General features: G+C 53.4%; 2 protein-coding genes and 1 long non-coding RNA gene across 29 annotated transcripts; 1 reads left to right on the top strand and 2 right to left on the bottom strand.

The window, feature by feature from the left end:
* Positions 1-7526: 7526 nt before the first annotated feature.
* PXDN (peroxidasin) lies at positions 7527-81917 on the bottom strand. 6 transcript variants are annotated; one of them, XM_089327883.1, is made up of 23 exons: positions 81899-81917; positions 49136-49207; positions 48397-48468; positions 44108-44179; positions 41636-41707; positions 41311-41382; positions 39495-39664; positions 38087-38204; positions 36871-37040; positions 30976-31248; positions 28423-28539; positions 27761-27919; positions 26700-26812; positions 25508-25664; positions 23945-24053; positions 23330-23487; positions 20594-22097; positions 13635-13769; positions 12752-12960; positions 12285-12405; positions 11931-12060; positions 10059-10172; positions 7527-9385 (listed from the first exon to the last, which is right to left on the bottom strand). In XM_089327883.1, the coding sequence occupies exons 6-23, from the start codon at positions 41319-41321 to the stop codon at positions 9266-9268; spliced, it is 3888 nt and encodes a 1295-aa protein (XP_089184009.1). In that variant the 5' UTR covers positions 41322-41382; positions 41636-41707; positions 44108-44179; positions 48397-48468; positions 49136-49207; positions 81899-81917; the 3' UTR covers positions 7527-9265. The 6 variants fall into 6 exon arrangements, with proteins under 6 accessions (XP_089184009.1, XP_089184010.1, XP_069925862.2 ...); XM_089327884.1 differs by lacking the exon at positions 81899-81917 and adding an exon at positions 81658-81796; XM_070069761.2 differs by lacking the exon at positions 81899-81917 and adding an exon at positions 81060-81396.
* Positions 81918-98593: 16676 nt separating this feature from the next.
* Positions 98594-539711, bottom strand: MYT1L (myelin transcription factor 1 like). Of its 22 annotated transcripts, XM_070069473.2 has the most exons (28): positions 534488-534968; positions 499997-500094; positions 418403-418504; positions 310961-311106; positions 295279-295369; positions 256849-257005; positions 247986-248040; positions 247780-247813; positions 247452-247514; positions 220197-220552; positions 200846-201808; positions 196816-196950; positions 188962-189052; positions 187011-187118; positions 182159-182373; positions 175454-175701; positions 173212-173448; positions 171574-171695; positions 171174-171236; positions 170660-170728; positions 136225-136287; positions 131694-131777; positions 129942-130163; positions 117178-117269; positions 108807-108910; positions 108303-108374; positions 101691-101834; positions 98594-101416 (listed from the first exon to the last, which is right to left on the bottom strand). In XM_070069473.2, exons 7-28 carry the CDS (start codon positions 248038-248040, stop codon positions 101276-101278), a joined length of 3681 nt encoding a protein of 1226 aa, XP_069925574.1. In that variant the 5' UTR covers positions 256849-257005; positions 295279-295369; positions 310961-311106; positions 418403-418504; positions 499997-500094; positions 534488-534968; the 3' UTR covers positions 98594-101275. The 22 variants fall into 22 exon arrangements, with proteins under 22 accessions (XP_069925574.1, XP_051694103.1, XP_051694101.1 ...); XM_051838143.3 differs by lacking the exons at positions 295279-295369; positions 534488-534968 and adding an exon at positions 539538-539711; XM_051838141.3 differs by lacking the exons at positions 295279-295369; positions 534488-534968 and adding an exon at positions 539306-539527.
* Positions 147506-155260, top strand: LOC149128221 (uncharacterized). Its single transcript, XR_016230673.1, has 2 exons — positions 147506-149965; positions 154023-155260. It is a non-coding gene; the product is annotated as an uncharacterized LOC149128221 (long non-coding RNA).
* Positions 539712-576716: the final 37005 nt, after the last annotated feature.

Here is a 576716-nt window from a genome sequence, read left to right as displayed (position 1 = left end):
TGCACGTCCATCATCAGCACCTGCACCCTCTGCACGTCCATCATCACCTGCACCCTCTGCACGTCCCATCAGCACCTGCACCCTCTGCACGTCCATCAGCACTTGCACCCTCTGCACGTCCATCATCATCACCTGCACCCTCTGCACGTCCATCATCAGCACCTGCACCCTCTGCACGTCCATCATCAGCACCTGCACCCTCTGCACGTCCATCATCAGCACCTGCACCCTCTGCACGTCCATCATCAGCACCTGCACCCTCTGCACGTCCATCATCACCTGCACCCTCTGCACGTCCCATCAGCACCTGCACCCTCTGCACGTCCATCAGCACTTGCACCCTCTGCACGTCCATCATCATCACCTGCACCCTCTGCACGTCCATCATCATCACCTGCACCCTCTGCACGTCCATCATCATCACCTGCACCCTCTGCACGTCCCATCAGCACCTGCACCCTCTGCACGTCCATCAGCACTTGCACCCTCTGCACGTCCATCATCATCACCTGCACCCTCTGCACGTCCATCATCATCACCTGCACCCTCTGCACGTCCATCATCAGCACCTGCACCCTCTGCACGTCCATCAGCACCTGCACCCTCTGCACGTCCATCAGCACCTGCACCCTCTGCACGTCCATCATCATCACCTGCACCCTCTGCACGTCCATCAGCACCTGCACCCTCTGCACGTCCATCATCAGCACCTGCACCCTCTGCACGTCCATCATCAGCACCTGCACCCTCTGCACGTCCATCAGCACCTGCACCCTCTGCACGTCCCATCATCAGCACCTGCACCCTCTGCACGTCCATCATCAGCACCTGCACCCTTTGCACGTCCATCAGCACCTGCACCCTCTGCACGTCCATCATCAGCACCTGCACCCTCTGCACGTCCATCATCAGCACCTGCACCCTCTGCACGTCCATCATCAGCACCTGCACCCTCTGCACGTCCATCATCAGCACCTGCACCCTCTGCACGTCCCATCATCAGCACCTGCACCCTCTGCACGTCCATCATCAGCACCTGCACCCTCTGCACGTCCATCAGCACCTGCACCCTCTGCACGTCCATCATCAGCACCTGCACCCTCTGCACGTCCATCATCAGCACCTGCACCCTCTGCACGTCCATCATCATCACCTGCACCCTCTGCACGTCCATCATCAGCACCTGCACCCTCTGCACGTCCATCATCAGCACCTGCACCCTCTGCACGTCCATCAGCACCTGCACCCTCTGCACGTCCATCATCATCACCTGCACCCTCTGCACGTCCATCATCATCACCTGCACCCTCTGCACGTCCATCAGCACCTGCACCCTCTGCACGTCCATCATCAGCACCTGCACCCTCTGCACGTCCATCATCAGCACCTGCACCCTCTGCACGTCCATCAGCACCTGCACCCTCTGCACGTCCCATCATCAGCACCTGCACCCTCTGCACGTCCATCATCAGCACCTGCACCCTTTGCACGTCCATCAGCACCTGCACCCTCTGCACGTCCATCATCAGCACCTGCACCCTCTGCACGTCCCATCATCAGCACCTGCACCCTCTGCACGTCCATCATCAGCACCTGCACCCTCTGCACGTCCCATCAGCACCTGCACCCTCTGCACGTCCATCATCAGCACCTGCACCCTCTGCACGTCCATCATCATCACCTGCACCCTCTGCACGTCCATCATCAGCACCTGCACCCTCTGCACGTCCATCAGCACCTGCACCCTCTGCACGTCCATCATCAGCACCTGCACCCTCTGCACGTCCATCATCAGCACCTGCACCCTCTGCACGTCCATCATCAGCACCTGCACCCTCTGCACGTCCATCATCAGCACCTGCACCCTCTGCACGTCCCATCAGCACCTGCACCATACCCCATTTTTAGGACAAGCACACAAACACTGAACCTATTTACATGCTACGCCCTGTCAGCATTCAGCACCCAGTCAGCATCGAGGTCACGTGGTCACTATACAATTCACACCCTCTCATCATTCACTGCACACCCAATCAGCATCCGAGGCATACGCCGTCCATAATTCATCCATACCCAATCACTACCTAGTTAATCCCTACTAAGTAATCCAATCCAGTCCACAAACAAAACCCAGAGAACACCCAGCCAGCATCCATTGCACATCCTGTCAGCATCTGGAACCCAGTCGGTTTCTAGCATGCCCTCAGTCAGTGTACACTACACTGAGTTTACTGGCTGCAGCCTGTCAGTATTGGGTCCACTGGCAGGCCACACCCAGTCAGCATGTAAACCATACACACTCATTATACAACCCACACACAGCCAGCACCCAGTCACACCCATCGGTTATTTGTCTGAAGCCATATGTAGTCCACATCAAGCCAGTAACTAATGCATACGTAGTCAGTGTCTAGTCCACATCCAATCATTACACAGTCCACAAACAGTATCTGGTTGAAACTTGGTCAAGTATGGGTGATTATCTAGACCTTACTTAGCGTCCAGTTCATACCCCCTCAGCATCAGTGCACACAGTTAGCATCCAGTGCATGCCCACTCAGCTTCCAGTCTACAACAAGCAGTGTATGTGTCATAAACAGGATCTGGGCCATACTCGGTCTGTCTCCAGGCCTCACTCAGCCAAAGGCCAGTCCACGCCCAGTCAGTATGCAGTCCATGTCTACTAGGTGATACATACCTAGACACAACCTAGTACACGTGCTGTCAGCATACAGTCCATACCCAGACAGTGTACAGTCTACAAGCAGTCGGCATCAGCTCTACATTCAGTCAACAGCCTGTGCACACGCAGTCAGCATCCTGTGCAAAAAATTCAGCATCTCAACACATCCAGTCAGCATCTAGTCCACACCAATTCAGCATCCAGCCCACGTCCAGTCGGTATTTCATCTACCCCCATCAGTATCTACTGCGCATGCACTCAGTAACTAATCCATACCTAATCAAAATCCAGTGCACAAACACTCAGCATCAATGGAACATCCCGTCAGCCTCTGGACCATCCAGTATCCAGGTTGCCCCACTCAGTATACACGATACCCAGTTTACAGACCACACCCCATCAACACTGGCTCCACACCGAGTGCACACACATTCAGCTTCCAGCCCACACAGCATCCCGTCCTCACCGGTGCACACTCAGTTAGCAGCTGGTCAGCATTTCGTCCACACACAGTGAGTATCCAGTCCGCATGCCGTTACTAGCCAGACCTAGTCAGAGTCCGGTCCACATCCACTCAGCGTCCAGTACACACTCTGTATCCAGTCTGCACCCTGGGTGTCCACTGCGTACTCACCAGCATACAGTGTATACTGATTCACTTTCCAGTCTATACTTAGCCTCCAGTGCACACCCAATCTGCAGCCAGTCCACAACCTGTCCGTGTCCAACTCGGCAACGAATCCATACCCAGTATCCAGTATCTGACCCTTAGCATCCAGCTCACACCCAGCTTCTAGTCCATAGCCAGTTGGCAACCAGTCTGCAACCAGTCCACATTCCCTCAGTTTCCGGTGCATGCCCGTTCAGTTCCTAGTCTATACCTCGTGCCCTTCAGCATCCAGTGCACACCCAGTCGGTATCCTTCTACACCCCACGTACACTGAACACCCAGTCAGCACCCAGTGCACGCCCAGTCGGTATCCTTTCTACACCCCACGTACACTGAACACCCAGTCAGCACCCAGTGCACGCCCACCTGCTGTCCACTCTTAGGAGTCAGAGTCCAGGACAGACCCAGTCAGCATCCTGTCCACAGCCAGTCCATACCATTCAGTATCTGGTGCAACCGCGGCCAGCACCCGTTCCACATCCACTGAATCGTCCACACCTAGCGGGCATCCAGGCCACACGGATTCCAGTGTGTGCCCAGGCCACACCCACTCAGTGTCCAGGCCACACCCACTCAGTGTCCAGGCTGCAGCCAGAGGCTGGTTTCCCCCATTAACCTGATGGACAGCAAAACCACGTGGCCCACAGGCCCCTGACAGCATGGACTGTTCCTTTCACGTGCCAGTGTACAACGTGCCAGGGACATGTGCGAGGGGTGGAGCCCTGCAGCCCTGCACGTAAGTGATCCGGAAGTCCATGAGTACAGATTTCACCCATAAAAACTGGTGAAGCCATTGACAGGGATTACGAGGTCAGATTCAGGAGAGCTTTAAATAAGCTAAGACTCGCAGAGGCGAGACGGGCCTGGCCTGGAGGAGCTCAACTGCAGGGAAGGTACCAGCGACTCATGGGCGGGAGCAGCAGGGCCTGGAGCCTGCACTGGACACGTGCCCAGACGAGCCTCCAGCCTCTGCAAACAGGCGGTGAGTGGCAGCGGGGACGCAGGGACGCAGGATAAGGAGAGGAGACAGGTGGAGCGAGCACAGACACAAAGGCAGGAAGGGTGTGTCAGGCAAGGCCAGGAATCCAGCCCCAGGAAGGAAGGGACTGTTGGGGACAGGCCGGGGGGAGCGCAATGGGCCGGAACCCGGAGAGCCCGTGTGGGACCAGGTACGCGCTCTCAAAACACATTCTTGGCCTCTGCGGGACGGGACTCGGGATCCTGGCCGCTGCGGCTGAATTTCAAGATGTTCTGGGTCAGATGGGGGCGTTTCAGTCTGCTTCATGGCCTTAACCTGGGGCAGGGAACGCAGCAGGCATGGGACCCAGCGTCCCTTCCCTGTGTACGTGAGAACCGGGGCCTTTTTTCAGGGCTAATCTGGGGACTAGGGGGAGGGGTCTGTAAGCCAGACCTGTCCAGGAGAAAGGCTGCGCACCAGTGACAGGAAAGAGAGTAACTCCTGGTCTGTGCAGCACACTCATGCGGGAGGTGGAGTCAGCGCCTCCGAACTGCAGAGGACAAAAAGCCACAGGGAAGGCCACGTGACTCGGCAGAGGCCGTGGATCCCAGTCCTCATTCGAGTGCTCAGACCCCTGTCGCACGCTTTTGCCCTGGCTGCACGGGGGAAGCGTGGGCCTCGGGGGCAGCCAGGACGTCCTCGTCCTCTCCCCGCTTCCTGCGCTGAGTCACGGCTGGACGAGATGACGGCCAGCGGCCACTCCGAGTTAATTTGTGGTGCAGTAATTGAGAGAACATAAACCACGTTTTCCAGGAACTGCCTCGGACGGCAGCTGCGGGCGGCTGTCCGGCAGGGCAGTGTGTGTCTGGCTGCTTCTGTTCAGCGACGACAACACAAGAACACCGGCGCGCGCGCCCGGACGGCTGCGGGGGAGCGAGAAAGCGTGCGGCCGAGACATCATGCAGCGATTTAACTTGGGCTGTACACAGCAGACGGATGGCCGTCAGGGACATCTGCTTTTGGTAAAACAGCGAACGTTAAAAGGACCACGGTACTAAAGATGTTGCTAGACCCTGGACAAGGGGATGTAATGGAAGCAGAAGGCTCCCCACGCCTCTGGAGGAGAAAAGCACGCAGTTTCCAGTTCCCGTGTGAACAGCCACTGCCAGCAGCCAAGGAAGAAAATATCCCTCCCCTCGGTGGTAACCAAGCGCAGCCAGTATCGGCAACGCGATCCTGACCAGTGTGGTCTCTGGTGATACCTGCCCGACTCCTAGGCTGACTTCCAGGACTAAGTGGGAAAGGTGACTTCAAGGTGACTTGGATAAGAGACTTTCCAGACGGGACCGGAAAGGGGCCTGGGGCAGGGCTGGCTCTTCACCCGCTTCCTCCTGCTGGGATCCTGTTGTGGGGACCAGGCCTCCGTCAGAGAGGAGGGATTTTAAGCAGATCCCACAAACACAGAAACAGGCCCTTCTGGAGTTTGTAGAACTTTGTAAATTCTAACATGCGAGCTGTCACCACCTCAGGATGGAGTGTGCGTGTCACCGTATCATGGGGGAAACTGGATCTTCCCATGAACACCTGGTGCAGCAAGGCGTCAGCCCAATACTGGGGGAACCAAGAGGGCGGGAACTGGCTGGAGGACATTAAACCAAGCCCACAGCCTGGCCAGCCTCCTGTGGCCTCGGGGCCAACATGCCCTTTCGTGTCTGCCCTGGCCAGAGCCCTCCAAACCACATCTCCTCACACTCTTGACAAGCCCGGCATTAAGCAGAGGGTTCTGTTCTCGCCACACAGAAAAATCAGCATGCCAGCTCTCGCTGACAGCAGGGAGAGCTGGCTTCAGGCTGCTGCCCCGAGGGAGCTTGAAGAACCTTAAAAATCAAACCAAGATGGAGTGACTGAAGCTAACACTATTAAACAAGAAGTCACCTTTGCCCCAAATAAAATTAACGTTTAAAAATTATAGCCCTAAACTTTTTCCCCCAAAGCTAAAATTAAAAATAAGGGACCCTATGCTTAGCTAGCTGCGACACTTGTGCCTGGCTGTGCTAAGATCTAACCCAGTTTGTATGCCTCCTAATACTCAGATAACGGTGTGGGAAGCGGGACGCTGCTCTCCCTCCAGGGGAACGAAGGGAGCGAGACATCGTCCCCCTCAGGGTGAACAAGATGACGCCAACAGGGAAAGGAACTGCTGAAGAAGTAAACAGCAAAATGGCGACGAGGTGCATGCCTCCCATGTGATCCCGCAGCTGATTGGATAGAAGACACATGCCTTTCACATGATCAGCTCACGGATTGGACTGCTGTGTGCATGGACTCTATAGTGCTTTTGATTGGTTGCTGCGGGTATATAAACCGTGTGGCTCTGTGCTGGGGGCGCTCTCTGGACTCCCGAGTTCAGGAGGCCCTTCTGTGCAGACGCCAAATAAATCCTCTTGCTTTTTGCATCAGCTGGTCTGGACTCTGAGTCTTTGGAGTGTGCCTCTCGATGTGTTAGCATCCTCACTCCGAGGGTCTAACAGCTAAACTCCTCCCGGGATACCAAGGCCACTTGGCCTCCTCCAGGTCAGGTCCTGGAAGCACCCCGGAGCTCCCACCCAAACCTTGAAGTGATTGGACGATTTTAAGAGTATTTTGTGTCCTAACAGTCCATTGTCGTACATGAGCAGCAATTATTTTTCCTAGGCCCTGCAAAGACCCTCAAGCTCCCTCTCACCTCCCACAGAAGCAGGACCCTCTCGCAACCCAGATGGCTCCTGGGGGCAGACGCTACCACCTGCAGTCACACCGCTGGCCACAGAGCCGTACTCAGCACAGGTCTGGGAGGATGCTCCTGTCCCTGGCTCCAGGGGGCGCCCCTCCCTTGACAACACCTGTGTGCCGCAGGCGCCCTGCACCCCTCCCATCTGACTGGGGCATGGCTGAGGCCACCTCAGGATTCCAAGGAGTGGGGGCAGTGGGCTCCCTATGACCCCCACCCTGGTTCTCCCCAGCCCAGAGCCCACACCCCAGCCCTGGCTGAGAGGCTGTTGGCACCTGGAGCATCCCAGCTGCTCCGGGAGAGGCTGTGTAACCAGTACCCTTCTGTGGTTTTCTGCCTGGGAGTGGCTGGTGCAGCTCCGGGGCTTCCCCCTAGGCCCTGCTGCCTCTCGGCAAGCACCGAGCCTGCCCCTGGTTTGCAGTGGAAGAAGGAAGACACTCTCGGCTTGAAAACGCAGCCCGTTTATTTGAACTGAAGGGCGCTGCTACACAGTGCAAACATCTCTTTGGTAAGGTACTGCATACAATGAACGTAAAAAAGGCATCAGCAACAGATAGGAAAGTAAACCAATATATATACACCTCCTGTTCCAGCGAGCCTCACTGGGCGGCTACAGGGACAGTCTGTTCAGGCCGTGCCTGCTGTGTCGCTATCACAGACCGACATCGGACTGGTGACACCAGGGACGTTTTGGTTTGATTGGCAGGACTTGACTGCAGATCCCAGTCGGCTCCCCTGACAGGTGCTGATGTGCCATGCCCTGTGCCATGTACACGATGCCTCCAAGACAAGACCATGGCACACCCCCAGGATACAGAACCGGCTGCCATGTGTATGCCTGAGCAGCCTACACTGCTGCCAAACCCCTTGGTTTCAGAAACCTGTTCCAAGGCCTGATGGCTACATCTGTACAGATACATCAAAAGGATCCCCAGGTAACATGAAACCCCAGCCAGCTTTGATTGCCACTTAGTAATAGGAAGACGTGAAGCAAGATGACGGATTCTGTATGTGAAATGCTACAACCCCATTGTGGGCATTCTCCCGGCTGGCACTTGGCCTACACCTTGGCAGTCTCGTGCATGAAGGCTCGGGGCCTCCCGTGGAGAGGACACGGACCCTGTGCACCACCAATTCCAGACATCTGCCTGGCTGGGCCCCATCAGCTCTGGCGGGTGCTGACGGCTGTACAGGGCCGTGCACACAACAGCAGCGCTTGGGTAAACAGTGTGGAATGGAAGGTGTGTGTCCAGGGGCCTTTTCTCTGAACACAACTGTATTTAGGACAAAATGGAAGCTCTGGGTCAAGCGGATGAGACGTGAGGTCCGACAGCCGCTCTACCCCGAATTCTAACACTACTTTGCATAGAAGTGAGGTTTCTGCTGTATCTGACCCTAAACAACAGGTGCATCGTGCGTTTAAGAAACACAGTTGAGGTCCAGGGATTTGTCGTTTTAAACACCCACACAGCGGCAGGTCCCAACGTTCAGACGCCTCCGTCACAAGGAGCCGGGGAGCCGCCCTTGCTCCGCGGTGGACGGCTGCTCCGTAGGTGTGGGCAGATGGAATGCGGCAAAGGGCTCCCATCTGGGTCACAGCCATTGTGTCCGGGTGTGGCTTAGTAAGGTTAGGAGCAGGTGTGCGAGGGGCCGCCCGATGACCGAATGCTGACGCAGGAGGGAGAGAGGTCGGGTAGCAGGGAGGGGCCGGGAGCTGGGTGGCCGTGGAGGCCGCCGCTCGTCACAGACTGTGTCCCGTTTGCCAGACACCAGCTTTCCTTTTAGGCATGGCGTGTGGTGCAGCCCAGATTTCTGTGGACCTGTGGCCTCAGAGCCAGGCACAGCTGACCCCCGGGGCCACCCCGCTTCGTTTAAAAAGAAATGGTGTCGGCAGGCAAAAACCAATTTAGGAGCCTAAACGACTTAACTGTGCAATTTAATAGTAGCACCAATTTTTCCTTTTAAAAGAATTAAATAAGAACCTGAGAAACCGGCCGCGTGCGAGGGCACGTGCCTGCCTCCTGCCCCCTGCTGGTGTGCTGCGCCCACCTCCGTGCACGATGGGCCCACGCTCCCTCATGGCTCTCCAAAGCAGCACCAGCCGGACGTCCTCATGAAATGTCGAGTTCTGGATGGCTCCATGGGGCTGCAGCTCCCTGCCCAGCTGCGGAGCCCAGATGGAGCTTAGGGCCCGTCCTTGGCTGTCTGCTCCGAGCAGACCGGGCAACACGCGTCTTTGACTTTCACAGGCGCTGCACAGGTGGCAGGTGGGCAAGCTTCCACGAAGCAGGTCACCTGCCCGTCCTGGGGAGGAGAGACGGTGGCAGCCGTTACCCCCTGGGGTAGGCTGGGCTCAGCACGACACCACCCTTGTCAGGACCCCCTGCCTTGCTGCGACTTCCAGGCCGGGCTCAGGGCTTGTGATAGGCAGTGCGTCTCTGCTGACTGACAGCTGCAGATGGACCTGTGCTAAGGCCCCGTGCCCTTCGTCCAGAGGTCCACGTCCCTCCAGGCCTTGCCCCAGTTCCCATGGGAAGAAGGACAGACGAGATTAGAGGGAAGGGGCGGGGACACAGGTCTCTCCCACTGTGCAGCCCAAGCCAGGCCCGGGAGGCGCAAGTGCCCTCCCCAGACGCCCTCAGCACAGGGAAAGGCCCCTAGCTGGCACCCAATGTGCACACAGACCCCCATCCAGTCCTCCCCCAAGCTTCCCACCAGCCTGTGCGAGCAGCAGGACATGGGCCTGAGCCCTGTTGCTGGGCGACACAGGGAGCTGTGGCAGGAGCTGCCGGCCAGTCAGCCTTGCAGGGCTGGCTACCCTGTGTGTGCAGCTGGCACGGGCAGGCTGCGGGGGGTGACAGGGACCTCGCCTGGCGCTCCCATGGGCGGAGCAGAGGCCAGCACCAGCCCTAACCCGAGCGCAGGCAGCTCTCGGTTCCCAGGAGCAGCGCGGGGTGTGGGCCGGCCCTGTACTCACTCTGCACTCGCACGCAGTGCACGCGTCTTTGTTCCACTTGGCGCCGTTGGTGTGAGATTCGCCGTGGGTGTCCACGCACTCTGTGGCGCTGAGCCGCGACTCGAGCTTCTTTATCTGCAGCAAAGCACACGAGAGTCCTCAGTGGCCGTGGAGTGACCGTTAGCCTCTGCACGGACGACTTCTTCTCTTGAACTCAGGCCTCAGTGCGCAGCGTTTCCAACTTTAGAGCCTGTAGATGAACCTCGAACGCACTGATCAGGTGGCCGCGGCTCCTGCACAGGTTGGCTCCTGCGGTGCCGAGTCAGAAGCAGGCAAAGTACAGTCGGCAGTTCAAAGATGAAACCAGCACTCCTCAAAACCCAGAGACAAAGCGGATGGAGTCGGTCCGAGGCACGCGGATGCCAAGGCGCGAGCGATTCCGCCGCCGTGGGGCTGGCCTCGCTTCCCATCCATGAACCCCTGGTCTTTGTCCACCAGCAGAGTTCCCGACAACGCCCCTGGTCTGCAGCCTCCCCGGCGGCCGGCTGTGGTGACTCGTGGGGCGTGAGGGACGGTGGCCCAGGGGCAGGGCCTGCTCCAACCCTGCGTCCTGGGGGTGGGGGGAGTGGGCTGCAGCCAAGGCAACAGGGCTGGAATTCTGTGGGCAGGAAGTGGCCTTAGAGGCAGCGGCCCCACAGCATGGGGCTAAGGAAGAGGCGGCCTGGGCCTGCGCTGTGCAGGGCCGCTCTGGACTGCCGAGGATAGGTGACCTCACACCTCCAGGGTTTCCTGTCCACCTCCGTGAGGGATGGATGGACCTCCGCCAGCCACCCCAGCTCCTCTCGGAACCCCCTCTGAGCTGTGGGGGACAGCGAGGGCCTCGCCAGGCATCAGACCTGCCTCCTCTGCACCTGCGCTGACCCCTGCCCACCCCCGAGAGCAGCCACCTAGGATGGACGCTGACAGCTGCTCAGTGCGGGCTTGGGGAAAAGCCACCCCTCCTGCACGCACGGCCCGCTCGGCTCTGTAGTGTGACCCTTACTCACTTCCCCACGTCGCCGGGGGGGGGGCGCTCCTGAAACCTCGGCCACCAGGCCTGTCCTTCCCAGGGGCCCCTGGGGATACAGACGCGCCTCTGCAGGCCAAAGGGCATCCTGGGACAAGGAGTGAGCAGGGCTGTGCACAACTGAGGTGAGGCCGACTGTTGTGGAAGTCGCCCTGGGAGCCCCCACTAAATCACGCCCCACTCAGTCACCCCCAACGCTAGGGCAGCCCTGCCGGTCATCCTGCAGTAGGCAGAACCATGGACATGGGTGGACGGCTGGCTGGGTGCCCAGGGTGACTCCCTGATGCCAGGGTAGGCACCAGCATCGTCCTGTACCCCTACTGCCCATCCCACTCCCTGACCAACCAAGGGCACACAGGCCCCTCACCCGCCAGTCACTGTCTGCTGCTTTCTGCCCCAGGGCCATGCACAGGTGAGCAAGGTGTGGCCGCACTGTCCTCTCTGATGCTGCCTGGGCAAACTGCCTGCTCTCTGGACAGGAGGAGCAGCTGCACCTCCCCTTGGCCTGTCCGGGCGGATGACCGAAGTCTCTGGCAGACCTCAGGCCCTTCTCATACTCTGAGGGCTCCAGCCATGTATGGGGAGCCCCGACCCTGGACACCCCTCTGAGAAGCCTGGAATCTCCCAGAGAGGGTCCTGAGGAACAGGCCTAGTGTCCATGCTGCCTGCCCCAGCCCACGCTGTGCTGTCCAAGTCCCTCCAGCAACTTCCCACAGCCCATGGCTCCCTGGGCCCAGTGCAGACCAAGCTGAGGGCGGGCACCACCCGTGAACGGCACAGGCAGGGGCGTGCCGAGGACGCCCCCAGGGCTGGCAGGCGGCCAGTACCTGGTTCCTGAGGCCTGTGATGGTCTTCTGTATTTCCAGGACAAATTCTTTGAAGTCGTTCGTCCCCAGTCCCTTGGTGTGCTCGTAGGAGGCGGACGTGGTGTTGCCATGGCGCTGGCCATGTTTCACACTGTGGACCAGAGGCAGAGGAAGGGGTGAGCGGTCATCTCAGCAGGGGGCGATGAGGTCACCCCCGTGTCCCCTCCCCAGGGACAGATGCACGTGTACACAGGGGCCACAGCTGAACCGGCGGCTGAGCGGGACGTGGGCTGCAACCCTGGGAGGCTCCTGCCCGGTGAAGGGACCAGAGGCACAGCCCCTCCCCGGCGCTGTGCCCAGCCTCCACCCTCATACCTGCGGGCCCCCCGCGGCCTGGCTCTCGGTGAAGGCTCGTCGTCCTGGTAGCTGAAGTCCAGGGCCCGGCGGCCGCGGAAGTGATAGGAGAACGCGTTGAACTGGCCCCTGGTCCTGCAGTCTGCAAGCAGAGCATGGAGGCCGTGGGAGCGGTCAGCGACTCCCACGGCAGCTCCCACGGCAGCTCCCACGGCACCGCGATGCCAGCTGTGAGGACTCCTGGCGGTGCCCTGGAGGACCTGGCACCGACCGGCAGGTCTCAGGCCTCTGGGCAGGAACCCCACGGAGGGAAGAACAAAGCGGTGACCGCAGATGGCATGCCCTCGAGGGCTCTGAGTGGCCACACTGGGCCTGGCCCAGCGAGGAGCCGCAGACCGGTCACCGGGCGGTCCCAAGTCCCTGGAGACGAAGCATCTCGTGCACTGGGCAGGGGTGATGAGCAGAGGGCTTCGCGGAGCCACGCCTACCTTCACAGCAGTCCTGCCACACCCGGAGGTCCACCTTGGGGATGTCCTCGCAGCTGGTGTAGCCGTGCGGGAACTCCGCCACCCGGAACACGTCCGTCTGCACGCGAGTGATGTTGTCGGAGTTGTCGCACAGGATCCTGGCCAGGGACGTCTGCTTCACCTGCGTCAGCTGGGCAGGGGTCAGCACCCCTGGGTTTTCGTACCACAGCCTGCAGCCACAGCACAAGGGCAGGGTCAGGTCGGGGCGGCGGGGACCCCGGCCAGCAGCACAGGTCCCAAGGGCTTTGTCAGCACCAACTGAAAATGGACCTGGACGTGACTCGTGTTTCCCTCTCAACCGGCAGAACCCAGAGCCCAGAATGTGGCACGAAGTGGGGGCACCCGCCTGCCTGGCGGGCACGGCGACACGTCCTGACTGCTGACCCGAGGGCAGGCGGCTGGCTGGGCCACGGCTCGCGGTGCCCACGTCCAGTATCCGAGCCCCTGGGTTCAAGTCCCAGCTCTGATTCCCACGCAGCCAGTGCACACCTGGGAGGCGGCAGGTGCCGTTCCTGCCCGTACATCCGCGAGACCTGGGTGGAGCTCTGGGCTCCTGGCTGTCGCGGGCATTCGGGCAGTGACACAGCAGACGGACGAGACCTCTTTCCACATCCTCCCCAGGCCCCCTCCCCGCTCTGGTTCTCTGCCTTTCAAATCAAGGTAACTGAACGCATCTGAAAAAGAAACCGTCCCAGCGGGGGCGGTCTGGGCAGCAGGCAGGACGGACCCCGCCCACATCTTATGCTGAACACGAAACAACTGGCCATGGGCCCGGCAGGGTGCGGGGCAGGAGCAGGCCAGCCTCCCAGCCGCCTCCACCAGTGCCCCAGGGCTCTGGGGTTACCTGTCGCCGTCTCGCAGCCGCTTGAACTGGGTGCTGAGCAGGCACATCAGGGTGGGCCCCAGGCGGCTGCCAGGAACCAAGTCTTCCACCATGAGGGCTGGGAAGAGGTCGATGTTGAGGGGGGAGCCGTAGAGCCTGCAAACGTGAGGGCAAACTTCGGTTCTCCCAACGGCCTCGTGGTCCGTGGCCCGGGTCTACATCCTCTAACTGTGCTTAGCAAGGGAAATTCACCTTTATCCTGGGAAGCATTTAGCCACCGCACTTGAAAGACACACACACACTCGGTCAGGAAGTTAAAACTGCCAGGGGACCCCAAGGCGCAGCATCCCTGCTGAGCACGGGGTAAACAGAAAAACCCCCGCGTGGCCCCTTCTGGCCATTTCTTCTGTAAACCTGAGTAGCTAGGCAAGGCTGCAGTCTGCACATCAAACTTTTTTGCAATAATGAAAATGCTTGTTAAGCACAGATAAGGCAAGAGACTAAGACAAAGTTACATGTTTAATAACAAATACTTTCATCCAATCCTTCCATTTCCTTAGAAACACATGCTTACAATCAAGGAACTGGCCGCTTCCACCAACTTGTGTCCAATCTTTCACCAAACCCAGGGAAGCCTACTGGCCGACAGCCACTCACGCCCAGCTGGATTTCAGAAGCACGTATGTTCCATGCATGTTCTACAATTCCAGCTGCCTGTCCCCTGAGCTCAAACGAGCCATGTTGGACTGACTGCTGTCACCAGGACAGGACAGACACGGCGGGCAGGGTCAGGGGTGCATGCACAGGGACAATGCTCTGTCAGAGGGGGACAAAGCCCCATTTTCTCCCAAGTTCAGTGGCATTCACACCAAACTTCTGGTTCTGGGAGGTCACTGGGAGGTCGGCCTGAGCAGAGGAATCTGGGGCTGTCTGGTTCCTGCTGGGCAGGTGCACAGCGGGGTCACCAGAGCTCCCATGGGGCCATCTGGGCTGTGCCAGATGGTGCACGGTGGGGTCATTGGAGCCCCCACGGGGCCATCTGGGTTGTGCCAGACGGTGCACGGTGGGGTCATTGGAGCCCCCATGGGGCCATCTGCACTGTGCTGGACGGTGCACAGTGGGGTCATTATAGCTCCTACAGGGATGGTCTGGTCCCTGCTGGGCAGGGTGCGGGGGGGTTTACAGAGCTCCTATGTGGCCTTTGCTAGAGCAGACCCCCTGCTCAGGGCGTATCTGCCTGTTTCTGTCCCTGGGGAGGATGCTCCACCCATGGGCCTCGGGTCTGGAACCAGCTGGTTCTTTAGGCCTCTTGAGGATGGAGCCTCCACACAGCCCCAGGGTGCTTCTCTCACAGGGACCTTGAGGCCATCCAGGGACACAGCGGGGAGAAGCACCTGGGCTCCTCCCCTGCCCACCACCCGGAGGTGCTCAGAGCTCAGTGTGGTGCCACAGCAAAGCAGGTGCGACCGGGTGCCCACTGCCCACAACTCACACCTCTTCCTCTGCAGCTGAGGAGGGGCCCAGGCCGCTGTGGGCTCTGTGTGCGTGTATAAGGGGCTTCTCTGAGCTGTTTTGTTTTAATTACCTTTTAACACATTCCACAGCCTTTGCAGATACGATTCTAAGAACGTAAGGGTATCCCTCCCTCCTCCCCAGCCTGCTTTCTTCCCGCTTTCTCTCTGGTTAGTACTTGAGATAACACACTTCAAATTTACGTTACAGTGAAAAGCTCACTTCTTACTCGAATAAAAACAACTGAAGAGCAGAAGACCTAGTTTAGTGGGAATATAGACGGTGGCTGTAAACAATAACTGAATGGAAAAGTGACCAATTTGCCCACATAGAGTAAACTGTAATCACAGATCATTAAAGCTACAGGAGACTAACATTCTTGACTGCTGGTTTGACAATGGTGTGAAACTTCTACGAAACCGTCTGCAGCACTACTGACACACACATATTTCTTTTTGTCTTCCTGGATCCAGTGCATTTCACTCAACATGATATCTTCCCGTTGTGTCCATTTTCTAGAGGAGTAACATTGCATTGTGTGTCCATACCGCATTATCCATTCACCTGATGATGGACACTTTGGTTGATTCCAAATGCTGGCTCTTGTGACCCATCCGCTGTGAACGTGGTGGAGCAGGTATCCGACACACTGTGTTCAAGCCTTTCCGGACACACCCAGTCGTGGACGGCGGGATCACGTGGCCGGTCTATTTCCAGTCTAAGAGATTTTCACAGCCTCCCACAGGGGCTGCAACATTTACCCTCCCACCGGTGGTGTGAGAGTCCCCTTTTCCCACATCCTCGCCTGCGTTTGTTACTCTGTGTTTTGGACTGTGGCCTTTCTGACAGGGGTGAGGTGATACCTCCTTGTGGTTTGATTTATGGTTCCCTGACGACTAGTGATGTTGAGCATTTTTTTTCTTAATTTGCATTTCTTAAATTCCATTTGCATTTCTTAAAACTGTTGAGTTCCCTTGCCCATTTAACTGGATTGGTTGTTTTGTTGTTGTTGTTGTTGAATTTGTTGTTGATATATTTGGGATGTTAATCCTCAGGGGTTTGCAATTTTTTCCCATTCTGGTGGATGTCTCTTCACTCCACTGATCATTTCTCTTGCTGCGCATTCTCATTCGTTTAGCTTTACTTGGATGCCTGTGCTTTGCAGGTCTTGTCCAAGTTGTTCCCTGCGCCAGTGATTTGGAGCTTCCCCTACGTTTTCTTCCAGCAACTTCACAGTCTCGGGTCTCAAATTCCGGTCTTCGATCCATCCTGAGTTGATTTTGTATACGGTGATAGGTATGGCTCTAGTATCACTCACAGACACAGGTATAGGTGTGTGTATGTGTGTGTGTGTGTGTGTGTGTGTATTTCCCAGCAGCACCTGTTGAGGTCTGAGCACTTTGTCAAAAATTAGTTGGTGTGTGCATGTGGCTTAATTTCTGGGCTCTCTGTTCTGTTTGATCTATGTATCAATTTTTATGCCAGTGCCATGCTGTTTTGATTACTATAGTGCTGTAATATGCTTTGAAGTCAGGGAATGTGATGCTTCCAGCTTGATTTTTCTTGCTCAGGATCACTTTGGCTACTTGGGGTCTTTTGTGACTTCACATGAATCTAGGATTGTTTTTCTAGTCCTGTAAGGAACCTAAGGAACAGCATTGGCAGTTTGGTAGGTATTGCATTGTATCTGTAGATTGCTTTAGGTAGTACAGATGTTTTAATGAAATTGATCTCCCTAGCCATGAGCAAGAACACCTTGAGCATTGATGGCAGTGAGGCTCTGAGTCACCCCTATTGTATTGGAGTCGTTCTTTACGTGTGTTTACAGCTTTTAAGCCTGTTTTACTTGCTATCAGGACAGCGTCTCCTGTCCATTTTTGGTTTTGTTTGCCTGGTTTATCTTTTTCCAGGTTTTCACTTTCAGTCTGTGTATCTTTGGGAAGTGAGTTCCTTTTAGGCAGCATATGGTGGGAATGTGTTTTTTTTTTTTTTTTCTTCTCTCATTTCAGCCAAACTAAGTCTTTTGGTTGGATAATTTAATCCATCTACATGCAAGGTTACTATTGATAGACAAGACCTAACCCTTGTCATTTTGTTGACTGAATAACGACTCTACCTGCTGTTAGTGGATTTGGTGGTCTCATGTGTTTTTACTTCCAGAATTTCTTATAAGGCTGGTCTGGTGGTGGTGAGAGCTGTTGCCTCACTTTTTAAAAATTTATCTATTTATTTGAAGAGTTACACAGAGAGAGAAGGAGAGGCAGAGAAAGAGAGGCCTTCCATCCACTGGTTCACTCCCTAAATGGCCATAATGGCCAGAGCTGTGCCAATCTGAAGCCAGGAGCTTCTTCCTGGTCTCCCACGTGGGTGCCAGGGCCCAAGGACTTGGGCCATCTTCTATTGCTTTCCCAGGCCACAGCAGAGAGCTGGATCGGAAGTGGAGCAGCCAGGACTCAAACCGGCGCTCATACGGGATGCTGGCACTGCAGGTGGCAGCTTTACCTGCTATGTTACAGTGCCGGCCCCTGCCTCACTTTTAAGCTATGATATTCTTGGAAGTTTTTTCTCTTAGGTCCTTCACTATGTCATCCCGGTCTCTCCTGGCCTGCAGGGTTTCCACGAGAGGTCTGATGCTAATCTGACAGGTTTCCCTTCATACGACCTTGATGCTCCTCTCGTGCTGTCTCTCGGATTCTCTCCTTGTCTTCAACCTTGACAGTTAACTACAGCATGCCTTGGACAAAGTCTTTCTTGGCTGAGTCTGCTTGGGGTTCTTTAAGTTTCAATACCTGGGAAATTTCAACTATTATTTCATTTAGCAGGTTCTCAATGCATTTTCCTTTATTAATATGAACATTTGGTCATTTAATAGTAGCCCGTATTGGCCGGCGCCGCGGCTCACTAGGCTAATCCTCCACCTAGCGGCGCTGGCACACCAGGTTCTAGTCCCGGTCGGGGCACCGAAATCTGTCCAGGTTGCCCCTCTTCCAGGCCAGCTCTCTGCTGTGGCCAGGGAGTGCAGTGGAGGATGGCCCAAGTGCTTGGGCCCTGCACCCCATGGGAGACCAGGAGAAGCACCTGACTCCTGACTCCTGCCTTCGGATCAGCGCGGTGTGCCAGCCGCAGCATGCTGGCTGCGGCGGCCATTGGAGGGTGAACCAACTGCAAAGGAAGACCTTTCTCTCTGTCTCTCTCTCACTATCCATTCTGCCTGTCCAAAAAAAAAAAAAAAAAAAAAAAAATAGTAGCCCGTATTTCACATAGACTTTCTTCATTCCTTAGGTTATTTCAAAAGTCTTGTCCTGTTAGAAATATGTTAATTGTACCTGTATTGAACTGAGCGAAGACTTCATCTCCAACAACTCCATTTCGTTCCCCGTGAGTGCCGCGTCCTCGGTGGTATTTTCAGCATGTCATTCACTGAGCATCTGCTCTTGCACGTCACTGGGCTTCCTTGCGTCGCTGTCCTGAACTCGGCAGCTGTCACTTCAGAGTTCCTTTGGTGCAGGCTCTAATCCCAGAGGAGCACTGTGTTCTCCTGGAGGCGTCCTGCTACCTTGCTTCTCCGTCTGTCCCTACGTTGACATCTGCATGTCTGGTGTAACTGTCCCCTCGTCCTTATGGAGTGGGGCTTATTAGAAAAGAGCTTGTGGTTTAGCAGGAATGCGGGTGCCACGTGGCTTGCTGCTGCGGCTCTGGCTCTATGCAAGCCTGGCAGTGAGGTCGCAGGGACTTATTTTGTCTTGACGTAAGCTGTGTCAGTGACACAGTAGTCTGCTGCACTGGCAGGGACAGCAGTGTGGCTTTGAGGTGAAGACGGTTTCCAAGGTGGGTGCCTTTTGTCCACAGCGAGTTGGTGTCCATCTCCCTGGTGACTGACAGCCGGGGCCTTGTTCTTGGTGCTGAGACCGTGATGGCTGGCCCCTTGCCCTCCTGGCGGGCCCGAGTGGTGCTGGGGCTCTAGGATACAGATGAGCCCTCCCTCAGGTCCTTCAGGAGCATCCCGCTGGAGCTGTGGTTCATAAGGCCAGCAGCCCCGGTCCTAGGACGAGGGGGTGCGGACTGGACCCTGCTCCGGGCATACAGGAGACGGTGCTCAGGACGGGGTGAGCACAGGGAGGGGGGGTGCGGGCAGGTTCTTCCCTAGATTCCAGTGGCACTGAGAAACTTGGAGCTCATTGCTACAGTCCTGGTGTTGCAGGGCATAATGGGGCCATTACACAGATCTCCCAGGGTGGGAGTGGATTTTTTATGGGCTGCTTCTGGTGTTAGCCCATAGAAGGAAGCCAAGGTGAACGCCTTGCCCTAGAACTCCCACAGCTGGAGGACGCAGGGACCTGTCCTCTGCCCTACGCGTTGCCCTGACTGACGCTGGGAGGAGAGGAGCCGAGGTCACTGGGCCACGTGGCTGCTGAGCGTGGCGCCCTGCAGGAGTGGGGGAGGGGAGGAAGCAATGTGGCTTCCCTGTGCCAAGCTGGGCAGTTGGGACACGAGACCCAGGGCTGGGAAAGCGGTCTGTGCCGCCTGGACAGAACCGCGGGCACTCTGAGCCCCGGGGAAGGACTGTGACCCTGGCAGGGCCTGGTCACCTCCGCACGCCAGTGAACGCTGGGACGCCTCGGCTTCCCAGGAGTCCGTGTTCATTTATGCCTGACGTGTGCAGAACGACGCGCGAGCTCGGACCCCAAGCCTGGCGCCTCCGCCCAGGAACAGGCGGGTGGGGAGCAGCAGGAGAGGCTCTTCCCTCCCCAGAACAACTCTGACGCCGGAACCAGCAGATCTCGACTCCCAGGGACCTGTGCGCTTCACTCTGAAACCCAAGGACGGCCGAGAACACCAGGGCACAGTCACCGTACGTCCTCCAGGAAGCTGTTGCGAGGGCCGTGAAGGAAGAGCCCCCGGAGCAAGGGACACGCGGCGGCCCAGGGAGCAGGTGCAACTGGCAGGGGTGGTGTGGGGGCCTCGGCTGAGCCCCCAGTCCCTCTCCCAGGGCTGCAGCCACCTAGGGTCTCCTGCATTTCGTTCCCGTAGGCCAGGGAGCTACGCGCCCGGATGACCCACAGCTGGGGCTCAGAGTCCACTCTGACAGGGCAGAGCAGGGAGCAGCCTCGAGCCACCCAGGGCTGACACAGGGCCTGTTCTGAAGTCCCAAAGAGCCCCGTTCTGGGTTCTGGCGTTTTCCCGTGCAGAGCCAATTTCTCTGCAGTAAGACCCTCCCCAGACCCACACACGCACCTGCAGATGCAAACTCGCTGCGGCCGGGAGGCTGGGCTGTGCGTGAGCTTTACAGACCAGCAGCTGTGACTGGGACCACGGGCGCCTCGAGTCCTGGTCCCTGTGGCACTGCAGGCCCCAGCCTGCCCGTCATCGGCGTCTCTCATCTACGCTCCCCAACCCAGAAGCCAGGCACACACATGACACGGACACATGACGCACCCAGTCGGGAGGCCTGGCCCCCCCAGACTCACCTTCGAAGCTTCTCCCGGATCTCGGGGTTTTTGATCTCGTTCTTCAGGTCCTCGAAGGTGTGGGCCGCCGAGAGGTTGCAGTAGACCCGGTAGTCATGGTAGGGCGGGATGCCGTGGTCCCGGCCCCGCTGGATGTTGATGGCGGCCAGGTCGAGGGCCACGGTGTGCGCCATGGAGAAGAGCCGCTCGGTGAGCTCCGTGTTGAGCAGCTGGGACGGCACGCGCATCTTCCCGGCCACGCCGAACAGCCCGCGGAGCAGCGGGTCGATGCCGCCCTCGTTGACGATGCGGAACGGGGAGAAGAAGGCCTTGTGCAGGGGGAGGTGGCCCTGCGGGATGGGCGCGAAGTTCTCGTCCAGCCGGTAGAGCACGGGGTTGATGAGCGTGTGGCCGAACCTGAAGGCGGCCGTGGCGAACGCGTTGAAGACGCCGGCGTTGACGCTGGGGTCGTAGCCGCGGTACTCGCCCAGCATCTTCATGCCCACCTCCCCCAGCACCTTGGGCAGCCAGTGCCGGAAGGTGATGTGCTGCATCTCGGCCCCCACGAGCTTGCGCGCCTCGTGGTAGACGGTGTCGCCGTCCCAGTGCGGGTTCAGGCGCAGCAGCTCCGTGGCGACGCGGTTGTGCTCGCGCAGCCACAGCGTGTGCATGCTGGTCAGGCCCAGCTGCTCGTTGGCGCGGTGGTCCCCGGCCAGGAAGCAGGGGATGGGGCTCTCGTTCTCGTCCCGCATGCACTCCGTGGGCGGCCCCGCGGCGAAGGGCAGCAGCGGCTTCCCGGACCTCTGCACGATGCCCTGGCGCAGCAGGCCGCGCTGGCTGGCCAGGTCCCGGATGCTGCGGGCCTCGTGCTCCGAGCTCCCGTACACGTTGGAGGCGTCGATGTAGGAGGTGAGCTGGTTGATCTGCTCCCGCGGGTACACGGAGTTCATGAGCAGCGAGGTCATCCCGCTGCCGCACACGGGGCTGGAGCGCACGAAGAACATGCAGCGGGCGCCGCCGCGGGCCCGCGGGTCGCTGGGCGGGATCATGACGGAGAAGCAGGGCGGGTCGCTGCTGCAGGCCGAGCTGCAGTGCTGCCCGTCCGAGAAGCGGGCCTGGCTCAGGGCCACCACCGTGGAGTCCAGGTCGTGGTCCAGGAACTGGCCCCACTGCATGAGCATGTGCGTGAACTCGGCGTCAGGGGTGACGGCCTCCGTGCCGATGAGCGTGGTGGACACCAGGCGGGGCGCGGGCAGCGCGTGCCCGTGGTACAGCCGCTGGGGGTCGATGCCCCGCGGGGTGTTGAAGCCGTTCTCGTACACGGCCTTCAGCAGGCGCTCGAAGGCGGTGAGCGAGGCCCCCCACATGGGGTGCTGCAGGTTGTTGCAGGTGCCGTCGTGGGTCCGGTACTTCTGGTGGAAGCACATGTCCGAGCAGTTGTTCATGCGCCGGTGGGCGGTGCAGCCCGACAGGTTGGCGATGAGGCTCAGGTACTGCGGGGACACCAGGTCGTTGTAGTGGTAACCTGGAACAGGCGAGCGTCACTGGGACGGCGCTGGCCACGCTCACCAGCCCGGGCCTGCACCCTCCGCTTCACTCTCAACAGTTAGTAAGGCCCCCGTGCACTGGATCCACGGGGCTGCCCCGTCCACAGACGCTGGCAAGACCCTCCTGGAAGCCGAGCCCCGGCTCTGCTCCCACGGCGCCTCCTGCTGCCCAGCCTTCCCAGGGCAGGCCCTCCTCCGCCCAGTCCACCTGAGACCCCCAGGCTTCAGAGGAAACCCCGAGGGGCTCCCCACAGGTGAGGCAGAACCTGCTTCCAGGGCTCTGCGACACAGGGAAGCCCCGTGCTCTGCGGGGGTGGCACCCCGTCCCAGCCAGGGCCCCGCACACCACCTGGGCTCATGGCCTGGCTGACCACCCCTGCCGCTCTGCAGGGCCCAGGCCTCGAGGCCGACTTTATGTTCCTCTGTGGACAGTCTCCTCAGACCCGGGCTGTGCCTGGCCGAGAGCCGACTGCTGCTCTCCTGTGGGACTGTGGCTCACACTGCTTTTACCTTTCTGCCTCTCTAAGCTTCCAAACCCCGTGTGTCTGCATGCAGCGCCACGGGCCCAGCAAGGCCCTCACCACGGCGTTCCGGCACGGCCTCTGCCTGGGGTCCTGGCCACCCGCTAAGGCAGCCAAGAAAGGCAGGCAGGCAGTGGCCAGAAGCCTCACCGGGCAGCTCCTACCCTGTCCTCTCCTCCCACAGGGCCGGCGTGGACGGCACCACGTGTCTGACAGGGAGACAGTGCCCCGTGCACCTGACTGAAGGAGGGGGCGGGGCCGGCCTTAAGCCTTTACCTCCAACATCCCTGGGGGAGGCGGGGGCTGCAGAGCCAGGACACCGAGGGGCGGCTCAGTGGCCGCGAAACGACTGTAGCCATCCGTGAGCCTGTGTCTCCTCTGCCTCATGCTGGTGACAAAAGCTGTGCCCACGGAGGCCACCGGGATACCACTGAGGCCACCTGGGAAAGCTCTCTCACCTCCCAAGGTGCAGCCGCTGGCTCTCGCCCCACACGGCCTGTGTGTGCACAACTCCGAGTGCACAGCCACTAACGATCGCTGTGGTAACGGGCACAGCGGCGGCCCTGCAGGGTCCCCCCATCCTTTGTCATGCCGTCTGCGGGGGGCGGGGTGCACCTGCCGCACCCTGAGATTCCTGGGAGTCCCAGGGCTGGGGAGCCTCTGCACCGTGGACACCAGGAGGGCCTTACTTGTCCCATTGAGGTCCACCGTCAGGCCGTGCTGCACGTGGTCCTGGATGAGCTGCAGCGTCCGCTCGAATATCTCCCCAGCCCGGGCGGCCTCCACCGTGTAGGGGTCCCGCGGATACCGGAACAGGGCCAGCAGGTCGTTGGGAGAGCGAGGGCGGCTGCCGCGTGCAGGGAGGGAGACAAGCAGCGACGTCAGCAGCGCCCAAACCCCAGCCACGGCAGCTAACGCCTCTACAGCCACTGGCGCCCCAGGATGCTCCATACCTGACTCATCCAAAGTGGGAGGCAAGAAAACGGACGACACAGACAGAAACCGAGACACTAACAACAGATCGTTAATGAAGCCACCAGAGAAAGCCGGACAAGCGTTCAGTCACGAGGCAGGAAACCGATCTGGAACCGCCACCAACTACGCCAGTGACCAGGAGACGGTTTGCTTTTGGCAAACCATTCAGTAGCAACACCCAGGGATGAGCTGCACCTTCCCAATACGCGCCAGGTGGCCTGGGGCGTGTGTCAGGCCAAAGTTGCTGCTTTAGACGGACAGGCCCGAGCTTTGTGCCCGCCCGGACTCTCCCCGGGTCCCCAGCACGGCAGCCCACGCATCTTCGATACCTGTCAAACAGGTGCGTGCGGGTTGAGTTGATGGCTCTGTCCACGGTGGCGATGGCTTCCACGATTGATGTAGCCACGAAGGGGTCCCCGTTGCGACTGACATCGGGAACTGGGGACACAGGGACACAGGCCGCTCTGAGTGCTGTGGTCAGGGCATCCTTCCGCCCTCGGCCACGCCGCTCTCCAACATTCCTCTACTCTTGGGACCAAAGCTGGCTGTGCCAAATTCTACCAGGAGCAGCATTCAGACACCACGGCGGTTACAGACGTCTACCTTTTCTTAAACCTTGAAACTATTCATTCTTCAATTTTAAACTTTACTCATCGAAAGGCAGGCAAACAGATCTTCCATCTGCTGGTTCATTCCTGAAATGCCCACAACAGTTGGGTCTGGATCAGGCCAAGGCCAAGAACCAGGTGCTCAGTCTGTGTCTCCCAAGAGCTTGGAAGGGACTGAAGCACTTGAACCACGCCAGCTGCCGGCAGGTGCACAGCGGCAGAAAACTGGAACTACAAGTGGGTTAGAGGCCAGGCGCTTGGATGCAGAAGCTGGGCTCCCCCTGCAGCATCCTAAGAGCTGTGCCAGACGCCCACCTCCGTGCTTGTCAATCTGCAACCCCGTGGTACCCACAGCGAGGCAGGGACAACCAGTTCCAGCACAGAGACAGCCTACAGGGTGAATGGCTGAGGCCACTCAGGGGACAGAGGAGCTGGGGCCGTTCTTGGGATCTGTGCGTGTCCTTTCTGGAAGGCCAAGCCTTCCCAACCTACTCACTTCTCCAAGGGTTTGCTTCCTCCCCATCCTGACCCCTCAGTGCCTCCCCAACCCCCTCACACACTGCCCTCACCATACCACACCCCCCACCCTGCACACAACACCATCCATTCATAGTACACACACACCACACACACACTGCACACAACACCAGTCATACTACACCCACACAGCACACCACACATACCACATACACCCCCCCCACTGTACTCACCATACCACACCCCCCACCCTACACACACCATCCATTCATAGTACACACACACCGCACACACACTGCACACAACACCAGTCATACTACACACACCACACAACACCAGTCATACTACACCCACACTGCACACCACACATACCACATACACCCCCCCCACTGTACTCACCATACCACGTGCACACTGCACCACACACACCATGCACACCACACCCCCTACAACTTCTCGGCCCCTGGAGCTGCCCGCTTCTCGGGGCCTCTCCTCATTCCTGTTGCACTTAGCATTCGTGCGGGAGCTGTTTATCACCCAAACGGTCTGTGCCCTTCACTGCGGAGTCGGCTCTGCCCAGGTCACCTACGACACTCGCCCTGAAAACCCAAAGGTGAGGTCTTTTTCCTTCAGCAGCCTTGATCTTTCTACAGCTTGGACACAGTAGACCATGACCTCAGTGCAATACTTCCTTCCCCAGGCTACGGAGACACCAGCGCTCCGGGACACGCCGCCCCGTGCGGGACACACAGCGGGCAGCGGTCTCAGCCAGGCGGCTGCGAGAACGCACCCCGCACAGCCTCTTACCGCTCACGCTGAGCACCATGCTGACCGAGGCGTGGCCGATGGTGTTGCGGGCCACGCACTCGTAGCGGCCGGCGTCCGCCGTCCCCACGTCGTTGATGGTCAGGAATCCCTCAGGGCTGATGTGAAATTTCCCGCTTTCCGTCACCTGGACCCCATCCTGGAGGAAAACCGGCGGCGGTGAGAAAGTGGGGCGGAGGGCACCCAGCGTCCGAGGCCGCACTCAGACCACACCCGGGGGGGTGTCACACGTGACTCCCATGGGCTGTGCACGGTGTGGGGGAGGGCAGCAGAGACTGGCTCTTGGCAACATCCCTGAAAGAACAGGCCTCTGAGCCCAGCACAGACGTCCACGGCAGCCACGGAGAAGGGGCCGCGGCCAGGCCCCCCCGAGAGCTCCGTGTCCCCAGGACACTGCACGTCAACACACTGTTTGCCCCGTGTGTGTCCACATGCGTGTGTGTACCTACACACGTGTGTATGGAATCACAACCGCCCCCTCTGTGCTCAGAGGCTGTGGCTCCAGGCAGAGGAGTATGTACACACACAGCAGCAAGAGCCCGGGGTGGGGTCCTAGTGTGTGCCCCTGCCCCTGCCCCTGCCCTGCCCAGGGGGGAGCGCCCTGCCCGGCCCGCCTCACCTTGTTCCAGGTGATGGCCGGCTCCGGCTTCCCCCCGGGGCAGGGGTCCTAGTGTGCTCCCCTGCCCCTGGGGGAAACACCCTGCCCATGCCCCTGCCCTGCCCCTGGGGGGAACACCCTGCCCATGCCCCTGCCCTGCCCCTGGGGGGAACACCCTGCCCATGCCCATGCCCCTGCCCCTGGGGGAGCGCCCGGCACTGCCCGCCTCACCTTATTCCAGGTGATGGCTGTTCCGGCTTCCCCCCGGGGCGGGGGTCCTAGTGTGCTCCCCTGCTCCTGCCCTGCCCCAGGGTGAGCGCCCGGCCTGGCCTGCCTCACCTTGTTCCAGGTGATGGCCAGCTCCAACTTCCCCCGGGGCGGGGGTCCTAGTGTGCTCCCCTGCCCCTGGGGGGAACGCCCTGCCCATGCCACTGCCCTGCCCCGGGGGGAGCGCCCTGCCTGGGGGGAGCGCCCTGCCCATGCCACTGCCCTGCCCCGGGGGGAGCGCCCTGCCTGGGGGGAGCGCCCTGCCCATGCCCCTGCCCCTAGGGGGGCTCCCGGCCCGGCCCGCCTCACCTTGTTCCAGGTGATGGCTGGCTCCGGCTCCCCTTGGGAGCTGCATGGCAGCTGCACGTTGGTGCCCACCTCCACCGTGAGGTCACTGGGAACGCTGGCGAACACGGGCGTGACTGCAGGGCAGATGCGGGCCATCAGGATAAGGCTTCCCCGGCACGTCAGCCCTCCTCGGTCGGGCCCCCCCAGGGGGATGAGAACCTAGGGCCGGGCCCTGCCCACCGCGGCACCCACAGGTCCTGCCTGCCCCTCATGTCCCACTCTGGGTTCGAGCCAGCGCAGATGCACAAGGAGCCACCCCAGGCCCAGGGCTGTTGGCAGGCCTCTGCCCCCACCCACACCAGCAGGCAGCACGCCTGCTGCAGACTCGCTGAGGCCCAGAGAACAGTGCCTCCAGGAGACCCAGAGAACAGTGGCTTTGGGACCCTCGGCTGCGGCGGGGCACCATCTGCCTGCTCGGGCATCGGACACACCCGTAAAACCCGGGGCACGCAGGCCAGGCTGGGCCACCTACAGTCTGCTGAGACCGGTGGGAAGTCCTCTCAGCCCCACACACGGCCCCACGGGGCCCTCAATGAGCGTCCCTCCTGCAGGCCCCCACCTCCTCTGGTGGCCGGGACCACCGGGGCTCCCACGGTCATGCCAACATTCATGACCTCTGAGCCTCAAATTTATCCTGACTCTGTCACAAGACATGAGAGGCAGCTGGGGTCTGTCCAGGGGATGGAACAGCCCAAGAATACGTCCCCCAGGACAACAGGAGGACGGGTAGAGGGCGCGCCCATGGTAAGGGAGGGGCGCTGCACCATGCCCAAAGACCCCGTGCCACCTAAACCACCACTCGTACAAGGCACTGAGAGCCCCCAAGTACAAGTTCCCTAGAGGAAAACTGGGTAATAAACTGGCTGACGGAGCCCAACTCCAGCGGCGTCGAGAGACACAGGCGGCCTCGGCGCCCACCCACGCTGGGAACAAGGCTCCGAGGGCAAGGGCGGCTCCCTGAGGTCAGCAGCCCCGGGTTTCCTGGGCAGCGACAGATGCGCCAAGGCCACGTCCACACGTACCTCTGGGCTGCACGGTCAGGTGGGCCACGACCTTCTGGGAGCCGATGATGTTGACCGCCTGGCACTCGTACTGGCCCTGGTCGTGCAGGGCCACCCCAGAGATCCGGAGCGTCCCCGACGACAGCACCAGGTGCCGCCTGTCCACTGAGAGCTGGCTGCCTGCAAGGGGCTCACGTCAGTCAGCAGCTCGGGGCAGGACTTGGGGCGGGGGTGGGCACCCTGCAAACAGCCTCCTGGGGCTGCTCTGCGCCTGGCTCTGGGCACCAAGGACAGCATCGCCGGTCCTATCTGCCCAGCAGACTCGGCCATGCGCCTGCAAGGGCGTGGGGAATGCACGGACAGGGGACGGCCAGGCCTCCACCCCAGGACCACTCAGGGGTCCCCGTGAGGCAGGAGGGATGGGGCCCTGGTTCAGGAGGCGAGGTGGAGCCCAGGGCAGACCAGAACACGGGGGAAAGCCGACGGGGACTCCGGAAACAGTAGAAGCCACTTGTTTCAGTGGCTTCCATCACTGTCCCCAGAAACTCCTGTCCCACAGGCTGCTGGATTTTGCTAAGATGCGGATGGAGGGCAAGACAGAGACCGAGGGGAGAAGGCAGGGCTCTCGCTCCGCCCCACGACACAGCTCTTGGCAGCAGGAGCCATCCCGGGCCACGCCTCACCTCCCTTGGTCCAGGCGATGACTGGCTGCGGGTAGCCCGTGGCCTCACACTGGAAGTCGACCGTCTGCCCCTCGACGGCGATTCTGTCCTCGGGAGTCACGGTGAACTGCGGCAGAGCTGGGGGACAAGGACACAGACGTCCGTCCACTACTGATCCACTCTAAAAAATCAGTTCCGTAACATGATCCAGACTGCACAATACTTTCTGCTATTTCCACTCGTGAAGTAAAACAGCAGAACAACCTTCTATAACACCACGGCCTGTCCCAGTATCTAATGCGAGTTTCCTTGTTTGTATATGTGCAACGTATCCTAATCCCATCCTGGACTTCGGAGCCCTCGCAGGACCGAAACACTTCCTTGAACAATCACTTCATGTTTCTGAAGGATAAAGATCGCCTCTGGGCTTGTGACAACCTCCCATCTCGATTACAATGTCCGCTGCAGGAGAAAAGTTCCGTAAATTATTAATGACCTGCTTCTATTTTATTTATGCAAAATGGTTTCACCAAAAGTAAAAAAAAAAAATCCTCATATTTCGTTGTGAATTAATACGAGAAATGCCTCCTTCTGCAGGAAAGTGAGCCTCGGAGAACAGCCGTGCTGGCGTCTCATCCGGGACAGCAGCCGCAGGGCGGTCAGAGCCCCTGCCCGCGACACACCATCGGCGCCGCCTTCTGCATGACCCGGCGGCTCCCGGGGGATTCCAGGCGGGAGGCAGGCACACCGTGGGTACTGAGCACATCAGATTTGGCTCTGTGTTGAACGGCACCATTCTAGAGACGATGAGCACCGGGGGCTGCCCGCCAGGAAGCCTGGAGACAGGCCCCATGTGCGGGGTGACGGCGTCCCGTGCCCGTCTTCCAGGGGGTGTCCTGCCAGCTACCAGGAAGACCCTCCAGAAACTTCCTTGACGAGTCCAGAAGGTGCCACAGGTCTTCAGGGGGCAACTGTGTTCGGCTTCATGTGGGCCGACACCCAACATGCGTTCCTGTTCCACCTCCTCTGCTGTCTCAGCCACCGCGGCTCACTTTTTCTGGATTGAGGCCAACATTCTCTGTGAGCATCCTTAGCACCAGACACAGCATGTGCAAGACAGCACCGGGCAGGCACTGTGCACAGCAGGAGGCCACAGCTGGGGCTGCCGGCGTCCCATCTCACAGTGCCCGGCTGAGGCCTGGCACCTCCACTTCCACGCAGCTTGCTGGCAGGGAGGCAGGAGGTGGTGCCCGTGTGCCTGGACTCCTGCTACCCTCTTGGGAGTCCCCATGGTGCTCCTGGCTGCAGCCTGGACCCATCCTGGCTACTGTGTGCCTTTGGAAAATGAACCAGGAATACCAGTGTCTTCCAAGTAGATATAAATAATAAACAGTTTTTAAAAAGGCAGCATTGGGTGAAAATGCCGAGCACTGGGGCCAGCACTATCCCGCAGTGGGTGAAGCCGCTGCCTGCAGTGCCAGGACCCCATGCGGTTGCTGGTTTGAGTCCCAGGCGCTCCATTTCCAGCCAGCTCCCTGCTACTGCCCCTGAGAAGCAACAAATGATGGCCCGAGTGCTTGGGCCCCTGCTACCCGCATGGGGTATGCACGTGAAGCTCCTGACGCCTGGCTTTGGCCTGGCCCCGTCCCTGTTACGGTGGCCATCTGGGGAGTGAACCAGCGGGTGGGAGATTGAGATCTCTCTAACTCTGCTTTTAAATTATTTATTTATTTATTTGAAAGGCAAAGCGCCTAGTCCTGGACCCTCTACTGCCCGGTGCTGTACCTGCCAGCAGGGGAGGGTGGGCAGACACTGAGGGGTTTTCAAAGGGAGCGCCCCTGCGGCGCAGCAGATGGGGGCACACGTGGCAGGGCTGTCCCCAGCCCTGCCAGCCCCAGGGTGGAAGATGTGGCTGACATTTGTGAGTGCACAGCCCCCAGCCCTCCCGCCCGCTGGGAGGCTGATCTCATCTCTCAACCTCAATTAGCGTCTGCACGCGGACAGAAATGTCAGCTGGCGCAGCTGCGCAGGGGAGTGCGGTGGTGAAGGGGGTGGGGGGGGAGTTAGTTACGTGACTTGACTTCCAGGATGAGGCCATTTGCACAAAAACCACGCCCCCAAATCAAAACCACCAATGTGGGTATGCGGAGACAGCTTGGGAGCCAGATGCCCGAGAGCAGACAGGGCACGGGGGCGGGCAGGGAGGGCGGGGGAGGCGTGGTAGAAACCAGCCATGCCGTTCTATGGCAATCTGAAGATAACCGGCAAAAGCCTCAACACCAAAGGCACTCGCAGGACCCCGTGTGCAAAAACGGGGGCTTCAGGAAGCAGCACCCCAGATCTGCGGGTGTCGGGCCGGCCCTGTGTGTGTCTGCACATGCTCGACACGGCAGGCAGCCAGCCACAACACCCTTCTGTGCAGGACACGAGCCGATGGCCACATCGTCGGAACTCGGCCGCGCAGTGCTGAGGGTCGTGGGTAAAAGCACGGCGAGGAAGCAGGAAACTGCGGTGGGTGGAGCTCGAGGGGCCCCCGGGTGCGGTGCCCCAGGCCCCCGTGGCTCGCGGACCTACCCTGGACGATGATGAAGGCGGTGGCCTGGATGCTCTCAGCTCCGCTGGACGCAAAGCAGGCGTACTCCCCGCTGTCCGCCTGCACCACGTTCTGTATGTAGAGCCCGCCGGAGGGCGTGATGTTCACCCGCGGGTCGGCGGGCAGGGGCGTGTGGTCCCCGCGGGTCCAGGTGATCCTGGGCGGAGGGTGGCCCGTGGCGCTGCACTCCAGGGTGACGCTCTCGCCCACCAGCACCTCCGTGTTCTGTGGCTGGATTACAAAAGTGGGTCGAGCTGTCACAGACAGAAATCCTCAATTAATTTCTTCCACCTTAAATTTTTGCTCGATTTTTTTTTTTCCTATGGTCAGGCTACTCATTCTGTTTTCCTCCAAAATAAATGGAAAAAACGAATCACACACTTTCCTTATTTCTAATAAAATGTATGGACAGTGAAAAGGTCTGTGGCCCAAGGCCAGTCGACTACACTGAGATAATATTCTTCAACACAATCCAGAAAAAACCCACTTACTAATGCACTTCAGGGGAGGGTTTCTGTGGAGACAGTCACATAGAGGAGGGGTGGAGACAACTACAGAGAGCACACACTGACATGGGACACGTGGTCCTCACTGCACACTGACACGGGACACGTGGTCCTCACTGCACACCAACACAGAACATGGGAACTCTCACTGCATACTGACACGGAACACGGGAACTCTCACTACACACTGACACGGATCACGTGGTTCTCACTATACACTGACATGGAACACGGGAACTCTCACTACACACCGACACGGAACACGTGGACTCTCACTACACACTGACACAGAACACGTGGACTCTCACTATACACAGACACAGAACACGTGGTTCTCACTACACATGGACACGGAACACGTGGTTCTCACCGTACACACTGACATGGAACACGTAGTTCTCACTACACACAGACACGGAACACGTGGTTCTCACTATACACTGATATGGAATATGTAGTTCTCACTGCACACTGACATGGACCACGTGAATTCTCACTACACAGTGACATGGACCACGTGGACTCTCACTGTACACGCTGACAAGGAACACATGGACTCTCATTACACACTGACATGGAACATGTGAACTCTAGCTACACACTGACACAGATCACGTGGACTCTCACTACACATTGACAGGGAACACATGAACTCACTACACAGTGACACAGAACACATGGTTCTCACTGCACACTGACACAGACCACGTGGACTCTCACTGCATGCTGACACAGAACACGTGGTTCTCACTACACACTGACATGGGACACGTGGTTCTCACTACACACTGACACGGACCACGTGGTTCTCACTATACACTGACATGGAACACGGGAACTCTCACTACACACCGACACGGACCATGTGGTTCTCACTGCACACTGACACGGAACATGTGGACTCTCACTGCACACCGACATGGAACACGTGGACTCTTACTACACACTGACACGGAACACGTGGACTCAGTACACACTGACATGGAACACGTGGACTCTCACTATACAAGGACACAGAACACGTGGTTCTCACTACACACTGACATGGGACACGTGGTTCTCACTACACACTGACACGGACCACGTGGTTCTCACTATACACTGACATGGAACACGGGAACTCTCACTACACACCGACACGGACCATGTGGTTCTCACTGCACACTGACACGGAACATGTGGACTCTCACTGCACACCGACATGGAACACGTGGACTCTTACTACACACTGACACGGAACACGTGGACTCAGTACACACTGACATGGAACACGTGGACTCTCACTATACAAGGACACAGAACACGTGGTTCTCACTACACACGGACACGGAACACGTGGTTCTCACTATACACTGACACAGAACATGTAGTTCTCATTGCACACTGACATGGACCACATGAATACTCACTACACAGTGACATGGACCACGTGGACTCTCACTGTACACGCTGACAAGGAACACATGGACTCTCATTACACACTGTACATGCTGACATGGAACATGTGAACTCTAGCTACACACTGACACAGAACATGTGGACCCTCACTACACGCTGGCATGGACCACGTGGATTCTCACTAAACACCAACATGGAAGACGTGGACTCTCACTACACACTGACAAGGACCACGTGGACTCTCACTTGTATACACTGACACAGAACACGTGGACTCTCACTACACACTGACATGGAACATGTGAACTCAAGCTACACACTGACATAGAACATGTGGACTCTCACTACATGCTGACATGGACCACATGGACTCTCTCTGTACACACTGACATGGAACACATGAACTCTCACTACGCAGACATGGAACATGTGAACTCTTACTACACAGTGACATGGACCACATGGACTCTCACTACACACTGACAGGGAACACGTGAACTCTCATTACACACTGACACAGACCACATGGACTCTCACTACATGCTGACACGGACCATATGGATTCTCACTACACAGTGACATGGACCACATGGACTCTCACTGTACACGCTGACAAGGAACACATGGACTCTCATTACACACTGACATGGAACATGTGAACTCTAGCTACACACTGACACAGATCACGTGGACTCTCACTACATGCTGACACGGACCATATGGATTCTCACTACACAGTGACATGGACCACGTGGACTCTCACTGTACACGCTGACAAGGAACACATGGACTCTCATTACACACTGACATGGAACATGTGAACTCTAGCTACACACTGACACAGATCACGTGGACTCTCACTACACATTGACAGGGAACACATGAACTCTCTACACAGTGACGCAGAACACGTGGACTCACTGTGCATGCTGACACGGAACACGTAGACACACTGTGGAGGCACACACTGACATGGGACACCTTCAGACACACAACCACTTGGATCAAAACCCAAGGTCTGGGCACCTCTTACCCAAGAACGATCCTGGTAGGACTGTAACCTACTGACATGTTTATATAACATGACATATACGCAAATCCTAGAACCAAGAAAGCTCCAAAAGTCGGCATTATTTTGTAACTTAATTGCTTGCAGAACCTGGTCCCTCTCCCATGAAGGAGCCGCTGGCCTTGGTCTGCCCCATCTGTGGAGACTGTCACACCGCGTGCTGTGCAGTGGCTCCGTCAGCAGCAGCAGCTGGTTCTGAACTATGCTCCGTCATCCTAAACAAACTGCCATGCCTCTGCATCTGCCAGCGCAGGGCCCAAAGTGCTATGGATAAAGGATAGGGACCGGTGATGACAAGAGATCTGGAAAAATGCACACGCACTCCCCACGCCGGCTTGGTAAATCACGGTGCACCGAGGCACGGAATTCTACACGGCTGCGCAAAGGAAAAGTCACACAGCTCGTCACGTGTGGACACAACGGAGCGGGAAGCTTTCTGAGATGAGCCTTACACGTGCTCGCTTTTGTAGAAAGACGGAGAATAAACCACCAAGAGTACTCTGGGTAGTGCACTGGGCTGGGCATTAGGTGGGTGAGAGAAACAAGAGGGGGAGTTCCTAAGTTTTTGTCTGTGTTAATGTTGTGGTAATCAAGTGTCTGTGACAAGGAAACAGTTCACTTCCATAGCTGGTGTGGAGGTGGCAGAATACAGACAGTCACCCTCTTGGAACCTGTCAGGGGTCACGGTGTATCCGCCCTGATAGAGAACAGCGCTCCAGCCCGACAGCGCCACTTCCGGGACATGGAGCCTGTGGAGGCCCACAGGCCCCTGCTGTCACCACCGCAGGGCAGTGCGCTCTGCACAGGAGCTGCACCGCCGCCGAGGGCTTCGGCCACACAGTCCTCAACGCTGCTCCTGAGCTCTGTGTGGTGCTGAACGAGCGCGGAGACAGCGTGCGAGTGCTGCGTGCGGCCACGTTCCCATGAAAACTCGGACACTGGCCGGTGCCGCGGCTCACCAGGCTAATCCTCCACCTTGCGGCGCCGGCACACTGGGTTCTAGTCCCGGTGGGGGCGCCGGATTCTGTCCCGGTTGCCCCTCTTCCAGGCCAGCTCTCTGCTGTGGCCAGGGAGTGCAGTGGAGGATGGCCCAAGTGCTTGGGCCCTGCACCCCATGGGAGACCAGGAGAAGCACCTGGCTCCTGCCATCAGATCAGCGCAGTGCACCGGCCGCAGCGCGCTGGCCGCGGCGGCCATTGGAGCGTGAACCAACTGCAAAGGAAGACCTTTCTCTCTGTCTGTCTCTCTCACTGTCCACTCTGCCTGTCAAAAAAAAAAAAAAAAAAAAAAAAGAGAAAACTCGGACACTGAGACTTGATCATCACGTGTCATCAGATGCTATTCTTCTAAGACTGCCACTAAAACTGTAAAACCCGCGGCTAACACAGAGACAGAACATGCGGCGGGGCCAGGGCGGCCTGTCGGGGGTCGGGGAGGGGTCACCCCGCAGGGTGGCATCTGGGCCGCCTGCCGCCCCCACAGTCCCAGGGCACAAGGTGGCACGCGCGTCCTGTGTGTCCCAGGGCTGCAGCAGCACACCCCCCACAGGAGCTCAGGCTGTCACTCCTGAGAAAGGAGCAGGAATTGACAGCGGAAGTACGCGCAGGACGCTCAGGCCACGGAGGGCGGGCCGCTCCTGTCCAGGAGTCGCTGCACCTGCAAACACAGCGACTCTGCAGCTCCAGCATCCCTGCCGACCACCTCACGCCTGCTCCCCGCACACCCCGTCCGGAGCACCTCTGGAGCACCTCTCAAGCGCCTCGGTGTGGTCCCCGGGGGCTCGGGCTCAGCGCCTCGGGCTAAAGGGATGGTGTTCAAGGCCTGCGCCCTGGCCACAGCATTTGCTCCCTGGGGTTTTCTCTGAGCTGAGCGTCGGCAGCTAGGACTTCTCGTCCATTGCAGACACACTGTGTCCACGCAGGGAGGCAGCAGGTATGCACGCACCAGCCCAGTTTACAGGGTGCAGAGAACCCAGAGAAGTCACGCAAAACCACCCACAAGCTGTCGGGTGGCGTTTACGACGGCCTGACATCAAATGCCAGGGCAACACTGACCCTGGAGGGACCTGTGAGGCCAGACACAGAGGAGGCTGCAGACTGGCCTGGGGAGCACGCGGAGTCTGCAAACCCCACAGGGGCTGGGAGGAGGGGGACCCCAGGGCACAGGGACCTGGGGGAAGGAGGGGACCCCAGGAGGGCATGTGGACCTGGAGGAAGGGGGGGACCCCAGGAGGTCATGGGGACCTGGGGGAAGAAGGGGACACCAGGGCACTGGGACCTGGAGGAGGGAGGGGACCCCAGGAGGGCATGGGGACCTGGGGGAAGGAGGGGGACCCCAGGAGGGCATGGGGACCTGGAGGAAGGAGGGGGACCCCAGGAGGGCATGGGGACCTGGGGGAAGGAGGGGACCCCAGGTCACAGGGACCCGGGGGGTCTTGGGGTCAAGGCTGCTCTCCCTGGAGTGAGACTCCCGGGACTTCTCCCAGGCCCTGGTTCCTGCCCTGGCCAGACCCTGGGTTAACACACTGAGGAGGAAGGAGCTCGTGACCCTGGGCTGGAGAGCATGCTGTGTGCCCTTGGCTCTGGCTTTGCGCTGAAATTTGTAATGAGGCGTCAGTATTCTGGATAGGGCTGTTCCACGCAGCACCAGGCTTCCACCTTCTTTTAGAGAACCAAAGGCAAAAGAGAGGCCGCGCGGTCCTGGTCTCTGGGCCATCCCTGCCTGAGGTGTCCACGCAGGGTGAGCAAGGCCCCGACAGCACCTGGGCCTAGTGCGGCCTCCTTGGCAGAGCCTGGGACGGGAGCGCCTGGGGCTGCGGTGCAGGCCCCGGTCCAGCCAGCTGGGTGCAAGGGGAGGAGGAAGCGGACGGCGAGGGGTGCCCGAGCCAGATGCCCTCCACGTACCTGGAGACCCAAAGTACCTGAGGGTCACCTCCTGCGTCTTCACCTCCCCGGCCACATTCTTGGCCATGCACTGGTAGACGCCCTGGTCGGTCTCCTGGGTGTTCTGGATCATCAGGGTGCCGTCGTCCAACAGGTTTAAGCGGGAATCTGTCTTCATGCTCAGCTCGTTACTACGGAGACACAAGGTTAGAGGCACGAGGGAATGCCACGTTGTCCCCAGCGTGGTGGGGGCCTGTGGCACCCGGAGACAGCAGGGCACCTGCCTCCCAGAAGCACCTCCCTTGTCGGCCGCCCGACCCACGCGGCGACTCCGGAGAAGGCCCCCGTGAGTCTGAACCCCTGCGTGACTCTCCCATTTACATTCATTTTTCACATGCTCAATCTCAGTTCTCAAGAGCTACTGACTTCCAAAGGGAAGAAAATAAAAAATAAAAAACTTCAGGGCAGGGCTGGGGTGCAGCAGGGTAAGCAGCTGCTGGGGGTGCCGGGGACCTCGGCCTGCCTCCGCCTTCTGAACCGGCTCCCTGCTAACGCACCTGGGAGGCAGGCGACTTGGCTCAAGCACTGGGGGCCCCGCCTCCCACGCGGGAGACCCGGATGGGGTTCCTGCCTCCGCCTGTGGGCCGGCCCGTCCCGGCTGTGTGGTGTCTGGAGGGTCCATCAGCAGATGGGGTCTGTCTGTCTGTCTGTCTTGCTCCTCCTTCCCTCCTTATTGCTATTTCTGTCACTGACTCAACAAATGAAAAAGAATAAATGTGAAACATTAAAGGAAAGATTTTCCTTTGTTTCTGGTGAACGACAGAAAGGCAGAAATGCAATCGCACGTCATTACAAGCAGAAGACACACCCACATGGCCCTGACCTGCAGCTCTGGACGGCCGCCCTCCTGGGATGCGGAGGAGAGCAGGCCCCGCACGCGGGCGGCCTCAGTGATCAGACGCTGCAGCCTCCCGGCCAGAGCAGAGTGGACACTGCCAGAGGGCAGCGGTGTGGACATAGCCCCCGCTCCCTCCCCAGCAGCAGCGGCCCTCAGGGGCCCTGACGGCCCAGCGCCCCTGCTCAGCTGCTGCGTGGCAGGCGGGGGGCACAGGTGATCTTGCCCTTTGCACCTGGGAGAGGCAGGGAGGGTGACGCAGGCTCTCCGGGGGGTAGTCGAGCCCGCAGGGTGTCGGGGGGACTCGGTGACATGGGGCTGCTGCTGCAGGACCCAACTCACTTGTTTCGGAGCCAGATGATCTCGGGCTTGGGGTTGCCCTCGGCTCGGCAGGTGAAGTACACGGTGTTGCCCGAGGTCACGTCGGCGTCCTGGGGCTCTGACGTGATCCGCGGCCGCTCTGCGCCAACAGAGGAGACCCGTGAGTGCGAGACGGTGGGGTGGTGTAGACCACGGGAGCCCAGACCAGCCCCGCTGGGAGAGATCAGACATTCCGCACAAGGCCCAGAGGCCCACAGGCGGCAGATGTGGGCTCCCACACAGCCTCTCCTCAACGCCCCTCAAGGAAGCGAATGCAGGGACCCTGAAGAACCCGCCTCTCACAGGAGGATGCCCCAGAGCGCTGAAGACACAGGGACGCCGACACCCTCAGGGGCAGCTCCCATCCCCCACCCACCTGCCAAGGAGGGCTGTGTTGCCCTCGCCCAGGCCTGGGAGCAGCAATGCCCATGACTCCCCAGGCCTGCACTTGAACCTTGGCAGCTCTGGGTGGGCACGAGGGTGGGCCTGCAACTTCCCTCCAGGCCCCCAGCTCCTGTCTGGTCACCACGCTCGCCTGGCCCTGCACCCACGTGGGAGACCAGGACGGAGCTCCGGGCTCCTGTCTTTGGCCTGGCCCAGGCCTGGACATTGTGAACACTTGAAGAGTGAACCCACAGATGGAAGATCTCTGACACTCTGCCTTTCAAATATGGAAGCATCTTCAAAATAAATAAACAAAAGATGAGAGAAAGCAGAATAATTTATAAGGCATATTCTGTCCTGCCACTCAATGTGATTTGGTCTTCTTGGGGTACTTTTTACACTGAGGGACTGCATCCATGCAGCAAAATGCACACACCCATGGAGGTGGCCACTGCCAACTGCGCACCCTTGGGGGCACCTGTGCAGAAAGCAGAGCACGCCACTCCGGCCTCAACCCCGCAGGTGAGCTCCCCGGCCTGCAGCTGCCACCCTGGGCACAGGCCTCCGGACGGGAGCAAGGGCAGCTCACTGCGCTCATGCTTGCAAAGAGACAAGAAAAACCCACGTTTCTCACCAGGTGCGGAACAGCTTTTTGTTTTTGTTTTTGTTTTTAAAGCACTTACCTATTTTAAAGTCAGAGAGAGAGAGAGAGAGAGCACTTCTACCCACTGTCACTCCCCAAATGTCCACAACAGCCAGGGCTGGGCCAGGCCGAAGCCAGGAGCTTCCTCCAGGTCTCCCATGTGGGTAGCAGGGGCCCAAGCGCTTGGGTCATCTTCCGCTGCTTTCCCAGGCCATTAGCAAGGAGCTGGGTCAGAAGAGCAGCAGCCAGGAGTGGAACTGGCTACCCCACTGCACCACAGGGCTGGGCCCTGAACAGCACCTCACAGACAAATGGCGGAGCCAGGCCCAGAGAGGAAGGCCCCTCCCTTCAGGGCCCACTCACCACAGTTCAGCTCCTCCGGGGTGATGGTGGCCACCGAGCGCCCTTGGATGCGTCTGGGGAACTCGCAGGTGGCGGCCGCCTGCGCGTTGCCCGACTGGGCATAGGTGCGCAGCAGGTCTGCCAGCCACAGGATCCCACAGTCACAGTGCAGCGCGTTGGAGTCCAGTCGGCTGTGGGAAAGCGACGGCCGGTCAGACACGGGGTCGCATGAGGCACTGCCCCTCCCCCATGGGCCCCGAATCCACAGGCTCGCTGTGGGGACAGCTGGGCGTCCCGCACCAGGAGGGGCGTGTTTCCTGTGCCAGGAGACCTGCCCTGCCTGAGGGGGAATGAGGCAGGGACACGCACAGGGACAGAAAGGACCCAAGTGGCACGAGACGAGGGGTTGAGGGCCGTAGGCCTGCAGACAACAGCATGAAGCCAGCCCACGCGCCATGGACTTGGGATCCTGTCTGACTCCTGTGTTCTCTCGCTCAGTCCCCACACCCCCCTACATGGACCTGACCATGGCCGTGGAGCTGCAGGTCAGTGTCCAGGAAGCCCCAGGTCCCCTCCCACAGGCGGCAGCAGAACCTTCCCCAGGGGAACAACGGTTTGTGCGCCAAGCAGACGGGCGGAGTACGAGTTCCAGACAGGGACACTCGCCCTCTGACCGGTCGGCACAGTGCTCTGCCGATATGCAGGGCTGACATCCGGGGAGCGGCTCAGCCAGGGCCACGGAGCTGCTGTGGCCCCGGGCTGGCACTGTCACAGCCGGGTGCTGGCCCCAGGACACCAACTCGGAAGGGCTGGGCATAGAACAGGCCCCCAGCCAGAGTGGCCATTCCCCGGGGGCAGTACTGCACCTGTGAGGGGACGGCCACCTGCCAAGGCACCCACCAGGGTAACAGGACCGTGGGCAGTGGGGGGACTGGGTGCCCACAAGAAGGGGTGGCCCTGGCTGTCCTTCCACACCCAGCAAACCATCAGCAGGAGAGGCACGGCTGCCCTCTGCTCTGAGGCCAGAGTGGGGCTGCCTGGGGCTGGGGTCCCAGGAAGGCCAGGCTAGCAATAGCTGTGGACACAGCGGCCAGGGCAGGAGGAGCCCTGTGGGTGCGTTGGCAAAACCCTCATGGACCTCCCCCCGGCTTCCAGGCAGGGGAAGGGAGACCGGGCTCATCAAGGGCCCAGCTTCCCCCACAAGGACGCCTGTGCTGTCCGGGAGGCCAGGCGGGCCAGCATGGTTGCCAGGGTAACCCACCCTTCGGCCCCGAGCCGTCCGGGCATTTCTGAAGCCTTCACTGGCATTTCCACAGCCTGCCTCGCCCCTACCTATCCAATAGAGGTGGTGACAGATTTCTGTACCCTAAAGAAAAGCTTCGGCCCTCACGGAGCCTCACTGAGGAGCAAAACTAACCAGCGGCCACTTGGGTCTGGGGCCTGCTCCTCAGGGGACACACAGCCACGTGGCTGAGAGCACCGGGCTGCAGACACCCGGGGACAGGGGCGTGGCCAGAGAGGCCAGCACCCCCCTCAGGCCTGCAGCCTTATCGCGTGACAAGAAACGGCAGGCCTGTCTGACCACGTGTGGCCCACACGGGACAGAACACAGCACACAGGTGCTTCCCACGCAACTGGAAATCGGCTCAGAGAATCTACGGACACCTGAGGCGCCCACTCATGCTGGAAGGACAGCCCGGCCACCCTCCTGGCCATCTGTTTCCCATGCGGCCCCGGCGCCCGTCCCCTTCCTCCGCGTGTGCCTGGAGGCCCGGAGTGGCTGCAGGAAGCACCTCCCAGGGTCAGCGAGGGCCCGGCTCCGCAGAGCCACACTCACAGTCTCTTCATGGACACCAGGCCGCTGAAGGTCCCGGGAACCAGGTGTGTGATCCGGTTGTTGTGCAGGAACCTGTTGGCAGAGGCCACGGGCAGAGCGGGTCTCAGAAGCGAGGGAAGAGCAGCAGCGCAGACCAATCAGCTCTGGAACTCAGCAGTGCCACCTGCTCGGCGCAGACGGCCGGGAGCGCCACCACGCGGGGCCACAAGGCCACCGCTTCCTGTGTCGAACCTTCAGTCCCGCCCCCGGGCTGTCCACCCTGCTCAGAGCGGGACTTGGCCTCGCCTCAGCTGGGCCCGGCCGCACAACCCCGGGGCCCACTTACAGCCTCTCGAGCTTCGGCAGGTGCTGGAAGGCCTCCGGGTCCAGCGTCTCTATCTGGTTGAAGTGCAGGTATCTGTCGGGTTGGAAGCAGAACGCACAGGACTGCAACAACCCGCTGCCGCAGACCCGCCTCTTGGGGTCCAGACCATTTCAAGTGCATGTGTCACCGAGGAATCCCTACGTGTCCACAGCGCATGGCACACAAGAGAAAGCTGAAACTGGGAGACTCGGGACAGGGGCCAGCCACGCATTCTGTCGCGTGGCCTGGGTGGGCACAGCAGGAGTCCCAGCCACACGTTCTGTCCACGTGGCCTGGGTGGGCACAGCGGGAGTCCCAGCCACACGTTCTGTCCACGTGGCCTGGGTGGGCACAGCGGGAGTCCCAGCCACACATTCTACCCACGTGGCCTGGGTGGGCACAGTGGGAGCCCACCCCGTATCACCCCCAAATCTGACCAAACCACACACAGCCACATCCTATCAGCAGCATCTGTACAGAAACCCCAGCCCCCGCAGGACCCAGCAGGGCCAGCACAGGGACGGGGACAGGGGACACGCTGGGGAGGACAGTGTGCGCCCCCAACATCCCCAACACGGGAGCCAGGGCCACACCGCCTCGTCTGAGCCACTGCCTCCTGTCCCACACACAAACTGGGAACAAGCAACGTCCTCTCGTCCTGCACACTCAGGTTTTCCTGGGCAGCACGAGGCGGCCTCAGCCCAGGGCCCCGTGGGGCAGCCCCTGGCCCAGGGAGCAGGGAGGGGCTCGGCTGCACACAGAGTGTGGTTCTCACCGAGGTGCCGCGGGCCACACGAGGAACAGCAGCAAAGCTCAGTGCTTTCAGGTGAAACTCACAAACCCAACACGGTCACCGCATGTCCACTCCCTGGGCAGAACCAGCATGGCGGGGGGAGGGGAGCCCCGAGCCCGTGAGGCCCCTTCCCCGGGGACCTGTGTCAGGGCCCTGCTCACCACGGGCAGGGCTGTGCCACCTGCCCTCAGTGGTGGTCCCAGGGGAGCATGTGACACTGGCTCCTAAGGCAGATGGAGGCAGGCTGAGATGTCCAGTCCCCATCACAGGCCCCCACTCTGTACCGGGCAGCGTGGGGCTCAGAACCGAGACACAGCCAAGCTGGTAGGCCAAGCCCGTTCCTGTCCAGCCAGCCAGGGGATGCGTCCCGGGCTTCATGGGGAGGGTGACCCAGGCCCTGTCCTGGCAGGACACCTGGGGTGTGCAAGGCCCAACGCACAGGGGTTGGTCTTGATCCCTGCCCCTGACCCAGCCGTGCAGGACTCCAGGCACCCCGGGTGTCTCCTCCCAGAGAGAGCTGGCGGTGTCCCAGTAAGTGAGGTCATAGTGAATGCACGCCCCCTCTCAGAGACACTCGGCAGCCCCTGGGCGGCACCCAGGACACACCCACGAGACTTCCCACGCTGGCCGGAGTGGCTGCACAAGAACAGGGCCGGCAGATCCAGTGGAGCGTCCCTCCATGGGGACACCTGGCTTGCGCTCCAGGTGACGCTGCCAGTCTCCCAGAGAGCGCCCTGCCTGGGGGGACAAGTCGTTCCGTGCATCGTGAAGCCAGGGCTCAGCAGGCGACCAGGCTCCTGTGCCAGCACAAGGCAGCGGCCCCCCCGGAACCCCACATCCCGCTCCTGTTTCTGCCAGTTTCCGGCACTTCTCTCCCCAGACCCCAGCCCCTCGTCCTTGCAGATAACCCCGCCTGACCCCCTCAAGCTAGAGCCCGGAGCTGCCGGCTCTGACCACAGCATCACGTGTGTGTCAGGCACAGACTCACCCTCTGTCACCTGCCGCTGCACCCGGCTCCTACCCTCCCCTTCCCTCGACGGCTTCTCCCCACAGCCTCGCGCCTGGGCAGTCAGCAGGGGAAGCCCGGCTCTCCTCTGGAGCCAGGAGCCCCGAGCCAGCACAGGCACATGGCTGGAACTCCCAGTCTGCGCAGGACACGGCAACGCACATGGCCGCAGTGGCAGGGTCACACCGAGGTCCCCTGCAGCTGCTTCCATCCCTGTCCGCTGACCCCACAGGAGGGGGGTCCAGCGTCCCGAGTGCAGGGCGACTGCCTGGGAACAGAGACCTCCCAACCCCCAGACTGCACCGCGAGACCAGCTGACTTCACAAGCCACCCAAGTACGGGGGCTCAGTCACACGCAACAACCGCTAACTGGAACTGCACGGAGGGAAGTGTGTTCTCTCCACATCCGTGCCATCGTGGCTGAAGAGACGAAACCGTGCAAGGGGCCCAGGCCATGGTGCTACCTGCACCCTGGGAGGCGCAGAGCCCGCCGACCTCACTGCTCTCGGTGCCACGGAGCACGGTCGGGGGCGGGGCGCTGCGGCCGCGGCGTGGTCATGCACATGCCCCCTACAGCCCAGCAGTACAGACGTGCATCATGCAAGCAGCACACGAGTCCACCACAGCAACGGGCACGGGAGGGAAGGGCACTTACAGTTGCTCTAGAGAGGAAAGTCCCTTAAACGCTTGCCTGTCAATTGCCTGGATCTCATTCTTGTACAAATAGCTGAAACAAGAAACACGGGCGAATTAGCACACAGACAGGCAAACTCCAGACGGAGAAGGGTGACGTCGACACACGGAGACGGTTTTAGATGAGCAAACAGCATCTGCAGTGGCTGCAGGCGCTCTCGGGGACTCCCTGCCCTCCAACCTCAAGTTCAAGTCCACACCCAGGCCGGGGGCGGGGGGTGGGTCACACCATTGCTCTGTGTGTCAACCGATTCCCCGGTTTCTAGACTGCGGCTTTGCATGACATCTCTGCCCCAAGCCTGCAGAAAATAAAAACTCTTCCTGCACAAATAAGAGGAATACCCTGAGCGCAACCCGCGGTCACAGACACAGCTCCCAAACAGCCGACGGAGCTCAGAGCAGCCCTGAGCAGCCCGATTGGCTCCTGAGCCTCTCTCCACCTGGAATCCCATTCTCCCAGGAAATAGCAAGAGGGGCTGTCACTGCACAGCCGGCCAACTGAAGGCAGCTTCTACGTTTTTAAATGAATACAATCGTTAAAAGAGGAGTCACATGAACATCACAGCTCAAGTTCATGTTTTTCCACACCGTCTTTGGCCACACGTGAGCTCCGTGGCAGTTGAGCAGCCCCCCAGATGCACGGTCTGGTCCCCCACTAAGGAGCCTGCTGAGTCCAACGCAACCCCCCCACACACACACCCAGGACCACAGCTCTCACACAGAGGCGCAATCCCAAAAGGAGCCACAGGGCCGTGCTCAATGGCCACCAGTGCGGAGCGCGGAGCCCCAGGGGCGTGCAGGGCGCAGAGGGCTCCAGGCTCAGAGGTGCTGGGCACAGGTTCCCAGGAGCATGCAGGGCAGAGCCGGCTCCGTGCTCACGGCAGACCGTCGGCCACGTTACTTTTGACAGACCACCAACTTCTGAGGCGGGCAGACGCACAGTCTCGCTCCACACTCCTGGCTCCTGGTTGGGGCAGGAGGCCTCGAATGGATGACCTGGTGTCAGGGTTCCACCTACCCGTGCTGCCACACAAATCCCTTTTGTGCAATGCTCGCTCGCGGTGCCAGAACTTTCACTCCAGCGGGCAAGGTGTTTGACTGCATTTTAACTCATAACTGAGAGCAGGCATGGAGCCTGGTGGCCTGGACACTCATATCCACACCAGAGTGCCTGGGTTCAAATCCTGGCTCCAGCTCCAACACACAGGCTGGGAGGCAGCCATGGTGGAAGAAGTCTTGGGTCCCTGCCACCCACGTGGGAGACCTGGATAGAGTTCCTGGCTATAGCCCGGTCAGTCCTAGCTTTTGTGGGCATTTGGGGAGTGAAGCAGCAACTGAGAGATCTGTCCGTAGGTCTCCCCCTGCCTATCCAATAATCAAACGTAAAGCAAGTAAAACAATATCTGGTGTGCATCGGCCACGTCCAGTGCCACGAGGCACTGAAGCAGTTCTCACTTCTCCCGTGGTGCAGCTGTGCCCAGAGGGCCTCAGCCATCATCAGAAGCCTCAGCACCCCGCCAGAGTCCCGTAGGGACCGGCTGCCGGCACCCACAGCTGGCCTGGCCAGGGAGTTACCTCGCTGGGTTGTACAGGCTAGAGTCCTTGGCAGCCAGATCTTGGGTAAGACATCAACCTCCTGCACCTGTTTCTCCTTCTGCACAGTGGACAGAAGCACCGAGGGGAAATGGACAGACACAAGCGTTTAGGAAAAGCCCAGCACTTCCCGCTGCGGCTTGGGTCATTCCCGAGGTTGGACAGTGTGCAGGTGCCCACGCCCAGGTCAAAGCATCCGCGAGAGCCCAGCTGGAGCTCGTCCTTTCAAAGAACACCAGGTTGGGGGGGGGGGGGGCGCTGTGGTGCGGTAGGCTAATCCTCCGCCTGGGGCGCCAGCATCCCATATGGGCGCCAGTTCTAGTCCCAGCTGCTCCTCTTCCGATCCAGCTCTCTGCTGTGGCCCGGGAAAGCAGTAGAGGATGGCCCAAGTCCTTGGGCCCCTGTACCCACACGGGAGACTGGGAAGAAGCACTTGGCTCCTGGCTTCGGATCGGTGCAGCTCTGGCCGTTGTGGCCACTTGGGGAGTGAACTGACGGAAGGAGGACCTTTGTCTCTGTCTCTGCCTCTCACTGTCTGTAACTCTACCTCTCAATAAATAAATAAAATCTTTAAAAAAAAATAAGAACACAGGCACCGTGTTCACAAAGACTCGGAAGTGTGGCTCTGGGAGCAGAGCCCGCAGTGACCACTTCTACTCATCCAGTGCCTCCTTGTACCGCATCACACGGGTGACCTTTGAGTCCACCTGCCTCGGGAATCCACTCCAGTATCAGGCAGTTAATGGAAGGCGCAGGCCCACCAGAACTCACTCTGGCTCTAGGAAGGAGGCACGATGCTCTTCCGAGACTACACATGGCACTGACTGAATGTAAGGGTACCTCTGAAAAGTTGCAGAAATGCAATTAAAAGATACGTTTACTTTGGTTCAAAAAATAAATCTATAAATCCATGCAAATGAGGGGTCTTCAAAAAGGTGATGGAAACTGTATATTACGGCAGAACTCGGCGTGGATTTTCTAATCAGCACTTATCAAGATGTGCTCCACCCAGGAGCGCCAAGGACATGGAGAAGATACCAGGGATGGCACAGAGCTGGGTGATGGTCCCTCCAGGACGCGCTGGCCAGCTCTGCCCCATGTGCGATCCTGGGTTCCGCGCACGGTGCAGCCCCACCTCACCACCCGCCTCTACCTCGTGCCCATCCCAGGGTGAGGGATGGGAGAAGGCTGGCGCGTGGCTACTCAGTGGGGTGCTCTCCCAGCCAGGGGGAGTCCGGGACAGGCACCCCACACGCACCTCACTGAGACGTCTGCAGGGGGCACAGGGTGCTCGCAGATAACCCAACGCAACCAAGAGGTGACAACAAGGATCACACACACACACACACACACACACACACACAGAGTGACGGCTGTCAGCTGGCTGCATCTCACTCCCAGAATCGAGAGCTCCCTTCTGGATCCTGCACAGCACTCAGACAAGCAAACAACGACCCTCACGGGATTAAGAGGAGACTTGTCTGTCACTTCCAAAGACAGTGACGAGGCTCGGCGCTGCCCAGGCACAGAACCTGAGCTCCAAGCCCGAGGCCAGAAGTGAGGGCAGAGTTCGTCTACACAACATCTTCAAGCACACACGTGGTGGAAATTTTCTGAACAGAGTTAAAGACAGCCTGGAATTGAGAACACCTGGCTGGAATAAAGCCGCTGTCTGCAGCGCCAGCACCCACTGTGGGCGCCAGTTCCAGTCCCGGCTGCTCCACTTCTGACCCAGCGCCCTGCTATAGCCTGGGAAAGCAGTGGAAGATGGCCCCAAGAACCCTCATGCGAGACTTGGGAGAACCCCCTGGCTCCTGGCTTCAGCCTAGCCCAGCCCCAGCCGTTGCAGCCATCTGGGGAGTGAACCAGTGGATGGCGGACCCCTCCCCCGTGTGTGTGTGTGTGTGTGTGTCTCCCTCCATGTAATTCTGCCTTTCAAATAAATCTTCATAAAAAACACATTTTAGACACATCTAAAAACATATCCAAAGGTTCCTTAACACCAAGAAGATGGCTTAGTTTTTAAAACCCACATGAAGATGTGTAGGGTCAGTTAGGACACAGATTTCCAATAAACGTAACGGAGAGAAACCCTGCACCAAGAGGGCTCTCTGGGTGAGAATCCCAGTGCTCCTGACGGGCCTGGAACCCGGCTGTGACCCGAGCAGGACGGACCCCAGAGCAGCGCTTGTGGGAGGCCGTTTTCAAAAGCCTAAGACTAACTTCAACACACAGGGGGCGCCCTAAGTCCTCACACGGTAACCACCACCGATCCTCAAAATCAGAGCACAGTTTAGCTACATAAAAGCAAGGGGGTGGCGAGGCGGCACTTGCAGGAGGGTGGGAGAGCGGGCAGGAGCCAGCGGCTCAGTTGCCCTGCTAGGACTGGGAGCCCTGAGGGCTCACGCCTGGCTCACGGGCTGTGTGTCCCTGCGGGCGGCCGGCCACCTGCTTCCGTCTCCAGCAGAGGCACTGTTGCTCCCCCCCATTTTCAGAGGCTCGGCCTACGTGGCTCAAGGCGTGGCGATGGGACGCGAGGAGTCACAGGGGGAGCGTTTCCCACCTGGGGGAAACACCCTCGGACGGCCGGAAGCTCCCCCAAGCCCACCCACGGCGCGGTGTCTGCGGCCCGGCTGCAGCGCAGTGCAGTCTACTCACAGGTACTTGAGGTTCTCCAGGTCCTCGAAGGCCCCGCCGGGGATCCTCTGCACCTGGTTGTTGTTGAGGAGCCTGCGGAAGGAAGCCCCGTGGAAATCAGGGCAGCATCTCGGCCGTGCGGAGGGAAGGCATCCCTCCAGCCCGCGCCAGGCCGCAGAGCTTGCACGGCACCGCACGGGCGCCGAGGCGGCACACAGCCACTCACGGTCAGCGTGCCCCTCGCACCTCCCTGCAGACACGGCCCCTGCTCCGCCCAAGGCGCCGTGCGAGGACAGCCGGGCCCCGGCACTTCAGCAGGACGTGAGGGCCGCGTCCCCTGCAGCCTGGGACTCAGCTGACAGGCCACTGGTTGGCTCTCGCTCCCGAAGTTCAGTCCTGGCGCAGTGAGTTCTGCAGGTTCCCACAGAGGGTCTGGACCCCGGGGCACAAGAGGACGACTCTGGGTGCAGCCGCACTGAGGGGAAAGGCCACTCTGCTCACCTCGCCACAGAAGAGGTGAGGGGACACCCAGGGGGACACCTGCCCCAGCTGGCAGCAGTGCTGGAGGGGGCTGGCGTGGTGGGCACACACCAGGCCCACCAGGGGTCCAAGCTGGTCCTCGCACCACGTGGGGCCCGGGGCCGGTGGCCGGTGTGTACGATCCACACCTCCCCCACCCACCCCCCTAGGCCGTGGACGCCCAGGGGCCGGCCGATCCCTGTGCTCAGCAGTGGGCTCCCCAGGGAACATCTCCACTTACAGCGTGTTCAAGTTCCTCAGCCGCCGGAACGCCCCCGGCTGGATCTCCCGGATTCTGTTGAAGCGAAGATCCCTGCAAGGAGACAGGAAGGCGTTTAAGGGTGCGGGGCGGCCACGGTGCTCCCACCCGGGCCGCCACTGGGCATCTGCAAAGTGCCGGTGAGGCAGGACGCCACGAACCCCCAGCCGGCCGCACTGCCTGGGCAACCGCGGAGGGAGGCAGCAGCCCGCAGATGCACGGTCCCCACGGCCCCCCTGCTGCACGAGCCGAGGTCCCCGAGTCTCAGCTGGACTCGCACACTTCAGAGCCGGACCGTAGCCTCGGCAAGTGTGTGTGCAGGGCAGGCAGACGGGCTGGGCAGGTCCAGGCACCAGAGCACCAAGGGCCACTGGGAGCCAGCAGATGCCGCAGGGACAGACTGGTCACGGCCTCAGAGGGAACCCGCCACCTGACACCTGGATTCCCACAGCCCCGCGGCTCCCCGGTGCGCACTCCCATGGGTGTGATGGGGCCCAGGCACAGGAGGGCAGCCACGGCCCTGGTGCTGCCATGAGCCAATGATGCCTGGGCCTGGCAGCCAGGCACAGCCAGCAGACCCGGCCTGCTTCATGGTGGCTCCGTCCCTGCCTAGCAACGGACACAACCAAAGTCAGTGCCACATCAGGGCAGAGAGGAGGTGCTGAGGGGCTGGGTGAGGGGCGGGGACGGCACAAAGCTGAGCCGGGCAGGAATCCGCCTCAGGTCCTGGCCTGTGCTCTGGCTCGTGTCTGTCCCCAGGGCTCCTGTGTCGGGCACTCAGTCACGGCTCTGCAGGGTAGGCTGCCGCCTGCAACACCTGCCCCCTGCCGACGACCTGGGGAGCCTGCCCTGCCCTGCCCCTCTGACCCGTTTTCTACTGTCTCTTCTTGAAGAGGCACGCAGGGGTGTGGCTGAACACCTGCCACGCCTGAGCCCGCTCTCCCAGGGCCTGTGTCCCCAGCCACAGCAGTGATGTGGACCCCGGGTCCCTAGGTTGCAGCCCCCAGCCCGTGACGGTGCTGGGTCACTCGGAGGTGATGAGGTTTGGGAGAGGTCCTGAGAGTGAGGCCTGTGACGGGATCCACGTGGGCCTGCGAGGGAGGACGCAGAGGCAGAGCCTGCTTCCCCACGGGCGAGGACACGCGAGTAGGAAGCGACGCCCATGGCCCCTGGCCACAGCCCCCACACAGGCAAACGGGCAGTTGCTTCTCAAGCACTGGTCTGGTTGTGGCCATGGCCACGGTGCAGGCAGGAACACTGTCCCCGTGCCCTCTGCCTGGCCCCGCTGCCCACTGCCACTCACCCCACTCCCCGAGCAGCCTGCCCAGAGGACCCCCGAACCCCCCAGGCGACTGTAAACAGCACGGACCATTTCACATGTTTAAAATCTCCACTTACTTACGAGAGAGGCAGAGAGCGAGCAAGCAGAGAGAGAGAGCATGCACGCGTGCCCCTCCCCGTCCACTGGTTTGTTCCCCAAAAACCCACAACAGCCAGGACGGGGCAGGCCAAAGCCGGAAATGCCACCCAGGTCTCCCCATGGCTGGCAAGGACCCACCTACTACAGCCACCACTGCTGCCTCCCAGGGCGCACGCCTGCAGGAAGCTGGGGTCAGGTGGAGCAGAGGGGGTGCAGGTGTCCTCGCCTCTGGGGCACCTGCCACCCATCGCCGCCGCCGCAGCTCTGGAGCAGTTCCAGGCAGACGTGCCGAAGGCCAGCACCACACACGCCTGCTGGGCGCCCGACCAGCTGCCTATAAGCACAGCCACTTCCCAGGCCGGCTGCCGTCCCAAGCCGACTCAGAGAGCCTTCCAGGGCAGGCCGAGTGACCGCCGCCAATCACATCGGGCACCCATTCTGCGCCCCTGCTCCCCATGATGGAGCCGCACTGAAGTCTGGCAAAGGCCCGGTCATAGAGGCCCAGCTCCCCCTGCGGTGACCAAGCCTCCGAGCAGAGCCGTGGCACTGCCAGATCCCGGCATCCGCCGCCGCCAGCATCACGTAGGGAAAACCTGCCAGGCACCACCCCAGGGACAGGACGGCCACAGCACTGACCCGGCCAGACAAGAGGTGGCACCTCCACTCAGCAGAGAGGGGACGGCGCAGGAGGGCAGGGCTGAGCAGAGCGAAGGGGTTAAGTAACAGAACCAAGAGAGCAAGCCAGTGTTGGCCGGGTAGCCCTGCGGGGGCCCAGAAGCAGGGCCGAGGAAGGCAGACGGCTTCCTGGTGGTCAGGCCACGGACGAGACAGCGCCCTGGCTCCCGAGCCCAGGGGGGCCAAGGCACAGCGCCTGCTGCTCCTCCCAGGCTCTCTCCCCTCAGGTGCACCCAGGCCCCAGCCTGCAGGCCCCAGGAGCCCACTTCCACCAGCCTGTCTTACAGCGCGCGCCCAGCATAGCAGCCTTCCACATGCTGCCCTGCCGGGGTCCTGGGCCTCCTGCAGGCTCCTGCTGGGCCACCATGCCCCGTCCTCCCCCTTAGACCCGTACAGCAAGCAGACTGCAGGATGAGGCACCTGCTCCTGGGCCCAGCAGCACCAGCCGAGGTCCTGCCGGAGCCCAGGGCCCTCCCACATCAGCCAGGCCCAGGAGCCCTGCCCTGGGGACCCCTGGAGCAGAGCAGCCGTTCCTGCTGCAGAGCTGGACAACAGGACCCGGGCTCACTGACCGAGGGCTCGGCTCTGCTGCCAGCATCCAGCAATGAGAGCCTCCGACCTCGGCCTGCTGGACCTGAACGCGGCCCCTTTGGTGAACTGCGAGCCAGTGTATCAGGCTGCCCGGGGATGGGCGGTCGGCCCAGCAGCCGACACCACGTCCCACAGCAGGTGCCTGGGTTGGACCCCAGCTCCCGATTTTACTTCCTGCTGATGCAGACCCTTGGAGCAGGGTGATGGCTCCAGTCACTGGGTTCCTGGTACCCTCCGGGGAAACCTGGGTTGGGTTCCCAGCTCCTGGGACAAACCTAGACCCAGCTGCTGTGCATATCTGGGGAAAGACCCAGAGGATGGGAGCTGTGTGCTTATTTTTTTCTGCCTCTTAAATAATACAAAAATGTTTTTTGAAAAATCAAGCTGTGGGACCAGTGCTGTGGTATAGTGGGTAAAGCCGCCATCTGCAGTGTTGGCATCCCATGTGGGCGTTACTTCTAGTCCTGGCTGTTCCACTTCTGACCCAGCTCTCTGCTATGGCCTGAGAAAGCAGTGCAAGATGGCCCAAGTCCTTGGGCCCCTGCACCCACGTGGGAGAGGCCCCTGGCTCCTGGCTTCGGATCTGCACAGCTCCAGACGTTGTGGCCATCTGGGGAGTGAACCAGTAAATGGATGACTTTTTCTTCCTCTCCTCGCCTCTCCTCTCTTCTTCTCTCTCTGCCTCTGCCTCTCTGTAATTTTTTCAAATAATAAGTAAATCTTTTTTAAAAAAATCACACGTGGGGCAGGTGTTGCTGCGGGTTAAGCTGCCACCTGCAACACCCGCATCCCATGTCCGGCGCCGGTGTGAGTCCCAGCTGCTCCATGTCCAGCCCAGCGTCCTGCTGCTGCACCCGGGAAGGTGAGAGATGATGGCCTGAGCACCTGGGTCCCTGCCACCACATGGGAGACCCAAGTGGAGCTCCCGGCTCCTGGCTTCGGCCTGGCCCGGCCACAGCTGTTGTGGGCACTTGGGGAGTGAGCCAGCAGACGGAAGATCCATCTCTTGCCCCCCTACCCCGCCCCCATCACGCTGCCTTTCAAATAAATAAATTGTTTTGAAAAAGCCATTCTTTACTAGGTTGAGTTTGGTTCAGCTGATGCTTGTAAATCCTTTTCTCACAGAAGTACATTGGGGGCCAGCGCTGTGGTATATTCAGCTAAGCCTCTGCCTGCAGTGCCGGCATCCCATATGGGCGCTGGTTCGAGTCCCAGCTGCTCCACTTCTATCTGGCTCCCTGCTGATAGTCTGGGAAAGCAGTGGAGGATGGCCCAAGTGCCTGGGCCCCTGCATCCACACAGGAGACCTGGAAGCAGCTCCTGGCTTGATGGGCCCAGCTCCGGCTGTTGCAACCATCTGGGGGTGAACCAGCGCTGGAACACCTCTCTCTCTGTCTCTAATCTGCCTCTCAAGTGAATAAATAAATCTTAAAAAAAAAAAAAAAAAAAAAGGAAGTACTTTGAATTAACAGCCCCTCCCCCACAGACTCTTTCCATCACTGATTTTTAAAATGTAACTCAACTCGATTCGGTATTTGGCAAGCAGCTCTGAATAAACAGGAAGTCATGGCTAGAAATCATGGGATATTTATACATGATTTTTATAAATTCAGTTTTATGCTTGTTCTCATGTCTATATTCTTTTTCACAAATAATTCAAGAAAGTATAAAAAATGCACGGGAAAAACAGTGTTTAGAGTATTAGGAGGAAGGGGAAAAGGCGGTCAGGGCAGGAAGAGAAAGGTCAGCAGGTGCTGGAGGGGGACAGGTGGCCCCAGGCATCCAGCAACCGAGGCCTGGACACAGCTGACCCAGGACAAGAACCACGAGACCCCCTGCGGCCCCAGCCAAGCGTGCAGGGGGAGGGAAGCATCCACCCATGGGACCCTCGCCAACACCTAGCACCCAACCCTACTGACCCTACACGAGGCCTGCCAGCCGACCTGCACCCTCGTTCTGCTGACGCACTCCTGGCCAGCCCCCAGAGGTCTCTCTGGACACTCGAGCATCAGCAGATCATAACGGGCATGTGCTCCTTTGCCCAAGTTAGAAGTCAAAGCAAAACCCAGAGCACAAAGCAGAAAACAAGGCGAACACGAAGAGCAGGAGGGTCGGGGCCACAGCCCGGCTCGGTGCTCACGGACACGGGGCCGCTATGGTCCCTGCACACACAGTACCCGCAAGGCCCCGGCCTCTGCTCGGCAGGTCAGGGGCCCAGCCACGCATCTGCATGGAGGCCAGGGGCCCTTCTAGACGACCGAGGGCAGCAGCCCAGGGCTGACCTCCTCTGCCCATGACCACCGACAGCCCCAGCATGCAGGTGTCCCCGTCTCTGTGACTGGCCAAAGACAGCCGACGTGGGGCCCCAGGAACACCACTTCGTGGGCCTTTTCCAAAGGCCTGAGGCCAGGCCACTGGGGCGTGGGCAGGAAGCACACACCAGGGGCCAGAAATCCCAGGGGTGGGCCTAGGCCCAGGTGGCTGACCACTGCACCCACAGCCTCCTTCTCAGGGAGACAGGTACAGAAGCCTAGTTGGCTCAGGACTTGTAAAGGGGAACAATGCGGAGAGCAAGCTGTGAGTGTGCACGGTTGTGTGCACACGTGACGTGAACACACAGACACACATGATGCATGGACACAAGCACACATGATGTAAGTATGTATACATGCACAAAATGTGTGCACATTATGTAAACCTGCAGTACAGATGTATGATGCAAACACAGACATGCACACATGTACACATGTGTGATGCAAACACATGGATAAGCACGTGATGTAAACACAGATAAGTATGCACACACATAAACACACACATGATTTAAACACATGGATGCATGTGCACAAGATGTAAACAGATGTCTGTGTACTCGAACACACATGAACGTGTACAAACACAATGTAAACAGACATGGGTGTGTATGTGTGGGCACAGTGTAAACAGCATGGACATGGGCACACGTGTAAACACACGTGGATGTACACACACACTCATGATCACAGGCACACAGAGTAAACACAGATGTGAGCTGACACGCGTGTGTATGTACACACAGAATGTAAACACATGGCGCACAATGCAGACATCCTGAGCTGTGGCCGTCGTATTATTCAGACTGTTGTCCAATGCGGCACTGACTCAAGGTACGTTTTTAATCTGCGATGTCTTCTTAAAAATCAAACGAGAGAGACCTGCACTGTAGGTGTGGCTTTCAGCACAGGAGAAAGTGAGTTTCTCTGGTCACTGGATTCAGAATGCTTAGGTCGGCTCTCGAGGTTGATGAGAGCACGGACCACGTTCCAAAGGCATGTCAAAGGAAAACCCCGGTAGACATGCTTGCTTGCTTTCTGAACACATTCCTGTTCATTATCCAACACGTGCACTGCCTGGACTGATGGAATGACGCAGGACGGCCCCCGGCAACGGACTCAGGCTTCCTGCAACTCTGCCTCTTCTCCGAGTGGCAGATAAACTGTTCACGTGCCTGAGCCACCTGGGACCGTCTCACTGCCCTCTGCGGCCTGAACGTGCCTGTCCCCACCCCCCAGGTCCTACCCTGGAGCCTGGGGTGTGGATACCCAAGGCGCTGGCGCGGAGATGGGCGTCCAGGGGGAGGCGAGGTCTCGAGAGAGTAGCCTCAGAGGAGACGAAAGCTCGTCCCCTCATCCTCCGAGGCCTGCAGCCACAAAGCAGCCCACCCCAGAGAAGCCAGCTCTGCTCTGACCTCCTGCACAGAGAAGGACCGCCTGCTGTCCACGCCTCCAGTCCCCACGTCTCTGTAAAGCCACCTGAGCGACAGGCAAGTCCCCCAGCAAAGTCCCCTGGTGACACAGGCAGCCCACTCGGGATGGGGGGTTGACTATCACAGCAGCAGGTGAGGCAGGGGCTGGTCACACCCAGCTGGTCACACACATAGCGAGAAACCCCTTCCCACGCAGGGCAGTGAGCACCACCCAGAGTGGCGCATCAGAGCCCTCTCACATCAGCCTCGCCCTAGACGCACACAGGGACAGGTCAGCACTGTCACCCATGGCATGAAGGCCGCTTGCTGTGCCTGCCCCCTCCCCGCCATCCTGGACACCTCGATGCCCCCCACCCACCCCCTCCCCACCGCCCTGGACACCTTGATGCCCCCACCTGCTCCCTCCCCTCCACCCTGGACACCTCGATGCCCCCCACCTGCCCCCTCCCCACCGCCCTGGACACCGTGATGCCCCCATCTGCCCCCTCCCCACTGCCCTGGACACCATGATGCCCCCACCCGCCCCCTCCCCACCGCCCTGGACACCTCGATGCCCCCCACCTGCTCCCTCCCCCCTGCCCTGGACACCATGATGCCCCCACCTGCCCCCTCCCCACTGCCCTGGACACCTCGATGCCCCCCACTTGCCCCCTCCCCACCGCCCTGGACACCACGATACCCCCACCTGCCCCCTCCCCACTGCCCTGGACACCTCGATGCCCCCCACTTGCCCCCTCCCCACCGCCCTGGACACCACGATGCCCCCACCTGCCCCCTCCCCAGTGCCCTGGACACCACGATGCCCCCACCTGCCCCCTCCCCACCGCCCTGGACACCTCGATGCCCCCACTTGCCCCCTCCCCACTGCCCTGGACACCACGATGCCCCCACCTGCCCCCTCCCCAGTGCCCTGGATATCACGATGCCCCCACCTGCCCCCTCCCCACTGCCCTGGACACCTCGATGCCCCCCGCCTGCCCCCTCCCCACTGCCCTGACACCTGGATGCTGCAGCCATCACCTCCAGCAAAGTACAGGTGCAGCAGACACTCCTGAACGCTTGCTTTTGATTTCTTTGCCTCTAAGCAGCCAACAGGGCTGTTCCAGTGCCCAGGGCACCCAGGGTGCGGCAGGAAATGAGCTTCTGACCGGACTGTGTTGGGCCCCAGAGAGAGAAGCTGAGAGGTGGACATCTCTTTGCCGAGGAGATGGCTGCACGGGGACTTCCGGGTTGCCGGCTAAGACAATGAACCAAGCTCTGCTGGGCCAGCAGAGCTGGAAGAACGCCTGTGAAAGCCACGGCCACAAGGAGACGCTGGGCCGTGTGGTCCTGGCCATGCCTGGGGTCCTGGCCATGCCTGTAACTCAGCTGTCAATCCTCTCTCCGTGTGGCCTCCCCTCTAGGACTTAGGCACTGGGCCCCAGGAACCCTGTTCCCTTGGGTGTCAGAGGCCTGAACCGCCCACCTCAGGGCTCCTCTGTCTTGGCTGAGTAACTCCTGTGACGGAAGGGAGGACGCGTGGCCAGAGAGGATCCTGGGAGATGCGCTCGGGCTCCACCCCGGCCCAAGACCTTCTCCCAGGGGCACGGAGTCTGCACAGCTGCCCGCGCAGCCGGGTCCAGAGCGAGGCAGGCGCAGAGCGAGGCGGGGTCCCAGCCCCTCACTGAGCACAGCGCCTGAGAGATGCCAGCGGGTCCCCGAGGCGCAGTGAACTCCGCTCTCTCATCCAGCAAACTCTTCAAAGATTCTGGCGTGTGAAAAGACCGAGGAACGTGTGAAGACAGCCAGCCAACAGGAAAATGTAAGAAGAAAGAAAAATCTCTCTCCTTCCAGCACACACTTTGACAAAGAGGAAAATGCCACAGGCGCGGTTCGGGAGCCGGAACTCGGGGAACGAACGTAGGCGCGGACGCGTTCAAGGGAGGCGCCTGCGCCGAAGCGCCAGTGTGCTTTTGGACTTGGGGATTTTTTAAATGAGCAGATGTGAAAGGGCGGAGGTCCAGGCCCAGCTGTTCTGGCCATTTGCGGGGTGAACCAGTAGACAGGGGACAGCTCCATCCCTCTCCATGTCTGTCACTCTGCCTTTCAAATCACCAAGAATTCAAACCAGTGAGGAAAACAGGCCCCTAGCGCAGACCCCTGCAGGCGACCCGCACTCGGGCTCCCGGAGCCTCTGGGGCTCTGAGCTCTGCCTGGCGTCCCTCTGAGAAGCAGTGAAGAGTGGCGGTGTGTAGCAGCCTCCGGCTGCCCTGGGCTCAGACACAAACAGGCCCGGAGCAAGGGAGCAGGGACACGGTCTCCTTGCAGGCCCACAGCAGAAGCTGCCCCAGACACAGCCTGCCGGGGCCCACGGGGTGCTGCCCACCACGGAGATGCCCGAGCTGGCAGTCAACACGCCAGCCAGAGAAGCTCTGTGCAGCTGTGGCTCCTGAGGCTTCATTCCACTATCTGGGGAGGAGGTACAGCTTCAAGGGGCTCCCAAGGAAGGAGCTTGGAGGGTAGTGGGGAGCGGGGAGACAGCACTCGAAGCTCTGAGGGCCGGAGTGGAAAGCAGAGAACAGGCTCAGCTCCCCCGAGGGTCCCCCTGCCTGGCAGCCTTGGTAGCACAGTCACCTGTGGAAACCATCACAGGCTGAACCACCCCAGAGACACACCTCACACAACTGACCTGGGAGACACACCTCACACAGCTGGCCTGGGAGACACACCTGACACCGCTGGCCTGGGAGACACGCCTCACACACCTGGCCTGGGAGACACACCTCACACACCTGGCCTGGGAGACACGCCTCTCACACCTGGCCTGGGAGACACACCTCACACACCTGGCCTGGGAGACACACCTCACACACCTGGCCTGGGAGACACACCTGACACAGCTGGCCTGGGAGATATACCTGACACAGCTGGCCTGGGAGACACGCCTCTCACAGCTGGCCTGGGAGACACACCAGACACAGCTGGCCTAGGAGACACACCTCACACACCTGGCCTGGGAGACACAACTCAACACCTGGCCTGGGAGACACACCTCACACACCTGGCCTGGGAGACACAACTCAACACCTGGCCTGGGAGACACGCCTCACACACCTGGCCTGGGAGACACACCTCACACACCTGGCCTGGGAGACATGCCTCACACACCTGACCTGGGAGACACAAGTCACACACCTGACCTGGGAGACACAAGTCACACACCTGGCCTGGGAGACACACCTCAACACCTGGCCTGGGAGACACACCTCACACACCTGTACTACCAAACATCCCAGCTGATCTTCAAACACGTTACCATCAGCAACCTCAGCAAACCAGGCCCACTTAACAGAGAGCTCCCGTGTGGAGCGAGTGGCCGCCTCCCGGACCGAAGAGCTCTGCACTGGCGTGTGGCGTGTGGCTCACACACGGTACAACACGGCTTCCACAGGCCGCCTGCCCACTGCTCTTACAGTCAGGAAGTCGAAACATCTTAAGTCAGAGCGGGGGCCATCGGGGCCGTCTGCACTGCGCTTGGCGGCTCTGGGAATGGCCCTCAGACAGAAACCTCAGCCGGCGCTCCCGCGCCCCCTGCCCAGGTCTACCTCTGGCACTTCCTGGGGGTCCAGGGCGCTCTGTAGGGGCCCAGCCCAAGGCTCTGCCTCCCCGATGTGGACAGGACCACCGCCAGAGCAGGGGCCTCACCCCGACATCACAGCCACACCCCGTGGGTCCTCCCCTGAGGCCTGGCCACCCCTCGGCCACCGTCGCTGGATGACCGCGTGTGGTCACTCCAGGGAGCTCCCACACACGGCCCCGGGACCCAGTGTCATCAAATGCTCACGTCGTAAAATCCACAGCCTTCTCTGGGATTCTCCACCTCACGAGAGCATGAAGCGCACAGCTGTCAGGCCGGGCAGGGGAGGGCCCGGGGCCTGTGCGCCCACTGCTGGGCTGCCCCACTTCGGCACCCTGTTCCGGCCACGCCCGGAGCCTGCCCTCTGCCTCACACCCAGCCCACCCATCTCGGGGCTCGGGAACATGGTGTTCTGGAGAGAATCCAGAACTTCTTCCACGGCCATTAACAGTGACATCAGCCTTTCTCCTCTCCAAATAGAGAGCTGGCCAGAACCGCGGACCCAGACTTCTCCCGAGGCCTCTTCGTTCTCTCCCAGGAAGGGCCCACGCGGACGGGCCCAGGCCCATCCTCCCGCCAACAGAGGGCATGAAACCCTCCCTCCGCAGCTGGCTGTGCCGGCAGGCTGCCTCCTTTCTCCTGAGACACGCCACAGCCACAGCAAGGGCTCGGGAACCACGCCAACGCCATCCCAGGTGCGGGGAATCAAGGGTTCCTGCCCGTGCTAAAAACCCGTGTGTCTTCCTGTTATGGAAACAGGACGCACCAGGCTGCGGCGGCCTCTGACAGCGGCTCAGCACGCGCACGGAGCCTGGCTCCCAGCTCAGGCCGAGACATAAACCAGCCTGCTCCACTAACCTAGTATGTCAACAGTAACCTGCTGTACTAACCTACGGCACTGTCCTGCCACAGACATCTCCACTAACTCCCCAGACTGACTGAACAGCCTGCACGGCTCACGTAGGGTACGCTCCCACCATGGCAGCCTGCAGTACTGACTACAATAGCCACTACCCGGTACATTATCCCAGCAACCATGCACTCGCTAACCATCAGAGAACACCCAGCTCCCCTGATTCCCCGCCAAGGGGAAAGGCTCCAGCCATGGTGTGCACCACAGTGGGCTCATCCCAAGCCCCGCCCACGTCCCTAAGACCCTGCTCTGCCTGCACACCCTCTCAGCAGCCCAAAACATTCACAGCAGGGACCCACCCTCCCAACTTTAACTTGGCGACCAGGAGCCTGATGGCCATAGAACCGTTCACCTTAAAATGCCAAGAGCACGCCATGTCTGGCGCCGGAAAGCACGCCACCTGAGGCGCCCCGGAGCAGCCGACCGGAGGGCAGCTCGGAGGAGGGGTGCTGGGTGCCCGCATTCCTCCCCTGCCTGAACAATGGGTCGGCAGGCAACCCCGGCAGTGGAAAGCCTGACGGGGCAGATTCCCAGCTGTCCGTCTGCTATTCCAGGCTCAGGCGCCTGCGGATCAGCTAAAATACCTCAGCCCGGGGCCATCCTGTTCCCATCGCAGCCGCTCTCCCTGGAGAACAATGGATCTACACCCGCGAAAGACTGCGCCAGGCACTCCTGCACCCTGTCACTTCCTGCTGGGGGAAACCCGCTGCCACAGACCCAGCTGAGCTTCCCCAAGGGAGAAGTGAGGAGCCAGGTGGGTGTGAGGAGGTCTCAGGGAGGCCCCTAATCAAAGCAGGAGGAACCAGAGTAGCTGAGCTGGGCCTGGAATCCCATGGCCTACCTCACTGACTGAATCTGGCACCCTCGCCTTCCGCGCCCGCCCACCCTACCGACCTGTTCCCCTCACCTACAGTACCTACAGTAACGCTGCACCCCTCACCTACAGTACCTACAGTAACCCACCCTACCATCCTGCTCCCCTCACCTACAGTACCTACAGTAACCCTGCACCCCTCACCTACAGTACCTACAGTAACCCTGCACCCTTCACCTACAGTACCCACAGTAACCCACCCTACTGACCTGTGCCCCTCACCTACAGTACCTACAGTAACCCACCCTACTGACCTGCACCCCTCACCTACAGTACCTACAGTAACGCTGCACCCCTCACCTACAGTACCTACAGTAACCCACCCTACCATCCTGTACCCCTCACCTACAGTAACCCACCCTACCATCCTGCTCCCCTCACCTACAGTACCTATAGTAACCTACCCTATCGACCTACACCCCTCACCTACAGTACCCACAGTAACCCTGCTCCCCTCACCTACAGTACCCACAGTAACCCTGCTCCCCTCACCTACAGTACCTACAGTAACCCTGCACCCCTCACCTACAGTATCTACAGTAACCCTGCACCCTTCACCTACAGTACCCACAGTAACCCACCCTACTGACCTGTGCCCCTCACCTACAGTACCTACAGTAACCCACCCTACTGACCTACAGCCCTCACCTACAGTACCTACAGTAACACTGCACCCCTCACCTACAGTACCTACAGTAACCCACCCTACCATCCTGCTCCCCTCACCTACAGTACCTACAGTAACCCTGCACCCCTCACCTACAGTACCTACAGTAACCCTGCACCCCTCACCTACAGTAACCCACCCTACCATCCTGCTCCCCTCACCTACAGTACCTATAGTAACCCACCCTACCGACCTACACCCCTCACATACAGTACCCACAGTAACCCTGCTCCCCTCACCTATAGTACCCACAGTAACCCTGCTCCCCTCACCTACAGTACCTACAGTAACCCACCCTACCGACCTGCTCCCCTCACCTACAGTAACCCACCCTACCAACCTTCTCCCCTCACCTACAGTACCCACAGTACCCCACCCTACCATCCTGCTCCCCTCACCTACAGTACCTACAGTAACCCACCCTACCGACCTACAGCCCTCACCTACAGTACCCACAGTAACCCACCCTACCAACCTGGTCCCCTCACCTACAGTAACCTACAGTAACCCACCCTACCATCCTGCTCCCCTCACCTACAGTACCTACAGTACCCCACCCTACCGACCTACACCCCTCACCTACAGTACCTACAGTCACCCACCCTACCAACCTGCTCCCCTCACCTACAGTACCTACAGTAACCCACCCTACCGACCTGCTCCTCTCACCTACAGTACCTACAGTACCCCACCCTACCGACCTACACCCCTCACCTACAGTACCTACAGTCACCCACCCTACCAACCTGCTCCCCTCACCTACAGTACCTACAGTAACCCACCCTACCGACCTGCTCCTCTCACCTACAGTACCTACAGTAACCCACCCTACTGACCTGTGCCCCTCACCTACAGTACCCACAGTAACCCTGCTCCCCTCACCTACAGTACCCACAGTCACTCACCCTACCGATCTACACCCCTCACCTACAGTACCCACAGTCACTCACCCTACCGATCTACACCCCTCACCTACAGTACCCACAGTAACCCACCCTACCGACCTACACCCCTCACCTACAGTACCCACAGTAACCCACCCTACCGACCTACACCCCTCACCTACAGTACCCACAGTAACCCACCCTACCATCCTGCTCCCCTCACCTACAGTACCTACAGTAACCCACCCTCCCATCCTACACCCCTCACCTACAGTACCCAGTCACCCTACCGATCTACACCCCTCACCTACAGTACCCACAGTCACTCACCCTACCGACCTACACCCCTCACCTACAGCACCTACAGCCACCCACCCTACCGACCTACACCCCTCACCTACAGCACCTACAGTCACCCACCCTTCTGACCGCTTCACTGTTAAACCACGCTGCCACACCAATACATGCCACTAACCTACTCAACAAACCTTCCACACCAACCCACTTCATAAACCTCCTCCACTGAGCCACCATCACCCTGCCACACTAACCCACTGCTAACCGACAGACCCAGGGCGCTCGCCTGCTGTGCTAAGCTCCTGGCCAGCCCCACTGCTCTGCTTTCGGACCCGCCATGGCCTGTCACACCAAGCAGCGCCAGCGTCTCACCGGGGCCGAGCAGCTTCCTCGCCAGGCACTCGTCCTGGCTGAAATTCTGCCAGACACCGCTGCACTGGCCCCATGCAAAGGAAGGCGGATGCAGACTCTCGGGGCGAGTGGGGGCAGCTGCCCAAGAGGGTCTCCACTGACGCCGGGAACAGAGAACAGCACACGGCCTGGTGGGTACCCCGAGGCCAGGACTCCCGGGGAGGACGCAGGTCACCAGCGGCTCCTGCTGGGCAGCTGGGTTCCAGGCCTGCTCCGCCTCCTGCCTCCCCTTGCAGCAGTGTCAAATCTTACGCTGACACCAGCCCAAGTTCACGCCACAATCGAGTGTCCCACAGGCACCCTGCAGACGCGAGCCTCCATTTATTTCCTCACCTGGGAAGTGGCCCAACAGTGGGGCAGCCCCAGGACTGTGTGGAGAGTCCCTGCAGAGGGCGGCTGCACGTAGTTGCAGGCGGGCCTGTGCTCAGCAAAGCCCACCTGGGTGTGGGCGGGCAGGGCCAGGCGCAGGGGAACTGCTGAGGCTGGCAAAGGACCTGCTCAGAGGAGAGTGCCTGGCCTGCGGCTGAGATGTCCACAGCCTGCACCCCAGCTCCAGCTCCCAACCCCAGCTCCGTGCTCGGCGGCAGTAGCAGCAAGTCAGGAAGATGGTCTCTGCCGCCCTCCGGAGACCTGGCCGGAGCTCCCGGCTTTGGCCCAGCCCCAGGGGCTGCAGGCAAGCAGAACAAAAAGCCCAGGTTGTGGGGAGAGGGGTGTGGTGCACGCATGCATATAGGTGACAGGCAAGGCACTCAAAAAACCCACGGGAAATGCATTGTTAGGTGAGTTTTGTTTTGAAATTTTGAAATTCATGCATTTTTTCATAATATGCATTTTCTTGAACTTGAGGCCCCTCACATGCAATGATCTCAAATCCTTTTGCACTGGATGATCTCACTGTGCACAACCAACCGAACAGGCGCAAGGGGTGGGGACGGGGGGCACAGTACTTGTGCCCCAGGGATGGCGGGACTGTGGGTCACAGAGGATTTCACTGACTGTGTCAGAAATCTTAACCAAACAGCCCTGCTAATATAAAAACAAATGACTGGGGGCCACTGCTCCTCGCTCGCTCTGCCTCTCTGTAACTCTGCCTTTCAAATAAATAAATCTTTTTTAAAAAATGATTGAAGGAGCTCTCCTTTTCATTTAAAAGAAGTCAAGTGTGTTGCTAGCTTCTGGGGGTCCAGGGAATAAAAGTCATTGCACAGAGCTGCTGTGGTGGTGCAGCGAGTTGAGCCAGCAGCAGCACCAGCACCCTACACAAGCACTGGTCCAGCCCCCCCCACTAACACGCCTGGGAAGCAGCTAAAGCAGGTCCAGGTGCTTGGGCCCCTGCACCCACGGGGCAGACCTGGATGGAGGTCCAGGCTCCTGGCTTTGTCCTGGCCTAGCGCCAGCCATTGTGGTTATCTGGGAAGTGAACCAGCAGATGCCAAGTCGATCTTTCAATCTCTCTCTCTGCCTTTCAAATAAATAAATCTTTTTAAAAAATTCCATTGTGGGGCTGTTGCTGTGGCATAGTGGGTAAAGCTGCCACCTGCAGCGCCGGCATCCCACATGGACACTTGTTCGAGTCCCGGCTGCTCCACTTCGAATCCAGCTCTCTGCTGTGGCCTGGGAAAGCAGTGGAGGATGGCCCAAGTTCTTGGGCTCCTGCACCTGCATGGGAGACCTGGAAGAAGCTCCTGGCTCCTGGCTTTGGATCAGCGCAGCTCTGGCCATTGTTGTCCACTGGGAAGTGAACCAGCGGATGGAAGACCTCCCTGTCTCTGCCTCTCCTCTCTCTGTGTAACTCTTTCAAATCCATAAATAAATCTTAAAAAAAAAAAAAAAAAAACCCACTGCACATATCTCGGTCCCCAACAGGAACAGGGCCGGCTGCAGACACTCCCCCAGAGGCCTGGATGGGCCCGACCTGCTTCCTCCAGGTGTCCCGCTCAGGTCCTCTGGCCGCGGCTTTTACGGCTGTTCTGGACTCGCTGCGACCACAGACTCCGGATGCAGCTCCCGTGGCCGGATGTTTGTCCCTAAACATTCCAGGCATCTGAGCTCAGCTTGACCCCGGAGCAGCTGGGCAGTGCATGGACTGGCGCCCAGAGGCATCCCCTGGGACCGGGACGACAGGGTTACGTGTGACCCTAGGTGGACACTCAGAGCTGGGGTCCCCGCAGGACGTGTGTGCCCACGGCGGGGAGACGGGCAAGGCTGCCGAGGGTGGGCCCAGCTCTAGCCAGGCCTGCACTGCCGGGGTGGGGACAGGGGCAGGGGTCCTGTGCATGCCTCAGTGTGACCTGAGTGCCGATCTCAGCTGAAATCCCCTCACAGAAGCACCTCGAACATCTGATCACACGTGGCACCGTGGCCCGGCCCGGCCCTCAGCCCATTCCCCACCACAGACATGCAGGTGCGGCCGGGACGGGCTCAGCACCACCACCGCTGAGATGTGCAAACGGAGCAGGCCCACGGAGCCCGGGGCTGGGCTCCTAGGTACAGCATCCCAGCAGGCCCCAGGCCACGGCTCACAGATGCCCGCAGCACGGCAGGCCGACCAGCCTCGCCCCAGTTTCATCCCACAGCCTCACTCATGCCCAGGGCTTCCTGGGGGCCTCCAGTCCGCCTCACTGGGTTTGAACCTCAGCCACAGAGAGATGGGTCCCAGACGGGATCCACAGACATGGACGGGACACGGTTCCTCCCTGCCAAGCGTCCAGACTGCTGGCTGCCCCTACACAGGACTCCAGGCCTCAGGCAGCAGGAGCCAACTCCGTGGACCTCGTTCAGGAAACAGTGTGAGACATGGGGCTTAGATGGGACCATCGGCCAGGAACGCACGGATGATCGGGGACTGGGGCCCAGGCGTTCACAACACAGATGACACGACACACACCTCGAAGGAATGACAGTAAGTCTGCACTTCCCACGTGAACCTCCCCGGTGCCACCAGGTCACCCCCTCCCCACTCCCCGCAGCATGGCTGCCCCTGCACTGAGCAGACGTCCAGGGTGCCCGTCTAGGGGGGGCAGGCAGCGTGTGAGAGGGGTCAGCCCAGCACCGGGATACCAGCGAGGCAGGGCGCTAGCAGACCTGGAGAAAGGCTGCAACAGGCCGCTCTCCCAGGAGCCTGTGGGAGTCGGAGACCCTCGGGGCCGAGGCGGCAGGGTGCTGCACCTTCACCCCATGCACCCTGAGCTGGGGCGCAGAGCCCCAGCCCCTGGGGCTCTCGCGGGCTGCGGCTCCATTCCTCAGGCTGCTGCAGAGCCAGCCCCTCCTGCAGAGTGACGCCGACGGCGGTCAGGGAGACGCCAACATCCGACACCCAGCGGCGAACTTCAGTAGTGGAGGAGGGCTGGGTGGGGGGATGCTGGGGTGCGTGGGCGACACAGGCACCGACCTAAGGAAATCAACACGCACAGGAAGACGAGCGCCCAAGGTTAGTATTTCCCCGGCTGTTTCCATGCCAACAGAAACATCCGGTGGCTGAGTGGGCCAGCATGATGACTAACCGTGTCTACTTTAATTGCCGCATTGAAAGGCAGCCCGGCGATCCGGGTCGTCCCCTGGTGCCAGGAAGCGACAAGCCCCTGGCTTGTCCCCGGACATCACCCCCCATGGGACTGCCCGCACCCGGGGGAACACCCGGGCCCCTCGCGTTGCAGGCACAACCCAGGGTTCTCCCTTGCACTTCTGAGCACAGCAGCCTCCCCACCCACGGGCGCTCAGGAGCTTCCTCCTCCCCGCACCCGGAGGACGCACCACGCTAAGGGCACCCTGCCTGCTAGGGCAGTCTCCCAGCTCTGAGGCCAGCCGGACACTCGTTCAGCCCAGTCACCCTCAGCTCTCGGCACCCAGTGGGCGTCCCGTGCTACGACAGGAGAGCTGGACTTTTATCACGCTAAATGCAGAGTGGTGCTAAAACCACAGAGTGCTTCCCGGGGCCGGGACAGACGGAGCTGGCCCCAAAAGGGGAAATTAGAGGTTTCTCAAATGGCCGGGTTTGTCTTCAGGGAAAACCGCCAACCTGAAGTGCACCGAACACCGTGCTCCACGCCTGTCCCTGCTTCCGTTAGAACAGGCACAGAATCGGGGCTGAGCGGGCACGCAGCTCGCAGCGCCTCTGCCGCTTCACAGCCGCTGGTCCTCTGGGTGCGGCTCACACGCTAACTGGCCGCTCTGCAGGGGCCCTGGTGCTGCACAGGAATCCTCAACACGGCCCGGGAGACCGAGGCTCAAGGGCACCTCTGGAAAGCCCAGCACCAGGACCCACCGCCGCCTGGTGCCTGCCCGAGCTCCACAAGCCAAGTCTCACATCCAGGTCTCCGCCAATCCCACCGTGGTCTCACTGGACCTGGGCCCACCCCAGGCGCCAGGCGCCAGCCTGGTTCGTTAGCTCACCTGTAGCCCCAGCACCCACCTACGAGCGGGGGCTGCAGACCGGGCTCTTTGTGACTTTTCTAAGAACAGCCAAATGTAATGCCCTACAGACGACACAAACCCAGAGGCGAGACACTTCCTGCCCTGAGGACGGCTGGAAGGAGCCTGCAAAGAACCTTCAGAGTCTCGCTCTGCCGTGACTCTCCCATTCGTAACGCACGTGGCCCTGAAGCGGACACTCTGGGGCGGTGTCTCCGGGGCCAGCAGAACGTGGCTGAGCAGGCGCCCAGGGGCCTCCGCCGACCACGGTTCTGACTACACCCAGGGAGAGGAGGAGGACGGTCGTCCCCACGTCTGCCAGGTCCACGGTCGTGAACTCGCCGTTTGCCACATCTTCTGCGTGGCCCTCAGCTCACTCCCTGTGTGAGTTCTCCCGTCACTGGTGGACGGGTGCAGAACCTCCAGAGCCCGAGGCGCAGGTGCCCAGGCTGCCGGCCGGGATGCAGCCAGAGGCGCATGGCCTTCTCCTTTCAGACCTCAACTGTACCGGAGCCTTCCTTGCGGGAGGCCTAGTCAGGGCCACACCAGTCGCCTTTCTGTGCGACAGCTGGCAATTTTTCTGCTACAAATAGCGCCCGAGCACTGTGCTGGCATACTGTGCCAGGGTCCCAGGCCCAGGACGGCCACGAGGAGCAGGATGGCGGGGCCACACCCAGCTTCCCAGGGGTGGACCCCCGCAAGGGACACCTGGTACAACAGCAGCAGCTCAGGCTCACGAACCAGAAAGCAACAGGCCACAGGACAGGCACTGCAGGAATCCAAAGGCAGAGCTGACGAAGCTGAGTGGCGGCACGAGCCCTGGCCTGCTCCCTCCCGTGCTCGGCACACGGACGCCAGAGCACCAGGACAGACAGCAGACGGGACCACCACAGGACGGTCCTGAGCAAGGCGCCAGCTGCATGGTCTCAGAGCCAGTGCAAGCGTCCGCTGCTCTGGGCTCCTGCTCCGAGCGTCCAGCCCCAGCCAGCCCCTGTGACCAGGAACATCCACCCCAGAGCAGAGAAGGGAAGACAGAGAGCAGGATGGCCGGAGCAGGGGTCACACAGTCACCAGCCAGGCTCTTGGTCTGAGCAAAGCCAGGCAGAAGATGGCAGCAGCATGCCCTAGAAGAAAAATCTAGAACAATCTGGACCCACGCACAGGTAGAAGGCACACAGTGGCATTCCAGAAAGAACTCGACTGTGGCAGAAAAGTGCAAACCAAGAAACGGCGTCCAGGATGCAGCTGGTTCAACGACCCCTGCAATCCCCAACAAACAGACACCACGTGGCCACCCACAACGGGGACACATCACCCGCGCAGGCCAGCTCCGCACACGCCAAGCAGCTTCCAGAGCAGGGCACACGGCGCGTACCTGCTCCTGGGGCAGGGACAGAAAGCGAGCAGACGGTGCGTCCCCGGCTGTGGCTGTGGGGAAGCCGGTGGTCAGCTCGTGACAGGAACCGAGTCCTCTGCCAGGAACCTGCATGACGTACGCAAAAACATCCTTAACTGTGCTGTGACGGCACCAGGACGGAGCAACCCCAGGCAGAGGGCAGCCTTCCCGACTCCCAGCTCGCCGCTGTGGTCGGGGAGAGGCAGGAGGGTGACCCGACACAGAGCATCTGAGCGCCTCCGTGGTTGCGAGAGGCAGACGCCCGGCCCGGCCCGGGCCCAGGAGCGGAGGCGTGGGGCATGCTTCCAAAGGCCTTGAGGATCCCACACAACTACAATCACGGGAAGTAAACAGGAAGAGTCAGGAGTCCTCCTGGCAAGGGCAGGAAACGCACGCACGGGCTCCAGGGCGCACACACCTTGTGGCACGCAGGGGGCACGGGCGGGGCTCACTCGGGCTCCAGGGCGCATACACCTGTGGCACGCAGGGGGCACGGGCCGGGGCTCACTCGGGCTCCAGGGCACACACACCTTGTGGCACGCAGGGGGCACGGGCGGGGCTCACTCGGGCTCCAGGGCACACACACCTTGTGGCACGCAGGGGGCACGGGCGGGGCTCACTCGGGCTCCAGGGCGCATACACCTGTGGCACGCAGGGGGCACGGGCCGGGGCTCACTCGGGCTCCAGGGCACACACACCTTGTGGCACGCAGGGGGCACGGGCGGGGCTCACTCGGGCTCCAGGGTGCACACACCTTGTGGCACGCAGGGGGCACGGGCGGGGCTCACTCGGGCTCCAGGGCTCATACACCTTGTGGCACGCAGGGGGCACAGGCTGGGGCTCACTCGGGCTCCAGGGCGCACACACCTTGTGGCACGCAGGGGGCACGGGCAGGGCTCACTCGGGCTCCAGGGCGCATACACCTGTGGCACGCAGGGGGCACGGGCGGGGCTCACTCGGGCTCCAGGGCGCACACACCTGTGGCACGCAGGGGGCACAGGCCGGGGCTCACTTGGGCTCCAGGGCGCATACACCTTGTGGCACGCAGGGGGCACGGGCGGGGCTCACTCGGGCTCCAGGGCGCATACACCTTGTGGCACGCAGGGGGCACGGGCGGGGCTCACTCGGGCTCCAGGGCGCATACACCTGTGGCACGCAGGGGGCACGGGTGGGGCTCACTCGGGCTCCAGGGCGCACACACCTTGTGGCACGCAGGGGGCACGGGTGGGGCTCACTCGGGCTCCAGGGCGCACACACCTTGTGGCACGCAGGGGGCACGGGTGGGGCTCACTCGGGCTCCAGGGCGCACACACCTTGTGGCACGCAGGGGGCACGGGCGGGGCTCACTCCAGGAGCGCGTCCTCAGCTTGCAGCACAGGGCCAGGCTCGCATCCTACCCAGGACGTACTCAGGACACGGCTCTCTCCGGCTGAGGTCAGCGCCCCAGCCACCCCACCCCTACCTTGCCATTAACTTGTAACCGCCCAGGGCTGGGCTGCGGCACAACCACACCTGCCCAGCAGGGCCGCAGCAGAGCTTCAGGGGTGACAAGCAGCTAACAAGAAAGCCCAGGTCTCTGCTTCCCGCCCCAGGAGAACCACGCCCCCACTCCCCAAGTTACAAACAAGGCGGGGAGTCCTGGGGCCACGTTTATCTGCTACAGCCGTCAGGAGCTGGGCTGAGGACTGGAAACCAAGGGCCCAGCACCCGGCAGGCACCTCAGAGCCATCGCAGACACACACACGAGAAGGGCAAGGAGCGGCTGAGGGGGCAGCCACGTGCAGCCAAGCTCAGCACTGCCCGGGCTGAAACCACGACCCCCAAGGCCACGCCTCCCGACACGGCTGGACCCAGCTCCAAGCGCCCTCGGCTCACCAGCACAGGCCAGGAGACGCTGGGCACCTCAGGGCGGTGAGGAAGGACCTGGGGCAGGGCCAGGATCGTGGCCTCCTGGAGAGAGACCGTAACCACTGTGGTCTGTGACAGCCGCCGGCCCTGTCCTGTGGGGAGCAGGAGCCACAGCCACTTGAGAAGGAGGCTTCCTCCCCGGAGCAGGCGGCTTTCCCAAAGGCCAGACTCTGGGGAGAGGGAGGGACCGAGGTCGCACAGATGCCGCTGACACCGGCCCCGCGCCAAACCGCGGTCCCGACGCGTGCAGAGGCCAGGAGCTGAGCCGCGTTCTGCTCTCCTCCCAACTGGACACCGTCAGGCTTTACTTCATCCCAGCTGCTGCTTACTTCTACCTCGCCTTGCTGCAGAAAACCATGAGAACCAAGCGTGGGCCCGGCCACTCCGAAACCGCCAGGGCTCAGGGACGAGGCTCGCCTCTCCGACGCGCAGACGGGATGCGGGAAGCAACCGTTATCGACACACCACCGGGCAGCCAGCGACAGACGCGACCCCAGAGTTGGGAACACACCGGCCAGCACCTAGAGAAGCCAGTGCCGAGAGTCCCGGGCCTGCAGGACAGGGGGCCCAGAAGACCCCGGAAGGCTGGGGGGCGACTCCAGGGACCAGGCCGATGCCAGCCCTCGGCTGAGCTGTGACCCGCAGAAGGGTCCCCAGGGAACAGGCCAGTACACACTGGGCCCGGAGGACGCACTGGTGCTGCAGCAGCGAGGCCCAGAGCCGGGCAGGGCCGTGGGAGGCTCCTGCTCCCCAGGCGGGCACGGACCCCGTCCTCCCCACAAAACTGAGAAGCAAGACTTGAGAAACCAAGCGGCCTCCAGGAACTGAGCTGCACCCCAGGAAAAACTCATGATGGTTACAGCGCTCGGCGCTCAGCCGGGAGCACAGGAACCCAACACACATGACGAGGAGCCGAACACAAGGCACCAAGCAAGCTCTGCTGAGACCACACGCAGGGCACCACGCCCCTCGGTCCACACAAACACACGGGGCACCACGCCCCTTAGTCCACACCGACACGCAGGGCACCGCACCACTCAGTCCACACAAACATGCAGGGCACCATGTCCCTCGGTCCACACCAACATGCGGGGCACCATGTCCCTCAGTCCATACCAACACACAGGGTACCACATCACTCAGTCCACTCTGATACGCAGGGCACCGCGTCCCTCACCTCAGTCCACACCGACACGGAGGGTACCACGTCCCTCAGTCCACACCGACACACAGGGTACCACGTCCCTCAGTCCACTCTGATACGCAGGGCACCACGTCCCTCAGTCCACACCGACACGCAGGGTACCACGTCCCTCAGTCCACACCGACACGCAGGGTACCACGTCCCTCAGTCCACTCTGATACGCAGGGCACCACGTCCCTCAGTCCACACCGACACGCAGGGCACCACGTCCCTCAGTCCACACCAACACGCAGGGTACCACGTCCCTCAGTCCACACCAACACGCAGGGTACCACGTCCCTCAGTCCACTCTGATACGCAGGGCACCACGTCCCTCAGTCCACACCGACACGCAGGGTACCACGTCCCTCAGTCCACACCGACACGCAGGGTACCACGTCCCTCAGTCCACTCTGATACGCAGGGCACCACGTCCCTCAGTCCACACCGACACGCAGGGCACCACGTCCCTCAGTCCACACCAACACGCAGGGCACCACGTCCCTCAGTCCACACCAACACGCAGGGTACCACGTCCCTCAGTCCACACCAACACGGAGGGCACCGTGCCCCTCAGTCCACACCGACACGCAGGGCACCACGTCCCTCAGTCCACACCGACACGCAGGGCACCACGTCCCTCAGTCCACACCAACACGCAGGGCACCACGTCCCTCAGTCCACACCAACACGCAGGGCACCACGTCCCTCAGTCCACACCAACACGCAGGGCACCACGTCCCTCAGTCCACACCAACACGCAGGGCACCACGTCCCTCAGTCCACACCAACACGCAGGGTACCACGTCCCTCAGTCCACACCGACATGGAGGGCACCGCGCCCCCTCAGTCCACACCAACACGGAGGGCACCACGTCCCTCAGTCCACACCAACACGCAGGGTACCACGTCCCTCAGTCCACACCAACACGCAGGGTACCACGTCCCTCAGTCCACTCTGATACGCAGGGCACCACGTCCCTCAGTCCACACCGACACGCAGGGCACCACGTCCCTCAGTCCACACCGACACGGAGGGTACCACGTCCCTCAGTCCACACCAACACGCAGGGTACCACGTCCCTCAGTCCACACCAACACGCAGGGTACCACGTCCCTCAGTCCACACCAACACGGAGGGCACCACATCCCTCAGTCCACACTGACACGGAGGGTACCACGTCCCTCAGTCCACACCGACACGCAGGGTACCACGTCCCTCAGTCCACACCAACACGCAGGGTACCACGTCCCTCAGTCCACACCAACACGGAGGGCACCGCGCCCCTCAGTCCACACCGACACGGAGGGTACCACGTCCCTCAGTCCACACCGACACACAGGGTACCACGTCCCTCAGTCCACACCAACACGCAGGGTACCACGTCCCTCAGTCCACACTGACACGGAGGGTACCACGTCCCTCAGTCCACACCAACACGGAGGGCACCGCGCCCCTCAGTCCACACCGACACGGAGGGTACCACGTCCCTCAGTCCACACCGACACACAGGGTACCACGTCCCTCAGTCCACTCTGATACGCAGGGCACCACGTCCCTCAGTCCACACCGACACGCAGGGTACCACGTCCCTCAGTCCACACCGACACGCAGGGTACCACGTCCCTCAGTCCACTCTGATACGCAGGGCACCACGTCCCTCAGTCCACACCGACACGCAGGGCACCACGTCCCTCAGTCCACACCAACACGCAGGGTACCACGTCCCTCAGTCCACACCAACACGCAGGGTACCACGTCCCTCAGTCCACACCAACACGGAGGGCACCGTGCCCCTCAGTCCACACCGACACGCAGGGCACCACGTCCCTCAGTCCACACCGACACGCAGGGCACCACGTCCCTCAGTCCACACCGACACGCAGGGCACCACGTCCCTCAGTCCACACCAACACGCAGGGCACCACGTCCCTCAGTCCACACCAACACGCAGGGCACCACGTCCCTCAGTCCACACCAACACGCAGGGCACCACGTCCCTCAGTCCACACCGACACGGAGGGTACCACGTCCCTCAGTCCACACCAACACGCAGGGTACCACGTCCCTCAGTCCACACCAACACGCAGGGTACCGCGCCCCTCAGTCCACACCAACACGCAGGGCACCACGTCCCTCAGTCCACACCGACACGCAGGGTACCACGTCCCTCAGTCCACACCAACACGCAGGGTACCACGTCCCTCAGTCCACACCAACACGCAGGGCACCACGTCCCTCAGTCCACACCGACACGCAGGGTACCACGTCCCTCAGTCCACACCAACACGCAGGGTACCACGTCCCTCAGTCCACACCGACACGCAGGGTACCACGTCCCTCAGTCCACACCAACATGGAGGCTACCGTGCCCCTCAGTCCACACCGACACGCAGGGCACCACGTCCCTCAGTCCACACCGACACGCAGGGCACCACGTCCCTCAGTCCACACCGACACGCAGGGCACCACGTCCCTCAGTCCACACCAACACGCAGGGTACCACGTCCCTCAGTCCACACCAACACGCAGGGTACCACGTCCCTCAGTCCACACCAACACGCAGGGTACCACGTCCCTCAGTCCACACCGACACGCAGGGTACCACGTCCCTCAGTCCACACCAACACGCAGGGTACCACGTCCCTCAGTCCACACCGACACGGAGGGCACCGGGTCCCTCAGTCCACACCAACACGCAGGGTACCACGTCCCTCAGTCCACACCGACACGCAGGGTACCACGTCCCTCAGTCCACACCAACACGGAGGGCACCGCACCACTCATTCACTCCAGACCTACACAGAGGACACCATGTCACTCATTCTGTGGGACCCACATGGAGGACACCGCGTCATTCATTCAGTGAGACCCACACAGAAAACACATCATTCATTCAGTGCAGACTAACACAGAGAGAACAGCGCATCATCAGTCCAGACCAGCCCACGTGGAGACACCACTCACCACACCATTTCATCCAGACCAACACAAAGCTGCCACGGACTTAGTGCCAGCAGACAGGCACGTGAACGTGGCTGGGGAAGTTGAATTACACAGTAAAAATGTTAAGCGCGGTGGTGTAGTAGGCTGAGACTGAGACGCCGGCATCCCATATGGGCACTGGTTCAAGTCCCAGCTGTTCCTCTTCCGATCCAGCTCTGGCCTGGGAAAGCAGTGGATGATGGCCCAAGGACTGGGCCCCTGCACCCATGTGGGAGACACAGAGGAAGCTCCTGGCTCCAGATCAGCCCAGCTCTGCTGCGGCCATCTGGGGAGTGCAGCGGCGGATGGGGGATCCTTCCCTCTGTCTCTCCCTCTCTGTTTGAAACTCTACATTTTTTAAAAAGAAATGTTAAGGAGAGAGATGGGAGATGTTTTATAAAGTCCCCAATTTTTACAGGTGTAAACTTCAACACCTGAGCTGAGAACCCGAGGAGACTGGCAGCGTGGAACAGCAACAGGGAACCTGACTTCAGAAACAGAAACTGGCCCCAGTGGAACGCCAAGGATGATGAGAAATCAGAAAACCAGAGCCCTGACCCGACCCCTGCACACACCCCCAATTCTCCAAACTGGATGGAAATCATAAGCCTGCAGCCCTGAAGTTAAACTAAAATCATGCGCAAGAAAGCAAAGCAAAGCACGGCCCAGAGTATCACTCAAATGGCTCCGAACGAGCGGCCAACGTGAGGGCCCCACGGAGGGGCGGAGACAGGCGCGGCCAGCCCAGCAACGCTCAGCAGTGAGGGCCGAGGAAGGAGCCCCCGAGGGCGGCCACTCGCAGAGCGGCGCACCAGTGTCCAAGTCCCCCAGCAAAGGAAGGGCGTGGCACCCACACGCACACACAGCGCCAGCGAGAATGAAGAATTACGCTGCCCATTCATCTCGGAACAGCTGACTTCACACAGATAACAGATAGAGCACGGGATTTGCAACACATGTAAAATTCAAACGAACGGCAGCAGACAGGGAGAAACGGGAGCGGTCGCCGCAAACTCCTGCTCCGGGACCCGCGACTGGCCCAGCAGCTCCACCGCCTGCTAGCGCGCCTGCGCTCCACGTCAGAACCCCGGGTCCAATCCCGAGCTCCAGCTCCTGGTCCAGCTTCCCACCCACACACTGAAGGCAGCGGTGACGGCTCACGAAGCGGAGTCCCTGCCCCCCAAGCGGCCCTGGACCCCACCTCGGCCCTGCTCCGTGCTGGCTGCTAAACCTGCAGAAGGCAGTGCACTGGCTCTCAGTCTCTCAAATAAAACTTGCTACTAAGTTACAAGATGTTCTTACAGTGATCTTTGATAGTGTAAAGTGAAGATAACCTTAAAGGAATGGAGATGACAATAGAAATCCAAAAATAACACAGTAAGAAGAACAAAGAAAAGAACATCTAATAGCCGACAAACAACATAAAACAGAATGACTTTAAAAATACATTTACTCCAAAATAGAAAAGAAGAAGGGAAAACACATAGGACAAACAGCAAGAGAACAGACAAACACAAGCACACCAATCACCAAATCACATGTAAAGGACTAAATATCCTAAGTAAAGGCAGAGGTTGTCAAATTGGATTTAAAAAGGCCTACTTACGCTGCCAACAGGGAGTGCATTTTGAGTATAAAAGACACGAATGAGTTCACAATAGGGGTAGAAAAACAGGACCCTAACAGTAATGGAAAGAAAAAGGAGGTCAGAGCTGTAGTGTAGTAGGCGAAGTCTCTGCCTGTGGTGCCTGCATCCCATGTGTCCAGCTGCTCCACTGCTGATCCAGCTCCCTGCTAATGTACCTGGGGAAGCAGTGGAAGATGGCCCAGCTGCTTGGGCTCCTGCACCCATGTGAGAGACCCAGATGAAGCTCCTGGCTTCGGATCAGCCCAGCTCCGGCCACCTGGGGAGTGAACCAGTGAATGGAAGACTCTCTGTCTCTCCCTCTGTCTGTAACTCTGCCTCTCATATAAATAAATAAACCTTTTTTAAAAATTTTTTGTGACAGGCAGAGTGGACAGTGAGAGAGAGAGACAGAGAGAAAGGTCTTCCTTTGCCATTGGTTCACCCTCCAATGGCCGCCGCGGCCGGAGCCAGGTGCTTCTCCTGGTCTCCCATGGGGTGCAGGGCCCAAGTACTTGGGCCATCCTCCACTGCACTCCCTGGCCACAACAGAGAGCTGGCCTGGAAGAGGGGCAACTGGGACAGAATCCGGCGCCCCGACCGGGACTAGAACCCGGTGTGCTGGCGCCACAAGGCGGAGGATTAGCCTAGTGAGCCGTGGCGCCGGCCCAATAAATAACCCTTTAAAAAAGAAAAATGGAGTGCAATGTTAACATGAGATGTGGACTTCAGAGCGAAGATCAATAGAGAAAACCATTTCACAGTGAAAAAGTGTCAATAAGAGGCCCCAGGAATCGCCTCCATTCACGCCTGACAACGGCATCAACACACAGGAAGCCAAGTCAGAAGCCAGTGCAGTTATGACCAGACGTCAACACGCTCCTCTCTGTGACTGGCGGACGAGCAGTCCAGAATCAGTGAAAGCCGCTGACCTGTGCACACTCGCCCCTGGCGGCTGGCTGGCGTGGCACCGTTCCTCCCGGCCTGGGACCCCCATCCCTTCGACAGGAGGGGTGCTGACGGCTGAGGTGGCCATGATGCCCTGACTGACATCCGTGACTGACATCTAGGCGCTGCAGACCTTTGGGGTCCCTGCACAGGTGGCTGGAAACTGGACTTCTCTCCTTGCGGAGTTCCCATTGTTCTGGAAACTTTAACCACAAGTTACACTGCAAAGCGGGTGGTCCTGGGTGTGTCCCGGCCCCTCCCCAGTCATTCAGACTATTAAGTTGGCTATCAGCCAGTTTGACCTCCTCCAGGTCACAGAAGGCCCCATCCAACACCCCCTGAGCACACAGTGTCACGTGCCCCGAACACTCCCAGGATTCCCAGCCGCGGCACCAGGAGGAATCCCCATAGATGGAAAGGATCCCAGTCACACAGCGCCTGCTCTCCCACTCAGAGTTCTACTCACAACTGAACAGCACTCTTCTGATTAACCGCGAGGCAGTGACGAAATCAGGAGGGAGACGAGAAAGCGTTCGGAGCAGGGTGGAAAGGCCAAGGGCGCCGACGGCACTCCGCAGGCTTGCTAGAGCAGACGTGCCTGCAGCCAGCGAGCTCAGCTTCCCAGAGAAAGCAAAGGAGCACAAGGAACCCAGAGCCGGGGGAGGAGGGGAGAGCTACCGGGCAGGGGCAGCAGCGCTGGGCGAAGAACCAGGGGACCCAAAAGTAGGGGCCGCGCAAAGCTCAACGGCACGATGAACGTCCAGCCAGCCCGGGCCCGATCTAAAGGCAGAAAGAAAACTTTCAGTATCAGGAATTAGAGAAGGGGTATCAGCAGAGATCCTTCAGCTAAGCCAGAAGACAGGAGGATGGCAGTGTGATAAACTCAGCAACCTACAAGCTCCTTGGGAGGCCTGGTCCGCCCCAAGCTCACTCAAGGGCCGACAGCCACTCTCGACAGCCCCTTTTTTTTTTTTTCTTTTGACAGGCAGAGTGGACAGTGAGAGAGAGAAAGGTCTTCCTTTGCAGTTGGTTCACCCCCCAATGCCCGCTGTGGCCGGCGCACCGCGCTGATCCACAGCCAGGAGCCAGGTGCTTCTCCTGGTCTCCCTTGCGGGTGCAGGGCCCAAGGACTTGGGCCATCCTCCACTGCACTCCCGGGCCACAGCAGCTGGACTGGAAGAGGAGCCACCGGGACAGAACTGGCGCCCTGACTGGGACTAAACCCGGGGTGCCGGTGCCGCAGGCGGAGGATTAGTCTAGTGAGCCACAGAGCCGGCTGACAGCCCTTCTTTTATGGGAAAAAGTGAAACTCCCATTCAGACCTCCCTCCTAGGAATCTCTACAGAGCAGTTAAGGAGGCAAGGAAACCAGTTCTACCCACATCTTCCCGAGGGATTGCAGAGGGGGGTCCCCGCTCACCCTGGAGGCAGCACCAAGGGGGTCCCAGCGAGGGAGACCCGGGTGTGCAGCTGCTCCTGACCAGCTCAGGATGAGCCCACACCCGCACCCCGCGATGGTCCTGGGCATTGGGGCCCCAGCCCCGAATCAGAGCAGCCCTGGGAAGCCTGGTGCAAGCACACTGGGTGCAGAGCTCACCCGAGGCAGGTGCTTTGCGCCCCCAATTTCTACCAGCACATTTTGAAAACAGAAAACGGTACCATGCACAGGAGAGGAAAGGCCGGAGCAGGCACAGATCCTCCGCTTCTGCTCGGTGCCCTCCACAAGGTGCCCACCTGAGCAGGCCGCGCCCCCAGAGCCACAGACAGGGGCTCCCAGGTCTCCCCAAACCCCTGCTGCACCCTCGGTCCACACCGCCAGGGTCTGCACCCTCACGTCCTCACTGGACAGGGGCTCGCTCAAGGTCACCACACAGAGAGTCGATCGGGGACCGCACCCTGGCCACCAGCTGGCTACACCAGGGCAGCAGGAGGGTGCTGGTCTTACTGCCCCCACCTGCCCTTGCTTCCACAGCTGTCAAGTGGGCGTGTTTGGTCTCTGCTCACCTGCTCCAGTCTTCGGGGATCCAGGGATCCCCTTCACCTAGCATGCACTCCACCTGTCACTCATCTGAAAACTACCAAATCCGGGAAAAGCAAGCAGATCTGGAGCTGCCTGTGATGTCACTGCCCTCTGGTCCTCAGAGGCTTCTGCTGAGGGCCACACCGGGCAGGGCAGGGCAGGGCCCCAATTTTGCTCCAGAACACGCACTCCGACCTATTACTCTTTTCAAAAGGCAGTTCCCATTTGTTAGCAACACGCGGGGCAAGCGTGAAGGCTCCGATCAGAGGGAAAATGGCTTCCCCGCAGCACTCGCTGAAGAACTTCACCAACTCTGCCCATGTCGGGTCCTCTGCGCCGAGGGGCTGCTCCCCGGACGCGCAGGCCGGGCTGCCCACCAGGCTCTGCAGGCCAGCGCAGCTCTCCCTCCAGCGGCCCAGGGGGCCCCAGTACCGCGCAGACGCCAGGGGAGAGGGGCCGGGAGGGCTGCGTGCTGTGCCTCGGAGGTAGGAGCCGCAGCCGCTCGCTTCCTGGACGGTTCGCCCAAGTTTTCAGGGCTTTCGCGGGCTCCTTGGCGGTGCCAAGTCCTCCGGCTCCGCCAAGAAAAGGGAAAACTATTTTTGGCATGCAGACGGGCAGCTGCACTGGCGTCCTCGAATTACCGTTGGCGCCTAAGACGCAGCAGACCTCGCAGACTCCAAGAGTCCCGCGTCCACGCCGCAGCCCAGGTCCCCCGGGGGGTCGCGGGCGCGCGATCCGCGGCGCCGACCCCGACGCCAGGTGTCCGCCGAGTTCGGCGCGCGCGCGCGCAGCGCCGGAGCCAAGGCGCCGCTCAGAGCCACGGCTTCGTCCCGAACCGGGGCCGCCCCGCTCGCCGCAGGCGCAGGGGAAGCCCTGGGGACACCCGGGCGAGCGCGGAGGACCCGCGAGGGGATTTCCCGGTGCAGGGCTGGGGCGGACACCGCCCTCCGCGCGGAAGGGGGGCGGAGAGGCGCCCAGCAGGGAGGGCGGAGGAGGGGACCAGGGGGGACGCGGCCGGGGGCGCGCCGCGCTCGGAGCGGGGGAGGGCGACGAGCAGGGAGGACGCGGGGCGGCCGCGGGCGCGGGCCAGGCCGGGCCGGAGGAGCGGGCGGGAAGTGGCGGGCGAGGCAGGGCTTCCCCCGGCTGCTCCAACAACTTCCCGGGCCAGCGGGGATCCCAGATTCTGAACAAAGGCGGCTCCCAAGGCCGCGCACTCGGCGCTCGGGTCCGCCCCTCGGCGTCCGGGCCGGGCGGACAAAGGCCGGAGCGCCCACGCCCGCGCCGGGCCCCCGATGCCCCCAGCCCCGGGACCCCCGAAGCGGGGCCCGGCCGCACTCACAGGATGGAGGTCTGCGGCGCCACGGCGGGCACGGCCTCCAGCAGCAGATGCATACAGCGCACGGTGGTGCGGAAGCACAGACAGCGGCTCGGACACCCGGCGCCCGGCTTCTGGGCGACCGCGACCAGCGACCCCCAGCCGCAGCAGAGCACGAGAGCCAGCAGGCAGCGGCGCACGGGGCCCGAGGGGCGCGCGGCCATGGCCGACGGCGCGCACGGACGCTCAGGCGCACGGACAGACCACGGACAGCCCGGCGCGTCCACCGCCGGCTCCCGACTGCGCCCGCCCGGCCGCGGCCCACGTCCCAGCTGTGCGCGGGGGGCGGGGGGCGCCAGCTGCGCACATGCGCGCGGCTGCTCCCTGCCCCCTCCGGCTGCCCGAGGGCCGGGGCGGGGCGAGACCCGGGCCGCGGCGTCCGGTACTGAGCCGCCAGGCGGATAGAGGCGCGCGCGATCTGGACGCCCTGGGCGGCGGGGAGGGTTAGGGCCCGGGTTTGAATCCCCGCTTCTGCGCTCGGAACGGGACTTCTGCGAAGTCCTTCCCCGGGTCCTGGCCGTGGCTCCTGCCTGCGTGCGCTGCGGGTTAGGTCCTCGGCTACCTTTCCAACACTGTGGAGCGCGCCCTGGGTCCAGGCAGGCGTCAGGCAGCTCCCGCGCCCTCTCCGATCCAGCTCTCCCCGAGTTTTAAATCAACTCGCTTTCCCAAACAGCCTTGGTTTCCCTGCTGCAGGCGGAGGCCGGCCCGGCCCGGGCCTGTTAATCACCCCACGCCGCCTGTTTCAGGGCCCCTCCGTGGAAGGAAGGGGCCTTCGAGAGAGGAGGTCCCAGCTGGATGCCCACCTGTTGGCGCCTTCCCTGAGACGCCGCCCAGGAAGGGGACCCGGGCGCTCAGCCCAAGTGCAGTTCAGGGAGGCTGAGGTTCCAGCACGCACCTCTAGGCCCTCGGGCACGTTCTGCATCCCTGCCCACGGGCCTGTTCTCTCATTTTGCAGGTAAGAAAGTAAAGGCGAGCCGTTTGCCCAAAGCCAGATTCAGAGGGGAGCCGAGTTCTGTTCTCTTCTCAACCACGGGGACTCTCCGCCCCTCCCTTCTCCCCCTCCATCAAGGTGAGGGTGAGGGCATCCGGGAAGGGCCCTGCCCAGTCAAAGGTGAGCCCTTGAAGCAATGGAAGCAGCTTGAGACAGCCAGCACCTGTGGGGGCAGCAGGGGAGGGGGAGGGGCTGGGCTCTCCTGGTCGCAGGTGCACTCTGAGCTCCGCTCTTCCAAGCCGGCCCTCAGTGGAGCGGCCAGGAAGCCTCAGCTCCAGGCCCTGTCACTCTCCCCGTGGACTGCTGATGACACATGGCCTCCGACCTCCTGGAGCCGGCCTTGGAAGGAAGAGAGAATAAGACAGGGAGCGGAAACCCTGTTCTGACCCCTCCTAGGAGGTGGCGGTGGTTCAGCTACAGCCCAGGGTAGGGCCCACACAGGGGCGGCACCAAGTAGCTGCTCAGAACACCATGTCCCTGCCCCTCCTCGGCCTCATGCGAATGCGCACCCTGGGAGGCAGCAGGCAGTGGCTCAAATGCTTCAGCCCCTGCCACCAATGTGGGGGAGCTGAACCGAGCTCCAGGCTCCTGGCTCCAACCTGGCCCAGCCTTGGCTGTTGTGGACATTTGGGGACTGAATAGGCAGAGGGATGATGTCCTTCCATCTGTCTGTCTCTCTGCCTTGCATATAAAATCCAAACAAGTTTCTATTGTTTTTAAAGGAGCGTAAGACTGACGGGAGCCAGGGCCTAGGGGTCCTCTCAGAGGCCCCCTACCATGGCAGGCTGGCTGACTGGCTCTGCTGAGTCTTCCTGGAACCAGGGACACAGCAAGAGAGGTGGGGCCACGGGCAGGGCGGGGTCCCCATCCAGCAGTGGACCGCAGTAAGTCCAGGCGCCACCTGCATGGGAGCAGGTCTTATCCCTGCTGAGGGCACAGTGGGACCGACGAAGCCGGTGGCCCCCAGCATGGGCACGGTGTCAGGGCCCAGGCACCCATCCCTCTGACCACCTGGCTACAGATTCGGAGGTTCCCAGGAGCCCGCTCCGGTCCAATGACTCACGGGGACCATAAACAGGGAGGTGCTACCGTTGAGTCCTGGGTTCATCAGAGCTGAGCCCACCAGCTGAGTCACTGGGGTCAGCTCGGGGAGTGTCCCAGATGCAGTCTGTGCTCTTGCCCAGGAATCAGGAGGGGTCACGGTCACGGTCACTGCCCCAGCGCAGGGATGGCAGTGGTCGCCACGGTTTCTGCCGGGGGCCAGGCCTGGCTGAGCGACTGGCCCCCAGCTCCCCTCCCCTCCACCAGAACCCAGTCCTCTCATCGCATGGCCGGTCTTTCCTCTGCTCAGAGTGGTTGAGGACCCACTGTGCGCAGACAGGCTGTCACTGAGGAGTCCAGGAGTGAGCGGCTCTGTCCCAGGCACCCAGGAGAAGGTTCCGTGCAGGGGCTGTAACCGATTCATGGTCGGGCATGAGGTGCAGGGCTGCCGGCTCAGTCACTGAGCCCGTGCCCGTGTCCCTGGGACGGTGCCCAGAATCCTACGTGCTCAGGAGTCAGCCCACAGCAGGCTCCAGGGACCCGTGAGCATTTCAGATGCTTCTAGACGTCTCCCTAAAAAAGTACCTTCTCTCCAGGCTCGCCGGGGTCACCCTCGAGCCACTCCCTCAGCTGCCAGACCAGGAATTCCCCTTCTGGTGCACCTGCGTTAGGAAGCCCTGCGAATCCCCTCGCCCAGCATGGCTGCCGAGGCCTTGCCTCCTGCGGCTGGGCCACCGTGGAGACCTCAGCCCGGGCCCTGTGCAGCTCTCCTCCCGACAGCTGATGGAATGCACCAGGGCTTCGGCCCCACCCGAACACCTTGGCCCCTCCAGGCAAGGGGTGGGTTGTGCCTCCAGCCCCCATTCCAGCGGACACCAGGTGTTTGAACTGCTTTACTGGCAAACCCCTCCCTAGGCTTCTAGTCCCCGTCCCACGTGATGGTTCCCACTGGACCCCTGCTGGCCTCTGTCCCCTCCTCCCAGCATTGGTTCCTATCCAGGACCACACCCCACTGTCCACTAGGTGCTGGAGCAATGTCTCTGCCCAGCTGCCCCTCCCAGCCCTGGTGGGGGACCAGGAACGTCCCCTGCCCTGCCTGTCCTCGGATGACCACGGTGGCTCGCAGGGAGCCTTAGGATCCCAGGCTTGCCGTGACGCTGTCCGAGGGTGGGGGACCCTGTGGAAATAGCCAGACATGACCCCAACATGCCCGGCCTTGTATTTGCTTGGGTATCTTGGGAAAATCATGAGATGGTCGCGTTGCTTTCCATGGTGGTGCCTCTCAGCAGAGCTCAAAGGGTGGCTCTGGGTCTTGGGGTCTCATTTGAGACGAGGAGACCTGACAGGGCTGCAGATGCCATAACCAGCAGATGGCCCAGCGCCACCGCAGGGTGCATGTCTCAGTGTCGCCGGGGCCCTGACTCCTGAGTTACCCAGTGTCTGGTCCCTTGCTTGCCACAGTCTGACACTGGACAACCCGCTGCCAGCCATAGAAGAGGGGTCACTTTAGGGCAGTACAGCCTGTTGGCTCTGCTGTCCAGGTCACTGGCATCTCCGAAGCCAGTTGTGATGGTTCACTCACCTGTCCATGTGGCCGGGCTTAGTTCCTGGTGGCTTGATCAAACACTGATGCAGGTGTCGCTCTGGCGGTGTTGTGTAGCACTGGCTTTACGTAAAGGAGATCCCCCTCAGTGATGCGGCTGTCCCTCCCCCAAGCAGCCGACCTGAGGAGCAAAACCTGAGCATTCCCAGAGGGAGAGAAATTCTGCCTCAAGGTCACAGCAATCCCTGCCTGAGTGTCCAGCCTCAGCCTGCCCGCAGAGGTAAGACCTGCAGGCTCAGGACACAGGGGCCAAGTCCTTAAACTAAATGTAGTCACCTGCTCACCCAGCCATCGATGCACCCAGCCTTCCACCCTTCCACTCATCCATCCTTCCACCAATCCATCCATCCACCCAGCCATCCACCCACCCACCCATCCTTCCACCCATCCATCCACTCATCCACCCACCCACCATCCACCCATCCATCCTTCCACCCACCCATCTATCCACTCATCCACCCACCCATCCATCTGTCCACTGATCCACCCACCCATCCATATGTCAGTCTACTCATCCACCCTTCTGTGAATCCACCATCTACCCACCCATCCATCCATCCGTCACTCTTCCCCCACCCACCTACCCATCCGTCCACCTTATCCATGTATTCTATTGGTTATTTTCTCTGAAGGCCCCACTGTGGCACAACTGTCATTTGCATAGCCCTGAACAGTGAGGTATGGTGAGGAGGCAGAGGCCAGTACAATCATTTTGGCCTGAGAGAATCTGAGTTTCGGGAATCTTTCTTTACCTTGAGCTAACTGCACTTCCCCTGTCTGTTGTCTGTCTCTTGCCTTGTCTGCCCTCTAGAGGCCCACGGGAGCCTCACACCTACAGGGTGAATTCCAGGAATGACCAAGCGGGAGTTGTTTCCAGGATCCGGGTGAAATATCCCCCTTCCCCCGACTGCGGTTCCCAGATCCTGCTGCCTGCCCCAGGTCCTGCCCCCGCCCCACAGCAGACATGCCTTTGGGTGCCACGTGCACTAAGTGGCAGTCCTTGGTGGTCTGTGTATTTGTACAAAGAGGTAAAGGTGCTCTGTGTGCCCAAGTCTGCTTCCGTGGCTGTGGCCAGAGTGCTGCCCAGGCCAGGCTCGCGTGAGCCAGGGTGGGAGACGTGGCGGAGGCGATCCCTGTGCCGTCTGAACCCCTGCTCCGCGCCTGGGCAAGGCTGGGCTCCTTACACCTGGGCCCGGCGTTCCCTGTGTGCAAGCATTTTGTCCTGATCACCAGCACAGCCTGTGGAGCCAGCAACCTTACCTGGTGCGCACGCAGACAGCTCGTGGCTGAGAAGGCGGGGCGGGGTGGGCAGGGAGCAGGACAGAAGGCTTCCCCTGCTGTTTGCCGTGAGCCAGGCCTGAGCTCAGTGCTTCCCACGTTGCAGTGGGCACCAGGGCCTCCCAGCCCCTTCTGGGCGGCTCTCCACGAGCTGCCCGCCATCTCTGGAGAATCCCAGGCCCACCAGAACCGCCTCCCTCCCATGCAGCCCACAGCCACGACTGACCAACTTAGGCTGCCTGGGCGTGGGCGTGAACAGCCCCGTGGCGTCCGGGTGACCCCTGGTGGAGACCACACTCCTGCCGCGTCCTCTGCTGGCTTCTGCCCTGTTCTGTGCACACCTGAGAATCCCCCAGCCGAGGCCTGGCTCAGGAGTGCCCACCGAGCTTCCTGCCCCTCCTCTCTGGCGCAGTGGTTCTGGGTGGCCCACCAGGCTGTACACACACTTCCGGTTCTGTGACCCAGCGACTGGGTCCTCCCTCCAGGCCTCAGTTTCCCCATCTGTGAAATGGGGAGAGCAGCTGCTCACAGGAGCCCGGGCTTAGCCCCCCCCCACCCCGAGCAGGAGGCCCGCACGGCGTCCTCCTCAGCCCCTGGGTTAAGTGTGCGCCCCCCAAGGAGCACACGGGCCCCTACCCAGGAACCTGCTGGGGTCTGGCCCTGGAGAGGGGAAGGCAGACCGGGTGGGTTCAGCTCTGCGTGGTGGCCTGGGCCATGTTGCTCTGGTGGGTGAAGGAAGCCTCCCGGAGCGCTCGGGAGGGCGCTGGCTCCAGTCCTGTCTGGCGACTCCTCCAACGCCCCTTTCTTCCCCTTTGTACAGCCTCCTGCGGGGCGCTGGTGTTGTGGTGCCGCGGATTAAGCTGCTACTTGCAGCACCTGTGGCCCACGTGCTGCTCTGAGTTCTGGCTGCTGTGCCTCCGAGCCAGTTCCCTGCTAATGGGCGCCCTGGGGAGCAGCGAGGGCTCCCTCAGTCCTCGGTTCCTGCCACTGTGGGAGGCACGGATGCAGCTCCTGGCTCCCAGCCTCAGCCTAGCCCGCTCCCGGCTGATAAGACCATCTGGGGCGTGAGCCCGTGGTGCGTCTGTCTGTCTCCCTGTCTGTCTCTCTATTGTTCGTTTGTTTCACGAGGTCCCTGGACCCTCCTTGTACACTCAGCACAACCCAGCACAACTCAGCACGACTCAGCCTGACTCAGAACGACTCCAAAAGAAGGGAAAGGCTGCGGGCGGGGGATGGGGCGCTGGCTTCAAAGACTCAGCCGTGGCCAGGGGTCAAAACCCCAAGGCTTTGTCCCAGGACTGCCAGACGTGGCCTGGGCATGCCGGGGAGGGAGATGGCCTGGTACCACCTCAGGATCTGCGCTGCCCACGTGTGCAGTTCCTGAGGGTCCTCGTGACACCACCCGGGTCTGGAGAACTTTGTGGGGGGAGAGGCAGGGAGTCTGGAGCCAGACAGAGACGGAGCCAGCTCTGGCAGTGGCCGGCTGCCCGCCTTTGGACAGACTGGGCGCTCAGAGCCCAGAATCCTCATCAGATGGGAAGGATCTCAGCTGGGGCTGCCCTCAGGGCTGCGGCTGAGCCCAGCCAAGGTCAGCACAGCCAAGGTCAGCGCCAGTGGCCCTTCCCCCCAGCCTCTGCTTCCCATCTCAGCACACATAGCAAGGGGCACAGGGAGTGTGGGACACGCGTGTGCAACATGGCTCCAAGTTCACACCCCTGAGCTCTCGGCCTCTGCGTCACATGCCCACCAGCGACCCTGGGGCTCTGGATGCCCTAAGGCCGCTACACGGCGGCCACACTCCCACCCCAACACTGGAACCTGGGGCGGAGACGCTGCAGCAGCTGGGTCATGTGATGGCACCATGGCACGTCGCCCCTACCTGCTGGGGGGGGTCTTGACTGGGTCATGTGATGGCACTGTGGCACGTCACTCCTGCCTGCTGGGGGGATCACAGCTGGGTCACGTGATGGCACTGTGGCACGTCGCCCCTGCCTGCTGGGGGGGGGGGTCACAGCTGGGTCATGTTGTGGCACGTCGTCCCTGCCTGCTGTGGGGGGATCACAGCTGGGTCACGTGATGGCACTGTGGCATGTCGCCCCTACCTGCTGGGGGGGTCATAGCTGGGTCATGCGATGGCTCTGTGGCACATCACCCCTGCCTGCTGGGAGGGGTCACAGCTGGGTCATGTGATGGCACTGTTGCATGTCGCCCCTACCTGCTGGGGGGGTCATAGCTGGGTCATGCGATGGCTCTGTGGCACATCACCCCTGCCTGCTGGGAGGGGTCACAGCTGGGTCACGTGATGGCACCGTCAGGCTAGCCTTCCCTCCCCAGCAGAGCTGGCCTCCCTGGGGCCGGGACTCGCTCAGTGGGGCCCAGGCTGCGGATCTCACACTCCAGATGAGGCCCCCAGCAGGATGGTGCAGACTGGGTCTTGAACGCCAGGCGGCAGCTCGGCGCGTTCCTCCTCCTGCTTTGTCTTTGGAACCACACGGAGGGGAGATGTTACCTGACAGCCACCTCTCAGACACCGAGCTGAAGATGGCCGCGGAGACCCCGAAGGGGGTCCTTGCTCTTCCTCGGCCCTGGACCTCTGTCCCCACCCCCACGGCACAAACCGACGGTCCCTGCTTTCCTGTTGTTTCCTTGTTCCCAGTGCGTAGCTGAGACGGTCGATTGGCTTTACTGTCTCACGTCAGTGAGTGTGGACGTCCACAGTGGCTCACTGAAGACTATTTTGGGCAGGCACCTAGGGCCTCCGCAGCATATGCCAGGCACCTGACTGGGCTCCCCGCCCATGCAGGCCCCGGGAGGAGGCAGAGAGGGCTCAGCTACCCGGAGACCCCAACTGAGCTCTGAGACCGCGGCTGCAGCCGGACCCAGCCCTGACTCTCCCAGGCCTTTGGGGAGCGACTTGGCTCCTTTTAAATAACAACAACAACAACAACAACAACAACAACAACAAAATACAAAAGTAAAAATGTTTGCCACCAGAGTCTTAAGGACATCAGATTAGAAACCGCAGATTAAACAAATGCTGCGTGACCAAGGCCACGTGTGCGGGAACCCCAGCGCCAGGGCTATGATGTCATAGCATAGAAGCGGTCACACCAGAATGGGGTCCCTGGCAAAGGTGCCTGGGATGGGACACATGGACACAGCTGTGTGATGCCCACCTGGACCCGGGATGGACCTACAAGCCCAGGATGGCGACACCACCAGAGTGGGGGACAGTGAGGTGCACCTGCCTGCCGACTCCTAGACCTTCTTCCAGCCCCCAGGGCCGAGGGGCAGTGAAGTTCCGCGGTCCAGTCCCCAGGGCAGGGCGCCCAGGAAGCACTCTTGGCTGCTGGACACAGGCCCTCCCCACTGCGCTGCTCCAGGGTGGAGAGCCCACTCAGCTGCTGGGACGCACAGGCCTGGCCTTGACCCCTCGGCCCTGGGGAGCCCCGGCCCTTGCACAGGCCCACTGCCCGGCTTCCCGCTTCACTTTGCCGCACCGTGGAGACTTTGGAGGACCACTCCTCTCTACCTCCTTCTTTATTTTGCCGGCCGGATTGAGCCCTGCTACCTCCTGCCACCTGTCCGTGTCCTGGGGACTGTCCCCGGTGACCTTGCTGGTTCCGTTCTCACTGGGGCGGGAGCTCCTGGCTGGGACCCAGGCAGAGGCCATGGCCTCTTCTTCCCGGGCTCACTTGGGAGCCCAGAGAGGCCTCAGATATTCAACCTGCCCCGAGGGTCTGGCCCTCCCTGCCCCAGCAGACGTGGGAGGGGCCCCCTTCCTCCCACCCTCCTTGCGTGCTGTGGGGAGCTGCACGCTCTCCCCTCGAGCCGCTGCTCACGGCTGCTGACACAGGAGCAGCGACACCTGCTGCGCCCCTGTGTGCTTCCTGCCTCTCCCTCAGTGACCTCCTGCCCTGCTGACAGCTGAGAACGCTGGCAGGGGAAGGGGTGACTGTCCCGAGTCCCCACGGCCTCGCTGTGGCGGAGCCTGGGTGGTGCCAGGCCGGGCCTGCCCCCTTCCCCGAGCCCTGGGACATCACCCCAGCCCCTGGCGGCTCCTCCCTGCAGCTCGGCTTCTCAGTGAGGCCAGGACCCGCATCTGCTCCCACCCTGTCCCTGTGGCTGGCAGGCACACAGGGTCCCCAGGGGCCAGTGCCCTGACGTCTGCAGACGTCACACAGCTCTTCTGACAATGGCTGTCCCGAGGTCTGGGATCCCTCCAATGAGCCACTGGACTCGGATGTGCTCGTGGGGACTCCGGACAGCAGTAGCAGAATCCGAGGGGGCCTATACCTCACTTGTGTTGGGCCATAGCCAGGACACAAATGAGACCCCACTGGGGCCCTGATGGCACACCCCAACTGCTAAGTGGGTGCTGGCTCCCAGCCCAGCCCCCCAGGGCCTTGGGTGCAAGGAGACCCCAGAGATGGGCTTGGTGTCCTCGGAACAGGAGCAGGGGCTCCCTGGCCTGTGGCTCCCTCCCGTCTGCAGTGGTCAGGTGTCCGGGGGCCAGGACCACAGCGGTGCTGACCCTGTGGGTGACGCTTGCCCTTGGGCCCCGAGTCACGGCAGCATGGACACAGGGCTGTGGTTTGGTGGGCAGAGTGATGAGAGCGTGGCCAGAGGGGAGACTGAGGGCCTTCCCGCTCGAGCCCCCTGGGGTCACAGGTGGAATCGCAGGTGACCGTGGCGGGAGGTGATGGGGTCCTGGGAGTCCCAGGTGAGCTGGAGCCCCAGGAGATCAGCCTGAGGAGAGGGCCCCACCCCCCAACAGGAGGACGCCCGTCCAGGCACAGACCTGCCCACCCTGGGCCTGGGACTCCCAGCCGCAGAGGGGAGAGGACCGGCTGCGTCTCCTGCTGACGCCCGGCAGTGGCACGGGTTACGGCAGCCCCGTCAGTCAGAGAAGGGGCCTGACGCAGCGCGGGAGGAAACAGCTGGGCGTGCAGACACGTCCCCGCGGCAGGAGGGCAGGGGTCTCTCTGGAATGGGCCCCTGCTGGCTGCTTGGGAGGGGCCGATAGGCGGGGCCTGAGGGTGTCCCTGGATCCGGCTTAAGGAGCGCACGGCGGAGCTTGGCAGCACTGGCTGCGGGCAGAGGAAGAGTGCAGGAAGCAGACTGTGGTGAGGGAGGAGGGGCCGGGCTGGGCTGGAAGTGCAGGGCCTGGGGTCCAGATCAAGGCCGAGGGGAGCAGCAGAGCTGCAGGCACTGAGCGGGGCAGGGGTGATACCAATGCTTCCGGGCACCCAAGTGACATCAGGGTCTGTGGCTGGGCGGCTGTTCACAGTCAAGACCAAGAGCAGGGCCCGGCCTGGCCAGTACACCTGGCCCCCACTACAGGAGACAGCGGCCAGGGTAGGGGTCTCAGATGGGGGAGGGGACCGAGGGCCTGGCCATCCCGGGGAGGGGTGGGCCTGGAAGCAGAGATCGGGGACTTGGGGTTATGGGTTGTCTGTGTGCAGTCTCTGGGGCCTGGGTTCCAGCCACGCGTGTTCCTGCAGCGGCAGGGAGCCCCAGTACCTGTGCGTAGGGTGCGCCCTCACCCTGCGTCTCTCCCCTCTGGCCACGCTCCCAGGCACCAGCTCCATCTCCCTCGGCTCCAGCAGCGACCCGTGCTCTCTCCCTGCTGTGCTGTGCCCACAGCCGCCCATGTGGCCGTGACCCAGGACTCCCACCGCACGTTGCTGGGGCGACCACCCCCGCGTGTGCCCAACAGCAAGCCAGGAGCACCTGCGCTGCAGCCTCCGCCGGCGCCCCCCTCCCCCTGGATCCCATCGTCCTCTGAGTAGACCCTGAACGGCTGTGCCAGGCTCCCTACAGGTTCATCTGCCCCTCATGGCAACCGGCCCTGTGGCTGACCACTGCTGCCTGACCCACGAGGACAGAGGGCCGATGTCCGCAGTCACACAGCCAGGAACGGTGGAGCTGGGTTTCAGCCCCATCTTTCCCACACCTGCTGCCAGCCAACCTGTGCCCGGCTGCCCTCTGCCCTCCACACCTGCCTGCATCTTCCAGGGTCCTCCTGTCCCACCCGCCCTCTGTGGGCGTCCGGACCGAGACCTGAAACAGCCCCCACTGCCGTTGTCCCACCCCAGTGGGACCAGGGCGCAGGCCTCACCTCCCCCTTCCCTGGACGGCAGGCTGGCTTCTGTGCTCCCCGGGGTCCCGGCCTTCCCTTCCTCAGGACTCCGTGAACACTTGGCCAAACGGAGTTGGGCATGGACGGCTCTACTGGGGCACCAAATGACATCAAAGGGGTGATTCGGGGGCGCTACATCAAGGAGTCGGGTGTTAGCACTGAAGTTGTTCACACCTGTATGAATGCTCACCTCTCTGGCCAACATCCCTTCCCCCCGGGGCTGCCTGGGCTGGGCCTGCAGCTGAGATGTCCAAATGAGTTTGTTTTTGCCAACAAAACTGCTGTCCGGGACGCGTGGGACACGTGGGACGCCTGTCCCCCCCAGCTTTGTCCTGGAGCCGCAGAGCTGGCTGTTCATCCTGGGCTGCCTCGGGTGGGCTCAGGGGGGCCGCTGCGCCCTGCTGGCGGGCCTCTCCCTCTGCTGCAGTCAGCCCAAGCCCACAGGGGAGTGTTTAATCGGGGTGTGCGCTCCCACGGCAGCCACAGCGGGAGCTCCCCTGCTGTGCGGGCGCAGCCGTGAAGACGCCGCTTCGTGTCCCAGCGCCTCTGCTTCCGACACAGCTTCCCACCACCACCGGTGCTGGGAGGTAGCGGTGCTGGCTGCCCTCACGGGAGACCTGGATGGACTTCTGGGCTCCTGGCCTCAGCCTGGCCCAGTCCTGGTTGTCGTGGGCACAAAACGGCCACTGCGCCGTGTTCAGGACCCCCACGCTTCCTGCCCCCACGTGAGCAAGGCCGAGTCCTTCTCCAGGCTCTGCTCTCCCCACTGTCCCAGGATTCCCAGGCTCTGTCTGGAGGCCCCTGGAAGAGGGCAGGGGTCTTCCTGCCCAGCAGGTGCTGGACGATGGACGCTCTGCAAGGCCAGGCACAGGGGAGTGGCAGAGCCTCCAGGAGCCGGCTGGACAGAGGGGAGAGGCTCGGGATTTCTTGCGAGGAGCAGCAGCCCACGGGTGGACAGGAGGCAGCTGGGGAGCAGGTGCAGCCCTGGGAACCCAGAAACAGGCCTGGGCAGCCACAGGGACCACTGAGGTCACAGCCAGGGCCCCAGGCTGCTCGGGAGGGCCCCTCCTCGCGGGAGCTGGGTGACAGCGGCATCCGTCTCTGGGCTGGCCGGGACAGGAGGGACAATGTGGGCTCAGCATGACAGTGACAGGGCCGACAGCACAAGGAGTTCTGGGAGGCTTGGACACAGCGCTCCCGCACACAGGTGCGCCTGGGCAGACTCAGGTGTCTCAGGGCAGACTCAGAGAAACAGAATCAAAACAGTTCCTCGCCCAAACCTCTGCATAGGTGTGGCCGGGAGAGCCATCAGCTGTGTCCTTGGAGAGGCCAAGGACACACAGATAAGCACTGGCCACGAATGTGGGGGGGACAGCAGAGGCTGGAGCCATCTCCCCCAGGGACGAGCCAGGCCCCTCTGCCTCACTGCTGGGAGACCTCAGATGCCCCAGAAGCGCTCTGCCCGAGGCACAGGTAGGCACACGACGGACATCTGTTGGGAAGGAGTGGGTTGGGGGCGGGACCCGCGGAAGCCTCTTCCTTGAGCTGCAGCAGGGAGCACGCAGCCCCGTCTGTGGTTTGCCTTTTCCTGTCAGCGGGACCTGGGGGAGGGCGCCCAGTGTTGAGTGGAAGGCGCTGCCTTGCTCTCTGCTCCCCACCTGAGGAATGTCAGGACCGGACAAGTGAGGGAGATGCTGGGGGGCTCAGCCAAGACCCCCAAGGAGGCTGGGACACCTGAATCAGAGCCCGAGGAGGCCCCCGGCCCAGCTGGCAAGTCCGAGACCTGCCGCAGTCTTGCGGTTCTTTTCAAGTCTCAGCCTGGAGACCCTGGCTCCGGGCGGGGGCCTCTTTCTCTGCACAGGTCAGAGTGGGCTCTCTGGCTGCTCCTTCACTGTTGCCTCCGATGGGCAGGGGCCCTATTCAGGGCTCCACAACGTGGCTCGTTCCCTCCAGAGCTCGGCAGTGACAGCCACAGGCGCCAGTCCCAGGCTCGCACCGGGTTCTCATCGTGCCAGCAAACTCCTGCTGACACACAGCCCGGTCTCAACCCAGTGTCTTCCTAAAGGGCAGTGCGGCTCCTCACCCGAGAACCCCAGGTACCGCGACCACCGTGATCCCCCAGGCCGCAGAACTCCGCACGTCTGCGCTGTCTGCATCACTTGGCTATGGTTCTCCGAGGCACTGGGCAGAGCCCAGGCTGCGGCTCACCCTGTAAGCAGTGGGGCCGGGCAGGTTCTTGGTGAGCTATGAGCAGGATTTGCCCCTGGAATCCTCGGCTTCCGCACCAGGCACCATCGGTGGCTGTTGGATGCGAGGGGAGGCCTCTCCCTGGCCTCAGGGGCACTGGTTAGTGGTTAGGAGGCTTCAGTGGGCAGAGACACTGAACTCACCTCTCAGGGAGAATCAGAGACGCAGGTTCAAGGCCAGAGTCGTCGGAGGCCTGGAGAGCGAGGAGACTACTGCTTATTTTGCAGGAACGAAATGGGAAAATGTGAGCCGGGCACGGTGGCGCAGCACGTAAAGGCTTAGCCTGCGACGCCGGCATCATCAATTCGTGTCCCGGCTGCTCCAATCCAGCTCCCTGCTAATGTGCCTGGGAAAGCAGTGGAGGATGGCCCAGTGTTTGAGCCCCTGCCACCCACGTGCGAGACCCGGGTGAAGCTCCTGGCTCCCCTGGCTTTGGCCTGGCCCAGCCCTGGCCATTGCAGCCATCTGGGGAGTGAACCAGCAGACGGACAAACTCGCTCTTTGTAACTCTGCCTTTTAAAATGAATAAATAAGTCTCACAAATAAAGAATTTCAAAAATGTGGCCGTGGGGTTCTCTTTCATGCTTTCCATCAGATGAGCCTAAAGCCTTCAAGAACATTTTCAATCCACACCTCACTGGATTGAGGGAAACAGCTTTGCCAACGCAGCAGATGAACTCATCCGGCAACCAGCAAGTTGAGCGGCCAAGAGAGAGAGACGAGAGACCCTGCGACCGTGAAGACGGAATGGAGAGAGCGGCATCGGAAGAGCAGTGTCGCTGTGTGGCCGACGCCAGGCCACGCGGGAGCCGTCGGGGGAGGAGGCTCACAGGGTGCCCGGGGGACAGAGGAGAGAAAACCCAGCTGGCCCCCAGACGCAGCCTGGACGCCCGGGAACCCGCCTCTGGGTGGGTGGGGGGGGGGCCGATCCAATCCGTTCCTTATTTACCGAAATCTCTTCCTTTTCCAAGGCAACTCCCAGACTAGGACGGACACGTTGTCAGCTGAGCGTGATTGTGCGCAGGGCGCTCGCTCGTGCCGTCCACGGCCGCAGCGAAGGAGAAACCCCCTCAGGGCAGCAGCCTGTGGCTGTTCCGAGACGGGTTCCCGGGCACTCTGGCAGTGACATCACCGCCAAGCCTCAGAGCCCGGGAGAAGGCCCGCGTGGACGTTTCCAGGGGCAAGTTTATGAATTCAGGTGAGAAACAGCAGCCGCCCTGCCCACATCCACGTCCCTGGCCGGCGGCCACTCGCGCGTCGCCCGTCCGTGCCAGCCACCCCCAGGTCCGCAATACGCTCACTGCTCGGCCACATTCTCCTCCCAGCTTCCTCGGGCCACGTCCCTGAGCTCACGGGACGCGTTGGAGGGCACCTGTGTGGACCTGTGTCCCTGGCGGCCCTGCTGCAGCGGCTGTGGGCGCTGTGAGGACTGTAGCAGACTCTGCAGGAGGCCTCTTTCCCCCCACGCACGCTTGCCAGCTTCGAGCCCCCTCCCACGGAGAGGCCACGCCTACGGACAGCCTGTGGGGACCTGCATGGAACACGCCCTGCAGCACTGGCACTCAGTGGGGTGCCCCGGCCTCTGCCAGGGGTCTGTCAGGCCGCACTGGAACTGCCCTGCCCGTGATCATGCAGCAGCTCGGGGAGCCCCAGGACCACTGCCCCACTTGGCCAGGACTTCACGGCTCCCAGCTGCCCTGATTTCTGCCCACTGAGGCCCACCTGAGACGCATAAACACGCCCCTTCCAGTGAGCCACCTCGGGGCCCCTCGGGCCAGCAGCCTTCTTGGGGGCCGCCAGGGGCTGCCCCCACCCCTGGAGCCCTCCCTCTGTCATGTGTCTGCAAACACGGGTGACAGTGGCCCGGCCCCTGGCTCTAGCAGCTCCCAGTGAACAGCCTCGGACTGCTCTGCTTTGGGGAGGGGTTGTGCCCAGGGGGGCGGGGGGCGGAGGCAGAGCCCCTGGAGGGGGAGCAGAGGCTGCAGAGTCCTGAGGGGAGCGTGGCAGGGCGGCTGGGCCCTTGTTCCTCTGTAACGCCCCGGGGTCCCTGGTGCGGCCCGAGGGGTGCCCAGCCGGCAGTTGCTCTCTGGGTGAGCTCCCTCTGGCTGAGCCGCAGGCCCTGGCTGCTTGTGTGCTTGTAAAACTCATCGCCTTGTCCAGGAGGAGGGAAGCAGGAGCAGGTTTCTCTTAGGCCACTGAAAGGCAACGTGTGTGCAGCCAGCACGGCTGACCAAGGATGGCCGGGACCCAGCACGGACAGCGCTGGCTGCTGCTGCCTCTGCCCACGCCCACCCCCCACAGAGAGCCACTGGGCTTCGCCTGCAGGACGGTTCCCACGCCCGACTTGGGCAATGGCTTGGATGCTGGTTTGAAGGCCCCCCGGAGCCCCTGGGTTAAAGGCTTGGTCCCTGGGTGGCACTGTCAGGAGGTGGGCTGCGTCCAGGGGCGGTCCTTGGGTCCTGTCCTCCCCTGCCCAGGGAGTTCCAGGAGAGGAGAGGGGCTGTGAAAGGCTGCGTGGGCCCAGCCACTGTCTGCTCCCTGCCATAGCCACCCCCCACCATGCTCCAAACCAGCCAGGCTGTTTGCCCTTGGGCCTCCAAAGCCACCAGAGAAATAAACTTGGTTCTGGTCTCAGGCGCTTCACTGGGGCAAAGAAAAGCTGACCATACAACCTGATTCAGTCTCAGCCCGGGGCAGGCCCCCAACCAGTGGTCTCCCGTGGGGTGTGGCCATCAGGTGTTGTGCAATCCCTTCTGGGGTTGTCTGCATTTACTTGCACGTGTTCACAACTGTTTTGTATTCTCAGGATAGATTTCAAGAATTATGGAGTCAAACATTTGAATTTTCTAAGCTTTTTGACAATATCATCAGACTATCTGCTAAAACACGCCGATCCTCAGGCACGCTGGGGTCTTCTCATAATAGAGCTGACAGACCCAAGTCACCAACAGGTGCCACGCTGGGACCTCTAGCTGTTCCTGGAGATGGCCTCGGGCACAGCGCCCCTGGGGGCGGGGAGAGAGGCTGCAGGAAGGCCCGCCCCCCCCAGAGCCCCTGGGGGCACTGGGAAGGCTGCAGAGCTTAGGCAAAGCCGGCTCCGTGCCGTTTGCTGCCTGCTGAGAAGCAGGGCTGTTCCGGCTCAAACACCACACAGCACCGGCTCACAGGAGCTTGAGGGAGCTTGGCCTGTCAACATTTTTAAATTACTTATTTTTACTTTGAAAGAGAGAGAATCTTCCATGTGCTGGTTCACTCCCTAAATGCCAGTACTAGCCAAGGCTGAAGCCAAGGCCCAGAACTCAATCCCGGCGTCCCACGTGGTGGCCGGGACCCAAGCGCTTGGGCCATCACTGCTGCCTCCCAGGGTGCACTGAGAGGAAGCCGCTCAGAAGCAGAGCAGCCAGGACAGGGAGCAGGCGCTCTGGCACGAGTGTGGGCAGCCCAGCGACATCCAACAGCTGTACCGACGCCAGTCCACCCACGAGTCCAGAAGCCCCCGTGAGCTCCCCGAGGCTCTCGCCCTCGAAGTTCATGGTTGTGGGGTAGAGCCCATTACACGAGGGCATTTTTGAACCTTGAGCCATGACTTTTCCTAATGCAGGTGATGTGAGTGTAGGGAAATCATTGTCAAGTTGTACTTCAGGGTCATTTATGTTTAGGCATGGCTTTGCTGCTCCAGGGTTTGCTGATTTGTGGACGTGGCAACACATTATTTCCAAACATCCGGGTGGCCAGCGAAGGGGCCTTCCCACCTCGCGTGCCCGGCTGACGCTCTGAGAAGGACAGGGCTCCCAGTTCTGGTGAACCCGTCAGGCGCTGGCTCTCGGCAAACTAGTTCAGGGACACTTTGCAAACAGCTGCCCCGGGCTGCTGGGAGACACAGGAGGCCGAGGATGGCTCTAGAGGAAGGAAGTGGAAGGCGGAGGCCGGGCCGGGCCATGGGCAGCATGGAGTCCTGACACAGACGGGGCAGTGCGTGCACTCTGTGGGCAGGGGTGCGGGGGGCGGAGCACGTGGGGGTGCAGGCAGCACTGTTGACAGGTGCAGCCCCGGGAGGGCAGGGCCACAGCGAGCGGCGGAATCGGCCGGGCAGAAGCCCGGGCCGGGGACTCCCCGCGCGTGGGCCCGCGGCCGCCCAGCACCTGCCAGATGTGAGTGAAGACGCAGACCCGGCAACACATCCTCCGTGCTACAAATGTGGCAACACCTTTTTATTTAGAGTAAGATGTGTAACATCCAGCATGACAAAATTTGTACAAAGTTCACAATTTAAAAATGAATTATCACAGCAACTTGTGATTCCACACATTTATAGCAAAATTAAAGTGTCAACAAACCCATGCCGTGTAGTACAAAAATAAATCAAACTTCAGTTCCACAGAGAGCACAATAAATAGTTTATACAAAATTCTGTCTTAATAAATGATTACTTAAATTAACTTAGAAATGAATATGAACAATAAGTTATAATAAATAAACTCTGATGACTCACAATAACCCCATATGAAAGGTCAGCATTCTAACATGTGACACTTGTGACCCTATACAACAGTCACGGTGACTTCTGATTGGATATTACGTACCAACGTTACATGAGCAGCAGATTTGTGCTTAAAATCCCCCTTCCATTGTACATAGGTGATAACAAGAAGAATCCAAAACTGATACTACCTATTACTCTACTAAAAGCATTACTATATCGGCAAAGAAGCTGCAGACACAACGCGGTGGGGAAATGCATATGCCGCTATGAACAGGGGCCCTCCGGGGCGGGCCCTCCCGGGGGCGGCCCCGGGGCGGGGCCCTGGACCATATACATGTGTGTGTGTGTATATACTTTATATATATGGCATCACGTGACGTCGAGCACCTTGCTTCAGCTCTCGGAAGGCAATTCTGAGCATGGCAGCTGCGGCTGATCGCACGATGGAGGGCGCTGTACAGAGAGGACGCTGCAGAGCCCGAAGTCAGGACGTGGCCTTTCCCAGCCAGTGGCTCGATCCTCGTGGAGAACTGTCAGCTTTTGTACAGTGAGCAGTATATAAAGTGCCGCTGGGATATACATCTATTTGTACATATATATACCGAGGTTGAGTATTGTATCAGAGTATTTGTCGTGAGATCCCTGTAGTCTCCCTTAGAAACCGTCGCGGGTCAGCCGAGAGGGCCTCCTCTATAATCCATCCAGGTTCAGCGTCACAAGGAATTGCACACCTCCGTACGGATATATAGGACAAGGTAAGTGCAAATAGTCGGCTGGCACATTGTGGGGACAATGACCCTGTAAGTCCTGTTCTGCTAAAAATATTTTTTTTTATTTTTACAAAACCCATCTTTTTTATTTCATAACAAAATTTTAAAGTACTTTTGTACTTCCTGCATAACATCAAGACATGGAAGGAAGAGAGGCTACCAAATGGAAATCAAGTCAACAGCAGAAAAACACAACACATCTTCAAAGGACTACGCAGGAGGGAAACGCAGCAATCGAAAGTGGTCTTATGCATACATATAGTGCAGTCATTTGGAGTAAAACAATCAAATCTGAAAGGTACAAACAAGTCTAAGATGATCTAGTTTAAAGCAAAAAAGTGCCGAAGTATATTAGTTACTTTTAAACTCTGATTGCATTCATTCTTAGAATAGGTCACCATCAACCAGACAAGGCGCGCTAAACGCTCTGCGGCCAACTGGTCTCCAACCCAGGCAGAGCCTAAGCGTCTTCGTGGCGGGAGGGACCAAGTGCTTGGTCAAGGTCAAGGTCGGGGTGGGGGCTGGGCGAGAAGCTTCACCGAATCGCCTTCTCACTGGGAACCAGAACACTCACAGATCACTCGCCTTGATCCCTCAAGTGTAAAATCATAACAACAAGAAGGAGAATTTGGAAGTGAGAAAGGGGAAATAAACGCTCTAGGCCATCTTTTCGCTTAGATCGGAAACACACAGATCCTGGTAGGTCAACTACATTGCGAGAACAGACAGTTCAGAGGGGCATGGACTAGAGGGGACATAAGAGAAGGCTGTTCCAAAGTTTATTGAGAATGGGAAAGGAAATCTTCGTGGCGTCCGCCTCTGACAAGCTCCTGTCTTAACAGCAGTCTCCAGTCAGACCACGTAATGTTTGGGGGTTAAGTTAAAAGTGCTGTTTGAGCTGCTTTGAGTCTTCTGCCAAGTTCCCACGGCTGGATGTTGTCTTACAACAAATTACAATTTTCATGTCTTACAGTTAATCCACATGCCATTTCCTTGGAATGCAAAAAACCTCACTCACTGCCCCCACCATACACCATCCTCCTAAAACAAACAAACAAAAACATCACATAATATTTCCAAGCAGTGTTCAAAAATAAAGCATTTTTTTGCAACCAATTCTTGCTATGAAACAATATGCACACAAAATGTATTTCTTAAATTCCATAAAAGTCCTCCAACATGAGGCAAAATGATAATGTCTAAAACGTGGCCACAGAGGCCACGGCGTGATCATCCAAAGCTGTGGGTTTATTTTTTCTTTTTTTTTCTTTTTGTCCATTTCAGTTCAAAATACTAAAACATTTACTCACTAAAGCATTAAAAAGAATTTACACTCTATTTATTTTGATCCGCTTACCTCTTCAGAAATATATATACCCCCAATGTGCATACAATAGCAGCTATAAACATTACATGGCATATCACACTATGTCAGCTCATATGAAAACGTACAAAATGTGAATGTATCCAAAAACTATTCTGCAGGTACTATCTTTAAAGCAAGACATAAAATCATTATGAAGTCTTGTGAGCATCACACTGTTCCAGACAGAAATGAAAGAGAACACTTTCTGGCAAGTTACAGCAGCAAAACCAAGAGGCATCCTTTGCTCTAGAGCAGCTGTTCAGACCTGAATTCCTCTCACAGCCTGCTTTATATTTTCCAGTAGGGCTTTATTTTCTGGACTCTGATAACGGTCTTGATTTGTATACATTTCCGTCAAAGTAGTCACGTAAGCATCAAAATTTTGTTCATTGATTGGATCCTACGAGATATTAAATAGTAGTTCATATACAACTTTTATTTTCTTAGTAGTATATTCACAAAGCATACACAGTATCAATGCAGAGAGCCACTGTTCTCATCACACTTAAAGGCCCGTCAGAGCACACTGGGCCGGATGGGGTTGGTTATGGTTTCGGGGTGGTGGCAGCCACAAACATCAAGGCTGAAGAACCATGGAGGTAATGGCAAAACGGACAGCGAGCGCGTGGCGTGCAGGGCGCGGTCCGCGGCCCCGCCGTGTCTCAGTCACTTACCATGTGGGGCAGCTGGATGTTGGCCAGGCTGTGGATCAGGGACTGGCTGAGGTTGGCCAGCTCGTGCAGGAGGGACTCGTTCTGCTGCTCGATCACCTTGTTCTCCTCCTCGATGGTCTTCAGGTTGCTCTCCATGGTGGTGATCTGGAACACGGACCACACCATGTAGCACCGGGCGGTGCCCGCGCAGCAGCCCGCGACAGGCAGCCCAGGGGCCTCTGGGCTTAAGCTGGAAGACTCGGGGCAGGGAGGCCGTCACGTTAAGAGCTAGGTTTTTATGCTTTCTGTTCGAGCTAACTGAGCCGTGGCGGCGCCTGACTCTGCCGGCAGGGTTGGTGGTGGTGGTGGGGGGGGTCTGGGCTGTGTTGACTTCTGCTCAATCATTTTAGTTTCTGAAGGGCATGGGGTGCTTCCTTGTGCTCTCCCTGCTGCCTTAAGGGGAATGCATTAAGATTAAGTCTTGTATTGCACCCATCCTTCATTCTTTTCAGACCAAACCCGATACTGCCACAAAGCAGTCCAAGGATGCTGGTTTCCCTGCGGGGCATGCCCCTGCCTTCTGGGCACTGCCTGCGGGTAGCTGGGACGGACCAGCGGGCTTCTGTGACAGGGCTGGGGGTGGGGGTATCCAGGCTGCCTGGTGCCAGGGTTCCAGGGAGCATTTAAGGGTTGCCAAGGCCAGGGGTGTGAGTGTAAGGCCTGCAGCCTGCTCCTACAGCGGACAACAGGGCGCTCACTTGTGCAAGTGGCCTCACACGCACACGGGGCGGGCAGCTGCCCGGGGGACAGGGCTCATATCACAGAGCACAGGGCCTGCCCAAGGCCTCCGCCTCCCCGTGCTGGAGCCTCCCTTCTCTTCTCCCAGGGGCTCAGCTCTCCCTCCTCCTCTGCTGCGGCTGCACCGGTCTCAGTGCCGTGTTCCTACCCCCCCGTCACTCACAGTCAGGGTCCAGCCCCTCACAGCAGGGCACGGATGGTGAGGGTTGCCCCAGGGGTCCCGTGAGGACCCCTGCAATCACGCAGCTTTATTTCAGGTGCGTCCTGTATGACTTCCTTGCCTGTATTTGTGTTGTTCTTTTAGTTTCTCTTTACTTATTTTTATTTCATTTGAAATGCAGAGGGGCAGACAGAAGAGATCCTCCCTCTGCTGGTTCATTCCCCAAATGCGCCAAACTGGTGGGGCCTGGCCAGGCTGCTGCCAGGAACCTGGAGCTCCATCAGGGTCTCCCACACGGCTGGCAGAGGCCCAAGTGCTTGAGCCATGCCCTGCTGCCTCCCAGGATGCACACTAGCAGGAAGATGGAGTGGAAGCAGAGGCGCTGAGCCTCCAACCAGGTGCTCCAGTTTGAGACACAGGCATCCTAGGCAGTGCCTTAGCTACTGCGCCAATGCCTGCCCCTTGCTTGTGTTTCTTGTGGCTGCCAATCAAGCTGATGTCCCGTTTCAGCTGACCACTCCCAGCCCAGGAGAAGGTGCCTGGGTGACTGCCCAGTGTCAGGCGCTGGAGGGCAGCTTGTGCTCCCTGTTTGTACAGAGGATCTGTGGTGCCAGCACTCAGAGCGGATGTTGGCTCCCAGCTGGTGAGTTCCTGGGGGAAAGTCAGCTTGGCCAAGATGGGTTTTCTAAGCTTGAGCTCAGGGAGGTGGGCGATTGCCCCAGGTCCTACGGGCTTCGGGGAGCAGGATGGAGGAGGCTGAAGGGTCTCCTGGGAAGTGGTTACTGTGGACCCGGGCCCTGGTGTCTGAGCCCCCGGACTCTCAGGCTCCTTGGCACTCCCCGTGCACCCCCAATGCCAGGCCAGCAGTTTTCCTCTGTACTTTGCTGCTCCCACGCTGTTCCACCCAGGCAGCCTTGCTCCCAGGAAACGCCACAGGAGGACGTTGTGCTAGGGGCAGGGCCACCCCTGGGCTTCTTGATGCCCCCACGTCTCATTGGCTGTGCACACTGCACGCTTCAGACCAGTCTCTTCTGCATCCTGTGCTTCCGCTGCCCTCAGGAATGTCCACGGACCTCCCAACCCCACCCAAGTGCAGGCCAGCCAGGTCAGGCCACGGAGAGCTGGGCCATGCGGCAGGGGGTCAGGACCTTTCCAATCTCCCGAGCTGGCCCAGCATGGGACAGCTGGAACACAGACTGGAGCTTCTGGCCGTGCCACCAGCCTCCCAGCCTCACCCCTAATACAAGGCCGCAGAGGCCACTGCCGCAGAGGGGGTTCCTGCTCTGGGCCCCGCAGACTGGGCCAGAAGCCGAAGGGCAGTCACTGGCACACCAGCTCTGTTCACCTGACCTCCGAGATGACAGCCACGCTTTGCTCCCCGGAGTTTGTGGCCGAGACCACTGTTCTGCCTCTCCAAGGGAAGTGGCTTTGAGCTGGCCGACCTGCTCCTTGCTCTGTCTGCAGACCTGCCCCTGGCTGTTCTATGGCACAGATTCCAGCATCGCAAATGAGCCAGCTGAGACCTTGAAGCTGGATTTGCTACAGTTTCACCGTGCACCAGACCTTGCACACTGTAGCTCCCTCTGCCCAGAGTCCTCTTAGGCTGCAGCCGCAGGGCAGAGCCCCTGGCCCCCTGCGCGGCCTCACTTCTGCCGCTGTGAGTCCACTGTGGCTGCAGGCTGGGCTCTACGACCAGTGAGGCAAACGGGGTTCTTTCCCAGCAAAGGCTCCTCAGGCAACCTGCTCGTGGTTCCCGCAACTTCCCATGCAGTCCAGGGGTCCGGCTGCAGGAGACCCCAGGAGCTGCTGCGCAGTAGGAGGACGTGCGGGGGGGTCTCTGGCAGGGGAGGGGCTGACCACACTCAGGGAGGGGATGTGGAACCAGGGACAGAGGCAGAAGTCGTCCTCGCCAACCCCTCCAGCCGTCATGGACCCTGATGTCCAGTGAGTCTGCATCTCAAGGTGCCTCTGACCACAGCATTCACATGGGGACGGTCTGCTTGTGTGTGGAGCATGGGGCAGCCGGTCAGTGGCCTTCTCTGAGCCTCAGGGAAGGGTGATGCCGTTCCCTGTATGAAGGTGGTTCCCAACGCAACCCCTGTGCAACTCGAGTCTGAGTTCTGGGACACACCTGGCTCTTTGTGCCTCTTTACCCAGGAAGCCCTGCACATCTGGGAGGCTACAGGTGAGCAGTGCACATGTGACCCCTCCTGGAGAAGCTCTCCCAAGGGCAGCAGCTGACGCCCAGGTGGGAGATCCGCCTGGGTTCTCACAGGCTCGTGGACGCTATACACCCCTTGCAGGACAAGGATGGGCAGTGTGGGGGCCAGCACTGTGGCGCAGCAGGTTAGTCTGCTGTCTGTGATGCCACATTCCCTACAGAAGCCAGCTCGAGTCCCGGCTGCTCCACTTCTGATCCAGATCCCTGCTAATGCGCCTAAGAAAGCAGCAGAAGATGGCTCAAGTGCAGGGGCCCATGCACCCATGTGGGAGACCAGGATGGAGCTCCTGGCAGCTGTTGCGGCCATTTGAGAAGTGAACCAGTGGACAGAAAGACCTCTGCCTCTCCCTGTCTCTGTGTTACTCTACCTTTCAAATAAATGAACCTTAGAAAAAGAACGAGCAGTGTTTACTGCACCCCGGGGTTTGCAGAGTGCCAGCACAGGCCACAGCCTGCCTGTGAATGGCACTGGGATGGTGTGCGTGTGTTAGAAGAAAACCTATGGCACAACTCGCAGAAACCAGGAGCCGCACTGGCTGTCTGGCCAGGTCTCTGTGCCGCGCGGTCGTGGGCCCCAGCAGGACATGATCCTTGGCTGGAAGGCTGTGGTGCACATCAGAGGTGTTTCCAGAAGAAGCGTGGGTGGGTGAGATCCTGAGAGAGCAGCGCTGGGGTCAGGGGGGAGACGGACTCCCGAGGGGGGTGTGCCTCCCGCAGGCTTGGAAAGGAGCACAGGTGGCGTAGGGCTCGGAGCTGGTTCCACGGAGGGCTGGAATGACCAGGACAGATGGCCGGGCCCGGCCCCGTGACGGGGAGCTGAGCTGCTGGCTGAGGACAGAGCTGCGCAGGGGACACTGGTGCGCACTTCTCAGGGCCACGGAGCCAGTGGCTGGCTGTGATGATCTCTCTTACAGTCTGGCCTCTAATCTGACATCCCTCCCTCCCTGCCGCTGGCTCCCTAATGAAACCGTGCCAGATCTGACCCCGTGACCCCACAGTGTCCCCTGAGAATTTCCTCTCCCTTCATCACCTGTGTCTGAGGGGCTCCTGGGTGGCTCCCACCCCAGGGTGCGCACCCCATGCGGCCTGCAGTCACCTGGGCACCACACGCTGGTCCCCTGCTTCCTGTTCTTCCATGGGTACCCCTTCCCCTCCCAACTCCTGCTGTGTGAACTGGGATGGAGTCTGAGCCGGGGCTCGGGGTGCTCAGCCCGGGTGCCTGGACTCCACCAGCACCGAGAAGCGGAGCTGCAAGGACCCAGGGCAGCCGTCACGGCCGCTGTTCTGCTGGCACACATGCCCCGGGGGGCGGGGCACGCAGGAGTCCTGATCTGTTTGTGTGCGGTCAAAGAGCCAGACAGACTCCTCCTTATCACGCTGTGGTGTGCGGTGTGCGAGTGTCTGGGCTTGCTCAGCACACAGAAGTTATCTTGTTTGCTCTCACCTGACCCTCGGGCCTGTTCAAGAGCATTCCAGATGGGTGAACTCATGCGCTCGGCTAACAAAGGTGGGTTTGTCTACTGGAGTTCTTACAGCTGAGCTGTGAGCAAGAGGCATCTGACATCTTCCCAGCAGGGCCCCAGGCCTGTCCCCCGAGGCCAGCAGGAGCTGTCAGCCTGGGCTGGTGTCTGAGCCTCAGAACGTGGGGAGGCAGTTCCCCCTCCCCTCCCTTGCTCTGTTCTTTAACAGTCGCCTGGGGCAGCGAGGGCCTGGTCTCCTCCTCCCAGGGAGACCGTGGGCGGTGGGGCCCGCCTCCCCCCATCGCTGCTGTCCATGCACAGGCTCTGGCTTGTCTCAGAGGGGCCCTGGGGTTGCTGTGCCTCCTCCTCGGACCCAGGACTCTGGTCTATCCTTTCCCAGTGCTGCTCCAGGTGGGGCTGAGCCAAGAGGAGAACCAGGACTGGCCGGCTGGAGACAGGAGCGGACACATTCACGGAGCTCTGCCCACTCTGGCCCTTGGCGCTCTGGAGTGGGGCGGGAGTAAAGGGCGAGCCCCCCGAGGAACTGTTGCAGGTCTGCGCAAGGCCTGTCCTGTCCCAGGGACCCTGTGGCTCCGGCTGCCCCTGATCCAGGGTAGAGCTCAGTAGTCCTGCAAATGGTGAGCTTGGGGACCTGGATCTGTGTCTCCAGCCCCTTGGATGTGGGCTTGTCTTCCACAGAAAGGCCCCCGGGGGAGCGCCTGGGGACGTGGCCACTCTATCCGCCCTGGACACTTGTTCTCACCAGGGGTGCCAGTGGACGCCCAAGGAGCACACCTGTGGCTCAGACGCAGGAAGGCCCAGAGTGCGCTGGGATGTTGGCTGCAGAAAGGAGGGGTGGGGGTCTGTGGGCTCCTCTTCCTCCCTGGAGACGCGCTCAGCCACAGTGAGCCGTCTGTCGGGACCACCCTGGGCTAAGCTCTAGCGGTCATCTGCGCTGGCTGCAAGTGCTTGGAGGCAGGAGGCAGAAGGATCGGGAGATCAGGGCTTTCCCCGAAGAGAAAGGGGATTTGCTCAGCAGGCGGGAGGCACCCCCCCTTAGGACTGGAACCCCGCCTCGGACCTGATGGACGGGCCAGCTGCGCATCCAACCTCCAGGCACTGCCCAGGAACTCCCAGCCAGGGCAGGCGATGAAGGTGCCTGGGACTGGCCACCTCCAGGAACACAGCCCCGGCTGGGTTTCCCGCCGCCCTGCACACACAGCACTGCTGAGGGGCAGCTGGCTGCTCCGCAGGGACCGGGAGGCCGCCTTCAGCCTGGGCTGCTGCACTGGGAGTGAGTCTCCAGGGAAGTTCCACCACTGCAGGGAGCCTGGCCAGGCAGTGGGTGGTCTCAGGTGAGGGCCCCACGCTCAGCAAGGGGGCTGGCGTCAAAAGGCCTCGACAGCAGCCTCGCGGCCAGGGGCAGGTGCCCACCTGGGCCTCGCCTGTGGTGCCCACGGAGGCCCTGGAGACTTTTCTGGGGCCTCTGCCCCTGGAGGCTGCGTTCCCAGGGAGGAAGACCCCCTCTGAGCAGAGCAGAGCCGCTGACCACCGCCTCAGCAGCGTCAAAAGGCCAGGGGAAGTCGCTCGGTGCTACGCAGCCTCACTGATGCACCTGTAGAACCAGGATGCCGAGCAGGAGCAGCACGGTGTCGCCGCAGCTGCCCGTCCTCGGACTGCGCTCCACTCACTGAGCCAACTTCTCAGTGACCAGGGAGCACTCCCAGGGTCAGCTCTCAGGAACACTGGACCATGGGGGAGGGAGGGGCAGGTCCCCAGGGACGGTCAGGGCAGAGACCTCGCTTCTGAGAAAGGAGAAGCCGTGCCTTGGCCCCTCTGCCAGCAAGGGAACCTCGCTGCAAGGCCCCTCTGGGAGGCCGCCACGGAGGCAGCGAGGACTGGGCGAGCACGGGCTCGGGCAGACCAGGGCCAGTCACCCTGGTTGCTGAGGACTTGGCCACTCTGGGGTGGGTGCTGCGGGCGAGGACTCTTACCTGCGGGATCCTCGTGACGGCTGCTCTGTCCCATGCATTCAGTAGGAGCTCCGTAACCGTTCCCGCTGTCCCCTGCCCCTCCCCCACGGCAGCTCAGTCAGCTGCGCCTGCTGGGGCTGGGAATCCCCGCACACAGAGGGCTTCCCACAGCCCCACCCAGGGGCGTCCCGAGTTCCCGGCCGCCTTGTGTGAGGTCCTGGGCTGAGGGATGTCCCTGGGCCTCCAATGCAGCTACTGAATACCCCTGGGACGCGGAGGAGCTGGGGAGAGAGGGCCCCTGTGCAGCCGCAGGGATCCCGGGAATGCTGCAGCACATTTCACTAAGAACTCGGCACACAAGGGCAGAAAACCAGGGGAAGCATGGCCAGGGGAGTGGTCTTGTGGGAGACCCAGGCACGAGGTGGGCAGGCGGGGAAGGTGGAGCCTACGGGGCACCCCCTGGGGCATGGCTCTGCCCTGGGAGCACAGGTGGGAGCTGCAATTGAGGGCCTCAAAAACTGTTACCTGAGTTCTGAGTTTGATCATGTCGGCCTCCATCTGGGAATTGGACTCATTCAGCTCCTTGATCTCCTCATCCAACTGTTTGATTTCTTCGTCGTTTTCTATCCCTGGAAGGGAGAAGTCCCCATGTTAGAAGGATTACATCTGAAATGACTGCTCCGTCTGAGTTTGGAATGCAACCTGCTTGAGGTAGAACACAAAGGCACCAGACACGTGGGTCCTTCTGTCCCTACACTGCTCCCCAGAGCCAAGGCACTGGACACGTGGGTCCTTCTGTCCTTACACTGCTCCCCAGAGCCAAGGCACTGGACACGTGGGTCCTTCTGTCCCTACACTGCTCCCCAGAGCTAAGGCACTGGACACGTGGGTCCTTCTGTCCCTACACTGCTCCCCAGAGCCAAGGCACTGAACACGTGGGTCCTTCTGTCCCTACACTGCTCCCCAGAGCTAAGGCCCTGGACACGTGGGTCTCTCTGTCCCTACACTGCTCCCCAGAGCTAAGGCACTGGACACGTGGGTCCTTCTGTCCCTACACTGCTCCCCAGAGCTAAGGCACTGGACACGTGGGTCCTTCTGTCCCTACACTGCTCCCCAGAGCCAAGGCACTGGACACGTGGGTCCTTCTATCCCTATACTGCTCCCCAGAGCCAAGGCACTGGACACATGGGTCCTTCTGTTCCTATACTGCTCCCCAGAGCCAAGGCACTGAACACGTGGGTCCTTCTGTCACTACACTGCTCCCCAGAGCTAAGGCACTGGACACATGGGTCCTTCTGTCCTTACACTGCTCCCCAGAGCCAAGGCACTGGATATGTGGGTCCTTCTGTCCCTACACTGCTCCCCAGAGCTAAGGCACTGGACATGTGGGTCCTTCTGTCCCTACACTGCTCCCCAGAGCCAAGGCACTGGACACGTGGGTCCTTGTCCCTACACTGCTCCCCCTGGAGCTAAGGTGCCAAGGTGAGGCACTAAGAGGATTGGCTACAGGTGCCCGGGCAGAGCCCATGCAGTTCTGCCTGGTGATTCCCAGGGCTGGGCACACTCATCCTCTGCCTACCTCCTGTGAGTACCAGTGTGGAGATGCACCCGCAGCACGAGTAGTCCTCAGCCTCAGGCTCAGCCCCACCAAGCTCAGACTTAGGGTGGAACGCAGGCACCATCCACGAAAATGAAGCTGCCCGTGTGGGCAGGCGGCAGGGACAGGCTGGGCCAGTGGCCACACAGGACTGTTTGAGCACTAGACATTTAACTAAATATTCCTCTCCTTTTGAAAGATGAAAAAACCCACGTCAAATGTCATAACTGCCCGTTTGTAGAGCATCGTAGAGGGACCACCTGCAGCCAGGGGTGCACCTGCTGTCCCAGCCACAGTAGCACAGGCGACTGCTATGGGGGGCCTGAGCAGGCCTGCAGGCCAACCCTGACCTGGCCGTGCACTTGGCCAGAAGCCGACACATACTGCCGAGAACACCATCAGTAACCACTCTTGCCGCAGCCACGTTTGGCTGCGGCAGCACCACACCATTGATGTCACACTGTCGACAATGCACCGTCAAGGTCAGGAAAATGGAGCCTCCCTCCCACTCTGGGCCTTCTTGCCCGGCTGAGTGCACACTGCAAATGGAATCATCTTGAACACCCAGGATGTGGGGCTGCTGTTCCCACTGGTTACAGGGCACAAGGAATCCTTAAAACGAATGGAAAACACACCCAGCCCAGGCCTCCAGGGGCTCCAGGTGGGTGAGTGCTGGCTCAAGCTTTGCCAATGGAAGGGGCAATCATGGCCAACTGGAGATGGGTTCTAGGGACACCCCAGAAACAGAGCCTTGCTGGATGCAGAGGGCTGAGGCTGCCCCTGCATATCTAGGAAGGTGAGAGGAAGAGACAGATGTGGGAGCCGTGGGGTGGGGCCGCAGGAAGACCAGAAGAGAGCATCTTCCAGGAAACACCACCCGGCCCCCCCAACACCGGGACCCAGTGCGGGACACGGTCACTCATCCCGCGGGACACGGTCACTCATCCCGCGGGTGTTGCTCCTTCTGAGCTGCCTCCTCCCCCAAGGCCAGGTCTTGGCTGGCAGCTCCACTGGACTCTCTCAGCGCAGGGCCTGGTGTGGGCCAGGTCAGCCGTGCTGGGTCGCGCTTGGGACCACTCTCTGCTGGTGTCCACAGGACCCACGGACAAAGCCATGTTTTTCATTAAGGCTGTCCCCAAAGGCACTCGAGTGTGAGACAAAGAAGGCTGCAATGAGGACGGTGGCCTCTTCTGGGTCGGCCACTACGCTTCCCCTGCATGTCCTGCCCACACACTGACGACGATCTTCCAAAATTGGGACGTCGGCTGGACTGTCCCTACACTGCTGCCCCGGGAGCCAGGGTGGAAAATGCACACAGAGGGCCCTAGGCAGCCTCCTTCAAGGCTCAGCCACGCGCCATGAATGCAGGCACACTCAGCACATCACTGAACAAGAATTCGACTGCGGGCCCGGTGCTGTGGTGCCGTGGGCAAATCACTGCCTGTGGTGCCGGCATCCCACGTGGGTGCCCGTTCCAGGCTCAGCTGCTCCACTTCCCATCCAGCTTCCTGCTAATGTTCCCGAGAAAGCAGCGGAGGGTGGCCCAAGTGTATTGGCCCCTCACCAGCATGAGAGGCCTGGGAGAAACTCCTGGCTTTGCATCAGCTCAGCTCCCGTCGTTGCGGCCATGTGGGGAGTGAACTAGCGGATGGAGAATCTCTGTGTCTCCTTCTCAAAAAAATTAAAAAAAATATTTTTCTAAAAGAAAGAAGCATTCGACTGCACATATCCAGGGACAGCAAGAGCGTCTCTGGGTGACCTGCGGACAGGACAGACAGGCTATGGCAGCGCTGGCTGCTCTGGTCCTCTGGGTGGACGTCCCAGTGCGTTCCGAGCGAAGCCTCCATGCCGCTGTCTCCCGTCTTTCAGCTCTGAGCCACTGGCAGGCGTCTCTTCTGTGTGGGCTTCACTGTTTTTGTTGAAGACCAAAACTGAGCACCAGGTGGCTTAATTTTTCTGAACAGCACAGACAGCCCCGTTCTCCCACATACTGCACTGTGCCGCCTCACTGAGCCAGCCATGCTGCGGGAGCCCTGTTGGGCCCACCTCGCTCTCTTTCTGTCTTACCAATGGACGCGCTCTCTCCCAGGATGCTCTGCAGCTGGCCCTTAAGCTCTCTGCAAAGGAAATGGCATCAACAAATGACCACCAGTCCTCCTCTAAAACCTCAAAATTCAGATTCGAGTTTGCACAAGATACAGGAGTCCCCAAGCGCAGCCACAGGTGAACTTCAACCAAGACTCGCAGCCGTGCCCCAGCTAGGAGCTGCCTGGCAAATCTGGGTCTCGGCCACTGTTCGCGGCGTTTCTGTTCCTGGCATCAAGACTGCACCTCCACTGGGCCGGGCTGAGGGTAATTATGAGAAAAACAATGAGTTTCTGGGCCGATGATTTAGGGTTGCAAAGGGGCTTCGTTCTGCTGAGCCACTCGGGTGAGTAGAGAAATCATTAAAACAACCAAAAACCGTGTTCTATATGTGGTCCAGTGTGTTGGCTTCAATTTTTGTTTGCTCTAAAGAATTAAAAAACAAACCAAACCAAACATGCTTCTCCTGACTTGAAAGTTCCCAACTAAAATTCCTTATTACAAGTTTAGAAGTTGCTACACACAGCGCCCTCCACACGCTCAGGAGAGAATCCCACTACAGTTAACTCCCCTCTTCCAGGAAGCTCTCAAAGGCCCCCGCACATGCGCAGGCGGGGTCTCCTTTTCTGAAACGCCTGGCGCAGAAGTGAGCTTGAGCTGGGGTCTTTGCACACGCTGGATGAGACACTTGGGGTCGGGAGCCAGGGCTGACACCACGTGTCCACCGCTCCTTGATGCTCCCTGCCAGCTCGTGTCCGGGGCAGAGGAGGTTTGGCTGTGCCCAGCACACGAGGTCAGGTGTGCATTTTCCAATGTGGCGTCAGGTCTGTGCCCTCAACGTCCTGGACCTGGGGGCATCCTGGGTTCCAGGTTTCTGCTTCAGGGCTGCTCAAGATGAGTGTGCACAGCCCCCGGAAGTCACGTGCTGCAGAGAGCTGCAAACATGAGTGTGCGCCCATCAAATCCTTGGCACATGTGTTTAGTTCTTAAAGTCCAACGCATCCACTGACGGGCCAGGCTTCACTGCCAGCCAGTCTTGGAGATCAGAGCAACTTTCCGCTCCAGGGTCTGTGCCTTGGACCGCGGAGTCCCAGACACACACGTGCCACCCTGGGAGGGCCCTGGTGCCACGCAGCAGTGCAGAGATGGAAGAGCTGCTGGGTAGACACTGGCAATGGAGAAGTCACCCTCAAGCTGGCACTGAGAGACTTCGAGTCTCCTCAGCCTGCCAGTGGTTAACAGACGGCGCCTGTGCTAGGCGAGACAGCTCTGGGCACCCTCACACGTGGCCTGGCCCCAGAGTTTTGGCAAACACCAGTTCCTGGAGACCATGAGGTCCTGGCAGGCCGCAGGCCCCTGGTGCCTTGTGACAGTCACAGTTCTTACCTAGGTCCCTCGGTGGGAACAGGAGGAGAGAGAAATGCTTCATTTATTTCCTTCTTTCCTAAAGGCCTGAACCTGTGCTGCCCTCTCGCAAAAGCATGGATGGCAGGCAGCCATCCCGAGCCAGGCCGGACAGCGCGTGGTGAACTTTCACAGGCATCTGCTCTCCAGCTGCACCCAGCTGCTTCGAGTGAGCTGAGCCTTGGGTAATTACGTGAGGGCACCCAGTGAGAAAAAGGAAATGGCAGAATCCTACAGGGCAGGAGTGAGAGCCTGCTCTTCTCAGAGCCAAACAGAAAAAGGACTTCATCAGGAGTCAAGGACATCTGAGAAGTTCACTTCCCTCTCAGTAAGTGCTCAACAGCAAACCCCAAATCCAGAGCCTGGGCTGTCATGCCCTGCTGGCTCCCACACCTTGACCCCAGGGTCCTGGCCATTTCTCTCTGCTCTGCCACTGGGGCTAGGCTCAGACAGATGTTTCTGGATGCCTGGGTTACATGCGAAGGTGTGAAAGTGACCAGTGGTAGGGTTTGCACACAGAAAAAAGAGAGAGGAGAGATTGTGTTTCCAGCACCCACAGTGAGGGCCATGTGGAAGCTGAGCTGGTAGTGGTGGCATGACCTGGTGGCTGTGTTGTAACCTGGTGACTATGGTGTGACTTTGTGGCTGTGGCATGACCTGGTGGCTGTGGTGTTATCTGGTGGCTGTGGTATGATCTGGTGACCACTGTGTGACCTGGTGGCTATGGTGTGAGCTGGTGGCTGTGGTATGACTTGGTAGCAGTTGTGTGACCTGGAGGCTGTGGTATGGCCTGGTGACCATGGTGTGACCTGGTGGCAGTGGCATGACCTGGTGACTGTGGTGTGAGCTGGAGGCTATGATATGATCTGGTGGCTGTGATGTGAGCTGGTGGCTGTGGCGTGACCTGGTGACTATGGTGTGACTTTGTGGCTATCATATGATCTGGTGTGATCTGGTGACTGTGGTGTGACCTGATGGCTGTGGTATGATCTGGTGACCATGGTGTGACCTGGTGGCTGTGGCATGACCTGGTGGCTATGGCGTGATCTGGTGACTGTGGTGTGACTTTGTGGCTATCATATGATCTGATGACTATGGTGTGAACTGGTCGCCATGGTATGATCTGGTGACTGAGGCGTGACCTGGTCGCCATGGCATGACCTGGTAGCAGTGGTGTGAGCTGGTGACTGTGGCATGACCTGGAGGCTATGGTATGACCTGGTAGCAGTGGTGTGACCTGGTAGCAGTGGTGTGAGCTGGTGGCTGTGGTGTTATCTGGTGGCTGTGGTACAATCTGGTGACCATGGTGTGACCTGGTGGCTGTGGCATGACCTGGAGGCTATGGTGTGATCTGGTGACTGTGGTGTGACCTGATGGCTGTGGTATGATCTGGTGACCATGGTGTGACCTGGTGGCTGTGGCATGACCTGGTGGCTATGGCGTGATCTGGTGGCTGTGGTGTGACCTGGTGGCTGTGGTGTGACCTGGTAGCAGTGGTGTGAGCTGGTGGCTGTGGTATGATCTGGTGACTGGTGTGACCTGGTGGCAGAGGCGTGTGACAGCCACACTGGGAAGCCAGTGCAACATCTCCATCCCTGAGGCCCAGTGGCTCACACGTGCCCCTGTCCTTGCAGTGACCACACACATAGTTGTAGCAGCTCACTCTGGGGTTTGGTGAGAAGTCTCTCTGGTCCTGTGGGAACGTTGCCAAGTGCACAACATAATGGGAGAGGCAGCCCAGGCTCCAACGCAGGGGTGGGTGTGGGGAGGGCACTTTCTGCTGCATGCTGCTGGCGACCCAGGCTCCTGCTCCTCCATTTGTGGACATGCACATCCCAGGGGACACAGCAGAAATGTCTTGTCAAACTCCACACTACGCCAGCTTCCTGCTCAACAGGACCGTGACAGGGAAACTCCAAGGGCCACCTGGCAGTGGGAGGTGGCCCACAGGCAGCCGTTGCCCACACAGTGCCCGGGGCCAGCAGTGCCCACTGCGATGGAGTCTGGCCACTGGCTCCTGCAGTGCACATCCACGGGATGACAGCTCACCCGAGCCCTACAGGAAAGCACTCATGGTTTCTGATGGAGGACGGGGGCCTGCAGTCACAGGATGAGCCATGTCTCCTGCCCCGCCTGCCACTCGGGCCACTGACACAGAGTTGGCAGTTGGATGCTCGGGGGTGTGGGCAGCTTGGGGTGGGAGCTGTTGACCACCTGCAGGTGCATGCCCCCACTGGGACACGGCCTCTGTCCTCTCAGTTTTCCTGTTCTGTTCTGTTGAGCTGGCATCTTCCACCTCGTCACGTCCTGCGTTAGTGACAGAGACGCACAGCTACCCTGTGTCTCAGGATGCAGGCAGGTGTTGGGTGAAGTGTCTGGCACGGGACAGCCAGGAAATGTTTCTAATTGGTGATGGCTCCTTGGTGACCAGGAGACAGTGGGCATGGCTGTCCCCGTGTCTCAGCACCGGCTCCTTGTGCTCACCGTGCAGACTCCAATGCCCATCTCTCACCCCACAGGACAGAGGTGAACTCCGGGGTGGGTGCTGGCCCACAGGAATCTATACTCTTGGCACAACTGTTGTGGATCTGGTCATTTTTCTGGTGAATGACCATGCATGCTAATGGCAGGGGAGACGCTTCTACAGGCAGTTACACGCCTCACTAGAGACCTCTAGCTAGTGGTTAAATGGCAAGAGGGAAGAACCTCATGGTATAGCCGGGCTCCCACACATGTAGCTTGGGTCCTGGCCCATGCCCAGTGAGTCTGGCTCTGCCTCCACCTCTCCTAGGAGGCAGAAAGGAAGGCCGGACGCTGCTAGGTTGTAGCCAGTTGGCTACAGGGCCACCTGTCACTTTGGAGCGGGCTACTGGCAGGACTCTCAGCCCTAAAGTCACTCGGACTCTCCCAGCATGAGCTCTGGGCGGCTGGGCCTCTGGAGCCACGGGCTGAGCTTGTTTCATGTATGTTCCTGGTGAGAGCCTGACATGACGAACCCTCGTGGGTCATCACACAGAACTCATGGCCAGCAGCACTGTCACTCCAGCCAGAGCGAGTGCCTGTCACACGCATGCTTTCTGCATAAGGACAATTACGGCCTCGTGCTTGGTGGGGAGGGGGGCAGTGACACTGTCCAGCCGGTCAGTACTATGTCTAGGGGTGTTGCAAACAGTAAGTCACCAAAAGAAAGCACAAGAGTTTGAGCACGTGGCCCTCGGGAGCCTGTGAGTCAAACTCTTGCTCATGGTCTGTGAGCGGCAGCTGACTCCTCCCTCGGCACATCCACAAGCAGCCATGGCAGCCACACCAGGGACTGCAGACGCGGTTAGCAAACAAGGGCACCCGGGCCCCAGCTGCTGTGCTGCTCTGCCCTCTCCCACATTCTCCCCTCCAACTTTCCTGGCAGAGCGCACCTGCCCAGGCAGATGGCCAGCAGGAGACCACAGGGAGGAAATGGACCTTGTAGGTGGGCTCAACAAAAGCAGGCCCCAGATGCTGAGTGTGGAGGGGCGGGAAGGGGGTTCCTGTGTCCTTGCTGTCCTGTGCCTGAGCAGCCCCCACGTTGCTCCTGGGTGCAGAGGCCCAGAACTGAGGGTCTCAGGGGCAGAGGCAGCAAAGCAGGAGCCACAGGACCCAGGGAGGGGGAAGCCCACGCTGGGAGCTGTCTTTGGGAAAGTCCCCTGCGGTCGGCTGTGTGTGGGGGCCAGGATCAGTCTGCTTGCTTCGTAGGGGCTGTGAGCCATGCCTCTGGGTCGGGGCACAGGGCTGCTGGCCGGCCCCGCACGGGGCCGGGGCGGGAGGGCTGCTCACCGTTGCTGGCCCGCTGCTTGATGGTGAGCATCTGCTCCCCCGACAGCTTCGCCTTCTTCATGGCAGACGTGGCTCGCGGGCATCCTGACAAGCTGCGGACGAGAGCGAGACGCCAGTGAACCCCCGGCCCTGCAGACAGCGGGCACAACACGGCCGCATCACTGCACCTCTGCATCGGCCAGGTGCTGGCCAAAGGCTACTGGCGAGAGGGAAAGACAGAAAAGATGGTGTGTGTGGTGTGACCGCTGCACACGCAGGGCGACTGATGGGGGGAGCATGCAGGCACTGCCTCTGGGGGAGGGTCCGGGGGCTGGGGCTCAGAAGGGGAGCGCCTGCTCCTCCCCGTGCTCCTCTCGGAGCTGTCTGGAACGTCTTTGGCGTGACCACTGTGGGGCTGACAGACGCTCTCCCACTGCCTAGCAGTAAGCGCAGCACCACTGCGACGCCACGCGCTGACTTCTCTTGCAGCAGTTCGCTGCTGTCACGGGCATCACAGTCTGCTATCAACTCCGTCATCCCTAATGTCTGCAGCAGTCGTCCACCCACCCTTCCCCCCATCTTCTCACTGTGAATCTGCAGCCCCTGGTCTGCGGTGCTCCGGTTTGGCAGCTGGAAGGCAGGGAGACAACAATCCTCACTCGCTGCTGGCCTGAAGCTCAGGGCCCCTGCCCTCCCCAGCTGCGGCCCTTCAGAAGACAGGAGGGGCAGAGATGGCCCCGGGGGACGCTGAAGACAGCAGGAGGAGACGGGCCCGGGGACCCTGCTGGCCTGGCAGGGCATAGGCAGCCCCTGCTTCTCCCCTCCCACCCCGGCTGCTGTTCTCCAAGGGAGGGCTTCTTGCTCACACCCCCACCCTCCTGCATGGCTGTCACACGTCTGCCTCCGGGGGCGTCCAGCCCAGCTGCGGTTTCCATGCGCAGGCTCCATGCTTCTCAAGTCCGGTTTACTCCGACCTGTGACCTGACCCCCTCCTGGCAGCCTGATGTAGGGAAGACCCCCACTGGGCAGCGGGTGTCAGATGCGCCTGGTCCGCCCCCCTGCAGCGTGATGTCCTGCCAAGCTGACGGAAGCCTCTGGAGCTTCTTGGCAAATCTGTGGGCTCAAGATTTCCCTTTGTAAACTCCGCAGGAGTTAGGAGAAAATCCGTTGAAGGCCTCTTGCAGTAATATGCTGGGATTGCAAGCCACTTCTCCTCCTGAAACCAAGTGCAGTCTGGCCTCAGCCCAACCCCTTCTCCAGGGCGTGTCACACACGGCCTGTCCTGCTCCTGTGGGTGCCGCCATCACGTGCACATCCACCCACGATGTGTGCTGTGTGCAGGGGGCAGGGTGGTGGAGACATCCACAAACCACGTTTGCTCACTGGCAACAGAACAAGGCAAGGCAGAGAACAACTGGCCACATGGAGTGCAAGGACAGTGTCCATCCATGAGAGCAGGGACTCAACTCTGCCTGTGCCCCAAAGAGAACAGGTTCTTGGCTGCCCCCCAGTACCCCTGAACCCAGCAGCTCCAGGCTTCCTTGCGTCACACAGCTGGGGCCAGGCCTGGCCTAAGCAGCACTGCCCGAGCTTCTGGACAACAGCTGGCCACCCCGTAAGGCCCCAGGGTGACACCTGGCTCCATGCACCGCTAAGGTGGCGTGTGAGTGTGTTCTTGCTTGAAAGGCTCTTGGTGGACCTAGGACATGATTCTGTGCTCGGCATGCAGTGTGGCCACGTGGAACTGAGCAATGGTGATTCTGTGGTTTAGGGGTGGAGCCTCTCACAGGCCCCTCGGAAGCCCCTCGGTACCCCACATTTAGAATTGCGACAGCGTTTCCTTTGCTGCCTGTCCCAGGCCCATGTTGTGCAGCTGCCTGGGGGCCGCCATCTAACAGAGAGCGTTGCTGCACAGAACAGCCTAGCATGTTTCTAGCAAATCCCTCCGCAGTTCAAGGGGACGCTGGATGCAGGCCCATAAACGAGGACACATGGGCACAGGGCCCTGTTCTCCTGAGCCTGCTTTCAGGGAGGCCCCCAGCTTCCACTCGCTCCAGCCACGGGGGGGCTTTTGCAGCACCTGAGCGATCCTGAGTGGCAGCTTTGTGGCCAGGGCTGGGCACCCCTCTTGCCTGGCTCTGATGCCCCAGCGTGCGCCCACGACCTCACAGCCCGCCCAGGGTCCCTGGTCCTGCTTTCATGAAGTGGCCCAGACGCGCGCTGGAGCCCTCCCATGTGGACGCTACCCCTGCTCACACCCCCACAGCAGCAGCACCTACAGCCGCCCCGCAGACGATGTGCTAGACAGGGACTGGGCAGAAGCTACGGTGGCCCCAACCCCTCCGTGGGCTTTGGCTCCTCAACCCCGGCCCTGCTGGCCAGGTGCTTCCAGGGCTGGGGGTGGGCAGGGTGGGCATGGCAGGCTGGGACAGGTCACCTTTCCTCACCTCAAAGGTGCCAGTGGCCATCCCAGATTCTCCTACCTTTAAAACACAGTAGTCAGAGCTACAGCAGGCGCGGGTAGCTAAGCGCGTGTGCTGAAAGCGGGGCCGTGCAGTCAGGAGTTCAGGGAGGCCGGGCTGCTGGCTCCCAATGGCCTGGAAATGGCCTGGCGGCCACAGCCGCAACACACACGCAGGTGAGGACAGTCTGCTGCTGCTCCGTGAGTTTCCAGTTACTAAACTGCCAGCTGGAAACGACACACGATGCGTGGCTGCAGGAGTGCAAGATGAGAGCGAGTGTGGGAGCCTAAATTAGGAAGCGCAGGCCCCAAGGACAGTGTGTTCTGCTCAACCATGTGGGTCCCGCCATTCCGATCCAGTGACTGCATGGCCAGCGCGGGTCAAATTTGGAAGTGAGCAGGCTGGGCGCAGAGCCCAAGGCAGGGTGGCCACACTGCCACCTGGTGGCCGCTCTGCCCGGGGCTCAGCTTGCAGTCACAGGACCTCGGGGCTGGGAAGTGCAGGCAGCACAGGGTTAACCTGCTGCTCCACAGCCTGCCTGGCCCCAGACGTCTGGCAGCAGGCGCCAGCGCTAGGAATTCCCAGCCGGGTTCCTGTGAGGCAGGCATTTTATCAGGACAGTGTCCAGGGGGCCTTTTCTGGGGGTAGCACAGCTGAAAAGAGCTGTCCCAGGGACACCTGCAGGGACATGCCAGGGCGGTCACGCGTGTAGAGGCTCCTTCCCAGGGGTCCAGGGTGGGCCACAAAGCCCCACACAGCAGGGACCACTTGGATGTGGCATGTTCCTACTGCTCACAACATCACCCTGGCACTAGAGCACCCTCCCTGTGCTACACACGTGTCCTGTGGGGTGTAACGTGTTCCCTGTGTGACAAGTGTGCTACTGCCACCCTGGTACCAGGACTGCATTCTAATCCTGTTCTCAGTGTGAACAAGCTGATGGTGACCAAGGGCATTTTGTCAATAACCAGTGCTTGTTGCCATGTGACCAGCCACGGCCGTGCCTGCCTCTTGCAGGCTCACGGGGGCAGCTGTTTCTGCATTTGCTTCCTTGGACTCTGGCTCCGGGATGCAAGGGGGAAGTGGCAGGGCGTGTCCTGTGCTCCCCACGGCAGCTCTGCCTCCAGCTACCCTGAGACCTGTTCCTATCTGGGTGCCAAGGCAGTGTGCTGGGCTCCTTCCTCAGTCTAAGATTCACAACTTGGAGTTTCTCCCCAGAGGATTCTGTGGCAAAACAGGGTGGTCTCCAGCAGTGGGGGACATGAGGGGAATGAGGCATTTCCAGAACCGCCTGTATGTGCCAGGTAGATAGCTCTGCCTCGGCCACGACACTGCGCCCCCAGATGGCCTTTAAGTGGCATCTGCTGAGGAACAGGGTTAGGGACTAGGGGTGGGGAGCAGCCAGCTCTGCAAGAACAGGGCCCCTCCCACTTTGCACTGGGGGCACAGGGACTTCCAAACACCCAGGGTCTGCCAGGGCATGTGACAGCGGTTCTCAGGGGGGAAGTCTGTTCCCTGGACGGTGGGAGACTGAGGGTCCCTCCATCTCACCCCTGCATGGCTGGGCTAGCCCTGGGGTGGACCACCTCCTTGAAGGATGGGGCCAAGGGCAGAATTGCAAAGCGCTAAACCCATGTGGACCAGGGAGACAGACAGTGGAGGGGAGACTGGTTTGTGGATTCGTGATAGCAGGCCAAGCGCACGGGAGTGGGGGCACACATGGGAGAGGGACCACAGGGACACACACACGGAGACAGGAAGCCAGCAGATGCTGGGAAGCCATGGAGGCCGGGCTCCCCTACCTGACTCCAGACAGCAAGAGTCGGCTTGGAGGGCACAGGCCCAGCCTCTCCTCCATGACCTGGAAGTTCAGAGAATTGCCTGGAGGGGATGCTTTATGTCAAATATGATAGTGAAGATTCTTAGAGGTCAGGGTTGACTCTTAAAGAGCTGAAATAAACTATTTTAACAACAGAAAATGACTTAAAGTTACGACCTCAAAGATGCTGTCAGGGAAACTATTCCTCAGAGGAAGCAGGGTCCACAGCACCCCGCTGGGGACCAGTGTCAGAGAACAGGCCTACCCCGTGTTGAGCCTCTGTGAGCCGGGCCCCAGAGCTCCAAGCTGCCGTGGGGAGCACACTCGTACAGTGACGGCCCCTGGGAGCACAGACACGCTGCTGTGTGACCGCCCAGACCCCACGGGCTCGCCAAGACCTCCTGCCATGGTGGCCTGGCCATTCACCTGCTTCGGTTTCCTAAACGCCCTTTTAAGGTCCCGAGGGGCAGCCCCTGCGTTCAGTGCCCGCCCCGACCCTGGGGCTGGGCACTTGCCCAGAGTAGCTGTGGAGCTGCCCCTGTTGGGCAGAGACCGTGAAGACCAGCTGGTGTCAGGAACACCGGCGGGGACAGAGACCCAAGAAGGGGTGGCTTGCACAGACACCTCTGGGGGCCAGAGCTTCCTGCCTGTGTTCATCCAGTGTCACACCTGCAGTGACAACTGGCAGGAACAAATGTTCCTGACCCTTCCAGATGCTCCGCTGGCTGAGTCCCCGGGCGAGTCTCAGCGCCTGAGCCACTGCTCAAACTTTGTTTCCCGCAGCCCTAGTGGTGAGACACCATCACTACCCCATTTCACAGGGAGGAACACTGAACTGCACAGCAGGGAACTTGCCCCGGGTCCATGGGCAGTGGAGCACTTCCGTCTCGGTCCTGTGGCCTGTGTTCCTCTGGGGGTGACAGATGGCTCCTGGCCTTGGGGAGCTGGCTCAGGGAGGGCAGAAGTCCTGTGGGCCAGAGCCTCCCATGGGGCCAAGTGCTCTGAGGATGCTCCCGTGGGTGGGTGCTTGGGAGGAGGGGGAGGACTCTGCATGTGTGTGGGTACTGGCGTAGCCAGGGGCAGAGGGACACAAGATCACAGGAGAGCTGAGAGGGCCTGCGGAGGGGGTTCGGCAAGGGCGGAGGAGAGGGGAGGGAGCCCGGTGCGGGACACGGCGAGGTGTGTTGTGCCCCCTGCAGCTGCGAGGGCCTGAGAGGCTGGGTAGGAGGCCCCTGCGCATCGGGAACCTTGGCGAGGACCTGGACAAGGTGCAGGGGCAGGCACGGCTGCTCATGATGGGCCAGCTGCCCTGACACCCGGCTGTGGCCGTGGTTGGGTACAGAACCCTGGGTGAGCCATCATTTTCCGAACAGTTTGAGAGGAATTTTCCCATGTTTTTCCTCCCCAGTGTTGCTGCCAACGACATCTCTAGAAGTCTTCCTCTCTCTGCCTCTTCATGCCAGGTTTTCAAATGGTGATGAGGGCACTGTAGTTGTAATGGTCAGGTTTATGTGTCAATTTGGAGAGGCCAGCTGCCCAGGTGTGTAATCAAACAGGTGCCTAGGTGAGGCTATGCAGGTGGCTTGCTGAGTGACCAGCACCTGTCACCGGAGAGCTCTGGTGACGGTGGTATCCCCAGCATGCCGGTGGGCCTGCCCCACTCAGCAGGCAGAGCCTAAGCATAGAGCTGAGGCTTCCCTGGGGAAGCAATTCTGCCCGTGAGTTGCGGCCCAGTCTGCAGAGCTGTTCATGGCCCGCACTCTGCGGGTTTTGCACTGGCTGTGTCAGGCCCAGACAGAGCCAGGCCCTTGTCATGGGTCCACACCCACATCTCCTTCTGGGTCTGCTTTTCCTGGGACCCTGGCAACCCAGGGCCTCCCCTGGGGGTTCCTGCTGGGCCCGCGGTGTGGCCTCTACCCTGGGTTTTTCTGGCTTCCTTCTGTAGTAGTTGCCTTTCTCCCACTTTCTCAGAAACTCCTGGTAGTTGGTTATGAAATATTCTGAACTGTGTTTACGGTTTTAAGAAATATTTTGTCTTCACTTCCCAACTCCTCATAATTGTGCGGGGTTCCTCAGCTTTAGATATTAGCTTTCTAAGTGAACATCCTATTCCACTTAATTTTTTTAAGTGATCTTTCTCTCTGATTGCTTCTGGGATTATGAATATGGTAAATTTTAATATTGCTTCCATTCTTTTGGCCTGATGAAAATCACAGGTTTTAAGCAGGATTTCTTCTCTTCCAGAGACACCTCCATTGTCTCTGAGCTCCCCACTCCGTCTTCCTTTCCAGTTTGCTTATTTTGGTTCCTGCCCTGTGACACAGTGCCCTCCTCAAAAGGCCGCAGGCCCAGGCTACGCAGCCTCCGTTCCCCAGCGGGAGCTGTAGCCCTTCCTCTCAGTCTACTGGCTCTCCTCTGAGCAGTGGCCTTGCCTCTGCAGTGTGGCACCGCGGGGCACGCAGAGGCTGCCCCTCAGGCAGCATGGCGCCTCACCCTTCCAGCCCCCCCTTGTTTCCAGCTGTCCCCAGTTGCTCCATTCCTGTATCTCCCTCTGCTGGGGAAGGAGGCAGGTGACATGGTGTCTAGGGGTCCAGCCGCTGCCCCAAATTTACACTCCATCCTTCGAATCTCAACCTGAGGTCCTGCCTCTCTCTGTGGACACTAGGAAGATAGGGGTGTGTTCACTTCCCACCTTGTTATTGGCTCCTTCCTCTTGTATCATTCTACCAACTGTAACCGGTTAAACCGACCGCGGCAGAGACTGGATTGGAATTCTGAATTCTCCGGAGGTCCTAGCACCGTGGCTAAATGAGATCCTGCTGTAGGCAGAATTCCAAGCTCCCAGCCCCGTGCACACGCATTGTGGCCCCCTCCCTCTGAGGGTGGGAGAGCCTGTGTCCATGCTGGCCATTACAGGACACTGGTTCACATGTGGGATAGCCAGCTGGAGGCCAGTCAAGTTGTGAGAGGCCGTGGGCCAGGCCCCAGGGTGCCTGTTTCAGCCTGGAGTGACTGCACCACCAAACAGCACAAAATGTGGTCTGAATTTTCTCCAAGGATTGGAATGAGCACACGCCCTTTCAGCCCGTTGAGACCCAGAGATGACCTGTGTGTCCCAGGCTACACTTCGGCGGCAGAAGCCGAGCTAACAATGGCACAGGGAAAAGCTGCCGCATCTGGGAACTTGAGAAGACGCACTGGCAAACATGTCCGGAAAGCGACGCTAGCCAGCATGCTGCTCACACGCCGAACGCTGGCTTTGCTCTGTGTGCTGACCTGGAGGCTCCTAGAGCCTGCACGTGCCCACTCAGCACGGGTTGGTGCACGCTGGGCCCCAGGGAGGGCAGGGAGCCAGCCCTCGAGAATGCGCTGCAGGAGGGGGGTTCCTGCAGAGAGGGGTCCGCCCGCGACGCTGCGGCAACGCGCGCTGCTGTTCATGCACCGGAGGCCCTGACAGATGCAGCCCTGGGCGTCAGCTTTTCCTGGGCCCTCTGGGATTTGCAGGTAGAGGCAGATGCTGGATTTCAGTTTTCCTTCCCAGTTCTGTTGAGCATTAAATATGGAGATGAAAATAAAGAAGGTCGGAGGTGCTCCCAGAGCGCATGGCAGAGGTGGCGTTGGGCGTCTGGTCCAAGAGTGGTGGACATGGAAGACCTGGCTGAGGGTGCCTGACACGGGACTCCCCTCAGAAGCACGTCTGGCCCACGGCTGTTAAGTTCAAGCCCCCCCAGAGTCCCCTGGCCATTCTCCATGGGAGCCAGCTCTGAGAAACGGGGCCCGAGGGCACTGCACCTCAGCTCTGCAGGTCACCGTTGGGGTGGCGGAGTGTCCGCTCTTCTCGGGAAGTGACGTAGGTGCAGGCCTGGCTATGGCTTCAATAGGACCGTTTGTCTCCCGGAAGCTCAGGCTGGCTCTGACCGCCACGTTGGGAGGTGGGGCACTGAAGCGTTGAGTAGCGGGCTGCTGGCAGGCATGAACACCTTTCCCGGGAGTGGGCTCTCGAGCGACCACTGGATGCCTGAGCACAGGCGGCTGGGAAGAGAGGCTCGGCCCTCCCACCACACTGTGTTGCAGGGAGGCCCTCGCCTGACGTGGCCTCTGGATGTTGGCCCTGAGGTCTCCAGGACGCAGGCCAATGAGCTCCGTTCCTTAGTAAATCGCCCGTGAGGGGATTTCTGTTGTAGCAGAGGGAATGGCCCGCCCCAGGGCAGTGGCTCTGACAGGACCACCTGCTCTGAGCTCTCCTGCAGACTGCAGGATGTCGTGAAACCCATGTGTGTCGCAACATGCTCCAGTGAGAAAACACGGCACTGGGTCTGGTGGAGTCCTGGCCAGAGGCAGAACATGGGGGAGGGGGAGAGGCCCTGGGCACAGGCCTGTGCTGTGTGTGGCAGAGCCCTGCATTGCGGGACGGGGGACTCTCACCTCTGATGCTGTAAACCTGGGCTGCTCTGAGAGTTCTTTGTCTGGACAGGTGCCTGGGGACAGAGTAGCCGGGCCTCAGCAGAGGCAGGAGAGGATGTGACAGGCAGGGTGGAAGCCGAGGCGCTGAGGATGGCCCGCAGGTGCGCCACGTGGACCCCACCCCTTCTCTGTGGCCTTCAGCTGCCTAAGAACCAGCCTGGCTGGAAATGTGGCTTCCATGTGCATCCCAGCCATGACCTTCGGGTCATCATGCTGACACTCCCACTTCCACCGGACGCCATGACACTTCTGAGGTGTCCAAAGGTGGTCATGGAAAGGGGCAGTTCTCAGGCCCTGCCCCAACCTCCGCTTCGGAGTATTCCTGTAAGTCTTGCCTGGACACCACCTGCAGGGCCTCCAGTCCCAGAGGCTGTGCGTGCGCATCGCTGGAGTGTGCTTTCTCCTTCAGTGAGCCCTGTGCCCCTGCTCACTGTCCTCCAGGGGTCTCCCTGGATTCCTTCTGCAGACAAGACCGGGACCTGGCCAGCGGCCTCCCCCACGACAGAAGGAGCCAGGAGGATGCAGTGAGTGTTCACCCAGAGGGGATGTGGGGCAGGGACAGCCTGGCCCCTCTACCTCACAGGCTAGCTGTGTCCTGCCCTGTGGGACCTCGGCCAGGCAGCCAGGGAGCTGGAGCTGCGCTGGCTCCACAGCTGTTTCCTGGCTGCTGGCTGCTGCAGATCCAGCCCGCACGTGGCAGACGAGGGAGGTACCCTAGGGTTGCATCCCATTTCCTCCTTCCTGCCTGCTCTCTGAGTCAGGGGCTCCACCAGCCTCAGGAGTCTGGGTTGAGGTTTGCATTCGTTTTTGTAAAACGTATGGCTGCTCAGATCACAGAGAGGCAGGAAGGCGTGGGGCTCCCTCTCCCATGCTCACAGGCAGAGCCGGTTCCCTGGCCTTGAGCACAGGTGATGCTGCCTCCAGACTTGACCCTCAACCCTCGATCCCACCCTCAGACTGTGTGGATGATGCCCGGGCCCCTCTCTCCTGTTCCCTGGACATCGGTGCTAGGAGAACCAAATGACTCCACTGTGCTGGAGCCAGCCTTGGGCCTCCTGGTTGTGGAGTGGCCTCTGCTGGCTGATTCTTGCATTAAATGAGAGGATGGATCCAAAACTCAGAGTAACCACTCCATATTGTCAGTTATTTCTGCTACAATTCCCTTGGGAAATACCAAGCTCCCATGGGTCCCCCCCAGGACCTGCCCCCACAGGATCCCCCTCCCTTTGGTCCATGGCCTCAGCTGCCCTGTTCACTTTGAATCGTGGCTTTCCCGTTGCTCCCCAGGCCCTGCCACAGGGTCCCTCACCCTTAGCCTCCACGATGCGCCTCTCTGGGGGACTCTGATGTTGACCTTTCCAGGAAACCATCGCTCTCCGTGTGCTCAGCATCTGCCCCTGTCTTTAGCTTTTTTTCCCCACAAGACCTGGCCCCTTCAAACACTGCCCAGCCAGACCCTTCCTCCCTGCTCCAGTTTGTCCTCCTCAGGCACGGCGCAGACCCAGGCTGTCCCTGCACACGCTCCCTCTTCCAGATCTCTGAGGCCTTCTAACCTCTGACCTGCCTTGGTCTGGTTTGGGCACCCAACCTTGCCCCTCACCCCTCTGCTGAGCTTCCAGGGACAGCGTCCTCCAGCTGGGGGCTGCCTTCCTCCTGGCCTGCGGACCCCTCGCTCCTCTGCCTCTGTCCTGCCTGCCTGCTGGGGGCACGTGCCTGGCCAGATTCCCTGTCCTGGGCCCACCCTGCCCCCAGACCCACTTCCAACTGCCCGAAGGACATTTTTACCCCAAGCTCCACAGGGCCTCGGGTGAACATATTTAAAGTGGGACCACCCAGCCCCTCTCCCACTGCAAAGATCTGCGTCCCCATAGCTGATACCTCCAAGCACCAAACCCACGCAGCCACATTTGGCGAAGGGGCCTCGAGGGTAAAACAGGCTGCACAGGTCCCTGTGAGAATGGGCGCAGCTGCTGGCACCCTGACCAGCATGTGGGGACAGGCAGAAGCCACCCTCCGTGAGCCAGGGATGCAGCACGGTGCCCTGGACTCTGGACTAAGAAAGGAAGCTCCTGCCATCTGCGGCATCTGCGGTGGCGCCCGAGCTGGCTGAGTGTCAGCCGCAGCCCTCATCGCCTCTGCCCTGGCCTGGGGGCCCCCTGCCCACATCTCCTCCAAGGCTGCTGCACACGGCTGCCAGGTGTCGGGCCCTCCCAGCGCCTGGGTGCAGAGCCCTGCATGGGGTGCACTGCAGCTCTCTCCTCTCTGCCACACCGCTGGGGCCTTGCTAACCATCCCAGGCTCCTGCAGGCCTGTCCCCTCCTTGCCTCCACAGAACAGCGTGTGGCCTGTGGTTGCAAGCCAGGCTTCACAGAGACGGGAGCTGCTGCTGACAGTGTCCCCATCCGTGTCGGCCCAGGGAAACGAGTGCACTCATGGGGAGAGGCCCCAGGGGAGGAGCCTCCCTGGGGGGCACTTGAGGGTCTCAGTTCCCAGTGAAGCCTCCCTGGATTTCCGAGTGCACTCCCTGCCCTTGCCTGCTGCCCCTTGCTCTGGCACTCATGCCACTAGAGCAGGCCTGCACCTGTGGTCTCCATGGGAACCTGTGTGGGCTGAGCTGGGGAGGTCACGGTGAGGTCACGCTCACCACTCTGACTTCTGCAGTTTTATTTATGTACTGGAAAGGCAGAGCAGTACAGAGGCAGAGGGGTGGGTGAAGGGCAGTCCTCTGCTGCTGGCTTGTTCCCCAAATGCCTGGGCAATCTGTGGGCAGGCGAGGCCCTCGCCCAGCTCCTGTGCAGGTGTGGGGGACGGACACCGTGGGGATCCGGAACCAACAGTGGAGCTCCCACGCTCTGTGCGTGCCTTGCCGGGTGTGCACTGCCAAGGGCAATTTTTGAAAGCACACAGGGACCTTGAGAAGGGTTGAGATTCAGTCCCAGAAAGGACCAGAGCAGGAATTTGCTTAATCATTAAAAATCCTCCTTAAAGATGTTTAAGGTTCCTGGGGCAGGCGATCAGCACAGTGGTCCAGGCATGGCCTGTGATACCCACATCTCATCTCAGAGCATCGGGGTTACAGCCCAGGTACCACTCCCAACCCCAGCTTCCTGCTAATGTGCAGGTGATGGCTCAAGTCCTCGGGCTCCCACCCATCTTGGAGACCCAGATGGAGGTCCACACTCTCGGCTTTGGCCTGGCCCAGCCCTGGCTATTGTGAGTGTCTGGGGAGTGAACCAGTAGATGGAAAACCTCTGTGTCTGGCTCTGTCTCTCTGCCTTTCAAATAAAACTAAGTACCACTTAGAGCTCACTGTTTGAGAGAGGTAACTTTCTAAGGCTCAGCCCCCGGCTCCTGTGACCTGCGTGTCAGTGTCTGCTCTGAGGAGGCACTGTAGATTCGAGATGCCCACGGGTGGTCTGCAGGAAGCAGCAGCAGGGCAGGATTGCAGAGGGGCCACTGTGGCCTCTTGGGGTGTGGGGGAGGGCATCTGCATGGAGCAGTGGAGCCTGAGGCTCCATGGGGCTGGGCTCGGAGCCTCTGGATGCCCTGGGCCTCTGAGCTCTGTCCCCACTCAGGCCCTCCTCTGCTCAGCCAGCATCCTGGACTCTCCTTCAGAGACGTCCACCTGCACGCATTTCTTTCCTGAACTGAACAAATACAAACCGGTGGGACTGACTGGGTCTTCCGAGAGCTTCCCCACGCACCTGCAGTGCCTGTACCAAACAGAGAGCCCCGGGACCAGTGCCGTCCTCTCTCTGGGGGTGGGGGTGGAGAGGCGGCCTGCGGATTTCAGCCAGCACAGACCCAGATCAGCAGATATTCACGTGTGGGCACAAACTAGAAAACAGGCAACTGGACCTGCACATTCCCACATTTCTACCACAGAGCCTGAAACCGCTCGCCCAACGCACGTGAGGTGGACAGTGCCCGTGCCTCGTGACGACGGCCGTGCCCAAGCTCAGGGTTTCACAGTCCGGCATCACGGTTTCCAGCCTTGCCTTCTGCACGAGGGGAGGTTGGGGGTGGAGCCGCCCACTCACCTGCGGTGTGTGAGGAAGCTGCCGCTGACGTGGCCCGAGCCATCGCAGCCAGGTGTGGGGCAGGACATGCCTTCCGTCTTGACCGACTTCCAGGAGAACTGGGAGCCGTTGAGGTACCCGTCCTTCTGCCTCTTGGCCGCCAGCGGGCACCCCGAGGCGCTGCGGTGGGAGGCATACTTCCCCGTGATGTGGCCCTGCCCGTCGCAGCCGGGGACAGGACACCTGGGCAGCACATAGAGGGGACAGCATCAGCACCCTGCCGCCACAGCCCACGCCTCTGCACCCACGGCCACAAACCCCTAGTGGAAGAGAAAAGAACACTCCTGCTCCAGGGGCTGAGCGACCGGAAAGGGAAGGAGAAGAAAAAGGAAGAGAAGAAATGAAAACAGGGAGAAAGGGAAAAGGAAAAAGGAAGAGAAAGAGAAATAAAAATAAAAAAGAACAGAAAAAGTGGGAAAAAAATAAAAATGGAAGCAAAAAAAACAAGGAAAATTAAAAACAAAATCACTACAGGTCGCCACCTAGTGGCGGCGCTGGCTGTTGCGCCCCTGCGGAGCTGTGAACCTGTGCTGTCGCGTGAGCAGCCGGGAGCGCTCCCGGCAGAGGGCGCTGCGGCGGGGGGAGGGTGCCGGCCTCCATCTCAGACACAAAGATTTTGGCCAGAATCATAACTTTTCTGGTGGAAAAATGTAGTCAGTGGGATGTTGTGGGATTATTTTCATGTAAAAATTTTAATTAAAATTTTAACTTACTCATCTATTGATTTGTGAGGCAGAAAGAGATTGAGAGAGACAAAGAGAAGGACAAAGAGTGAGCTCCCATGTGCTGTTCACTCCCCAAATGACCACAGTGGCCAGGGCCCAGCCTGGGCCAAAGCTGGGAGCCAGGCACTGAAGCCAGGTCTCACAGTGGCCACCACGGCTGCCTCCCAGGGTCTGGATAAGCAGAAAGTGGGAGTTGGGAGTCAGGAGCCAGAGCCTGGCATGGAGCCAGGCACCCGTCTGTGGGGCACAGGTGGCTTAGCCACCAGGCCAGATGTCCCTGAGGAGATTTTTAAGAGGCTTCTTCGTGGGTCTCTGTCCTGGGGAGAGCTGGGAAGCGTTTCTGTTTGGCTATGTTCTCCAGAAGCCGCGGAAGCCCCTTCTGGGAGTTCACACTTGGGGCCCAGAGGTGACCCGGGACAGCGGGCACGGAGTCCACAGCCGGCACACACACAACCTGCAGACTCGAATCACCCACTTATTCTGATCATGTTTAATTTACCTTGTTTTGTGTTTTAATTCGTTTTAAATAAATTCTTTCTCCAAAGACACAGGGTGAGGCTGGAGTCTCAGGGGATGGCCCCAGGCCTGTCCCGTGGACTGCTCAGGGGTGCGGGCAGGGCCCCGCGGAGCAGCAGGGCTTGTGACCAGCATCGGAGGAGGCTCAGCCTCTGCCACCTCTCGAGCCTCAGAACTGGGCTGCATCCACGAGTTCCTTTTAGAGGCCCAGATGCTGATAAAGGCGACTTCTGGCGTCACGGTGAAAACCTTCACCGGCCTGGCCACCAGATCTGCCTTCCCAGGGCTCCCTGCTGCTACTCCCCAGGGGAGAGGGCAGCCTGGGAACCTCAGTCCCTTAGGGCAGCACTAGATACTGGTGTGACCTGGGCCGTGGGCTGCTGAGCAGGTGAGTCCTGGCTGTGCCGTGGCTTCCTGAGACCTCGGCCAGTGCCCACACAGCCCTGGGGCTGCACCCCTGCAGGCCTCCTACCTGATGGGCTCCTGGTCTTCCTTGTCCTCCTTGCTCTGTGCTACTCGGATGCCGCTCTTCTTGGCCCTGGGACACCCTGAAAGGCTGAAGGAGAAGCGCAGTTCAGAAAGGCTTCCACAGCCTTCCTGACCAGTGCCCAGGCTTTCCGGCCACCCTCCCAAGCCCAATGCCTTGGCAGGAGACACAGGATAGGCCGGAGGCTCATTCTGGATGGGGAGACTTCGCATACCCTCAGTCCCCAGCTGGGCGTCTGAGAGCCTGGGGCAGCCGGGAAGCTGCACAAGGGGAGAAAGGGGCAGGTGGTGGGAATGGAGTGTCCTAAAAAGATGCAGGGAGTACGGTGTCCACAGAGAGAGGGAGACAGGGGTGCAGACAGGGAGAGGCGGAGATGCAGAGCAGCGGGGGAGGGGCAGCCCGTGCACAGGAGAGGGAAACGGTGCCGCCCACTCCATCTGGGGGCCCCATCAGCTCCTGGCTTTGCCATCTCAGATTTGTCCTGGGAGGGAGCAGTGCCCCGTAATCTGTCCCAGTCCATTTGAAATGCGGACTCTGCTTGTATCTATAGAGGGGTAACAGGAGCTGAATAGGCTTATTTAATTTTTCACATTTTTGGATACAGAAGCTTTGCAAATGTTTCCAAGGAAAATGTGCAGCTGGCACAGGAACAAACACAGAACACCCAGAATAAATGGATTCTCTGCAGAGCTGGGAACCTGACAGGGGGTGGGGTGCCACCACCTGGGCAGCTGCCAGCTCCTGGGCTCCTGCCTGGGCTCCTGCTGTGGCCCTCCTCATGCAGGAGCCACTCCCACAGCAAGGCCCGCCCCTCAGCTACTCCCAAGTTCATGCGGGTGGCCTGGTGCCCTCTGGTGAGGCTGAGGTCAGCACCTCCCAGGCAGCGATGGCCCAGAGGCGTCTCACGCCAGAGTTGGCCAGACCTGGGTGGGAGGTGGACCAAGCCCCAGGGGTTCCTGTGGGCTCCTAGCCCCGCGTTTCCTGGGTCTGGCGGAGGTGAGTCTCCCCTGTCTCCTTTCACAGGAGAAAGGAAAGAAGTGAGGAAGATGAGGCGGGCCTGCCCTCGCTGCCCTGACTTCTCTCTTCCCTTTTCTGTGAGGACTCTGGCCCAGGAGGAACCTCCCACACCCTGCTGTGTACGGTCAGCCTGGCCGGCCAGGGCTGCTGCTGTGGGCAGGGGGCTGTGGGCTGTGGGCTGTGTAAGGTCAGCTGGTCAGGGCTGCTGCTGTGGGCAGGGGACTGTGGGCAGGGGGCTGTGTAAGGTCAGCCCAGTCAGGGCTGTTGCTGTGGGAAGGGGACTGTGGGCAGGAGGCTGTTTAAGGTCAGCCTGGCCAGGGCTGTTGCTGGGGGCAGGGGGCTGGGGGCTGGGGGCTGGGGGCTATGTAAGGTCAGCCCGGTCAGGTCTGCTGCTGGGGGCAGGGGGCTGGGGGCAGGGGGCTGGGGGCCGGGGGCCGGGGGCTGTGTAAGGTCAGCCCAGCCAGGGCTGTTGCTGTGGGCAGGGGACTGTGGGCGGGGGGCTGTGGGCAGGGGGCTGGGGGCTGTGTAAGGTCAGCCCAGCCAGGGCTGTTGCTGTGGGCAGGGGACTGTGGGCGGGGGGCTGTGGGCAGGGGGCTGGGGGCTGTGTAAGGTCAGCCTGGCCAGGTCTGCTGCTGTGGGCTGGGGACTGTGGCCGTGCACCTGCTGACCTCCACTGAGGCCAAGCCACACTCCTCAGCGCCCCTCCCTCCACTGTTCACTGAGCTGCCTGCCTGACCCCCTGCGCCTCAGATCCCTCAGAAGCTCCCACCGCCCCGGCCCTGGCAACTGCCAGCAGACTCCACCTTCTCTCTGTGCTCCACCGTAAGCTCGCTGCAGGCCCCTCTCAGGCTCCTTCCACGGAGCTCAGGGCAGGTGAGCTTCCTCAGCCTTTCCCCAAAGTCTTGCTGGAAGCTCTGCGTGGAGAGGCTGCAGGCTGTGTATCTGCCGAGTGAGTGCACGGGGGGCATGGGTGGGAGGGCGTGGGCACCCGCTCACCCCAGAGCAAGGGCTGAGAGCGGGATGCGCCTCAGGAGCTCACAGTCAAGGCGTCCGGCACAACGGAGCCCCCTCCCCAAAGGCTTCTTCACCCCTACCACCTGGGTCCCAGGTGCACCTGTCCCCTCTCCTGCCTCAAATTCAGTCCTCCTGCTTCTTCCTTGGTAGGCCTCTCTCCCCTACATCCTGCTCGTCACTTCCCCATGCCCACGGGATCCTCTGGACGTCCCTGTCCCCTAGTGCACCCCTGGATGCACGCGTCAGTCACGGCATGCTGTCTCCAGCGTCCTTCCCAGTGCAGCTCAGCACCTCCTCTCCCCAGTCCTCTGGTCAGAGACAAGGCCTGGCTCTGTTGCCACACCTGTGCCCCAGGAACTAGGTGGTGTCCCAGGCCTGGGCTGGAGGCCCCAGGCACGTGGCCCATGCCCTTCAGTCATCCTGAGAGCCCTTTGCCTCTCTCTGCAGAGCTGTCCACGTGCCCCTTGCCCCTCCCTCTGTGGTCTGCACAGAGCTAACCTTGCCTCCTGCTCCTGGGACATGGACAGAACCGTGCTCACTTAACAGTGGGCCTGTTTTTCTTTAGTGGGTAATTTACATAGACCTGTTAACTGAATGCAAACTGCCCATCCCACCTACACTTTGATGCAAGGGAAGCTGTTACTGGAATGGACAGTCCTGCACCACACTCTGCTTTCTGTGTGCTACAACCCCTACAGGGTGATGTATGTAGGAGTACTGCACATGTACCCTGCATAAGCACTCAGCTTTGACAAGAACACAGTCAAGAACACTTTCCAACTGTGTTGGTCCACCCTGGAGTTACTTACTCCGGGTGTAGAGCATGGTTTACAGTTCCGCCTAAATCGCTCTTCAATCACAGATCACAGGATATTGATATCTTACATTCTACGATATGCGTGGCAAGAATAAACTGATAACATATGGCTAAGTTTGCATGGTGCTGACCCGTACCCCACAGGAGCAGTAGAAAGCAGACACATGGCCGACCGTGGCAGGAAACGTCCGCTTTTGACTGCATGGACTTTGAGGACTGAAATATTTCTAAGATAAAATAAAAGCCAGCACAGGATGTCCTTGCATTTTAATATTTAGTGGGAGGATTTTCAATTGTTCAATCCAGACTAGCAATGATACTCTGGCAGCCCCTGTGGAAGTAATGGCCAGGCCTGTCCTGCACTCAGGCATGGCGGCTGGCTCTGAATTGCCTTGCAAGGTCTCTTCTGGCCTGCTCTGGGTACGGCCTGGGGACGGAGGCAGTGTCTGGAGACACTCTGGGCATTGGGAACTGTGGTCAAGGACGCTGCCGGTAACCTGTGGGCGCAGGACAGTGCGCGAGCCCAGGCTGCTCGGCCGGCCTGGAGGAGACGCCCTCCTGTGGGGGAAGCCTCATCCCGACAGTTGCAGGTCTCCCTCCTCTGGGGGGTGCACATGTCCCCGCTTTTCCCAGACAAGCACTGTGCAAACTGAGCCTCCCAGTAGCCTGGGGAACAAGTAACTCGCCGTGGAGTAAGGGCAACACAGTCCCCTTGGGAGTCTGTCTCCAGTCCGCTCAGTGCCTGCCAGCCAGGTGAGCACCCCAACTCCGCACGGGGCTCTGGTCACTCGCAGCGGGGCCAACACCCCCGCTCTCTGCTCCCTGCTGGGTGCTGGGTGCTGGGTGCTGGGTGCTGTTGCTGCTCCTGCCCCCACCCCACCCTTCCCTTTTGTTGTGCTGTTGCTTCCTACTCCGGGACGTGGAGAGCAGAGGAAAGCACAGGGCGGTTCCCCTTGTAGGGACTTCCCTGTGCACGTCCCTGGTCCACCCTCTCAGGTGAGTTTAGTCAGATGCTTGGTCCTTGATGTCCCTGACCCTCTCCCACACCTCTCCCCACTGCACAACCCCTGGCTGTGGAGTGTACCATCGCCACAGCCCCCTGTGTGCACTCTGCTTATCATCTTCAGCAAGTGTTCCAGGCACTTTTTTTTTTTAAAGTACCCAAAGTTTCTTTCTGTGCTCACAGGGCCTGGCGTGAAGCAGACATGTACACAACCTTTGCTGCATGCAGTGTGGACATCTGTCCTGTCACGTGACTAAGGCTGCAGCCTGTGGCTGAGGCACTGCCCTCTCTCTGGAGACCACGAGGCCCAGCACCCGTGACGCAAGTACTTCAGCAGCACCTGGCTCTGCTGCTCCCTGCTTCCACTAACTGCACCACTCCGGGGTCCAGTGTTCCTGGTTAAGGGATCCACTCTCAGTGGGGTCAGGATGCTGGCCTCTCACTTGCATAAAATGCTGGGGGGATTTCTCTCCTGGAGTGACTGCCGCCATCTTTCTCAGTGGCCACCTGAACCACAGTGAGGTACCACGAGAGGAGCCATGGCACTGGCGAGGACATTTCCTTCCAAGGGAGGCCCCAGGCCAACGCTGCTTCACAGCCATGGCAGTCCCCGCCCTGCCTTGTCCAGGGGAGCCAGCCTGGGACCCTCCCTGCGCTCTGCCTACCTCCGGTGAGAAGCGTAGTTGCCGGTGATGTGTCCAGAACCGTCACAGCCAGGGGTGGGGCACCTACGATGACAAACACAAGTCGGGGAATTTACTTGAAAGAAACAAAATCCCCCAAGCAATGACTGTCTTATTTATCAAGAAAGCAGACTCTCTGTTGCTTCCCCCCGCTTTGTGGAGGAGGCTAAAGTGAGCTGGAAGCTCCCCAGTCCACTGACCCGCGCCGTCGGCCACCTCTGCCCTCCCTGGCACAGGGATTTTCTCCAGGAGGGTTGTGGGTTTGGTGACCACTGTGGATTCAACAGTGGGACAGAGACCATCCCAGGGCACTAGGCTGCCCTCTCCTTAATGCTCACAGTAAGCCCAGCGGGACCCAGGGGGGCAAGTACTGTTCACACCAATGCACACACAGAAGCCAGGCTGCCGTGTGAGGAGACACACACGTGGGCTCAGCTACAGCCAGCACCTGTGCTGCGACACCAGCCTCCGAGGCTAGCCTGGCTGACCCCAGCCTGTACCCACACTGACGTCATGGACCCCGGCAGGCTTGCCTGGATTGATGTGGCTACAACACAAGGGGGGCCTGCCAGTGGAGACACCCAGAGCAATCCACGGCCACCCCCACTGCTCACGCCCACAGTGCTACGCGTGGCACTGCCATCACTCTGAGGGGACAGAGTGCTTTGGAGGAGCCCTGTGGTGACGGCCTCCATGCAGCGTCTTACACACAACACCTTGATAACAACCAGGGCCACCGAACACCTGCACTCCCAGCTCCCTCAGCTGCATCTGTTCCCATCACGGATGCAATCATTCATGACAGGAGTGAAGAATCCTCTTTCCACTAAACTTGTAGATAACAAGAACACAAGATAACAAGGATAAAATGACTGAGAATCTTCCCCTCAAGGGGCAGGGTCCTGCTCTGTGCTATGGCCTTGGTCAGGGAGTGCTGGCCCCTGCTGGGTGCTGCAGCCCTGGTCAGGGAGTGCTGGCCCCTGCTGGGTGCTGCAGCCCTGGTCAGGCAGTGCTGGGCCCTGCTCTGTGCTACGGCCCTGGTCAGGGAGTGCTGGGCCCTGCTGGGTGCTGCAGCCCTGGTCAGGGAGTGCTGGGTCCTGCTCTGTGCTATGGCCCTGGTCAGGGAGTGCTGGGTCCTGCTGGGTGCTGTACCCCTGGTCAGGGAGTGCTGGGTCCTGCTGGGTGCTGTAGCCCTGGTCAGGGAGTGCTGGGCCCTGCTGGGTGCTGTACCCCCGGTCAGGGAGTGCTGGGTCCTGCTGGGTGCTGTACCCCTGGTCAGGGACTGCTGGGCCCTGCTGGGTGCTGCAGCCCTGGTCAGGGAGTGCTGGGTCCTGCTGGGTGCTGTACCCCTGGTCAGGGACTGCTGGGCCCTGCTGGGTGCTGCAGCCCTGGTCAGGGAATGCCTGAATTTTCAAGGACAGAAATCAACAATTTTAAATGCTCAGTGAATGCATCTGCCTCCTACAGATTTGAATTTGCTTTGCACTCAGATTGCACTCAGATGCTGGGAGCTGAGACCAGGCCAGCCAGCACCTGCTTGCATATGGGCGTTCTCGGGATCGGGTGGAAGGGATACAGTGCACGGACTGGTTTGGTTCCGAGCACCTGCATGTCACATTCTGACTCCTGGATGTGTAAACAATTTCAGTATTCAGGAATTCTCTAGTTCCCCTTAGTCCCAGGAAAGGGGACGTAATTCCACATCGTAGGGTACAGAAGCAGACGTTTCTACTGCTGAAGGGCGAGTGTAAACCGCAGTCTGTGCAGAGTGCGTGGGCGGCTGAGCGGATGGACTGCAGTTCTTGGTCCCACGGTTGAGCAGAGCCAAGCTCTGCTCCCAGGGCTACCCCCGCAAATCTGCCCGTGACCCGACTCTTCCTTAAAGTCACAGCGGCTTCTCGGCCTTTGAGGTTGACCGCAGGACAGGTCAGCCAGCTGCCACGCCAGTGTTTTCAAGCATTAACACAATGGCCTGACCAGCTAGCCCGTCATGTGGTCACGTGGACCCTGCCCTGGGACGCCCCTGGAGGAGAATCTTTGAAAGCACAAAAGGCGTCCTGTGAGAGGCTGATCTTCCTGCAAGCTGAGTTTTGAAAACAGAATCACTGCTCCTACCCGCCAATCGCATACACCTGGCCTTACTTTTCGCTGAGGAAAACAATAGGTTCTTAAGCTCTTCCTGTCTCACTATGTGGTGTGGGCTTGTTTAAGATGCATCCACTCTACTGTGAGTAAACATTGTGCGTCTTTTTTGTGGTAGGGAAGGAAATTGTTATATTCTGCTCAAATATAAAGTGGAACATTATAACCAAAAGAACAGAATGAAGACCAGACTTTAGTACCCATAAAAGAGTTTGGCAGCAGGCTTTCAGTGTTTAGTTAGTTTTCATGCACGTGTAATCCATTATCTGATAAGAAAGTAGGTGTTCCAGCGGCCCTTTCTGCCATGAAAACTAAGAAAGTTCTTATTTCATTCATTTTCACTGTTTTGGGAAAGGAAAAAAGAATCAAGGGAGAAAGGCCTTTCCTCTATGAAAGGTTTGCTTTGTTCTTCTTTTCAGGGTTTCCAGAGGGCCAGGCAGCCCCTACTTCTGACATCTTCTGCCCTGGGGACGTGGTGGGCTCAAGTCACTGAGACCAAGGCCCCTTCGCGGAGGGAGGCGGGAACAAGATCAGCCTGGGAAGGGCCTGGCTCAAGCAGTCCAGCACATGGTCTTGTTTCTCACTGCCAGGCCTGGGACACAGGCGAGCTCAGAAGAGGAACTGTGGCCCACAGGGCCAGCTGCTGCCTGCGGGAGGTGCCCGAGGCTACGGAAGGCAGCTCAGGGAGGTGTCGGTACTTCTTGCTTCCCGCTGCTCTGCACATTCATTTTTGTGACTGTTCAAGGCTTTTAGGTTTTTTTAAAAAAACTCTTAGATTTGCATACAAATCTTGTGGCTTTAAGAAATCTCAACATTCCAAAAATAGAATTTTTGGAAGCCAGTGAACACGGCAGTGCTAACTCATCTCACAAAGGGCCTCTGTTCCTCAGACAGTGCCGGCCCCAGGACGCCTGATCCTGGGAGTGGTGTGAAACTGACTTAGAGAAATCCCACTTGCATCTGCCCCTCTCAGAGGACTGCTTTTCTGTGAAGGGACGCCTGGGTGGAGGAATCAGAGGCAGCATGGCCTAGGCAGCACCGGCTGCACAGCTGGGACTCAAGTGGCTGGTTTCCATGGAAACGACCCCTCCATGCCCTCAGGGCAGGCTGGGCTTCCAGGCACTGCACTCAGTTGCTGCAGGGCAGCCTGGGGCTGAAGGAGGCCCCTCCTGTCATGGCCTGGAAACAAGAGCATCAGGGCTTGGCTGGTTCCTATGGTTACAGATGTGCAGGGCATGAAATAAAACACTTGGCTTTATTTTTTTTCTTTCCTACTCCAAAGGTATTATTAGTAAAAACCCTTTGAAAAAGGAAGCTACAAATACTCTCAAAATCAATGCTTGCGACCTAACAGACACGTTCAAGTAAAATAGTCTTGTGTTATCTGGGCTCGTGTCAGCCTTAAGACTGAGCAAATTAAGAGAACACAATTTTTGGATATATTACATCTGGCTGGAAAAATTGTCTTGCGTACTTAAGAACGACAACGGAAAATGATAATAAAAGGTGGCTGAGACTCTGCCTTGGATGGCCACATCCCACGTTAGAGTGCGTGGGTGTGAGTCCTGGCTCCTGCTCTGATCCGGCTTCATGCCAGTGCACACCCTGGGAGGCAGAGGTGATGGCTCAAGTACGTGGGTCCCTGCCACCCACCTGGAAGACCTGGATTGAGTTCCTGGCTCCTGGCTTCAGCCTGGCCCTGCCTGGCTATTGTGGGCATTTGGGAAGTGAAGACTTTGATATAAAAATAAATAAATAAATGCATTTAAAAAATGTTGTGAATGGCGCTTTACGTTAGGGGTAACATGCAGAATTCAGGTAGATGCTAAATGGGTAAAATCAGAGCACTCAGGAACTCGTGGCCTTTGGGATTCATGGCAGAAGCCCTTGTCCTGTAGGAACTACTAAGTTTCTGTTGCTTGGGATCTAACAGGTGCAGAGAGCTCCCCAGAACTCTTGCTGGCCTGACCTTCTCTTTATTATTTTCCACCAAAGGATCACTCCCCCTGGATCTCACAAGAACCGCCTGCGCACCCCTCCAGGGAAGTCAGAATATGTGTCCCCTAACACCAGAAGAGAATTTGTGTATTAAAATACGTGATCATAGAGAGCACAAAGATGGGACCCAGCCAGCTGGCCCTCTAGTTCTCCTGCTGTTCCTTAGCATAGATCCCAGCCCCAGGACTGTCTTCTCCACTGGGAAAACCGTGGCCCTCAAACAGGGCAGCAGAGGTGCAAACAGTTCTGTCTGCTGACTGAGCTGTGTTACTGCTCATCAGATGCAAGGACGTCTCTAGTCTGTCTTCCCGTCCTCTCTCTTTGGGGAAAGAAACATCGTAATGATTAAATAAATACTTAAATTTGCATTAAGAGGGAAAGACATTTTCATTATGACAGGTTCTTTACCCCAGGAATGCCCTCTGGTCGGTGAACATGGGTGTAAGTTCCATCTCAGGTCTCATCAAAGGCTGGCAGCAGGGACCCACCAGGTGTCCACCCTGGAGCAATGTGGGCCAGGGACCCCTCGGGCAGGAGCCCAAGGCCGACCCAGCATCACTAACCTTGGTCCCTCCACTGCTCCTATGGGACTCTGGGCGGACTCAATACCCCAGGTCCCTCAGGCCCTCTCTCTCCCTCCACCAGAGCCTACGCTCGCAGGTGTCCCTGAGCTCAGTGTGCAGTCTGGCTGACCCAGCAGCCTGCTCCCACCAGCTTGCAGGGAAGGAATGAAGGCATCATGCTTTCTCATTGGCTAGATCACTCCTACTTTAAATCACACAAATAAAGGCGAGGCTGTCAGCATGCGAGAGCCCTCTGCAGGCCTGGCCTCCTAAGGCTGACTTGAAAACATGACCAGGAAGCCACAGCCCAACGTCAGCCTGATATACTGTGAGTGGTTTAAAGAATTCCATGGACATTCCCTCTTATAGAAAGGGTCTTTTTTTAATCCTTTTATTTCATGGCAGCTCTGCCAAGAGGACTTATTTAGCAAAACAGAAAATATGAAAAAATATAACTTTAATGCCTTTAATTATAAAATAAACCATTAAAATATGAAGTCAGGCATCATCTGTTCCAGCAAATCACATTGGTAACATCTTTTCCTCTGAGTAGTGTTTAGAGCCCTTGCTTATTTTCCTGTTGGACTATGGTCTTTTTACTTTTTATTTATTAAACTCTTCATATAGTGCCCTTAACTATAATGCAGATTAAATGTGTTATCTCAAAAATACTTAAAAAATTGTACATTGAAATGATTTCAGCTACATATCAGCCTCTATCTAACTGATTTAAAAATTTCACTTAAAAAAGGTTTTTTCTTGTCTAAATAGATTTAGTTCTAAAAACATATTTGATTGTTTTTGCTGTGTAAATGGAAAACAATAAAGACATGCAGAGAAGTACAAAATTAAGACATTTTAAGGTAGAAAAATGAGAAATTTTCATTCTTAAGCTACATCTCTGTGATTTGCTCCCCAACCCTAAAGAAATCAGCTGTTCAGAACCAATGCATACCCCTTCTGGTCAAAACTCCAAGGAAGACAAAATCCTACAAGCGGCTTTTCAATTTGTGAGATAGTCAAGTTTCCTTTTGAGGTTCGACATCATGTTTGCTTGTTTGGAGCCTGGGTCGCACGATGGGATGGGGTCTCTCTCTCAGGGTCTCCTTGATGGAGCTCCTGCCCCCCCTGGAATCTCAGCCCTTTCTGCCTGTCACTCTCACCCTCCTCATCCTCTCTCTCCCAAGCCACACATCAGAAACAGAGGTGAGGGGTTTTCTTGCCCCCCCCTGCCTGCCCAGGGCTGCTCCCCTGAGGACCCCCGTCCTGTGTGACCAGGAGGTGTTCAGGACACTCCAGGGTCAGCAAGGCCTGCATGCATTTGAGTACAGACGAGGTGGTCTGTCCCGGGAGCCTGCTTGCTGGGGCTTGTGACGTGGGAGCATCAAACACCCTTTTCTTTTGGTTCCCAACACTTTTCATCTCTCTAAAAAACAAAATCAAAAAGGTGGAAAATAATTTTTTTAAGCAGACTTAAATGATTTTTTTAAAGACTCTCAGATCGTGTGCTAGAACAGACTAACTCAGGCTGCTACAAATGTACTGGTACCACGCACAGGCGACACTCACGTTCTGGCTGCAGAGACTCTGGGCCAAGAGCAGCCAAGGAGGTGCCAGGAGGTGAACCGGGGGCTACCTGGTGGGGGCTGAGCCTGCTGGTCCCTGATGCATGTCAGTTACATGAACCATTCCTCGCACCACCCTCTGTGAAGTGCCCTTGGGGGCCGCGCTTTCCAGACACCCGCGGACCACCAGGGATGCTCACTGGTGGTTCAGGTGTGACTCACAGGCTCATGCCTGCCTTTAGCTTGGGAAGACGCTCTGGCCAGCCCTGAGCAAACCTTCTCTCCCCCTCCCCGACTCTGGCCCCATCGTGCCCCTGAGGGTGCAACTGCGCTGGCTCTGGGGTTTGTGTCTGTGGACACCGGGGCTGCAGCTTGGTCTCTCGAGGGGCGCCCAGGCTGCCACAGCAGCCTCACTGCCATGCTGCATGCAGGTGCGCAGTGTGCGAGCTTGGTCATGCAGCCTACAGCCCTTCCCTCGGTAGTCATCGTGCGGACCATGCTGCCCTCGCGGACACCTGGCTGGCACCCCGGGGCCGGCACTGAACTGCTGTGTGGCTGAGAGCTTCCAGGCACACCCAGCAGCGGTCCCTGTCCAGTGCACTGGGCAGAACGTACCTAGCACATCCTGACGTCCCATTCACTTAACGGGGTGTCCTTGGGAAACTGCTGCCGGAGCACATGCACGTCCAGCAGCAGGGGAGCAGCTAAACAAGAGGCGGGGGCAGCTGCAGTCAGAATTGGAATTGGACTCGAGGACCCATGCAAAAAGAAAGATACAACAGGTGACTAGTGCAGCTGACCCACGGCAACCGACACCCCCACTCCTGACCTCTCGCCCTCTCCAGGACTCAGGCGCATCCAACCACGACATCCACAGTGCAGCGGGCATGCAGAGGGGCCTTGTTCGGGGCGGGGGCAGGGGTGGGGCCCGAGAGCGGTACTCACCTGCAGCTGCATACATGAGCTCCAGGGCAGTTAGTGCAAACCCATGTTTTAAAGACATTTGTGTCACGGGGCATTCCTTCTGGCCATGGGCACACAGGGCTGAGACACGGGACACTGACCCCTATCTCCTCTTCACCCAGCCACAGGTGGTTCAAAGATGGCTTCCCAAAACGTCCTGGCTGGCCCCTAGCAGCTGTTCTCAGGGTCAGGACTCAGACCCTGGCTTCTCAGAGTTTACGAAGATGGGCAGGGCATGGGAGGGCATTCCTTGTCAGGGCTGTGTCTCGCCACAGTCAGTTTCTCAGCTCATGCACCACTGGGTCCTGTCCTGAGACAGGGCCCGGCCAACTGCTGCCACAGAACCACCACTCTCATGGCCACCGCCCTGCTGCCACAGCCATGCACATGAGCCGCTCGCAGCCTCAGGGCGCATGGGAGGTGTTGCAGGCGGCAGCAGCAGGCAGCGCAGCTCTGGCACTGAGGCCAGAGCGTTGGGAAGACCTGCCTGTGGACCGTAGCTCCAACGTGAACAACAGCCGGCCTGGTCAGTGACTTCTCAGTGCACGGCCAAGGGAGGCAAGGCACGCGCAGGCGCCGCTCTGGAGGCCTCCAGATGCCAGCGCACCTCGGAGGACTAGGCTTCTGGGACGGGGGAAGGGCAGGCTCCTGGGTATGCGGGCCCTGCGGCCATGCATGGATTTCTGCTCAGCGCTGGACGCTGATCTATGTCCCTGCCCCGCGGTCCTGTCAGCACTGGATGCTGCCCCGCGGCCCCGCCCTGCGGTCCTGTCAGAGGTGGAGCGCTCCGCGGCCCTGCCCTGCCGTCCTGTCAGAGCTGGACGCTGCCCCGCGGCCCCGCCCTGTGGTCCTGTCAGAGCTGGACGCTGATCTATGTCCCTGCCCTGCCGTCCTGTCAGCACTGGATGCTGCCCCGCGTCCCTGCCCTGCGGTCCTGTCAGAGGTGGAGCGCTCCGCGGCCCTGCCCTGCGGTCCTGTCAGAGCTGGACGCTGCCCCGTGTCCCCGCCCTGCGGTCCTGTCAGAGGTGGACGCTACCCCACATCCCCGACCTGTGGTCCTGTCAGAGGTGGAGCGGTCCGCGTCCCCGCCCTGCGGTCCTGTCAGAGGTGGACGCTGCCCCGCGGCCCCGCCCTGTGGTCCTGTCAAAGCTGGATGCTGCCCCGCGGCCCCGCCCTGCGGTCCTGTCAGAGGTGGACGCTACCCCACATCCCCGACCTGTGGTCCTGTCAGAGGTGGAGCGGTCCGCGTCCCCGCCCTGCGGTCCTGTCAGAGGTGGACGCTGCCCCGCGGCCCCGCCCTGTGGTCCTGTCAAAGCTGGATGCTGCCCCGCGGCCCCGCCCTGCCGTCCTGTCAGAGGTGGAGCGCTCTGCGGCCCCGCCCTGCCGTCCTGTCAGAGCTGGACGCTGTCCCGCGTCCCCGCCCTGCGGTCCTGTCAGCACTGGACGCTGCCCCGCGTCCCCGCCCTGCCGTCCTGTCAGCGCTGGACGCTGCCCCGCGTCCCCGCCCTGTGGTCCTGTCAGAGCTGGACGCTGATCTATGTCCCTGCCCTGCGGTCCTGTCAGCACTGGATGCTGCCCCGCGGCCCCGCCCTGCGGTCCTGTCAGAGCTGGACGCTGCCCCGCGTCCCCGCCCTGCCGTCCTGTCAGCGCTGGACGCTGCCCCGCGTCCCCGCCCTGTGGTCCTGTCAGAGCTGGACGCTGATCTATGTCCCTGCCCTGCGGTCCTGTCAGCACTGGATGCTGCCCCGCGGCCCCGCCCTGCGGTCCTGTCAGAGGTGGAGCACTCCGCGTCCCCGCCCTGTGGTCCTGTCAGAACTGGACGCTGCCCCACGGCCCTGCCCTGCGGTCCTGTCAGAGGTGGAGCGCTCTGCGGCCCCGCCCTGCGGTCCTGTCAGAGCTGGACGCTGCCCCGCGGCCCCGCCCTGCCGTCCTGTCAGAGGTGGACGCTACCCTATGTCCCCGCCCTGCGGTCCTGTCAGAGCTGGACGCTGCCCTGCGTCCCTGCCCTGTGGTCCTGTCCGAGGTGGATGCTACCCCATGTCCCCGCCCTGCGGTCCTGTCAGAGCTGGATGCTGCCCTGCGTCCCCGCCCTGCGGTCCTGTCAGAGGTGGACGCTACCCCATGTCCCCGCCCTTTGGTCCTGTCAGAGCTGGATGCTGCCCCGCGTCCCCGCCCTGTGGTCCTGTCAGAGGTGGACGCTGCCCCGCGTCCCCGCCCTGCGATCCTGTCAGAGCTGGACGCTGCCCTGCGTCCCCGCCCTGTGGTCCTGTCAGCCTCTTCTCAAGAGAAATGGAGAGTCCGGCTCCTCCTTCCTCGGGTCTTCAGGGACCCCACCTCCTACACAGCCTGACGCCCGGTCTCTTTCCTCACACCGGCCTCACCTCGCTCTTCTCTTTATACTTCTGGTTTAATTCTTCTCAATTTACTTTCTCCTCTAACCTTCTTACAAAAACAAGCAGAGCCTTTGTGCCATGGGCTCTGCCTTTCCCCTAGTGTAACATCTTGCATGTTGGGGGAAATTTCCAGCTGGAACAGGTGAATGCACACGCTAAGGGAAGAGATCTGAGTGGGTTACGTATTTCAGCCACGGGCACAAAAAGCGGTCAAGCTGAGACGACAGGGAAAGTCCGCTTTCCTCTGGCGCTTCCCACATGGCTCGACCGTTCCTCAGTTTTCGCTTATTATCAGCAGTTCCTACTCCCTGAACCCCTGAGCCTGCACGGCCTACTCCTCATTTCAAGGGCAGGTTCCTTTGTTTATGAAATCACAAGGCTTACTTTGTTCCTGTTTGCACTTTTTATAGGTTGATTTGGATTTTCCAGGTGTTATGAAATTGAGGATAGTGAAGGAGATCTAGGAAAGTGAAATGAAATTTACCAAGACTCATGTATCACAGAAATGGCTATATGCAGTTTCCAGAAAGCAAACTGTCCACTGATCCTTGCTCCCCTCTGCCTGCCACAATGGCACACAAGACAGCAGAGAACAGAGGCAGAAGTCAAAGGCCGGAGAGCCGAGAGCAGAGCACAGAGGTCAGAACACCTACAATGGAAGCTTTCAGAGGTGTTAAGACAATTTGATCTGGAACCAAGTAGGAGAGTTCCACCAAGAAGAGCCCAGAACCACCCAGAGCTTGGAGGAGGGTGACCTTAGGAAGGATAAATGGACGTGGAAGGTATGGCAGGTGGGAGGGAATGAAGAGGGGCATAAGGGGAGGGCGTGGCCTTGAGAGGAAGCTGGCACAAACTCCCCACAGACAAAGCGGGTTCTGCGGACAATGCAGGAGACGGTGGTGGATGTGGGTGCCCCTCTGCACCAGCACGTCCAGGAAGTCCAGACAGAGGTGGCCCCACAGGGCTCTGGGCTTGTGGAGAGAACACAGTGATGGTTTCCCAGCTCTGGGCCAGGTGCTGCCGCCCAAGTGACCACCTGGAGAACCAGGTAAAGAGAGTGCTGTGAGCACCATTCCCCTGGTGGCTGACTGGGAGCAGAGGATGAAAGCCATTGAGGACAGCTGCCATGGAGGGCTGTCTCTGTCTCACCTGAAACCTGCCTGAAGAGCAGGGCAGGAGAAGCAGACAGGAAGGAGGAAGAAAGCCACACTTCTGAGAGCGAGCCCAGAGGCACAGTGTGGGGAACCAACGCACAAGGATGGCCGCACTCGGGTGCCTCAGGGTTCTGATCTCCACGGTGCGGACACAGTTAGGAGCAGGCTGTGAGCTCCAGCACTGCCAATGGCTTCCTGCCTCCAGCGTGGTCCGTGCTGAGGCCTGCCTTTGGGTGCATTCCAGGTACACACAAGCCCGCCAGAGGAGGGCGTGGAGCCCAAACAGGAAGGAAAACATACTCGAGGATGCTGGCTCAGAGAGAAGAAAACTTCCCTAACACATCCAAAGGCAAATTTTATGCGTCTGGAAATCTTGTTCCAAATGTTCCTAGGAGTCTGGGGACCACTCTTTGCAAGCGCTTTCCGGCTGTACGGCTGAGTGGAGGCAGAGGGGGCCGTCCTCGGAAGCTGTGAGTACTGTCCCAGGAGTGGCAGGAGCACCTGGGAGCTACCAGGAAGCATGGGGACCCCGGGGGGGCGTTTGCAGTGGTGCCTGCTCACAACCTAATGGCCTTCAGGGCTGAGAGGCACCAGAGTTCTTCTGAGAGAACTCCAGGCTCACCCCGGATGCAGGGCACTGTATGGGAAGAACAGCCCCAGCAAGACGAAGCCTCCAGGGTTTCTGGAAGGCCCTACTCAGGGCCACTGTGACATGTGGGACCCCCATGCAGGACACTGTGAGACTCATCTCACCCACACACTGATGGGTCCTGAGACCACCTCAACGAGAAGCACGGCAGCCCTGTCTGTGCACCTGCCTGGGCCTTGGCGCCTTTGCATCTGGACTCTTGCTTCAGTGAGGATCCCCCTCCAAGGAAGCGTTCCAGACCCCCTCAGGGACATCTTTTCTCTCCCTGTTGGCTCTATCCTGCTCTGACCCCTGGCTTGGCCCAGATGTGTGGCACTGGTATCTTTGCTCTTGGACTCCTCTAGTTGTAGCTTCTGCAGCAGGGCTGCACTGTGACTGCCAGCACTACTCCTCACACCACACTGAGGCTGTCTCCTGGAAGGGAGGGAGGCAGGAGGTCTGAGGCTGCTCCTCCTAACTTGGACTCCAGCAGCCATTTCAGGAGCAGCCAGGGCCTCTTCTGTTTTAAGATCAGCAAGCTGTATGGTGAGGCTCACAGCATGGGTGGACTGATGATGGCTCAGTACATGGTGGAGAGTGGGGTGGGCTGATGGCTCAGTACATGGTGGAGAGCATGGGTGGGATGATGGCTCAGTACATGGTGGGGAGCATGGGTGGACTGATGATGGCTCAGTACATGGTGGAGAGTATGGGCAGACTGATGGCTCAGTACATGCTGTAAAGTATGAGTGGACTGATGGCTCAGTACATGCTGTAGAGTATGGGTAGACTGATGATGGCTCAGTACATGGTGGAGAGCATGGGTGGACTGATGATGGCTCAGTACATGGTGGAGAGTGGGGTAGGCTGATGGCTCAGTACATGGTGGAGAGTGGGGTGGGCTGATGGCTCAGTACATGGTGGGGAGCATGGGTGGACTGATGATGGCTCAGTACATGGTGGAGATTGGGGTGGGCTGATGGCTCAGTACATGGTGGAGAGCATGGGTGGGATGATGGCTCAGTACATGGTAGGGAGCATGGACAGACTGATGGCTCAGTACATGCTATAGAGTATGGGTAGACTGATGGCTCAGTACGTGCTGTAGAGTATGGGTAGACTGATGGCTCAGTACGTGCTGTAGAGTATGGGTAGACTGATGGCTCAGTACATGGTGGAGAGCAGGGTAGACTGATGATGGTTCAGTACACTGGATATTTTTAGTGGGCTGATGACTCAAACATACGTGAGAACAAGAGTGGGCTCATGGCTCGGGACACAACTTGCCCAAATAGTGGAGAGAATGAGTGGGCTGGTGGTTCAGTACATGTCCTGTGTGTCCCAAGTGTCCCTCCTAGCTGTCAGCTGGATTTGTTTGTGTGGGGTGTTACAGGTCCTAGTTAGCTGAGCTTCCTCTCTAGCCCCAATCAGCGGCTACATTTGTCTGCCCACAGATCCTGCCAGAGGTGCTATCTGAGGGCTCTAGGGTACTGTCCTTGGCCACTCTTGTCCAGCTGTAGGAGTAGGGGAGGCCTTGTCTAGGTGGTGTCACCTCTCCCAGCAAGGCTGAAACCTTCTATCGAGGCCCGGCTCCCTGGGTGTTTGTGTGCAGAGCTGGGCCTGGGCTCAGTCCTTGCTCTCAGGAAGGAGCAGGACAAGGTGGACTCTCCCCCAGGGTGGGACATGACTGACTGGGCTACACTGCTGGCTGAGTGCCCTTCCCCAGCCCTGGGCTGTGTCTAGCCTGGAGGCAGGCGGCAGTGAAGGAGGGCAGGCTCCCCTGGGCTGATGCTCAGCCTTCCAAGCTGCAGGCCGTGTCTGCATCTGTCATCTCTCTGAGGCTTAGCAAGAGCAAAGCCAGTACCCACCAGCACTCTGAGGACCCTTGTCAGCACTAAAACCCACATGGCCCAGCTCCCTCCTCCGGGCAGGTGAGATCGCTGAGGTCCTGTGAGCCAATGGCCGCCTTTCAGTCCCTTGCCTGCAGCTCGAGTGGCTGCTCAGAGCCCAGTTAAAGGCCACTGGGGCAGACCGGGCTCCTGTGAGTGCTATGGGAAGAGGTAATGCGGACAGCTGCATTTACTAAGTGCTGACTCCACAGGGCTGCCTCCTGTCTGCCATCATACCAGGGGAGCCAAGCATCAGCTGTCAGTCCTTGCCCTAAGCACCCACTCAGGGTTCACAACAACCCCCGAGTACTCGGGAGCCTGGCCATCACCCTGCTCTTCACGTGGAATGGCACAGAAGCACTCAGGGATCCTCCCAAGCTCAGGAGGAGGGGCTTGAATGCCAGCTAGCATGTCTGGGAGCCACGGAGGTACGTGCAGTGCTCCCCAGTCTGAGAGAGACGTGTGAGAACATGGGAAGCAGGTGCAGACCACAAAGCACATGTGGAAGTGCTTATGGGAGGGGCCTGTCTTGGAGCAAGTTCCCAGAAGATGGCAGAGGGGCCCCAGTGGGAGGAAGGGGCTGATGGGAGGATGGGGGAACACCTAGGGAGACTCTGGAGGGGGAAAGGGAGTCAGGACAAAGTGACAACCACGGCACCTGTCACCTAGAACCTCTTTGGGTGCAGATGTGATTACCAAAGGAGGAGAGAAGAGACGGGGGGGGGGGGCGGGGAGGGGAAGGAGGGAAGGAGGGGGAGGAGTCAGGCTCACAGCAGGTGCAGAGCCCGGTGGGAGGGAAGTGTTCTTGTCAAATTCCCAAGCAACAGGCGCTGAGTGCAGAGAAGGATGCAGGGGTGTTGCTCTCCTGAAGGCCTCTCCATGCTGGGTGGGGCTGGTGGGAAGGGACGGGTCAGGAGCTGCAGAGGCCATACCCATGGCACTCAGGAGGTGGGCACTTCTGTTTGAGACACAATCTAGTTCTGTGTTTCTTTCTGTCTGTTCCAAGCCTGACCACCACTGCCGCGGCCGGTCTGCCAGGTGTCCTGGCTGCATTACCAGGCTGGGACTAAAGGCTTATTCTCCAGGGCTCATGGTCTGGGGAAGAGGAGCAGGAAGCCACAGCCAGGGCTCGGCCTGCAGGCCGTGCTCACTGCAGGGTCTGCAGACACAGGCGTGCTCCTGACTGCAAACCAGACTGCCATTCACACAGCACCTTCACCACACTGGCAAACACTGGCAACCTCCCAATGAGAGCATGCGGTGGGGTCTGCGGATATTAACCACAGCCACTTTTATTTACAGACCTTTTGATGGAGAGCAACATTCGCTCTGATTTTTAAGAAAACTACTTTAGAATATTAGAGTAAGAAAATTCACCTGCCTAATACCAAACACGTGTTTCTTAGGGAAAGAGTTGCATTTTAAGGAGGCTTTGTCATTATGGAAGCTATAAAAGCAGCATGGGAACAGTCTGGAACAGGCAGGCAGGCAACCCTGCTAACGGGCACTGTCGTGGGAGACAGGAGGTGAACCGTGGTTTTTTATCCTCACGTCTGCGTAGCAACTGCAGGGAAGGTCCCTGCAGCCCCAGCCTCCTGCCCAAGCCTGGGGCCTCATCTCAGCCTGGGGAGGCTCTGGGAGGTTGCTGGCACTGCCCTGTTCACCTTCTCTGAACCCTGCAATCTGGGGCCTGCCCTGAGGCTGGGGGCGGAGTGAAGAGGGAGTTGCCATGGCAATGTGGTTGCCAGGCACCCTCTTTCCTTCCCTTCCCTGTGGTGCAGAAAAAAAAAAAATCAAAGCCTGGATCAGCTCTTGGGCTGCGGAGCTGCACTATGACGAGGCAGGAGCACTGTCCCCGGGGTGGTGGGGGTGGTGGGTACCCTGAGCAGGAAGGCCTAAGAGCTGAGCAGGCTCAGCTCAAGCAGCCTCTGGCCTGGGAAGTCCCCAGAACCTGACTGCACACAGACCAGCCTCCAGTGAGCTTCCATGGCATGGTGGCTCTGCCCTGCATGGGGCTGTCTGCTGGCCAAGGCAGTCGGTGTCTCTGTCCAGAAACCCACGGAGAATGTGTTTGCTTTTCTGCTAGTCCTTGTACCCCATCAGAGTCACAGCTGGAACCCCTGGGACTCAGTTTTGTGGGGGTGGTTGTGGGGATGATGGCATAGCCTCTGGAAAGGATGCGGAGGAGGGAGGGTCAGGGTGTGGGGCCTGACCCCAGCCCAGCCAGCCGTGTCCCTGCAGGGACACCTTCTGTGATGGGGTTCTGCACACGTGCCTGACAGTGCAAGCATGTCTGTCCTGTGGGCATAGGGGCACAGGAGGCATGTTAACGTGTGCAGAGCATGCACACACGCGCACATGTGCTCTTGTGCATGTGCACATGGTGTGTATAGTATGTGATGTGTGTGCACACGCATTTTCATGTGTGTATGTGTATGTGATGTGTACACTGAGTGCATGGATGTCTTCTTGGGTGTGCACATGTGGTGTGTGCATCCATATGTTGTGTGTGCATGAGATTGTGTGTGTGTGATATGCATGTGTACATGTGTGTTCTTTCCAACATACATGACCACATGCCTTACATGTGTCTCAGAATCACAGAAGATGAGGACATTCTGTTAGGAGAAAAGCAATCTGCTCTGATGACGACACAGCAGCTAACACTCTGCCACCATTTCCTCTGTTTTGAGGAGTGGCGGCTTACAAGTTGCCAGGTAGACTACCACTCAAAGGTCAACTCATGTAAGTTGGTCCCTATCTCAGACTTGAAAGACGGTTGTAATTATCTCAGTTTTGGAGAAAAAAGACTGAGTTTAAAAACAAGTCATGTAACAAACGCAGACTGACCAGCTGGTGAATGGCCACACCAGGGCCAGTGTCTGCACTGCTGAGTCACCCTCAGTATCTGTGGGGATAGTTCCAGAAAGGGACAGATACCAAGGTCCAAGGGTGCTGAAGCAGATTCTACAGAATGGCACAGGGGGTGGGCAATTGGCTGTGTGACGACAAACTTGGTGGTGACGCCTGTGTCCTGTATCACAGCACCTCATTTCAATTCCAGGCTCTAGATCCCCATTTCAGCTTTTTGGCGATGTGTGTCCTGGGGGGCTCACATAGTTTGGTCCCTGTCACCTATGAGGAAGATCTGGATCGAGTTCCCTGTTGCTTGCTCTGTTCTCTGCCCAGTCCTAGCCACTGTAGGTATTTGGCGAGGGAATCCGTGGACAGGACCGTCCATGCACTCCCTGTGTCTCTCTACCTCTTAACTAAATAAATACTCAAAAAAGGCACAGTATTAGCATAGACCTCCACACACTATCCCACATACACTACCTCTAGATTACTTACAATACCTAGGAAAAGGTAAAGGCGCTATAGATAGTTGCCATGCCATATTCTTTAGGGAATAACGGCAGGAAAAGGTGTACGTGTTCAATTCAGACTCATTTTTCCAGATACTTTGGATCTGTGGTTGGTTTAATGCACAGATGCAGAGCTTGTGGATGCAGATGGGGGCTGCACTGCAATGCCACTTGGAACCAACTCTTCACCTAACACACTCCTCACACCCCAAGCACGTGAACATGACCGCCCTCCACCCCGGCCATCTGGAGGACTGACAAGCAGTGTCACATGTTTCTTCAGGGCTGAGCAGGCACACGTGGGAGTTGTCATTTTCCACGTGTGCTGTGACTATAATGTCTGGGCTCCCAGCAGCTCAAGGAAATGCTGGATCCAGGGGCAAGACCCCCCTAACCGAGGTCATCTGTGGAGGTCACGGTGCCAGGAAGATTTGTCACTTAGCACCAAGGGTGCCCTGCTGGGTGAGCCTAGAAGCTGCACTGCTTGTCACACTTGTGCTGCCAGGAGGGCACGGGCCAGGCCCCCAGCCTGCTTGTCTTGGGCCCTAGGGGTTTCCTGGGTCCTCCTCCTGGCTCTGCCTCTGCTCTCTGTGGTCTTGGAAAGATCAGGAAGGGTTTGCCCTGCAGTGGCAGCTGCTAGAAACTCCACAGGGAGCTTCGGGCCTCCCTAGAATGCATAGCTGTCACGTGCAGGTGCAGAGTGGATGGCGCTAGCAGAGCCTTCAAACTCTGGCCTCCGCCACTGGATGCTTCACTTCCACTGTTGTTCCTGGACCAAAGTCCCCATTTGGGGAGAATGCAGGTGGGTTCTCTTTCTGGGGGCTGGGCACCAGCACTGCCTCCTGTGAAGACAGGGCCTGGCTGGGTTTGTCTAGAAATGGGCACCACTCTGTACCACTCTGGGGCTCAGAGAAAGACCTCCTGGTGTGACTTTTGTGGTTTACCAAAGTACACGTTGGCCATATAAACACTGTTTCTTCCTCCAGTTACTGAGGACTGAGTTGAAATCGCATCTCTGTGAAAAGCAGATGTGAAATTTTAATTACGTACTTGAGACTCAGAGCATGCAGACACTGGGTGCCTCCTGTCCCAAGACACGTGTGGTCTCTTGTCTTCACAGACGGACTCCCATCCTCACTACAGCTCTTTGGGGACAAGAGGGAGACACTGATGATGTTAACCCAGCAGACGAGTCCCACAGGACGACACAGACCTCCCAGCGGCGAAGAGCAGGGGTCCTGTGGTGGGGACCACCTGCAGGCCTTCCTGGCTTCTGGAATCTGCTACTGTGTTTCCCAAAATGTGGAATTAACCCTCACAGAAGAGTCACTATTTTGGTAGATTGAAGAGGCAATAGCTCAGGGCAGACACTGGTGCAGCGAGTCAAGCCCGTGCTCGGGACATCCATCTCACGCTCAGAGTGCCTGGTTTGAGTCCTGTCTATGCTCCCAGCCAGCTTTCTGCTAATGTGCATCCTGGGAGATGATGATCAAAGACCCGGGTCCCTGCCACCATGTGGGAGACCTGGATGGAGTTCCTAGTGCCTGGCTCTGACCTGGCCCAGACCCACTGTTGTGGGTGTCTGAGGAGAGAACCAAGGGGTGGAGGCTGGCTGTCCTCCCCCTAACCCCACACCCCCTCAACACTCTTTCAAAGAAATACGCTTAAGCGGTCAGAATTTGATGTTTTCTGTGCCCCTCCCAGTCGGTGAACCCCTAACCTGGCTGCAATACCCACCTGGCTCACCTGAAGGCCACTGCCCCATTGGCCACCTCCATCTTTCACATCATAGGACCTGGCACAGAATACCAAGAAAGGCACTGGTGAGAGAGCCAGATGATAACAGAAAGCTTGGCAAGAACCAGAGAGCCAGCAGGGATGAGCTGCTTCTGCTGTGTGGGGAGCCCACACTCGGAACAGTCTTCGGGCTCACATTAGAAGCCCTGGGCCCAGGATGAAGTCACCACTGGACTTCATCATGGAATCATGAAGGAGCAACGTGGATTTTGCATGAGCTGCAGTGTTTGTGGAAATGGGGCAGCGCTGCGTGTGACCCGGGCTGGAACGAAGCAGGTGATGTCGGCACAGCCCCCGGAAGGAGCAGCTGACTTGCACTGGGAGAGGCGAGTTCTGCTCTGTGGGAGAGCAGACTCCAGAGAAGCCAGGCACTAGTACAGTCGGATTCCACAAAGGGAAGACAGAGAAAGGGTCTGGAGCGGGGCTGTTCCGATCCACTGCAACCCACGGGGAACAGAAAGACGCCTCAGCTGCCATTACATTCTCATCATAAAGCACCTGTCAGCCAAAAAAGGCAGAGAACTGAAGCAAGAATTCAAGGCAGTTTGAAAAAGAAAGAAATGACAGAGAATCAGACGATCAAAATATGCCAGTTGGAGAATGTTTTGGAATCCAAAATGGGGAGGGCAGAGTGAAATTAGGGCACATGGATTAGCTCTGATGTGGATCTGATGGGCTGATGGACATTTTTATTTGATGATTTTAAACCTGATTTGCAAGTCTGATATAAGTATTTTAAAACTGTACCATATTAGACAAGAGTGAAAGACATTAGGAAAATGGAATTCTTTTATCTTTGAAATATTTTGATCTTGGTTGTTGAGGTTTCAAATAGATGAAGTTTTACTTCATTCTTTGTTTGAATCGGGATAGGTTTTAGCTTGCTAATGGTCTCTGCCCTTGTTCCCTGACACCCCCGCCCCTGCAGAATGTCCCAGATCCCTGGCCTCGGCCTCTAGGCTGCTCAGGGGCCAGCTCTGGCTTCTGTCTTGTCCCCGACTCAGTGCTTCACTAAGAGATGTTCCTCCATGCATCCTGTACACCACTCTCCACAGCGACCTCTCCCGTGCGTGCATGCTGTGCACACCCATCTTGTGGGTGGGGGACCAGACAAGACCTGAGGTCAAGAGGTCACTCTGCTCTCCGCCACCTGCCACAGAGAAACCACCAGATGTCGGGGAGAGACCCCTCCCTGTCTCATACACCACATCTTGAGACTGATGAAGGTTTTCTCGAGGATCTGAGGTGTCCTTTTCAATGCAATTTAAAAATTCTGGCTAGACTTCAAAGAAATGACTTTTTAAAGAAAACTGAATAGAAAGACCCCAAATACTTGCAATGTAACAAAATCAAAACATTAAACTCCTTCTGACTGGCCTGAAGACTTGCTCTGTTGGATATCCCTGGGGACCCAAAGCCAGACAGATATTTTCAATGGTGAAAATCCTTGTCATGATGAGAGACAGAAGGAAGGGAAGAGACAGAGACCTGAGAGGTGTCAGAACCACCAAGGCTACCCATGGAGAGAGCAGCCCTCTGACTGCAGAGTCAACTGGACCTCAGCTGAACCGGGCATGTGGTGTTGTCATCGGTAAAGACCCCTGCCTGAAAGACCAGCGTCAATGGAATGACTGAAAGCTGTCAATCACTAACAATCTGTTCCATGCCCTGTGTGGGTGGCCACCATGTGGATGCTGGGCATGGAGGACGGACAAGCACACCCAAGTCTCACGCTCACAGGGCTCCTTCAAATAGCTTCAAATAGACCTGGCCACACGGGTAAGCCCAGCTGGGGTCAGGAAGACTAAGTCAGAAACAGCACACACATCATCCCAAACAAACAGAAACAGAAAAATCTCATCAACAAATACCTGGAAGGGCCTCAAGACGTTAGTGGAAAGCAGAATTAGAATGTTTACTTTGGTGCAAACATTCTTTGAAACTATACATAGGAGCCAGCACCGCAGCTCACTAGGCTAATCCTCTGCCTGCGGCACTGGCACACCGGGTTCTAGTCCCGGGCGGGGCGCCGGATTCTGTCCCGGTTGCCCCTCTTCCAGTCCATCTCTCTGCTGTGGCCTGGGAGTGCAGTGGAGGATGGCCCAAGTGCTTGGGCCCTGCACCCCATGGGAGACCAGGATAAGCACTTGGCTCCTGCCTTTGGATCAGCGCAGCGCACCGGCCGCAGCGGCCACTGGGAGGTGAACCAACGGCAAAGGAAGACCTTTCTTTCTGTCTCTCTCTCTCACTGTCCACTCTGCCTGTCCAAAAAAAAAGAAACTAAACATAAATATACATAGGTTTCCCACAATAAACTTTCTCAAGAACTTTTTGACGATCCCTCACATTTCTGTGAGAGCTGAAACATTTGGAGCAGCAGTTAGCACAGAGCTACTTGGCCTGAAAACTTAGAAACAGAAAAGCTCTGAACCATAGTCAACGTAACAAACGCCAGGCATGCAGAGAGGGAATCTGTGGGATGGGCTTTCAGGGAGAGAAGAGAGCCACAGGGGATTCTCAAGCAGGAGGGAGGATGTGGACACAGGTCCGGGTGGCGGCAGCCCCGGGCTGCGGGGAGCCCTGGTGAGAGACTTGAGCTCAGATGAACACGTGGCCACTGAACTTCTCCAGACACCCAGGCTTTGAAGCCTGAGAAGCACATCTAAGTCTAAGTGGGAGACCCAGGCCTTTTCCTGCACTGTGCTGGGGCTCCTCACGTGAAGACTGATGGAGCTGACATGAGTGCTGCGGATCCTCTCCTGACCTCTGCTCACTGCTGGCCACACCTGCTCCCCTACTGCGCCTACTGCTCCTCTCTCCTGCCACCAGGACATGGCTGAGGGCAGCTGGGCTTTCCTTGACGGGCAAGAGTTGCTACCACAACTCTGAGGTCTGCTTCTTCCACGCCTGGCTCAGTGTTGGGTGGTCCTGCTGCAGGTGATGGCTTTCCCTGGACAGCAGGACAGGCTGCAGTCCCATCGTCTGCACAACCCCTTCCTGTCACCTCCCCATGGTGCTGCAGCCGGGCCTGGCATGTGCAGCTGCGGCTGCAGTCCCACCTCGTCTTCCTTCATGGGCGGCCTCCCTTTCCCCGAGCAAGAGGGGCCCGGTCGCACAGAGACTCTGGCAATCCTGCTGCATCCCTCGTTCACAAGGTGTTCAGAGAAGTGGCTTCATCTGCAGAAGGCCCTCCCTGCAGCTGGCCTCTCTGCTGTCCCCATGGATGGTGCTCACCAATTCCTTCAGAACTCCTGGTCCCATGTAAGGTGACATTCTGCTAATAAATACATTCTCCTTGGTCCAGGAGCTCATTGACGCCATGGTTTGGATTCCAGCACTGTGCAAGGTGCTGTGCTGGGTGCTAGGAGGAGGCCCCACATGTAAGGGCTGAGCCCTGCCTTCAGGCAGCCTGCACAGAGCTGTGCAAGCATGGCTGCCTGGAACCACGAGCAATGTGGATGCGCGTGTGTGGGCTTTATGAGCCACAGGTGTTCTACCCTTATGGTAGAGGCAGTGGGAAACCCAGGTAAGGGCCGCAGGATCTTCATAAACAGAAGGGTCAAGGAAGCTCACTTCAAGGGTGTGCCATGATTCTTGCACCAGGCAACGTGCATACAGTCCCAGTGGTTATTTTAAGGAGCAGGAACACGTGTGTTCAGATTTCCCATGCCTTCAAGCCTTGAGGTGAACTCCTCTGTGGATACGTGTTGCTCCTGTTCAGGGGGACAGGGGCAGCCTCCTCAGCCTCCGTGCCCTCCTCTGCCCCTGCAGTGCCAGGCAGTAACCAGCTGCAGCCTGGGCGGGCGTCCTGGAAGAGTCAGATCACAGCCAGGGATGTTTGCACTCTGTGTGCCTCTCCCAACTCTTCCTTGGCCTGCTCCTTCGTGATGCCCCAGCTTCCCTGCCCAGTTCATCCACTGCCCAGGTGTCAGTCTCCTGTGTTTGCACGTGAAACTGCATGGCAGAGTGCAAATGGATGGAAGCACACGGACCAAATCCCACTTAGGAAACACACAGGTGGCTCTGCCGGCCTCACGGTCACTCGTGCCCTTTGTGTCTGAAACACAGCTCTGTCCGCGGACAGCAGTGCTGATGCTGGGGAAGGCTGCCCGCTGGAACTGGAAGTCCCCTGGAGCACCCAGTGCTTGGGGACCTGCGAGAGGTCAGCAGGGCTCTCGGCGAGGGGGTGTCAGAGTCACAATGACGCTCATTTCCAGGAAACAGTGAGCTGCTGGTTCCCGCTCACGGGGGCCGGGCTTTCGTCCAGTCGAGCTGACACCAGAAAGGTCAGTGTTGCTGCCCTTTGCTTCATCCATGGCTACTCACTGGTGGTCTGTTCAGACACACGGCCTGATGTTCCCAGCCAGATCTGAGCTCCCACACAGATACGTGGCATTGTTGTCCGGGCATCAAACCTAATGTCCAGCTCGGAGCTGCAGGTGCTCTGCCCACTTTGCTCCACCTGCGCCCACCCCCTGACCATGTCAGGAAGAGGCAGGCACTGGGGACCTGTGCATGCCCTCACCTGCTTGCTCATCTCCACACCAAAGTCCTCTCTGCAGATCTTACTCCCCCGGTACTCGTGGACACCCAGAATCTGCCCTGTCTCATCCCGGGAACCACTGCTCATTGGGGGATCACGCTGTCTCCACCTCATTTGTCACCAAACATCCCCCTACCCTGTCCTCCAACTTGCTCACGTGCCACTCGGCAGCCGGAGCGGCTTGGGGAAGTCAGGCGACATCAGCTGACATCCTCCCATGGGACAGGACTGGAAGCTCCACCAAGCACCAGCCCTGGGGATCTGACCCCTGCACCCATGCTCCATGTTCTAGAATGTCCTCCAGCTCCTCCTCCTCTGGCCTTGTCAGCGCTGAGCTTGCAGGGACTGTGCACCTGCCACTCCCCAGATGCCAGGAGCTCAGGAGTAGAGGCCTGGAGGGCTCGCTGTGCCCACAGCCGTCGTGGATGCCCAGCCGCGGATGCTTCGGCTGTTGATTGCAGCTCAGATCAACACACCACGGCCACGAGTTGCCCTAAGTAAACTGTGGGCCCAGAGCACAGTCCCATCCCACACAGCACTTTCCCGCCTCTGGTCTCCTCACCATCTTCGCGTCCAGTGGGTGCAGGCGAGGAAGGAGCTTCTTGAATGCATGCTCCCAGCAGCCTGGGTTCCTGTGGCCAGGAAGCAACGCCAGCATCTTCCCCAGAACAGGAAAACGGAGAGTACAACCCGCACAGCGAGCAGAGGCAGGGTCACGGTTACAGACGTGATCAGTCCATGTGCAGTCGGCGCCACCTATTACCATGGCAGAGATACACCTTTCTCTCCTTTCTAATGTTCTGAGCTTATATTGGTTTTATTTCCAAATAACTCATTTAGAAATGCTCCCTTGATCAACAGCGTAGTTCCTCCCTCTTGCCTAAGAGGGCACCGCCAATGGAAGGCGATGTTCTGCATCCACCCCTTGTGTCGTGGGATTCACAGAGAACACACGGAAGCGACACAGGTGGAGCACAAGGAAGAAGTGGACATCCTGCGCATGTCCATGGTGCACAGTCCCGGGCCTGCGAGTGCCTTGCGGGGGCTCCCGACTGGTCTTAGGATGGAAAAGCAGCGGAGAGAGGCCCTGTTAGTGTCTGAAACTGGGAGGGGCATGTGCCAGTACCATCTTCGTGGTTCAGACGCCAACAGGAATAGGGCACAGGGTGGGCGTGGCATCAGCCAGAGTTGACAGGAAACACCAGGGAGCATGTGTGCGGCTTCCAGGGTGGAGCCGCAGCACCCATGCTCCTGGGCCAGCGTCCCTCGGGCCTCAGCAGACAGCAGCCCCATCGAGTGAGCAGAAATGCTGCCCTGTGGGCCCAGACACTGCACCCAGCACACACGCCACGCAGACAGTGACCCACTGAAATCTGTCCCTGCACAGTTTAACCTGACCACAAACTACAGTAAACAAAACAGAACAGTGGCTAAATAAAACATAATAACCTATCTTCAATATTAAAAACACCAAGGCCCCAGATGCTAACAAAAATCACAGACTTGGATACAGGAGTAAAATATCCCTGAATGTTTTTGGGTGCATTTCAAACCAAAAGAACTACATGCGTGGGTGGGGTCCTTCACGACACTGTCCAGCAGGAACGCCCACTTGACATGTGAGGACATTTACATGTGAATTAGTAAAAAGTAAATCCAGTTCAGAGTTCATCTCCTCGGTCACAGTAGCTGTATCCCAGTGGTAGTGGCTGCTGCGGGATGGAACAGGGCAGAACCCACCCTTCTGTCATTCTAGAAAGTTCTGACTGACAGTCTGTAGGCCCTCGTTTCTTGCAGTCTAATTACATTTCCACTTTGATTTTCAAAAAGCCTTTTTACTGAATACTTCCAGTGCGGGCTGTCTGTCAGGATATTCTCAGTTTCTCTTTGGAGGTAGACAAGAGGGCTCTATCTGTCAACCTGCGAGAGAAACTCAGGCACTTGTAGAACCCAGACACTTTCAAAACGTAATTAAGTGGAATTCACTATGCCAGGGACTTATCTCTTTGTGTAAAAATGCAACAAAAGGACAGGTGCGGCATGGTTTTCTGTGAACATCACGGAAGCTGTTTAGGAGGTGAGCTCCATGCACTGACAGATTCACACTGCAGATGCCACTGAGCCTGCTATGGCAGGCCACCCCTGGCCACCGAACAGCCTGCTGTCCCTTCAACATCTTTCCAGTCAGCAGCCAATGATCCTCTCTCCCGGAACTGCCAGGAAAAATGCCCCCCAAGTCCTTGTCAGTAATTTCCCAAAGGGAACGTTTACTTTATTTCCAATTTTGTTCATTTTGCTCCAGGGAGCCATAAATTAGTGAAGTGTTTATGAGATTACAACCTGGAATCTACAGTTGAAGGCCAGCACAGCCCCAGAATCCCAGACTGGCCTGTCCATCACAGGGTCTTGTCGCTCCCCCTCTTCGTGGAGGAGCAACACAGGACCCTGCGCTGTTCTTTCGTCTGCTCGGCCCTCCCCGGGTTTGCTGCTGGTTCTTCCCGGGTTGGCTACTATCCCTTCCACCTCCGTGGAAGGGCAGTTCCCCCTGGCCGCATTCCCCACTTCCGCAGGGGAGCGGCACACCGCCGGCCGGCTCTCTCGGGGGCTGCACGGGTGTTCCTTCAGCTAGATGTTCCCCATAGATGTTCCTGGTGCATGCCGTCTCTCTCCTCCTTTATAGTCCTCCTCCGCCAATCCCAACTCGGCTGCCCACACGCCGAGTACGCTGCTCTCCTCCAATCAGGAGCAAGTCCTACAGTTAATTGGTTGAACTGGAGGCAGCTGTGCGGAAGCTGTTTACTTCTCTCCCAGCGCCATATTGTGGGAGAGCAGATGCATAGAATAAATCTTAATTCCAGTAACAGTCTAGTCCGAGCTGCTCCCCACAGGGTCTCAGGCTGCCTGCAGCTTAGGGCCCTGGCATCTCAGAATCTCCCCCAAGAGGCCCCAAATGACACGAGCATGAGGCCATTCCTCACAATTCAGAGAGGTCAGATTCAACCAGGACACAGGAAGAGATGCAGAGAAAATTTAAGCTTTCCATGAAAAGACTGTGTCTGGCCCTGAAGCCCAGCCTTAGTATAAGAAAACACATGTGTCTGTGTGGGCATGTGTGCACGTGTGTGTATGAATTTATAATGTCTTTGTAATCTAATACATATGTACATATGTGTAAACATCTTTAAAACTGCAATATATAAAACTATAAGGGAAATAATGTATCCATTTTGTTTACAGGCACCTGATATGCTATCTATGTTCTGAAAATAAAATTCGCCCGGAAGTTAAAACAATTCATTCAAAGAGTAACTTCCAAGCAGTTGGCATAAGGCACACTGTTTGGCACTTGATTAGCTGACAAATGATTATTTGAGAGTGAGCACCATCACTGGGTCAAGCCTGGTGTCTGGACAGGTGTCCGTCATTTCCACCTGGCGTCACAGGGAGACTCTGCTAGGGCCTCCCCGTGGTTGCAAAGCTCCTCAGTGTTGCCACAGTGAATACCACAAGCCGCACAACAGTTAGGAGTGAGAAACTGCCCTCCTTCGCTAGGAGGGGCTCGGAGCGCCCTGTCTCTAAGTCCAGGCAAACTTCAGCCCCTGCCAACCAGAGTGTCTCTTAAATGTGGCAGTGTAGGCCCTGGGAAGTGGCAAACTCCACGAGCAGTGAGCCAGCAGCTCCACCTGGGTAACCACACAGAGAAGCCTGGGCCTGGGGGCCCACGCGCTCTTTGATAGACAGGAGGGAGGCGTGAAGTCCTAACACAGACACCAAGGACGGATCCAGATGCACGGAGCTCTTAGAGGAGGCGCTGTTCGTGCACCTGCGGGCATGGGTTCATCACACTTGCTGAGTGTTCATGACAGTGGATGCTGGAATCTCAACGGAAGCTAAGAGAATGCACTTCCATGAGCAAAGTGAAGACCAGACTCTCCACATTCTCACGCAGGCCTCACAGCTGGTCTTGCACATGCACCACACGGCCGAGAGAAGGCCCCAGGAAGCTCGTGTCAACCCAAGCAGCCTGTGGCATCCTAGTGCGAGAAACTTCCTCTCAGGGGCCCTCGGAGCCCTGATTGGAACACTCGCTCCTGCCCTCACCACGTGGAGGCAAGTCAGGCCCCAGCAGGGAGCCTCAGAGACCCCTTCCTGCTCCGCACCCTCCCTTCCTGGGACAGACAGTACATTGGGTGGGGGCACCCTGTTCCGGTTCCAAACTGTTTCAAGTCCATGATCTTTCGTCTATCTGCACCTCACTACTTTTTCCCACTCCCAAATGACTCAGTTCAGGGACAGCCTCCACCAGTCCCCTCTAGTGTCTCCTGAGGGGTCGTGTTTCCTCCAGTCTCCCTCACAGCCCACCCCCTGGGCTCTGTCCATTCTAGGCCTCTGTCCACAGATCTCTGGCCCCCAAGACTCAGAATAAAGTGCCCTGACCTCATGAGACGGGGCTGAGGCCCTGTTGTCCTGGTCGGCTGTGTCCTGCAGTGAGGCTGGCAAAGCCACCCGTGGTCAGCTGCATTCTCTGTGCCCGGGTCCTGTTACAATTCCCTTTCCACATGCACTCACTGACCAGCTGGCTCCCCTCGTCTCCCCAGCCAGCTCCCCTCTCCTCACTGTCTGACCATCCCTGGCCCCAGCCTAAAATGCCGGTTGCCTCCTCTGTGCCCACACCACCCTGGGAATCGGTGCTCTCGCATGGTTTTCCTTTTGCTCTGCTTTGGCCCTGAGCTCCTGGGGTGAAGAAACTGTCTCATCTCCAGATGCAACGACGCGTGCACGAAGTAAATGACTGAACGCAGCCGTGCGCAGGCCAGGGCGCTTCTCCCCTAGCAGTGAGCCCCTCCCTGGGGAGTCAGCCCACACAGGGCTCCTGGGGCTCCTCCATCCCATAATACCCGGGGTACCAGGCAGCTGAGGCAACGTTGCCAAGCGCATTGAATGCAGTGCAGGGATTGAGCTGGGATGACTCACACGTGCAAACAAGAAGATGATGTCACCCAAGACACGCCCGGAAGGAGCCCGGCCCGGAGTTCCCAGTGAGACTGGGCCAGGCCCGTTTTCCTCTGTCCTTGTAATTAAAAGACTCGATGCAAAGTCTTCCAATGCTGAGATCAAGAGAACTGGGGTAAAGGGATCATCCTCTTGGAGGCATCATGTAGGATGGCGGATGCCAAGTCGTTCAGAAGATGTTAACTCTGTGTTTCCTGCCCCGGAGTCTGCTTAACATTTTCAGCTGCACAACTGAACAAGAGCTGTGGGATTTTGGTACTTTGATGTTAGTAATAGTAACACCGAGGGCCTAGCATCTGCTACTAGTATGATCCCATTTGACAGACAGTGACACTGAGGCACAGGGGAGCGTGGCAACACAGCAGCGTTTTTTGCTGTTGTTTCTTTTTGTTTTAGTTAAAGATACTGAGGACAGAGGCCCAAACCAACACACCCAGAACAGTCGCTGAACACTCCACACCTACTGCTCACTAGCAGAGGGGAGGGAGGAGGAAGGCGGGCGATCCAGAGCAGGGCCCAGAGCGGCAGGGCCAGCGCACGCGGCTCCCTCCCTGCGGCCAGTCAGCTGCCAGGAGGCTCCTGCTTGGGCCCCTCCACAGCGACGGGTGCGTCAGAAACACGGGTGCGGGCTTCTCGGCGCCCCTCCCTCACACACGCCTGTGCTCCAGGACCCGTCGTCCCACATGGGTCCGCTTATTATTGGCTGCATGTGCACGTGTGTCCCGTGTGTGGGGGTGTGTGTGAGTGTGAGCAGCTGGGACCATCATCAAACATTCTTATCTTAGAAGTTTTGCTGTATTGCGCTTCGCTATATTCCTATACTGAACTTACTTTAAACTGGCCCTACTAGTTGTAAGAAAAGAAAAATGCATCTGTGACAAGCTGTACCTTGGAGTATTTAACAAAATGTTGTGGTGTCCATGTTAGGAATCTTTCACAGATGTTGAAGTAAAAACGGTCTAACCAGGCCCCTGCCGTCTAAGCACAGAGGGCGTTGACCTGACTGTGAGGAATGAATGTGAACAGACGTGCAGTCCTGCTTGGACGTTTCACAAGCCCCAGACTGACTCGTGGCGTGTAGGCACTGAGACACAGCAAGCTAAGCCGTGTCTTAGACTGCCCATGTCCTGTATCAGGGTTCCAGTTTGAGTACCGGCTGCTCTGCTTCTGATCCAGCTTCCTACTAGTGTGCTGGGAAGCAGAGGACGGTGGCGAAGGTACTTGGCTCCCTGCTACCCATGTGGGAGACCCACACACAGTGACAGGCTCCCAGCTTTAGCCTGACCTAGCCCTGTCATAGCAGCCACCTGGGGAGTCACCTAGCCTATCGAAGATGGATCTCTACTTCTTCCTCTCTGTCACTCTTTTAAATAAATAATGAATACTTGTTTTAAAAATAAGCAAAAAAATCTTAAGTTGGTTATAATAAAACTATGTGAGACCAAACACATGTGTATATGTGTAGGTGTACACACGTGTACATGTGTACCCATGTACGTGCGAGCTCATCTGTCCATGTGTGTTGTGCATATATGCACTCCATGTGTACACACATGTGCCTGTACACACATACTTCACATGTGTTCCTACAGGTAGTGTGCATGTGTGCGCATGCACATGTATATGTGTGGCTCTGGGCCTGATTAAATACAAACCTTTATATCTTGATCACAAATGACCCACCTGAACTGTGACTAATTGTGAAGAGGGTGCTGCATGGCTAAAGTTTCATCACTGTCACTTTTAGAAGATCTATTTATTCAAGAGGTAGTGACAGAGAGAGAGAGAGAGAGAGATAAATAGGTCTTCCCTCTGCTGATCCATTCTCCAAATGGCTGAAGCATCTGGGGCTTGCTAGGTAGAAGCCAGAGGCAGCCAGGGCTCCACCCAGTCTCCCACATGTGTGGCAGGCCCAGTTGAGCCATCTTCTGCTACCTTCCCAGGTGCACTAGCAGGGAGCTGAACAGGAGTGGAACACCGGGACTTGATCCAGCCCGTGATATGGGACGCCGGCATCGCAGCAGGGGCCCATCGCTGCTGCTCTGTGTGCATCTTGGCTGAGAGGAACAGCCATTCCATGCCTCAGCTGCCACATCTGGGAAGTGGGTGTAAGCTGACTTCCCTTCTCTTCTCAGGAGGGCAACAACATGTGCAGAAGCACTCTGCCCAGTGTCAAATATGCAACACTCTGCGAGACGCAGGCACCACGTGGATTTGGGGAAGGCACAGCGACACCCGTGTCTACACTGTTCTCCCTGCAGGCGCCAGTGCCCAAGCCCTAAAGGCCCCAGCACAGGTAGAGCAGAGCAGCTGATGGGACGATGGTTTTCCTAGTAGGAGGCAGCTGATGTGCGACAGCCATCGCCGAGGTGGCACAGCCCGTGTCTGCAGCCTGTTACAAGGCAGGCGGATCTTCAGCCAGGGCAGCACTGTCTTCCGGTCGGGAAAGCAGAGCTGCATCAAGGGCAGTGTGCACGCAGCTCTGTGGCTTCCGCGTTGCAGACGAGGGTCAGAGGATCACCAGGACGGGGTTATTCTAAGAGGCCGGCGGGCAGGGACGAGCCCGGGAGCCACGCAGAGAGCAAGCCTAGCGTGGCCCAGGTAAGTTCAGCCCTGCACCCACATTGCCTCACACCTGAGGGATCAGCTGAGGCAGCCTAGAAATAAGTACCTTTGGCAAAATGTAAGATCTGGGCTGAAATTCAGTTTTAACTCTTTGATTTATGGTTTATTTTAAAGTCAACATAACCAAGTTTAACAAAAAGAGGCTGTATTCTCTATGTGACTAAGCTACAGATCCCCGGGCTGTACAGCTGGACACTCCAGCTTGTGTAAGAGAACATTCTACAGGGCAGGCAACCACAGCGCAGACCCCTAGCCCACCCTATCCTCAGTGATTACACCAAAACCCAGATGTCAAGAAGACAAGACTAACCACCAGCCTCAACTTCCTTTTCCAGAAAGGACACACACTAAGACAGGACTGGGGCTATTTTAAGAAAACCCAATGAGCCAGCCCCGCGGCTCACTAGGCTAATCCTCCGCCTAGCGGCGCCGGCACACCGGGTTCTAGTCCCGGTCGGGGCGCCGGATTCTGTCCCGGTTGCCCCTCTTCCAGGCCAGCTCTCTGCTGTGGCCAGGGAGTGCAGTGGAGGATGGCCCAGGTGCTTGGGCCCTGCACCCCATGGGAGACTAGGAAAAGCACCTGGCTCCTGGCTCCTGCCATCGGATCAGCGCGGTGCGCCGGCCGCAGCGCGCTGGCCGCGGCGGCCATTGGAGGGTGAACCAACGGCAAAGGAAGACCTTTCTCTCTGTCTCTCTCTCTCTCACTGTCCACTCTGCTGTCAAAAAAAAAAAAAAAAAAAGAAAAAAAAAAAGAAAACCCAATGAATAACCAACAAATAAATTTGGCGAAAATATAAGTGGAAGCTTACGTGAAGAGCTACCTGCTTCTGATTGATGTCCACCTGATTTGGCTCAAATTGGTTTTTGATTGGGCTAACTCACCTGCGGCATGCCAGTGTCTGCCATTGGGGGAGGAGGCGTCTCTGGCTGGGAAGACAGGGTTTCCTAAGATACAGAGCCTGCCCCGATTATATGACTTGCAAGCTCTTTCAAGGAAAATTTTAAGAGAAGAAACTTCCTCTTGGAATCAGAGCTCATGTTGGGCAGAGGTTTCACCAAAAGAAAAAGAAAATCATGTGGCTTTGCCTAGGCGTATTCTTGCTTGCTTTCTGCATTCTTGCTGGTATTCCCAGTGCCTGGCACAGCCAGGAACTCACTCGGTGCCCAGGGTGTGATGCAGCCCTGGACCTGACTCCAAGGCATCAAGTCTATGGATGTGTGGGCACAGGGGTTTCTGGCCTGTGGTGACCCTCATCCACCGCTTCCAGTCCTCTTCCTCCCGCTGCCCGCCCTGGCTCCTGCCTCACTCTGGGCCCAGGACTGTGCATCCCCTTTGAATGGACCAGGACTAGGGAAGGTAGCAGTCCCAGAACTTGGCAAAGATTCATGTGCACACTGCACTTTAATGCACGCCAGTTTACATATTGTACATAGACAGAAACTACTGACCAGCCCACACAGTTGCTCCAGATGATAACCAATCAGTGTCGTCCAAGGAAATTCACAAGCTTTGAGGATACAAGACCCAGAAGTTATATGGCAAAATTTGCCTTCTCTGTGACTAAGAAAGTCCTGTCCATGGCTGACTACCAAGACTCAGTGTTGGACACGACAAGAGGAAAGTTTCCAGAAAATTCCAGCTATTAGCTGATGTGTAATGGAGAAGACTGACTCCCTTTCTAACAGATTTTTGGGAATAGGCAGAGCTTGCATTGTACACTGAGTGATGAATTCACTTTCTTAAGTGGGATTGAGCGAAGATTTAAAAAAATGCACAACAGAGTGATATATCCAGGAGGGCATACGCATGGATTATTCTACAGAAGGCAGCTGTAACCCTTAAAGAGATGAGTCCAGGTTCACATGCTTAGAGAAGCCATCCAAAAGAACTGTCTCAGATGAAAAAGCAAACTGGCAATGGATAGAAGCCAGCATCAATTACCAGGTTAGAAGAAAAGTTATTACAATCTATGGTTTCGTCAGTTTAGAAAGATGTGTCATCAAGGAAAAGTTTGATGCTTAAATATTTGTCTTTCTTATCAGAGACCTGCCATTGAAATCCCCCAGCTGAAGAGCCAGGAACTGAACATAACTATTTCAGAAATCAGTTCACACTTCCCAGGGCGGTCCATCACTATGGGTCTTCCTTTTTGTAGAGACAAGGTTAGGAACGGTGTGGCTTTCAGAGGGCAGAATCAAGCAAAGGTCACCCACCCTCTGGGAGACACAGTCCCCGCTCAGAAGAAAAGAGAGCTGATGGGTCCCTACCAGGCCCGGGGGCTGCGCCCAGCGGACCGCCCAGCTCTGAAGGCACTGGGTATGAAGTCAGAAAGGGAGAAGGCGCTGGAAGCGGAGAAACGGCAGGTGTGCAGGGACCTCAGGCCGACACGCACTCCAGGCCCGATGTGAGGAGTGAGAGCAGTGACAGCCACACACACAGGAACAGCACTGCCCCCGGGGTGCTGGGAACCGAGTGGGCAGAGGCAAGACAGGCAGCCAAGACTCCTTCCCATCCACTGCGGGCCTCCTGGGCCTGGAGACGCCCCCGACGTACAAAATGTCTCTCATCAAGAGATTCAGAGCAGTGCCGCCGCGTTCCAAGCGCAGGGGTTCAATTGCTGACCAGGAGGGAGTGTGGCCTCAAGCCATGACAAAGAGATCCCTGAACGAAGCAGGCCGACGGGGCCTCACCAACGCCTTCCGCTCCGACATCTAGAGCTACTTTGTCCGGGAGGACGCCCCAGCAAGAGGAGGCCCTCGGGCGTCTGCGCAGTTCTTGTGTTGGAAGGGCTAGTACAGGAAGTCACTGAACATGAGCAGGTGGTCTATGGCACTAGGGCCTTGGGCAGAGAGCCTGTAAGAGACAACACGGCGTGAGACAAAGCCCTGCACCGGGGGACAGCCTGGCCCACGTCGTAGCAGCAGTCTCGGGTGGGACGGTTGGGAAGTCACCAAGAATGGGTTCTGAAAACAAGTGTTTTCTTTGTATGTCTAATAAAGTCTTCTCCAAACCAAATAAGCCGAGCAATCGATAGGATGCGATATGTGGAATACTGAGAAAAGTGACTCGGGGAAGCCCTGGTTCTCTCACACTGTGGGGCTCTCAAGTCTGCTCCTCTTTGCCCTGCACACACTCACGTCTGCTCTACCCAGGGTAGACGTGCTCCCCATGACCTGTACTGAGACCTGTCTGAGACCTGAGTGTGGGACACAGAGGAGGAGACCCGCAGTCTGGCTGGGGAGGTCGGCAGCTTCGAGTCTGGCCAGATTTACGCTTCGAAGGCACAGGTGGACAGGAGAGGGAGGTGACGCGAGTAAAAGACCTGCGTGTCCCCATGACTATAGGCGCATCCCTGAGGAAGGGCCAACACCTGAACTAGAGCCTATCCTGGAAGGATGTTAGCCTTAGTGCTATCGAAGTGTCCACATTTTCAATATGCATAGTGAATTCTCAATTTTTAAAAACCTAATTTTGACTCTCCAGGTTCCAACTATTTCCTGAATATCTGAACAGTTCCGTGTGCACCTGGTCTGAGGTCAGCTGCTTGGGCTCCTGAATGCCAGACACAGAAAGGGTCTGATGGGAAAGAACTGGGTTTTGACAAACACTGGGGACAAAGGCAGAAGGGGTGGCCCAGACCCAGGACCAACCCCACGGACTCAAGGCACCGAGGTGCACAGGTGATTTCGTAAAAAGACACGTCTCTTTTCAAGCCCACACTTTTTGCGAACCAGGGAGTGAACAGCTTTAGAAGAGAATGATTTCCAGGAGCGCTTACTTGAGTTCTTGTGAACTGGTGGCCAGCATGCTTCGGATGCTTTTGTCCGCCAGTGGGCATCCAGACAGACTGCAAGACAGGCCAGGAGAGGCAGGTGAGTCGGCCGCTGCGCAGCACCGCCTCCCAAACCACACACATGAAGGTTGAAACCAAAAAGCTGAATGCGGAAGTGCAATGGGGCAAGTGCTGTATATTGAATTTTTAGGGATGATTCACTCTGAACATGTTCAAAGAAAAATTTAAGGAAGCATTGCTGCTAATAAATACTTTTTAGAAATAAAATATCTGTGCTCTTTGGTTTAAAAGTTTGAAAGGATTTTGTGAATTTATGTAGCTTGTTTTAAGAATAAAAAGACATCATACAACACACAAATTGGCATGCTTTTGAAGGTCAACATATAGCACTTAGGGGCTGACACAGAATTGAACAGTTCTACTTTGACAGCATTGTTGAGGTAAGCTGAAAACAATAAACTGGAAAGACAGAATCCACCATGAGAAAAGGAAGGCACACCTTCTATGTGAGGCGTAATTACCGGTCACATGACCACTCCCATCACACCCTGGAGTTGGACATCTGCCACCAAACAAAAACAAAAACAGCCAAAATAGTAAGTATGCTTTTTTCTTTTTCTTTTTTTTTTTAAAAAAAAACTTTTAAAAAAGTTTCATTGTTTCCAGTTTAGCTGCAATGTCTGCGAGGGGATTTAAGCACCGGAAGAAAAGCTGCAAAACGCACAGGAGCAGCGGTCAGACAAGCAAGTCCACGGTCAGCTCCTCCTCCTGCTCGACCGCCGCAGCTCCAGACAGTTGGGGCTGCGATGTCGCATGCTCACACGCAAGGCAGGTGCAGATCCGGTCTTTAACTAGCCAGAAGGGGCGGAAGAGCCACTCCCACCTCACGTCATGCTTACGTTATCAAGTCCTTTTTGCTCTCCTTGCACTGGGGGTACTTGGGCTTGGGACTCGGGATGGTCACCTCCCCGGGGTACCTCCTCTCCTCCAGGGCCTCCTGGAACGGGTCCAAGTCTTCTGGCTGCAGATAAAGCACAGGTTGAGAGAGGGCAGCCAGGTGCCGGCCCACTCAGGCATCGGCCTCCGCCTGCTTGACCCGTAATATGCTGTACACCTCTGTCCTCACCAAACGCCCTGGTGAAACACAAACTGGACCTTTCGACCCTGCCCTCAGCTCTCCAGCACGGTCGCCTGACGGTGGGCAGGGACCTTAATCAGTCCCCGCTAGCCATCTTCACCCAGGGCACATAAACGGCCTGCGGCCACAGAGACCACTTCCAACGCAGGCTTTGTCACCCAACACTCACAGGCTGCCTTAGGTGACACCTTGATTCTATGCCGATCTGAAAAGTTCGTTAAGTGCTACACCTACAAGTATCTTACGAGATTTTGCCAACTGCTAAAAATATGTTGCATACGTGTGCGCTGAAGATGTGAGGCGAAGGAAGGCCCACTAAGTTAACGCTGTCCTTTTAAAGGATCACCCAGCATTCATGCTTTCGCTAAGGAGAGGTTGCAGTGACCTGGACGTGCCTGCAGGTGGCAGCACTCGCACCTGCTTCCTGACCCTGCAGCCACATGGGCAGGTCTGACCTGAGTCTGGTTTGAGGCCTCAATTTTAACTAAAGAACGTACTTTCATGGCTTATCTGGTAGTAACCACACCGAACGAGAGAAGCACAGACATACAGCATGCAACTGCGATTACACAGTGCTTGGATACTGAAGTCAACTTGAAGAATCAACGGAATAGGCTTAGAGCAGGCGCCTCTTGCCAGTCCCTGCATGGAGCCCAGGGTTTCCCCTCCCCCTCCATGGCTCCTTGCCTCTGTGAGACTTTGTTGCTTTGATGGGGGCCTCCATTTTGTACTAAAATATGCTCATTTTCCAGTCAATAAAGATGCCATAATTTTCAGATTTGAACATTCTGAAAATCAGAAAGAAAAAATCAGAAAAAAAATCAGTCCAGTAAAGAAAAAAAAAAAGAATTTTCTTTGCCTAAAAACAGTCAGATCTATTTTAATAACTTGAATTTTTAGTTTGCAACTATTTTAAAAATCTGGTGTCAGGTGTCTTAGTAACGCCGCCATCAGCAGAGATCCCGGAGACGGCGCTGCGGTGGGTTAGCAGGCGGCGCATGCCCCGTGAGCTCTCCACCTCTAGAGAAGGCCGGCGCCTTCCACCCCGAGGGGGCAGCCAGTAACAGCACACAGAGCACCGGCTGAGAACCTGGGGCCCGGTCCCCATCCTCCACCTGTGAGGGATCCCCGGGGCTGTCCCAGAGCACCCACAGAGCGAGCTCCCATGCTGCCCACACCCTTTCTCGGAGAAGGTATGTAGAACAAAACAGCCTTGCCAGGAAGCAAACTCCATCACGGAAAAGAATCAGGGGTTTGTTTCGCTCAGATCCACGTCAGTCTCGTCTCTCCTGGGCCCGTCAGCTGCACCCAGGCGTCCCCAGGGGCGGGGAGCACAGGGGCAGTGCCTTCCTGAGCCGGCACAGGCGCCGCCCTGCAGGCTGCGTGCGGAGGGACTTACGGTGATCTCTTTGGAATCCTCCTCGTCTACCCTCCGGGGCTTCATTTTGGTGTAGTCCACAGGCAGGTCCCAGCAGTCGCCCTCGCTCAGGGGGAAACACCGGGAGCTCATCACAGCCTGCTGCTGAGGGGACATGGGCTCCAGGGGGGTCAGGATGGGGCAGCAGCCGTCCCGCGGCCTCTGCTTGTTCATGCTGAGGTCCAGGGTCCCGTTCTCATCCACCTCCACATCGGGGTTCTGCAGACACAAAGACAGGGGCTCCACTTGGCCTGAGGTCCCGCAGCCGCCTTCCCAACCCAGGCCGCGGTCTTGCCTTCCCACGGGGGATCCCTCACTGCATCTCGAGGTGAACACGGGGTCTGCAGGTGCATCGGCGCCAGCCCAGGGTAGCTGCAAATCCTCAGAAGATCCACGTTCCCACCCGCCCATCTGTCCAGTGTCCAGGCACCACCCGCCTTCCCATCTGTGCACTCCTCTGTCTGTCCTCTCCCACTCACCCATCTGTCCACCCACCCACCCACCGATCTGTCCAGTGCCCATGCACCACTGGTCTTCCCATCTGTGCACTCATCTGTCTGTCCTCTCCCACTCACCCATCTGTCCACCCACCCACCCACCGATCTGTCCAGCATCCACGCACCACCTGTCTTCCCATCTGTGCACTCCTGTCTGTCCTCTCCCACTCACCCATCTGTCCACCAGCCAATCTGTCCACGTGCCCACCACCCATCTGTGCACTGTTCTATCCACTCCCACTCACCCATCTGTCCACCCACCCACCCACCGATCTGTCCAGTGTCCATGCACCACCCACCTTCCCATCTGTGCACTCCTCTGTCTGTCCTCTCCCACTCACCCATCTGTCTACCCGCCAATCTGTCCACGTGCCCACCACCTACCCGCCCTCCATCTGTGCACTGTTCTATCCACTCCCACTCATCCGTCTACCCATCCATGCACTTGTCAATCTGTTCATCCATCCACCCACCAATTCATTCGTCCATGATCCATCCATCCTCTTTCCCTCTTTTCCAAGCTATTTCTGCTTTTTAGAAATGAACCTGGGCAAAAGCTTAATTCAAGCTCTTCCCAGGCTAAATACCTGAGAGCAAGAATGTGCACATATGGGAATTTCAAAAAGTTCATGGGAGGTGGAATTAAAAGCTTTATTTTGGTACTTTTTTTTGAAATCCATGTACACAAGGAACCTTCAGGGAGTTCATAGAAAATGCATATTATTTAAAAACCATGCATAGATTCCTAAGTTTTCACGCCAAGCTAAACCTGTGTTTTAACTTCCAGGAGCTTTCGGAAGTCCTCTGGATTGTGCTCCTGCATCAGCTTAGCACTCTCCCTGGGTCAGCGCCGACGCTAACATGTCCGAACTACGGGGGAGGATGAGGAGGGAGGGGCAGAGAGAACCCCGCCGTGTAAGCCAGGAGGCGGAGTCACACTCCAGAACCCGAGATGGGCGCAGGTGATCAGGGACTGACCCTGGCTTTCCTCAACTAGCCCCGAGACAGAAACGGGGTGGGGTTTCCTTGAGTAAGCCTTGAACAGGCCAGGCTGCGCTGGGGCAGAGGGTGGGACACGGAGCCAGCAGGCCCAGACCGTCCCGAGCGGCCCCAGGCTGTTACCCCGGACACACCATGCACCACACACCAACACTCGGACAGCGTGACCCCCGGTGAAGGCTCACTGATTCTCTCAGACTCCATTCTACTTGGAGGAAAAGCCCCGGAGGGGCACTGTCTGTCCACTCCGGCCACAGCGCTCTTTCGCGCCAGCCTCCGCTTTGCAGCCCTGCCCATTTCGATGTCCCCTGCTCAGGAGTCAGCAACAGAGCGACTGCAAACGCTGGCGACCTGGGGCCCTGGTGCTGCAGGAGAGGGGGTGCAGCTGCCCATGCCGCCCGCTTGCTCCCGCCACCAGGTGGCCGCCGCGGGGAGCTCCTCTCCGGTCTCCGGCCCTCGAGCTCCAGCACAATCAAGCTGAGTGTAAGGAAACAACGGGTGGGCAGTCCTTCCCCTGGGCTGCCCTTTGCTCACAGAGCCAGAGGGGCAGGGTCGGCTGCTGCCGCTAAGGCAGCAGGGCCAGGGCTCCCTCCTGACGAGGCCCACGTGCTAGCCGGCTGCTCTGAGCCGCCCACGCTCACTGTTCCTGTGCGCGCCCCTTGCTGGTGCCCTGCTTCCAGGGCTGCACTGAGCCACACTGTGGTGCCCACCCGCCCCGGTGCGCGTACCCGTGTGGCACACAGGTCCTGTGGCTTGGTGGACAGGTTCTGAGGCATCTCTCGGCAGCGCGTGGACAGGTTGAGGATGGCCGTGGCCGCCATGTGCGCTGCCTCCATGTCGTGCGTGTAGTCGAAGCTGCTCTTGCTGCACGTGCTGCTGGCGCTGCTGCCGCCGCCGCAACTCAGGCTGCCGCTGCTGGGCGCGTAGCTGCTGCTGCTGCTGCTGCTGGGGCTGGGGTTCTTGCAGTACCGCTTGGCTGCAGGACACAGACAGGGCTGACTGCCGGCCCAGGGCACAGCGGACACACAGCAGAGCCCCTCCGCCCCCATCCCGTTTAGACACACAGTGCGGGGAGGGGGCTTATCCAGAGGGAAGGATTCTCCGCCCTGGACTCCTTTCCCTTTTGACCTTGCACGTGTTTGGGTGAGCAGGGCGGGGCTGGCCCTGCCAGAGGACATGCGGGTCTCTCACACAGGCCACACACTGCGTGCCAGTCACCTACTGAGAGCAGGTGAGCAGGCAGGGGCGTGCTGGCTGCTCCAGCCTAGTGCAGCCCCAGGACGCAGCCTGAGCAGTGCTCCCCAGCTGGGAGGGGTGCAGTGACCAAGTGGAATTCAGTGTCCCCATGCGGGTGACCCAGATTCTCAGGGTGCCTGGGAGCCACTGCCAGGCCTGCGGGCACCATGGGCTGTGGGGTGTGGACTTGTGGCCGGCACACAGCCCAGACAACTCCCGCTTCCACTGTCCTGTAATTCCAACACGAGCCCCACTCCTGCAGGCACAGGCAAGCCAGGCAGCGGCCACCCGGCTGGAGCGACAGGCCCTCGCCCACCTGGCCGGAGCTACTCGCTGTGTTCTCCATCCTCCCTGAGCAGCACCCCACACAGCTCACGGGCCCTCAGGAGCCAGGGCCTTCCTCAGAACTGTTTCCGGTTCCCTCCAGGGACCGTTTCTAAGAACGGTTTCCAGTTCCCTCCAGGGACCGTTTCTAAGAACGGTTTCCAGTCCCCTCTAGCGCACAGACCGGTGTCTGGGTGGCTGGCTGCTGAGGACGGGCCCTTCTGCCCCAGGATCATCACTGTCAGTCGGGACTGCAGCTCAGCTGTTTGCTCAGGGGCCAGGTATTTCACCCTGAACCCAGTGGGGAGAGTGACGCGGAGGAGAGCCTGGGGCACAGGCCTCTCTCTCCCAGTCCTCGCCCTGTGCCAGTCACTCCAGTCAGTCAGCACCTTCTTTCCAGAGCCACCCAGCTCCTTCCCATGCCAGGAGAAGCCGCTGAAGGGATGGGCAGCTGTGCCAAGACAAACGTGGCCTAGGTCTGCCTGTGCTCGGGCTGCCCTGGTCTTCATGGGCAAAGCTCCAAGTGGGTGGTGCTGCTGGAGCCTCAGCCACATCTCCTGCTGGGAGGGCAGGGTTCCTGTGCTGTGACACTGGCAGCTCTGGATCTGGGGCCTGACTTCCTCCCAAAGAGAGGGAAGAAGGAAATGAAATGGCCACCCCACACGCTGCTGACGGGGGCAGCAGGAGCTATGCCGAGAAGCTACCCCAAAGCACTGGATTCAACCTGAGGGGAGGACCCAGTCAGCCATGGCTGTGGGTTTCCATTTTGGCACTCTCAGGACATAAAGACCAGGAGCATGCTCAGGACAAGCCAGAGGAGCCCAGGGCCAGAGACAGCCACCCTGTCTGGTCCCAGCCCCTGCCAAAAGCTGCGAATACCAGGTCACACCCAGGTTCTGCTGCGTGCCCCAGGGCTAAGTTCAGATGCACACAACCCACGCAGTACCCGAGCAACCTGCACACAGTGTGACATCCTGTGATGGCCCCCACACCACTGAGCCACAGGAATAGTTCCCACAGCCGGTGATGTGGCTGCCTGCCTTCCTCTCAAGCGCTGTGACTGGGCCTTTGCTGAGTGGCGACTGCAGGGTCCAGGCGGGCCATGGCTACAGGGGAGGGGCCAGGCAGGCCATGGCTGCAGGGTCCAGGTGGGCCATGGCTGCAGGGTCCAGGTGGGCCATGGCTGCTGGTCTGAGCACAGACTTTGCCAGGGCCCAGGAAGGGCCCAAGGTCTGCCCAGTGGGCACCAGGAGCTACACAGACCCTCTGACTGCAGCTGGTCACCTGGGTGTGGACCAAAGTCTGTGGTCTCCACCTTTTAAAACCTTATTGAAAACAAGGGATATAAAAGTAGCAAGGAAATGACATCGTGCTTAGTATGAGAGGTCTTTTTCCTAACGGATGGGGGCTGCCACTGGTTCAGGGCAGAACAAAGGAAGTGTTTGTATCACTAAGATAAGTGAGTTTTGCTTTGCAATCTCTGAGAAAAAGTACAAGGAACAGTGTCAGCAAGGAGCTACCACAGGTGGGTGGTGAGGCAGACACCAGCTCCACCCAGCATGGTGGGCAACAGGAAGTGTGAGGAGCGAGCAAGGCCCTGCCCGCTGGGCTCACAGGGCTCTCCACCTCACAGGTATGGACGGCCCGAGGTGCCCGGGAATTGGGTCTGTGAGGCAGGCTACCTCTCTGTGCCCAGAATTCACTCAAAGGAATCTAACAAGACTGCAGTTTCTCCTCTTCTCTTTCTCTTCTCTTCCACCCACATGTTGAACTCACAAGGTGCCACGTCTGGAATAGGCTGAGTGCAGAGTGCAGAACCCAGCAGGTGGCAGGGCTGCCAAGGATCCCTCCACGTGCTTTGGCATTTACTTACTTTCATGTATCCTCTTACTAAGTGTTTTCCAAAACAAAAACAGGAGTGCCTGCTGTCTGCACTCTAAGTCCCTCAGGATGGGCAGGCTGTCGAGGGAGATGAGCCCTTAGTGTCAGTATCATTCCAGACACTTAGCCCTGCTGTGGGTGCTGCAGAGCAGCGGGCACTGGGGGCATGGGGCCGCCTCCTCCTTCCTCCCCCATGACTGCAGATGGAGTGCTGACTTGTCAGGGGAGAGTGGCTTCACAGGGACAGAATGCACTTCCTGTCTCCTTTAGCGAACAAAGCTCATTCTAGGGAAGTGGCTTAGCACCAGTCAGTAGACAAGGATGGCTAACGGCAAGCACTCAGATCTCAGTGTTATGGGAAGTGCAGCCAGTTCACTCTAGGGCCACCATGGACCAACAGCCTGAGCAGCCCAGCAGGTCCTCTGGCCTGCATCGCAGGAGGGGGAAGCAGAGGGCTCTGCGGGACCCACTGCGCTCCAAGCCACAAACAGAACCTTCTAACCAGACCTTCTTGTCAGCCTGCTCCTCCTGTGACGTGTATGTCTCCTTCTCTTGGAGAGGATCATGTCCTTATGTGTTAGAATTTCCCTGTAGGAAGCAATGAATGTGTGTGCAATCCTGCATTTCCATGAAAACCAGGCAAAATAGATACAAGCAAGAGGCATATCATGAAGTCTTCCAACAGCTGGGACCTGATCACCTTTAGTCTTAATTCCACTGACTCCCTCATCACAACCCACAGCACAGGCTCTTATGGTTTTCACATAGCTTCACCACCACCAAGTTAAAATAGGAATGCAGAATAGCACTTGAAAAACAGGTGCTTCCTTGTAAGAACACCCTGTTAGATATGCACAAGTCACTGCTCCCAGTACCTGAAGCCAGTCAGTCAGTGAGAAGGCTCCTCCTCACAGCTACCAAGGGCCCAGCCGGCATCGCAGGTCTGGGTGAGAGAGAACAAAGCTTCCTGCCCACCAGGAGCTTACAGAGATGCACGGACCAGGCGTTTTCCCACAAGATTAGCTGGAGATGAAACGCAGAGTGTGGGTTACACCCTGCAGGGAGCATCCACGCAGTACATGGATGGGCCGCCAGGAGCAGGCATTGGTCAGACACCTTGGTGCAGGGGGCACCTCTGGTCGGCAAACTCTGGGGCGGTGGCTTACTACCGGGAGGTGCAGGCAGACGTGGCCTGGACAAGGGCAGGCAGCATTTCCTTCAGAGGCCCTCCTAGTAAGTGTGTCAGGCTCTGGGAATGTGGTTACTGCTGGGGCCACTGAGACCAGGCAGGGGCAGCTCTGACCTGCTGAGAGGGGCTGCTTATGAGCCAGGAACACTTCACTTACAGGCATTCGGACTGCACCGAGTTCACAAGCCACAACCACACTTCCAACTTCAGTTTCCCTGCCAGCAACTCAGAAATACGAAGGCCAGCCTAGGGGACCTGCAGACCTGGGTCCTGGAAGTGGGCAGGGTCCTCGAGCCAGGGGATGCCGTGTCCCCTCCCCTCCTTGTCAGCCCTCATGGATTCTGCTTCCCACAGGAGGCCCCCAACTCCTCTGTGTGGACACGATGTGGAAGCCTTCCTTCTCCTCCTCACAAAGCTCGAGTCCAGCCTCCTGGCTCCCGGCTTCCCTCACCAGCACACGGATACACCTGCCTTCACGTAACGCCCACTCAAACTTCAAGATCACATCTGACATCTTTACTCTGGTAAAGCTCATGCTAATTCTTCCAGGCAGAATGGACCTGATTTCCTGGTGTGTTGGTGTATGTGTGTTTCACTGTCTGGTGTTTATTTCTCATCCATTCTTTGATTCTTACTATCCAGAGGAAAAGAAGAGAGTCCCAGATGCATAGACAGGCAGATGCACAGACAGGCAGGCAGATAGAGGAGATACATAGAGAATGAGCAGCTGGTGTGGTGCCTGGGAGGCTGCTGGTGGCTGACAAAGGTTTCCAAGTGTTTCTGATCCCAGTGTGATTCCCGGGATGGCACCCCAAAACTAGGCTGCTCCTCTGCAGGTCCAAGGCCTTGCACTTTCCATCACAACTACTCTGCCTCCTACAACAGGCTCATTTCTCTGCTCTACTTAAGGAGGGACGACTTGGTTCTCTGGACACCTGAGCAAGGCTTGGAGAAGAAGCCATCACTCAGCATCTAGCAGCTGGTGCACAGGTACAGGACAGATGTGCGACAGCCTGGCCCAGGCCACCTCGTCCTCATGGACACTCCCCTGCGTGCCACTGGCATCTGCTGGGTCCGTCTGTGGACACGGAGTCTGTCAGCTCGTCTTCTCAGCTGTGTTTCATGTCGCCTTGCCTTCCTGTGACCCTGGCTGCTCCAACTCTTGCTTTCTCGAGGGTCAGTGGAAGGATGGCCAGCCTGCACTGCTGCGCCTCCTGAGCTCATGAGAATGGACACCAGCAGCTACCGTGCATTCCTTCGTCTCTGTACAGCTGGCCCAGTGCACACCACTGTGGCCCACCGGCCTTCACAGCAGCCTGTGAGGTCAGTGGCGTGGGGCTCCTGCTCCTGACTGCTCCCGAGGCTGGGCCAGGAAGGTCAGTCTGTCCAGGGTCACACAGTCTGCAAGGGGTGGCCTGGCTTCTAGTCCACCAAGGGCAGGGCACTGGATGTGTGCTCAAAGACCCCAGCCTCTCCCAGTTGCATCCTTCACCCCGAGCGGGTGTGGGGGGCAACAGCAAGGTCAGTGGAATTAGGCCACATGGAGCACTGGGCCACATTAGGCCACATGGAACCACCACCTCAAAACAGATGCACAATGGCCATCTAATGAAGCAGTTTACTAAACCATCACAAAATGCCAATGACCTGGAAATCACACGAACAGAATCTCAGTTATGTGGAGTTATCGTCTTCTGATCCTTCATGGGCATCCTTGAAATAACAGAACCTGAAACTGGCGAGTTCTTATTACTGCAGAAACAGTAGAACAAACCCCAAGTGATGGTTTCTATTATACCTTACAATCGCTCCTGTCTTCCATGTGTATGTATGTTTCTTAATATTAGGAACTGATATATAAGGAGAATGAATATAGGATATGTCCAAGAAATGTTAAATCCCGTTCAGTAAACAAATGAACTGTTATTAAGAAATAGCATAGCTTAGAAATATGTGCAAAAACTTGTACTAAATTGTAAAAACATCTCAGAATTTCCCATGCATCCAATGTAAGCTTTTTGGTGTATGAGTTGTGATTTTAATTAAGAAGCTGGAAAGTCTTGAGCGACCTGCCCCTTCTCTCTGCAGGAGGGCACACAGACAAGACTTTAGAATCACCCGGACCAAGAACTTCGAGTCCTGGCTGCTGAGAGCCGCCCGGGAACCGTAGATGACCCTCTCCGGGGCACACGGTGTGTGTTCACACACGGCAAGCTCTACACTGGCTAGTCTGCTTCGTGTCTGGCAGCCACTACCCCCGCTTGCCTCCCACTCCACTGCCCCCGCCAGACGAGAACTCAAGGTCCTTGGCCAGCCCTAAAGAGGTTGGTGAGATGGCAGCGGCCACCTGTGCTTGCACGGCAGAAACGCCATGGCACGGGGACGTCCCTGTGGTTCCGGCTGAGTCGGCCTGGGGCAGCCTGGGTCTGAGAACCTCAGGCCAAATCTCCCCAGAGGGGCTAAGCTGCATCCAGGACTGAGGCAGAGCTGCTCCACAAGGCCAAGACCTGTGGGCCTGGACCGCTGGCTCTCGCTGCGCTGCCTCTCTGGGGCCATCTATTAAAAGACATTCGTTAGACAGACGCTGGCCTAGGAACGCGTCCACGGCTTCCATCTGCACGTCCAGCCACAGCCCCAACACACTGCTTCAGAACTGCTGAGGGAGACCACGGCCCCTTCCTGGGACCTGCCAGGGGCGGTGCCGGGAGCACACCGAGGGAGCACTGTGCAGGACATGGATATACACAACAACAACATCAGCAATGGCAATGGTCTCTCATGTATAAGAGTGTGCACCTCCTACCATCGTCATATCCTTTGGGGGACAAATCCCTGGTTTGCACCTTGGGAGCTATGGCTCTCTTGCCATAAGTATGGTTGTCGTAACTGTTGTATTCAAACGAAGTCTTGGAATATTTCTCCAGCTCCTTGGCCAGGTTGGAGCGCGGCGTGGTGGTGGGCACATTGTTTCTGTAGCCGTACTGGGGGATCTCCAGCTGCTTTACGAAGCACATGGGCCTGGAAGGGAACAAGACAACGCAGCTGCTGACCCGCTCTCAGCTCCACAAGGCATCTGATTCTCAAATGCACCGAGGGTCGGAAACGCCACCAAAAGCACAGTTTTTGTGCAGACTAAGAACCTGCTCATTATATGGCATGACATACATTGTCTGTCAACAAAAAGAACAAGAAACAAAATATTTAGACGTCTTTTTTTCTTCTGAAAGGTTCGGGAGGTGTGACTACAGACCCCCGTGTTTCTTCGCGTTGGCTCCTGGGAGCAGAATCACACACAAATGCAATACGAGCCAGTCAGAAATCTCCCTTACAAAAATAAGAGGAAATAAAGAAACAGGGGTGGTCAGGGAAGTAGATGGAGATGGAGATTAGACTGCAGCAGTGAGTATTCAGCCGGACAATGAACTGGAACAGCTGCTAATATACTTGTCAAAATCAAAATATACTCTCGATATTTTTACTTAGCAGGTATTTTGTTTCAGACTTTAAAACAACAAAGTTAAACGGAAGAGCATCCAACTGTTTCCTATTGACAGGTACTCAATACTGTCTTGTGTATACATGCCCAGCAACAAGCTTACCTATTAATTTTATTTAATTTTATTTATCTGTTTGTTTTATTTGAATACCAGAGATACAGGGAGAGTTAGACAGAAAGGTCTTCCATCTGCTGGTCCACTCCCCAAATGCCTGCAACAGCCAGGGCTGGGCCAGGCCAAAGCCAGGACCCAGGAGCTCCATCTGGGTCTCCCACGAGGGTGGCGGGAAGTTGAGTGTTTGAGCCATCACCTGCTGGCTGCCTCCCCGGTGCACGGTGGCGGGCAGCGGGGTCCGAGAGGGACACGGGGCTTGATCCCAGGCACTGATTAGGATGCAGCCATCCCAAGTGGCAGCTAAGCTGCTGAGCCCAACGCCTGCCCATCATCTTTCTGGTAAGTGGAATTCACAGACTTGATTCGAAATAATTTTGCAGAGTGTTCTGTTATACTCTTTACACACTTACAGACAGACAGACATAAACATGGATTCTATAATCTTGTACTTTTCTCAGGATAACAAATCCATAAAAATACTTCTAGATATTTTCACATCACCATTCTTGAATACCGAATTCCAGGGACAGAGAGTTTCCCAATGATTCTTGGTTTTTCTAGATTATGTAAAACGTATTCAAAGATTTGATGAAGGCTGAGTTTTTAGTGTCGGTATTAGTGTTAGTTCCTAGTCGATCTGTAGAAGACAATGATTTTGAGGAAGAGCTCATATCCTGATTACTAGTGTCCAATCTGCAAATACCGCTGGTACCTCAAGCACAGGTGTGAAATTCTAGCCGATGTATGAAGTTTTAACACTTACACGTAAGAAGTGTAGCGTGGGGGTGGAAAACGCTCTTTGACAATAGATCTGTGTACCGTGATCCCGACTGCTTCTTCCTGGGGGCACTAATCTAAGGTTTTGTCTTTTCCTTCGCTAACTGAATTTGCTGGCGTGTCTGAGTGAAGGCACTTTCTCTGCAGTCCTCTTCTTTCGAGAGCCCGTGCCCCTCTGGCTGTGCGGGTCATCTGCACGCGCGCGACGGAAGAGGGCTAACGCACCGGTCGCTAATGGTTGCGAAGGCACTGGGACAGGATTCACGAAGAGCAGAATGGGGTCTCTTTCTCAACTGGCTTCAGTTTGATGGACATACAGTGATTTTAATATTGGATGTGGGTGGCCAAGCACTAGAGGCAAAGGAACTTTGACATCTAAAGCGGAGAGGAGGGCAAGCTAAGGGTGTCCTGGGGCAGCAGGAAGGGATTGGGCCTGCAGAAGCAGCCTCCCCATGCCTGGGACACATTAGCATCAGGGGGAAGCAGGAGAGGCTCCCGATGGCAGGCAGGGCTCTGACAGAGGGAGGCGGGGAGGGAGGTGTGGCCTGGGCATGTGGAGTGAGCACAGCGCAGCACTCAGCTTCCTGTGGACAATTTCTCTAAAGAGCTGGTGGTTTTTGTTTTGTTTTTTTTTTCCTTTACTAGTTAAGTGACTGAAGTTTTTTTTTCTTTCCTTCCTTCCTGCCTCTTTCCTCACCTACTGAGGGGTAGCCCTGCGTGGGGACACTGTGGGGACAGACTCTGTGCTCCGGGTGTTCGCACCTGGTACTTGGGTGTGGCCTCTGCAGGGGCAGAATGTACAAGCGCCCTCCAGGAGAGGCTCCACACTGCTTGCAGCACCCGCCCTGGCGGCGGCCGACCAGGCTTCACTGCCCAGTTGGCTCCGAGCAGCTGGAGTGGGGTGCACCCCGGCTCCCCAGCAGCCCGCGGTACCTGCACCTGCAGAAGGCTCCTCTCTGGCTGGAGGCTAACGCAGCCCTCACTGCCTCAGCACAGTGGAAGCACGCTGGGCTAAGCTAAGCTGTGAAAAGGGCTGCGTTAGGCGTGGCGGTAGGATGGGGACTTGTGTGTGAACAGGGTGGAATCTGCAAGCACACATGTCGCCTCTGCTTCCGGAAGCCGGGGACCACTGGACCACACCCAGGCTCAGTGCCTGCACGGCACCTGGGGACTCCAGGGAGGGCTCAGCTTCCTAGGCTCTGGGTACAGTAGGCTGAGGAGACTTTATAAAACCCCTGGCAACAGAGTTCCCTCCCACTCTGCAGAACTTCCTGTCAATAACCGTCCCTTTCCGAATCACACGAGACCCAGAGGGGTTACTTTTGAGGGGCTGAGGTGAGGGATGGTGGCGGTGATTTTTATGCTGATATAACTGACCGTGGGTTGGGGGATGGAGAGGGAGAAGGCCCTGTTATTTGCTCACTATTCAGTGATATCATCTGTAAAATGGGTGAGAGATTGTGAAGGGGAAACCGTAAGACAGGCGGCACATTGGCCATGATGTATACTGGGCAGACCCACACACAGAAAAATCTAGAGGCACACAAGCCAGCATTTATTTAGGGATTATCTCTCAAAGGCAGGAACATGTATGGCTTTTATTTTCTTATTTTTTCTTTATCAAATATTGCTGATTTTCTATAATTATTTTAACTTTTTAATGAAGGGGAGAGTAAAAATACTTTAAGAATGCCGTGAAATAAACACAGCAGAGTCAGAAAGACACTCATGCTGCACGCCTGGTGGTTTGCTCCATGAGGAGGTTTATCTCAAAGAAATCATCTGGCAGAAGTCAAATGCTACTCCCTGGGACACGTTAGTTACTGCTCCTCTCCAACAGTGCGAGTGGGGAGCAGCCTCCGTGCTGGAGGACAGGCACCCAGCAGGACAGCACAGATGTGTGGAGGACAACTCCCATTTCCGCAGAGACAAGGAGCGAGGTGGACCGTGTGATGACTGACACGGCTTTCACCTGGACAGGGGCTGAGGGAAGGGCCAGGGCGGAAGATCAGGGGATGGGGTGCGTTTTCCTCCTCCTCACATCGAGAATCACCCTCCCCAAAGGTGAGCTCACAAGCCCCTCCTCTGGTTTCCGCATCTAGGTGTTCCGGCTGTCAAATGGTGGTGATGACGCCTCCTCACAGCTCCAGCACCCGGGGTAGAAGGAGCTGGCACTTCCTGCAGAGCTCGCGGAGGCCCTGGTGCGGGCCTCAGCTCCCGGCCGCCACAGCGTAGCACCCTCCTGTGGGCCGCTGCCATGTGGCCCCTCCACAGGGAGCTAAACTTACTTTGGGCATCTCATTAATCTTCAAAGCCTCCCTTTTATGCAGCATCCATGGAATCATGAAATATCAGGGCCAGAAGGAAAACCAGAAACATCTTGTTCAATTCCCTTATTGAAAATCCCCCACCGGGCGAGATTTTGGTGTAGCAATCCAGACGGTGTGTGGGACACCCTCGTCTCTGTCACAGTGCAGGAATTGAGTCCCGGCTTCCACCCCAAGCCACAGGTCACGGCCCAGCTCAAGTACCTGGGTCCCTGACACCCATAAGGAAGACCTGGATGGAGGTCCATGCTCCTGGCTTTGGCTTGGTCCAACCCCAGCTGTTGCAGGCATTTACAGTGGATCAATGGATACAAGACCTCTCTGATTCTTTCTCTGCTTTCAAATAAAGAAGAATAAATCAGGCTGGTGCTGCAGCTCAATAGGCTAATCCTTTGCCTGTAGCGCCAGCACCCCAGGTTCTAGTCCCAGTCGGGGCACCAGATCCTGTCCCGGTTGCCCCTCTTCCAGTCCAGCTCTCTGCTGTGGCCCGAGAAGGCAGTGGAGGATGGCCCAGGTCCTTGGGCCCTGCACCTGCATGGGAGACCAGGAGAAGCACCTGGCTCCTGGCTTTGGATCAGTGCAGTGCGCCGGCCGTAGCGGCCACTTGTGGGATGAACCAACGGAAAAAGGAAGACCTTTCTCTCTGTCTCTCTCTCTGTCTCACTCTGCCTGTCAAAAAAATAAATCAAATATTAGAAATAAATCACCTAGGCCAACAGAGGCTAGGGGGTGCAGGGACCTTCTCATCCTCGCACAGGTTGAGGTCGGGGTGGGACGGAGTCTGACACCTAGCACAGCTGCACAAAGGGCCTCAACCTGATCGCGTGTGCCTGTGCCCTGGTGTGCCTGGGTGGACTGCAGCCACAGCTTGTGCCCATGTCCAGGCCTGTGTCTGTGGTGCATCGCACATGAAGCTCAGGAAGAGAACTCGGCTGGGTACCTTAGGACTCGGTCGGAGGCCTGGTTGGACTTGGACACGTCACAGCTCTGGTGTTTTTCTTGGGCCTTTGCCAGTTTCTCTGCTGCAGCAATCGGGCATCCTGAAAGGCTGTGGATACAGAAAGGGCATTCAGTCGGTGTGATGCAAATGGCTTTGGGGTGCAGCGGCACAGCCCCAGCTGTGTCAGCTCATGTCAGCATGAGAAGATCCTACAGCAGGTGGAACCCGGCGGGTCTCCCCTGCCATGGTGACCCTGATGGAGTAGAGCAGGAGCAGGAGCAGTGTCTGTTCAGTGTGTGTGATTCTGCTGGCTCCCTGCAGGCTGTGCTGACGGCTGCACCGCGGCCACAGCTGCCTGGTCTCTCAAGAGTCCGTGCGCTCGTGGGCATGCGAGCGAGTGCAGGGTGTCAGGCAGATTCTACTGTGCGTGCATGGTGTTTCTGGAGATGAGAGTGTGGCCATGGGAATGGTGACTGACTGGCTGGGCCCCATGGTGGGGCTTGGGGCTGCTTCCATACATGTCCTGGCTGCTCTGTCTGACCTCAGGGCCTTCCCTTGCTCCACATGATGGGAGTGACAGTGGGGAGAAAGCACAGCCCTAGGACCAGGAGAAGACGCCTTGTGGAATTAACTATTTGGCCTGGTCTGGACAGGAGAGTGTGTGCGCGCTGAAGACAGAGATGGAGATCCCATGGCTGAGTCCTGCCCCACGAGATCCAGGGCCTCCTGTGGGGGCCTGTCCAGGCGCTCACCCCGTGTACTGGTCAGCTCACTCCAACGTCTGATGTGGCTGAGGCTGGGGGCAACTCTCACACCCAGAAGGCTGCCCCTGTTGCGCCCTGAGCCTGGCCCTTACTCACTTCTCAGCCCTCCTCCCCATGCTGGTCACACACCAGAAACCTCTGGCGGCACAGAGCTGTGCCCGTGTCCCCACCAGGCGCACAGGCACAGAGCAGCCTGGTCCTGTAGCAGCTTCTTCTGCAGCATCACAGGTGCTGAGAAAACCGCTCGCCGAGCCCTTCCCACCCCCAAGCAGAGACGGACGGCTCCGGGGGCGTCTGGACGCTCACGTGAAGCCCGCACTGAGCTGGAAGGGGACTGGAGCTTGCCCCAAACACAAGGCCCCAGGACGTGCACTCAGTGTGGCCCAGAACTGAAGCCAGTTACTGGACGTCATCATTCCTGGCCATGCGGTGGGGCACCGCGGGGTGGTGAAGCACCAGGATGGCCCCTCACCCCAGGGAAGTGGAGCCCAGGTCTGACGCAACCAGTTCCGGGCAGTGCTCAGTTCTGCCCCTTAGACTTGCCCCGAGGTGGCACCTTTTGGGGGCTGTCTTTACAAGAGGGTGGGCGAGACAAGTAGGAGAGTCCAATCTGCGAAAGGGAGACCTGAGCAGCTGCACCCCCCCGGCAGCCGCATGCTGGGGACCGTCTGTGTCCTGGGCAGCTGCACCCCCAGCAGCTGTGTGCTGGGGGCCGTCTGTGTCCTGGGCGGGTGGGGCGGGAGGCACGTGCTGGGGACCCTCTGTGTCCTGGGCGGGTGGGGCGGGAGGCATGTGCTGGGGACCCTCTGTGTCCTGGGTGGGTGGGGCGGGAGGCATGTGCTGGGGGCCCTCTGTGTCCTGGGTGGGTGGGGCGGGAGGCATGTGCTGGGGGCCGTCTGTGTCCTGGGCAGCTGCACTCCTGGCAGCCGTGTGCTGGGGACCGTCTGTGCCCGTGGGCAGGGAGGCGGGCACCCCCTGGGAAGCGTGTTGGGGACTGTCTGTGTCCCCAGGGCGGGGCAGGAGGAGCTTGCTGGGGACTTTTGTGTCCTTGGGCAGCTGCACCCCTCAGCAGCTGTGTGCTGGGGGCCGTCTGCGCCCGTGGGCAGGGAGGTGGGCACATGCAGCGCTGGGGACCCTCTGCATCCCGGGCAGGGAGGCGGGCGCCTGGGGACGCGCGGGCGGCTTACCTTCTGTGGGAGTTCCTGTTGCTGTTTACATGCCCGCGCCCTGTGCAGCCCGGAGTGGGACACTTGAGCACATTTTCATGCATGGCAAGAACTTGACAAGGAGAGCAGAGAAAACAGCCCAGCGTTAGAACAGACATGGTCGGAGCACACGGAGCTGTAGTTGTTCTCACAGAGGCCGGGTGGGCGTGACAGACAGTGCTCGCGCATCTGGGATGGGCATGGTCAGAAACACACACGCAGGAAGGAAGAGGCGGCAGCGCGCCCAGGGGGCTGTGCCAGGTGGGCCGCTGTGGAGGCCGGAGGACAGGACGTGGACGTGTGCCACATGGCACAGCGAAGCAAGGGCGTCCCTGACTAGCCCTGCAGGGGAGCGCTGAGGACTGGCAGCCAGGAAGTGCCGTGCAGAGTGCTCACTTCTATTCTGCTCTCATCAGTTCCTTAGGTTCTTGAGGTGCACGGGGCATTCCGTGTGGGGAGATCAGCTCAGGTTAGCATTTCCATTGCAGACATTTGCAATGTACACACACTGAATGAAATGTCACTGGCTCACTGCAGGCCTGTGTTTTGGAAACGTGGGTGTCACGGAAGGCTGGTGGGACAGGAGAGGAAACCAAGCCTGACCCTCACAGCAGTCGGAGAGAAGGCCTCTGCATCCAGGACTCAGTCTGTGCTTGGTAATTAAGTGAATTGAGCGGGAATGTCAGTGCTATGTCTCTCAAAATGTGAGAGCAACCAGTGGCAGAGTGGGCATGGATGCTCCACGGGGAGGAGGTGCCGCTCGCTGCGGCCTGGGGAACTGTGAAATCTATCACAGCAGGGGTGACCAGACCTGTCTGTGTCCCTCTGGCTAGTCCTTAGGGAACACCTGACATTGCTGCCTTCTGGAGGAGGTGGAGAGAAAACAGCCACTTAGAGGCACTCCTGTAGTCACCACTGAGCTGGGACAGTCAGAGATTCACCCTCACCCCCACCTGCAGTCACCCCTGAGCTGGGACAGTCAGAGATTCATCCTCACACACCCTCCTGCAGTCACCCCTGAGCTGGGACAGTCAGAGATTCACCCTTACATTCTCCTGTTTTCGAGATGGAACAGTCAGAGATTCACCCTCACACCCTCCTGCAGTCACCCCTGAGCTGGGACAGTCAGAGGATCACCCTCACACCCTCCTGCAGTCACCCATGAGCTGGGACAGTCAGAGATTCATCCTCACACCCCCACCTGCAGTCACCCCTGAGCTGGGACAGTCAGAGATTCATCCTCACACCCCCACCTGTAGTCACCCCTGAGCTGGGACAGTCAGAGGATTACCCTAACACGCCCTCTTGCAGTCACCCCTGAGCTGGGACAGTCAGAGATTCACCCTCACATTCTCCTGTTTTCGAGATGGAACAGCCAGAGATTCACCCTCACACCCTCCTGCAGTCACCCCTGAGCTGGGACAGTCAGAGATTCACCCTCACACCCTCCTGCAGTCACCCCTGAGCTGGGACAGTCAGAGGATCACCCTCACACCCCTCCTGCAGTCACCCCTGAGCTGGGACAGTCAGAGATTCACCCTCACACCCTCCTGCAGTCACCCCTGAGCTGGGACAGTCAGAGATTCACCCTCATACCCTCCTGTAGTCACCCATGAGCTGGGACAGTCAGAGAATCACCCTCACACCCCCTCCTGTAGTCACTCCTGAGCTGGGACAGTCAGAGGATCACCCTCACACCCTCCTGTAGTCGAGCTGGGGCAGTCAGAGATTCACCCTCACCCCCTCCTGCAGTCATCCTTGAGCTGGGATTGTCAGAGGATCACCCTCACATCCTCCTGTAGTCACCCCTGAGCTGGAACAGTCAGAGATTCACCCTCACACCCTCCTGTAGTCGATCTGGGAGAGTCAGAGATTCACCCTCACATCCTCCTGCAGTCACTCCTGAGCTGGGACAGTCAGAGGATCACCATCACACCCTCCTGTAGTCACCCCTGAGCTGGGACAGTGAGGGGATCACCCTCACACGCCCTCCTGTAGTCACCCCTGAGCTGGGACAGTCAGATTCATCCTCACACCCCCTCCTGCAGTCACTTCTGAGCTGGGACAGTCAGAGATTCACCCTCACACCATCCTGCAGTCACTCCTGAGCTGGGACAGTCAGAGATTCACCCTCACACGCCCTCCTGCAGTCACTCCTGAGCTGGGACAGTCAGAGATTCACCCTCACACACCCTCCTGTAGTCACCCCTGAGCTGGGACAGTCAGAGATTAACCCTCATACATCCTTCTGTAGTCACCCCTGAGCTGGGACAGTCAGAGATTCACCCTCACACCCCTCCTGCAGTCATCCCTGAGCTAGGACAGTCAGATATTCACCCTCACACCCCTTCCTGCAGTCACCCCTGAGCTGGGACAGTCAGATTTGCCTGCAGATTCAGAAGGCTGTAGGGGGCTCTCCCTGCCCATGAGGTTCACCTGAGATCAAGTGAACATGTAGGTCTACAGAACAGTGGCTTCCCAGCCTGGTCACATCATGTGTGACCCATGGTTCTCTCCCCACTCGGGAACAAGCTCTCTGTTTCCCCAGCGTTTACTCGGCTTGCTGGGCGCTGTGCAGGACATCCACTTGCTGTCACCTTTATTTGAGTCCTTGTTTTGTGTTCTTACCACTGGTCAGTTCCCTAAAACAGTCTGTTTTGGTTTCATCTGTGTATCTCCCAAGTCTCTTGCCTTGTCCTTAGATTTGGTGATGCTGTAAACATCAAAGAAATCAGCATAGCCTTAGGGCTTGCGTGAAGGTGTAGAGTGGCAAACCACCATGTGGGGGCTGCATCTTATCTCAGAGCGTTAGTTCTAGTCCGTGCTCCTCCATTTCTGTCTCAGTCCCCGCTAGTAACAAACCTGGGAAGGTAGCGGATGATGACCCAAGCTTCTTGCTCCTGGTGGGCATTTGGAGATTAAACCAGAGGATGGAAGATCTCAATTCTTTTTTTTTTTTTTTTTTGACAGGCAGAGTTAGACAGTGAGAGAGTGAGAGAGACAGAGAGAGAGTTATAGACAGTGAAAGAGAGACAGAAAGGTCTTCCTTCCGTTGGCTCACTCGCCTAATGGCCGCCACTGCCAGTGCTGTGCTGATCCAAAGCCAGGAGCCAGGTGCTTCCTCCCGGTCTCCCATGCAAGTGCAAGGACCCAAGCACATGGGCCATCCTCCACTGCACTCCCGGGCCACAGCAGAGAGCTGGCCTGGAAGAGGAGCAACCGGGACAGAATCCGGTGCCCCGACCGGGACTAGAACCTGGGGTGCCAGCGCCGCAGGTGGAGGATTAGCCAAGTGAGCCGTGGCGCCGGCAGGAAAATTTCAATCCTAATCTCTCTTCTCTCTCTCTCAGCCTCCCTTCCCATCTCTGCCTTTTACGTACACAAACAATAAATACGTCCTTAAAAAGCCAGCAGAGTTAGCTTTGGCCCACCTAATGTTGGGGCCTGGCTGGGGGAGGCTCTAGGCATCGGACCCTGCCCCGGGGGAGCCCCCTTCCCAGTGTGCCCCTGTACCTGTCCCTGCCCTGCCTCTTCCTTGCCCTCAGGACCAAGGTTTGCCCCTGCCCTCCTGCTTCTTCCTACCTCCCGCCAGGACAGCACTGACACATGCCTCACCAGCTTCCCTCCCACGGGGCAGGCAGCTCCCTCTCCTTTCTGCTCACTGTTCTTACAGAAAGGCTTCCCTGGAGACAGCAGACGTCTTTTTTCTCGCCTGTAACCTAGATCTCACATTCATCTGCAGCTAAGTGGACAGAGACCCTCGCACTGCCCAGGGGGAGGCAGGCTTGCAGGGGAACCGGCTTCCCCCTTGGTCTAATCCTGGCCTCTATACTGGAGCCCAAACCTGTTCCCAAGCTTTGGCAGTGTGTGGAGCTCCTGCACCTCGCCACACACACACGTGCTGCAGTCCCCCTCCTTGGCTTCTGCGGAACCTGGGGCAACCCGCTGGCCTCTGCCCGCAGCCCCTGTGGAAGTGAGGGTGCTGCTCTGTCAGGTGGGCCTCCTCAGAAACCCCACCCTCCCTGGCCTTCTCTGCCTCCCATCAACCTGGCCTCCACCTGCTCCTCCGCCTAACCCACCATGCATACTCTGATGGCTACACTTGTTGTTTCAGGTCCGTTTCGTTCCCGCTCCCTGGGATGTCCCATCCTCGTGTCCATGGCCACCTCTGCCCTCACTTCGCCTGGTCTCTACATGTCCTCCCGAGAGCCTGCAACAACATATGGCTTAATCACCACTTCCCCAAACGTGGCCCCACTCGCAATTTCCTGTCTCTTGCTGCTGGTGTCATCACCCTCACTGTCCTGAGGAGTCTGTGTGGGCTCCCCTTCCTCTCGCCACCCCACCATGGTGGTCTTGGCATCCCTGCACTGCCACAGCACCCCCAGGATTCCACAGGAGCCTCGTTCTCCACTCAGCACGCAGGGCGTGGCCTCACGGAAGCCAAGGGCCCCTTGAGCAGCCTCCCCACTATCCCACCCAGTGTCCAGGGGCTGAGGATCCACCCGGCAGATGGCAGCCCTCCACCTGGACGCAGACAGCCAGGAGAGCCTGAAGGCCCCGGCATGCCAATGCCGTCTGGACGGTGTACTGCTGAGTCCTTCGTTAGAAGCATTTGGGCAGAAACAAGGGCCTGAGAAGCCAACCCGGAAGAACATGCCAGCCAGCAAGCAGACCGAGCCCTCCAGGGACCGTGTGTGCTTCTTTTTAGGGTACTGCAAAGAACCAGCCAGGAGGAGACGCTGTGGACTGCACGTGGGACCCCACCTCCTCCCCGAGTGCGGTCTGACCCACGGTGGCACGAGTCTGCACACTGCACTGGCCAGAGCGCCGGCTACATTTCTGCTGCCTTTGGATCTTCCTGTGGAAACAGTCGGGAATTTCTCGGCTGCACAGGAACTGAAATTCCATGCTGAAGATGAAAACTGCACCAAAACAACTTTAGAGCTTGGTGCTGTTGTCCCACTTCACAGATGAGGAAAGCAGAGTGCAGAGAGCGTGCAACATGCTCCATGTCACACAGCTTGCTGGGGTGGGGCCCTGGGGGGAAGGAGCCAGGCGTGGGGGCAGCCACACGGGGATCTGCCCCTCAGCCGGCCATTTACTCAGGCCAGCTAGAATCCACTCACGGTCGCCTAAAAATATCCAGCATCCTCCAGGGCCAGGCACTGTGCTGGCCCTGGGAGGGAAGAGGATGCCGGTCTCGGCGTCTCTTCCTCCCAGGTAGGCTCCCTGGCTGCTGCAAGAGCGGTGTCTGCCGGAGGAGCACCCACACGTGGAAGCTGCTGGCCTTGGACCATCCCGCCTCCCTGTCATGTAACACACGGGACTGTAGCCGCACACTCGGTCCGTCTGCTCCAAGACAGCTGCAGGAGCCGCGGGTTTACTGCTGTCACCAGCGCCTGGAAACCCGGCAGCCCCACTGGGCTCTGAAACCATCTCACCTCCGACGCTAAGCTCGTGCTGCTTCCTAAGCCTCAGATACCCCAAGAACTTGCCCTGCTCCCACGGATTTGCCTGCCGGCACGCCAGTGTCACCCATTTTGATGGGCCTGTCCTCAGAATGCTGCCGTAATCACCGGGCATCTTGCCAGCATCCAGCCTTGCCGCTGGCCATGGCCTTTTTTTCTTTTTTGACAGGCAGAGTGGACAGTGAGAGAGAGAGAGAGACAGAGAGAAAGGTCTTCCTTTGCCATTGGTTCACCCTCCAATGGCCGCCGCGGCCAGCACGCTGCGGCCGGCACACCGCACTGATCCGAAGGCAGGAGCCAGGTACTTATCCTGGTCTCCCATGGGGTGCAGGGCCCAAGCACTTGCGCCATCCTCCACTGCACTCCCAGGCCACAGCAGAGAGCTGGCCTGGAAGAGGGGCAACCGGGACAGAATCCGGTGCCCCAACCAGGACTAGAACCCCAGGGTGCCAGCGCCACAGGCAGAGGATCAGCCTAGTGAGCCACGGCGCTGGCCTGGCCATGGCCTTTCAGACAGAGGAAGACCCTGCACACGCCCTGGACCCACAGGCAGGATCCACACTCATTTCCTCATCTCAGGACGGTGCCTTCCACCTGAGCTGCTGCTTCTGAGTCCAGCTACACAGTCGGCACACTTTATCGCTGACAGAAACAAACAGAGAAAGGTGTGTATTGTTTCAGCTCTAAAAGAAATCTAGCTGTTTTCATGGATGTTCTTCCTACTGTGAGAACCCAGTGAGAAGTGGTGTCTCAGATCAAGACCTGCCCAGTGAAACCTGCGTATTTACGCCCAGGGAGTGTAGACGTGAGAGAACAGGTATGACATGAGACATTCACAGTCGAAATGCAGGGAGACCTCCCAGATGAGTACTGACAGGGACAGCACACAGAGGGCTGGACACTCGGGCAGGAGGAGTCTGAGGCCCCTTGCTTGGGGTCGTGCTGCACTATTGGGGGGGGGGCACGGGGATGTCTCCAATGCTGTTTGGCTCAAATCTGGAATTTGAGTAGGGGTAGTAAAGAAGTGATCTGCCTGAGGTCGCAAGGCAAGTCAGGACAGAAACTGGAGGTGAGCTTGGAGCCTGTAGCCTGGAAGCAGGGAGGGGACTGGAGGTGAGGCCTGTGTGGGTGCAGGGAGGGGACTGGAGGTGAGTCCTGTGTGGGTGCAGGGAGGGGGATTGGAGGTGAGGCCTGTGTGGGTGCAGGGAGGGGACTGGAGGTGAGTCCTGTGTGGGTGCAGGGAGGGGGATTGGAGGTGAGCCCTGTGTGGGTGCAGGGAGGGGACTGGAGGTGAGTCCTGTGTGGGTGCAGGGAGGGGGATTGGAGGTGAGCCCTGCGTGGGTGCAGGGAGGGGACTGGAGGTGAGCCCTGTGTGGGTGCAGGGAGGGGGACTGGAGGTGAAGCCTGTGTGGGTGCAGGGAAGGGACTGGAGGTAAGGCATGTGTGGGTGCAGGGAGGGGACTGGAGGTGAGTCCTGTGTGGGTGCAGGGAGGGGACTGGAGGTGAGGCCTGCATGGGTGCAGGGAGGGGACTGGAGGTGAGCCCTGTGTGGGTGCAGGGAGGGGGACTGGAGGTGAAGCCTGTGTGGGTGCAGGGAAGGGACTGGAGGTAAGGCATGTGTGGGTGCAGGGAGGGGACTGGAGGTGAGTCCTGTGTGGGTGCAGGGAGGGGACTGGAGGTGAGGCCTGCGTGGGTGCAGGGAGGGGACTGGAGGTGAGCCCTGTGTGGGTGCAGGGAGGGGACTGGAGGTGAGCCCTGTGTGTAGCCTGGGAGCAGGGAGGGGACTGGAGGTGAGGCCTGTGTGGGTGCAGGGAGGGGACTGGAGGTGAGGCCTGCGTGGGTGCAGGGAGGGGACTGGAGGTGAGTCCTGTGTGGGTGCAGGGAGGGAACTGGAGGTGAGGCCTGCGTGGGTGCAGGGAGGGAACTGGAGGTGAGTCCTGTGTGGGTACAGGGAGGGGACTGGAGGTGAGGCCTGTGTGGGTGCAGGGAGGGGACTGGAGGTGAGGCCTGTGTGGGTGCAGGGAGGGGACTGGAGGTGAGGCCTGCGTGGGTGCAGGGAGGGGACTGGAGGTGAAGCCTGTGTGGGTGCAGGGAGGGGACTGGAGGTGAGCCCTGCGTGGGTTGCAGACTATAGGTGAGCCTTGTGTGGGTGCAGGGAGGGGACTGGAGGTGAGCCCTGTGTGTAGCCTGGGAGCAGGGAGGGTGGTCTAGGGGGAGTTCCCCTCCAGGAGGGGAGCAAGGGGTGGAGCTGCCTCCAGGGACAGGGAGGATCCGGGTGAGATGTGATGGAGATGGCATCAGGCAGGAGGGCGTGGACACAGTCACGGGGCTGGAAGGCCCAGGGCCGCGGAGAGACGGGACTTACTTTCCGGAGGGACCCTATCTTTGTGCGGGCACCCGGACAGACTGCGGTGATGCGGGTAGAGCCCGGTGACGTGGCCGGTTCCATCACACCCGGGGGTCGGACACTTGCTCTCTTTCTTTTCTGTTCTTGAGGGATCTAAAAGCGACAACAGGTGCCAAGAGAACGAGTGGTTTACCAACGGAGATGACCGTGATCACTTAACAACCTGAAGACAGCTCCGCTACACAGGCCCTGACGCCGCGGCCGGCCTCCAGCCTTCCCCGTAGCACCATGAGCTTCTGCCCGCGAGAAGAGCAGAGCCTGACCCTCGCCTGCACCCGATCGAGTGTGTTCCCGTGTGTTACATGATGCGCTGTGCCCACCGTGATGGGACAGCGGCCTTCCCAGAGAACACGCACGGCACGGCCATCACAGAGCGACTGCCCCGGAGACGGAGATGCTCGCCAAGCCGCTCTGGCCGTGTGCGCGGTGAGCGGCGGCTTCCCTGGCGGCAGGAGCTGCTGTCCAGGGTGAAGCAGCGCCGTCTCTCGCACAGCACTCAGAGCTTTTCTGAGCACAAATGGAACTCTCAGGAGGCCTGCAAGGGGACAGCTCAGGGTGGAGGCCCCATGTGACAGGGGCGATGAGCAGAAGCCACCACAGCAGCTGCGTGTCAGGCTCCGTCCGTGCTGGCATCAAGGCAGGCCTGTGCCACGCGACGCATGCAACCCGGAACTACGAGGCCGTGGCTGGTGGCAGCCCCTGGGCATCTGCAACCTCAGTCCAGGCCAGGGCGGAGCCGACTTTCTGTCCAGCAATGTAATGAAATCACTCACTCAGGAAACTGGTGCTAGATCCAGAGCTGAGCACGTTCATCACTGTGTAGCAGAGCGCTGCTAAGGGAGAGCTCAGGCCCACCAGGAACCCTGGAAACACTGTGCTGTCAGCGGTCTGTGAAAACCAGTTGCTCGGATCACAGAGTCGCCACTAGGCTTTAGCTAGAGAATGCTCTTTAGTGCAGTGCTCTTTAGGGATTCAGCTCTGTATGGTGTAGGCTCACTAATCAGGCCAGCCAGCCGTTTTGGCAAATGTTTGTTTTGGTAAAGAGCTTGCTTTTTATAAGGAAAAAGCTTGGTTTTAAAATTTGTGGACTCTTGTTGGATTTTCTTCTTCAGTCATTCACGTGGACTTGGAGTAGACAGAGAACCCACGGGAGCACACAGATGAGACTGTCTGTACAGCAAGCCTTCTCCAGGCGACCCTGGACGCCGGCACCTCTTCCCTCAGTGCTGGCGTGAGGGCAGAGTCCTTCCAACAGCAGTCAGCACTTCCCTACCGTTCCTCACTGATCGGAACCTCTAGAAACAAACCTATAATTACATGGCTGTCACTTCAATTTCTAGTTACCTTATTGGAGCTCTTCTTACATATACACACTAAAAACCTTTGAATAATTTCAGAATAAGATTGATATAGTTTAGTTAATATAAATTTGAAATACTAAGTACACAGTAACAATCTCAAAGGAGCATAGTTATTATTTCAAATCATGAACTGGACGTAAGGGATCTTTAACCAGATACAGATACTGATCAGGGGTAAAAGACTGGTAAGTGTAATTAATCATTAAGTGGCTATTTCATCAGGATACTTGTGATTTACTAACGAACTATGCTTCACACATCTCAAAGAACTCTGAAATTCAGCAGAGATCTGCATAGAGACACTGCGGCTCAAGGGCGTCTCAGGCTGTGGAGGACCACGGGGGTACACTGTCCTCCCCATGCATGGCACCCTGGTGGGGTTGGGGCATGCTGCTTGCCCTCCGTGTCACTGCCCACCTCTGGCCAGCCCAACCTGTCTCCACACACAACATCCCAGCAAGCAGAGCCCAGCAACGCAGCTGCAAACGCTGCCACAACTTACACGGAAACACCGGGCCGCTCCCCTGCGCCTCCCGCCACGGGGCTGAGCAGCGGAAGAGGAGCTTCCTAACTGACTGCTCTGTGTTAGCATGATTCTAGAACGTTCCTTATCGACAGTTTACATGGGGTTGAGGCCTGTGAAGGGCTGAGAAGTTGCAAACGGAGGCTGCTGTCAAGCACTGTGCACTGGCGGTGTCGTGAGACACTCACAGGGAGGCTGATCTCTCAGATCCACTCTGCAGGACGTGCTGGGCTGTGGGTTCCGGACTCAACCACAGACACCTGCCGCGCAGCAACGCAGGAAGCCCCACAGTGCACAGACAGGGGCTCAGGTCCCAGGACGACGGCCCGCAGACCGGGGAGAAGCGCAGCCTCTGCCAGTGCCCCCGACCCGGGCAGGCTGGACCCCTACCCTGCCCCACTGCGGGGGAAAGGCACGTCTCAGCTGGTTTGGGCTCATTCCCATCCCTGCCCCTTCACACAGGGGAAGCAAACGCCTGAAGTTCCGTTCCTTGCAAACAAATAAAACCAAGTAACATCAACAAAACGAGCCAAAAGTGAGCCGGAACTGTCCCAGAGATCACAGAGACCATGGGTGGCCTGCCACAGGGAGCCTGGCAGCCTCTCACCGCACTCCTCAGCCACCGAACGCCACCCAAGAACCACGACTCAGAGCCCCAGAGCATCAGCAGAAATCACCTGAGCAGACGCTGCTTCTTCCTCAGGGTGGTCGGTTCCTGTATGACCTCACCAACTTCAACCCCAAATTCTCTGTGGCTGGTCTGCGCACATCTCGGTTACCCAGTGAGCACTGCAGGCATGAGCAAGCCGTGTGCTCTGCTCAGCCACAGACGTGTCCCGTGCCGCACTGCGCGCCTGGCGCAGTCTCGGCCTCCCCTCCGAATCCGCAACGCCTGCCGGCCTGCACCCACGGAGCCTCCGGCGCAGGCTGGCCTGGCCTGGGTCTGGTCCCAGCGATGCCTGGCATGCCTGGAAGTGAGGCACACACATGGAGAGGCGACACACACCTGCGGCAGGGCAGGGCAGTGTTTCTGGCTGTGCAGAGTTTATGCAGTAACTGATTTTCAAACCGAATTCCTGGCCCTCATCATCAGGTCCAAAGTGAGAAAAGCCAGCGTTCGCAGTGAGTAGGATAAAGACGAACAGAAAAAGAACTTCTTCACACTGACTCAGGACTGGAGGACCCTTGATTTCATTGCATTCTTGAAACTGCTTCTCTCTGCATTCTCTAAGAAACTCGTCACTGAGACGCCCACAGCGGCCGCACTCTGCAAGAGGCCGAGTCACCACCAGCCTCACAGCCAGAGCAGACACTGCAGCTGTTGCAAACATGGAGTCAGTTATTCAGGCTGTATATATTTGATATATTTACAATATATATGTATAGTGTAAGTATGCATATATATAGCTAAATATACAGACATATACAAATACCCGTCTGCATGTTTAATAAGAGAAATTCAGCTAAAACTATCACCCTGGATAGTTTTGAGGGCTGTGGGACACGCTGTGTCTGAGCAAAGCGCCATGGCTATGGCCACGATGGAATGGAGGCCGCGAGGCAGCCGGGGTTATGCTGCTGCTGGTCTCAGCTAAGGCCATGCCCACCTCCTGCAGCCAATGGTTCTTACTGCCTGTGACCTCAGGTAAGTAAGGTGCAGCCACCACCCTCAGCTGCTGTCACGGGTCATCCTACCAAGGGCTCTGACTTCTACCTGGGATGTTTCCATCAGCACCCTTCATAAATCCTGGGCCCCCGCCTCGCCATGCTTCTCTGTGAGGCTTGCTGTCACGGCAGGAGGTGGCTCCTGGAGCACATCCGGGCTCATCCGCCCCAGACGCCGTGTGTGCTAACCCACGCATCCCCGAGTCCCGTGTTGCTCAGATGCCCTAACGACATGGCATCAGCTTCCCCCGGGCATCTCGGACAAACCCGCTATTTGCTCTCCTGAAACACAACCACTAAACGGACTTCTGAAGCCAACTCCAGGGCTGCACGGGAGCTAGGATTCCGCGCCCACCACGCTTCCTGGGCAGCCCAGCAGCAGCGCCTCCTACGTCAGCTCACGCTCTCGTGAGGCACTTACGTTAGGTAGAAACATTACCTTTACCATAGTATGGCTTTTTGACATGGCTGTCACTGGCTTTGGGCTTCCTGTCCTCCCCGGCAAGCTGTCGTGGAGACTGGTCCTCGTAGGACCGCAGGCTGTCCCGCCTGCCGGCCTCCATGGCCATCTTCTCCCTCATGGCCTTGGCCCTCTCCGTCTCCAGGGCAATGGCTTTCTCCAGGAGGGTCAGGTTCCCCTTGGTCATGTCGAACACCTCTTCTGACCTGTCGGAGTTGACGGAGGTGGTGTCGTCATCCCGCTCGCGACACCCATCCTCCTTCGCACAGCTAGAGAACGTTCTCGACCGGGGACTCAGCTGCTCCTCGAGCCTCATGAGGTTCATCATGTCCGAGTAGCTCCTGTCGGGCGTCCTTCCCGGGAAGTCGTCCTCGGGCCGCGCGTGGCTGGGCGCCTGGCCCCTCTCGGGAGGGCTGGTCTCGCTGAGCTTGCGCGCCAGGTCGAAGCACTGGTTGCGCAGGCACTCGAGGCTGCTCAGGCACACCTCCTCGTCGCTCTCCTCCACCATCTTCTCGGCGAGCCCGTTGTTCATGGGCTTCCCCAGCATGACGTAGTTCATGCCCCTGCCGTCCTGCGGGGGCACGCTGTCCGCGTAGCCCCGGTCGCTGATGCTGTCGGAGAGCACGACCCCGTGCCCTTGTGCTAGCAACTTCAGGGAGTCCACGGTTTCCCGGACGACGTCACTGTCCAGGTCTAGGCTCAGCTCGCTCTTCCGACCCAGGTTCTCGTTCTTGTCACTGTCATCCTCCAGGCTGTTGGAGGTGTTGCTGTTCATCTCCGACTCGGTCCTGGCCCGGTACGCGGCGTCCTCGGCGATTTTGCCGAGGTTCAGCAGCGACTTGGCCACGAGTTCATCGTAATTGTCATACTCATCGTTGTTGTTGTCATCCTTCTCCGTGTCCTGCAGGATGCGCGTGCTGTGACAGTTCATCTGATGGTCGTCTGCGAAGGAAAGAAAAAGACAGAAGAGAAAAAGAAAAGAGAGAAATGGCTGGAAGTTCAGTTGCGACAGCAAGGACAGCAAGTTAACTGCAAGTGACGCTCTGCTCCTCACGTAACAGAGCCCCAAGTCCCACTGGCAGCAGGCTGGAAGAGCTGACCTCAGGGAACAGACCGTGCTGAAGAGCCAGGGGCCAGCTAAGACATGTGCTGTGCACTGCCAACGTCCTCGGCTAATCACAAACCAGCAAATGTGGCGAGCATCAGGGCCAGACTGCGGTTTCTCACTGCCTCCATCCTCTGGGACGACTCACTGGACGCACACCTTAGACCCACCCTGGCCCTCGGCCGTCTAAGCGGCCGTGGACTTGAGGAGAACGCTCGCTCGCAGCGACCCCGCTGAGAGTGCAGATTCTCACAGTGGCGCTCAGGCAGCGCAGGGAAAAGCGGCCAGCAGGTTTCTGAGCGACACCCACATCATAAGCACATCCTGGAGTGAATAAAGTTAGAATCTCATTCTTTGAGACCACTGATCCCGACACAAAATAAAAGCAACAGGAATTCCACAGGAAAGCTCAGAAAGTAAACCTGATGAGCTGTGCTTCTCACATGCGTGTCTACCTGTAGGAGGCAGTGGGAGGGAACAGGCAAGACACGGCTGATGTCTTGAAACAGGCTGGGGATGAGTAGGCACCAGGGACACACGCACGGCGAGCTTTGTGCCCATCCACTGCCCAGCCTCGGGAACACTGTGATGACCTGGGAGAGAGCACTGGATCCCACCAGAGAACTTGGGGACTCTCCTTTAAAAAGACTGTGTTATAGTGACATGAACCCCTGACGTCTCATCTGAGACATACTGTTTCGTACTCAAGGAGTACGTGGGACTCTATTCACCACGGTACACAAATGTTACTGTGTGTGTTGCAAAACAATGATGAAAGGTTCTAGGGGTCGGCGCTGTGGTCTAGTGGGTAAAGCTGCTGCTTGCAACGCTGGCACGCCACGCTGCAGAGCAGGTTCAAGTCCTTCTGTTCTGCTTCCAATCCAGCTCCTGGCTAATGCACCTGGGAAAGCAATGGATAAAGGTCCAAGTACTTGGGTTCCTTGTCACCTACATGGGAGACCCTGACAGAGTTTCATGCTCCTGGGTTTAGCCTGGCCCAGCCCTGGCTGTTGTGGCAATTTGGGTGAGTAATCAGCAGGTGGAAGATGGATCTCTCTGTATCTCCCACTCTCTGTTATTCTGCTTTCAAATAAAGGAATAAATAAATATTGGGGCCGGTGCTGTGGGGTAGCAGGTAAAGCTGCTGCCTGCAGTGCCGGCATTCCATATGGGTGTTGGTTCGAGACCCGGCTGCTCCACTTCCCATCCAGCTCTCTGCTATGGCCTGGGAAAGCAATGGAAAATGGCCCAAGTCCTTGGGCCCCTGTACCCACATGGGAAGACCTGGAAGAAGCTCCTGGCTCCTGGCTTCAGACTGGCGCAGCTCCAGCAGTTGTGTCCAATTGGGAGTGGACCAGTGGATGGAAGATCTTGCTCTCTATGCTTCTCCTTCTCTCTCTGTGTAACTCTTTCAAGTAAATAAATAAATCTTTTTTTTTTTAAATAAATAAATCTTAAACAAATATTAAATGGCTTTCAAATGAATCTTCTCCCTTGGATGGGATTTGACTAACTGCAGGTCATTTTCCTGTCTCTTCTTTGTTTCTGTTTTAAAAAATCATAATAAGGATTGTTAACATTCATTAATGATTTGAAGAAGTGAGGTCTACCGACTCTGTTGACTCAGAGCTGAGATGTGAAGCCTCTAGTGCTTTATGGATTTTATGCAGAAATGCTTTTGTTAGTGGAAACAGATTTGGAGCTCAATCTAGCAATAATAGAAAGTAACATCCTGTTATCCTATACTGAGTCAAAAACATTTAAGATTTGACACACCTTCTAAACATCAGCAAATCAAATTCATTTATTAGGCAGAGAGCATCAATGACTGTGTGAGACCAATGCCGTCTCTCTCTCTCTCTGGATACTTCCTGTAGGTCGTCTTCTCTATTGTCAGGGCAAATGCATCCCCAAGGAGCAGACAGACAGAACAGGAAGCCCGAGCCATGGGTGAGATCAGCAGTGCTGTGGTGTGCTCACCCGCCTGGTGCACCGGCGCTTGGCCTCAGGAGTGAGCTGTGAGGGCCTGAGGTCACTGCTGCTCCAACATGTTCCTGGAGACGGGCCATTCTCCTCAGTCTATGCACCTCGGGAGAGTCCTGGAGACGGGCCATTCTCCTCAGCCTATGCACCTCGGGAGAGTCCTGGGCTATGATCACAGAAGTGTTCCGGGGTAGCCCGGCTGCTTTGTCGCTGCACAGCAGGCTTGGGGAGGTCTAACAGTGTGCAGCAGCGCAGCCACAGACAGACCCTCCATGTGAGCACAAGGACACGCGTGTAGCATGCTGATGTGTGTTGGGAGGTAAGCTGAGGAGACCAGTCGGTTCGAGTTACCATTTTCGTGGTTTCTCTGTGGAAGTCCTCCAGTCATCAAGGGATTTGGAAAAGGAGGAAGTAGGGAATGTGGTAGAGAGGACAGGAAGAAGCGCCGGTGGTCCCTGCCCTCTGCAAAGGCCCCATGCAGCCCGCAGTGGAAAGGGTGGGCTCCACACTCTGCACCCTCAGCCCCGCCAGGCCTGCACCTGCCCTTCTGCATCCTGTGAGGTGAGCAGGTGTGTACGTCCCCCAGTCAGGGACCAGGTACACCTGACTCACGAGTTACCTTCTCCCAAGACACTGAGACACAGAGGACACCTTCACACAGCTTCTCTCGCCGTGCTGATGTGTGAAGCTGGGAGCCCCAAAAACCGGGAGGATGCCAACTACCTCCAAGGGGTTCCACGGCAAAGCTGAGCAAGAGTGCACTTGGCTCACGGCTCTGCCAGCCTCACAGGTGTGAATCCGAAACCTGGCCCAGTGGGCTGCCGACCCCCGCTGTCAGTCTCGGCTCACCTGCATGGCCCCAACCTCCTGGAGGTCTCTCCCCAGGACCCTGCGAGTGCCCCGCACATGTGGTGGCCACACCCCAATGCCCTGGTCCACAGAGCAGGTACCCAGTACTCTGCACACGTGGTGGCCTCACCCCGATGCCCTGGTCCACAGAGCAGGTATCCAGTGCTGTACACATGTGGTGGCCTCACCCCGATGCCCTGGTCCAGAGAGCAGGTACCCAGTGCTCTGCACATGTGGTGGCCTCACTCCGATGCCCTGGTCCAGAGAGCAGGTACCCAGTGCTCTGCACACGTGGTGGCCTCACCCCGATGCCCTGGTCCATGAGCAGGTACCCAGTGCTCTGCACACGTGGTGGCCACACACTAATGCCCTGGTCCACAGAGCAGGTACCCAGTGCTGTGCACATGTGGTGGCCTCACTCCGATGCCCTGGTCCAGAGAGCAGGTACCCAGTACTGTGCACACGTGGTGGCCTCACCCCGATGCCCTGGTCCATGAGCAGGTACCCAGGAGCCACCTGGCATCTGGCCATCTTACCACATAGCATCTGAACACATAGCCTGCTATGTGCATGTCTCTCCTTCAACACTGTAGTGCCACATTGGCTACGGCTTCATGACTGACAGCAGTGGACAGGGACTGGCAGGTGGAAACACCCTGGTTTCCCAGCCGTCTGTCCCTCGGATGCTTCTCCAGGATGCAACTCCGCATTCGCCCAACATCTGGTCACCATGAGAAGCCACAGGCAAGCAAACGCACAAATGAGTTAGAGAGCACAGAGCAGCCAACAGCAGGAGAGAACAGGGCAGGGCTCTGCAGGGCAGTGCAGTCCTGGCCACCTCCCTCTGTCACAGAGCCCACTCTGAGACACGTGCGGTGCCTTCTGGGGGCAGAGGAACAGCCAGGTGAGCAGTCCTCGCGCTGTGCAGCACAGCAGCTTCCGCCAGGAGCTGTGCTCACCTCGGAGCCCACAGGGGGTGGCGGCCTGGGTTCTGGCCATGCCCTTCATCCAACACTGCTCCTAAGTGCCACTCGCCACACTCAGCAGTGCCATGCGTAGCCTAAAGACCCCTGGGATCCCTGACTGAAGCCTTCCAGTTCAACACAAGGGTGAGAGACTGGACAGTGAGGTGGAAGGCAGAATGGGATGCACTGTCTCGTGTGGCCGGCACCCCACGTGGCACTGTGTCCCCTCAGCTCCCGTGTTCCAAAGACATCTCTCACGGCAGTGCTGTCTGTCTCTTCTCCAGGGCTATGGAAAGAGCTTATGCTCCCGATTCAGAGTGACTTCCAGGCGCTGAGTTTGGGATGTGTTCTCACGGCCCTCCTAGCATGAGTAGGAGACACCATGGCGGCTCTCCCAGTCAGCCGTGGCTTCCCTTGAACCATGGGTTACTTGTGCAAGAAGAGCTGCAGAAACAATCCACTCAGAACTCTCAGGTCACCTGCGGAGGGCCTCGGGTCAAGGGGGGATGCAGCCCCGCTGTCTGACGCTTCAGGTCTTCTTTGCCTTGCTTGGCTCTCTCCCTCCCTGTCAGAACTTGCACAGTCTGAGGACTGGAGCAGTTTCGCAATCACGTGTTTCCAAGACCAACAGATCCAAGTTGAGCAAGTGTCTCTCTGCCTTCAGCAGGAAGGGTAAGTCCTGGCCTCAGACCCTGTGCCACAGGGCTGCTTGGGTGGGGTGCACAGGAAGAGACAGAACTACAGCTGGGGAAGGCGGGGCTGCCGCCTCCACCGAGTCCCAAGTGACAGATTCCAGGTCTTTCCTAAGCCTTTGGGGCCTGGGTTGTGAGCAAGGGCAACTGCCTCTCAAGGTGCCCATGGTCTCCCAACTCATTTGCTTCTTGTTCTGCTCCACCAACGTGGACCTGCACTAGTTCTGCCTTTCTTGTGTAACTCTTCCAGGGCATCTTTCCACCACAGCCATTCCTCTACAGTCCCCGAGCTTCCCATGCTGCTCACAGCCCTACACAAGAGCCCAGGCAATGCCTGTGAGTCCCAAGCAGGCAGCGCGGGGCAGCAGCTGGCGGGAACTGGGCGCAGATGGCGCATGTGTCCAGCGGTTTTCAGATGAGAAGGCGGCGCTCCGGGGTGCCTGGAACATCACTGCCCTGTGTTTTGTAAAGTCCTCCTCAAAGACTGCTCTGTAAACAAAGTGCCGACGCTGCCTCAGGAGCAACCTGCCTGCACGCGCACAGTAACACAGCAGCCACAGGCACGTGACCCAGCTATGGGGCCTCCCGGCTGTGCTAACTCAGGGCTCACGTCTCCCAGAGAGAAGGGGCCGGGGCAGCCCCTCCATGGAAAAGAGGGGCTATGTGTGGTGAGAAAGCTATACCTGGAGAGATGACAGCCGGGCCAGGCAGGACTCAGAGTGGGGACGACAGTCTCACAGGCACTTCGGTTGTGCCCACATGGGCGAGGCCTTGCTTATCACTGGGCAGATGGCTTTGGTTTATGATTTGCAATTGCCTAAAACATATTCCCAGCCCCCTTTCTGAACGGCGTGTTTCTTCCCTGTGGCTGTGTCCAGGCGCCCCTCGCTCACCACGAACGCCTCACAGCCAGCCGCCCCACCAGCCGGCCGCCAGCAGCCCTGACTCACTGTATCTGGACCTTGGCATCTGCTGCCATCTTCTGCTCTCTGCCTCTGGAAATCCACCTGCTGCGGGCACCACCTCACTGCCGTCTCCACATCTGAGGAAGCCGTCAGCTGCCCCTCACACATAGGAAGACCCGTCCCCCCAACACACAAACACACAGGGTCACTAAGAGGGCAAGCAGTCTGCGTTCCCGTCGCTGCCCCACAACTCCCTTCAAGAGCAAATGCATGTGAGGACAAGCCAGGTGCCCCCGTCTCCCCATGGATGCTGACTGTCCAGAGAACAGTGACCTCCACAGACAACCGGATCTGCTCTGGGGGATCCACCCAAACCCAAGGCTCTCCCAGCAAGGCCACTCATCTCCCTTGTGAGATCCCATCAGCACTTTTGTTCTCCTGGGCCAAGTACCAGCCTTTCTAGAACTCTCCATCAAACTGGAAAGGGACAAGGGAAGAGGGAAAGACACCTACCCCTTCTGTCAGGTCACAGACAAATGCTCTGACTGCCCCAGTTCTGCAGCCTGGCGTGGGAGGGGAAGAGCGAGGCTCATCTGTTCATCTCACAGCCACTTGCTGTGTCACGCTGCAGCTGACCTGGGAGCAGAGAGGAGCTTCCTGCATGATGGAGTTCCAGCGCAGTCATGGGGATGTCAGGTGCAGTCGAGGGAGGGCTCAGCAAGGCCTCCTGGAGAAGGCGACCCTGAGCACACCCCTAGAGAAGGGGGCGGCCCTCGGGGCAGGGCGTTCCGGGGGAGGGGCCAGCACAAGCAAACGTGGGGCTGGGGCTCTGTTGGCTCCAGAACAGCCAAGGGAGCACGACTGGAGGGCCTGGAGAGGGTGGGACAGGGGCACGCTGGCTGCTGGGGGTGATGAGGGCAGGGGCGTGACAACGGGACCCTGTGTAGAATTCACAGGGGTTTCTGTGTGAGGCACGTTGGAGCTGAGCTGTCCACTGGCAGAGCACTGTGCACAGGGTGGAAGCTCCCATGGATCCCGCAGGGCCTCTTGGGTCCTCGGGAGACTGCAGAGCTCAGCACCTGAACACAGGCGCACAGTGGTTCGTGGCCTCCCGGGGCCGCGGCCGTTCTGGCTTTCTCTGAGGGCATCTCCAGGACAGCCAGCAGCAACATCAGTACTGGCTGTGCCCTTGAGTGACTAAGGAGGGCGGCTAGCGGCAGGCTCTCCCTCCCTGAGGCCCATGGCCTAGCAGTGACCCTCACAAGTCCCCCATCTCACAGCTGGGCCGCTAGCCTGCACCTGCCACACGGGTCTAGCATGCGGGCAAGGCCTGGGGGACTCAGCCTCCTGACCGAAATGCTGTCCACGGCACGTATGAAGCTGGCTTGAACATAGCCCTATGCCGAGCGTGGTAAACCCAGGGAAGTAACCGTGTGGGAACCGCCTGTGCAGAAACTGTGAGCCATGCTCTTCAACTTGTGTGCAGCCATCTCAGCGACCGCACCACCTCCCGACATCCTGGGGGCCCTTCTGCACGCCCTGTGGGGAACACGGCTCCTGGGAACTGGGGGTGCTTACAAATGGACACCCATCACCCCTGCCTCCCAGAGCGCCCAAATGGGGCCACCTGCACCTTCTGCCTCCATCTCTATTGCCCCCTCTCTGTGTGTCTGTCTCTACCTCTATCTCTCTGCCTGGGTCTCTGTTTCTCACACACTGGCCGACATATCTGGACCACCTCGAGTGTCACTTGTATGCTGCAGCCGGTGCTGGGACCTGGGAGCGGGATCAGGAGTGGGGAGGATCCATGGAAGTTATGGCTCTCTGCTTTCCAGGAGGGTCTGAGACGACCGTGGCTGCTCACACACGTTTGCTGGGCTGTGAGGCACTGAGCAGGTCATCAGGGCCCTTGTCCTCCTTTCTGGCCATTCTAGCCCAGCAGAGAGAGCTGGGCCTGTTCCAGAGCACCCACGAGGCAGCACCACTGGCTTGTCCTCAGGTCGAGGCCCTCAGCTTCCACCTGGACCCTCACAGCCTCTGCCACCATCACGACTCCTAACTCTGACCTCTGTGAGGAGCCACGCCCTGCACTTCCACGCCCACTTCTCTTCCACGTGTCCTCTTGGACTTGGGAGTCTGCAGAGCTCCTGTGTTCCCACGTAGTGCTGTGCCCTCAGCACACGTGACACACACGGGGCTCTGAAACAAGCTGCCACACGACGCGGACTCAGCCCTGACGCCATCACGTGTCTGCTGTGTGCAGGAGGGGCCTTTGTTCAGGGCCACCAATGAGCAGATCACGCCAGAGTCACCCTCAAATGCAACTGTACATCTGTCCAGGATTTTCCTACGCTACAACTTCCTTAGGCTGTGACAGGCTGGGAAGGTGGGTGAAGCGTAAGTGCCAGGACCCAAATCTGAGGCCACCCTGGGGCAAGTGAAGCCAGGTGACTCAGGCGACACAGGACAGCCAGTGCTGGAGCCACACCTTGTCCAACAGCACACTGCTCGCTGGGCACCAGCACTTGGCAGGTAACGCTGCTAAGGACAGAGCAGATTGAAAGAGCAGACCTACTATCTTCCATGCTTGATTCTGCGTTATTGCTAGAGAAAGATCGTCTCTTGTACTTGATGCATGTCCGCGTGTTATCTGCATTTTACACGGACATCGCCATCTCCGCCTGTTTTCTGGGTTGTACTGAGATGACTGGAAATGCAGGGAATATAATTACAGAATCTGCTTTGCGGGGGAGGTGCAGTGTTGATCACGACCGGTGCCCAGAAAGGGGCAATTTGGTGCTACTCCCAGTCGTGCCTGCACACAACTTCCCTGGAGCAGGTGAGGTGGCTTTGGGGAGAGGTGACTACTCGGTGGTCAGATCTCACCCCACTCTCCCGCCTGCTCACGCCGAAGCCTCGCATACTAAGTGGCAGCTCTGTCTCCGTATGGGTCTCAGAGCTCCTTGCTTTTCTGCCGACTGCAGGAGAAAGCTCATTCTAATTTTCAGTCTGTCTGCAATTCTGCTGGCTCCCCTCCATGGGGCGTCTCCCATGGACAGCACAGAGGCTCATCAGCGTGGGGAATGTGGTCCCCAAGGGTGCCAGCACACGCTGCCTGTCACTTCGGCTGTCTCCTCTCATAGACATGCAAGGCTGCTTGTCACAAATGCTCAGGGTGCTTCTGTAGTGCAGGCCCAGTGTGTCCCCGCCTGACAGAAATACCATCAGGTGGCAGGCGCCTGGGAGGAGGGGTTTTCAGCGGGCAGGTCTGCCACAATTTCCATCAGAGTGAGCCGAATTGCTGCGTGGAAATGCCTCACACACAGAACCATCTCAGATTTCTCAGGGTCGGCAGTGAGGACGCAGCCCCAAGTCAGGACCAGCAGAGGCCACAGTGAGAGCAGTGAGGCCTGAGCCTCCAGGGACAGTTCAGCAGCCCTCCTGCCACAGCAGCTCCAACAGAGGACAAAGATGCCCAGTGCGCTCACGGATCAGGAGCAGCCCTTCCCTGCTCCTGCCGCTGGGCCTCGGACCCCTGTCTGACCAGTCCCCTTTGCTTTGCCTGGAGCAGAGGGTGCCTAGCAGGGCTGTTCTCACTCATCCTCAGACAACGCAGGCTACCTGACATGAGGAACACGCTGAAGAGAGGAGAAGCACTGCCTTTGACTTCACGCCTTGTCTGAGACAGTCCTCAGAGTCAGTAAAGAGAGGCAAAGAAGGGACTCTGCTTTTACCAATTAATTCCAGCACAGAACATTCTAAGGGAGGGCTGTGTGGCCAGCTGGGCACAACACGTGGAGGGGCGTTTAGTCTGAGATCCGTCACGCTGCTCTTCCATGGAATTTTCATTCCTACCTACCGAGAGAAGCATGTATTCTCAAAGGATGTGTGCACACACACCACACACACTTGGGCTATACACACACATCACACACACACATACACAGGGTGCATACACACACCATATAGATACACAGGGTGTGTGCACACAGCACACACACACACACACATGGGATGTATATACCACACATCACACACACATACACAGGGTGTATACATATCACATACATACACAGGGTGTGTACACATATCACACACACACACGGGGTATACATACCACGTATACACAGACATGGCGTGTACACACATACATCACACACTCACATACAAAGGGTGTATATACACACCACATACATACACAGGGTGCGTACACATACCATGGTTACACACACAGGGTGTGCACACCACACATACACAGACACGGGGTGAACACACACATCACACACACACACATACACAGGGTGTATACACATACCACATAAAGATACAAGGTATGTACATATACCACACATACACATGTGGTATACATACCACACATAAACACACAGGCACGTGGTGACACACATATCACACATACACACACATACTCAGGGTGTATACATACACCACATACATACACAGGCTATGTACATATATCACACTTAAACACACATGAGGTGTACATACCACACATATACAGACATGGGGTGAACACACACATCACACATACACACACATACACAGGGTGTATACATACACCACATACATACACAGGCTATGTACATATATCACACTTAAACACACATGAGGTGTACATACCACACGTATACAGACATGGGGTGAACACACACATCACACATACACACACATACACAGGGTGTATACATACACCACATACATACACAGGCTATGTATATATATCACACTTAAACACACATGAGGTGTACATACCACACATATACAGACATGGGGTGAACACACACATCACACATACACAGGGTGTATACACATACATACACAGGTTATGTACACGTACCACACATATCAACACATGCTGTGTATATACCACACATACACACACAGACACAGGGTGAACACACACATCACACATACACACACATACACAGGTTGTATACACACACCGTATACATACCGGGGGTGTGCACACATACCACATATACAGACATAGGGTGTATACACACTACACATTCATACACAGTCACAGGGTATGTACACACACCACACAACACACACATAGGGTATGTACATACACACCACATGAACACACAAACACAGGATGTACACACACACCCCACATATACACACATAGGGTGTGTACACATATCACACATAGCATATGTGCATACATACTACACATACACACATGGGGTTTGTATATATACACTGCACATATACAGGCAGTGTACACACAAACACCACATATACATATACACAATGGGTGTGCACACACACCACACACACAAGGTATATACACACACACCCCACACATGTACACATAGACACAGGGTGTGTACATACACACCACACACAGACACAGAGTGTATACACACACCACACACCTGAGATGTGTAAATACACACCACCTATACACACACAGACATTGGGTGTATACACCATATAAACACACAGAGACATAGGGTATGTACACATACTGCATATACACACAGGTTGTGTACACATACACCACACATACACAGAGACAGGGTGTGTACACATATACCACACACACAGACACATGATGTGTACACACACACACACCACACACAGATACACCATGCACACAGACATGGGCTGTACACACAGCACATAGAGACAGCGTATGTATACACACAACACACACATAGACATGGGGTATGTACATACTCACCATATACTCAGACATATGCTGTGTCATACACACCACACAGAGAAAAGGGCTATATACACACACCACAAACACAGACACATGGTGTGTACACACACACCACACACACAGACAAGGGGTGCATACACGCATACCACACAGAGAGACACAGGGTATGTACACACACACACATTGTAGACACACTGACATGTATTGTTTTCACATACACCTGGAGAGATTAAAAGATTATTCCTGTTACTGGATTATGAAAATAGACCATAACTCCCTGGGCATTATTACACAGCTTTTGGTGCACACTTCTCAAGTCACAGGTATCCAAACAGATAGGTATTACATGCAACAGATCTGCTAAAAGAAAAATCTAGAACCACTGAGCACACCTTTTGGTAAGATGAAAAGGGAAGCTGTATTTAGTAAATGTGGAATCAGACCATTACTATGTATTTAGGAAATGAAATCCTTCAAGTAAAAACCAGCCTATGATAGGTCAACTGTTAATAATCATACTCTTTAGTTAAATATGAACTTAATGTAAACTGAATTAGTCAGATATGGTTCCTGTTGTTCAAATAAGCAGAAAGTGATACAAATGACCAACCAAAGTCTGGTTCCACATCTAGACCTCAGAGAAAAATGGTTTAATCTTTGTGAGTCTGTTTCTAACAGGTAGGATGAAAGTAGGACAGTCCTGCTCCTGTCTGTCTTTAAGTGAAGATCACTGTTCTCCCCAGTACAATGAGACAGGGACAGTCCTGCTCCTGCCTGTCTTACACGGTGAATGCTAAGGTCACTGTTTGTCCCTGGTACAATGAGACAGGGACAGTCCTGCTCCCATCGTCTTACACGGTGAATGTGAAGATCACTGTTTGTCCCTGTTACCATGAGACAGGGACAGTCCTGCTCCCACCTGTCTTACATGGTGAATGCTAATTTCACTGTTCTCCCCGGTACAATGAGACAGGGACAGTCCTGTCTTACATGGTGATTGCTAAGATCACTGTTTGTCCCTGGTACAATGAGACAGGGACAGTCCTGCTCCCATCGTCTTACACGGTGAATGTGAAGATCACTGTTCTCCCCGGTACAATGAGACAGGGACAGTCCTGCTCCCGCCTGTCTTACACAGTGAATGCTAAGGTCACTGTTTGTCCCTGGTACAATGAGACAGGGACAGTCCTGCTCCCGCCTGTCTTACATGGTGAATGCTAAGGTCACTGTTTGTCCCTGGTACAATGAGATAGGGACAGTCCTGCTCCCGCCTGTCTTACACGGTGATTGCTAAGGTCACTGTTTGTCCCTGGTACAATGAGACAGGGACAGTCCTGCTCCTGCCTGTCTTACACGGTGAATGCTAAGGTCACTGTTTGTCCCTGGTACAATGAGACAGGGACAGTCCTGCTCCTGCCTGTCTTACACGGTGATTGCTAAGGTCACTGTTTGTCCCTGGTACAATGAGACAGGGACAGTCCTGCTCCCACCTGTCTTACACAGTGAATGCTAAGGTCACTGTTTGTCCCTGGTACAATGAGACAGGGACAGTCCTGCTCCCACCTGTCTTACACGGTGAATGCTAAGGTCACTGTTTGTCCCTGGTACAATGAGACAGGGACAGTCCTGCTCCCGCCTGTCTTACACGGTGATTGCTAAGGTCACTGTTTGTCCCTGGTACAATGAGACAGGAACAGTCCTGCTCCTGCCTGTCTTACACGGTGAATGCTAAGGTCACTGTTTGTCCCTGGTACAATGAGACAGGGACAGTCCTGCTCCCATCGTCTTACACGGTGAATGTGAAGATCACTGTTCTCCCCGGTACAATGAGACAGGGACAGTCCTGCTCCCACCTGTCTTACACAGTGAATGCTAAGGTCACTGTTTGTCCCTGGTACAATGAGACAGGGACAGTCCTGCTCCCACCTGTCTTACATGGTGAATGCTAAGGTCACTGTTTGTCCCTGGTACAATGAGACAGGGACAGTCCTGCTCCTGCCTGTCTTACACGGTGATTGCTAAGGTCACTGTTTGTCCCTGGTACAATGAGACAGGGACAGTCCTGCTCCTGCCTGTCTTACACGGTGATTGCTAAGGTCACTGTTTGTCCCTGGTACAATGAGACAGGAACAGTCCTGCTCCTGCCTGTCTTACACGGTGAATGCTAAGGTCACTGTTTGTCCCTGGTACAATGAGACAGGGACAGTCCTGCTCCCATCGTCTTACACGGTGAATGTGAAGATCACTGTTCTCCCCGGTACAATGAGACAGGGACAGTCCTGCTCCCACCTGTCTTACACAGTGAATGCTAAGGTCACTGTTTGTCCCTGGTACAATGAGACAGGGACAGTCCTGCTCCCACCTGTCTTACATGGTGAATGCTAAGGTCACTGTTTGTCCCTGGTACAATGAGACAGGGACAGTCCTGCTCCTGCCTGTCTTACACGGTGATTGCTAAGGTCACTGTTTGTCCCTGGTACAATGAGACAGGAACAGTCCTGCTCCCGCCTGTCTTACACGGTGAATGCTAAGGTCACTGTTTGTCCCTGGTACAATGAGACAGGGACAGTCCTGCTCCTGCCTGTCTTTCACGGTGATTGCTAAGGTCACTGTTTGTCCCTGGTACTGAGACAGGGAGAGTGCCTCACCTGCCTGTCTTACGTGGTCAGAGGGAAGGGCACAGATTCTAACTGGTACAACACACTAAGAAAGCTCCTCACCTGCCTGTCTTTATGGTCAGTGTGAAGATCAACAGTGAGGCACACAAATGTACCCACTGGAAATGCCCATTCTTAGTGCTGTTTAGGTTTCTGTGTAGCTGCAGTCCTGGAGGGCCCTTGGGAATGAAGTAAGTACTTACTTTCCAAGTTACACATAAGGGCCTTCGCCACCTTTCCTAGTTCCAACTGTAATTAAGTGGCACTTTGTGTAAATTAGTGTTCTTCAAATCACAATCTCGATGAACTCCACAGTGCAAAGTACAGAGTAGTGAAACTCACGCTGGGTGAATGCAACGCTGCCCCCTGGTGCCAGCAGTGACCTCATGTGCACCACGCGGCTGCTCTCAGCTCAGGTTTTCTCCTGGGTTCTGTCTGCTGTCCCCACTTCTTCCACGCAGGACCAGCAAACCTTTTTTCCCACCGTGCTCCGTCTGCCTCGCTCTGCTTTTCACTCCCCATGTACACTGCTGCTTCTATTTGCTAGGAGAGAGGACTTCGTTGGTGGCCTCAGAACATAAAGTCATTGCGAGTGTTCAGACGAACATAAAAAACAGATTGAAGATGGTGGTCCAGGGTTCTGGGTATCAGACACGAGAAATGGACACTTTCCTGCCTTTCAGAAGTGTGCAATTTTGCAACGCCCACCTAATGGGAAGTGAAAGTCCACATGCAATACATGGACTATCCTATTCTCAGATTACATTTCTTGTGTCAAAGATGTTGCTTAGGGTCCATAGTGTGGTGTGGTGGGTAAGACCCTGCCTGGGACTCTGGCATCCCATGTGGGTACTGGTTTGAGCAAGTCCTGGCTGCTCCACTTCCGATCCAGCCCCCTGCTAATGCACCTGTGAAAGCAGTAGAAGATGGCCCCAGTGTTAGGACCATGCACCCATTTGAGGGAACTGGAAGAAGCTCCTGGTTCCTGGCTTCAGCTTGGCCCAGTCCAGGCCATTGTGGCCATTTGGGGAGTGAACCAGCAGACAGAAAATCAATCAATCTCTCTCTCTCTCTCTCTTCCTCTTTCTGTAACTCTGCCTTTCGAATTAATAAATAATACTTTTAACAAAAGATGTTGTTTGTATAGCAGAAATGCACGTTTGTTGATGTTGATTTTGGCACTAAAGTAGCAGTAAGGTGAAATAAAGCATGCTCAGCAGGGCGATTCAGGAGGGTGACAGATGCAGGCCTTTCAAAGCCTGATTTTAATAAATTCTACGTAACCAGTGACTTGTGCATGCTGACTGCGCAATCAACAAAGCTGTACAGTTGCTTTGATCTAAAGATTCCTGGAGATTCCTCCCTAGGTGGGCTATGAAATACCTGGGGAATGATCCACCTGGGACATCACAACGCCTGCCTGAGGCTCTTGTAGGGGAGCCCTCTCTCTGTGACACAGAGGGCTTGTGACGGGATCTGTTCTGGGAGGGGCAGGGGAGCCTCTAATTTGACTTAGAAATCAAACCAGACCTGATCAAGGCCACAGTGGGGGTCCCTCCCCCAGAATGCCGCTGCTTCCAAATGGCTTCCTGGGATCCAGAGTTTGTGAGAAACAGAGTGACTATCACATGTCACTGCAGATTGGGCCTGTGTGATGCTGGCAGCAGGCAACCCAACCACCTAATATCTCACGAAGGCCATGGCTCCTGGAGTAGACCAGTTGGCTCTCTGAATGTTCATGGAATAGATGATTACAGGAGTTGTTAACTTTGGAGCCAGATGCCGGATGTCAATTCTGCAACAGGCACCCAGCAGCTGCTTCCTTCTCCCTGCCTGTGCTCTGCCACCTCTTGTGGTCCTCACTTCGCAGCACCTGCATTCTTGTGGGCTCTGGGCTGCACCTTTGCTGAGCACCTGAGACAAGGTCATCGGGCCAGGTCTGCTCGAGGCACCAGGAATTCCGGGACCTGCCCAGGAGTCCATAGGCAAAATCGACTTGGATTTTTTTTTTTTTTTAATAAAAATGTCTTCAGTTTGATTTGTTATCTGACTTTAAAAACAGGTATGTTCTAAATGCTCAAGTTTAATAGACAAATTTTGGGCTGGCGCTGTGTCACAACAGGTAAAGCCACCACCTGCAGTGGTGGCATCCCAAATGACATCGGTTTGAGTCCTGGCTTCACCTCTAATCCAGCTCTCTGCTATGGACTGGGAAAGCAGTAGAAGATGGACCAATTGGGTCCCTGCATCTGCATGGGAGACCTGGAAGAAACTCTTGGCTCCTGGCTTCCAATTAGCGAAGCTCTGGCCATTGCGGCCATCTGGGGAGTGAACCAGTGGATGGAAGACCTCTCTCTCTATCTCTCTCCTCTCTCTCTGACTCCACTTCTCTGTATCTCTGCCTTCAAATAAATAAATGAATCTTTAAAAAACCAGACAAATTCTATGCAGTCACAGTCCAAAGCTATTTCAACAAAGCTTCTGACTCCTTTTTCCAAATATATCACTTTGTAATTTTAGAGGTATTTGAAGTATGGCCCTACATAACACAGGGTAAAGCAATAATTCTAGAAATGGAAAGCAGAACCTAAAATTCAACTGAAACCCTTGGTTCAAGGATGCACATTTACAGATCCCACTTCCTAATCCAAGCATTAGTGTCCACGGCTTCCCCAACACCGGAGGGAGTAAGAAAGGCAGTGCAGGCCACAGGCAAGCTGCAGTCATTCATCAGTCTCAGCAACTGCCGCTGCCACCCCAGACCACACCCGGTAATGAGTGTCCAGAAATACATACTTTATCACACAGCTCTTTTTGTTCATTCTTAACATTTCAGCAATATTGATGGGTTGGGACAATTATATTTGCTTGGATTCTTAGAAAGCCTGTTACACCTTCTCCACACTGTACTCTGCAGTATCAGGATGAGAATATCTTGTGAAAATAAATTTTGGGGGCCAGCATTGTGGTGCAGTGGGTTAAAGCCCTGGCCTGAGGCCGGCATTCTATATGGGCGCCGGTTCTAGTCCCGGATGCTCCTCTTCCAATCCAACTATCTGCTATGGCCTGGGATGGCAGTAGAAGATGGCCCAAGTCCTTGGGCCCCTGCACCCATGTGGGAGACCTGGAAGAAGCTCCTGGCTCCTGGCTTCAGATCGGCGCAGCTCCAGCTGTTGCAGCCATCTAGGGAGTAAACCAGCGGATGGAAGACCTCTCTCCCTGTCTCTACCTCTCTCCATAACTCTGTCTTTCAAATAAGTAAAATAAATCTTTAAAAAAATTACAAAATACAACTGTTTTAAAAAAAGAAAATCATTTTGATTCATGTAATTTATTTGTGTGTATGGATTTGCATAGATATATAGCTGTGTACATATGCAAATATAACTGGTAAACTGTTTTCATACGACTCTTAAGCTGCTCTAACAGTCTAGGGTTATTTCATAAAATACTGTTTTCCTAGTATGAACTATGAGGACTTGTGAGCACCAGTGCCTCGTGCCTGCACGTGGGATCAGCAATCAGTAACTCATGACTCCCTGACCTAGAGAGAGACTCTGTCCCCTGCAGAAATGCCTGTCCTCTGAGTATAGAAATGAGCTCCCCGGAATTCAGATTTGCAAAGAACATTGGAGCACAAGGAGAATGGTAGGAAAAAACACTGCCTTCATTTTTCATCACCTTCTATCATTTCTGCAACATAAACCCTGAGCCAGTAAAGACAAGATGCAGGCTGCTTAGAAAACCTCTTTTCTTTCTAGAAAAGAAATATCTGAAGTCATATTTTGGAGTGTGACACCAACAGAGAACTGGACTAAGGTCCAGTGAATCTCACACGAGTTGACCTCAGCATACCACCACATCTGCCTCACTGCTGCGTCTCACAGTGTCAGACGCCTGAGGAGAAAACGCAGGTCTCTAACACAGGAGACAATGACAAGCCAGTCCTCTCACTTCCAGAGCATTTCTTTTCACCCTGATTACTCGACCACGTGAAAGCAGAGCTTAGATTGTGTCACCCGGAGCCCACCCCCGAGTCGATACATCTGACTGCACTCAGGACTTCCACTCTCCCGTGCAGGTGTGGGCTGAAGCTGCCCAACAACACTATTCCAGCAATCACTAGTGTCTCTCAGCTAAAGCAACCAAGAAATGCAAAATTAAAGACCGGCACCCTAGCTTAACTTTATGTACAAACTGTACTATGCTAATCCAATATGTACACTACAAATACCTCAGCACAGCCCTGTGATAACCCACTGGAATCACAGTTTGACTGAAATAAACACAATCTAGTCAAACAGATAACCTGGAGAGAGTCTATAAAATAAAGGTTAAGTTTTCCTGAACAGTTCATCTTTTCAGCATTGGTCACTGTTGCTTATGTGACAATCGCTCAAGTGTCATGAATATTAACAGCGATTCACGTTGAAAACTGGCCCAGATCCCAGTGTAACACTTTACTGATATTTTAAAGATTACCATTTTCTTCCTCCTCCTCCTCGTCCTCCTCCTCTTCCTCCTCCTCGTCTTCATCGTCCTCCACGTCCTCTCCATCTTCATCATCATCATCATCTTCTTCCTCAATCTCCTCCTCTTCCTCTCTGTCCACCTCCTCGTCCTCCTCATCCTCATCCCCCTGCTCATCGTTGTCCTCGGAGTACTCCTCCTCCTCATCTTCCTCCTTCTCATCCATGTCCTCGGTGGCGTCACTTTCATAGCATTCATCCACTGAGGAGCTGTCTGCCTTTACTGCAAACGGTTTTCTTTTGGGTGCAGGTTCTTGGGGCTGTTTATCTTGTGTTTTTCTTTTTTTAGCCAAGGGACAACCATATACACTGATTAAAACAAAAGGGATAAAGGGAAGATCTGAGTTACCATCTTTAGAGTAAAGCAATAGGAGTTGGTCAAGATATTTAAGGCTCAGCATGGGCGTCACTGGTGTGAACGTTAGATAGATAAGAGCATATGCATTTCTAACACGTGTGCCAAAATCGGTTCATGAAATGCTAAGACAGAGAAATACAGCCTGCATTTGTCTAGTCACTGGTAACGTTTCATCTGTCTTCCGCATCCTTGTTACTATAGTTCCAAATCTCATGGAAATCCTAGTAAAACCCATGAAGATGACTTAAGAAATACTTGCACAATATGCATCGCATGCATCTGACAATACAATCTCAGCTTCCTAAACATTGTACCAAGTAAACACTACGTATAATGCATCTTTAAACCAGATTTAGCTTTTGCATGCTATAGTAACACATGCACTTGTATGTAAAACATTAAAAATGCATATATTGTGAAGGAGCTTCAGATATGTTTGAATTTGCATATTAGATAAAATTTATATCGTTAGATGCAACAGCCTGCTCAAACAATATGGTTTATAAATGCTTGCTTTTGGTTTTAATGGGAGCAACTGCATAACTAAATATTGCACGGAACATTGCCAGTCTTGGAGACCACCAGTCCTATACTCAGCATTCCAGAAAATGACCTCTTATTGGTCATCAACACCAAATCATGATGAAATTGGTCCAAATTTGGGTAGGACCCTGACAGCAGGAACTAACACTGTTTCCTTGACAAAGGGAAATTTTCTAAAGGTATATTGCTAATCCAGCTTCCTTCTGCCTGGAGATCCTATGTATATTACAAGGAGTAAGGGGGGAGAGAAACAGAGGCAAGAACACTGTGGGCAAACACTCCCTTGTCTGGACTGTGATGTGGGATCTCTTACTGCCTGCCTCTGCAGAGCACTCTTACAGACCCTGTTTGGCTGAGGTCTGTATGGGGCAAGTCATGAACCACCCAGGGTACACTGTGCGGAAGGCTCCTCTGTGCTGCACCCTGGGTGGTGCCGGGACTCAGAGGTGATGGGCACAGATCCTCACCCCAGAGCTCTATGGGCCAACAGGGGACTCAGACAAGTCTGGGATACCATTTAGAACTAAGACTGACACTCACCACTGTTAACCATGTCACAGGCATTCAAGAAGTACTTGTTGAATAGACAGAGTTGAGTATGATAAACACTCTGATGAAAACATGGAGGGTACAATGAATGCCATGTCCAAGAGGAGAGGCAGTCAGGACACTTAGTGAGGTCTCCAGGAAGAAGCCAGGCTCCAGATGAGCCTCAAAGGATACACAGATGACATCTAGGAGGGCAATAACACGCTTCAAGCAAAACAACTTGCCAAAGATGTGGATTCAAGGAGGAGTGCAGTATGTTTGGAAAACTAAAGCATACACAAAACCCCACATGGGTGGGCTTGAATGGTGAGGGTGAGATGGGAAAAGAATGTGAGGTAGGAGTTGAGTCATGGAGGGTCAGCTTGACTTTGTGGGCTACTTGGAGACTAGATCTTTATGCAAGAAGTAGGGAGTTACATGAGCTCTTAAAAGGTAAAGGTGGCTGGCACTGTGGCTCACTAGGCTAATCCTCTGCCTACGGTGCCAGCACCCTGGGTTCAAGTCCCGGTCGGGGCGCTGCATACCGTCCCGGTTGCTCCTCTTCCAGGCCAGCTCTCTGCTGTGGCCCGGGAAGGCAGTGGAGGATGGCCCAAGTGCTTGGGCCCTGCACCTGCATGGGAGACCAGAAGGAAGCACCTGGCTCCTGGCTTTGGATTGGCACAGAGCACTGGCTGTAGCAGCCACTTGGGGGATGAACCAACGGAAGGAAGACCTTTCTCTCTGTCTCTCTCTCTCACTGTCTAACTTGGCCTGTCAAAAAAAATGGTAATGGCCAGGTTTCAGCAAAAGAGCACAGGAAAGGTATGTAGACAGGGAGAGAGGACAGAGAGCATCCCACGTACCTGGCCAAATGTTGTCAGGTCATTAGCCATGTAGCTGGGTGTCTGTACTGGGGTGGGGGCACCGGGACCCTGGGGGAGACTTCTCTGCAGGTTAGACCTTTGGGGAGCAATGGGGCATCCCCTCCCCACTGAAGTCAGGAGCCAAGTGTGCCTATAGCAGGTGCATGCTGGGAGGAAAGTGGTACAGGATGTGCTCAGCTTGAAGTGGGAGACATTTGAATTATGTGAGGTATTTGAACTGCTAAGGCAGATCTCACTGACTGAGTGAATTTGCCCAGCTGAGGGACCACGAGCATGGTGGGTCTCAGTGGTCCAGTGAACTTGCCCAGGTTTTATTGGCTGGGGGAGTTTGGAAAGGTGTCCAACTGCACACCTCATAGTCACCAGCTCTAAAATAAAAAGGCACTCATCGGACATGCTGTTGGAAGAAGGAATTGAAACCCATTAATTTAAAGAGGGCAGTGTGGCATCTGGTGCACACTACTCACTCACTGCATGGCAATGGCTGCTATCTAACAGCTATGAAGATGATGATTTACTGCTGTCGTTACCACCTTTCAGGCATCCAGGTACGCAGCAAACACGCTGCTCCTTGCAGCTCTGGAAACGATCCGTTGTCCTGCTGGTGTCTAACACCAGTATTGGAAAGACAATCTAAACAGATGACCTAGTGAAATGGAGTTAGTGAAACTGTTACATGTCTCAGCAAACTATTTATTTCTGGTTGCTGGGGCATATTTCATTTCTCATTTCATTACAGAGTGTTGCTAAACCTGTGCCCTGGTAGGTGCTGAGGTGCTACAATGCTAAGAGCTGGGGGCTCCACTTCCATTGGGCTCTGTGACTGGGGGGTCCCCTTCTTCAGTTTGCATGTCACTTGTTCACTGGTAAAATGAGGACAGTTAGGGATTTCTCAGGCTCTGTCAGTCCTGAAATATCAGGATGACTGGTCACCTGCCTTTTACATGTTATCATCTCCTAAACACACAAGAAAGACAAGAGCCGCAGTTGTTACATTCACACTGAGTTGGAGAACACATATGTGTCTACATCATTTTCAATTATGAAATAAGCAGATTTCTGAGGTTTCTTTTGTGTGACCCTCTTCATGTATCAGGGAGCATCTGAGTCCATCATCTTGAACGTAACATTGGTTGGTCCCTCTGCTCTGGCTCTCCTCCACCTGATACTCACTACCTGACAACAGTCGGTCTAAGTCCACACCAGCTGTTCTCCCCATACGGTGGCCCTCTATCCAAGAGCACTTCTTTCAATGTTTTCATTCTGGATTTGTCAGTAACAAATCAGTAAGGGGAGCAACAAAAGGATTGCTCTTCCAGGTCTACCCATGGCTTCTCAACGATTGCTGAACTCTCCCCATCTCCTGTCTCTCTTCTCAGTTCACCAGTATCTGATTTTGACACACTCTGCTCTGCACAACCAACACTTGTGATTTAAACTGTGAAATCATTCCAGATTGCTAGAAAATGAAGTAAAGTGAACTCATTTTGTGCTCTTTGTTGGGGCTATTCTCGTCCACCTGGCAGTGGGAAGCTTCTCTGGATGCTACGGGGCTCTTGTTCCACCGTCTCCTCCACACACACACACACATGCATGCACACACGCATGCACGCATACACACACGCACACACACACTTGCTACCTATTTCATGAGACTCCCCTCTTGCTCAGATACGGCCCTTAAAATGGATGCTGTAATTAGGAGCAAGCAGGACTGGGTTTCACTAGGACTTGAGCAGCTGAAAATTTGGAAGACAGCATGTTTGGCTGTGAGGGCATCAGGAAACGGGGTCCCAGCTGTGACCCCCTCAGGAGGAGTGTCTGGCATAGTATGCTTCCTCCTCAGGGGTCTTCTGAATGGCTCCTCTGCTTGCCCCTTGGGCAGCAGAGTCTATGGCTATGCACCCCTCGCCCCAGCTTCACACCAATTTTCCTGCCTCCTGGAGATGCTCCCACTCCATCAGAACTGCCGGGGGCAGGAAAGTGGAAGAGGATGGAGGGGAGAACAGAATGAGGGAAAGTAGAGAGAAGAGCGGAGTCCAGCGTGCAGGAAGGTGAGTGTGGAAAGGCAGGCGTGGAGGAAAAGGAGAGGCAGCAGTTACCTGGGTTTCTGCAGCCACAGGCTGAATGCCACCATCATCAAACCGGTTTTGAACAGCCCGGGCATGGCCAGCGTGATGTGAAGAGAACACCATGTGTGGAGCCCTGGTGTAAGTCACACTTTGTTAACACTGATTTTGGGCACCTGGACTTCCCGATGGGGCTGTGGTTTGGGTATTTGTATACTGAAAGGGTCATCAGGCCTCTTACAGTGCTAAATTTTAAATCATTAAAAAATTTCCTAACTGATTCCCTTCTCATTGTTGCAGCTTACTTGTGAAGTGTAAGTTCTACTTTATTGTCTCATTTATTTTATTTTATTTGCTTGAAAATGAGAGAGAGTGAGCGAGCAAGCTTGTTCTCTCTACTGGTTTACTCCCCAAATGCCTACAACAGCTAGAGCTGAGCCAGGCTGAACTCAGAAACTCCATCCGGGTCCACCACATCCAGGAGCCCAGCAGAGGCCCAAGCTTGAGCCAGCGGTGCTGCCTCCCGGGAGGCTCACTAGCAGGAGGCCGGGCTGGAAGCAGGGCCAGGGCTTGATCCCAGGCACTGAGATTCTGTTCTCCTTCTTTAGCCCTCATTTTACTTTCCATGGGGCAACAAAATCCAAGTCCAAGACACATGTCATCCTATCTGTGTTTAACCCAAGTGGCCTAAGAACCCATTCACACCTGCTTTTGGTCCTCCTCTCCAGAGCCCTGGGGTGTTTCAGAGTGAATCCTTATAAAGCAGTTCTGGAACATGAGTCTGGGGAGTTGGGTCCCCCTAAAATTGCATCCTGTGAGTTCCACACATCCCAGGAGGCATGGGGTACCCCTTCCCCCGCCAGCTGGAGGAGGCTCAGCCCCGCATGCACGCACACATGTGGGCCTAGCAGGACCCTGTCGGGGATGTCAGGAGGTTGAGAGGATGCACATGCAGGGAGGGGCAGAGGCTCTGGGATCATGGGGAGCTGCATCCCAGGGGACCTGGCTCTTCTCCCCGTCTTCCATATGCTGAGCATCCCAAGTGCAACTCGTCATTGGGATTCACGTGCTTGCCTCATTCCTCCCCTCTGCTCCGTAGCCGTGTGGACAAGCCCCCACCAGCTGCGAGCTTCCCATGGTCACTTAGAGACCCTGCTCCTGGCAGGTGTTCAGGGGCTATCTGGTGAAAGAGCAAATTGCAGTTTCCTCCGCTGATTAAAATGGAAGCGCCCGTCTCACTCTCGTGCGGAAATGAGTTCCATAGTCTCCTTCACTAGAGTGAGAACAAGGGTGTTTTTAACTGGCTCTGATGTTTTAGAGTTGTAACATCCTACACGCAGCCAGTAGCCCTGCTGGCTATGGACTTAAGATGCTAGGAAATAAGCAGCACACTCCCTCAACTGCACTCGTCGTATTTCAAGTGCCCCATGCCACACACGACTGCTGGCCACCACACTGCGTTAAGTTCTGTGAGAGCCCAGAACACCCTCTGGGGCTCAGTAAATGTCTGCTGAATGAAAACACAACGGCAAGGGGGCACCGTATGCTGAAGGGCAGAGGATGAGGGCGAGGGCAGTGCAGGAGGCGGAAAGGCTGCTCTTCAGTTTCCGCAGCCCTAGGCACCACCTGCTGACCAAAGCCCAGTTCAACTCCGCCTTCCATGGAAGGCAGGGTGGAGCCGGGACAGGACTCTCAGGCTCACAGGTGCCCCCAGAGGGCTGCAGAGGAGCCCCCAGGCGCTCTGGCAACCATTGCTGCTGGCCCCCACCCCCACCAGGTTTGATGGCATCCCAAATGCCAGGTGCACATCTACAGCATTTGACAGATGACAACGTTTTCTCACCATCATCCCCGCTATGCAAATCACTATATAATATGCAGGACTGAAACACGGCAATAGCCATATATTGTGTATCTTTTCACACAGCTAAACCTTGAAGGAGCTGCTTACCACAGCCACTTGTAAGCACACGGCAGCTCAGGGCCTCTGCTGATGAAAACCGTCTCCTGAGACTCCTGGATGTGTCCACGGAAGGGCTCTTCCACTGAACTCAAGCACGGAGGCTGGCAGTGACCTTATCTCAGAGAGAATTCTGCCAAGTACCATCTCGAGGTGCCATGTCATTTAGAGTGTCCAGTGACAGAGTGAAAAAGGAACTCTTGCTAGCTTAGAAATGAGAAAAGCTGGGGCTTTAGCCTGGTTTAAGCTGTTTAAAGTTTCAAATGGAAGAACTGCCTGCATCCACGTCTCTACAATCTTCTACACTCACGTGCACATCTCGTAATGTCTTTCAGTCATTGCAGCTTTTATGATCCCTTTGTTGTTAACTTGACTTAAAGAAGTTTCAGGGTTTTGCATCAAGGTAGTCCAGAAAATTATGACTTGGTATGGGATTTTCTCAAGGAACTCACATATTTACATAATATGTATATACATAGCATGTATTACATGCTCTGAAGGCTCATTTCCATGCTGTTTAAAAATATTTATTTGAAATTCAGAGAGATGAGAGAGGAGAGAGGGAGAAAAGAAGGGAGGGAAAGGGAGAGGGAGGGATGGGAGGGAGGGAGGGGCAAGCACATGCTCGCTCTGCCATCCACTGGTTTACTCCCCAAAGGCTGCAATAGCTAGGACTGGTACAGGCCGAAGCCAGGATCTCAGTCCAGGTCTCCCATATGGCTGGCAGGGACCCAAGTACTTGATCCATCACCTGCTGCCACCCAGGGTGCACACCGGTAGGAAGCTGGACCAGGAGTGGAGCACGGGTGGGAACCCAGGCATGCTGACACAGTGTGAAGGTGACCCAAGTGGTGCCCATATCACTGTGACAAGCACCTGCCCTTCGTGCTATTTTTAGTGTTTTCCTTGATGTTGTCATTTGCTCAGTTTTAACAGGATCAGGAGATGGGATGGGGGAATAACTGTTCCCAACTCGCGCTACAGTGGTTGACGAGGGAGACTGGGGTAGAACTGTCCCCCACCCCCTCCCTACCCCCTGTCAGTGAGGCTGAGAACATAGAGAATGGCCAGCGTCAATGGAAAACTTGCCAGTGCTTCTTTGTAATCTCATCTCACAGATGATGTTTTCCTTCTGCTACTTTCATTTTGTCAATGATTATTTTGGCACAACAGAAACAGTATTGAACAAAATGCTGGGGCACTGAGTTCTAATCCCAGCTCAGGGAAAACCAGCTCTGCTTACAGAACACTGTGTGCCTGTTCTGGATTTTATGGAAACTTTACACGGGTGAATTCCTTAAACCATCGTGACTCTGACGCCAACACCACTATAGCCCCCCACTGTGAGTGACTGTCTCAGCAGCACACAGCCGAGCAAGCACAGTTGGGAGTTTCTAACCCCTTTTCTGTATCATGGATTTCTAAAGAGAAAGACTGATCCTATCCTACTTTCCCGTTGAGCTAACGTAAGTATTCATTCAAGCAATATCATTTTTTTGTATCATGAGTATGTGCTAAATAAGTATTTGTTAACACTAAGAACAGGGACAAGCCAAGAGTACTCACCTTGAGTTCTGTTATTCAGTACAGTACTGGAAATCTTAGCCAGAGCAACAAGAGAACACACTAGAAGACACCCAAATGAGAATGGAGGTGCAGAATTACCTGTTTGCAGACAGCAGGATTTTTTATAGAAAAACTTACAGCTTCCACCAAAAAACTGTTACAACTGATAAATGAATAGAGTGAAATTGTAGATACAAAATCAATTACAAAAATTAGTAGCTTTTTAATACATCAATAGTGAAATTTCTGGGAAACAAAGCAAGAATGCAATTCCCATTCACAATTGCTACAAAATCCTCCAGAAATAAATTTAGCCAACTAAGTGAATTATGTCTATAATGATAAGTATGAAACACTGATGAAAGGAACTGAAGAGGACACACACAAAAGTGGAAAGACATCCCACGTCCATGGATCAGGAGAATTAATACATTAAAATGTGTAACCTACTCAAAGAGATCTACAGTGTCACTGCAATTCCTATCAAAATGCTAATGACACTGTTCACAAAAATGGAGGAAAAAAACTATTAAAATTTGTATGAACCAAAAAAGGCCCCAAATAGTTGAAGCACACATGAGCAAAAAGAACAAGAGAAACATATTTACAATACATGACTTCAAAATGTACTACAGAATCATAGCAAACAAACAGTATGATCCTGACATAAAAACAATACAAAGACAAGTGGAAGAGCGTAAGGAACCCAGAAATAAACCCACATAAGTACAGCCAACCTGAGTATTTACAAATACAGAAAGAACATTGTTGGAGAAGGGGAAGTCTCTTTAATAAATGGTGTCAAGAAAACTAGACATCCACATGCAAAAAGTTAATTAATTAAAATGAAAGCCAAAGAAATAAAATATCCCCATATCCCTCACCATACACAAAAATCAAAAATGAATCAGAAAACTTAAGCAGAAAACTGAAAACTATGAAACTACTAGAAGAAAATATAAGAGAAATGCTTCAGGACATGGTCCTGGGCAAAAGTTTTTTGGATATGGCTCCAAAAGCAAAGGCAGCAAAAACAAAATTTGACAAATGGGATTACATCCAACTAAAACATTTCTGTATAGCACAGGATATAATTAACAGGTGGAAGAGACAACATACTACAGAAAACATCTGCAGACTATTTATCTGACAACTGCTTAATTTCCATAAAAAGGAACTCAAACAACTCAATAGCAAAAATTATAAAATTCCAGATAAAAAATGGACAAATGGTAGGAACACACATTTCTCAAAATGGCCAACAAAGTATATGAAAAACACCCCACATCACAAATCAGGGAAATGCAAGTCAAAACCACCACGAGATAACACACCACCAGTCAGCACAGCCATTATTACAGAGACAGAAGACAGCAAGTGCTGACGAGGAGGCCAAGAAACGGGATGCTGCTGGCCGGAGTGTAAATTACTCCAGCCATTACGGAAAACAGCATGAGGTCCTTACAATTCCAGAAATACAACTTTCATACGATCCAGCCATCCTGCTGCTGGGAATACACCCAAAGGAACAGTAACCAGTAGGCTCAAGAAATATCTGTGCTCAAGAAGTACTGTGCAGCACAACAGCCAAGATATGGAATCAGCCTGGGTGCCCACTGATGGATGAATGCAGAAAGAAAATGTGTTGTCTATATACAATGGAACATTATTCAGCTGCAAAAAAAAAAAAAAAAAAAAGACACTTCTGTCATTAGCAGCAACATGGATGGGACTGGTAGATGTTAAGTGGAATAGGTCAGGTACAGAAAGACAAATACTTTATGTTCTCACATGGGAAAGCCAAAAGATTGATCTCAACAAAGAGAGAATAACCAGCAGTCCCAGAGCCTGGGCAGGTGTGGGGAGGGAGGCGGGGAGGACACTTAGTAGGTACAGGGCTGCAGTTGGATGGAGAAAGGACTTCTGATATCCTGCAGCACAGCAGGGAAGCTATGGCTGGCAACACTTAACTGTCCACTTCAAAATAGTGAGAAGAGAGAATCTGGAATGTTCCCAAACCAAAGAAGCACTGTATGTCTGAGGTGATGGGTTTGACAACCACACTGTACCTCATACATACAACACAGACAACTGCCATGTGCCAATTAAAAAGTAAACACAATGACTTTAAATTAAAAACATGTATTTTAAAATGTCAAGGCTTACGGATTCTATATATTATGCATGAAAAAATTTGCTGAGGGATCAGATTGAGAGAGTCATTTGTTTCATTCAGAATCATTTTCCTGGGCAGTGCACATGGTCCCCAACCTCAGGGACCACAGTGTGGAGCAGCCACATCAGTTCTCACAGATGGGACTTTGTTAATCGTATGTCAGCATTACTGATTCCCAGACTTCCCCTGGGTGTGTAAAACTCCCTTCCTTGCCTACTTGGGCATCCCCTCGGGCTCGTTCTCACCTGCTCTCACCTGACCTCGTGCACTTTGGGACCCAGTACTGGCCGCCCCAGGAAAGCCTTGCTCCTCCATGGCCCGGTCTTTTGCCTCCTCGACCCAAGACTTCACTGGTGGGTTCTCATATTGGTGGGGCAGATTGCAGCCTGGCCGAGGGAGGGGCACCAAGGACGATTCTGAAAACTGTCTATTCTATGACGTCTTTGTTCTACCGTTGATTGTAACTGAAGGCTTGTCTGAGTATACATCTAAATTGCAAAGCATCTCCCTCAGGACATGAGATATCTTTTCTTGCTCTCCTTTCTTGTGACAGTGTGAAAAAGCCCAATGCTGTTAAGAACAGTTGATCCTTTGTGTGTGGCCCCTGGATGCTTTCAGGGGCTCCATGGACAGGGACCTGAGACTCCTGGGTAAATTTGCTCAGTGGCAGGTGTATTTCCACATGTTGTGCTGCACCCCTGTAGGCCTGTGTTGATCTCAAAGTCAGATCAAAGAAATTTTTTAAATGATGTCTTCTACCATTCTTCATTTTCTTTGTTCCCTTTGGAATTACTATTATTTGGATGTTGTACTTACTGGGCTGCTTTTTCCCATTATCTTCATTTCCATTTTCTTCACAATTTGTTTTTCTAACTGGGATATTTCTTCAAGTTAATCTTCAATTCTCTTGAGTTTTTACTTCTTGCTATCTTTTGTCTTTCTGAATTTCTTAGGGTTTTGTTTTCTAAATGAGTCTTTTCATTCCTTTGAGAATACTGTCATTTTCTTTGGTAAGTTTTCTCCTCCTACAGAAGCTCTATGTGCTGAGGCTGTGTGTTAGGCTTTACTGTTTTCACCTCTGAGCCGTTTTCCACCTGATGGGGTGGGGCTGTGTTGGTCGTGACCTCAGGGGCAGGATCCGAGAGGCAACTCTGCCAGGTGGCCCAGCATGGGGACTCCACATTTCCCTGCTGGGTTGGTGAGAACCCAGAGGAGGCTTCTTCACCATCCAGGGCACAAATGCCGCCACGTGCTCCTGTTTGTCCTCCACATCTGGGTGAGGCCATGAGACTTTGCTTGTTCCATCTGGAGGACCATTCCCCAGGCAGGCCTGCCCCCTCTCAGAGTGAGGGTGGGTAGGCTCCCGCTGCACGCAGCAGAGGCGCATCCACGAAGGCAGAGCCGTTGCCTGCTTTCAGACCATCCTTGCCTCCCCCTGCAGGAGCCCCTGGTGCCACCAGCTCTGGAGCTCAAGGGCTTTCACGTGACCGCGGGCTGCGCTTCAGGTGTTGTCAATGACAGCCTAACATCCAGCTTTTCTCGTGGGGGGCGGGGGGTTGATCAGACAGTGCTCGACTGTTTTATTCCTTCCAAGAAATTTATTATTTATTATTTATTTTTATTACTTGAAAGGCACAGCAACAGAGACAGAGTGAGCAAGTGAGTAAGCGAGAGAGACACTTTCCATCTACTTATTTACTTTCCAAGTGCCTAAAAGAGCCAGGACCTGGCCAGGCCAAAGCCTAGAACCCAGAACTCCAGCTGGGTTCCTTTGTGGGTGGCAGCTCTGAAGCACTTGAGTGACACCTGCTGCCTTCCAGGAGGCCATCAGCAGAAGCTGGATTGGAAGCAGAGGAGCCAGGGCTCAACACCTGTCTCTCTAGCTTAGTTACTATAACCTAGAATGCTCTGCACTTACAAACAAGAGTCTTTAGTATTTTTGTAGAGAGTTCTGCAAAGCTGCAACAGCTAATTAGTGCATTTGGCCTTCACCTTAAACTTGGATATGCTCCAGCAATTTTTAAGAACTTAGTTTTGGCTACACAGTTCCCACACCTTTTAGATTTCACTGAATGCGCACATTTACCCTGCATTAAGGGTATCCATTTTCATCCTTCTCACCCTACAGTCCTATATTCATCCACAAGTCCCCTTGTCTGGGATTCCCTCTTCTACCTACCCCTCGAGACCCACTGTAAGCTGTGCCTTCTTCAAGTCATTCCTGATCATCCTGAAATTCAGGCTCATCAATCTGTATACTTTATACCACAGACCTATCATCTCAGTTTTACTCTGGTTTTCTCTGCCTATTGGGACCCTGCCTTATTTATTTATTTTTTGACAGGCAGTTAGACAGAGAGAGAGAGAGAAAGGTCTTCCTTCTGTTGGTTCACCCCCGAAATGGCCACTATGGCTGGTGCGCTGTGCTGATCTGAAGCCAGGAGCCAGGTCTTTCCTTCTGGTCTCCCATGCAGGTGCAGGGGCCAAGCACTTGGGCCATCCTCCACTGCCTTCCCGGGCCACAGCAGAGAGCTGGACTAGAAGAGGAGCAACTGAGACAGAATCTGGCGCCCCAGCCGGGACTAGAACCCCGGAGTGCTGGCGCTGCAGGCGGAGGATTAGCCAAGTGAGCTGCGGTGCCAGCCAGGGACCCTGCCTTATAATTAAATAATTCTAAGTCCCCCTGTGTCAAGTAGAGGGGTGCGTATTTGCTACTTTTTCTGTATTGATTTATTTTACTGACCCTTTTGGTATTGGCTAGTCCAGTATTTTTATAAAGATTTATTTATTTATTTGACAAGCAGAGTTAAAGAGAGAGAGGGAGGGAAAGAGAGAGGGGTGGAAGGAGGGATGGATAGAGAGGTAGGAGGGTTGGAGGGAGAGAGAGAGAGAGGTCTTCCACCTGCTAGGTCACTCCCCAAATATCTGCAATAGCCACAGCTGGGCTGATCTGAAGTCAGAGGTCAGGAGCTTCTTCTGGGTCTCCCATGTGGGTGCAGGGGCCCAAGGACTTTACCATCTTCTACTGCTTTCCTAGGCCACAGCAGAGAGTTGGATCAGAAGTGGAGCAGCCAGGACTAGAACCACTGCCCATATGGGATGCTGATGCAGCATGCAGAGGCTTAACACACAGATCATACAGACCTCACAACCCTCACAGACCGCACAGCCCTCACAGCCCTCACAGATCATACAGATGGCACAGCCCTCACAGCCCTTATAGACCGCACAGCCCTCACAGACCGCACAGCCCGCACAGCCCGCACAGCCCGCACAGACCACACAGCCCTCACAGCCCGCACAGCCCTCACAGCCCGCACAGCCCACATAGCCCGCACAGCCCGCACAGCCCGCACAGCCCGCACAGACCGCACAGCCCGCACAGCCCTCACAGCCCTCACAGCCCTCACAGCCCTCACAGACCACACAGCCCTCACAGCCCGCACAGCCCGCACAGACCGCACAGCCCTCACAGCCCTCACACCCTGCACAGCCCGCACAGCCCACACAGACCGCACAGCCCTCACAGCCCTCACAGACCGCACAGCCCTCACAGACCACAATGCCGCCTCCTGCCCCATCAGTGTGCAGGTTTGGTTCTACTGGCACTTGACTTTCAGTGGCATGCCTGCTGCTTTGTTTCTGTCTACATGACATCTTGCCCCTCTGCCGTTTCCACTGCAGTGTCGTGAAGGTTAAAGACCAGTGACTCCACAGTTAATCTGCCTCTTGGCATAGGATCAGCAAGTGAAGCTTCTTACACATACACTGCCACATGAGATGGCCAGCAGGACACTCACTGTGCTGCCCTCTGGCACCTCTGTCCCAGCAGTTTGCAGCAGGAGCAGGGTGGGGACCTCGGGTCTGTGAGCGACAGTAACTGTGCCCCAGGATTTCTAGGCACAGGGGATATGCAGAGGAGCAGGCGGGAGGCGGGGGTGGGGGTTGTTGCAGATCTCAGCAAGCACACTGTGTTATTCAGGCATGATCCTCCTGGTGTCTGTGTGCAGCGTGAGGTCATGAGATAGATGTCTGTGTATGTGTGCATCTACATCGGTGTCATCTACCTCTTTATCCATTCATTTCATGTCTTTACTTTCCATCGATGGATCTATCTATCCTATCTGCCATCAGGCAGTGGACACAATGGAGCAGGGAGGTGGCCTCTGCCTGCCTCTGTGGCACTGAAATCTGAGACATGTGGGTCAAGCGCTTCCTTTTCCTTCTGATTCTACGAAGCTGCTCCAGCCTTGCAGAATGCAGACCTAGCACTTAGTAGGTCCCTAGGGTGGTTCTCATCCAGTGCTTTTGCTTGAATGCGCACCTCACTTATTTAAAGCAAGTGGCAAGATGCTCTGGTGAAAATGCTCCTGTCCAGCAGGGCACACAGAGCCTCCCTCAGGTGACCTGTGGGTAGGGACAGGTTTCCCACGGGCTGTCCTCAAACACAGCCAGGTCTACTGTGGGTGAGCTCGGAGACGGAGAACTACTTTGTGCTTAGAGACACGCAGTCCTGCTTCCTCACGTTTGTGCAGGAATGTGCAGAGGGGTCTGGGAGAGGAGGCATGGACTGCATGGCCAAATCCAGGCAGGAGCATCGTCAGCTCACAAGTCAGATTACTGGACTCATTAATGGGTGTATGTAAATGCCGCTGCTGCTACAGTGCCTAAAACCATTTTCTCTGTCTCTAAATTTAATCATTCTAAGAAGACCATAATTTCTCTTTTCTATGAATTTTCACAGGAGTCGCTTACTCTCTCCACCTCCTGTGCAGAAAAGGAATCTCAGCTCTCGAAACGCCAGGGCTCTCAGATTCCCCTTGGGAAGAGTGAGTGGTTGGGGCAGAACGGTTGATCTGACACTGCCCGCTGTGTCAGTGGCTTCATCACCATGGCCTCAAGCTCCTCCCCTGTCAAAGAAGGGGTGACCACATCCCTGGAGGTCTTCAGCTGAACTTTCTGGAGTCACAGGTGTTGAGTGGTATTTTGGGGCCTCTGAAGGGGTGGAGGGGCTGCTCCCTTCAAGTGGGAGCAGCTCGGCCCCCTGCTGGGCACATGCTCAGGCTGCTTATTCCAGAGGAGACTTTTTTTTTTTTTTTTGACAGGCAGTTAGAGAGAAAGAGAGACAGAGAGAAAGGTCTTCCTTCTTCCGTTGGTTCACCCCCCAATGGCTGCTGCAGCCGGTGTGCTGCGGCCGGCGCACCGTGCTGATCCAAAGCCAGGAGCCAGGTGCTTCTCCTGGTCTCCCATGGGGCACAGGGCCCAAGCACTTGGGCCATCCTCCACTGCACTCCCGGGCCACAGCAGAGAGCTGGCCTGGAAGGGGGGCAACCGGGACAGAATCTGGCACCCCGACCGGGACTAGAACCCGGTGTGCCGGCGCCGCAAGGTGGAGGATTAGCCTAGTGAGCCGCGGTGCCAGCCTCCAGAGGAGACTTTTATGGAGATGTGAGAGGTCAGAGGCTACCAGCTCACTGAGTGCCAAGGCCCTGAGTTCCTGGATTCCTTAGGGTCTCCTTTAACAGTTCCTACTGCAGTGCTGCTCTTCATACGATGTTTTTGGAAATATGTCAGTCTCAAAAATTAAAAAAATACCAGGCACATTCCTCTTCCTTCGTCCCTGCGCCACGGCTCAGGTCGCCTGCTCAGCTGCTGCTCCTTCCCAGATGCAGGCTGCAGGTGCACAGGTCCTCCTTTGAAGCATCCTGTGTCTTCAGGCCGCACTCTCCTAGTCTTGCTCTGCCTTCTGTCCTTTGTTCTCCCTGCTCTCTGTGTTCCCCCGCCCCCAGGTGCCAGCGGAGCACCTCCCATGCAGACACCTGCCACATGGGAAGTGACCAGCAGCACTGGCGCAGCTGGCGCGTCTCACGTCCACAGTTCCTTTTCCGCTGCTCCCCCTCTGGCCTGAAGCACCTGCTTTCCTCTCTGCTTGGCTCCTTCCTCGCCTGTCATCACCCTGATGAGGGGTCTCATCCAAGAGAAGGGGACCTCGGAGCACAGGGACAGCAGGCGTGGGTGGAGAGAAGTCAGGTGTCCCTCCCCGTACCTGTGAGGCTGTGGGAAGTCGGTGGCATCAGTTTGCCACCTGTAGGACTACAGTTGGTACCAGAAAGAAGGTTCTAGCACTGTCAGTCCCCAGGGCAAGGCATAGGGGCAATGGAGATGATGATGGAGGTGTGGGCAAAGGTGTGGATGGTGACCCAAGGGTGAACCTCAGCTGTCCCATTCACCCTAGAAGTCACGCTTTGTCAGCCATCTGCCCTACAAACCAGCCCAAGGTAAAGGGTGAAGAAACATGACAAGTTGAGAGGCATTGCTCACAAATTCAAAATTCAACCCAGGGGCAGTTATTGAGGCTCAGACAACCTGGCTGCTTGTTGGCTAAGGGGATGCAATTGACTAGGGCATGGTGTCCTGGTGTCTCTGCTGACCCTGGTGGCCCTGATGTCACTGGCATGGTGTCCTGGTGTCTCTGCTGACCCTGGTGGCCCTGATGTCCCTGGCATGGTGTCCTGGTGTCTCTGCTGACCCTGGTGGCCCTGATGTCCCTGGCATGGTGTCCTGGTGTCTCTGCTGACCCTGGTGGCCCTGATGTCCCTGGCATGGTGTCCTGGTGTCTCTGCTGACCCTGGTGGCCCTGATGTCCCTGGCATGGTGTCCTGGTGTCTCTGCTGACCCTGGTGGCCCTGATGTCACTGGCATGGTGGTCCTGGTGTCTGCTGACCCTGGTGGCCCTGATGTCCCTGGCATGGTGTCCTGGTGTCTCTGCTGACCCTGGTGGCCCTGATGTCCCTGGCATGGTGTCCTGGTGTCTCTGCTGACCCTGGTGGCCCTGATGTCCCTGGCATGGTGTCCTGGTGTCTCTGCTGACCCTGGTGGCCCTGATGTCCCTGGCATGGTGTCCTGGTGTCTCTGCTGACCCTGGTGGCCCTGATGTCCCTGGCATGGTGTCCTGGTGTCTCTGCTGACCCTGGTGGCCCTGATGTCACTGGCATGGTGGTCCTGGTGTCTGCTGACCCTGGTGGCCCCGGTGGCTTTGTGATCTTGGTGGCACTGGTGGCCCTGGTTTCTGACCACTCTGCTTTTCTCCAAAGACCTGTGCCTGGAATGCAAAGCTGGGCAGTGGCATGACTGGTGCTTCTGGTCGTCTGCCTGGCAGGAAGCAGCAGCTCTCTGCCCAGCGACCTGCTCTATTCAGCTCTGGCGGGGCCAGCCCAGGAGAAAGGGAGCCATCCACCAAACAGGTGTCTTCTAAGGAAAATGCCATTGCCTACTATGCTAACCATTCCTTCCTCTGTACTTTTCTGGCCAAGGCACTGTTAAATAAAACCATCGATCATTAAAAAAATTCTTGTAAAACAATTCCTTTCTGAACAAGAAGCAAGTATCTTAGAAATGACTGCCTTCCCCACTGTCCCCACAGGACAACAGGAGCATCCTGTTCTGCTGGTGGGAAGGCAAGCAGATCCTACCCCACGGGAATGAGCCCTGTGTCCTCCTCACAGTACCCAACCTAGGGACAGAGTGAGAGTTATAACAAAGAATCTGCAAATCCCACATGACTTATAGCATGGAAAACTTGAAAAAAGTCCAAGTGAAAGAACCTGCGTAAACTACAGTACAACCACAGGATGGAGGGCTGCCGTGAAAATTAAAATTATTCAATGACACGAGAAAAGGCACATACTATAATGTTAAGTAAGAAAAGAGAAATACAAAATTATGTATGTAATATGAGACAACAAAGGGGAAGCACCTCAAGACATCAATACAGGCAAAGGGTATTTTGGGGTAATGCTGAAAAAGCAAAGGCATCAAAAGCAAAACTAAAGCAATGGGTTTATGTCAAACTCAGAGCAAAGAGAAAACCAACAGAGAGGGATTAAATATTTGCAAACTATTCAACTCACAAGGGATTAAACCCAGAATATGGATGGAACTCAAACATTCAACAGCAGGAAAAATAACAAGCAATCCATTTTAAAATGGGCTAATGACCTAGCAGACATTTCTCAAGGACAAATCAATGGCCAAACAAGCCTATGAAAAACCACACTCAACATCACTGTCACAGAAACTTGCAAATCAAAGCTACAATGAAATACCATCTCATTCCAGTTAGAATGCCTACTATAAGACAAAACAACAAGGGCTGGTGAGGACGTGGCAAAGGGGAACTCTGCATGTACTGCTGACAGGCATGTGACTCGGAAGTGGCACCAGGGAGAACACGGCGGAGGTCCCTCCCAACTATGAGAGTGAGTCTTCCCTGTGACACGGCTGTCCCATGATTGGGTAGAGATACAACAGAAACGCAGTCAGTGTACCTAAGAGACAGCTGCAGCACTGGCCACAGTAGGCAAGATATGGAATCAGTCCTGGAGTTCCTGGACAAACAGTACAAAAAGTGGCACATACAGAGTGGGCTACTGCTCAGCCACAAGCAAGGATGAAATCCTGTCCTTGGTCGCAGTGCTGCTGGACTGGAGGGCACAATGTTAAGTGCAAAAAGCCAGGTGCAGAACGACAAATACAAACAGTCTCACTCTCTCTCATAGAAGTAGAAAGTAGAGCAGTGGTCGCTACGGCTGGACAGGCAGGGTGTGGAGGAGTCAGCTAGGCGGGGAGCAGTTTTCCAGTGCTCTGCAGCATGAGGAGTGGCTGGAGTCCACAGCAAGTACTGACCGGAGGAAAAGTGGGGTCTCCCAACACGTGAAACGGCACTGCAGAGGTGCGCGTGCTCCTGTCTTGATTTCCCCCTCGCATGTGTGACCACGTGTGCTGGTGTCATTCTGCACCCAGAGGCAGGAACACCAGTGGCCCGGGCCTGCTGGCATCACCGGCTCTACCGCCACCAGCCTCACTTCCTGGATCCTTCCTTTCCTAATTTTCTCCTAGTCCTTGTAGAAGGAATCAGGCATTTCCCCCAGTTTCCGCGTCATATCTGAGCCTGTGTGGCGCTTCCCTGGCAGGAACCCCTCCCGGGAGAAGCAGCCTGAAGTGCCGGGATGTGGAAGCCGCAGGCCTTGTGTCACTGCATCCGAGCTGAGGGTTTCAGTGCTGGGAGGGGCTAGGGGTCAGAACTTCCCCACAGGCCGGGCAGCTATGCTGCGGCCAACCCTAGCGGCTCTGGATGGCCCCAGCCCGGGGAATCCCCTCCCTACTGTGTTTCCTTCATTAGAAATCAATTTGGGCTAATTTAAGAAACTTCTATGCTGAAACCCATACTGGCCTCAGGTAGGTTCAGCCCACCAGTCACTAAGAGCACGGGTGCTGTGACTTAGCAGCCAGATCCGGTCCCACAGAGGCTGTGGCTCCAGCTGGTGGGGGAAGGTTACTTTCTGGGCAAGGACTTGGGGACGCTGAGGCAAGGGGGTGTTGCCTGTGGCACGCTTGGGGGCGAGCAGGCAGGCCTGGCCTGTGAACTGGGACTGGAAGGGAGATGGACAGGGGCTGGTGCCCCCTAGTGGGGCATCCAGGTTCCCCCCCCAGAGCCCACTTCTGCCAGTTCCTCTGGCACAGCTCTCTGTTCTAGGTAGGTGGTGAGGACCATGTGGCCATACTCAGCAAGGCCTGTGACAGACACAGAAGTTCCTGCCCAGGCAGCAGGTGGCAAATCAGTACAGCCCACAGAGCCTGTTGCCCTCTGGGCTCCTGCTGCTGGGCGCACAGGCTCCTCAGCCCTTCTGATGGACAAATGTCGCTATTTCTCTCCTGCCTGCCGGCCTCTCTGCCCGCCCATTGCCCTTCCTGGCTCTCCAGGGAGTGCCGACGGCTCCTTCAGATGCGCGGCAAGTACTGGATTGGCTGACGGGGATAACGAAGTGTCCACAGCATTGCTAAGTCTCATGCATTATTTATAAACAGGATTTCTTCCAGGATGCTTGCTCCTCCCCAGGGTTTTAGGAAATGCATCCACTGTGTAGGAAACATATCTCTGGCGACGCCAAATACAGCATTAGGTAATATTCACAGCCTCGCAGAGTGCCACTAAATGACAATGAGTGGGCCTTTTAAAATCAGTTGAATTATACAGCTGGGGCCCAGAGCTGCCCTTAACAGCACTGGGAAGACACATTTATCTTAAGGATGTACTCAGAGGCCTGTGAAGGCTCTGGGGGCACTCCTTTCTGAATAAGAGAAACAAGAGCCAGAAGTGTTGGACATCGCCTGCAGCCCAGCAGCGGGCTCTGCTCAGGTGGAGGCTGTGGGACAGAGGTGCAGTGTCTGTGCCTGGCCACACAGACCATGTCCTGGCCCTCAGGAAGCTGCGGGTGCAGGCCAGCCTGCGATCACAGGGGCTGCCGTGTCTACAGCCCTGGTCCTACTCCCTGGGAGCATCTGTTCCTTCCCCACAGAAACACATTCGTGATATCCTCAGATGTTTCCTTAACGCTCAGGTGCACGCATCACGATGCAAACAGAAGTGAAGTGGCAGTGAATCTGTCCTGGATTAAAACTTATCCTCACATGATGGTATCAGGAGTGGCATGAGACAGAGTGAGATTGGGGGCACACTGGCCAGGGTGAGCCCATCCTGCAGCTCCCCAGCAGGTGGGGATGTGCCCTGGGCTGTGCAGAGCTGAGGCCTGTGAGAAGCAACACCTCTAGCTCTGAGTGCGCCAAGGTCTATTTGGCGGATTTAGAAATTGCTGGGCTTCAGAGAAAACTCAGGTGTGTGGCAGGGGAGAGGAGCGATGTGTACGGTGCTCATGGGAATGGCCCAAGGCTTCCACTTCAGTCTTGTGCTTGGCCTCTCAGCTCATTTGTTTTGGTCTTCAGCCTTGTCCACACTGTTGCCTCTGTCAGCCTGTCACTGGCTTCTGAGGAGAAGCCCAGCTTCCTATTCCTGCAGTCATGCTCTGGCCAGGATTCAGGCCTGTCCCTTTGGCTGTGGCTCCAAACCAGGAGGGTCAGCTGACACAGCTGCTGCCTGTGCAGGGCTGGTGGGAGTAGGGACTACGCTTTCTAACAAGTTTCCTGGTGAAGGGGTAACTGTGTTCTGCGGGAGGGGCCTCTGTATGCCCTCCTAATCAGGGAAGGTGGCCTTCTGTCCATTGAGCTGGACTGTGGGTCGGTGATAGCTTTGGGAGTGATACCAGGGTGGCCATCAGTGTCTCAGGAAGTTCCATCTCACTCTTGTGAGGACTCTCACAGGGATCAAAACCACACCCTGAGATGCATGGCAGGCCTGGTGTCATGAAATCCACTGAGTTTGGCACCCAGAAATGTATCTGGGGGCAGGCAGGCCAAGCAGGCAGCAGACAGCTTCCTTTCTTAGGATAATGGCTGGAAACCTTTTTATGTTTGTTTTAGTAGAGGATCCGTTCTGATGACAAAGGTTACCTGGCACCCTGAGTGTTATGTGTTTGCACACACACAGTTCATAGTAAGGCCCTAAAGAGCTGAGCCTGGGATGTCCCTGGACCTCAGCGTTGCTACTCCGGGCCACCATGCACACATCAAGTCAACGTGACACACGCGTGCCCTAACTTCCAATTTGACGGTGCCCCTGGTGACTGGGGAAAGGACATGTATGCTACAAAGCTCACAGGCGAGGAAGGGCAGCACAAGGGTGGCCCATGAGGGTGGTGGGGGGCTACTAATGCCTGTGGCTTTGAGCAGGCAGCATGGAACCACGGGCTAGGTGGCTGCGTGCACGGCATTTTCATGAGCACCCCACGGTGTGCCCTGGTGTGTGTGGCCTCACGTTAATTAGAGCGTTCAGCAGACATGGTGATGGATCCCACGCACCCAAGTGGATCTTCATTTTTCACATGCAGGGCCTCACTAATTAAAATCAGCTTTGCAATTAAACGTGGAAAATTGTGTTAAACGTTCAAGCGTGGTTAAGAAAAATGCAATTATTTTTAGGGAGTTCTATTTCGATGCAAATAGAATTTCTGTCTGCGTGAAGCTGGTACCAGGGAGGTGTCGGGTTCCTGTCTCTGTCTTCCCCTTCCCCTCTGTTCCTTGTTTCCCTTCTTCTTCTTCTTCTTCTTCTTTTTTTTTTTTTTTTGGATTATAGATGCTCCCCTCGGCTGCAGTCTGCAGAGCTGCACTGCCTCTCAGCCAGTGCCTGGCTGCGTTCCCAGGCTTTCCGCCGTCCTCTCTGTCAAGGCAGGAATAATAGAGCCCCCAGGCTGTTGGCAGAATCCCAATGAGGCGTGCATACATCAGGAAGCAAGCCCTCGACTTTCACTCCAGAACAAGCTCCTGTGAAGACAGGCAATTATTCACCCGCGGCTGCCGCCACGGCACTCACACTGGCAGGAGAAGAGGTAGATGAAATGGAAAACCTCTGAATACAGAATGTGCACAGCCACAGAGAATCCAATAATTTTCTAATAAGAAAGGGGAAGCTGCCATTTGAAGCTTTTAATTTTAAGTTCCAAACTGAATGATTTGACTCAATGTTTTCTAAAGTGGGGAGGACTTAAATACAATATCTATGCCTGCCACCTCACTTAGGGTCTTTGGAGTGAGCAAAGTCTGCAGCTGAACCCTGGGTCATATATTTAGCCAGAACTCTGCTCAACAGACAGGTAATTAAACATTGCAGGGGAGGGCTCAGGTAGATAAAGCTCATTACATTTCAGAAATAAATTCAGGGGGTCGCAAAGCAGGTGTGTGAAGGACAAATTCCACCTGGGAATCTCAATATTAATTTCAAACTCTCTGTCACTCTGCCTTTCAAAAATATATAAATAAATAAACCAACACACACACACACACACACACACACACACACACACACAAGCACACAGATCTTCCATCCACTAGGTCTCTCCCCAAATGCATGCAACGGCCAAGAAAAGCTTGGCCAGGCCAAAACAAGGAACCAAGAATTCTACCTGAGTCTCCCACACGGGTGGTAGGGTCCCAAGTATTTCACCTGCTCCCTCCCAGGATGTATCAGCAGGGAGGCTAGCAGAGTCAAGACTTGGTGTCTGGTTCTCATGTCGGATGGGAGTGTCCCCAGCAGTGGCTTAATCTGCTACACTACCACATCCAGTCCCTATACCACAACATCTAGCCCCTACATGATATCTAGTCCCCACAGCACAACACCCAGTCCCTACACCACAATATACAGTCCCTACACCACGACACCCCATCCCTACAGACGCCCAGTGCCTACACCACAACACCCAGTCCCTGCATCACAACACCCAGTCCCTACATGATGACACCTAGTCCCTACACCATGACATCCAGTCCCTACACCATGACACCCAGTCCCTACATCTTAAACCCAGTCCCTACACCACAACATCCAATCCCTACACCATGACACCCTGTCCCTACAGACATCCAGTCCCTATACCATGATACCCAATCCCTACACCATGACATCCAGCCCTTACACAACATCCAACCCCTACACCATGAGACCCAGTCCCTCCATGATGACACCTAGTCCCTACACCATGACACCTAGACCCTATACCACAACATCCAGCCCCTACACCATAACACCTACTCCTTACACAACATCCAACCCCTACACCATGACACCCAGACCCTACATAACATCCAGTCCCTACACAACACCCAACCCTTACACCACACACCTAGTCCCTATACCACAACACCAAGTCCCTACACCACAACACCCAATCCCTACACCATGAAACCCCATCCCTACAGACATCCAGCCCCTGCACAACAACCAATCCCTACTTGACGACAGCCAGCCCCTACATGACATTCAACCCCTATACCACGACACCCAGTCTCTATACGATGACACTTAGTCCCTATACCACAACACCCAGTCCCTATACCACAACACCCATTCCCTACACCACAACACCTAGTCCTTATACCACAACACCCAGCCTCTATACGATGACACCCAGTCCCTATACCATGACACCTGGTCCCTACACCACAATACCCAGCTCCTACACCATGACACCTAGATCCTACACCACGACACCCAGCCCCTACACCACGAACCCAGTTCCTACCCATGACATCCAGCCCCTACACCATGGTACCCAGTTCCTATACCATGAACCTAGTCCCTTTACCACAACAACCAGCCCCTATACCACGAACCCAGCCCCTAAACCATGAACCTAGTCCCTACACCATGACACCCAGTCCCTACACCACAATATCCAGCTCCCTCTGTATCCCCCTGCCCCATCCCTGCACTCTTCATGCACTGGAGTCTAGTGCAAAATTATTATTTAAAAATAATCAAATCCAATTAATTTCAAACGTTCTAGTATAAGTATTGCAAGTAAGGATAAAATGCAAATTTCTGTATGTTGTTTAACATTACTGTAAAATAAACATTAACAAAATTTGATTACTCCTATTTATTTTATTGGGAAAATTAACAAAAACCTTTAAGAAAATAAATTGACCATTCTTTTGAAGATAAATCAATGAGTATGCTCTTTTCTAAACACCAAGGTATCCTTTAACACAATGTTTGGTATCAACATGGGAGAAAGAAAAACCATGAGTAAAAGGCCCTAGAGTTTTCCAACTTGGTTTCTCAAAAATACCTTTCTTCTTGGATAGCAACCAAATTGTATATGAGTACAATGAAGTCACTGACCACATGGCAAGACACTCATTGAAAAACTCATTGTTAAAAGAGCGGAAGTACGGACAATTTCATCAAAGCACAAACAGGCTTCTGCCATTCATCATGGTCGGAGCAGAGCTGGGCAGCTCAGGCATGTGTCTGCAACATGTCTGGAGAGCATCTGCGGCATGTCTGGAGAGTGTCTGTAGGGTGTTTATAGGGTGTCTAAGTGTGTCTGGAGGGTATCTGGAGGGCATCTGGAGCATGTCTGGAGCGTGTCTGCAGGATGTCTGCAGGGCGTCTGGAACGTGTCTGCAGGGTGTCTGTAGGGTGTCTGGAGCGTGTCTGGAGCGTGTCTGGAGGGTGTCTGAGCGTGTGTGTAGTGTGTCTGGAGGGTGTCTGCAGTGTGGAACGTGTCTGGAGTGTGTCTGTAGCATGTCTGGAACGTGTCTGTGAGGCTGTATGTGCAGGTGTTTGTGGTCCTGGAGGGCTGGCAGCAGGGAGGGGTGCTTTTTAGTCAGTAAGTCTTAAATCAGACAGAAGCAAAGCTGGCTACCACTGAAATCTCAGGGCTCTGAGACTGTAATCATCATAAAATGGTATATACATGTGCATCTTATTGACAACAATGAGTTTCTCAGGTTAAGAAATGAAAATGTCATCTTTTCAATAAAAATCCCTTGTGATACATAAACAAAAAGTAAGACCTGGTGATCTCATTTGGCCACTTGTGAGGCCTCAGGAGACAGCTGATGGGGATGGGGTCCCCAGGCAGTGTCTCCCCCACCCCGACCTCAAACTTGAGGGGGCTGGTGAACCTGGGAGTGCCTGTACCTTTTCCACAGCCCATGGCTGGGCAGTGGCCCAGGGGACCCAGGACCCAGGGCTCTTTCAATTACTCCACGGTACTCTTCTAATTAACTATTTCTGCTAAGATATTAGGAATTCTAATAATTACCTACAGTAAGACTCATGATAAAAGATGGCATTATTTTAAAGATTTTGTTGAAAATTTCCCAGCTTGGGGGTTTCTGTGACTGCTCCCCATCATCCTATTAGAGCCCGATGGTGAGGGTTCTGTGGAAATGCACATGGAGCCTGGGTCTCCGATCCCCTCCTGCAGAGCAGGGTCTCCAGCGCGGGAGGCACTCTGCACTGGTGCGACAACACCTCACAGTCACCACCTCCTTCCATGTCCAAGGGAATGCACCTTTGCTGAGAAAGGCAGTGTTTGAGTTCTTGGGAAATTTCACAATATTTCGGCAGAACTATGGCCGTGAAATTATATCCAGCTCATTCCTAAGTAACTTTTTAGCCAAATTTAGGACGTTTTCCCCCCACAACAGTTTAAGAAAATAAAGCTTAAAAAGTTGACTAACCCAGGGAGTATTAGAAGGAAAAATGGATTGTGCTTTTGGTTTACTAACATGCTTTCTGTTGGAAACAGAAATAACGTGTTTGTCAAATTCTGAGATTAAGATCTTAAAAGAACCTTCACAAAGTAACAGAATAAAGTACTTAGTTCAACTTAATATTTTAGACAGTAGTGATGGCAAGGTAATAAATGTAATCGTTAGATTCCAGAATTCCCCGAGAAAATGCCCCAGCGCTCCTTGGGTATGTCACAGGACAAGTCAAATACCTGTTTCACACAGATGCTCCTTAAAACTCCCACCTGCTTCCAAGATGCATGGTGACTTGGGGCAGACTTAGCACTTCCCCTCAATTTTACCAAAGGACAATCAGAACCCAGGCCAGAGTCCCCCCACAGGTTAGTGTTGCTCTCAAAGGGAGTGAGATGACAGACAGTGAGCAGAGGTCCCAGGAGCTGAGCCAGGCTCTGCTTAAGGGGTGCTGGTTAACCTGCACCGACCTCTGTCCTCCCAAATGAAGGGGAGAATTACCAGAAAACTTACATCCTCCAAAGTGACCACGTCATCATACCTGCAGCCTTCCTGCTGACAGGTGTGCCTACAGCAGTGTCCTAGAGCAGAGACGGTGTGTGCAGAAGCCATGCCATAGACTGACCCGGGCAGGGCCGTGACACATTCTGGCAATAATGATCTCCTACACACCTTGTTTTCTACATGTGTGGGAACTGAAGCCTCCATGTGTATGCAAGTCAAGGAATCCCATGGTCCCCAGGTTTCCCTACTGTGGTCCACTGCCCTCATCCTGCAGCTGCCCAGGTGCCATGTGCGGGCAGCATGGGTTTCCCTGGATGAACTGCTGAGTTCTGAGCCAGGTCATAGGTCACATTCGAATCTGCCCCCTACAGCTGCTGGAAGGAGGAAGTGAGGATGAGAATCAAGCTCTCTTCCCAAGGCAGGTGGGAGCCCTGAGTGCACCCCAGCCCTGCTGACGCAGACAAGAGCACGAGGTGGAAGGCATGGCTTGCTCTGTACCATCGCCTGTGATAGTGAAGAGTGGCTGAGGTTTTGAGAACCCACACATGAGACACATGAGTTCCTGAGTTCCACTGAGAGCAGCAAAGCACAGCATGTACTGCTCTCCATGGCCCCCACCCCCATGCTTCCAGCATCAGGACTGGGCCCCTCATGAGAAAAGGCAGGCATTACCTTCTGTGTCTTGCATATTTGCCACTAACGTGACCACTGCCATCACAGCCAGGCGTGGGACAGCTGCAACAGGAAAGAACAGATTACACACATGCCATGTGCCACAGGCCGGGGCAGGGGCGCCTCCGTGGGCAGCGGACAGAATGAGGGCAGCCCACAATGAACAAGAGGGATCGCAAAACTGAAAGGAGGGGAAAATTAGGGGACGCTTTTGATCAGCAAGTCTGGGGGAACTGATCTCATCGGTGTAGCTGGGTGTGACTGCACCCCGGAAAAGGCGAGGGTTTTCTGACTCGTGAGGGGTGTGTCTCAGATGGAGAGCACTAACCTGAACAGCTCTTGTATGGCTGGTTCCACGGGAACTGTAGAGAGATGAAAAACAGACGAAAAGTTATCACAGATCGCCAGTGCCACTCTTCCACAGAAAACTACCCAAGGGGGCTGTGAGGGTGGCATCCGCGGAGCCACCGGAGTCCAGGTGCAGGGAGAAGGCAGCCCAGGCCAGCCTTGGGCTGTGGGAAGGCCCACACATACCTCGGACCCCTTTGGACCGCGTGCGATGGCGCTTCTCCTCGGAGTCCACCTCCATCTGTGGAGAGAGCAGCAGGTGGTCAGTGTCCCTGACTAGCCACGCCCATGACTGCGCTGCCCCCGGCCTCTGACAGGGCTGTCCCCCGGGTCTGCTCTCCAACGGCAGGCAGTAAGGCCACGGTCCTGTGTTATTTCAAGCAGCAGCAGCATTCCATATTGCAGGGACTCGTCATTGAGTGTCCCTCCCCACTCCAACGTGGAGGATGGACACGTCACGCATCAAGCACTTGGTGGGGACACACTGAGTGACTGACAGTAGAGCCAGCAGGTTTCCCAGGAGGTCAGGGCATGTGTGACATGAAGGTCTGACAGGTGGCAAGCAGGGAGGACACCGGCCTTGGGGCTTGCCCTCAGAGCTGTCTCCTTTCTGGGATGCCGCTGTCCACAGGGGCCCAATCACGAGGCCCTACACCCGAGAATACAGAAACACAGCCACAGGGCGGCAGAGTCTGACAGGAGCAGGGCAGTGAGGCCCTGCCCAGCAGGCAGAGATGGGGGCAGCACAGTTACCCACAGGTGGCCACCTCCCACACAGCCTATGGGAAGCAAGGCCCATCCTAGAGGGCAGGCACTGAGAGGAGGCTGTGCTTATGCACTCCTTGTGTCCGTGTGGGAGAAAGAGAGATGGTGCCGGTGCCTCCCATGGAGACACACACAACAGGAACGAAGGCGTCCCTTTGCTGGCACAGCTACAGGCCAAGGAAGTAGCAGGAGCAGACTGGACGCTGAAAGGCCAGCCTGACGCAGCAGAGATGAAGGCTGGGCTCCGGGGCCTTGTGGAGCAGAAGTGGACACAGTCGTGTGAGGCCGTGGTCCCCAAGGGTCCAACTGGATAGAAGCTCTTCCTGTGTCCCGGGCAGAGGAAGGTGAGGCACAGAGTATGTCAGCAAAGACTAACTTAGTAGCAGTTTGAGAGAGCACTGAGGGCCTTGGGACCTGAGCCAGGAGAGCAAGCTCTGAGGAGCTAGGTCCCTGTGGGGAGAGGAAGGCCACCACTGTAGCTCAATCCAGGGCTGGCCGGGGGGAAGTCAGAGAAGGAGCAAGTGAGTCTAAGAAGCTTCTGATGGGACAGTGAGTGTGACAGCGGCCACGTGGGTGCTCGGGGGCGTTCTGCTCTTCCCCGTGGTGTAGGAAGACACCAGGGGCCAAGCCACTCATGGTCTCACTGGCAGGCTCAGCAGCTCCGAGACTACTCTTCTACAGAGAGAGCCCTGAAATGATGAATTGTAGCTAATGCAACACACTGTGGTCAGAGGCACAGGAAGTGCTAAGCTGCCGTAAGGCCCTGAGCCCCCTTGTGTGTGTCACAGGGAAGCGACACAGCGGGTGGACCCCAGGACCTAGGAATGTGAGACAGCAGTCGTGTAGGGCTGAGCCTTCTCAGAGGACTGGCCCTCTGGACCGTGTGCTGGGACGTGGAGGCCGAGGCAGGCTCACGCCGACCTTTGTCAGAGGTGGGGCCTGCACACTTCCTCAGGGACCTCTGCATCTCCAGCTCACGAGCTCCTGCCCCATGTTTATCTTTTCTTCACTCCTGCTTCTGGAGTAACTTTTTCTTTGACGTTTTTTTTTTTTTTCCCCTGAAAGGCATTCTAAACATGTTTCCACAGTCTCAGGCCTTTCAAGTCAATGTGATTACATCCGAAGGCCCTGTTTCAGAACTCATCTTCCCTGTGAGACCAGCTGCGTCCACAGGGCAGAGACCACTCCAAGTTTGGTCTGCCGCTCTCACACCTCCAGCAGCTGGCACAGCAGGGACTGGGGGGTGCTGCCTGGCTGTGGTGGCAGGCAGAAGCTGCCTGGCCACCTGGCCGTGGTGGGGGGTGGAGCTGGACTCTTGCAACGCTGCGCTTAGTGCCTCCCTGAAGCCCGGATGGGGAGCATCCTTTGACTGCCCTGTGGGCTTTCCACATGGCAGTGTTTTGATGTTCCAGGACTTCGCATCAGCAGTGAGCCCTCCACTGGTCACTCTGGGTGCACACTCTGGGTGGCCTGTATGCTGGGCACCTGCAGCAGGAGTGTACAGTGCAGAGGCAGGAGGCCTTCCCCGGAGAAGTGGCTCCATACGCATTGACATGTGATGCTGGACCAAGGAACATGAACGTGGATGAATTTCTCCATTTCTAAACTTCTTACCTAGCTCCCTGGGTGGCTGAGTGACTCGAATGCCATGAATTTTCCTAGGAACCTGGCACAGGGCCTGCAGGTGACAGAGGCTTCAGGCTTCACACCCCAGTATCCATGTGCAGTGTGGCTGTCCAGCAGGATGAGGAACCAAGTTAGAGAGCACCGTGGGACACTTGCTAGGGGTGATGGTATTCCCTGGTATTCTCAATCTCCTTTCCATAAACCCAAACATTTTATTGACCTTTGTGGTCTTTGAACCAGTGCCTGGATGTATTCATCTCAGAGCAACAGTTTGTATATATTTACAAAATCTAGAAAGTGTGTGTGTGTGTGTGTGTGTGTGCACGCGCTGGCTAGATGTAAACTAGTACAGCCACTATAGAAAACAATATGAAGACTCCTTATAAAAAAAAGACAAAAAAATTATAACTGCCCTATGACTCAGTAATCCTACTACTGGGTAGATACCCAAAAGACGTGAACTCACCCTATCAAAGTGAACCCTGCTCCACTGGGTTTACAGCAGCACTCTCATAATAGCCAAAATATGGAATCAACCAAGGTGCCCAGCAACAGATGAATGGATAAAGAAAATGTGGTATACACACACACACACACACACACACAATGGAATACTACTCAGCTATAAAAAAGGACGAAATACTTCCAGTTGCAGCAAAACAGAATCAGAGGACATCACGCTAAGTGAAATAACCCAGACACAGAAAAAGAAATACTGCAAGTTCTCCCTCATGTGTGGGAGCTAAGATAAATTAAAAAAAAAAAAAACCTCCACTTAAACACAGGCTATTGATTATTAAGGCAGTGAGGGATGAGAGGGCTAGAAGACTTTGGATTAAAAAAACAGGGGAAGCTGGATGTAGTTCATTGATTGTGATAATGGTAAAACTTGAGATGTTTATGGGGAAATGAGGGGTATATGGGGAACTTTTGTATTGCTGCCTCAGAATTTTTGTTCTGCAAACTTAAAACTATTTTGAAATAAAATGTGTGTGTGCACATGCCCATTTGTGTTTGTGTATGCATGTGTGTCAGGTAAGATGGGGAGCATAATCTTTCCTGAGAGTATCTTTCTCGGACTCATGACAATCTCCCTTAATCCAGCTGACTTTTTTTTTTAAGATTTATTTTATTTATTTGAAAGGCAGAGTTACAGAGGAGAGAGGGAGAGGTGGAGAGATCTTCCATCTGCTGGTTCACTCCCCAAATGGCTGCAACCGAAGCCAGGAGCCAGAAGCTTCATCCAGGTTTCACACAAGGGTTCAGGGGCCCAAGCACTTAGGCAGTCTTGTGCTGCTTTCCAGGGTACACTAGCAGGGAAGCAGCTGGGACTCGAGCCAGCACCCATGTGGGATGCTGGTGTCACAGGCAATGGCTTATCTTGTTCTGTCACAATGCCAGTCCCTAACTGACTATTTTTAGCAGATTTTAGGCCCCAAAAGGTCCTGGTCCAGGCAGAAGAACTGCCAGGGACATTTCCTCAGGAACTTCAGCACTGGGAGCTTCGGAAAACGGTCATCCAGTGGGAGAGCTGCTGCAAAGACGACACCTGTCAAGTGACAAGCCTGGTCAGCACAGATGCAGTTCCCCCAGGACAGCACAGCTCCCAGAACAGCACGGCTCCCAGGACAGCATGGTTCCCCGGGAAAGCGCGGCACCCTGCTCCCCGGGACAGCATGGCTCCCCGGGAAAGCGCGGCACCCCGGGAAAGCGCGGCTCCCTGGGACAGCACGGCTCCCCGGGACAGCACGGCTCCAAGGACAGCATGGCTCCCCGGGAAAGCGCGGCTCCCCGGGACAGCACGGCTCCCCAGGACAGCACGGCTCCCCAGGACAGCACGGCTCCCAGGACAGCATGGCTCCCTGGGAAAGTATGGCTCCCTGGGAAAGCGTGGCTCCCAGGACAGCACGGCTGCCCAGGACAGCACGTCTCCAAGGACAGCACGGCTCCCCGGGACAGCACGGCTCCCCGGGACAGCACGTCTCCAAGGACAGCACGGCTCCCCAGGACAGCACGGCTCCAAGGACAGCATGGCTCCCTGGGAAAGCTCGGCTCCCCGGGACGGCACGGCTCCCAGGACAGCACGGCTCCCCGGGACAGCACGGCTCCCAGGACAGCACGGCTCCCAGGACAGCACGGCTTCCAGGACAGCATGGCTCCCAGGGACGGCACGGCTCCCCAGGACAGCGCGGCTCCCCGGGACAGCATGGCTCCCCGGGATGGCACGGCTCCCAGGACAACGTGGCTCCCAGGGACAGCGCGGCTCCCAGGGACAGCGCGACTCCCCGGGACAGCACAGCCCGGTTCACTTTTGCAGGCCTCAGCCTACACAGAGAGTGGTTTGATAAATATGTGCCCCAGCTCCATGAGGATGCGTGGCAGTCGGCACCATGTCTTGGCAAGGTGGGAAGACATGAGTGAATAGTCACAGGTGTTCCACCACGGTGAGGACTGGTGGCAGTTGGCACGTCTTGGCGGTCACATGATAGTCACAGGTGTTCCACCAAGGCAAGGACTGGAATCAGAGCAACAGCGAAGCATTTCCCCATGTGGTACCCTCCCACTCACCAAGGGGGCACTTTGCAAACAGTAAATAGGCAATGAAGATCTGAGACTGGCTGAGAATGGTTTCAGAGTTCATCGCTGGTGCGCCTCCAATGTCAAGTATGTGCAGTATGGACTGTGTGGCTAATGCAGCCCACTCCTCGCTCCTGCCCTTCTGTGGAGGATGGTGGGGGTGCCGTGCCCTTGCAGTTCTCATGGCTCTCTCCTCACATCCCTGACTGAAGCCTCCTGACCCCTTATTGCAGCGACTTACATGCTGCCACCACCTGCATGTGTGTGAGGGGACGGTCTTGGACAGCTTATTATTAAACTCCCTAGCTCCTCCAGGTGTTGCACTGCTTTTACAAACAAGAGAACCTTAAACAGTGGTTAAGTCACCAAAGAAGCAGATGCTCGAACAGGTTAGCATACAAAGACAGAGCTCAAAAATCTAAAAACTGCCCTGTGGTGTTGAGGAAGGCAGCAGAAAGCATGGCTGTGCCCCTGGGCATGGGAGCTCGGCTTCCCAGGGCCAAAGCCTGCCCTCATCTCTTCCTAGCTACATCAACCCTAAGGAAGCTCTCCAGCTTCTCTGGGCCCGAGTCCTCTTAATTATACACGTGTGGGTGACGATACCCATGCGGATCCTAGGGATGCTGGGAAATCAGAGGGAAGTGGCTTTGAAAGTGGTCTGGAGGGACTGCCAGGCCTGGCCCCACTTCTAAGTGTACCTCAGAGCAGTCACACGTGGCCAGAGAGCTGGATGTCCCAGGTCACGCCTCAGGCTTCGACAGAAGCACGCAACGAAGCGAGGTGATGCAGGCTCCTCACACTGCCTTGCTGTGTGCTGGGAGTGGGAACACAACACGAGGCCATGTGGGTCGCTGGGGGAGCCTGAGGCTCTTGTACCCACACAGATTTGGCCTAAGCTAGTCTGGCTCTCCTGTCACCACTCTCACAGCCCTGCTCTCCTCTCATCTGAGAAAGCACCCTCGCCACCTCCTTTACAATGAAGAGCGGTGGGCTCCTCCCACTGAGTCACTTGGCTTCTCCCTCTCCAGCCAGGCTCTGAGAAGTTGCCCTTGCTGACCCTTCCTGCTGTCAGGAATGTGGCCCCCGGGCCATAGCCACGGGCTGGCTACTCCTGGAGCCTGGGACTGTCTCAAGTTCTCCTCTGGGCTGACACTCCACCTCACAGCTGTCTCTGCTTACACAGGAGACACGGACTTACCAAGGTGAAGTGACTTGGCCCAGGGGATCCAGACCAGGTCCCACCCGTGCTGAATCCTCTCCCTGGGCAAGGCCCCTGTCAGCCATCTCTGAGGACTTGCTGTCCACCTCGCCGTCCTCCCTACCCCATCCAATCTGTCTTCTCTCCTGGTCCCTCCTGCCTTTCGCCACACTCATATTCTCCTCGCCCTTCGGCCCTATCCACCCTTTCAACAACAGTCATCTCTTTTCTTCCTTTGCTGTCAAACTTCTCAGGGCTCTGCCTTCATCTCTGTTTTGTGCAGTCTGGACCCTGTGGCTTCTAGAACCTTCCTGCATAGATCACCAGTGGTCAGTTCCCTCCCCGGTGACACATGGGATGCTGCTGCTCCCTCTCCCCACGGTCCCATGGGGTCTTCTCCGAGCGGCTCTTCTCTTGCGGCCACTTGGCAGCAAGATTGACAGCGCCATCTTCAGTGCTTCTAGCTGCCTCTAAGGGGTCACTTCTTCCCATCACACAGCCACGGCTCTCCACTGTCTTCCTGTACTTGGAACCTCTCATTAGACACCGTGTCTCTGCCCTACAGTAGGACGCTTTTCCTTCACTGTGAGAGCCGTGGCCGCCCCAGCACCAGGCCAGGGTTTCTCTTGGGCACCCAGTGAACCAACAAGAGTAGTTTCCTGTTCAACCGATGACGGATGGTTCTTCCCTATGACTCATTTCCTTTCTCTTCACTTTTACTGGATCACTGATTATGCTCTGGTCTTGGTTTTTTCCCATATCCTCCCATCCCTGGACATCACCCTGGCCTGTAGCACATGCTGTAAAGACGGAGCCCATCGCTTGTCTCCAGGGTGCCTGCCCCTTCCCTTGTTGCCTCCACGCCTGTCCGTTCACCCGATGGCTGTGACATCATCATTCCCTTTTACTCGTGGAATTTTCTAGGTCAAGAATCCAGAGTGGCTCCCTGCTGACTACCCTGAGTCTGAGCAGTGGTGCCTGCTTTGCCTGGTTTCACCTCTTCCACGTGAACAGATGAGAAGAATCTCAGAGAAAGTACTTCCAGCAGTGTGTCGGTGTCATGGGGAGGAGCAAGTTACACCTGCTCTTCCTCCAGCCTCCTGTCTCATGCAGATACCCAAGGTCCACTCTACTCCCAAATGTAAGAAAAACAGGGAGTGCAGCTTCCTTTGTACATTTATCATTTGCAAAAGCAGGCTGTATTATACATAGACTTTTCTATAACTTGCTATTTTTCACTTACCAAAACTCACAGCTCCGGTCAATGTCTACAGATATAACTCATTTTCTGAATGGCTGCAGAGTAGTCCTCAGAGTGTTTTTCTGTAGTTGAACCCTCTGAGTCCCTCTACAAACAGGCATTCAAATGGTTTCACTGACTTACTGTTCTATTTCACTACAAAAAGCATCTTTGTATACATTTCCATAACAGAATTTTCTTTAAAAATTTGTCAATTTGCCTCCAAAACAGTAAAAATCTATGCACATTGGAGGCATTGGTGCTCATGTGCATTGTTAAAGTGTTTGTCATTGGTGGGTCTGAGTCTATGACTTCTGCTGCAAGAAACAACCTTCTCATTATTGAGGAGGCCGCCCCTCCCTGACCACTGGCGAGGAGGAGCAGCTTAATCACGCTGGCCTCGGCCGTCCTGTCCAAGAAACACTGATTCATACCCCGTGACTGCCACTGTCTCTTCCACAATCATCCACATGCCCAGACCGCTCAGTCCCTCTCTCTCTCACACTCAGTTCCTCACACACAGACACACGCTCAGTTCTTCACCCTCCCCCTTACACACATTTAGCTGCTCCCTTACACACACACACTCATTAGCTCCTCCCTCACACACACACACTCATCAGCTCCTCCCTCACATGCACATACTCGGCTGCTCCCTCACACACACACACACTCAACTCCTCCCTCACACGCACACACTCAGCTCCTCCCTCACATGCAGACACTTGGCTACTCCCTCACACGAACACACTTGGCTGCTCCCTCACAAACACACACTCAGGGAGGAGCTGAGTGTGTGTGTGTGTGTGTGTGAGGGAGGAGCTGAGTGTGTGCCTGTGAGGGAGGAGCTGATGAGTGTGTATGTGAGGTAGCAGCTGAGTGTGTGTGAGGGGGAGGGGGAAGCACTCATCAGCTCTTCCCTTACACGCACACACTTGGCTGCTCCCTCACACGCACACACTTGGCTTCTCCCTCACACGAACACACTTGGCTGCTCCCTCACAAACACACACTCAGGGAGGAGCTGAGTGTGTGCGTGTGAGGGAGGAGCTGAGTGTGTGTGTGTGTGAGGGAGGAGCTGATGAGTCTGTGTGTGTGAGGCAGCAGCTGAGTGTGTGTGAGGGGGAGGGAGAAGCACTCATCAGCTCCTTCCTCACACGCACACACTTGGCTCCTCCCTCACACACATACACTCAGCTCCTCCCTACACACACTCAGGTCCTCCCTCACACACACACACTCAGCTCCTCCCTACACACACTCAGGTCCTCCCTCACACACACACACTCAGCTCCTCCCTACACACACTCAGTTCCTCCCTCACACACACACACTCATCAGCTCCTTCCTCACATGCACACATTAATCAGCTCCTCCCTCACAGGCACACACTCAGCTCCTCCCTCCCCCTCACACACTCATCAGCTCCTCCCTCACACACACACTCATCAGCTCCTCCCTCACACACACACACTCATCAGTTCCTTCCTCACACGCACACACTCAGCTCCTCCCTCACACGCACACACTTGGCTGCTCCCTCACATGTGTAGACTCAGTTTTCCATTCATTGGCATGCACAGAGCACTCAGTCCTTCATCACAGGCATGGAGCAAAGCTCTGTGTGCACGGGCCCTGCTCACCTTGCAGGAAGTCTTCTCTCCTGAGAAGGGAGGCAGCGTGACTCCGCTGGCCAGATGCAGGCCCAGGGTGGGGCTCACTTGGAGTGCTAATCCTGGCCCTCCCCAGCTTGTGACTGTAGCAAAGTCACTTGATTTCTCTGTGCCTTGATTTCTCCATCTGCAAAACATGAAAAACACACAAAGCACCTAATGATTCCATCAACAGCATCACCTTTCAGCTGCCCCTGTGAGTCAGCATGGTTCTTCTGCCTCCTGCAGGCACCAAGTGTCCTCCTTCACCCCCCAGAAGAGGCCTGACTCCCCTCAGCTCTGGCTCTGGGATGGCAACTCCTGCCTGCTGGCTCAGCTCTGAGGATGTGACAGGTTTTGTGCACCTGTCAGGGTTCCCTGAGCTCTTGGTTTACATGCACGAGTGGCCCCCCCAGGCAGCCTACACAGACCTGGGGCAGAATCAGCCTCCAGGACAGCTTCATGGGACAGCTCCATCACAGAACTATCTGCAAGCCTCACACTTAGTCTGTGATTTCCCCTGGGACATCTGGTCCTGTAAGGTTTATGGGGCTTCTTACCCATCAGTCACTTAGCTACCGACCATCTACAACCTGAGACTCAAGGCTCCCAGCCCATGGGAAGGAAAGCCATGATGCAAGCCTTTTGTTAGCATGGCAGAGAGAGCCCGTGTGGACCCACCCCCAGGAGGAGCTGGAGGCTGCCGCGTGCTTTCTGCCACCCTGGAGGAGCCGGGGTGGTGGCGCTGGTGACTGGCCTCTAAGACTTTGTACAGAATTGCATTCACTGCAAAGGACTTGGTGTTGCTCACTCTCAGGGCTCACCCTGGGGCTAAAAATGTCCAGCTCTCTGAAAACTCAGCAGATGAAGCAGGTTCCTGGGAATTCAAAAGTTCCACACTGGTAGTTCAAAAGCCAGGTCAGAGACTATGGCGCCAGTGTTACCTGAACTTTCTCTGTACTTCCTTGTCTGGATAGCGGGGAACTAGAGACACCAAGGAGTCGGCAGAGGGTGTCCTCCCCAGAGCTCAGCGCTCCTTCCACTGACCTCAAAACCAGCGGGCCTGGGGTGCAGCAGCGGACCCTTTCCACCTGTGCCCATTTTCTCCCAAGACTCAATTCATTCACATGGTGAACACGAACTTGAACATGCATGTCTTCCTACCCACATAAAGACATCAACCACAGACTGTTTACAACCAGCCCCATAAAGGAGAAGAGAGTTAGACCACACCTGCCTTTTGTCTTTTCAAAGCTGTGTACTCTGCTTTGGATGGGCTCATTCCCCTTAACCATGATGGGGAATGTTCCATCTGCCTCACGACAGGGCCGGCACTCTACACCAGGCATGGCCGTGGAAGAGACAGCTCTTATCAGTTATGTGCCTACACCTGCCACTGGCTAATGTGGGTTTGTTTCTTGGATGAGGAAGGAAAGAAGGAGGGAGGGAAGGGAAGAACTGGCATAAGAAGGGAAGAAAGAAAAAGGAACGGCGGGGAGGGAGGAGGAGGAGAGAAATCAAGAAGGAAGTTTTGTCATTGTCCATGGAGAACGCTCCAGTTCCAACTATCAGGATGGCGCTGCAGAAGCAGCCCTCTGGAAGGCATAGTGCTTAATGGCTATTTGGCTTGCAAGCATTCGAAATTCCATTGGTTACCGAATGACATGAGCACATGGTTTAATAAGCAATGATTTCCTAAAGGTTTCAATTTCTAACTTAGATGACCAGTTAGACAAAAAGTATCTGTCAAATGCTCAATGAGTGGCAATATTATCACTAACACTACCTACAATTTATTAATATGCATGCCTTTGCATTTCAGTATCTTTCTTATACCTGTGACAACATAAGCAGATGGTAAAAGCTACGTTAAAGAACTCTGGCTCCCTAAATACAAAGATTATTAATTAATTCATCTGATATCTATTTACTCTTTGGCACTCTGCTAAGTAACTCAACATAAAACAGGATAGATAAGATGTTGCTATATAAATTCAAAGCAAGGAACACAGAGAAGCCAGGAAAACACAGTAATGATTTATATGTGCAGAAAAATAATTTTGGGCCGGTGCTGCGGCTCACTAGGCTAATCCTCTGCCTGCGGCGCCGGTACTCTGAGTTCTAGTCCCGGTTGGGGGCGCTGGTTTTGTCCTGGTTGCCCCTCTTCCAGTCCAGCTCTCTGCTGTGGCCCGGGAGGGCAGTGGAGGATGGCCCAAGTGCTTGGGCCCTGCACCTGCATGGGAGACCAGGAGGAAGCACCTGGCTCCTGGCTTCGGATCGGTGCAGTGCACCAGCCATAGCGGTCATTGAGGGGTGAACCAATGGAAGGAAGACCTTTCTCTCTGTCTCTCTCTCTCTCTGTCTAACTCTGTCAAAACAGAACAAAACAAAACAAAAACAACAAAAAAAGAAAAATAATTTTGACTATAAAGAAATAAAGAATAGAAAATATGAAAGAAGATAAAGGAAAAAATGTTAAAAGGGTCTGCTTAGATAAAATAGAATAATCCATGGGCAACACTCAATTTACCCCCAAAAATTCAACAAATGAAAAAAACACATTATTTGCCAGAAAATCAAAGCAAGTTAGCAGGCATTCAGTTAAAGGTTAAAGTTAAAGGTGCACCAAACGCAGCATGCTTGCTCATTAAGTTCTCTTACAAAAGTGCACTTACAGAAAAGATGCACATGCCATCAGAGAATATCCCATTGACTTCTGTAATGTCAAGAAATATACAAGGAGCTCATAATACTTAAAAGTTAGACAATGAAGTTAGGTACTAACGAGTGACAAGAAAACTATTAATTATCCTGAAACTCACTTTTTTAGCATAAATTAAGTTGGATTTGCTTGAGATTTCTATTTACTAAAGTTGTCCAATTCATATAAAGCACATTCACCCAAAGGATTTTATCTTGTTAGCAGTAAAGCTATGTCAGACAATGCTTCTCTGAAGAATTCATGGGAGAACAGGGAAAGGAGAGCAAGGGAGAACTGACTCCTCCGCCTGCTCCCCTGAGGCTGCTGAGACGGCGCCATCCTCGGCTCCGAAAAACAGGGTTCCTCACGCAGCCGCCCCTGGTCCTGCCCAGTGCAGCTGGGACCAGGAGCCCATCAGAAACCCCTTGTCCTCAGCCCTTAGTAAGAGTCAGAGGAACTCTGGCAGGAATCCCCTCTGGAAAATTTAGTTCTCAGATCTAACTTATTTCTGTTTATTTGCTTTTGAAAAGACCTGCGCTCACCAGCACCCTGGTGTGAGCCTGGCAGGACCAGACCACCAGACAGCCTTCCTGATGCAGCAGGGACAGGGCCAGGCACTGGGACACGCGGGCCCGGCTGGAAGCTCCTGGGGTTCAGGCAGTGATTGGGGGTTTGGCACTTCTATTCTGGGTCCCTCGTGAGCCCCCTGGTTCTGTGTCCTGAACACTCCTTCTGTAGGCTTCCTTTTCTAGTCTGTGGACACACAGCTGGCATTTTTTCAAACGAGGCGCTGCAGGCAGATGTGGGAAACGTGGTTTCACTCCCTGGATGTTCTGGGGCTTTCTGGAGTCATCTGCATTCTCCCAGCTTAGCACGCAGAACTCCCACAGGACCAGAAGCCTGTGAATCTGGGGGAAGCTTCCTTCCCCAACAGTCTCCTCTTCGTTTCCTTTTTGAAATGTCTACTAATGGATTTGTTTTGCGTAACTTATCTTCCATTAATCTTACCCTGCACATTCTTACTTATTTATCTTTGTCTCCTCCTCTTTCTTTTTGGGAAGCTTTTCTCTGAGTTATTCAATTGCTTTTTAAAATTCTTTGAAATAATTTTTAAAATTTATTTTCACTTCATTTTGAAGACAAAGAAACAGATCTTCCATCTGCGAGTTCACTCCCCAAATGCCCATAACACATTTGCATTTACTTCGGTGGTTATCTGTCTTTATAAGAGGTTAGAGATCATATATCACCATTGTGTGTGACTCATTTCTCAGCCAGGGGTGATATATAATAAATAGTAAATAAATAGTTGATCAAAATTTAACTTGCGGCTGAAGCTGTGGTGTAATAGGTTAAGTCTCTACCTATGGTGCTGGCATCCCATATGCATGCTGGTTCAGGAGCAAGCTGGTCCCAGCTGCTCCTCTTCTGATCCACCTTTCTGTTTGTGGCCTGGGCAAACAGTAGAGTGTTGGGCATTGCCTAAAATAGTCCCTATGATTGGGGGGTATGTCTGTGGCCTCTGCGGTTAAACCGTGCAAGATCGGACCACCTGCAGGGATAGGTCTGATTTAGTTCCGGACACGTGGACAGTACGTGATCCCTATACCTCGCTTAAGGTGCCCCTGTTCGTGGTCCACCCATGCCTGCATGACCTTTTCACTGATTGGCTCCCCTACTGTGCATGTCCTTCGTCGACAGAACTCATGGGTGCTGTGGTGTGTTCATCACCCGTCGACCTTCCCCTTCCCCTTTGCCTTGTTGGGGAGTGTCTGTATTGGCCCCTGCTGGTCAGGGCCCAGACTCGGACTTGAGACCCAGACAAGTGGCACCCAACGTGGGGCACAACGGGCTCCAACGAGCCCTAAAGAAGGACTGACTCCGGACAAAGTGAAAGTACTTGTGGACGCGGCTAAGCGAGGCTCTCGAGGTAAGGTATCCCCGAAGGGATGGGGCACTCTCATGCTAAGTTTGAGGACCCAGCGCCTAAGGCGCTGAGATACGTACTAAAGACTCAAGGTTTAGAAATTTCTGGCTCTCAGGCCGAGGAGGTTTGGGAAGCCCTTACTGAAGCGGTGCCATGGCTCGCTGCTGCCCATCTTTTTGACTGGTCCACATGGGACCGGGTGGAACAGCTGGTTCAAAAACAGATCAATCTTGGGACTGTTCCTCCATTGGGGACCTACCCTACCCTGTCTGCCCTTAAGGCTTGCTTTCCACCGACCCCGGCCGAAGGAAAGCCACACAAAAAATCGTGCACACCTAAGCAGGCTGACAGGACATAGACGAGCTGGGGGCCTTCGATGAGGAACGTCAGGAGGCTCAGAAATCCGCAGAGGCAGCTGAAACTCAGGTAGAGCCTTCAGGTGTGGCGGGAACCCCTAAAGGCCCAGCGCGGCCTCGACCCACCGCGCCTCCATTTACAGAGGGGATGTCCGGCCTTGTGCCGCCCATGTGGCCACCCCTTTATGGGCATTCCCCTCCCTTGGATCACCCGCCGCCATCTTGTCCTTCTAACTGAGATGGCTTGCAGCCGCCATTTTATGGACTGGGTGGTATCACCCTCACCCTGCATGGCTTTTCCGGTAAATGCCAATCCGGGAGGCAACCGGCCTGCACTGTGGTATCCTTGGGAAGCCCATGAGCTAAAAGAATTAAAAAAGGGTGTTTCTGAAGATGGGCCAAATTCTCCATGGGCTGAGACTATTCTCTAGGGTCTCGTTCATCAACAATGTATTACCCAAATCTGGAAAAATTTGGCTAAAGCTGTACTGCCTGGTCCTCTATACATAAAGTGGTGCGCCATTTTAATGAGTGTCATATGCAGGCGGAAAGAAACCAGGCCGCAGACACCCCCCCCAATCATAGGGACTATTTTAGGCAATGCCCAACAGTAGAGGATGGCACAAGCGCTTGGGCATTTGCACCCATATGGAAAGCCCAGAAGAAGCTCCTGGCTCCTGGCTTCAGATTGGCCCAGCTCCAGCTGTTGTGGCCATTTGGGAAGTGAACCAGCAGATGGAAGATGGAAGATCTCTCTCTCTCTCTCTCCCTCTCCCTCTCCCTCTCTCTGTCTGTAACTCTACTTCTCAGATAAATAAGCAAATCTTATTAAAAAAAAAAACTGAACTGGAGAGAAGGAGGTGTCCTGTGGGTTTGCTCCAAGGCATTCTGGGCCCCCATGCCTCTCATGTCCACTATGGGGGTGTGAAATGGGAGGGCAACTCTGCCCCACTTCACAGCTGTTAAACAACACAGACAGGGGTTATAGAACTGGGCCATGCATTCTCAGTCTGTGGGCAAGCCAAGAAAACAGCACAGTCAACGACAAAACCATGAGCTCCCTCACTGGGCACGGCCCACTTGGCTGCGGGGCCCAGCTTGGTTCCCCAGGAGTCCAACTGTTGGGTATTTCTTTCTTGAATGGGTCCTGTGACCTGCAGCTTCCCTTGCACAGGGCCTGGTTCATCTTCCTTCTACATGGAAGTAGGCTACTGGCTTTCACTTTTTATTTTTTATTAAAAATTCTTTATTTGTTTGAGAGGTAGACAGATACAAAGAGAGACAGAGTTCTCCCATTTACTGGGTCACTCCTCTAATACCCACAGTCACCAAGACTGCGCCAGGCTGAGCCAGGAGCTGGAACTCAATCCAGGTCTCTCATATAGGTGGCAGGGACCCACCTGAGCCAACACCCCACAAGCAGGAAACTGGGACCGATGCAGAGCCAGGGCTGGAGCCCAGGCACTCTGTACAGGGTACAGGTAGCCCAAGCTGCATCTCACCCTCCGGGCCGAGCGCAGCCCCTCACGGCTTTGAGTGTGGTGTATCTGCTCTGGTGGCCCCAGTATACACACAACATGTGTCAGAGAAACCTGCCGCCACAACAGAAACCGACATTTCACGTCACACATGCTTGCTCTAAACAATACTCTGATAGTTTCCATTTCAATCCTTGCTTTAAAGCTGGACTCAATCCCCCTAACTGATATCACAACTTACTAACGAATTTTAACCCGCAGTTGAGAAAATGCTAGTGTAGGCCACGGGGCAAGCTTTTTCTCATGATTGCTAACTGTCAGATGGTAGGGATGCCAGCCCTTACTGATCCAGCGACTGTACAGATAGCAGCCTGCCTTCCTCTCTCTGACTCCTTCATCAACTGTGTTTATGAGAAGGCACTGAAAAGTCACCTAAGCACTAACTGTCAAGTACAATGTTGTATCTCACAGTTCTACATAGAATTAAGTTCTAAAAACACTTTCTAGATTACACTGCATGTGTTAGCTGCTTTGTAGTCAGATGGCACTAGTGGATTTTGGGAGACCTTCGAGTGCCAGGTCACCTTCAAGAATAGCAGTGTGTGTGAAGTGACCCCAGAAGCCAAGTGACTCCCTCAGCTCTTCAGGGACCAGCATGCAAAGCCAGTCTCACCATCTGGCTCTGCTCAGAGCCACTCACAGCCGTGGAATCACTGGGCATGGCCGTTTAGCTGTGGGAGTTATAAGAACATGCTATGCTTCCACGTCACCCCAAATTAAAGCTTACAGCTGTTCCAAAACAAGACCCTCACCTCTGATTCACAGTCAGGCTTGCTGTATCCTCACAGTGAGATCTACAGGCTGGGATGTGAATGTTCAAATCCATAACTCTAGCTTAAATCTCTCTCATCTCAGCCTCACTCTTGGTCCCAAATGCCTTTTAGACTTTTCCACTTGGATATTTCAGATAAATAACAAAAAATAAATGCATTAGGCTGAAGGATGACTTAATAAATACCCACTCGAACCTTCTCTCACATCAGTGACATTATCCGTGTCATCCATCCAAAAGACATCCACCACTCAATTCTACAATCCATCTCCTCTCCTGCTTCCTAGGCTTGTTCCCACAGCCATGACCATGGCCCCAGGTCCTACAGCGTCTCTGGGTGTCCTCAAGCAGGACCTTCTTCCCAAGGTCTGTGCCCCCAACTCCCACTTCCTGAGCTTTCTAAGATCTTTGGTGGGTCCACGTCCCACAGCAGTGCCCCATGGTGTCTTGCATGGGTCCCACCACCTCCTGAGTCCTTGGGAAGGCTTGTCTCTGTCACAATGTGCTTCCTTCATTCCCACACCTCTGGGGCACCTACACATACCCCACCCTCTTCGATTCAGGCCTTTGTGCCCTGTTGGTGAGCACTTGCTGAAAGGGCCCTCTGTCCCCGGACTGGCTCAGGTGCCTGTCTCTTGCTCCTGCAGCACCTTGCACTGCTGTTTCTCTGTAAGACACCACACACGTGGTTGACTCATTGATTCTGTTCACATCTTCTTTCTTTCCTGCCCTGACGCCAGGCGCATCAGGAAGTGGCACTGTAACGCCCGTTTAGTGCCTGTTTTCTCCATTTCACTGTGGTGCTCATTCCGAAGCTGTGCAGAAGCTCCGCTTTCACAGTTTGGATATTGTAGGGTAAAATGGGAAGCGCATCCAGGTGGCACTGGCAGGACTCCTGAGTAGGTTCTCCTGCTGCTCCTACCCCGAGAACGGCCTCTCTGTGCAGAAGCTGCAGCAGGGAGTCAGGAACCACATGCCCCTGTGTGACCTTCAGCTCCAAAGGAGCAACATTCACAAGAATGAAATAGGCTGCCCAGCGTGAGCCAAGAAGTCAACATGGGGAAGTGTGGAGACTGCTTTTGCTGGGAAGCCCTCCTGGGCTGTGCCGCTCCTTACAGAGCAAGCAGCAAGGAGTCAGCTGTGGACAGGGCCTGCTGCTTTCACATCACTGTGTCAGAGTGGGAGGCCCACTCAGGGTGGTGCCCCTCTTGGCTCGTCTCCACCCACTGGACCCACAGTTATTTACAACGGGTCGAGTTCTGGAATCTTCTGGATACCCCATCTCTGGGTGACCTAAATGAGGCCCAGCCCCCTTTCTAAGGATGCTGTGTTACAGAAAGAGCAAAGATTGGATCCTGGCTCTTATTTACTAGCTTCACAACCTGTAACGTTCAGAAGTCAGACCCATAGCTGAAATCATACAAAATGGTGGAGCACAGGCCTTTTGCATTTCAGAACTTACCATAAGCACTGTTCACCACTAAGACACAGAATCAACCTTGATTTTCACCAGTGGATGGATGGATAAAGGAAATGTAGTACATGAAAGTACTTCAAAGTTTGTGGAATATGTAAATAGAAGGCAAGTTTATTCTTGTGCAAATGGGTGGCTTTTTCATAAAATGCATCCTGCATGAACTTTCTGAAGACCTACACATACACACACACATACACAGAGAAAATGGAACACTACCCAGCCTAAAGCAGAAAGGGGCACCCTGCCATCGCTCAGTGAAATGAGCCAGACAGGAAGACAAGGCTACATGATCTCATGGATCTATGGAGGCTCCAAGTTGAACCCACAGAAGTAGATAGAATGGTGGCCATCAGAAGCTGGGCTGGGAGCCGGGAGGGAGGGACACAGGCAGGAGGGTTAGCAGGTGCAGGGGCACAGCTGCCGAGGAGGAGGAGGAGGGTTAGCAGGTGCAGGGGCACAGCTGCCCAGGAGGAGGAGGAGGGTTAGCAGGTGCAGGGGCACAGCTGCCCAGGAGGAGGAGGAGGGTTAGCAGGTGCAGGGGCACAGCTGCCCAGGAGGAGGAGGAGGGTTAGCAGGTGCAGGGGCACAGCTGCCGAGGAGGAGGAGGAGGGTTAGCAGGTGCAGGGGCACAGCTGCCCAGGAGGAGGAGGAGGGTTAGCAGGTGCAGGGGCACAGCTGCCCAGGAGGAGGAGGAGGGTTAGCAGGTGCAGGGGCACAGCTGCCGAGGAGGAGGAGGAGGGTTAGCAGGTGCAGGGGCACAGCTGCCCAGGAGGAGGAGGAGGGTTAGCAGGTGCAGGGGCACAGCTGCCCAGGAGGAGGAGGAGGGTTAGCAGGTGCAGGGGCACAGCTGCCCAGGAGGAGGAGGAGGGTTAGCAGGTGCAGGGGCACAGCTGCCCAGGAGGAGGAGGAGGGTTAGCAGGTGCAGGGGCACAGCTGCCCAGGAGGAGGAGGAGGGTTAGCAGGTGCAGGGGCACAGCTGCAGAGGAGGAGGAGGAGGGTTAGCAGGTGCAGGGCACAGCTGCAGAGGAGGAGGGTTAGTAGGTGCAGGGCACAGCTGCAGAGGAGGAGGGTTAGCAGGTGCAGGGGCACAGCTGCCGAGGAGGAGGAGGAGGGTTAGCAGGTGCAGGGCACAGCTGCAGAGGAGGAGGAGGGTTAGCAGGTGCAGGGGCACAGCTGCAGAGGAGGAGGAGGGTTAGCAGGTGCAGGGCACAGCTGCAGAGGAGGAGGAACTTCCTCTAGCATTCTGTAGCATAGTAGGGTAGCCACTGTTGACGACATCCTTTATCCATCCATCCACCAATGAAAATCAAGGTTGATTCTGTGTCTCAGTGGTGGTGAACAGTGCTTGTGGTAAGTTCTGAAATGGAAAAGGCCTCTGCTCCACCATTTTGTGATTTCAGCTATGGGTGTGACTTCTGAATGTTACAGGTTGTGAAGCTAGTAAATAAGATCCAAGATCCAATCTTTGGTCTTTCTATAACACAGCATCCTTAGAAAGGGGGCTGGGCCTCACGTAGGTCACCCAGAGATGGGGTATCCAGTTTGCTGCCTATTTCAAAATAGCCAGGAAGAGAGGATATAGAGTGTTCCCAACACAAAGAACTATTAACTGGTGGAGGTGGCAGGCTTGCCAATCATCCTGATCTCATCATCATACATTACAGATGTTCTGAAATGTCACAGGTACCCCATAAATACGTACAATTATTACATGGCAATTAACAGTAACAGAAACTAAAAAGGGATCTACAGCAATAATGAACAGTCAGATGGCACCACATGGGGATAGTGATGTACACCAATGAACCGGGGACGCTAGAAACACAGGATGGTCTTTTAACAAACAATGCTAGGACAAACTGAACATTCTCGGCAAAAGAAGAAGTGTGGAACCACGTCTCACCTAATATACAAAAATTACCTCTAAAAAGAAACACTCCCCTGTTTATAAAAGCAAAGGATCTGAGTAGGCCTGTAACCAATGAAGATATAAAAGCCACCAATTAGCAAGGAAAAGATACCTGCATCATCAGTTACCAGGGAAATGCAAATCAAAACCACACTGAGACGGCATCTCATACCCACGCAGATGCTAGAAGCAGGCAGTCAGATGGTGACCATGTTGAGCAGAACGTGGAGAAATCAGGGTCTTCAACACTGCTGGTGGAGTGTAAAATGGTTCAACCAAGAGCTGCCATACAACCCAGCAATCCCACTTCTAGGTGAGAGATGAAAACATCTCCACACGGAAACCTGTGCACCTGTGTTCACCACAGCTTTATTCCTCAGTCAAGCTGTGGAACGGCCTTGCTCTTCCCTTACTTGGTGTGTGGACTGGCATTCCCCCATGAACTGGTGTGCACTGACACACACCCTTGCACACAACCCAGAAACAGAGGCCACCTTACAATACTGGGCTGAGGTGACCAAACCAGTCCCAAAGACCACCTACCATGTGATATGTCCAGAGCACAGGGAACTATGGGAAGAACGCAGGGTAGCAGGAGAGGACATGGGGAAGTTTGGGTTTCCCTGGAAGGTGACAAACATGTTCTAGAACTGACTACAATGCCACCTGCTCATGGCTGTGAATGTGATACAACTCCCTGAACTGTGCACTTCCAGTGGGTGAGGCTTTTGGCGTGTGGATTACATCTCAACACAGCTGCTCACACAGGGCCACTTGGCAAGTGTGAGCTACAATGGAGTAAACCCAGTTTGTGGGCAAATCTGCTTGTCTCTGGGGGCTGCTGAGCCACACAGGGACCCGGCTCTGCCCAGCCTTGCCGGCAGGAAAGCAAAGCTTGGTCTGAGGCCCAGGGAAAGGTGTCTTGTCCCGTGCTCACAGCTACTGTGGCAAAGTTTAGCCTGGAGGCAGAGCCTTAGGCCATCCCAGGGGCACAGAGTGCACAGACACATGCTGCCCGCACAGGGATCTGGGTCTGGCAGGAACCTGGGGTGTGATCAAGCTCTCTGGAGACTCACTGGAGACAGGCTGCCCTACTGCCACTAGCTCTCCCTTGCTTGCCCAAAGTGCTCAACAGTAAGGGACATTCTCACAAGAAAGGCGAGAGCCCACTGCTGGGGGCTCTGAGAATGGCCTTGAATTCTGTCAGCATGGGATATCCTCAGGGTGCTTGCAAGGTGCTCTTCCTGTGGGGCTGCACACAGACCTGAGCTCACCTCCAGGTTGGTGGCTCCAGGTGGCTGGAGGGTGCGTTCCTGCACGCTCCCTGCCATGCACATCAAGAAGCCTCTCAAATGCCTCACAGGATCTGACCTTGCTGGCACTTTCTCTGTGACCAGGATTTGGGGTGCCTGACCCTTTTCCTCTATGTGCTACATAAATTTGCCTTAGAGATAAAAACCAGCCGCCAAGGAAGCTCAGGCCTCAGCGTAATGGCACCATTTACGCACATTCTGGAACAGTATTCACTACTTCAGCTGTATTTCTTGATATATTGATTTTTAAGCGACTATTTGATTTTTAAATTATTTGAGAGATAGAGACAGAGATAGAGACACATACACAGAGTTCCCATTTGGTATTCCCCTATATGCCTGCAATGTCTGGGGCTGAGCCAGGCTAAAACCAAGGACTTGGAACTCAAACCAGGTATCTCCTGCGGGGGGCAGGGACCCCATCACTAGAGCCATCACTGCTGCCTTCCAGGTCAGCATTAGCAGGAAGCTGGAGCCAGCAGCTGGGGGTTGGTACTGGGAGCAGAGCCAGGACTCGAATTGAGGTAGTGATGTGGGACTGTGGTGCCCTAACCAGTATCTCCCACACAAGACCAAACACTCGTCCCCACTGCCCCTTTGGAATATAAATAAACTTACTGGAGGCCAAGAAGAGTGCACCATGCTCTCAGGCAGAATGTGCAGGAGCCCGTGAGAGCCAAGCTGCCTCCACCAGGTGGCACACTGGGAGATTCACAGCTTAATTATCAGCCCACGATGTCTGAGGCGCTGGGACTGATTTAATTCATGCTCTGTGTCCTGAGTAAACACGGTGACTGGCCTGCACCGCTGCTGGCCGCTGCAAAGCCGACCCCCCGGCTGGGACCATCCACCATGAATTCTTCAGCTCCACTCTTGGCCCATTCATGGTCTCAGTGAGCTCAGGCAGGTGCAAAGGATGGGGTCTTCTACATTATGACAGGCAGGCTGACTGTGCCTACTGTTACCCTGAGTTCTGACATGCAGCCTGGAGTCCATGCACACCAAGAAAGGGACGAGATGCATTTAGGTCAAAGGGTGACCTGCAAGGAGCAAGGCACAGAGATGTGTCAGCCTGGGAGGGAGAGAGAATTAGTAGCTGTGGTGCCAAGGGGAGGGGAGATGAGGCAGGGGGCTCCCCAAGGGAAGCGGGAGATTCATCCTGATCCCCCATAGGAGGAGGCAGGGAAGGGCTGAGGGCAAGGCTGTGCTTAGCCAGGAACAGGTTGAGGGTTTGCAGAAGGCACAGGGACGCGGCTGTGGGAGTCAGGAGGTTTCTGAATGTTGCATTGAGAAAGCTGCAATTTCCCTCTTTTATCCGAAGGGCTGTGGAGTGCAGCAGTCTCAGGGTCACATGTTCTGGCTGGGTTGGCGTCTGTGTCCTGAGAAACCAGGGACCCTGGTGCACTGCATTCCACAGACACAGCCACAGAAGCCTGCAAAGGGCCTGGCGTGGACCTGAACCCCCACAGTGCCGATGAGAGCGGACGGCAGGGTGGGGACTGCAGGGCTGCACAGCATCCTGGCACATCACAACAAAGTTTTTTTATTGAAAATGTTTATAACTGATTTTAAAATTTCTTATGAAGCCATTTGCAAATTACATACTTAATTTAATAAAGTACTTTAGCAAAAAAAAAAAAAAGAGAGAGAGAGAAACAGAAAAGTGTGCAGCACACAGGCTGCTCCCAGCGGCATCGTGAATTCTGTGGGCCTCCAGAGAAGGCCACGCCCAGGAGAGGCCGCTGTCACCTGCCACCTGCCGTCACCGGCTGACCTAAAGATGAGGCAGTCGAGGCTGAGGTAGAGCAGCTGCCCCTGCAGCCCTGGGGCCTGGAAGGTTCTGTCCACGCTGCGCTGCTCCTTCCTGGCTGGGAAATGGATCACAGCACGGTCTCTCTGAACCATCCAGGCCGAGCACGCACCAGAGCACCTGCTAAAAGGGCGTGTGTGCAAAACCTTGCAGCAACCACGATGCGCTCTGCGAACTCAAGAGACTCGCAGCTGCCCTGATGTCAACATTATCTATGGAAAGGAAAATCTACCCGTAAAAGCCAGGGGCACAGAGGAGCCAAGGCAGCAGGGAGAGGACGGGGGGCTGTCCCACTCACAGGCATGCGGGGCACTGGGCTCCAGGCCAGGCTGTGTCTTGTATCCAACGTGTTCCCTGCCTCTGCCGACTCTGGGCAGCAGCTTCCCTTTGATTCTCAGAGGCTGCGCACGCAGACAAGGCCGACAGCAGCCAGCAGCTCAGCTGGACCCTATCTATGACGGAGACGGCTGTGGCTGAGAGGCACCGGGCTCACTGCAGTCAACAGCAGAGCAAGCGGAAGCTTCTCCAGATCTCGGGGAGAGGCTGACAGCGGGAGGGATTTCCATCGCTGTCTTCCCCTTGTAGAAACGCCAACTTACGAGGAAAAACGGGCTTTCATTTTGGGTCACCCCAGCCTGGTGAGGACTAAATGCCTCAATTCACTCCACCAATACCACTGTGGCCTTTGTTCAGGAAGGGGCCGCTGGGTACTGGGGACACTGCAGTGATGAAACGCAGCAGAGTCTAGCCCTGAGGAGCTGACAGCCGGGGGAGGGAGGGGAAACACATGACATGTGAGGTGGGACAGACACGGCGGGCAGGAAGTGGCTACTACGTGGAGAACGAGTCTGACAGGTGGGAAGGGAGTGGGTGGGCATGGAGAGTGAGTCTGAGAACTTGGATGCTGGGGAAGAAACTCGTACTGCAACCTCTCAGACACCACAGCAAAGCTGTGGGAACTAGGGTGGGAGCACAGCACACCCCAGACATGGACCCTGCACAAACGCCAGTGCCCTGCTTGCTTCCCCAAATGGTGCTGCAAGGAGAAAGTCCCAGGACCACAGCTCTGCAGAAATGCACAGGACACAGGGCCCTCTCACACAGCCCTCCACGGCCACCGATGTGTGCAGCAGCTTTGAAGGGAACTGGGGGAACACGCATGGAAACATAATTTTAAAGACAAAATGATAAAATAATATTGACAACCGAGAGTTGGAGAGAAGCTACCTGCTGGACAGGAACAAAAAGAGAACAATGTGGAAAAGCATGTGTGCATCTTCCTCTGCATCTCCACGTACCACAGGGAAAGGCAAACCCACCCAGGACCACCGTCACAGGCGGTGAAAGTGTGTGTAAGGTGTCTTGATTCCCTGCCAGTCTCAGCTATGTGTTCCGGCACAAATCGGCCAGGGACGGCTAATTAAAGCAGGCCCTAATTTTCTTAGTGTGGATCTAACCACACAGATGGCAATTATAAAGCATCCACCATCTTAAGTTACATTTAAAGGAGGTGATATTCAAACCTTGCTAATAATTGAGCCCAAAGCTCCACCAACAGCTGTGCTCTCTCTCCTTAAAGCCAGCAGGCAAGATGCAGGCTGGGTCACCCACAGCTTCACCTCTAGGTTACCATGGAGACTTATGGCCACCTTCTGTCTCTGCGAGTGAGGCCAGTAGGCTCCCGAGTCACCCAGAGCAGCCTCTGCTCTTGTTCCCCCCTCTCCCCCCTCAGCTGCATGGCAGCTTATCAGGAGACGAGGTCCTTGACGGCCACCGTAACACCCAAGAGCATCTGCAGAGTCTGCTCCCAGTATGAGTGCAGAACATCGACTGTGCTGAGCACGAGGCTGACGTGGCCTGCCCTGCGGCCCTGAGCCCCAGGCTCCTCTCGGTGGTGGCGACAGGTGACGCCACCCTGTTAGGCCTCTGGGTACACTGTATGGGCAGTACACAAAACCCCAAGGTAGTCTTCCTCCCCCAAGCACAGTAATTATGAGAATGCTGTGAAAGTGCTGAAGCAGTTTGCACGCAATTTTGAAAAAGAAATAGGTGGTGAAATTATGACAATTATACAACTATTACCAAAAAACACAATGGGTGTATGGCACGTTTGCATGAAAGCAAACAAATGTTGATGCGCCCATAGGACAGGGAGGCATTCTGGTCCGCTCACAAAGTCTTTCCCCACTGCTGGGATGCACACCTCGCCTGGCGGTGGTGAGGATGCTGCTGCTGTTATTTTGTTAAAATGTCTGTTTATTTATTTATTCACTTTCATCTGCTGCTCACTCTCCTAATGCCCACAACAACCAGGGCTGGGCCAGGCTGAACCAAGGAACCCAGTCTAAGTTTCCCATGTGTGTGGCAAGGACCTAACTACTTGAGTCATCACCGGTTCCCTTCTAAGTTGTCCATTAGCAGGAAACTGGAATTGGGAGTGGAGTGGAGATGGGTCTAGAACTCAGGCATTTTGGTACGGGATGTGGCCATCCCAAGAGGTGTCTTAACCACTGAGTCTCACGGCTGCACTGATATTCATGAGATGGACCCAGACATTAAAGACAGGTCCTGGCTAATATTAAATTCAGCACAAAAAGAGACTTGCCAGTGACTAGGCATCCTGTTTTGATAATTTGATAATACTAATTAAATGTTGATATTAGGGATTCTTGTGTTGTTCTACTTTATTCTGTCCATTCAACTAGGGCACTATTACAGCATAAGCACTGTGTGATATGTGTTATGTTTATAACACGTATTGAACACCTTCCATCACAGGTGGGCATTGAGGGAAGCAGCACAGAAGGCTCTTGGCAGAAATAGGCCAGGCTGTGCGTCTCCTTCACTCACCTCCTCCTCCTCTCATCTTCACGGTTCCTGGGCATTTTTAGCATCACTGATTTTTATTAACATTGCATTCCTCTTTAGAGGGGGCCATGTTTTCCTCCTCCACTATCACAGATTTAACTAAATCTACCTTTGAATATTTTCCCAAGGTGACTGAGTCCAGGATGCCCCCAGACAGTATTGCACGTGAGTCCTGCTACAGCACACAGAGTCCTGGATTTCTAACCTAGCTGCATTGCGGCTGCAGGCTGTGTTCTCGGGCAACTTGCTTGAGCCTGTGTATGACAAACTTCAGCAGTGCTGAAACTGGGTAGCAGATCCGAGCTCCCCAAGGACTCCTGACTGTGCTTCCAGAACCCTTCTGTAGAGCATGACTGTCGCAGCACAGTCCCACAGAGACAGGTTCCGAGCTTGAAACTGTGTGCAGAAGACTGCACACTTATCCTCCTCTCAGAAACTGAAAACAAGCACAGTCCCACAGGCCCTGAGAGTCCTTCCCTTAAACAATGCCCTTGCTGATACTCTGAACGTGACTACTGTACTTTTTCTTTCATGTAACATCTAGTTTAATGGCCCTTGGGATAAATACATAAGGTAACAAGACATGTTTTGGGTCTTAGGTAAATAAAAGTTGACCAACAGCTGAGGACAACTCTAGAAAACTGTTGCCTTTGGCTTATTTGAAAAAATGCCCCACTCAAAAGTACTAAAGGAACAGCTAACATACTGAGGCCTTGATTGGAATCTCTCTTTCTACCTTATCTGTGCTTAGTAGATAGCAGAGCTCGAGGACTGACATGGCTGGGCACTAGGCTAGGAGCTGGATCTGGGAACTGCATGTTCCTGACGCTCCCACTTCCCCGAGGAGCCCAGCTCACTTCATGGTGCCTACCGCAGGCCAGGCACCACACACTGTTCACACACTCACACCGGCTGCAGTGCTGCCTCTTCTCTGAGCTCAGGCATGAGAAATGAAGGCGGGTACCCATGCCAAACACTGATAGCCACAAGTCCTGATCTGGACTGGCCTTTGAGATATTATCAGCATTTTTCCATATAAGGAGCAAAGCCTGTCAAGGTACAGTAGGTGCTGAACGGAGCTTGGGTGGTCCAACTGTCCACAGAAGAGCTCCATGGGCCAATTCCTTCCTGTGTGTGAATGCTAGGTTTCTGAAGCAGAGACTACACTTTTATTTCTCTTACATTCTTCCAAGTTTGGGGCCTCTATGGATGTAATTTGCTACTGTTCTTGTTTAAGTCTTTCCCCTCACAGCATTAAGAATGTGTTGACCTAATGGTAGTAGGTATCTGTTATTTGTATTTTGTACATAATCATCCCATTCCCAAAATTAATTTCTCACTATTCATACCCTTATCATGCAAATATACATATGTATATACTGAAATGTATATGTATACACATAATTTATTTTCCACAAGGGATTCAAAAGGGTAAGAACTGCAAGACAATGTAGATACAAAACATGCCAATTCAATTCTTAAGATTACATATGACATTTCACCGATTTGAGTTTTGTCTTTTCCCTGAGCACAAATACACAAAAACAAAAATATGTAGGATAATAAAGCTTTTGTTTTTGCAACTGTTTCTGCTGTCCATCTCCTGAACAGCAGTTAAATTCAAGATGGGAATCTTCCCCTGGGTTACAAACAATGTGTCTGGCATTTTATCCCTGTCCCTCTAGCTGGTCGATATACAAAGAGAAGCAGAAGGGAAGGGGCAAAGGGACATCAGATGAAGAGACAAAGCCAGTCACTGGTAATTCCATGACCACTAGGCCAGGACAGAGAAAACTGACACACGACGTGGGGAAACGTCTAGGGCAGGAGCTAGGAGACACAGGAGGCCTCAGCAAGTGGAGAGCTAAGCACACAAGGTCTGCTACTCCAGCTCTCAAGGTCAAGCTGAGCCAGGAGGGAAGCTGCTCCACAGGAAAGGGATGCAAGAGGCCCCGGAAGTCCCTGCTCATACAGTGGGTGCTACAGGCATTCACTCTCGAGAACCCGGAGGCCCCCCAGGCCCTGCTCTCCACCTGCGGAGCTGCTGGGTCACCACACTGCTGGTCTGATCTGGAGTCCAGCCCGACAAGTCTGACATTAGGATGTCAATTCATGACACGAATGAGAAATTCAGCAGAGATAGGGGTTACAGAAAAGAATAAATCTGAAATTTCAACAGCACCTCAACAGCAAAATTGAACAAAAGAATTTCTGAGTTTGAATATAGGGGTTTGCTTTTTTTTTTTTTTTTGAAATAACCCAATCACAAAAAAGAAGAGTGGAAAAAAACTTTTAAGACTTATGGGACAACATTGAGGGAGCAAACATTCATACTGTGTGTGTTCCAGAAGGACACTGAAGGACAAAGTCACAGAAAACCTATCCAGTGAAACAATGGCTTAAAAAGTACCAACTATTAGGAAAGATACGGACATTCAAGACCCGAGAGTTCAAAGGACCCCCACTAGATTTAATACAAAAGATTCTCTATGAGGCATATTATAGACCAACTATTAAAAAAAGAAAGGAGCCAGAGAATTCTAACAACAGCAAGAGCAAAGCACCATGGCCCATATAAGGGAATGCCCATAAATTCATAGCAGAAATCCCCGCTGAAACTTGACAGATCAGTAAAAAATGGGAAGAGACACCCACACCCTGAAACAGAAATGGCCCCCCAGAATACCACAGCCAGCAAAGCTATCCTGCAGAAAGGAGGAAAACAAGGACTTTCCATGACAAAAATGTGAAGACATTCATCACGCCAGACCAGCCCTCCAGCAAATGTGTGAAGTCCGAGAGACACCTGGATTAGAAATTTCAACAGCTGACGCTCAGCCTGAAGGTGCAGGAAAGAGACAGAGCTCCAGAGCAGAGCAGATATGCATGCGAGGAAGAAACAAATCCAATAATTCATATTGTATCTTTTATTTTCCTAGGATTTGATTTGCTCCTGTTTCAGTTAAGGTTTTTTTGCCTGTATTAATTAGAGTTTTGTAATTTTTTCTTGCATTCATTAGGTTTTGATAGTAAGGTTGTACTGGTCTCTCAAAATGAGCTGGAACGCATTTGAACCTTCTCTATTTTCTGACTGAATGTATTACTGTCCTATCATTTCTTCACTGTTTAGTATAATTCATCAATGAAATTATTTAGTACCGCAATTGTTGCTAGGGTAATTTCTGAAGACTTTATTTATTTGAAAGGTAGAGTTGCAGAGAGAGACAGAAGGAGAAAGAGAGATCTTCCATCCACTGGGTCACTCCTCAAATGGTCATAAAGGTCAGGGCTGGGGCAGGCTGAAGCCAGGAACCAGGAGTTTCATCTGGTCTCCCATGTGGGTACAGGGACCCAAACACTTGGGCCGTCTTCTGCTGCTTTTCCAGGAACATTAGTAGGAAACTGGATCAGAAGTGGTGCAGCTGGGACTTGAACTGGAATCCATATTAGGATGCCAATATTGCAGGTGGTAGCTTAACCCACCATGCCACTACACTGGCACTTAAGGTAAGATTTTTAAAGTGATTTTAAGTTTTGAAATATATATGGAGGGGCCGGCACTGTGACATTAACAGGTTAAGCTGCTGCCTATAATGCTGGCATCCCATGTGTGCACTAGTTCGAATCTCGGCTATTCCACTTCTGATCCAGCCCCCTGCTGGTGTGCCCGGGAAAGCAGTGGAGGATGGCCCAAGTCCTTGGGCCCTTGCAGCCATGTGGGAGACCCAGAAGAAGTTCTAGCCTCCTGGCTTCGGCCTGGCCCAGAGCTGGCTATTGCACCTCTTTGGGAAATGAACGAACAGATGGAAAATCAAGATCTCTCTCTCTCTCTCTCTCTCATTCCGCCTTTCAAATAAATAAAATAATCTTTAAGATATGTGGAGATATTAAACTTTTTATATTCTTAACAGTTTTCTGCATTTGTGCTTTTTAAGAAATATGTGTATTTTATATAAGTTGCTAAAATTGTTGGCATGAAATTCAACATCCTTAAATAATGAAAAATAGAGTTACCCTATGATGCAGCAGTCCCATTACTGGGTACGTAACAGAAGGAAATGAAATCAGTCAGTGGAAGAGATATCTTTACTTCCATGTTTACTGCAGAACTATTCATAACAGCCAGAAAAAAAGTCCTAGTGTCTATCAACAGATGAACAGATAAAGAAAACATCATGTATGTACATAATGTAATTCTACAGTGACAACAAAGGTGGAAATCCCATCATTTGCAACAACATGATGGATCTACAGGGCATCCTTTTAGATGAAATAATCCAGGTACTGAAAGACAAATACAACATAATCTGCCTTGGATATGGACTCTGAAATAGCTGATCTCACAGAAGCTGAGAGCCAAACAGCAGTTACCAAATGGGAGGATGGACTAGGGACAGGTCAACAGATGGCTAGACTGTCACAGGTAGACAGGAGGACCAAGTTTTGTGTTTTATTGCACAGGAGGGTGACTATGACTAAGAACAATGTATACTTTAAAATAAGATGGGATTTTTTTATGTCCCCTAACAAATATATGATAAATTTTTAAGTTGAGGGACATTCTAATTACTCTAACTTGATCATTACACAATGCATATTGAAACATCATATTGTACACCATGGATATGCTTGTACAATTATATGTCAATCAAAAATAAAGTGCAAGAAAGGGAAATATCTAGGGCAAAAACATTCTGATTAGGTCATATACTGCAGGATTAATATGATAGGCAAGAAATTTCATAAACTTATTCTTAATTACCTCATAATTATGCATGTATATATGGGAGGCAGAGTGATGTTTTGATTTATCTGTCATTATAGAAGACTCAATGAAACTAACAGACATATCCATCACCAGCTAAAGTTTTGCAGTGTGGTGTTAAAATGCAATTTTGAACGACACATCATCATTGACTGGTCAGCATGCAACACAACAGATCCCCAACGCCTGTTCTTCTAGTCTGAGAGCTCCCACTACCGGTCAACATCTCCCCCCCACCTCCCCCACCTCCTGCCCCACCCTACTCTCTGTTTTTATGAGACCAGGAAATCTTGAACACTCTGGATGGCTCTCAGTCGAGGAAGGCCACATATCCAGCGCATGCTTCTCTGCTGTACGGCTTTATTGCGATGTGAATGCTGCAGAGCTGGTGAGCAGCTGCAGATCTCAAAGGCCAGGAGAGAATGGTGCTTCCCAGAGCCTGGTGGCATCGCTCGCCAGGGGCCATGGTGAGTATGTCCTCCCACCTTATCGCCCTTTGATGTGAAGGCTGATGCTTCCCCAAGGTGCAGAGCCTGACATTTGCACAAGAGGCCAGAAAAAAGAGGCTCTGTCACTCTCCAGGCCGTCTGCATACCAGTTCTGAGCTCCAGACAGAGGCTGCCTCACATGGAGGGCCCTGCTTTGAGCCGTCTGCCTGGCTCTGTGTGTTAAGTGCTAGCTGAGCAGCTGCTCTGGGGGTGAGGCAGACGGAGAGGAAGGACTGACTCGGTCTGAAGCTCATCCTACTTTAACAGCAGGCTAGATGCAGGCTTCTTGTGAGGGAGCTTTATTATCTCCACGGCTCACAAGGAAATGAATCTTCGTGACTTATGCCAAGTCGAGCAACACACAGAAGTCCTTCATGTAAAAGAAATGATCTGGTGCTAGGATCAGGGTTCCCCCTAAGTCCTCTGACCTCAGCTGAGCCAGGCTGCACCCCAAGTGAAGAATGCAGATGTCACAGGCGGCTGCCAGGCTTAACCACCTGCTGGGAGGCCACCACTCCTCTCACTTGGTGGAGCTTTCTGTGGCTTTCATGTGTTCCTACACACATACACACAATCACACATACACATACAAACACATGCACATGAGAGCACGTGCAGACATACACACATGCCGCCACACTGTTAGCCCCACCACATCCGAAATGCATTGACTGGCTCTATTTTTAATACACATACGATTGTCATTTACACATTCATTTTCTTTTTCAGTAAGAGCTAGGAACATTTCCACATCGGTGGCTTTAGCTCTACCTCGATTTCCACAATGGAGGTGGCTATTATTCCATACTATGGCTACATGTAGTTCTAGAAACTACCAAATGACAGGGTACGAATTCAAGATTTCCTTATTTAGCACTTAATGCACAGTGCTTTAAAGAAATCTTGTATCTATCTCCTCATGTGCATGTATTTATACTTTGAGGACTGAGACACATTTGAAATTGTAAGAGACACTGCCTAGTTGTCCTTTGAAGTGTTGTGTCCCACACACTGTGGCAGCACTTGGGATCATCCACTTTCACTGATGGCACAGGGCATCCTGCAGGTCACCTGAGCCTGAACACACTGCTGTTACAGGCGTATGCACTGCCCTCCCTGTGGTTTAGCCAACTACACCCTTTCCTTTGTGATTATGTTGCTCATATGTACTTTGGATGTCTACTATTTACATATTGTACATGAAGCAAATACCCCTCAGCCTATCACTGATCTCTTAGTTTTTTTTGTTTTTTTTTTTTTTTTTTTTTGCAACGTCTTCTTTCTAAGCTGAATTTAAGAGGCTTTTTCCACCGTAAGGAGCAAGACTTTGTCCTGATCCCCCTCTGGCCCGGATGATGCAAGCGGGGCCTACCCCAGTCAGCACAACACCACTGAGAATCCAGAGTGGGCATCCCCATGCAGCATTGGCCCTGCCATGGTTGCCGGGAGCAAACTGACTGACGCTTACAGAGGACATGACTGTGAAGGCAGCAGCATCGGGGCTGGCAGAAGAGGCCGCTGAGGGCTCCGGGGCCAAGAGGCTGTCCTGAGGTGGTAGCAGCGAGCTCCCCTGGAAGAACAGGCAGAGCGGCTAGCTGAGGAGCCAGGGGAAGCTTCCAGACAGAAGACACAGCAGGCAAGTGGGCCCTGGAGACAGAGGCTTGGCTTACAGGGGCACAAAGGAGGCTGGGAACTTGGCGACTGAGGAGCTGGGGACAAGTGGCCAGAGATGAGGATGGAGGGTAGGTAGCGGCTACATGACCCTGGGCTTCTGATGCCACAAATGGGGCCTTGGGCTTATTTCAAGTGGGGAGGAGGGCAGCAAAGGGTTTTAAGCAGGAGAGTGAGTAAAACAAATTATCTTCTTTTTTAAAAAAAATTCTTTATTTGAAAGGCAGACATACAGAGGACAGTGGGAGTGACACACACACACAGAAGAGAGAGAGAGAGAGAGAGAATTTTCCATCTGCTGGTTCACTCCCCAGATGGTCACAACGGCCAGGGCTGGGCCAGGTTGAAGCCAGGAGCCAGAAGCTTCTTCTGGGGCTCCCAAGTGGGTTCAGGGGCCCAGGAAGATGACTTGGGTCATCTTCCACTGCTTTCCCAGGCACATTACCTGGGAGCTGTATTGGAAGTGCAGCCGCTGGACTTGAATCGGCACCCATATGGGATGCTGGTGCTGCAGGCAAAGGCTTAACTCTCTATGCCACAGCACTGGCCCTGAAACAATTCCTTTTCAAACAGCCCTCTTACCTGGTGCTCCAGGTTCTATGTGGAAAACAGGTGATGAGAAGCATGAGCAGGTCATTGTCTCACGCCACCAAGACCCTGGTGACTTGGGACACTTGAGCATGGTTCTTCCTTGCATTTCTTAAACGTGAAAGTGCACTGGTGGCCAGGACATGGTGCTTGTGTGGTGGAGTCAGGAAGAAGCAACCCCCACGATGCTCTGAGCATAAGCAGCACAAATGGGCTCAGGGCTCAGGGCTCAGGCTTGTTAGGAAGATGTCTGAGGCAGATGCCTTTGCAGGAAGCGGGGCGCCTCGGGACATTGGGTACATGTTACATTCAGCCTCCCTTTGCCATGGCAACCCCACCCACACATCTGCTGCGAACGCAGGACTCCTTCCCAGCTGGGAGAGGGCTCCTGCCAGGGAACAAGCAGGGTCTTCTGCTCGCAGAGCAGACGAGGACACGTCGCTGAGAGCTCGGCACCTCTCTCTGGATGGCTTGCCAACCGAGGGTTCCCCCATGGGCTGCTTGCTGTCTTCTCAAGGAACATAAATGCCCTTTGCTCTCTGGGGAAGCCTTTGCTTAAAAGACTGACAGTGCCACAGCACTGATTTTAAATATATTTTTTAAATAAAAGGAAACACAAATTCAACCATTACAGGATGATATAACAAGTACTATGAGGCAGTTCACTTGTTCTTTTAAGAGGCAGACAGACAGACAGACTGATCTTCTATCTACTTGCTCACCTCCCAAACGGCCACGATAGCCAGGTCTGGGCCAGGCTGAAACTGGGCCAGGACGTAGGAACTCGATTCTCTCTCCCACATGGATGGCATGGGCCCAGATACTGTGGGTGTCTTCTGTCGCCTTCTCAGGTGCACAGCAGGTGGGACTGGGGGCAGATCAGCTGGGATATGGGTTGCCAGCATTCCAAGAGGCAGCTTAACCTGCCTAGCCACAATGCAGCCCGCTGTTGGTTTACTCGTTCCTTTTCTACCTGTCAATATCTCTGGGCTTTTCTGGGGTCACAACGACATGAGGTGTCAATACATAATGTCGGTCTTTATCCTGATCGATCCACCCAGAAATACAACCTCTCAACCTGCAAGTGATGCAGTCAAATTGGTCAGTGAGAGCAATGCCCACAGGGTGGTTCATCTGGTGATTTCTGATGCCCAAGTGTGGGCCACAGAACTCGGAAGCCGGCTTGCTGGATACCACTCACCCTCAGGCTTACTGAGGTGAGTCAGGACTGGGTAATTTCTGCCGCGTCTACAAAAGCAAACGTCTTCCGTGGTGAGTGCTGGGCTGGCCTCCCAGGCTGCACAGGGACATTTCTGCTGCTGTCATGTCTCCTCAAACCTAACTGTCATCGGGTGAATGTCCCTCAGAACTCACGTCAGGATAGGCACCGAGCCTAGCAGTTAAATGCCCACATCCCACGTGGGAGTTCTTGGAATCTTCCCAGCTCTGGCTCTTATTTCCAGTTCCTGTCAGTGCAGACTCTGGGAGGCTGCAGGGATGGTTCAGTTAATTAGGTTACTGCTACTTCCACGGGAGACCTGGATTGGTTGTCCAGCTCCAGGCTCTGGCCCACTGTGGGCATTTGCGTATGAATCAGTGGGTGAGAGCCTCTGTCTCTTTGCCTCTCAAATGAACAATAACAGTCAAATTATCGTATGTGGGCTTTAATTTAGACAGAGTCTGCTATGGGCTGGACGTGGGATCTCCTAATTCACGTTGGATCAGGAGCACTGGGCAAGGTGAGCCTGCAGAAGAGCTCTGTCCTCAGGAACAGGAGCGCTGCCCCCCCAAGGCTCAGCAGGGGAGGGCACTGACGCACCCGTCTGCCTTCCGCTTCCACTGTGCGAGGGCACCACGCTTCCCTCCCCCAGAGGATGTGGTCCTCTCTGCACAACTGTCCCGCTGGTGCCTGGACCTGGGACCTCCAGCCTACAGAACTGTGAGAAAACACATTTATGTCCCAGGCCTTTGTTAGTTAGGGCAACACAAATGGACTGAGATTAACTTAAGGGAAATTAAGGCAAGGTCATACTGGAATAGAGTGGGCCACAAACCCTATGTAGCTGGTGTCCTCATAGGAGAGATGTGGACACACACACACAAATACACAGACATACATACACACACATTCACACGCACATGAGCACACATACAGATACACACACACATACACACATGTATGCAGGAAGACTACCACGTAAACATGAAGGCAGAGACTGCCATGATGTGTGTACCACCAGGGAACACTAAAGTCACAAGTGACTGCTGAAGCAAGAGGTCCCAACAGTCGCCACAGCCTCAACAGCTCCCACAGCCTAAACCCCTCGCACAGCCCCAAAAGTCCCCAAGCTCCAGCAGGCCCCACAGCCACAAAACTCCCCACAGCCCCAACAGTCTCCACAGCCTCAAAAGTCCAGACAGCCTCAACAGTCCCTACAGCCTCAATACTCCTCACAGCCTCAACACTCCCCACAGCCCCCACAGTCCCAACACCCCCTACAGCCTCAATAGTCCCCACAGGATCAACAGTACCCACAGCCTCAACACTACCCACATCCTCAACACTCCTCATAGCCTCAACACCCCCTACAGCCCCAACAGTCCCCACAGCCTCAACACCACCTACAGCCTGAACAGCCCCACAGCCTCAACACTCCCCACAGGCTCAACACTCCCCACAGGCTCAACAGTCCCCACAGCCTCAACACTCCTCACAACCTCAACAGTCCCACAGCCCCCACAGTCCCCACAGCCTCAACACTCCTCACAACCTCAACAGTCCCCACAGCCCCCACAGTCCTCACAGCCTCAACAGTCCCCACAGCCTCAACACTCCCCACAGCCTCAACAGTCCCCACAGCCTCAACAGTCCCCACAGCCTCAAGAGTCCTCTCAGGTTCAACACCCCTTCTCCCCGCAGCCTCAACACCCCCACAGCCTCAGCATGGACCCTCACATACCTTGTGGTTCTCTTTGCTCTGTTCCTATTCTGGTTCAGGAAGTGCTGAGGATGGCTCCTGTGTAGTGCTGAGCCCTTGGATGGAGCTGATGGGCAGGTGTCAGCCATGTGCTGACCATGAATGGGCCTGCCCCCTGGACTCCCTCACAGGTTGAAGGCTTGGGGCTGATCTCAGGTACTTGCCCTACAGCAAGTAGGCCCCAATCCTTTGGGGCCTTTTTTTCATACAACACAGATCAGCAAGTGGTTGGGCTGGACAAGGCCTGAGAAGGTGGCCTGAGGGTCTCCCTCTTTGACCAGATGTGTGCCTCTTTTTCCAGGGGTCTGGCCTCGGTGTGTGTGGTCTTTCGTGCAAGGAGGTCCTGGGCCAACAGTGACCCATTGCTTCCTCCCACACATTTCTTCTTTTTTATTTTATTTTTATTTATTTATTTATTTTTTTGACAGGAGGAGTGGACAGTGAGAGAGAGAGAGAGAGAGAGAGAGAGAGAGAGAAAGGTCTTCCTTTTCTGTTGGTTCACCCTCCAATGGCCGCTGCGGCTGGCACGCTGCGGCTGGCGCACCACGCTGATCCGATGGCAGGAGCCAGGTACTTATCCTGGTCTCCCATGGGGTGCAGGGCCCAAGGACTTGGGCCATCCTCCACTGCACTCCCTGGCCACAGCAGAGAGCTGGCCTGGAAGAGGGGCAACCGGGACAGAATCTGGCGCCCCAACTGGGACTAGAACCTGGTGTGCCGGCGCCATAAGGTGGAGGATTAGCCTAGTGAGCCACAGCACAACACAGAATGCACCTGCTGAGGCGAGATCTTCCTGTGGACAGGAACATGAGGCAGGGCTAGGAACACCCACCATTCTCGGCCTCAGGCTCATTCACTTTTAAGTCCCTCCCCAGAAGCAGGACTCCAGAGTCACGTGGCCTGCCTGCTTTCATTATGGCTGAAAAACATGGGCTCTCCTCCTCATTTTACATTGAGTTTAAAATACTTCCCTCAAAACAAATGCCAATTTAAAACAATTCTGGATTTTTCTATGATATAAAAATTATCATATTTTATTCACCGTCTGCCACTATTTTTACTAAAATTATTTTCTGAAAGACAGAGACCTGAAGAGCCCAGGAGCTCCTGCCTGCCTTCTTGTTCTTCCTGTGGCTTTTTCTCTTAAAGACTGATTTATTCATTTGAAAGGTGGAGTTACAAAGAGGATGAGTGAGGCAGAGAGAGAGAGAGAGAGAGAAAAAGAGAGATCTTTTATCCTCTGGTTCACTCCCCAGATGGCTTCAACGGCCAGGGCTGGGCCAGACCAAAGCCAGGAGCCAGGAGCTACCTCCAGGTCTCCCATGCAGCACAGGGCCCAAGCACCTGGGCCTTCTTCTGGTGCCTTCCCAGCCACACAAGCAGGTATCTGGATGGGAAGTGGAGCAGCTGGGACATGAAACTGCACACATGGGATGTCAGCACTGCAGGTGGCTTACCCCACTACACCACAGCGTCGGTTCTTCCGGTGGCATGGATCGGCTCATTCTTATTAGTTCTGGTGAAGCCCTTTCCTCCTGGGGCTGCTGTAATCAACCCCGCCATTTCAAGCAGCTCTCTGCCCATGCCCCAGGGCGGCACATGCCTGAGATTCTGCTCAGGGCCTCCCCTTTCATTGTGCCAGTCTCATTCACTGCGTGAACTTGACTTGTCCCTGACTCGGCATCTCACAAAGATTCTTCAGCCCTGTCTTATTCATCAAAACTTCTATCCCCAAATCTCAACAGTCTGCCCACGCTCCCACCCCAGCATCAATGAGGCTTCTCGGCTGCTCTCCCTGCCTCAAGCCAGTGGGCAACTCTGACTCCTGAACGTGTCACCATCATCAGTACCTTCCCAGGTACCACCTTTGAAGCAGAAACCATCTTATACTCTTCCTTTCACCCTTTTCATTTGAACTCAGTTTCAAGGTCCAGACATCTTGTCAGACTTAGCTCTGAAGGGACCTCACTTCTTGCAGAGGTCCATCTGTGCTGCCATAGCCACTGGCATCTGAGCTCTGTCAACTCAGGTCTGGACAAAACATGAGCTCACTGCTGGCTCTGTCTCAGTGCCTCTTCCGCAGCGTAGACCATATTACACACCATGGCTCTGTCTCAGTGCCTCTTCTGCAGCGTAGACCATATTACACACCATGGCTCTGTCTCAGTGCCTCTTCTGCAGCGTAGACCATATTACATACTATGGCTCTGTCTCACTGCCTCCACCACAGTCTAGACCACACCACACACCGCGGCTCTGTCTCACTGCCTCCTCTACAGTCTAGACCACGCCACACTCCACGGCTCTGTCTCACTGCCTCCACCCCACAGTCTAGACCACGCCACACACTCCATGGCTCTGTCTCACTGCCTCCACCACAGTCTAGACCACGCCACATATCATGGCTCTGTCTCACTGCCTCCACCACAGTCTAGACCACGCCACACTCCACAGCTCTGTCTCACTGCCTCCACCACAGTCTAGACCACGCCACACATCATGGCTCTGTCTCACTGCCTCCACCGCAGTCTAGACCACGCCACACACTATGGCTCTGTCTCACTGCCTCCACTGCAGTGTAGACCACGCCACACTCCGCGGCTCTGTCTCACTGCCTCCACCACAGTCTAGACCACGCCACACACTGTGGCTCTGTCTCACTGCCTTCACCACAGTCTAGACCACGCCACTCTCCACGGCTCTTTCTCACTGCTTCCACTGCAGTCTAGACCACGCCACACTCCACGGCTCTGTCTCACTGCCTCCACCCCACAGTCTAGACCACGCCACACTCCACAGCTCTGTCTCACTGCCTCCACTGCAGTCTAGACCACGCCACACTCCACAGCTCTGTCTCACTGCCTCCACCGCAGTCCAGACCACGCCACACATCCTGGCTGTTTTCACTGTGGATGCTCTCTATTCTTTCAATCTTACACCCAACACAGAAGCTGGAAGGAAGCTCAGACTCTGGTTGAGGTGATTGCCAGAGGTTTGGGGTCCTGGCAGCTTAAGTTTTGCTTGTTCCTGAGCCAGCTGTCACACTATGGGGCCTGTGAATTTGAATCTGTGTTGCTCTCACTTAGTGCTGGGGCTCTCCTGCAGTGTAGATCACAGGGCCCATGAATGTGGGGCCATGTTGTCCTCACCTAGTAGGGTTGCTACAGAAAAGCTGCCAGCAGTATCTACTGGGTTAAAATCAACTTCAAAACTAGCACACATTAGAAACACGGAAACAGATCTGTGTAACAAAAACACAGGTAAGTTGGAATATAACCATGTGGTCTTTCTCATTAACACAAATATAGTGGGAAAATTTCGAGATCCTTAGAGAAAAGGAATTGGATTGTTTTCAGCAGGGACATGAATATGCCAAAGTCATCCTGAATGCTGGCAGTGCTCCCAGCCCCCTGTGGACTAACCTGTGACAAGGTGACAACCTGCACACTCCCCAAATCCGCTGAGATGGCACTGGGACATTAGCATACTTATTTACATTAATTTACATATAACATTCATGTCACCTCAACTCCCAGACCTGCATACTGGATAAATTTTTTAAAAAGGTAGTGTGACCTACTGCAATTATATTCAAACTCAATATTCAGATCGAGGCACAGGAATCTAAACCAATCAATTCCATGCCTGATTAAGATAAAGACAGGCAGCGCCTCAGTCAGAAAGAGGACAGCACATGGGACAGCCCAAGTATCTCGTGGCCCGTGCTTAGTGCAGCAGGCCCCCGCAGCTGCTCACTTGTCCCAGGAAGCACTACTGTGTGCCTCACTGCATGCTGGCGGCTCATGGTTTGATGCTCAATTTAATGATCATAAAAAAACTGTGGCATGGCTACCACTGTCCTTTTGGGCAAACTTTTCATGTTCAAATGTACAGTTGCCAAGGCTCCCCAGGGATGCAAAGACACAGGTGGACGTCTGCCCACATCCCTCCTCTGCTGTCTCACGGGTATGAAGAGGATGTAGTGGGAATTTTGTGGACTTGCTTGCCCTGGTTTTGTTTGGGGCTGGGGCTTAAACAGGCTTAGGGCCACGACTGGGAAGGAGGAGGGAAAGGAACCTGTTCAGGGCACATGGATGGCTGTGGCTGCCCCTGGCCTGGGCACCTGTTCAGGGCAGCATGGACAGGCATCAGCTAATGCTGGAGGCCTATACTTTACTCCCAGTGCTTGTGTGGTGGGGGAGGCTGGCCTAGATGGCCACAATAGGAAACTAACAGCCCATCAACAAGGGCAGCTGACCAGTTAACGTTAATAAGCTCTCCACGCCCAATGAATAAGACGATGGTAGCTGTGGTCTCCCTAGTGTCCTGCAGATGGGGTCCCAACACCACAGAGGGCTCTTGTGGAGATCAGGTTCCTCTCTAGAAGAGTCAGGTGCTGGGGAGAGGGAAGGGAATGTCTCTGTCTGACTCCATAAGATGCAAAGAATGCTGAGAACTTTCCATCCAGGGCAGCAGGCCCCAGTCCTGTCACTATCCACAGCACACCCAATGGAGCTCTCTGGTGGAACATTCTAGAATACCACCTAGACTCTGATACGGAGCAACCCCTGTCCACTTGCAGTACAGTGTTGAGCAGCCTGGCTCCTCTTTGCTCTGGAGTGGGAAGATCAACCTGCGAGTTATTCAGGATCATGGAGAGATCACCAAGAATGGGGTGGAGGCCTGACCAGTTAGCAAACAGAACAGAGCCTGGGAGCTGAGGCCAGGGTGGGTCAGCAGAGTGGGAGATACACAGACCCCAGTAAGGTGCAGCCTGGCCCTCTGAAGCACTTCTTGCTATCTCCAAGAAAAGGGAAGAGTCTGAAAAGGGAAGTGGAGCATCCTTAGCTATAAATGAGGTGATGGAGTGGGTACTTTTAAAAGTTCACTCTAACTCTAATGTTCTAGAATGTCTAAAAAGCTTCACTTTAACCCATAGGTATTGGTAACTTTGAACAAACAGCACTTTTCTAACACACCAGAGACAGGTCATTCTGAATTGAACAACAACACAAGGAACCATTTCTGCTTTAGACTCAAGTGATTAGAGAGTCCCACTAATGACCAACACACCCATGTTGATGTCCACACACATGTGCATGGGCTCATGACACACACACACACCCTTACATGTAGTGTCACTCTCCAGAACAGAATGACTTGGATTTGCAAATATGTTTATGTACATAAAATAATCCCAGTTTATTTTATGTAAAGAAATTTAACATATTACCTGAGTTTAAATATGATTTGAACATTGTTTGTATATCAATCTCTGTGGACCAAATACATAATTTTGGTGTAAGGCTAAACAAAAGTAAACAAAAGCCATCTCACCATGACTTAATTGCTTTTGTTAATGTTTAAATACATTGATTTGCATGTTTCATAATTTGTATGACTTACTCTTTCCTTTCCTTGTAACTCAAGTTTCCCAGGGAGTTTACCTTCTGGTAGAGTACCAGTTATACCAACAATTGCTAATATGCAATTCAGCACATTTTAAATTACACAGATTCATGTTTTGTCTCCAAGCATTTGATTCTTATCTGTTGCTTAAAAATTAAAGTTTATTTTTCCTCATATTTTAAAGGAGGGTTGTGTGATACCCCAGCAGCTGCGGGACGCTGAAGCGAGGCTGTGGGCAGGAAGTGCAGGTCTGGGGCAGCCTGAGGACAGAGACAGAATGCCCCTCACCACCAGGAAAAAGCCAGGCCCTGTGGTCTCACAGGGAGCCCCGCTGGACCCTCCCCAGTGTGGAGGGCACCCTGTGCACCCTGAGAGGCACGCTGGCCGGGAGGGCGACAGCCGCATCTTTCACCTTTTGAAGGTGACATTAAACAGCCTCTGGGCCTCACTGTGCGAGGATATCGGGTGTGTTCTGCGTTATGACAGAGACTCCCGGGAAGATCTGACGCCCGCTGTGCACCCTGCCTCTGTCTGCTCCCCGGGAACCGGAAGGACATTGAGCCTGCAGGACAGTCACAGCGGCCCCTGGGGTCCCCACCAGCAGCTTAGGCTGTGGAAGCCGTGGTGGGTCCTGCAGAAGTCCCACCCGCACTCACCTCACCTCACGGAGGATAGTGCCGGTCTCACGACAGTGGAGGTGGCCCCTCGGGGTGCACGTCAGGAGCCCGGGCTCTGGTCTGTGCTTCGGCCAGAGTAGCTCAAGTACTGGGCAAGTACTTTAATTTCTCTAAGTTCTCTCCGATTATTAAGTTGACTACTAAGTTGTGATTTCTAAGCATAGCAGCACTACCTGGGAAGAGAACTTTGCGACCTCAGCACCTACGCAGCTTGGGAGAACGCCACCACGATGCAGCCCGGACGAACATCACAACCTCTGCTGCTCACACATTCAGGAACACCTCAAAGTCACGCCTGGCCTGCTGCAGCCGGAACATGGCAACTCTGGAAGGGCACTGGTGCCAGGCACCCAGTCTCCATCCCAGGCGCCTTCCTTATCTGCGCATCAGAATCCCCTCGTACAGCTGGGCATGTCAGGACCTAAATCATCATTCTGAATTCATCTCCTCCTCTCAGGCCCTCACATCAGCAAGCCTTTGATTTCATTTCCAAAGCACACCTTGAATTCTTTCTTGATCAACACAACTACCTTAGCCCAGGTCCCATCTTGTCGCCTGAGCAGCGAAGCCATCTTCTACTTGCTGTCTCTGCTGTCCTCACAGTCCCTGAATCAATGTCACACCTGTATAAGCACCAAATTTAGGGTATAAATTCATTTTTATCATTCTTTTGTTGAAAACCAATCAGAGGTTTCTTGCACTTAAGCCTAAAGAGGCTGGCATTGTGGCATAGTGGGTAGAAGCACTGGGTACCTGTCTGTGTTCTGGCTTCTCCACTTCCCATCCAGCTCCCTGCTAAGGGCCCAGGAAAGCAGTGGAAGATGGCCCAAATGTTTGGGTGCCTGCCACCCATGTGGGAGATCCGATGAATCTCCTGGCTCCTGGCTTTGGCCTGGTCCAGTTTGGGGCCATCTGAGGAGTGAAACAGCTGATGGAATATCTCTTTGTCTCTTCCTCTGTCTCTGTAACTCATTAAAATAAATAGATCTTAAAAAGCAAAACAAAAACAAAAAATGAACCTAAAGCTCCATCTGACTCCTAAGGCTCTACCTGTGGTGGCTCCTTCCTTCTCTGTGTGTTCTGCCTGGCGCTGTGCTGCCCTACCCCCTCCACCAAAGGCATCTGCTGATTCTCCACATGAGCCTCACTCAACGCCTGTCCTGTTCCCTTCCGTGGTTTCTCTCCTTACAGCTCTTGTGCTTTTTTTTTTCAAGATTTATTTATTATTTGAAAGAGTTACACAGAGAGGAAAAGAGACACAGAGTAAAAGGAGGAGATGGAGAAAGAGAGAGGGAGGTAGGGAGGGAGGAAGAAGAAGAGAGAAGAAGGGATTGAGAGAGAGAGTTAGTTTCCATCGCTGGTTCATGTCAGATGGCTGCAACAGCAGGGCTGGCCAAGCTGAAGCCAGGAGCTTCATCCAGGGCTCCCACATGAGTAGCAGGGGCCCAAACACTTGGATCATCTTCTGCGGATTTTCCCATGTCATTAGTAGGGAGCTGGATCAGAAGTGTAACGGCCAGGACACAGACAGGTACCCATACAGGATGCTGGTGTCCTAGGCAGAGGCTTTACCTGTTACACCTCAACACTGGCCCGCAGCACATGTACTTTAAGCCTTCGCTCAATTTGTTTTTCTTAGAGAAGCATTTCAATCTCCCAGCTTAGACCAGGTTTGCCATTGCTATTATTTTTAACACACAGTTTACTCCCCATGCAGTATGCTTATTGAAACCTGCTCTCACTCTGCACGGCCCCTCATCTGTTTTCTCTGACTTCCGTGGTCACTGGGACTGCACTCCTTCTGTCCCCACCTCGTACAGAGCATGGCCCATGTGCCCATCCTGGTATCAAGGGGCCTTAAGACCAGAAAGCACTTCTTTTCTCAGGTCCCTTGACCAGGACCCGTAATCATCAGATTCGGGTAAGGAAGCACTGACTTAGCTGAGTTCCCAAATCAACTGATTCTGCACAGCCTTGAGTGACACTCACGCTTCCTTTGTGGGTTTGTCTTGTTCTCCTGATGAGACCTTGGACTAAATGAGAGCAGGGCTTACAACTCTGTGGAATTTTCATTCCCAGGGTCAGTGTGAATACTCAAACGCTAAACACACAGTATCAGGTTGGAGGTACTAATAGGTGTGCTGAATGACAGGAGTTTGCTGCCTCATGACACGCCCACCTCTTGTGGGAATGCTAGAATTCCCTGCACTGTGCAGGAAAGCCTGCCCTCCTATTCTGCACTGTAGTGCAGCTGTGCCCTACCGAGGCTTGAGATGCCTTCTAAGTCTGCATCAAGTCGTCTTGGGAGGAACAGATTCCTGCTCGGCTGAGGGTGGCATCCTTTCGCTCAGTCCTGCCCAGTCCAGTGAATGCCATAAGGCTTCACACCAGGTGAGGTGCTTGGACTTCTTTTTGGGCTCCCAGAGCTCACCATCACTGCTCTGCTCTGGTGATTCCACAATGGCCCCTTGTGTTCTGCTCTGCTATCTCTGTCCACCCCACCTGCTGCTCCTTGTCAGGAGCCCATGCTTACTTTCTGTGATCCCATGTGTATCCTGGTGGTTGCTCCTGCCACCTTCAAATCAATTTTTCATGCTGCTGCCATCGTTCTGAGTATTGCCAGGTTACTTGTTTGCTTAGAACTTTCTCAGTAGGATCTTGTAACCCTCAGAACACAATGCAAACTCCCTACACGTTCTAGGAGATAATCTGTGATGAGGTTGGCTTCTCTAGTGTGTCTCCTACAGCACACTGCTCACGCTGAATCACCAGCTCCCTAAATCTTCAGGTGCGTGCACCTCCTCTAGCCTTCCCTTAACCGATGCCTTCTTACATTCAGGATGATGTTCAAACACGGCTCTTTCCAGGGACTCCCCGACAGCTGATCACTCTCCTCTGTCATGGCCCCAGCCTGCCAGGCTGTATGACTTAGCCCTACACCTGCCCTGCAGATATCACCCTATAACCCGGAGCTCCTACTGTTGTGTGTCTTGTTCTTCTGTTTGTCCCTAGTACTCACAGCAGCAGCAGACACACAGGAGCCAGTCACTAAATGCTGTTGGGTGAGCACAACTCCATGGTGTGTATTTCCCTAATGTCAACAAGGAGTAATTATGGAGCACCTCATGACACGGAACTCCTCTCACACAGACTTTGTGCTTCACCCTCCCAATCTCACAGCTACTCTATGAGAATTCTGGACATGACCTTGATGTGTTCTGTGAGAAAATCTTCAGTTAAATGAATTAGCCAGAACTGTTGGGAAATTTACCATTTGAAAGATGTGTGGGAAATGTGGATTGCTCAGCACAACCTTGACTGCGGATGAAGAACGGCTACAACTTCAATCCTGGAGAACCTCACGGGTGCTCACCCATGAAATGCACCAGACAGAAGACCTTCAAAAGAAGACGGATCTGATTCTGTGAGAAACTGGGCAGACAGAAGACGAGCTTCTGTACCACGCTGGGTGAGGACATTACCCAAGAAGGGGAGGGGCACTGTCTTCACTGGCTTGGTGGGGAGCCAGCAGGGATGCTCCAGGTGAAAGGCGTGCCTACAGGCTGGCATGTGAGAAGGATGGGCCCAGGCAGTCACTGTTCATGACCTGCTGTGAAACACGCAGACAACTGGATCCACGCGGGACAGACAGGAGGATGGCAGGTGGGTAACCAAAGCGTGAGTGCACGCATGTGAGTGCACGTGTGTGGACCTGTGTGCTCCTGAGAGGATGGGAGGGCCTGCTGTGCTGAGAGCTGGTCATGTGGAGATATGCATCTCCCACTATCCCCTCACTGCCCCGTGTCCTGCAGAGTAACCTTTGCTGCACTGTAACTCGGCAAAAGGGTCTCTCCTTAGTACTTCGTCCTGGGCTGTACACATGGGAACTCCTCTGTGTGTGCCCGATTGACACACACAGTATGCGCAGTCGGAGTCTGCCTTCTTTGGAGTGGGTGGCAGGCCCTATCTGGTGACAACTTGGCCAAACACTGGAATGCCTTCCTGCCTGAGGTAACCTGATGCAGCAATATGTTTATTTTTACTTTTAAAAAATATTTATGTATTTGAATGTCAGAGTTAGAGAGAGGGAAAGACAGAGAATAATATTTTTTTTTTCTGACAGGCAGAGTGGACAGTGAGAGAGAGAGAGACAGAGAGAAAGGTCTTCCTTTTGCCGTTGGTTCACCCTCCAATAGCCGCCACGGCCGGCGCGCTGCGGCCGGTGCACAGCGCCTATCCGAAGGCAGGAGCCAGGTGCTTCTCCTGGTCTCCCATGGGGTGCAGGGCCCAAGGACTTGGGCCATCCTCCACTGCACTCCCTGGCCACAGCAGAGAGCTGGCCTGGAAAAGGGGCAACCGGGACAGAATCTGGCGCCCCGACCGAGACTAGAACCCAGTGTGCTGGTGCCGCAAGGCAGAGGATTAGCCTACTGAGCCACGGCGCCGGCCAGAGAATAATATTTTATCCACTGGTTCACTCCCCAAGTGGCCGCAAAGACCAGGACTGGGGCAGGCTGAAGCCAGGAGTCACACGCTTCATTCTGGTCTCCCATATGGGTGCAGGGCCCAAACACCTGGGCCATCTTCCAGAGCATTTTCCAGTCCATTAGCAGGAAGCTGGATGAGAAGTAGAGCAGGTGGGACACAGCAGCTGCCCAAATGGGATGCTGGCGTTGCAGGCAGCAGCTTTAACTGCTACACCACAGTGCTGGCACCTGCAATGTGTGTTATGAAGTGCAGCTGAGTGTTGTTCAGACAAGAAAATTAACCACACAGGGCCAAGAGTGTTAGCAGGAAGCTGGGTGGGAAGCATGGCCGCTGGAATTCTGATACAGGACACTGGCCTAGCAAACAGAGGCTGAAGCTGCTGGGGCACAGCGGGGACTGTGCACTGCATTACTGAAACTAGTGATGGCCACCACCTGAGTTTCAGTCTTATAAAAGATACTCAGAGTTGGTAAATATAAAACATGTTTCTGGTAAGTGGCTCTTCTGAATTAAGTGAAAGCTTTGGAGGAAGGTGGGAATTGAATTATATGACATCAATATACTATTAGTGGAAACGATAAAGACTATGAAATTGCCACATGTGTGCTGTGTGCAGATTGCCTGCAAATCCATCATAAAGTATCTCACATTCCACAAGATATCCCTCTTCCTTTGAGGAAGCTCACCTTCCAGATTCCAAATTGTTGCAGTACAGGGACCAGAGTCACTGCTGAGCCTTGGTCTGAGTAGCCGCCCCCAGGAGAGCTGCTCAGGGCTCTGTAGGCAGAATTGGAATGGATTGTAAATTGGATCATGCCATAATTATATTTAGTTTTTCAAAGATACTCTTTTATCAAATGACCAAGACATCAGAAAAATCTCCCGCTATAGCTCCCATTCTCCCTGGTTAGAGAGAACTGGGGTGTCATTTGCTTGCAAGAGAGCCTGTCCCAAGTACCTGGGGGCCCCCGGGAGACCCTGCCCTCCGCTCACTCACTGGAGACACATTTCCCTAGCTCAATATGAATTTTCAGGAAAGAAGAGCAGCTCTCTCTCGAAGCCTGAGCAGGGGTTCAGTAGACATCAGAGTCGAGTCACAGCTGCCTTCTGACTTCAGCAACTCCAAGGTTCTCTGGAGGCAGAACAGCTCTTCCCTTCTCCTCAGATACAAACTGACCTTATACTCAAGTGGTCCTGAGGAAATGGCTGGCTTCTCTCTGTACCTTTAGCTCTCTTCCAAATGACTTTCTGTTGAAGTCCACCTGTCTAGATTTCTTTTCTTTTCCTTTTTTTTTTTTTTAACATTTACTTATTTATTTGAAAGGCAGAGTTAGAGAGTTACAGAGTAAGAGGGAGACACACACAGAGAATTTCCATCCAGTGGTTCACTATGCAAATGCCACAAAGGCCAGGGCTGGGCCATACCAAAACAAAAAACTCTATCTGGTTCTCCTTAGTGGGTGCAGGGGTCCAAGGACTTGGGCCATCTTCTGCTGCTTTCCCACACTAGCAGAGAATTGGATCAGAAGTGGCATAGTTGGGACTCCAAACAGCACCCATACTGGATGCCGGCATTGCAGGCTGCGGCTTACTCTAATATGTGCCACAGTGCTGCCCCCAGGGTTTGTTTTCATTGTGATGCAGTGTTGAATCTTTGTTTGTGTCCTGATGCCATCTGGGCAGCTCTCTCTTGCCCAGGGCACTTGGCTGGGTGGGGTGCACCTGTTCCATAGGGACTCCCAGATCATTCTCCCTAAAATCCTCCAGCTTTGACGCTCAGCTCCTAAGGCTCCCACACTCCCAGTGTAGTCCCACACTAAAGGATATACCCCCAGCCGACTCCAGCCCTGGCTCACAACTGTTGTCTCCAAACTACTCTGAGGGAGTCCTGACCACGTCTGTGCTGGTCAGGGACCCTCCCCACACCCAGACTCTGGCAGTCTCTACTCCTCATGTCTTGCCTCAGGCTTCTGCTCTGGCCAGGCAGCACCCAGTCTCACAACAGCAGACTCAAGCGCCGACTCAGCTGAGTGTGACCTCCTAACTTCACAGCTCCCTCCCTGAGTCCAGCAATTCTTGAGGGCCCATCAGGGCTCACGGGTCCTGCCACCACCTCCTGGCTACACTTCCACTCATCTCTTCCACTGTGTGATCAGGAAGACACTCAGAGCTTGGCAGGCTCCATGTTTGCCTTGGCTGCCTCTCACTTAAATCTGCCCCTGGGAAGAGTCAAACCCTCAGCTGAGTGTGCCTGAAAAACACCTGTGCCACGCCCTCCGTTCGGACTTCAGGGCTGGGCCACAGGCTCAAAGGATCTCTCGTGCCCCTCTCCCCAACATCACACCTTCTTGCTCCCTCTCTCCACTCTGTGGCCATTCTCTCTCATCCACACTCCAATCCCCTCTGCATTCCCTGCCTTCTTTGATGATGGCTTCACTTGCCATTTCACCAGGAAGACAGAAACTACCACAAGATAACTCCCACAGGCCACAGGGGAAGCTCCACCCTAGTCTGTACCTTCTGTTCAACCCTATAAACTGTCCTGCTCCTGTCAGTGGTTACCTTCCTCCTGGGCACAAAACCCTCCTGCATGCCTCCTCAGAGAGCTCTCTCCAACACTCACTGCCCCCCTTGCTGTCTCCTTCCATGCTCTACCTCATCTACCGGATCATTCCAGAAAACCACACCGTGCCTGTACTGATCCCAGTTCTGCTACCAAGCCTGTGTCCTCCAAAGGCACCTGGTCTATCTGCTGCATGGTACAGGGCACCACTGGACCACGCAGTGTATTCGTGGTGAGGAATGGGTGAAAAGGCACCTCTCTGGTCCTCCAGCCTCACGGGCCTCCTCTCCCCCACCTCCCTGGAGACTTCAGAACCAACTGTTAGCACGATAGCACATCCTGTGATAGCACACCTTTGTCTCTCTCACATATTCCTGGAGGCTGAGCCCAGCGAGGAGGCGTTCTTGCTCTGGCCCCTGCTGTGCCGCCAGCATCTGATCAGGGCCTGGATGCCGGCGACTCTCAGTGCCATCTGCTGAATGAGCCAGCGAATGCCTGCGTCTGGACTCACACAGCTCACCAAGCCATCCACACAGTAGCTAAGGTGAGGTTTAACTTAACAATCATCTCCAATAAAGATACGAAATTCAGACTAAAGGAGGATTTTATTAGAAAGACATAATTTTATCATTTTGATTGACAAAGATGGAGTCCATCTTTTTTTTGGGGGGGGGGTGAATCAAACCTTGATAAAGGAAACAGCTCAGGGCACAGGCATTGTGGTGCAGTGTATTAAGTCACCACTTGCGATATCTGTATCACATATCAGAGTGCTTGGGATTGAGTCCACCTCTGCTTCCAATCCAGCTTCCTATTACCCTGCCTGTGAAGCTGCTGATGGCTCCGGTAGCTGAGTCACCAGGAAACAAGGCACTGAGTTTCAGGTACTGGTTTAGACCTGGCCCAGACCCAGGGAGTGGGGGAGTGAACCAGCAGATGGAAGATCTGTCTCCTTAACTCTCTCTGTTACTTTGCCTTTCAAATAAACAAACATTCAAGAAAAAATTAAAGAGAAAGCTTAGGGAGGCACCTTTCTTCCACTGTTAGTTTAATTAATGAACTGGCTTCCTAGATTAACTATTTAAAGCAGTTCTCTCTTTGTTAAAATGCCAGCTCCCTGCCCATACTCAGAAGTGCCTTCTCCTCTGTGTTACCAGGTTACCCTCATGCAAATGAGAGGGCGGGGTCTCCCTGTCTGCAAGTCACTGGCCTTCCTACACAACACACATTCCTCACTCTGGACAGAACGTTTCCCTCACAGGCCATGGTCCACTTCCGTCAGCAGCTACACGTCTGCCTTGTGTCAGACTCCCCCACCAACCTCCTCCCCACTTCAACAGCAGAGGTTTCAGAGCTCTGAGTGTTGTCATCTGAGATGGTGGGCAAGTGACATGTTCTCAGAGCAGCAGCAAGGAACTGTTCGATGGGCTTGGAAAAGCTGGACCCTTCCCTCTTCCCCATGTAGTGAAATTATGCTGCTTAGTGCCTCAGATCTCCTCTAAGCACCTGTGCTGACACCAGCGGATCCACGTGTCAAACCTCGGGGCATGAAGACTGGGTGATGCGGGCTTGCTGGCCATCCTCTCCTAAGCCCAGCCCTGGCTCTGGTCAGACGCTGTCTCTTTAAAAAGGGTTGTGCCTGTAGTCACTTTAAAAATAACTCAGCCCACAACAAGGACTGTGTGTCCCCACCCCTCTACCCCTACCTCTATTTTGGGATGCAAGACCCATTATCACTGAGCAGAATGACATTCACAGCAGGTACAAGTGACACATGGAAATTTGTTGGATCAGTTGCACTAATTGGATATCTGAGCTCGCCAGGATGATGGCACAAGCAGGAGGTGTTTAAACATGTGGGCCCAGAACTCTGATTATGGTCCATTTCCATGCAAATGAAGAGCTGCAGCAGAGCACAAGGCCTCTAAGAGTACATCAAGGCCAGCCCCAGCCTGAAGGAGGAGAGCCTTCAGCAGGAGAATCTGTGAAGAATAAAAGAACACTGGCTTTCTTCTTACCTTCCAGCCCATAAGATGTACACAGAAACTCCCATTAGCACTAATGAGAGTGATCATGTAACTCTCCCGTGAAATGACGGGAGGGGAGCTGCATCTGTCACCGTGCAGACACCCAGGGCTGGGCACGGAGTTCCTGCAGCCGCTGCCTCGTGGCCCTGGCTCTTCCTGCCCTTCCTGGAGGTGCTGAGAAGACAGGCCTTGGTGCCGCACCCTGGGGGAAGCCCTGGGAGGGGTCCCCACAAAGCTGTGCTGGGAGTGAGGGGAATGTGTGTCTGCAAGGGCTTTGAGTAACTCAGAGCAGTCGAGCCGCTCATCTGCTCGTGAGCTGTGGCATTAGGAAAATGAAGCAAATGCCCCGTATCCTGTGGGTGAATTCTCATCTACCCTCCTTTTCCACTGTGTAGCATTTTGTTCTTAGGAGAGCAGGCCCAACATTTCCACTAGGTTCCAGTGTCCCAGTGCGCTGCTCAGAGTTGTGCACTGACTTCAGACACATTCCTGCCTCCCCAACAGGAGCCGTGTGCTCTGCTGCCCAGACGCTTGGGCACATGCCAGAGGGAGACCCCCACGCTCTCAAATCCATGGGGCAAGGCCAGAGGGAGACCCCCACGCTCTCAAATCCATGGGGCAAGGCCAGAGGGAGACCCCCACGCTCTCAAATCCATGGGGCAAGGCCAGAGGGAGACCCCCACGCTCTCAAATCCATGGGGCAAGGCCAGAGGGAGACCCCCACGCTCTCAAATCCATGGGGCAAGGCCAGAGGGAGACCCCCACGCTCTCAAATCCATGGGGCAAGGCCAGAGGGAGACCCCCACGCTCTCAAATCCATGGGGCAAGGCCAGAGGGAGACCCCCACGCTCTCAAATCCATGGGGCAAGGCCAGAGGGAGACCCCCACGCTCTCAAATCCATGGGGCAAGGCCAGAGGGAGACCCCCACGCTCTCAAATCTGCGGGGTAAGGCCAGAGGGAGACCTCCACACTCTCAAATCCATGGGGCAAGGCCAGAGGGAGACCCCCACGCTCTCAAATCTGCGGGGCAAGGCCAGAGGGAGACCTCCACGCTCTCAAATCCATGGGGCAAGGCCAGAGGGAGACCCCCACGCTCTCAAATCCGCGGGGCAAGGCCAGAGGGAGACCCCCACACTCTCAAATCCATGGGGCAGGCCAGAGGGAGACCCCCACGCTCTCAAACCCGCGGGGCAAGGCCAGAGGGAGACCCCCACGCTCTCAAACCCGCGGGGCAAGGCCAGAGGGAGACCCCCACGCTCTCAAACCCGCGGGGCAAGGCCAGAGGGAGACCCCCACGCTCTCAAATCAATGGGGCAAGGCCAGAGGGAGACCCCCACGCTCTCAAATCCGTGGGGCAAGGCTGGCTCTCGAGGACAGCGTCCGTCTTCCCAAGAGTCTAGTTCTCTGTGTTTGGCTCCATGATGTTACTGGACGCATCTCTTCCCTGTGGAGCCCCTGCTGCTCTCTCAGCCAGCACTTCCAGCTCCCTCAATGTCCTGCTGGGTGCTCGTGGACTTTGCCCTAGGACTTTGTGGCTCTGACACACTGGCTTGCACATGCACCATGAATATGTGGTGAGCAGAAATGTAACGAGGAATTTCTCAGAGGTGGCCACACTCCTGGCATCAACGCTCATCACACTAAGAGTCCTCTGCTTCCGCTTCCTTCCAGGCCCACAGCCCTTCCCCCGTGAGGCTGCTCTGGCATGGCCCACCCGGTACAAGCACGTGGACTACGCCCTGCAGTTCTTTGACAGTGTATCTCGGCCTGGGTTCACAGGATCCTCCCATTTACAAATAAATCTTCGGTGCTGCTGATGTGGAGGCAGCAGGATCTTGACCAGTCCCCCATGGATAGGACATTTGAATGTTTCCAAAATTCTGTTCTTACAAATAAGACTCTAATGAATGCCGTAGAAATAGTCAACACTTGTAAAATGCTCACAAATGCCTTTCCACAACCCTCTTAGGTAGAAATGTGATGATTCCTAATATACAGAAAAGGAAATTGAGGTATGTAGATAGCAAGTAGTTTGTCCAAAGTTGTGGGGTTGGTCGGGGGAAGCCGGGGTTTTGATCCAGTAGGTCCGTCTGTCCATCCATGCCTCCTCCCTTTCCCCTCCCTCCCCCCTTCCTTATTTCATCCTTTCCTTTCCCTCCTTCTCTCTTCCCATCTTACTCTCACCTGTCCTGTGGTGCCATCAGGACCTCTGCCCCAACACCCACACCTGCCCCCAGGAGCCATCAGGACCTCTGCCCCAACGCCCACACCTGCCCCCCAGGAGCCATCAGGACCTCTGCCCCAACGCCCACACCTGCCCCCAGGAGCCATCAGGACCTCTGCCCCAATGCCCACTCCTGCCCCCCAGGAGCCATCAGGACCTCTGCCCCAACGCCCACACCTGCCCCCAGGAGCCATCAGGACCTCTGCCCCAACGCCCACACCTGCCCCCCAGGAGCCATCAGGACCTCTGCCCCAACGCCCACACCTGCCCCCAGGAGCCATCAGGACCTCTGCCCCAACGCCCACACCTGGCAGGAGCTCTTCTGTTGGTGGTTGGGCTGCTACCTTGCATATGGCCTCTGACACAACTCTCACTCACATGAGTGTCGGCATTCTATGTGGAAGTGGAATTACCAACGGGGCGAGCATATCCTTCCAAATGTCATTGGTACTGCCAGCACACATAGTCCATACTCAATACCCACATGAGCCACTTGCTTGCTTATCGTCGACTGACAAGCAGGGTTGCAACACCGCAGCTCCAGCTGCCTGTGAAGCTGATGAGTGTGAGCTTTTTTCATGGAAACCCCAACACTACCTTCCCTGAAAGAGCTCCAATGGCCTCTGTCCATTTCCAGCTGACATTTTCACTTGTTAACTTTAACATGCTAGCAAGTCTTGACTCTATTCACATCTGCTGACTTCTCAAGCGGTGCTGTTTCCTGTCTATTTCAGCAACATCAAAACAATGCCTGCCTTTCAATTTCCATCTTTTGAAATCCTCTCGAAAGAACTTCTGATAAGGGAAGATGATTCATTTAACTTCCATACATCTGTGCTTCAGTGTAACACACGTTTCAGGACCTATGCATGTTTATGCTTTGACAAATCCCTATTAATTACCACTCAAAAATTATACATTTAATTTATATACTTAAGAAAGCTGCCCATGAGATAAGGGTCAAGATCACTGGAATGCTGCCTGGCCAAGTGAGAATAAGCCCCAAGGGTAGTGAAAATGATATACCTGAGAACTGCTTTTGCTCCACCCTCCCAAGATGTCCCTGCAGTGGCCATTCTAGAACCATCTGTGGAATGTGGCTCCATAAGAATCCTTCCTCAGCAGTGGGGACGAAGATTGCCCATCACTCCACACCTGCCCTCCCTCTTTTGGAGATGCGCTGTGCAAGGCTTAGCAAATTAAATCAATCACTAGTTTCCGTGTTTTAGAAGGAAACTAAAGTTCACCATAGGGCTATTTTTTGATAAAATGTGGCTCCCTGCATATGAAAGGGACTATTGACATGAGCAGACAAAGCCATTAGCTATAAAAAGCTTATCTGGAAGATGTGACTAGTTATTTAAGCAGAATGCTTGTCTAAACATACTAATAGTAGGTCTTTATGAGTAATATGGTGTACAAAGTACACAATTTTTTTTGTCAACCTAAAATTCAGACCCAAGGAAAGAATGTAAACATGATTAGGAGGAAATATGAAAACAACAAACAAAATCCACACGTAGCACACATCACTGTACAGTCTGGCAGCAAAGGCTGCGGGATATGCTCTCCACCCCCACAGAGGGTTCCCTGGACAGTCTCCAAGGAGCTCAAGTCCACTCCTTGAGGTGTGGGCCTGCCCAGTGCGTACCATGGAGCTGTCAGATCTCAGACTAGCTCGCTGCCAGCTGAGTCCCAGCACTGAGCTGAACGCTGGCCCCTCAGCAACCACCCCAGTGTTTCTGCTCTTCTACAGAATTTCTGACACATGGTTTGAGACCAGTGATGCTAGGACAGCTCCCCCTGCCCCTGCCACTCCACTGCGTCCCCTGTGGATCAGTTCTGGGGAGTTCAGAGCCAGGGGGCACAGCTTCAACACAGTGCTGTGTGCAACCCTGGCACCTCTGGGTTAGGAAGGTTCCTGGGTTTTAGTCAAGGGGACATCGGAGAGAAGACATAGAAGCTCTGAAACTCCTGCGTGGAAAGCATTCCTTCAGTTTTCTTGGCCTGTGGGGTGCTCAGTAGCAAGACAAAGAGGGGCTCCTGGCTTGTGATCTCCGTGCCCCTCCTCCCAGGTGAACTATGATTGCCCACTCCCTTCACAGTACACAACTCATACTGAGATCTGAAAGCCCTCAGCGACCCGCGGTCTCAAATGACCTCACAGCTTCCTCCTTGCCCTCAGTCAAACGCCCACTAACTGGAGATTACTGTCCTCAATCAAGAGGGAAGAGATCTGGCTTGCCACATCCCCTCACCTAGGACAGGAGGATACACTCAGCAGTTTGGTGTCCTACTTTCTGACACACTGGTGGTATAGGATCAGGCTATGCAAGTCATGAGAAATGCAAATTTCTGCTGTTTCCTAAATGAAGTTCGGAAAAAGCCAAAGAGAAAACAGTTGCATTTGTTTTTGGCTATCCATAGACTTTATCACCTCATATTGTAATGAATACTGTTACAGTGAAAAATTAACAAATTTGAAGCACTGAGCGTGATTACTATGAAGACAACTGAAAAGCATTCTTTCAGGACAGTGATGATTTTGAAAGGCATGACTCAAAATTATTTGATTGTTTTCTGGGGAAGGATGTTGAGATTATGGAACTATGAGTTGTAGTTTATAGCACTGCACCAGCCTAGCAGTCTCACCAATCTTCATGTGTCCACACATTATGAATGCGTATAATCCTGATGGACAAGACGCAAGAACAGAATTGTGCGAAACCTGCACACTACCTCGCAGGGATGGTAGACAGTACCTCACAGTGCCTGGCAGACAGCTCAGAAGACCAGACGCCTACCCCCTCTGAATCCCCCTGCTGCCTTCTCCAACCCTGTAGCCTGGACAAGTGGCCTCACCTCTCTGTGCATCATAGTATGGCAAGAACAGCGCCGACTTCACAGGATGTTTCTGAGTATGAAACGAGCTAGGCTGAACCACGCTTGGTGAACGCACACTTAATAGATGCTTAGGTAGTAGTATCATCACTTGTAGTTGACACCAGGTTCACATACTCGACTCACATGCCTTTTATAAAGCCCATTTATTTCTATTTTACAACAAAACAAAACAACAGATTTTAAAGGCTTTACCCAAAGGCAAAGAGGTGTTGGCAGTATCAGGATTAAATCTAACGCCATTTGCTGCCGTTTTCAAAGGATCACAGAGTGCAGATTTACACTGGAGTCCTTCAGCAGATTTCTCCTTCTGGACGCACAATGCACTCCTCTCTAAAATAATCACCATTCGGAATGTCATCCGAGTGGTTTTTTGGGAAACATATTGATTTTATTTTAAGCAAAGTCCTTAGCATGGAAATTGAAAGCAGGGTGTGATTTTCTCTTTGGGCTCTGGTGCAGGGGAAATTGGATTTCCTAGAGCACCAGCTGCGGAGGCACCACAGGTGCTCATGGCTCAGCAATCACAGCAGCTAATTGGGACACAAGAGGACATAAAATGCCCTCGATCGGAATCTCGTTCTGTGGCACTATTACTTCTCGCATAAGAGCAAGTCCCAAAGTCCTTCTTCTTAAGTGGAGATGCTAACGGACATTAGCTGCTGTAGAAAGAGAAGATGATGTGTTGCAGGGTGAGGAGGAGCTGGGAGCCACTGTTGCAGCAGGGCCCGGGGCTGGGTGCCACAGCAACTGCCTGGTGCTGTCAGTTAGTGCTAAGGGTCTATCTGCCGAGTATCTGATTTTGGGTTGCAGCATAAAGGGTAGGAAGAGCAGAACCATCAGGGGATCTAAAGCTGGAGAACTGCCCAACAGTCGCTACCCCAAATTCAGACAGTGGAACACAGCCGCATTGCATGCTGGGGTAGGCAGGGTGTTGGGAAATGGGTGACAGGAGGTCATCATTGGTTTGCAGGGTGGAGAGAAGGAACAACCATCCTGAGTGACTCATTCTGTTACATGCTCTATCTGAAAGGACAAGACATAGACCCTATAGTAGCATTCTGTGTACTGTGGACTATAGAAACCATCTGGTACTGATGTTCAGTCCTCATAGATCTTATGCCCAGGAAACCAGTACTGTGCTCAGACTGTATCCATACTCAGTCCACATAGTACCTGTGACCAGAAAATACAGTACCCATGCTCAGTCCTTAGAATTCCCACATTCAGTCCACACAGTACCTACGCACAGTCCATACACTGCCTGTGACCAATTAATACATTAAGTAAGTACTCACAGTCCATCCATACAGTACCCATGCTCAGTCCACACAGTACCCACACTTAGTCATGTTGCCATTATCAGTCCATATAGTACTCATGATCAGTTAACACAGTACCCACACTCAGTCCATACAGTACCCATACTCAGTCCATACAGTACTCAGGCTCAGTCCATACAGTTCCTGTGACCAATGAATATAATACCCATGCTCAATACATAAAATGTTCGCTCTCGGTCCACACAGTATCAGTACCTGCACTCAATCCACACAGTACCCTTACTCACTCCATATAATGCTGTGATCAGTCCATATAGTACCCACACTCAGTCAACACAGTACTTAGGCTCAGTCCATGTAGTGCCTCTGAACAATCAATACCAACACTCAGTTCATAAAATACACACTCAGTCCATACAGTACCTGTGATCAGTCCATCCAGTTCCCATGCTCAGTCCATACAGTACCAACACTATCTATCAGTAGCTATACTTGTTCTATCCAGTAGTCATGCTCAGTCCACTCAGTACCCACCCCCACAGTCTGTAGAGTCCCCATACTCAGTTTACAAACACCTCAGCTTCTAGGGATGGAGTACTTTGTTCTCACACATAGCTGTGCTGGCACCTGACTGGCATTCCAAATCTGTGCCTATTCTAGGTGTGCTGTTTTTTTCTGCCTAGAAAGTAGCTGTCAGATCTTTCATCTAATGAACTAATCGAGAAAGACCCAGTTCTGGGTTGCTTCCTCTGCAGTGCCGCCCTTGATCTCAGGCATAGTTAAAGTCTCTTTGAGTCCTCTGAAACTGCCTCACACAGACCTCTGCTGACTCGGTGGGAGGCAAGCAGCACCCAGGAGAGCAACCGTGACAGGCTGGGACCACAGACAGGAGCAAGACACGGTCTATGCTGCAGGTGGAGGCTTTGTCTTGTCTCACTGCCGCCGCGTGCCTGACACTCACGCTGTGAGCTCTGGGAGGCAGTGGCTGTGTCGGATCCATTTTCACACCTGCAGAAACCCAAAAGGTCCTGGGCACAAGGGAGCCACTCAACACTGCCGGGCAAGACACTGATGAGCAAGGCAAGCACACACTGTCGCTCAGTGCCCATGAAGGAAAGGGGAGCAGGTGAACACCGGCTGTCCTCTGCATTTCTTGTCATGTAATTTCTGAGGCTAACTTTTGAGTATTTGTCTGAAGCTTGGACCTAAAGTTGGATGAATGACTGGAAGTTAGTGATCTGTGTTAAATTCAGATAACCAAACAGCATTCCTTTCCAGCTCACTGCAGCCCACCTTCTCCCCACGACACAGTACACTCTCGGCTAATTGTCAATCAGTCTTGTGTGACCTCCAACGCTCTCCAATCCTCCCCGAGTGACCTCTAAGTGGGAATGATGGTCCCTCTTCCGCAGGAGTTCAGTGGTTCCCAGGGCTGGACCATGAGTGGTGGGGCTCTTCCAGAGGTAAGATTTACTACATGAAGATGAAACAGGTGGTGTCGGATCCTGCACTCGGAGCTCTCTGTATGGTTAGGACTGACTGTGGCTTTGGACGACACCCCATAATATCTAAGTATCTAATTTTCAGTGTCTTCTAGTTTCTCATTATCAGCAACAGATCCTGCATGTTGGGAAAGGTGCCTATGCATTTGTTGTTTGTTCCTCATCATCGCTGGTCTTCTACCATGGGAGTCACCTCTGGGGAACCAAAGTCTTCAAAATGCAGTTTCAGAAATTCAACAGAGAGCGTCCTCAGGGCAGATCTTCGAAGCCTTCATATCCAACTTTTTTAGACACAGAGATTGCTTATTGCTCACCAAATCAGACTTACACAAAAGAGGTCATAAAACCTGATCGTTTTTCAAACTGAAAAAAAAATGTAAGACCATGGTCCATGCTCAAACTGCGTATGAAAATGAATTAAGGGGCCGGCGCCGCGGCTCACTAGGCTAATCCTCCACCTTGCGGCGCCGGCACACTGGGTTCTAGTCCCGGTGGGGCGCCGGATTCTGTCCCGGTTGCCCCTCTTCCAGGCCAGCTCTCTGCTGTGGCCAGGGAGTGCAGTGGAGGATGGCCCAAGTCCTTGGGCCCTGCACCCCATGGGAGACCAGGAGAAGCACCTGGCTCCTGCCATCGGATCAGCGCAGTGTGCCGGCCGCAGCGCTCTGGCCGCGGCAGCCATTGGAGGGTGAACCAACGGCAAAGGAAGACCTTTCTCTCTGTCTCTCTCTCTCTCTCACTGTCCACTCTGCCTGTCAAAAAAATTTTTTAAAAAATTTAAAAAAAATTTTAAAAAAAGAAAATGAATTAAGGGAAAGTATGCAAACCTCTGTTTCTGCCTGATCCAGAGAGTTAGCCATAGGATTGTGGATTCTAGGTGGAATCCACCAAAACCTCAAGAGCAGATATTTCTGCAGAAACAGAAAAACACACCCTAAAATTCATGAGGTAACTCAAGAGCATCATTGCAGACGGAACATCATGGAGAAGAACACAGCTGCAGGCTTTGCACTCCCTGAGGGCAAAACTTACTACAGAGTGACAGGAATCAAAGCAGTGTGGCCCTGGCATAAAGTCAGGTTGGGGACACGCAGTGAGACAGGACAAAGAGGCCAGAATGAAACCCACACCTATTTGGGCAAATGACTTCCCACAAGGGTGACAAGACTATTCCATGGGGAAAGGACAATCTTTCAAAAACTAGAACTGGGAACATCCCAGATCCACACACAAAAGAATGCAGCTGGACTTGCACTAGGAATTCACACTAAAACTACACAATGACAAATTCAAAATGGACTGATGATCTCAACATAAAACTAAAACTATCCAACTTTCTGACAAAAATGTAGAGGAAAAGCTTCATGACTTTGAATTGGTGATGATTTCTTAGATATGATTCCAAAAGTATGGTCATTAAAAAAAAATAGAAACTGAAAAAAACAAAAGGTGGCTAGAACAGGCAATGTGGCAGGCATGTAAGATGTCTTTTGGGACACCTGCATCCCACTTCAGAGTACCTGAATTCCAGTCCAAGCTCTGCTTCCAATTCCAGCTTCCTGTTAATGTGCACTCTGGGAGAGGGCAGGTGATGACCCAAGTACATGGGTCCTTGCCACCTACATGGGTGACCTGGATGGAGTTCCTGCCTCTGGTTTCAGCTTGGTCGAGCCCTGGCTATGAGCATTTGGGAAGTCAAACAGCGAACTAGACGGAAGACATTTTTCTGCTTCTCTTTCTCTATTCTTTTCAAATAAATCTTTATATTTAATAGAAAATGGGAAAAATAGAAACAATTAGATTACATGAAAAAAAAAGTCTGCTTCAAAGGACACCACCTACAGAGTGAAGGCAGCCCATCATGCAGGAGAAGATATTTTCTTTTTTTGAAATATTTATTTATTTGAAAGAATGAACTACAGGGAGGCAGCGGCACAGAGAGAGAAAGGTCTTCCATCTGCTGATTCATTCTCCAGATGGCCGCAATGGCTGGAGCTGTGTTGATTCGAAGCCAGGAGCTTCCTCCAGGTCTCCCACCTGGCTACAAGGGCCCAAGGACTTGGGCCATCTTCCACTGCTTTCCCAGTACATCGCAGAGAGCTGGATTGGAAATGGAGCAGGCAGGACTCGGCAGCTTTACCAGCTACGCCACAGTGCCGGCCCCCAAGATATTTCCAAATCATGCATCTGGGGGCCAGCGCTGTGGCATAGTTTGGTAAGGCCGCCGCCTGCAGTGCCGGCATCCTATATGGGTGCTGGTTCGAGTCCTGGCTGCTCCACTTCTGATCCAGCTCTCTAATGTGGCCTGGGAAAGCAGTGGAAGATGGCCCAAGTCCTTGGGCTGCTGCACCCACGTGGGAGACCGGGAACAAGGTCCTAGCTCCTGGCTTCAGATCAGCACAGCTCCAGCCATTGTGGCCAACTGAGGAGTGAACCGGTGGATGGAAGACCTCTCTCTCTCTTTTTGCCTCTCCTTCTCTCTCTGTGTAACTCTGACTTCCAAGTAAAAATAAATAAGTCTTTAAAACAAATCATGTATCTGATGAGGGGTCATATCTAGCATATAAAAAGAATTCTCATAGCTCAACAATAAAAGACAACTTGACTACAGCAAGTACTTAAATAGACATTTTTTGAAAGAAGACACACAAATGGCCAATAAGCATATGAACAGACATTCCAAATCACTAATCAAGAGGGAAAGGCCAATCTAAACCAAAACAAGACATCACTTTATACACATTAGTGTATCCATCATAAAACACACACAGAACAGTAAGCACTGCCGTCATGGAGAGACTGGAAGCCTTAGGCACCACTGGTGGGAATGTAAACGGTGGTACTCAAAATATCAAAAGTGCATATGAATTACCCACACAACTTGAAAGCAAAGATTCAAGCACGTATCTGTACACTCAAGCTCATAGCAGCAGTATTCACAAGCAGCTGAAGAGTGGACGCAGTGGGCGTGTCACTGAAGAGGGAGCAAGGAGCAGCAGTCTCAGCCAGAAGGGAATTCAGACACTGCAGGGTGGCAGGGTGGCGGGGTGAGCCTTGCAGACACCCTGCTGGGCTCACAGACCAGTCACAAAAGGACAAATGCCTGAGTGTTGCACTCACAGAAGGACCTCAGCAGGAAATCCAGACAGACAGAAAGAAGAACAATGGCTTTGAGGGGCTGGGGAGGGGGATGGAGGAGGGGTGCAAGCCTTCGGTTTGGGAGTTGAGAAAAGATCTGGAGATGGATGATGGTGATCGTTGCACACCAGGCAGATGAAGTTAACACACCACTGACACACACCTTCAAAGGGATAAAATGGAAATGGCACGTGTGAGCACACTCACACTCCTCTTGTGAAAGGCACTGAGCTATGACCTGAAGTGCGGCTGGGAGCCTGGGTCTCCCCACGCACAGCTCCAGGACACAGGCTCATCAGCACTAACTGCCAGCAGCCTCGGAGCACCCTGGGCAATTCAAGCCAGGCCCTAATTAACACCCAGCTTCATTTCCTCAAATATAAGGTGTCCCTAAATAGATCAGTGGTGGATACAGATCTGATTAGAGAGGAAAGTTGTACAAAGCAGCTTCTGTGTGACTGTCAAGTGTGACAAAGACCTGTGACTCTGGTCATAAATCGGGGGTGTAGCCATTGGGAAGAGAAGGCCACCTGAGTCCGTGCTGAGGAATGCATTAGAAAGTCTAACTCTGCACTGAGTTTTTTAAATTAAAATCAGGAGATTTTTTTTAAACCACCAACCACAAAGCCTTTGTACTCATAAACCTATCTTTAGGCTTTGCCATAAGTTATGGTTAGTGAACCCTCAAACACTTGTCTACACATACAGCATCAAGTCACATGGTGTCTTTACCTTTAGGTCGCTCCTTGGATATCCATGTGTCTGCAGGGCCTGCTGGAACCTTCCTTGATGAAATGTTGTTGAAAATTTGAGAGAAGGGACACTTGATTGGATTCAGTCACTACATGTTTTCCCCTCTTTCACCAGATGTGGGCACTCTAGAAAAGAACACAAAGGCAGAATCATGAGGCTGACCCTCATGGAGGAACAAACCCCCCAAGAGGGGCCACTGCAGGGAGGGCCCCTGGCTGCCGATGCACCTGAGGTGAGCAGGGTAGTAATGGTGGGCTCGGCCGAGAGGCGTGAGGAGGCAGGAGGCATGATGGCCACACCACCCACTGTCATCACTGGTGGCACTACTGTCTGCAAGGCCAGGAGGACATGGGCCTAGAAATGGAGACTTCTCACACAGGTGGAAGTTCTTTCTGTGAGTGGGTCTCAGAACCATTACACTGAACAAACCACTCAGACTGGCACCTGTGAGTCCATGGCTTGCCTGTCTTGCAGGTTTCTGATTTTGTCCCTCTCAGTTCCAAAGACAGCTAATAGACCCCAGTCATTTGCACCAAAAGATTTTATAAAAACACGTCATTTGCTTCTTAGAACAGAAATGAAATGCAATATCATAAGTAATGATTTAAAATTTGTATTTTTTATAGCTGTAAAGCTATAGCCAAACATGTGGTTTAAAATACATGTTATATATAAACCTTTATGAGTGGTATTTACATGGTGGGCACAGCTATTTGTATGTGTTCTGTGATATTACTACTAAATTGACTAAGAGCAGCTTAGATCCTATTCAGGATGGTGTTTTTATGAAAATGTAAGCGACTTCTCACCATGTGAAGAGCACCGAACAGACAAATGTAAATAAACCAACACAGGGGCTGGCACTGTGGCACAGTAGGCTAAGCCTCCAGCTGTAATGCCAGCATCCCATATGGACACCGGTTCAAGTCCCAGCTACTCTACTTCAGATCCAGCTCTAGGCTTATGGCCTGGAAAAGCTGTGGAAGATGGCCCAAGTCCTTGGGCCCCTGCACCCACGTCGGAGACCTGGACGAAGCTTCTGGCTCCTAGCTTTGGATCGGCTCAGCTCTGGCCATTGTGACCATTAGGGGAGTTATGGCTATTTGCAGATAGAAGGCCTTTCTCTCTGTCTCTCCCTCTTTCTGTCTGTAACTCTGCCTCTCAAATAAATAAACAAAATCTTTAAAAAAAATATGAACCAACCTACATAAAGGAAATGACGTGTTTGAGGATATACCAGTAAGACTGGATGTTTGCTATCAAAGGTACCTGATCCACTGATGACATTTCATATAAAAGTCATACTTTGATTTCATGGTACATTATTAAATTAATTTATGCAATGTGTGACTGTTCTGGAAATCCCAGAGAATCAGCTCTGTCCTGTGAGGTTCTGTGTTCTGCTCCCACGTGCACCCCGTGTTTCCTGCTCCTCTCCGTCCCTCGGAAGCAGTCCGGGGATAGCCCAAGGACCACTTGCCCACCCAGAGTTGCTGCAGTCTCTCCACAGCGTACACATCTGAGAACTATCAACAAAGCAACTGAGAACAGACCACTAAAGAGGCAACAGGCTTCTGCGGAGAAAACGACAGACGCTGTTTGACACACATCCCAAGGGGTAGACAGGCCTCCCACTGCCACGGGTCACCTTGCAGGGCCTCAGTACTTCATGGGGAGGGGACTACTCCAGTATCACAGGCTCTGCCCTCCCACCCTCAGGCACCAGAAACCACCATGGGGCTCATCAGGGGCCGGACTCCGCCCCTCCCAAATGTGAGAGAACTCTGAGGAGAAAGGAAGTTAGAGAACTGCATGTGGGCAACACCACTTGTGCTTCAAGGTGTTTGCATCCAGGAGTCATTTATGAGATGGACAGGAAAAAGTCCCCAGTGGGCCACAGGCTAATTGTGTCCAAAGGGCAGCTGATGCTTTGCACCATGTGTGCCCATGGATAGACACACACCCTGTGCTTTCAACAAAACCTGTTCCACCTGGGGAGAAACGGGACCCCCCCCCCAGGGATGAGGGGCCTCTGCAGACTCCACCCTCCCCCAACATGTGGCTGGGGTGAAGGAAACTCAGGTTGTGGTTCTGATGGCTCCGGCTCTGTCACATCTGCTGGGAGCGACACTTCACAGAGGAACCCTGGGGCGCACTCCTGACCGCAGCCTTCAGCAGGCAGCTCCCTGCAAGCCACACACCACCCCCACCAGCGGGAGCTCCCTGGAGGCTTGGCGGCACTCGCCTCACCCACTGTCCCTCCTACGCCCCAGATGGTGGTGATGGGTCTTGCCTTAAAGAGGTGTTCGTCCTTATCTGACTTTATGTTACCAAATGCTTTGCTTTGCATTGCTTGCTGTGAGGCAGCTGGATGAAATGATAGGGAGACCCCAGGTGCTGCTTCCTCAGCATCCCGCAGTGACACCACCATGCAAAACCAGCCCCCATCATCACGGCTAGGATGACAGAGACTCCCTCCTCCAATGCCCGTCCACGCGCACCGTGGAGTTCTCCGCGGCTCCATCACCTGTGTGGGTTCGCATGTGCTCTGCCGCAGCTGGCACACGGCACTCCCTCACCCCACAGCCAAACTGTCCTTTCCATGCATGCCCACTGCCTGCGGCTGCATGCTCGTGCTTAGCCCCGGCAGCCGTGGATTTGGTTGTCTGTAGGTTGCCACTGCAGGAGCATGCCGTCACTAGACTCACGCACATGTTACTGTTGGGGTCTGGCTTTTCTTTCTCAGCCCAGGTCTCTGGAAAGTTGCTGGGTGTTGACTGCACCAGTATCCAGTGGCTGAGCAGGATTCTGCAGCCCGTCTGGGCCGTGGTTTGTGGAACCACTGGAACCACACACCCCTGAACGACACGCTGCATTTCCGCCTTCAGGCCATCACGAGTTGAGCTCTGTAAACACGTGCCTGTGGATTCTCCTGGGAATGTGTGCTTCCACATGTCTGGGAGCAGCACCCGAGACTACTGTAGCTGGGAGCATGAGAACCGACGTCTACTTTCAAAAGCAGCTCCATGCTGGCTCCCTAGGGCTGTGCGTCACACGCTCCCACTGCCAAGAGAGGAGTCCAGGTCTCCGCTCTGTTTCTGCCGTCTCGGCAGCTAAGCAGTGGGGTTTGTGGAGGCTCTAACGTGCACCTCCTCCTGGCTGGTGGGCCTGGGCCTCTGGGCCACCTGCACGTCCTCTTCAGGGAAGTGTCTGCCCATGCCTTTTGCCCATTTTCTTCCAGGAATGTTTTCAACTATCGGATTTTGAGAGTTCGCTGTATATTCTGGATTCTGGTCCATGGTTTGCACGCAGTTCTGTCAGTCTGTTGTTCGTCTTTTCAGAGTCATAACAAGATATTTTTAACAGCAATAGTTTTAATTTTGGTGAAGTCCCATTTTTCAAATTTTCCCCATGGGTCATATATAATGTTTTGTATTTGTCTTCTATCTTCTGAAAAATTGTGCTGCATTATGGCAGACAGTAACTCCTTTCTGTCGTGAGTATCCAGAACTGAGCAGACACAGCTCCAAACATGAATGTTGAATGAATAAATCAGTGAACAAAAGTAATTTATTAGGTAACAATATTTTAAGAAGTTTTCCTGACACTGGGGAGCAATGTTAAAACAGGATGTTTACATTCTGCACGATGGTTTTATAGCTGCTGCCACGGTGCTCCATGGTGCCAGTCTCCTGCTCCCTAGGGAAGGCATGGCAGCTCATTCTTTGACTTCCAGGACGGCCTGCAGGGCTGCAAGGCCATGAGCAATGCAGTCCTGACTTCACTGCCATCTGCTGCTGCCCAGTGTGCTCTCCACATCCAGGGAGGGTTGAGGATGGAGAAAAGGAAGTGCTGATTCCTACAGAAGCCACACAACTGTGGTGCTCACTGCAGGTAGAGTGGAAGGCCATAGCTTTCGCAAACCCAAGGGCAACAGAGCCGCACCTGGACTGGAGAGGGTAGGAACGGACCCTGTCTTAGGAGCACAGCTCTCCCCACCTTGTGTGCTCATGAGTCACCAACACAAGGGGAACTGAACAGACTCTCCTGGCACTCAGAAGCCAAGGCTGCCCAGCTCACTGCATCCACAGGGTCCCTGGCTTCCTACCCCCACGAAGGCATCCAAATAGGACACTACTGCCTCTTAAGAAAGTGTTTGCTTTAGCCCCATGGCCTTCTATAAAAGCACAATACATGTCCCATGAACAGAAAACATCCACAGTGCTCTCGCTTCTACCAGTGCCAATGGGAGAGCCTCTGATGGCTGCCCAACTCAGGAGCTGCCTAACCTACACCCAGGTGCACAGCGAGTGCCGTGCCTCCAACCAGATCACATCAAATCATACTCGGGCTGAGCACCTTATCTCACACAGTTTCCTGTCAAAATTCTTAATTTTGATTTCTTCTCAGCCTCTTCACCTTTCAGAATACAGCAGCTGAGGAAAGAGAGGAACAGCATTTGGCCTAGCGCTAGGAAGCTAGTTAAGATGCGCACGCCCTCTCGTGGCCTTGAAGCAGGCCTGGCCCCCTTGTCGGGTGGCAGTTGGGGGGCGGGGGCCGCAGACTTGGAACAGCCCTGAGCTCACTCCCTTGTAGGGCTTGGGGCTCCCTTCTCAGGAACTCAGCCATTTCTTCAGGGAGTGATTTTAAGTAAACATTCAGTGTTAGATCCGTGAATTATTAATAATTTACTATAAAATTCATTTTAATGTTATCTTTGTTAATATTCATGAAAATGAATTAAGGTTTTTTTATTTTGCCTTTTAACAAGAGTGTGCAGCATTTAACATACTTTAAACAGGTCACGTAGTCAATACAAAGCACTCTTTGTGCATGTGTTTTGTTCACTACACTGACTTCTGTACATGGCTATATGGGGGCACCCTGAATTCCAACTCTTGTGTCCAGACAGGGACATCAAACGTCCCCTGTACCCGCCTCTTTCTAGAGAAAGCTGGCTTCAAATGCCCTCTGCTCCCCACCTCTTTCTAGAGAAAGCCGGCATCAAACGTCCTCCGCTCCCCACCTCTTTCTAGAGAAAGCCGGCATCAAACGCCCTCTGCTCCAGCCTCTTTCTAGAGAAAGCCGAGTCTTTCTCTGTCCCTGTGCCCCATGTTTCTTTTCTTCTTCCCTTTCTCGTTCTCACTTTCTCTTGCTGTGTGTAACATTTGTTTCCAAATGATAAGGTCAAAAGAAAACCCCAGGGTGTGCTGTAGTGCTTCCCGGTACATCATTGGAATCCTCTTTGTCCTCAAACCAGGGAAATAGCTCCTTTGCATACAACATTCACTTTATATTATCTTTTTTTTTTTTTTTTGGACAGGCAGATTTAGAGAGAGAGAGAGACAGAGAGAAAGGTCTTCCTTCCGTTGGTTCACCCTCCAAATGGCCATCACGGCCAGCATGCTTCGTTGATCCGAAGCCAGGAGCCTGGTCTCCCATGCAGGTGCAGGGCCCAAGCACTTGGACCATCCTCCAATGCCTTCCCGGGCCACAGCAGAGAGCTGGACTGTAAGAGGAGCAACTGGGACAGAACTATCGCCAGAACTGGGACTAGAACCCGGAGTGCCGGCACCGCAGGCGGAGGATTATTATATTAAATATAAAGGCACTGGCCTTTATATTCTCTCTTAACACTTCAGAAATAAATCTGGTGGGCACTGTGGCACAAGAGTTAAGCTACCCATTTTGGAAACTTACATCCCATATCTAGTGCCTGAGATCCAGTCCCACCTCCACTTCTGACTCAGTTTCCTATTGATGCACCTGGGTGGTAGTGTTTGATGGCTCAAACATTTGGGGGTCCCTACCACCCATATGCGAGACCTGGATTGAATTCCTGTTCCCTGGCTTTGGACTCGACCAGTGCTGGAAGTTATGGGCATTTGGGTAGTGAACCAGCAAAGAAAAAATCAATCTCATTCTCTTCCCCATCATTCTTCTTTTCAAATAAACAACAACAAAAACTAAAAAGTTGAAAAAATTTAAAAGCTGGGGCTAGCATCGGGCGTAGTGTGTTCAGTCGCCACCTGCAGCTTCAGCTGGGTCCAAGGCAGGAGCCAACAGCTGCATCTGGGTCTCCCCCATGGGTGAAGGGCCTAAGTACTTGGGCCATTTTCTGCTGCTTTTCCCAGGCACATCAGCAGGGTGCTAGATTGCAAGTGGAGCAGCCGGGAATCGAACTGGCACCCATATGGGATTCCAGTGCCATAGGCGGCAGTTTAATCTACTATGCCACAGTGCCAGCCCCCTAAAACTTTTTTAAAAAAGCATCAGGGAAACAGTGGCCTGCGGGATGAGAATTCCTATCAGGAATGTGACTTGCAGGTCCATGCAGGGAATCTCGAGGCCAAGCTGCTCCCTGCTGGTTTGCAGCTATTACCAGGATTCCTTACTCATCTTACACCAACAGCTCGCTATGCGCAATGCTTCCATCATGCCTGGGTCTCATTAGAGAAATGCTCACGCCACACCAAGGCCATGGAAGCCAAGGTGGCTGAGCACCAGCAGCTGAGTGAGCACTACGAGTACCCTGGCCTGACCCAGAACTGCCAGCACCACCAGACAACCTGAGTCCACAGGAGCCCCCAAACAGTCTGTTATTAATAAAGATATACTTATTTTACTACGGTTAAACATAGTTGTTGACGCAGTTGTGTTTGGTGCTGTTGTCAGCATGCCGACAACCAAGCAGCACCCCTGGCAACAACCATGAGAACCCCTGGGAAGCTGCTGGTGCTGCTGGGACATGCTGTCAGCGAGCAGTGAGCACTGCCAGCTCCCAGATGAATTTCCTGCTGGAGGCAGGCGAGCAGGGTGCTGAAGAGCCCGGGTGCTCTGACTCCACAGAGGGCACGGGGCCTGCACACCCAGGGGACCTGAGACTCCTGGGCTGCAGGAAATCCCTTCTATGATCCCCAGAACCAAGAGTGCTCAGAGGCTGGCCCTGGGATGCTGCACTCTGCAGCCTGCTCTTGGGAGCCAGAACCAGGAACAGCAGGAAGCAGAGGTTTCAATAATGCAGTGAGTGTCCTTGTCCTGGTCACACACGCACATATTCTATGCAGCAGAGAGCCCAAATTGCTGCCTTGCTATGGAAAAGTATCCCCCAGATGCCCCCTGTTTTGCCCCAGCTCCCCAGGGGAAAGCCTCCTGCTTCTTGCAGCCACTGCCACGCAATTTCCATTCACAAAGCACTTTCTTCTCTGCTTCCACCAGAGAACAGGATGGTGACACAAGCACACTGTGTGGCCGCCTGGAGACAGCAGGCTACAGTGCCAGAGGATGAGGGACTGTTGTGCTGTCACGGCTGTGAGGACCCCGCTGATGGGGGAGTCGTGTGTTAGGCCACCTGCCTCATCTGGCTGACTTTTCCTCCTTCCGAGTGCTTCCCTACGTCCTCAGCAGAAGTTTATTCCAAACGCACTCCCAGTTAAGTCACCCTCACCGTGGAAGGCGTCTCAGGAGCTGTTCGCATGTGCCCTCTGGCCTGGCAGGGGCCTCCTGTGCAGTGAGGCTGGGGCTGCTCCTCCCAGCCATAACCCTGTCCCCGGCCCCTCCCTAGCCATCTTTCTCCTGTGTGTGGCATCTCTGTCTTCCATGGCTTGGTTTACCTCCTCTTCTTGGTGGAAGACCTAATCGCACAGCTCCTTTTAAAAAATGATTCTTGAGGGACAATTTCTAAAATTATTTCTAAATGTAAAAGTGTTCGTGTCCTGACACCTAACCACTATCTGAGTAAAAGAATTTAACGTGGAAATACCTCTCCCTGAAGGCATTGCTCCCTTCCCTTCTACTTGCTGGGGACTCTCCATGGGAGTCCCTCCCCTACGAGGCTAGACCCCCCACACTAGGAGTTTCCTCTTTGCTTCTAGTGCTTTGAAATTTCTCCAAAATGGGAAAGCACGGAGCTGTTTTTACCTACTTGACCTCTACAGGGCATTCCCTGCACTTGGGTTTTCCTTGAACTTTTTTCTTTTTTAAACTCAAACTATAATCTGGAAGCAAACATTTTTGACATTTGCAGCAGAAAATAATAAATATCAACAGTTGGTAAAGAGTTTCCACAAATCATGAAACAACAAATTCAACAGGAAGGTGAATAAATAAGACAATGATGAATAAATATGAATAAACAATTATACATGAAAAGGTGTTCAAACTTTCAAGAATCAGGAATCTAGGGGCTGGCAGGTGTAACAGGTTAACCTACCACCTGTGACGCAAGCATCCCATATGCGCAGTGGTTCAATTCCCGGCTTCTCTACTTCCTATCCATGCTAATGTGCCAGGGAAAGTGGCAGAAGGTGGCCCACATTCTTGGGTCCCTGTACCCCCCTCCATGGGAGACCCAGATGTAGTTCCTTGCTCCTGCCTTTGCCTTGGTCCAGCCCTGGCCATTTGGGGAGTGAACAAGTGGATGGATGCACTCTCTTTCAAATACATAAAATAAATCTTTTTTTAAAAATCAGGAATTGCAATAAAGAGTCCTTAAATCCTTGAAAGGTTTTTCCACTCTGTTATTCTCCTGAACTGATGTCACTGGTGCTACCAGACAAGATCTCCACTCTGCTCTTGTTTTCTAGCACTTGGTCTTTTCATTCTAACCAGGTTACTCCTACTGTCCTTCCCACCTTTTTCTTCCCACCCACATCTTTGCAAATCCCCCAAAACTCTGAGTTTTGACTTCTAAAGGATCTCTGGGTCACTGGAATAATCTCCTTTCACTTCCATTAAAGAATTCTGTTCTTGCTTTTTGAACCCAGGCATTTCTCTCCAGGGACTCCGAGGGCACCCACAATTTGTGCTGCTCCTTTGTTTTCTTCCAGTTTCTGCACTTTACTCACGTATCTGAGCCCTTGGCCCTGCCTGTCTCCACTAGGGCAGTGTTAGAAATTCTCTAGGAGGTCTGTTCATGTGGGTGGGGCCTCAACCTGCAGGTGACCCCCCCAGGGTACTTGGCTGGGGTGCCCATGTCAGCTTAGAGTGCAGCTGAGGACTGGACTCTGGAGCCAGATGACACCAATGCATTTGGGCCCCAGCTCTCCCATCAGTCAGCTCCTGTCCTTGGCAAGTCACTGAATTTTTCTCTGTATCACAGTTCTCCTTGTAAAGTGGTGACACTAAGGAATTTATAATAAAAATTATAATGTCCTTGAAAGTGTGTCTAATGCATACTAAGTGCCATAGATGTGATTCTAGAACAAAACTGCTGGGTCTCCACTAGGACATGGGCGGGGAGTGGGGAGGAGAGGTCTCAGCATCAAGGCCTGAGGGTCCCTTAGTCCCCTGCGGTCAGCGCCGTGCCCACCCTCACAGCTGGGTGTTCTCCAGCAGAGGCTCTCTACACAGACCTCGCAGCAGACCTTGCGTTTTCTACTGGAGACACAGCATCCCCATCTTTCCATCAATCCTCCAGTTCTAGTGCAGCATCACTCTGCCCTCTTGGGGGCCGGGTTCTAGAGCTTCTGGAGACTTCTGAAGGTCTGGGAATGGTACTATTGCTCCCTGGCTTCATCCTGGGCTGGGTTAGTGGCCACCTTGCTTGGTTCTGCCAGCCAGTGGGTCTTGGCTTCAGCTTCCAGCTTCTGTAATGGTGCTGGCATCATTTCCTCTCTTGTTTTTTTTTTGGTTGTTGTTATTGTTATTATTTTTAATAAATATTTCTCTCCTGCATTTTAGTGATATTTCAGAGAGAGCAGAGTCCAACACCTTTTTCAATCTGATACCTTTAACTGAACGACACCTAAAGATTTGCCCTCAGTTAATCTCTTAGACAAGAACTATCTCTGAGGGAGAGAAAGAGACCATATTAGATGCTTTATATATTTTATTCTTCCTAAAACGTAAAGCACTGAAGATTCCATCTTTATTTTAACTTGACTCTAAATAAGGCCTGTGTATGAAATTCCAGAATTTCTACCTGAAGTCACTTAGAAAGATCAGCTTTACTTACAGCAGTGTCTATGTCCTGGGTGCCTTTCCCTCATTTGCATTCCATGCTTTCTCCTTTCTTTCATCACTGTGGCTTTGCCCAGTCTCGACCTCCTTCCCAGGCCACCCAGACCCAAGTTCCCATCATTTTCTAACATGATAAGCACTGCTTGGTTTCATGATCACTGCTGTCTGCTCTGTGACCCCCACATGGAAGTCAGGTGCCCACATGGTCAAGCATTGGGTTCCCTCAGGGACGAGGATGATGGCTCATTTGTAGTCACACCCTTAAAGTGCAGAATAAAACATGAATTCAGCAAAATGTATGCAACTACAACATGAGTATCTGATATGTTAAACATAGTGCTCTCATAGTCACTGTAACTGTGTCTTCTGCATTCTTTTTAGTTGCACCTTTGAAGTCTGCACTCAGTAGCATCTCTGTCTTTGCCTTACGACATTATCGGTATAATTCCTTACCTGCTTTCAGAGACCAAGCCTTAACAGCAGCTCTGCACCCCTTCTACTCTGTGCTGTGCTATGCAGTGAGAAGGACCCACTGTGTGCCTGACAGTGCTCTGTGCTGGGATGACTCTGGATTACCCTCAGCAACTGCCCACTATTGGTCTTGAAGGTAGTCACATTTGTTTACAAGTACGTCAACTGTGTGTGTATGTGTCTCAAATACAAATTTCCTTGATAGCTCCTAACATTATTCCCCTAACCCCTTCTCAAGGCCGTTGATGTCAGAATTCACATTGTGAGAAAGGATCCTCGGAGAATGGGGTGGTGAGATTCCTGCAAATTGTAGCTAAAGGACTTTCAGAAAATGGTAGCTTAATACTCACAATGTGAGACCAAGCTCCTGCGTACACCCATGTTAGAACCTATCTTCCCAAAGAGTTGACTATGAAGTAGAAGTGACGTAGAGGTCCCCATATGACCATGTGTTCTTCACCTAATCAGAGCAGATGATGCTACTATTGTAATAAAATTATAAAACTGCTGCCTATTTGGACTTTTCAGTATTATCAGTCTCTCTCTACACACACACACACACACACACACACACACACACACACCTGTGACCAGCCACAAAGATTCACATAGTCTCAAACCCAAGGTATGAATTATGAAAAGATATTAGACAAAAGAACAGCAAGACAACTCAAATTCTTTTGTTTTACAGGAATGATTTCTCTTTGCCAAAGATGTTGCCTTGCTTGATGTCATTCTTCACACCAGCCCTTCCCTTTAAACTGTCTACTTTCTACTAAATGTGCCTGTTTAAATTCTATCCTTTTGAAAAAGCCTAATTTCTCCAAAATACTTTTTCAATTCCCTATATCGTTGAATGCCAAAGCACTTTAACATTTTTTATAAAAAATATTTATTTATTTATTTGAAAGGCAGAGTTACAGAGAGGCAGAGGCAGAGGCACACATACACAGAGTGAGCGATTTTCCAACTGCTGGTTCCCTCCCCAAATGGCTGCAACAACCAGGCTAAGCCAGGTCTAGGTCTCCCACATGGGTACAGGAGCCCAAGTACTTGTGCCATCTTCTGCTGCTTTGCAAGGCACATTAACAAGGAGGGGGACTGGAAGGAGAGCAGCGGGGTCTTGAACTGGCACCCACATAGGATGACAGCACTGCAGGAGCAGCTTTACCCACCACAGAACCTGCCCTCACTTCAAACTCTGAATGTAGCACCCAAACCATACCTTGTGCCATGGTTAAAGTCACATTTTCTTTCTCTTATTAATGTGGAAGTTTGTGGTCAAAGTCAGTGTAGGGTGATGATAACAATGATAATAATAACTGTAAGCTCCCATATGGGCCAGAGTTGTGGTGCAGCATGCTCAGCCATCACTTGTAATGCCGACATCCCATGTCAGAGTGCCAGTTTGAGTCCTGGCTGCTCCACTTCCAATCCAGCCTTCTGCTAATGCAGCTGGGAAGGCAGCAGAAGATGGCCCAAATACTTGGGCCCCTGCCACCTAAGGAGATGGAGTTCTAGGCTCCTGGCATTGGTCTGGCCCAGACTGGTAATGAACTAGCACATGGACAATCTTTTTCTCTCCTGTTAATAAGTTAGCACTTCCAATGCTCCGTGTATATTTGAATTACTTCATAAATATCAATCCACACACACCTCACAATTCCAAGAGGCAGGCATTGGCAGAAGCTCACTTGTAGGAACATCCTCCATGGGGCTGGTGCTGTGGCAGAGTGGGTCAAGGCACCAGCCTGCAGCGCCAGCATCCCATATGGGTGCTGGTTTGAGTCCCAGCTGCTCCTCTTCTGATCCAGCTCTCTGCTAATGGCCTGGGAAAGCAGAAGGTGGCCCACGTCCTTGGGCCCCTACACCCACATGGGAGACCTGGAGGAAGCTCCTGGCTCCTGGCTTCGGACAGGCTCAGCCCGGGCCATTGCAGTCATTTGGAAAGTGAACCAGCGAAATGGAAGACCTCTCTCTCTGACTTTACCTCGCTCTGTAACTCTGTCTTTCAAATAAATTAAATAATTCTTAAAAAAAAAAAAAAAAGGAACATCCTCTGAAGAACAACCTTACTGGTTCTTTTTTTTTTTTTTTTTTTTTTTTTTTTTTTTTTTTGACAGGCAGAGTGGACAGTGAGAGAGAGAGACAGAGAGAGAAAGGTCTTCCTTTGCCGCTGGTTCACCCTCCAATGGCCGCCGCTGCAGCCGACGCACCGCGCTGATCCTGGCAGGAGCCAGGAGCCAGGTGCTTTTCCTGGTCTCCCATGGGGTGCAGGGCCCAAGCACCTGGGCCATCCTCCACTGCACTCCCTGGCCATAGCAGAGAGCTGGCCTGGAAGAGGGGCAACCGGGACAGAATCCGGCGCCCCAACCGGGACTAGAACCCGGTGTGCCGGCGCCGCAAGGTGGAGGATTAGCCTATTGAACCACGGCGCCGGCTCTTACTGGTTCTTATCAACTGTGTGGACATAGATGCGTTACTGGGCCTTTGCATACCTTAGTTTCTTCATGATCAAAATCATATTCTTCATAAAACTTTCCTGTACATATACTATGAATTTAAATAAGGTTTGGTTCTAATTCTTACCAAAAAACTGAACCAGCAAGACTGCTTTCTCTACAGTAAAACCAATTCCTAAAGGAACTACAGGTAGCAACACCAAGATGTGAGGAACAAGGGAGGGGAGGCTGAGAGGACAATGTGGATGCGGTCTGCATGGAGGTGCTTTGGCCTGGGATGGGTGGAGCCCTCACCTCTGTGGGGTGGCTGAGTGGAGAAGGAACTGTGGGAGCTCTGCTCTTGCATCTCCCCACTCTCGTCTTCCATGGAACAGATGGGTAATTAGAGCTAATACCACAGTGCAGGACAGTGGTTGGGTACCAAAGATACCAGTTACAGGAGTACCACTCAGGAAAATCCTTACAGCAGTGCCACATAATAAACACAAAGCAGATCACATCATGATTAGAAAGATAATACGGTGCTAATTCAATTCTTTTCCATATTAATGGATAATGCAATTTTAATTCAAATACTATATGGGTTTTATGAGGAACTTAGTATTTATGGAACAATAAAGGGACAAGAATGTCCATATTTGTTAAGAAGAAAATCAAGGAAGGGGAAATTGTTATACCAGCCTTCAAGACTTAGTCTGAAGCTATAGTGGTTAAGTCTGTGTGGTACTGGCTAGGAATCATATATATCCCTGTTGCTTCATTTACACTATTTCTCAAGAAAAGTAGGAAAAAGCTAATGTGAGTAAGAGACTGGCCACAATAAATTCAACAATCCTCCCTACTCTTTCCAGAAGAGAAATTCTTTCTCTTTCAAAGTAATACATCTATCTTTTTATTTCTCTATGAGTCTACTGTTTGTCTATGTCTGTTTGTCCATCTATCCATCTATCATCCAAACACCCACCTACCTATCCATTCAGTCAGCCAGTCTCTCAACATCCACCAACCATGCTCCCTCCCTCCCTAGCTCTCTCCCTTCCCTTTCTTCCTTCCATCCATTCTCTGTCTAGATTTCCCGCATTTCTGAACACTTCTCTTGTATGAAGGCTCTGTAATGCATGTGAGGCTCTCACACTTGAACAGGTTCAACCTGTATCTCATTAGCTCACAGTCTTACTGGAAATCAAGTGCTTGAAACAATGGAAGGACCCTGGAGAAGTTCTAGAATAATATTGGTGAATAGATATTGAAACTTTTTACTTTTCTTGCAATCTGTTTTTGAGATTCAATATTGATTCATCTGATTTTGCCCAAAAAGAACCGTGGGCTGCATTTCTGCTGTACACATGTGTATCATATCATAGGTGCCATGCATTGGGCCAATCTTGGCATATTTCTCTGAAACCCAAAATATTAAAACAGGAAAACATCAGTTATAATAACTTGTTAACTTGAAAATAAGTAAAAAGGTCAATAATGTAAATATGGATTTTAAGGAAAAGACCAAGGGAACATGAGTGGAATGAGCACTAGACACTAGTTTCATCTCAATGATTATTAACTTGAGTGTCCTTGGAGAAGTCATTTAGTGTCTATTTGAACACCCATGTGAGGTGAATGTCTACAGTTATGCTTTATCTGCATTCTTCATGAATATTTTGAAGATCAAATAAGACAAAAGTGATAACACTTTTGAAAGTATGAAATGATACTAATAAAGGTAGGAAAGACTGATACTGGTAGTGGTGCTAATAATGAATGATACCAGTGAGAAAAGAAGATACAGACTAAGTTTAAAGACTGGAGCTTTAGAATTTAGTGCATAGGTAAATCTTGATCCTCCAGTGGCTTTCTGACTTATCCATGGAAATAAAAATGTTTAATGTCTAGTAAAGCCTTACAAATCCTGACTAACTGGGGGAAAACCAATTTGGGTTTCGTAAAGGTTTGAAAAGAAACATAGTTCTAGTACTTTTACTTGAAAATGTATATGGTGATATGAACTACTGGTTAATAAAACTGTGTATGGCTGGCTCTGTGGCTCAATAGGCTAATCCTCCACCTGCGGCGCTGGCACACTGGGTTCTAGTCCCGCTCGGGGTGCTGGATTCTGTCCCGGTTGCTCCTCTTCCAGGCCAGCTCTCTGCTGTGGCCCGGGAGTGCAGTGGAGAATGGCCCAAGTCCTTGGGCCCTGCACCCGCATGGGAGACCAGGAGAAGCACCTGGCTCCTGGCTTTGGATCAGTGCGGTACACCGGCTGCAGTGCACCAGCTGCAGTGGCCATTGGGGGGTGAACCAACGGAAAAGGAAGACCTTTCTGTCTCTCTCTCACTGTCCACACTGCCTGTCAAACACACACACACACAAACTGTGTAGACTTCCATCAATAATTAGATTAGGCAAATATTTAATCACCATTGGTTCCTTAATTCACTCAAAAATCCAACAATTATGAGCTGAGCACTGAGGACAAAAAGGGAAAGACAGTGTTGGCGCTGGCCTCTTGAGCTTACTGTCTACTAGATGCTCCTGACAAATTCATGGATAATTCCACACAATATCACAAGCACAGTGGAAGGAAGCACAGAACACAACAGGTTCACATCAGAAGGACTGAGGTCTTAATTTGAAGGTGATCAATGCTTTCTTATAAAATCTACCACCAACACTGAGTTATAAGGTTAAAGCAAGAAGAAGCCATAAATAAAAGTGGAGAGAAGTGTTTGAACTTCATCCCAATGATCACAAGACTGTGAGTTATTCTGAAGCATGGAATCTCTGTTGATAAAAATTGTACTTTTTTGAATTTCTATTTGGTTGGAATGTGCAAGGCGAGTTAAGTCTAGAGGAAGGCAAACTAATTAGTAGGCTGCTACAGCCATGCAGACAGGAGGTGGCAGTGAGGTGAAGCCAGGCACAGGCTGTGAGGATGCAGAATTAGAGATGTGTGACACCAGAGGCAAGGGACGGGAGGGACATTGTTTGGGTTCTGTGCGCTTGACTCTGAGATGAACCCTAACTTCCAGCTGTAGGCTGCTGGTGGGAGTATGAGGGTGTGGCTGACACACTTGGGCACTGGGTCCCAGGCCACAGCATCGCCCTCAGGAGACCTGGGGTCAAGCTCCCTGCACAGCAACATGGTTGTCTCAAGGGCACGATGTCTGCTAAGCTGGCACCCAGGACAGAACCCTGAGAGGTTTCCTGCTGTGTCTGCTGAAAACTGTGAGTCTCTGAGGGGTTTTTATTCATTTATTTATTTCCACTGTCCCTTTCTTGACTGTTCTCGTTCTCCTCTGGCAGTAGTATGACCTGTGGGTTCTGCTCACCACCACCGTGCTGACACTTCTCAAACATATTCTGGGCACACTGAGAAATCCCACAGTGATGCAATCAAATGTCTAAATTCACCAGCCAGAATGTCTGACGGACATGTCAAACTCACCATGTCCAGACCTGAGGTGGACACCCACCTCCTGCCCCTTTCACTGAGAGTCTTTTCCACATGTTATTCTGCAAGGGAAGATGCAAGAGGCATCTGTCTCAGGTCCCTTATGCTGCTGTAACAAGACATCACAGGCTCGCGGGCTCACAGAGGGGCTGGCAGCATGGGGAGAGCCGGTGTCTGCTGATGGTTGCCCTAAGTTCACAGGTAGCGTCTTCTCCCGGTGCCCTCACATAGCTGTGGGGAGGAAGCTGTTCTCTGGGGCCTCTTTCAGTTCCTGTCATAAAGACTCCACTCTCATGACTTAATCACCTCCTAACACCATGGCTTGGGGGTTAGGGTTTCAATGCATGGATTTTGGGGGATGCAGGCCTTCAGACTATAGCAAAGATATGGATGGATCCTTCTTCTCCCTCACTTTCTTACAATAATTAGTATTTCTCCAAATCATTCCATCTTCAGCATTCTCACCACTGCCCCCCAGTCCAGGTTCACATTTGCTCTCCTCTGTAGGACAAGCTAACAGCTTATCCCACCTTCTGTGCTTCCTTTCTGAAGCTCTTCAACAAAGCTGCCAGGATTATGACCAAGTCTTGCCTCTCTTAAAATCATTTTTGGGTTCCCATTGATTAAGAAAAAAATAATGAATTGAAGCTTCTTGGCTTATCTTCCGTTTCTTCAGATAAGACTGGAAGCCATGTCTCCAGCCTCTGCCTGCTGCCATTACTTATCACTGATGATGAGCATCTGTGATGCTAACCCGTACATGGCTCTTACATGTGTCTTTGTTCTTAGGTTCCAGCTTTTCTTCCTCCTGCAAAGTCCCTTCTCCTTCCCTTGACCAACTGCATCCTTCAACAATTAGGGTAGACACCACCTGTTTTCAAGGAAGCCTGTATCTGTATCTACTGTCTCCCTTTTCCACATGGGTTAAGAGTAAGACCATGTTCTGCACTCCCTTAGCTCTGTCCACATGGCTTGCTATATGTATACCTTCTATTGTAATTACTCAAATTGCCCATGAGATTCTTAAGGCCCTGTCCATGATGGTAGCTTTGCAGTCTCCAAATAAGGCACAAATTATTGAACAATATTTATGGAACTATTTACTATTGAAAATATTGATAGAATAAACCAACTGTTGAATTCACTTGCCCACTGAATTATTAGAAAAAAATTCTTATGAACCATGATAGAGATGTTTCCCACTTTCTAGAGTCTTGGTCAAAGATCCTTCCTCTTATTTTTTTAAATGCTGTTTTTTTTTTTAAATTTCACACAAAAATATACTGTTTCATTTAAACTATGTCTATTTAGTCTTCACCAGTAGAAATGACAAATGTTCTACTGAAGTTTTCTAACAAAGACTGATTAGCTAGCTGGCTTAACTCACTCACTGCTAATCTGAGCATACTGTAACACAAACTGGTTGCATTCACACTTTTATTAAGTAATTGTGCTACATAAAAGAAAAGGACTAAAATCACGGATTACTTCAAACAAAGACGTATTGGCCTACAGATTAAAATACCAGTTAGGCTTCAAGAAACCCACATCCTACGGGTTATGGCTAAAAGTAAAAGAGAAATACAGTGTCGGCACACTTGGGACAAACATGCTGAACAAAGGTAGAAAGGTAGATGAAAGTTCAAATGACCATGGAATTAAAGATCCAGCTGGGGTCCAGGAGAACAACAGGCATTGGGAGCGTTCAGTTTAAGGAGAGCACCAAGACTCTAATAAATTTCCATCTCATGCAGGCATTTGGAGTCCTGAGCACTGGAATGGCACAATAATTAGCTAACGTTTATTAAGAGTATATTTTGTGACAGACACTCTCTGTATCAACCCCAGGGAGGCAGCTAAGACTGGCTACCACCCTCGGATGAATAGACTAAAAGCACTTCTGTGATCACACAGGTAGAAAGTGGCAGAATCAGGATGAAACCTGGGACAATCAGGTTAAGGGGCCCACACTGGCAACCACCACTCTGCACCAGGAGGATCTTGTAGGAGGAAACTCAAGGCTGTGTTCAGGTTGGGATGGAAGAAATAGCGCCCATAGACAGGAGACCCTTTCTAAGATGGTATAGTTATCAAGCACACTGAAGCAGGGGAAGTATAAAGAACAGACACGTTTCCCCTCGGATAGGAGGGTAGAAAGGATTTCTACCCCTTTGTCAGTCAGTATTTCTGAGGAGTGTGTGGAAAGCACAGCATTTGTATGTTACACACTTAACACATGCATGCAATTTCAGAAACCTGAGCACCGCTGTTCTCCCAGGTTAAAAATCCTCATCTGAGGCAACAGAAGCAGGAGAAGCGGAAACAGGCATCAAAGGATTGTGCATTGTAGCAGGGGATTAAAGGCTGCACCAGTCACAGCCAGAGAGAACGCAAGGCTGTGCACAGCCAGCAGGACTGCAACACGGGGTTCCAAGCCGAAGAACCACAGGAGCCAGGAGCGAGGATCAGCAAAGCTTTGCTAACAGGGATCATCCCATTATACAAAAGGTGGATGACAGCAGTAAAAGTCATAAAAAGCTGGAGAAATAAAAAAAATGGATTAGGAAAACAATAAAATCAACTATTTTAGAACTATGTCAATTAACCAAAGCCATGGAACAACAAGGAAAACACTCACCCACTAGAAACTTCTGGGTGTGGCTGAATTTCATTAAGGCAGTGTCTGTGACATTCGGGCTGGAAGCTGTTCCCACTGCCTCTTTCTCCCAGCTGAGGGTCCCAGGAGCCCCAGGAGTCTGATGGAGTTCGGAGTTCCATTAAAAGCACCATCCCCAGAGCACAGTCAATATTTCATTTTTACTTGCAACTCCCTAGGAAATCCTCTGTTAGCATTCAGTGATGGGCGGAGGCGGCTTGGAGACCTACCTTCAGGGCATTGCTGAAACTAAGCAAACTGCTGGCAAGGGCTCACTGCCTAAGGCTGTGATTTCAGCTGGGACACACAGAAGCTTGGCAGAGCATTTGAAAGGAAATCCTAGAGAACTGGAAATCTATAGGGGACTTGAAAAGCTATGCAATTCTCCTGAGTGTCTAAAAGGCTGCGTGTGTGCCCAGCAAAGATGGAAGAAGGGAGAGGCACTCCTCTCCAGGTGACCTTGAGGCTTTCAACAAGCACTGGTGGGAGTTAGGGGACCTTGTAAACGGCATGCAGTTTCAAGGTATGCTTTCTCCCTTAGAGCCCCTGGGAACAGTGGGACATTCAGGAACCACATTTAAGAAAATCCAGGAGCTACACATTGGCTTACTGTTGATTTCTACAATCCAGGTGAGTATCTAAGATGCTAGGCTTAAAAACACTGAGTAAAATAATAATAAACCACAGGAAATTAAAAATAATAATGTTAGCAGAGGACTCAGTAGTCATACAATGCAGCACATACAAAATGTACATATTAATCCCAGAAAATGATAAAACAAATAAAGAACAAATGGAAACATAAAGAAGAACAAAATGATAAGCAAAATATAGCAAAAACAGCAAGTTTTGGAGGAAGGAAGAATTTGATACCCAAATCGTTAAAGAATATTATCCAAAATGACCTCTTTTTTTTTTTTTTAGCAAAACTGTAAGACACAAAGAAACAGGGAATTATGGTGCATGTGAGTACACATGAGGGGAAACAAAAACCACCAGCAAAAATGTTCCTGAAGGGTCTAATTTTTTGAAATTCATTAATTAATTTGAAAGGCAGAGCAAAGAGGGAGAAAGGGAAGGAGGAGGTGGGTGAAGGAAAGGGAGAGAGACAGGTAACCTTCCATTGACTGGTTCACTCCCCAAAAGGCTGCAACAGCTCGGTCTGTGTCAGGCTGAGCCAGCATCCAGGAACTCCATGTAGGTCTTCCACAAGGATGGCTGGGATCCAAATACCAAATACCAAATACCTTCCCAGGCACATTAATAGGAAGCTGGATCAGAAGTGGAGCAGAAAGGCTTTGAACTGGTGCTCCAATATGCGATGTCAGTGTTGCAAGTGGCAGTTTAACCAGCTGTGCCTTGAAACTGGCCTCAGGGCATCAAATGTTTTTAAGTTAGTAAATGAAGACTTTGAGCCAGTTATTATAAATATGTTCAAGTAACTAAGGAAAACTATGTCCAAAAAATTCAAGAGAGGGGTGGGCATTCGGTGCCATACTTAAGACGCTAGCTGGGATACTGATATCCCTATCACAGTACCTGGGTTCAAGTTCCAGCTCCAGGCCTGATTCCATCTTCCTGCTAACTTGCACCCTGAGAGGCAGTAGGTGATGGTTCAAGTACTTTCTGTCACCAGCATGGGAGACCTAAAGTGAGTTTCTAGCTCCTGACCTAGCCTAACCCCCAGCTGTTGTGTGCATCTGCAGAGGGACTCAGAAGTTGCGAACTCACTCTCTCTCTCTCTCCCCCTTGGCACCCCCTCACCCTGTTTCACAGCCTTTCAAATAAAAATTTTAAAACTGTGAAAAAAAAACTTTTAAGAGATGAATGGTAACATGTTTCAACAAAAGAGGTAGGAATTCTAATGAGAGACCCAAAGAAAAATTCTGGAGTTGAAAAGTACAATAACCAAAATAGAAAACTCATTAGGAGGGATTAACTACAGATTTGAAAAGGTAGAACAGAGAAGCAGAAACCTGAAAATAAGTTAATAAACACAATGTAGTCTCAGGAGCAGAAAGAAACATAATTATGAAGAGAAACGAAGATCCATGGTACACTAAGCTTATCACTATATGTATAATGAGAGCACCAGAAGATGAGTAAAATAGAAAGGGTCAGAAAAAATGCTGGAAGGAAAAAGGATTGAATACTTTCCGAACTGATGAAAAATATTAACCAACAGATTTCAGAAAGCCCATGAATTCAAATTAGAATAAATTCAAATTGGCCCAAACTGAAATTGGTCAAACTGAAAGCAATAAAAAACAAAGAAAAATCTTGAAAGCTTTGAGAAGAATGACTTTTCATAAGCAAGACATATTTGATAAGATTAATGCTGACTTTCCATCAGAATATATGGAGGTTAGAAAACAGTGGGAGGGCATCTTCCAAGTACTGAAGAACTGTCAAGCAAGAATTCTAAAGCCAGGGTAGTCACAGAACCTACTGGCTAAGATGCTAAGTAAGACACCTATTTTGGGGCCAGCGCTGTGGCATAGTGGGTAAAGCTGCCACCTGCAGTGGCAGCATCCCATATGAGTGCTGGTTTGACTCTCAGCTGCTCCACTTCCGATCCAGCTCTCTGCTATGGCCTGGGAAAGCAGCAGAAGATGGCCCGAGTCCTTGGGGCCTGCAACTGAGTGAGAAGACCTGGAGGAAGCTCCTGACTCTTGGTTTCGGATCAGCAAAGCTCCGGCTGTTGCGGCCATTTGGGGAGTGAACCAGTGGATGGAAGACCTCTTTCTCTCTCTCTTTCTCTCTCTCTCCAGCCACTGCAGTCATTTGGGGAGTGAACCAGTGGATGGAAGACCCCTCTCTCTACCTCTCCTTCTCTCTCTGTATAACTCCGATGTTCACATAATAAATAAATAAATAAATAAATCTTTAATAATAATAATAAAGGGATCTTTTGCTTTTTAATTTTACTTAACAACATGCACATTTATAAGATACCATGTTGTTTCAACACCTGTAAACACTCTGTAATGTTCGAATCAGGGTAACCATATCTATCTCAACAGACATTCATCACTTCTTTGTGGTACAAACTTTCCACAGCCTCTCAGATCATTTGAAACATGCAGTATATTATTGTTGTCTATAGTCAATTTATTCTTCCATGGATCACAGAACTTCTTTTTCCTATATAACTGTCACTTAGTGCCTTTGTCTATCCCCATCCCCTTCCAGAAAGGGAGCCTTCTACACTGGATTAAAAGGACAAGACCACATGAAGAAACAGAGATCATTGCTAAAGACAACCGCACAGATATTATAAAAGATGGTGTGAAATATGCTGTAAAATCTTTGCTCTATTTGTTTTCAAATTTAGTAGCAAAAATCTATAATCATAAAAGTATGTTAATGGTTTATAATACAGAAAGATGCAATGTGTGACAATAACAGTGTAGAAGGAGGGGAAGAAAACAGAGGTTTTTCACAGGCAAGTTTTCAAAATCTGCTTCTGAAATATAAGTATCTGTTTTTACATTAGATTGCTTTAAATTAACTACTATCTGCATTTTCCAGGGAAATCATAAAAGAAAGTTTTAGAAAGAAAAATGTATTAAAAGAAACCATAATGGAGTTTTAACAAAAAAGAAGCAAAAATGGAATAGAATACAAACACCCAAGTTAGAAAACAAATTGCAAAGCTGAAGATGTAAATATTACATTATCATCAATTACATTAAATATAAATGAATTAAACATCCCCCAAATTAGGGACTTATATAATATTTAAAATGTAATTAAATGCCTATAAACTTATACATTGGACCAAAAGGCACAAATAATTTATCAGTAAAGGACAGCGAAAGGTATTCCATGAAAACCACACCCAAAAGAGAGCTGAAGAGGCTACCATAATATCAGACGAAACAGACTGAAGATTTGAAGATTTTTTTTGTCAGAGACAAAGAAAAAAAGGACATTTTATAATGTTAAGAGGTTCACTGTTTCAAGAAGATATGACAATTATAAGCATATATACACTAACAATAGAGCTCAAAAACTCATACAGCAAAATTCAACATAAAAGGGATAAAGAGACAACCCAATAACAACAGTTGGATATGTCAATACCTCACATTCAAAAAGAATAAATCAACTAGGAAGATGAACCACAAGAAAACAAAACTCAGTAAACACCATACCACACTTAACACACTATGCAGTAAGCAGATGTGGTAACACACTATGCGGTAAGCAGATGTGGTAACACACTATGCGGTAAGCAGATGTGGTAACACACTATGCGGTAAGCAGATGTGGTAACACTATGCGGTAAGCAGATGTGGTAACACACTATGCTGTAAGCAGATGTGGTAACACACTATGTGGTAAGCAGATGTGGTAACACTATGCGGTAAGCAGATGTGGTAACACACTATGCTGTAAGCAGATGTGGTAACACAGTAAGCAGATGTGGTAACACAGTAAGCAGATGTGGTAACACACTATGCTGTAAGCAGATGTGGTAACACAGTAAGCAGATGTGGTAACACACTATGCTGTAAGCAGATGTGGTAACGCACTATGTGGTAAGCAGATGTGGTAACACACTATGCGGTAAGCAGATGTGGTAACACACTATGTGGTAAGCAGATGTGGTAACGCACTATGCTGTAAGCAGATGTGGTAATGCACTATGTGGTAAGCAGATGTGGTAACACAGTAAGCAGATGTGGTAACACACTATGCAGTAAGCAGATGTGGTAACACACTATGTGGTAAGCAGATGTGGTAACACACTATGCAGTAAGCAGATGTGGTAACACAGTAAGCAGATGTGGTAACGCACTATGCGGTAAGCAGATGTGGTAACACACTATGCGGTAAGCAGATGTGGTAACACACTATGCGGTAAGCAGATGTGGTAACACACTATGCAGTAAGCAGATGTGGTAACGCACTATGCTGTAAGCAGATGTGGTAACACACTATGCTGTAAGCAGATGTGGTAACACACTATGCGGTAAGCAGATGTGGTAACACTATGCGGTAAGCAGATGTGGTAACACACTATGCAGTAAGCAGATGTGGTAACACACTATGCTGTAAGCAGATGTGGTAACACACTATGTGGTAAGCAGATGTGGTAACACACTATGCTGTAAGCAGATGTGGTAACACTATGCGGTAAGCAGATGTGGTAACACACTATGTGGTAAGCAGATGTGGTAACGCACTATGCAGTAAGCAGATGTGGTAACACACTATGCTGAAAGCAGATGCAATGCAGAGCTATGAGCTTCCACTCTAGGACAGCAGAGTGCACAGGCTTCTCAGGCATTGCCAAGTATAAGACCACCTGCCAGGCCACAAGACAAGCTTCCCTCAGAGCGTTAGCTTTATACAATGTGTGTTCTTTGACCTGAATGCAATTAAATTAGAAATCTGCAACAGAAAAAAATAAATACACAATTTACACACACACACACACACAGTGTGTGGAAACAATATTTTCCTAAATAACCAATGGATCAAAGAAGAAAAGGGAAATCAGAAAGTACTTTTACAAGAATTAAAGTGAAAACATCAGTTAAGAAGACACAGGATGCAAGTAAAATTGTGCTTAGATGGCAATCTGCTGCTGTAAATGCCCATTAAAAATTATTTAGTTATTTGAGAAAGTTACAGACAGTGAGTGGGAGAGACAGAGAGAAAGGTCTTCTATTTGCTGGTTCACTCCCCAAATGGCCACTCCAAATATTGTCGGAGCTGAGCTAATCTGAAGCCAGGAGCCAGGAGCTTCTTCCGGGTCTCCCACATGGGTGCACGGGTCCAAGGACTTGGGCCATCTTCCACTGATTTCCCAGACCATAGCAAAGAGCTGGGATCAGAAGAGGAGCAGCTGGGACTAGAACTGGCACCTATATGGGATGCCAGTGCAGCAGGTGGAGGATTAGCCTACTGTGCCACAGCACCAGCCCCCATAAATGCCCATTATTTAAAAAGGAAAATTTTGGGGCTGGCACTGTGGTATAATAAGTTAAGCCTGCACCTGGGGCATCCCATATGGGTGCTGCTTAAAGTCCCAGCTGCTCCATTTTCTATCCAACTCCCTGCTAATGGCCTGGGAAAGCAGTGGTAGACCCAAGAACACATGTGCTCTAGAGACCTAGAAAAAGCTCCTGGCTTCAGATTGGCCCAGCACCAGCTACTGCGTATTTGAGGAGTGAAACAACAGGTGGAAGATCTCTCTTTCTCTCTCTCTGTCTCTCCATCTGTCTGTAACTCTGCCTCCCAAATAAAATAATCTTTTTTTTAAAAAAAGGAAGATCTTAAATAAAAATGAAACAAAAGTTACCTTCCCTCTTAGGAAACTAAATAATAAGGAGCCAACTACACCCATCATGAACAGAAAGGAATAATATGGATTAGGGTAGAAAGATGAAGCAGAATAGAAAAATAAGAGAAAATAATCAAACTGAAGTTTTTTAAAAGATCAACAAAGTCCATAGGCACATTGAGCAAGGAACAAAGAAGATGTAACTCAGTAAGATCAGGAGTGACAGGAAGCAGCACCACCTGCTAAAATAAACAGGGCAGAAAGGAAGCAAAAATTAGATGACACAGATATAACAGAAGAACTTAAGAAAGGAAAAAAAAAAACTACCAAAACTGATCCAAGAAGAAATAACTAAAATACACATATACCAAGCAAACAGATCAAATTTGTAATCTAATAAATATGAAAAAACAAAAGCCTGAACCACTATGACTTCACTGGGGACCTACACCAAGCATTAAAGAATAAATACAGGAATCCTCCAAAACTCTTCCAAAATTTGGGGGAGGACGTGATACAGCCCAAATTATTTCCTGAGGCTGTTGTTACACTGATATAAAAACAGGTAGAGATGTCAGAACACAAAAGAAATGCAGACCAATGCCCTTTATGAAAACTGAAACCAAGACCTTTAACAGAAGACTGGACAAAGCAACATACAAACATGAGTATGCATCATGACCACGTGGGGCTTACCTCATGCACCTGTGGTTAGCTTCACTGTGAAAACGTAATCAATGAAATGCACTACCAACAAAGTAAAGCACACCAAGCACAGGGTTATCTGAATAAAAGCAAATAAGCTGAAAAACCAGGAATAGGAGGTCCTATCCATGACAAGTAAAAGAAATAAAATGCATGTGAATTGGAAAGAAACTCTCTCTATTGGTCTATCATCTTAAAAATACTCCTACAAAAGTACCAGAACTAATAAATTGTTCAGCATGTCAGCAGGGTCAATGAACATGGCATCAGAATAAATTATATTTCTGCACTTATTCTATGGTTTGAGTGTTTGGGGCCCTCTTAAGACCCCATGTTGAAATCATAACCTCTGAATTGATGGTTATGGAGGTGAGGCTCTTGCAAGAGGACTGGTGTTGGGGGCTGATGCCTAAAAACGCTGCCCAGGGAAGTCTCCTTGCCTCCTCTGTGACGTGAGGACACAGGTAGTAGACATTTACCAGGAGACAGGCCCTCACCAGACACCACATGTGCCAGTGACTTGGTTCTTGGACAGTCTGGCTTCCAGAGGTTTGAGATGTAAGTATCTGCTGCTTATCACTGATCACTCACTTCAGGGCATTTTGTTATAGGACTCCACACGCACTAAGATAACTAGCAATTTAAAAGATTGGAACACACCATTCATAGCAGGAGAATAAAGAATAAAACAGCTGGTAGTCAACGTAACAAAAGGAGTTCAAGATACACATGCTAAAATTGTAAAATATTGTTTTAAGGAATTAAGGATCTAAATAGACACAGACTGGAAGTTTAACATTATAAACATAGCAGATACTCCACAAACTCACCTGTAGATTTAGATGTAGTCTCTATCAAAATGCCAGTTTTGGGTTCAACTAAATTATTATTGAAATGTGTGTGGTAATGAAAGGACCAAGTTTAAGCTAAACAGTCCTGAAAAAGGATGAATAAAGTTGGAGGCACTAACCGGCTCTCAAAACATAGTACCGAAAAGAAAACAATGGTAACCAGCAGAAATGTGGTACCCGCGTGAGAATAGGTGTGGAGACCACAGATTCAGCCACTTTATATAACGTGAAGCACTGGTACAGGTCAGGTCAGGGGTGAATTTGGGAACTCTTACAACTAAATTAAAGAAGCTGGCCACAAGAAATCTCATTGTCTGTTTCTACATATGTAAAATACTCATAATAATAATAATAAAAAAGTAGATTAGTATTTCCCAAGGGGCACAGGGAGAGCAGTGTGGAGTAGGACTGCTCGTGGGTACAAGGCTCCTTTCTGGATTCTTGGAGAAGACCCAAAACTACAGCATGGTGACGGCTGCCCATCTTTGAAGGTATACTGAAAGTCATTGAGCTGTATACTTTTAATGGATGAATTTTCTGAAATGTGGGATAATTCAAAATAAAGCTATCAAGATACGGATTTCTACTACATACCGAACAAGTAAAAACATGGGCTCTCTCTCTCTCGAATTTTCACTTTTAGTTTCTAAAATTCAGCAGTGCCACACAAATGCTCAAGGAGGGGCACTGGTCCATGACTGCCAGTTCCCTCTGCCACCTGCATGTCTCAGAGAAATCTCTGCATGAACCAAGCAGGCCTTTTAGACGATGCTGACACAACTGATAGAGAACTCAACATGGGAGTAAATCAGTGCCAAATGCTCTCCTGACTTCGAGTTACATCTATACTGGCTCATCAATTTTTGCTACTATTTGCTTGTACATTTACTCATTCATCTATCCACTGTTCATCCAGGCATTCAGCTGTTCATAAATATTTGTTGAATATTTGTACTGCTCCATTTGAAAATAGCTCAGGAAATTGGAAGCCGAACATCAGAGGCTTAGATAAGCTTCTAGACCTTTGATTACCTCGGTTTCCACAACTGCATAATTGATAGGATGACAGCATCTATAAAAGGCCTTTGAAAGGACCTAAACTGTCAGCATCACATCACGTATGTAGAGAGGGCACATGTGGATAGCATAATACAGCATGAAGCCGGCGCCGCGGCTCACTAGGCTGATCCTCCACCTTGCGGCGCCGGCACACCAGGTTCTAGTCCCTGTTGGGGCGCCAGATTCTGTCCTGGTTGCCCCTCTTCCAGGCCAGCTCTTTGCTGTGGCCAGGGAGTGCAGTGGAGGATGGCCCAAGTGCTTGGGCCCTGCACCCCATGGGAGACCAGGAGAAGCACCTGGCTCCTGCCTTTGGATCAGCGCAGTGAGCCGGCCTCAGCGCACCGGCCGCAGCGGCCATTGCAGGATGAACCAGCGATAAAGGAAGACCTTTCTCTCTGTCTCTCTCTCTCACTGTCCACTCTGCCTGTCAAAAAAAAAAAATATATATACAGCATGAATAAAGTGTTACGTACACTCCTGAAAGCTATGGGCTTGATTCAGTTGAGTTTTGGAAGCAAAGCTGATGCTGGGACTGATCCACACACTGAACTATGAGTTCAGGGCAGTTGTGGTGCAACAGGTTGAAACAGCACTTGGGATGCCCACAACCCATATCAAAATGCCTGGTTTGAGTTCCAGTCACTCTTTGCTTTGATCAAGGTTCCTGCTAATGCACCTGGAAGATTGTAGATGATAGTCCAGAGTGAGTTCTGGGTTCCTGCCACTCCAGTGGGAGAGTGGGATGACTTTGGCCTGGCCCAGCCCTGGCTTGTTGTTGGCATTTGGGGAGTGAACCAGCACATGGAAGATCTCTCTATCTGCCCCCCTCCACCCCCAGCCTTTCAAACAACAGATACATCTCTTAAAAATAATGAGTTGAGTCATTTTAAAAGATTCTCAACTCTTCAGGGTTTATATCAGCAAATGGTGAAGCTGTGAATCACAATGCAGTCATCACGTATCACAGTAAACCAAGGCTACACGTCAGAAGTTCTGGCCAGCACTTACTACCCCTAGTCAAGAATGTTTGTTTCTTTAACCTCAGAGAGTATTTTGGAATTACTGCAGCCAATGAGAACAATGACCCCTAAATGTGGCAGACAATATTGTAGCATTCATATTACTGAAATCATCATGTGAAAATGCCACATGGGAACTTAGCAATCAATTGTCACACTAGTGAGGGACCTACACTTCCACCATGATGTTGCCTGCACAGCTCAAGTTCACACTGGAATCAGTACACAAGGTGACTTCTCCGAGTTCCCAGGGTGGGGAGGCAAGATTATCTCAGGATTTGACACAAGATCAGCAACCTGAAGACACGCCCAGGAAGTTTTCTCTGCCTAGCCAAGAATCTCAGCAGCAGGCTGGCGACCAGCAAGCCAGCCCTGTGAGTGCTCAGCACAGCCCCTGATGGTGGTGAGGGTCAGTCGTGAGTGCTGGCATGAGCTGTGGGTTCATAGTGTGAGGCTCAGAAGGACCCCAGGACTGTGGTTAGGGAGCTTGCAGGAGGTGTCGTGATGAGTTTTCCACACAAACACCCCCACGCCACACCTGAGTGTGCTATCTGTCTCTACCCTCCTTTCAGCTCCTGTCTGGGGAACAATCAGGTGATGGGGATGTCCTGATGTCACATCTCTTGTGCACAGGGGAACTGGAGAGCAGTGGCCTGATGGTCTTGCTGTCACCACCATCATCGTCTCTCCCTTGTGGGACAAACAGGGGACTGGGAAGGTGACCTCTGCCAGGAGGGCAGGGAGTACCAGGCTCAACTATCTGACTGACCATAACCAACTCACAGTCTCTGCCAGCCCCTCTCCTGCAAGGCTGTCTACCCTGTAGGAAACTGGTTTAATTGGACTCAGGAATCTTGTGATTTGTGGAGTTCAGAAACGAGAATCAATGGAACATTGCATTAGGGAGGGGGGAAGGATGGTTAGAATAAAAGAATCAGCATTGGTGCCCAGGGTGTGGGCAGGAAATGGGGGAATCTGAATTGTTGGAGAGAGGAGAATAGACCCCAGTGGAGGGGTTGACCACAACACACACTGGCCCAGTATTAGTGATCCTGAGGGCTCGCAGGAGCAGGAAACGCAGTTCCTGCCCTCAGAGGAGTGCAGGCCGCCCCTACACAGTTCCCGAGCACCCCCACTTCCTGGAGCGTGGTGAGTCTACTTGGCTTTTATTCTCCCTCTGCCTCCTCGCAGGTCTTTGCTTTGGTGGAACCATGGGGCCAGCGACAGAGGTGGCTTCAACCAGCAGCCAGCAAGGTGCAGAGCCATCGTCCCCCAGCCTCTGAGGAACCGAATCCAGGCCCCCACTAAATGCTGCCCTGCAGAATGTCAGGAGGCTGGGCTTCCCGCTGACCGTGATGCAGCCTGGGAAAGGCCCTGACAATGGGGGCCAACTGGGCCTAGACCCCTAACCACAGCATCCAAGACAGTGAATGTGTGGGTTTCTTATCAATGGCACGCTCTGTTACATAGAAACTGGTAAGGATACAAAGAGTTAATTGGGAAAGAAAACAATTCACCACGTAATAATCACTGGTATCATCTCACACAGATGCTGCAGGAGCAAACCCTGGTGATTCTCAATCACTCAGACATCTTCCCCCAGTGGCCCAGGACATGCCGTCACAGCACACAGCCAGCTCCTGCCCAGCCTCTCATGTGGTCCCCACCGTCTGGGATCAGGCCTTCTCCTCATGCCCTTTCCCAGGCCAAGCAGTGTCTCCCACACGTACGGCTTCTCTGGGACACCACGGGGTCCCCTCCCCCACCACTGTAGAACTGCCACATCAGCACCATCCACATGCCTCCATCGCCCCTTCTCTCCCACACACCATGACCTGCTGGGGACTCAGCTCTGACCCCGCTCTCTGAGGACTGAGTGGACACTGCCAGCTGGTGCACACTGCTGTGTTTGCCAGTCACATGGGGCGTCTCTGGGTGCTGTTCCATCTCCTGACCTCTAGTTCACCTTTCAGTTCCACCACAACAACCTTCTGGGTAAAATCTGTGTTGTTCCCACCTCACACCTAGGATCAGTTCTGCCTATAAGTCGGGCGACCTGGTCCATAGTCCTCGGGAGCACCTGCCAGGCTCTGCCTCCCACTATGTTTACCCATGGTCATTGGCGCTTTAGCCTTCACATCTCTCAAAGTCCCACCCAGAACCAGTCTTATTCATAGCAGGAACACTAGTCCCTATTAAGCACCTGCAGCCTAACAGGTGCCCCACAAATGTTAGAAGAAGGAATCCGACCCTAAAAGTCCTACCATGTCTCAGCTGGAACCCTAGTAGCAAGCAATCAAACCAGCCTGGCAGCTTCCACAAGGCACTAACCCTGCCTACTCCTCAGGCTCCCTCTCCTCACTCAGTCTCCTTTTAACAGAGTCTGGGCTTTCCCTCGTCCCCCTGCTCTGACGCAGGTGTGCTTGTCCCAACAAAAAGTCAGTGGACGTCGACCACATCTGTAAAAGCTGCACTAATGGTTGTTAATGTCCCTGTTAAAAATGCAGGAACAGGCCTCCAGGATCCCATGTCCTGGGCTCTGGCTGTGTCTGAGACCTCTCTGCTTTGGGAAGCAAGCAAGAGTTGGAACCCATGGTGATCTGGGTGGGAAGCCAGGTGACACCACAGACCGTGAATAACGCAGAATGCCACAGCCGAGAGGGTGCCCTGCAGTGTGCAGATGACACCAGGGACAGACTGCTCACGTGAGGTCAGGCCTCGGAGATTTAACCAGTCACTTAACAAGGTACATGTCAGAGCACTGGGGATGAAAATACAGCACTATGTTACTTTTTTTCAATAATATAAATTTCATGCTTGACATGAGGCTGTGGGTAAGATGCAAAGGTGAAAGGATGGACAGTACGTAAGCTGCTCCGGTGGGGCTGGTGCTGTGATACAGCAGTAAAGCCACCACCCGCAATGCCAGCAGCCCATGTGGGCACCAGCTCATATCGCAGCTGCTCCTCTTCTCACTCATCTTCCTGTAATGATCCGGGAGAAGCAGTGGGAAATGGACCAAGTGTTTGGGTCCCTGTCACGCACATGAGATACCCATATGAGGCTCCTGGCTGTGTCCTGGCCCAGCCCTGGCCATTGTAGCTATTTGGGGAGTGAACTAGCAGGAGGAGGCACCCTCTCACTCTCTGTCTCTCCCTCTCTCTGTGTAATTCTGATTTTCAAATAAATAAATAAATAAATAAATCTTTAGGAAAGAAATTTCTCTAGTGACAGAAAGAAGCCAAAACTCTGAGTACTTCCTCCATTGCACCAGAAATTCCCTCTACCTCTTGAGTTACCACGGTGACACCCATCAAGTGCCTTCTGCACTTGATATGCACCTGTAACTTAAAAGTCACACAGAAAGGCTTCTCTCAGGGAGGGTGGGAGCTGTCTGTGCCTCCGCCACACTCCCCACCACAGCCCTCTGCTTTCTCACTGCTTCTGCTAGTGAACCTCACACAGAGCCAGAGGATTCTCTGTCCTTACCAAGATTCTGTTTTTATTTGCTGCACATCTGGGGTTCTTTCCTTTCCCCCTTGCTGTGCTATGCAGTGAACACACTGAGCATGACCCGCCACTCCTGCATCTCAGCTCTGGGGCTGCCTGGTCCCAACACGTCCCTTGTTGACATCACGCAGGCCACAAAACTCTCCAAATGAAGTTAATTTATTGTGCCTAAAAAGCAGCCAAACAGGGGCAGGCACTTGCAGCACAGTGGTCAAAATGCTGCCTGGGATGCCCACATTCCACCCTGGAGTCCAGGTTCAAATCCCAGCTCCACTTCCAATTCCAGCTTCCTGCTCACGTGCACTCTGGGAGGCAGCAGCGATGCTTCAAGTACTTGGGTCCCTGCTCTCTTGTGGGAGACCTGGATGGAGTTTCCTGATCCTAGATTTGGCCCAGCTCAACCATGGCTGACATTAGGATTTAAGGAATGAACCAATGGATGGCAGAATCTCTGTCTCTGTCTTCTGCCTTTCAAATAAACAAAAAATTTAATAAGCAGCATTTTGTAGAACAAGTCACAAGCCCCTGTGCCTTGTGGTTGAAGGGTAAGTTATATCAGTCCTAGATAAGCTCACTGCCCCTTGTCATGGGAGTTGTACAGGTAACCTACAGCCACAGCCCCATAATTCACTGCAAGACTGAAACTCCTGTCTGTTGATCTGGCTGTTCCTTGGCTGTTGTTCTGTTTATCTGTCTGTCTTCCAATTTGCAGATATAAGCCAGGTGTTACAAGTGCAAGGTCCCCTGCATTTGTCTGTTTTTTTAGACAGGTTGGGAATGCCACATGAAGCTGAATCGTTAACACACACGTTAAAGCTCCTACTGCCACTACTCATCTTCCTTCTACACTCTTTGGAAAACGCTCTCCTCACTGAAGGAGGCTGAGGGGCCTCCAGGTTGGCCCCTCCACGGGTCAGGCTTCTGAAGCGAGAACAAGGTGCCTGTTGGGACAGACCTGCAGCTCCACTGCACTGTCTGAGTTGAAAAACAACGGCACATGCTCTCTGGACTTGGTTTCTAACTGCAGTGTGCCAGGTCCACGATCTGAGCAGCGAGCCTGTTCTCCAAACGCTGCTCCTTACATATGACGACAGTGACGCTTCTCTGCCAGAGCTGCCCCCTAAACAAACACAAACGAAAAGCCCACAGCAAGAGGGAGAAGATGACGGAGCTCGAGATGAATCCAAGGGTGCGCTGCCTGTGAGGGCTTGTTCACAGGGAGCCCATCTTGGCTCAAAGGCCGTCCCTCAGTCTCCACGGTCTTGCCTTGGTGGTGCCTTAGCTCTGTGATTGTGGTTGAGCCGGCAATCTTTCTGAGTGTCTTCCAAGGCAGCGATACGCGGCTATAAACAGCTAACTTGCAGGATCATTACAGAGAGCAAACAAGAGAGGATGAAACAGAGTGGTCGTCACACACAAGCCATAAACCCACACCTTTATAGTGCCGGAACTCCTGCAGCACGAGGACTGCAACGCCAGAAGGAAAGGGCAGAGGGAGCTGCAATACCAAGACCTGCTCTTCTTCAGAAAACCAGAAAACGCAAAACAAGGGTGTAAGGCAATCCAAACAGAGAGCTCCACTTCGAAAGACACTCCCCTATGAGACTGGATTGGTGACACCACACTCACGGCAGGTGGCTGGCCTGGTGTCCCCAGGGAAGAGCAGCTGACTCAGCCATGCCACTGGCTCCTGCGCTGCTGGGAACAAAGCCCATCCCTGGGACGCCCGGAGGCGGAGGCAGAGGCAGAGGCCGGAGCCCGAGCCGACATCGGCAGCTGCACTCTGCACTGAGGAGCTCTGAGGGGAAAGGGCTCGCTTCACCGCAGCAGAATATCGGCGAGTCCTAAAAATTTGACTAAAGGAGTGACGGACAGTCCTTCCTGTTACAGCTCCTTCCATACAGATAACCAGCAATTTGAACTCAATAATTACAAACAGTTTTATGGGTTGTGTAGCCTATTGAAAACAAATGCATAGGGTTCTTCTCACTTATCAGAGAAACCCCAAGAAAACAACACTCAGCAACCTTACAAATATTTTTTAAATACATTAGTCTAAAGAGACTAATTTTTAAATACATTAGTCTAAAGAAGCAGTTTTTGAAATTTTCTTAAGTGTTAAAAGACATTTGCCCAATAATGAGTAAACAATAGGACATGAGCAGGGCTGGCTGTGTCACCAGAGCAGCTCCACAGACGTGAGTTTCACAGGTTGGAAAGGAGTCCTTTTTAAAAACTATTTCTTTATTTATCTAAAAGGCAGAACTATAGAATGAGAGAGAGAGAGAGAGAGACAGACAGACAGAGAGAGATCTTCCATCTGCTGGTTCACTTCTTAAATGTCTACAACAGCCAGCAGCCAGGGCTGGGCCATGCTGAAGCTGGGAGTCAGGAGCTTCTTCTAGGTCTCCCACATGGGTGCAGGGCCCAAGCACTTGGGCCATCCTCCACTGCTTTCCCAGGCACAATAGCAGGGAGCTGGATCAGAAGTGGAGCAGCCGGGACTCGAACCAGTGCCTATATGGGATGCTGGTACAGTACTGCAGGCGGTGGCTTTACCTGTCACGCCACAACACTGGCCCCAGAAAGGAGTCCTTTATCCTGGGGCTGTCAGTGTTCCTGTGAAGGGCACTGAGGATGCCACAAACACCTGGAAAATGGTATTGTAGGCCCTGGTTACACAAGGGCTGTGGCCCAGGGAGAAGTGGGGCCTTGTCCATGGGACAAGCGCTTGCTTGGTCATGAAGTACAGGCGGCAGAGTCGGCCCCCTTCCCAACAGGACAGCCACCTGGAGCCTAGACCTGTGCCACCGCACCTTCAAAAAAGAACAGCAGCCTGCACCATGCCCACCTCTGTCGCTCCCCCTCTTCGTGGAGGAACGACCCAGGACCCTGCGCTGTTCTTTCGTCTGCTCGGCCCTCCCCGGGTTTGCTGCTGGTTCTTCCCGGGTTGGCTACTATCCCTTCCACCTCCGTGGAAGGGCAGTTCCCCCTGGCCACATTCCCCACTTCCGCAGGGGAGCGGCACACCGCCGGCCGGCTCTCTCGGGGGCTGCACGGGTTCCCTTAGATGTTCCCCATAGATGTTCCTCGTGCATGCCGTCTCTCTCCTCCTTTATAGTCCTCCTCCGCCAATCCCAACTCGGCTGCCCACACGCCGAGTACGCTGCTCTCCTCCAATCAGGAGCAAGTCCTACAGTTAATTGGTTGAACTGGAGGCAGCTGTGCGGAAGCTGTTTACTTCTCTCCCAGCGCCATATTGTGGGAGAGCAGATGCATAGAATAAGTCTTAATTTGAGTAACTTAGTCTAGTCCGGATTGCTCCCCACAGATCCCCCTTTCTTTTTATTTTTGGCGTTGATACGCGCCTGTCTTCGGTGTCCCGCGGCACACACTCTGCTCTACTTGCTAGAGTTGCCACAGGCTCTTACAAGTCCTATCAATCAGGAAAACCGAATCCGGGTCCTCTCTTCGCCATTGTGAGGAGGTTTTTAGGCGCTGATGCGTGCCTGTGTTCGGTGCCCTGCAGCGCATGCTCTGCTCTGCCTGCAGGGGACTTACAAGACCTATCAGGCAAACCGAATCCAAGCCTTCTCATTGCCTTATTGTGGGGGAGACTTATTAGTGTTGGTTCGTGCCTATCTTCGGTGACCTGCAGCTCATACTCTGGTCGAGCTGCTTGCTGGCGCTTACCGCCTTAAATCAGGCAGACCGAATCCAAGCTTAATATTGTTGTATTGTGGGGAAGCCTTACTGATGTTAATTCGTGCCTGTCTTCGGTGACCTGCGGCGCATAAGCTGCTAGCTGCCCGCAGGTGCTCATCGCCTCACTTGATTAGGCAGACCGAGTCCAAGCTCTCACATTGCAGTGTTGTAGGGAGGCCTTTTTATTTCTCTATTTCTCTATCTCCGGGCATTCCTATTTCTCCCATTTTACTTCTATCTTCCAGCATTCCTATTTTTCTCACTTTACTTCTAAACTTCTGTTTCTCTTATCCCTGCGGCTTTCCGGCACCTCGCCCCGCCGGCGGGTTCCCGGCTCTGCGCCGCTTCAGCCCGCGCGCCTCTCTCATCTGCCCAGCTTCCCGGCTTTGCGCGGCTCGGCTTCCCGCGCTCCGCGGTCTCCACGCTTAACCCTTTCGCGTCTGAACCACGGCCTACGCCAGCCCCGTTCCCTATCTACTCACGCCCCGTGCTCTCTCTGCACGCGGCGGCTTCCGCGAGTAACACAGCGTAGCTTGCGTCTCCGCCATTAGCATTCAATCTAAGTTCCCCGGGCTAGCCTGGCGAATTCAACCCAGCGTACGTCTCCGCCCCACGGTTTGGCTTCCCGTCCTTTGCTCCCCGGGCTAATCAGACGGATCCCAATCTGGCTTGCGTCTCAGCTTCTGGTTTCAACTTTTCGCCCCCTATTCCCGGGCTAACTTGAGAACCCCAAAGTGGCTTCCGTTTCCGCCTTGGCCTGCCCCCCACGGCTTCAATTTCCCTAACATTTTTCTCTACCCGGTATGTTTCCCCAAGCTTTCCTCCAACAATACTCCTCCCTCATTTCTCCTGGCCTCTCCCCACAGTCCGCATCCAAGTCTGTTTGTTCTAGCTTTCACTTTCTGGCCTCTCCCCACAGTCCGCGTCCGAGTCTGTTTGTTCTAACTTTCACTTTCGCTTTCGACCTTAGAGATTTCTCCCAGCTTCCCCCCGTAGTCCGTATCCGAGTCTATGCCTAGGCTTTCAACAGCTTCCTCCGGCACCTCTTTCGTCCGGCTTTTCCCTAGGCTGTTTGCTAGTCTCTCTCTCCGATATTTTCCTGCTTCTTCCCGTTTCTTCCCTCTTAAGTTTGCTATCCGACCTAGGTTTCCCAATCCGAGTCATTTCTTCCCTCCTAAGTTTCATATTCGTCCTAAGTTTCCTATCCGAGTCACGGCACCATTATGTCGCTCCCCCTCTTCGTGGAGGAACGACACAGGACCCTGCGCTGTTCTTTCGTCTGCTCGGCCCTCCCCGGGTTTGCTGCTGGTTCTTCCCGGGTTGGCTACTATCCCTTCCACCTCCGTGGAAGGGCAGTTCCCCCTGGCCACATTCCCCACTTCTGCAGGGGAGCGGCACACCGCCGGCCGGCTCTCTTGGGGGCTGCACGGGTTCCCTTAGATGTTCCCCATAGATGTTCCTCGTGCATGCCGTCTCTCTCCTCCTTTATAGTCCTCCTCCGCCAATCCCAACTCGGCTGCCCACACGCCGAGTACGCTGCTCTCCTCCAATCAGGAGCAAGTCCTACAGTTAATTGGTTGAACTGGAGGCAGCTGTGCGGAAGCTGTTTACTTCTCTCCCAGCGCCATATTGTGGGAGAGCAGATGCATAGAATAAGTCTTAATTTGAGTAACTTAGTCTAGTCCGGATTGCTCCCCACACACCTCCAGGTGCTGCCTGCACTCACCTCCACCGCACAGGCACTCCTGCCATGGCCATCAGCTGCCCTTGCCCCTCTGGTCGCTTCTATGACACATAAAGATGAGGTCAGGAGACACTGGGGTGCACCTTTTTCTAAACAATCCCACCACGGCTTCCTCTCTGGCCAACAGTTTTCTTGTCCCCTCACTCCCTGGCCTAGTTTGGGTGCCCCTTCCATGCTCACTCCTGTGGGATACTTTCTCTCTGGGGGACACAGCGTGTGGCTGTGACTGCCCTTGTCACATGCAGGGCATAGTCCCTTGAGCAGTGCTACCCAGCACCGTCCAGTCAATGGAGAGATTTGGGCTGTGGGATGGGTGAGCATGGGAGGCCCAGGGCCTGCAGGCAACTCACTCCTGGGACTGGGCCTGGCCCCATAGAGGACAGAAGACAGCAGTCACTCCAGCAGGGGTGTCAGTCAAAAGCCTGCATAGGGAACAGCACCAGGTCATGGAAGGCACCTCAAGTCCCTTACCCAGACCCTCAAAGAACACATATTCATGCCCCTCCCCTGGATGACAGGTGTTGGGCAGAGAGATCCCCACATGTGCCTCTTCTGCTCTCACCAGGACAGTGCACACAAGTGAGAAGGGTAACAAATACACAACCACTGCACGTGCAGAACTCAGGACGACAGAGGGGCTCACACCCCTGACACTTTACCTCAGGCCACTGGTGAGAGTACATGTGGCTGTGAACTTCGCACCTGTGCACTTGTGGGGCTTATGTCCACACAAGCAGAGGGGCACAGGGTACAGGGGCAGGCCCCACTTCCCCATCTCTTGTCCTCTGACACTGGCTGTAGATAACCTTCTAATAAACAGACATGAAGATCCGGGTCCCCATGAGGGGACCATGCTTCATGGCATAGACCTTGCCTTTTTAACAACACCAAAGGTCTGAACATCAAAGATGTGATACGGAAATGAAACCCAAAGTCCACCTGTCTGAGTCATACAAATCCTTAAAACCAAGCCAAGCATGGGCATGAGGGTCTGGTTTGTTGTGGCTCAGCTATGTCACACGGACACATGGTTGGTCTGATTTTCTGCTCGCACCAGCACCAGGTGGTGAAATTAAGCAGTGCTGTAGCTTCTGAAGAGAGCTGGCGAGGTCTGGAGGACAGTCCTGAGGGCCACAGAGCCTGCTGACAGCTTCATCCCCCTGCCACAGAGACAGAAATAGGTCCTCATTGGTGGAAGCAAGCCAAGCCCAGCCCAGCAGGCACTGCCAGGCAGCCAATTAAAGGCATTAGCGACCTGGAGACGAGACAAGCACCTGCAAACAGCCACACCTGCTTCTCCAGAGGTGTGAAGCTGAGTTCCTTTGTTCACTTACAAACTCTTTTATTTCAGTTGGACATATTTACAGGGTGCAGTGTGTCAAGTCCATGCATGACCCTTGCCCCAGGTGTGTGATGATCCAGTCAGGGTAATCTGCATCTCCACGCCCTGAACACTGCTTCCCACGAGGCAGCTTCCTGACAGGAGTGACCTGTCCCCCACGGGGCTACATGCTGAGCATTCGTTTTTTTTTTTTTTTTTTTTTTTTTTTTTTTTTTTTTTTTTTTTTTTATTTTTTTGACAGGCAGAGTGGACAGTGAGAGAGAGAGACAGAGAGAAAGGTCTTCCTTTGCCGTTGGTTCACCCTCCAATGGCCGCCGCGGCCGGCGCGCTGTGGCCAGCGCTGATCCGATGGCAGGAGCCAGGAGCCAGGTGCTTTTCCTGGTCTCCCATGGGGTGCAGGGCCCAAGCACCTGGGCCATCCTCCACTGCACTCCCTGGGCCACAGCAGAGGGCTGGCCTGGAAGAGGGGCAACCGGGACAGAATCCGGCGCCCCGACCGGGACTAGAACCCGGTGTGCCGGCGCCGCTAGGCGGAGGATTAGCCTAGTGAGCCGCGGTGCCGGCCTTGAGCATTCGTTTTGCTCTCAGCCCTCAGGACCTTTCCCATGCAGTGTGGGGTAGGACGCAGTTATCAGCAAACTGTTTACACCAAAATGGAATGGAACGTTTACTTGCCATCTTTCCAGAAGGTTTTAGCTTTCAATTTCTGACCCAATTACACGTTCTCATTTTGGACCAGAAAAAAAAAAAAAAAACAAAAGTAGGGATGATAGGAAATGAAGAAACCCTGGCTAATACATACAGGCTCCTGAGAGGCTGCAGACAAGCGGGCGTCACAGTGGCAGCGCAGCAGGAAGGACAGGCTTCTCAAGGAGGGCCTCGTCCAGGAGGCGCGCTCATTTCCACCAGCCTCACGTGCTGAGAGAGTGCAGCTGCAGACCTAACTCACTAACACCCACGCTATCTCATCTTCAGTTCTCATGAAAATATCTGAACAGACTCAACGAAATGGAGCTGCTGCCCACAGCTCCCCCAGTGTCACCAGCCATGTCAATGTCAATACGTGTCTGTAGTCAGGAGTCCAGGGTCGACACAAAAGCTCAGTGAGTCTATTCATGTAGTTTAGACCACCCTCTTTTCTTCCAGGGACTTTGTGCCTGAGGAGTTGTGAGAGGTCTGCAACTGGTCAGAAATGACTGTTACCTGTTGAAAGGACCTGCAAACTTAGAGCTTGGTATCACCCAGGAGACAGGGCTGCGTGCGTGGAAAGTGAGGTGGGGAAACTCTCTTCCACCGTTTGAATGGAAATTGCCTAGGAAAAATGGGAAGATTTGCTGCAGTGATAAATCTGGGAGCAATCACCCAAGGACGAGGTTCTCTATAGAGCCCTCCTGGCCTGACAGTGGCGCACAGTCCACAGACTGTGGCCCCTTCTGTAAAGCCGACTTGGACTGATAATGGGGCCACACTGTTCATGAACCGTGACCCCTTCTGTGGTTTCTGTCATGTCTGATGACATCAAGGAGCAGATGCCAAAGACGGTCTCCTGGCCCTGCCTTCCACACACACATCAGAATATGTGAGCTCCTGAGAACTCAGACACAAATCTCAAGAGAAAGCAGGAGGGGCCGGTGAGATGGGAACTCAAACACAAGGTGAGATGTTGAAGATGTGCCACTCGCACTCACAGCAATGAGCCCAGCAAGGCCTGCCTTTGATTGGTTCTCTGGTGCCCAGTACAGTTGCTCCTGATAGCCAAGCCGGGGCTGGACTACGGCTGCTCCTGACATCCACTCCTGCTCCTTCTCCAGCATCCACACTCACTCCCCGTCTCCTCACCAAAGTCCTGCTGAAACTGCTGCCAGCAACGCATAAATGACATGCAGCCCACATATCCACGCCGAACATAACACTGGTTTAGATGTGAGCCTAAGTTAGTAACACATTTGCCACACAGTAGATCATTCATTAGGGACAAATATGTACAGAATGCAAATTTAACATAAGGTAGCATCCAAGATCATGCTCACTTGCAGCCTAGAGTCCTCACTGCCTACCGCAAGATGGGATGAGGAACCTTTGCTTCTGTAGGCTGCCTGAGGCTTTATCCATTGCCCTTCCAGAGTTTGCTACAGAATCCTGGTGATACGTGACTGAAGATCCTATCTATTGTGTGTGTGTTTCTAGACAGGCTTTGAGAGAGAAGGGAATCTCCTGTTACTAATGTGAAAAGCCCTGTGCTTCCTATCACAAATGTGAAAGCCCCATGTTCCCTGTCACAAGCGTGAAAGACCTATGTTTCCCATCACAAGTGTGAAAAGCCCAGTATTTCCTGTCACAAGTGTGAAAGTCCTATGTTTCCTGTCACAAGTGTGAAAAGCCCAGTATTTCCTGTCACAATTGTTAAGTTCCCATGATTCCTATCAGAAGTGTGAAAAGCCCAAAATTTCCTGTCACAAGTGTGAAAGTCCCGTGTTTCCCATCACAAGTGTGAAAAGCCCAGTATTTCCTGTCACAAGTGTGAAAGTCCTGTTTCCCATCACAAGTGTGAAAATCCCAGTATTTCCTGTCACAATTGTGAAGTTCCCATGTTTCCTATCACAAGTGTGAAAAGCCCAAAATTTCTTGTCACAAGTGTGAAAGTCCCATGTTTCCTGACACAAGTGTGCAAAGTACTTGTGTTTCTATCACAAGTGTGAAAATCCCCATTTTTCTTGCCACAAGTGTGAAAGTCCCATGTTTCCTGACACAAGTGTGCAAAGTACCTGTATTTCCATCGCAAGTGCGAAAATCTCCATTTTTCCTGTCACAAGTGTAAAAAGCCCATGTTTCCTGTCACAAGTGTGAAAATTCCATGTTTCCTGCCACAAATGTAAAAAGCCCAGTATTTCCTGTCACAACTGTGAAATTTCCATGTTTCCTGTCACAAGTATGAAAAGGCCAGTATTTCCTGTCACAACTGTGAAAGTCCTATGTTTCCTGTCACAAGTGTGCAAAGTACCTGTGTTTTCTGTCACAAGTGTGGAAAGCCTTATTTCTCCTATTCACAAGTGTCAAAAGCCCCCATGTTTCCATCACAAGTGTGAAAAACCTCTTGTCTGTGGCCCATATCTTCTGTCACCCACCAGCTTGAAACACCAGTGTATACTTCCCACATGGTCAGCCTAAGTTTTCGATGTCAGGGACTCACCCTCTTCTACCTGTGCTACCCATGTGACCACATGCCCCTCACAGCCTTCATTTTAAACATGTGCAAAATGAAATTCCATAACAAAAGAGCTGTCAGTTCTCTCAGACATTAAATCTACCTAACCCCCATCCATTCATTGACAGAGTTATGGGGTGCTGAAACAGACTACCTTGGGCTGGAACTGAGGTGTGGTGGGTTAAGCTACAGAGTCAGATGCCAGCACTCTTTATGGAGCACCAGTTTGTGTTCTGGCTGCTCCACTTCTGATTAGGTCCCTACTCTTGTGTCTAGAAATGCAGTGGAAGATGGTCCAAGTACTTGAGTCCCTGCCACCCATGTGTGAGATCTGCATGGAGTTACAGGCTCTGGCATGGCCAAGCCCGAGCCATTACAGCCATCTGAGGAGCAGGTGGAATCTCTCTCTCTCTCTCTCTAACTCTTTCAAGTAAATAAAATAAAAACCGAGAGAGAGAGAGAGAGAGAGAGAAAGAGAAACAGACCAGGCATTCAAGGCAGCTGACTTAACATGTGTGGTGCAGTGTCAGCTCCATAAATGGTGGAAGGGCATCAGTCACTGCCCAACGTCATGAGGAGGGGTCACCTGCCACAGCCTTTTTGAGACAGGATCTCTGATTAGGTTTCTCCACCCAGACACTTCAGTGGTCCTTGACTGCTCCACACTGCTGCTGTGCACTCTCAGGTCCCACAAGCTCCAAAACCTTCCTTGCCCAACCCCACGTTGTCCCTTGTCCACCTCCCGTTCCCTGAACCCTGCACTCATGGCACTGTGTGCACTTGTGGGACGGCTATGTGCATGCCTGAGCAAAGGCCTCCCTAGAGAAATGCGAGATCTGGGCGAAGTGCTGGCCAAGCACACAGCAAGTGCTCAGTAAGAGTTTCAATAACAGCTCAAAACAGTTGTGCAAATCACAATTTCCTTGTTGGTTTGAGAGCCACAGTTGAAACAAGTGCATTTCTTAAGTTAAATGTTCTTAATTTAAATGTTTCTTAGGCAAGTTGTTTATAGGATTTAAAACTAGGGAGTATCAGGCCAGCGCGGTGGCATAGCAGGTAAAGCTGCCACCTGCAGTGCCAGCATCCCATATGGGCACCGGTTTTCAGCCCTGGCTGCTTCACTTCCGATCCAGCTGTCTGCTATGGTCTGGGAAAGTAGAAGATGGCCCAAGTTCTTGGGCCCCCACATCAGTGTGAGAGACCCAGAAGCTCCTAGCTCCAGGCTCCTGGCTCTGGTTCGGATCAGCCCAGCTCTGGCAATTGTTGCCATTTGGAGATGGAAGATCTCTCCTTCTCTCTCTCTCTCTCTCTCTCTCTCTCTCTCTGCCTCGCCTTCTCTCTGTGTGTAACTCTGACTTTCAAATAAATAAATCTTTAAAAACAAAAACTAGGGAGTGTATGAGACTCCACAGAGAAACCCTTTTTCCCTTTCTTTCTCTCATCCATCTGACTCCCAGCTCCACACGCCAGCATCACTGGTCTCTCAGGGAGCCCTTCAGGAGTCCAGGAATCTGCATACACGGCAGGTCCCTCTCTCCCCTCCTCCTGCCTAGAGGGTGGCCTTCGATGCTGTTCTGGGGTTTGCTTGCCCCACACAGCTGTCAGTCCTGGGCACTGATGTGCATACATGGAAATAGAGCGCGTGAGATCTCTTATCACAGGAAATCCTTTCAGCGTTCTAATATATTTCACCCCTAAATGTGTGAGTCCTGGAGAGGTGAGGCTGACCTCTGAGATCACAGTGGAGCGCACATTTCTTCAGTCTCAGTGGGAGCTCTCACCACTCAGCTGCCGCCAGCCGCAGCCTACTGCTAGCATGTCATCTGAGACAGTGTTCCGGTTGAATATTAATCTGTAGGAAAGTCCTGTGCATGCTAAGTGTGAGCAGTTTAAATATAAGTTATGTTAATATCACGCAGTGTCATAAAGCAAAAGGATACCTGGAGGTCCCTGCCCAAGAGGCTACTCTGTGCCCAGGAGCCTGGTGGACAGCCCAAGGGGTGGGGGTGGTTGGGGGTCCGTGCTGCCTGAGGCTCCTTCAGAAGCAGCCTCTGTTGCCATGGATACCACTCTGCCAGGAGGCTGCGAGCGCGCCTCTTGGCTGGCATGTGCTGGAGGGGGCTGCGTGCTTCCCCTTCAAGTCTCAAGGAAACTCTGCCTGGGGTGAGGAGGAGGGCACGTGGCAAAGCCGCAAATGCTCTGACAGCAGGCTCTGCGCGGTCCCACAGGATGTGGCTGGGCCTGCCCGTGCCGCGGAGCCTCTGCAGCTTCTGATCCCATGCCCGTCTCCAGGGCTGTCAGGAAACTCCATCACAGCAGCTCCCACAGCCATGCAGCCTCATCTTTCCCAAGCACAGGAGTCAGCTGGATGCCAGCCAGTCAATGGCAGCATGGCTCTGGGCAGACAGCTCTGAGTGATGGCCGGGCCGCCAGTCAGCAAGGACATGGGCAACATGTGGTGCACCGGAGGCTGCCGTGTCAGGCTGAGGGCGCTGATGAGCACAGGAACCCAGCAGCCCTCGTGGCTCGCACCCTGTGAGGGATCCACTGGGGCACCACACACCCCACCCGCAGGTCACAGAGGCCCTGCCTCGCTGGCTGTCCCCAAGACTCAGTTCCTGGGATGGTCAAATGTCCTCTGGGGATGCTGCTCCTTCTCCCAGGATCCCACGCTGGTTGTGGCTGTGACAGGCAATGTCGCTAGCTTGCTTCGGGGAGTGTAACGGGCAGTCCACGGTCCATGCAGACTACCAAGGAAAGTGATGCACCATGAGGGAACGTTTCCTCAACAGCCCATCACAGGCTGAGCCCACCTCAGCCGACGGTGCCATCGCATGTTCCCACCCCTCCACTGCTGCGGGCTGCTGTGACAGAGTTCAGAATCAGCCAGACACTGACACAGTCACTCCTGTTGCCTAAGACCTTTTATTCCACCATAAAAATATTATTCCACCATAAAAACAAACACAAACTGTGCTGCTCAAGTTGTGTTAACACAATGCCCCCTTATGTCCTCCAGACAGGCACTGGGCACGGGGACAAGTGACTGAAACACTCCAAAGGCATACAACCCACCAGCCCACGAGCACCCCCACAGCCCTGTGGCAGGTTTCCCTGAGGGCGGAGCCTCAGTCAGCAGTTACTCAAGTCTCAGCAGGTAGAGGAACTCTGAGGAATATAAAGGTACTATCCTAAAAGTATCAGGGGTAGAATCAGAATTAAAATCTCAAAGGAGGATCAGGTACAGTTCTCAGGGAAAAAAAAAAAAAGAAAAAACTAGAAGGGAAAATGCAAACACTGGCATGTTCTGTGACATTATCTGCTTTTATTTATTGATGATGGCATTTTCTATCTAATACAAAAATGACCCAATTAATCTCAGGAAAATGTAACTTAATGTATAGTTTTGCACAATGACCCCTGTGACACCAACAGAAGTAACGAGTGTTTTGAACTGGAACATGGCATTCCTGTGGCAGGCGTGGGCCCCATCTCTCTCTGCTCTGTGGACTGCACAGGATGCACCCATGCGTGGCTGCAGTATCTGAAAGAGGATTCACCTTGCACACTAGGGGCTGCTGCACTGCATGGCAGCCCAGGCCCAGTGTGGTGGACTGAACCCCTGGGCTCAGCAGTGAAGACACCATCCAGTGGGGTACCGACCCCGTGATGGATTTCAGTGTCCTGCTAATGTGCAACCTGGCAGGCAACAGGTGATTGTTCAAATGTCTGGGTTCCTGCCACCCATGATGGAGACCTGGGCTGGGTTTTGGGTTCTGGGCTTTGGTCTGGCTCAGCACTGGCTGTTCTGGGCTTTTGAGGAGTGAATCAGAGAGAGAGCGAGAGAGAGAGAGAGATCTCACTTGCTCGCTCTCTCTCTCTGCCTTTCAAGTAAGTGAAAAAAAAAATAATAAAATAAAATAAAAACCAGGATCAAAAAATAAAATCCCAGACTGCTCTGGGCCAGGAAGACCCTGTTTCTTCCTGGGCATTGCAGGGATGACACTACTTTGTTGATAACTGTGTTTTTTCCCTCTTTCATTTCTGCCTGACTGAGCAATTGCTTCATCATTGTGTTTAACACACTCTTACTTGGGGTTTTGTTTTCTTATGGCAAAATGCTAATCTCTGAACCCATGTGTCCTGGTGAAAGCTGGGGGAATAGTGTTCAGATGACAGTTCCCTCATAGAGCTTCCAACGTGATCAGATGAGAAGGCAGGATCCTTCCCCAAGAACCTCCTGTGGACCACTGGGGCACCTTTCCGTGCTTGCACAGGGCATAGTGCTGCGAGAGACAGTTGATTGCAGGCCCTTGCCTGGTCTAAGTGCCCCCTGAATCACCTTCTGAGGTAACAGGAATGCAAATGGACTTGTGTGTGTGTCTTCTGTGACTCACTTTAAGAGCGGAAGTCTGTGACGAAGTTAAGTAAATTCAATAAAATAATATTAGGCTGAATGTATGTGGCACTTTTTTTTTTTTTTTTTTTTTTTACCAAGAACAGGGTAATTCATTCATATAACCTGTGTATTTATTTAAAGCAATTCTCAGTTGGAACCAAAGTTTACCGCCTTCAAGTTAGAAACCTGCTCGCTCTGATTCCTACCACACTCCACCAGCTCCATCCCTGTGTGGAGACCACACAGTCCAGCTGCTTGAGAGAACGAAGTTCCAGCTGCCCACGGTGCTGGGAAGAGCCAGGGCAGGCAGGTGTCTGCTTTCTTTGGAAGCTCTGCAACCCACCCTCCTTTCCTCCCTCCCCTTTATCTATCCTCACCCCTTCTTTCATAAAGAGAACATGCTAAAGAAAGTGATATGCAGTGTTCACAGTAATTGGCTGTATTCTTCATAACTGGGCTGTCCATGTAAAATAGAATCTATAAATAGGACCTGATTAAAGTAAGACCCGTCTCCAGGAGTGAACCCAATCATCTCTGTGATGCATGGCTAAGACAGCCGCACCCAAGCATTCAGGGCATTCCCTGTCCTTGAGCTCTCGCTGTGTCAGTGACATCAAGGACATTCAGACCACACGTCCAGTGCTGGATGTTTCATGCACCCTGACCTCTCTCCACCACCCACTGTGAATAAAGTCCCCTGCCTTTGGGAGGCCCTTTGCACCTTGAGGGTGGCCCACCTGGATCTGCCAGAGTCTGCCTGGGCTGAGCCTCCTGGTGGTCAAATCCACCTCCCAGGGTAGCTGTCAGAATGACAATATGCTATGGCCAGCGCCGCAGCTTACTAGGCTAATCCTCCACCTGCGGCACCGGTACTCCAGGTTCTAGTCCCGGTTGGGGCGACAGTTCTGTCCTGGTCGCTCCTCTTCCAGTCCAGCTCTCTGCTGTGGCCCGGGAAGGCAGTGGAGGATGGCCCAAGTGCTTGGGCCCTACACCCACGTGGGAAACCAGGAGGAAGCACCTGGCTCCTGGCTTTGGATTGGCACAGCGTGCCAGCCGTAGCGGCCATTTGGAGAGTGAACCAACGGAAGGAAGACCTTTCTCTCTGTCTCTCTCACTGTCTAACTCTGCCTGTCAAAAAAAAAAAAAAAAAAAAAGAATGACAATATGCTAAACAACGCTATGAAAGAATGGTGATTTGCTGAAGGACACTCTGAAGCCTTCCCCAGCATCTGACAAACAGTTCAGGAACAGTACGTGGTGACAACAAAGAGCGCAAACTGAGAAATCCATGAGGACACAGACTGGGGCCCTGGTTTTGGCAGAACTCACGATAACCTGGATGCCCACTGGTGGAATCAAACCCAGGCCAGCTCACGCATGGCCGGGCCTGACTCTACCGACCCCCTCACCCCTACAAGCTGCCTGTGTGAGTGCGATGTGTTCGAGACATTGCCACCCAAAGTCATTTACACAGTGGCTGTGCCTGTTCTTGGCTCCAACAGCAAGGGTGAGTAGAGTCGTCAGGGACCTAAATGGCAGAGCCTAAAGTATTCACTTTGTGACCCACTAGGGCAACTCTGCCAAGCCTCTGGTAAAGAGGTCATTACCCAAATGCTGTTGATCTTGAGGGTGGGGCTGAGGTGGAAGGCGTGTGGTCAGAGAGCTCCCCAGAGAGTCTGAGCACGCCTGTCTTCTCAGCATTTCTCACGTTCAAACAGAATGGGGTCTGGGAGTCTTCAGAAGGAGTCTGGCTGTTTTTAACCCATTGCTGGTTTGGAGGTAAGAGGGATTCTCTGAGTAGATAGCAAATCAGGGCAGCCATGAGGAGGGGCATGAGGGAGGGGGGACCATGCACACAGATCCTCACATAGCATCACATCACCCAGAGCACCACACTGAGGGTCATGCGGGATGTCAGCTGGAGTGTCACCCAGGTCGTTCAGAGCATCACTCACGTGTGCAATGTCAGCTGGAACATCACCCTAATCATTGCCCAGAGTCATCAAGAATGCCACCTGAACATCACCCTGTGTGTTATGCAGATGTCACCTGACTGTTTCACAGAACACCACCTGGGTGTCACCCAGAATACGCACTGTGTTTGCTCAGAGCCTGCTTCCAACACACAGAGCTCTTGGTCCTGAAGCACAGAGCCCAAACCCTGAGGTCCTTCCTGGGTAAAATGCAGGACATCCAGAAACCCTTTCGTGCCTGTAGCTGACAAACTGAAAGACGTGTTTGGGTCAGGTCCCATTCCCTGGTAACAGTGATAGTAGTTCTTCGCATAGGAACTGGTGTGGGCATATCTTTCAGGAGCTCCATGTGGGGTGCTGTGGAGTCCTGCAGAGTTTCAGCAGGAGACATGGCACAGAGATGCCAAGGATCCTTGTGTAACAGTCGGCCCTGCCTGAGGGTGCCCTTCAAAGCCAAGTGGGTGCCAGTGGCCCCGGGCCCATCCCAGTGCTCTCGCCCTGGCATGTGCACTGGCAGGCAGAGGTAACCTTGCTGTGCCATGGAGAGTCAGTCTGGCATGGTCAAGTGTTGATCAGGGTTTTAGGAACACACTCAGCACCACACTTGGCCTCTGTGTTGGGGGGCTCCTGTGCCCTCTGGCCACTCCTCCTTCAGCTTCCTGCAGTCAGCAGGTTTTTAGGTGAGTTTCAGACAGGGGGCTAGGGACTTGTGTGTGCCTCTGGCCTTCCTCTCAGGCTAGAAGACATCACAGGTGGCTGAGGGTGCTCCTGGCCAGAGGCACTGAGGACAGCATTGGTCCACAGCTGGACAGAGGCCAGCACCCATGGGCCCCAGACCGCCCCAGAGACTGCCACGCACATTTCCCATTCTTATTCTTATTTTGCTTTACTCAAAAAGATGTGCCAGTGGTTTTTGTACTCTTTCCAATACTCCTTTTCCTTTGAGATGTCAATACCTCATCTGTTACCTAGACTTAGGGAATGTGTGCTTTATACCTCTTCCATTCCTGATGATGTGCACAGTGACAGATCACCACGGGGGAGCATCTCCCTGCCTGTGGCGTGTGGTGGCCCCTGCCCCCTCTTCTGACAGCAGTGCCCCCTCCCCTGCACACCAGTGTGATCGCACCAAGGGCAGAGGGACACAGCTCACAGCAGTCAACTCTTAATTGCTAAAAGTCTGTGCGTGTCACTTGGCTGATGCAAGACTGGCCCTGCGAGATAATTATAATAATCACGGGTAAGTGTGTGAAAGCTTTGATGGCAAAGAGGCGCCACAGTAAAGACTCGATCCTCAGCGCCTGAGGGCTTTCCAGGTACACACCAGAATTTCACCTCTTATTGGAGAGGGAACACATAAGCATGCAGACCAGGAGCTGTGCACACAAAGGTCACACGTGGGCTGGGCAGTTCCACTCCCCGACAGAGGATCCCGTCCTCATCAGCTCCCCCTCCCCAGCGGCTCCTGACAGCCCAGAAAAACCTGCTGAGATATTTCCAGAGAGGAGTGTGGGGGTGGAGGAGGGTCGATGCCTGAGGAAAGCGAAGAGAAAACGGGAAGCATAAATGGAACACCAAAGTACAAGTAGGCTGGACCAGCTCTGCAAGTTTGAAGGACAGCGTAAATGAGTTTGCCTTTCTTTAACTTTCCTAGCAGCTTCTAGGGGAACAAGCTGGTAAAGAACAAGTGATTTTCAAGTCAAGTTCTAGTCAATATTTGGGATTCTGGTGGAGGACAGAGTGAGCAGATGCACAGGCGGTACACAGGAACATGGAGAAAGGCATTAAGACTGCACTGGGGTTTCAATTCAGCACAGAACGGATGGTAACTTGGTGTGAATGAAGGATGTGTGTCTAAGACTTACGCCTCTCCGTGTGTGTGTGTGTGTGTGTGTGTTTGCACGAACGTATGTGTATGGGGAAGGGAGGAATCAGCCATGTGTGGAAATACAACTCCAGGGGAGAAGAGTCTCTAAAGCACTGAGATACGGATATGCATATACCTCCCTTTCAGGATAAACTCAGATGTCAGTTCTGAAACACTGCAGGCATCACCGCCGCAGGCTGAGGGGCCTGATGGCCGACCTGCTCTGGAGGGAGCCCCTCCAGGAGCCCCACTCGAGGGTTCTGTCATTGTCCCAATGCTTGCGCTTGTCCTCTGTGATGCACTGCTGGTCAGCAGAGAAGCAGACTTCCATCAGCATCCCCGGAAGCTCAGAAGCCGGCTTTAGTGCCTCCTGCTACCAACAAGTATGTGTTTCCTTTGACCTCATCTCTCACTCTTGGCTCCACTTCTAGGTTCCTCTTTCTAGAAAAACCTAAAATCTTGGGAATGCTGTCTGCAGTTTCTTGTCTACCCTCTTACCACATATTCACCCTGCAACCCAGAGGAGCTATGGTTCACCACTTCATGAAGAAGGACTGGGTCACAGCCACGGGCGACCTCCAGGTTTCTGAAACCCAAGACCACTTTTGCAATCTCACCCAGCTGGATTCCTCTGTCTCATCTCCCCCTCCCCCCTTTCCTTCCTCCAATCTGCGCTCTAGAACCTCTTGGCCTCCTTTTCTCGGTCTCACTTCTCGCTCAGTCTCTGGTGGTCAAGCTCCCCAGGGACAGCCACAATGCTTTGCTTCTTCTGCCAAGCCACCTGGAGACAGATCTGGAGATGGAGAGCTGCAGGCAGAAGGGACACACCAGATACCAGAAGTGAAAAAATTTCATGAACACTGGAATCAAACGATGTTTTTCCTGGTGGAAATCCATGCATAGTTATGCTATAATATGCATTTCCCATGAGGTTTATGACTGCTCCTATTTCTGGAAGCAGTGTGGAGGGCAGCAGAGTGGATCAGCAGTTGAGTCACATCAGGGGTCTGGAGCACAGAGCTCTCAGAGTGCCTCTCGTGTGCAAAAGGCTGGCTGCCCTGTGGCGCCCCTGTGCCTGTCTTGCCTGGGAAGTGGCCACTTCCTTTCATCTCATAGGCTCACAGGCACAATGTGTTTGCTTTTCTTGAATCTTACTTGAAACTTAGGACTTTTGAATTGATGCTAAAATAAATCAAGACTTTGGGGCTATTGCAATAGAAGAAATGTATTTTGTATACATGAGGAGGACATGAGATTTGGGGTCAAAGGCCGAATATTATGGTTTGAATGGTCCCACCAAAACCCAGCATGAAATTTAATCCCCACTGTGAAGCATGAGGAGTTGGGGCAGGTGGGGCCCTTGAGAGCTGATTAGGGGATAAATAAGGCACTGCCTTCACAGATAGATGGATTCACTCATGGATTACTGGGTTACCTTGAAAACAGACTGGTTACACAGGGCAGTTTGGCCGTATCTTGTATTTGCAACATTCACAGAAAATATATATTATGAAAACATGGCCGGTGCCATGGCTCAATAGGCTAATCCTCCACCTTGCGGCACTGGCACACTGGGTTCTAGTCCCGGTCAGAGCGCCGGATTCTGTCCCGGTTGCCCCTCTTCCAGGCCAGCTCTCTGCTGTGGCCAGGGAGTGCAGTGGAGGATGGCCCAAGTGCTTGGGCCCTGCACCCCATGGGAGACCAGGAGGAAGCACCTGGCTCCTGGCTTTGGATAGGCGCTGTGCACCGGCTGCAGCGCGCCGGCCGCGGCGGCCATTGGAAGGTGAACCAACGGAAAAGGAAGACCTTTCTCTCTCTCTCTCTCTCTCTCTCACTGTCCACTCTGCCTGTCAAACATAATAATAATAAAAAGAAAACACTACACATGGGGCTGGCATCATGCCATAACTGGTTAAGTTGACACCTGTGACAGGATTCTGGTTGCTCTGCTTCTCAATCCAGCTCCCTGACATGTGCTGGGGAAGGTAGCAGAAGACGGCCCAAGTACTTGGACTCCTGCCAGCCAGATGGGAGCTCCAGGCTTCTGGATTCCACCTGGTCCAGCCCTGGTCATTGAGGCCATTTGGGGAGTGAACCAGAAAATGAAAGATTTCTGTCTCCCCTGTCTTTATGGCTAAACCTTTCAAATAAGTAATTTTTAAAAGAAGAACTATGCAAGAACTTCAGTAAATTTTTGTACTAAAAGGAGCTTATCTTTGAATTCCAGTTTTCCATGAGTTTTGAAGCATGCTACACACTCTTCTCACCAAAGCATGTGCCATGTTGGACTCCGCCGGGAGCCCACACTCACAGGAAGCAGCTCATGGACGCAGCCCACGACCTGGGGTGTGCAGAACTGTGTTCAGTAAGTCTGTTCCCTGCAAATGCCTTGGCTTACGGGGTACTTACACCCACAAAAGGTGGACTGACACCTTGCGCTGGCCCAGTCACTAGGAGCATGTTCTACCTTGCAGGGGTGATCCCAGGAAGGCACAGCTTTGGTCAAGGACTCCCCATGAGTGACACAGGTGTGAGCCATGTGCCCACACCCCTCAAGGCTGGGAAACAGGGGTGTCAACACTGCTGAGGAGACTGTGGGAGCACCTCTGTCAAGTCACCAGGCTCTCCAAGCCCGACAATCCTGAGCTATGGGGTCCTAGGCAACTCCTCTCCGGAAGTTACTGCAGGGCCTCAGCAGAGATCTCCACCCTGCTGCCTCCCCTCTGGCAGGCCCTGAGCACAACACAGCAGCCGTGGGCACCTCCACCCCTGCCTCCCCTTGCATGGCCCTGGGGTACTTCTTTTCCAGGATGCACTTCAGGGAAATGAGAGATTTAGCAAACCTGATGACCAGAAATGAAGCAGGCTCTAGTGATGGACACTGCAAGGTATTGAAGGAATTGGGAGCCAGCCATTTTTATGTATTAGTTTCGAGAAATTATGGAATAACAAGGAAGTTGCTAAAAACGATGGTGAGCTGTAAGGGTACCCCTGCCAAGTATGGAGCTGTGTGGTGAGCACAGACTGGGAGTCTGGCTGTGACTCAGGAGGGTGCAAGGCGCCTATGAAAGCAGTCGGATCACATGTGAATATTTTCTTTATTGCACACGCATGTGCATGTACAACTTATCTTAAAGCATTCAGGAAGAAAGGCAAAGTTAAAGGATGGGAGAATGAGCCAGCTGAGGCTGTGTACAGACCCCCATCTGGTGGATTCTCCTCTGAGACTGCCCTGTGGGGTGGGTTCCCCTTTGAGGACTGCATAATTGACCGGCTTTTGTCACTACCCCTGGGAAGTGCCAGTGTAGACATGATTTACATACCCAAACAAAAGCCTGCTCAGGACTATGCTTTGAAGGAAGCAAACTTGGGACCACTATTTCTCTGCCAGCTTCCTGACAAGTGAGAGTGTCATGGTCAAAGACATTCTGATAGAGAAACCAGAGGAATGAAAGATGAAAGGACCATGAGGACGTGAGGCTCTGGCTGGCGTGCAGTGGGCTGGGGATGCCTATGAAACAGATCCCGCTGGTCCCCAGCCCCACTCAGCACAGCACCTGCATGAGCTGACATTGTATTCCTGTCTTACTCAGATAGATTTATCAGAAAACAAACAAAAAACCAAACAGGCAGCTTCTACTCTGTGGCCTTGCTACACACTCACACAGGAACAGGAAGCTCCAGAGGGATGTTTCTGTTTGCAGTTCTCCTGGCATATCCTAAGTCAAGGAGTTAGCAAAGGGTGGCTTTGTGTGCACCCACAAGAAGGAGGGCCCTCTCTGCTGCCTACCCATGGTCTGGTTATGATTTTCCTTTCTTACTGTTCTGGTCCTTTCCTGAAACCAAAATGTTAGAGCGGTTCCTTGTCGTAATGGGAGAGCCTATCGAAGCCCAGTAAACCACCATGGTCAAAATGCCAGGTCAAACAATACCTTGTGCATTTATTTAAGTGCAAAGCTAAGAAGGATCTTAAAGAGTTACAAAAATAAGCAAACAAACAAACAAACAAAAAAACAAGGAGTGCACAGTGGTTAGAACACTGCACCTGTATCCCATATTGGAGTTTCTGGGTTTAAGTCCCCACTTCAGTCCCATCCCCAGCCTCCTGTTAATAAGCACCCTGGAGGCAGCCCTGATGGCTCAAGCAGCTGCACCCCTGCACCCTGTGGAGACCTGGAATAGCGTCCCTGACTCCTGCCTTTGGCCTGCACCAGCCCTGGATGCTGCATGCATGTGAGGAGTGAGCCCCTGGGTGGGAGAGTTCTGTATGACTCTGTTCTGCATTTCAAATAAACAGACACAATAATTCTAGAAAGGAGCACTAAAGTGTGTCATCCAAAATTGATTGGCTGCATTTTTAAAAGTCTTTTCAACTTCCCTCTAAAACTGAAAATTCAAACAAAGTTAACTCAAATTTACTCACTTCCTCCTTTCAAGAGCTTACTACACAATAAATGAAAAAACAAACAAACAAACAAACAAACAAAAAAACTATAGACCAGCATCCCTGGTGACCAAGGATGCAAAAGTTCTACACAAAATAGCAAATTAAAACCAACACCACCTCAAAAAAAAAAAAAATGACATATCACAATCCAATGAGATTCATCTCAGTGATGCAGAGATGGTTTGGATCTCCAAATCAATAAACTTAATACATAACATCAACAGAATGAAGAATACAATCCTATGATCTTTTTAACAGATGTAGAAAAAGCATTTGATAAAATTCAACAAACATCATGCTTAAAACCTTGAACATATTAGGTATAGAAGGAACATACTTCATCATAATAAAGACTATATGTGACAAGCTCATAGCCAACAATCTCAGTAAGCAGGCAAAAGCTGAAATCATTTCCTCTAAGATCAGGGACCAAAGTTATTCACTCTCAACACCCTTACTCACTACAGGACTGGAAGCTTTAGATATTGCAGTCAGACTAGAGAAAGAATGAAAAGACACACAATTAGGAAAGAAGGAAATCAAATTTTCCTTGTACGCATGTAACATGTTTCCATATATGAATGTTGAAGACTTTACCAAAAAAATCCAAACATTAGAACTGCCAAAGTGAATAAATATGCAGTATACAAAATCAACATGTGAAAGTTAATAGAATTTTTATACGCCAAGAATGAAATTACTAAGAAATTCTAAGAGCAACTTTAGTAACAGTAACTACAAAAAAGTAAATACCTTTGGATAAATTTAACAAGGATTTGAAAGGTTTTTAACAATTAAAATTACAGAACACTAATAAAAGAAATTGAAGAAGAAATAAAAATGGAAAGATCTTCCATGTTCATGGATTAGAAAAATTATTATTATTAAAATGTCCATATTACCCAAAGTGTTTTATGGATTAAATGAAATTCCCATCAAAATATCAATGACATTCCTAACAGCGTAAGAAAAAAATGACCCTAAGATTCATATAGACACAAAAATGAAAAAGAACAAAGCTGTGGGCATCACAATACCAGATTTCAAGATTTATTACAGAGCTATTATGCCAAAGACAACATAGTACTTACATAAAAAATACACACAGACCACTGGAATAGAATATGGAAACCATAAATGAATCCACACACCCACAGCCAACTGATCTTTGACAAAAATGTACACTGGAGAAAGGACAGTATCTTTAATAAGTGGCGCTGGAAACACAGGATATCCACATGCAGAAGACTGGAGAAGACACTACTTCTCATCCTACACAAAAACCAACTCAAAAATGAAACAAAGATCTAAATGTAAGACCTGAAGCTATGAAACCAACAGAAGAAAACTCTTCAAGGTTATCAGTACAGCCAATGACTTTTAGATTAAGATCCCAAAAGCATAAGTAACAGAAGCAAAAATAAACAAATGGGATTGTGTCAAATTAAGAAGCTTCTTCACAGCAAAGCAAATAACCAAAAGAGTGAAAAGACCACCTAGATAAAATATTTGCAAATTACTCATCCAACAAAAGGTAAGTGTTCATGATGTTTGTAAGGAATCCCCAAAAAGCTCAACAACAGAAAAAGAAAAGAACTAGCTAAGTAATGGGCAAAGAATCTGAAAAGACATTTCTCAGAAGAGATCCACGTGCAACACATCCATGAGAAATGCTCAGCATCACTAGCTGCTGGGGAAATGCAGATCAAAGCCACAGTACGGCAGCATCTGGAGTCCAGGCGGAATAGCTATTATCAAAAAGACAAAACAAACTGCTGGTGAGGATGTGGAGAAAAGGCAGCCCTTATATACTATCGGTGGGAAAGCAAATTAGTACAGCCACTGAGAACAGTATGGAGGATCCTTAAAAAGTTAAAGATGGTTCTACCATATGATGCAGCTGTCTTGCTTTTGGGTACATATTCAAAATAACTGAAATCAGCATATGACGACATAGCTGCACTTCCATATTCACAACAACAATATTCACAGTAGTGAAGCTATGTAATCAACTTGGCTATCTAGCAACAGATGACTGCATAGAGAAAATGTGGCATACATACACAATGGAATAATATTCATCCATATAAAAGGTTGCTATCCTAGCAGTTTCAGCTAAATGTATGGAACAGGAGAACTGTGAACTAAGTCAGACACAGAAATACAAATACCATATGATGGAACACGGACGTAAGCCTCAGCCATTTTAGGTTTTTGCTACCCCTGCCTTCTGTCAAGAGGCCAGTTCAGTCTCACATCCTGTATTGTTCCTCACCCTACCCCCTGCATTCTTCTCTAGGTTGGAAACCTGCGAAAAACTTGAAAAACCTGTATGGAGAAGCTCACCTCCATCTACTGTCTCCCACCCCCATCCCCACCCCCACCCCAGCCCACTTAAGATATAAAAAGGTTCAGCCTGCTGGGGTCTGGGCCCTCTGCTACACGTTCAGTCTGTGCAGGCTGGCAGTTGGTCGACCTCTGCAAGTTTATTTTCTTTGAATAAATTCAGTCTGGCTATGAGTTCATACCCTGTCTTCTCTCTACTTCTGCCCCCTTTTACTTATACCATATGTTCTCTTTCCTATGTGGAAGTTAAAAAATAGTTGATCTGGGAGTAGGGGCGCTAGCAGGTTAAGCCTTTGCCTGCAGTGCTGGCATCCCATATGGTCATCCTTTCTAGTCCCAGCTGCTTCATTTCCAATCCAGCTCCCTGCTAATGTGCCTGGGAACAGTGGTAGAAGGCCTGGGTCTTTGGGCTCTGCACCCATGTGGGAGACAAGGAGGAGGGTTCTCGCTCCTGGCATTGGCCTGGCTGAATCTTGGTCATTGTGGCCATTTGGCAGATGGAAGACCTCTCTCTCTCTCTCTTTCAAGTAAATAAAATAAATCATTAAGAAAAATAGTTTGTCTCAATGTGAACAGTGATTACTAGATGCTGGGGAATGGGGTGGGAAAAGAATAAAGAGAGGTTGGACAACTTGGACCAAAACACCATCCAATGGAAGAAACAGTCTGCTGTTCAGACCGGTTCACAAGGATGTATTCTGTCCTGCACCAAGCCATGGAGGGCAGCTGGCAGGCTCCAAACACCGGCAAAGGATGAGGAGAAGAAAGGCTGGCCGCCTATGCCGACTCAGACTAGAATGAGATGGTGACACATTCCCAGAATACAGGCATCAGGGTGAATTCTTTGAGCCCCTGAAGCCTTGTCAGAATGTAGTCTGGACAGGACCGAAGCACCCAGGCAACAGCCATGCAGGTGGCCCAGGGCCGTGCTGTAAATGCTCATGCTGAAGTCAGCTCTCGCCTGCACCAGCCCGTCACGGAGAAGGGTTTGTCCTCTGCTTACCTCCATCCACCCAGGAGGGCCCTGCATGATGCCATTCCGTTTCTCATCCGTGCCTGTCAGAGGGATTTTATGATGAGCCCAGGATGAAGGGTTCAAATATTGCCTCTGAACAATGTGGCCTCGAGCAAAGTTCAAGCATTCATCATCTGCCAATCCCCGGTGCTATCACCCACTGCTTAGGGTTGAAGGAGCAGTCACAGACAGTGCTGCTGCTGCTGCTCCTACTGTGACGAGGGGCCACGCAAGGGGGGCTGCTGAGGGCAGCAGGTGCCTCATGACATCTCCTGGGAGGGTGAGGGAGGCAAAAAGCACAGTCTCATATCCAACCTTCTGAATTTGGAACAGAAAGAAAGAAACAGAGTGGAGCCGAGGGATGAAGACGAGCTGCTGCTTTGTTCCTGGCAGAGCACAACAGGAGAATGGCTTGGGATTCAGTCAAACCAGTCAAATGTGGCACCTGTACTGCAAGTCTCTCCCTTCCCCAGGAAGCCTTCTCATGGTCCGGGTGGGGGCCATGTTGGCTCTACCGAGGCTCCTCCAAAACTCATGGGGAGACCACAGCTGGCACACAGGGCTCTCCCCAGGACAGGTGTTCTGTCAGAAATCCCTGTGGAGGAATGCAGGGTCCCCCGATGTGACCACCATATTCCCCCGTGCTTCTGTGGTGGAGACTGCTGAAAACATGAGCAGTGCCACACCGGCTCTGCTCAAAGCTCTGTTGTGGCTGCCAGTCGCTGCCTCAGGTGGTTCACCACCAGTGTTCCATTACCCCCACGGCAAAGTATTGCCCCCATTCCACAAAGGCCAGTGAACTGAGGGATCTCCTGGGCCATGTCCAAGCATAGGTAAGGGGACACATGACAAGACCCTCAGAGGGCGGCTCTGTGTCTCACTGCATACCTGACTCCAGCTTTCTGTGAGAGAGTTGTACTGATAGCACCCAGGTTACAATGAAGGCCATGGCTGTTTTATGAATGAAGTCCATCTGATGTTGGCAAACACAAGAATTTAAATGCCATTATCTTCCCATCTTTCATGTTTTAGAAGAAAAACAACTAATCCTCCGCCTAGCGGCGCCGGCACACCGGGTTCTAGTCCCGGTTGGGGCGCCGGATTCTGTCCCGGTTGCCCCTCTTCCAGGCCAGCCCTCTGCTGTGGCCCGGGAGTGCAGTGGAGGATGACCCAGGTGCTTGGGCCCTGCACCCCATGGGAGACCAGGAAAAGCACCTGGCTCCTGGCTCCTGCCATCTGATCAGCGCGGTGCGCCGGCCGCAGCGCGCCGGCCGCGGCGGCCATTGGAGGGTGAACCAACGGCAAAGGAAGACCTTTCTCTCTGTCTCTCTCTCTCACTGTCCACTCTGCCTGTCAAAAAAAAAAAAAAAAAAAAAAAAAAAAAAAAAAAAAAAAAAAAAAAGAAGAAAAACAACTTTCTCAGAGTCCTTTGATCATCAATTTCGAATAGGTCCAGAGTAGGTGCTGTGGCACAAGGACTTAAGCCATCGCTTAGAATACCCACATCCACGATCTGAGTGTGTGAGATTGAGTCCTGTCTCTGCTTCTGAACCAGCTTCCTGCTAACATGCACCCTGAGAGGCACCAAATGATGGTTCTAGTACCTGAGTTCCTGCCACCCAGGTGGAGGACCTGGATGGAGTTTCTGGCTCCTGTCTTTAGCCTGGCCTGGCTCTGGTTGTTGGGGGCATTTGGGAACTGAACCAGCAGATGGATGATCTCCCTCACTCTCTCTCTCTCTCTGTCTCTCTCTCTGCTTTTTATTTATTTGAAAGGCAGAGTTACAGAGAGAAAGGGAGAGATAGAGAGAAAAAGAAATCTTCTATTCGCTGGTTCATTCCCAAAATGGTCACAATGACAGGGCTGTGACAGGCCAAGACCAGGAGCCTGAAACTCCATCTGGATCTCCCATGCGATTAGCAGAGGTCCAAGTACTTGGGCCATCTTCTGATGCTTTCTCAGGCACATTAACAGGGAGCTGAATTGGTGGTGGAGCACCCAGGACTTGAACTGCTGCTCATATGGGATGTTGGCATCACAGGCGGGGGCTTAACTGATTGTGCCACAACATTGGCTCCTCAAATAAACATTTAAAAAACAACTATGCTCCTGTCTTCTGCCAGCACGACTCCCCTTCCTTCACAGCACTTGCCACACATGGAATTAGATGATTATTGACTCCTTTCCTTCCATGTGTATTTCTTTCAGGGGAAAACATGTATTTAGATCAGGAGTTATATTGTCAGTTCAATATCAGACACACATTCTGGGGTATGACAAACACCCAACAAAAAATTTGCAAATAAATGAATAATGATTTAGGCAATGAATCAATGACAGGAGTGCCCAGATTCAAGATCTCCATGAAAACCGCAGGGAGCAGAGAAGGTCAAGGAAGTGCAGCTCAGCGGCCACTTCATCTAAATTTTCCAGATTTACAGGGTCCAGCTCAAAGCCACAGCAGGATCACAGACACTGCTTCTCCTTCTCAGCCTCCATGGAACATCAACCCTCTCTTCTATTCCTTTCCATGTTTAAAATCACAATTTCTACTTTCTCTTCCAGGAGCAAGTGTCTTGTTTCCATAGGTTCACACAGATTTCTTTTTTTTTTTTTTTGTATCCTTTTAAAAATAGTTTGTTAATTTATTTGAGAAACAGACAGATAAGAGAGAGAGAGAGAGAGAATATGCATGCAAGAGTTCCCATCTGGTGGTTCACTCTTCAAATGCTTACAACAGCCAGGGCTCAGTCAGGTCAAAGCCACGAGCTGGGAACTCAATCTAAGTCTCCCGTAAGGCAGGGACTCAACTATCTGAACCATCACTGGTGCTTCCTAGGGTCTGCATTAGCAGGAAATTAGAGTGGAATCAATATGCTCCAATATGGCAACCAGGCATCTGACTAGCACCCATCCCCCTTTGTGTGCTAAAATGCACACCAGAGGCATCAAGCTCCTGCCTGGGGTGCCTCACTAGGATCCAGCCAGCCAGCTCTCCTAACTCTACTGAGCATTTGCATGGTCACCATAGGCAAGTGCTACCCCAGCTACCACACTTCCACCTGCCCCACTGCCATCACTGTGGATCTTTCTCTTCAACTGATTTGCTTTTCTCAATGTACACAAACCTTTATAAAATACAGAAAAATGTATTTGTACACAGTGGTAGTATCTGACTGCCTCTACTAGGCTGTAATTCTACAAGGGTCTTATTTTTACCCGTTTGCTCCCTGCTGTATTCCCAGCACTGAAAATGGGTGCTGTAAGGCTCCACAGCAAAGCTGTCCTGCTTCAGGAAGAGAGACTGTCTCCTCCAGTGCCCTCGGGACTCACAGGACAGTGACCGACACAGAGAGACTGTCTCCTCCAGTGCCCTCGGGACTCACAGGACAGTGACCGACACAGAGAGACTGTCTCCTCCAGTGCCCTCGGGACTCACAGGACAGTGACCGACACAGAGAGCATGCCTCGTACTTCTCAGCTGGCTGCTGGTGGGACCCAACAGGCAAAGTGCCAATGCTTTGCCATATCTTTAAACTTACAGTAAGAGAGCCACTCAAATTGGATTTGCCAGATCCTTGCTGAGTGCCACAACTGCCAGGGCCTGGGTAATAACTGAGTGAGCCACAGTGAGATGCTGCACCTGCCTTGCTGTGGCTCATGGTCTCGTGTGAAACACAGGCCAGGGCAGACTCTCCATCTGCATGACACATGTGGCAACAGCCGATGTGGGCTGCCGACAGCAGCTGTGTGCACATGAGAAAGCTATGTCTTTTTAATGACAACAGGAAGACCCAAGATTGCTCACACACTCTGACAATCATGCAGTTTTGTTCTCGTACGGCCCACACTAAGGGCTAGGAATGAAACTCTAAGTTGGACGAGGACTATCTAGGACCAAGATACCAGGGAGGGTGGCTTTTTCCCTCTTTTGACTCCTGGAAGTTTATCTGCCTTCCAGGATCACAGTGCTCCTCATTCCATCTCAGCCTCCTGAGGGAACATTGGTATTTCAGCCCCTCCTAGATACTCACTCTTATTTTTCAAAGATGTTTTTGGAACCCTGACTCTCATCTCTGCAGCCTCTGCCCTGGACTCCTGAGGGTTCTCCCTCACGGCAGTGCTTGGACCTTGGACTGACTGTCCTCAGAATTGCACTGCACCACCTCCCACATTCCATGTCTGCCTCGCCTTCATCCCTGCCAGCCCTGCAGTAGCACGGAGGCTGTGTGACTTCCAGAACAGACTGTGAGATGTCTCACAGCTCCCATACTGGTTTCTCAGATTACTTACTGCAGCCAAACCACTGAAGACTGCTGATGGCCTGAAGCCCACCAGGCTGTGGGGAAGCCAGGACAACCATGTGCAGGGAGAGGAAGGGGGTCTGGGGGATGCTGCAGGACCTCCCCTGTTTCAGCTCCAGCCCAGGGCTGGACGTGAGCTTAGGAGCTTCTGGGCACACTGCTGACGACCCCGGATGGCCTGCCGTTGCCAGACCGCACACTAGGCAGCCAGCTCTGGAGCTATGTTGGGGAGCAGGCGCTGATTCTGTGGAAACAGCAGCAGTCCCGGGACTCCTAGCCCTGCGGGGCTTCACTGCCAGCCCTCTCAGTCCCTTTGTCTCCTTGCTCACTTCCACCTCTTGCTTGAACCAGACAACAACTTCCTGCCTGCTCTCCCTCACTGTCTTCTCTTTAATACAAAAGAAACCCATCAAACATAGCTGCGACCTTGTTGCTTTACAATAGACCTCTGGACAGAAAGCAGTGGTGAAGAAAACTTCAAAGAAAAGCAGGTGAAACTGGCTGCAGGGGAGAAGGATGGGCCTGCCGGCCCACAGCATGGTGCCCGGGCTTCCTGTGCTCAGGGCCGGAGCGCCTGCAGATGCCCCAGGACTTCTCTGCACTGGCCTGGGCTGGCAGGTGGGCTGCAGGACAGAAAACAGGATGGCTCCCAGGACACAAGGACCTCTCTGCACTGGCCTGGGCCGGCAGGTGGGCTGCAGGGCTGTGTGCTGCAGGACAGAAAATGGACACAAGGCTATCTACAGGGTTTGTGCTGAGACGTGTCCCTCACTCCAGGGTCAGGCAGCATGAAACCAATGCTATAGGACAGATAAGCCAACTGTGGCAGGTGCCTCTGTTGGGATCCAACTCAGTCCTTAACCCTGAACGATTCCCAGTTAACTACACAAAGCAAGCAGAACAAGAAAACCATGACTGGGAGGAGTGTCGGATACAAGAGGGAAAACACTGAGAGGCAGACCAGAGCCATGAGACAGCAGTGAGGAGGCTGCTGAGGACAGGGAGAACATGGTGACAATTTTCAAAGTAGTTAAACCATCAGAGTCAGTAGCACCTCCAACGTGTAAAGTCTGAAAATCAGCAAGTGCTTCTATTATTTTTTTTTATGTATCTTGTACTCATCTCATACCTGGGGTCTGGCCTTGATGGAGAGTAATATTATATAAACACATGTACACAAACATACATACACTCACACATGCACCTCAGGTTACCATGGGCACCTGTGTCAACCCACAGCAGCACTCAGGGTCACGGAAGACAACATGGGTGCAAACTCCTCTGGTGCAGCAGAATGGGACACAACCCTATGCACCACGTGGGCAAAATGATCTCAAGATGTTCAGTGTGGGGATTGCTTAAAATCTGCCCAGTGGGCTGGCACTGTGGCAGGCAGGCATCTCATCTGGGCGCCTGTTCGAGTACCAGCTGCTCCACTTCTGATCCAGCTCTCTGCTATGGCCCAGGAAAGCAGTAGAGGATGGCCCACGTCCTTGGGCCCCTGGAACCACGTGGGAGACCTGGAAGAAGCTTCCTGGCTCCTGATCGCTGTAGCTCCAGCTGTTGCGGCTAACTGGGGAGTGAACCAGTGGATAGAAGACACCTCTTTCTCTCTCGCTCGCTCTCTCTCTCTCTCTCTCTCTCCCTCTCCCTCTCCCTCTCCTTCTCTCTGCCTCTCCTGTGTGTAACTCTGACTTCCAAATAAATAAATAAATATTTTTTAAAAAATTGCCAAGCGCATATTCCAACATATTAGCCAACAAAATAAGAGATAATCATATCATGACTGAATTAAGCACAATAACTGTTCCATAAATACTGAAATTAATGATTTTCTTAACATCATTTTGAGGCTATAAATAAGGTTAGGAAAGATACCAAGTACCAGTGATGCCAGAAATTCCCAAAGAAACCCTACTCAGATACTCAGGAGTCACAAAACCAACTGCAGGGATGGCTATCACAAATAAAGCAGGGCTATCTATGTGGTTAGATGGTGTGACAGAATTCAAAATATCTGAAAACTCCTGAAATATTAAAATGGACAATGAAATAGCAAATTCTGTCAAGTCCAGCTCCCTAGGTGCTGCCAGTCAACATAACATACTGCCACCCATTTTACTCGCTTTGAAACATGAAGTGTAAATTTGCATGACAAAAGGAACCAAGCTTAAATTCAGCAACCATTCATGAGATACCTTTTCTCTCCCATCAAAATCAGCCTCTGCAAAAAGAAACGTGAGACGGTTTCCCTGTGACAGTTCTGCTGCATTCCGGACGCACACATGCTCCTGATGAGCTCACCCAGAGCAAGCAGAGTTACTAGCCCTCGTGTGGACGCTGATCATGGAGTCAGGAACTCTGGGTGTAGAGGACAGCCTGGGTCAGGCGAAGGTGTGCCTCAGTGTTCTTGCTGTCATGTCCACAGGAGTGAAAACATGAGTGTGACCACGGCATGTCAGGCTCGGCAGGGCCTGTGGTACCATGCCAGCTCAGCACCATGGCTTCCATAGCCAACAGGGACGTCCACATCAGTTTTCCACTGTATGCGGGGGATGCTGGACACTGCTGAACATAAGCCTGTAAGACCAGCGAGAGAACAACATGCTAGGACCAAACATTACCTACAATTAAAGACAGCTTTAAAAATTACAAAGTGCTTTCTACAGTATAAACAGGCACCTAGGATTCCTACATCTCACCAATAAATAACAATCCATGAAAAATGTGGGTATGGCAAAATCATGAACATCTCACGTGATGGGGGAGGCAGCACCATTAAGCAATTAAAGGAAACTAAAAATTCAGCTTTTGTGTAATGAGCACATTGAAAATTTATCTCTGGGAAGGACACTGGATTTAGTCTTTGCATTCTGAAATGTGTTCGTGGCCCCAGAGTGCAAGGAAACCTTCACCCTAAACGCTGCTACACCAGGGCCACACTGTGGTGGGGTTTTGGATGTTCACTCGCCTATGCCTGAATGATGAGCGCTAACACAAGCCCAGGAACGCACACCAGCTTCATGCTGCTGGCAAGACACCTGAGTGTACACTTTTGTGCCTTTCTTCTATCTAATTGGGAATTAGTATTTCAAATGTCCAGGCAAAGTTACCCTCTTACACATACTTCATTTAGAGTGCAAAAGTGGCACTGGTTTTCTAATCACACCTAGCTTAGGTCACTAATAAGATCTGGTCTGCTGAAATACCTGTACACTGAGAGAAGCAGCAGCATTTATGCATGTGAATGTGTGTGTAAAAGGGAGCAAAGGAAACACAGCTGATTAAAGACACCTGGGGTGGTGTCTGGCATGGCAGGTGAGGTGCTGCCCAGGACACCTGCAACCCGTGTCAGGGCCTAGGTTCAAGTCCCGCCCCCGCTCCTGTTTCCAGCATTCTGCTAATATAGACCTTGTGCAGCAAGCAGTAGGGTCCGGCACCCTCGTGCAGACCTGGCTGGAGTTCTCAGGTCCTGGCTTCTGCTGGGCCCAGCCCCAGCCCTAGTCATGGCAGCCATGTGAGGAGTGAGCCTAGCAGACGAAGATCTCTGCCTCAGCCTCTGCAGTGAATAGAAGTGTCCAATGCTTAAAGTGAGAAAAACACAAGTCTCTGGGGACAGTCCCCTGCTGGGCACAGAACCTGGCCTAGGGTGTAGCTCTCCACTTGCATGGCCGGGGGCAAGCCTCACTCACACACGGTTTAATTAATAGTCAACTCAGTGCCACCATCTCTCCTGTGTGGAGTGTGTGCTCATCAGTGCACTTCCCCCGTCACGACAGCCCTGGGAGTGGGCGGCTGTGCACTGGGATATTCAGTCTCAGTGAGCTGCTGCCCTTCCCCGTGATGATCTGGGACACTGAAGACTCCTCCCAAGCTGCCTGCAGGCTGCCCAGGGCGCTGACCACAGGGTCCCTCTCTACCCTTCTCCCCTTTGCCCCACAGTCACTCCCCAGTAAGGCTCTGCTATCTGCTTGTATCTGAAGCCCAGCAGGGCAGTTTGCACTGTCTGTGACTGAGGGTGGCCGTGTGCGAGAGGCTACTTCTACAGTGCAGCCTGAGCAGCACCAGCTGAACACCAGGATCGAGGGAACCTCTAAACTGACTGCAAATCACAGAATGTGGCAACTTGCTGCCCGTTCCCTGCCGTGGGTAAGAACTGCCTGGCTTGGCTGTTCTCATCTTGGCAGAGCAGGGTCCCTGGGTGTCCCCACTCACTGCAGGACTACGCGTCTACACTGGCTCACTCACCTCTGCTGAGTGCACACTCTGTGGTGGGGTTTTGGCAACCTGATGTCAGCTCTGCGTGGATCCGGGTTTTAGAGCCATAGCCACTAGGTGGCGACCACTGTCACAGCCAAGCTGCCTAACCAGATGACCAATCAGTGCTGCCTCCAGTATACCAGCGCTGACTGTCAACCTTCTTCTGTAAGTTAAACGTGTAAAAGTCACTTTATGTTAAAGGTAAGTGTCCGTCACCATCCTATCACTCTGGCTGAATCACACCTGGAGCAAAACCTCTGTCCACTGTGCCTCCTGTCTTGTCTTTCTCAAGTTCTCAGTCACCCCCTTCACGGACGCTGGACGTTTTCAGGGGAGGAGAGGGAAGCCGTGTGCTGTCTCAGGGCCTTTACCCTTCATCTCCTGAGTCCCTTCTTGAGATGAGGCACATATGAAGGAGCCCCTGGTGTGAGGCCGATCCCAATGACACAAGAACACTGCCAGCCTGCGTTGCCACACTTAGGACAAAGCAGGTCTGCCTTACTCTCGGAATGGTCTTCCCAGCATTCTGGGCGTCCTCCTCTGCCTGGGCTGGCTACCTCTGGGTTCGCTGGAGGGGCCTGTGTGCTCCTCGGTCCGAGGTTTCCAGCTGTGCCTGCAGCTCATCAAGTATCTCCTGCAGCTGTCAACAGCGTGGCCCTAGCTCCTCAGTGTCCAGGTTTGAACGTGGGCTCTATTCTGTCCTCCACATGCCCGTTACAACTTTCCTCACCCCAGTTTACTCCTTCGTCACGTGAAAACCCTGCTGGGGCTCCTTCCAAGGGGCTCTGAGGTTTAACACGTGACTGGACAGGAAGCACCCAGCACAGAGCCTGGATGCAGTGCAGCTCGAGCACTGTGCTCACCACAGGACGTCTACACGCACCTGGCAAGGTGCTAACGAGAGGCAGGCACTGGCTGCATGGTGCGGGGTCCATGTAACCTCCCAACATCTGCACAGCACATCAAACGCCATGAAGGAACTCATATATGGAGACCAAGTTCTTAAAGAACTCAAGTACCACACACAGAAGGCTTCGGGAACACGTGGCGTGTCTGCACACTGACCTGAGCTGTGATCCTGGGCTGTGACAGCACTGACACAAAGTGTTCAGAGGCCAAGTCTGCCATCCAACGACTGAGATCCTGTCCTCTGCGGGTGCCTTTGCCAGCCTTGGCCTGGTCATCCGTGCAGAAATACAGGACAGGGAGGGAGGTGAGGGGTGTGTGTGTGTGTGTGTGTGTGAGAGAGAGAGAGAGAGAGAGAAACACACACACAGAAGGGGGGGGCAGTGAGGGGAGGACAAAGATGCACACGGCCAGGCACTCACACGGATTTGCAGCAAGGAGCAGAAAGCGAGAGCAGTGGTGGCTGAGGGTTTGGACACAGGGTCAAAGCATGGAAAGACCCCATGGGACAGAGAAACACAGGGGTCCCCACCCTGAGCTCCTGTATGGCTCTTCTAGCCAAGTACCTGACTGTGTCATTGATGGCAGCACAGCTGCCGAGTGGAGCTTATACTGGGTTCCACTATTTTTATTTAATCATGAGATGTGAGGGATGTGATTGGCTTGGGGTTATTTCACGCATTTTGGAGCCTGTGTTCGGTAGAACAATGCTTTCCCCTGCAAAACTATGCCAGACCCCAGGACCTGCGACCCTGGGAGCTGAGAATACAGCGTGTGAGCTCCTTCCCCAGCAGCAGAGCCTCTGCAGCTATGACTGACTTCAGGCTGTGTGGCTGGGAGGTGATTCCAGACTATGGACCAAAGTGACAGCCATGGTCCTCGTGAGGGAAGAGGGAGCAGCGGGTAGGGGATGCACAGCCTCCCGAAGACACAGCCTCCAGGACCACGGTGCTGCTACCCCAAGGCAGACGTGCAGCCTCCAGAGGAGAGGGGACAATTCAGGAATGCTTAAGTCCCCAGAGACTGGCGACATGCTGGAGTCTGCAAAGGCACCTGGGGACTGGCCACGGGCGCGAGCCTCAGGTGTGCTGCTCACCTTCCTCCCCAGCTGGAATCCAGAACATGGAAGCCAGTGACAGTCAGGATGTCTTTCAGTGAACAGGTCAGTCACCACCTGTGTGGCCGTTATGCATGCCAACAGCTCTTCTTGTGTGCGCTATCTCCTTGGTCCTTTGTCACCACAATTTGGGGCAGGAGTGCAGGTGTGTCAGCCCCTTCCCCAAAGGCAGATACGGACAACACAGGTCAGCTTTTCTGCTGAACAAGCATGGCGAGGATGCATGCTGGCACCTCCACTGAGCTGCAGGTGCGCCTACCTGAACTGCAAGTGGGTGCCAGGAAACCCTGGCCGCCCTGTTTTCCACAGTCGCCACCATTCTGTGTGACAACAGACATGGGGCCCACTCTCCCTGGGGCTGAATCTCTAAAGCATTTAAATTTTAAATGGCAAACTTTTCAGTATTCATGGCTGGATAATTGAGTTGTGCTCATCAGAGACACAAAGAAGCAAGTGTGAAACACCCGACAAAACATGTCCCAGTTCATCTCTTGCCACCCCTCACCACCCTCACACTCTCCACAGGTCCTGTGCACCTGCCGCATCCCTCATTCCTGTGACAGCCCAGGGTTATGGAAGTGGTGGCCTCAGACACTGCCTGCCCGGTGGTGCCCACAGCAACCAGGAACTCTGCAAAGTCTGTTTCTGACCTTATTAAAAATGGCTATGAATCAATGAATAATGTCTGTGATTCCATCTAGAAAAAAGTATATATGTATATACATACTTCTATGAAATGTAGTTATTTAAATAAACAAAGGTACCTCTAGAAGTTCACATGAATATGGAATTGAAAGATAAAATTACTTTGGTGCAAAAGCCCTGCACAGGTTATTCACCGTGTGCATTTTCAGGAATATTCTGTGAACATGTCACAGACACAGACGCAGACACACACACTTCAAAATTGTTGTACCAAAATAAACTTATCTTTTAATTCTATTTTCTACAGACTTTGTGAAGTCTCCTTGTATATCCCTCATAAAACTGTAAGCTCCACAGTGCAGGAAATGTGTGCAATTTTCTCACCTGTACATCCCTGGGCTCTAATGCTCTGCCCAATACAGAAAACACACTCAATAAATATTCATTAAGTGTGAAAATAAGGAGATATCCAGATCTACACTGCCCAGATATATGCAGACACAAGAACAGCCCGGCTTACCCCAGAAAGAGGAGCTAGGAAGGAAGTACAAACACCACAATGTGCTGTCCATGGTATTCCTTTCCTGGGCACTGCTGTGCTGCACACGACTAAGGGAGTATCACAAGCACCGTGGGCAGGGTGGAAGTGCTCCAGGCTCACCATCACAAGCCCACCTGAGCAGTTTCACACAGCACGGAGTCTCCAGAGCAGTGAGGCTGGGTTTCCACGACTTTCCCAGACACACAAAGAGACACAGCCATTCTACCGAGAGCCAGCTGTGAGGGTGAAGGGCTTGTGTGCATCTACAAGGAAACACCGTCCTCTTCAGGGTGAGGCTCAGTTCCCACCAGGGCCGAGAATATGCTGGAACAGACGTTCCCCATCCCCTCCAGTGCTCTGGTTAGTGAGGGCGGAGGGCACGGGGATGAGCCCGCCCTGCACATCTTCCACCTGCCTCAGTGTCGCCTGGGTTTACCTGGCAGGAAGGTCACCAATTTACCTCTCACACAAAGCTCCTCTAAGGTCACAGCTCACCCTTGTGTACACTGTTTGAGTTTTAGAGAAAGCACACCCATGATCAATTCACGATGGTGCTCCTCATCACTAAGAATGCATATTAATGTCTATGCTTGACCTGCTCCATTGCAAGGGATCCTACAGCTCCCCTGCAAAGAATGCTGCTGTAAAAGGACAGCTACCTTCCATGGCAGACAGTGGGATCCCCGCCCCAGCCACTACCCTCCATGGCAGACAGCGGGACCCGCAGCCCGCCTGCTACCCTCCATGGCAGACAGCAGGACCCCTGCCCCAGCCCCTGGCCCAGCACCCCTTCCCTACTGTAGCTGTGGGTCTCAGGCCCAGAGGAAGGCATGGACCCTGATGGGGCTGTGCTTGCAGGACACCCTCACCGTCCTGACACAGGATGGGCCAGATTCTGATCAGAGCATTGACTTGGAAACAGGTTTATAACCTGATCAGATCCAAGGAGAGAGAAGGGGATTCTGGTCAGGCTTCCTCACTCTCTTCACAGAGCTGGCCTTCTGTCCTACTGGCCATGGTCACCAGACAGGCCGGGGCTGGGACAACTACTCCAAGAGTGCCCTCAGGGCCACATCCTCACTGACACACCTGTCAGTTTGGGATTTCTTTCTTTTTTTTTAAAGATTTATTTATTTATTTGAAAGAGTTACACATAGATCGAAGGAGAGGCGGGGAGAGGGGAGAGGGGAGAGGGGAGAGGGGAGAGGGGAGAGGGGAGAGGGGAGAGGGGAGAGGGGAGAGGGGAGAGGGGAGAGGGGAGAGGGGAGAGGGGAGAGGGGAGAGGGGAGAGGGGAGAGGGGAGAGGGGAGAGGGAGGTCTTCCACCCGTTGATTCATTCCCCAGAAGCCACAATGGCCGGGCTACGCCAATATGAAGCCAAGAGCCAGGAGCTCCTTCCAGGTCTCCCATGTGGGTGTAGGGCCCAAGGAGTGGGCTATCCTCCACTACTTTCCCAGGTCATAGCAGAGAGCTGGATCAGAAGTGGAGCAGCCGGGACTCGAACCAGCGCCCATATGGGATACCGGCACTGCAGGCGGTGGCTTTACCTGCTACACCACAGCACTGGTCCCCAGTCTGGGATATCTTAGAACATGGATCACTGAGATGAGCTGTGCTTTTTTGACCACTGAAATTTTCTTCCTTTCAGTTCCAGACGATTTATAAGTGGTGCACACTGCTGTCTCCATATCGCATACATGAAATTTCTGTGTATTTTAGACTAGAAGTGCGTCCTCATAATGAGAACCTCCAAGATTTCTCAGTCCACACAATTCTAGAGCCAAACTGCCAGGGACCAAACTGATAAAGTTCTTAGTTCTTTTCACTTCCGCATGTATATTTTTTATTTATTTGAAGAGCAGAGTGACAGAGAGGGACACACACACACACACACACACACACACACAGAGAGAGAGAGAGAGAGAGAGAGAGAGAGAGAGAGATATGAGAGATATGGATCTTCCACACACTGGTTTACTTCCCAAATGGGGGCAATAGCCAGGTCTGGGTCAGGCTGAGCCAGGAACCAGAACTTCCATCTGGTCTCCCATGGGGAGGCAGGGACCCAGTTACCTGCTGCCTTCTCAGGTGCATCAGCAGGAAGCTAGATCAGAAGCAGAGGAGCCAGGACTCAAACTGGTGCTCATAAAGGATGCTGGCATCACAAGTGGCAGCTTAAGCTGCTGTGTCAGCACCTACACAAATTTCAGAATTAGCCTTTGCTACACACACAGATGGGCACATGCATGTTCGTGCCCCAGAGTTTCTTCTCTCCTTCATAACTAGCCAATGAACCTCTTCCCTGAAGACAAAATATTTCACTTAAAAACTGAAAAGTCCATTGTGGAACATTTGGCCCAGTGTGTAGACTGAGTTCATGTTAATACCACGGCTCTGTGAAGCTTCACAAATGCCAGTGCCCACGTCACCCACGCTGTCTGGAGCCCTCCCCACCAAGTGGTCTCTCCCAGACTCTACATCTCCTTCCCCTGCCCCTCCCACAGAGTAACCCATCACCCCTGTGCTGACTCCCATGCCGTCTGCTGTCTTTTTTTTTAAGTTATTTATTTACTTTAAAGTCAGAGAGGGGGTATGGGGAGAGAGAAAGCCATTCTATGTTCTGGTTCACTTCTAAGTTGCTCATGACAGCCAGGTCTGGGCCAAGTCAAAGCCAGGATCTGGGATCTCCATTTAAGTCTCCTATGTGGTGGCAGGGACCCACGTTCTTGAGCCATTACCTGCCTCCTCCCAGGGTGCACACTGCAGGAAGCTGGAATCAGAAGCAGAGCTGGGCCTCAAACCCAGGCACTCTGAAGAAGATGCGGGCGTCCCAAGCAGCATCTTAACAGCTGCACCACATACACTCCTCCCTTCCTCCTTCCTGCATTTTACATAAAGTCTCTCATACAACTCATGTTTCCTTGTCTGGTTCCTTTATTTCAGGTGACTTCTGTGGGACGGGACTTTGCTATTCTCACACAATCTTCTGAGAGGACAGGCTGCTGAGCACATAGGAGATGGAGGCTCAAGTTTATGTCTTTCTGCTCCCACAGGACAGCTCCTGCTTGCTACTCAATGGAATGGGGAGATTTCAGGCTCTAGATTCAGCCTGTCATTGTTAGGTCCATGAAATTAAGTAGATCACTAACCCAGTCTGAGCCTCTCCAAAATCAGTGCTTTAACACTGCCACGTCACAGATTCACTGTAACGACTCAATGACCTAACACAGGTGACTTTATTTTAATGGGACTGCCATGGAGGTGCTTGTTATCCAAGCATATCAACAGTGCCCATACTCTCCTGGCATCGAGAGGACAGTGCGGCAGACCCAGGAGACCAGGATCTGAGAACTGGCCTGAGGTTGGCAGTGGCGACATTTCTGGAAGCCGTTAACTTCCACATAGTGCCTGTTTGTGCTTGGCTGTGAGAATCCAGCAGGAGGCGTCCACAGAGGCAGTGCTGGAGGTAACACTGGAGGCAGGGGCGGGGGGTGATCCTGCGTGCACACATGGCCTGACATACATCAGCCACACGTGTCCACTTATTTTGTGTTTATTTAAATAAAATGCATCACATTAGCTATTGTTCCAATAATCTAAACAGGATAATTCCATGGCAACTTTCCGTAAAGACTACGTATAAACTGCCACTCAAATCCAAGAGCTCAGGTCCTGTTGATGAAGTATCAGGAAACTGCACAGATCAGAGAAGGATGCCTGTCATTAGCGCCCTTCCCAGCCTCCAAGGAGGGTCCAGTTCCCTGGTGAGCCCTTCCCAGGAAGATAAAATCCACAGGGCACTCAAGCAAGTGCTGGGAGCTGCCGGGCTTTCCCTACAGAGAGTTCCTCTTCAGATTTGAGAGCTCTCGTTGATTTGGGAATGGAAAAGAAAATGGCACTCACCAGGAAGCCGGCACAAGGAGGTGGGGGCAGAGCAGCAGGCAGCTGTGCACAGCACAGGGCAATGCTCAGCTCTTCCGTCCCCACAGAGGCTGAGGGCTGGGGGCTCTGCCAGAGGTAAAGCTCACTTGGAAAAGCAAATATAGGTAACTTCAACAGTCAGGCAAAGATCACACCTGTCCTGACATCCACGACTTCCTGCGACACTAATGTTCTATTAGCACGGTGTTGGCACTGAAATGGGAGAGTCGCAGGCGGAGCTGGGAGTCAGAGGTGATACAGAGGGGTGTCCTGACCAGGGCACCGCCACGCTGCAAACTCACACAGGCACCCTGCAGGTGCTCCAGCCAGCACAGCACACACCAGAGGACCAGACTCTTCCCATAACTGGAAACATGTTGGGAAACCTCATGGGATTTTTACTTTAAGACAAGGAAGAAGTTCTTAAAGGACGTAAGAACACATTTCAGGATGGACGGATTTGGCTACAGACATTTACAAGTTCCATGTGATAGGGTAAGGACAGCAGTCAGGTGGTGAACAGGAAGCACCTGCAACACGGGGTGGAAGGAGTGCAGATGCTCCTTCCCCACAGGAGAGGATTCTGAAATCTGGCGATGAAGGCACACCCTCAAGGACAGGGGTCATGGAGGCAGAAGCACAGTCAGTGTCACACAGAGGTGCCTGGGCTTGTGAACAGACACGCACGCTAACATACCTATTTCCCCGACAAAACTGGTGAGAGCTCACAAGATTGGCAGCCCCACAGCTGCTGGCCAAAGCCTGGGCTGCATCACACTGTCGGCACCCATCTGATATCACTGCCGGCCATTTTTACATAGCCTGGCAGGCTGGAATCCCTCCCACAGAAGGAACGGTATGGGTGTCCCTGGATACGAGCACAGACATGTGCATGGTGGCATTTTTTTGGAGTGGCAAAGGCCTGGAATGACCCTAAATCTCTGTAGCCAAAGGAATGATGGGATACATCAATCCTGGAATGTAGCTGGGACTATCTGCTGCTGCTTAATAGAAGCAGAGTTCAGCCGCCTGTGTTCACAATCATCTTCCTGCAGTCTCAAAAAGCCACCCAGGCCAGAGCTCAGCATCTTCCTAATGTCTATAAAGCAGTCAGTGTTACAATTTCCCAGGAGCTAGAAGGCATGCCCAGTGCTTCAGGGAGAAATGTTCTCACCTCTGAACCAGCCTCACAGCGCAGAGGACTACAGCATGCGGGACTGGACTGACACGCGCAGAGCCGAGTGCTTCTGAGCCACAGGAATCTGTGCTGAGTTCCCCCTCCCCAACTTCGAAAGGCTTTAGTGCCTCAAAGGAACGTTAACAAGGACCACCAGGCCCAGCTCAGGTCTGGCCTGGAGGAATGGGTGCAGAGGCCCACGCATCAAAGGCAGGGTGCGCGCCATGCTGGGGATGTGGGGAGCCTGCCCCTCGTGCACAGGTGGGAGTGGCCAGGCATGGAGGGCAGGCCCATGCTGCTGGCTGTAGGTATTCAAAGGTCCAGGATGCACTGACTTGCTTCTCAAAATGTCTTACTTGGGAGCAATGGCACTTCACATGTGAGAGGTCTCCAAGAAGAGCTCTGACTTCCTAAACAGATTTACAAATGGGATGCCTGTGGTCAGCCTTTGAGCCTGAACCAAGAGGCGGCAGCTTGGCTAGGGTCCGACCTTGGCCTAGGGCATGGGGTGAGCAGGCTGGGCAGGGGCCCCATCCACAGGGCTTCAAGCAGCACAGTCTGCCCTGTGTACCGGGTGTCCTGCATGAGAGCAGCTGCTCCCCACACCACACCTCTCAGTGTGGGGCTCCTGCTTCAGCAAGGGGACCACTGACCTGGTTTTGCCAAAGTTCTCAGAGCCAATGCAAGGCACGTCCAGAGGCCAAGTCTGCAGAGCTCTCAGAGCTGAGGAGCTACGTCCTGCCAAGGCGTCCAGGCACTCAGGAGCTCTCCTGCGGCTACCCAAGAGTCAGTGGGTTTCCAGGGAGCTCGGCCACGAGCCAGTCCACTCTAAGAGAATCTTAGCTGGGACTGCCTTTCTTCATATTCACCAACAATTCGATTTCTGAAAAGTGTCATGGCATCCTGCCTCATCTTGCCACCATGCATGAGTTTTCCTTCAGGAGTGGAAGCCCATTGTGGGAAACGGCGCTCTGTGACTGTTTAGGATGATGGCAGCAGGTGACCGTTACCCAAACTGTGCTCATTGCCATAACACTCCCAAAAGGTTGGGACAATCACCACACACGGTGCCAAGCCATGGTCCCCATGATCACCAAGCACAGTGCCAAGCCATGACCCTCATGATCACTATACACAGTGGCAAGCCATGACCCCATGATCACCACACACAGTGCCCAGCCACAGCCTCCACAGATCACCACGCACAGTGCCAAGCCATGACCCCATGATCACCACACACAGTGCCCAGCCACAGCCTCCACAGATCACCACACACAGTGCCAAGCCATGGCCCCTGTGATTATCATGCATAGTATCAAGCCATGGCCCCACGGACTTGCCCAAAATTATGGCTCAGCCATCCGCACTCATAAACCTTAGTCACATCTGCACCCTGAGAATCACTCAGAACGAGGTGTACCACAAGGCAGAGGATTTAGAAAGCAGAAAGCAGATCCAATTAATACCAGTAAAATCAGCCCCTCTTCTAATGTTCAAGTGTGCTTATCTGTTACGCTGTTAGTTCTAAGTCATTTTTCTCTTCAGGGTTAAATCCCAAGGAAATTAACCTGCTCATGGTATCACTGTGTAAACTCAAGGACAAACATGTTACAACACAGACACCTCTTCTTCTTCTTCTTTTTTTTTTTTTTTTTTTTTTTTGATAGGCAGAGTGGACAGTGAGAGAGACAGAGAGAAAGGTCTTCCTTTTGCCATTGGTTCACCCTCCAATGGCCGCCACGGCTGGTGCGCTGCGGCCAGCACAACGCGCTGATCTGAAGGCAGGAGCCAGGTGCTTCTCCTGGTCTCCCATGGGGTGCAGGGCCCAAGCACTTGGGCCATCCTCCACTGCCTTCCCGGGCTACAGCAGAGAGCTGGCCTGGAAGAGGGGCAACTGGGACAGAATCCGGCGCCCCGACCGGGACTAGAACCCGGTGTGCCGGTGCCGCAAGGCGGAGGATTAGCCTAGTGAGCCGCGGCGCTGGCCCAGACACCTCTTCTTGACAAGACTGATATGACAGCAAATTCTCCCACTCATATCTCAATATGCTTAATTTTAAAAATTATTTTTTTCATTTTATTTGAAAGTCAGAAAAAGAGAGATCAACCCTCCATCCACTGATTCATTCTGCTAATGCCTGCAACAGTCAGGAATGGGCCAGGCCAAAGCAGGAGTAAGGAACTTCATTTGGGTCTCCCACGTGGGTAGCAGGGACCTGAGTATTTGGGACATCAACACTGCCTCCCAGCTGTGTATTACAGGGAGGATCAGAAGCAGTAGAGCTAGGTACCCATATGGGATGTGGGTGTCCCACGTGGTGTTTCCACCACTCTGCACCTGGCTCATCCCATGTTTAATTTTGAAAGAGAACAAAGAACTGGTTGTTTTGCAGCCAGTTCACAAATCACAGCACATTTCTTGCTTTCTGGAGGGAGCCCTGGTGCTGAGTGAGCATGACCCTGGCTGGTGCACGGCTGCCTATGAGGTGCTGACCACACATGTGGGCCATCTGTTGTAAGGCTGTCCCCAGTCCCCACCACGAACTGGTTCTGGTGACATGCCCAGTACCTGACCTTGCCAACAGCTGTCCTGGAGAGAGAAGCACAGGAGCCATGTCTTCAGACCTTAGCCAGGACACTCATCTGCTGGCTGCAGAGGGGACTCCCATCTCTTCAGAGACGCCCTCTTCCCTCTCTACCTCCTCCCCAATAGCATGGAAGGCTTCCACACCTCCACAACAGACGACCCGCCAGCTCACCAGTGTCCCAGTGCAGCAGAGTCACCGCCCCTTCGGTGTTCACCTTCCCAGGGCCACGCATCACAGCCTGTGTGGGCTCCTTGGTCTCAGCCACCTTGGCCTGTGTTCCTGTGTCCTCTGTATCCCTGTGTCCTGTACTTTGCGTCTCTCTCCTCTGTGTCCATGTCCTCCAACTGTGTCACCGAGAGTCATGTGTCCAAGCCCAAACCACTAGTGTGATGGGATTTGTAGGTCGGACTTTGGGGGTGACTGGAGCATGAGGCTGCCCCCCCAACCCATGGATTAGTGCCTGTACAGGAAGAGGAGGAGACCAGAGTCCTCTGTGCGGGTCCCGGGAGGACACAGTGAGAAGGCAGCCACCTGTCTGAGCCTGGACAGCGCCGTGCAGACCTGCATCCGCTGGCTGCCATGACCTGGACTCTCAGCCTCTAGAGGTGTGAGGGGTGAGAGCTTCCTGCGTGTGCCACCCACTCGGCCACACCCTTGGCTGGAAGTCCCAGATGCCTCCTCACACACTGCCCAGCAGTGCCTTCCTGTCTCCCTATCCCTGCCTCCATGCCCAGGCCTTGCTGTCCAGGGCAGCCTGTGTCTGGCACAGACATCACACCATCAGCTCTCTGGGGACCAAGTCCTTACCCACTCAAGCTCACTGCTCCGTCCCTGGTCTCTGAGACTCCGGACACATCCCTGCCCTGTGTGCTCATAGCTCCCTTTCTGAGTTTATTCTAGTTAATAATTAAGCCATCTGTGCAATCCACTAATCTGTCAGTTTAGCAGGGCAAGAATCTGCTCATCATTCTGATATAGGGGAGATGACCCCCTAAAATTCATACAAAAACGTGGCCCTTTAAAGTTCCCCAGAAGCGCCATCTGCGGTGCCACACATGCTACTGGAATTTGGGGTGCCATATGATATCACCATACGCTTATTAATAAATCCCCAATACTAATAAGCCCAAGAGGGTTCTTGCCTAATATTTAGAGAAGAATTCTAAATACCAGCACAGATAAACGAGGCAGCATGGTACATCTTAAGCTTTTATGCAGTGAGAGAAATCATAGGAGAGAGAGCTTTATCTAAGAGAGAGAGGTAGGTCTGGGTTCATACCAAGCACCAGGAACCAGCCCCGTGGAGGAGCATCTAGGCCAGGAAGTCTAGGGCAGGTGGCCGAAAGGCCACATGCCCTGGAGACGCAGGGCTACAGCAATCCCCCTCCTGGCAAGAGGCCAGGGAAGAAGAGCAGGGCAGGAAATACGTGTCCCAGGCTTTTAACCCACTTCCAAAGGGGAGTGGTTAATTAACCTGATTGGCTGGCAGGCACCCAGGTGTGGCCAGGTAGGGGGATGAGCTCACACAGGGGCGTGGTGAAGGTAAAGGTATCAGGTAGGGCGTGAGGTCACACAGGGGCTTGACGAAGGCGTGGTCTTCCAGCTCACAAACCTAATCGATTTTAACCTATATGCTTGCCTACTTCAATTCCATCCCAGACTCTGACACATGTCCTGAAATGCTTGCTGACTGAATACAGGAATGGGTAGAGGGATATGCAAGGGAAAGGGAGGGAGGGAGAGAGGGCAGTGCTGCTGACTGAACAGGAGTTGATGGATGTGCAAGGGAGCAGAAGGGAGGAGGGATGAACGCAGAGCACCTGCAGGCCAGAGAAGTGGTGAGCACAGCACGCGGCCCTCAGTGAGTGACAGGAGCTCAGAGCCTGTGATGTGACGAGGCAGCAGGAGGAAGTGACGGGAGTCCTCTGTCCTGTGTGACCCTGCCATGTGCACTGGGCACGCCAGCACGTCTGCCCTTGCTCTGGGTTCTTTGCCGCCTCCCCAGGCCCAGCAGAGCTCTCTGAGCCCGGGAGCACATGGTTCATGTCGGCAGGGGGAGGGGTCCCCCAGAGGCTGCACTTCCTGTGTGGTTGGCAAGGGTTCAGGTTTCGCCCAAGAGTGAGGAGCCTGAGGTCCCTGAAGCCAATGGATCCCCCACGCTGGGCTGAGCATCCTGACAGGCATGCGTGCTGAGGGGGAGGCAGATGCAGAGAGGCCTCTCCCCCTTCCTCTCCCGTGGGGGCTGGCCTGAAGGCACAGCCCCCTTCTTTGTTGGTTTAAAATCAATACCTGCCCATTCTCCATTCATTTTGGTCACAAAGCCTTCAATTTTAGTAAGTCTATATAATTTTTCTTCAGTTTCCAAGGAAATCACTAACATGTCACTGTTCCTTCTGGGGCTTGTTAGAGATGAGGGCCTCGGGACCTCCGCGCTCACCCTCCCAGCAGCGCTGGAAGTGCTGTGTCCTGATGGGCAGCTCCCCCCTTCCTGTCCTCTGCCAGCCACACGCAAAACCACCACAGCCTGTTCAGCAGGAGCTCAGATGCTGCAGGGGCAGGGCAGCCGCAGGTCCATACCAGCGGTGAGAGCGCCAAGAGTGCCGCCCTGTGAGTGTGGGATGCAGGAAGACAGGGCGTCTCCCCTCCCACATGGAGGAACAACAGTCCCAGAAGCCTCACCTCACCCCTAAAACGCCATCAACGGGACTTAAATAAGCACAGCCCACCTGGGCCAAGGAGAGTTAGGAGAATATGTATGTCTCGGAGCTCCAGAGAGAATGGCACCCTCAGAGAAGCCCTGGCCGCCATCGTCGCTGGAAACAGCTCTGTACCTACTTAGAGAAAAACTCATTTCTTGAGTATAGTCACTCATACTCTCAAAAAATGAAAATGTGTTAACTTTCTCAGGTGTGTTGGTTTCTTTTCTTTTCTTTTTTTGATTTCAGAAGCAAAGGTGGAGGATAGTGTGCATGACCATCCACTGGTTCACCCTGCAAATGCCTGGAATGACCAGGGCTGGGCTGAGTAGAAGCTTCGAACCAGAACCAGGTTCGGGGCTCCCACATGGGTGGCAGGGACTCAATTATTTAAGGCATCACTGCTTCCTTCCAGGGTCTGCGTTGGCAGGAAGCGGGGTTCTGGAACTGGGGACAGGTACAGAACCCAGGTGCTCTGCTATAAAAGCATTTTAACCACCAGGTTAAATACTCATCCTGGTTTGTTTGTTTGTTTGTTTTCTATTTTTAAACGTAGCACTTCAGAACAGGGAGCCATGATAAATCAGAATGTTGGTGTCACATAGCACACACTGCAAATTATAGCGTGAAGCATCCTGTAAGCTACATTAAAAGGGAATAAAATAGTTTGCTTACTTATTCTTGGTATTGTTATCTCCTCAAACATGGGTGTTTCTGTCAGTTCTAATTCCTAACTGAAGAGAACCCTAGGAGAACCTGAACAAGAAAGGCGACACATACCGGACAGTGATCCTGTTGAATACAAAATCATTGCCATGTAGACTAAGTATCTGAAAAATGGCCATCAGACATTTGAAAATCTAACCTAGGTGAAAGCAGGGATGGGCCTGCTCCCCGGGCACCCCAGAGCCTCCCACTCAGCTTGGGCCCATGCAGTGCCTACAGAGGTGTTTGCCATCTTCAAGATTAGGTACCCACATATCAGAATTGATTACCAAGTAGCTTTTTAAAATTAAACAAAACTTACATACCTATAGAACTTTTGATTTCTTTTTTTTAAATATTTATTAATTTATTTGAAAGAGTTACACAGAGAGAGGAAAGGCAGAGAGGGCCTCCATCCACTGGTTCACTCCCCAGTTGGCCACAACAGCTGAAGCCATGCTTGTACTGCTTTCCCAGGCCATAGCAGAGAGCTAGATCAGAAGTAGAGCAGCCAGGTCTCAAACTGGTGTCCATACAGGATGCCGGCACTGCAGGTGGCTGCTTTACCTGCTATGCCACAGCACCAGCCCCATGAACTTTTTAATAATTTTTTTTTTATTTATTTGACAGGTAGAGTTATAGACAGTGAGAGAAAGAGAGAGAGAGAAAGGTTTTCCTTCTGTCGGTTCACTCCTCAAATGGCTGCTATGGCCGGCACGCTGCGCCGATCCAAAGCCAGGAGCCAGGTGCTTCTCTTGGTCTCCCATGCAGGTACAGAGGCCCAAGCACTTGGGCCATCCTCTACTGCCCTCCTGGGCCACAGCAGAGAGCTGGACTGGAAGAGGAGCAACTGGGACAGAATCTGGCGCCCATATGGGATGCCGGCACTGCAGGTGCAGGATTAACCAAGTGAGCCACGGTGCCAGCCCTGCCAGCCCCCATGAACTTTTGGTTTCTTTACAATCTGCCAGAACTTCTGTAATTCCAATACTACCTGTTTTTATCATACACGTGATGTGTGTTCTTGTAAGAGTCCATACTACAGATAACTGTAGGGAATGTTATGAACATAAGTGGCAGTGTCATCCACAAAGAGAAGTATTTTTCATGCAATCTCGTTCATCCTTCTGTACACGTCACAAGCACTCCCAGGCCTCCTTGCATGAGAATATAGCCTGGTGTCCAGGGATCACACACACAAGCTCTGCACTAGCTGCTTTCCCACTCCAGTGGACACTCCAGTGACTAGATTTGGATCTGCACCAACACCTCCTTTCTGATCCTAGGCACAGGCGCTATAGTTTGTCTCTTGAGCAGTTAGGACGCCTACTCCCCACGTTGTTAAGGCGTGCCAGGGCTGCGGTCTCTGTGATCACACTTCCAGGCATGGTTCTGCAGGCACGTGCTCCTTCTCACGGCCGATGGTGTGGCCACGCTGCCTACCAGGGATCCACTGAGAGCCTCTCCATCGGGGCAGTGAAACCTCAGCCTGTTTGAAAATCCTTCAGGGCCCATACGATCACTCAGAAAACTGTGAATCCTTACTATTGAAGGCTGTGTTGCTCAGTGAGTTCAATGCTACTCCCGTGGAAGGAGATGCCAGCCTGATGCTGGCAAGTGCCTGCAGCCCCAGTGACACCTACCTGGGGGCCTCCGTTGCCACCGTACAGAAACTCAGACCTTGCAGTTTCCAGCCAGGGACAGTTAGGAGCCATTCACTTTGGGGGATTTAAAAATTGATACCAAAGAGCACTCACTTATCTGCTACTTGGAATCTGTGACCCACTCCCCTGCAAAGTCCCTGCTCCCCTTTCAATCAAGAAAAGGGAACAACAGCCTCCCTCTAAGAGAAGGAATATTTTTGTCTACTTTTTCTTGAAATACCCAAGCTAAGGTTAAGTTTACACTATCTCTGCACACAACACAAAATGATGGGATTGTCTGGGTTTCATTTTCGGATGCATGTGGATCTCTGCCAGGATTTAGCTCCTCCTCTTGTATTGCTGTAATCACCCCTCCCCAAGAACCAAGACCCTGACCCTCCCAAGAGTTCACTGCTCCTGTGGTGCCTTGGACACTGTGCTGCCTGTCACCATGGTGTTCCTTCTCCCGCACTTTTTTTTTTTTTCAATAATGGGGTCTTTTTTAAAAGCATTTAGTCCGTCAGTTATTTCAAAAGCAGACAGTCAGAGTTAGAGACAGAGATTGATCTTCTGTCCACTGGTTCACTCCTCTAATGGCTGCAACAGCCATGTGTGGGCCAGGCCTAAGCCAGAAGGGAAACCAGGAACTCCACCCTGGTGTGCCATAGAGGGCAGACACCCAGCACTTGGACCGTCCTTCACTGACTTCCCACGTCCATCAGTAGGAAGCTATACAGGATGCCATGCGACAAGTGGCAGCGACTTGCAGCCCCAGGCTAGTCTCTCACCTATATCTTGCAACAGCTTCCCTGTCATTCTCAGTTTGCCTGAGAGGTGGGCCTTCCCAAGCCTCTGAGCGGGTGGCTACAGGATATCGGGGCAGAGGTCAGTCTTTCTGGAGCATATGTGCCTGGGGCATGGGTAGTGGGAAGCCCTGTCCCTGACACACTGGGTCTGGCTGAGTGGGCATTGGCCAAGCCTGTGCCTGGGGAACGTCAGTGTGCAGGAGGCTGTGTGCGTGATCCAGTGAGAGATAGAGAAGTAGGTCCTGGTTGTGTCCAGGATCCAGACCTCCACGGACATGTCGGGGTGAAGAAATGCTCACTGCCTCAGTCTGTCGGCCTCAGCGTAATGTCAGCTGGCCGCATTCCTCACATCCTGGAAAGCCAGAGAAATCCATCTATTGGCCATGAATTTATTGTTCCTTTTATAACCCAATCCGTGGTCAGTAACTCACTACGGAACAGTGAGACCAGTGAATGAGCCCCTCACCCTTATCTGCTCCTGCATGCAGAGTGGGGTTGTGGGGCAGCCCACTGAGGTCTCTGCAGATCAGAGCAGTGCCTGCCACAAGACAGGAGTACCCTGTGTACACGCGCTTGCATCTGATGGAATAAATTCTCAGAGACCAAGGAGCGAGGACATTCACAATGTGCTCTGAGGTTGAACTTCATGGTCTCCACGAGCTAGCCAGCTAACGCTGTAGCAGCACATTCACAACTGCAATACCACACACATTTCCCCTCCCTGAAGCCCTGGGGAACCCTGGCCCGGGTCGCGCCATCCCTGTGTAATCATTCCTGTTGACTTCCTCAGCAGTAGGGGGAACAGACAGCAGAGAGCGCGTGTCAATGTAAGAATCTCCCTAAGCACGAGGACCTGCTACATTATCATTTGTGCTCCTGAAAAAGCTCACGTGTGTGTCCACACACAAGTATACACATATAGCTCACATTAAGGTTTGTGCTCCTGAAAAGGCACACACGTGTCTACACACACATAGCTCAAGTTAACGTTTGAGATCCTGGAAAAGCACACGCCTACACAAAGCTCTTGTTAACATTTGTGCTCCTGAAAAGGCACACGTGTGTCTACACACACAAAGCTCATGTTAACATTTGTGATCCTGAAAAAGCACACGTGTGTCTACACACAAGAAAGCTCATGTTAATGTTTGTGCTCCTGAAAAAGCACACTTGTGTGTCTACACAAAGCTCATGTTAATGTTTGCGATCCTGAAAAGGCACATGTATGTGTCTACGCACATATAGCTCATGTTAATGTTTGTGATCCTGAAAAAGCACATGTATATGTCTATGCACAGTTCATGTTAATGTTTGCACTCCTGAAAAAGCACACATGTGTCTATACACAGCTTATGTTAACGTTTATGCTGCTGAAAAAACACACCTGTGTATCTATAGGAAACTCATGTTAATGTTTGTGCTCCTGAAAAAGCACATGCGTGTCTACACAAAGCTCATGTTAACATTTGCACTCCTGAAAAAGCATGCGTCTACACACGCAAAGCTCGTAATGTTTGCACTCCTGAAAAGGCAAGCATGCGTCTACACACACAAAGCTCATACTAACGTTTGCACGCCTGAAAAAGCACATGTGTGTCGACACACACAAGTCTACACACAAAGCTCTTATTAATATTTGAGCTCCTGAAAAAGCCAATGTACATGTCTACATACACAAGTATATATACATAGGTCATGTTAGTGTCTGCACTCCTGAAAAAGCATGTGTGTGTGTCTACATGCACAAGTATACAAACAAGGCTCATTTTAATATCTGAGCTCCTGAAAAGGCATGCGTGTGTGTATACACAAAGATCATGTTAACGTTTGCACTCCTGAAAAGGCATGTGTGTTCATCTACACACACAAGTATACACACAGAGTTCATGAGCACAAGACCTGGGAGACTCTTGTGGGGCTGCTGGCAGCAGCAGGCCTGTCTTAGGTGCCCATGACCAGGCTCACAAGGTGAGCACGCATGCACCTCCTGAGCTGTGGCTGCACAGCCAGTCAGTCCACAACCTGCAGAGTGACCCTAGGGGACACCATTATACAGAACGAAAGCTAAACACCCGTGTGACCACTTGGGCCATGGAAGCGGCACTGAATTTCTGAAAGGAGGCAGCACACATTTCCCTTTGGCTGTGTTCGAACAGCCCTATCCAACGTCAGCCCTTTGTCTCTGAGAGACCTCAGTGGTCCCATGATAAAAGACATCTTATAAAAACAGTCATCCTTATGGCTGCCTTCCCGTTTCTCTGAGCCTGCTGCACATGGGATGCCAGTGCATAAAAAGGTCATCATGCGGCCAGATGCAATTGGAAGGAGTCAGCTTGGGTGGAGCCCGTCTTTTAAATGAAAAGGACAGATGAAGATGGGAGAAAGGAAGGAAGGAACCTCAAGTCACCACTGAAAGTACGCATCTGCATGCATACGCACATGCATATACACACATGCATGAACACATGGGCATGTGTCCACACGTGTACACAAACATGTGATGTGCGCACATGCCATGAAGATTAACCTGCACACATTTATGCATGCGTGCACATGCCTACACAATCACACACAAGTACACAAGGCATAAACAGAAAGTAGTATTAACATACACATGTAAACATATACATAGACACACACCCACATATATACAAGACACACATATATACCCACACTCACATACACAATACGCATACATACGTAAACAGCCTGAAAGGCAGACCTGAAATAATGGTTTGGGGACAGGCAAGAAAATAATCAAGTAGCCTGTACCAAATATATAGGATTTAATATAAAGTTTTGATAAATATATGCTAATTATACATAAATATATCTGACCTAAAACTAAAAGCAGCTTAGGAGGGTTAACACTGGCAGAGAACGCCCACATAAAAACTGTATAAAACAATCACGTCAAGAGCCGACGTACGGTGCAGACGGCTCCCACCCTCTGCCTGGAACATAAAGAGCCCAGCCCCACACAGACACTGATGTCTGTGAAATCCATTGTTCTCTTATCTTAGCAAAAGAATCGACCGTGCTAGACCCAGGGACCTTACAGCGCCCCAGACTGGTCTGAAAGACCATTGTGTGAGTTACACAGAAGGACGAATTTCGATAGTGCTTTGTATTTGCTTGACATTTTCAACAAACTTGCATGCAATGAGCTTAGGGATGAGAGCATCATCTCCTTAAAGAGGACGGGAATGGAGATGATGGATTTGTGGGCGTCAGTGCAGTAACAGTGCTGCCGGGCAGGGTGGGGCCTGGGACCCCCAGGCAGACGTGAGCAGCTCCACCTTCCTCCTGAATGAGGACGCTGGGGAGGAGGGGACTTTGCCAGCTACTCTCGTCTCCTACGCTTGGGGTCTCTACTCTCAGCCCACCGCTGGAGACAACCACAAGGAGCCGGGGGCTCACCTTGCCCAGAGGAGATGCAGCTCATCCCCCAGCTGTGGGTGAGGCTCGGGAAGGAAAGCTCGGCCCTGCAGGCACGAGCGCCTCTGCTCAGCGTCTGCCATCACCTCTGTGCTTCCTCTGGACTTTCCTGGGCTGACCCAGGAGCTGACACTGTGCCAGACAGGTGCCACTTCCTGATGTGTTGCCCTTGGTGCTTCTGCCACAAAACCCTGGGCAGGGCCTGGTGTGCCCTGGGCTGCCTCCTCAGCCCCTGCACCAACCACAAGGCTATCTTGTCAGTTTGCTTCACAGAGAAGAGGGCAAATGGTCTGCTATTTGCTGCTTCTCATCTGACATCAATCTCGGCCAGGCAGTGCCTTCAGCAGCTTCCTCGGCACTGTGGCTCAGGGACAGTGGAGTCACTCCTGTCACGAGCACTACTGCTGGACCCCAGCCCTGGGAGCTCTCAGGCAGGGGCATTTTGGAGATGAGCACCCAAGATGGGGTCACTCTCCTGTGCACTCACTCCCGCAGTGAAGAGCAGCAGCATCAGATGGCGGCAGAGCCTGCACAGGGAGTGGCTCCAGCCCCCACGGGCAGCCCTCCAGTGCAGGCACCAGTGAGCCACTGGGAGTGACAAACCTGTACTCACACATGGGGGATGAGGACGCACAGGACACCCAGGAACGCCAACCAGAGGCAGTCATAGCTGTGTGCTAAGCGTGGCCTGTCCTTGTGAAATCAAAAAGTTCAGTGGGTCACAAGAATGCAATATGAACAAGAGGATACATTTTCTGCCATTAAAGTTCCAGTTTGTGTCTTAAAAGTGCCTGCAAGGGGGCTTAGGCCGTTTACACGCGAGGCCCGGGGAAGGAGCAGCTCAGAGGTTGACAGCCTGTGACAAGCTGCCAACCTGCCTCCCAGAGCAGGAATGGCAGCCAAAGGCGCAGGGGGGCAGCATGTCTGCATCCCAGATGGGGACAGCTGGGGTGCTCAGCAAGCAGCTCTGTCCACCTGGGAGCCCGCGCCAGACAGCAGCCCCCGTCACGTAACAACATCGGTCCATCTGCCACCACGTCTCCTGGTTACCAGGCTTCAGTTCCCACTCAAGAGAGCCGCAGGTCCCCAAGAGCTGTGGTGCCAGAGAAACAACATGCACCTCTAAGCAGGGCAGATGCAGGAGCTCAGCTGGCATCTCCAGGGACCCCACGGCCCCTTGCTGCAGCCTCAGCGTCACTGGGAATATGGAGGGGAGTGGCAGAGGAGGGCAAAGAAAGGACCTGAGCCCTGAAGGTTTTGCTCAGAAAGGGCTTAGGGGTGGTGCTGCCCCCTCCCAGGCACTGCAGAGCACTGGGCAGTAACAGGCACTCCCTGCAGCATGCCCTGGGGTCAGATGAGGTGGCACAGTGGTACCAAAAAAAATAAATAAATAAAATTCAGTCATTTGCAACAAAATGGACCAATCTGGAAAACATCATACTTAGTGAAATAAGCCAGTCCCAAAGGGACAAATACCGTATGTTCTCCCTAATCTGTGATAACTAGTAGAGCACCTAAAAGGAAATCTGTAGAAGTGAAATTGACACTTTGAGGAGCAATGACTTGAACAGCCCTTGTCTCTACTGTCCAGGAACAGGAAGTTTTTTTTTTTTTTCCTTAATGGAGAATGGGCCTGGGAATGGGAGAGGGAGGAAGAGGTGGGGTGGGAGGGTGGATATAATGGGAAGAATCACTAAATTCCTAGTTGTACTTATGAAATTTGTACTCATTAAATATAAAATTTCTTTGGGAGAAAAATAATAACAGATGAGGTGGCAGCTGGGGAAACTGTGTCACACAGGTCCTCCCACTCCAGGGCTCCCACACATGGTGACACAGAGGCCTTCCCACCACATGGCTCTCACACAAGGCATCACATGGGCCCTCCCAATACATGGATCTCAAATGCAGCATCACGCAGGCCCTCCCACCATCCCATGGCTCCCACACAGTGTCACACAGGCCCTCCAACCCCACGGCTCCCACACATAGCATCATGCAGGCCTCCCACCCCATGGCTCCCACACGTGGCATGCAGGCCTCCCACTGCACACCTCTCAAACGTGGTGTCACACAGGCCTTCCCACCCCACGGCTCCTACACATGGCATCATGCAAGCTCTCCCACCCCACAGCTCTCACACGCAGTGACACAGCAGCCTTCCCACCACAGGGCTCTCACACATGGCATCACACAGGACCTCCCACTGCATAGATCTCATACACAGCATCACGCAGGCCCTCCCATCCCATGGCTCCCACATGCGGCATCACGAAGGCCCTCCCACCCCCACGGCTCCCACATGCAGCATCACACAGGCCCTCCCACCGCACACTCTCACACGTGGTATCACATAGGCCCTCCCATCACCACACACCTCTCACACGTGGTGTCACACAGGCCCTCCCACCACACACCTCTCACACGTGGTGTCACACAGGACCCCCACCACACACCTCTCACACGTGGTGTCACACAGGCCCTCCCATCACCACACACCTCTCACACGTGGTGTCACACAGGCCCTCCCCCACCACACACCTCTCACACGTGGTGTCACACAGCCCCCCCCACCACACACCTCTCACACGTGGTGTCACACAGGCCCTCCCACCACACACCTCTCACATGTGGTGTCACACAGGACCCCCCACCACACACCTCTCACACGTGGTGTCTCACAGGCCCTCCCACCGCACACCTCTCACACGTGGTGTCACAGCTCTCTCACACAGTATGCGCTCATGCATGCTGCACTCTCCACTGCTGAATGCTGGGGATGGCCACATCACCGGTCTATGTGTGGGCTGGCCTGCTGATCAAGGACAAAGCGCCGTGCCTTTGTTGTGTAGTCGAGACGTGCTGAGGAAACTGACTGCTCTTGGGTCCTCTCAGCACTCTGCATGTTGGGGGTGTCGGTGGGACACTGCTGGGGGAGAGGCTGTGGCCAGACAGTGGCAGATGGCGCGTGCAGACCTGGCTCTCCGGCCGACGTCTCCTCTCATGAGGGCCCGGTGGAGGTGTCAACAAGGGAGAAAGGCTGCAGCCCCGGGGTCGTTCCTGCCCTGATCGCACGCTTGCCATGGAGGTCTAAGGCCTGAGTGGGCTGCTGAGATGGTGTACACTTCCTGACTCACTGGGTGCTCAGCCCCTGGCCTGCAAACCACACCCCACCTGGGAGAAGAGCTACTTTGCGAAGCAATACTTAGGTTAATTAAGATTTATTAACTTGCCGGCGCCACGGCTCATTAGGCTAATCCTCCACCTTGCTGCGCCGGCACACGGGGTTCTAGTCCTGGTCGGGGCGCCAGATTCTGTCCCGGTTGCCCCTCTTCCAGGCCAGCTCTCTGCTGTTGCCAGGGAGTGCAGTGGAGGATGGCCCAAGTCCTTGGGCCCTGCACCCCATGGGAGACCAGGAGAAGTACCTGGCTCCTGCCTTTGGATCAACACGGTGCACCGGCCACAGCGCGCCGGCCGCGGCGGCCATTGGAGGGTGAACCAATGGCAAAGGAAGACCTTTCTCTCTGTCTCTCTCTCTCTCACTGTCCACTCTGCCTGTCAAAAAAAAAAAAAAGATTTATTAACTCATTTGCTAGTAAAATTAAAAATAACCTGTGGTAGCACCTGAGTTTAATGAGGCACTGACTGAATACATAATACAGTCACCACCAGAGCCAAATGTGTAACCGCTCCTACCAGAAAGCTCTTCTCCAAAGACCACCAGGCTGGCGCCTCATGACTGGTGAACCATAAAATCATAATAATCCCTGTCCTTGTCTTCATCACCAAATATTGAAAGAGAGTGAGTAGGAAGACGTCCCTTCTGGATGTGGGGCATCAGAGGGATGGTGTCCAGGAGCCACAAGAGAGGCCTGTGCTTCTGAAGTCTACTTTTCAGGATAAGCAGTGTCTGACCTATGGATACCCCCTGCTTACTGGGGTGAGTCAGGGGTCAGTCACCAAGCCAGAAGCATGGGGCACTGCCTCAGGGTCTCTCAGACAGCAGCTATACCACAGTGGCAGTCAGGGCGTCCAAACCCAGGAGTCCTGGCCCAAGACCTGAGGCCATGTCTGTCCACACCCCACACTTGCCAGTCTCCCATGCAATACAGTGCCTCCATTTGCACACTTGCTGGCACACTAAGTGGACTTGCTGTACACGGCGGAACCATAGACACCACTCTGGTGTCTCACAGGACCGTCCAAGCCAGCTGTGCTGGCTTCACACTGTCTGTCTTCACACTGGTGTTGCTATAGGGATGTCAGTACTGCTTCTTCCTCTTCCGGTATTTGGGCCCTGCGCACCCCTGGCAGCCGCCTCCCTCTGCTACGTGTGAGCCCCGGGGACAGGACGCAGCAGAGTTACCTGGAAAACGTCCCTGCATACCCCAGCCTGCTCTTTCTCATGAGCAAGTGTGAAAATAGCATCCATGCACAAATTAAGTGTGAATTAGACAAGTGCTCTGTTTGGTTTACTGGGGCCATCAGTGTGGTCGCGTCTTCTCCAAAGAGCGTGATGCTGGTTAGGTTCCCTTTTGGTTCTGCCCCGACTCAGCACAGCGAGGATGTCCAGCCCATGCCCCAGCCACTGCAGGGCCAGTGCATTCCTGAGGAGGCCTAACACTGGGAGAGGCGCACTGCCAGCTCAGGGCCTGAACTCCACCAGAGGCGTGGCTCAGACTGCTGGAGAGGTGACATCATCAAGGAGGTCTTGAGAGAAACTCAAGTACAAACACAAATATGTGTTAACTAGACCTTGTCAAGTTTTCTACATAGGAATGAGGGCCTACTGGCTAAGACACTGCATCCTGCACCGGAGCACCTGGGCTGGCTGCTCAGCTCTGGCTTCTGACTCCAGCTTTCTGCTCATGTGGACCCTGGGAGGCAGGAGGCTCCCTGCCACCCACGTGGGAGATCTGAAATGAGTCCTCGGCTTCTGCTTTGGCCTCACCCAGCCTGGCTTGGTGGACGTTTGGGGAGGAAACCAGCAATGGGAGATGTCTGTCTCTCATTCTCTGCTTTACAAACAAAAAAAAATTGAGAATTTATCATGAAATTATATAATGTACAAGAAAGCCCTTTATAAAGGAAAGCAGTACATACAGACACAAGGCATAACAATAATCTTCATAATCCTGTCCATCAGGGTAACCAGGACTCTGTCTGGCATGTCACCCAGGCTCCTTTGTGATTCTTAGGAGCAGCCATGGGGTAGGAGGGAACCCAGGGCACCCTGGGTCAATGGCTACTTTTTACTTTTCCTACAATTTTCACAAACATGCTTTTTAAATATCTTTTTATGCTTTGGTTTTGACCATGCCAGAGGCCAAAGAGAAATCCAGGGGGCTGGTGTTGTGGTGTAGCATGTAAAGAGACCATCTGCAATGCCAGCATCCCGTATGGGGCCAGTTTGTGTCCCGGCTGCTCCACTTCCAATCTAGCTCCCTGCTAATGGCCTGGGAAAGCAGCAAGTACTTGGATCCCTGCACCCATGTTTGGGACCTAGATGAAGCTTCTGGTTCCTGGCTTCAGACTGGCCCAGCTTTGGCTGTTGTAGCCATTTGGGAGGCAAGCCAGCAGGTGGAAGATCTCCCTGTAACTCTGCTTTTCAAATAAATAAATAAATAAATAAATCTTTAAAAAAAAAAACTATCTCCCAGCCCCTCTTTTACACACACACACACACATACACACACACACACCTCTTTGTAACTCTTTCAAATAAGTAAATAAATTTTCAAGTGAAATAGAGATACACAGAGAGAAAGCCATACTGCATGCCTGTTGAACATATGAAAGGACAGGACTGGGAAGTCGCAGACCAACAGGAGCTGGCCTCACTGGTCTCATGGGGATGAGACTGCCACCAGCACCTCCTGCTTTGCCTGCTTCCTCGTGAGGCATGGCTGCTCCACATTGCTCTCACTTAACTTGCAGATGAGGCCTTTGGTGTGGCAGTCTTTGCCACCACACCTGTGCAACTCAAGGCTTCTGCTGGCACAGCCAGCACTGCCCTGACACACAGGCTGTTTTCTTCTCTAAACACAGAGCAGACAATGGATCCACAGGTCACTCTCCCTAGAGGCCTAACCTGGCCAGGACTCCAGGGGTAGGTGTGACATATGGAGCTCTGCACAGACCCTGACGCCCTGCTCCTGACTCCAGCTCCAGGGCCTTGGCCTCTCCACAGATCTCCTGATGGAGAAGTGGATGGGCTTGGCAAGCGGCCATGCCATGCCCATCTGACATCCCATGCAGATGCAGAGCACGGCCCGACCCCCACCAGGGAGACAGAAACAGATGACCTCTGATTCCCTGCTGCTGTTTCCTGGGAAAGAAGCCTGCAAGGAGAAGTCTGGCAGGTGCACAGCGGGTGTGGGCAGCACGGTTGGCAGGGCGTCCCCTCAGCAGCAATGTGCATGTCCCAGACTGTCGTCCCTGGGCTGTGCCCACCTGACAGGCCTGCTGGGGGAGCAGAGGCCTTGAGCTGGAGGGGGTCACTCTCCCGGATCAAACTGAAATTTGTCCAGGCATGGCTCTGCTTTCCCCTGGTATCTCCATCCCCACACGCATGCACACACTGATGCACACATGCAGACACATATGTACACACACCTGGAACTCAATGCAAAGGCAGCAATACTGACTCAGAGGTGAGGCAACAACTTGTGACATCAGGTCTTTCACTGACTGGCAGAGAGAGCAGGTGGAGCCAGGGCCGGGGCTCCACAGAAGGGCCTGGAAGGCAGGGGTGATGTGGTGTTTACTGCTGAGGGGCCCCAGGGCATCACTCCATTTGCATGCTTACCTACTGCGCATTACTCTACAGCTGGTCAGAGGGGGTGACAGGAAAATAATCTGAAAGAATGTGTTCTGCCATGGCAAGCACTTGCGTGCTCATCTCCCATTACCAGCTGGCAGATGGCCTGCAAAGGGATCCTAGGACAGCCCCGAGACCCTGGCGTGGAAGACGCTCAGAGCTGGAGACCTGCGGCTGATGATCAGGGACCTGATTTAGCCTGAACTCACAGAAAAGGAAGGGAACCAGGCAGTCCGCCCCGAGTCCCCATGGGACTGTCGGCCTGTCCAAGGGTGGGAGTTGTGGCACGCAACGGCTTCTTCCAGATCCTCTAAACTCATAGGAGCCCATGCTGCTCGGTGGGACCTGTTCCACCTGCACACTTGTGTTGTCACCAGGTGTGCAACTGAAACATGGTGATCTGAAGGCCTGGGGAAACCCCCACTTAGCACACAGCAGGTGGGCCCAGACTGCAGGCCAGGTCTCCCTCACGCACCACAGCTGTTCTGGGAGCTCCAGAGAATCATGGCAGAGGGTGTGGTGCATTCAGGCCACTCTCTGCACCCACAGCCTTGTGCCAAGCCTCACAAACCCACAGTCCATGCCCACAGGGGTGTTGCTTTAGCTGGTGGGCATCTGCTGCCCTGGTCACTGCTGGGGATTCACAGATCTTCTAAGGACAGAGGGCCACTAGCAGCGACCTTGAGCTCAGCAAAACAATCGGATGTTTTTAAACCACCCTGATGTAATGTATGCTCTGACTGCTGTAGGCAGGCAGACAGGGTGGATCTGATTAGATTTGTGGGCTGGAAGACCACGCCTTCACAGCACCCCTGCGTGATCTCATGCCCCTACCTGAGCACACCTGTGTGCCTACCTGCCAATCAGACTGAATAACCACTCCCCTTTGGAAGTGGACAAAAAGCCTGGAACATGGTGGCCCAGCCCTTTTCCCCTTTATCACCATGATGGACCTTTGTTGCTCTTGTTTCCCCACGCCGTCAGGGCACGTGGCCTTCTGGCCGCCTGCGCGCTCTGCCTTCCCTTCGCTGCAACAACAAACGCTTGCTGCACGCGGCTTCTGGCCTACTCTCGGCTGGGTATGGACCCAGGCTTGCCCTCCTCCTTTAGATAGAGCCCTCACTCTCCTCTGCATTTCTCTCACTGAATAAAAAGCTTAAAAACTTTCCATGCTGCCCGGTCTATTTGAGCCAGGATTCAGAATTCTTCTCTGCATTCACTGCAAGAACCCACAAGGCTTATCAATACAGGGAATATTGGTAAGGAGATTGGTAGCATTACCGCAACTGTCTATTTCATTTATAGGTAATTCCCATGGCACACTTTTCCTTGGAGTGCCCTTCCTTTTGTTTCTTTCCTGCTTTCTCTCCTACCCTCACTCACCGGCACTGAGAAGCTGAGGTGCTGAGACACTGGGCCTGAGCACCAGCGACACGGCCTGGCCCGCTGCCCTGCACCTGCAGATAGGAAACAGCGCAGACTCAATCCTGGGTGTCAGAGAGCTGACGGCAGAGTGCAGCCCGGCCTTCCACATGCCACAAATGGCCGTTCTGATTTTCATCATCAATGGGCGTGTATGTGAGAAGACCGGCTCAGCCTTGCAAATCAAAATGAAACCTCTGGAGACTCCAGATTTTTGTTCTAACAAATGCCTTTCCCCTACCTGGGTTTGTGTCTCTCACCAAAAGTGTCTCTGGAAAACGGTGAGGTAAGAGATGGCCCAAGTCGCTGTCTTGTTCACAGGGATCCAGACGGCTGATGAGGGGATGCCGTCTTGCAAGGGGGATTCCAGGTAATTAAAGAAGAGAGGTTGGTGGCTATCACCCGTAGCTCTGGAAGAATTCTGCACCTAAGCCCAGGCACCCCTGGCTGCTGAAATCACAAAGGGACAGGGGGATGGGAGATTTCTGCTAGGCTGGTCAGGCAGCGCAATGTTAAAGAAGGGACCCAGGCAGACATGAAGTCCCCTTCTCCCCATGTCAGGTGGGAGGACTCAGAGGTTGGGGTAGAACCTGCTCTGTGTGCATGCTAGACAGGGCACCTGGGCCATTGGAGGGCCCTCAGGATGTGTGGCCAGGCTGAGCCAACAGAGGAACCATACAATGCAAGCAAGGGGGAAGTAGCACAACCTGCTTGGGCGGAGACAGAGGCCAGTGAGCCATGCTGTGGCCTTGCTTAGATTCTGATTCAAAAAGCCAATGGTGAAGATAAGCTGCAAGGCAACATCTCACCAGAGATTCGGTGATCATTAAGACTTCTTTTAAAGGTTAGATAGAGGGGCCGGCACTGTGGCTTAGTAGGCTAAGTAGGCTAAGCCTCTGCCTGCGGCACCAGCATCCCACAAGGGCACCTGTTCCTGTTCTGATCCAGCTCTCTGCTTATGGCCCAAGTGCTTGGGCCCCTGTACCCACCTAGGAGATCTGGAAGAAGCTCCTGGCTCCTGTCTGTGAATCAGCTCAGCTACGGCCATTGCCACCAGTGGATGGAAGACTTTTCCCTTTGTCTTTGCTCTCTGCCTGTAGCTTTGCCTCTCAAATAAAATCTTTTAAAAAAAGGTTAGGTAATTTTTTATTAAAAATTATTTGTAAAAACTTACACTAAATTATTTCTACAGAAAATTAATACTGATTTGGATTTGCTTCTGAGCTACCCACACGTGCAGAGGACGCCTGCTGGCTTAGCAAGGAGAGAGCCTGGCCCTCCGTGAGGCATGGAGAATTCTCGTAGCTCGCATTTGGGTTAAAAGGGGAGGAAGTAACCACTGTATTCACCAGGTCTCAGGTTATGGAATCAAACAAACAGAAAGGCTCAGACTCTGGGTCCCAGGGTAATAAGGCAGGCGGCGGGAGGAGGAGCTGGTGACCTGGGGCAGCAGTCATGTCATCTGGGGCACAGGTCTTCATCTGTGCACAGGAATTTGTGGGGTGTTTATTCAAAATGCCCACGCCAGGTTTCAGCCCTGGAAATGCTGACATAGCAGGCCTGGCAGGGGCCCAAAACTGATGACAGCAAGGAAAGCCCCCTTGGGGGTCCCCACAGGTGGCCCAGGAAATCTCTCAGAAAAGCTTGCATTCAGAGCTTGGTGCTCATGCCTTTGCTGCCAGGAGAAGGCACAGGTACAGTGTGGCCTGGTCAGAACCACACTAACCAAGCTCCCAGAGCCATGTGCAGCAGGCATCCAGTGAACACGGAGAGGAAACACACGTGCCCCTGGAAGGCAGGCTGAGGGGCCAGCAGACTACATGAGTGACTTTCACTTACATGGTCAGGATGGGGTCAGACTAAGGGAAGCTGGCTGGGTGAGGGAGGTGAGGGTAGGTAGTCACTGGCTAGGTGAGAGTAGTGGGGGGTGGACCGCAGTTGCTTCTGGGTGAGGGAGGTGATGGTGGGCCACAGTCAGTGGCTGGGTGAGGGAGGTGAGGGTGGGCAGTCGCTGGCTGGGTGAGGGAGGTGAGGGTGGGCCATAGTCAGTGGCTAGGTGAGGGAGGTGAGGGAGGGCAGTCGCTGGCTGGGTGAGGGAGGTGAGGGTGGGCCACAGTCAGTGGCTGGGTGAGGGAGGTGAGGGTGGGCCACAGTCAGTGGCTGGGTGAGGGAGGTGAGGGTGGGCCACAGTCAGTGGCTAGGTGAGGGAGGTGAGGGTGGGAGTCGCTGGCTGGGTGAGGGAGGTGAGGGTAGGCAGTCGCTGGCTGGGTGAGGGAGGTGAGGGTGGGCAGACGCTGGCTGGGTGAGGGAGGTGAGGGTAGTGCTCTGTTTGCCATCCACACCACATGTTCTGCTGCCCAGCTTCCCTGGGATCTATCATCTGACTTCTCACAAATCAAATGCTGTGGCCTAGCCTGACATCCTGCACAACCCCCAAGGCCCCTCCACTGGATGCTGACTTCCACAAACCCCAGATGGCAGAGCTGCAAAATGAACAGGGTGCCAGCTGGCCTGATCTTGTGATGGGGCATGAAGTAACTTGCATCCCGGTATGCTATCTGGGGATATCAGAGTTCACATTTTAGGATTTTGTTTATTTGAAAGGCAGAGTTAGAGAGAAAGAGAGAAAAAGAATCTTCCAAATGGCTGCAGTAGCCAGGTTGGACCAAGCTGAAGCTTTGAACCCAGAATTCCATCCAGGGCTCCCACATGGGTGGCAGGCGCCCAAGCACTTGGGCTGTCCTCTGCTACTTTCCCAAGTGCATTAGCAGGGAGCTATACTGGAATTCACATAGGATGCTGGTATTGCAGGGGCTTAACTCGATGTGCCACAATGCTGGCCCCTCTGAGTGCATTTTTTAAATCTGGCTATCCTAATTCAGACACTAGTAACTTTTATAGCCCCTGGAAACTGTCAGTCTCCCTCGGCTCTGCACACTCGCAGGGTCAGGGGTGCTGGGGTGAATTTTGATTCTTGGGCAGGAACCTCATTATCATGCTGTCATTGGCTCCTACCCTTCCTGCTCAGCTTACATGTGCTTGGGTTTTCTGTAAGAGCATAATCACAGGTTTCAAACGTGTGATAACGCACTTTAAAGATCAGAACTAAAAGAGAAGTTACCGTGTATAACAGTAAAAAGGAACAGAACACCAATGACCAGCACTGCCCAGCCCAGCGCTGCAGTCCCCTGCTGGCATGAGTCCTGGACGTGCCCTCCTATGCCCTGCTGAATCTCAAGGAAGCTTCAGAGGTGCAAAACCCGGGAGAAAATTTGGCCAGGAGTGCACTCGCATTGGTTATTATCAGAAAGCAACTTGCTGCTCTTCTTCTGTACCCAGAGGAGTACAAACTTTGCTGTCCTGGACTCCCAGGCAGATCTGAGCACACCTAAGGCAGTAGGCTCAGCTCACTGATATCCCAGGGCACAGTGAACCATGAGGGGATTTCTAAAAGTTCATTACCAAGCATTAAGGAAAGAAATAAGAGAAGACACAAAAAAATGAAAAAAACTCTTGTGTGTCCATGGATTGGAAGAATTAATATCAAAATGTCCATGCCACCCAAAGCAATTTACAGATTCTAAGCAATCCCAATGAAAATACCAAAAACATTCTTGTCAGACTGGACAAAATGACGTTAAAATGCACATGGAAACACAAGAGAACCCAAATAGCTAAAGCAATCATCTCTCTCTCTCACTGTCTATAACTCTACCTGTCAAAATAAAAAAAAAAAAGCAGTAGGCATCACAATATCTGATTTCAAGATATACTACAGGAAAAGTTATAATCAAAACAACCTCATATTGGCACAAGAATAGACATGTGGTCCTACAGAACAGATTAGAGATCCCAGAAATTAATCCATGCAGCTACAATCAAGTAATCTTTGACAAATAAGATAAAATCAGTCTCTGGAGAAAGGAGTCTCTTCAATAAACGGTGTTGGGAACACTGGATCTCTGCACACAGAAGTATGAAATATGACCTCTACCTTACACCTTACACAAAAATCAACTCATCATGGATCATGGATCTAAACCTAGAAACTGAAATCATCAAATTACTAGAAGAAAATCTAGGGAAACACTGCAAGACATTAAGTACTTCTTGGCAAAGACTGCATCAGCACAGGCAATAAAAGCAAAAATATACAAAAGGGGTAGCCAGCGCTGTGGCATAGTGGGTAAAGCTACCACCTGCAGGCTGGCATCCCATATTGGCACCAGTTTGAGACCAAGCTGCTCCATTTCCAATCCAGCTCTCTGCTATGGCCTGGGAAAGCAATAGAAGATGGCCCAATCCCTTGGGCCCTTGCACTCATGTGGGAGACCAGGAAGAAGCTCCTGGCTCCTGGCTTCAGATTAGTTCAGCTCTGGCCACTGAAGCCATTTGGGGAATGAACCAGCAGATGGAAGATGGACATCTCTCTCTCTCTCTCTCTCTCTCTCTCTCTCTCTCTTTGCATCTGCCTCTCTGTAACTCTGTCTTTCACACAAATAATCTTTAAAAAAATATACAAAAGCAATTGCATTAAGCTAAGAAGCTTCTGCACAGCAGAGGAAAAATAAAGTGAAGATGCAACCAACAGAATGGTAGAAAATACACTGCTAACTGCACAACTGATAAAGAACTGATATCCAGGATATATAAGGAGCTCAGGAAACTCAACAACAACGAAACAATCCATTTGAGAAATGGGCAAAGGACATGAATTTTTCAAAGGATGAAATTCAAATGGCCAACATACACGCAAAGATGCTCAGGATCACTAGCCATCAGGGCAACGCAAATAAAAACCACAATGAGGTTTCACCTCACCACCCAGTTAGAATGGCTATTATCCAAAAATCAAAAAATAATAATTGCTGGTAAAGATGTGGAGAAAAAGGTACCCTAATATACTGCTGGTGAGAATGAAAACTGTACAACCATTATGAAAGATAGTATGGAGATTCTTCAAAAATCTAAAAATAGATCTCCCATATGACCCAGCCATTCTTGCTCCTGGGAATTTACTGAAAGAAAATGAAATCAGCATTTGAAAGTGTTGTCTGTGCCCCTATATTCCTTGCAGCTCAATTCACCATAGCTAAGACATGGAATCAACCCCAATGTCTATCAACTGATGACTGGATAAAGAAAACGGGGTATATACACATGATGGAATACTACTCAGCCATACAAAAAGAATGGAATCCTGTTATTTCCCAACAAAATGGATGTGACTGGAGACCATTATGCTTACTGAAATAATGCAAGCCCAAAAAGACAAATATCGGGTTTCCCTGATTTGTGGTAACTAATGTACACTGTATAAAAGTGCAATATACATGACCAAAATTGACACTTTTGAGATTTGATTATTGTTTATGGTCCATATCTATATTCCTGAGGAACAGTGGTTTTTCTATTTACTACTTGTTGAATTTCTTATTTAGCGGATGGTTAAGCTTGTGATTATAAAGTAAATTGAACGTACATCATTGTAAAAATTAAAAGGAAAATAATAAAGCAAAGGAGAGGGAGGGGGAATGAGGGAGGGAGGAAGTAGAGGGTGGGAAGCCATTATGCTCCTAACACTCCATATATGAAATGAAAGAAATATGTTCCCTTTATATAAATAAAAAAATTTTAATGTAAATAAAAGATAAGTTTATTTTGGTGCAATTGCTTTAAGATCTCTTGCAGTTTTGTAATTAAAAATATGCATTCATTTTATACAAACAAAATTTTCATTTGGATTTGAACAAAAAATAGTGAACATAATTTGGCCCTTCTTGGTAAGTTTATTTAATTAGTATATTATTTTCAAATTTCCATGCATTTTTATTAGCCTGAAATGCAGAGAGAGAGAGAGAGAGTTAAGAGTTCTTGCGGCAGTTGCTTTATTATCCAGATGCCCAGAAGAGCTGTGGCCAGTCCAGGCCTGGATCATACACCAGGCACTCCATCCAGGTTTCCTATCTGGGTGGCAGGGACACAAGTTTCTCACCCATCACCTGCCTTCTCCCAGGTCTGCATTAGCCAGCTGGATCAGAAGCACAGTCAGGACTTGAACCAGGCCTTGCAACAGGGGATCCCAAGGGGCATCTTGATGCTGCACAAAATGCACACCCCCAATTCCCTTACTCTAGTGACGGGGCGCTGCTGCTGAGAGTCCAGGCCCGTGAGGTCCGCAGGCTTGGCTGTCATTCTTCACAGAACTGATCCGTGTGGTTTCTCTCTCCCTCCCTGAGCTTCTGCCTTCCAGATCTCTTCAGTGTTCTCCTTCCAGGGTTGTCACTTCCTGTACAGTCTGTGCTGTGTGCTGCCTTGAATCTGAAGCTCATCTGTCTAAACCATCTGACTGCAACTGCCTTGCCAGGAGTTGGGCGTCTGAGTGCAGGCGGCTGCACAAGTGTGTGATGACGCCCTGGTGGCAGCGCCTGTTTGCTGCCTTCCCAGTTAACCTGTGTGGATCCAAGCTGCCAAGTCTCCCAAACTCCTGACTCCCAGGTCTCAGGTCATGTCAATGCTAGTTCCTCTTCTGTAACCAAGACCTAGAACAAGGTCTCCCACCAGTAGCTACCACGTGGCTGACTATTGCTTTCATTTTCTGTGTGGGAATGAATTAGGAGAAACACAATATCCATACCAGCTTGATTTTTGTATGGTGCTTTCAGAGCCTCTGCAAGAAAGACTCACTACTGCCGGATGACTGCCGGGGTTTCGCAGACTGCCCCTCTGCTTCTCACTGCCAGGGCTTTCCTTTGCCCCTTGCCTATGGAGTCGCATTTGCTCGCATGCAAATGATCGGACCGAGCATCCTGCTGGAATCTGGCTTATTTTAATTAACTGGAGGGTGAATAGGAAATGCAAGATGGAGGAGAGCAGGCTCAAGTGCAGAGAGGGGCAGACAGCGCGTTTGAGAGAGGGGGAGGCAGCTCTCCCCAGGGGTTAGGAGTGGGGAGCTCAAACCATCCCATCCCGCACAGGAGAGCTCACCTCAACAGAAACAGCATTTGGAGTTCTGTTCTCTACTTTGTGACTTTGTGGACTGAACTGTATATGTTGCATGCTCACACATGTATATCATGTAAGTATTACACACATACAAGTGCACACCACACACAATGCACTGCACACATTCTCACACATGCAAACTTACATAAGCGTACCACACACTCACGTTTTTCTGAATTGTAAGAGTAGACCACAGGCATCATGGCAGCACACATGTAAATGCTTCATTGCACCTGTGAGTGACTGTAACTGGTGGGAAAGCCACCTTGTTGCAATCATACCAGGGCTTAGGCAGTTCCCACCGAATCTCCCCAGCTGCTATGTATGAGCAACTCAGATATAAAATTATTTTTCTCTTTACTGTTCTGAAGAGTTTCTTCTCTCCTGTGCTTTTTCTCCATTTCTGTCAGATCATAGCTATTTCTTGAACGTTATACAAATACTAGGAAATACTTTACCTAAATAATTTGGGGAATCTGATCTTAAAATTACAACTCTATTATTGAATGAATGAAAAGATAATGATGCAATCTCTCATTTCATATTTACATTTTGTAAAGCAAGTGTTAAGCTAAGAATCTTACAGAGCACATGCATGAGTCGTGAGAAAGTCAAAACTTGAGAAGGCAGTGACACTCACTGCCTGCCTGGTGCTGCCTAGGGATCCTGGTGAGAGAAGCTCTCCTCCCTTCCATTGCTCTTCTGCCCCTCCCCCGCACCCCCTTCCTGGCTCCTCCCTTCTTTCCCCAATGCAAATGGAGGAACCAGTAGGGCTGAGGCTCAGACTATGCTCCCTGAAGAGCAAAGGCTGGGGAACAGCAGGCTCCAGGCCTCCCTCCCACCACTAGCTCTCCCTCTGATTCTTATCACTTCAGTCAATAATCAACATGAGATGGGACCCTGCAGACAGGAGGGGGCTGACCTTGGTAATGATACTTAGTTCCGGAATCTGGGTGCCTTTCCTACCTGACACCCAGGGCCTGTGAGGACAAGTCAGTCAACTTATTTGAAAACCCTCTTTTACATTTCTTTTAAACTTCAAATTTTTTCAACAAGAAATAGCTTTATATTATTCAAAAAAAAATAAAACCAAATGCATAAATAAAGAAAAACAGTGATATTTTTCTCTCAATCCTGCCACTTTGCTGTCACAAGCAGACATTTTGATCAGCTTCTTATCTGTTCTTCTGGAGTTTTTATGCAAATACAAACAAATATTCATGTGCACAGGAGCATTCTGTCTTACTTCTCTTCTGACTCTTGGGATTTTGTTAACACAACATCCTTAAACCTCTGCAGCGGGCATGGAGTGCCAGTTGGTCTCTGCACAGCTGCACGGCAAGGGGGGGGGGCCCTCTGACCAGAGCAGCATAAAGCACGAGCCAGATGCCGGCCAGAGAGCTGCTGCCTCGGTCTTCTGCAGCCGAGCAAGCTGTCTTGGTTCCCTGTGAGTAACAAGGAAGATGATGGCAGTTTAGAGAGCTTGAGCCAGGGGCTGGCACTGTGGTATAGAAGGTTAAGCCACTTCCTGCGATTTCAGTATCCAATATGGGCACCAGTTTGATTCCTGGCTGTTCCACTTCTGATCCAGCTCCTTGCTCGTGGCCTGACAAAGCAGCAACAAAGGGCCCAAGGGCTTGGGAGACCTGGAAGAAGCTCCTGGCTCCAGTCTGACCCAGCTCCAGCCACTGGGTGGTCAACCATTGATGAAGACTGACTCCCTAACTCCACCTTTCAAATAAAATAAATACATCTTTATAAAAAAATATCTGGAGCAGTCTCTCTCCTGTGCATGGCTGTGTGGGGTCCTCCACGAGCCTTCAGTGTAGAAATCCACCCCTGCCCCCACAAACAGAGAGAGTGAAGGAGCTGAGGCTCCCACAGGTTGCAGACACACACAGCAGCTTTGTACTGTTGTGAGGCAGGGCTGCGGCCCCAGTGCCCCTGCCTGGCTCCCCACACTGTGCCCGAGGCCTGTGCAGTTCCCTCCCCTCCTGCATCTCACACATTCCTGGCCCTGTTGAGACCCCGGTGGCTTCCCCTGCTCTCTCCCCAGCGTTTCTTCCACCCTTCAGCTTGGTCTCCTCCAGTCCAAGTCTCACCAGCCTTTGCAAGAGGAAAACCTGCCCCTCTCTTCCTTGCTTGAACTCATCCCTGACCCTCTGACTGGAGAACTAAAGCTACACTAAGCAGCAGCCCTACCCACTGCCTTCCACCAGTACCCAAGGGCCCTCTGCTTGCCAGCACCCCTGAGCCCGCGTCTGCCTCGGGGGGACTCTCTGTGACCTATGACCCTCCCTGTTTCCCAGGGCACTGTGTTTTCTCACCCCTGAACACTTTGTGCTTTGCACCATTGCAAACACTGCTGTCACAGCGCTTTCTGCAGTGTGGTTAGCTATCCATGTGTTTTATATTTCACATTTGTTTGGTGTAATTTTGCTCCCAGTAAGTGACCCACCCCGAAGAGCTTCTTGGCAGACTTTTCATTCCTTTTTGGCATCCATAGTGCCTAGAATGCAGCAATTGACTCAAGAATACGTTGCCTAACAGAATTTGGAACACTACACTTAATGATACACTGTCATTTTAAAAACAATTATTTTATTTACATGCAGTAACATCCCTCCCTTTACTTGTTCCCATAAGAGGAAAACCAGATCCCTCAAGAAAACAGGTGCCCTCAAATCTGCGGGGACTGTTGAGCAAAGGTGCAGGAGGCTGGCCTCACGCAGGCCACAGAGGCTGAGCAAGCAAGGGGGGTGGACGCTGAGGCGGCTCCAGGGAGAAGGGCCTGGGGATTTTCTCTACTCTGGAAGGCTTTCTGCAGCTTCTGTCTAAGCCGATATGCCAATGTTCAATAAAATGCTGTGTGCCGAGCACTGTGTCTGAGAACTACCTTGGGCTCTCCTGGGTGGTTTGAAGGTACTGAACTTTGAAAGTACAGCGAGTTATACGACCCCTTCCAGAAGTGACGGTGGAGATGAAGCGTGAACACAGGTCTTTACCTTAGGTTGACAGACTCAGGCCCGCACCAGATGCTCTTGCTGATCGTGTGAATAAAGCGTCATCGGAACACACCATGTTCTCACTGTTGTCTGGGGTTTGCTTCACACAACAATGGTGGCAGTGGGGATAGTGCCTGCCCTTACCGCTGCAACAGCTCAGATTTCCCAATGGCCGTGGGCTGACTGCATTGTCTCTGGTCGTCAGGGCCATGGCACCAGTCCCTGCTGAGACAGCAGTGCACTCCCACGTGAACTCATTCACAGCATCTGACTTCATCACCTGTGGGTTATGTACTCCTGCCAGACACACACTGGTTACCCTCTGGGGGTCAAGTACCAACCTTCAAAGCATGGGAGAAGGCAAGGAGAGTTCCAGAATCAGGAGTGGAGACTGGAGCCTCTGCCCTCTGTGTGGCCGCCTGGTGTGGACCTTCACTTCCGGCTGCCAAAGCCCCAGTGGGGAGCTCACCTGGTGGCGAGAAGATGGAAGGCAACGGCCGTGCAGGTGTGGGCCTGCCCTGCATCTCGCTGTGCTAACTGACTGCAGCCCTGGCGATCCTCTCACGCCCAGCCCCTGCCACAGTGGCCCTGACAGGGTGGGGGTGCACGACTGGTCAAGAGCTTCACACGGGCAGAGAGGGGGTCCTGCTAGAACCTTCAGATCCTCCTCCGCCTTGAACAAGAGCAACCTGGTCTGCCAGAATGTCGGCTGAGAAGCCTGCGCAGCCGCCAAGACTGAGAGCGTCCACGGCTGTGTCACTGGTCAGTTCAGTCAGCAGTGAGCTCACATTAGATGCTTCTCATTTACCCACACTTATCATCTTCACCTAATGCAGACGCATACTTGGATGCCGGAAACGCCGATTCGACACAGCTGCTTCAGAAACTAGATCCACATGAAGTGCCAGTGGACACCCATGTACTGGAAACTCCGTGAGGCAAGACCATGCAAAGCCCCTGCCTCTCCAAACCCTGAGCAGACTTTAGAGCCAAGTGTGAACCAACACACAAGGTAAATAGGGTCTTCTTTGACCCCCAGGGAGATGTAGGACTGAGCATAATCCTGGCCAACGAGTACGGTGTGTTTCTTCAGGGAAAGTTACTGGGTGTATGTGAGAAAATAACGAGAACAACCGTGACCTATGACAGTCATTCACAGAGCTCCTTAGGAATGCGGCACCCACAAGGCCACAGCACATGGGCGGCAATCCCAGCCCCTACTTCCCATGGCGTGGTGAGCAGTTTCACCATCAGACAGGCAAACGGGAAAGTCAGTAAACAAATAAGCTGCCATCGCAAGGTGAACCTTAACACATGTGGTCCCCCCACAGAGGATCCCGGCCACCGCAGTCCCTCTAGCACGGCCTGCTTCTCTCCAGCAGGGGGAGGTGCGCATGGGGCGCTCCTGCACGTGGACATGCAACGGGGACACCGAGCTCCTGGAGCCCGTCTCCTGCCCACGCTCAGAGCTGAGCTTCACAAGATCTTGGGTTTTAGCAGCATCACAGTCCAGTCAGCCTCCAGCTCTAGACAGCGACCACGCGGTGGGTGCCAGTGCTCGCTCAGCCTCGCCCTCGAAACCAGAATTCTTAAACCGCCAACACATTGCCTCTGGTGCAAGAGTGTGATGACCACAGGGAGGTGCCTCCCTTAAGGGCCCTGGGCTACCGCCCCACCACTGGCATTCCAACGGCTCCCCACAACCACCCGTGGGCGCACACTGCCCTCCCACCCATATAATCTTAGTAGCGAGAGCAATATCCACTTCGCCCAATCTCACTGCAAATGTCTGCTTTCAGCAGGAATGTCCGTCTGGAGAACTTGCTGCTTCCTGGGGCCAGGAACCACCAGGAGCTGGCACGACAGCAGTTACTCAGGGCAGCAATCACACAGCAAGGGCGAGCCACTGGGTCCAACCCCAGGTGTCCTGGAGGCAGGTGTACCTGAGCTCATCCGCCGCCTCCGGGCTGTTCCCCAGACCCGCCGCTGCTCCCTCCGTGCACCAGGGATCCAGGAGCTCACCAGCTCTCCTTGGAGTTCATTTTCTGAAAGAGAGTAAGGACAGAAGACATGCATGACTGACAGGCTCCCCCTGGCATCGCGGCGGCACCAACAATGCTATGTTCAAAGACAGGTGCTGCACAGGAAGATGTGCCGATTTTACTCAGAACCTGGGCGGGAAACCTCCTTGCCAAGAAGAAACTGCTGTCATCATTTAACTTGAAGCTTAAGACATTTAATAATCTTAAATGTGCATCTAGGTTTGAAGGCACAACCAGGCACACTTAATATTTATCCTGGGCAGTGACCAGCCGGTTTATTAAAATGTTGCTTTCTTCAACACTTTGATGGGATGCAGGAACAACTCAGGAAGTAAGAAATATTTTAGTTGTTTATTTTTCTGAAGTCACGTGATTTCATTCATAACAAAATATAACCTAAGGACAAGGGCACTTTCAACCGTCAGCTCAATTTTATTTTAGTAGAACAACAACAGAAATCATCTTCCTTCACAGAAACGTAGAATTCAAGTTCACGTCAAGCTTTGCTGCAAGACTGTCTAAGTATTAACAACTGACTTCTGGCCACACCGCAGCTCACTAGGCTAATCCTCCGCCTGGGGCGCTGGCACACCGGGTTCTAGTCCCAGTAGGGCGCCAGATTCTGTCCCGGTTGCCCCTCTTCCAGGCCAGCTCTCTGCTGTGGCCCGGGAGTGCAGTGGAGGATGGCCCAAGTGCTTGGGCCCTGCACCCCATGGGAGACCAGGAGAAGCACCTGGCTCCTGGCTTTCGATCAGCGCAACGCGCCGGCCGCGGCGGCCATTGGAGGGTGAAGCAACGGCAAAGGAAGACCTTTCTGTCTCTCACTGTCCACTCAGCCTGTCAAAAAAAAACAAAACAAAAAAAAACCTGACTTCTATTGGGCAGTGTTCGTGTTACTTCAAAGTGCTAAGACCAGCATGCGCCGGGAAGAGCCAGGTGCCTTGTGGGAGCTATTGTTCCCGGCGCAAGCCTCCATTCTGAGGCCTCATTAGAGGCTCCGGGCAGTGAAGTGTGTCAGCCAGGAGACCCTCAGGGGCGCGCCCGCCGGCTGCCCTAAATCCCCTGGAAGACCCCGAGCTGGCCTCTCGCCCATGAAGAAAGGATTCGCAGCGGGAGCCCCACAGGCGGAGGGCGCAGGGCGCAGGCGCAGAGAAGCCCGTGGGTTCCCAACGGAGGCAAGAGGCAGGCGGAGGCCGCGGCCTGGCGTGGCCGCCTCACGGGTCTGCGCGGGTGACCCTAATCCACATTTTTCACAATTAAAAGCAAACACCAAAGCCCCGTTCCTGTCGCCCCCTCCTCATCACCTCAGGGCTTGGCCAGGGAGCCCCGGAACCGCCCACGATGGCGGTTTCCACAGCCAAGGAAACCCAGCGGCTCCTGCACGGCCGCGAAGCCTCTCAGTAAAAGCGCAGCGTGGGCGTTTCCACGGGAGCTGTTCCGGGTCGGCGTCTAGACCCATCGGTCTGGGGTTACGTCACAGCACCTCAAGTACACCCAGCTCTCAATACAAAGGACAACGTGGACTTTCACAGCGCCCCACACAAGCGCACGACGCCCGCGCTCTCGTCCACACACCTGATCCGCACCCACGTGCCAGGCGGCCAAGGCTGACGCCCCATTCCCGTCAGCGCACCCCCGGGGACCCCCTGTCTCGGAGGGCGCGCGCAACCGGCGGCGACGTCTCCTCGTGCACACCCCCGTGATGGAGTCCAGCGCCTGAGTCCTCGTGGTACCGAGGAGCACCCACGTGCGGTGAGTCCTCGCGAGACATCACGAGACCACGGAAGGCCCACCTGCGCAGGTGAGTCCTCGCGAGGATTCATGGGACCGCGGTGGACCCGCGTGCGCACATGCAGCCTCGCGAGGCCTCATGAGACCCAGGAGGGCCCGCATGCGCAGGTGAAGCCTCGCGAGGCCTCACGGGACCGCGTGCGCAAATTCTTCCTCCGGTCCCCGCCGCCATTCCGCGCAGACTCCGAAGAGGGTGCGCGCGCCGCTAGCTCGCAGAGCGTCCTGTTTCGCCTTCTGGCCCGCGGCCGCGCTGTCTGCGGTTGTCCTCAGGCGGGCGGCGTGTGAACCTGGTGTTGCTGATTCTGAACAATGGCGGGGATTGAACATAGTTGTTCTTTCCGTCGCTGTGTGGCGGCCAGGGCTGGTGAGCCGCCTGCGTCCCCGCCTGACCCCTGAAGCGGCCCTTTCCCGGGCCCTGGGCTGCTGGGAGCGTCGGCCGCCGCTGCCACTGAGGCTGGGCACGGCCGCCCGTGGCAGAAGGACGCCTGCGCCCGAAGCCCCGGGGCTCTGAGCGCCTTCCCGGCGGGGCGGGCCTTGCATTGGCGTTCACCGCTGCCTCTTAGGGCAAATGCGGTGCGGCTTCCAGGGGCAAGGGGCTGCTCCCCTCGTTGGTGTCCTCCCCAGCGGTCTCGCGTAGGATGTCAGACGTGCAGTGCTGGCGCTGCTCAGACTGAGAACGCTGGGCAGTAGGAGCCTGAGGGCCCTGTGCCGAGAGCGGGGGCACCTGTCTCAGTGAACAGCTCCCAGAGGGACCCGGGGGTCGAACCCGGGACTCCCGCACGGAGGACCTGCTGCGAGGCTGTGGACCGGAAGACGGCCCTTCGCGAGCCCCGTGGGCTGCGCGGTCCGACGGGATCCCAGCGGCGCCCCGCAGCCCTGGCCGTGGCGGGCGCGGCACCTCTGCTCGCCCCTTCCTGTTGCCTGGGTGCAGGGGGGCTGGCTGCCCGGGACTGGCCGGCAGGAACACACCGCGTGCCCTGTGCTACCTGCACGAGCTCCCCCCGACCCCAGGAAGGGCTGCGTTCCCATCGGCGCCAAGGAAGCCACCCCTGGCACACACTCTTCGCCTCGGGATGTGCTCGCGAGCGGTGACTCCGCTTCCGGGTGCCGAGGACATGTAGAACCTGCCACGTCCTCTTCTCAGAGGACGGAGATAATGGTCATTTGCAGAAACATGACAGTATAAATGAGGAGGAGAAATGTGTATCAAACAACTCGAAGCGGTCATCCTAAGGAGAACAGGAAAGCAGGGGAATGGTTGAAAGTTAAATCGCCCTTTCCATGTGTGCAGCTTCACACCTCCTGCGTGGGTTCTAAGGTCCACCAATTTCATATCTGCGGTGACGGTATTTGGGGTGCTGGGATGTATCTGCAATTAAGAGGTTCACGCCTACTTCCCATGCTTGAATTGACCAATTTCTGTGTTTCTCACAGTTTATCAACATTCAGAATATAAATTTATTTGTAAGCAGATTCCAGCCTGTTAATTAGCAACGTGGACGAACAGCCGTGAACGTGGGCTGTAGTGAGCTGCCCAAAGGTGAAGACAAGGCCTGAGTCCTCTACCCTGTGCCTGGAGGGGCCATAAGCTTGGGCCTGCCTCTGATGCCGCCATTGCACTGACCCTGGGAAGGAACTCTCTCTGGTCTGGGGCTGGTGTGGTTCTCTGCCCTGGGTGCGGTGACAGACTGGCAGACAGGGCTCTGCTGCTTTCGTGCACAGTGAATGGAGCTCCCTTGTCTGGAACCTGGCAGTGTGGATGAGGACTTCAGCTGGGAATCGACACCCAGTAATTCCAGTTTTTGTCATAGTCCATGTTGTCTGCCTCACACGTGTGTGCAGATGGATGTATGAGACTTCCCAGTGCACTGTTATGTGCAATCAAGTATCGTCCATGGTGGAGAGATTGATCAGTAAGGATCTGGTATTGGTCCGTGTGTGGTGACAAAGCAAGGTCATCAGGAGCAGACAGAAAAGTGGGGGTAGAGCTGTGCAGAGCCTGCACAGGGAAGCCCCATCCATGCACCACGCACAAGGAGGACCTGGCAGTCCCTCTCGCAGCGTCACGTGTCCATGCCTGACTCCACACTGCGATGCTTAGGACACCAGCCCCACAGCTCTTGGATTATTTTTGGATAAAGAAGTAAGACTGATGATTAAGAAGGACTTTCATTATTTACCTTAAAATTTTCTAGTTGTTTCAAACAATGTCAGGAGAAATCCATGTAACACTTATGTAACAAACTGAAAAATAAGGTAAATTTTAGATGTGTAACTATTTTTAAACGTATGTGTGAATTAGTGTAAAGACCAATCAAGATTTAGATTAAAAATTTATACTTCCAAAGTCACAAATTTAAGAAATTTGAACTTCCGTCTCCACCTCCGACTCCCATCCACTGCTTCACATTGTAGTTTATGTGGGTCTTGGGACTTGCTGACTGGTTACACACTAACAAATTACGTTAAGGATAAATTATATTTAGGTCCAATTGGATCATTCTAGCTCATTAAAAAAGTTCTTCTAGTTTAAGAATGGCAATTAGAAATGGAGGCACTTGAAACAGCGATCAGTGTTGTGTCACAGCACAGCGCCACCTCTGCCCATGCTCCCTCCCAGCCTGGGCGGCACATGGGGGCTGTGTGCATGGACCTCTGGCTCTACTCCCAGTAATGGAAGTTTGGGAAGCTGCAGGCCTGTGGACACTCAAGTAGAGAGTGTCACCTGAGGCACAGTCCCAAGAATGAACATGTGGTAGGTGGTGGGGACGTGTGGCTGCTGGGATCAGCGAGTGTTGGAGCTGAAGCCGTCTTGATGGGTGTGTAACCAGGCGTGCCAGGAACATTACAGAGGGAAGCCCAGGGCGAGGTTTCCGGTGTGCTTTCTCCACCCCCTCTTCTCTGTGTGTGTAGAAAGAGGAATGTAAGAAGTAATTGCAGTTAACTCTCTTGATGATCCAAGCTTTAGTCTCCAGAGCACAGGGACAGGTCAAGCACAGGGGCTAGCACTTGGGGATCCGCAATTCCATCCCACAGGCAATGTTTGGTCTGGTAGCCCTGGGTGTATGATGCTCAGGTACTGGGGAGAAATCTTCACTACACACCCCTAGCCAGCAGCTATAGGCCAGCTATCTGGCCCTGAGTGGGCTCCTCTGTCCCTAGCCTCTGGCTCAGCGGCACTGCTGCTGAAGAGGAGTTCCCGAGAGCCACCCACAGCAGGGATTCCAGCCAGAGGCTTCCTGTCTTTCCTCAGAACTGGCTTGGTCCAGACCCTAATGGTCTCAGCACAGAGATCCCTTCCTGCCCTTCCTCCTTCAGCCCACTCCTGCCTTCCCAACCTGTGAGAAGAATCCCCAAAAATATCACTTCTATTTGTCATGCCTATATGTGCACCATGGTTGTTATGATCATGACATCTCACACATGTACCATGGTTGCTATCATAATATTTCACACATATAGCATGCTTGTTACCATGACAACACCTCACACATGTATTATGGTTTTCATCAGAACACCTCACAAGTGTACCAGGGCTGTTGTTATCAGAACAGCTCACACATGTATCACGATTGTCATTACCATGACAACACGGTGACACTTCCCATGTGCAGCATGGTTATCATCATGGCATCTCACACATGTAGCGTGTTTTCTATCATAACACTTCATGCATATATCATGGTTGTCATGACGACAGCTCACACGTATAACATGGTTGCTGCATAATACCCAACACATATATTATGGTTATTGTGACAACACTTCACACATATATCATGGTTGTTTGTCATGACAACACCTCACACATGTATGATTGTTATGACACCTCATGTGTATCAAAGTTGTCATGACATCTCACAAATGATTCATGATTGTTCTCATCATGACAACATCTTATACATGTTTCAGAATTTAAAGCTGAAAATGGCCTCAGATGTATAACAACTCAATTTTAACTTTTTCAGGATATCATGCCTTACACATGCATGATTGCTGTTACATTGTGCATCATGGTGTTACCATCATGGCAAATCTTCACACATATGCTCAATTTAAAGTTGAAAGTGGCTTCACACACAAACCTGGGGTAGGTAGAAGGATGCCCATTTTACAGGAGAGGAGGATGAAGTCCAGAGAGCAGAGGAAGGCTTGTAAGAGGAGAGCTGTACCCCTGAATTCTGAAGTCTCACTGCTGCTCAGAGTGACTCTGAGTTTAGGCATCTGACCTGCTTTTGGTCCACACCATCCCTTCCTCTCTGCTCATCTCAGAGACTGTTCAACTTTCCCATCAAATCCTGCTGTTTGCATAGGCGGAAATTCCCCAGGCTGCCCCAGCTCTCAGCAAGAGGCTGTTAGCCCCTGATCATGAACATGGTCACCCTGTAGCCACCTGCCCTGTGGTCACGGTCATGGCACAGGCAGTGTTCCCACCACAGCACATAGCTGCTCTTCAGCGCACTTGATTATGCTGGTGCTGCTGCTGTCATCACAGATGCCAAGGCAGAGCACAGGGGTTGTGTCCAGTCACCTGTGTCACCAGAGGCCGGGGGAGAAGGCATCTGCGGATGAGTGAGTTCAGCGATAGCAATGACAATGTCATCTGTGAGTCCCCTGACAATGCAGAAGGCATTATCAGACTGAATTCCGCATGGTTCCACCACAGACTAAGCACATCATGCATACCTGTAAGTACTTACCACTCTACTGGAAACTATGAGCTAATTTTTGGAGAAAACAACAGCCTGCATCAGGAAAGGTGAGAAGAGAGCACAAGCCTCTCCCAGTCACTTGGGGTGTCTTGGTGGTGAGTGCTGGTACAGGTGGGAGGGGTGTGTGTATGAAGGAGTGTGTGCACCTGCTTACATGGATGCTGTGTGGTGGGTGTGCACACACGAGTGTGTTTACCGCTCTGTTGTTGCCCAGATAGCAACTTCATGGGCAAGATTGGTTAATTGCTTCCTGAACTTCACAGAATTTGTAGGGAGGGGCTGGTGTTGTGGCCCAGTGGGTAGAGCTGTTGCTTGCAACGGCAGCATCCCTGATCAGAGTGTGCGTTCAAGTCCCTGTTCTCCCACTTCCAGTCCAGCTCCCTGATGCCTGGGAAAGTGGCAGAAGATGGCCCAGGTACTTGGGCCCCAACACCCACATGGGAGACCCAGATGGAGCTCCTGACTCCTGGCTGCAGGCTGGTCCAGTCCTGGGCGTTGTTGCAGCCATTTGGGAAGTGAACCAGGGGGTAGAAAGTTAAAGTCAGTCAGCCTCCCTCCCTCTCTCTCTCTCCCTCCTTGTGTGTGTGTGTGTGAATGTGTGTGTCTCTCTCTTTGTGAATGTGTCTCTCTCTATGAATCTCTCTCTCTCTCTCTCTGAGTGTGTGTGTGTCCCTCTCTCTTTGTAACTCTTTCAAATAAATTAAAAAAATCTAAAAGAATTACAGGGACCCTTGGGTGGAAATCAAAACTTCAGCCACAGCCCCTCTTAGAATAAATGTGAATGGATGATGGCCAAGGGCCATGGCTGCAGAAAGACTTGAGTATGCCTCAGCTCAGCTGACCCCAGGGCCACAGAGTCCCTGGGAAGCCCCAGCAGTCCGCTCTGACGCCCCGCATTTCGGACGCTCTCTGCCACACATACTGCGTACTTTTGGTGGATGTGAGGGGACGCCTGTGTTCCTGAGATGCTGCGCTGAAGCTCAGGTGTGCGCTGCTCCCAAGACTCTGCTTCTCTCCCACGGGAGTCACAGTCATGGCAAGCCATGCTCCACGGTTCCTGCGTGCAGGCCTCCACCACGGGCTGCTGCTCACGGTCCCACCGACCCTCAGAGCGCAGCAGGGACAGCTCTAGGGAGATGGCCTTGGCTCTGTCTTCAGAAAGAAGCTGGTTTTCAGGATAGCGAGTGTCCATGGTCACTCATCGTTTTATGTGCATTTTGCACACTTGAGGCACGTGTGAGCATGGGCAGGTCCCTCACCTTCACCCTCCCTCCCTCTCCCTCTCTCTCACACTCGGTCCCATTCCCAGCCTCTCTTCCCAGGAGGAGGAAAGCCGGAGGGTAGCGATGCCACGGACGTGGAGCAGGAGCGGGGAGGGCCAGGGTTTATCAGGGCACTCGGTGGGCAAGCAGAGACAGCTGCTCCGTTTTGGGGTATCTCCCTTTAGATCTAGGTGGGGTGGGGGTGGGGAATCTCCAGCTTCCTGCCCACACCATCCACGAGCAGGGGAGCCCAGCTCAGCAGACGCCAGCCTTGGCCACTGGGAGGCTGGACTTGTGCAGAGGTGTGAGGTCATCCTGTGGCAGGTGAAAAACGCTGTGGCAGAGCCCCCAGGGGTCCCAGGCATTGGGGCTGAGCTGCAGGGAAGTCTGGGGAGGCTGTCCACACCCAGCCACAGCACTGGGCCATGCAGGGGCGGTCATCCCAGGGCGAGGCTGCCCTTCATCCTCCAGGACAGGGGCCACTGTCCCTGTTTACACACAGGGCAATGACAGGGCCAGGCTGCTGTGGGTGGAGGGGAGACACAGGGCGGGGAGTCTGGCGGGATGCAGGCCAGGGGAGAGATGTCAGGGAGCTTGGGAACAGAGAGGCTGCAGGAAGAAGCAGGTCCCAGAAGAGAGGGGGATGGGAGATGGGGCAGGGGCCTAGGTCTGCACCTTGGCATGCAGCATGTGAGGGCAGAAAGCGCAGTGTGTTCCCAGCAGCTCGCTACCCCCAGGCTTGCTGCGTGTTCCTGGCTGTGGCGGCTGCGCAGTGGAAAGGCCTCTGCTCCCACAGCTCCAGCGAGAGCTTCACAGGGAACTCCTGGAACCACCCTGCAAGGTCACGGCCAGGTCAGGGCTTTTCCTTGCAATCCAGCCAGGACCCGAGTTCACGAATGTCCTTCCGGGCTGCAGCCTACTGTGAAGGGAACCAGGGTGCAGCAGCTCAAAGACCTCAGCTGTCATCTCACTACCTTTATCCAAAGACTCGTTTCAAATATGTGAATTTTAACCTGGCGGCGAGAATACGTGATGGGGAAGCCAGATTTAAACCTTGCTTCATAGGTGACTCTAAGAATAGAAACCGTCCACCTTGCCTGTCTCGGGACCAGGCTGCACAGCCCAGGCTCCGCCCAAGCTGCATGCACCACAGGGGCAGGCTCAGCTCTGCACGCGCCCTGCACGGGGCTGCACGCGGGTCAGCTGTGGGGAGAAACTGCTGATTCCTCCCCTGGGCTTCCATCCAGGACAGCGGACTTGTGGCCTCACTGCAACCTGGGACTTGGAGGTTTCCACCCCGAGGTCAGGGAGCTGCAGCTCAGGCCCTGCACAAGCCCTGCCCTGCTCTGGCTAAGTTGGGCCAGCTCTCTGAGCCTGGCCATTGTCATCTGTGAAAGGCAAACGAAGCTAGAAATTACATCTATCTCAGGATTGTCAGAGGGCTCATGGCAACAGCACAGCTCCAGTGCCTGCCATATGCACACAGCCCCCACAACCCATCAACAGCTGCTATGGGGGTGCGCACCAACTCCCCGTTCTGTGCCTCACACATCTCACGCATGTAAAGTACCTCACGTGTGTGTTCTCCCATGTGCCTCCTTCTAAAAGGCCTGGCCTTTAAAAAATAACAACAGTGAACAGAGAGAGGCTGAGTGGGCATTAGTGCATTTTAACACAGAGTTTGATATCGACGCATCGCTTCCTTGTATTCCCATAGCTCCATATAGAAATGGGCAGCACAGTGAATCGCCATGTGTGCAGCCAATCCTTCCAGACGACTGGCAGCCTTGCGCATGAGGACAGCGCACCGTTCCTTCCTGGAGGGAGGCAGGGCTGTGTTGTCACAGTCTGCATCCTCTCTGGGAGCCAGGTTCATGTGTGCAACACCAAATACAGGCCGTGATGGGTCCTGTGAGGCTTACGTGAAAATTGTGTGAACACATCTTGTCCTTAGGCTCTAGCTCCTCCCGACCACAGCCCTCACAGGTACACGAGGGAAATGGGCTCTCCAGCAATGAGCAGGGGGAACTTACGTCCTGGGGACCTCGCCACTGCTGCTTCCTGCCACTCCTTCCAGTAAACAAAGGCCCTGGCGTTTGTCCTGGCTTCTACCCTTGTTAACAATTCATATGACTTTCCCATAGACCTCACAGAATCAAAAATCCATAATGCACAGACTGCACTGAACTCTGATTCTGAAAGCTGTCAAGGTAGCAGTACAAGCTCACATCGGTGTCTCCAGCAAGGTAAACGGATCCCGGATCCTCCCCTTGCTCTCTGTCCAAGGCCCACCTACTGCCACAGTCTTCGCCTACACGACACAGCCCCCCTTTCTGTCATGGACATCCTGCTAGCCGAGAGCTTGGACTTCTGTAGCACCCTGGTCAGAAACCATTCCTGGGGGAGGTCAGGAGACAGGCCCCGCAGAACTGAGTTGCTTCCATCTCCTATCCACCCCCCGGCAAATCCAACAGAAAATGAAGCATTACTGAGCCCCACAACAACCACCAGCCCTGGTGATTCTCACAGGAAAGAGCAGGAGGAAGCAGCCTTCAGAGAAGTCTGGCAGAGAGACAGGGAGGTGAGAGGAGCAGCCAGGCCGACCAGGCCACACTTGAGGAAAGCAAATGGCCCTGCCCTGGAGACTCTAACTGAGGCTGAGTGCCCAGGTCGGAAGACGCACCCTCGGGTGTGCGGGCAGGGGTGTGAGGCGTCCAGCAGCAGCAGCAGGGGTGTGCAGGGGTGGTGCTCACAGGCCCTCCTGGTGTCGGGTGCCCTGCAGGGCCCCGAGGATCTGCCGCCCGCCACCTCCCCTTGGTGCGAGGTCCTCCCTGCCGCCCTGCTCTCAGGGTGAAGATGAGGAACGGGCCTTCAGCCCTCACTGCAAGGTGAGAGTGCACGCTGCCACGCTCGCCCGCTGCTGGACAACTCTGCACAAGTACTGCCTGATGGATAACTCTGCACAAGCAGTGCGCTGGGACTGGGTTCCAAATCCCGTGTGAGCGCTGGTGTAGAGGCATAGGGGCTGGAGCGGCTGTCTGTAACGCTGACATCTTTTGGCGGGGTGCCAGTTCAAGCTGTGGCTGTTCTCTTCCCAACCAGACCCCTGCTAATGCATCTGGGGAGGCAGTGGTGATGGCCCAAGTGCTTGGCCCTGCATCCGCGTGGGAGACCCAGGTGGGGTTCCAGACTCCTGGCTTCAGACGCAGCCTGGTCATTGCAGACATTTGGCGGATGGAAGATCTGTTTGTCTTTCTGCCTCCCTTCCCTCAGTCTCTAACTCTGCTCTTCAAGCAAACACTCAGTCTGAATTTCACATATATAATAAAACCAGTTAAAAGCATGAGTATTTTGAGAAAGCACATATAAAGATTTTTAAAAATAAGAAATAACAAGCAGTTGGTACTGTCACCTAACTGCGATTTCTTTCTCTGGTTGAAAACACGGAGAGACCACTTGAGTGGGAGGTCTGAGGTGGCTCGCCCACACGTCAGGCTCCAGGTCTGTCCAGCAGGGGGCAGGGTCCTGTGTCAACAGCAAGGGAGACTGCGGAAATGGCGGCTTGAGTGCACCTCTCAGGGTTACAGCAGCAGCGGCAGTCAGAGCACTGCGTTTAATGAACACCTGTTACCCAGTGAAAGCACACTTCCTAGGATCTGCAACAGCAGTGGGCAGGGCGTGGGTCCCCACGACACCGCTGAGGCATCTGGACACAGGTCCTGTTCCCTGTGGCTGTGGACAAACCCGGGCCTCCGTGGCCCATCCCTGGGTGAGCTCTGAGTCGGAGCAGAGGAGTGCCGAGGCTCCCAGCAGCTCCGCCTGCAGACCCTGGGGATTAAACTGTGGGCTCCACCACACTGTGTGTAATGGGGTTTAAGACAATCGCGTTGTCTTTATTTTTTAAAGATTTAATTTATTTGAAAGAGATATAAGGGGGGAGCAGAGGGAGAGACAGAGAGAGGGAGGGAGAGAGGGAGACGGGGAGAGAGAGAGAGAGAGAGGGAGGGAAGGAGGGAGAGAGGGAGAGAGGAAGACAGTGAGAGAGAGAGAGAGAGAGAGAGAGAGAGAGAAAGAGAGAGGCCTTCCATCCAATGGTTCACTCCTCAAATGGCTGCAATAGCCAGGGTTTCAGCTGGGCAGGCTGAAGCCAGGAGCCAGGAGCTTCATCCAGGTCTCCCGTGTGGGTGGCAGAAACTCAAGGACTTGGGCCACCATCTGCTGCTTTCCAAGGCACATTAGCAGGGAGCTAGATCAGAAGTAGAGCAGCAGGGACTCGAACCCATGCCCATATGGGATGCCAGCACTTCAGGTGGAAACTTAACCAGCTACACCACAGTGCTGGCCCCAAATCACACATCCTAATATACACATTATACACACATCACACTATGCACTTCATAGGCAAAACTATATACACAACATCTGAATAGGAGCCTAAAGAGAAGTCCTTATTTATTTTTATTTGCTTCTGAATCAGAACAAGAACTTTATGACAAACATTTTTTTTTTCATTTATTTGAAAGGCAGAGGGACAAAACGACACAGAGACAGAGATGTTCCCAGCCCTGGTTCACTTACTAAATGTCTGCAAACAACCAGCGCAAAGCCAGGAGCCAGGAACTCCATGCAGGTCTCCCACGTGGGGGACAGGGACTCATCTGTTTGAGCTGTCACCTGCTGCCTTCCAGGTGCACACTAGCAGGAAGCTGGAATGGAGCGTGGGGCCAGGACCTGAACCCAGGCCGTCCAATATGGGATGGGGGTGTCCCAGTGGCATCCTAACTGCGGCACCAAACACTGGCCCAGGATGGTTTGAAAGGCCCGACTGCGTCCCGGCCTCTCTGACCTGAGCCAGTGGTCCACACCCACAATGGCAGGCAGAGAGCAAACGGGTGGCGCCGGCCCCCTGTACAAACGCAGACGCTCTGCCGGGGCTGTGGGCTGCACCTCCACACAGGCACTTCCCGAGTCTGCCTTTGATGAGCTTCCCAGCTAGCAGTCTGGCAGTCCCCTCGGGAGCTGCGGTGCGTGCTTCCCGGCAAACGCCATCTGCCGGGACTGTCCCTGCACTCCAGCAATCAAGGCTCGGTGCAGACGGGGTCGGATTCAGGCGAGAGCCGGAACCCACACCCAGCCTGGGGAGGGAGAACAAAGCCGTCCTCTCTCATTTGCTGCCGACACAGCCATCAGGCCCTAATTACAAGGCAGGCGCAGGGCTGGCTGCTGAAAGCTTCTTATTGTGTGGCTCAGCTCCACGGCAGCCGGTGCAGCTGATGGCAGAGAGGGCGCCTGCTCAGCCCCCGCCGCAGGCTCCCCACCAGCAGCCGGCGCACGCAGAGGGGAACACGCTCATGGGAATCGGGAAACAACTTTAGAGCGGGGCGGGGGGGCTAGCACCTAGGGGGCTGACCATCTCCCTGTGGCCATGTCTTCTCACTGGCACCTCCTCTGCTGAATTCAACCCAGGTTCACTTGCGTCGGCCAGGACAGGGGTTCTGGGCTCACCATTTCCCTGGCTCCTGAAGTCCCCCACATCGCTCTTGGCTACAGGGTTCCCTGTAGATTGCATGAACCTTACTGCACTGAGTGTGTTCCTGTGACCCCTGACTCCGCACAGGTCCCCAAAGTGCCCCTCACACATGCACTATGTTTGTATTATGCCAAATATGCATGCATATATATATACATATATATATATACTTGCTATGTCTACATTAAAATATCCAGTGTTCTGTTCAAAATACCATCGGAAACTGGTGTAATGGTGCTTAATTCCAAGTCCTAACCATCTTCACATGAAGCCCAGACATTAAAACTAAAGCACACTGGGAAAATGTACCATCTCCTGGTAAAAATCACACACACACACTTCCCATGTCAAGGTGCACACATTCAAGCACCGACTAAACACACACTCCTAACCTTCTTGCTGAAATGTAACCGTGGTGTCCACAGCCTGCAGCTGGAACCGTCTCACTCAGGGCTCTCAAAAGATGCTCTGCTACTTGGACGTGGGGCTGGGGTGTGATTTTCTTCGTGGCCACTGCACCTGGACCAGGCCCGTGGAGCAGCAGACAGGGCACAGCCCTCCTGGGATGCCCATGGGTCCCCTCCCTCCCCCGTCCTGCTGCCTGGCCACACACTTGTGATCGTTTATGGGGCTGGGGAGAAGGAGCTGTCACTTGCACATGGGCTGGCTGGATGCAGGTGGTCAGGGCGAATCTAGGCCAAAGCTCTGCCTGGTGCCTGTGGTGCCCTGGGAAACCAGAGCTCCTCTGCCTCACGGGAGCGGGCTTCCTCTCTGAGAGCCGGCGGCCAGAGAAGCTGCGGCCCCTCCCTAGCCCCGTCCAGAGCAGCCACTCCTCGCCAGTGTGTCCAGATCCACACAGCTCTGAGTCACGTCTCTGAAGGTGACCGGGCCTGTGCTGCTCGCCCGTGCCCGAGACTGCAGAGGCTTCCTCGTGCACCCCGCCCGCCTGTCCTGACTCCCCCCACGCAGTTCCCACAGCGGGGCCTCCCCTCACCCAACCACGGGACTCGTGAGGTTGGGTCTTCTCCCAGGGCTTCAGCCAGAACCACGCGTGCAATGTGCAGAGGCAGCTGGGAGCTCGGCCGTTCTGGTCCTAACGTGAAACCACAGCTCTCCCTCAGTGGTGTGTCTGTGTTACGGAAGCTGCCATTGTTTTTCTCAAATATATGTTGCTGACATGAACACGCAATGTGCATTATGTGTAATATGTAAATAAGCAAGCGCATGTTGCTACTGTCCACTGTGTTCTCACACAGCGGCCGTAAGCCGCCTGCAACCCCTGTGCACAGCTGCAGGGGCGCGGAGCCCGCGGGCGGCGCCGCACTTCCCCCGGCTGCTCTGCAGCCCCTGCACGGCTGCGCACCCCGTGCTCTCGCTCTTGCACACGGTGCGCCTTCCCCACAGGCACGCTCATTCCACCTTAAACATCACCCTTCCCTTGAAGGGCGAGTGCTCACTGCATCAGTTCTGTACTTTTCCATTCCTCGGGACTGCCAATTTTAATTTTCCCACAGATCAATTTTTCTCTCCTACAGGCAGAGAGCTCACAGAGGGCCACACCTGGCTCCCTTATTCCCTTGGCATCTCCGCAGTGCGTGACCCATGGGATGCACCTGGGAAACACCGGACAACGGATGCCCACCCGAAGGCGCAGGAGTTCAGAGACCGCCGTGTTCCAAGTTCTGAATATGTCTGTATTCATGCCGGTAGCAGGTTCTTGTCTCTCTAAGGTGTTTTAGGGGAGGCCGTGCTCAGAGGGGGGGCGGGTGTGCACTGCAGTGAGCCAACCCTGGGAGCAGGGACAGGAGCCACAGCCAGGCCACAGGGACGGACACAGCTAACAGCTCAGAACGGGGCTGTCAACTCAATGCCATCTGCTTTCCATGGGGATCAGGGGCGAGAGCATCCTGTGTGGTTCCTGGATCTGAGCAGACAGAGCACAGCCCAGATCTGCCGCACCTACTGTTCTGCACGGGTCCTCGTGTTGTCCAGAAAGTAGATGACCCTGGGGGAGGAGGCCGCAGGGAAAGGCAAAGCGCTGACAACCTAGGGCCCGAGCAGGGGTGAAGGACGGGAGCGTTGGCGAGACCCACCCCTCCCCGCCACGAGTGCCAGAGCATCAGCGTGCGTGCGTGAAGCCAGCGCCATGTCCACAGGCAGAACAGCCAGGCCCTGGGCAGGCAGCCAGAAGACAGAGCCTCGCCTGGGACCCCTCTCAGGTCTTCCCGACTCCCACTTCCCGCGTCTGAAGCTCTCCAGCAGAGGCGGCATGGAGGCGGCGTCAGGGACCAATTCAAGCTCAGTGAGACGGAAGACAGAACAGTCAGCATCCGAGGAGAAAGCCTGCAACCAGAGCCAGCCGCTGGTGAGAATCCGGAACGTGACAATCTCCACCCATGGCCAGCACCAGCGCGTGCTCCCCGGGTAGCCTGCTCCATGGCTCCAGGACGAGGCTCTTCAGGCCTCATGAGAAAAAACGAAAAATGCGACTTGTAATGCTGAATAAAAGGAGGAAGGGAAAAGAAGCGAAGGTGGTAACTGGGGCTTTAGTCATCTTCCTGGAAACCCAAATACATCCCTCCAGGTCCTGTTCCCCCACGGTGCTTTGCAGAGAGTGGAGAGGGGCGGCTGAGCGGCAGATTTTGTGCTGTTGGCCCACACTCGTGGTCTGTCTGCCTGGGATCCACTTCCTCTGACATATTTATAGTAGGGTATAGAGAATTCAGGTCAGCCTTCGGTTTCAGCAGTGCTGAGTTCGTGGAAAGTTACAGCAGAGGGAACATCGGCCCCGAGCCCCGGACAGGACGCGTCCACCAGACGCTTCCCACCGCACAGCAACGGGGTGGTGCTGCTGCCTCCGCCTGTGACTGCCTGCCCCTCACCAGAGGCCCCACCACGCGGTCTGGCACAGTTGAGGTTGTGTGGCAATGCCCTGCTGTCCTCCACGACGGCTGAACAGCTGACTCACAAAACCCAGCTAGCCTAAGTCCCGCATTGTCCAGGATCTGCTGGAGAGCTTCTGGCACGGGAGGTAGAAGTCGGGGGGAAACGAGAGAGGGGTCGCAGGCGAGGCTCTGTCCTCTGTGGCTGCCTGCCCAGGGCCTGGCTGCTCTGCTGCCTGTGGGGGCCTGGCCCGCACTGTGGCCCCTGTCTTAGGTGAGCACAGTGGGCTGGGGCATCGTCAACGGCGAGGCTGCAGGACCTTCTGTGGACATTAGCAGACTGGGGGTCCTGTAGGGAGACAGGACTGCCAGTCCCCCGCCGAGAAGGACACTCCCTGGACCTTCTGTGGACACTGACTGACTGGGGGTCCTGCTGGGAGACAGGACTGCCAGTCCCCCGCCGAGAAGGACACTCCCTGGACCTTCTGTGGACACTGGCAGACTGGGGGTCCTGCTGGGAGACAGGACTGCCAGTCCCCCGCCGAGAAGGACACTCCCTGGACCTTCTGTGGACCCTGACTGACTGCGGGTCCTGTAGGGAGACAGGACTGCCAGTCCCCCGCCGAGGACGACACTCTCTGGGCCCGAGTCAGCATCCGGAGCAGAAACCAGCTGGAGTCCCTGACTTCGAAGATGACAGTGGCACCTTTCCCATCAAGAATTGCGGAAATGCTCCAGCGCGGGGCAGGCCAGAGCACTGTGCCCTGGTGTCAGGTGCTGACCTCCCTCCGCGCATGCGGTCAGCTGCACCTCCAGCATCGGCCTTTCCAGTCATCAAAGGATGCAAATGTGCACAGTTTTTCCCATATTCCCATTTATGGAGCTTTGGACTGCTATTATTCTATTTGGGGTTTGGAACTTCATCTATCATCTATCTAATCTAATCTGTATGTATGCTACTTATATCTTGAAATTTCTAAGAAAAGAAAACAAAGTAAGAATTAAAAATAACTCACTAGCAGCCCTGTAACTGTGTTTTCATCAGATTTGGAAAACGAGGCAGGGTTGAGTAGACGAGTGTATGGATCATTGGCCACTGTAAAATGGTTTTGGAGATCTGGGGGTGAATCCACTCCCTCTGCAGTAAGTCTGACCCAAAGAAACCTCTAGAAAGATTTCAATCTCATCTTTATATATAAAATTATTTAAATAAAAATATATTAGTGCTGGCTTCCCCAATAGCATTATTCACTCAATGACTGTCATTAAATAGCTATTATTCATGTTATGTTTTCCTTTAGAACATGCCAGAGACATTTTGCTGTTTCCTAGAACAACTGAACTGGACAGCTACATGAGGATTCCTTTTGGAAGGTCACCCATGGGATGGGGAGGGCTGGGTACTCCTCCTGCTGGACCTGCCATTGCTACTGTCCGGAAGCGTCCAGTGGGCCACAATGACCACCTCTGGGTGGTCAGCAGGGCAGCTCGTCCTGCTGTTCTTGTCAACGGTCAGAGGGAGAAGCACCAGGAAACTGACTCAGCTGGTTGTCCAAGAAGCTTCCCAGCCAACTGTGAGGAGGCCTACCAGCCACATCAGAGCCTCTCATCACTTCTGAACCAACCAGTCTAAGAACCAAGGCTTAGCATGGGGCAAACATGCCGTGACATGAAACGCTCCTGTTGTCACCATACAGTCAGAACGCCACACCACGGGTGCTAGAAAGCTTCTTGGAAAGTATCTGCCCTGGGGAATGCCTTCATTTATCATGGACGAGAGAAGGGACTGGCTCTCCTCTTGCAATGGCCTCTGACTTTGTTTCAGAATAATCCTCCCAGTAACCATCGGCGAGGTTGGGCTCCATCGACATAACCCCACAAAGGCACAAGAGAAGTCGTGATTTGCACAGCCAAGATTCCAGACAGGGAGAAATCCAGAGCCAAGCCTCATGTTCACTACCACTTTCCTGCCTGAGGCACCTATTGATACCAAAGTGAGCCTTGCCTGTCTAGGCTTCCCAACAAAGGGTTGGGAAAATGGCAAGACTGAGGGAGGAAGACACATAAATAAGATTGCTTCTGTGGCCCAAGGAAGCTCCTTGGTAACCACGGACTGAACTGGAGATAACTCGATCCTCCCAGGCAGCAAGCTTCAGCTTTGGGCCATCAGTTCCTGATTGGACTGCGGCATTCTGTTCCTAATCCGGATGCTGGAAACATGAAGAAGTGAACGTCTCCTGCATGAAGATAACTTGATGTACAGCCTCTGTGGATCATTGCAAGCTTTGTCTACAGGGTCTGTGATTCACGCAAAGTCAGACAAGGCGCACGACAACATGAATCAGACCAGACCCAGCAAAACACAATGGCCAGCAGAAAGAGGTACACTGAGATTTTCTGACAGCAATCTAATTATGATGGAAATGCTTAAGGAACATTGATGTTCAATGTCAGAAGATAAATATTACCTTAAAAATCAAACAGAGGGGTGGTTGCAATGGTGTAACAATGGCGTCCCGTGTGGACACCAGGTTGAGTCTAGCTGCTCTACTTCTAATCCAGCTCCCTGCTTATGGCCAAGGAAAAGCAAGTGAAGATGGCCCAAGTCCCTGGCCTCTGCCACCCATGTGAGAGACCCAGAAGAAGCTCCTTAACTCCTGGCTTCTTGGGGAGTGAACCAGCAGATAGAAAATCTCTCCAACTCTCCTTCTCTCTCTATAACTTGCCTTTCAAATAAATAAATAACGCTTTAAAAATCAAATGGACATTTTGGAATTTAAAACTATAAAAACTGAAATTAGAAACTCAATGACTAGGTTTAACAGCAGAATAGGCCTGGTTGAAGAGAGAATTAATGAACTGGAAAGTGAGTCACAAGGAAACATCAAGATTAATATACTGATAAATAAAATTATAGAAAATACACAAAAGAATATAAAATTTATATGAAGCACAATGAAAAATTTTATCACAGAGAAAATAGGAATCCTAGGCAGGAAAATAAACAAATGCAGTATTTGCAAACCTGATGAAAGACATCAACAGACAAATTCAATAAGCATTAGGCAAAAATAAGGAGGGGAATACAAAGGAAATCACACTTGGGGAGTCATAATAAAACTGCTGGAAACCAAGAGCCAAGGAAAGGGGCCGGTGCTGTGGGGCAGTGGGTTAACGTCCTGGCCTGAAGCGCTGGCATCTCTTATGGGCGCTGGTTCGAGACCCGGCTGCTCCACTTCCAAATCAGCTCTCTGCTATGGCCTGGGAAAGCAGTGGAAGATGGCCCAAGTCCTTGGGCCCCTGTACCCACATAGGAGACCTGGAAGAAGCTCCTGGCTCCTACCTGGAAGAAGCTCCTGGCTCCTGGCTTCGGATCGGCACAGCTCTGGCTGTTGCGGCTAATTGGGGAGCAAACCAGCATATGGAAGACCTCTCTCTCTGCCTCTCCTCTCTCTCTGTGTAACTCTTTCAAATAAATAAATAAAGTCTTTAAAAAGCCAAGAGAAAACTTTAAAAATATCAGCAATTACTTACAATTGCTCAGCAAAAATGATGAAATTCAGAAGACAATGGAATTCTAAATTTAAAAACACTTGAAGAAAGCAACTGCCAATTCAGTGAAAACATTCTTCAGAAATGAAATAAAAGGACGTTTTCAGATAAGCAACAATGAGTTTGTTATCAGAGAATACCCACAGTAAGGGAGCACGCGGCTGTCGTCAGCAGGTGAATGCTCTGGCAGCAGTCAGATTGCTCTGCCTGGAGAAGCAGGTTACCAGAGCTGCGTGTGTGGGCTGGGTGCATGGCGGCAGCTAAGACACCACTCGTGATGCCGCACCCCACACCAGCGTGCCAGGATTGGAGCCCAGGCTCCTCTGCGTCTGATTCCAGCCTCCCGCTAATGAATTCACACTCTGAAGGCAGCCAAGGATGGCCCCAGTATTTGGGCCCCAGCCAATCACTGGGGGCACGCAGATTGAGTTCTAGGCTCCCGGCTTCAGCCCAGCCCAGCACTGGCCCAGCCCTGGCTGTTGTAAGCATTTGGGGAATAGTTATCTCTGTCTCTAGACAGTCTTTCAAATGCAATGAGAAAAACAAGCTGCACATATGTGAACAGGTTGAAATGCTCATGACTGTATACAGAAACAATCTTGTAAGGTAAATGTATTTATTAGAAGATAATTATATTTAATAAATATTCACACATAAGACCTTGTACACATTAACTGCCCGACAATAAAACTCAAATGGGAAGATGAACTTGGAGTTAAAACCTAGGTAGGGACATTGATTTTGGGGGAATTGTTAAAACTACCCTTGGTATTAAATTTTAAGGAGACAAGAATATATGCATAATCTGAATATGATCAATGAAAGAATGTACAGCTAACAAATTACTAGAGGGTCAAAGGAATAATATAGATTCCCAAATGCAAGCAAACCAAGGAAGTCATAGAGGAAGCAGTAGTGAACTGGAGTTATTAATAGCGACCCCTAGTGCTGAGAAGATGATGAATAGTGAGGCTGATGGTCACAATGACCCAACAGCCAGACCCAACAAATGCGCTGCCCAGAACCACAGCCGGGTGCAAGCACACACAGAGGTTAAAAGTAAAGGAAGGAACATAAACGCACTTGCAGGATCTGCTCCATTGTTGACATCGAGGCCTGAGACGGACGGGTAGCTGATCATTGACTCTGCCTGTGGTAACTGACCAACAGATACGGCGCAGAGACACTCCGCTAACTGAACCGTTCATTTTACCAATGAGGAAACCGAAGCCAGAAAAGAAACCGGCTGGCCCATCCTGTCGGTCAGCTGTACTCAATATTTAAGGGACACCTCCTATGAATTAAATAATAAGTGTGTTCCCTTAATTCATAATTTTAAAAGTTGTGTCTTTGCATAGAAATACAAGTTTCTAGGAAACAAGAAAGGGAAAAGGCCTAAAAAGGCACAAAACAGAAAACCACAGATGGGAGTGGGAGAACAGGTACTGAACCAGGGCTACCTTGAGTTCGCACCAAATCCAAGGCTTTTAGTTGGATAAACAATTAAGTCAGGTTTGCGAAAGGTCAAGGTCGAGACGCAGTGAGAGTGCACAGCGCCCTCTGTGGCTGTCGGCTTCTCCGTGACACTCACTCACCCCGGGCTTTGAAAACCACTGTTCTTGTTGGGACCGGATATTGTAAAGTGCCAGTTTCTAAAGTTGCCACGAGTTTTCAGAACAATGGCTACAGCAAAGCTGTCGGGAGACTACACATCGGGGCCCCTCCTGTACCTGCCACCAGCTGGGCTACATTTCCTAGACTCCCTTGCAGCCAGAGATGGTCCTTGGCTGCACGTGGGCAGAGGACACAGCAGGAGTGAGGGGCACGAGCTGTGGGCTGCTCCCCAACCCTGAAGCTTTGAGCCTTTATACCTTCTGCACCTGAGAAGCTGGGCCTCAGAGCGGCCGTGCAGGGACTGTGACAAGTCCAGGAGCAGTGCGCTGAGCGCGCCAGGCTTCCAATGCTAACCGGCGGTGCATTCAGTGGGTAGCTCTGCTGGCAAGGTGCCCCCCCTGCCGTCTTTGCCTAAGGCTCCCTTTTCTGGACGAGACCATTCTGTGGAACTGGTGCCGGTGCGTCCAGTCCCTCCGACATCCAAACCACCCACAGAGGCCGGCTCACGGAGGCCATCTGGGAGGAACTCCCAAAAGTCAGATGAAGCTCCAAGCGGCTCCAATTTTCCATCCATTACACAGCAGCTGGTTTTAGCAAAGTAACTACACCTCCCTCCCGTCAGTGCCCTCATTCAGGGAATGGCCTGGCATCTGTGTCGATGCCTGCCAGTGACATACAGAAGCCTAACAGGTTTTGCCCACCGGTTTCTGTGTGCGGTAGAGGCTGGGGAGGAGGTCCATCACTGGAGCGGGACCCCCACCACGCCCCAGCTTGGTCAGGTGCACGAACGGGAAGGGCCGCGTCCCTCCTGACGCCTTCTCACACAGACACTTCTGACTGCCTCGGGCCCAGGCCTGGGCGCCAGGCTCCGCTGGGCCCACCTCCACGGGCAGGCAGCGGCCACACCCCACGGCCCTGCTCTCCTCCCCGCCAGCGGGCTCTGCCTGCCGCTGAGCACCTCCGGTGCCTGTCATTCTAAGCATTTTTAAGTTTAACCTTTGTAGCGTCATCCTAAGCTAAAGTCCTTACTCTATGGCTTATTAGTACAGGCAAAGTAACTTTGAGGTTTAGAAAACCCTAAAATTCTCCTGAAGTGTCCTTCCAATCCTTCCAGTTAGTGCCATGTGATAATTACTACAGCACCAAGAAATGTCGCTTCATGGAACGCTCATAAACAGCCTCATAATGAAACACAGAACAGAGCTGTCACATAACACTTTCTTGTTTTTGAATTATCCTTATTCAGGTGTACTATGTAAAACTTAAATCTGAAAGTACCCCAGCCCCTTTGATTCTAGTAAGAAGCAGGTTAGTATTTCCTACATAGTAGTTTCCATTGTTCTTCTAAAAAAGGAAAAACAAACCGCCAAGACCGTGAGCAACCTGGGCACCGGGGAATGGAACAGAGTGAGACTCCCATCTAAGCAGGACTCCTTAGATCCCAGGCTGCGTCCACTCTCTGCGTCCTCAGGACACTGGCTCAGGACCCCAAGGACACCAAAACCCATGGACGCCCAAGTCCCTTCCACAGACCCACGTGGTGTCTGCTGGAACCCAAGGACATCTTCTGTAGACCTCCGACCATCTCGAGTGACTTGCCCACCTGAGACGACCTGCTGTGCGAACAGCTGTCACACTGGCTTGTTTAGAGGATGATGATGAGAGACAATCCTCTGACAGGTTCAGTACAGATAACTTTTAGAAATATATTTCCAAGCCACTCTCGGTTAAAGCTGTGCATGCAGAATGCATGACAGCAGGAGAGGGCTGTATTTGTCTTCAGCCTTGTTCATTTTGAAAGTCTCTCACCCTCTTCCCATGGCCACCGAGCTGAAGCTTCCTCAGGCAGTGGCCAGAGCCTGTTTTCAGGTAACTAGGCTCAGGGTAAGTTCCCAAAGCACTTTGCTCTCGGCCCCTCTCCCTGCCTGCTTTCCTTCAGCAGTGAGGTCAAGTCTGGAGCCCTTTGACGGTGACCAGGCCCACTTGGTTGGGTTCTGGCCACTTCCACCGCCATCTTTGTCCCCTCTTAAATGGGCAGTGCCAAGTCCCCAAAGCTTCCCACATCTTTGTGTCTTGGAGCATCTCTCTTCACTGCATTCCACATTGTTAGGGTGGCGTTAGTTGTCCTTCAAAATCCAGCCCACTTGGAATTTCTTTTTGATAACACTTTGATGCCATAGGACAGCAAATGTGAGTGCTATGTTCTCTACGTTTCCATCTGCACTTCCACACTGGACTAAATTTGTTGACATCTGTCTTCTCTCCTGGCATATGCGAGACTGGAGGGAAAGACTATATGTTATGGAATCTTCTATCCTTATTGGAACACTTGGAATATTGCAGGGTCTCAGATGTCAAAGCACGGCAGCACAGGGAGAGCAGGTCTGATACTAGCTCTGTTTATGCTTTAATGCAAATGCAATTCAGGTAACTTGCACACAGGGTTGCCTCTCTGAATTCTGCCTCCAGTAAAGCCACCAAATGAATACAGACCTGGCCCTCCCTGCAGATTCCGTGGTGACAAAGCTGCCTCCCTCCCACCGTCTGTCCTCAGGTGTCTTCTGCAGTCCATCTGAAGCCGCGTTCCTCACGTTTTTGTTGTTTTGTGATGTAAAGTATCTCCAAGCCTGGTACAAAAGTGCTCCTGAGTGTTCCTGAGAGCAAGAAGGCTGCAACGTGGAGAATGTGCTTCAGGCATGAGCTAGAGCATGGCGGGCCACGGGTTCAATCACGTGTGTGTGTGTAACACACATACTACATGGCTATGCAATAGTCAGTTGAAGACGAGGGATCAGAGGCTCCCAGGGACCCAACCCTAGGAACAGCAGTCCACAGTTTGTCAATCACGACTCTCCTGAGCTCTCCTGAGCTGACCACGTACAGAGCAGGATCACCATGAAGAGTGAAAACTGTGCCATGTAGCATCACGTGTCTAAGTTATGTCCAGAGTCACAAAGGCAACTGCAGGGAAGGCCTGTCCAGCCGGTAACACCCAAGTTACTGACCTAGAGCAGCGTCTGTGCTGTTGCTTCCCCAGCGTTGGCCTCTGCCACCGGGAAGCCACTAAAACGCCACCGGGGTGGCTCCCCTGCGGACCAGGCTTGTGAGTGGGTGCGTGTGGCACCATGCCCTGCACAACCCATTCACCCGGTCACTCCGCTGGGTGCTCCGGATTTCTGCTGGCCACTATGAGGCTCTACAAGGAGGCTGGTGCGAGTCTCAATTTCTCAAGATCTAGTGAAGGCCGCGGGCTCTTTCTATGAACAGCACATGAAGGCAGAAACCCACGCAGTTACACAGCTTTTCTGAGGGCCTGCAAACTCCCTGTAGCACAGGACGCGCCACTGAGGCACGTGTGTGGCATGCATCTTGTCCACCCCAGCCCTCCCAGCTCTGCCTCTCGCTGGGATCCCCCTGTCATTTCCACACTGATCAGAAAGGCTGGACTGAGCTGCACCCCCACTCCACAGGCAAACCCTCTCCATGGGCTCTGACCTCACCTGCGGCCCATGCGCACTATCCTGGGGTCCCTCTGTGCCGGGGGGTGGGGTGGCCTGGGCCCACAGTGCCTTTCCTGGCTTAGTCCCGCCCCTGTGCCATCCATGGCTGAGCCTGTGTTACACCCACGTGATAGGCATAGAAGTGTTCACACATGCTGTGAGTGATAACCATAGGAGAAACAAGAACAATTTAAATTTTAAATTTAACCCCAGATTAAAGTATTTAAATTTTTTAAGTACTCTTCCTTATAAACACTACAAATCTCTCTTCTTAGGCAATACATTAAGATGAAAGAAATATATTCAAATATGGCATTATTTTTTAAAAATTTGCCTGACAGCTTATGAGAGAGCAAATTCAACCAGTAGTTCTAAATTCAATTCCTACAGATGCTTTCTTTAAAATGCAGTACAGACGGATGTGGCCAATGCAAACCTCTCCACTGTCACTGCTGCTGTCAATGAATCTCAACACTTGTCACTCCTACTGCAAGCTGTCCCGAAATCTCACTGCAAGCTAGCTACTCAGTTGCTGGGATTCCCAAATGTCATAGGTGGCTCTTGCAAACCAACAAGGAGGTATCCAAATAAACTGAAATGACTCATTCTGAGTTTTAAAATTGCACATGCATTTCTGTTTCCAAAAATTTAAAGTGTATGAATCAGTTTTTAATAGTTTACAAATCACTTAGAAAAAAATAAAACAGAAAGATCTCTTAACCATGACAATATTGCTGGACATTCATGTTTGAAATACTCCTTAACTCCACAGGTTCATTTTTATTGCAATCTACATTTTTAATTTTTTTTTAACTTCAAAGAGATATATAGAGAAAGGGAGAGATGCAGAGAGAGAGAGAGAGAGAGGGAGAGGGAGAGGGAGAGATCTTCCATCTGCTGGTTTACTCTCCAAATGGCCACAACGGCCAGGGCTGGGCCAAGTCAAAGCCAAGACCCCAGGGCTTCATTTGGGTCTCCCATGTGGATGCAGGGGCCCAAGCACGTGGGCATCTTCCACTGTTTTCCCATGCATATTAGCAGGGAGCTGGATTGGAAGTGGAGGAACCAGGTCTTGAACCAGCACCCTTATGGGATGCCGGTGTTGCAGGAGGTACCTCAACCGCTATGCCACAATGCCGGCTCCACACAGATTCTTATCAATGTGGTTCTTTCTCACAGAATCAAACATGATCTGCTGGTGCCCCTGACATCCATGACCAGGACACATGGGCCTGCATCCTCTCATTGTCAGCCACGGCCATCAGTGAACAGGCACCTGGTCTTCAAGGCTGACAACTGGAACTTTGCTATAGAACAGTCAGCAGATCTCCTCGTGGCACCGATGACTGCACAGCAGTGTCCCATTTCACTACAAAGCACTACAAGTCTTGGGAAACAGTTTCCACTCCACAGAGCGAAAGATGCCCAATGCGCATGGGCCAGTGAGGTCCCAGCGCCAGGCTCTCTGCCTGCGAAGGCTCACTTATCTGCCGGACAAGACGCAGGACTGTCTTGGGAAAAGGAGGTGTCTACACTTACGTCTGCTTCTTACTAGAGAAGCAATGCATTTGTTAATTTCAGTACAAATAGCCTGTAATATTTTTCTTATACTTAACACTTTGAGAGCTCCCTGACAAGTGGGGATCCCAGTGTGGACACCAGCGTCCTGGGGAGCATCAAAGCTCAAATGCTCCCGAGGCGCATCACTCAGGGACAAAGCATCATCCAGTCCCTGAGGAGACCAGCACTGCCCGGCTGCGATGCCCCCACGATCTGCGGTCTCTAGTGATCTTTATGCTGGGAATAAATAGCACGACAATACAATTAATACACACACACAATTTGACAATGGAATCACATGTAACAATAACACACATGTCATTGGCCAATCTGCTACAAATATATACTTGTTAATTTAATACGTATACATACATCATTTGGGTCTTAATTCCCATGACTGCTCTGCTACATGGAAAGTGTAATGGCATTTAAGTTGCATAGATGGAATTAGTATTAGTAATAACGCTTCATGGCTAAACCATATATTTATCATTTCCTTCCTCAACAAGTATACTTAGCCAAATGTCTCTAGTGCCACATTCTGTGTTCTCATGTGTCTGAATCAGATCAAGTTTACATGTGTTTGATCTATTTTCATCTACTTGAAAGCAGTGCGGTAGAGAGAGAAAGAGATAGAGAAAGAGAGAGAGAAAGAGAGAGAGAGAGACAGGCTCCTATGAGGGTGGCAGGGCCCAAGCACTTGAGCCGTACTCTGTGCCTCCCAGGATGCATTAGCAGGAAGCTGCTTCGGAAGCCGAGGTGGCAGGACTTGAACGGCCACTCCACTAGGAGATGTGGGGTCCCAAGGGGTGGCTTACACACTTGCACAACCACGCTCATCCCTGAATAAAGAAATTCTAAAAGCACAAAGATCTCACACTTAGCCACCAATGATCTGGGATTAATTGATTTCCCCAAACCTCTCAGTCACTCCGATCTCAATTCCAGCCCTTGACAAAGGCGCTCTGAGCCCCGTGCCCACTGCCTGATGTGGGGGTGGGCCGAGTGCAGAGGCCCTGGGGCAGATGCCAGCTGTGTCTCCCCCGAGGCCCAGTGCAGGCAGCTGAGGGGACGGAGAGGAGCGCAGGTGGCAGAGGAGGGCAGGGTCTAGGATGGAGCTAAATGACGGGGCGGGGGCCGTGTTGTCGGCGGTGGTGCTGCAGGTTACGCTGCTTCCCGCAACACCACATCTGGAGCTCTGGGTTGCACCTGGGCTGCTCCGCTTCTGACCCAGCTCTCTGCTAATGTGCCTGGGAAGGCAGCAGATTATAGCCCAAGTAATCAGGCCCTGCCACCACACAGGAGATCCACATGGAGTTCCAGGCTCCTGGAGCAGACCAGCCATTAGGGATATTAGGGCAGTGAGTCAGTAGATGGAGATTCTCATTCTCATTCTCTCTCTCTCTCTCTCTCTCTCTCTCTCTCTCTCTCTCATTAGGGATATTAGGGCAGTGAGTCAGTAGATGGAGATTCTCATTCTCATTTTCTCTCTCTCTCTCTCTCTCTCTCTCTTTCTCCATCTCCTTCCTTTTCTCTCTCCCTTCCTCCCTCTCACTCTGCCTTACAACTCCAACCATCAGTCAATCTTAAAAAGAAAAATAGGACTCCTGTGTCCTACCAAGACAGAGTGATGGCTTTCACGCTCACCTTCATACGAGAAACAATCAGTAAGCAAAAACAGACGCAGACGAGTGACATGAAGCAGAGGTTTTCAAGACACTGAACCTGACAGCGAGAGCAGTCCCTGGGAAGGGGTCATGGCAGAGATGAGCCCTCTGCTTCCCCTGGCTCAGTGCCACTGGAGTGTCTGTATCACCTGAAGTGGAGGGGACACTTCTGGGAGCCCAGTGGCAGAGGCAGCCACAGTTCCCAGGACAGCGTACTGGGCAGAAGACAGCTACACGAAGAGAGAGCCCTGCGCATGCGTGGAGAGGCCCCCTGAGTGTTCCTCCGGGCCATGTGCTTGGTGCTGTGGTTGAGCCTCTGCTCGGGTAGCCTGCTGCCCACATCATGGTGCATGGCTTTGAATCTTGGCTCAACTCCCAAGGCCAGCTTCCTGCCACTGTGCACCCTGGGAGGCAGCAGATGATGGCCCTGCCACCTACGTGGGAGAATCAAACTGAATTCTAGGATCTTGGTTGTAGCCTGGCCCTGTCCCAGCTGCCGCCTGCATCTGCAGAGTGAACTAGCAGAGGGAATGTCTCTCTTCTCTTCTTCCCTTCCTCTCTCCCCACCCCTCTGCCTTTCAATAGATAAAAGGTAAAAATAAAATAAGTTAAAGGGCAGCATGCAGAATGTTGACCAGCCTGACTCTTAGGACATGACCTGAGAACCCACCTGGAAACTCCTGCAGAAACAGCCCACAACTCTCCCCAGATCATGGCTTCTGCTCCCAATGCCCGGGGTCTGGGGCATAGCACCCAGTAGCAGAAAGCGATTGGCCACAGGCTGAGCACTGTGCCGTCCCTGCCTACCAAGTTCTAAATGCCAGACCATAAAGGACCAGATCGTTCTCAAGCAGCTTAACTGCTGACGAGAGCAAAGCTCCCCGAGCAGGCGTGGGAGTAGCGGCTGAGACGCCGCCTGCACCCCCAGCAAGATGCCTGCGGAGATCTCTGACGCCACACCCACTTCCAGCTTCCTACTGCTGCACCTTCGGGAGCAGAAATGACTCAAATAGCTGGGTCCTGCTCTCACGTGGGAGGCCCTGAATTGTCTTCCCAGCTCCTGGCCTGAGCCTGCCCAGCTCCAGCTGTTGTGGGCATTTGGGAGTGAGCCAGCACATGGAAGATAACCGTCTATCTGTTTCATTACTCTGGCCCTCAAATAAATAAAATTCAATTAAAAAAAAAGAAAGCTCACAAATATTTCTAGGAATTCAAACATACTTAGTACCCAAAAAGATAAAATTCACAATGTCTTCAATTTCATCAACATTTTCTAGGCATGGAAACAGTGAGGAGAAAAATCGATCAAGTTAAACTATTGCAGAACCGACAGAGATGTGAAAATTGTATGGGAAGGATAACAAAGTAATTATTAACTTTGGATTTCATTTGTTCAAAAGGCTAATTGAGGATAGAAGATATGTGAAGCCTCTATACCAATTTTTTTTAAGCTTTATTTATATGGCAGAGTTAGAGAGAGAGAGAAAGAGAGAGACGGAGGGAAGGAGGGAGGGAGGAAGGGGGGAGATCTTCCATCTGTTGATTTACTCCTAATGGCCACAATGGCCAAAGTGGTCAGACTGGAACCAAGAGCCAGGAGCTCCATCTGAATCTCCCACGTGAGTGCAGGGGCCCAAGCACTGAGGCATTTTCCACTGCTTTCCCAGGTGCATTAGCAGGGAGCTAGATGGGAAGTGGAGAAGCAGGGAATTGAACTGGAACCATATGGGATGCCAGTGCTGCAGGTGGCGGCTTAACCTGCTATGCCACAGCTCCAACCCTAAATCAAAGTTTTACCAGTGGAAGCTGTGATATCCAAGAGGACAAAATGTCCTAGGTGGGAATAATGCAGATCAGAGTCTGCAGAAGAAAACATGCATGAATTTGATCACATGAAAACAAACTTGCGTAGGAAACACACAGAAAGACAGAACTAACGTCACAGACCCCCAGAGCATGACGGGCCATCGAGAGCAAGCTCCTGCCCAGCTCTTGATGATCAAGCTGCTCTACAGCAGGGAGAGCCAGCCTCTTACTAGCAGAGGGGGAAAGAGGCAACGGGTGAAGGAGCAAAGACGATGGAAGAGTTGCTGGGAAACGGGCAGCAGGAAGACCGCAGGATGCATCTCCAGGGTTCCCACGCACCTACAGCCCAGAGAACACACTGCCCAATGTGAAGCCAAGGACAGGCATTCCCAGACACAGGAGCTGGAGCAGCGTGCCTCCCGTAGACAGGCCCTGCAGAGTGGGAGACAAGTCTCCCTGCTGAAGCCACCCCACACCAGCTCCAAACAGGACCCTGGAAAGGACAACTCTGTGAGTGATGTGTGACACAATGTTCCCTTTAAAACTAAATGACCCTTTAAGATGATAATGTGTGTGTCTCATGTCACAATGCAAAGTTTATAATAATGGCACAAAGACTAAAAGTGAAGAGAGGATCTTGCACTGTATGTACAGTGGCATTGCATCATTTGATGACAGACGTCAAAAAATCTAAACAGATGTGTTTTATCAACTTAAAGCAACAACAATGATAACAACAGCAAACGTTTATAAATAATAAAACAACAAAAGAAAGGAGTGTAAAATCACAGATAATCAATCCAGAACAAAGCAAAGATTGAGAAACAGGAAACAAAGAACAGATGGGACAGAGAACAGAAAGAAAGACGGTAGACTTAGAACCAACTCGATCCATACCCACATTAAACGTGAGTTGTCTAAACACCATAATGAAAAAGCAGAAGTTGTTGAATCAGTTAAAAAGCAAAACCCAACTATATGCTGCCTACAGAAACACATCGTATATATGAAGATAAAAATAGATTCAATACAAAAGGGATGGGAAACATACACGTGCCGCACAGTCAAAAGCAAGCTGGAGCGTCTATAGCAAGATGCACGGTAGCCTTCAGAGCAAGGACCGTGGGAAGGAACAAGAAGGGAATCTAGTAGTCTTAAGTTACAGAGGAGATAAACTGAAACACATATGCACCTAATAACTGCGCTTCAAACACACAAGCAAGAGCCCAACAGATGACAAGGAGAAACAGACACAGCTACAACTACAGTGAGACGTTTCAGCTCTCCTTGCTCCACAATGAGCAGAATAAGTGGAAGACACATGAGGACATACAACTATTGAAACTATCAGCCAATTCAACTCGACACTCACAGAATACTCTATCAGCACGAGAGCACAGCCATTTCCAAGTACACAGCGGAAGTTTACCGAGGTAGACATAAAACACGTTTCAGTGAATTAACAAGGATTCGAGTCTTTAAAAGTACCTTCTTTGATCATAGAATAATTAACTAAAAAGTCAGTAATAAAAGTTCTTTGAAAAATCTCACAAACTTTGGTACTAAATAACGTATTTTAAATAACTCAAGGGTCAGAGCAGGAATGAAAAGGAGAAACTCCGGCATTTTGACTTGGATGAAAATGAAAGCAGCTCCACAGTGCACCAGCGCAGACATTGGTAACACTGCCGGGGCGTGAGTCCCCAGCCCCACAGACAGACCTCAGAAATGGACACACAGCAATGACCAGTTTCCACCTTCAGCTACTCGGAAAAGAACAGCAAATTACACCTAACGTAAAAGTAAATGAAATTATAAAAACCAGAGTGCAAAATCAGTGAAATGGAAATCAGAAAACAATGGAGAAAAATCAACAAAACCAGGTGCTTTTTCTTTAAGAAACTGTAGTCTGGCTGGTTGGTGGAGAGGCAGAGAGAGAACACAGTTAGTCACTAATTCCAGGGGTGAGACCACAACCATCAGCAATGAGTGAACCCACATATACTAAAAATAGAGAGTGACAAGCAACTTCCACACATCGCCATCTCACTCAGTAAGAAGTGGTGTCGTAGGTGCCTTGTGTCCTCAACACAGCCAAGGCGTAGTTAAGTCCACCTCACAAAGAACCCCAGGTCCAGATGGTGCAGGGATAACCGCACCAAAAACTTCAGAGGGGAACAAGGCCCATTCCGCGCAGAGCCTCATGGGAAACTTGAAGGGGACGCATTTCTCAATGCATTTGATGAGCATTACTCAGAAAACAAAATCAGACAAGATGCTACAAGAACAATATACGGCGATATCCACTGTGAACAGAGACTCAGAAGTTCTAAACAAAACATGAACAGAAAATCCGAGCGCATACAGAGTACAGCACGCTACCACCAATTAGGGTTTAGTCAAGGTCGGTTTAATACTGGAAAGTTAACAACAACATTCACTACAAATAAACTTAAAAGAAGGCACCTTAGTACCTCTACAGATAATGAAAAACCACCCGACAATTCTGATTAAAATGCTCAAAAAACCAGAGAGAAAAGGGAACCACATCTGATAAAGGCCATCTACGTGGAATACGCAGAACAATCTATCCCCAGTGTCAGAACGGGACAGATGTCCCCATTACCAGTCATTTTCAGCATTGCACTAGTTGCTTCAGCCAGCCCAAGAATAAAGAAATAAAAGGCTTACAGGTTGGCAAGGAAGCAAACTGCTTTCTATTTGTGGATGGCATGACGCTTCATGGAGAAACTCGCTGCAACCCACAGAAAAGCTACCAGGACTACCACTGAGTTTGATAAGGTTGCAGGGTGCAAGAGCAGAACTGAAAGACCAATGGTATAAATCAGCCTTGGATGATCAGAAACTGGAACTTAAAACACCAATTTCTATAGCTCATAAGTGTCAAATACCCAGGTAAAAACGTGGCAGTAACATGAGACCCATACTCTGAAAAAATTGTGAAAACATTTAAAAAAAGTGTTTCCTAGAGATATTAGATCATTACCATAGATGTGGAAATAGAGCATGTTTATAGTTCCAAAGAGACAGAGTTCTCAATATGACAATTCTTCCTAAATTGTCTTACATTTCAGTCAACCACATAATTCCAGCAGTCATTTTCTAATGCAACTGGCAAGCTGATTCTGAAAGTCACATGGAATGAAAATGACCACAATTATTCACTGCAACTTTGCCAAAGAACATAGTTGAAGAGTGAGCACGACGTAAGATTCATCATAGGGCAGCGTGGTATGAGCAGAAGGTGGACACCCAGACCAGTGGCCCAGCCAGAAGAGACTCACTCCCATCTGGACAACTTATTGTCCAGAGCAATTGGGTAGCCATAAAACAGTAACACTGACTTTGTTTGCATGTAAATGAACTCAGAAAGGATCATAAACATAAAGCCCTAAAACATCAAGAAGAAAGCACAGGCAAAGTTGTGAGGAACGACATTAACACACAATTCATCACAGAAGACATTACTAACTTGGACTTCACTGAGATTGAAAATGTCCCTTAGTATACACTAAGCTGATCTTCTGTATATAAAGATAACTGAAAATGAATCTCGGTGAAGAGTGGGATGGGAGAGGGAGTGGGAGATGGGATGGTTCGGGTGGGAGGGACATTATGGGGGAAAAGCCACTATAATCCAAAAGTTGTGCTTTGGAAATTTATATTTATCAAATAAAAGTTGGAAAAAAGAAAAGAAAATGTCTCTTGTTCAAAAGGAGAAGCTGAGAGTATGAAAAGATAAGCCGCGACCTCCAGGAAAGTATTTGCAAATCATATGAAGATTTGCGTGGAGAATCCATACAGGACTCGCAGAACTGAGTAACAGGGAAACAAGCAGCAAAACTTCAAAAATGGGATCTGAACCGACCCTTCACCGGATGTGTGGGCGGGCAGTGGGCACGTGACTCCAAGGGCAGCTTCAGGACCCTTCAGACCCCCGGAGGCCCACCCAACCGCCTGCCCGCAGTCGATGGGATGCCACAGTCTGGGTGAAGGTGTGCAGAAAAGGGCTTGTACTGCAGGTGGGAATGGAACAATGAAACTGGAAAACAGCGGGGCAGTTTGGTGAAAAGCTAAGCTCACCTCTACCCTGTGGCCCTGTCGCCACGCCACCCCCGGTATTTATCCACACAGAACCTGTGCCATGTGGGCAGAAGTGGAAGTAGCCAAAAACAGAAACCAACGGGTAGGCTCTCTGGCAAATCGCGTAAAACCCACACGGGGATACTACTTAACAAAGATGGGTGCACGACAGACACGCAGCACTCGGAGGGTCCGCAGAATTCTCGTTCTGGGAAAAGCGCACTGTGACACAACACCAAACGCCAGAGCTGAAACTGATGCACAGTGACAGGCCAGAGGCTGCTCGGGGAGAGCAGCAGGGAGGCAGCGGATGAAGAGGCCGTGGGGGCAATGGGCGTGCACGGGGTCGGGGCTCCCGTGCCGCACACGTGACGTGACGTGTGCAGACAGGAACTCAACCGGAGGAGGTGGGAAGTGCAGGAGAGCGGCAGCCAAACCCCCAGCCTCGCCCAGATTCTGCCCTGCTCCTCCTCTGCAGACGTACGGGAGACAGACTGCAACTCTGGGCCTGGCGCTGAGCTCAGGGTGACAGCTCCCCGGCGTCAGCAGTACTTGTGCTGAGAAAGGTGCCGGGAAGTTCTGAGCCGGGAGGCAGGGCTCTTCTTTCCGCCACTGGGGAAATAACCTGAGTTCTGGCAGAGAGCACACAGGCGTGCGCGCTCTTGGCTAAAACGGAAGCAATGTTTTCTGCTTTAAAGGAAGGAAGGAATTTTGAGTCAGGAGGCTTCTGGGACACGGGTGAGAGGGGCTGGGAACAGAGCGGAGAGAGCCCAGAAGGCCCATCGTCAGCTCGGGTTGCAAGCCTTGTTCTCCGCCCATCTGTTCTTTGGTCACGTAGAGAAGCGGGGAGCAGAGGTGCCCCCAACAACAGTTGTGTGTGACCCCAGATGACAGCATTGCATGGAACCTTCCAGAATCGTCTGGGGACCCCACAGTGTTGACCGCAGGAGGGTGGGCTGGACTTGGTTTCTGGACCTCCCGCACAGCTTCTGGATGGAGAGTCGTGGGTCAGAGCCTGCTGACTTCCACTGAATGCAGTGTGAGACGCTCTCCAAGGACTGCCCAGAATCTGCTCCTGGTGCTGTGCGAGGTTGTCTTGAGCCTGTGGAAGGCACAGAATGCACCAGAGGCCCCTGTCTGGGGGCTGGGCTCCCTGGCAGATGTCGCTGTCTCGCTTGGGAAGAAACAGGGACCAGGGAGGAAACAGTGGGATCATTGAGCACTGAGAGCAAGGTGGGGGGGACCCCTCATTCTCCACGCGGCGGCAGACGCCACCAGGACACCTCCAGCCTCAGCGATGGGCAGGAGGTGCCTCAGGGAGTCCGGTACTGATCATTGAGCTGGTGTCACCTGCTGCCTGAGCTGGCTCACCTGTAATGGGCTCTGATCCACGTAAAGCAATAAGCAGAACTGCAGGTATGCACTCCAGAGAAGAATTTTAATGATAGGAAATTTTCAGTTCCCAACAGACTGCAGATATAAAGACAAGATACTGGACAGACACATCAGAAGCTCTGACAAAGCAGCGCAGGCCTCCCTGCAGGAGCCGCCTGTGTGCCAGGGCCGCACCCAGCGGCTCCAACACCAGGCGAGTGACGTCAGACGTCCACACTGCCAGCTGCCAGACCTGAGGGCCAGCCAGTTAAACACCGGGCCGCTTCCTCCCCTTCACCATAATTAATGCATTGCTTTTCTTACACTTTCATAGATAGAATCACGTTGCTACTCAAGGCCTAATATATGCTGTGGCTACAAAATGTGTATTTTACAAATATTTTATATTACATACCACATATAGTAAAAATATATTATCTATAATGATGAAGTATGAAAATTCAGTGAAAAGGAGCTATCTTTCTAGAAGGCCTTCTGAGCCCTATGTTTTCCTCTATTATGATCGACTTGGCCAGCTACAGGAGTAAGTATTTACAGACAGACGTTGGTGAGTGAAGATTCTAACACACTGGGTTCCTTCTGTGGCCATTCAAGAGGGCCCGAGGAGGAGGGGAGGAGGATTCCAGCGAGGGAGAGGGGAGGTGGATTCCAGCGAGGGAGGGGGAGGTGGATTCCAGGGAGGAGGAGGGGAGGTGGATTCCAGTGAGGGAGGGGGAGGTGGATTCCAGTGAGGAGGAGGGGAGGTGGATTCCAGCGAGGGAGAGGGGAGGTGGATTCCAGCGAGGGAGGGGGAGGTGGATTCCAGTGAGGAGGAGGGGAGGTGGATTCCAGCGAGGGAGAGGGGAGGTGGATTCCAGCGAGGGAGGGGGAGGTGGATTCCAGTGAGGAGGAGGGGAGATGGATTCCAGCGAGGGAGAGGGGAGGTGGATTCCAGTGAGGAGGAGGGGAGGTGGATTCCAGCGAGGGAGAGGGGAGGTGGATTCCAGTGAGGGAGGGGGAGGTGGATTCCAGGGAGGGAGAGGGGAGGTGGATTCCAGCGAGGGAGGGGGAGGTGGATTCCAGCGAGGGAGGGGGAGGTGGATTCCAGTGAGGAGGAGGGGGAGGTGGATTCCAGTGAGGAGGAGGGGAGGTGGGTTCCAGTGAGGGAGGAGGGGAGGTGGATTCCAGGGAGGGAGAGGGGAGGTGGGTTCCAGTGAGGAGGAGGGGAGGTGGATTCCAGACTCCGGGCTCCTTGACACTGAGACCATGACTTCTGCTTTAAACAGAAACACAAGCTGTATGAAACAGTCTCGGAGTGATGTTGGCAATAGAAAGATTTCCAAAAACTCCTCACAATGAACACCTTACAGGTGGTGTTGGAAATTATTACAGAATAGGCGGATTCACAAAAATACCACAATGGAACCAACACTTCGAGCAGTCGTCCCTCGAATCTGAAGTGCCAACATTTCTGACGCTATCAGATACACCAGACGCACCCCCGTCACTCCCTCCTGACCAGGTTCTCACAGACCTTGGATGACCCTGGATGACCCCGACCAGCACCGGGAACCCCTGGCACCTGGCTGTCTGTGCAAGTCAACCCAAACACTCGAGCGGGGTGAGCTCCTAACTGCAGCACACAAGCGAAAATCCCACTTGGGAGGTGTGAGAACAGAGGAAGCTGCACAAGACCACTGCCTGCCCCCCAGAACCTCCACCCAGCTGTGTCTGCCAGGCAGGCCCCAGGCGGTCGCCACTACAGATCATTCAGTGCATTTGTTTAATTTACAGTTGAGTCACACACTGTCCAAGTCCAAGTCATCAAAGTCACAATCATTTTTTTTTTTTTTTTTGACAGGCAGAGGGGATAGTGAGAGAGAGAGACAGAGAAAAAGGTCTTCCTTTACCATTGGTTCACCCTCCAATGGCCGCTGCGGCCGGCACACTGCGCTGATCCAAAGGCAGGAGCCAGGTGCTTCCTCCTGGTCTCCCACGCGGGTGCAGGGCCCAAGCACTTGGGCCATCCTCCACTGCACTCCCTGGCCACAGCAGAGTGCTGGCCTGGAAGAGGGGCAACCGGGACAGAATCCGGTGCCCTGACCGGGACTAGAACCCTGTGTGCCAGCACCGCTAGGTGGAGGATTAGCCTATTGAGCCACGGCACCGGCCCTAAAGTCACAATCATTTTGACAGAGCATCCAACTCTGCTGTTTTAAAAACTAAAATCCAAGCCTTGATTGGTTCCTTACTGACATGAGTTTTAGGTATTTGAACAAAAAGCTGCTGACTTGTTAGGTTGTAGGAAAATTTAATTTTTAAATGATTTCCTCCATACATTATACCATTTGCTTTCATGTATTTTTACAAAAAGTTACAAAGGGATTTTTATCTTCCGAAGACTGGAAACAGAGAACTAGAAGTTGAAAGTTGAAGTTTGTTTCGCAATTAGTCCATGGATGGGAAGGAAATCTACCCATCACATCTTATGGCTTCATTTTCATTTGGAATGTTCTAAAGTTCTTTTTCTAAAATCAGCTGAAGAGTTTAAGCCAAAGCTTTGCAAGCACAGGAGGGCTATGTGTGAACAGGAAGGCAGCTCGCTGCGCCTCAGGCCTGCTCCACAGGGGCAGCAAACCAAAAGCCCTGGAGAGCTCAGGGCTGGGACACCACCCGCCGACCTCGGCGCTGCTTGGGCTGAATGAACAGCCGGGTGGATCGGCTGTGACGCAATTTTAGGAGACTGCGGACGAGGCACAGCAGACAGATGGCACTTCGGAGGCCTGCATCCCCTCCCTCAGGAGTGCCTGGTCCGAACCCTAGCTCACTTCCAGTCCCAGTTCCCTAGTGCTCACCCCGGAGGCAGCAGACGTCTCAGGTACCCAGGCCCCGCCACCCCCATCAAAGATCCAGATTGAACTCTGGTTCCTGGCTCCTGGCTGGCCTAACCCTGGCTGCTGTGGACATTTAGGGAGTAAAGCAGCAGATCGGACACCCGTCTCTGCCTCCTTCTCCATCTCTCTGATTCCCAGGAAAGTGAAAAACAAAAGAAAACAAGGCTCATCTGAACACATGCTGGAAAGAGAGGGTGCCGCACAGCACTGAGTCACGTGAGGACTCCCAGACACTCCCGGGAGCCGCCTATCAATCTTCCGCCTTGTCACAGGGAGGCGGTTCTACAGGTTCTCCCCCTCGCCTGTCTCACGGTCCATTGTGCTCTCCTTACTCAACAGTAGAAGGCAAAGCAGCGCAGACGGTGGCCCAGGAAACAAGTGCAGCTGAGGTTCGCCAGCCGTCAGCACGGGGCGGGGACGGTGGGCTTGGTGTCAGGTGTGGGATGGCACCCCCTGAAAGACGGGAGTGCAGCCTCTCTCCCAAACCTACACACCTGCAGGAGAGAAGGAAAGGCATGCTGGGAGATTCTGCCTTGTCTTGTCCCATGCCTTGTCTATTTTTTCCATTAGGAAAATAAGTATCTCAGTTTCTTGAGAAAGGTCTTGGAGCAGAGCAGGCCCGTGGGGCGCGTGAGGGGAACCACACAAGGGCCTCCCTTGGTTTAAGGTTCTCTGCCAATGTCTCGAAACTCTGCGCAGAGCTGGAAGCAGGCCCTGCATTTCTGTTGTGCCCTAGGCCGCATGTTATGTAGCTGGTGGCATCTCAGACCAGATCCGTCTTTGGAGCTGACATCATACTTGACACAGGTTTCTCTTCGTCTCCTCGCTCAAACTTGCACAAGGGAGGTCTGTGCCTTGGAATACTGTTGGTCAGCCATTGCCTCCAGGGGAACGGGGCTTACTCACCCCCACCTTCAGGCCAATGTCTCCCTCACAGGTGGGGGGGGCAGGCACTTGGCACAGCAGTTAAGATGCCAACAGGGACATGTGCACCCATCTCAGAGTGCCTGGGTTCAAGTCCTGGCTCCATTCCTGACCAGGCTCCTGCTAACGACCACCCTGGGAGGCAGCAGGTGATGGCTCAAGTATTTGGGTCCCTGCCACCCACCTGGGAGACCTTGATGGAGTTTGAGGCTCCCAGCTTGGCCTGGCCCCGACCCAGCTGCTACAGGCATTTGGGGAATAAATCAGCCAACAGAAGATGCCCTTTCTGTCTCTTTCAAATAAAATGAAAATCAATAATAAACTGGAAAATAAACACAAAATCCCAAGGGAAACAGCTGATGCAGCCCCTACTGCTGGTGACCACTCATTGCACCTCCGGCCCCCCACTAGACCCCAGAAGTTACCCCGCACAGGACGTCGTGGCTTCTGAGGGGGGCTGGCCTAAGAACCCTGATGCTGGCCAAGTGGATGCCAGCTTTCCTCCCCTCAATCTCTGGTCCAGAGCCCCAGCTCAGCTACGACCGACGTGACTTAGATGTGGAGTAGAACTGGCCGCAGAAGGAGCAGCCTGACCCCACGGCACCGGCCCGCCTCTCCGGCTTGAAAGTTCTGTCTCTTGCTGAGCTTCTGCTCGTGGTGCGTGGGATCTGCCTCGCGACAGCAGAGCTCCAGGTGCACAGTGGGATTGTGTCAACCACGAGGCCTCACATGCGGTCGGCTGTGTCGACCAGGAAGGAGTTAGTGTGTGGTCTCGTGTGTGGTGAGGTAATGTCAATCAGGTGATATGTGTGGTCAGGCTGTGTACACCAGGGGATCTCGTGTGTGGTGAGGCTGTGTAGACCAGGTGATCTGGGTGTGCGGTCAGGCTTTGTGTAGACCAGGTGATCTGGGTGTGTGGTCAGGCTGTGTTGACCAGGAGATCTTGTGTGTGGTGAGGCGATGTCAATCAGGTGGTCCTGTGTGTGGTCAGGCTGTGTAGACCAGGTGATCTGGGTGTGTGGTCAGGCTGTGTTCACCAGGAGATCTCATGTGTGGTGAGGTGATGTCAATCAGGTGGTCCCGTGTGTGGTTAGGCTGTGTAGACCAGGTGATCTGGATGTGTGGTCAGGCTGTGTAGACCAGGTGATCTGGATGTGTGGTCAGGCTGTGTACACCAGGAGATCTCGTGTGTTGTGGGGAGCAACTGAGACTAGACTAAATTACTGGAACTAAGACTAATTCCATGCATCTGATCTCCCACAATATGGCGCCAGGGAGGAGTAAACAATTTCCACGCAGCTGCCTCGCCAGTTTGACTGATAAACTGCAGGAGCTGATCCTGCTCCTGATTGGAGGAGAGCAGCGTGCTTGGCATGTGGGCAGCAGAGTTGGGATTGGTGGAAGAGGACTATAAAGGAGGAGAGAGACAACATGCACCGGGAACATCTGAGGAACATCTGAGCAACCCCTGAGAGAGCCGGCCGGCGGTGTGCCGCTCCTCCGCGGAAGCGGGGAAAGCGGCGGGGGGTGCCGCCCCTCCGCGGAGGCGGGGGGCCAGCAGCTAACCCAGGACGGCGTCGTTCCTCCGTGAGTGAGGGAATGGCAGCTAACCAAGGAAGGGGCCGGGCAAAGAGAACAGTGCAGGGTCCGGTGTCGTTCCTCCACGAATGAGGGAGTGACAGTGTGAGGTCAGGCTGTGTAGACCAGGTGATCTGGGTTTGTGGTCAGGCTGTGTAGACCAGGTGATCTGGGTGTGCAGTCAGGCTGTGTAGACCAGGTGATCTGAGTGTGTGGTCAGGTTGTGTAGACCAGGTAATCTGGATGTGTGGTCAGGCTGTGTAGACCAGGTGATCTGGGTGTGTGGTCAGGCTGTGTAGACCAGGTGATCTGGGTGTGTGGTCAGGCTGTGTTGACCAGGTGATCTGGGTTATGTGGTCAGGTTGTGTTGACCAGGTGATCCGGGTGCCTGGTCACATTGTGTCCTGTCTTGTGTGTGGTCAGGGTCTGCCTGTCTTGGTGCATGGTCAGTTATGACTGGACACATCACGGTGAGGTGAGAGGTGGTGGGTATAAATAACTGTCCACGTCTGGTCTGTGTCACCTATGCTTTCTTTCTGGTATGCCCACGAGCCAGTACCTGGAGGTTGTGATTCAGGAAGAGCCTGACAGTCTAGGCCAGAAGCCACCATCAAACCCACTGTGGCCCCCAAACTCACAACCATGATACCACGCATACAGCTCTATCAGCATGTGTTTGTGGATCACTTGTGACAATCAAGATCCTCCAGTAACTGTGAAACATCACCGTTTTTTTTAAATGCATTTACTTGAAAGGCAGAGTTACAAGAGAGAGAGGGAAAGACAGAGAAAAGAGATCTTACTCACTGGTTTACTCCCTAGATGGCCACAACAGCCAGGTCTGAGTCAGGCTGAAGCCAGGAGCCTGGAACAACTGGGTCTCCCACATGGGTGCAGGGGCCCAAATCCTCCACTGCTTTCCCAGGCACATTAGCAGGGAGCTGGATTGGAAGTGGAGTAGCTGGGAATTGAACTGGCACTGACGTGGGATGCCGGCATTACGGGCAGTGGCTATACTCACCAGTGTCCACCAACACACACACACTGTCTTTTGAATGTCATAGATAGTGAAGAACAGAATACACTCTCTGCCTAACAAGTATAACATGCAGATGTGTGGACTACAGCTCACAACCCACATGATCTGCCCGCACAAAGTGCACAACTTGAGTTTTCAGAACGTCTGCATCTGTGCCGGGTGCCCTGGCACTCCCACTTCACAGCTTCCTCCCAGCCCATCTGCCGTGACCTCTCCAGTTCGCTGTCCCTACCTCCCACACCACGCACAGACAGCACCCTTGACTGGGCCTGTCAACTCCTGACCTGGCCCACCTCAGGGTCTGCCTGAGCGGCGCTCTGCCTTTCTCCCCCTCTGTGCGGTCTTGACTTCTCTTCCAAGGTAAGCGTCGACCTCTGCACCCTCTGCAGCCCTGGGTCCCTCTGGGTGGCGCTGTCAGTAGCACAGTCTCTACCACGCCCCTCCTCCATGTTGGATCCGCGCGGTGCTGGCAACACGCGCTCCACGGCCAGAAGTGCTGATGGAAAAGATTTCTAAACAACACGGATCTCCGCCCGTCTGACTTTCCCCTCAGCTGCCACGGACCCAGCAGATCCCTCAATTTTTCTTCTAAACTCATCTCCATTTGACTTTCTGATGATGCTGTCTTGGGTCTCAGACTTCCATGTGATTTGCTGGTCCTGCCTTGGCCTGACTGGAGACCACCAAGTCGCTGGGCCCTCAGCCTGCCTCTGCTTCCTCTTCTCGGTTTCTGCAGATTCTGTCAGGTCTCACGGCTTTCCACACTGTCTACACTGGTGCTCCCAGAGCACGTTTCTGGAGTGACACTCGCCTCTGGATTTCAGACTCATCGATTCAACCACTGCCCGACATCTCCGCTGAGACACAGCGCTGGCATCAGAGCTCCACTTAGGATTCTGCACTTCCCACCAACCCACATCCCCTGGGCCAGCTGTCAGGCCACAGAGATGTTTGACTTTGAGGCCTTGTACAGGCACCACCATGGGAGGCTGCCCTTGGAGAGGGGCTGCCAGCCAGAGCCTGGAGTGGACCTCACCTCCTCCCCAGCTTCCCCAGCCTTGTCCACCTGCCCCTGCTGCTCACTCCTACCCCAGGCCAGCGCCGTCTGTGGCAAATACCTGCCCCTCTCTCCTTTTATTGATTTGGGCTTGGAAAAAGCTCCTTCACTGGGGGATAAGATTTCACATATCTGCCCTATTAGCGTCATACAGCTAGTCAGAACGAAACTCATGACGCTACCCACACAGCTGAGATCCATGCATCACGGACTTCAAAGCCACATCTTTCACTAGGTCATCAAGGGTAACTTAAATTTAACTAATCTTTTGTACTAATTTATACCATGCAGGAACACAAGTTGCAAAGGAAATTAGTGTTTATCAGCCACTATCATTTGTCCGACATCGTGCTCTCTGATATACATATTCATTAATTCTTCAGATGTTCTGAAAGTGTATGCTATCAACTCCATCTTACGGTTGAGAAAACACTCAGACATGAGTTACACTGCCCGACGTCACCCAGTTTGCATCAAGCTGTCCTCGCTCACGACAGCATGTGAGTGGGCATGCCTATAAGTGAAGATTACAGACACAGACTTCATCAGTGTTACCAGTGATCAGTGTCCTGTGTCGGAGACCAGGGTGGTGGTTCTGTAATGCTTTCCTGTCAACTTTGGTATGAAATTCATCGTTTAGCCTCAGAACTAGCTTAGGACCACAACCATGCAAAAGTCCACCACAACATTTTCAAGTTGAAAATCTGTGTGACAGACTTTTTTTTTTTTTTTTTTTTGGCAGGTAGAGTTAGATAGTGAGAGACAGAGAGAAAGGTTTTCCTTCCGTTGGTTCACCCCACAAATGGTGGCTACAGCCAGCATGCTGCACTGATCCAAAGCCAGGAGCCAGGTGCTTCCTCCTGGTCTCCCACGTGGGTGTAGGGCCCAAGCACTTGGGCCATCCTCCACTGCCTTCCCGGGCCACAGCAGAGAGCTGGCCTGGAAGAGGGGCAACCGGGACAGAATCCGGTGCCCCAACTGGGACTAGAACCCGGGGTGCTGGCGCCGCAGGAGGAGGATTAGCCAAGTGAGCCACTGTGCCAGCTGTGTGACAGACTTAACAGTGCTTTAGGGGCCAGTGTCGTGGCTCACTTGGTTAATCCTCCACCTGTGGCGCCATCCCATATGGGCACCAGGTTCTAGTCCCGGTTGATCCTCTTCTAGTCCAGCTCTCTGCTGTGGCCCAGGAAGGCAGTGGAGGATGGCCCGGGTGCTTGGGCCGCTGCACCTGCATGGGAGACCAGGAAGAAGCACTTGGCTCCTGGCTTCGGATCAGCGTAGCTCTGGCCATAGTGGCCATTTGGGTGGTGAACCAATGGAGGGAGGGAGGACCTTTCTCTCTCTCTCTCTCTCTCTCTCTCTCACTGACTCTGTCAAATTAAAAAACAAAAACAAAAACAAAAACAAAAACAAACAAAAAAAAAACAAAACAGTGCTTTAGCTGAGGACAAGATAAGAAGTTGTCAGCTCGCCAGCCAGCCAGATCTTAAACTCCTCAGGTGGCTGAAGGCTTGGTACTGGTCTACCTGATGCTGTCCAGGTATATCAGACACGTCCCAATCTGTCATCTAATTAGATGAAGGCTTCAAACCATAAGATATGTAGAGTTTGAGAACTGGAATGGAACTTACTTTTTCTTTTATCTTTTTTTAACTAAATCATCCTATTTTATAGGAATTTATATAAAGTCTTCTTAAATTTAAAACCTAAAATGATGAACTTTTAAGCTAACAATATAAATTACAGTCAAGCAACACAATTTCCCTAAAAACATGAAAATAACTTCCCTTTTTGTAATTTAGCAACAATGGAATGGTTTTAATCAGTATTGCAGAGAGGAGTTTAAATATGTCATCCAGCCTTCCTCTAACGCCTGTGGCTCTAGAAAATGCTGTGTCGTTTCTGTTGCTTCTTTAAAAGTGAACCACAGAAACAGTGCGTGTTTGCCCAGTTCATAAGTGGAATTTGTCCTGGGGCTTTGGTGTATTAGCTATACTAACGTATTTGTCGCTCCCCGTCTTCGTGGAGGAACGACACAGGACCCTGCGCTGTTCTTTTGTCTGCTCCGCCCTCCCCGGGTTTGCTGCTGGTTCTTCCCGGGTTGGCTACCGTCCCTTCCACCTCCGTGGAAGGGCGGTTCCCCCTGCCACTTTCCCCACTTCCGCGGGGGAGCGGCACACCGCCGGCCGGCTCTCTTGGGGGCTGCTCAGGTGTTATTCAGATAGATGTTCCCCCTAGATGTTCCTGGTGCATGTTGTCTCTCTCCTCCTTTATAGTCCTTTTCCACCAATCCCAACTCTGCTACCCACACGCCGAGTACGCTGCTCTCCTCCAATCAGGAGCAGGTCCTACAGTTTATTGGTTGAACTGGAGGCAGCTGCGTAGAAGCTGTCTCTCCCTTCTCAGCGCCATATTGTGGGAGAGCAGATGCATAGAATAAGTCTTAATTCCAGTAACTTAGTCTAGTCCGGGTTGCTCCCCACAGTATTCATCATATTCAAAACACAAAGGCAAGCGCATGCTAACAACAGGAAACGCAAGTAGCAGAGAGGGCATAAAGCACCCAGCACAGGAGTAAGCACTGGGCCCCGTGTGGCGGCAGGAAACAGCAGGCCGGAGCCTGACCATGAGCTCTCAGGCCTTCACAAATGCACCTGTGTAACAAGGACACTTCCAAGCAGTGGGGAAAATGGCCTCAGAAGATAGTTACAGTCCGGTCCAAAGGCAGTCGCAGTGCAGGGCTGGACTCTGGCACAGCGAGTTAAGCCGCTGCCTGGGGTGTCTGCGTCCCAGAGAGCAGTGCTGGTTGCAACCCCAGCACCTTTGCTTCCAGCCCAGCTCCTGCTCTTGACCCCAGGAAGCAGCAGATGATGGCTCCAGCACCTGGGCCCCTGCTGCACAGCTGGAAAACCCGAGTTGTTCAGTTTCCGGCTTCAGCCGGCACGGCCCTGACTGCTGTGGGTATTCGGGGAGTGAATCAGTATATGGAAAACGGATCTTTCTCTCTCCCCCTCTCTCTCCCCACCTCTCCATCTCTCTCTCTCTCTCTCTCTCTCTACATATATATATATATATTTGGCTCTGCCTTTCAACTACATAAACCATGAAAATTGCAACTTGTGCATATTCTCCATAATACTAATTTTCCAGACATTTTGTGAAGTCCCCTCATATGTGCAGTCTTTGTTAGCTTTTCTAGATCTGCTTCTAGATTTTTTTTGAAAATTCATAGAATTTTCTTTGTGGATAAATATCCATCCTTCCCTTTTTTTGAAATGGAAGTGGCTTCCAAAGCTTTTTGTTAAAAAATACAGCATGATAAATGGCTCTTTCTGTGTGTCCCTGTGCTTGCTTTTTTTTTTTTTGACAGGCAGAGTAGACAGTGAGAGAGAGAGACAGAGAGAAAGGTCTTCCTTTTGCCGTTGGTTCACCCTCCAGTGGCAGCCACGGCCGGCACGCTGTGGCCAACGCACTGCGCTGATCCGAAGCCAGGAGTCAGGTACTTCTCCTGGTCTCCCATGGGGTGCAGGGCCCAAGCACTTGGGCCATCCTCCACTGCCCTCCCGGGCCACAGCAGAGAGCTGGCCTGGAAGAGGGGCAACCGGGACAGAATCTGGCGCCCCAACCGGGACTAGAACCCGGTGTGCCGGCGCCACAGGCGGAGGATTAGCCTAGTGAGCCGCGGCGCCGGGCTCCCCTGTGCTCTTATGAAGATGCCCCGCGGGGTAAAGGGCTGGATGAAAAGGTATCACGTTTCACATTAGGGTACCTGCGGAAGTCATCCCTGAGAATCGCACCCACTCAAACTCTTGCAAAGAGGGGCAACTGGCTGCTCGCTGGGCTGACACCGTGGTCTGTAACTGAGGGCTGCTAACGTAGCCGCCACGGGGTAATCTGCAGTCACTGTCGGAGGGTTCTGTGCTCAAGCTCACAGATCCAGGTACGCAGCTTGCAGCTCACGCTCAACACTGCCATCCGTAAAGGACCCCGAAAGGCCAGCAAGTTTGTGGAACCATGGCCGGCACCATGTGGTCTGCACCCTAAGCCTTGATTCCTTGACAATAACACTACATCTTGTTAAAGGTCAAACAGGAAGCCGTGCCCACAAACGTACAATGAGACGTTCCTCGGAGGGATGGTTCAAAGTCCTTGCCCTCAGGAGCAGGCGCACCTGACGCCCTCTGCACTTCCTTGTCCAACTGTTTGGTTAAGGCCGCCTTGGCTTTGGAACAACTGCTCGTTCCTTTCATGTAAAGGCACCTCGAGTTCTACCGTGACGCGGCGGCCCGTGGGGCCCTGAGATCCCAGTGGCAGCCCTTTCCCACGGTGGGTGGCGATTTCTCAGCTCAGAGCTCTGTGACAGGCACGCCGCGTCTGCATGGCCACACGTTGGTGTCCTCGCAGGGCTCTCTTCATTCCCTGGGTGCTTTGAGGACGCGGCTTCGTTTTGTCTGGAAGGGGTTTAGAGCCAAGCGCTGATTTCTGGAAATAACTCACTAGGACATATGCTGGACGAGATGCGTCCCCCATCCTAGAGCCTCCACGGCTGGCCGGATCACTGACTGAAGTCTAACGCGGTGAAGCGCAGCCGTGGGTCCACGCAGCTCCAGGGCACCAGAGCTGACAGTCCCCGTGCTGCCTGGGGCGCTGTCGTGGAGGGAGGCTGCAGCGGAGCAGGACTGCTCCTGAAGCGGGTTCTCCCTTCTTACCTTTGATCCTCTGCTATTTGCATATTGTAATGAGCTCTACCCGAGAAAAAAGCACCTGCCAAACACTGCCTGGGCTCTCTGCAGCACCTTCTGGGGCAGACGATGAGATCGCCGTGGCCTGGTGGGAGCTGGGTTTCAGGCGCCAGCATTAGGGAGGAAGCTTTGCGCAGACTGCAGTCCAAGGTCCCAGCCCCCACAAAGCCCACGGGGGAGCCACCCAGGTCTGGCCCGATGCACAGGCATGGCACAGACGCTGGGGAGATTCAGCACAGACAGGGTGTCCGCTCGGGCCGTGCCATCTCCACTCCTTCCCAGCTGTGTGTGCGGCTTTTACTCTTTTTTTTTTTTTAAGTTAATTTTTTTGCGGTGGTTCTGAGACTCATGAGTTGAACTGAGAGAAAAACATTAACAGCTAACTATTCTAATCAAAACCATGTCAGCCCTGGAACAGTGGAAGGGGAGTAATCATTTTCTTCTACATATCCACCTGCTTCTTATCTATCTCCTATTTACTAAGTCTTAAACATTTTTAGATAGACTGAAGATATTCAAAGGTTGTTGGGGAAAACCCATAAAAACAGAACAAACAATGGCACCTGATTTAAGGACCTAAGCCACTGCCGGTCACTCTGCTGGCCTCATACGGAGTCACTGTTTCTTTGTCTTGTTCTATAGATTCCTGGAGGTTGGCTCTCAAAAGAAATCAGAAGCCACAACTGGCGGCTCCTTCAGAGCAATGCGTGCATCCTGTCTGCACAGAAAGCAGGGAACTGACACGGCGGAGCCCTCCACGGAGAAGAAACGTGCCTCCTTCAGGCAAAGGCTGCTTTTGCATATGGCCCTGGGAACAGGGACCTGGTGACAGACACGCCTCAGATGGGAGCTGCGGACTGACGGATCTGCTGCTCACAGGAGGACAGGATGCAGTCGGTGAGGGAGCCGGGGGGGGGGGGGGAAGCGCGGGAAGGGGTGGGGGCAGGGAAGGCTCACCGGGCTTCCAGCAGGGGCTCTGGGGCGGCAGCCCCTGAGTCACTGTGGCCAAGAAGAATTAGCGTGTCGGCTGCCTGCACACACAAGGCCCCGCAGGGGCTGCCCAAGTCAGTGCCCCTGGCGGAAGTGGCCGTGCTTGGAGTCAGCACTGCTCACTGCTTCATTCAGCTCTGCTGCCCGGGGAGGTGCATCCGAAAGACGTCACCCCTGGGCCGAGAGCAGCACTGCTCTGGCCACGTGAGAAAGGGACACTCACCACGTCTTCACATGACTCACTGGACACACGACTCCTCCTGGGAGCCCTGCTGGGCGTCAGGGATGGCTCAGCACCCCTAAGCTCAGGGCTGTCAAGGCCCGCGTGGGAAACAGGAAGGTGGGGGTGTGGCGGGGATGAGGGGTCACGCAGAACAGCTGCATTAGGTTGACGTCCACGGTGATGGCCAGCGTGGACCTTCTCGAGGGCTGTCTTCCCTCACCTCTCCTTGTCTGTGTCCGCACCCCCCTGGGTCAGTATTCCCACCAAGGTCTGCTCCCACCCCCTCTGGGCCTCAGGGTGCCTTAGCGAAGCAGGGGCTGGCAGTGGGATGTGGCTGGAGGCATCCCTGGGCTGGCTGCAAGGATGGGCACAGAGCCCGGCTAAGTGACACCTGCGTGTCCTGAGTGCCACGGGTGCGCAGAGCGTGTTCTGAGTGGATGAATGAACAGACGGATGATGGCTCTGGAGGACTCTCACAGTCCTGCCCTGGAAATCTGGGGAGACTGTTTACTCTGCAGGACGGGGGAGTCCCAAGGTCACACGGTCAGCTAGCAGTAGCAGGCTCAAAACTCCCAACCTTGGGCTTGGTGTTCTTGCTGGAATATCTCTCTTTGCATTTATTTACCTCAATTGAAACAAATGCTTAAAAGAATGATGAAAGCAATTGGGCCAACAGGGCGATGCACCATCTTTTCCTAGTTTGAGTCGGTTAAGCTGAGATACCCGTGGTGGGTGACTGGGTAAACAAGCGTGGTGCTCACACAGGAGCTGGAGGCCGAGCACTGAACGCACAAGGCAAGTCAGCAAGACACAGTGCTGCACTCTCACGGAGGGGTGCTATGGTCTGGGCACAGGAAGCTGAGTCGTGGAGCTGTGGGCACGGGTGGTGTTTGACTCACTGGGACTCTGCCCTCCACAGCCACTGATAAAGTTCTCTTGGGACCCCTGCTGGTTTCCATAACAGGCTGTTAGAAGTCAAGGGAACTCGGGCCTGGGAAGTCCACCGGCTTCCGTGGTCTCGTGCGGCCTCTCTCCCTTGCACCTACTCCTGGGCTGTGAGGACCAAGCCCTTCACTAGAGGCAGGGCAAGTGGGCCTCCAGAAGTGAGCTCAGCCAACCTCTTTTCTCCATAGAGTCCCCAGCCTCAAGTGTTTTGTTGGAGCAACAGAAAGTAAACCACAGCCAAGTGGTTTCCCAAACAACCGGACGCACAGGGGCACAGAGCTGGAAGGTGCTGGAAGGTGCTGGAAGGTGCTCCCAGAGGCCGGCGGGGAGAATGGGTAAATGACGGTCAGCAGCACAAAGCCTCCGCCACAGGAGGACCATGCTGAACTGCCCAGTGCGGTCAGTACAGCCAAGAACAATCCAGCACACCGTGATGTTGCCAGGACAAGCAGACACTACCACAGAAAGTATCTGCGTATGTATGCAGTATGTGCTAGCTTGATCTCACCACTCGACAGTGTATTCCAAAGTTGCAATGTCACATTGTACCTCATAAGCATGTAGAGCTACAATTTGTCAAGATATAATAAAAATAGGCAGAAATAAGAACAGAACCCACCTGGGCGGGGCAGACCCCTCCCCATCGCTCTGATGCCCAGAGTGGGCTCCTTCCTAGGCGTCCCTGGGTCTCATGGGCGTAGGGTGGGGGGATGGTGTCAGGGATAAAAAGTGGTGCCCTGCACACCGACCAGACCCAGCTCTGTGGGGGCCATCTTGAGGGGGCAGAGCTGACCACAGCGGGCCACGGCTAGTGTTGGAGAGAAGAAATCCAGGGTGGGTTGCACAACAGGCCCAGCGCCCACCCCGTGCTGGCTTGCCAGGTGCGTCAGCAGCAGTCAGGAGCCCCAGACATACAGCCAGGGACAGCTGTTGGGACAGACAGGGCTTGCGTTTCTCTTTGCGTGGGGCCATGGCAGGACCAGAGTCCCCCGTAGTCTCATGTCGTAAGGAGATTATAATGAGCCCACCGTGAGAGCCCATTCTGGGAACCTGCCCCCATTTATCAGGTCAAGATGCTGCCTTCGTGGAAGGCAGGCCCATTTGTCTCCTCACAAATCAGAATTAAGCCGGGAATACAAGGAGCAGGAATACAACTCCTGTGTTGCTGTTTTCTAGATCATTCCAACTCAAAGTAACAGTGTTGGAGAAGCTTCTGATTTCACACTGGTCTCGGCTTTCCCACTCTGAGGATCACAAAGGAAGAAAGAGGCCCTGACGTCGCCTGCACTGGGGCCACGCTGAGGGCAGCACAGCACGTGCGGGGGTGGAGGTCTCTGTTCACGTGCGAGGTGCTTCACTCATCACGATTACGACAGTGCGGGTCTCGAAAGGCATGGTTATTTTTGGCTCCATCACTCCTGCGTCTGCCCGTCACCAGCACTGGGCGGGGGGCGGGGCTCACGAGGTGGCAGGTGACCCTGCAGGCAGCAGGCCCTCTCTGCACCCGGCTCCCAGGACCCCCAGCCTGGAATGCTGGTTCCTGCTGAGGATGAACTGAGAAGGGATCTAGGTGGCCTGGATCCGCTCACGGAGCTCCTCCTGGGTCAGATCCCAGCTTACATCAGGAGATGAGCTGGGAGCTTAGGGGTCTCGACTGACACGATTTTGCCTGTTTGTTAAAGCAGATGGCTTGGCTCTCTGTGAGGGAACTCAGTGGACATCCAGACTCCAACCCGTGCCCCCAGGCTCTGCTGCTGTTTGATTTTCTGAGTCCAGACTCAGGTTCTCTTCTGCCTCCCCTCTGCTTTCCTGACAGCTCTGTCTCCACCTGCCCCGGAAGCCTGATCAGAAGTCCTCCATGCCCTTCTCCCACGCGGCACGTGTTGCCACAGCTCTAGGTGGAGCATCACAAAGCTCATGGAAAACACGTGTATTAAAAAACGACACATGAATTTCAAAACACTTTGGGATTAAAATACGCTTACCTTTCAATCCCATCATTCCTCTTCGGAAGCCCCCAGAGGTGTCGATGTCACTCTTGTCCCAGGCCCTGTCCTCACCCCCACTAGCCCTGTCCATTCCCATCTGCCACATCCCAGGGGGCCAGGGTGCACACAGAGCCACAGCCAGAGTCTCTGCTGCCCAGGTAACCGGCTCGTTTCCAGGGTGAAAGTCTGAGTGTGCCCCGTCTGACCTCCAGGGTGAAAGTCTGAGTGGGCTCCGTCTGACCTCGGTACCCACAGTGTTCAGGGCGCACCTCTCCCATCCACCCTCCACCCTCAACTAAAACAAGTTGTGTCCCTGCAGTATCGGGGAAGCTCCGTTGTGCATGGAGGGCACCGGTGTTCCCCTCATCGCGTTTGCGTTGGGACGCGGGCAGGCATCGCTCCACAGTCCCCACAGAACCCGACAGGTCGCAGGTCACGGCACAGCCCATCACGTCCCTCAGCAAATTCCAAACTTCCCCTTCCTCTGCCTTCAAGCTGCCGAAGCCTCCCTGCCTGTCCTTTCTTTAAACACGGCAGAGGTTTCGCAGGAGACACTTGGATATTCCCATCCGCTTCCTCTCTCGGGTCCTTCTTCCCCATCCCCTGCTCTCGCCCACCCTTGTGCCCTTCGTCTTCCCCAGCCCCCCCGCCCCCCACAATCCTGCACGAAGTCTCGAGCCATCCTGCACATGGGGACCTGCGTCCAGGTGCTCAGCTCTGGACATCATCAGGTCCCAAGCCTGCATCACACAGGAGCCAACTGAAGCCCGGACACAGAGAGCTGTCCTGTCACGTATGGCCCCGGCTTCCCTCCCCATGTGGCTTTCGTGTTTCTGACAGAGTGACAAGCTTAGGGGCACAGTTCTGAGACCCTAAGTTTGCAAATATCATTCTTTCCTGGCCTGGAGTCTTAGTGTAAGTCTCTGAACAGCTCTGGCTCAGTGGACTTCTCCCTTCCTAAATGCCCGCCGTCAGTGAGATGGGCCTCCCTCCTGAAGGCCAGCTCCTGTCCACGGCGCTCCCCAGACAGCAGGCTGTTCCGCTTTAGGGGGTACCCGAGCCCCCAGTGGCCCCTACACATCTGTTCTGCCTCTCTGCCAGCCATGGTAACTCAGGGACATCCACTAGCCCTGGAAAGACAGGCACAGTCTGTCACCCACAGCCCGGGTCGGTGCAGCTTGCTACCCGGGTAGAGAAAAGTCAGGATGCTTGAAGAGCAGGGCCGAGAAGCCAAGCTCCACGGCCGTTCATGCCTCTGTGTTTAAGGTCTTTGTGCCACAAAGGAGCAACACTGTTCAGCAGCAGCTAAAAGCCAACAGTGCCATGTGCTGGAGGAGCCCACTGTGCCCTTAGCTGGGCTGTTCCTCACAATACCGCACCCCAAACGTCTCTCAGAACCACAGAACATGCGGAAAAATGTGAATTGTGCTGAAATGCACGCAGCGGAGGTCTCGCTGGCAAAGACAATCCTTGCTGGGCTCACAGGCCCAGCAGCCCTGCTCAAGGCACTTGGATCTTTTGGCCTTGACATCTTGAAGTGAGATTGGCCAGACCAGCAATTTTCCCAGAAGGCTTACACCCATGGTCAAGAAGGTAGGGTCACTGGGTTCAGTTTAGATCTGTCAGGAGCGCGCGTCAGCCTTCTGTAACACATGCCTGAAGAAAACCTTCCCCTGCTTACGAAGCTTAAGGGACCACTGCTGACCAGGAGTGCGACACCCGGCAGGCGGACGCTACCTCTAAGTAGTTGGAGCTGCTCTTCTCTGGTCAGCGGGAGCTGGAGCCCAGAAGCCAGCAGCAAAGTTACAGCCTCAGGTTGAGCCCCATGCACAGTGCAGGCCCGGATGCTCCCAGCATTGCTCAGGTGCCCAGCCCTGCTGCTAAAGCACTCGTGGAGAGGACCCTGGGGGAAACGCTGGTGATGACTGGGAGCACCAGGACTGGGCCTCTCCAGGTACCACACTGAGCACGGGGCAGCAACAGTCCTTGGTAGCCCCCACAGCTACCTGCACCCCAATCTAATCTCTACACAACCAGCCTCAGACGCTAGGTAGCTGGGATTTCGCAGCACCTAGGGCAGTGATTTGGAACAACAGGCCACAGGGTGGTGGGGCTCAGCCTAGACCCTGCACACGGCGTGTGGGAGTCGGCTTGTCATTGCCCAAGTCTCCTGATCACTAACGAGGTGATAACAGGAATCCCCTTTAAGCGTTCTACGTCATAATGCAGAAGCAAGAGCAAGGTCAATTCAGACTCAAATGTGAACGCACTGTTAACCCCCTTAAAGTAACAGAATTTCCCAAAGGAAACTGGATGTGCACACACGAGTCTGTGCACATGTACACACACAGAGGCACAGAGGGTGGCAACAAAAGATGGAAAATGTCTCTCAAGTCCTAAAATGAGCCCCACCCCCGTCCCTTTTTATACAAGTAATGCTTTCTTTGTATCTATTCTACTGCTGCCATGCACCTTGGTAGCAGGTAACAAACACCATTCTGGTTTTACACGCAGAGAAGTTCACGTAACAAGATTCAAAGAAGCTTAACTATTACAGACATATGTAAAGTTATTGCAAAAAACTGGCAGAAACATGGAATGAAAAATTGCATTTATTTTGGTGCAGAACAACTTGAAATCCAAGCATGACATTCTTATCAGGCACACTCTCCAGGAGCTTGCTGAAGACCCCTGTGTGCACCTACGTAAGCACCTTTCGCGTCTCTGCTTCCTGACTCTGCTCTCATCCCTGCTGTCCGAGCCCAGAGCGCACTTCCCCTTCATCCCCAGTGTGCTGCCTCACATGTGCAGACGAGGGTCTGTCCTGCATGGACAGCAGGGCAGCTGTGCGGCCAGCTCCATGGCTACTGCACTGGTAGCATGGTGAGGTCAGGTTCCCGCCAGAGCCACGAGCCGCAGGAGGTCGCCTGCTCTTCCTGCCAGGCCACCTGGCACCCGGCGGCCTACTTCCGTGCCATATTTGCCATTCTTCCTTCTATCCATTTCCCTCCTTTTTCTCTGCTGCTCTTTTGTCTCTTATTCTTATGACCTTGTTAAATGAAACATAAATTTTGACTATGAGATATTTCTTGGCTAAAATATTTTACTGTTTTCTCTAAAAACTGCGGCAGAGTCTCAATTTTATTCTAACAGAAAGCATGTGTTGGGGGCTGGGCCTGTGGTGTAGCGGGTAAATCTACCACCTGTGATACGGCATACCTATGGGTGCTGATTTGAGTCCTGGCTGCTCCACTTCAACACCAGCTCCCTGTTAATGCACCTGGGAAGCAGCAGCAGATGGCTCAAGTGCTCGGGCCCCTGCAGCCACGTGGGAGACCTAGAAGAAGCGCCTAGCTCCTGGCTTTAGCCTGGCCCAGCCTTGGCAGTTGCAGCCATCTGGACAGTGAACCAGCAGATGGAAGATATCTTTCTCTGTGTCTCTGCCTCTTTCTCTGTGGCTCTGACTTGCAAAATATATCATTTTTTTAAAAAAAAGAATATATTTACACATGGAAAATGATGGGATCGATACAAACACAGCAATCTTGGGATTTTTGGTAATTGCATTTTTTATCACCACCAGGACCTGAATAATGTTCCATTTTCTTACCTGCCTTTGGGGTCAGTTTACAGGTGGCCGTCACCATTAAGGTATGCAAGGGAGACGGAGGAAAAACACTGTGTGTACCCCTTTATTCTTTGTTGGCGCTGGAGGCTGGAAAGCTACCGAAATTGGGGAGTTCTGGCTTCTGCACAGTGGTGAATGTGCTGGCAAAACTGCAAGCGCCATGTGCAGGATTGCACATCTCTCAACAAGGCCCACCAGGACATGCTCCTCCCTGCATTGTCCAAGGTACTGCAAATGCACCTCGACGTCTTACAGAACTCATTGGCATTTACCCTCAGAAACACAGAGACCGCCAGGTAAGGGGATGCACAGGGATGCATCTGGGAAGCCCCACGCAGGTCATCTTCCTCATCCATAACCTCACGTGGCTGAGCCTCTCCTAGGGGCTTGTGCACCACCCTGGGAGGCCAGGACCCGACTTGCACAGATGTGCTTCTGCCACGTCCCTCACTGCACGTAGCAGAGTGCTCTGTACAGCGACTGGTTGACTGAAGAGAGAGAGGGCGGGAGTGGAAGAGGGAAAAGCAAAAGTACAAATATCACCAGCATGAGCTTGCCTCACTCGAGCAACTGGAAGATCAGAGTCCGACAGTAGGAAGCTGAAATGGGACACTTTCCTAAAAGTAACTCCAGAAACCTGGACCTGGCCCAGGCCTGGCCATGGCTGCCTTCTGGGAATTGAACCAGTGGATGGAAGAGCTCTGCCTCTCCCTTTCTCTCTGTAATTCTTTCAACTAAATAAATCAATCTTAAAGAGACAAAAAGATCACTGTGGACAAGCATTGTGCAAACGCACTGACTGCCTCTGTCACCAGCCACATCTAATGCAGAAGACGTGTCTGACCTTGCCGTGGGCGTGCGCGTAGCAGAGAGGGCACAGCATCGCTGGCGGGAGCTCCCGGGGAACCACGCGTTCCCCTCCAGCACAGCTGCTTCTGTTTGCCGAAGCACAAACCCGGCACTGCGGCCAGAACAGCAATCCGAATGCGCGTCTTCCTTGCATTCCTGTTGTCATTGTTGGGCCCTGGTGGGAGCTGTGAGCCACAGAGCTAAGCTCTTTTGGGCAGATGAACATCCCACAGCACGTTTCAGTGCTCTCCCAGTTCCTCGTGAGCAAATGCTCACATCACAGGAAAACAGGCACCCTAATTGGCCACCTTGTTAGCAGTTGTTCAAGCAGAAAGGCTACAGGCAAGATCGGCGGCCTACACAGAAATGGGGTTGTTCGAGTGACTAAATTCCAGACACACCCAAAAGGCAATTAAATACAGGCTCCATAACAGGAAATTCACAGAAAACTCGGTTATACTTTCAACTAGGTTTCTATTTAGATTGCGCAGGTTCAGTCCATAGGAAAACAGTCAAGCTCACCAAGACATGTATGCACAGCTCGTCGGAAACCTCACAGCTGGGCGATGCTTGCCATCTTGGCCCAGTCCCTTTTGGGGGAAGCGAGTGGCTTTTCCAAAAATCAGTTGTCCCCATGTCCTTGTTCAAAATGCAATGGACACACAAGAAGGGCTGCGTGATGGCCTCGGGCAGCAGAAGGGTGAAAACCTACGTCCCACGGAGCTCTGTGCTGCTCTGGGCACATCAACTGCCTGGCGTGGCTCTCGGGCATGCTGGGCAGGGGACACAGCGCTCCGCCCAGACGCTGCTCCTCCAGCCAGCACACAGTGTGAGTGTGACACTGCATGCCATGCCTGAGGCCACGCACGGAGAAGCCTCCCTGGAGAGGGGTCTTCTGAAGCACGTTGGCTTCCGTGTGCCTCGGTTTCCCATGCCCCGGGCCTGTGAACATCATACAAAGTAGTGGCTGGGAGCCCTTATATCCGTGTCTGTGAGACAGAGATGAAAATGTTCCAGGGACTGACAACTTCAAGATCATCAAGAAGAAATTTGTTGAGCAAACTACAACATAATTAATCAAATTCCCACAACTGCCACCATCATCAATAGACTTCCCGCCTACAGAGGCCCGCTTTAATGAGAGCACAGTCACTATGACTATGCCCAGTACTTCTTGTAAGGTGGGAGGAACACAGCCCGCGGGGAACCCGAGCAGAGCTGAGGAGGATGAACCACATGCGTTGACAGGCATGTGTTCACCACAGAGGGCTTGTCGCTGCCGTGGCTGCGTGTAGATGGACGTGGCCGATCCTGAAAACACTCAGCAGAGACACAGACCCAGTTGAGATGGGCTAACACATCTGAATAAAGGAGTAACAGGAGCGGGATTTTGAACACTTAGTTCAACATAACAGATGTCATCGTCTCAGTTGAGGGAGGCGTTTTCTCCTGCACAGCACCCCATCTGCATGGTCACAGCCTGCAGACTTCACAGGGCCCAGGGAGGCACAAGGGCAGCCCCCAGAATCCGCACGTGTGAACCAGTCCGCAGCACGCGATTCAGTTAAGGATCCTGGGATGGGCAGATTTCCTGAGGTACCGGACAGAGCCAGTGCAAACAGCAGGGTCTTGATGAATCAAAGGAAGTTGGAGAGTTTGAGCCAGCAAGAGTGAGAGCAGCTACCATAGGCCCCTAGGAGGGAGGAAGGGCCAGGATCAGGGAACATAGAAGGCCTCGGACGCAGGAAACACCAGCCAAGAGGTCTGTCCCTACAGCTGCCGAGGGGAGGTGGCCCCCCTCTGACCCAGAGAACAGCCTGATCACCATGGTGAGCTCTGAGTTCTATTCTGTTGCAGCACAAGAGGGAACTCACACAGCCCCAGCTTCTTGCCTGCCTCTGTGGTCTCGGCTCCTAAGGGCATCCGGTCTATTTTTCTGTGACTTGAGTTTAGGAGAAGAGTTAGGTGGGGAGGGGCTGATGGAGGCAGGGAGATGGCAAGGAACTGAGCACGGCCAGCCTTCGTGCAGCAGCCCTGTGTGCACAGCCCACATCCCAACCCTTCCTGCAGATGGAGCTGGGGAAGGCACTGGTTAGAGAAGGCCCACATGGCGGCAGGCTTGGCATACCACCTCCCATCATGCACCTGGACCCCTCCCATCATGCACCTGAACCCTATTCCCATCATATACCATATGCCATGACACTTCTGCCCCGACTGGAAGGTTTGATTAAGCGCCTTCCCAGGCACCACCCCATTCTAGAAAAGCATTACTCTCCCGTGAGGCTTCCCACACTCATTCCTTTTGTGTCTACTTCTGCTTTCAATACATTTTGGCTTCCTGCTCACCTTTTTCTACATTTCCGCCTTGAGTTCTTTCTCACGCGGAGACAAGAACCTGGAGCAAGCTTGGCAATGGGCCGCCCCCAGGACAGGCGACGGCCAGTGAAACACACGGTGCCTGAGGAGCAGAAAACTTCCCGTGCCTAGAAGGCCGCAGCGATCTCTGGGCCTGCGAGGCGCCAGCCCTAAGGGGTCCTCCTCTTGCACACGGGAGCCTCAGACATTCTCCATTTTCCTTCTGTGCACGGTGGGCACTGGGTTGGGAGGGGAGGCAGCATGGCTGGAACCAGGTGTGCGTGCAGCCACTGAATGCCGCAGGAGGGGTGCCCAGGGCAGGCTCTTTTACAGCCACAGCGTGGAGGGAGAAGGAAGCTCAGCAGCCGTGCCTCCAGGGGCCTGCTGTCTGTGATGAGCCCCTTCTCGACCCTCCACAGACAGCACTGGCATTAACTGAGCACCTACTGTGTGCCAGCTGAAGCAGAACCCCATCCAAGCGGCTAGAAGGCAGGTACAAGTTATCGGCAGGTCCCAGTCGGAAACCTCAGCTTAAGGTGTTCTTACCCTCCTTTTAGGGTTGCTACTCAACCACTTAGTGAAGGAACTCACTGAAGTGGAGGAGTGGTCGGAATGGCCCTGCAAAACCCTCCAACAACTCACATCTTGGTACTGTCTCAAGGGCTTTGTTATGGGGAATTCAGGTCCAGGACAGGCAGTGACTACCACCTGCGTGTGGCCCCCCGCCTGCCTGAAGCCCACCCATCCAGCAATCAAGGAAGGGGCTGAACCCACACCCCTTAGTGCCCAGCTCGGAACTCTGAGTTTCCCGACCTTGACCCCCTCCTGGAGCCTGGGAACTGAGCCGACTGCCAGCCCCTTGCTCTGTGCACCGCCGTGAGCGTCTACTTCCCCCGCCATCCTGGGGTCAGTGAGTGGCTTTCTGCCTGTCGGGCAGGTGAACCCAGTGTGGCGGCTATGCAGCAGCTCCTCAAGCCAGTGTTGGGGGTTGATCTACATCACAGCTATGACTTAAGCAACTCACAAGCTTAGGGACACCAGCCAGTAGAGGACTCGATTTTCTGTCAGGTAGGGTTCCGACTGTGAGTCTCAGGATGAATGCGGGCCTGGGGGTGAAGACGTTGGTCCAGATGCCACCTCCAAGATCAGAAGGCCTGGGTGCCACACCTGGCTTCGGGCCTGACTCCAGCACCTGAGAGGTAGCGTGATGGTTCACGTGGTTGGGACCCTGCCACTCACGGGGGAGGCTAAACTGAGGGCCCAGCTCCTGGCTTGACCTGGCCCAGTCCCAGTCACTGCGGGCACCTAGGGAGTGAGCTAGTAGATGCAAGTGTTTTCCTCACTCCCCTCCCCTCCCCTTCCCTCCTCTCTCCCCCTCCACCACTCCCCTCCCCCCTCCCCACCACTCCCCCCTCCCTTCCCCTCTCTCTTCTCTTTCTCTGTCTCTCAAATTAATAAAAAATGTAAAACTTGATTTTCTTTGGAGGTAGATGTTAATTAACTTATTGATCACTCATTAGGAGAGCAATGTAAGCTTTCTCCACTTAAGCTGTCGCTCACATGGGCGGTGCTGCTGCCTGCTTTTTCAGACATCGGGTGGGAATCCAATGGGCGGCCCATGCTGCTGGTGGTTCAGGCTCACTGGGGGTGCTTCTTTGATGCAGGCAATGCTGTACACTAGTCTTCATGGGAATGGGAGACACTGGCAAAGCCTTTGTCCAGAGAAATCTGTGAGTACCACTAGCTGGGGGTGACCGTGGCTGGGTCTGAGCCTGAGCAGCGCTCAAGGCAAGGTGAGGGAAGTGGGGGTGGGGTGACCGGGCCTGAGCCCTGGCCATGCACCTGGGCGCTGGGTGTGCTTCTGTGATCTCTCTGAGCTCCAGCTGCTTGTACACGAAGGCAGCTGAGCTGCTCACACTGCGGGGGCTGACAGCAGACAGAGTAACCCAGCGGAGTGGGAAGTGCGTGGGAGCTGCCACCTTCCCCTGTGCAGCTCTCCAGCTGGGCTCCCCTCTCGCACGCCCCTGGCTACCTGGCAGGGACGTCTGTGGAGCGGAGGTTCAGAGGCATTATCCACAGCACAGCCTTGCAGCTTCTAGACAAGATCAGAGAATCCACTATTCTTAATATTTGCAACTCTGCTTACCTGGCATGGACCACACACTGCAGGGAAGAACAGACCTCGTCCGTAGAGCCCTAGGGGCTCACACCTGCTCCTCCCTCATGCATCTGTGGTCCTGGGAGCTCGCTGCCTGCCCGTGCTTTGGTAATGTGGGTGTTTGAGGACCAAGACTGGACATAGCTATCCCAGGGTCAAACGGGATGCTTTGCGCATACACGTGACCTCCGGTTCAACATTTGAGAACCTCTACGACACCACAAATGGAGACAATGGGTGCTGCTGAGAACCCATGTGCCTATTCCGAAACCAAAGGCTACCACTGTGGTTTCTGCCCTCACCACTACCACAGTGGTAGACCACAGGTCTACCTGTGACAATTCCTGGTGACAATCACCAGAGGAGCTCAGGCCTCTGCATCCTGCAGAGTGAGCTCAGAAGGTCTAGCTGCCCTCCCATCTCCCTTCCTGTCTCACAGGAACTGAATGTGCTAGAGGATTCTTTCCTTATCCAGGTCTGGTTTATTTAAGTTTCCCAAGAGCAAGTCCCCAGGTTTCCATTTTTAGCAATGCCGCATTACCAGGATATGTGCTTCCCAACCTGCAAAGCACCCCCTCCCGGGGGGCCTTTCTATTTATTTGAAAGATTCATTTATTTTGAACGTCATGGTTGGGGGAGGAAGACACACACACACACACACACACACACACACACAATCTTCCAACCACTGGTTCATTTCCCAAACAGCCGCAACAGCCAGCACTGGGCCAGGCCAAAGCCAGGAGCTGGGAGCTTCTTACAGGTCTACCACATGGGAGACCACTTGGGCCATGCTCCACTGCTTGTCCCAGGTCATGAGTAGGGAGCTGGGTTGGAAGAGGAACAGCCGGGACCCAAACCAATGCCCATACAGGATGCTGATGGCAAAGGCGGAGCACTAAGCCACAACGTCATCCCCCAGGGGCATCTGCAGAACTGGACCTGAGCCAGTCCCACAGCAGTGCCTGCACAGGAAAGATGAAGGACAGCGCTGGTTCTGTTCTGCTGCCCTTTCTGCATCTCCTGGCACAGGGTCCCCTTCTCCTGGGAGGTCCTGGCAGACCATAACGCCCACTCCTGGGGACTTGAAGTTGTGTTGCTATGTCATCTGAAACTTCGGTCTATTATTCTAAGTGCTCATGTTGCTTCTGCACTGCACATGTGGGGGGTCCTGAGGCTAGCTGGGCATACACACAAGGCCCAGCATCAGCGACTCCTGTGTCAGGCCACTGGGCTGCACCCACTGGCTCTGTGACCCTCCTCCCAGCTCCCGGTGTGGTGGGGCTGTTTCCAGAACATGTCCACAACACAATCTCCAGCTTTTTTGATGATTTCTTGTCACTGCTTTGTTCTTGGAAATATTCCATCTAAACAGAAGACTACATGTCAATGCTCTTACACATGTCTTTTGATACTTTTGCTTGTTTGCATCATGAGTCTGATTAGCCATGTAGACTAATCAGAAATGAAGACGGGACATTACAAATCAGGGGCGCAACTGTATCACCTGCCAACAGTAAGCAGACAGAAAGAAAGTCACCTGAGCGGAGCGGGAAGGCCAGGAAGAACCCGGAGAGCCCAGCGCCGTCCTCTCCTCCAGCTGTGCGCCGGGGAGCAGCTTCTCTGTAGCCAAGGCCTCAACTCTCGCAACAGGGAGCGGCCGGGGGCTCTCGGACGGGGCCAGCTAGGCAGGCCACGCAACTCAGTACACAACATACTTACGTAGAGGTCAACTAGAAATACACAGTGAGCTGTGTAGAAATCAAATCAGCTGCCACAATTAAAAAACAAGCTGTATAGACGCTATTAACACCATTGGAGTGTCGGGGAGAAGCTTAACAACCGTGCATTCTGGAAGAGGGGCCCGGTGCTGGCTGTCACCACGGCCCCTGGGGCCAGCTGGAGGGGAGCGTGACGAAGACGCCCTCCAGTGTGCAACGTGACTGGGAGGACGAACTGGTGGAATGAGGTAAGACTCGGTACCCAGCATTCCACAGACTGCGGTTCTGAATGAAAATACCTCGTGATGGAACGGGGCCAGCTCCAAGCACAGCAATGGAAATCCCACGACCCACTGAAGCCAAGCGACCATCCACCCACATGGCTGCCCAGCTGGGCTGTGGGCACCGCGTTCACTGCTGAGCCTACAGCCGTCGGCAAAGCAGACATGGGAAGCATGTGTTGTAGGGCTAGGGCAGGACCACAGAGGAGTGGCTGCTATGGCCCATGCTCTCCCAGCCCCTCTGAGTCTCAGAACACCATTATAAACGCTACGATTTTGCTCTGATAGCCTGCCAAGCAAAGCTTTTACAAGCCATTGTTCAAGAACCACAACTACATAATTTTATCAAGATTTGCTGTTGACTCGAATTTTTCTAACTAACCAAGTAGCCAAATAATTTCTGTTAAAGTCCCACTAAGGACATTTTTTGAATTCACAGCACTTTTTTCTTCATAGATTATATTATAGGCAGAACTCATTTTATTTTTAATGAATTAGGAAGGATTTCAAAGTCCCACCTCATGTGAAAGGTGAAGACACATACATCACAAGTAATAGACAAATAGCTCTTCCAAGAAGGAAAAAAAAAAATCACCATGTAAACAGATAAAGTGATTTCTTCCCCCAAAAGGCAGGAAGATGAGCATAAAGTTTTAAATGTAAGACGCATTGACGTGAATAACTTTTTAAAATATTCATTTGTTTATTTGAGAGACAGAGTTACAGAGAGAGAGGGCGCTAGAGAAGCACACACAGAGATCTTCCATCCACTGGTTCATTCCCCAGACGACTACAGCAGCCAGGGCTGGGTCAGGTCAAAGCCAGAAGCTTCATCCAGGTCTCCCACGTGGGTTAAAGGGGCCCAAGTGTGGGCAATCCTTCGTGACTTTCCCAGGTGGGTTAACAGGGAGCTGGATTGGAAGTGGAGGAGCTGGTACTCAAACCAGTGCTTACAGGGCATGGTGGCGTGGCAGGCAGTAGCTTCACCTCAATGCCAACCCTATGAATAACTTTTAAATAAGAATTCCCATTGCACTTAGTTCTTCCCCGAGTGATCAAATGCAACTCCTCTTTATTGGGGAATAAACGGATCACTGTTCCATGAGCAGTCCTCTTCCAGCACTGGAATGCAGTGTGGAACCTCGCCCGTGTGCTGACGACCTCCCACCCCAGAAAACCAGCAGAGCCAGCGTGAGCCCCGACCACAGGACGCACTGCGCAATTGTGATTATTCTGGAGCAAAAACGGACAGAGATGTAGGCCCCATGTGCAGATGAACCATGCCAGCGCTTTGAAATGCAAATCAAAAGGAGGGTTTATTCCAGTGTGGAGGTATTCTGACATCCATGCACACAACGGGCCTTAAAAAGCTCGCCTGGAAAACGCGTGCTCTGGAGAAACCACGCGTGGACTTAAGAACACTTTCACACCAAGTAAACTTATCTTTGCATTCCTTTCACCCATGGCCTTTTTACAAGGCCTCCTATTTCTTTTTTTTTTAAATATTTTATTTATTTATTTAAGATATAGAGCTACAGACAGTGAGAGGGAGAGACAGAGAGAAAGTCTTTTATCCACTGGTTCACTCCCCAAATGGTCACAACAGCCAAGCTGTGCCAATTGGAAGTCAGGAACATCTTCCCAGTTTCCCATGTGGGTGCAGGGGCACAAGGACTTGGGCCATCCTCCCCTGCTTTCCCAGGGCATAGCAGAGACAGGGATCAGAAGTGGAGCAGCCAGGACTTGAACCTGCGTCTATATGGGATGTCAGTGCCACAGGCGGTCCCTGAGGCCTCCCCTCCCTCCCTCCCTCCCTCCCTTCCTTCCTTCCTCTTTTGAGATCTGAAACACAATCTTATTTATTTGTTGTTATTAAACCTTAGTTTTGACTGGACTCAGATTTAGCAGTAGACGCTGTCGGAGAAGACAGCCTACGTCTCCTGGCAATCCATTCCTGGCGATTTTCCTTGGCCTCCTCCATTCTCTCGGCCAGGAGTTTACATGTTCTGCAGCCTCCTCCTTGTTCTCCTTAGTACACTGCTTCTTCAGAGCCATTCGCTGGCATTTGTGTTGCGGGACACATGGAGTAACCAGACGCTGAATCTTGGGTGCTTTGGTCCTCGGTTTCTTACCTTTGTTAAAGGGCTTTCTTACAACATACTGGAGTGCACTGTCTTCTTTAGAGAGATTGGAAAGTTTGTGAATTCTGCTGGTTCTTTTAGGACCCAGGCGACGAGGCACTGTGGTATCAGTCAATCCAGGAATGTGTTTCTCTCCTTTATTTACAATAACCAAGTGGAGAGCACTCAAATTGGCATCGACAATGCAGCCCCGAAATGATGTGTGCTTCTTTCTCCAGTTCTCCTTGGTCTGTAGCAGGAATGCCCCTGACTCAGCAGCAGGCGGACCCGGCCGTGGGCCAAGACACCTTGCTTCGTGGGAAAACCTTGTTTGTCATTCCCACCACTGACTCGGACCACACAACCCCTCCATTCTTCACCCGGAGCGTCGGCAGCAACTTCTGCGGCCACACACTTCTCGTACAAAGTGCGAAGTTCACGCTCATCGCCCACAGCGGTGAGTCCCTGGCAGCCAGTGGCTGGGAAGGAGACACTCAGCTTCATTTTGAAGCAGCTGATCGCCGCGGGGGTGCCGGAAAAGAGCGAGGCCTCCTATTTCGAGAGGCCCTGTGCACAGCAGCTCCTGGGACAAAGGTAACACAGCAGGACTGAACTCCTCAACCAAACCCGCGGCCACTCCCCTTCCTGCAGCCCAGGAGACTGGTGGGGAGCACAAAGAGCCCCTCCCCTCACGTCGGCAGACTCCATCCTGACACTAACATGGCCTTTTTGCCAGGCTGAGTTCTTTCTGGCATGCTCCTGGCACCTGGCAAGCTGCCTCTCAGAGAGAGCAATGCTGCACGTGATGGGCTGTTTCCTGCGTGGGACTACGCACAGCGTGCACCCTGGCGATTTAACCCTGCAGTGACTTGATGAAGCGAGTCTTATCTCCTTCTGTCTCACCAGGAGCGCTTGGGCCTTTGGACGGCTGACTTGCTGCGCCGGCACCCACAGCAGCAGGACCAGAGCATGCACTCCGAAGCCGTGCCCACTCCCCCGCAGGATCTGGACAAAGTCCCTGAGCCCCAGTGCTGCTCGTGTAGTTCGTCTTTCTGCATCCCAGCCTTATGCCCTTCTAAGACCCGGGCTCCCTGCTCTCCACAAAGCCTCACTCTGGCTCCCAGCCCTGAAATGCCCCAGGTCCTACACCTTGTCCACTGTTCACATCTCCACAGTGCCCTGTGCCATCAGTGGGAACACTGCACTGACTCCTCCCACACCCCCACCACGCCCCACCACGGCGCTCAGATCCGCCAGAGTCCTGATGTGTAAGCTACTTTCTAGCGGAGTGAGAGTCGGACACCTGAGATCCCAGCCAAGCCCTCCAACACCCGACGACAGGGACCAGCCCAGGAGGGCAACAACGCGTGATCTCTGCTGTGTGTCACACAGACAGACTTACGTCCAGCTTCCTACTGCTGACACAAAACCCTGAGGGCAGTGGCACGGCCCCCGTCCCTCTGAGAGCCACACCCAAGTCAGTTGGAACCCGAAGACTGCAGGATGGCCTGGGGAGGGCTGGGACGTGAAATCCGCTGAAAGGTCATTGCTGAAGTCAAGTGCAGGTGGCAGTGCACCCTGGGGGCATGTGGAGACACCCTCTCCTTCAGGAGGGCACAGAGGGGGACGCCCCAGCACTTCAGAAGTGCAGGATGGCAGAACAATGCCAAAGGGGAGCTGGGTGAGGAAAGGCACAGGGAAGCGCAGGCAGAGAGACTTGGTCAGATCTCTGCACTACCACTTAATGGCCAAAAAATTGCACACAACGAAATTCAGTCTTGCTCTGTTTTTGTGAAAAGGACAGTAACAGCACAGACTGGCAGAGCTGCCAGTCAGACAGATGACGTAAGTGCAATGCTGAGCACACAGAGGGGCCCAGGGCACAGACCTTCAGCGAGGGGCAGCTTTTCTTATTTTAATGAGATGGAGCCCTGAGCCCCTGGGGACTTCTCCAGTAGCTGGAGATCTTCCTGCCAGGAAGCACACAGGGCCCAGGGGAGGCCAGCCGGTGGGTCTGGCTGGGTTCCAGGTCGTTCTAGAAGGTGCAGATGTAGCCCACAGAGAACTTCATTATGGGAGAGCATGGATTCAGGAAGTACATGGCCATGAACATATTTTTCAACTTAACAATGATTATTCTATTCAAAAGACAGAGAGCACTTCCATCTGCTGGTTCATTCCTCACCCCCTAACAAAAGAGGCCAGAATTCCATCCAGGTCTCCCATGTGGGTGGCAGGGACCAAGTCCTGGAGCCATCGCTGCCACCTCCCAGGGCGTGCATGGTAGCAGGGAGCTGGCTCAGAGGTTGGCACCAGGGCTCCAGGATAGGCCAGGGACGTGGCAAGCAATGCGTTTGCCACTGCGCCGGTGACTGATCCCGTCCTCCCATGTTTTAGGGAAGTCTCCTCCCCTGAGAAAGTCACACTCCTCTAAGAGCGAGGGCGACACAGCAACATGGCGTCTGGCAGCAAGGCACAAAGCCTGGGCCGTTCAGCTCGCACAGGTGATGATGGGCAGGACACGAGAGCCTGGAAGGTGCCGGTCGGTGCCTGAGACTGTGGAGGTTCTGGGGTCAGGCAGGGGCCGTGCCAGGATGCAAGTGTGCTCCTTGTGGTGGACCACATGGACCCAGGCTTCTCAGCGGGGCTGGAAACACAGCTGTGAGCGGAAATGTCTCCCAGTGGGAGGAGCTCACCAGCGCCGGCTCGCCCGCTGCCCTGGAGCTCCAGCAACCGCTATGGATTAAGTCAGGGCTCCAAGGAGCAAGGCTGCGCAGGCACACGGAGGGCAAGGCCTCCCATCAGAGCGGCCGGGGGCAGTCCCCCATGCCTGGAGGGCAGTGAACCCCATCAGGAGCTGGGGCCAGCCCTGTGCCCACTCCCTGCAGCTGCTCCCTGCCTGGGTCTGGAAGCCCAGAGGACAGCAGTGACAGCCCTGGTTCAGTGGGAAGGGCAGAGGGGACTATTGCAGAGTTCAAAAGGTCGTTTGTTGGTGTCCTATTAGCCCATGTGTTCTAGGTTCAGGTATACACTCTTTTGATGGAGTATTTTACTTCCTGGACCTCAATAACCAATAAAGCCCCTGGTCGTTGTTAGCTAGGAACAGGGAGAAAACCAGTGTGGAAATAAGAAAACTTCCGGCTCTGAAGTGCAAGGCCCATTCACCTTGGCATAAGGAATCAGTGAGCTGAGGGGACTGGCTGTGAGCGGCACACTCGGCCGTTCACCAGTGCCGAGAGGTGACGGGTGGGGAGCCCCTCTCTGGAGCACAGACAGCACTGACGTAGGGGGATTCAGAGGGAGCCATGCCCTATGATGGCTGCTCACGCTCTCTTGTCTGACAGATACACAAACAATTAGAAAAATTGGAAAACAATTAGAAAAAACACTGTGACAACAAGCGATCGGCACCTCCCCTTGGAAGACCTTTCAGGACTTCTCGGGATTCCATTTGTCCTTAACTTCTACAGCAGAGCCACCTGCTCAGATGAGGTGTCTCCAGTCTGGGAGGGGCCTGTGCCGGTGCAGACGCCCTGTGCTGCCCCAGACCCGGCCCAAATCCAGCCTCACACACTCAGGGGCTTCACCCTCATCTAACAGCGAAATTAAATGCAATCATGAAGGAAATCTAGGGAAGGAGGAAATCCAGCACCGGGCCATGCACAAGGCAGACAGACTAGCTCCTGCCCACCCGTGGCAGCATGGGCCTCCCTTACACTACCCCAGATGGACGGTGCAGACGGCTGTCATCCCAGAGCCCACTCCTGCAGAGGTGTGCGGGCTGGGGTTTAGGGCTCAGTGACCAGTCCCTCCCCGACATTGCTCAGCGCTCCCTAAATCATCGTGCAGGAAGGAGAGAGCTTATTTAGAGCCACTGTTCTAGAACGTAAGTCTTCAGAAATGATCGTGCACATGGCAGTGTCCTGAACACCAACCATCAGTGAGGTCTCTGCACACACATCCCACGCTGTGCGTGGTGGCCCGCTCCAGGCTCCAGGAGGCACAGCACCTGGTGCAGCCCCGTGGTGGCCTCCCTGTCCCAAGCCAGGACTGGGCCCCATCTCTTGGCAGTTGTGGAGATGGGGGTCACGGGCTGGAATCCGTCCCTGCAGACAGGGGTCAGGTCCCGGCTCCCTGGGGCTCCTGCTGTCCCTGCCCTGTCTCGCACGTGCATCACCCCAGCTGCCATTGCCTCAGTCTCAGCAGAGATCCCGTGACTGCCTTCAGGACATGGTGCACCAGCGGAACTGGCCCTGCTCTGCTGCAGAGACTGCTGGACGCACCCCCGCAGCCCAGCCTGGAGCTCAGTGCTCTTTACCGCCCTGAGTCCGCCCTCTCCTTCCATGTCCAAAACCTTGACTGACAGTGTTGTCTGGGGCCTCTGTCCTCTGGGTGCCTTCGGCCTGGTTGTCCCTGCCCAGTTGAAAAGGTAGGCTCCCCATGGGCCCATTCCAGCCACCTCGGGCCTCCAAGTCTCTCCGCCAGCATGGCCTCTTACTGTGCCTGATCACGTGGTCCTCAGACGTCTCTGCGGGGATTTGAGACTTCCAGTCTGATACTGGACATCATCTATCATCCAGGGGCTGGCGCTGTGCTGCAGCAGGCTAAGCCTCCCCTGTGGTGCTGGAACACCATGTGGGTGCTGGTTTGATCCAGCTCCCTGCTGACGGCCTGGGAAAGCGGTGGAGGATGGCCCAAGTGCTTGGGCCCCTGCACCCACGTGGGAGACCTGGAGGAAGCTCCTTGTTGTGGCATCAGATCAGCTCAGCTCCGGCTGCTGCAGCCATTTGGGGAGTAAACAAGTGGATGGAGGACCTTTCTCTCTGTCTCTCTCTCTCTGTAACTTTGCCTCTCAAATAAATAGATAAATCTTTTTAAAAAGTGATCCAAAACCAGAATTGACGGATGCTGTTATGCTGTGAAATCTGAAATCCCTGCACTTTTCCTGAATGTGTTTCTCGCACTTTGAAGGCCCTTCTTGAGCATGGACTTAAGAGGTGCTTGTGCTGAGACAGACTTTGCCTTTAGCTCCATTTCTCGTGAACTTGTTGAAGTTCCCTACCACCTGCACATGGCATGTTAGAGATCTGTGTGCATACCCGTGTGTGCATGTGGGGACACTGGGACAAGTGGCCACCTGCACACCAGGCACGGCCCCAGCACATCCACCTCCAGGCCACGAGAAATTGTTCAAGTCTCTGGGGAGCAGCTTGGTTCACTGGATCTCACTACCGTGTATATCAGCATGGTGTCTCACACATTCACACGGAATGTTTATTCCTCTCGCAAATGTGATTCTGAGCTCCTATTATCCACCTGCCAGAAGCAGAAGTAGAGGAAGAGGAAGAGACGGGATGGCCCTTCACCCATCCAGGATGATGACAACAGGCGGAGAAACCATCACAACCCATGCCCCTGTGCTGTGCCTATGCAGGAGATGGGATGGGGGTCGGCACTGTGGTGCAGCGGGTTAACGCCCTGGCCTGAAGCGCCGGCATCCCATATGTGTACCAGTTTGAGACCTGGCTACTCCACTTCCATCCAGCTCTCTGCTATGGCCTGGGAAAGCAGTAGAAGATGGCCCAATACGCGAGACATGGAAGAAACCCCTGGCTCCTGGCTTCAGATCAGCACAGCTCCAGCCGTTGCGGCCATCTGGGGAGTGAATCAGCAGATGGAAGACCTCTCTCTCTGTCTCCCTCTCTCTGTAACTCTTTCAAATAAATTAAATAAATTTTAAAAAAAAGAGAGAGAGAGAGAGAGATGGGATGATCCGTCATTTATCCAGAATGATGACAGCGGCAGAGAAACCATCATAACCATGCCCCTGTGCTGTGCCTATCCAGGAGATTTTCTTAGGGACAGCAGAACAGGGCACTGGAGATGGCAAGCAATTGAGAAGCATCATTAACAGGGAGAGGACAGCAGGGCCCTAGGGGCCGTCACGTTGCACCTGAGCCTGGTCAAGAGGCCACAGCCACTGAGCCATCCACAGTGGCATATGACAGAGTCAGCAAAGCCGCACCTGGTGTCCTGTTAGTCACGGCCCCCCTGTTAGACTGGGGTTCACGGTGGTCACAGCCCCCCTGTTAGAGACTGGGGTTCACAGTGGTCACAGTCCCCCTGTTAGAGTCTGGGTTCATAGTCACAGCCCCCCGTTAGACTGGGGTTCACGGTGGTCACAGCCCCCCTGTTAGACTGGGGTTCACGGTGGTCACAGCCCCCCTGTTAGAGACTGGGTTCACAGTCATGGCCCCCCTGTTAGAGACTGGGGTTCATGATGGTCACAGCCCCCCTGTTAGAGACTGGGGGTCACAGTCACAGCCCCCCTGTTAGAGACTGGGGTTCACGGTCACGGTCCCCCTGTTAGACTGGGGTTCACGGTGGTCACAGCCCCCCTGTTAGAGACTGGGCTCACAGTCACAGTCCCCCTGTTAGAGACTGGGGCTCAAAGTCACGCCCCCCCTGTTAGAGACTGGGGTTCACGGTGGTCACAGTCCTCCTATTAGAGACTGGGTTCATGGTCACAGGCCCCCCTGTTAGAGACTGGGGTTCACGGTCACGCCCCCCTGTTAGAGGAAGCTGGGGTTCATGGTTACGGCCCCCCTGTTAGAGACAGCTGGGGTTCACCCTCCTGGTCATTCAGTTGACCTCACCTCGTCAGCACACACAGTGTCCTCCCCAGTGGAAAGGACCCATCAGCTGCTTTCTCCATTTAATGGGCGAATGATGCCACGGTGTGGGGCCAGTATGGCTGGGCCTGGTGGTTACGACCCTTACACATCCCGAGTGCGTGTGTGTGTGTGAGCACATGTGTGCTGACTCTGCATCTCCTATAGACCACGTGTGCATGTGTGTTCCTCATCACACATCCCGAGTGTGTGTGCACATGTGTGCTGACTCTGCATCTCCTGCAGACCACGTGTGCATGTGTGTTCCTCATCACACATCCCGAGTGTGTGTGCACATGTGTGCTGACTCTGCATCTCCTGCAGACCACGTGTGCATGTGTGTTTCCTCATCACACATCCTGAGTGTGTGTTTGTGTGAGCACATGTGTGCTGACTCTGCATCTCCTATAGACCACGTGTGCATGTGTGTTCCTCATCACACATCCCGAGTGTATTTGTGTGCACATGTGTGCTGACTGTGCATCTCCTGCAGACTGCGTGTGCATGTGTGTTTCCTCATCACACATCCCGAGTGTGTGTGTGTGTATACATGTGTGCTGACTCTGCATCTCCTATAGACCACGTGTGCATGTGTGTCTCCTCATCACACATCCTGAGTGTGTGTGTGTGTGTGTGCACATGTGTGCAGACTCTGCATCTCCTGCAGACCGCGTGTGCATGTGTGTCTCCTCATCACTTACAGATCCTGAGTGTGTGTGTGTGTGTACATGTGTGCTGACTCTGCATCTCCTATAGACCACGTGTGCATGTGTGTCTCCTCATCACACATCCTGAGTGTGTGTGTGTGTGTGTGCGCATGTGTGCTGACTCTGCATCTCCTATAGACCGCGTGTGCATGTGTGTCTCCTCATAACTTACACATCCCGAGTGTGCATGTGGGTTGGCTCCTCATTCCTCATAGACCCTGTGCCTGTGAGTGTTAAGCCACTGTCTGTGACACCAGTATCCCACCTGAGTGCCGGCTCAGGTCCAGGCTGCTGCACTTCTGACCCAATTCTCTGCTAACGCTCCTGGGAAAATAGTGGAAGACGGCCCAGGCACTTGGGCCCCTGCACCCACATGGGAGACCCAGATGGCATTCTAGGCTCATAGCCTCAGTGTAGCCCAGCCCTGGCCACTGCAGCCATTTGGAGAGTGAACCACTGGATGATTCTCTCCCTCTGTTAATTCTGCCTTTCACATAAATACACAACAATTCCTTGTGCTCCTAACGTGAGGTTCCCCATGCTGGCACTGCTCCCACTTGAGAAGCCGGCATGGAGAGCCTGCCCACGCTCCCGGGATCAGCACTGGCACCCCAGCCCGCCTTGTCTCTAGAGGTGGCCTCGGCTTCTGCGGAGGGCAGGGGGGGCGTGGGGTGTTCTGCTGGTAGGCGGCCCGAGGGAACACCACAGCCTGGGCAGTCACACAAGTGTACTTCTTCTTGGTTACAGAAGGCGCAAGTCCCAGACCGAGGTGCAGGAATGTGGGCTGCTCCTCTTCTGCCCCAGCTCTCTGCTGTGGCCTGGGAAAGCAGTGGAGGATGGCCCAAGTCCTCGGGCCCCTGCACCCGTGCGGGAGGCCCGGAGGAAGCTCCTGGCTTCAGATCAGCCCAGCTCTGGCCATTCTGAGCATTTAGGGAGTGAACCAGCGGATGGAAGATCTTTCTCTCGGTCTCTCACTCCTCTGTAACCCCCTCTCAACAAACACTCCTCCCCCAGACACCTCTGAGGCTGCCCTCTCACTGTACAGTCCCCGACCACCAAGGTGCTTCCAACCACTGCACGTGCACCGGGGCACCAGGGCCCCCCGACCTGACTCCGTCCCTCCCCTCTGCTCAGTCTTCTTCACAGACACGCCCACCACAGCTCATGCATTCACGCACTGGTGCCCCCAGACACACACGCCCACATGTACTCTCCGCAAAGCCCAGGACGTTGTTGTCTTATTTTCTGCTCCGTGCTTATGATTGTTATTTTTTCTTAAGGATTAAATAAAACTGCTGATGTTTAGCCATGGAGAAAAAAAGCTCAACAGTGAGTGAAAGGAAAATCAAACTGCTAAGCAGGGGCACTGTGTCCAAGGATTAAAACTATTGTGAAGATAAATAAAGCATCATATAATAGTGTCCAGTAAATTCAACAGCAGAGAGCAGCCGGACAGGGAGCACCAGGGACGGCTCCTGTCCCGGTGTATTACCGACGGATCTGGGGCTGTGATGTACCAGGACCAGACTACTCCATCTCTGAGAACCCTTAGGACGAGTGTCCAGCCCAGCTCGCCTTCTGGAGAAAGTGGAGAGCCCCCAGAGCCAGCCAGGGCTCATCGGCCATGGCAGAGCTGCCCCCAGCCGAGGATGCACCTGCATGGAGGCACAGGCCGCATGGCAGCCGTGGGTGGCACCTGGCCATGGAGGCCCCCATGCTGCAAGTCTGAGAGCTTGGTCAGGAGGGAGAATACCAGAGAAGACAGTCCATGCTCTCTCAGAGCCTTGGGAGGTGGGGGTCAGGCCAGGGCCTGGCTGTCCATCTGCCTACAGGGGAGGCCGCTGGCCTAAGGTCAGAATGCCTGGTCTTGCAGTAAAGCAGGGTGATGCAAGCACCCCACAGAACACAAACGCTTGTGAAGTGGGCACGGGCCCTGGCACTCAACGCCACAGAACGCATTTGCACAACGGGCACCGGAAGGGGGAGGCAGGAGCCAGGCGGAGGCAGCCCGGCTGGTGCAGTCAGAGCACTCAGGGTCCCTGGAAGTCACTCACGACAGAAACTGGATGACCTTTTAGGCAGTGCAGGAGCAGAGAAGACGGGACGTCATTTGGTGCTCTTAGCACGGGAACACTTGTAGTTCTCTTTTCCGTATTGCGAGCATTTTGTTCCAGGAGATTTGGTCTTGATTTGTTTTCTAATATGATTTGACCCTAAGGGACATAGTCTAAGAGAGATCTTGCGCATTTAAAGCCATTTTAGGAAGAAAGAGTCCCTCCCAACTCCAGCTACACAGCTGCCACGGACAGTGCTTGCAGGAAGCTCCCTTTGGTCATGTTGGTCTCACCACACCCTTGCACACGCCACATGGCACAGGAAAGACCCAGGCCTGCCAGAGCCCCACCAGGGCAGTCAGGAGAGGTCCCAGGGCCTGCGCCCACATGGCCCTGAGGCTGAGCAACACTCCCGGGCCTGAGTGAGTGGAGGAGGCAGCTGGAGCAAGGGAAGACGAGTGCAGCGCAGGCGTGGCCGGTGGGTGCGCTCCGCACGGTGCTGACCCTGTCTGGGGGCACAGTGGGTGTCCCTGTGGCTGGTCACTGAGCTAGGCCTGAGGGACTGCTGTGCACACACACTGATGGGTGACACGTCAGGTTCATTCCAGACAAGGAGCATTTCTCCTCAGTGATGGTGTCTGTAAGCCACGGAGGCCAAGATCAGGACGCGGCGCCTGCCCTGCCGCCCCACCCAGCACCTTCCCAGATTGCTTAGAGCACTGGCCCTGACACCACACAGCTGCCCTGAGCAGCGACCCCGAGCTCCACTCTGGCCAGCGCGCTGCGGCGGGCACCAAACTGAAGCTGCTCTGTTCCTCGTTCAGAACTCACTAGAACCCGGGCCAGGGGACTATACAAAGGCCAGTCCACTACCAAGTTCAATCCGCACGGACAGATGGCTTCACACATACAGAAGAGAGGAGAGAGGAGACTCAGGTTATTGTCGTTAGTTTCCGCTTCCTCTTGGCGTCAGCACAGCCTCTGGCCCGGATGCTCCGAGAGCAGGGGCAGCCTCCGACCCCAGGCCGTGGAGGAGGAGCTCGGCGGGACGAAGCTTATGGCCACTACCTGCGCACCCTAGATGGACGGCCACTGAATCCCACCTTCCTGTTCTACCGCCTCTGTGCGCCTGTCTCTTCCCTCCCCTTCTGAGGTCAAGGCCTGGGAGCTGCCCCGCCCCCTTCCCCAAGAGCTCAGGGCTGGATTCCCATCAAGGGTCAGGATGCTTGACCTTTGCTCATATTCAGCCCTCACGCAGGCCTGAGATTTCTGCAGAGATAAACCTGCACAGCCGCATCTGCTGTCTCCCAGTGACGGAAAGGATGACCGATCCCCATGGTCACTCGGGCAGCCCAGCGTGGAGGGAGGGCAAAGGACAGCAGACATGGGATGGCGGGAAGGGAGGCGGGAGCACCGGGCCCTTCGCACATGGACTTCATTAACCAGCCAAAGAGCGCTCGTCAGAACACAGCCACCCAGCTCCCCAACACCAGCGCCCTCCCCACACAGCTGAGCCAGGATGGCGGCCCCCGGAGAGCCCAGACGAGGAGCTGGGGAGCTGCGAGGACCCCAGTGGCTACGATGCTGCTGCTGACTGCACAGACGCAGTCCTGCCGTCTGTCAGAACACATGGTGCCAAAGGTTCAGACACCCGAGGCCCAGGATCGAAGCTGAACTGGCTGATCATTTAGCCTATCCTACTTTGAAGTAAAAAAAAAAAAAAACCATATAATACCCTTGGCAAATTAAAAAAATTCCTCTAGAATCCTTTTGATAGTATAAGTGATGGGAAAGCCATCATTACATTGTCTGGTTTTGGTTCCAAAAAGAAAAGATAATTATTAACTCTCAAATGCTCTCCTTATACAGAATCAAGGTTTTCACTCTATTACAACCGCTAGTAGAGAAATCCCCAGTGGGAACGCCCAGAGGCCCCCACTCTGCAGGTGTTACCAACATCAGCCTTGGCTAGTACTGCACATGGGGCGCCGTGGTCTGCATGCGACATGAACACGTGAAGAGTGAGGGTGCTGGGAAGTCCAGACCGCTATTCCCACTTCACAGGGGATAAGACTGAGGCCTGGGGAGGAACAGCACAGAGCTGGGCTCCCCCATCAGCCTGGCTCGATGAGCCGCCACCTCAGCCATGCCGTGATGCAGAGTCTCGTTCCCGGAGAAAGCCTGACACCAGCACAGAGCAGACAGCTGAGCACACGCTCACAGCGGCGTCAGCGGGTCAGTGTCACCGTCCTGTTCTCCGCCCGTAACCACTCCTGTAGTTTCTCTAAGGAGATGCCCAGGTCATGTAATTTCCTGTAGGAGTTCTCACTGCACTTTTCTAAAATACAGGGACTTTTATACCAAGACACGACACTATCAACATCCCTAAACATCACATAATCATCTTAAGTAACTGACGCTTGGAACTCCAGGGCCAAACAGGTCCCTGTCTCCATTTTAAGGCCTCGAGTTTCACAGAAGGGGACATTCAGGACTGGGAGCCAGGTCACTGGGGGAGGGGAGCGAAGGGCTCCTCTCTCTCAGCCCCCATCACCACCCCTCGCTGGCTCCTCTCGGCGCAGCTCCTGTCAGCAGGTGTCTGCGGGTACACGGCTCCCGGAGGCCAGCCACGAGCATCCCTCCTTCCCTGAGCCTGTATCCCTGTGTTGGGGGCTTCAGCACCTTCTCGGCTCTCACCTGTCCCTGGAGTCTGGGAAGAGCAGCAGCAGCTGTCTCCTGTGCCCGGCCTCTCCAGCCACTGATGTTCTGAGGGCCTGCCAATCCCAGCGGGGCACAGCAGGAACCACCAGGGGGCTAAGGGTACAAACCTCCCTTGTTTTTAGTTTCCCGTGTTTCAGGGGATTCCTGAATATGACAATAGTTCAAAGTGTGGAGGAAGGTGCTGCCTTCGCATAGAAAGAAAGTATCAGCCACCCAAAGTGGGAGCAGCAAGAGGAGGAAGAGGTGGTGGCAGATGGCAGAGGGAGGGCGGGACAGAAGGAAGGAGGGAGGGAGCCCAAGTGCACTCCTCAAACCTCAGCCTACACCCGCTCCAGGTCCAGGCTGCTTGTTCCTCTGCGTTCAGGCTCTTTTGTTTCTAAGATTTACTTATTTATCTGAAAGTCAGAGTTACAGAAAGGGAGAAAGAGGAACGGAGAAAGAGAGAGGGAGAGGGAGAGGGAGAGAAGGAGAGAGTGAGAGGTTGAGAGGGAGAGAGTGAGAGAGTGAGAGGTTGAGAGGGAGAGGGAGAGGGAGAGAGTGAGAGAGTGAGAGGTTGAGAGGGAGAGGTAGAGGGAGAGAGTGAGAGAGTGAGAGGTTGAGAGGGAGAGGGAGAGAGGGAGAGGTTGAGAGGGAGAGGGAGGGGGAGGGAGAGGAAGAGGGAGAGGGAGAGGGAGGGGAGGGAGAAGGAGAGAGGGAGGGAGGGGGAGGGAGAGGGAGAGGGAGAGGGAGAGGGAGGTCTTCCATACTCCAGATGGCTGTAATTGCCAGGGCTGAGCCAGGAGCATCTTAAAATCGCCCACATAGGAGCACACACTTGGGCCATCTTCTGATTTTCCCAGGCCATAAGCAGGGAGCTGGATGAGAAGTGGAGCAGCCGGGACACGAGCTGGCACCAATATGGGAGGCCAGCACTGCAGGTGGGAGCTTAACCAGTCGTGCCACAGTGCCATCCCCTTGGCTCAGTTTTATCTCCAATTTCATCAGCTTCTCAGTGTCCAGCCAAGTAAAAGTCTTCACTGTATTTTCTTTCTACCATTCAATTTTACAATTTTTTTAACTTTTACATTCAGATAGGTGGACACTGGACATTGTTTTCTTTCATTTGCTTTGTTTTTAAAAATGCTTATTTTCATTCACTTAGAAGGCAGACAGACGGAGATAGAGACCGAGAGAGAGAATCTCCCACCTGCTGTTTTACTCCCCAAATATCTACAACAGCCAGGGTTGGGCCAGGCTAAGGTCAGGAGCCCAGAACTCCATCCCGGCCTCTGATGTGGTGGCCGGAGCCGAGCACCTGGAGCTTCCCGGGGTGCATTCACAGGAAGCTGGACGGGCAGTGGAGCAGCAGGGTTGGAGCCGGTCCCACATACGGGCTGTGGGCATCCCGAGCTGAGCTGCAGCCTAACCTGCTGCACAGTGCCCGCCCTCAGCTGCTGCTCCCAGCCAGAGCCTGCACACTGAAGAGCAAGTGGAAAGTCTGTCCACCGAGCAGCGTCAAGTCAAGGACGTGGCGAGAGGATCAGGTGGGACACCGATGAGAAACACGAGGGGGCAGAGGGGAGGCCGGCAGTGTCAGTCGGGAAAGGTTCAGAGAAAACCTACGTGGACACGAAGCCCGCCCGCAGCCTGTAACAGGAAGCACGAGGTCCGGTCTCCATACGCATGAGGTGTACCTGTTACCCATGTGCACAGGGGAACAGACTAGCTGAAATCTACCCTGGAAACAGCGGCCAGAGGCCACAGCCGCACTGCTGTCCTCCCTCTTCCCATTTTGCAAATCGGAGTTGCCATGGCAACTTGAAGACAAGTGACTGAGAAATGGCTGGGATTTAAACCCTGGTGTAATGGGGGTGCTCACACTGTGGGGGGCCCTTAACTCCAGCTCCGTGCTGGGGCCTCGGTGTTCCCTGCTTCACAGTGCGATGAGTTTCCTGCCTCGCCTTGTCCTGAGGGGTAAGTCAGCTACTCCATGTCCACCTGGGAGCCCGGATCACACTGCAGAAGTGCCGGGGACATGAGCAGGTGCCTGTGGCACAGGGACCCCGACAGGGCAGAAGGGAATCCCCCAGCAAACAAGCCCCCGTAGGAAGGCACCCAGAGCCCCACACAGGGAAGTCCTTCCGGACACTCTGCAGTGCAAGCCCCCTGGAGCTCACTGTGTCCTTGCCCAGCTGACGGAGACTGGAGCCTGACGGGGCTCTGTGGGCCAGACACGTGGGGGCCCCAGCTGCCTGACCCACGGGGAGCCCAACCTGCAGACACACGAGGGCCCCAGCTTCCAGCCGGGATCTGTGATGCCAGATGTGCACAGCCACAGCAGGCGGGGAGATCGGTGTCACCAGTGCTCATGGTTGGAGCAGGGACAGCCCTTGGAGGATGGTGGCTGCAGCCCACACTCTCCTCCTAGCCAGTTGTGCGTGGCTCCCACCTGGCCCTGCCCGAGGTCGAGAATCAAGGCCAACGTTTGCTCTCCAGAGAAGTTTAGCATATTTAGTGCAGGGCCAGCTCAGTCACCTGGAACGAGATGAGCTATTGAGGAAGGCTGCAGAGTACTGCCAGACAGCAACAGGGCTACACCGAGTGGAACCAAGCGCACAGCACTAGCAACGGGCACTGAGTATGGCAGACCTGCCCGATCCATCTGCTGACCTGAGCTGGATTAGACTCGTCCATCCGTATTCGCACTCATTCATTCTCTTCCTCCCTCCTTCCACCCCCCCCACCCCCTGAGGCCAAACGTAGGGACACTTGGCATTTCTTCTAAAATGAAATATTTCAAACGAACACAATGCAGCAAGCAGTGGGCTGCCTTGTGAGCTGCAGGGCTCCGTTGCGGGAAACATTCATAAACACACCGCTGCTCGGGGCTGCTGGTGTGCGTCCCGGGGCTCCTGCAGTGCACACTGAGTGCCGGGAAACGCGGCGCACCACGCTGACTGGCCTTGGGGTGGGGGGAGGGGGAGTCCTCTGGAATCCTCAGGGCTGGGCTCTAAGCATAAGGGCCACTGTCCTGGCTGCTCACGCATCGTCCTGCTTCCCACACACGCGGGCCACACGTGACCCTTTCACAGTGGGCACTGCGCTTGCTGCCGTCACAAGGAAGCGGAAGTGTGAGTTTGAACCAAGAGCCTCCGTCAAGAAGGCGCGCCGGGGCTGTGCTCCTGAAGCCAAGGCTGAGAGGTCAGCTGGGGGAACTACAACAGAACCAGCCGGGGCCGCTCGGGGCTGCTCGGGGGCGTGGCCAGCAAGCGGACGCCCACCCACCTCGAGACAACCAGGCCACAGGAGTGCACGCACGGAGACAGAAAGACACGCGGTGAATAGAATTTTAGAAAGAGCAGAGAACAGAGATCCAGTGCAACGAGCATAACTTAAAATGTTCTGTCGAAGAAAATGTTACACCGCCATCTTCATGGTGGTAGTCACGACCGCGGGACTGGCAGTGCTTATGACAGCCACGCTAACGCGAGTATTCCGGTTCTACAGTGGGCAGTGCTGGTTATGTGGAGGACAAAACCTCTCCCTGACAGTTCATTCAATATTAAGGCAAATGACTCATTCAGAGGACAAGTCGCTGGCGATGTCGGCGCCTAAAGTAAGGGACAGTGAAGATAGAAAGCTTCGAAAAAGTATCATTTTTGAACAATTAAAAGTTAATTGTGTAGTAAATAGAGAACATCAGGCCCGACAGATTGGCTCATTTCTCGCAGTCTTGCTGGGAATTAAATTTGTCTTATTGATAAGAATAGCATTTCTCAACCCACCCACTTGCAACAGGAAGAGATGGTGTGGACCCAGAGCCGCCACCCGTGGGCTCCTCACCCCAGGCAGGAGGGACCAGGGGGCCAGGGAGCTGCCCTCACCCCAGCCTATCCTCGGTCAGGGCAACGGCCCCCATGACAGAGTTGAATATCAACACAGTTGCATCTCCAGGTTTTAAAAGGGATGTGACTGAGTTGAGGATGTTCCACTGTGGAAACGGCAAATGATGGCGCCAGGACTGGCTCTGCACTGGCAAATCCCTGGCACCTGGCCGCCTCCTGCCCGGCGCTGCACTGCCCTCAGCCTGAGCATCTTGTCTCTAGGAAGGGCAGAGAGGCTGGGGCTGATGAGGAGGTGGTCCGGGCGGGCCAGCCCTCCGGGCTCACGTGGGAGCAGGGTGGGAGGAGCCTGAGGTCCAGAGGGCACCATGTCACACAGAGGGTGTGGAGGACGCCCACGACACGTGCCACACGCATGTGCTCTGCACGAGCTGTGCCTACCTGAGATATTTAGAGTGCTTCCAATTCTCACGCCTGTGCACGGATGGAGAAAAAGTCCCCATTAATGTATGAATCTGATTAGTCAGTGACGTAAAATTGAAGCCTTAAGAGGCCGGAGCAGAAAGAACGTCCCACTCAGTCGGCCCAGTTTGAAAGCCGCCACCCCTGCCTCCCAGGCTTTGCTTGTTTCAGGTCCCAGTGCGCTTCTAAGTTCCCATGGAATTAACATACCGTGCTGAGACTCCTCAAACGTCACTGGGGGTCAGACAGACGTCCAGGGGAGCGCAGCCAGCACCTTGTCCTCAGACGCAGCCTCGGCGTCCCTTGCCCTGCACACAGAGACACGGTGTGAGCAGAACTGCCGCCTTTTCCTGCGGTGCCCGTCCGGGAGCAGCTCCACGCCTAGTGCGTCTTACCAGGTGTAGCGCTTTCGAAATAAAGGTCTGTTTGTTACTCAAAGTGAGAGGACAGTGTCGGGTGCGTGAAGGCTGAGCGACTTCCCTGGTCTCTGGCCTGTCTACAAAGACCACCCACAATGGCAGATGCTTCGGGGATGAACCCAGGACGCCGGCACCTTGGCAGGTGTGAGCACTGGCGTGGGCGGGAGGCCCCGGCCTCTGTGCACTGGCGTGGGCAGGAGGCCCCGGGCTCTGTGCCCCTCGGTGCCAGCTCGCTAGCCAGCTCCTCCATCAGCACAACACCCAGTGGGAACAGTGAGGGAAAAGCACAAGGAAGAAACACGGGGCCAGAAGGCAGTTTTTCGTGTCTCCCGTGGAAGGCTGGGGTGACTGAAGAAGGGGACGCCAGGCCCTCTGCGCGGGTTCAGCTTCTCCGAACGACTGGCCGCATCATGCCAGGTCAGCAGTCCTGCGGGAGACACGTGAAATGCGAAGTCTGGCTCTCAGCTCTTCACATGCGCCTGCCCTCCACCTGCACTTGTCTCCCCTTCCTGAAGCCAGGAGCGTTCAGGGATGTTTCAAACCCTAGCCTGCCGGTCATGCTCCGTTCTGCTCGTTCTGTTTCGTGTCGTGGAACCAGTAGCATCTGCACTTCCTCCTCTGCTTGGCTGCGCTGCGTCCACATGGGGGTGACACCCCTGTCTACCCGGCCACACGCTTCCTTGACACTCTCAGAACACTCTACCAGCAGTGTTCCTGTCCCCAAAATGCTCTTCTCCTTGTCTGAAAATGGAACCGATGTGTCCTATTTACACCTCTGTATGTATTAAGTTCAATGAAGTAAGTTGTTTTGAAATGTAAAAATCCACTGTGCAATTCCTATGTAAGGACCAAGCCAGAAATCAAATGAAAAACACAAAGGCTTCATACCAAGTGTGCCATATGAGCAACAGCCCCCGAGTCACTACCTAAGGGGGCTGTGGTCAGCAGCAGACTCTGCCCAACTCAAGCTTCATGGTTCACGCTGCATCACACAGGCCCCACACGTGGTTCACACCGTGTCACATGGGCCCCACGCGTGGTTCACTCTGCATCACATGGGCCCCACTCGTGGTTCACTCTGCATCACGCAGGCCCAACGCGTGGTTCACACTGCGTCACGCGGGCCCCACGCGTGGTTCACTCTCTCTCAGGCCCCACTCGTGGTTCATGCTGCATCACGCAGGCCCCACGTGTGGTTCACACTGCGTCATGCAGGCCCCACGCTTGGTTCATGCTGCATCACGCAGGCCCCACGCGTGGTTCATGCTGCATCACGCAGGCCCTATGTGTGGTTCACGCTGTATCATGCAGGCCCCACTTGTGGTTCACACTGCGTCATGCAGGCCCCACGCGTGGTTCACGCTGTCTCGCTCAGGCCTCCCAGTCGTTGGTGTTCTGCTGTTTTCTCTCAGGGAGACTGAGGAACCCTGAGAAGCCACACAGAACATGGCTAACTGAGGTTCAAGGCCAGCTCGTTTGAACATTACGGCTGCGCTCTCTCCCAGGCCGAGCTCCAGGCCCCAGGCCCCCCAGTATTTCCGTGCTGGGTCCACACATCTCTTCTGACAGAGAACTGATTCCTCCTGGACATTCCCCTCACGGGAAAGTGGATATCATTTTGAGCACTCGAAATCAAGTGATCTGTATGTACACTTTTAAAAGAAGTAATGCACATACCAGGTTTCCACATTGCTAATAAATGAGCCAAACAAAGCGGCCCTCAGAGACATTTACGAGAACTTCTGGTCTTGGGATCGTACTCTGTACGTGAAAATGGCAGTAAACGGGGAGCAGCCTCGCTCCCTGGGAATGCGGGTCTAAGGTTCTGAGAGGCCGGGCCTGAGCCTCGCACCGGGGCAGAGCCGGAGATCCTTGCACCAACGGTGCCACCAGCGCATCAGGCTGATGTGCACTGACGCTGGGGCCACACAGGCACCTCTGGCCTCACCTCTGGCCTCAGCTTCCCGCACCTGCACGGCTCCCCACAGATGGGCAAGCGCCCAACATCTCCTGGGCTGGGAGGGAGGGGACTGCGGGAGGAACAGACGGCAGTGAAAGCAACTCTGAGTTCCATCCCCACCCTGTTGTCCTCACACAGGAACGCCCGGTGCGGACAGGTCTGTGTCACCTGAAGTTGTCATTGCTCAGCTCCTTGTTGGTCACATTGTGATTTTTTTTTTTTTTTTTGACAGGCAGAGCGGACAGTGAGAGAGAGAGACAGAGAGAAAGTTCTTCCTTTTGCCGTTGGTTCACCCTCCAATGGCCGCCGCCAGGTGCTTCTCCTGGTCTCCCATGCAGGTGCAGGGCCCAAGCACTTGGGCCATCCTCCACTGCACTCCCGGGCCATAGCAGAGAGCTGGACTGGAAGAGGGGCAACTGGGACAGAATCCGGCGCCTTGACCGGGACTAGAACCCTGGGTGCCAGCGCTGCAGGCGGAGGATTAGCCTAGTGAGCCGCTGCACTGGCCCATTGTGATCTCTTAAAACAACATTCAAGAAATTCTAATGCAATTCGTGAACTGTGATCAAAACAGTGTTGGATTCTAAAACACTGAAATTAATTCACTAAGTTATTTGAGCATCACCAGGCTCTTGGTGCAAGACACGGGACATAAGACCTGGACAGGTACGCAGAAGGAAACGGCGTAGGTCTGTTAACTAGTAAAGGGCAGTCACATCTTAGTTTTTTAAAACTACCTAAGAAATATAGATACTTTGTTTACTGGAGGTAGTGAAATGACAGAATTCTCATTTGTAGAGTGAGGATAATGGACACACCCTAAGACTGACCTCAGGAATCAAGTTGCAACTTTCATTGAGTTAGGGAACTTGGTCTTGTAAGTTTACACATATTCAGATTTATGTTTAGTTATCTCTTCATTTATTTGAAAGGGAGAGCAAAGAAGGAGAGGGATCTCGCATCCTTTGTTTTACTCTCCAAATGCCTGCACCGTCAGGTCTGAGATAGGTTGAAATCCGGAGCCAGGAACTCCATCTAGCTCTCCCACATTGAGACCTCAGCTGCTCCCTCCCAAGGTGCACAGTAACAGGAAGGTGGAATCCAAAGGGAAGCTGAGACTCACACCCAGTTACTCCAGTGTGGGGTACAGGTGCACCAAGTGGCAATTTAGCCTCTGCACCAGACACCTGCCCCAAGCCTCTGGTTATAGCCGCTATTTTATACTGTCTTTCCCACAACAGTTCTGCATGGATGTCTCCACTGTGTAGGCAGAAGTGGAGTGCCAACCTCTCCATGGAAACAAACTCAGCGAACCAGGCCATCTCCACAACTCAGTTCCGACTTGGAATGCATCAGAGCGGAGGTTTAAGTAGAGCAGTATCTGAACTCAAGGCCTGGTGGCAAAAACTCTCATGGGGTAGAGTGCACCCACCCTAACAGAACAAATACTGGCCCCTTCTTTAGCCTTCTCAGCAGAGACCAGGTACCGCCAGCCACATCTCATTTTCCTTCAGCTCTGGAGAAAGGGACCATTCACAGTGATCTGAAAACAGAGACTGACTATGTGCCAAGTGAGGTTCACTGGCCCCAGCAAAGCTAGACACAGATGCTGGAGAGCTAGCCCACAGCTACTCAGTTTGTAAGTAGCAGAGTTGGATTTGAATCTCGACAATCTAAGTTCTTGACATGTGTTCTCAAACTCCCCACCCCAATTCCAATGCAATTAAAGCTCCTGTTTTAAAAGTCATCGCGTCCGCAGACAACAGCAGAATCCTGCAGAACGTAGCAAAGCGTTGCTCGCTGTCGCCCACCCGCAGCCGTCCTGCAGCACCCTGGCAGCACTTCAGTGCGGCCGATTTAATTGGAGATGGGCTATTTTTCAGTAAGACACACATCAGATATCACCACAGTTTGGGAAACAGAACACAAATGACTCACACATCACTGCATATAGGTTACCTGTCAATATACTTTAAATCTGATGACTGCAGTAACGCTGACCTCATTTGCTTATTGCTTTTGGTATTACTGGAACACGCACTTTCCTGTGTGTAGTTCTGCCCCTCGCTCCCCAGCTGCTGGGCAGTGCTGGCCCGGGGTCTCACTTGTCCACAGTGAGCTGTGCCGGGGCCGGAATCAGAACAGAGCCACACACACACACACTCACACGCAGGCATTCCTGCTGCAAAGCAGCAAAAGCCCTGGCCAGCCTCTCAGGAAGCTTGGGTTTGCACTCTCCACAAGCAGGCAGTGTCCCGTCTCATCCTAAGATGATCGCGGTTCCAACAGAGCCAAGGGCTTGCTTCACCACCTGCCTCCCTGTGGCTCACGGCAGAGGCAGGTGGAGTCCTCGATGGCCACACCAGGAGGCTTGAGGCCTTTGTTCCCGGGACAGCCCAGCCCGTCTCACACCAGGACTCGCCTGGGGCCCCGCATGTGCGCAGACAGCTCGCCTCTTCCACACGTCTGTGTATTCACCCACCATGGTTCAGGGTTCTGTCTTCCTTCACACTTCAAGCATGTGGTGGTGCAGTGGTTCCTCCTCTTAAGTTGTAAAATGCTCTATTCGCTTATCACCAGTTCTTTCAGGCCAGTCTGGTTTCATATAGGTGAGCTAATTTTCACAGGTGCCTTGTGGAAAAGTTGGGCTTTGGGAAGTAAATGCAAAGGCCTCTTGGACTTTGTGAACGTCCAGTCACAGCCTCCAGCCACCAGGGGCCCACGTCCTGACCACCCATGGGTACTGCTCCTGTGGGCAGCCGCCCTCCTGCCCTGTCTGATGCTCTGCCCTCGGGGGCCCTTGCGGGCTAACAGGCAGGGGAGGTGGAGCCAGGTGCTCTGAAAGGAGACAGGACGTCACTTTCTTCGCTTTGTCTGAGGGGAAGGAACAGAGCCTTAGATACGGCTCCAATTAGCAGTCTCCGGAGCCAGAAATCCCGACCTCAGTGCACCTGCATTGCGGTGCCAGCGGCAGCAGAGGCAGGTCCCTGGGGTGGAGGGAGGCGGAGCGCACGCTCCCCGGGGAGACCTCCCAGGCAGGGTGGGCCCCAGGGTGAGCCCCAGTGTTGATGTACCATGGCAACCCAGCCTCACAACTTCACAACACACTGTGGGGGGCTCCTGATGTCAGCCACACCACCCCCAAGGACAGCAACTGGCTGAGAGCAGTGAGTGGAAGCCCAAGGTCGGGATTCGGGTCTAGAACCTGAGCCGCTGTCTCTGTGCTGTGCTGTGCCCCAAAGCCACATCAATGGTGACTGGACAAAATTCAGTGGCTGGGGCCGGAGCTGTGCCACAGCAGGTTAAAGCCCCAGCCTGCAGCACCAGCACCCCATGAGTCCTGGCTGCTCCACTTTTTAAAAACAATCAATTTATTTATTTGAAAGGCAGAGTTACACAGAGAGAAGGAGAGGCAGAGAGAGCGGTCTACCCACTGGTTCACTATTGGTAGCAATGGCTAGAGCTGGGCTGATCCAAAGCCAGCAGCCAGGAACCAGGAGCCAGGAGCTTCTTCCAGGTCTCCCATGCCGGTGCAGGGGCCAAGGACTTGGGCCATCTTCTACTGCTTTCCCAGGCCATAGCAGAGAGCTGGATCGGAAGTGGAGCAGCCGGGACTTGAACTGGTGCCCATATAGAGGCTTTACCCACTACGCCACAGCGCCAGTCCCTGCTCTACTTCTGATCCAGCTCCCTGCTGATATGCCTGGGAAGGTTGTGGAGGATGGCCCAAGTCCTTGGCCCCTGCACTCTTGTGAGAGACCTGGAGGAAGCTCCTGGCTTCAGATTTGCTTAACTCCAGCCATTGCGGACGTTTGGGGAGTGAACCAGCAGATGGAGGATCTCTCTCTCTCTCTCTCTCTCTCTCTCTGTCCCTGTCCCTGTCTCTACCTCTTCTCTGTAACTCTGTCTCTCAAATAATTGAAATAAGTCTTTAAGAACAAACAAAACCAGGCGGCATCTAAAGGCAAATGGGCAGAGCCAAGCTGGGGAAGGCCTGGGGCCGTGGCTTCCACGCCAGCCTGGGGAGCTGGGTCTTGCTCTGCCTTCACTGAAAAAGTTCTTTATCTGAATGCCTGAGAACCATGGCACCATGGGGCCTCCCTACCCGGGTGCCATGTGCTTCGTACATGCACAAAATGGCAGGGTCAGGCTACAAGGCTTCACTCTGTGTGGTTTAAGGACCCACGAGGAAATACAGTGCCGGCGCAGGCATAAAGACAGCAAGGAAGAAAGGAAGGGCTGACACTGAACTACTCACAGCCTTCCAGACTCGCTGGAGGAGTGGCCACAGGGACCACCCACGGGCTGCCCCTGTACCTTGGCACACGCCGGCCTGCTCCTTCTCTGAGAAGCCAGGAAGACAGTGTGGGCCGAGATGTAGCTCACAGCCCTGATGCAGAAGAGGGACAGTCTGTGACTGTTAGACCCCTGGAACCCATGAGCGGGGCTGATTTAATTGGCCTGGGCTGTAGCTCCCGTGCCAGTGTTTCTGTTAAATCTCCCCAGGTGACTCCAATGTGCAGAGCCAAGGATCCTCAGGGGCAGAGGAAACCTGTGGACGGCGCACAGCTTCCCAGGAGCCAGCTGACACTCGGTGCCCAGCTGGGACCAGCGAGCCCAGCTGCAAGAGCCCCACACCTGCCCTTCCCCCGCCAGCAAGGCAGGGAGTGAGAAGGTGATCATTCCAGCTCCACTCGCATCCGGGGTGCCTGGGCCCGCATTGACTCAGTGACGTCTGTGTGTCTGGAGGAAGCCAGCGCAGGAAGCTAGAACACAGCGCAAGTGCAGCTCGGCCCAGGAGCTGAGGACGACTGAAGGTTGGGGGAGTGGGTATTCCTGGGTTTCAGCTACCAGGTCTGGGGGCGGCTCTTCCGCCTCCCGCTTCTGACACCAGGGATGTGTGATGTGTGCTAAAACCCTTTCCTGACAGGAGGTGGCAGTGTCCTGAACGTGCGGGCCTGTGACTGGGTGTCCCCCGCGTGGGGGACTTTAGGAGACTTAATCCAGCAGCTGTCACTCCCTGTAGCTTAGAGTAGGAGGTCCTCAGGTGATGGGCACGAGCTGGCCACCCCTTCGGGGCCATGTCTGCCCCAGCAGGGCAGGGGCGCCACTGCCTGCGGCTGCGCTTGGCCCCAGCCCCCTGCACAGTGCCTCTGGCTGAGTTCGTGCATGGCATGGGTGCGCTGTGGCCAAAGGCTGACAACGTCTGGGTGGACAGAGCTGCTGCCGAGCCGTGCCCCCTCTCTGTGGTGCCCGGCACCAGCTCTTGAACCAGAAGAGCTTGCACCCCCAGGCTTGGGCCAGACCTACAGTCACGGTCTCAGGGAACACCTACAGCGTCTAGTATTTCCATAAGCATCCTGCTAGCTTCCGCCGCAGCTTCTCCCAGAACATAAATGGAGTGACTCCAGGGGCACAGAGCAAGTGCCCGACAGCACCTGCATGGACTGGCGGACGGGCTCTGCACTGCCGGATGCCGTTCAGAGCCCCACGCAGTGTGGAGGGAGCCCGAGTCCAGGCTGCAGGCCCTCAGGCTGAGCCCCTGCACCTGAGTTGTTCTCTGCTGCCCCCTGTGGGTGTGGAGCCGGAACTGGAGTTAAAGTGAGCAGAGGGATGGTACATCCAGGGCAGATGAGGACTCTGCTGTCCCTGGGTGCAGGAAGCACCCACACGGTGACCGAGAACAGGAAGGGGAAGGGCGCAGGGCAGCGGCTCAGACGGCTGCGTGCGGCTGTTTGCAGGTGCAGCTGTGAGCCCGTGGTCTGGACATGCAGCGATTCTGTCCCAAAAGTCTCAGGTGAAAACTGAACTGAAAGTAAATCCTTAACCAATGCACAAAAGCCTCACGTTTGTCCACATAAGGAATTTGGGGGTGCATCTTCTTATTTCTCACTGTCTCGTTCTCATCCGTGTACACATTGCCCTCAGCAGTGACAGACATCTTGGTAAGGACCCTGCAAATCTGAGAGGTGGAGATGTGCAAGGCAGGGTCAGGTGGGGTCCTCCACAGGTACAGGGTGCAGGGTCCCTCCTGGCCCTGGCCTCAAAACACCGCACACTGCTCACGTCCTGCAAAGAGCAGGTTTACATCTGTAATTGAAATAAACCACAATGTCCTCCTGCCTTCCAGTCTCACACAAAAAATCTGCTTCCCCTGAATTAATGTATCAGGTGGATTACAGCCAACAAGCTGGTCTTCCTAACCGACACTGCTTCTTATGGTTTCAAGTCGGTGAGACAAGGATGAGTCTGGGGGAGAAAGGGCGGCAGGTGAAGGACAGAGGGACTGGGCAAGGCTCAGCAAGGAGCAGCCCCCTCCTTATCTGTCCCTGCTTCTCCTGTGAATCCTGCCCACAGGGACAATCTGAAGTCCCCAGTGGCACAGCCAGCAGGTGGGGGCACCAGATTCACGGCCCAGCCTGCAGGAACAGAGTGTACCAGCCCAACGCCCTCCAATGTCCACGGGATTCCATGCCAGCAGCATGGTCACACTTGCCAGGACAGCTGGCACCACGGCTCCCTTCTCTGTGTCCAGGGGGCAGGGAGGGAGATGCCAAGGAAGGGGAGAAATCACCCACATTTTGAGGGCTTGCCTGCCAAGTGCTCCTCGGAGCACTCACCAGAGCCCAGGTATCACAGAAGTAGGCTCTCACGGCCCCATCCCCTCTGGGTTGGCTGGAGCACACAGCTGGAGATGCAGGTGTGCCAAGAGCGGAGCCAGGCTGGACATGGCGGGCGGGGAAGGACCCTGTGCCTGGCAGGGGCCACTGCCGTAGACAGGGCGCCTATGCGAGGGAACGCCACACCCGGACAGAGGACAAAGGACCTGCACCTGTCCCTCAGCCTGGGGACGGGGATCCGGGGTCGGGGCACCAGCCCACAGGTGCCAGACCCGCCGCCTGGCTCCTCCCTGCTTCTCTGCAGTCAGTTATTAAAATGCACAAGCCGACAGGAAGGATTCGGGAGGAGACGCTTGGCGGGAACTCAGGCTCCTTCAGACTTAGCGCCAAGAATCTCAACCTGCTCCTCCTTGGCAAGCGTGCGGAGCGGAGGCAGCCATGGCTGTTGGGGGAGGCGGTCCCTGAGCTTCCGGTGGGACTAAACCGGCTGTGAGCTGAATATGCAGCCACGGAAAGAGGGAGAAGAGGAAACCCAGCTCCGTGCACTGGGCCTCTGCAGCTCTCCGCGGGAAGGCTCCCCTCAGACCAGGGTCTCGGGCAGCACGTGCTGGGAGAGGAGCTAGGTGGTCATGGGGACCGGCTCTGACGTGGAAGGCACGCCTCAGTCACCGACAGGGATTCCCGCCTCGGCCAGAGCCCTCTGACCCGTGCTCAGGCGCCACAGTGGAAGCCCGGTCATCCTTGCTTGCACTTCAATTTGAAAAGGAAGGAGGAAGCGAGCTGGCGAGAGCAGAGAGGACCTGAGTTTCACTCGAGCTCCGCACAGCATCCCGTGAAGTCAAATTTCATCTCCGTCCTGCACAGGGTGCATCTGAGGGCAGCAGCCTTGGCAAAGCCAGGATGGAGACTAGGGGTGTGCATGGAAAAGCGAAGGCAAGGGGTGGCCGCTAGACGAGGAACTGTCTCCACTTCTCAAAGGAAACTCGAGCTGATGTAGTGTGCCTGACCTCACCTCTGCCGCTGTTGGCAGGGGTTCTCTATGTCACAGGTGAACCTTAACTAGTTACCCCGCAGGGGTGAGCTCCCATTCGCCATACCATCTCCCCTGAGGACACCAGGAGCATCCAGGAAGCTGCAGCAGGTGCCCACATGGCCTGGCACACACCCTGCATCGTGCCCTGGCCCACACAGCCAGCGCTCCAGGCAGGGATACAGCCCCCAACAGGCATGAATTCAGGGGGCAGATCCATCCAAGCATAGCCTGGTCAGCAGAAATAAACCTGCCGGGGGTGTAAGGGGGAGAGGGGCTGGGCTGGGTGGAAGCTACGGCACCCTGCATCAGAAAGGCTGGGCTCCAAGTGCCGAGGTCTGGGAGCAGGTGTGTGGGAGCTCAGAAAGAGGAGGCATAGACTGGACTGGCATTGGGCACAGACATTCCCATGTGGGGAGAGAGGGCAAGGGGAAAGACCTGCCGGACAGGAGGAGCCCCAGGGTGGCCCTAGGGCAGTGCAGGTCCTGGCCCACTCCGGACACTGGACCCAGGGGAGCAAGAGACCAGTCCTTGACTGAAGGGTGTCCTGCAGGGCGAACCGTGACCATGCCGTTTGATGACTTTTTGAAAAGTTTGCAAGAAGGCATATAATTCACAGGGATAATTATGTCCATTTTGTGTGGTAATTGCTTTTTTTTGGTTTATGAGATTTTTTAAAAAATTAAAAGCTTTGTGATTAATACTGGGGTGCCTGCTGTATGGTTATTACCTTGCCATGTTGGTGTTGCATTAGGGAGACACACATATTTTCCCTAGAAATGCTGTCTCGCTGATGTCACAGACACCAGGACAGAAGGGGAGACCAGTGAGGGCATGGGCAGGGTGGGCAGGACATAGGCAGGGGCATGGTTCCTCCTCCGGGGCGAGGCTGGTACCGGCCCTCAGTCTGAGGACGCCCTGCACTCAGCGTCCTCGGGAGCAGGCCTCTCTGTGTGGACAGCGAGTCCAGATGGGACACCCCCAGGCCACAGCCACCACCCCGCCACAGAACTGCAAACCATCCTCGCTCGTCAGGGGCAGCGGCCACAGTGGCCAGTCATGTCCGCTCCCTCCAGGGATTGCTCCCCAGGACATGGAATGCCCTTTAGAGCCACCTGGGTCTTCCTGCCTGTGCACGCTTTAAGGCCTGGGAATTGTGGGAAAGTCAAGCCGGCCCCATGTTAGCTGCGCGCACCCCAGCTACACAGCTGAGGCTCTCTGCCTGCCCAGGGCACCTTGGCGAGGTGCTGGGTGTCCTCTTCCTGCCTTGCTGAGCAGCCATCATGGACATCCCCAACAACCGGGAACAGTGCAGGGACACCACGTGGGCCAGGTCTCGGCACTCATGACATGGCACACCTCCCCGTGCCCTCCACTGCCCTCTGCTCACAGCAGCTCCAGGGATTATACCAAGGGAGAGGGAATGCGCCCCCACTCAGCAGACGCCCCCCGCCCCCACAGCATCAGGGTTCACACCCTCATGATCAGCAGAGAGGAACTGAGCGGGAGCAGGTGGCCCTCCCAGGGTGGCCGGAGGAAAGCACATGTCCTTTGGACACCCTGGGAGGGCTGGGCCCCACCGCATCCTAATGGCTAAACCTAGGAGAGCTGAGGACCAGCTGTAGGTGTGACGATACTGCTTTCAATGTTAGTCTGAGACACAGGCGGGAACCCACAATTCCCAAGCTGGGACACGCATCTCTCAGGAAACATTTAGTATATGTCCGCTGACGGCAGAGACAAGAGGGCTTCGAAAGCTTTGTGGAAAAGTAGAAGTTGAGTGAGAACGTGGGAGCCTCCCGCAGGGCCCTGTCTGCTGGGCTGGATTCCCAGGCGCCGGCTCCTGACGCCAGCTTCCTGGGAGTGAGACCCTGGCAGCAGGGGAGATGGCTCAGGGGATGGGGTCCCTGCCACCCATGTGGGAGACCTGGAGGACGTCCCTGGCACCCAGCTTCAGCCAGGCCCAGCCCCAGCTATGGCAGGCAGCTGGGAAGTGAACCAGCACATGGGAGTACTCACTGCATCATCTCTGAATGTCTCAAATAAAACTACATTGTACAAAGATAATGCGTCTTATCCAAGAACTTTTTAAAGCCCCTTGTACAATGGAACATGGTGGAAAAAGCTGGATCTTATACTCAAAAGTCTTATTCCTTTCTGAGGAGATAAAAGTACAAAAATCGCCACCACCCAACAGTGAAAGTCCACAGGAGACACGGTTACGTATGGGATCACCCAGTGAGCTCTCAGTAAAATCTGTCTCTGGGATCTTTAGGGCAGAGGTGAATTTTGATTCAGACGCCTGTGCAGGGGCAGATGTGTGGCCCAGAGGGGCGCCCACACCCCATATGGGAGTGCCTGGGTTCCAGGCACAGCTCTGCCACCAGTTCCAGCTCCTGGGAGGCAGCAGGCAATGGCCCAAGTGCTTGGGTCCCTGCCGCCCGAGTGGGATGCCTGCGTGGGACACTTGATTCCTGGCTGCAGCCTGGTCCAGGCCTGGCTGCTGGGGCCATCAGGGAGTGAACCAGCAGATGCAAGACTTCTGTCCCCTCCTTGCAGAAATAAATAAGCGAATAATCTGAAACCCTGAGGATGCCTTTGTGATGGTGAACTGCAGCTTCCAGGAAGACACAAACAGAAACAGTGGTTTGTAAACTCTCATTCAACGTACTTTCCAGGAAAAAAAAAAAGAACAGGAACACTTCCTCCAGGGCAGCATTCAACCCTGGGAGGAGGGGTCACCAGAGTGCCCTGGGCAGGGCCAGGGTCTAGTCTGAGATTCTGAGCCATCTCCAGGCTGCAGACTGGGGTCCGGCTGGGGCAGAGGACATCGGGGCTCCGTCTGGTGACAGAGTGGGTCACAACCTCCCCGCTGCACATCTCTGGGCAGTGGCTCTGCAGCCAAGAGCCCCAGGAGCCAGGAGGGGCCCTGCCAGGCACATGGAGGTCCCTGTCCCAGGGAGCAGCAGGTGGGAGGCCACGCCCAGGCCCCCATGGCTGTCCGCGGGAGGAGAGGCCTTGGCAGTTCCATCTGCTCCTGTACTTCCACGAAGCTGTGAAGAGGGCACACTGCTGAACCTCTCCCTTTCCAGTGCGAGTTATCAGTGGGCGTGGCAACTCCAGCGTCTGAATTGCTAGTGACGCTTTCCTTTGGATCTGTGCGATGCTGACTAACGCATCCCTCTGACCAGGGCTCAGGCCCGGTCGCAGTTTTCCTTGAGACTTTGGTGAAGGATCCAGTCCCCCCATGACCTCCTCCTGTGCCACCAAAGGCTTCCTGCACATCCCAGCGCACACCCTGGCACCAGGTGGCTCTCCACAGCCTGCTGAATCAGTGTGTCCTTTTAATTAACTTTAAAGGAGAGGGGGAAATCAATACTATTGGGTCTGTCACTGACTCTGGAGTGATTCCCAAGTGTTTAACCTGGCCTGCAGTCAGTTTATTATTATGAAACAAAACGCTGGGATGGTGCAGTCTGCTCTCCTGTCAGGGAAAAACTCAAAACAAGATGAAACAAACTCAGGGACCGAAACTACTTCTGTGCAAACAATCTTTGGTGAACACCAACTTCTTACAAATTACTAGAAGTAAAACTAACGTATTTCAACATAAAGGCCTTCAAGGAAGGAAGCGTAAACATCCATCGGATTTCTGAATTCACAGATTTCACTGGCGACTGCCTCGCCGTCTCCTACAGAGGCAGGGTCCCTGGGTCTCACGGGGGTTTCTGAGGCACACTCCTATGCTTTTGCAGGGCCAGCGTCCAGGCTGGCGCAGGCAGTGACCGGGAGACCAACCCTGTCGGAGTCCCAGCACCATGAGCCGCGAGCTGTCTCTCTCCATGGCCCTGGGTTTGCAGTCCACTGTCTCCCACCTCGGAAACTACGTGCAAATGAGGCACAGGCGTCCAAGTAATAAGGGGTTATTTTTCTCAGGAGGGTGACGGTTTGAAAACATGTGTCTGAAGTCAGCGGTGTGGGGAGGTGGGCAGGCTCAGAGACGCGAGGGTATTCTTAGAACGTCTTAGGGAGAAAATGCAGACACGTGCTTGCTTCCACTTGCACCCTCAGAGCGCCTAGAACAGGGGTGCCTCTCCTCAGATCTCAGTGAGCTCACAGCAAGGACCCACCAGGCCCTGTCCACAACTGCTGGCCAAGCCACACGGTCCTCACAGTGGGGTGGTGGGGACACCTGGGTCCCCAGTAACAGGCTGGCGCCGGTGGCCTCCTGCGTCTGCTCTTTGCCCAGTGCCGGTGCCGGCACCGGCATCCCTGCTCTGCCCCACCCTCAAGCTCCCTTCTCCTTTTTGTTTGATGGCCGCTGCCTGCCTCTGCCTCTGCCTCTGCCCTTGCCTCTGTCCCGCTGTGTTCTCTCTGGGTCCTGCTTCCTCTCTGGGTACTTTCACGTCAGGCAAATGTGTAGAAATCCCTTTTGATTTCCTGTATGCTCCCATTTCACATACCTAAGTGGTCAGATCCAAGTTTTCATCATTTTATGAACAAATACTCAACTCACATTCGTTAGAGCAGAAAATAAGACAAAACCCGAAGAACTGGTAAATAATTATTCTTAGTTTTCTTTAATTGAAAGGTTAAACATGGGGATCTAGAGATCTACTTCTGCGCCCAGGAACAGGAACTTGATCAAACACAGGCTTTACCTCTCCTGAGTCAGGCATGGAGCTAGGTGGCCTGATGGGTGGCCTGGCTGCCCATGGCCCTCTTCCTGCTCCAGCTTCAATCCCTGCAGGCTAATGCTGCCCTCTCAGGGTCTCTGAAGAAGTTAACACGAGCAGAATTCACACACTGCAGAAGACACACACACGCAGGGTCAGTCTTGCAATGGAAACCCGGCAGAGGACGGACACTGAAACTTACGCAGCATCCAGGCGCTAGACTCTGGCCTGCGCTTCCCACACACTAACAAACAAACGAGGACCTAACTCACTTCTCCCTCGGTGCTGCCTGCGTGCTGGGCCGTGCAGGAGGATCCCTGTGTCAGGTGAGCCTGGGAAGAGCAGGGCCGCTCTCCTTGGCAACGGGGGAGGCGGGTTGTGCTACTTCTATTTTTGCCAGATTCAAGACAAACTTGACTGAGATGTCAAACTGCAGTGACTGTGCCTGCCACTGAATATGCTGATATATGCACATCCCGCGGCTGCTGTCTGCTCACAATGAACAATGAGCTCTTCCGTCCCGGGGAAGACAGACAGCTTTGTGTGCTGAAATGGCTGGGACCGAGCACAAAGTGCAGACCTGATCAAACACTTGCAACTCTTCAAGAATTCAAATGGGCTCTTTTGTCTCATCTGAAACTTTGCTGAAACCCAAATTATTAATTGGATTATAGGGCTGCGAACACGCAATGAGGACTGATGCACGAGCTGGTCCTTGCGAGGGGACAGCTGAGTGCTTAAGAGGATTCTTGCAACAGGAACAAAAGCACCGGACGCACTTGGACAGTTAGCAGTGGCCACAGACGTCCTCAGCACGACCAGCATTGAGTCCCTTGGGGGGAAGGACCCATGTTTATTTTGATTCAGCCAGGGTATCAATCCATGTATGTCCATGCGGCACCACTGTCTGTCAGAGCAGGCAACCAGGCTCCACCCTGACTTCTAGGTGTAAGGAATGGGGAAAAAAGGCAGCAAAAATAAAAATCATCATCACAGTGATGGTGTTTCAGAGTCTCGTTCATTGTCTTGCTTTATGCTCCCAGTCACGTGGAAGGCACAGCATCTCAGGCTGTGCTGTCACTGGTGCACATGCCATGTCGGTGTTAGATGACCTGTTGAAAAGCTGACAGCCTACAACTGGATGGCAGTGTCCTGACAGCTCCTCTGGCTGAGCCTGCAATGCTGTGTTCTCCACCAGCACCAGGACTTCATGCTGCGGCCACGTCCCCTTCTTCCTAACCCCCCAAGATGTCCTAACCCATTACCAGTGCAACTCATACCAACTCACGCTTGTATGTCAACAGTGTGCAAAGCGATGCACTCGTGACCGGAAGATCAGTGCCACTGTTTCTAAGATGGGGCCTGCCCACCAGCAGCCTTGGGGCAGACTGAGGGCGGTCTCCTGAGCATCTGCTGCTAGGGCTGTGGTTCCTTCCTGCTGAAGAAATACACTTGGGCACAGTACAGACTGTGGAAGGACACCTCACAGGCCCCACTGCAAAGCTACATCCATCCTCTAGGATTCTCTGAAGATCAATTCATTCACTCAGCGCCACCAGCGGAGATGTTAAAAACCAAGTAAACCAAAAAATAACAACAAATAGATAAAGCCCTGCCTGTGGTGAAAGTGAGCAATAAAAACCAGTGCCAATGGAGATGGCATTTGTCCCCCTCCTCCTCTGAGTACAAGGCATGAAACGGCGTGTTCCCCTCAAGAGAGGCCCTCTGCCAGCACCGTGCCCAGAGCACACTCTGCAGGAAGCCGTGCTGGGCTGTCCCAGCGCATGCCAGTCGTGCCCGCTGCAGGCCAGTCAGCTCCCTGGCTTCCGGGCTTTTGTGTTTCTCATAGAAGTGTCTCTTCACTCTCTTATTGCAGAATAAAAAAGTGATGTAGAACCGAGGACTGAAAGGGGCAGCTGTTTGTTGCAGTAGTTGCGATGCCACTGGAGATGCCTGCACCCTCTCTGAGCGCCTGGGCTAAAGCCCTGCTCTCCTCTGCCCTGGGCTTCCTGCTAACGCACTAACGCAGCTGGCGACGGCTCAAGTGGTTCAGTCTCTGACACTCACAGTGAGGACCCAGACTGAACTCCTCGCTCCTGGCCTCAGGCTGGCCCAGCCTTGGCTATTCTGGGTATCTGGGGAGTGAACCAGCAGATGGAAGATGAGAGATGCAAAATCTCAGTTTCCCCTTCCCCAACTCAAATGAATTAGAAAATAAACAAAAGCTAAAAGGATACCAGAAGCTAAGCTAAGCGCTTACTGCCATACCAGCCTCAACAACACACAGTACGGAGCATTTAAATCCCACACGAATCTCATAAGTGGGCGTCTATCTCCCCAGAGCCTTTCAGTGCAAGACACGGGCAAGAATCTGGGGGTGGGAATCAGCTCACTGCAGCCACCACCCACCCTCCCTAGGAACTGAACGCGCTCCTCTGAGCAGCCTGAAGAGCGAGGCACCAGGGAGTGCCGAGTGACTGCTGCACCAAGGCCGGCCCGGGGTCTGAGAAGGCAGAGCACTAGGCGAAGGCCGCGCTGGACGGGGCAGTCACACAGGCCGGCGGCCGGGCTTTGGAGACTGGCGGCCTGGATGCCAGTGTCCCGTCCACACTCTGTGTGCCACTGGTTCTCTGCTCCTGCTCACTCTCATTTCCTAGTGAGCACCAGGTCACGGTTTCTCTCCTCCTCGAAGACCTCGCATCGCTCCTCAGCTCCCTCCCGGAACAGTTTGCTTCCTGGGTCTGTGATGCTGGCAGCCTGGCGGGCTTGCCCGTGTCCAGCATGAGGAGCAGTGGCCAGGGCTACGCCCAGTTCCACGCCTTCCCAGAACCACCCAGGGGGTTTGACTGGGCGCAGGGACCTGGAGAAGCCATCATGCCGCAGTTGTCTCGATTGGCACCCCCCAGCACAGCAGCTGAGGTCCCAGCATGGCGTTAGGGGAAACTGTCACTGTGTGTGATGGCGACTTCCCTGCTTGAGGGCCACAGGACACACGTGACCACCAGGCACTGAGACAGGCTGCGGGGAGTTGTGATGTGTCAGGGACCCGCCTGGGCTGGAAGACTTTGCATCAAATAAGAGCCCAGAGTATCTCAGTAGTAATTACACCAGGGAGGTGACACGGTGAGGCACTTGCTCTATTTGCAGAAGCATAAACGAGTTCCCTAGACACATTAAAATTTTTAAGTCTTATTCTGTGGCATTTTGAACATGCACTTGCTTTGGTGATGAGCTGAAATTGATGGTGAAGGTTGAACATCTTCCATTGTATTTCAGAAAGTCTGTGGAAAATGGAATTAAATGACAAATCTATTGTAGTACAAAAAATTTGAAATCCATGCCCAACTTCATAATGCGCATCTCTCACGAACTCTGAAGAATTTACAAAGCTCACGCCCAAGCAAGCAGGGCACACGCAGAAAGCACCCTGTGGATCCCAGCTAAGAGCTCAGGCCCAGCAGGGACAGTCCTTTCGTGGCACAGACTTCACTACATTGGACCAAGCAACATTTGGTGGCTAAAATGTATCCCCTGAACCCCAACTTTTGGGCTAAAATACACAGAAATGAAGTACAATGCCTAGGTCTGACTTGACACATCAAAGCTGTACTATTCAGATGATCAAGGTAACGTTTAACATTACCATAGGGGCCAGCATTGTGGCACCGCGGGTTAAGCTGCCTGTGGACACCAGCGTCCCACATGACACCGGTTCAACTCCTGGCTGCTCTGCTTCCCACCTAGATCCCTGCTAATGTGCATGGGAAGGCACTGGCGATGGCCCAACCCCCTGGGCTGCTGCCATCCACATGCAAGACCCAGATGGAGTTCCAGGCTCCTGACTTCAGTCTGGCCCAGCCCCAGCTGTTTGTGGCCATTTGGGGAGTGAAGCAGAGGATGGAAGATCTGTGTGTGTGTGTGTGTGTGTGTGTGTGTGTCTCCCCCACTCTGTCATTCTTTCAAACAACAAAATAAAACTTACAAATGATCATGAAACAGAGAGTGCTCCTCATCGCCTCAGAAGCAGGTGCATCCTGGGGCATCCTGTCCTCTGGGCCACAGCGATAAAAGCACCATGCAGCTGCCTGACCTACACAGTGGCTTCTTGGGGGGCCGGAGTCCTGCACCCTTAACATCTGTTACCCTTCCCTGGGGAGTGAGAGAGGCGGCAGCTCCGAGCTGGGGCAGGAGGCTGTGGAAGGCTCCTTCTCTGCCATGACCCCAGGTGTGGCCCCTGAATTCCGCACCAGACCCTGCCCAGCTTGCCCGGTTTCTGCCCTGGTGGGAGGGGCAGTGTGGAAAGGCAGACTTTGTGGGAGTGCAGCTTGGCTTTTGCTGCCATCCTGGACCTCCCCTGCTGGGAATAAGACCCGGAGCCTCGGGTGCCAAGGGTACTTCTCAGCTGCTCCAACCCACAGGCAAATTCACAGGTCTTCACTTGTTAAGTGGCAATAAATGGTCCGAAGGAGACAGAAGACATGCAGCAGCGGGCACAGGAAGTGAAACTCGGAGGACAGAGGTGAAGGTTTTTAACCCGAGTGTGGACCCGTGGGCGTCTGACTCGTGGGATCTTTACGCAGTGAGTTCAGAGGTGACATCATTTTTACAGGACACAGGGTCCCAGTCTCAACGAGCTGGTTTCCCCACAGCACCAACACAAGGTCCACTCTGTGTGACCAACTGTGAGGTGGCCACCATGGCGGCAAAAGCTACTTCTTCCTGACTCAGGGTGGCCTGGAAAACCTGGAGTGGCCAGTGCTCCACAAATGGGCTACCCTGGTCCCTGGAGCAGCACAAGGACTCCACACCTCCCTTCCCCAACTCTTCTCATCAATAAAGGGTCCCCAAGCCCTGGCCACATGGAGCATGGACAATGGTTAGTCCCGGGACACACCTCTGGCAAACATTCAGAGGGAGGGGGCAGGGCTCCGCCTGGAACGGCTCTGACGAGGAGGTGGGAGGGCTGGCGTGCCAAGGGCGTCATTTGCTGCCCCGTGACCAGCTCCAGAGGGACAAGGGGTGGGGTCCGGTCCTCGAGCAGACTAGGATAACACTGGGAGAAGAGCAGCAGGAGAGCAATGGGCACGCCTTCACCAGCAGGGTGAGGCACTGGGGTTTCCTTCTGTAGGACGTGGGAAGGCCCAGGGGCCTTCTGAGCACAAAATGCCAAGGTTGCACTTTGGACCAAGCCCAGCAGCAACAGAGGGCAGAGTGCACCTGCGTGTGCCTTCAGGACCAGCCCCCACCCAGCCCACTGAGGTGAGGGAGGGAAGCGAGGACCAGAGCTGGGGCTCAGCTTTGCAGACAGGCTGGCAAGAGGTGGCCCTGACTCGCCGCGAGAATAATGATCCCCAAGAACAGCTCGGCCCCGCCATTCAGCTGCTCAGAGGCTCCCGTAATTTCCCTTACAGAGCACACAGGTGCAGTCTCCTCTCCAGGGAGCCCACTGTGAGGCCCTCGAGGGCCGACCCCTCGCCTGACGTCTGCCTCACGGTTCCAGGAGGAGTGAGGGGTGCAGCCTTCCCTGCTCACTTCATGTTCCCTCCCCAGACATCTCTCTCTTCCGGAAACTGCTGACACCCTGCTTGTCCTGCAAGGCCTGTCCGCAAGCCCACCCTTTCCATCCTGGCCCCATCCCCAGTCTGGCTGCACGTGGTCTCTGCCTCCACTGAGAAAGTCACACCTAACTGATATCATCTTGCCCCTTCTATCACATTCCCAACCGTATTGAGTCATCATAAACCTGTCCTTCTCCCCCACTGGTATAGAGTTTCTGAGGCCAGGGGCCAGTTCTGACTGCAATTCTTATAACCCACAGCATAGGATATGACAAACCACTAGTTAAAGGAATGAATAAAGGAAGTGTTCTGTCAGTACCTTCAGATGAAAGGGGCTGGTGGCACAATCCCCATAATTAGCAACAAACACCACTCAACAAAAAGAGGGACAGGGAGCGCCTTGCTATTCAGCACTCTGGACAGCGCCTGCTGCAGGGCTCGGCCTCCAGGGCTCACCTCTGAGCTCAGCCCTCCTGGGTCCCTGCAGACCCCTGAGCTGAACGAAGCTGAGGATCTGATTTCCAGGCTGCACCTGGCAAGTCAGAAAGGAGGCTGACGCCAAATCCAAGCTGACAGAGCGTACGGAGCAGGACGCTGGCCACATGGCCGTCTGCTGCAGACCGAGCTGCACACGCCGAGTCCTCCCTGTCCATTCTGCACTGACGAATCTGGACAAGGACGTGCTGCACAGCCTGGATCAGAAGGCAGCTCTGTCTCGTCTAATAAACACTGTCCTGCCCTCCTGAGAGATGGCAAGATGTGTGAGGTGCAACAAAGGTGACCTCAGTGGGTGTGTGAGCCGAGCGCCTAGAACTTTCTCTCTGTTGCTGTGTGAGGTGCCAGGTGGCACCACGTGGAGAGAAAGGCAAGTCCAGCATGCTGCACCACGCAGGGGATCCACTCGGGCTGTAGCTGATGGGCACCCTCTAGTGCTGTGCCTGCTCCCGGGCAGGTCCTAGCCTGCCAATGACACAGCCTCCTGCCTGGGCCTGCCAGACAGGGAGCAGGGACAAGGGGCCATCTGACAAGGCCCCTAGTGTGCACAGACATAGCTCTGGCCTGGAGTAATGGGTTGCATGGCAGACGTTTTACCCATAAGCTTTGTCCAGGGTTCCTTAACCTAGTGGGACTTCAAGAATGCAGTGTGGGTGGGGTCTGCACAAGCAGCTTGGGATCCCAAATGCATTTCCTTGTGGCAGCGGGTCTCCCAGCTCAGGCCAAGCCCGTGCATCACACCCTCGACTGCAAGTGCGCAGGGCGCAACTGTGAGCAGCACTGCTGCTCTGGCGGGAGTGGCCTGCAGTCAGGATGGCAGTGGCGGGAGGCTGAGGTCCAGCCTTAGGCACTTTCTCCAGGTACTGGGGGGCGGGGGGCTGTGGGAAGGATGGAATCTAAGGGCAAGGAAGAGGATAAAGCCCCCAACACCATCCTGGGTCTCCCTGGCTGCCCCTTCCCCCATTCTGCTCCCACTTGTCTTGGCGTCAGCCTGTTCACCTCCCTTTCATTGCCTCTGCCTTTGGCTCCTGGCCAGGCTGTTTCCTTCCTTTAACCAATGAGAGAAGGAGTCTCTCTCTCTCTCTCTCTCTCTCCCTCTCTCTCTCTCCCTCTCTCTGGCCTACATGTAAAAACAGTGCTTCTGAGGTTTGTGAAGGAATTTCACTACCAGTGGATTTTTGATCGCTCTGTTCTATGTTTTTTACCCCATTACTCATTCTTATTTTTAGATCCTGTAGCGATGCAGACAAAGTCTGCAGCAGGCGAGCCACGGACAGACGGGAACAGTTATTGCATCAAGCATGGGAGGAGCGAGGCCTGCAGTGGGCTGTTCAGGAAGGGGACTCCAGGCAGGCCCTGGCCAGAAGCAGTGGAGAGGAGGGTGGGGAGGAGGGGAGATGAGCGGGCCTGGCACTGGAGAAGGTAAAGTATCTAATGCCTGAGTGGCCGCTGTAGCAGAAGAGGCACGAGCTGGGGTGGCTGAGCATGGGACAATGCGTGACGGCAGTGAACTTGGGGCCTGAAGACTTCGCCTTCCTGGGCTCTCTGAGTGCAGGCATCAGGACCCATCCTGTGCCTTCACCTGATGAGAAACCGCCGAGAGGCACAGGGGAGCGAAGCAGCGTGTGCTCGTGTCCTTGGCACAGTAACGGCATTCACACAAACAGCCACGACGAGAAAGTTCAGTGACACTGCTTTCTGGAAGTCTCAGTGGACGTAACAACAAAGCCTGGACACGCAAGTGCAGGCAGTGACCGCAGGCCTTCACCCACACCCTCTTGGCTGCTGGTGTCTTCACTGTCTCAGAGGCAGAGCGCAGCCAACACCTGGGGGTGGGGTGGGAGCTTCCAGCCCAGTGGAGTCAACACCTAGGTAATTCAAGCAGGATCTGAAAACGGATAATAAAGCCGATGGGCTGACGGAGCCTTTAGTTAGCAGGATTTAGATTCATAAATTAGTTGAAAATAATGATTGTTTTGGAAAGTTGGGAGTTGTGTAAGAAGGAAGAAGAAAGGATATTTTTCCTTAAAGAGTCAATGTAGGGGCTGGCCTTGTAGTCTGTCAGGTAAAGCCACCGTCTGTGATGCCTGCATCCCATATGGATGCTAGTCCCAGTTCTGGCTGTTCCACTTCCAGTCCAGCTCCTTGCTAATGGCCTGGGAAAAGCAGTGGAGGATGGCACAAGTGTTTGGGTCCCTGCCCCCTCGTGGGAGACCCAGATGAAACTCCTGGCTTCAGCCTGTCCCCTCTCCTGCCATTGTGACCATCTGGGGGAGTGACCCAGTGGATGGAGATCTCTCTCTCTCTCTGTAACTCTGCCTTTCAAATAAATAAATAATCTCTTTTAAAGAGCCTATATAGGAACAGACCTCAGCTGAGTAACTCCAAATCTCCCTTCAGGAAGCCTTTGGGGCGGGGGCTACATCTACAGTGACAAAGCACCAGGGGCTTGGCCGCAGAGTGCGGTCTGAATCTTATAGGAAACCGTGGCCTGGAAGCTCTTCCTTAGGATTCTGCACTTGGTCTGAGTCGTGCCAAGCTCCGACCCTCGCAGAGCAGAGTGGGCGGCTCCAACGGAGAGCCACAGAGACCTGGAGAGTCCGGTGTCTTCACAACCGGGTTTACGAGCATCGCCAGGCCAGATTCCCACTTGGTATAGAATTCATTATAAATTTATCTTCATAACAATCCTGCCTCTGGAAAGAAGAAAGTCTTACTTGCCCATAGAGATCTCCAGAGCAAAGGAGGGACAGCTATTACCATTATTATCTTAAATATTGTAACTCTTTCCTATGAAGTCTCATAGTTGTTTTTGAATAGCACAAGACCCAGTAAATCTTTCATGTTTCTGCTAACCATTCAGTGGACACAATAAAGGCCTGGGCTGTCCTATACTGAGATCATGACATGCACGTCTGGAAACCTTTCAGAAAAGCAAACTAAGTTCCCAAGATGGAACTACTAGCTGTGCAAGCACACGTGCAGCTCTGAGTCGCGCACCAGCCATGGTGGGTGTTGTGCAACGATCAGTGACAGGCCACCAAGTATCAGGCCACTACCACAGCTCACAGCATCACATTTGCAGTGTCTACCACACTTCCTGAGCTTAAATTAACACAGACTCCTCTTCCCCCACCCAAATCCACACATTTTCAAGTGTTGGCCCAGATCCCACCTGTTTACGAGCTGTCAGCGGCCACCGCCCTGAGGAATCACTTGCCCGCCCGTGTGCCTGGCTTCCGGCACACACAGCCGCTGGGAGGCAGGCCGCAAGCGAGGCCCATGCTGCACGTCCCCCAGCGCCCCGCTGCCCAGGAGATTCGGGCATGGAGGGCGCATGGACGCTTTTCTACGGTCACATGTCATGTCCTCAATGAGATTCTCCATTCTTCTGGCAAGCGTGATGCCACAGGTTCCTCCTACAGACCTGCAGTATGCATGTCTTACTGGAAACCGCTGCCATCCAAGCATGCCGCAGCAGAGACAGAGAACCGTCAGTCACAGCCTCCTTGTGTAAACACTGCTCGCCTAAGCAGAATTTGTATCTCCTGATAGGCCTGCTTTTCCAGGACAACAAAGGTCATAGCAGGATTTCCAGGTCGGGTCCATGAGTGAGGCCGTCAGTGTGGTGTGTGTGGCAAGTGTTAGCTGGTGTTATCTGTGTTAAGGATGCCTTCTTATAAAGTAAGTTATAAATGGCTTGGGTTCCCCTAAAAAAGAGTGCCGGTTCTTGTCACTTAACATTACTGAACTTTTGATTTCCCCAAAGTAGGATTTTGATAGTTCTTCCATGTTTACAACAGCCTGACTCAAATTACAATGAAGTTAGCCAAATTTTATGCTTTGAGCATATATCTATTGCCTGAGAATTTTTCTTTTAATTTCCAAAGGAGAAAGAAATCTGCAATTTTCATTCTTTCCTTTTCTCTACCAAGCCTGCCCCTCCCCTTTTTTTACTGCACTCTCTGCTTCCAGTATGAGAAACGCTTCCTACCAGAGAGAAAAGTTCCACATGTGACATTTGGAGCTTTTAAGGGAATGGACTGTCATATTAAACAAAATGTATCTGTACTTAAATTTTCTCGAAGAAGCCTCCGTGCCACCGGGCCCTGGAGAGACCCCTGGGCCAGCGAGAAGCTGGAGCTCAGGTGTGCGGGCAGAGCTGTGCACCCTCGCCCTGCCGCTTCATCTCCTTGTCCTGCGTGCACATGCTCCCCACTTTCCTGGGCACACAGGACAACGTTCAGGACCATGGAGTTGGTGAAGAGCACGCCAACTGGTTAGCACAAGAAAAACCCTGTTTATGTGCACGTCTGTGTGTGTGCGTACTGCTGCTGTGTACATGCATGTGCGTTCACTGTTCACACACACATTTAGGTGCATATTTGCTGGTCACGTGTGTATCTGTGTGTATGTTTACAGTTCATGTGTACATTCATGTGTGCATTTGTGTAAGTCTATTTCACGTGTACATCTGTGTGTATGCTGATATGTATGTTTACACTTATGTATCTGTACACTTACATATATGTATTTATGTATATGTTTACTGTGCATGTGTATATCTATATGTATCTATGCATGCTTATTGCTAATGTGTACATTTATGTGTACATCTATGTATGTTTGCTGTTCATGTGTATATCTATGTGTGCCCTGATGTACATCCTATTCATGTGTACATCTATGTGTGTGCTTACTGCTCATGTGTACATGTGTGTGCATGTTCACTGTTCACACATTTGTGTGCATATTTGCTGGTCATGTGTGTATCTATGTGTATGTTTACAGTTTATGTGTACATTCCAGTGTACATAAGTGTAAGTCTATAGTTCACATGTACATCTATGTGTACACTGATGTGTATGTTTACTGTCCATGTGTACACTTACATGTGTACATTTATGTATTGTTTACTGCTCATGTGTATATCTGTGTATCCATCTATGTGTGTGTTTACTGCTCATGTGTATACTTGTACGTTTATGTCTAGGTTACTGTACATGTATACACCTATGTATATATTCTGTGTACATTTATGTGTGCATCTCTGGGTATGTGTACATTTATGTGTGTGTTTACTGTTTCTGTGTACATTCTTGTTTGTCATTTGGCGTCTTCTGGTCCAGAATACTGGAATTAGGACATGTATTGTGTAATAACTTCAGTTGCCAACAGTGTGCTCTTATTTAACCTGAACAAACTCTAAACACTGCTGCTTGACAGAAAGGGAAGCCATAAAACCGACGGAGCCGCCTCTTCGGGCATCCAGTGGGGTCTCACTGATCACAGCTCCTCTGTTTGCCTGCAGCACAGCGCCTAAGAGGATCCGCGGCAACCAGGCCTAGTGTAGGACCAGCAGGGGAACCCCAGCACCCTCACCATGCCTGCGCTCTGTGAGCTCCTTGGCGGCTCGCACCTGCGAGCACCCGAGCAGAAGAGCTGCCTGAGGTCAAACTCAGCCAGAAGGGGCAGAGAAGGTCAGAGAGAAAGGCAGGTCTGGGTTCTACTTTTGCGATCACACGGGGCAGTGGCTTTTCTAGGTGACCACGAAGCAGCTGAGGAGGTGAGGCTCACGGCAGTTCGTCTGACCTTGGGTAATCCCAGGGTAGATCTGTGCACGCAGCCATCACTCCTGCACTACACAGCCAGCACTCACACACGTACCGCAGGTGCCCCCTTCAGTCTGCTCTCTGCATTCCCTGCGCAGCAGTGGCTAGCCAGCCTTTTGTCGGTGGTGCACGGACACAGGAAGCCCACCTCCCACGCTAAAGATCTTGCGAAGCAGTCCATGCCTGGGGACGCCCAACACGGCCCGCCTGGAATGGGAAGGCCCTTGAGAAGCTGTGGAGTCCAACTCCCCGACCTCGAGCGAGGGCACGGAGTCAGAGCTGAAAGCACAGTTCCCAGCCATCTCCAAGTCACGTGAGGAGCTGACCTGAGACCAGGGTCCTCCCCAAGCGGGACGCTGGCCAAGGCGCTCTATGACTCTGCATGGAAACCTCAGAAAAGAAGACTCGCACAAACCCCGGTGGAGAGGACTACACGTTTACGACTGGGTGAAAAAGCCCTCAAGCCACCTAGACGCAAGCGGACAAGAAAAGCTTCCTGTGGCACTGGCAGTGTTTAGCACCGCAGAGTCTGTCAGGAACCCGTCGCTCAGTGCAATCTGCTGTCTCTCCAACCCAGCTGGAGTGCCTTGTCTCTGACTCTGCGAAGACCAAAGCAGTGGGCTCAGGAGTCTATAACAGCCGAATTGCTCCTCCTGATGATCCTGCCCTCAGCCACATGAAAACCTGGGGTCAGGAGCAAACAGGGATGTTCATGCATACCCCAAGTTAGAGGTCACGGTGTCACAGTGGCCCAACCACACATTCCAGCCACCGGAGAAGGGAGGAGGCGGCTCCACGGCTCATGGTGGAGGTAGGGAGAGGACTGTGGAGAAGGTGGTTTTTGTTTTTGTTTTTGTTTTGCTTTTTTTTTTTTGTAACAAAAGCCAGTTTTTAATGCTGAATGCCCAGTCAGCAACCTCACATTTCAGTAATGCCTCTGAAGCTAAAACAAATGATTTAATCTGCATATGTTGGATTTTGAAAAGTGTAAAGCAAGACACGTAAAGATTCATAGTTCTCAAAACACATTCTGCATTTAATCCTTGGAATGTTGATATTTTTAATTTGGAATATTTATCACAGGCTGGGTATATTTTCTAACTTACTCAAAATTTAATATACATGTATTGAAATGTCATGTGTTAAAAATGAGAAGCTGTTGTCTCACAAATTTGTCTTCCCACTCACACTAACCTCTTTGATCAGATACTGTTTTGATCATTAGCTTTAAAACTAGATGAACAGGTGGCCTAGCCCATTCGTAAACAGGTGTGTTCACCTGTCCCTGGAGAACAGGCAGAATCCGGGCTTGCTCTCTGGGTGTGGGTCTCTTAGGGAAAATGATTGTTTTTGAGTTAACAAAATCCCAGTAACAATGTACTAACAAAAGAAAAAAAAAAAAAACACAAGCATTGGGTACCAAAGCCACCTCTGTGTCCTCCCGAGGACTCTGGAGGGAATGGCAGAAGGATATGGAAAGACTCAGGATACAAATGCAGTGGAAAGTTCCAGGTGCTAACCCCATGCCCAGCCAAGGGCACAGGACCTACTTCCCAGGGATACATGAGTGGCCAGCACCCACTGCCCTTCTACCTCATGTAATCTCAAAATTCCAGTGCTAAACAGAGACGTGGCTTTTTGACACCTGAGCTCCTTACATTTCCAGATCCTGGGAGAATGTAAGATGCTAATCCTCACCTAACTTGTCTTTTACAAGATTTAATGGCAAACTTCTTAATTCTGATGGGCAGGTTGGGCTCAAGGGAGAACGTGGTGTTTGGTCATCAGACTGGGTGGATGCATGCCGGTTTCTAACTTGAATTTTCCTCCCCTCCTCTTTGTGAGGCATCTGCAGCCAATGGTGAGTGGGCAGTGAGCGAGGACTGCGTAGTGGCAGAGCTGCTCATGCCAGTGACAGGAGGGCGTCTGGCCCAGGGGATGTGCCCGTCCCTGGGGAAGGTGGGCTCTCCTTCAGTCGCCAGGGGCTGCCCTGTGCCAAGCCCACACCATTCTGCTGCTGCTCTCTGGCATCAGAGGCTATGAAATGTCCCCAGATTGCAAAACAGACCCCTGGCACTTACCAACCTGCCTTCCTCAAAGCCGCAGCCTAATCTGTCTGGAGCGTTCTCAGGTAAGCGAAGGCTTGTTTAAGCTGCGACTCCACACACACAGGGCACACAGGTAGCGTCTACAGAGCCCACGGCGCATGGGCACCAGCTGTCTCGAACCCTTAGCCGCTGTAACTGTCAGCTCTGGGTTCCATAAGAAAGCAACCAACTCAGACAGTAAATTGAATCAAAGAAGGAACACGCCTTCCTAGAGCTACGCAGACAAGTACTAACTGGGGAATGATCCCCCGGATCCCAGAGCACTCGCCATGCCGGGGGGGCATCAGGGCCCCCCACTTGGTTCCTGAACAGAAAACCACTTGCACCCACCCTGAAACATGTGCAAGGCTACCGTAACTGCAGGTGGGGCTCCTCCTGTCAGACCTGCAGGTGGAAAACACCCCTGCCCAGCTCTCTGCAGCCAAGGACTTGTCTCACTCATTCTGCCCTCCCTGCCTCTGTACATAGTAGGCGCTCAATATATGCACGCTGTGAGAATCTGCGCATGGTGCTGGGACTGAAGGCAGGGCTGTGGGGAGTCCCACTTTTGATCTGCACTGTGGACTGTGCCGTGTGCTCCCAGGAGGACGGCGGAGACCCCTGGCTGCCCACCACTGCTGCTGACTCCGATGGTCTCACACCGTCTTCTTCCAAAACACCTGAAAATAATTAATAAATCAGCAAGTCGGTTCAGAGGGAAGCAGAGTGAGAGAGAGAACTGCTACCCTGCAGCTGAGAGGCCCCGTGGCCTGGAGGCCTTCTCCTGATCTTGAACCCTGAGTGCCTCCCAGAGTCCAGTGTGTGGCCCTGGAGCCTTGCCCTGGACAGCAGCAGCCCCCACATCACAGCATCAAAGTCACTGTGACTCTGCTGCTTCTCCCAGGTGCACTCACAGGGGGAGGGGCATCACAGGGTTAAATTCATCACGTGGTGCTTATTCACACCACATTAGCCATAGGAACACTTCAATTAGGCATAGCATTTTATTCCTGTGATAATATACTGGAGCCCTACAAAGAGCCAGTTAGGAAAGGAATTTCCCATAGGCAGGCAGAAAAAAAGCAGAAACAAAACCAGATACTCTCGAAGATAATGTTGCCCTTGACACCAACCTAAGGCTATGAGGTCAGAACAGGGTTGAAGCCAGACAATGGAAAGAATGACGGCCTCCTGCTGCACCCGCCAGGATCACAGAATTGCTCAAGGCCATGCACTTGGTTGCTCTGTATTTCCAAGTCATGGGCAAAGAGCGGGTGACCTCTGAGTCAGGAAGGAGCCAGCACGTCCCTGTGCAGAGAAGCCTCATCCGGACGAGCCACGCCAGCAGCCAGGTCACTGATGGCAGGACTGAGCCGCCCTGCACCCTGCTGCCCCGAGCGCCTGCCCCCACCCCCGCCCTTCCCACCACTGGTGAGGAGCAGGCCTTTGCAGGACTGACAGCCAGCAGCTGGGCGGGTGCCAGAGGACCGTGCCGCCGTGGTCCACTGTGCCCTTCCTAATCAACTTCCTAATTAAAAAAGGCCGTGCTGGCACGAGGTCTGAAAGGAGTCGACTTGGAATATTTCACCAAAGAGCATCCCCTAATCCGGGGCTTGTTCAAAGTCTGTGTTGTTACAGATGTTTATGAGTTTTCCTGGTGCCGTGATAGAATCAATTTGCTCGCGCCTGGCCCTCAAGACGTATTAAATTTATCCTGAAGGAAGCGGCTTTCTGAAAGCTCTCGTGCAGATGCATCGGGGCAGGTGGGGCTCTCGACGAACGCGGAGTCCGCTAGCAGCTGCAGCCTTGCCTCCGAGTGCTCCCCGCACCAGACAGCTCCAGAGCAGACGGGTCTGATGGCTCTCGGCGGGTGTCCTGCACACTCCATTATTTCCATGACCAGTCTGGTCAGCGTTGTTCCAGGGTGCCAACACTCTGTGCTCTCAGCTTCTGCTCAGATGGCACAGGCTGGTGGAATACACGTACCAGGGAGGGGGAGACGGGGCCCAATAGAAACAGAGCCAGGAGAACCACCCCCAGCTGCCCTTGCTGAGGAGGCAGCCGGGAGTTGATAGGGAAAGCTGACTTTCCACTGGGCGTCAATCAAATACCCCAGAGCCCTGGGCCGAGGGAACACTGTGAGCATACCACTACCAAAACCATCTTCCAGCTAGAAATCTGGCAAAGAAATTTTCATCAATGGACTAAAAAAAAAAAAAAAAAAGCCACCCCCCTCCCATGATGAATCCCTCCCAGAGTTGTCAGTTGGAGACTTACGCCTGCCATCCTACACCCAGAAGTGTCTCAAGCAAGTGGACAGAGCCCTGGAGGTCATCTCTCCTAAAGCCAGTGCATCACTCACAAAGCAGGCAGCATGTCATCTCAAGTCGTGCAGCTCCCAGGACTCTGTTAATGAGTGCACACATAGACCCAAAGCAGGTGCATGGCACCACCCTAACAGAGGGCTCCAACCTTGCAGCTCACACAGAGCAGTTCCACGCTGGCATTTAAAAACACAGCCACATACACACAAAGCCCCTGAAGACACTGCTTCTAGGATTCCTAAGAGGACAAAAACGCATCAGCACGCAGAACATTCCGGGGTGTAAGGTACCACCTTTTACAAGGCAGACGTGGTTTCCCTTTGCAACCAGTGGGCGCACTGCCAGCGTGATGCCCTGCGGCACCTGGGCGGGATGGGGCAGACCTGCTGGGAGCACACTGCCTGCACAGCCAGGGCCTGACACTCGGGCTCCCACGTGGGAATACCACCAGCTGTGAAAGGCTGTGTGCCATCTCAAAGTCGACCTTCACCCTGAGAGCAAACTAAGAACAGCAAGAGCCCTCAGAAACCCCATCTGTAGGGTACCTGTCATCCTCTCTCTCAATACAAGCCCCTCCCCAACTCCACAGTGCCTGGGCACCGGGGGACAGGGAGTGGCACACAGTAACTGTCTCTGGAAACCAGGAACACATAATTCCAGCGTCAGAGAAACACGGCTGCCCACCAGCGGTCAGGGCAGCCGGGCACCCCAGAAGCAGCGTGAGTGAGGAGCATGGCTCTACATGGACAAGGCAAGGGGAAAGGTGAAGGCTGACATTTTGCCCAAGAAAGTTAAAACCCTCATAAAACATAATGGAGTTCTCTCAGCCACACAAAGCTTGACTTGCCATGAAACACGGCCATGGAAATAAAGCTTTACTTTCCTCTAGGTGAGAGTTTGTGGGTGTGTTTGAGAATAATTTGGTATTTATTACTTTGGATTAATTAAAACTCATTTCCCCTTCATTCAAGTTTACCAGCAAGTTTTTAAAATGAAATAAAAAAGACATTTGTGTGTATGTATTAGCACTGACATAAAAATAGAGAATTTACCTGTGATACAAAAAATAGAACTCAATATGAGCACAGAGAAACTTGTGTTATGGGAGGAAACTGGCCAGCGGATTTCACATCTCCATACAAAGGGTTAATGTTTTCCAACATTTTGTTTGGCTCATTGAAAGTAGTGTTTTATTCTTTTTTTTTTAATGTAGTTTTTTAAATGGAAGAAACTGCCTTCTCTCACAAAAAAAAAGTTGCATTTCCTGTCAAATAATCATTGCCTAAAGCAAACAGCTAAAGTATAACAACTCCTTTGAAAATCTTAAAAATGAATGCAAAATAGTTGATTCGGGGATGGGGAATAGTCCAGGAGCTGTGAGAAGGCAGTGCAAGGCCCTTGCTTTCCCCTGGAGTTCTTCCCTCCGAGCAGAGGAAGTTGGTGCGGTCAGTCACCAGGAAAACCGGTCCGTCTAGCAGAATGGGGATTATCAAAACAGCCTAGAACTATTTATCAGTGGGCTCCTCAGATGGAAGCCTACCTATTCAGATGTCAAAACACTCACACTGCAGCAGTAAAGTCACTGAATTATATAAGAAAAAGGTGTCCTGATGACAATAAAAAATTAGGATTCCAGTAAGCTTTATTCTGATTTCTCAATTCAGAAGACTGATTTGCAAAAATGATCTTTTTTTTTCCTCAAAAGAACTAGGCATATTCAGGGTTGTACTAATTTTTGTATTTCCTATCTGAGGATTCTACAAATCTATGGACACATCAGACTGATTTTCACAATTTCCAGTAAGTTGCTGGTTAAATTAGTTAAAATCTTCTTCCAGCTAGGAAAAATATATACCAGTCAAAACTAATTATGTCTGGGCCTTAATTGAAACAACACTAATTTTGCTGGTCTCCATACACTGTTCCAGAAAATATTAATTAAACACATTGAATAATGGCTGCTGTAAATTTCTGAAACCAATCATCCCTAACCAGTTCTTTCTCACTTCAGACCCAGGCACAGGCAGACGGATGGAGTGGCCCCTGAGGCCACGAGGGACCGTCCTTTTGCCACTGACCAGGAGCAGGTGAACTTTGCTCTACTCTGGGGAGCAGCGGAGCAGACACTGCACACAGGGAGCCCAGGGCCTGCAGACCTGGCGGGGGTGTCCAAGAGAAGCCTGACGACGAGCAAAACAAAGTCCTCGAGCAGCGTCCGACAGGCAGAGGTTCCCACAGCAGCCACCCTGCTTCCATCTTGGGGACTCACCCAGAGAATCCTGCAACCTGCTCTGGGACCACAGAACTCTTCCACCGTCTCTCACGCCCACCATGCGACACTCAGGCGCAGGGCCACTTCTCATCTGTATGCTAATTATTTTGCCACATGGACAAAAGTAATAATGCTTTCAGACAGGAAGCTAACAGGCCTGAAGTCGAAGATGGAAATTAATAAGTTGACACCACCGAGCGCCAGGGAGGATGGGTGTGCATGCAGCGCTCCGCCTGGCCGGCCCCTGCAGCTTCCATGAGCGGCGGCCAGCGGCCAGGCCTGCCCGGGCTTCGAGCTCCCAGCCCAGGTCCTGGCGAGACCACCGTGCTGCAGCAGCACAGCACAGGGGCGCGGATGGACGCCCTGCCTCAGGCTGCGTCCCTTAAGCAGCACAAAACACATCCGTCTCCCCGGATCCTAGCACGGGAGGGCACTTCACTGCTGATCTAGATATTTTCCAAGCTACAGCTGTGGATTAAACCAGTAATTTCTAACCTTCCTGTTTATTAAGCTTACGACGCAGTCAGACAAGATTGGGATGTATGCCGTGTGCTTCTCACATTGTACCCACAGGCCCCTGAATCTCTAGAGCAGAATGCGTATCATGTGCAGTGCTGTATTTAATGTAATAGATGAGAACTGTGAATACCAGAGTCAGGCAGTTAACCGCTATGGGCTAGGTAATATGTCTAAAAATATCTCCCCTACCGTTGATGTTATGGTAAATTCGTGCTGTGGCCAAAGAAATATCACAAAAGTCAGCTGAACCCACCGCTGCTTACCGTCAGAACACAACACAGAGAGGGGCCAGAGCCTCCCTGCCTGTCTTCAGAGAGAGAGCAGTCACCCAAGAGTTAACTCTGCTCTTAAAACCCCTCTCGGGCTGGGGTTTGCCAACCACGCTGTTTTTCTGTTTCAGCAGAGCCTCCTTGACCCTTGTCTTTTAAAACAAGAGACATGCAACTATTTTTCTAAGAAAGTTAAGGCATTAGCAACCTTATAGTATTGTCTGAAGGAAAAAAATTCATAACAAAAGTTGTATCTGAAAAGGCGAGCCCAAATCAGATTTCAGAAACGCCCAAGGAACACAGGTACGTGGATCCACAGATCCACAGACTCACAGATACATGGCCTTCATTAGCAATGCTCCAGTTCAGAACAAAGTGTGGATTTGATACGCGGCTTCTCGAGTTGAGCAGTGAATGTCTGATTCTGGCTGTTCCTACAGCACTGCACCCTCGGCACCCCTCTCCTACTGCTCCCCGCCGGGAAAGGCCACCTTAAATCACAAAGTCCCTGTTAGCACCTCCCACCCTCCCCTGGAAAGTAGCCTTGAAAACACAGCTTCCCATTCAACACCAAGGCCGGGCAGCCTGCGGGAGTCAGGGCCACAACGGCATTGTGCCGAGGAAGACAGCTGCCTGAGAAGGGGTCCATTGTTGGCTCCCAGCAGCCCAAGCCCCACGATTTCCAGAAGTGTCCTGATGGGTAAGCAAATGAGGGCTGCGCGGGGCCAGGCAGGTGGAGGGGCAACTCCTTGCTGAGGCCCTTGAGGGGACACTGGAGACCTTTCCGCAGAGCGGAGAGCTGCAGCACCCAGGCAAAGCGGCAGCCAGACGCAAGCTTCCGAATAAAAGCAAAGAGGTACCTTTCTGTAGGAGACTCGGTGGCCATGAAGCAAACGGCTGTTCCGCAGTCAACTTGTCATACACACGGCGCTGGGTCTGCCACGCAGGGACGGCCGCACGTGCAGGTCACACTTCCCTCTCCTCTGCCATCCCATTCACCCCACCCTCAGGGCTTCCACTGACCACGGCGAGAGCCCAAGACAGAACAGCCACGAGCGCTCACCCACCGCAGGCTTCCCCAGAACGCAGCGCTGCCTGTGGTTTCCGGGGCGAGACTGACACACAAGTCCTAAGTTACCCAGGTCCCAGCTCTCAGAGGTATTCCTCGGAAGACCGAGCCTCTGCCTGGTGTATGGGGACCAGGCGTGCTGGTTACTACGGAGGCGGCAAGCCAGCCCTGCCAGGAACCACTGCAGTCTGAGAGCAGCAACGGCTTTAAGGGAAGCTGCACCACTCCATCTCCCCACAGCACAATGCCGTTTCCACTTAGACTAGAACACCTTCCTCCCCTCCCAACTTTCCTGATCACCACCACGTGGGGAGGAGGGCTTTTCTAAAAAGACACACATTGTAGGCAAATTTTCCTAAGGGCCCCAAACACCAGTGTTTATCAGTAGTTCTTCACACAATAAATAAGCAATTGTGCATGCCCTCTGGTTTTCTAACACCTGGGCTATGTTTTCTGTGCCATCTCTGATTGCCTCTACAGATACCCCCAGGGCTCATTATGATGTCAAAGCTAAAAACAGTTTCATTGTAAAAGCATGTATAGAAAAATCATTGCGTGTGCTAGAACAATGCAGGTGTGAAAAAGACAGAGAGAAGAGGGGAGGCAAAGAGACTGGCAGGGATGGAGAGAGAGAGAGGGAGGGAGAGAGAGAGAGAGAGACAGGGAGAGAGGGAGGGAGAGAGAGAGACAGAGAGAGGGAGGGAGGGAGGGAGGGAGGAACACAAAGATAGCTAAACTGAGCCATGCTGCACGGAAACACAAGCCTCCTGAGGAAGAAAGGCAGAGTTGTTAGCTTAGAATAATCTGATATCAGAAAACCAGACAACAGATGACTGTAAAAGTAGAGTGTCGGGTATTCTTCTTTGTAACAAGTTATGGCCACTGTGGGCAATAGTTCTCCTGTGTGATGTATGTCAATTTAAATGTCTTTTTTAAACAGCAGCCACACACAATTTTTGGCTATAACTGCCCTCCCCCACCCCAAAGTGCCTATATGGATTTTCTTCTTGTACTTTTTGGTATCTTTTGTCTCTAGCTGAGTTTGGAATAAACACAGATCCATGTATGCACCATGGTACTGCTGCCGCTTGATGAAGTCCAGCTTGGTGAGAATTGCGTGAATGATGCTCATGTTTTGCTCAAGCTTGCCCTCTCTCCCCCTTTCTGAGGTGTACAGTGCAGTTTGTTCAAACAACAACAAAGGTGCTCATGAAAAGGCCTGCTTAAAACACTTGAAAACAAGAAAATGCCTAATGCTATTGCAACCAAATCATGCTGTGGAGTAATCTGATTATAGGAATTCAGCAAAACTGAACGTCTTGCTTTCTGAATCTGCCATTTATGTGCTTCCTGGACAGAGCTCTGGAGAGACTTTGTGTCAAGGCACACTTTCTGGCAGAGTATCAGATGCACTGAGAACCGGTTATTGATTGGGAATGATATGCCCGTCCTGAAGGGGCTGCGAGCCAAACCCAGTGTAGCCAGCATCTAAGAGCACCTCACCAGTCCTTCTTACTCCACTGTGTGAATTTTTACATGGAATATTTAAGAGTAAATAAAACTTTCACTTGCTTGCAGTTAGAAATATACCCACTAAAATGTACAGTAATAAGCAAAGTCTTCAGGATATGTTTTTAAGAATCTTTCTTCATCAATTAAGATGCTTACAGGCAGAGGTGGAGATCTAGTTTATACATGTGGTACCTCAAATATTATATACTCCACAAAATTATTTTGTCCAGAAGTAATTGCCTTTTTGAAGTCATATGTGCAAAATATTTTAAAGGCAGGTGAACAAATCATGTGGTTATTAATCCAGCATTTTATGATTTTAATAAATAGGAAACTTTCAGAATCTTTGCAATGGCAAAATAACATCTTTCCCTTAATATATTGAAAGTTAGCAAAGAAAGACAGAAAACATCAGGCAGTGAAGTAACTGGGTATATTCAATAGTAAGCTATGCTTTATAAACCTTTTTAAGAGAGAATAAATGACTAAAGAAAGAAAGAAAGAAGAAAAATGTAATAGGAACAATGAAAACACTACATTAAAGAAACATCATTCTGTAAAAATATCCACATGTTCCTAAAATGATGTTTACCAGATTTTATAACCCCAAATAAGCCCATGTAGTCATATTCCTTTAGAAATTGTTGTATGCACTCATACATGACACAAATTACTGGGCCTTCAATCTTGAACTTAGCTTCCAGCACAAATTTATGAAACTGGCATAAGTTATGCTGCTAGATGCAAGTTTAACTCAAGAAAAGTTGAAATTTATGTGTCATGCATACTCTCTACCTCCATGAAATAACAGATGATCCTGGCAAATCTATTTAAAAATGAAATTTTATTAATAATTAGACATATTTAGGCAAAATTTGTTGAAAAGCACTAGTGTTTACAGTTTTCCAACCTGAAGTTATAAATACAGAAGTCATTTCAATGAATTTGTATGTTTGATAATTTAGAAAATCAAACAAAATGTGTTTGTAATGGCACCTGGAAGGGCTTCCAAAAAATAAACAAACAAACAAAATCTTCAAGTATAGAGATCTTTGCTGCCACCATCTTCAAAACATCCAATTGTGGCCATCAAAGCTTCTCCCACTTCCACCTCCACGAGCACGATCATTAAGGTGATGAAAGTGAGGCATTTTCACATTGCCAGTAAACTAGTAGGAAGTCAGTCACTGCTGAATGCAATTGCTATCAGCCGCGGACAGCTCCCGGTGCTGAAAGGGAAGGCAGAGAAGCCTTGCTCACAATAGCTCACTCAACCAGCCTTTGAAAAATCACAGCACAACTGAATGAGGTGGCAAGTGCTCAGGCTCAATAGCACTGTCTACAGAACAATGGCAGCCAACTCCAAATCCCACTATAATCACATTAATGAGATTAATCAGTGAATTAGCAGCAGTCAAATGTCAGGGAAGCCAGGAAGAATCCAACCAAGATTGGTAATTAACTTTTTTGGGGGTGTAGGGGGGGGATGGAATCAACTGTACTATCTCTTTGGTTTTTCAGAAGGTGGGAATTTTTATTCACAAATCTTAAGTCCCTATGTACTAGTTGAAAGGTAGCAGCATGATTCTTCCTATGTTGTGGAGATCTAGGTATCACATTACTGATCCTTGAACTATAGCCCTCTGAGTAACACAATGTCTCTTTAAACACTCTTCATACACTATCAGGATTTTGCTTTAAACTTCATTACTGTGAATTAATATTTAAGATGATTTTATTTGTCTAGAATCAGGTTAAAATATAAAAAAATGGCTGATTATAAAAGGAAGGATTATATAACATCTGTTCCTGCTTATAGGAGGTCTATGACAGTGTGGAGAGAGTTTGAAAAAGTGAAATTGAGTAAAGTGTGTTCATACATACATACATATATATATATATCAGCAAAGGCTGTTGTCTTCAATAAAGAAAACTTATTATTAAAGTACAACTCTAAGGAGACTTTTAATTGGATTTTTCATACTCCAGCTGACACAATCATAAACATTCCTTTAGGTCAGCTAAGAAAAACAAAGTTCTTTTTGTCTGGAATATGTCACTTAGTATTTATAAGGTACAATCAATGCTTTGGATTCAAAGTTTCTGAGAGGTGAAAACTTACAGGAGTGTAACAACACTTTCATTTTTTAAATAGTCACTTTTTTATCTGTGTGGAAGACATGCTTTTATTTCTCATTGAAAAAGCTACATGACTTTATGGAATTGGACAATCAAGAAAGACCCTCTATGCCTGTTAATACTGGAAGTGGGGTGCTTTTGTCTATGACATTAATTTTGTTCAGTAAAAACAGAAAGACTTGGACAAGGAACCTCTTATATAAATATTTTTACTCTAAATTTAAAAAATGACATAAAAAGTCAATTTATTGTATAGTTTTAACGGCACTAGAATTTGCCATGGCTAAATTAATACTAAATTCCAAATCTGTGCTTTTTACTTTGTATAGCTAACTCTCATATGAATATTTACAAATATTTTATTGTCTTGTTCTGATCTATCTTAAAGCTAAAGTATGCAGTTTGAACTTCTAAGTGTCACTAAAGACAATTTATGTTTAAACAAAATTCTATTTCATTATTATAACCACAGTTTAGGTTATTAGTTATAGTTGCAGTTGAAAATCTTTCTTTGCTGTTTTTCAATTTAAACAATGTAAATCAACTTTCTTCTTATCATTAGGCAACTCTGGCAAGACATCAAGAATATTCAATATTTTCACAGCCTTTGTATAAAATGACCTTCCTATTTGTGCTGTACAGTCACCCGGTAAAGTCTCTGAGAAGTTTTGTCTCAGCATCCTCATATCATCTAAGTACTAGACATGCAGCAAGTTTTGTGTTTTTTCTTGATAAACAACAGCACGGTTAAGGCATGCAACCTAACACCCGTTTTGCTTCAAAGACAGACTTCTGTGGCTCACAAACCTCTAGCCCAGGAACCTTTCAGCTACCAGCCATGCTATAAAAATAACTTTAAAAGGAGCAAACAATAGGATTGCAGCACAACCCCTTGAACCTACAGTAAAACAGAACCTGATGACCAAGTGCAAGAATTAACCTAATGAACAACACATACCTCACAACATGAATGACCACAACCGCTCACAAGCGAAAGGCAAGCTCCCTGTTGGTAACTGTGCTGGCTCTCAGCACACAGAAAGAAAAGCAAGCCCTGCTCCACGCCAGTGAGAGGGTGAGGAGGAGGATGCACTCCACCGAGACGCAGGGAAGGCTGCTTTTTGTCTTCAGTGAATATTGATATCATTACCCAGAGTCCAGGGAATAAAAAAAAATTAAAATGCACCCACCAATAACGAGGGAAAAACCTGGGCTTCAGAAGACTGCAGGGACAAGCTCTCTCACTCTGTTTAGTGTGCAGTAGCTTAGGGAGAAAACATGTCGCCCGGGCAGGAATGACAAATGCGGCACGATAGGCTCGCGGGCCAGAGGGATCTGTTTCACTTCCACAGACAGCCCCTAATGCACGCGCTCCCACTCATCCTCTCCCAGGCTTTTTTTTCCACATTTTTTTCACGAGCTCCAAATCCCCGGCATATGACCTTCTGTTAAATAGATAAAAAAAAAATTGCTTATCAGTCATGCAAATGAGGCTGAATTCATTTTCCACAACAGATGGCCTCATAGATAATGATGATGGAAGAGAGAAAATTGAATGTCTCTCACAAGGTGGCCATGGCAACCGAGAGCAGAATAATATCAATAATAAGCTCACTGCATAATAAGGTTGTCAGTCCTACAAATCAAAGTCTCCTGCTAAATCAGGTACACCACCCCAGCTAGTTACCAGGTAAATAAAATAAATGTGTTTGTGTGTGTATCCACATGCACACACACATGTACATATGTGTGCATGCGTGATTTTCCAGGGACATTGAAGGCAACTAGAATTCCAAGCTGCTCAGTGGAACCGTGTGCGTGTGCGTGTGTGTGCCAGCATGGGGGGTGCTGGCTAATGAAATTACAGTGTGGATTTGTTCTTTCTCTTTCATTGTCTTGCCTGCAGTCGGCTTGTTTTCGGGAGGGTCCCTCTATCTAACGAGCCACCTTGCAATCTGGATCTGGGTGTGTAGGAGCCCTTTCTCTCGGCACCCGCTTGCCCTCTCTCTGCCTCTCTGCCGAGGGGAGCTGCAGCCAGGCAATAGCAGAGTGCCTGGGGCGGCCACCTTGGCTCCCAGGGGGACATCCTGCAAAATGAATCAGCAGCCGTCCTGAGCAGGCTGATTACAATGAAAATGGCAAGGCCCGTGTCTGGGCGGAACTGGAGCTCAGCTTTGCTGCCTGTCTGGCAAGCATGCTCAATATAGCTCTTGCTAATAATGGCTTGCTGCCTTTTGTTTTTTAAAAAGGTATCACCCCTTTTCCTCTGAATGGACGTGTGTGGTGCATGTGTGTGCACGTGTGTGTGGTGCATGTGTGTACTTGCGTGTGCATGTGTGTGTGTGCGTGCGCTCTGTGGGGGGCTGGGGCTGGGGCTGGGGATTGTTCTATTCTGATTTTCTGCTGCTCTCATGCAGATTGCCTGCCTGACAACAATGTTATTTTAAAGCTGGACTGACTTCATCTTTCTTCTGGGGAAAGCCTGAAGATGGAGGGCAAGCTACCTGAATGTCCAAGACAATAGTGGACACTCCGAGGCGATCGCCTAGGCAGCTGACCTCAAGAGGACTCCCAGGATGACTCTGCAGCACATGGGTGCGCTGGCTGAGGACGGCCCAGGAGAAGCCTATTTCTGTGGTGAGCACTCCGGGCAACTCTTCCTGCATCCCAGATATTATGCAATGCAGACAATCAGAATAGGAAAACGAGAGCTCCTATCTGATGCAATAATCTTGAAAATTTGTTAAAAATAAGCCATCAGTTCTTTTTTACAAAAATCTCATCCATTCCATTAAGATTACCTTCAAATAAGCCACATGTTTCCAATTTCTGACAGATTTCTCAGATTTCTTTCAAAGCATTCTGGAAATCAGACCACTATCACCTCTCATAAAAAATTCACTTAAAAATTAAAACCCAGACTTTTTCTGAACTCATTATACTTTCCTTTCCTTATATATTTTACTGTGTTATAAATAAACTTTAAATTTTGCTGCCTGGATTCTCGATTTTTGGTTACAGGGGCGTAATTTCCACGTACAGCTCTCTCTGTAGACACTTATTTTTGTCCTGGTAATTCCTGTTTCTGAGCTGTGATTTTTTGCTCCTGCACTCTGGCCTGTTGCTGCAGTGCGAGCCAGAAATCAACAGAGCTGCCCTGATGGAGACTCCACTCAGCACGAGGCAGAGCAGCTGCAGCCCCCCCCTCCCCCGCTCACACACACACACACGCACACACACACACACACACACGAATGACGTCTGTGCAGCCTCTTCAGCTGATTGGGCGTCACATCGGATGTTCTGTGAAGCAAAGAATAGGAGTCACTTACAGTCCGTGGAGAAGCAGCAAGCGTCCGAATTCTCCTGGGTCTGAGACGCGGAGCTGAGTCTGCCAGCCACCGGCCACAGTGGTGAGGACGGCTCCTCGGGCCCTGTGGCCACCGTGGAGCAAAATTCAACCGCAAATGATGACAGAACGGAAAAAGTGGCAGAGTAGGGAAGGCTTCCCATTTTACAAAGGACAAAGGATTCCTCTAAAAAATGTGAGCACAACCAAATTTCCATGAAGGCTTGAGCATTTAGGTCATACAGGCAGCTTTGGAGCACGATTTGAGAGTTTAAATATACATTATTGTTTTAAAATACTCCCAAATCCATGTTCAGAGAGAAAGCACACATGGAAAGAATATCCCCTCCACACACAGAATCATCCCATGAGTTGATCTCAGCTGGCTTAGCCTTGATTTCAGATGTCATAGTTAAAATTTACCACCAAATGTCTTATCACATATTAACAAAGAAATAAACCTCTAAATAATATCAAGCCATAATATTGTGAAGCACAGCTTTAGGTAAGCAAGATGTTTCTGACACATAGGTGTGTGCCTATGGAAATGCAATGTGTATTAGGTACCAGGCACTGCAGAGTAGCTTGCTTGGGTGGATATGCGCGCGCACACACACACACACACACACACACATAGTGCTGTTGCAACAGCTTTGGCACTGAAGCTGCAGGTGTGTCCCAGAGAAGCGGCAGGCCACTGCGTTGGTAAGCACAGCATCTCACGTTTTAGCCTTAAGCCAAGGGATCCCTGGACTCGGCAGCAGAGAGAACGCCTCTCCCTGCAGCACACTGTCACTGCATTCCCTTCAGCCGCATCTTCCTGACAGCAACCGTCCCGTCTCATTCTGCTCCCGCGAAGCATTCGCATTCCCTGTACCCAGCCCTGCACAGCACTTAGCGATGGAGACGCCAGCCCTCAAACCGCTTCAGAGTAGGGGGAAATGAATGAATCATGAAGCCACAGGGCAGGCAGAGCAGTATACAGAGCCTGTATTTTGCAGTTACATTGTAGCACACTTGATACTTAATGATTCCTTAAAACAGGAAATCAAATACTCTGTAGAAAGGAACTAGCAAACCCTTCAGGATGTACAAGGACTGCTAGAATATTCAAAAGACCATTTAGATTTAAAAAAAAAATCTCCCTATTGTTTGCAATTAAATCGTACACTGAAATGTTCTGCCTGGGAAGATCTCATGTAAATTATTGCCCATGTGCCTTGTGCTGCCCTTAGACACACCTCCACAGGTAGAGCCTCTCTGTCCTGAGGAATTCATAGCTTCTCTCTTCTAACGCTATTTAGTTATTTCTTTCTAAGAGAAAATAAACTGCATTGTGCAGCCCCTTCAAATGAGTATGTTCTCCAACCTAATCAAAGAACATAAACCCCAGATACTTTTACATCTTGAATTATACAACAGATTCTGCCCTAGGCCGTGCGTTCTGGTGGCTCCAAATCACAATCTGCTCATCGCCCATGGCATAGGAAGGGCTGGCTCTTCTGCTGTGGGTTCTCTGCATGTCTGAGTGGGCTCTGGCCTCGATGTGATGTGTGTGGACAGGGGCTTCTTCACTGCTTCACATGCCAAGTTTCACACCAAGGACACCAAGGCGAGGAGACAGGAGCTGAAGCTCCATGTAAAATGCAACAATGACTTGTTCTAGGAAGCTCATAATGTATCTGTTCTACATTTCTTCAAAACTGTTTCTGCATCAATAATGGAAGGCCATGATTTCTGAAAGGAATCTTAAACTCACTCAGGACAGTAGCAAATAGTGTAGACTCTCTGCAGTTGGGTGGAAAATGGTTAAAATCTGGAATCTAGACATTATTATGTTGGAGTGTACCCTATGTAAACTCATGTACTAATCTATCCCCCTACACTCCATGGTTACCATAAAAACTTTCAATGTTAGACATATGTGAAGAAGGGATAGTTTAGATAGATAGATAGATAGATAGATAGATAGATATAGTATGTGTGTGTGTCTGCTTGTGTGTGTGCGTGAAACACTTAAGGATGGGAAACCCATTTTCACTGCAGGGAACTACCCTCAACTCATCAAAACATCTGTAGGTGCTTCACAGCAATTGGTTAAGAAAAGGGGTAGGTGACTAACTTGCAAAACGAGTAGATTAATGAGTGAGGAGGAAACTTGAGGGACACACCCCAAGGCAGAGTTGATGTGTCAGACACAGAAAGACCTTGGCTGTGTGACCTCAGTGGCTGGCTGGGTCAGGAAGTGGAGATCAAGACCCTCCCGGAGCACACGCATTGCTTCTGGGTCTGTTGGGGACAGACTCTTCCATGTCATGTTAACCAATATTGGGGGATCCAGAGCAGGGGAGGATTAAGCAACACGTTCAGATACCCTCACTTAGTTTTATAGAACTGGTCAAGTTTTGGCAAAATACATAGATATAAATTACTCTGAATACAATTCTGAGATCTAAGTTAGCATAGAGAATTTAAGGTGTAAGCGATTATAAATGGCAAACAAAAGTACTACAGAAGTGTTTTCACACTCTAAGGTCTATAATTTTAAGAACATTGCCAAAATTTAATAAAAATACGTACTTTCCAATTCACCCTTGGCAGTCCAATAAATTCAGATACCGCATCTTCCAACAAGTCTTTCTAAACTATCTCCACACCTCTGATCATCAGCCTCCTCACTATTTTGCATTTGTGGTCTTCATATCACATTTTCTCTCTTTATGCCATTGGTTTAACATCTCTAAAAGAATTCAAGTCACTTGAAGAAAAGGATGCGTGCTTCTCATCCAGGATTCATAGGGTTAAGGCTCGTACCCACCAGGGCTTCCTAAGGATGATCTGGGGAACCTTCCATCAGCAAATGGTGTTGTCACGAAAGTCAAGATGAAGACTCAGAGGAAGAACAGCAGAGAAACACTGTAGATCTGTTACCTCATTTGTACTGAAGACAGTAACAGCTGTCACGCATATCTAGAAGAGTTTTACTGCTGAAAACAATTAGAAGCAAAGATGCAAACACAGGTGAAGAATAGGAGAAAGACACACACCCTTCATTCACTTTGCAGTGAATAGTCCCGGATCTACCTCCCTCCTACACGGGAAGCTCCCATCCCGGGAACTTTTTGCCCTCACCACAGCTGGTGGATGACTGCATACCTGTTTCCCAGCTTCCCTTTCAGAGAGGACATGAATTAGCACTCAGTCCACTGCCACGCCATGCTCACCTGGGGTTTTGAATCACAAGCAGGATACCAAAGCTCTGCTCTTTTTTTTTTTTTTTTTTTTGACAGGCAGAGTGGACAGTGAGAGAGAGAGACAGAGAGAAAGGTCTTCCTTTGCCGTTGGTTCACCCTCCAATGGCCGCCGCGGCCGGCGCGCTGCGGCCGGCGCACCGCGCTGATCCGATGGCAGGAGCCAGGAGCCAGGTGCTTTTCCTGGTCTCCCATGGGGTGCAGGGCCCAAGCACCTGGGCCATCCTCCACTGCACTCCCTGGCCACAGCAGAGGGCTGGCCTGGAAGAGGGGCAACCGGGACAGAATCCGGCGCCCCAACCGGGACTAGAACCCGGTGTGCCGGCGCCGCTAGGCGGAGGATTAGCCTAGTGAGCCGCGGCGCCGGCCCGCAAAGCTCTGCTCTTAAAGCTTCCCCCATCGTAGGGGTGGCAGCATGGCAGAGGCCATGGCTAGTGCCCATGGGGGTGGCAGCAGTGTCCCGGGAGACCCCCTACTTCAAGCTTTCAGGCACCCTCCCTGGTGAGCTGGTCACCCCATGGCTCTGCCTTTCCTAAGTCAGCCAGCATGTGCACTCCTCTCTGAGGGTAGTTGGCGTCCTCTGAATGACACAAATCAACCTCTAAGACGGGGTGGGGGGAGAGGACATGTGGTGACATGGGAGTTTGCCAGCTTATGGTACCTACTGGCAACCCCACCAGCTGTAGCCACCTGAGACAGACAGGTCTTCCACAAAGACATTACTTGGCTTATGAACTGAAGGAACTTGGTAACTGCCAGAGGGGTCCGACTTAGCCCCACCTTCAGGACCCCACAGCACTTCATCCAGTTGGCAGGGAGTCGGCTACAGGCTTAGGGCACCCACAATGGGGGTCAGCTTTGAAGAAAGGGCTGGCAGTCACCTCCTGACAACCGAGCATCTCAGAGCATCTGACAGGCCTACAGCTGCCTGTCACAACGGAATGCACGGGGGCATCATTGGATATTAGGAACCCGGACTATCGCGTGGTGCACTCAGGAAGACAACACCTGCGGGGAGGGAGGCTGGGGGCCTGTGCTCAGCGTGGCCGGAACCCTCCCACCTTTGCCGCAGGTTCCTCAGCTACCTGCAGAATTCCCGCCTTAGATTCCTACTAAGTGGACTACCCTGAGCACATCTGTGAACAGTGGTGACGGGTGGCAGCTCCTGTCTCCTCTCATTAACTCATCTGGGACAGAGGACTCGGTCCTTCCTGGAGAATGGAGGTGGATTTCGGTGAGTGTGAGGGATGCTGTTCCACAGGTGGTATTTTTATGACAAGCAAATCGACAGAGCTCCTGGCACAAGAAAATCGATTTTGTAGCCATAAAAGGACAAGGCAAAGGGTGTTTTTCCTGCAATGCAGGGGACAAGAACCTTCCCTGCCTTAATTCCCATTCACTTAATTCTTTATAGAGAAGCTGATGGCCTCTGAGGCCTTCCCCCCACGGCCACAACAGTGCTAAAAGGACCTCCAGGGAAGGGGCTGCTATGCCCAATAGATTTCTTGGCAAGATTCAGGCAGGGGGTGAGCTCTGTAAGAATACAGGCATCTGCTGCCTCACGAAGCCGCCAGCATCAGCTTGTGTGGGGGACATCCAGGTGTGGCTACCCACTGCAGCAGAGGCTGTTTTCTCTGAGAGCCCTGCCTTCCTTTTCTTCCTGGGCCCCTGGGTCAGCACGGGAGCTGCCAGAGGAGAAGAGGGACAAACACGAAGGCCCACAGGGGACGCCTGGGGCATTGTTCACCAGATCCAGGTCCAGTCACAGCAACTACAGCGCTGGCTTGTCCAGATGGAGTGCTCAGGACTCAGTCTCTCCAGGAAGATACTTGGTACCCCCGTAAGGTGAACAACTCTACTTAGCAGGGATGCGGCAGGAGGCCAGGAGGACAGAGGAAGGCACAGAGATGTCATAATCACCAGGTCTGAGCTTGTGGGCAAACGGGAAGTAGCTATTAGTAATATTTCCATTCCATGCTGTGTGACGTACATATTTGTATAATCTAGTTAATTTTCTGCTTTCATCTCTTCACTGTGATTTCACAGAGCCAGACGTGGGTTACATCAGAATAGTGCAGGAGGAGGACATAGCCCGGAAACCCTTGACTGAGGCCAGGCCCAGGACATCAGGGTCATTTCTTGTGACAGTGGGGCTGGATTTTTTTCACCCAGAAACAACTGTCCCAAGATCCACAGAGATACTGATATTGGGCAGCACAGGATGGGCATCCTGGTCACATGCAGGCTCCGAACCTTCCAGGAGAATTTCTCGCCCTGTAGTCGGGGTGGGTGGGAAAGGGCTCCTGGTGGACCTGTTCCCCATGGATACAGCGTCAGCACAGCCTCACAGTCCACTCTTTAGTCTCCACTCCCAGGCAGTCTGTGAAACTCAATGTCATGTTAATAAATTTCCTTTTCTGCTAAAGAGACCCTTACTCTCCTTTGCTATGACTATGGTTCAGCAAGCAAGTGCATAACACACACACACACACACACACAAACACAGACAAGCCCTGCCTCCTCCATGGCAAGAGCCCACACTCAGGTTCCAAGCCAGGATCTGTCTCTCACTGTGACTCTCGCCATCACTCCCCCAGAATCCTGGCCTGCGGGAGGCACCCTGCTCATTAGAAGCTCAGGGCCTTTGACTGGGGGTGACCTCTACACACAAAGCCCTGGCATTCCAACTCTGAAGAGCCAAGTTCCTCTTCCAGGTGTGTGTGCAAACCGGCCCTGGATGAGGGACGCCGCGGTCAGAACCATGCCAGAGCTGAAACAAAGCAAGTGGTGGATGGAAAGCCCTCCTGCTTCCTTACCAGCCCCTGGTGGTGTCAAGGAGAACAACACATCGTGTTCCTGTGGTCTTATTAACTTGTAACACAGGCATTTCCTGCTGAATCTTCCAATACAACCCGCGGCAGGGGTTCTGTGTCCCAGTGGGGGACCGGAAATGGCTTTGCCTCTGATCCAGTCTCATTCTTGAGATGCCAGAACTTCTCAGCAATCCAGTGCTCTTAGCCAGGCAGGGGCCCAGGCCCACTGCCCCCACAAGAGTCAGCATCCCCACTTTGACCTGGAAACACGGGGCACACCAGTACTTCCCCAAGAAGCATCATGGAGTCACACCCTGGAAGGTAACTGAAGGTTCCCATGGGTACACATGAAGCAAAACAGAAACTGGGGAAATCAGTTCAATCATATAAGAGAGTAGGTCAAAAATTGTAGAAAGTGCAATGGACAGATTATTTTGGTATAGAAATTTTTAGAAATCCATTCAAAATCCATTCACAGCTTTTTAATAATGTGCATTTTCCATGAACTTTGTTAAGATACCATGCTTTTACTGAATCTAATACTTCTAGATTGTTATTATTTCAAAATATAATCAATACACAATTTATTAAAGAAATACTTCAGTTAATTAATTAATCTGAGAGACACAGAGACAGGGACAGGGAGAAGGAGAGAGAGTTCTTTCATCAGCTGGTTTACTCCTCAAATGCCAGGTTGAGGCCAGTAGCCCAGAACTCAGTCTAGGTCTCTGCCATGGGTGGCGGGGAGCAATATTTGAGCCATCACTGCTGCATCCCAGGACGTGCACTAAGAGCAGGAATCTGGAATCAGGAATGGAGCGGAGACTCTGACCCAGGCATTCTGACATGGGAGGCAGGTGTCCCACGGTGCCTCGGCACCCACCCCCGTTCTGCAGCTTTGGGAACTTATAGGTCAAGACTTTTTGTTCTGTGCCCCTTCCAGTGCTCCTTGTCTTTCTTCTGGTTTCCCTGAGGCTGACCTGTTCCTGCCCTGCGGTCTTCCTGGGCTGTCTGTCCTCACCCACTGTGTTTCTGTGGAGCTTGTTCCAATACCCACTCCCTCAGCCTCCTGGAAGTCCACTATGCGCCACAGCCATGATGCTGGCTTCCAAAGTTTTCACCAGGGACATTTCAGAGGCCGCTCCCAGCACTGTTCTGTGACAGATGACAAACTCCAGGCCAGCGCCGCTCTGTGGTGCTGCTTCGGTACTATTTCTGCGTGCTCGCACTCGAGAGCTATGGGGGTCTCCTTGAACTCTCAGACCACCTGAAGGTGGGCTAACACCACAGTATTTGGGGCGAGCCATGGGCAGTGGGGATGGAATCCCCACTACCTACACTTATTAAGTAGCTAATTTAGACAATCGACTTCAAAGGATTGAAACCTCATTTCCCAAATGCAGTTACTTTCCAAATAGAAATAAAAACAAAAGCAGATGTTAGAATTATAGGAAATTAGATGTGAAAAAGCTACCTTAGAGGTGATCAACTTTATTATTAAGGAAACTAAAGCCAAGGGAGGCAGCAACTCGTCCAGAGTTAATGATGCGGGCGGAAGAGCAGAAGAGAGACAGATAGACTGGGAGATGAGAGACAGAGGCAGAGCTGAGAACCCCTTGAAGGAACACGCCACTCCCTGGCCTGCATAAGGAACCTGGTGGTTTCCCTGCTGGAATCGTGAGGTCTAAAAGATGCCCAAGAAGGATTGGTTAGCAGCAAGTTAAATATTCATTTCTAGGCCACTAAGCTTAAATTGGGACAGGAACTTGAACTTGAATAAATTTATCTATACCAAGGATTTCAAGCCAGAAATCTCATTGGCATCTACAGTATTTCTCTAACTGAGTAAGGAAAGGGGCTCACTAATGCCTTCTATATACTATTCACTTACATCAAAAGTCAGAAGACAAGTTTGTAAAGTGACATGAGTGATTTAACAAATACCACATATCCAAAAGGCTATTTCTTTTTATAAAGGTTACATTTATTCCTGAGTTTTATCCTGCTTAAGACAAACCTTAATTTGTATAAGCTTTGTTGGGGTACCTTCAGGTTTTCTGCTCCTTTGTAAATAATTTCCTCATTGAAAAAAACTTCATTCTTGAAACACAGAGTTCTAGAAAGAGCTCAAGTGATTAAAAAGATCATCTGTAGTAAACAAAGGAATTCCTCCACGATTTGTTGCTTTTCTATTGTGCATTGATAATGTAGCACATGGATACAGTGTGTAATGATTATGTTATGGTGGCTAGAACTTTTTTAAAATTTTGATTACTATGTAGTAACTGCACATTTTTCTGAGGTATAGTATGTTAACACTTTTCTGAGACAATAAAGAAATCAAATGAATGGAAATGGTAACAAGGTTGATTGCTCATGCACTGGTTCTGGGAGACGAGTCCCACAGAAGCCGACATTGACACAGGGGAGCTCAGCCACTGAAGCTCACGTGCACCATGAAAACCCCATGTTTAATCAGAATCAGCGACTCAGGCCTCTGGGGCATCTCCCGGTCTCCTGGGCTCTAGGGCTATGCGGGTTTCCAAAGGCAGCTAAGCAAATAAAATGACTCAGGAGTCAGAGGTATGGAAGTACCCGGCAGTGCTGGCACACAGGCAGAGAGAAGACGATTTCTGTGACAAGTGGCAGGCCTCACTCAGTGTCCTCAGGGCAGGTCAAAGGTCAGCTGGCAGCACTTCCTGCCCCTCAGGCACAGAAAGGGAGGATGCACTCACCTTTGTGAGCATAGGCACCCCGCAGGTCCTCAGCAGGGATTGGGCCCCTCTACCACGTCCACTTAAGGGCCCTGTGAGATGAGGAAGTGGGGCCTGGTTGGAGCTACGGAGATGGCCAGCTGTGGAAGCAAAGCCAGGGGGCCTGGGAGGGCTGGGGGTACGGAGGCCAAGCCTAGAGTCCAGGGGAGGTGGCCATGTTCACAGGCCAGGCCTGGCAGTAAAGACACAGTTATTAAAAATGTAGTGCATACATTAAAGTGTCCATGAAGTAGTTATTTCATTTTTAAAGTTTCACGTTTAGTGTCAGCAGTCAGAAACTGCAGACAAGCGCGAATGAAGGAGCCTCGGGCTGGGGCTGTGCTGTGGCATGCTAAGCCGCTGCTTGTGATGCTGGCATTTCACACTGCAGCATTGCTTCCGGCCTCAGCGGCTCTGCTTCCCATCTGGATCCCTGCTAAAGCCCCTGGGAAGCAGCAGAAGTGGCCCAAACATGTGGGTCTCTGCCACCCCCATAGGAGACACAGATGGGGTTGCTGACCAGCATCAGCTGTTGCCACCATTTGGAGAGTAAACCAGCGGATGGAATCTCTTCACCACCCCCACCTCCCCACCCCGCCTCCAGTTGCTCTGCCTTTTCAAATTAATCAATAAATCTTTCAAAAAAGGGAAAAATATGTATCATGTAAAATCTCACCAACCAGAATCAGTGCGACTGATGTTGGGTTGCTAAGCCCAGACATTTCTTCAGCATCTCCACATTGCTTGGTCTTTACGGTTAAGAACCCCTGTGCAAGCCTCTAACATTTGGTTCTAAAGCATCAAGAATAATGAGGCCTGAGCTGTCATTTATTCATGTAACAGCCGTTTGAAAACTGGAAATTAAAGAACCATACAACTTTTAAACTAAGAGAAACTTAGAACTATTGATGTCTCATTTACCTTTCAAAATAATTTATTTCAAAATCATTTATTAATTCTCATTTTATTTGAAAGGCAGAGAGAGAGAGAAAGACAGAGAGATCTTCCATCTGCTGGTTCTCTCCCCAGATGGCCACAATGGCTGGGGCTGGGCCACGCTGGAGCCGGGAGCCAGGAGCTTCATCCAGGTCTCCCGTGTGCGTGACAGCGGTCCGTGTCCTTGAGCCATCATCTGCTGCCCCATTTACCTTTATCACTGAGAAACTGCCACCTCTTCTAAGATATTTTCAGTCATTGCAACCACCAGTTAGTAGAATGGATGACTTAATAATTTATACACAGTCCAGAAATTACAGTGGGGGGAGGGCAAGACAACTTCAAAAACATGTGCTGCCCCAAGTATGGTTTTACGCTCAAGTTCATGCCGCAAGTAGGGACTAGTATAATTTCAATGCAGATGGTATCTCAGCATACACAAAACATCCAAGCAAATGCCCAGGAGTGTGAGGTGCAATTTCCCAACACAAGTGGGATGGTGTCCTCATGCCTGTAGGCACGCCGCCCCTGGCTGCTGCCTGGACGTGCTCCGAATTCACGTGTCCACACAGCCTGAGTCAGCACTCAGGGACTCTGAGTGAGTGAACTGCTTGCTGGGTTCCCGTTTTCTTCCCTGAAATATGAGATCTCAGTAGCACTTGCTTCTTGGCCTTGTTCTGAGAATTCAAATCATTCACACACAAGGTGTGGTGGAAGGGTTCAGCCAACGCTGGGGGGGTCTTGTTGCTATAAATGGGACCGAGATTTCTGTTATGGTTGGGGGGAGGAGTAGAGAGAACATAATTTATATTCAATGTTACATTTATTTTAAAAAAACTGAACTTCAGGGCCAACATTGTGGTGCAGTAGAATAAGCTATAGCTTACAACATAGAATCCTATAATGGAACACTGATCTGAGTCCCGACTGCTCCCCTTCTGAGCCAGCTCCCTGCTAACGCACCTGGCAAGTCAGCAGAAGATGGCCCAAGGGCTTGGGCCCCTGACACCCACTTGGTAGACCTGTATGGATTTCCAGGCTTCTGTCTTTGGCCTGGCCCAGATATGGCTGTTGCAGTCATTTGTGGAGTGAATCAGTGGATGGAAGATCTCCCACTCTGTGTTTCAAATAAATAAATAAGTAAAAAATCAATAAATAAATACTTTTAAAGGTGAAACTAAAATGATAGCGTGTTAACATCAGGTAACTTGTGTTCTATGTACTTGGTGTCATACATTATTCTGTTATTTCATGTGAAATTGTTCATATTTTAAAATAAATTTAACTTTTGCCAGCATAGCCCAATACCATTTTCTTTCAATCCTAATCCCCACCAAACCTAACAAGTTTTTGGATTTAGTCTTCTAACCTTAAGTTGTAAAATAAAGCACAAACACACAAAACTATGCAGAACAAATGCAAGTGACTGACAGGGCAGGCAAGCTGCCTCCAGCCTCACCCTGAAGACCTTCAACCCCTGGATCTCCGCTCACAGCCACCTTCATCACCCCTCACGCAGAGTTCTCACCACCACCCGTGTTGTCCAGCAGGTGCAGGGCACGTGTTCCCCCTGTCTCCTGTACCCAACACGGCCCATGGTGGGCCCAGGGTAAACCATGTCTCTCTGGGAAGCACACAACGTTTGGTGTCTCCGTTCAGGCTCGTGGGCCTCGGTGCTCAGTGAGTGGACGCACGCCTTCAGAGGACACTGCTGCCATTCCGGCTCTGATTCCTTCCTGCTGCAGTGGATGGAAGATGGGGGGAAATCTCTTCTGCCTCCCACCGGTCTCTGGTGGGCTTCTCTTAGGAAAGGCTGGGAGAGGGTCGAGCCTTCCATTCAGCTACTGTTGTTAAGACAGTGAACTTGCTTCCTAAAGACTTCCAAAAGATTTTTAACCAGGGCATTTAAACAGAGTCAGTTTCTAAACCGTATAAAATCGCTATCCTCACGGAAGCTCAGGCCGTTCACTCTGGCCAGTGGTGCGTCTTTCATGTGGTTTTGCGTCACTCTGGAGGGGCAGGAGTCTTCTCTGGTAGCTTTGCTGCCAGGGGCTGTGTCAGACGCCCAGGCTCAGGCTGTGCCTTTCCTGTCCCCTTTCTCTGAGTGGCTTCAGCGTCTGCACCAGCCTCCAGGTCCAGGGAAGGCCTTAGCTCCTGGGCTGGGGTTGCCTCCAGGCAACCTCAGTGCAGCCGGCCAAGAGATCCAAAAGCTGTCAAGTTCATCCTGATCGGCCCAGTGCAGATGCAGACTGTAGGCCTTTCCATTCATGTCTTCATCACACATCTCCTTCTTCCTTCCTTCCACTTCAAAAACCTGACAAACACTGAGCGGATGACTGGCTGAGAACACCTCTTAGCCTTGTTTCTGCATGAGCCCCCCGAGCGTATCAGTCCCCAAGCCACACGTGGAATCGCAGCACCTCCAGTGCGAAGCTAGAAGAGGTGTGCACAGGGGCTCGTCTTCTCCCTGCACTGCCCTGTAGTCCAAGGACAGGCTCACCAGAGGCCCCGCCTCGCTTCACCCTGCTCAGTCTCCTGTTTACAGAACAGACGCTGAGCGACGGCATCCACGCTGCCATTCTGGTTGCTAACCCCTCTGCTGAGGGGACCGCTTGGGGAAGCGTCATGGGCATCCTTGAGGATCATTTTTACTGGATATAAAAACCTTGAGCTCTCATTTCTTTGAGGATCTTACAGATGTAGCCGTTTTCATGTATAAATTCCCACCTGGCAGGAGTTTCCTCACCTCTCCCCCACCCTGCTCGCCCTGGGCTGGCTTCCCCATGAGCCTTTCCTGACTCTTCCAGGAAAACCACTCTTCTCACTCTTTCAGGTTCCCATGCCTCCTTGCCTTGACTAACACCTGGCACCTGTGCGCATCCTCCCTCTGTTCTCCGAGATACTGCTCTTGGCTCTCAGACCCACAGGGGTGGGACCCACACCCTTCTGTTCATGACAGAACACCATCGAATGCCACCAAGCATGGCAACCATCAGGCACCCACTGAGCAGGTGGATGAGTAAATCATTCAGTATCTTTTACAAGTAAAACCTGAGCATGCAGAGAAACCACAGCAATGAATAACGACAAAGAAAACTAATCTTCAGAGCAAGAACAAGCATTGGTCTTGATCGCCATGCCTGCCCCTGCCAGTGACCCATCCCTCCTGTGCAACACACAGATGTAAATTTACACCCAGGACAAAGAGCCCGAAGAGGAGACTGCAGATTCCAGAATCCTAAGGGAAGTCTAGCCCACCGTCGCTAGTTCATTCTTTTCAGGACTGGATTCTGTCTTGAAAGAAAAGGACAGAAATGAACTTTCCACAACTGGACCTGCTCATGCCTCAGGCCTTGGGCGGGCTTCACGGTGGTTTCTCACGAGGCCCCTCTGTGGTCTCACCCCTGGTCTGGCCCTCTGAGCAGGCTTGGTCTGGCAGATGACAGACTTCCTGGCAGAGCAGGAATGATTTGTCTCTGTATCCTCTGTAAGCCCCAATGGCATACCGCACCAAATAAGAACTCAAAGTTGCATTGACCTGATGGACATTTTACCCCTAACAATTGTCCACATTGATATAACAATGAGATTATTTGAGGAAGCACCGTAAGCAGATCTGAGAGAAATTCTAGTTCATTTTTATAGTTTTATTTCTTTATTTTTATTTATGTGAAAGAACAGAGAGACAGACAGAAGTCTTCCATCTGCTGACTCACTTCCCAAACGCTGGCAACAGATTGGGATGGGCCAGGCCAAATGCAGGAGCCAAGAACACAATCTGGATTTTCCATGTCGGTGACAGTGTCCCAGGTACTGCAGTCCTCACCTGCTACCTCCCATGGTGCTCCTGCCTGGAGCTGAGCAGAAAGCAGAGGTAGGATTTGAACCTGGTTGACCTGATATGGGATTGCAGGGCCCTGAACGGCAGCTCAGCCCACTAGACCATGACCCCGTCCTGAGCCTCGTTTCTACTATATTTATATATATCCACACTGAAAAACTATTTAAAAATATGTGGAGACCTTCTTCAGACACTCAGCAGCTCAGACACAAAAGGAGATATTTTTGTCAAGATTAAGAGATTTAAATGGGGCTTGAGAAAAATGCATTACTCTTTTCAACATAGAAAGGACACTTTCACTCCTCTGTCCTCCACTGGACACACTTAATTAATTATCTTTGGAGGGCTCACTTGTTTCAAAGGAGACTGAAGCACTTTATCAAGAGTAAGACGGAGGCAATTCAGTGCACCAAAGAAACAATGAAGGAAATGAAGAGGAACTCTCTCTTCCTATCCTAACCAGCCTACTGTAGGTCTTGAATGATGTAATTCTGTTGCTGACGTGGTCCTATAGGGAGTTATTTTTTGTCAAGGGGATTTGAATAAATTGTGGGACAGATGGATATATCTCAGTAAAAAGGGGATGCGGGACTAAAGTATTCTGATCTCATGCTGAAGTTTAGCTTTTCACCACATTATGTCCACTGAGGGCTGGCAATATGGCCCAGTGGTTAGGACTTGTGTCCTTGCCACCAATGTGGGAGACCTGGATGGCGTTTGGGCTCCTGGCTTCAGCCGAGCCCAGCCCTAGCCTTTGCAGGCATTTGGGGAATGAACTGGCAGATAGGAGATCTTTCTCTGTCACACTGTCTCTCTGCTTTCCAAATGCTAAAATCAAAATAAATAAATAAAGCATTTAAAATCCAGGCATCCTCTTGTCACTTGGTATTTCTTCCATACTCTATGTATAGCTATGCGTGCCATCTCCTACCTTCTAGAATTCTGTATGGCAGATTCTGTTGTACATCAGGGGAGAACGGGAAGAGATGTGGAATTTCACCTCTGCCCATGGGGAATTTTTTCAAGTAGATTTGTTGCCTTTTTAGCAATTTCCATTGATATTTACGCCTCATATTTGCAGTTACCATTTGATTATGTTCCAAATGTATTTCTCTAGTACACATTTTCTCTAATTCCTGAACTTTAACATGTATGGCAGTAAGGATGAACTTGGTTTTCCAGATTTGTTTTCGTTTTCTCAGTGACTTCCACTCATATTCTGTAAATTTTCTGAACCATATTGATGGAACTTTACCTTGAATAACGTATTCTGTGAATTTAGAAATTTCTAAATGTGACCACTTAACTATTCTGTTGCTCATGTTTACAGCCACTGTACCAAAGTTTTAAGCATCATTCAACATTCAGGGGTGGGGAATTCTTTTCTGCCCAGGGTCACTTGGATATTTACAACATCATTCATGTACCGGACAAAATTATCAACTTAAAAATTAGCCCGCTATTGGTTTACTGAATTTCGAGTAGCACCCACAGGGCCGACCACATGATTCTGGGGTCTCACACACTGCGGCCTGGACATTGCACCCCCACCTGGTATCCCTGCAGTCTCCTGCCTGGCACTGGGCTCCCGTTTCCTGCCTCCCACTTCACAATCTGCTGCGTCACCTCATGACTGCACGGCAGCTGACCTGATACCAGCTTGAGGACTGCCTTTCCTGATTTCCAGCTGCAGTTTCTTCCACCAGTATCTAAGTCTGTTCTCTTCTCCTCTTCTAACGTGGACCAGAGCAAATAACCTTTTCTTTTTGCCACCATGTTAATAAAGCATCCTCTGTGCTTTGCGAAGTGCACCTCTTGGCCATGAGGCCTGCATTGTGCCAGGTGCATCTGGACTTCCCGTGTCGCCTGCACAACCTTGCGCGAGGCCTCTCTACAGCCTCATCTGCAGCTGCTCCCACCAGTCAGTGTTGGTCCAGGTGTTTATGTCCTTCCCACACCACACAGTTCAACCGCGCCTCCCAGCCTTCCTTTTCCACTCCACTGTGTCGCTGCTGCCCAAGAGCCTGACCTCTACGCATGCCTCACTCCCTTCAAAGACTGGGGAAGAAACATGAGACACAGGTGGCATTTCTTTCTCATGTTTAATCTGGTTTCCACGGCTCAACAGATGCCCAAATGCCCACTTGTGACACTGTCCTCTGCTTGGAGGGTGGGGCTCAGGTTAGGGTCAGAAGGCCTCTCCTAGACAAGCCCTGGGGTGCTGGCGACAGATGCCACCCCTGCCCATCAGTGGGAAGAGGCAGTGGTAAGCTGGCCACATGGCTGGGACTCAGTGAACTTCTTTTCTTCACTGGGGGTCACAATGGCAAAGCTTTTAGGTCTTATTTCTAATCAAACCATCCCATCTCCCTAAAGCCGAGCCACTTCAGATGCCAATTCTGAACCTCTCTGTCTACTTTCATAACTTCTAACCCCATTTCCATTGTTTTTCAAGCTGTAGATCATTTAATGTGTGTATTTAAACAATAAAAATCTACTTCAAAAAGGACATAGAAAATGAATATTATGAAGAAAATATGCTTTGATTTAAAAAAATTGCACCAAAATAAACTTGTCTTTTCATTCCATTTTTCCAAGCACACTTGGAGTACCTTTGTAACAGTGAATAGTATGCAGTCAGATTAATGGGAACCCTGCCAAAGGGAAGCTCCAATATTGTGAGTGATGATTTCACACTGCTGTAGTTACACACACACACACACACACGCACACACACACGCCTATGGGACACAGGCCATGTGACAGGGCAGACTGTGCTAGACTGCGGGCTGCTGGGCTCTGGGGCAGAAAGGGTCGCTCTCTGCAGGTGACTGTGCAGACAACTGGGGACTGTGTCTTCCCCAGCCCGGCTTCTCCCTTTCCTTCTTGACATCATGGGCTTCCCAAGCTTCTTTAATGGCAGACATTTAGATCTGGGAAAGTCTAGAAAAGCTACAAGAGCAGCCATTTGTAAGGATTTTAAGTGTGACCGTTATGGCTCAAAATTTCCATGGATGCACGCTCTCATCTGCTCTCCACAATGGGTTTCAGGTTGGGTGGTGTTGTCAGCTGTGCTGTGGTGGCAACACTGGAAACATGAGGAACTGAAATTATGATTTCACTGATTGATAATTTGATAAAAAACCAAGCCATATGAACTTTGCTGCTTTGATAAATATTTCTTTAAGATGAGGCTGATGGAATAAACTTCTGTATGATGTTTTGAATGTTTCACTGACTATACATTTATGCAGTTAAATATCGGGGCACTACTAAATTAGGTCTCTCAGAAGAGAGCTGTGTTTACCTACAAAGTCAGTCTTTAAAGAATTAAATGTTTTTAATCTAATTATAAGGAGCAGGAAAAAAAGAAAGTGTGTATTGTCAGGTTAATTTATCATCATTATCACAGAACTCTGTGGTTCACTGTTCTCTCTGTGTCTGTTAGTGTGTACTTGAAACCTATGGCCTCTTTGTCTAATGGACACTATCATAGGCTGTTTGGCAAAAATGTGAATTATATGTGAGTATACTGCCACCAATTCTGAAAGTGTTTCTGCTCCATAGTTTACTCTTCTACCCCAATATTATAAAGGTGTAACTGACAAACAGAAAGACACAAACATGGACACATATACACAGATACTTATAAAGGTCTATGGAAAATAGAATGAAAATGTAACTTTATTCCGTGCAAACTTTTGTGAAACCATCTATGGTTTTTCCATAATATCCATTTCCATGAACTGTGTGAAGATCCCAGTATATGTGCATAAGAGATGAAAATTTAATTTAGTATAAACAAGTTGCATAATAGTTTCCAACAAAACTTGTACCACAGGTCAAATATCCCTCATTCAAATTATTGGGAACTGATTTGGGATTTCAGGGTTTTGTTTGTTTTTATTTTGATTTTGAAACATTTGCATATGCACGATGAGATGTCTTGGACACAGAACCCCCATCTAAGCATGCCAGGCATTTATGTTCAAATACACCATACACACTTGAAGGAGACTGCACAGCATTTTCAATGGCTCTGTGCAGTTTCAGGTTATGGTAGCATCCATCTGCATTTAAGATTTTGGACTTTCATATTAGGGCTGCTCAACCTGTATTAACATCCTTACAAAAATCCTGTTTGCCAGTGTTGGCTTCTTCACCGAATTTTCTGATTTATTGATTTTCTTACTACTTGAGGCATCTGGAGATGACACTGAAAGGAACCTGTCCTTCAGCTAACAGAACTCACTCAATGACACAGAATACAGGACTTCTCGCATGTGTACAAGGAGGCATGGAAGCAGGAGTGAGGTTAATTTATAGGAACACAGGGGTTTTTTGTTTGTTATATTAAAGATTTATTTATTTACTTTGAGTAAGAGAGAGTGAGAGACAGAGCTAGAGCTCTTCCATCTGCTGGTTCACTCCCCAGATGGCCTTGATAGCTGGAGCTGGGCCAGTCTGAAGCCAGCAGTCTTGAGCTTGTTCTGGGTCTCCCATGTGGGTGCAGGGGCCCAAGCACTTGGGCCATCCTCTGCTGCTTTCCCAGGCCATTAGCAGGGAGCTGGATGGGAAGTGGAGCAGCTGGGACTTGAACCAGCACCCATATTGGGATGCCAGTGTCACAGGCAGCAGCTTTGCTCACTATGCCACAGCACCTGCCTCAAGAACAGTTTCTTAATATCTGAACCAAAAAAAGAAACACTTTGTGTATCAATATTGCTGCAAATATAGTGTTGTCAAACTTTCTTTTATACCTTGTGAAAGCAATGGTTAAGAATGTTAGACTGGGGCTGGGGCACAGTGATTTAAAGCCACGGCCTGCAGCAGTAGCATCCTATGTTCAAGTCCCAGCTGCTCTACTTCCAACCCAGCTTCCTGCTAATGTGCCTGGGAAAACAGCAGTAGATTGCACAAGTTTTTGGGTCCTTGCACCTATGTGGGAGACCGAGAAGAAGCTCCTGGCTCCTGGCTTCTGCCTGGCCCAGCGTAGTTGCCACGGCCATTTGGGGAGTGAACCAGCAGATGGAAGATCTCTTTCTCTGTCTCACCTTCTCTCTGTAACTCTGCCTTCCCAATACATAAATAAATATTTTTAAAAAAGAATTTATAGTATAGTTTTAATGATCTGTGATTACTTTAAATTTTACTATCTATGAAAGAAATGGGCATCTTTCCATTTGACTATTGCTTATAGTCCTTGCCTAAATTCCTGTTAAACTAGGATTTTAAATTTTTCAATGGCTGAATACTTTATTTGGTAGAGAATTAAACCCTTGATTGTAATGTAAATTAAAAATATGTTATCACAAAAACAAAAGGAAGGAAGGAGAGAAGTAAGGAAGGCAAGAAGGGAGAGAGAGAGAGAGAGAGGGAGCGAGGGAGGGAGGGACAGGGGAGGAGAAGGAGGGAGGGAGGGAGGGAAAATCATTATATTCTTAGAATTGTATTTATGGGAGCTGGCGTCGTGGCACAGTGGGTAAAGCTGCTACCTGTGACGCTGGCATCCCATATGGTCTCTGGTTCAAGTTCTGGTTGCTCCACTTCTGATCCTGCTACCTTGTAATGGCCTGGGAACACAGCAGATTATGGCCCAAGTGCTTGGGCCCCTGCCACCTATCAAGACCCAAATGAAGCTCTTGGCTCCAGGCTTCAAACTGGCTCAGCCCTGGCCATGGCAGCTACTCGTGGAGTGAACCAGCAGATGTGAGATCTCTCTCTCCATCTCTCTGTCCCTCTGTAACTCTTCCTCCTCTTCCTGTTCCTAAATAATAGGGGCAAAAAGGGATTCATTGCAATTTAAAAAAAAATCATTGCTAATGAATGAAATAAACAAAGAATTGCATAGCATGGTGAATGCCAAGACCAGCAGGCAGGGAATCCAGATGACTGCTAAGGTCAGTGCAGAGACCTGCCCACCTCTCTGCTGGGCATGCTTTAATCACCCAACCACAGTGCACCCCTTCCCACTCACTGTGGATGACTTGCAATCTTAGCCACCAGGACAGTGGCTGGGAAGCGAGGAGGCTGGCAGAGGCTGCGGCACTGAAGGCTCCTTCAGCCACCGCCGGCCTGTGAAAGGGCTGTGTTTCACCCACGGCACACTGATCTTCAAGGAGAGCACTGAACAGAGACAGGCCAACAGCGGATTATCCTTGACAGGCACCACAGGAAGACCCGAGTGTCCCGGCTCTGCCTGTGCTGCAGACGCTGCCTGCTGAGGCCAACGCCGAAGCTGCAGCTCTGCGGTGGTCACCACCAAACGCACCCTGCTGGGGTGGCCTCAAGGATGGGCAGCAGCACTTTGGACAACAGCAGAGCAGCAGGATGAGACACAATTGAGCAAACCATTGCAGTTCCAGGCCACAGGACGTGAGACCCAAGAGTGCTATGCACCCTCAGGCAGAGCGGGAGCGCTCTTGCATTTCTTCCTCTGGGACACCTGTCAGCATGGGACAGACGGCCAGGGGAGCTCACATCCCCCTCCTGCTGCATGCCACGGACAGAGAGCGAAACCGAGTGTGGGCTGTTATGAAAGCAACACTAAGGGGAGCCCCAAAGGCTGCTCAGGCTCTGAGTACCTCTACTTCCCAAAGTGGGGTGCTCCCTCTCACACAGATTCTGGTCACTGGAACAAGCTGCCCCAGATCTTTTCTGTGTAAGGGCTTAGTTTAAAATTGAGGACATGCATACTATTGAAAGACCAAGGGGAAAAGAGGCTGCTGAGAGCCGGGCACACTGCCCCCAAGGTCAGATAGGGTAACTGCTGGCCACAGTGCAGGGGACACCTGCCTGGCTCTCAGGACCACAGCCATCTGCAAGGCTCAAGTCCACTCTTACTGAGCAGTCCACCCCTGGCTTCTCAGAGTGGTCTCTGTGGCACCCCATGTCCAACTCTGGGCAACACAGGCAGGTCATTTTGCAAAATTCATTCCCAGCTTTAGAAGGGAGGGCTGAACAGCCAGGTAGCAGACAACCGAGATGCACCCATAGCTTATGGGTGAGTTTGCTGAAAGGGGCTTTCCTGATATAATGTCTACATTTCATCATCAAAATCATGCCATTCCATTGAGTAACTGGAATCAAGACATCAAAAAATATGACACATGTACAACTTCTCATACTGCTGCCTCTTTAAAAGAAGACAAAAGAATTTTAAAAGCAAATCCTGAGAGAGCGAGAGAGACTGAGAAAGAGATCTTCATCCGCACGTTCACTCCCCAAATGCCCACAAGAGCCAGAGCTGAGGCCGGAAGCCAGGAACTGCGTCCTGGTCTCCCATGTGGGTGGCAGGGCCCAAGTCCTTAGGCCGTCTTCTGCCTTCATAGGTGCATCAGCAGGGAGCTGGGTCGGAAGCAGAGCATCCGGGGCTTCCATATGGGATGTGGGCATCACAAGCGACAACTTAACCAGCTGTGCCACACCGGGCCTGCTCCTTCTCACTTGCAGACAGAATTCACCTGAAGGTGTATTCTCAGGTCATCAGTGACGGGCAGTGGCTCAGCTGGTTTTCTGGTGGGGAGCAGTCACTTCGGGCTCCTACACTGAGACCCCACTGCTCTGTGACTGTACTGTGCACCACATCTCTGAGGGCAGGCTCCAGCTCCCAGCCACTGCTCCAGTCTCTCTAGAGGCAAAGTGACCCCCTATTTGTACTAGCTGCAACCAATTTTATCCCTCAACCATGTACTTGAATGGCTGTGTTGTCTTAGTATTTCTGATGGGACTTTCTACAACATGTCACTCACTGGATTAAGTTTTTCTTCAGGTGACGTCACCTTTTCTAAGCATCACAGCCCATTCTCACCTACAACGTGGTCTGGGCCTTGACACTCGACCACAGCTAATGCTTAGTGGGCGTGTCTTATCTGCCAGACCTGTGCTAAGTGCTTTCTATCAGTTAAACAACTTACTGTCCAGAAATCCCTGTGAAGCAGAGGTTATTGATTTCCAGCATAGCACAAGACAAAACTGAGTCTCAGTGTGACTGCCAGGTGCTCGCCACAAGGCGCATGGTTAGGGGTGCTCGCCTAGAGCCTGAACTCAGATCTGCCAGTCTCTGAAAACAGGCTTTTAGGCTCTCACACTCCCCTGGTTCAGACACATTCAGCTGCACGTGTGTGGAATTACTCCAGGTTGGGGGGGTGGTAGTATGCTTCAGCCCTGTTTTTAAAAAGAAACTCCTTTTAGCACACTGAACTCCTAACAGGAGGGCTCTCCTTGCTGCTCCTGTTAGCATCTCACCTTCCTAAGATGCACAAACCAGGACGGAGCCTTTAATTCACCAAAGTCAGAGCTTTCCTTGATGTTCAAGTGAGGTCCTTCTCTCCTCCCAGTGCCCACCCAGGATCCCACGTATGTCACTCGGGCTATCTCCCCAGGCTACTCTTGGCTTTGCCAGTTTCTCAGATTTCCTTGTTTTGATGACTCTGACAGTCTTGTGGATTGCTGGGTAGAGGTGTTCAGAATGCCCTCATTTGTCTGCCAAGGGCACGCTGAAGGGTGTCTGATTGTGTCACTGGGAGCTTCCTCCCATCTGGATGTGGGAGAGGAAGCTGCACCTCCTCCGAGTTTAGCAGCCACAGTATGTATTTGCAATCCCTGGACCTGGCAGATTTACTCTGCACCCGCACTCACTGGTTCACTCCTTCATGCGTATCGACTGGACTCACAGTATGCATTTTAGTCTTCTGGTTTCAATCCAATACTTTGTTACTGATTCTAATGCTCAAACTTTCTCAGCTTTGGTCACTGGGACCTTGCCAGCTTTTTGCCCATCTCCTACTGATACATCCCATAACTACGCTATTTCAGAAGTTCCTTTCTGGAATGAAAAGATGCTCAAGGTTCTTGTGTCTTTCCTGCCCAGGTCCTGGAGTCAGTCATTTCTTCCTGGGCCCTGATTCTTCTCATAGGCCAATCAGATTAGAAACCAAGATTAGCTTCCTGGTTGAGCTCATTCCCAATGGATGTTACTGCTGCTGAGCCACCCAGCAGTGGGAGCCAGGCCAAGCTACACACGCGTGCACACTAACAGGAACCACTCAGCAGTTGGAGCCAGGCTACACACGCATGCACACTAACCAGTAAGTACATCTCTACAATTATCTCCATATCTACCCATCTGTTTCTATACTAAGCTAAACATGAGATCATACTGATGTCTCCAAATTAACTCGGTACCACATGGTTTGTTCTATTTCTCAGTTTCATTGTAGAATATATTTTCTGTCTACTGTCCTGTCTGCTGTCTAGTTTTTGCTGATTGGGACACTTAACCTAGAGCAGCTCAGTCTTTCTCTTTTTTTTAAACAGTTTTAGAATAATTCAATTTTTGTCCGACTTTTGCACAAAGTAAAAGTAAGTAGACTCCAAGCGAGAGTATGAAAGCCCCTATGATTAAAAGCTTCACTGTAGGAAGTTTCCCGTTTCATAGGTTCATTTTTTTACTTAATAAATATAAATTTACAAAGTACAACTTTGGGATTCCTGTCCTCGGCTAAGTTCCAATTAAGTGAACTCTGGCTCTCTCAATTTTACTTTTTTTTTTTTTTAAGATTTACTTGATTGAAAAGCAGAGCTACAAATACAGAGAAGAGCGGGGTTGTAGGGGAGACCTTCTATGCACTGGTTCAGTCCCCAAATAGCTGCAACACTAAGGGCTGGGCCATCCCAAAGCCATGAGACTGAAACTTCATCTGCATCTCTGTGTAGGTAGCAGCGGTGCAAGAACCTGGGCCATCTTCTGCTGCCTTCTCAGGCACATTAGCAGGGATCTGAATCAAAAATGGAGCACCTGGGACTCCAATCAGTGCTCCTATGGGGATGCTGGCATCACAGGCAATGGCTTAACCTGCTGTGCCACAACACTGTCCCCTGCTTTATTTTTTAAAACATTTTTAGTTTTATTTTATTTGAAATAGAGACAGAGAGGCAGTGGCAGACAAAGAAATCTTCCACCTGCTGGTTCATTCCCCATATAACAGCCACAGCTGGGCCAGAGAAAGGCGGAAGCCAGGAGCAATGAACTCAATCTGAATTTCCCAGGTTGGTGACAGGGACCCAAGTGCTTAAGCCACCATGTGCTGTCTGCCATGGTGTAGATTATCAGGAAGTTGTGACCAGAGTCAGGGCTGGGACTTGAACCCAAGCACTCCAATATGGGACACTGGCCCTCCAAGTGGCATCTTAACTCTGATGTCAAGCATGCACCCCTGTAGAGATTTCTTTGTCCTAGTCTTCAGACCTTCATCACTACTCATAGACAATGGCTCTCTCAGAACTGCCTGAAGTTTCTAGAGCAGTATCAGGTGGAAAACGCCTCTGGAAACAAATGGGCTAAATATCAGAAGCCAGAAAAGCTAGAACTGCCCGAGCTGTGGTCCAGCAGAGATGGCGGAATGTCTTTTTCTAAGTCAGGGCACAGAGAACTAGAGAGACTTGTACATGGTTCCAAAGCTGAGGTCAGGGCAAAGTCCCAAGGACTTCATAGCCCCTGCTAAGGGGACCCATTTCTAGAGTACTTATGACACACTGCTGAATTTTCAGATCAGTCATATGTTAAGTAGTCAGCTCTGTTCCCTGCATGTTTGGAGGAATCCAGTGCCCTGGCATGAGAACGCTGCAGGCTGATCTTGTACAGACGTTTCCTAGATTTGTGTTGGAGTCAGAAGAAGCGGTTCTTCCTGCTTCTTACATCAAGGAGCACTAAACAGTTGCTCTTCACCCTAGAGAGTACAAGAGATGCCAAAAGAAATGGAAGCAGGAGGAAATGAGAGGTGTGCATTTAACAGAAATACATTGGGATGCCTACTGAACACAAGCTCACAAAGGTGATAGTGAAGGGATTAAATGGATGCATAAACTCAAGGAAACCTGGCAAATAAAACAGAATAAAAGATGACAACAACAAATTTTGAAAGCATGGATGTCAACTTCCGAAGGCCAAGGATTTCCAGACATCTGAGGATATATTGCTCCTAATATGAAAAACAGAGATGAAACCAAATGGAAGAAAATAAAAATCACAGAGAGTTGGAGAAAATAAAAGTTACAGGAGATAGCTTCTGAAATGATATTTTGAGGACAATAAGAGAAGATAATGCATACCTGAAAGAGTTTATATGAAATGTAAGGAGGCTCACAGAATAAAAATAGCCCTTGTGTATTAAAATTTGACAGCATGTATAGCAAGTCCAACAGAAGGACTGTGATGTGATCTTGTGAAATGCTCTAGAAAGCAGAAAAGGAAAAGGCTAAGACTATTAGAAGATCTAACAAGAGGCCCAATGTCTGTATAGTAGAAGTCCAGAAAGAGAATGAAGAGAAGAAAACCAAACAATTAGCAAGAATGCAAGTACATCCACTACAGAAAGGCACAGGACCCAAACTGATGGTGCAAAAGGAGCCATATCAAAGCGTGTTGTCCTGAAATGTCCAGCAGAGGGTACGATGGTAGAGGGGGCCCCGTAGAAGCCTAAGGTGCCAGGAATCAGGAAGCTTTTCTGTACCAGCTCTGTATGTAAGAACAGGACACACTTCCCAAACTCCAAGGGAAGGCGATTTCCAACCTAGTGTTCCAGGTCCAGTTAAAGGAATTTTGTGTGGACACATGAACATACACATGTGTTTGTGTGAATCTATAATACACGCATACGGATATACATGGTGTGGTAGACCCCATTAATTACATAGTGCTATGTATCCCAACCTTTCTCATTAACGGAATCAGAATTCTATGCAAATATGGGGCCCGGAAATAAGCATAGACACCTCTAGAGTCGTATGTTACATGAATCTGGAACATGCATGTGGAATTCCGGCAAGCTCTTACTTTCCCATGAACATAGGCATGAAAAGGGCTTTGCTCTCTTCTTGCTTCTTGTAACACAAATATGAGGTTGGAAAGAGAGCCAAGGATGACCTAAAGAAGAATCAGATGAACTTGACAGCTCCATGACATAATGGACACCATATGAAACCTGAATTCCTCTCCTTCAATGCTTCTTTGTCATGAGCAAATGTGAACAAAACCCAGATCAAACTCTTTGGCTAAGTCAGAAAGCTTAAATTTTTGGTTCCCAATGTCTAAATGTAACCCAAATGCAAATATTTCAATAGTTTTCTTCTTAGGTGCTCTTTTTTATGTGGCTACCAAAAGGAGGGCTGCATCCCAGGGTAGGGGTTAACCAAGACAGGAAAGGACATGCAACTCAGTCAGGGCAGAATAATGGATCCCCATCATGATAATGTCATGCCCTGGATGGCAGCAGCGCACAGAGCAGAAGGGAAGCTGGTCCCATTGGCTCCAGAGAACTTAGGGCACAGGGAGGGGTGCTCTAGGAATGGGGAAGGATGGAGAGGTCCTCCAAGTAGGGGGTTGGATATGAGTGGGAAATGGAACAAAATACAGCAGTTATTACCTCCAGGGAAAACACACAAAAATAATTCACAAGAGAATGCAGCCATTGTACCCGGGAGTCTCAGTTGTACTATCTATACAACAAAGAAAGTTAAATACTAGGTGTTTCCTCTCAAGACCATAATTAACTGGGCTTGGGAGTTGGGTGTGGGGAGTGTACTGCTGTAAAGAGTACTTCAAAAAGTTTGTGGGAGCAGGCGTGTGGCACTGCAGGTTAGGCTACCACTTGGGATGCCCACATCCTATATCAAAGAGCCAGTTGAGCCCTGCACCTTCACTTCTGATCCTGTTTCCTGGGATGCAGCAGATGATAGTCCCAGTGTTTGGCTCCTGCCACCCATGTGGGAGATCTGGTGAAGTTTCTGGGTCCTGGCTTTGGCTGTGGGTATTTGGGAAGTGAGCCAGTAAATGGATAGAATCAATCTCTCTCTCTCTCTCTCTCTCTCTCTCTCTCTCTCTCTCATACACACACACACACACACACACACACACACTGCCTTTCAAGTAGATGAAAATAAACATTTTTTAAAGTTTGTGGAACAATGGAATTAAATAAGCATTTTGGTGCAAAAACATCTTGAAACCCACATACAGCTTTTTTCACAACACAGGTTTTCCATGACCTTCTAAAAGGTCCTTCTTACTTGGAATGTTACCAAAAACATATGTAGTCATCATTCCAAATGGATGACCAATAGAACCACCTCAACTAGAAACAAAAAGAAACAGCAATATAGGAATACTACCTAGAAACATACAGGCAGATAATAAAGAGCTGAAAGTACCTACTTCTGAGGAGGAAACACATGACTGACTACTTTCTCCTCAAACCTTGCAGTGCTGCTTGTTTGTTTAATCTAGGTGAGCATATAATTATGATAAAACAAAGAAATACATTTTTCAAGTGTTGATGCTGTTTTCATATTATCACCCTGAATATTTTTTTAAATGTGGAAATTTTTCTCTTCATCACTGGATCAATCTCTAATTTTCCATCTCTTTCACTTGGCATAATATGTCTCTTCTAGTGGTAAACAATAAAAATGAGATAAAAGAACACAGATAGTATCAGATTTCAATACTGTGACTTTTCTGAGCTAAAATATTTTCAGTTTTTGAATCATAATAAATACACACCATGAACAACTCAAGGTGGTTTCCCAATGGGAAACTGTGTCCGAGATGCGTGCATACTCCCAAATCCATAAACTATCTTCTTCATGCAAAATGCTACAGAAATGGCCCCCACACTTTTCCCCCAAGTTTTCTGCTTTATATATGTTTAATTGATTCTTCTGTTGCCTGAGCAAGCCAAGGGGTCTGCAGGGCTATGCTTATCCACAGATACCCAAGTTGAGCCCACTCGCAGCCCCTGGGCCTGGATCACTATCCTTGGCAGGGTGCAGCTGAAGTTGCAGTTTCTCCCCAGCCATCAGCCATGCCAGCCTCTGCTCCCAGAAGCTACCACTTTCCTCCCGTGCCTTTCATGTCCCTCCCTGTCGAAGGCGTTCTTTGGGCTGAGGACTCACTGAGAGGAATGACGGCCTACGTTACTGTAGTTATTTACTTTCTGTCTCTGTCTTTTACTAAATGATAGGTGTTGCACACACCTGCAGGTTGACCATGCACACACTTTACATCCATGTACAAATAAAACAATTTAGATTAGTGGGCTCTCTCCCAGGTGCTTACAGGTCAGTGTGAAAGCTAAGTGGTATTAGATATTTTTTTTCTATTTACCAATTACTACATGTTTTAAGTACAAATAATAACATGAATAGCAAAGGATTCTCTTAATGTACTCCAACTAGTTTCAGGATATCGTTTTCAAACTTATTAATCCAAAGCTCTTTAATGTACTTATCTGCTTTTTGTCATTTATTACTAAAGACAGTGTGGGCTTGTCAGTGAGCTCTGGCGTTGGATTGGGCAGCAGCCATTGCTATACAGATGGCAAACTGGTAGCATGTGGAAGACAAATGAAAATGGATATCAAAAGTGACAGAAATCAAATATTCACCTGGGCTACTATTATCTACCTCCACTTCCTCTAATTACGTGACTTAGGAGTAGCACAAAGGCATTTCTGTGAAAGATGCGTTTTCAGGATGATGCTTTAACCTTGGGAGATCTGCTCTCCGTCCAATCTCCTGTTCTCCAGATTTCAAGGTCACGTCCCCTCTTCTGTGCATCCCTTTCCTTCAGCCATGTGCCTATTTTCGGTATTCCCTTAAGGCTACATTCATTAGACTTCCATGTACTTACATATATGTTGAGCAGGAGACACCACACAGAGCAAGGGAAGTCTTGTGCAGGGCACAGAGAAGCGAGGTGGTGCACCTGTATGGGAAGGGCCACTAGGCAGCACTGGCGGGGGGTTTTCTAACTTCCTCCTTGAACATCACCCTAGTTCCTGTCACTCCACGTCATAGCCCACACCTTGAGGAACTCCCTTTATATATGAGCGCCTCCCACTCCTCATACTGTACATCACCTTGCACTGATGTCACTGTGAGCAAGTACTGGCCACCAGCTGAGCGATGACATCATCTGGAGCAAGAGCACATGGAGTCTGCTAAGAATGGTGACAGGAGGTGCAATGAGAACGTTCCCTCTGCAGTGGCCTGGGCCAGCCCTGCCGCTGACCAGAAGCAGCCAAGCCACTGAGCTACTTGTAATCCTTCCTTCCCCTCAAACACTCGGCTGGTGCTGGAGTGATGCCCTCAGCTTGGGGCTCAAATGGAACACAGGTCTCTCCTCAGAAAGGAGGTCACAGTGCCAGTAAAAACCCAACGCCTGGGGAAACACTACTTAGTATTCAGTAAATAATTACTTTACACTTCTGAATTCTTGAAAACAGTTGCAGGGAAAAAATACAGCATTTTATCATAGATCAAGAAACGATTTTGGCCTTAATAAAGTTTTCACAATTCATTGTTTATACTGAAACTAGTGGAGAAAGCACTATCATAGCCTAGACAAACACAAATATAATTTTACTTCAAAGTGCAGGCCTATAAACCCTTGCCCAACACCCTTTGAATCAAAGGGTGTCAAAATCAGATTGATGACCTCAGAAAAGACAATGGTGCCTGTGCTGTGCAGGTACCACGTCCTGAAAGGCCTGGGGCAGCTCCAGGCCATCAGAGGGACGGGCAGGTACAGAATCTGAGGCTGTCCGTGTTGGGGACAGGTTGCTCTGCCCAACCCAGCAAGCACACGAGCCTGGATCCAGGAAGCTGGGACTTTCCAAGTTGCACAGCGATTCTTTTACTGCTGCCACGCATGTGAGGACACATAAAAACATGAACTCATTAAAGCAATATGTGTAGTCCCAAGCAATTATAAAGGAGAGGATGCAGCTAAGACAATGAACCACACATGTGTACTTATACACACACATATACAGACACACATATGCACACATATATGCAGACAGCCCCTGACAAACTTCATAATGCTATGGAATCAATGCGTGTCAGCAGAAACCTCACTTTTAACTGAGTTTGATCTTCTCTCAGGCTAATGACATGTGTGCTATAATACTCTTTCTTTTACATTTCTACTTAACAATTTTTATTTATTTGAAAGGGAGGGAGGAAGAAGAGAGGGAAGGAGGGAAGGATAGAATGAGAGACAGACAGACAGACAGAGGAAAACAGAGTTCCCTTCTGTTGTTTCACTATGTAAATGCCCATAATGGCCAGTGCTTGGCTACGGTGCTGAAGCCAGGAGCTGGGAATTCAATCCAAGTCTCCCAATTGGGAATTAGGGACCAAATTACTAGAGCTGTCACTGCTGCCTCCCAGAATGTGAATCAGCAAGAAGCTGGCAAGAGCAATACAGCTGGGACTCAAACCCAGGCCCTACAACATGGCAGGGGTTAGGCCAGACGGCCACCACTGCAGTGCTTTCTATGGATGCTGGGTGGAAGCAGTGCCACAGCTCCCAGGCAACCAGAGGATGAGGGCAAACAACCCACACTGCACACGATGCTCTGTCACTAAGGTATCTTGTCTGGTATGCCAGATACATTGAAGTTCAACTCATAATTTCAATTTTCAATGGGAGTATCATGATACACACTCTTTGCAAGCTGAGGAGTACGTGAAAAACATACACATACTCACAAATGCATGTATACCAGTATGCACATATAAAGACACATGCACATGTAGACACATACATATACAAGTACCCACAAACATATGCATACACACATACATATAAAATACATATCCACATGAATGTACACACATACATATAGGAATACAGATACAACATGCATATATATACACAAATAAACACAGGTTTATGATTATGCATACCCATGTACACATACAAAAATATACACATACATATATGAGTATACACTCAGATATTTATATATATATATATGGTTTTTACATACATATTCACACGCATGCAGATGTATATGCACATAGATGAGTACACACACAGGAGGTATTGAGGAACTATTAAGAATAAACCATGTATGGATTTCAAATATTTTTAAGCAAAATAAACCTATAATTCCACTTTTCCCAATTGATTTCTGTACATATAATATTCTCCCTCTTATTCATGAGGAATATGTTCCAAGATTCCAAATGGATGTCTGAAACCTTGGATGCAGAACCCTATGTGTACTATGTTTTTTTCTTAAATATCCACACCTATGATAAAGTTTAATTCACAAATTAAGGCACAGAGAAATATTAACCACTAACAAAACAGAACAATTATCACAATGTACAGTAATAAAACTGCCCAGGCTGAGCAGAAGCAGCATCCTCGAGCACAAGCCTGTGGTACCTGTGACAGTCTCTATGTCACCGACAGTGGGTGCCGTATGCAGCACGGACACGCCAAAGGTCTGGTGCGCATCCCAGGCAGGACAGAGAGGGATGGCAGGAGGCTTCTTAGCGTGACTCAGGAAACAGGGCACAATTTAAAACTTGTAAATTGATTTCTAGAATTCTCTACCTACCATTTTCACACCAGAGTTGACTGGAGGTTACTGACACTGATAAATGGAAATTCAGTTAAGAGAGAACTACTGTACATTTATATATGTATACACATGAACACATGTATACACCCACATACTGCACACACATGTATATACACTGACATGTGTATATACACGTATGCACACTGACAATATATGCACATACTCACACACAAATACACATACTTGTGGGGAGCAACCCGGACTAGACTAAGTTACTGGAATTAAGACTTATTCTATGCATCTGCTCTCCCACAATATGGCGCTGGGAGAGGAGAAAACAGCTTCTACGCAGCTGCCTCTTGCCAACTTGAGTGATGACCTCCAGGAGCTGATCCTGCTCCTGATTGGAGGAGAGCAGCGTACTCGGCGTGTGGGCAGCCGAGCTGGGATTGGTGGAAGAGGACTATAAAGGAGGAGAGAGACAACATGCACCAGGAACATCTGAAGGAACATCTATCTGAAGGAACACCTGTGCAGCCCCCGAGAGAGCCGGCCGGCGGTGTGCCGCTCCCCCACGGAAGTGGGGAAAGTGGCTAGGGGGAACCGCCCTTCCACGGAGGTGGAAGGGACGGTAGCCAACCCGGGAAGAACCAGCAGCAAACCCGGGGAGGGCCGAGCAGACAAAAGAACAACGCAGGGTCCTGTGTCATTCCTCCATGAAGAGGGGGAGCGACATAATGGTGCCGTGACTCGGATAGGAAACTTAGGAGGGAAGAAACGGGAAGAAGTGGAAAATACCGGAGAGAGAGACCAGCAAAGAGCCTAGGGAAAAGCCGGACAGAAAAGGTGCCGGAAGAAGCTATCGAAAGCCTAGGCATAGACTCGGATACGGACTGTGGGAAAGAAGTTAGGATTTAAAGTGAAAGCAAGAAGAAACTTAGACTCAGATACGGACTGCAGGTTGAAAGTGAAAGTGAAACCTAGAAGAAACTTAGACTTGGATACGGACTGTGGGGAGAGGCCAGGAGAAATGAGGGAGGAATATTGTTGGAAGAAAACTTAGGGAAACATACCGGGTAGAGAAAAATGTTAGGGAGGATGAAGCCGCGAGTGCAGGCCGAGGCGGAGACGTAAGCCAGCTTGGAATTCTTCAAGTCAGCCCGGGGAGCAAAAGGCGAAAATCTGGAACCAGAGGCAGAGACGTGGGTCGCCAGGTTGGAATTCGCCAGGTTAGTCCAGGGAACTTGGACTGAATACCGGTGGTGGCAGAAACGTAAGCTACGCTGTGTGACTCGCGGAAGCCGCCACGTGCAGAGAGAGCAGCGGGCGTGAATAGATAGGGAACGTGGGACTGGCGCGGAGCCCGTGGTGCGGGCGCGAAGGGGCACGGAGACCGCGGAGCGTGCGCGCAGAGCCGGGAACCCGCCGCGGGGCGGGCGCCGGGAAGCCGCGCAGATGAGAGAAGCGTGGGCTGAAGCGGCACAGAGTGGAGAAGCCGCCGTGGGGCGAGGTGCGGAGATGCAGCCTCGGGGCGGGCGCCGGGATGCCGCAGGGATAAGAGAAACAGAAGTTTAGAAGTAAAATGAGAGAAATAAGAATGCTGGTAGATAGAAGTAAAATAGGAGAAATAGGAATGCCCGGAGATAGAGAAACAGAAAAATAAGGCCTCCCCTCAACATGGCAATGAGAGAGCTTGGATTCGGTCTGCCTGATTAGGGAGGTGGTGAGCACCTGCGGGCGGCTAGCAGCTTACCCGCTGCAGGTCACCGAAGACAGGCACGTTATCAACACCAATAAGTCTCCCCACAAGACAGCAATGAGAGGGCTTGGATTCGGTTTGCCTGATTGATAGGGCTTGTAAGCACCTGCAGGCCGTTCTAGCAGAGTAGAGCATGCGCTGCAGGGCACCAAACACAGGCACGCATCAGCGCCTAAAAACCTCCTCACAACATGGTGAAGAGAGGACCCGGATTCAGTTTGCCTTATTGGTAGGGCTTGTAAGCACCTGTGGGCAACTCCAGCAAGCAGAGCAGAGTGTGTGCCGCGGGGCACCAAAGACAGGCGCGTATCAACGCCAAAAATAAAAAGAAAGGGGGATCTGTGGGGAGCAACCCGGACTAGACTAAGTTACTGGAATTAAGACTTATTCTATGCATCTGCTCTCCCACAATATGGCGCTGGGAGAGGAGAAAACAGCTTCTACGCAGCTGCCTCTTGCCAACTTGAGTGATGACCTCCAGGAGCTGATCCTGCTCCTGATTGGAGGAGAGCAGCGTACTCGGCGTGTGGGCAGCCGAGCTGGGATTGGTGGAAGAGGACTATAAAGGAGGAGAGAGACAACATGCACCAGGAACATCTGAAGGAACATCTATCTGAAGGAACACCTGTGCAGCCCCTGAGAGAGCCGGCCGGCGGTGTGCCGCTCCCCCGCGGAAGTGGGGAAAGTGGCAGGGGGAACCGCCCTTCCACGGAGGTGGAAGGGACGGTAGCCAACCTGGGAAGAACCAGCAGCAAACCCGGGGAGGGCCGAGCAGACAAAAGAACAACGCAGGGTCCTGTGTCGTTCCTCCACGAAGACGGGGAGCGACAATACTCATACCACACAGCACATATACACCAAACAGCATGTACACACACACGCATACAACTCATTAATATCTGTTCTATAAGGGCTATTATTAAAAGGACAACTAAAGTAAGCCTAATAGAGGAGCAAGGTCATTGACTTAATCATAAAATGTCAATTCAACTAAATTTCACTTTACTTGTACCAATTCACACAGCACACAGGAATTAAACCCAGTGTAACTATGATCACCATGTTAGAAGAATAAAGTATAGTAAGATAAATATTCATGATTATCCACCAAAATTCAATGAACAATAACAACATAAAAATAGTCTAATGGTCAGTCTGCCAGGAGAGAGGCTGAGACTGAGCTGGCTCTCTGTGGCTGTGTAAGCATGGTTGTGTAATATGGCTGTCTACATGTGGCTGAGTCAGTGTGATGTGTAACTGTGTTGTATAAGCATGACTGTGTCAGCACGGCCATATCCGTGAGGCTGTGTAATCATGTGTAAGCGCAGCTGTGCCAGCACGGTTGCGTCAGTGTGACTATGGAAGTGTGGCCGTGTCAGCAAGCCTGTGTCAGCGTGGCTCTGTCATGGTGTCTGTGCATGAGGTTTGCTGCTGGAGATGCTCTGGTGAGCTCCAGGGATCCCTGCTGCCTCAAACCATGGACACACAGTAAATGCAGACCAACCGGCGTTTTCCACCAGATCATCTTTTGCAAGTGCCAAAAAAAAAAAAAAAAAATCCTAGGCTGCCACTGTGGCATTGTAGGCGAGGCCTTTGTGGCACCAGCATTCCCATATAGGTGTCAGTTCATGCCCCAGCTATCCCTCTTCCAAAACAGCTCTCGGTCTATGCCTGGGAAAGCAGTGGAAGATGGTCCAAGTGCTTGGGCCCTTGCACCCACATGGCAGACCCAGAAGAAGCCCCTGGCTCCTAGCTTCGAATCAGCCCAGCTCCAGCCATTGCAGTCATTTGGGGAGTGAACCAGCAGATGGAAACCCTCTCTCTCTCTCTGTCTCTCCTCTCTGTAACTCTACCTCTCATAAAAATATCTTTAAAAAATCTTGCAAATAATTGATCAAGTCAGTCTAGAAGTGGCTTATTTGAGAATTGATTAGGATAATTTTTAGGGAAGGTGGGGCAGCAAAACTAAACTATGTTTTTTAAATTAAAATTGGCAAATTACCCATCAAAATATTTACATAGCAGCCAATTTGCTGATCAAAGAGGATCAGTTTCCATAGAATGGATGAAAATAAAATAAAACCTTTTCAAATAATCACAAGCAATAATCTTTGGACAGAATTTCTGAGCTGAGCTTTATCTTTCATGCTCTTGGGTCAAAAGGGACAAAGCTCACCAGGGTTGCACACCAAGATGCATCTTGTGCTCATTGTCAGGGAAGTTCAGTTTCATACTTGTCATCTCAGAGACAAGAGTCATTGACAAACAGCAATCAAAATTCAAAGCAAC

The sequence above is a fragment of the Oryctolagus cuniculus genome, chromosome 2 (assembly GCF_051225735.1).
Source record: "Oryctolagus cuniculus isolate XC-2025 breed Fujian yellow rabbit chromosome 2, ASM5122573v1, whole genome shotgun sequence".
In the NCBI taxonomy this organism is placed as follows: Eukaryota; Metazoa; Chordata; class Mammalia; order Lagomorpha; family Leporidae; genus Oryctolagus; species Oryctolagus cuniculus.
This window is presented reverse-complemented; position numbering and strand designations above follow the sequence as displayed.

Coding starts and splice junctions, on each gene's coding strand:
- MYT1L (XM_051838143.3), bottom strand. CDS start 248,040: ATGGAGGTGGACTCCGAGGAGAAGCGCCATCGCACGCGGTCCAAAGGG. Junction 247,515..247,779: donor GCCATACAAGAGCTGTTCAG/GTTAGTGCTCTC, acceptor TTCCTGTTGCAG/CTGTCCCACGCCTGGCTGTG. Junction 101,417..101,690: donor ACATCCAGCTGCCCCACATG/GTAAGTGACTGA, acceptor AATATCTCGTAG/GATCCAATCAATGAACAAAA.
- PXDN (XM_070069761.2), bottom strand. CDS start 81,259: ATGGCCGCGCGCCCCTCGGGCCCCGTGCGCCGCTGCCTGCTGGCTCTC. Junction 12,961..13,634: donor CGGCTGCGAGACGGCGACAG/GTAACCCCAGAG, acceptor CTGTGGCTGCAG/GCTGTGGTACGAAAACCCAG. Junction 12,406..12,751: donor GTGGCAGGACTGCTGTGAAG/GTAGGCGTGGCT, acceptor CTCTGCTTGCAG/ACTGCAGGACCAGGGGCCAG.